General features: G+C 41.5%; 4 protein-coding genes across 17 annotated transcripts; 2 read left to right on the top strand and 2 right to left on the bottom strand.

The window, feature by feature from the left end:
• Window positions 1-16,165: 16,165 nt before the first annotated feature.
• Window positions 16,166-20,362, top strand: LOC122547504 (interleukin-8-like). The gene is made up of 4 exons (XM_043686114.2): window positions 16,166-16,310; window positions 17,969-18,104; window positions 18,233-18,316; window positions 19,571-20,362. Exons 1-4 carry the CDS (start codon window positions 16,172-16,174, stop codon window positions 19,593-19,595), a joined length of 384 nt encoding a protein of 127 aa, XP_043542049.2. The 5' UTR covers window positions 16,166-16,171; the 3' UTR covers window positions 19,596-20,362.
• A 19,519-nt stretch (window positions 20,363-39,881) lies between these two features.
• LOC148139942 (protein regulator of cytokinesis 1-like) lies at window positions 39,882-84,197 on the bottom strand. Of its 3 annotated transcripts, none has more exons than XM_087980155.1 (4): window positions 84,174-84,197; window positions 49,453-49,575; window positions 47,534-47,767; window positions 39,882-40,815 (listed from the first exon to the last, which is right to left on the bottom strand). In XM_087980155.1, the coding sequence occupies exons 1-4, from the start codon at window positions 84,180-84,182 to the stop codon at window positions 40,762-40,764; spliced, it is 420 nt and encodes a 139-aa protein (XP_087836281.1). In that variant the 5' UTR covers window positions 84,183-84,197; the 3' UTR covers window positions 39,882-40,761. The 3 variants fall into 3 exon arrangements, with proteins under 3 accessions (XP_087836281.1, XP_087836279.1, XP_087836282.1); XM_087980153.1 differs by lacking the exon at window positions 39,882-40,815 and adding an exon at window positions 40,915-41,366; XM_087980156.1 differs by lacking the exons at window positions 39,882-40,815; window positions 84,174-84,197 and adding exons at window positions 40,915-41,366; window positions 59,259-59,788.
• LOC122548113 (protein regulator of cytokinesis 1-like) lies at window positions 59,905-97,216 on the top strand. The gene is made up of 14 exons (XM_087980152.1): window positions 59,905-60,001; window positions 60,274-60,406; window positions 71,127-71,249; window positions 72,907-73,140; window positions 78,098-78,268; window positions 78,392-78,532; window positions 78,857-79,004; window positions 79,302-79,438; window positions 82,072-82,167; window positions 82,339-82,485; window positions 85,628-85,717; window positions 86,936-87,046; window positions 94,645-94,779; window positions 96,405-97,216. The coding sequence occupies exons 1-14, from the start codon at window positions 59,988-59,990 to the stop codon at window positions 96,471-96,473; spliced, it is 1,749 nt and encodes a 582-aa protein (XP_087836278.1). The 5' UTR covers window positions 59,905-59,987; the 3' UTR covers window positions 96,474-97,216.
• Window positions 97,217-112,134: 14,918 nt separating this feature from the next.
• rapgef2b (Rap guanine nucleotide exchange factor 2b) lies at window positions 112,135-513,107 on the bottom strand. Of its 12 annotated transcripts, XM_043674010.2 has the most exons (33): window positions 512,524-513,102; window positions 512,038-512,133; window positions 423,787-423,857; window positions 414,103-414,159; window positions 383,486-383,569; window positions 356,610-356,685; window positions 343,955-344,122; window positions 250,708-250,839; window positions 234,273-234,450; window positions 227,240-227,376; window positions 222,771-222,929; window positions 221,283-221,435; window positions 220,977-221,141; window positions 218,556-218,663; window positions 218,241-218,444; window positions 217,300-217,392; window positions 215,478-215,586; window positions 212,317-212,560; window positions 199,201-199,358; window positions 191,574-191,814; window positions 183,595-183,978; window positions 178,741-178,952; window positions 171,641-171,764; window positions 166,620-166,643; window positions 165,336-165,559; window positions 162,606-162,788; window positions 162,188-162,340; window positions 159,082-159,198; window positions 156,240-156,474; window positions 150,672-151,246; window positions 148,675-148,995; window positions 139,433-139,505; window positions 112,135-113,797 (listed from the first exon to the last, which is right to left on the bottom strand). In XM_043674010.2, exons 2-33 carry the CDS (start codon window positions 512,104-512,106, stop codon window positions 113,791-113,793), a joined length of 5,238 nt encoding a protein of 1,745 aa, XP_043529945.1. In that variant the 5' UTR covers window positions 512,107-512,133; window positions 512,524-513,102; the 3' UTR covers window positions 112,135-113,790. The 12 variants fall into 12 exon arrangements, with proteins under 12 accessions (XP_043529945.1, XP_087836270.1, XP_087836271.1 ...); XM_087980144.1 differs by lacking the exon at window positions 166,620-166,643 and having other exon boundaries at window positions 512,038-513,102; XM_087980145.1 differs by lacking the exon at window positions 139,433-139,505 and having other exon boundaries at window positions 512,038-513,101.
• Window positions 513,108-576,716: the final 63,609 nt, after the last annotated feature.

The raw sequence follows: 576,716 nt of genomic DNA, 5'->3' as shown, positions 1-576,716 counted from the left end.
TGAATATTAAACAGTGCTCTAGCCAATGCCACCACATCCTGTGAATGATTTTTTTAGAGCTGTAACAACCTGAAATTCACTGTCTGAAAAGGTTCTGAAAATAGACTCAGTAATATTTTTAAAGAGAAAATTGATTAAAACTTGAATAGGAGCTATGAGTGTGGAAATGTTGAGAGTTAGCAGATGCAGATCTGATTGCCTTTTAGTGTACATTATACTTCTATGATGCTAATTATGCGGCTCACTGCATGATATTTATAACCTACGTGAACTACACAAAATATAGATTTTATTTGAATGCATGAAGTTCCTGTTAATTGTTAATTTCAGCATATTCCTCTTTGTGATATCTGTCTTGGAATATAAGGATAAACCTTTTTTGCTGGATTCATAAAGTTCATTCTGTACTATTCCTTAACAATCTGACAAAGATGGCTGACTGTCGATTCACGGCCCACCAAATTTAGTAGTTTAAGAATTCTCCTTATGAAGAAGGCTGGGCCGAGAGATGGCGTCCGCCTCACTTAAAACTGCAATTACTTTTATGTGCATTTTATTCTCTCCTTCTTCCAGAACTTCTTGCTATCTGCTGTTTTGTTTCAGCTTTGGTTTTAAGAGTTTTAGGTAGAAGACGGTGTGTATTGCTCAGTTTGAGTAATACATGCACCTATGACAACTTTTAAATTGACATGACCTGCTATGATCCATGAATACTTTCAGGCTATGTAATTTGTGGTGAGATTCTTTTTTTTGCATCTTTGCTAGCCATCTGAAACCAGCATTCAGCCTCCTACATATGATGACACATATTGCACGTAATGTCCCCTCTGCCAAGTTAAGCAGCTCTAAGCATGTGCAGTTTTTGTTTGCATTTTCTCATCGTCTGCCTCTCATAGTCATAAGTTACTGCAATGAGACAGGCAACATGAAGTTTAACATAGTTGAAATGGCGAACAAAATTCCCAAGTTAAATGAACTTATTTTTAAAAACTTACCTTCCATGTCACTCAGTCACTGTACGCAATAATGCAGTGTCACTTCCTATGTCCACAAGACAGGATATACTGCAATTAAATGCATGAGGAAATATGGATGTCAACCAAGTGTCACTTTGGTTTGTGTGATAATACTCTCAACTCTGAGTCAGAGGTTTGTATGTTATGAGATAATTATGAGCTTATCAAAGATGCTCCTTCAATTGCTGTAGTGTTCCCCAGATCTTTCACTGTCATGTTGTAGCAAGGCTCCAAAAGCTTGTACTTCCAAATCAACCTGTTGGACTATAACCTAGTGTTGTGTGATTTCTAACATTGCCCACCCCAGTCCAAACCGACAGCTCCACATCATGTTTTGTCAGGAGTTTGATGGAAATGGTGTAAGATTCTGCAAACTGTCTCCTAAGGTACTATGCTTTCAAAAAGTAATTGAAACCACCAGGACTATGATGATCAAGTGAAAAAGTGGGATTGACGGCATTGTGGAGAGCCACCTTTGACTCAGTGGACTCAATGCTTTTCATTTTGTACAGGAAATGGTTCAATGCCTCTATGATAGTTTATTCCAATTTTACAAGTTGCCATATTCACCACCGTGGCTCACCAGATTAAAAAGCCAGGGGGCAGCCCATCAAGTTGGACACAGGCTGCAGACACCAGAGCCCCTCCAACAGGTATTTCGTGGCCAGATGTTATGAAACTTGAAAGGATTTAGAAAAGATTTACAAGCATGTTGCCAAGGTTGGAGGATTTAAGCTATAAGGAGAGGCTGAATAGGGGCTATTTTCCCTGGAATGTCGGAGGCTAAGAGGTGACTTTATAGAGATTTATAAAATCGTGAAGGGCATGGATAGCTTCAATTGTCAACATCTTTTCCCCAGGGTGGAGGAGTCCAGAACTAGAGTGTGTAGGTTTAAGATGAGAGGGGAAAAATTTAAAAAGGACTTAAGGTAATATGTTTTCACAGACAGGGTGGTGTGCGTGTGTGGAATGAGCTGCCAGAGGAAGTGGTGGAGGCTGGTACAGTTACAGCATTTAAAAGGCATCTGGATGGGTATATGAATAGGAAGGGTTTAGAGGAAGATAGGCCAAATATTGGTAAATGGGACTAGATTAATTTGGGATATCTGGTTGGCATGGATGAGATGGACTGAAGGGGGTGGGTGGGGTCTGTTTCCGTGCTGTACATTTCTGTGACTCTATGACTCTACAATTGACTGTATGAAAACCTGCTGAGCTGATTGCTTGTTGTGGGACTTTCCCTCCCATTCTAAGTCAATGGCTTTGGGGTGAGATGGCAGAAATAATTATCCACTTGAGGACCTCAGCTCACTCATGGGCAAGTTGGCAGTCTGACTCTCCCCTGCTCCCCCCTTCCCTCCCACCCTCAACTAGTAAACCTGTGGAGCTGGATTTGTCAATCCCACCTACCGCAGTTTCAAACACGTGGTGGGGAATGGTTTTCGGACAATCTTCCGGACAATCAGGCTCCGGAGAATGGCAGTGGTGGCGCTGCCTCTGATCCTGATTCGTGTTATCATCATGTGAATGGGAGTATCCAGGGAGAGCAAAGACTGGGAATAAAGGAAGGGAATGGGAGGGGGATCTCAGAGGAGAGGGCAGTGGGTTAAAAAGATATGGCAGGGCTCTCAGGGAGGAGTCTGCAGAGGAGGAGCTTGATAGAGGGGGATTTGATGGTTGAGGAAGTTGAGCTGGAGGGGTATTAGGAGTATCTGGGTTATATCTGAAGAGTCTGTAGGTAGTGATCTGGGGGAGTGGGAATATAGCAATATGAAACGTGATAGGGCAATCAGCACCAGGAGCCTGCACCTTTCAGAGTGATCACGGCTGATCTCTGACCTAACTCTCTCTACCTGCATTTGGTCCATATCCTTGAATGCAAATTTATCAATCTCCGATTTAAAATTAACTACTAATCAAGCATTTGTCACTAGTTGTGGAAGAGAGTTCCAAACATCTGCCATGCTTTGTATGTAGATATCCCTCCTAAAATCATTGTGGTCTGCTGCCAGTTTTTAGACTATGACTCCTTGTTGTGGAATCCCAGTGGAAATGGTTTATCTTTACCTAGCTGTCTTTTCATAAAACATAGGACAGTGCAGCACAGTACAGGCCCTTCGGCCCTCAATGTTGTGCTGGCCTTTTATTCTACTCTAAGATGAGACTAACCTACCTACTCTTCATTTTACTGTCATCCAAGAGTCACTAAATGTCGCTAAGGTCTCTGACTCAACTTCCACCGCTGGCAGTGCATTCCACACACCCACCATTCTCTGTGTAAAGAACCGACCTCTGACATCTCCCCTAAATCTTCCACTAATCACCTTAAAATTATGTCCCCTCATGATAGCCATTTCTACCCGAGGAAAAAATCTCTGGCTATCCACTCTAACTATGCCTCTCATCATCTTGTATATCTCTATCAAGTCACCTCTCATCCTTCTTCGCTTCAATGAGAAAAGCCCTAGCTCCCTCAACCTTTCTTCATAAGGCATGCCCTCCAATCCAGGCAGCATCCTGGTAAATCTCCTCTGCACACTCTCTAAAGCTTCCATATCCTTCCTATAATGAGGCAAACAGAACTGAACACAATGTTCCAAGTGTGGTCTAACCAGGGCTCTACAGAGCTGCAGCATAACCTCGTGGCTCTTAAACTCAATCCCCTGCTAATGAAAGCCAACACACCATACACCTTCTTAACAACCCTATCAACTTGGGTGGCAACTTTGAGGGATCTATGGAAGTGGACCCCAAGATCCCTCTGTTCCTCCACACTGCCAAGAATCCTGCTTTTAACTCTATAATCTGCATTCAAATTTGACCTTCCAAAATGAATCACTTCACACTATTCCAGGTTGAACTCCATCTGCCACATCTCAGCCCAGCTCCGCATCCTATCAACATTCCTGAAGAAGGGCCTGTCCCCGAAACGTCGAATCTCCTGTTCCCTGGATGCTGCCTGACCTGCTGTGCTGTTCCAGCAATAAAGTTTCAACTTTGATCTCCAGCATCTGCAGACCTCACTTTCTCCATCCTATCAATATCCCATTGCAACCTACAACTGCCCTCCACATTACCCACTAATCCACCGACCTTCAAGCCATCTGCAAAGGTATTAACCCACCCTTCCAATTCCTCATCCAAGTCATTTATAAAAATCACAAAGATTAGAGTTCCCAGAACCGATCCCTGCGGAACACCACTGGTCACTGAGCTCCGGACCCAATACTGTTAATATCTTGGAGACTGTGATCAGATCATATCTTAACCTTATAAATTCTGGAGAAAACAGCCTAACTTGTATTATCTCTCTTCAAAATTTAAACCCTGAAGTCCAGATATCATTCTTGTAAATCTACGGTGTACTGTCTTCAAGGCCAATATATACTCGCTAAGATGTAGTGCCCAGATCTGCTCACGGTATTCCAAGTGGAGTCCAAACAAGGCTTTGCACGACTGCAGCATAACTCCTGCATCCATGTGCTTCAGTTCTCTAGATTTAAAATTCTATTAGTTTTCTGGATTATTTTCTGCATCTGTTAGCACCATTTTAATGCACTTGAACCTGTAAGTCTCTTTGGACATCTGCTGTATTTAACTGCATACCGTCAAGAAAGTACCCTGATTTATCTTTTCTCAGTCCAAAATAGATAACCTCACACTTACTCACATCGAACTCCATTTGCCACAGTTTTGTCCACTCACCGTTGAAATTTCCATGCTAGCATCTAAAACATCTTTGTGCCATCGGTAAATTTGGATATATGACTTTCTATGCCATTATTCAAGTCTTTAATAAATAAATGGAATAATTGAAGCCTTAACATAGATCTTTGTGGGACACCACAGGACATATCCTGCCAATTTGAGTACTTATCCATTATTGCTACTTTTTGTTGTCTGTCTGTTGACCAATTTCCTAGCCATGTCAGTAGTTTGCCCTTAATTCCATGGGATTTTGCTTTAGTTAACAAACTCTTATGAGGAACTTTAGCAAATGCTTTCTGGAAGTCCATATCAACAACATCCATAGACATTCCCCTATCCACTACCTCAGTTAGCTCTTCAAACAGTTCAAAGGTTTGTCAGGCTGTCATGAATCGGTAACAATAACAAAACTTGCTGGAAAAAATCAGCTGGAAAAACTCTTCAGTTCTGAGGAAGCGTCACTAGACCTGAAACATTTTCTCTGCACAGATGCTGCCAGGCCTGCAGAGCTTTTTCATAATTTCTGCTTTTGTTTCTGATCTCCAGCATCAGCAGTTTCTTTGGTTTTTATTTTGAATCCATGTTGGTTCTCCTGATTAACTGTAATTCCTGGTTTTCCTCTTTCTCCCTTCCTAAAAAGCAAAAATGTAAATTTTTTTCCTTATAACCCTACGGAAGGATAACTCTTGTATCTAGGGAACACTGAAAGATTATAGTTATAGCATCTACAATCTACTTCTCTGCTTCCTTTCATACCCTTGGATGGAAACAGTCAGGCACTAGGGATCTTTCACTTTTTAATTCCATTGAATTCCTCATTATCCATGTTTAAGTAGATTAATTTTATTCATGGCTTTGATGGGGAAAGAATTTGAGAGGGTGGGACTTTAGCTGAAATGTAAACATGTTGAGTTTCATGAAAGGTTTCTCTCCATGACACTTAACAGGTTTTCTTGTGCTAACATTGCAAAATCCACCTCATTAATTATATACGTGCCCTGTGACACCCCAATCATCCGATACTAGCTTGATTCTCCCATTTACCACAAGGAGAGATGTTTGTCACAGCTGGATCTGTGCTGTTTTTAAAAGGTTGCTTCGCCTCTTAGTCAAGTGCAGATTGGATTACAACATTTGCCCCATGTATGGCAGATAAGGGAAAACTGGTTCCCACTTCATGGAAACGAACCCAGGGGACAAGGTGTTGCAGGGAATCAGGAAAAGAGGCCAAACACCAGACCATGCCTGTTTGGTCTGAGATTACCACCAGGTCAGCACAGACTGAACTGTCTAGAGTAATGCCCAGCACTATAGGAGGAAGGTCAATGACCTTTTCTATTCTGCTAAGATAAGTGCCACCATCTTTTCACTGCTATGTTACATTCACTCTATCTCTGCTTATGCGCCTGCCTCTCACCAAGTCTCGTGCTCTTCCACTCTCAGTAATGAATCTTCCTTCACCCACCAAATGTCTTTTGAAGAAGAGACTCTCAATGGCTCTGAGAGAGAAAAAAAATGTTTCTTCACTTCAATTTTCTATGCATCTCCCCTTATTTTAAAACTATGACCCCCTAGTTTTAGATTGTCCCACAAAAGGAAACATCCTTTCAACATCTACCCAGTTAAGTCCCCTCAGAGCTGAAAATGTGTTGCTGGAAAAGCGCAGCAGGTCAGGCAGCATCCAGGGAACAGGAGAATCGACGTTTCAGGCATAAGCCCTTCTTCAGGAATGAGGATAGTTTGTCCAGCAGGCTAAGATAAAAGGTAGGGAAGAGGGACTTGGGGGAGGGGCGTCGGAAATGCGATAGGTGGCTAGAGGTCAAGGTGAGGGTGATAGGTCAGACTGGGGTGGGGGCGGAGAGGTCAGGAAGAAGATTGCAGATTAGGAAGGCGGTGCTGAGTTCGATGGATTTGACTGAGACAAGGTGGGGGGGAGGGGAAATGAGGAAACTGGTGAAATCCGAGTTCATCCCTTGTGGTTGGAGGGTTCCTAGGCGGAAGATGAGGCGCTCTTCCTCCAACTGTCGTGTTGTTGTGGTCTGGCGATGGAGGAGTCCAAAGACCTGCATATCCTTGGTGGAGTGGGAGGGGGAGTTGAAGTGTTGAGCCAGAGGGTGGTTGGGTTGGTTGGTCCGGGTGTCCCAGAGGTGTTCTCTGAAATGCTCCACAAGTAGGCTTCCTCATTCCTGAAGAAGGGCTTATGCCCGAAACGTCGATTCTCCTGTTCCCTGGATGCTGCCTGACCTGCTGCGCTTTTCCAGCAACACATTTTCAGCTCTGATCTCCAGCATCTGCAGAACTCACTTTCTCCTCTAAGTCCCCTCAGGGCCTTATATGTTTCTATTAAGGTAGCTCTGGCTCCTCTAAACTCCAGAGGATACAGGTACTCACTGACCAACCAACAAGAATCAGATGCATAGTTGACATTCATACACTCCAAAGCACCTTCTAGATATAGATTTGCTTCACTCAGCCGTTAAGTCCTTCTTCTGCCTCCTCCAGTGAAAGTCCAAAGATTTCCACTAGCCATGTTGCAGCCACTTGTGAGGAACAGCAAAGGATTGGAATAGGTAATGGAAGACAGGGACTAAGGCAATCACTCTGATGATTGGTTGACTTTGGTATATGATTTGACATGATTTAATTTGTACATTTAGCTAGGAATATTTATTTTATGTTTGCCTTGTGGTCCATCTGTGATGGTCAGTGACCAAAGGATGTTGAAATGCTATTTTTTTATGGTCACCTGCCTCCATTCTGAGCCCATCTGATCCAGTCCAGCTAGTGAAGAACCATTCCTAGAATTTCTTTTTGTTGCTGTATAAGGCAGAATTGACTTGAAAAATAGTAATGACACCCTCCACCATGGGGAAACTAGTTAGCTCACTCTCCTTGGCAAAAGAGAATGGAAAATATTTAGATTTTTTAGAATTAGAATTTAGAATCAGGTTTATTGTCACTCTTGTTGATTTAACTCTCACTGAATAAAGAAACTCAGTAACTTCCAAGAGACAACAGTGATTGGTAAACTTCAAGTTGTCACAAATACCTCCAGCTCCAACCTCAATGGTGTCAGATGCATTCTTGCTCATTCCCACAATCACCTTCGTGGTTACAGGAAATATTCTTTTTGCCTAAGGTTGCAATTAAGGATGCTGTGGTGACAGATTTCAATAATAAGCACATTGTCCCCCATTGGGATTCATGTGGGTGAATTGCTCTCTGAGCATGCTGGGTGATGACTACTAAGAATGTGCTTCCTCCTCCTCTGTCTTGTTGCAACCTGTCCTACTCTGCGTGACCCCTCAGTTCATTCTGGAAGGCTCTATGCATCCCCTACAAGGATTCAGTGAGTCCCTCTCTCACTGCACACCCCAGGTCATCTCCTCTGACAGACTCGCTACCACAGCCAACCTCTACAGTTGTGTCTCCGCCCCCATGCCGATCTCCGTCACCACGCTTAACCCCGCCCCCATGCCGAACTCCGTCACCACGCTTAACCCCGCCCCCATGCCGAACTCCGTCACCAAGCTCAACCCCGCCCCCACGCCGATCTCCGTCACCACGCTTAACTCCACCCCCACGCCGATATCGGTCACCACGCCTAACCCCGTCCCCTTGCCGATCTCGGTCACCATCCCTAACCCCGCCCCCACGCCGATCTCCGTCACCACGCTTAACTCCGCCCCCACGCCGATCTCCGTCCCCGCCCACACGCCCAACCCTGCCCCCACTCCCAGCTCCAGCCCCACGCCAGGTCCTAGCTCCCAGTCCTGCCGTGTTTTCACCATCCCTCCAGACCTACCCCTCTCTGAGGATGAAAGATCAGTCCTCAGCAGAGGTCTCACCTTCATTCCCCTACGCTCTCGGATTAATGAGTTCAACATGCGGCGTGACATCGAACAATTCTTCCGCCGCCTTCGCCTCCGTGCCTACTTCTTTAACCAAGACTCCCACCCACCCTCTGACGACCCCTTCTCCCGCCTCCAACACACCCCATCCACCTGGACACCAGTGCTGGCCTCTTACCCGCCTTCGATCAGTCAAATCCCTCGAACTCAGCACCGCATTCCTAACCTGCATTCTTCTTCCTGACCTCTCCGCCCCCACCCCACTCCGGCCTATCACCCTCACCTTGACCTCCTTCCACCTATCACATTTCCAACGCCCCTCCCCGATGTCCCTCCTCCCTACCTTTTATCTTAGCCTGCTGGACACACTTTCCTCATTCCTGAAGAAGGGCTTATGCCCGAAACGTTGATTCTCCTGCTCCTTGGATGCTGCCTGACCTGCTGTGCTTTTCCAGCAACACATTTTCACCTCAGTTCATTCTGTAAACTATGACGCATTCCAATAGTAATGCTTACCACGTATCCATGCCTAGGGGCAACTGGTTTATTCAGAACTCTTGAAGTCAGCAAAGGTCTCTAGGTATCTGCGATATTTAATTTCATAGAAGATGCAACTTCTTGTAAAACTTGCAAATTTAAACAAACCACCAGAAAGTTGTACAATGAAACTATCAAGCAGAAGAAATCAGCTGGCAACTAACTAGGAATGCAGGATGGGATTGGTCTTACCTGCTTGGAATGTATTCAGCTGTGGGACACTAAAAGAGGACATTAATTGGTGCACTGAAGAGTTCTTATGATGCAGTGGTAATGTCCATTCCTCTGGACCAAGTGTTCAAGTCCCACCTGCTCCACAGGTTTGTGATAACATCACTGAACAGGTTGGTTAGGAAAAATAGATTAATAAAGAAGCTGGAACACTGAGGCACTGTGGTAGTGTCCCTATTCCTGGATAGGAAGGGCTGGGTTCAAATCCCACCTGTTCTAGATGCGTGTAATAACATCGCTGAACAACTTGAGTAGAAAAACAGTTTAAATAAAAAGCTGGAGCACTGCACTCCAAATGCATTGTTCATTCATTAAAGCCATAATCCATCTGCTCTGCATCATTCTTGCGGTCATTGACAGTGAACATATTCATACCCTCACAGATGTGGAAGCACAATTCACTCTAAGTAAGTGCATGTGTATGTGTCTGTGCATGCGTGTGTGTGCATATACATGTAGGTCTGCTTATGTGTTTTTATGCACATGAGTGTGCTTGTATTCTTTAGTGTGTGTGTGTGTATGCATGTATGTGCGTGGGTTTATGGAGATTTGTGTTTGTGGTGCCAATGTTTGTGCATCTGTGTGTGTGCATGCACGTTTCTGTGTGCTTTTACATGTGTGTGTATGTTTGTGTGTCTCACTGACACTATTTTGAAATTCTAAAGTCATTTCCATTACTTCATCAATATCACAATTTATCCCAAATTGCACATCTCAGACTCCTCACACTTGTTGTACAAATAAATTTTTATTAATAACATTAATGAATGGATCAAACAAGTTTTCAACTAATTGAGTAAAACAAAAGAATAAAATGTGATTAAGATTACGAAGTAGAACATTTTGTCCAGGCATTTGAATAATAAACAGACCAGTCAACAAATCTGTAGATGAATCGCATAATGCAATTTCCTCAGATTTGCTTGGTCATAGTGTATTATCCATTTCAACTATTCATTTAAACGTGACATATATTAGATTGCATGACCATTACACATCATGAATGAGTAATTCTTATGGAATTTTCAATGTGTAACTTGTGAAAGGGACACCTAGTGACAATATGAATTAGAAAGGAAATGATATTTTTGCATTGCAGGAAGTGTTAATGTAATTGAAAGGGATAGTGTGCTGCTCGGGAGTTAATTGTCAGAAGAAAAAGGAAGAATAGCAGAAAGCCAGCTTCAACCCACCAACTAGCAAGTTTTAATTAGGTGGGACAACAACTGCATAACCAACTTTCTCATATGTGTTTGCATATTAAATTCATTAATGAGGCTGGAAGCCTCAGAGCTTACCTGCTGCACAGGTTTAATTCTGGTGGCAACAACTTTGGGGAAAACTTATGGACTGACCTCTTTCAGACACTCTCAAGCTCTTCCACCTTTTGGATCCCAACTTTCCATTCAAATCCCTCTCTACCCTAATCATACATTCTTGCCCCATCCCAGATGATGGTTACACCCCTCCCCTTGACAGCGGAGCCCTTCAGTGATTGTCTACTCTTTCTGGAGCTCACTTTCCCCTTCACTCCCTCCCCTCCTCTAAACAGAGTCTCACCAATGGGATTGTATTCTTTCATGTCAGGCCTGAGACATAACTCATCCTGGCATTGAATCCCATCCACAGAAATGGAATCATTGTGGGAATAGCAATGGAACCCCTCCTTTAGAGCAATCTTTCCAAATGGAAGCTTTAGCTATTAATCAGGTTGACTCCTGGGCTGAGAACATGCCACTGACTAAAGACACAGATATGAAGTTCAGCGTTAGGAGGGAAAGATAAATTTCTAAGTTTCAGATTCCTTTTGAAACCTCCTACACCTGACATGTTTCAATGTTGAAATCAAGTTGTTGACAATTCTGAACAATTAGTTAGAAAATATAAAATAAAATCAACAAAATAAAGCTTAAAAATCACTATAAAGCAAAATTGAAGTAGAAAAAAGAAATGAATAATGAATAATAGTATAAATATTTTAAAAATAGATTAATCACTGTGGTAAAATTACTTTGTCACAGGCACTCAGTTCAGTGACAGTTAAAAGACCCATTTTTAGGGTGCAGTCAGGAGTGGTGGTCATTGGAATGTATCTAAAGGAGTACACAACCACTTGGCAAGTCAGGAGATGCCTGTACAATATTGCTGAATGAATTAGACATACATTTGATCAAATAGAATAGAGAATGTTAGAAAGACTTGGCAGATCCAATAGATTCAGGCTGACGTTCATTCTTTTGATCTGAGGACAGACAGGAAAGTAACAGTGTGCCCACAAACATCCTCAGGAGAGGCAGATTGTCAGTGACCATGAGGTAACTGCTCAGTTAAAGTGACGTCTATCTTTCTGCAGCAGAAGTGCGTTTGGCCCATAATCTATCGTCGAAGCTGTGAAACTATCGTGGGTCCTAAGCTGTCCTCCCCCCTCTAGCCTGTTCGGTCTGGATTCAAGTCTCATTCACCCTGGAGCTGCGCTTTTCATTCCTGATCAGGGTGATATTATAGAATGATATGTGTTGCCTGTGCAGCCATCTATATCTTCTCTGTTTGTGGATTCTGTAGGGTCTGTGGTCTTGTACGTGGGAGGGTATCTAGCTTATGGTCTAATGAGAAGTGTCTTGTAAAGTAAATATACTGCATTTTTCTTGCTTCTCTGCAAATGAGTATGAGTATAGTCTACAGTACTACAATGATTGTTGGGAGGATCTGGCTTTAGGTCTGTCTTCCAGAAGATCCTATTTTTCTCTGTCCCGTAGTCCTCATGACATCACTGCAGTGGGTGGTTCTTGTTGCACCCAGTGAAGTGTTAACCTTCTCAGACCTGGGTTTAACAATATTGACGTGGGTTTTTCATTTTATCTCTGGATAACACCCTTTCAGACAGTGGGTTTGTGAGTCCCAATATCCTTTAAGTGCTAATTCTTCTCAACTCTCTGCTTAGCCTTAAATTTATGACTCCTCTACGAATGGAAAAAATACCTTCCTATGCATCATATCCATGCCCCTTCTAATACTGTAAAGCTTCTACCTCTCAACATTGGCTCTTCCAAGGAAAGCAGGCCTCGTCATTTCAATCTTTTTTTCACACTGCAGATCATCCAGCCCATGGAGTATCCTGAGTTGTCCAAAGAAGTTTTATTAAGAAATGGTAGGATTTGGATATGTGTCAAGATTAGAGTGGTGCTGGAAAAGCACAGCTTGTCAGGCAGCATCCGAGAAGCAGGAAAATCGAAGTTTCAAGCATAAGCCCTTCAACAGGACTCTGGCTGTGGATATGTGCCTATCATTCAGATGGCCAGCTGGCAACCCTTCACAGTCCTGGTCACACAAGTATCTCTGTACCACCACTCTCCTATCTCCCCATCACACCCCCCAAACCCCTCACTACGCTGCGATCTTTTCAGTATTCCATCTCTCAACCGGTCTCACAGAAACCCCATCCAGCTGTACACTCACACTCATGGCCAACCAATCTCACAGCGTCTCCTTCCTTCCATGTCGATGTTCCATATTTTATTTTGCTCAGGATTGGTCAGTCTGGTTCATGGGCAGTAAGCATCATGGCATTTGTATCACAAAAAAGACACAAAAGGGTTGGCATGGTGGCTTACTGGTTAGCACTGCTGTCTCACAGTACCAAGGATCTGGATTCAATTCCAGCCTTGCGTAACTTTCTATGTGGAGATTGCACATTCTACCTGTGTGTGTGCATTCCTCCCACAGTCCAAAGATGCGCAGGTTAGATAGATTGGTCATGGTGTTCAGGGATGTGCAGGCTAGTTAGGTTAGCCATGGGCAATGTAGGGGGGTTGGTATGGACTTGATGGGCAGAATGGCTTGCTTCCACATTGTAGCAATTCAATGAAAAGGTCAAGGAAACTTATGCATTACAATGTTTTATCATTGATCTTTTGGAAATAGGCTCTGTGTGAGCTTAGTCACGAAAGCACTTTCCTCACAGTTAAATTATGGAGCATTCGGTGGAAGTTTCAGGTTATTGTGTAACAAACATTGGTGTTGAGATGTTTAGCAATTTAATCATGTTTGTTGAAATTGGTCTTTTGTCAATCAGATCGCTGCATTCAATATGACACATAAATGATTCAAAACCAAAATGATTCAAAGATTCAAAAAAATTTAACTTTTAACCTATTAGGCACTAAAAGTTGGATTAAATAAGTGTCGTTAAATACCTGGTTAAATGTTGATAAAATATGTTTGGAATTATTCGTAACATGATTCTATCATCATTTATGCCATTTGTGTTTACCATTTGAGAGTTAAGCAGTAGCTGCATTGATGTTTCAGAATTTTGCCTTTACTTCATTTCAATAATGTTAGCAATACGTGTAACTTCAGATCTCATTGTTCATTAATGTCTTGCCAATATCCATGACACTCACTTGCAGGTCATTCAACTACTCAAGCAAATTTATTAGCTCCTATTTCACCTGTAACAAGTTGTGAATGAGATCTGTTAGTTTTTGGGGATATAGATTGGGTTGGGATATCTGGTTGGTGTGGACTTGTTGGACTGAAGGGTCTGTTTCCATGCTGTACATCTCTATGACTATGACTCTGTAATGGAATAGGAATTTTCACATCATTTATTAAGTTGTTAAGAAACGGGAGTTTATGTATGATGCATTTATTACTTAGACAGAAAAAGTATGTGACCCAGGACATTTGAAAATGGTTCAATGATACCAGAGAAAGAACAGCAGCCAAGAGAGTGATGCTGGAAAAGCACAGCAGGTCAGGCAACATCCAAGAAGCAGGAGCATTGACGTTTCAGGCAAAAACCCTTCATCAGGAATGATTAGGTACACAGCAAGCCCATCTTAACAATGTTGTGAAGCAGCATCTTGCTTTCTAGCTGAAATGTTAGGGATCTCTTTCCTGGATCTTCACTCAATCTTTGCTGGTCCATCTTCCAACTGAAGAGGACAGCTCCCTGACAAGGACAAATCTCTCACAAGAACTGCCTGATAATTAATGACCTTTGTTGATAATCTTTATTTCTAGAAGCTAGTGGTTTATATTATGCCAATACACAGTGTCATAGCGTATTTGAGGGATTTGAATCCTTCTAGCCAATGAACACAAAACAACTACTTACATGAGGATAATCGTTTCCCCCTTGTCTTCCTTCATCAAAAGGTATGTTTTTATCAGTTTTTAGAAACAGAACCTTTATTTTCCAAAACACTACATTGGAAATAGGATACAAATGAAGTCAGATCATTCTTTGATGTCAATGCAAAGAAACACAGTGACCTCGTGATCCTTGCGATCTTGACTGTAACTTCGTTTTGCGCTTGTTTATTTGGAAGTGTTTATGTCTGGGAAAAGCAGATACCTTCTGTAATTGCAGTTATAGGAGATTCTGTGCTAGGTGGGAAATACAAGAAAGAAAAATCAACTTTAAAAGGACACAATTTCCAACAACGTCCAAAGGAGTGGGAATATTGGACAGAAAGGAGTTGACTGGCTTACTATGTTCACACATTTTTTCCTACTTTTACCTTGTATCTATTTATTATCTAGTTTTACCTACTATCTATTAATTGTCTACTTTTTTCTGAAAGTCTCTTGCACTACACAAGCCTTTGAAGGAGACAACACAAATACTTTACATATTTCACATAAATCTTATTGGGCTGAGATCTTTTGCAGGGAGCAGAGTGCCACTGCCAGGGCTGAAGGTTGAGCTCATTGATCCTGCTTGAAGAGGTGGCAGGAGCCAGGATTGCACTTTGCTGGTGCCAGCCCTCCAGGTGACTCCTGCTGGCATTGCTACCCTTTAACTAGGACACCCAATCAGAGGCAATTGTATCTGTAAAATGAATGTACATCAATGGCAGAGTGCCCTCAAATGGAGGTCTCAGGCCACTAGGGCCTACCTGCCTGGTTTTGTTGGTAGGAGACACTGACAACAGGCAGCGCTGAGGCCATGGAAAATGGCAGCTGCCCTCAGGAGGGATGGCTTCTCATTGGGTCACAGAATTCTCAAAAACAGTTGGCACTCACCTCTGCACTAACCACCAGGATCTTGCTTGGCGATTTCCTCAAGCAGCTATAGGCCCATGCTGCTGGGAAAATGGCAGCATAGGAATGGAGAGGCCCTTAAGTAGCTCAATAGGAATCCTGGCAGGCAGCTTGTCTGCCACTTTTCCCATTATTGATCTCTCCTAAAAATATCCACATCATTTCCCTCACTTTATTGGTTCCCAGCCAACTGGCAATGCCCTCAAAAGTTCTATTATCGAGTCTACTATTTTAGTGGACTTTTGGAGGAATATCATATCAATACATTCAGCTTTCATCCACTGATTTCATTCACAAAAATACTTTGGTGTAAATCTTTGGAATTATCAGTGTTTACATTCTGTGGAAACCAATGGTATTATTTAGATACAAACATATGTCAGGAATACAATAACAAATATACATTTGCTTTAAACATATCCTCACTGGATTACAACATTAATACTTATATCATACTGCCAGTCTTACCATCACAGTTTTTAAGAAGATTTTTCACAACAATTTACAGCTACTTTAGCTAATTATGTGTAAAACAAAAACCAAAGTTTAAAAAACTAAATGCTTTAGGAAATAGATTTCTTCTGTATACATTTTTGAAGCAATCCATTTGAACCATGTTTTTCCCTAAAGTTTACACATAATATAGTTTACATGTGTGGAATGGTTTTGTGCCTATCAAACACGTGGAAAGTTTGTATTTCACAACACTGGGAAATTCCTGGGAAGTTACATCACATCATTGAATGACTGAATTCTGGTTATAAGTAGAGACACCAGGCAATGGGGGAGCTAGATACAACAGCAGCAGAGCGCAGCAACAAGAACAATATTAAGACCATCATACAAGAAAAGACAATGAACAGCAAAGTTACTCTTGCCGTCTTGACTCTCTTCGTACTTTATGTGGTTTCTACAGAAGGTAACAAACACCCTGACTTAAAGCATTTATAAAGTAGTAATATTTTATAGAGCACATTTTGTATAAATAATTGACTTTGATGTCTGAATTAGAAAGTTGCTAAGATACTGAAATATGTTTGTGTGCAATCTGTAGTTTTAAATGATCAAACTTGTAACATATTTAAAATGGGAGATTGCCAATATTAGATTGAATTGACACTTATACGAATTGCATAAGTTCACAGGTGAATGCAAATAATACTAGATAAGACTTACACTTGAAGTATTAGATGTTTTAGGAGCAATAATTTGTTCAATGTAAACTGGATAAGCTATTTCTAGGGAATCGTTCGGCAGTTTGTAACTTGAGAAACATGTTCAAAAGTGTTCATAAACAGCCTCGTGTTTTTGTTGCTGAGATACTAAGTCACAGTAGCACCTTTGATGAAGCACCATCACTATAAAGAAAGCCTTTCAAGTGAATTGATAAGGTGCAATATATTTTGTACTGTCAACATTTATTAAAATTATAATTAAAATTGGAACCTTTTTCTTTATTATATTGAGGTAATACTATTCAGTATGAAACCATTAGGGTGGCACACCTTTAGACATATCAATTGGCAGCTCTTTTGACCTGGACAGTGAATAAAGGACAGTGTAGGAACTGACCCCAACACCAATGTACTCAAGGATCAAAACAGAAGGCAATACATTGAAGAGTATTATTAACAATGGATGTTTCACAAGGCAGGAATGAAAACACACCTCCTTTAAGGAGAACCTTTCTCCCCAGGCTAGACAGCTGCTCACATTTCAGAGACATATATGTCAAAGCAAAGTAATCCCAATTAATAGATAAGAAGAGTCAAGCTTGATGTTATTTTGTTATTTACCCGATGAAGTTTAGTTGAGGACAATGTGATTACTCTGCATGCTTACTAATTTCGAATAGAACAGTTTCCTAGTTGTATCTTGCTTTGATTCACCAAACCGTTAATCGGACTAACTCCTGGACAACTGAAAGGAAACATTTGTGAGGATCACAATAGCCAATTTATACAGATATCTGAATGACAAGTATTGAAACTTAACTTTTTACTGCGAGGATCCCATTAACCTGACAGAATTTCTAATACAGAGCTGAAATTTGCAAAATAAGTGAAGAAATAACATATTAGGCAATCGAATTTTTAGTTTTCCTGCAGGTAAACATTACCAATATTAAAGACTTCCAGGTCATGTGTACTTTATGCCTCTTGGTGCATTTTCATTTCCTCATTCCAGAACACCAGCTCTCCTCCCCTTTTCAAATTCTCATAAAAAGAGTACAAAAAGTTTCAGTTTACTATCTTGGCTGAATTTCTTCATTAGTCTACTGATGTGTTGCCATATATTGCACAGTCAAATCCTGATTTGGGGATCAAAGTTACCACCATCAAACCCAAAGGCAACAACTTTATTCTTTGACTGTCACTTTGAATGATTAATGCTCAATGATCTGAAAAATAAAGGCTAATAATTGGTTCGCATCTATACTACCATGGAGAACTTTGAAATGTCAGTTTCTAGCAGTGAGTTATCACTTTGTCTAAGAATATCGCTATATCTATAAGGAAAATACATTAACAACTAAAATTACGAATATTAATTTTCTGCATTCTGTTTTTCCCACAGCTGCATCTCTTAGACACGCAGCAGTGAGCTTGCGATGCCAATGCATTAAAACAAACTCCAAATTCATCCATCCAAACCACATGGAGAATATTGAAATCATTCCAAGTGGTCCACATTGTCCAACTGTTGAAATCATGTAAGTTTCAATAACATTGATTATAGATAAACCAGTTGTGTATGTACACAAATTTAAATGATTTTTATTCATTTTTGAATTGCAAGTAAATAACAAGAACATTAAATAATTCTCTTCATTTCTTTCAGTGCAACCCTTAAAAGTGGTGCATCAGTGTGTCTGAATCCTAATGCTGTTTGGGTGAAAAAGATCATAGATATCATGATCAATAGGTAAGCTTTGAAATGCAGTTTGTGCGAAAGCAATATATCTACCTTAGCTCTCCAAAACGTAGCAATAAGCACAAAGGGAAGGAGGGGACTTAATATATGAGATAGATTTTTATCTTCACTGTCTGGACAGTAATCCAAAAATTCAAATTGAACTACTATTAGAGAACCCATCTGATCATGGGAAATGAAAATCAGGCAGATTTTGTTGAAGAGCTAATAACTTCCTTCATCAGACACTGTCTAACTGGTAATGGTGAAAGTCTGTATTATTGATTTGACAAGTAATTGATAAAATTATAGTTTACAATTGCAAAAAAGAGATTAGAAAACTTGAAATGAACAAAATGCAGTGGTCAGAGAAAGCATATTGGACAAATGAAACCTTAAGTTCAAACCATTCATTCTGTACAGTGGTGAGGGAGGGAAATTACAATGTAAACAGAACTTTCCAGATTAAACCCCAAAAAGGGCCTCCTCAGGTATTTCATCAACCGTTTGAACAGCAAGCCTTTTTTTAAGCTGGCAATGTGTCTTAAACTGAAATTCAGCAGGTTACCTTCTGTGGTGTGATTGTAATTCTGATCCATTTCTCATACACCCATTCCCATTACAGTACTTTGTGTACAGTAGAAAACTGGCTTAGATCCAATTTATGCTAATATTGTCAAAGTGCTTTGGTGTACCTTTATTTGCTTGATTTGAAAAAGCTTTACATCTCCGCAATTTTCATCAGGTGAAAATACATTTCGTTGTTTCTTCCTCAATCCAACCGACCAATAACATACTGAACAACATTTTGCTCCTTATCTTCTATCAGCTAAACTCCAAGCGTTTGATTAATGGAAGAGACTTCAGAAATTGAGCTTGTATTCTCTTATTGAAAGAAAGTTAAGCGATAGTCTGATTAACATTTTAATTTAGAATTTTGAAGGAAATTTGTGAAGTCAATAGAAAATCTTTTCTCATTGGTGGGATGATCTAGGACAAGGGGCAAAGTTTAATATCTGTGCTGAGTCATTTAAAAGAGAAGTTAGGAAACATTTCTTTGCATAAAAGTATGGTGATGCTAGTTCAATTCATTTTTCAATCTGAAATTGATCACTGATCAGCATTGTACTTATGTTCTAGTGAACTAGTACAGGAAACATTATTTAAAATATTAATTTAAGAAGTGGATTGCTTTTTTGAATATCTTTGGAATATGTTGCAGTATAATTGATTGTAATTTTGCATTTATTTCTGTATTTTGTATAGTTCCAAGAAGAATAAAGCTCACTGAGAGAAGCCCAAAGACTTGACTGCCAAGAATGTGACACATATTTATGCTGAGACACTGTTCAACTGCAGGAATTTGTTTAACCATCATGTTCAAGCCTGTTGTAGATCTCAGCAAGTGACTGTATGACTGATGAAAAACAGTGTATTTATAAATCATTTCAATGTGGAGTTAGTCTACCTAGCCAATCCTTGTTATATTTATTTAATTATTAACTTATTTAACAATTTTATTATTGAAGAATTGGATGTGGTACCTCAAAAGCTTGTGGAGATTCTTCAGTGAAGGGCTGAAATAATTCACAATGAAATGGAGTAGTGGTTGAAATAATAAGCAGCTACATAAACCGTTCATCCAGTGTGTTTTGCTAATGCCCTGTCAGGAATTCAGGACTTAGATCTTCTCTTCACTAAGAGTTCATTAATCTGTATCATAACGCCAAGAGATTAGAAAATCTGCTGTTAAATTGCTGGTCAGTTAAGATGCTACAATTTTTATCCTGTTATCATATTGTCACATGCTACATGTTAATATAAGATTCAGTGGAAATGAAGTTTACAATTTTGACATGATATGTTGTCTGTATTGTAATGTTAAATCTTATTGTACTTTATTTAAATTGTCTTTTATTTATTTATGGTGTCAATTTTCTATGTTTTTATATTTTTCTATGAAATAAAAACATGTGTACGTGAAAAAAAGACATTGTATTTTAATAGCAATTGTTAATTGATGAATATTTAAAATTAAATAAAATAATTTTATATACATATATCTTATACATCAAATTTGTTGTCTCTACCCAAATCGTGGAGCAGGTCTGAAATGAGAATTCAACTGAATGTTAAGAGACACCATAGGCTCAAGCCCCTTCCAGAAACAGGAACATATTCTAGGCTGACACTTCATTGCAACACTGAGGGAGTGTTGTACTGACAGGGGGACCTTCCTTCTAATTTAATATTAAACCAAGTGCATGTCTGCTCTCCCACATGGACATGCAAGGGTCCATGTCATGAATCAAAAATCTGGGGAATTTTCTGGTGCCCTGGCCAAATCCACATAAAACATCTAAAAAGATGACCTGGTCATTTATCGCACTGCTATTTGTCAGTTGTGTCAAATTACCTGCCACAATTTCCTACATTACAATGTGAACAATACTTCAAAAGTAATTCATTGGCTAAAGTATTTTAGGAGGTTCTATCATCATGAAAAGTGCTTTAGAAATTCAGTTTATTAAAAATCAGCTAATTGTCGGTTTTGGGGAGTTTCGTGGAGGGTCTCACTCAATGAGCGTGAGTGAGTTATTCCACATAATTCTCTGCTGCTCATCTCATTAAGTACCCACTGTGACTCAATGACACAGCTCTCTCATGCTGCCATGCACTCACCATTGCATTTATGCTGTAGGTGCTGAATTTAAACCCTCGCTGTACACTACATCAAACACTGCCAGCCTGAGACATTGCCTTTTTAAAGCAATGAGATGTGGGTATCACTGGCTAGGTTAGTGATTGTCCAGCCCCTAATTTCCCTGGAGTTGAGTTACTTGCTTGCCCATTTCCGTGGGCTGTTAGGTGTCTATTACGTTGACATGGACCTTGGGTCACATGTAGGCCACCAGGTTTCCTTTCCTGAAGGACATGACCAAATCAGATTGATTTTGAGATTAGATTAGATTCCCTACAGTGTGGAAACAGGCCGTTTCAACAAGTGCACACTGACCCTCCCACCCAGACCCATTTCCCTCCGATTATGCACCTAACACTACGGGCAATTTAGCATGGCCAATTCACCTGACCTGCACATCTTTGGACTGTGGGAGGAAACCGGAGCACCCGGAGGAAACCCATGCAGACACGGGGAGAATGGGCAAACTCCACACAGTCAGGCAGCAGTGCTAACCACTGAGCCACCATAGTTTTCACAACAATGGATACAGATTGTCATTAGGGTCATGTTTTTTATTCTAGATTTCTGTTGAATTCAGATTTCACATCATGGGATTTGAACACCTACTCAGGGACATTAAAGCCTGGCATTCTGGATTGCTAGTCTAGTTGCACTGCCAATACACTATTGCTTCCCCACAGTCTGGAGCAATGTGCAGCAATGCCACAAAAAGGTTAATAGCCTTCTGCAATCTGCAAGGATAACAGCCACCTCACTCTCACTCTCACTGCCCTTGCATCCATCTCACAACAAAGATCATGGTCTACCATTCTCAATATCACAAATGGCATCTTTCCTTATGGGTTCTTGCCCGTCCTATTCCACCCAAACCATTAATTGTTCTTCCGTCTGCACTTGTGACTCATTTACACAGGACGCCTCATCACCTCTCCCGACTGATGAAAGACCAGCCTTCTGACTGCCTCCCTTGACAGTTCATTCCTGCCAAACATGACAAGCTACCTGGCTACCTGTCTGCTAAAAGGCAAGGTTGAGCCTCAAGGAGAGGCTGAATAGACTAGAGCTATTTTCCCTGGTGTGTCGGAGGCTGAGGGGTGACCCTATAGAGGTATATAAAATCATGAGGGGTATGGATAAGTTGAATAGCCAAGTTCATTTCCCTGGGTGGGAGAGTCCAAAACTAGAGGGCAAAGGTTTAAGGTGAGAAGGGAAAGATTTAGAACGGACCTAAGGAGCAACGTTTTTTAATGCGAAGGGCTAAGCTTGCATGGAATGAGTTACCAGAGGAAGTGGTAGAGGTTGCTTACAATTGCAACATTTAAAAAGTGGGTATATGAATAGGAAGGGTTTGGTGTGGGAAAGAAGGGTTTCACTTCATGGGGCATCGGCATCAATTTCAGAACAGGAGGGATTTGTACCAATGAGACAATCTCCACCTGAACTGATCTGGAATCAGTGATTGAGCGAAAAGGATAACTAGGTTGGTCACTGGGACATTAAACTATTGAGTTGGAGGGAAGGGAAGGGGAAAGCAACAGGAAGTATGATGGCAAATAAAAAGGTAGGCAGCAGGTTAGCATGTGTGCAGGAGGGTTTAACTACAAGGCAGACTGTGAAAGATGTAAAAAAGAAGGATATCTCAGGAGATATTATTAGAGATGCTGGAAATCATGAGGGTATGAAAACTAGCATAAGGCACTTTACCTGAATGCTCGTAGCATTCGTAACAAAGTCGATAACGGTACAAATCATTGTGAATGTTCATGATTGAGTAGCCATTACGGAGACATGGTCACAGGATGGTCACGATGGATAGTTAAATATCTGGGGGATCAGACTATCCAGAAGGATAGACAGGAAGGTAAGGGAGGTTCTATAACTCTGATATTTAAAGAAGATATCGGGGCAGTGTTGAGAGATTATATAGTTTCTATGGAGAATAAGGTTGAATCCATTTGGGTGGAAATTAGAAATTCTAAGAAGAAAATGTCACTGATAGGTGTAGTCTATAGGCCACCAAGTAATAATATCACATTGGGCAAGCAATAAACAAAGAAATGGACGATGGATGAAGACTCGCCATCTGAGGTAGTTTGGGCTGAGGTTAGGAATAGGAAAGGTGAGCTCACCCTGTTAGGAGTTTTTTTACAGGCCTCCTAATAGTCCTAGAAACGTAGAAGAAAGGATTGCGAGGATGATTCAAGAGAAGAGTGAAAGTAATAGGGTGGTTGTTATGGGGGACTTTAACTTTCCTGATATTAATTGGGAAAGCTATAGCTCAAGTTCATTAGATGGGTCAGTGTTTGTCCAATGTGTGCAGGAGGGTTTCCTGACACAATATGTAGATAGGCCAACAAGAGGTGAGGCTATACTGGATTTGATTCTGGGTAATGAACCAGGCCAGGTGGTAGAATTAGAGGTAGGTGAGCACTTTGGGGACAGTGACCACAATTCGGTGACTTTTACTCTAGTGATGGAGAGGGATAAGTGTGCACTACAGGGCAAGAGTTATAGATGGGGGCAGGGAAATTATGATGATGTGAGGCACGACTTAGGATGTGTGGCTTGGAAAAGTAAGCTTCAAGGCAAAGGTGTAATTGATATGTGGAGCTTGTTCAAGGAGCAACTATTGAGTGTCCTTGATAAGTATGTGCCCGTCAGGGAGGGAGCCGTGGTTTAATAAGGAATTGGAATCCCTTGTTAAAGGGAAGAGGGCGGCCTATGTAAAGATGCGGCTTGAAGGTTCAATTGGGGCGATTGAGAGTTATAAGGTAGCCAGGAAGGACCTGAAGAGAGAGCTAAGAGCAGCAAGGAGGGGACATGAAAGGTCCTTAGTTGGTAGGATTAGGGAAAACCCTAAGGCTTTCTATAGGTATGTCAGGAATAAAAGAATGACTAGGGTAGGAATAGGTCCAGTCAAGGATAGTAGTGGGAAGTTGCGTGTGGAGGCTGAAGAGATTGGGGAGACACTGAATGAATACTTTTCGTCAGTATTCAATCAGGAACAGGACATTGTTGTCAATGTGAGTACTGAGTCACAATTAAGTAGAATGGATGGCTTTGAGGTATGTAGAGAAGAGGTGTTGGAAATTCTGGAAAGGGTGAAAATAGATAAGTCCCCTGGGCCTGATGGCATTTATCCTAGGATTCTCTGGGAAGCAAGGGAGGAGATTGCAAAGCCATTGGCCTTGATTTTTATGTCCTCATTGTCTACAGGAGTAGTGCCAGAAGATTGAAGGCTAGCAAATGTGGTTCCCTTGTTCAAGAAGGGGAGTAGGGATAACCCTAGTAACTATAGGCCGGTGAGTCTCACTTCTGTTGTGGGCAAAATCTTAGAGAGAATTGTAAGGGATAGGATTTTTGAACATCTGGATAGGAATAATGTGATCAAGGATAGTCAGCATGGTTTTGTGAAGGGCAGGTCATGCCTCACAAACCTTATTGAATTCTTTGAGAAGGTGACTAAGGAGGTGGATGAGGGGAAAGCAGTAGATGCGGTGTATATGGATTTTAGTAAGGCGTTTGATAAGGTTCCCCATGGTAGACTACTGCAAAAAATACGGAGGTATGGCATTGAGGGTGAGTTGGAGGTTTGGATTAGGAGTTGGCTGGCTGGAAGAAGACAGAGGGTAGTAGTTGATGGCAAAGGTTCATCTTGGAGTGCCGTCACTAGCAGTGTTCCGCAAGGATCTGTTTTGGGACCATTGCTGTTTGTCATTTTTATAAATGACCTGGAGGAGGGGTTAGAAGGTTGGGTGAGCAAGTTTGCGGATGATACGAAAGTCGGAGGAGTTGTAGACAGTGAGGAAGGATGTGGCAGGTTACAGCGGGATATAGATAAGCTGCAGAACTGGGCAGAAAGGTGGCAAATGGAGTTCAATGTAGCTAAGTGTGAGGTGATTCACTTTGGTAAGAGTAACAAAAAGATGGGGTACTGGGCTAACGGTCGGATACTTGGTAGTGTGGATGAGCAGAGGGATCTTGGTGTCCATGTACACAAATCTTTGAAAGTTGCCACCCAGGTAAATAGTGTGGTGAAGAAGGCATATGGCGTACTGGCTTTTATTGGTAGAGGAATTGAGTTCCGGAGTACTGAGGTCATGTTGCAGTTGTATAAGACTCTGGTGCGGCCGCATCTGGAGTATTGTGTGCAGTTTTGGTCGCCATACTATAGGAAGGATGTGGAGGCACTGGAACGGGTGCAGAGGAGGTTTACCAGGATGTTGCCTGGTATGGTAGAAAGATCGTATGAGGAAAGGCTGAGGCACTTGGGGTTGTTTTCATTGGAGAAAAGAAGGTTTAGGGGTGACTTGATAGAGGTGTACAAGATGATTATGGGTTTAGATAGGGTCGACAGTGAGAATCTTTTTCCACGTATGGAGTCAGCTATTACAAGGGGGCATAGCTTTAAATTAAGGGGGGGTAGGTATAGGACAGATGTTAGGGGTAGGTTCTTTACTCAGCGAGTCGTGAGTTCATGGAATGCCCTGCCAGTAGCAGTGGTGGACTCTCCCTCATTATGGGCATTTAAGCGGGCATTGGATAGGCATATGGAGGATAGTGGGCTAGTGTAGGTTAGGTGGGCTTGGATCGGCGCAACATCGAGGGCCGAAGGGCCTGTACTGCGCTGTATTCTTCTATGTTCTATGTAAATAAATAATGCTTGTAAAAATGGTATGGCAGTTATCATGGGGGATTTTCATCTACATGTTAATTGGTCAATCCAGCTTGGTTAGGGTAGCCTTGAAGAGGAGTTTGTTGAATGTATCCACGATAGTTTTCTTGAACAGTATGTAATGGAAGGAAGGAGCAAACTATCCAAATCTGGTCCTGTGTCATGAGAGAGGAACAATTAACGACCTCATCATTAGAGATCCTCTTGGAAGGAGCGATCACACTATGGCTGAAATTAGAATACAGATGGAGAATGTGAAAGCAAAATCCAATATCAGGGTCCTGTGCTTAAACAAGGGACACTACAATAGGATGAGGGAGAACTTGGCTAAAGTAGACTGGAAACAAAGCCTTTATGGTGGGACAGTTGATGAGCAGTGGAGAACTTGCAAAGCAATTTTTCAAAGTCCTCAGTAAAAGTATATTCCAGTGAAAAGGAAGGACTGTAGGAAAAGGGGTAATCTGCCATGAGTGTCTAAGGAAACAAGGGAGGCTATCAAATTGAAACAGAAGGCAAACAATGTGGCCAAGATCAGCAGGAAACTAGAAGATTGGGAAAGCTTTAAAAGCCAACATTCCCAAGGACTCCAGGATATAGTCTTCATGGCCAGTAAATGGCTGCATCCTCCATCTGGGGAAGGTGGCATTGGGAAAGCGCCATCCCTCACCATATCATCAGGACACACTGGGACTTACTTTTAATACAGGTCAGCGCTTCAATCATGCACATTGGGAATCACCAGCACTGCACATTGCAATGCTGCTGCCAGGCCACTTTGCACATGGGGTGCATCAGAACAGGGTGTATTTCCTGGCTCTTCAGCCGATCCAACCTCTCCCTATAGCTCAAAGTTCCAGCAATATCCTTGTAAATCTTTTCTGCACCCTGTCATGTTTAACATCATCGTTCCCATAGAAAGGCGACCAGAATTGCACACAGTATTCCAAAAGTGGCCTCACCAATGTCCTATACAGCTGTAACATGACCTCCCAACTCCTGCACTCACTGCACTGACCAAGGAAGGCAAACATGTCAAGTACCTTTTTCACCACCCTGGCTTCCGCTTTCAAACAATATGCATCTGTAGCCTTAGATCGCTGTTCAGCAACACTCCCCAGTGCTCTGGTTTGCCTTACCCAACACTGCACATTTATCTAAAGTAAACTCTATCTGCCCATTGGCCCATCTGATCAAAGTCCCATTGAGACAATCTTCTTCACTGTCCACTACACCACCCATTTTTGTGTCATCAGCATATTAACCACGCCTCCTATATTCACATCCAAATCATTTATATAAATGATGAAAAGTAGAGGACCGATCCTTGTGGCACACCACTGGTCACAAGCCTCCAGTCTGTAAAGCAACCTTCCACCACTACCCCCTGTCGTCTACCTTCAAGCCAATTTTGTATCCAGTTGACTGGCTGCCCATGGATCACAAGTGATCTAACCTTCCTAATCTTGTTGATAATCATGAGGAACTTTGTTGAATGCTTTGCTGAATCCATATGGACAATACCTACCACTCTTTCTTCTTCAATCTTCTCTGTCACTTCTTCAAAGACTCAATCAAGTTAGTGAGATACGATTTACCCATGCACGAAGCCATACTGACTGTCCCTAATAGGTCCTTGCCTTTCCGATTACATGTAAATCCTGCCTTTGAGAATCTCCTCCAATAACATACCCATCACTGACGTAAGGTTCCCTGGTCTAAAGTTCCCTAGCTTCTCCTTACAGTTTTTCTTAAATGATGCCAGCACATTAGCCAACCTCCAGTCTTCCGGCTCCTCACATGTGGCTATGGATGACACTATTATTTCAGCAAGAGCCCCAGTAACTTGTTCTCTAGCTTCCCACAATGTTCTGGAAAACACTTGATCAAGTCCCAGGGATTTATCAAACGTTATGCATTTTAAGATGCCTGGCACCTCCTCTTCCATAATATGAAGTATTTTCAAGACATCAATATTTATTTCCCAAAGATTCCTAGCCTCCAAGTCCTTCTCCACAGTAAATACTGACACTTATTGTTAGCTATAAAACAGGAAACGTGTGTAACTTTTACAAACTTTTCCAGTTACTTGGCTCCTTCATATGGAAGGGGGTTCTTTGGGCAAATAGTAAGAGCTTTAGGTGTGATGCCTCTCCAAGTCGATCAGCTCATGAGGCATTTCAGTCAAATGCAGTCTGGCTTCTTGTTGTTAGATGTTTACAGTGTTAGGGGTGAAGCTTGATCAGGCCAACAAGTTGTCTAATGGAATTAGCCGCACTGGCTGATACCACAGGCCTAACAAGGACTTTAGGTGAGAGTGGGATATTGTGTTATGTGGCTATCTTTATTAATCCACTCATCAGCTCGCTACATTCATTAATACCAGGTTCCCGTTAATTCATTCATCATCCTTTACTAACCCGTTATTTACTCTAACACAGTTTCATTCATTCATTCACAAAACCACGGTGTTGTCATCTTCAAAGTTAAAACAACCCTTTCAAACCCAAATTTGCATTTCCACACCTTATCAGCATACAGAACAATACCATCCTCATCAAGTCAAAACATTATAATATTAATCAGCCCTTACCAACCATCTCTTGGACCTGAATACCAGTTAAATACCTTTTAACTGGGCCATTATTCCTTTCAGAAACCAACCTGACAAAAAAGCGCTTGCATGAAATTGTATGAATGAGTGAAACTCATACGAACAAATAATAAATAAATCTCACAACCCAGTTACAGTCATTAGTTTAATATACTTTATTCTTTTAGTGAGATTTCTAATTTATTTAGAGCATATAGGCCTAGTATTTTTACTAACATTTACTAATTTAAAAGTAAAGGAACTGACACCTCTCGATTACACAAGCAAACCTGACAGATACCATTAATCTCATCAGAACTAACAGTCAGCAGTTAGCACATGTTTTAACCCATCTGCTGTCTCCCAGGACAGAAGTCCTTCAAACCTTTGAATGGAATTTTAATATTGTATATGCAAGAACTGTGTATTAAGGGGCTCTTGCAAGAACAGTATTTCGGGATTCTATTGCCATGTCGACCTTGTGCTGATATTGCTGAATAAACAGACTATTTTCACCACTCACAAATTCCGATTATTATTGAACACTGTGGGATATAAATGAATTAATGTTATTTCTGCAACTATAAATTCTGATACAGAACAGGAATGAGAAAATATATATTCAGCAAAAAGAAAGGATATGTTAGCATGAGACGTAATTACAGAATAATGGTGGATGTATGGGCAAACAGGAAGACATCTGTTTCCCCACTTGCACGGAGACACAGGAACAAACCCTAATCAAAGAGGTCAAAGTGGCCTTTGGATAGAAATAGATGCTGATAGAAGAAAAGATATGCCTCATCAATAACCTACGGTAGACTGACGTCAAACACCCTTATGGGAGTCAGAGATAAGAGTTTGTCACGGACAAGACAGGATAAACAGAAGTTGTGGGATAAGTCTTAAGGAAATGAGTGACGTAAGTGAAGCAGAGACAAATAGTGGAATGAGACAAAAATATGGGAATTTAAAATGTATAAATTGCAGAGTTGATTGGGGTTTGGTGTGTATTTGTCAATGCCTTTCTAGGCGTCAGACATTACACCCACCTGCAGGTGTACAAATAAAACAACGCTGCTGTTTCAGATATTTGGTCTCGGACTGAAATTATTGATGTGAGTGGGCTTTGTTTCTCACAATTGGGGGCTCGTCCGGGATTTTCTTCCATCACCGGGGGGGAGTGACTGGCCTTGGATACTGGGAAGACGCGTCCCGTTCCCCATTGAGGAGCGGTCTCGTGTCCCGGTTTGGTCTGTTCCCTTTGGTGACTGGTGTGAATCCTATAAGAGAGACATCTGAATCAGACAGTGATAGGAGCTCGATAGAAGATACGGTAACAAAAGGGGCCAGGCAACTCTGTGCACATACCAAGGTAAGAAAATTGACTTTTAAGTATTGCCTTGGTGGCCGGGATTGAGTTTTAGTAGTTAATAAGGGACTAACGAAGGAACTCAATATGGATTGCGCTGTGGGTAAGGAAAAAGCCTCCGGGGAAACAAAGTAAGGAAACGGCAATGGAAATGGAGGCGGGGTCCCTTACAACATTCCTCCGGAAAGTCCTTTGGGCAGGATGTTGTGGAAATTGGCAAAATAATACTTGTACAAGGGAGAAAGATGATTAAATGTTGTTGCTTTGTATGGACTAAGGAATCCATTCTTCGTCCCGCTGTCTTCTGGCCAAAGTACAGATCGGACGAAGACTGGGTTTGTAAATATCTGAGTTTATATGTCAATGTGAGAGAGAGAGAGAGAGAGAGAGAGAGAGAGAGAGAGAGAGAGAGAGAGAGAGAGAGAGAGAGAGAATGGAAAGAGCTGTACAGCTGGTAGGAAGTTTAACCCTTTGTGATTTGGTTTGAGTGAACATTTGTTTGTTGGTGATTGAATGTTTGTGTTTTATTCCCTGGAGCTTGAGTTCCAGAACTGTTTTGAATCTGATTTTTGTTATCGAAACTTAACATGATTTCTTTTAAGGTTAAGGATTCTATCGAGATTATGAAGAAAAAAAAAGAATGATAACTCCTGTTCTTTTTACAGATCATGACTGCCTTACTATCAGTTTCTAACTAATCTCTTTTATCTTTACATAAAAGCGATTTATGGAAGACAGTTGAAGTTTCAGTTCAACATTAGATTGTAGTAAAAGCAAAATTCTATGGTTAATATCTGTGACCTTGGATTCAGCCATTGTTCATGCATTAGAAGTTTTTTTTTAAAAACTTGAGTAGACAAATTCTTTTAAGGCAGCTCTGATTATTTTACGACCTATAGTATTGTAATTGAGCAATCATTGGTCAGGACTATTTAAGAAAACTAATTTTGGATCTAAATTAAAGGACTAAAACTGGGTAATTACAGTGAATTGCAAAATTGGGAACTGTGTGCATTTTGCATTTTAATTATTAAATACTGAAGAAATGAACGTAAATATATATAAATATATTTATAAATTAGGAACAGGCTTTAAAGGTTAGTCAAGCATGAATTGATGAATTGGTGTTTGAAGTTATGGGGAGCTAGAAATATTGCAATATTTCTTTAAAAAAAAGAAAAAGGGGAAGAACGTAACGACTTATCCCCTTTGGGAGGTACCCATAGGGGACAAAGAGATTGGGTTTGTAAGTGCCCCCCCTCACCAGTGGGGAGGTCAGAACATTTAAAAAGGAAATGAAGGTCCTGGTTGAGGATCCGGTGGGATTGTCTGAACAAATTGATCAATTTTTGGGGCCCAGTCTGTATACCTGGGCTGAATTAATGTCTATTTTGAATATACTATTTACTGGGGAGGAAAGGGGACTAATACGAGGAGCTGCCATTAAAATATGGGACAGGGAACACCCGATTGGAGATGGGGATGCTGGACAGGGAGAGTTGAAGTTTCCCCTCAGAGACCCCCAGTGGGAAAACCAAAACCTGGAGCATAGAGAAGAAATGAGGGAATTGAAAGACCTGATTCTAAAAGGAATAAGAGAGGCAGTTCCGAAGTCACAGAATTTGACTAAAGCCTTTGAAGTTAGACAGGAGAAAGATGAGACTCCCTCAGCTTTCTTGCAAAGATTAAGGGACTCAATGCGGAAATACTCTGGAATGAACCCTGAGGACCCAGTGGCACAGGGTCTTTTGAAAGTACATTTTGTGACAAAAGCATGGCCAGATATACAGAGAAAGATACAGAAGATAGAAGGATGGAGCGAAAAACCATTAGATGAATTGTTGAGAGAGGCACAGAAAGTGTTTGTAAAGAGGGAGGATGAGAGACGAAAACAGAAGGCGAAAATGATGGTAGCTACAGTAGATGAGGTAATTAAGGAGAGAATGGAACCAATAGTGAGTAACCGGAGCAGCGGGGGGCAGCATGTAGGACAGAGAGAAAAGGGGAGAGGGAGAGGACAAGGGGGAACATTTGATAGAGGGTTTGAGTGACAAGGGCAGAGATGGAAGTCTCCACAGGCAGGATGCCATTATTGTGGAAAGATAGGGCATTTTAAGCGGGAGTGTCCTGATCTATAAAGGGAAGAAAGGGCAATTCCGTTTATGAATTATGATGAAGAATAGGGGTGTCAGGGGTTCCTGCCCTCGGGGGCCCACCAGGAACCCTTGATAAACTTGAAGGTGGGACCCTGTAGGGAAGAGGTAGTCTTCCTAGTAGATACGGGGGCGGCACGGTCATCGCTGAATTTTAAAACAAAGAAGGTAGAAATGTCGACACGGTCAATTATTGTTTCTTTGTTTCAGGGGTAAAAGGGGAAGGATTTACTGTTCCAGTATTTGAACCTATGATGATAGAAGGTCCTAAGGATAGGGTCACAGGGGAACTACTGTATATCCCTGATATAGTAAGCAACTTACTAGGGAGAGACTTAATTATCCTTTTAGGACTGGAGATTGGAATTCAGGAAAAAGAATTAGTTGTACAACTGGCGATGTTGACAGAGGATGCAGAGAGAAAGATAGAACCTATTGTATGGGCTAGAGAAGGGAATCGTGGAAAACTACAGATCCCTCCCCTTTTAATAAATTTAAAACGGAAAGGAGACGTTATCTGTGAACGATAATACCCTATTTCCATAGAAGGTAAACGAGGACTGCAGCCAGTAATTGAGGGACTGATTAAAGATGGACTGTTGGAGCCATGTATGTCTCCTTATAATACCCCAATTCTACCTGTGTGGAAATCTGATGGAACTTATCGTTTGGTGCAGGATTTGAGAACATTAAATCGAATAGTACAGATCAAGCACCCAGTGGTGCCAAACCCCTACACGTTATTAAGTAAGATCCCTCATGATTACAGATGGTTTAGTGTGATAGATTTAAAGGATGCCTTTTGGGCTTGTCCCTTGGCGGAGGAAAGATTTGGAACTATTCCCCTATGAAATCTTATTTGGATTACCTTATCTGGGAACGCAGGGAGAATTGCCAATTCCCGAAACTAAAGATTTGTTTTTAAAGAAGTATATACTGGGCTTGTCCTCCTCTTTATCTTTCCTCAGAAAACAGGGTCTATTGGCACAGACTCCGCCCCTTGAATTTGCTGTTCATCCCATCCGGCCAGGAGATTGGGTCTTAATAAAATCATGGACAGAGACTAAGCTGCAGCCAGACTGGGAAGGGCCGTATCAGGCTCTTTTGACTACCAAAATGGCAATGAGGATGGCGGAAAAAGGCTGGACTCATTATACTCGGATCAAAGGGCCAGTGGACCCTCCAGTTGAGGAAGAAGTCTGGACAGCCGAATCAACGCAAGACCCGCTGAAACTCAGACTAAAGAGACTTTGAGTAATTGACTATACAGTGGCGACGCGAGCGCAGGTTTATTTCTGTAAGATTGTATAGTAAGCCTTTTTGTGTTTTAGCATAATGATTAGAATACTGGGAATGCTTAGAGTTATGATGCTAGCCCTCTTGGTATTAGGATTTTGTCAAATATCATTTTCATATGTATTATTAATGGTTCCTGAGTCTGATAATCCACAAGTAATAGACACTGATGTATGTAGCTTAGTAAATTGTGGGAATGTAGCTAATCAGAGACAATACCGCAACTCAGAGATACATCTTAAGTTCTATGGGGATGGCCTCGGGGATGGTACCTGGTATAATGGTCTTGTCACAATACACCGGGCCCCCTTCCGACCAGCACGTGATTGTCCCGATAAAAAGTGTAACCCCATATATTTAACGATAAGGAAAATCACATGGCACGAAGCAGTTTCGGGGGGTGGCACTTATGAGATACAATTAAATGAAACATTTGGGATTGAAATGAAAACAAATGGGAAGGAGTTGTTTTCGAATTAGTGTAGGACAGGGAAAATGGGTAGAATTACTGGGTAATGAGATACAACCTTTCACCCCTCCCGATGATCCTAAAGTAGTAAAAATTATAGAGGTAAAGGATTTGAAACAGACCATCGAGATAGAGACTGGGTACGGGGATGCAAATGCCTGGGTTGAATGGGTAAAGTATACTGTAAAAAGGTCTGAACAAAAGCAATTGCTATGCATGTGCCTCCGGTAGGCCAGTGGCCCAGATGGCTCCCTTTCCGCTCGGATGGAAGCAAGACAGGAAGGGCATGAAATGTATGATAGCCCTGTACCAGGATGAGACTGCATGGAATAATAGGAATTGTACCTCCCTATCTCTGATGTTCCCTCCCTTGGAAAAGAAAGATGTAAAAGCTCCCCCCCACATTTTCCGCCGCAGTTGGAAATCACACGTCGTGTGTGCACAGGCAAGGTATGAGTCGGTCGAGAGATTTGGGGGAGCTGAAATTATGTACAGAGATTAAGAATGTTACCGAAACGGAGAAGGGACGGAACGACTCAGCATTAAAGGTTCCCCGAGCGGATCTGTGGTGGTACTGTGGAGGAAAAATATTGAGACCCACCCTACCTCCGGATTGGAAAGGGATATGTGCAATTGTACAATTGGCAATTCCATTTACCTTGGCATTTGAGAAGGAAAAGATAGTAGGGAAAAAGGGAAGGGGTAAGAGATTACTGTTAGATACTTCTTTTGATGACGGGATTTATCTCGACTCGGTAGGAGTCCCTAGGGGAGTACCTGATGAATTCAAGGCTCGTAACCAGATTGTAGCAGGCTTTGAGTCAGCTCTCTTTTGGTGGGCAACAATTAATAAAAATGTAGATTGGATAAATTACATTTTCTATAATCAATAGCGGTTTATAAATTATACAAGAGATGCGGTTAAAGGAATATCAGAACAGCTTGATGCGACAAGTAGGATGGCATGGGAAAACAGAATAGCCCTTGATATGATTTTAGCAGAAAAAGGGGGTGGTGGTTTCTATCCTTACTTCCCTGATAGTAGTAGTCGGGGTATTGGTGGCCATTGGCTGTTGTGTCATACCCTGTATACGAGGGCTCACCCAGAGGCTGATTGAAACAGCTTTGATGAAACGAATGCCCCTCAGGGGAACTTTGACAGAGGAACTTTATCAACTAAATAATAAGGAGATGAGTGAGACCAAGATGGATGAAATCTCTGAAATTATGCTTGCGAATTTTGGGAATGATGTTTAAAAAAAAAGAGACAAAAATGCAGAAGATAACAGATAGTAATGAAAAGAAAAAGGGGAAATTGTGGGATATAAATGAATTAATGTTATTTCTACAACTATAAATTCTGATACAGAACAGGAATGAGAAAATATATATTCAGCAAAAAGAAAGGATATGTTAGCATGAGACGTAATTACAGAATAATGGTGGATGTATGGGCAAACAGGAAGACATCTGTTTCCCCACTTGCACGGAGACACAGGAACAAACCCTAATCAAAGAGGTCAAAGTGGCCTCTGGATAGAAGTAGATGCTGATAGAAGAAAAGATATGCCTAATCAATAACCTACGGTAGACTGACGTCAAACACCCTTATGGGAGTCAGAGATAAGAGTTTGTCACGGACAAGACAGGATAAACAGAAGTTGTGGGATAAGTCTTAAGGAAATGAGTGACGTAAGTGAAGCAGAGACAAATAGTGGAATGAGACAAAAATATGGGAATTTAAAATGTATAAATTGCAGAGTTGATTGGGGTTTGGTGTGTATTTGTCAATGCCTTTCTAGGCGTCAGACATTACACCCACCTGCAGGTGTACAAATAAAACAACGCTGCTGTTTCAGATATTTGGTCTCGGACTGAAATTATTGATGTGAGTGGGCTTTGTTTCTCACAAACACCATCCCACAACCAAGGCTGATCCTAACAGAGGATTTGCCTCCAACGTGTGAGAAATGGGGAAGGGTGTTGTTTTTGCAGGTGTAGCAAAAAGGGTAGTGATCATAAGCTTAAGCATAGCGCTGACAAACAAGTATAGAGGGCAGTTGCAGGCAAAGATCAGATTAGCAAACTTCTGGGAAAAACAAGTTTGCGCAGGCAGCAAAGCAGAACAATAGAAAACATTAGCACAGTAACAGTTAATATAGTTACAAAACGGTTGCAGCTAACGGCCCAAGGAGATAGAAGTAGAATCTAATCAAGATAAGGAGAAGTCACGTCGGGGCAGTCAGGTCACAAGTTAGGCAGAGAGCTAGGGTGATTGGGTAATGTAGGAGTCAGGCGACATGACCTCACGCAGCTCAAAGCTATAACTGTATACTTGTTTCAATGCTCATTGCTCATTAGCTTCTGCATTTGATGCCCTTTCTTGCAAGATCGTAAAATAAATGGTCTTGTTTCTGGTTTTGGTGGTCTTGGCTAGTTTTGTTAAGTTTGTTTCTAACAAACGCCATGTTTTGTAGTTGTGTCCTTGACCTATCCAAGCCTCTGATGAAAGGTTATCAGATCTGCCCAGGCTGCCTTTGTCAGTTGAGATGTCCTCTTGTTGGCTAGCTGAAGTGAAAATAACTTCCCTTCCCTCATGCACAGCTGTTAGGAAAATATTGAGGGATGCATCACGATGACATATGCTGAAAAAAGGTTATTGATCTGAAATATTAAACTGTTCCTCTCTCCATAACTGTGCCTTCCTGGCTGAGAATTTTCAGCATTGTTTTTGTTTTTGTGTCAGCATTCTATATTTGCAGTATTTTGCTTTAGTGCAAAGTTATGACGGAAGGATGTTGTGAATAAGGAAAAGCTATAAAAAGCACAGCAAGTCAGGCAGCATCAGAGGAATGTTGCTGTGTACAGACCAGAGGTGTTCCCTGAACCGTTCTGTGAGTTTGTGCTCCCAGGTGAAAGTGCCAGCTGTGAGAAAGGATTGGTGCTCTGCCATTTTCTACACCTACAGTCAGACCCCACCACCAAAAATATATTTCCCTCCCCAGCCCTATCTATGCACCATAGGGATCGTACCCTACATGACCTGTGCCCACACACCCTCTTCGCCTCTGTTCAAGGCCCCAAAGGATCATTCCAAATCCGGCAGAGATTTACTTGCATATCTTCGAACCACGTTTATGCATCTGGTGCTCTCAATATGGTCTCCTTTGCATCAGAGTGATCAAGCACAAACCCGTGGAACGGTTCAAGGAACATCTCCAGTCTGTACGCACTAACCAACCCCACCTTCCTGGAGCCATCCATTTCAATTCCCCCACCCACTCCCCCAATGACATGTCCATTCTGGGCCTCCTCCACTGCCTACACAACACCACCCGTAAACTGGAGGAGGAACACCTCATCTTTCACCTCGGAAGCCTACGACCACACAGCCTCAACACTGATTTCACCAGTTTCCAAAACTCCCCTCCCCTCCAAGATCCAACCCTCCGACTCAGCTCCGCCCTCTTTTTCTGATCTACCTGTCCGTCCTCCTTCCCACCTACCAGCTCCATTCTGACCTATCACAATCCCCTCCTACCTTCACTCACCTATCGCCATCTCACCTACCTTCCCCAAGCCCCACCCTATTTATCTCTTAGCCCCCTTCCACCTCTCCAGTTCTGAATGAAGGGTCCTGCCTGAAACATTGACTCTTTTGTTCCTCAAGTCGTGCCTGAGCTGCTGTGCATTTTTTCCAGCAGCACACTCTGCCTCTCCAGCATCTGCATTCCTCACCATCTCCTCAGGACAGCCGACACTTGCTCGCTGAGAGGTCAATCACTGGTGAAGTGGTTAGTGAGGAGTTGAGGAGGAATGGTGATAAGGTTCTGGAAAAGGTATTTGAGTCAGAGTTTACAGCAGGATGGCAGAGGAGTATTGTCTCGTTCCTACTCAAAACAAGTTAGACAACTCTGACCAGAACGTTATGAGTGGATCTGACCAGGTGTCCCACACTACTGAAGTGGTCAAATTGCTACGAAAACAAACTGGTGCCATTGCAAAACAGTCTCAACTTTATTAGGAACAAAGTTACAACAACCTTAAATATTAAACACGCTATCTCTAATCCTGGTTGGCCCCTTAGAAACATAGAATCCCTACAGTGTGGAAACAGGCCTAGCAAGTCCACAACGACCTTCCAAAGAGTAACCCACCCAGACCTGTATATTTACCGCTGACTAAGGCACCTAACCTACACATCCCTGAACACTATCAGGCAACTTAACACGGCCAATTCACCTGACCTGCTCATCTTTGGATTGTGGGAGGAAACCGGAGCACCCGGAGGAAACCCAGGCAGACACAGGGAGAATGTGCAAACTCCACACAGACAGTCATCTGAGGCTGGAATTGAACAGCCCCTGGTGCTGTGAGGCAGCAGTGCTAACCATTGAGCTACCATGTCACATGTTCAGGTTATAATACATCCTGAGTGTCTTGCAGATTGACGCAGTCACTCTCTTTCTCTCTGGCTCTGACCCTGGTTCTGCCAAGCTGCTTTCTTGCTCTCTCTCTCTAGATGGTCAGCTGATCTCTGCCTCTTGCAATGCTGCTCTCCTCAGAAGGCCTCAGACAATTCCAAGAGGGTTCAAGAGAGCGGTCTGAAGGTGAACCTTGTTTTTATACCTTTTTGATGGTCTTCTGGCCAATCAGGGCGACTCCCTAATAGTTTGAAACAGTGTCAGTCACTTGAATGGCTTACTACTGTTTGTTTCCTTGTGTAGCAGGACACATGAACTGCTTAAGTGTCTGTTGAGTCACCCCTTGCTACCCAATGTTTCCAGTTCTGTTAGGGCTTCTTGATGACACACCCAGTTGAATGCAGCCTTGATATCAAGGACTATCACTCTCACCTCACCTCTGGAATTCAACTCTTTCGTCCATGTTTGAACCAAGGCTGTAATGAAGTCAGGAGCTGACTGACCCTAGTGAACCCAACTGGGTATCACTGAGCAGGTGCTGCTTGATAGCACTTTTAATGACACCTTCCATCACTTTGCTGAGGATCGAAAGTGGACTAATGGGGCAGTAATTGGCCGAGTTGGATTTGTCCTGCTTTTTTTTAAACATACAGGACATTCTTTGGCAATTTTCCACCTTGTCGGATAAATGCCAGTGTTGTGACTGTACTGGAACAGCTTGGCTAGGGAAGCAGCAAGTTCTGGAGCACAAGTTTCAGTACTATTGTCAGAACGTTGTCAGGACCTATAGCCTTTGCAGTATTGATTTTCACCAACCATGTCATAATGGAATGGAATGGAATTGGCTGAAGACTAGTCTCTGTGGTGTTGGGGACCACTGGAGGAGGCCGAGATGGGTCATCCACTCAGCACTGTTGGCTGAAGATTGCTGTGAAAGCTTCAGCCTCATATTTTGCACTGATATGGTGGGCTCTTCCATAATTCAGAATGGGGATGTTTGTGGAGCTTCCTCCTCCAGTGAGTTGTTTAATTGTCCACCACCATTCACCACTGGGTGTGGCAGGACAGCAGAGCTGAGATCTAATCTCTCAGTTGTAGGATGTTTATCTCTGTCTATCATTTGCTGCTTATGTTATTTAGCATGCAAATAATGTCATTTCATGGCTTCACCAGGGTGACACCTGATCTTCAGGTGTGTGGGTTTATGATCTGAGTTTTACTTGGCCAATGTACCCAGCAATCCCTTGTGTTTGATCGAGTTAGCAATCTCTTTGTGTTTTTAGCAGCCAGGGGGCTGCTACAGGAGCCAATTAAGAGGTGATTGACAGCTCAGTGTTGCAGTGCCCTACATGGGCTGGGAAGGTGAGACCCAGGGGATCAGAGGAGTCACATCTCCAGAGGCAGTGCCAGGGCTGTCACAATGACTGGGGGGGGGGGGGGGGGGGGGGGGCCTCAGTGCATCATAAACCTTTGCGGCCATGGCAATGTATCTAGCAGTCTGCCCTTGCATTGGGAGGGTGTCCAGGCCTGAGAAAGTACTGACGTTTTTGCAAGATGGACATCAGCAGGCCAATCAATTATTTTAATTGACCCCGACCCATCCTCAGTCAACAGGTATTCATGCCATTGTTGGCCCAGCTTTAATTAATATCCGGCTGGGAGCAGGATAATGTTGACCTTCCTTTGCAGTATTCTTGATAGCCATTTTCCCAGCACGCCCCAACACCACTCATCTCCAAAAAGCTGAGAACTCAGTTCCAATTTTACTACCATCCCTATTCATTCTATTTTCTGCTCCTGCATTTCCCTCATAACATAAGAGCCACCCAATAGGTTCGGCTCATCCTCACTATCTGGGCACGTCCAGGTAAAGTCCTGACCAGGTCGATCAAAGGTAAGTAATACTTATGATGATGCTATACTCTGTCAAATCATGCCTTAATATCAAGGGTAGTCTTTCTCTCCTTGAGGCTGCATTTCATCTCTATTCTGATGTGGAGGAGCTGCTATTGGACTGGGATGGACAAAGTTAAAAATCACACACACCAGATTATAGTCATTTGAAAGTACAGGCTTTCGAAGCACTGCCCCTTCATCAGGTAACTAGTGGGGCAGGATCATAGGACAGAATTTATAACAAAATGCCAAAGTGTCATACAACTGGTGCGATGTATTGAACGAACCCAGATTGCTGTTAAGACTTTAATCACTTAGAATGGAGATGCAGGTTTCCATTGATTAAAATGCTAATCCCAGAACTTCACAGTCCCAAGACAACTTAAGGTTTTATCAGTTATATAAAAAAAGGTGACACCTCAGCTCAGAAAATGCATTTAAAGGCGTGAGGTTAGAGCCTGGCTGTATCCCAGCTGGTTCTATTTCCAAAGTCGGAATTTGTAAAATTTCATATGGACTGACTGCCTACAGATTATGTGGTTTTTGAACAAAATAGCGAGTGAGCGAGTAGCACAAATACACACATGCAGACGCACACACACACGTGGCCTCTTCCAAATAAGGGTGTGAGGCACCCCCGCGTCTAGTACACACCTCGATGTTTCTGATTGCCCCGAGGATGATATTCCGTTGACTCGATTCAAACTCAAATTTGGGTGTGTATTGTAGGATTTGCAACTACCAGATACGTTTGCAAACTCTGATGGTAGCTGCAGCCTGTCTGGATTCGGCAGCATGTTTATAAGCACAGTCGCTGGGTCAAGGCTTGCCTCCGTTTCCGAGCATGCCTTAGTTATTGTTCAATCTTTGTAAATCCATCATAAATCCATCATTTTAAGCGGTCTGCGCAGCCCCAGTCCCTCTTCTTGATCCTGAACACGACACATGATGGATCACACAATGAAAGACCAATCTCGGTGCAGTGATTACATGGTCAGTCAGGTTCAAGCAAAGCACAACATACACTTAAACAGCTAAACTCTTATTTATTTTGGTTTACTATGTTTTCTGTAAATGAACCAAATAGGAAAAAAACAATTCATAATAAAAAGCAAACATCACAATGCCGGAGAATATCTTAAACAACATGATGGCAAATCATATCTCAATGGAACATCAAAAAAAAACCTCGTTCTGAATAGCTGATCAAGCAAATGTTGTAAATTAAAATAAAAAAGATATTAGAGAAATAAACAAATGCAAAAAAATTCGTAACAAAAATTGAACAAACATCATAAACCTGGAGAATATTTTATATGAACAATAGGATAACTAGCATTCACTTGGCTAACAAACATCTATCCTGGTCTGGCTAACAAACATCTATCCTGGTCTATTCAGTATTTCGTCTGAATTGTTCCTGATGATGATGACGATCCCGATGAGGTATATCTTGACTGTGCTTTGCGCTGTCCTGATTGTCCTGGGGACAGATCAAGGATGTTTCTGTTGTTATCCTCGTTTAAAATCTGAATAGTTTTGAACTGATGTAATGCGAATTCCCTAACCCTCGCACACCTCCCTCCTTTTGTTTTAACCAAACAACAAATAACAGAAAGTATAGAAATGTGAACCCTATGTGCAATGTTATGTCGAGTTTTCAGTCGTAGGGGTTAGGGCGGTTTAAACAACCGGACCATGACGCGGTCAGGAAAGACTGAAATGAGGTGGTCACAATGACCATTGATTTTAAAATAAGTGAAGATGATGCAATGAACGGAAAAAGACTGAAACGGGTTGGTCATTGTGATCAATGATTTAAATATAAATGAAAATGAGCAGGAAATTGAAGGATTATAAGCTGCTGAATCCCATCAGCAGGTACCGGAATAAGAGTTGGGAGATGTGTGAGATGCTTGAGAGTTGGACCATCAGAAACAGTTGTACCTTACCTTGGGTAGCTGTCAGGAGCTGTCTCATCACCTGGATGAGTGAATGAGTGCATGTTTCAAATAGGCACCAAACAGAGAGTCATCAGTGTGTTCTGAATCCTGTCTCTCAGGGTGTGGCCATATTGAATCCTCCCAGTTCCCATGTTCTTGTCTGGTCATTGCCTCTAGTGGTGACACCTGGAATTACTGTTTGGCGGTCGGAGTTAGTCAGTTCCTCCATAGTCTGTACTAGCTAGTTCCTAATGTCATGTGTCCATGGCATGGGTTTGTCATTAGGGGTCAGAGTTACAGTGAGTCGGGAATGTTCGATTTCCCTGTCTGTCAGGGGTTATTAAGGAGTCGTGTCAGGTCTAGCCTGCTGGGAGTGTGTAACATGTTCGTGTTGTTAGTTGTTCCAATTCGTTAGAGGGTCTTTCATTGAGTGAGTTAAAGTGATTAGGAGTCCCTTGGACATTGAAGCTACAGTCGATGGTAGTGATGAAAAATGATAAATTTCTTCGGGGGCCCGGTCTAACTGAAAGGATGTGTCGAGGGGGTTATCCTTGGTTCTGTAATTTGTTCTAGAACAGTGTCATCCACCATACATACATAAGGTGGTGAGAATGGCTGCGTTGTGCACCAAAGGCTTTAAACTGGTTCACATGACACCAGCTGGTTTTTCCTGTGACTGGTTGAACTGAGGGGCTAGCTTTATTCACAATCGTGTGGACCTGAAAAGTTAGGAGAAAGATCAGAACTAGGGCTATAAATCTGTAACATTACCGGCTGTTCTATGGGATATTTGACAGGGTGAACCTTGCTGTTGAAGTAAACCTTACTTACTTTTCTTGCCAATTAAAAACCTTGAAGTGATTTATACAATTCCTTTGTTACATCAAATCTATTGCCACGGGAGAAAAAGTACGACATCTGGAAATATTTCTGCCTTAGTTGCTAAGGGATAGCTCAAACACCAGAGAAGCCACCCAGCATAAAGATTGCTAGAGCATAATTTTAGATGTATTAAAAGTGGACATTGGAATGCTAGAGAAGTGGTAACAAGGAACAAAAGAAATACAGGAACTGAAAAAGGGACTTTGCAGCTGTCTTCAGTGGAAGATACCAGCAGCATACCAGAATTAAGGGAAAGAGGCAGAGGTGAGTGTAATGGCCAGAGGTGGTGCTGGGGAAGATGAAAAGAGAAAAAAAGTATGGATTAATTACCCAGACTAGATGGACTACACCACAGGACTCTGAAGGAAATGGCAGAGACACTGGTGGGGATTTTTCAGGAGTCACTGGATTCGGGAAGGGTCCCAAAGAACTAGAAAAAAGGCTAATATTACACTCCTGTACAAGAAAGGGAGGGAGGTAGAAGATGGGAAACTATTGTCTGGTTAGTTTGACTTTTGTTGGTAATATTTTAGGGTCTGGGATTGTAGAGTAAGAGTGTATGGTAAATTGGGTCGAGTCAGCATGGTTTTGTCAAGGAGCAGTCATACTCGACAAATGTTCGAACTCTGAGGCAGTAACAAGCAACTTAGGAGGAGCTGGTGGACATATTCTATTTGGATCTCCAGAAGGTCTTTGATAAGGTGCCACACAGGAGGTTGCTAAATAAAACACCCCATGCTGTTGGGGTGAAGAACAGCCATTTATTGAGGACTGGTTGACTGAGAAGGTAGAGACGAGTGTATCGCTGAGAAAGTGTGGCAGGACAGGCAGCATCCAGAGGTCCCCGAAATGGTCCAGGTGAATTGGAGGTCAGGGTGGAATGTTTTAGTGAAGAAGTTGATTAATTGTTCAGCCTTCTCATGGTAGGATGAAGTGGTGCCGATAGTCATCGATGTAGCGGGGGAATCAGCTGGGGGGTGGTGTTGGTGTAATGCCTTGACACCATTCTATCCCCTTTAGTTCAGGAACTCCCCACCTACATTCATGACATCATCTACACCCTTCACCTCCAAGATTTTCATTTAACTGGCCCTCAATGCCTCATCTTCACCATGGACATCCAGTCCTGTACACATCAATCTGCCAAGACGAAGGTCTCAAACCCCCCGGTCCTTCCTCTCATGCATCCCAACCAGCACCCTTCCACCGACACCCTCATCCACTTGGCGGAACTGTTCCTCACTCAACAACCTCTCCTTCCAAATCTCACACTTCCTCCAAACCAAAGGGGTAGCCATGAGCACCCACACGGGATCCAGCTATGCCTGCCTCTTTGTCAAATAGACCTTTTGCAGTTACACTGCACCAGCCCCCACACTGATGACTGTATCGGCACCGCCTCGTGCTCCCACAAAGTGGCTGAACCATTCAACTTCATCAACACATTCCACCCCAACCTCCAACTCACCTGCACATTCTCGGACACCTCCCTCTCTTCCTGGGAATGTTCAACAAACTTTCTGGCAACTGAGTAACCAGACATCTACTACAATCTCACCAACTCCCACAGCTACCTAGACTATACCTCCGCCCACTCACCTCCTGTAAAAACACCATCCCTTATTCCCAATTCCTCAAACGTTGATAGGGTAAATAGACAAAGTCTTTTCCCTGGGTCGTGGAGTCCAGAATTAGAGGGCATAGGTTTAGGGTGAGAGGGGAAAGATATATAATTTTTAAAAAAAAAAGACGTACAGGGCAACCTTTTCATGCAGAGGGTGGTACGTGTATGGAATGAGCTGCCAGAGGAAGTGGTGGAGGCTGGTACAATTGCGACATTTAAGAGGCATATGAATAGGAAGGGTTTGGAGGGATTTGGGCCAGGTACTGGCAGATGGGACTAGATTGGGTTGGGATGTCTGATCGGCATGGACAGGTTGGACCGAAGGGTCTGTTTCCATGCTGTACATCTCTATGACTAAGCCCCAGATGGCCTCATTCATCCATGATCAAAACTTCCCTTCCCATGCGGTTGACATGGTGCCTCCAGAGCATCTCCTCCACCTCATGCACCACTGCCCTTGAATCCCCCCCCCGGGCCTCACCTTCCACTCCACCAACCTCTGCATACTTCACATCATCCTCCACCACCTCCAAACTGACCCCAAAGATAAATTTCCCTCCCCACCCCTATCAGCGTTCTGGAAAGACCATTCCCTGGGAGAATTGGCAAAGAATTGGTAGGTGGAATGAAATTTAGGAAAGTGAGGTTATGTATTTTGGTCGTCAGAGATAGATTTTCTAAAATGGGAAAAGCTTCAGAAATCTGGGAGTCAAGTTCAGAATTCTCTTCAGATTAATATGCAACTTTCAGTTGGCAATTACAAGCATGTTGGAGAGAGCTAGATAGTGCTGAGGCTGTACAAGGCTCTAGTCAGACTGCATTTAGAAGGTGGTGAGCAGTTTTAGGCGTGTACCCAAGAAGGATGTGCTGGCCTTGGAGAGGGTTCAGAAGAACGACAACAAGAATGAAGGGAGGAACAGTTGAGGACTGTCTTTGCTGGTGTTTAGTAGAATTGCTTTGGGGGTTGGGTGCAGAATCCATGCCCACAGAGACGGTGTATATTTAAGACAAAGATGGAGAGATTCTGGATTCTTAAGGGATCAAGAGTTATAGAAAGCAGGAGGGGGTTAAGAAACATTGAATAGCACAGCAGACTTTATTTGCTCAAGGGTCTAGTGCTCCTATATTTTGTGATACTGGAGAGTTAGTTTGCTCTGATGACCTGCAAGAAATTGAGTGTCCTGAAAGCAGGGTGGGATGTCTCTGATCTACAGGTAGAATGTAAGTGTGTTTACATTCCCATCCCCTGCCATACAGAGCCATTTACATGGCCATCTCCCATTATTCAGAGATAAATTAGCATTTGCATCATCCAATTAAAAAAACAAGAACATTACAGTTAGAATCCTGACTACTCCCTGTAGTTTAGAAATTATTCACAACAGATTTGACCATTCAGGGATGATTTAGATTATATTATTTCTGGAAATGATGTGGTCACTGCATTGTGTCTTGAATGGCATGTGACGAGGGCTGTCTTGTGGGCACTGACTGATGTAAAGATTTGTATAAAGGAAAAACTGTTTCCTTTGCTTAGGAAGGCCTCGCAACATGCTTTGCAAGCATGGTGAAGTGTGTTAAGAAGGTTGTACTGTGCTTAATAAAATTGCTTGTTCACAGAAGTTGGCATATTGCAGTTACATCAAGAATTTTTGGAAAAAAAGAACCCAACATTATGATCTTAATTTGACAACCGCATAAGTAACCAGAAGGGCCAAATGTTCAATGTAAATGGAAAACCTTGGAGGAACAAAGATATTAAAAGGACTGGCAGATGAAACAAAGTTCACAAGTGTGAGGTTATGCAGGAAGAGACGACCGATTTTAATTAGAGAAAGACTGCACAAACGTGCCAAAGAGGAGGATTGGGGAACCCTGTCTATGAAACAGGATGCTAGCATCAAAGTAGGCAAGTGAAATTTTGGACTTACCTCAGAACACAAGGGGATAAGGAAGTGTTGCTTAAACCATACAAGGCACTAGTCAGACCACAGCTGGATTACTGAAGACTTGTGGTCCCTTTAGGCAAGAAAAGACATGCTGGCATTGAAGGTGGTCCAGAGATGTGTTACCTGAGCTAATACCAAGTAGGGAGGAACCGGTTAATAGAGAGAAGGTTGAGCATGTACTCGTTTGTATGCAAGAATGAGAACTTGCCAGAAACATGCAAGCTTCTCAATCCTGATAAAAAAACTGCTTGAAGCCCATTTACAAATAGTTTTAAAAAGTTAATTTAATTTTGATAATCAACATTCTGTCAGCACCTTTGGAAGGGAGAAATTCAAAGGATCAATGGTGGTGGCTGTGAAGTGACAAGTGGGGAGGGGGGAAATGAGGTGAGAAGAGAGGGGGAAAAACAGGGAAGGGAAAATAGGTAAATGAAACTGGGTTGGAAATACAAGTTGAATAGGACACAGAAGCCAAAAATGCAGACATCACAAAATGAAGGCAGCAGAAAAATAAAGGGGCAGAGTTAGGAACTTAAATTGTAATACTAATGCCAGAAACTGTTGAAAAACCCAAATTTAAAGTAAGGGTGCTGCACAAAGTTGGAGACATTGCAGAAAGTAGAGAACAGAAATCAAAGATAACTCAGCTTGAAGCCTGGGATGACAGGCTGAACAATGGTCTTTCCACAAAAGTAGTCACCCAATCTAAACCAATCTTTCTGATTTTCACGTTACTTCTCTTGCTCCATGCACTGTTTCTTTACCATCCTTCAGGGTCTCAGTTGGAAGCAGTCAACTCTGACTCACAGGCTGCTTGCTCAATGACAATCCAGGTAGAAATTCAGCAGTGAGGGAGCACCAAAAATATTGCCTCTGCATTAAAGAGCAGAGAATAATTCCCCATCTTGGCAATATTTCTCAATCAACATCATGAACACAGTTTATCTACTTACGATGGAAACGTTGTGCACAAATTGTCTATCATTAATGGTTATAACTCTTCAAAAAGAATTAATTGGTTGCAAAATGCTTTGGGATACCAGAGACTACAGAAATGGAGATCGTACCTACTCCCCAATCATCCATCTAATTGGAGACTTCTCCAACCACAACCTTCACCCCCTCCCCCAAAAATTATTCATACTTGCTTAAAACTTGACACTAACTAAACTCCATTTTAAAAACAAAGTCTGAAAATGACTGCATCAAATGCTTTGTAGACTTCAATGCTTTGGTATTTTGTTCTAAATACCTTTTCTTTGGCTGTACTTATTAGGTGATTTTTCAGCTCTTCTAATTCTTGTGGAGATGGAATTTTGCCAGTAGGAATGTAATATGGTGTCTTGCAAAGGTCAGTACACAAAGCTTGATCTTCTTTCAATAGCATTTCACATTCTGCCATGCGATCATTTTTCTCTTCAAGCAAGGACTCTACTTTTTTTCTGAGTTCCTTTTCCAATTGAAGTGGAGTAGAGCTTTCATCAGCCTATGAACAAACAACATTTAGTTCAAATATACTAATTTTAAACCATGATTGTAAAAATCTTGTTACCCTTGAATTTTGATCAGGAACAGCCTTGCTGTTAAGGACAACTATAATCAAGAATGTTAAGTTCAGACCCACCTACTCCAGTCTTTATTTGAAAGAGAACTTCCAAAAGGAAGAGGCAAGAACAATTTAGCGGATCCCCATTGCATTTTTCTTTCAAATCACAAACAAGCCAACCAAATGTGTTCACTTAACAGACTTGCCAAGATCAGGAAGATTCTGGACTTTTGATGGGAAAGCTGATCAAATAACCACCTTCATAACATCACAAGTTGAACTCAATCCTCTTCCAGAGGTAGAGGGATTTTCCTATTTCTTTCAGATTAATATACTTGAAGCAGCTAACAAATGCACAACAGCCTACAAATGAAGGTATGTCTACGACACTTCAAAATGCAGATACACTACCCAGGAATTTAAACATAAACATGTAGTACATTAGTGAAAAATTAGATGCCTTGAAGGGTGTGCACAAAAAACTGTTCAAAATAAAAAATAAACAAATAAAAACACACAAAGCAAGATTAGCTATTGGAACTCAAGAGGATTAAATAAACGCAACATAAGCAGCATGTTGAACACAGTCAAAAAAAAAGTGTGGTGCTGGAAAAGCACCATCTTGTCAGGCAGCATCTGAGGAGCAGGAGAGTCGATGAAGGAGTTATGCCCAAAACGTGATGTTGAACAGCCAGTTTGTTGTAGTTATTGCAATTCAAAACCAAAATTTGGGACAATAGTTTATCAACAGCTAATGGGCGACACGGTGGCACAGTGGTTAGCACTGCTGCCTCACAGCGCCAGAGACCCGGGTTCAATTCCCGCCTCAGGCAACTCTGTGTGGAGTTTGCACATTCTCCCCGTCTCTGCGTGGGATTCCTCCGGGTGCTCCGGTTTCCTCCCACAGTCCAAAAATGTGCAGATTAGGTGAACTGGCCATGCTAAATTGCCCATAGTGTTAGGTGTAGGGGTAAATGTAGGAGAATGGGTCTGGGTGGGATACGCTTCGGCGGGTCGGTGTGGACTTGTTGGGCCGAAGGGCCCGTTTCCACACTAAGTAATGTAATCTAATCTAATCTAATCTTAGCAACTGATCCACTTCCTCTTTAGGCAGCATGGTGGCTCAATGGTTAGCACTGCTACCTCACAGCACCAGGGACCCAGGTTTGATTTCTGCCTCAGGCAACTGTGCGGAGTCTGCACATTCTCCCAGCGTCTGCGTGAGTTTCCTCCGGGTGCTCCAGTTTCTTCCCACAATCCAAAGACGTGCAGGTCAGTTGAATTGGCCATGCTAAATTGCCCATAGTGTTAGGTGCATTCATCAGGGGTAAATACAGGGTGGGGAATGGTCTGGGTGTGTTACTCTTTGGAGGGTCAGTATGGACTTGTTAGGCTGAAGGGTCTGTTTCCATTCTGTAAGGAATCTAATCTAAAACTCTTGGCATTCCACGATTCCTATGTAGCACAAGACCCCACAGCATCATGCAGATTGGGTATTTGATTTATAGTCAGCCTTCATCTAAATAGTTATGGATGAAACAGCAAGATTGCACCAATTGAGAAGTTTTTACTTGAACTCTGGAGAGGTCACTTAAGCTTTACTTTTTTTAAAAAAAGAACATTACCGTATGAGGATCAAGACCAAGCTCAGAACACAAGATCTGAAGTTGCACCTTCCATTTCTTAATGGATTCCTTCAACTGTTGCTCCATATGTTCTTCTTCATAAATCATCTGATCTAGAAGCTCCTAATAAAAATGTAAAGCATAAACAAATTAAAGTTTTAAAAGACAGGGCAATAAACTCAGTACAAAATTAGAGATACTGGGAAAATTCATTAATACAAAAAGTGAGCAATTTAACCCATTAACACTACCTAACACCCATCTAGGACAAAAACAGCCTTCTTTACTGGCATACCGTCTATAACCTTAAAAAAACACTCATGCTTTTAATCAGCAGTAGGGGGCACCCTATACAAACTTTCACTGCCACAATCTGTCAATGATAGAGCCTTTGAGCTTATGAGATACTAGGTGAAGGAAGAAGTGGGAATACCATCACTTGAAAGCTCTTCCAAACCGCAGAATGATGTTACTTTGTGAAGAAACACCAATTGATAAAGTCCCATAAATCCTTTAAGAGCACTATGGGTATAACCCATGCCACAGACTAGAGTGCGCTTCAGGGCAGCTGCTCAACATCTTCACTCGGGTAAAGAGGGTCAATAAACATTTAGCCATCAACACCCAGATCCTGCAAAACAAATGTACCTGGATACTTTTGTTCCCGGTTTAAAATTGTCTATTTAAGACAATAGAAAAATATACACGCATGATGGAAAAGGAGTTTGGATCAAACTTTTTCCCATACATTTAGCCTATACCCCTTCTGTGAACTCCTTTGACCCCTCTGCAACCTACATTCATAGTTTTCTAGCCATTTTGGATCACTGGCACATTGAGCTACTGAGTATCACATTGATGTGGAGTACACTCTTGTTAATGACCTAGAATCCTTAATTATCATCATCACCTGTAAATTCCGCGCCTGTGCACTTCCCAATTTACTTGAAGCAGCACTGAAAACTTCTGATTTCAGATAAACCTTGTGGACCATAACCTGGTGTCCTGATCATATCACATTAGCAATGTCCCTTCCCCTCTACCAGAAATATCTGGATTCAAGTCCCATCTGCATCTGAGGTGTTCATTATGCCTAAATAGGTTGAATCAAACTATTTGCATGCAGTCCCATTAAAGTCAATTGATATAGATTGTTAATAATTGAGGCTTCAGTATAGATTTTGTTACAACACTATCTACTAACCTGATTGCATGTTTCCTTTAAGCTAACCAATACTCTATCTATGCTCCATATGTTACCCTCACACCATGAAGCTCTTATTTTGGGTGGCAACCTTTAATGATACCCTGTCACATTCTTTCCAGAAATCCAAGTATACCATTCAGGTTTCCCTTTATCCATGCTGCACGTTACTTCCTCAAAAAAAGTAACAGTAAAATCAAAACACTTTTTCTGTCAAAACACGGGCAACACATCTACCCGTTTTACGATTTAAGTGCCCACTACAACCTGAATAGCATCCAGCATCAGACTCTAGGCCATATATTATCTCAACAATCCCCATGTAGTACTCAGGTGTTCCACAAATTACATGCTAATTAGCAGCCTGAAAATACATTCAACACCAATATTTTTCACTGGCGACTAGATAGAGACACTGCTCACACGCCTTCCCTGCCAGAATCATGGCAAATTTGTTGCTTTTCTGGTGTTGTATCTGGAAACCTAAGTCACTTAGAATATTAAAGTGAGTGCGCAAAATCTGCAGAGCTTAAAAAAATAAAAAGTGGCTGAAGTTTATAATTTGAATATAGAAATTCTCATCAGCCTGACATATGATTCACCCACTTGACCTCCCAACCTAGGTGATTAGGGTACAGTTGGTCAACATCAATCACACTTGCACTACTGACCTCCAAGCTCTATTGAATACAGTCCCTAATCCCCTTTAGCACCTTGCATACCTCAATTAGACCTCCTCCCATTCTAAGTGAGTGCAGTATTCCTTTAAACGACAGAATCTTTCTCAAGACAAATGCACATCCCTGGAATCAATCCAGTGAACCTCAACTGCCGCCAATGAAATTAGATTCTTTGTCGAGGAGACAAAAATTGTACACAGTACTCCAGATGTAGTCTCACTCACTCCTGGTGCATTTGCAGAAATACTTTCCTACTCCTTTAGGATAAAGGCCAAATTCCATTTGCCTTGCCTTCTGTGCCTGCACACTGGTTTGTTGCAATTTGTGCATTGGGATCTGTTGTTCTTCTGTACCAATGCATAGATATTTCTCTCCATTTTAGAGAAGTTGACTTTCTATTCCTAAAATAGAAAACTTCACCTATCCACATTAAACTTCATCTGCCTGAGATCCAAGATAGCAGCAATGCAGTAGGTCTGCCCTGTTCAGCTCTGTACCAGAACCCAGACAAAGTGGTGAATTCACCCTCCCTTTCTCACCTATTGTGGAAAAAAAAGTAATAAATTTGGTAGTTTTGAATCCCCAGAATTGCTGTATGAGAGAGAGTTTAATTGATGAAGAAAAATGACTAAGGGAAAAGCACAGCAAAGATTGCACCAAGCAGGGCAATCCCACCGCTGAAGCGTTGGCCTCCACAAACGCCCCAGGAACCTCTGTGGAGTACAGCTTTATTCGGGAAACTCAAGATTGATTCAGCAATGGAGGAAACCCAGGCTAGGCTGGAACTGATCTCAGTCATGCTGCCAAAGCATGACCAGGTGATTCAGAATCTTGGACAGCACATTGTGGAGGTGGAGCAGCAGACCGTGGCTTCCGAAACTATAGCACAATCCTCGGCAGGTCTGGTCAAAGCCCTGGAATGGCAGGTACAGTCCTTAGTAAAGCAGGTTGATGCCACGAAAGTCAAGGCCATTGGAAGAACATCTGCTTGATTGGGCTGTTGGAACAGGAAGGCGGCCAGCTGGTCAGCTTCTTGGAGCAATGGTTCCTGCAGTTTTGAAGTTGAAAGTCAGGGCAGGCCAGGTGTAGGTCAAGCAGGCCCACTGGGTTGAGTACGCAGGCCTGGATCAGAGCAGCACCCCTGTCCAGTCCTAGTGCGACTCCGATACTACAGAGATAAATTATGCTGGAAGTTTCTGGAACACTGGGGGAAGGATCCACAGGCTCTGATATACAAAGGAAGAAGAATTCTGCTTTGCCAAGACTTTTCTGTGGCTGCGATCTGCAAGAGGTTAAAAAGGAGGCTGAGGGACTTGAACATTTAGTATTCCAAGTTATCTGGCAATAGTACATTTCAGCCACAGAGGGTCCGTGTTTAATTATGACTTACCGGAAAAAGGAAAAGACTTCCTGGACACCTTAAAATAGACTGGCTGGCTCAAATAAAATGATCAATAGCGTTCACTTTGTTTTCTCTGCAGTTTGCCTGGTTTTGTTTTACTATGTGTGGGTCCCTTTTATCCCCCCCTCCCATTATCCTTTGTTTTATTATCATTCCTTTTCAGTTTCTCTCAGTACAGGATGGGGGGGGGGGTATTTTAATCAGGATTGCCTGGGATCAAAGTATGGATAGGATAGGTTGAGTGCCCACCTTTTAAATTTTCTTGTTGTAAGACGAGTGTTACTTTTTTAAAAAAAAGTTTGTTTTGCCTGAGTTTAGTGCACGGCTTCAGCTAGAAGGAGCCATGGAGGGGATAGTGGGTAGTATGAGCATCCCCTGTGGGCAAGGGGGAAGTCTCCTCTTATTTGTGTTATATGTTGGTTCATTGTAAAAGTAGTTGTTAGAAGTTTTCATTTAGTAGTTCTATTTTCAAATTTATACAAACTGTTTACTGTTTTCATTCTGTGCGCTACGAGTGGGGTTCTTCAAGCCGAAGAGAAAAGGATCAATGCAGCCTTGCTGTAAGGAACACATCTAACGGATAAGGACCACTAGTTACAGCAGGGAGGGTTTGACCAGGTATTTTTCTCATCCTTTCATTTCAAGCAGTAGAGGAGTTGCTGTACTCATCCAGAAGAATCTCCCATTTCAGCTGTTAGACCAAATTAAGGCCAAATAAGGATCATAAACTGCCCATAAAGCTTTAATACATGGAGAAGAGTATGGGATCTTGAATGTATATTGCACCTGGCACACCCCCCTCAAATTTAACAGATGTGCTTTCCAGGCTGATGGCCTTTGTTGCGCATCACACAATTATAGGGAGAGGCTTTAACTGACTTATGGACCCCAAAGGTGGACAGGATGTCACAGTTTTGTGGGTATATCCCCACAAACAAGACAGCTGGTGGACCTGAATAGGGAGCTGGGGTTGGTGGATGTGTGGCGATGACTTCACCTGGAGGGCAGGGACATCACCTTTTTCTCTAATCCACACAAGTGCTACATGAGGATTGACCTTTTTTTTTGCCCCAATTGGCTTTTTTACATTCAGTGCTGTCTTGCAGAATTGGGAACAGAGCCATTTCTGAACATGGAAGTTAAGGCCAGTGGTGATGGTTCAGGCTCACTGTATTGGCACATGGCTCCTTTCCTGCTGAAGGATAGGAAGTTTATTGAGTTTTTTTGCAGGAATTTAAAATTTTTCACAATGCTCATTTGGGCACGACCAGTAATGTCGGTGCTGTAGGAGACTGCCAAGGCCTATGCAAGGGATTTGATTATTTCTTACTCAGCAACTAGAAAGCGACAGAGGGGAGAACAGCACCGTATGCTCAAGGCCCAGCTGAAGGCAGCTGAGACAGCATACTTTGACAGGCAGACAGAAACCAAGTTGCAGCAGATTACAGCTCTCAAGGCTGCTCTGAATGCTGCACTCACCCAGACAGCAAAGAGGGAGATTTCCTTTGCTAAACAGAGGTTATTCGAGTAGGGTGATAAACCGGGTAGGTATCTGGCATACGTGGCCAGAAAGAAGAGTGGCCCCCAATCTATCACATCCATAAGAGTGTGCTGGTATTCACGTGCGATTCCAAAGGATTAATGCAACATTCAGGAAGTTCTAAGTTGTACCGGTCAGAGGGCTGTGAGGACAGATTGGCGAAGACAAAGTCCTTTAAGACCTTGGACCTCCCAGGTGTAACTTTAGAGGTGTCTCTTGAATGCACTTCTGACAATTCAAGAGATACAGGAAGCAGCGAGGTAGCTCGAGTGGTAAAGCCTCTGACCCAGACTGATTTCAAAGCGAGTTTTATGAGTATATAAACATGCTGGCCAGGCCAATGTTGGATACATACAACTTTTCATACAGTCAGGACTAATATCCATCCTCAGAGAAGCAAATATTTATCTTATTCTCAAGAAAGGGAGACCCCCAGAGGGTTGTACTTTTGGGTTGATCTTTTTGACACTCTCTCTAAAGCCCTATTTCGTGGTCCTTATTTCAGTCACTGATTCTGGTTGTGATTACTATATCTTGAAACATTTTGTGTGTAAAAAAGGTCATTTCGCTCTTTGTGTTAAATCTATCACATTTAATAAAAGTCTTCAAAACCTGTGGACTTTTGACCCACCAAGACTTCACGCACTCTCTCCCTACTCAGGATGAAGGAGGTACCTAGCCAACTTCAGAAATGCAACAATTCTAACCAAACTTCAAGAATGGAGATAGCATAGACTCGTCCATTCTTGTCCACAGCAAAGAAAATCTCAATGTGCATTGTCCTGAAACTCATACATCCTTTGTTTTTGGGAGGATGTCCTCAGCCAATGTCCACAGAAGCCCTCTGACATGATCTTTGTTGACAAACCAATAAAAGAAACAGCAATCTACACTGAATGCACATCGCTGCAATTCACAACGATACAAATCATATTTGAGTGAGAGATTGGAAATAGATACCTTCAAGATCTAGACTGGCATCAAACAATGTTGTGTGGTAACCCCCATTCTGTTTACAATCTAATTAATATAAGCAATTTACCTCAAAACTTCAATTCTTTATGACATCATCAGATGGGATGCTGATTATTGCAATCTATTAACCCTTTAGAATCAACTTATACAATAATGTCCTAGTGAAAGACCATCTAGATAGGAAATTCTTTACCTTTGTTCACCTCCATGCCAAAACTAAACTGTTGGATCTCGATAATCTATGGTTGTTATGTAACTGCAGTTCATTGCACACTCTGAACCAGATTTACCAGCCACTTGCAATCTCTTCAATTCCACATAAGAGATTAGCCCTTGACTGGACCAAAACAAAGTTCATAACGTATCTTAGCCTAATAGCTCTCATATGCTGAAGGTTCTCTCTCCTGAAACACAAGGTTCACATTGCACACGTGGAAAGTTCTGCACATCCCACTTTTTCCAGTAAATAAACACGGCAGTGCCCAAATAAGCAGGTTAAATGTTAGTATTCAGAATGGAATGATGATACTGGCGGGGTCCTATAGATGTGCATTTTGCACATGTGGAAGGGTTTTGGGGCGCCAGATATTCTACTTTGAAAGGTCCTAGGGAGTGTTGCTGAACAAAGAGTCCTTGAAAGTGGAGTTGCAGGTAGATAGGATCGTGAAGGCGGCGTTTGGTATGCTTTCCTTTACTGGTCAGGACCATGACAGAATATTCCCCACTTGCCTGGATGAATGAAGCCCCGACACTCAAGAAGTTTGACACCAGGACAAAGCAGCTTGCTTGATTGGCACCGCATCCACCCCTCCATCACTGAGTAGCAGCAATGTTACTAAACTATCTACAAGATGCACTGCAGAAATTTAAAGTTCCTCAGACAACACCTACCAAATGCACAACCACTTCTATCTAGAGGGACAAGGACAGCAGATTCATGGGAACACCATCCAAATCGCTCACCATCCTGACTTGGAAATATATTGCCATTCCATCACTGTCACTGGGTCAAAATCCTGGCATTCCCTCCCTAATGGCATTGTGGGTCATCCCACAGCAGGTGGACTGCAATGGTTCAAGAAGGCAGCTCACCACCACCTTCTCAAGGGCAACTAGGGACAAGCAATAAATGCTGGCCAAGCAGCGATGCCTACATCCAAAAGAGTAAATAGATGAAATATGAACATAAAAATAAGAAAAATAGGCACTGCTTTAAAACTGGTGAGAAGGTACAAGTAGTTATTTGCAGCTTTGGTACAACAAGCTAAACATGAGGTGTTGCATTTCACAAAGGTAAATCAGGGCTGGACTCATACATTTAATGGTAAAATCCTATAGAATGTTGTCGAGCAAAGAGATCTTGGGGTGCAGAATCATTGTTCCTTGAAGGTGGAGTCACATATAGACAGGGTAGTGCAGAAGGCTTTGGTACCCTTGCCTTTATTGGTCAGTGCATTTGGTATAGGAGTTGGGATTTCATGTTGCGGCTGTATAGGACATTGCCTAGGCTACTTTTAGCGTACTGTATTCAATTCCGGTCTCCCTGCTACAGGAGAGATGTTGTTAAACTTGAAAGAGTTCAGAAAATATTTACAAGGATGTTGCTGGGGTTGGAGGGCTTGAGCTATTGGGAGAGGTTAAATAGGCTAGGGCTATTTTCTCTAGAACAGCGGAGGCTGAGGGGTGACCTGAAAGAGGTTTATAAAATGATATGGGGCATGGATAGGGCAAATAGTCAAGGTCTTTTCCCCAGGTAGGGGAGTCCAATAAGAAAGGGCTTCAAGGTGAGAGGGGAAAGATTTAAAAGGGACCCAAGGAAAGATTTAAAAGGGACTCACAGCATGGCACAATTTACATTGAAACTTTCCTTTTTCAACCCAAGTATTAGTACAACCTTAATTTCAGCGTATCTCATTTTTAATATTTTTGGCATTAGATTAGATTAGATTACAGTGTGGAAACAGGCCCTTCGGCCCAACAAGTCCACACCAACCCGCCGAAGCAAAACCCACCCATACCCCTACATTTACCCCTTACCTAACACTACGGGCAATTTAGTATGGCCAATTCACCTGACCCTGCACATCTTTGGACTGTGGGAGGAAACCGGAGCACCCGGAGGAAACCCACGCAGACACGGGGAGAACGTGCAAACTCCACACAGTCAGTCGACTGAGGCGGGAATTGAACCCGGGTCTCTGGTGCTGTGAGGCAGCAGTGCTAACCACTGTGCCACCGTACCGCCAAAGCAAATCATCTTCACTCAGCTCAAGGAAGGCACTCAAATGAGAGGAGGATAAAGGAAACATTTCATAGACTCTCTGATGGCTTCTCTCAAGAAAGACAACATAGAAGTCAATTCTTGGGAAACCCTTGTTCAAAAGAATCCTTTTGGAGGAAGCTCCTTTATGAAGGTACACAATTCTTTGAGAACACCGTTGAGTAACAGGAAGTACAGAAAAGGAACCGGAGAAAGGAATGTCAGTGATTTCAAGGCCAAGGACCAATTCTATCTCCTGGAAACATTACCAAGTGTGTGATTGGAGATGCACATCTACGATTGGGCTGATCAGCCACGCAAGGACTAAAAAAATCCCTGACCAATCTCAAAGAATTGCCAATGAAGGTGACTCTTAGTCCCCATTATCACCATTCTAGCTACTCTTCTTTCCTGGCTAAACATGAACAATTCCTTTGTCTGCTTACCCCTTTTTTCTCTCTCTCTCTCTTTGGGCTCACTCTCTACCTATCTGCTAACTCCTTTCCCACCATCATCTGCATAAATACCATCTTTTCCTAGTTGCTGTCAGTTCTGAAAAATGATACTGTACTCAAAATACCACATCTGCCTTGTCTTCACAAAGGCTGTCAGATCTGCTTGAGTTTCTCCAAGATTTTCTGTTTTTGCTTGTTTCAGCTCTCCAGCATCTGGCAGGTGTATTTTATTTTACTTAATCAAATTTGACCAAAACAAACCGGTTCTCAAACTAATTAAAGTGACCTTCGTCCTATTTTTCCTTTTTCTTATTTTGGTTTGCACTTGAGAATTGAACTTTGGACAACAGATCGTTTTCAGAACAAAAGGCTTGTGTTGTTGGGACAAGGCCTGGTCAATTACTATTCTAAGAACATTGTAGATGATTTACCACCTAGTTACTGTTATTTTCGTGGACTGGCAAATGGTTGGATATTGAATTTGTCAATCAAGGGAGAACTGATGCTAGTCAGCAAACCACAGAGAATGTTGAAATATAGACAGAAGGATTATTGCACTCAAAAATTAACTCTTGCTTTTATTTCTATAGATGTTGCCAGATGTGCCGAGTTTCTCCAAAACTTTGTTTTTGTTTCAGAAAACTCTCCAAAATGGTCGAACACATCCACCCTCTGTTAAACATATTTTGATGTTCTGGAATGAACATTCAGAATCTCAACCTGAGCTACAAGTCTTCTCAAAACTCACTAACATTTTAACGTTTTCATGTATCCTACTAACATATGCATAATTACATCCCCAATTAGGTTCTAGTATTTTTCATACTACCAACGTCAAGTTAGCTAGCTTGTTGTTCTCATGGGGAAAGACTAAAACTGTGGGATAAAAGATCCAAAATTAAAGTTAAACCAATGGTGAAGATCAGAGTTATTTTCTGTGTTCTGGAGAGCAGTGGAGGGAGGGTCACTGAATCTCTTAAAGACCCATTTTGAAAGATTCCTGACTAACAATAAAGTAGAGATCACTAGTCATGATCAGCCTTCTCCTGCTCCTAATTTGTAAGTTTTATCTTTTCTCTCTCCCTCATTTCTTGAGTAGCACTTTCCATCTACTGAGACTATTCCAGATTCAGAAGAATTCTGTAAAAGCAAATACATTCACCAAATTTGTTAGTTCTAATTTGATCAAATAGACATGCATTATTTCACTACCGCTTAAGGGTCTCATACACCAACTACTGAAGGTGACAATCCTACATGTTTCTATAGCATTTTTTTTTAGAAACCTACCAAAATCCAGTACTCCTCCAGAAATGTCTCAACTGTCTTTGAGCTTTCGATGTATCCACTGTAATTGAAAAAAACTGAGGTCCATGTTGTGGATTTGTCGAGGCATCAATCAGTACAAAGCAACAATCAGACGATTCATAATTAATGTACAAAAGCAATAGTAGTCTTCGCACTACCCACAGATGAAGGAATGCCTCAGATATTGTTTTCAACGCACTCTTGAGCTTTACAGTTCCAGCTCAATCCAAACATTGCAGTTGACAATAATATCGACAGATTTTGCTGTAAAGAAGTCCTTCACTTGTTTATTTAGTTGCTGCCCCTCCTCGATCTCTGCAGTGGAAAGTACCTTCCTCTCACTAACGAACTATGTCAATCCTGTTTTTATACCAAAAAACGACTACAATCTTATAAATGTTTTTAAATATTTAAAGTAGCTTTCACGGTCTTTTATAATCGTGCCTTTCAAAGAAGTTGCATTCTCCACCCGACGGGAAGAATTCACTTTAGGCTGTAAAAGAAACCAACACCCTCACGTGACAGTGGAGCCCGCCTCGAGACCGGAAGTCTAGTTTTAATTGGCTACCACGTTTACGTCCCTCCTCCTATTGGCTGAGGAAGATCCACGTTGATCGCGCTCGCGAGGAGACGGTTGGATTCAAATGTGAAGCTGCTCAAAGCAGCTGCGAGCTGTTTAGTCTGTTCTTTCTGTTGTTCTTCGTTTGGTTCATGGCAAGGAAAAGGTAAAGTAGAGTTGCTTTAATTTCTTTGGTGCGACTTGCTAATTCCTTCCTTCCTTCCTTCCTTCCTTCTAGGTTGCATGTGTTGTTTTATTTATCTCTAATCGATGCGCTGGATTTATCTTGAAAGTGTGATGTTATAAAGCGTGTGGAAGTTCTTAACAGCTTGTGTCCTGGTGTTTTTGAGCTGGACCTGCCATTGCTTTTGAACGCATCTATGGTTTAAGCTGCTTTTTGATCGCTTATTTGCATGTTTGTGCAAACTTCTATTCCAGTGAGGTTCTAGCTTCATCAATGGATTATCTTCTGAATACGAAGTTGGCGAAACTCCAACGTATCTGGGACGTTGTGGGTATTCCGGAAGACAAGCGGGTTGAGCGGATGGCCTCAGTAACGAAGTGTATAGAGGTACTTTTTAAATATCTAATGATTACGTTAAGTAACGTTTGAAGGGTTGTTTATGGAGTTACACGAATAGCTATTTAACTTGCCATTTTTTTTTGATGTGGAGATCAGTTTAAAATATGGAACAATTAGTGTAAATTGAGAATTTTGACCCTTAGTCTGTTGGGGGGGAGGAGTTATTTTGAAATGACTGGGAATAAATGGGCTTCTTTTGAATCAGGGTAGTAATAGCCTAACTATGAAGAATGTCATTGTGCCTTATAATGAAAGGGTTAATGATGGTAGAAATTACTACTTTTTACTCTTTCTCCCACACCGCTGAAAAGTATTTAATGGCAAGTTAGTAATGCTAATAGTCAATTTTGCTGTGGTTTTCTTGTCTGCCCCTGCTGCAGAGCAGGTTAGAGCAGTATGATGGTTTGTCAATGTTATCTAATGTTTCCATACTTTTGGATGAGATGAGAGAGTGGGAGCACACTGGCGATGACCAGGTCTGAGTGTTAAATTGGAAATTTAGTGCATTGGGGATGATATGCTTTACCTTCAGCCTTCTGTAGTTCATGAATACTCACTGTTGTTACTTTCTAATTTGATCTAGTTGTGTAGTTTTTTGGCAAGTGGGCTTTTTAGTGCTGCTTGCATTTTTGCTCCAAACTAGTTGCTTTGGAACTGCTGAGTTGCCTCTAGGTTTGTTATGGGTTGTACCTATACCAAAGTGCTTTTGTGGAGGAAGATTGAGAATTTTGACAGTGAAGGAATGGCAATACAGTTCAAGTTAGGATGGTGGCTGACTCGGAAGGAGAACTTGTGTGAGCACGTCATATCCTGCCACCCTTCCACTATAGATGATAGTGGCTTGGGTTTGGTAGATGCTGTCTTGAGAGCCTTTCAGTGCATCTTATAGCTGAGGCACTGCTGTTACTATGGGCAGTGGTGAGAATGAACTTACATTGTGCATTTGCTTCATCTTTAAGTTTTGAACTCGTCTATTCTGGCTAGTTAACAAGCATCATAGATAATTTTGGATGGTGGACAAGTTTTGGGAGTCAAATGATAAATTGCACATTGCAAGATTGCTACAACAGGTCAGTTGCTGGTGTATGTGTGAGACTAGGCCAGTCTACTTTCTGGTCAATGGTAACACTCCAGGGTGATAGTGATGTTCAGAGTGAGTGATACCAGAAACTATTGTTGGAGATGGTCATTGCCTAGCATTTGTGACAAATGTTACTGTCAACCTAAGCTTGGATACACTTCCTGCAGTAGGAGAATCCACACTAACATCTCACTCATGAAGTTTCTCATCTGGGTCTTATTGCATTAACCATGGACTGCTTCCATTTGTGAATGGATCTGAAAATGTTGTGACATGAACAAATTTCCACACTTGATTCCCATTGGCTGTAATTTTGCTCAGCTCTTCAATGCTGCACTTGGTCAAATGTGATCTTCGTGGCAAGGGGAGTCACTATCCCCTTGCCTCTGGAGTTTCCAATTTGCAGATGACACTAAAGTAGGTGGAAACGTTGCGATGAAATAAGAAATTTCGAAATGGCAGATGAAGTTTTTTTGTAAATATTTTTGAGGAATAGATTCTAATTTTTAGAAAATTACTACAAAACTTATTATAAAAATAACAGTAAACAGCTACTACTGTACTCCACACAATTTAGAAAGAAAGAGGGGGAAAAAGACCAACTCAAACTATCTTGACCTCTGGTTCCCAAGACACCTTCCCAAAACACTTGCTTTTGTGCCCCAATACCCAATGACCACGCTCAAAGTAAGAGTACCAATATCTATTTTATACATGGGGCACATTGGGGACGCTCCAGTCCTTTATATTTCACAAGCTGCTCCGGTGCCAAATAAGCCCAATGGAGTACCTTTTTAGTTGCATAGCCTGCATCCTGTTGCACATCAATCTTCCTTGCGTTTTCCCAAATATCCTCCCATGCCTCTGACGTGATCTCCACACCCAATTCCGGAGTCTAGATTCCACACAGCCACTCAATGTCCTTCGAAACACTCCTAATAAATGAGTGCTGACAGAGTACTGTGGACCAAAGTACTCTCCTCTCCACTTCTAACTTGTAGGGACTAACCATTAATGTAGTCTTTTTCTGTATGAAGTCCCTAACCAGAGTTTACATTTCTGGCTCAACTGCTCAAAAAGACTCCCAGAGCCTAAATCCAGAATTCATCGATCCTGACTGAAATGGGAGTAAAAGAAGAATTTTTTTTGTTTGAAAATTGCCCTCACTTTGTCGCATCATTCTCCATGCTTTAACTGTGTTAAGGGCAATCTGATTTCTGCAATGGTCCATAACAGTCCTAGCCTTGTTAACCCCAAATTAACCATGGGTCCTGGCAAGCCTAATCAGCCACATAGGATAACAGGAAACTTAATTGATATTTCTTAAAGTCTGCAAAATCCATACCCTCCAATCCCTGTGGGAGCTGCAATTTGGCAAGCTTAAGAGGCCGTCTGTGATGCCAAATAAAAACCAAGCCATATATCAAGCTTTCATAGTGCTTGCCCAGGCAACATCAAAGGGAGCATTCACATGGGATATAATAATAAATGAGGAAGAACATTCATTTTGATAGCCATTCAGGATATGCAAGATCCTCCCTAGTGGTGGAGGTCCTGTCTTATCTTCTCTCGCAACTGCACAAAGCTAGCCTTACATTATTGATTGAAGGCCTGGGTGATGAAAAATGCCTAAAAACAGGAAACATCCGTGACTACCTGAAAGGGAATTAGATTCCGCCCCTAAGATCAGATACTCTAATATGACCGTCACCATCACCACACCGTGTCACCCTCCCCCAACACAATAGGCATGACCCCCCCGACTTCATAAAATTGATTTTATATCTGGAAAAATAACCAAATAGATTAATTACTTGTATTAAACAGGGCACAGATACTGTCAAGTTAGTTAGAAAGAAAAGAACATCTACATAAAGGGTAATCTTGTGCTGTCCTGATCCTACCTCCGGGACAATTTTTTATATTGTGGTCCTTCTGGATGGCCTCTGTCAACAGCTGAATCACCAACATAAATAATAGTGAAAGGGGCACCCTTGTCAGCTGACTCTACCAATACTAAAATTGTCAGACGGTATCCCATTACTGAGAACTGCTGCTTTAGGATGGCCATATAACACTGTCACCCACTTGGCAAAGACCCCTCCAAGACAAAACTCTCCACAGGAGTCGTACCAGAGTATTGGAAGGAGGTGAATGTTGTTCCTCTTTTCAAGAAGGGTAATAGGGAAACCCCTGGCAATTACAGACCAGTCAGTCTTGCGTCTGTGGTCAGCAAAGTTTTTCTTTTGGAAAGAATTGAGGGATACGATTTATAACTATTTGGCAAAGCATAGTGTGATTAAAGGCAGTCAGCATGACTTTTTGAGGGGCAGATCATGCCTCAAATCTTACTGAGTTCTTTGAGGAGGTGACAAGACAGATTGACCAAGGTCGAGCAATGGATGTGGTGTATATGGACTTCCGCAAGACATTTGATAAGGTTCCCCATGGCAGGCTCATTCAAAGTCGGGAAGAATGGGATACAGGGAGATTTGGCTATCTGGATTCAGAATTGGCTGGCTGACAGAAGGTAGAGCTGAAAATGTGTTGCTGGAAAAGTGCAGCAGGTCAGGCAGCATCCAAGGAACAGGAGAATCGATGTTTCGGGCAGAAGCCCTTCTTCAGGAATGAGGAAAGTGTGCCCAGCAGGCTAAGATAAAAGGTAGGGAGGAGGGACTTGGGGGAGGGGCGTTGGAAATGCGATAGGTACGGTTCAGAGAACACCTGGGACACCCCGGACCAACCAACCCAACCACTCCGTGGCTCAACACTTCAACTCCCCCTCCCACTCCACCAAGGACATGCAGGTCCTTGGACTCCTCCATCGCCAGACCATAGCAACACGACAGTTGGAGGAAGAGGGCCTCATCTTCCGCCTAGGAACCCTCCAACCACAAGGGATGAACTCTGATTTCTCCAGTTTCCTCATTTCCCCTCCCCCCACCTTGTCTCAGTCAATCCCTCGAACTCCGTACCGCCTTCCTAACCTGCAATCTTCTTCCTGACCTCTCTGCCCCCACCCCACTCCGGCCTATCACCCTCACCTTGGATATTAGTCCTGACTGTATGAAAGGTTGTATGTATCCAACATTGGCCTGGCCAGCATGTTTATATACTCATAAAACTCGCTTTGAAATCAGTCTGGGTCAGAGGCTTTACCACTCGAGCTACCTCGCTGCTTCCTGTATCTCTTGAATTGTCAGAAGTGCATTCAAGAGACACCTCTAAAGTTACACCTGGGAGGTCCAAGGTCTTAAAGGACTTTGTCTTCGCCAATCTGTCCTCACAGCCCTCTGACCGGTACAACTTAGAACTTCCTGAATGTTGCATTAATTCTTTGGAATCGCACGTGAGTACCAGCACACTCTTATGGATGTGATAAATTGGGGGCCACTCTTCTTTCTGGCCACGTATGCCAGATACCTACCCGGTTTATTACCCTACTCGAATAACCTCTGTTTAGCAAAGGAAATCTCCCTCTTTGCTGTCTGGGTGAGTGCAGCATTCAGAGCAGCCTTGAGAGCTGTAATCTGCTGCAACTTGGTTTCTGTCTGCCTGTCAAAGTATGCTGTCTCAGCTGCCTTCAGCTGGGCCTTGAGCATACGGTGCTGTTCTCCCCTCTGTCGCTTTCTAGTTGCTGAGTAAGAAATAGTCAAATCCCTTGCATAGGCCTTGGCAGTCTCCTACAGCACCGACAGATTACTGGTCGTGCCCAAATGAGCATTGTGAAAAATTTTAAATTCCTGCAAAAAAACTCAATAAACTTCCTATCCTTCAGCAGGAAAGGAGCCATGTGCCAATACAGTGAGCCTGAACCATCACCACTGGCCTTAACTTCCATGTTCAGAAATGGCTCTGTTCCCAATTCTGCAAGACAGCACTGAATGTAAAAAAGCCAATTGGGGCAAAAAAAAAGGTCAATCCTCATGTAGCACTTGTGTGGATTAGAGAAAAAGGAATGTCCCTGCCCTCCAGGTGAAGTCATCGCCACACATCCACCAATCCCAGCTCCCTGTTCAGGTCCACCAGCTGTCTTGTTTGTGGGGATATACCCACAAAACTGTGACATCCTGTCCACCTTTGGGGTCCATAAGTCAGTTAAAGCCTCTCCCTATAATTGTGTGATGCGCAACAAGGGCCATCAGCCTGGAAAGCACATCTGTTAAATTTGAGGGGGGTGTGCCAGGGGCAATATATATTCAAGATCCCATACTCTTCTCCATGTATTAAAGCTTTATGGGCAGTTTATGATCCTTATTTGTCCTTAATTTGGTCTAACAGCTGAAATGGGAGATTCTTCTGGATGAGTACAGCAACTCCTCTACTGCTTGAAATTAAAGGATGAGAAAAATACCTGGTCAAACCCTCCCTGCTGTAACTAGTGGTCCTTATCCGTTAGATGTGTTCCTTACAGCAAGGCTGCATTGATCCTTTTCTCTTCGGCTTGAAGAACCCCACTCGTAGCGCACAGAAGGAAAACAGTAAACAGTTTGTATAAATTTGAAAATAGAACTACTAAATGAAAGCTTCTAACAACTACTTCTACAATGAACCAACATATAACACAAATAAGAGGAGACTTCCCCCTTGCCCACAGGGGGTGCTCATACTACCCACTATCCCCTCCATGGCTCCTTCTAGCTGAAGCTGTGCACTAAACTCAGGCAAAACAAACTTTTTTTTTAAAAAAAGTAACACTCGTCTTACAACAAGAAAATTTAAAAGGTGGGTACTCATCCTATCCTATCTATACGTTGATCCCAGGCAATCCTGATGAAATAAACCCCCCCCCCCCCCCCCCCCCCATCCTGTACTGAGAGAAACTGAAAAGGAATGATAGTAAAACAAAGGATAATGGGAGGGGGGGATAAAAGGGACCCACACATAGTAAAACAAAACCAGGCAAACTGCAGAGAAAACAAAGTGAACGCTATTGATCATTTTATTTGAGCCAGCCAGTCTATTTTTAAGGTGTCCAGGAAGTCTTTTCCTTTTTCCGGTAAGTCATAATTCAGCCCTCTGTGGCTGAAATGTACTATTGCCAGATAACTTGGAATACTAAATGTTCAAGTCCCTCAGCCTCCTTTTTAACCTCTTAAGGCCTTCCTCTTGCAGATCGCAGCCACAGAAAAGCCTTGGAAAAGCAGAATTCTTCTTCCTTTGTATATCAGAGCCTGTGGATCCTTCCCCCAGTATTCCAGAAACTTCCAGCATAATTTATCTCTATAGTATCGGAGTCGCACTAGGACTGGGCAGGGGTGCTGCTCTGATCCAGGCCTGCCTACTGCAACCCAGTGGGCCTGCTTGACCTACACCTGGCCTGCCCTGACTTTCAACTTCAAAACTGCAGGAACCGTTGCTCCAAGAAGCTGACCAGCTGGCCGCCTTCCTGTTCCAACAGCCCAATCAAGCAGATGTTCTTCCAATGGCCTTGACTTTCGTGGCATCAACCTGCTTTACTAAGGACTGCAGCTGCCATTCCAGGGCTTTGACCAGACCTGCCGAGGATTGTGCTATAGTTTCGGAAGCCACGGTCTGCTGCTCCACCTCCACGATGTGCTGTCCAAGATTCTGAATCTCCTGGTCATGCTTTGGCAGCATGACTGAGATCAGTTCCAGCCTAGCCTGTGTTTCCTCCATTGCTGAATCAATCTTGAGTTTCCCGAATAAAGCTGTACTCCACAGAGGTCCCCTGGGGCGTTTGTGGAGGCCAACGCTTCAGCCGTGGGATTGCCCTGCTTGGTGCAATCTTTGCTGTGCTTTTCCCTTAGTCATTTTTCTTAATCAATTAAACTCTCTCTCATACAGCAATTCTGGGGATTCAAAACTACCAAATTTATTACTTTTTTTTCCACAATAGGTGAGAAAGGGAGGGTGAATTCACCACTTTGTCTGGGTTCTGGTACAGAGCTGAACAGGGCAGACCTACTGCATTGCTGCTATCTTGGATCTCAGGCAGATGAAGTTTAACGTGGATAGGTGAAGTTTTCTATTTTAGGAATAGAAAGTCAACTTCTCTAAAATGGAGAGAAATATCTATGCATTGGTACAGAAGAACAACAGATCCCAATGCACAACTTGCAACAAACCAGTATGCAGGCACAGAAGGCAAGGCAAATGGAATTTGGCCTTTATCCTAAAGGAGTAGGAAAGTATTTCTGCAAATGCACCAGGAGTGAGTGAGACTACATCTGGAGTATTGTGTACAATTTTTGTCTCCTCGACAAAGAATCTAATTTCATTGGCGGCAGTTGAGGTTCACTGGATTGATTTCCAGAGATGTGCATTTTTCTGGAAAGATTCTGTATTTAAAGGTATACTGCACTCACTTAGAATGGGAGGAGGTCTAATTGAGGTATGCAAGGTGCTAAAGGGGATTGACTGTATTCAGTAGAGCTTGGAGGTCAGTAGCCAGTGCCCCAAGTGCAAGTGTGATTGATGTTGACCAACTGTACCCTAACCACCTAGGTTGGGGGTCAAGTGGGTGAATCATATGCTGGAAATGTGTTGCTGGAAAAGCGCAGCTGGTCAGGCAGCATCCAGGGAACAGGAGAATCGATGTTTCGGGCATAAGCCCTTCTTCAGGAATGGGGAAAGTTTGTCCAGCAGGCTAAGATAAAAGGTAGGGAGGAGGGACTAGGGGGAGGGGCGTTGGAAATGTGATAGCACGCCTGGGTGAATCATATGTCAGGCTGATGATTCTGGACAACTGAGACATTTTAAAGATATTTGGACAAATACATGGATAGGAAAGGATTAGAAGGATATGGGTCAATTTTAAGGAACTGGGGTTAGCAATGATGTACATTTTGGTCGGCTTGGGCTAAAGGGCCCCTCTCCATGCTGTACAACTCTGGTTCTATGAGCCATAGGGAAAGGCTGAGTAATCTGGGGCTGTTTTCCCTGGAATATTGGTGGCTGAAGGGTGACCTCTAGAAGCTTATAAAATCGTGAGGGGCATGGATAGGGTAAATAGACATGGTCTTTTCCTGGGGGGGAGGCATTGTGTGTGTGTGTGCGTGTGTGCGTACGTGTAATCAGCTGCCAGAGGAATTGGTACAGTTACAATATTTAAAAGGCATCTGAATGGATATATGAATAGGAAGTGTTTGGCCAGCACCTGGCACATATCCCTCCAATGAGACTAGATTTATTTGGGATGTCTAGATGGGTTGGACTGAAGGATTTGTTTTCGTGCTATATATCTCTGACTCTATAATTAAGGGTGGATTTTTTTCCTCGTGGGGCAATCTAGACAGGCCATGGTTCTAGGGAAAGGATAGCAACTACTCAGTGGGTTGTGAAGGATTATAGGGAGTGGAGTGTAAAGTGGGTTTGTAGTTGAGCTGAGATCAGCCACATTTATATTAAATAGCAGAACAGGTTTACCTGAATTGTCCACTGCTGGTTCATATGCTAACAGGGCAAACGTGAGGACTACAGATGCTGGAAATCAGTCTCGATTGAGTGGTGCTGGAAAAGCACAGCAGGTCAGGCAGCATCCGAGGAGCAGGAAAATTGACGTTTTGGGCAAAAGCCCCTTTTCCAGCACCACTCTAATCCTATGCTAAAAGCCAATTGCTAAGCAAGTGTGATTTGATTGACTCAGTCTTTGAACTCCTAATACTAATGAAATGTCTCAGTATATAATTTTGAATTGCTTGCATTTTGTAACAAGACCAGTTATTGCAAGGTGGCTGAACTGATTATGGCTCTTGTGGTATAGTGTAAGGGATATAGCTGTTGAATTAGACCACCATGATTTTGGGGAATAGATAAGGTTACCTGCTGCTGAGTGCCAGTCCTATAGGTCAAGTTACTATCTTAGATAAAGAACATCTGAGCAAGAGGAACCAGGAGTGGGAAGGTGATGGACCCTGAGGTGTGTGCAGATACCCACTAAGCATTTAGAGGCTCACCTGAGGGAGTTTGAGCAGCTAAAGGCTAATTTTCAGGGATGAGAATTTCTATATTCAAATTATAAACTTCAGCCGCTTTTTAGTTTTTTAAGCTCTGCAGATTTTGCGCACTCACTTTAATATTCTAAGTGACTTAGGTTTCCAGATACAACACCAGAAAAGCAACAAATTTGCCATGATTCTGGCAGGGAAGGCGTGTGAGCAGTGTCTGTATCTAGTCGCCAGTGAAAAATATTGGTGTTGAATGTATTTTCAGGCTGCTAATTAGCATGTAATTTGTGGAGGTACTACATGGGGATTGTTGAGATAATATATGGCCTAGAGTCTGATGCTGGATGCTATTCAGGTTGTAGTGGGCACTTAAATCGTAAAACGGGTAGATGTGTTGCCCGTGTTTTGACAGGAAAAGTGTTTTGATTTTACTGTTACTTTTTTTGAGGAAGTAACGTGCAGTATGGATAAAGGGAAACCTGAATGGTATACTTGGATTTCTGGAAAGAATGTGACAGGGTATCATTAAAGGTTGCCACCCAAAATAAGAGCTTCATGGTGTGAGGGTAACATATGTAGCATAGATAGAGTATTGGTTAGCTTAAAGGAAAGATGCAATCAGGTTAGTAGATAGTGTTGTAACAAAATCTATACTGAAGCCTCAATTATTAACAATCTATATCAATTGACTTTAATGGGACTGTATGCAAATAGTTTGATTCAACCTATTTAGGCATAATGAACACCTCAGATGCAGATGGGACTTGAATCCAGATATTTCTGGTAGAGGGGAAGGGACATTGCTAATGTGATATGATCAGGACACCAGGTTATGGTCCACAAGGTTTATCTGAATCAAAAGTTTTCAGTGCTGCTTCAAGTAAATTGGAGGGAAGTGCACAGGCGCGGAATTTACAGGTGATGATGATAATTAAGGATTCTAGGTCATTAACAAGAGTGTACTCCACATCAATGTGATACTCAGTAGCTCAATGTGCCAGTGATCCAAAATGGCTAGAAAACTATGAATGTAGGTTGCAGAGGGGGCAAAGGAGTTCACAGAAGGGGTATAGGCTAAATGTATGGGAAAAAGTTTGATCCAAACTCCTTTTCCATCATGCGTGTATATTTTTCTATTGTTTTAAATAGACAATTTTAAACCGGGAACAAAAGTATCTAGGTACATTTGTTTTGCAGGATCTGGGTGTTGATGGCTAAATGTTTATTGACCCTCTTTACCCGAGTGAAGATGTTGAGCAGCTGCCCTGAAGCGCACTCTAGTCTGTGGCATGGGTTATACCCATAGTGCTCTTAAAGGATTTATGGGACTTTATCAATTGGTGTTTCTTCACAAAGTAACATCATTCTGTGGTTTGGAAGAGCTTTCAAGTGATGGTATTCCCACTTCTTCCTTCACCTCGTACCTCCATAAGCTCAAAGGCTCTATCATTGACAGATTGTGGCAGTGAAAATTTGTATAGGGTGCCCCCTACTGCTGATTAATAGCATGGGTGTTTTAAGATTATAGACAGTATGCCAGTAAAGAAGGCTGTTTTTGTCCTAGATGGGTCTTAACAAACCAGTGTTAGGTACTGTTAATTGGTTAAGTTGCTCACTTTTTGTATTAATGAATTTTCCCAGTATCTCTAATTTTGTACTGAGTTTATTACCCTGTCTTTTAAAACTTTAATTTGTTTATGCTTTACATTTTTAATAGGAGCTTCTAGATCAGATGATTTATGAAGAAGAACATATGGAGCAACAGTTGAAGGAATCCATTAAGAAATGGAAGGTGCAACTTCAGATCTTGTGTTCTGAGCTTTATCTTGATCCTTATAAGGTAATGTTCCTTTTTTTTAAAAAAAGTGAAGCTTAAGTGACCTCTCCAGAGTTCAAGTAAAAACTTCTCAATTGGTGCAATCTTGCTGTTTCATCCATAACTGTTTAGATGAAGGCTGACTATAAATCAAATACCCAATCTGCATGATGCTGTGGGGTCTTGAGCTACATAGGGTCGTGGAATGCCAAGAGTTTTAGTTTAGATTCGATTCCTTACAGAATGGAAACAGACCCTTCAGCCTAACAAGTCCATACTGACCCTCCAAAGAGTAATACACCCAGACCATTCCCCACCCTGTATTTACCCCTGATGAATGCACCTAACACTATGGGCAATTTAGCATGGCCAATTCAACTGACCTGCATGTCTTTGGATTGTGGGAAGAAACTGGAGCACCGGAGGAAACTCACGCAGACACTGGGAGAATGTGCAGACTCCGCACAGTTGCCTGAGGCAGAAATCAAACCTGGGTCCCTGGTGCTGTGAGGTAGCAGTGCTAACCATTGAGCCACCATGCTGCCTAAAGAGGAAGTGGATCAGTTGCTAAGATTAGATTAGATTACTTAGTGTGGAAACAGGCCCTTCGGCCCAACAAGTCCACACCGACCCGCCGAAGCGTATCCCACCCAGACCCATTCTCCTATATTTACCCCTACACCTAACACTATGGGCAATTTAGCATGGCCAGTTCACCTAATCTGCACATTTTTGGACTGTGGGAGGAAACCAGAGCACCTGGAGGAATCCCACGCAGAGACGGGGAGAATGTGCAAACTTCACACACAGTTGCCTGAGGCGGGAATTGAACCCGGGTCTCTGGCGCTGTGTGGCAGCAGTGCTAACCACTGTGCCACCGTGTCGCCCATTGGCTGTTGATAAACTATTGTCAAAAATGTTGGTTTTGAATTGCAATAACTACAACAAACTGGCTGTTCAACATCACGTTTTGGGCATAACTCCTTCATCGACTCTCCTGCTCCTCAGATGTTGCCTGACAAGATGGTGCTTTTCCAGCACCACGCTTTTTTGACTGTTCAACATGCTGCTTATGTTGCGTTTGTTTAATCCTCTTGAGTTCCAATAGCTAATCTTGCTTTGTTTTTTTTTTAACAGTTTTTTTTGTGCACACCCTTCAAGGCATCTAATTTTTCACTAATGTACTATATGTTTATGTTTAAATTCCTGGGTAGTGTATCTGCATTTTGAAGTGTCGTAGACATACCTTCATTTGTAGGCTGTTGTGCATTTGTTAGCTGCTTCAAGTATATTAATCTGAAAGAAATAGGAAAATCCCTCTACCTCTGGAAGAGGATTGAGTTCAACTTGTGATGTTATGAAGGTGGTTATTTGATCAGCTTTCCCATCAAAAGTCCAGAATCTTCCTGATCTTGGCAAGTCTGTTAAGTGAACACATTTGGTTGGCTTGTTTGTGATTTGAAAGAAAAATGCAATGGGGATCCGCTAAATTGTTCTTGCCTCTTCCTTTTGGAAGTTCTCTTTCAAATAAAGACTGGAGTAGGTGGGTCTGAACTTAACATTCTTGATTATAGTTGTCCTTAACAGCAAGGCTGTTCCTGATCAAAATTCAAGGGTAACAAGATTTTTACAATCATGGTTTAAAATTAGTATATTTGAACTAAATGTTGTTTGTTCATAGGCTGATGAAAGCTCTACTCCACTTCAATTGGAAAAAGAACTCAGAAAAAAAGTAGAGTCCTTGCTTGAAGAGAAAAATGGTCGCATGGCAGAATGTGAAATGCTATTGAAAGAAGATCAAGCTTTGTGTACTGACCTTTGCAAGACACCATATTACATCCCTACTGGCAAAATTCCATCTCCACAAGAATTAGAAGAGCTGAAAAATCACCTAATAAGTACAGCCAAAGAAAAGGTATTTAGAACAAAATACCAAAGCATTGAAGTCTACAAAGCATTTGATGCAGTCATTTTCAGACTTTGTTTTTAAAATGGAGTTTAGTTGGTGTCAAGTTTTAAGCAAGTATGAATAATTTTTGGGGGAGGGGGTGAAGGTTGTGGTTGGAGAAGTCTCCAATCAGATGGATGATTGGTGAGTAGGTAAGATCTCCATTTCTGTAGTCTCTGATGATGGTATCCCAAAGCATTTTGCAACCAATTAATTCTTTTTGAAGAGTTATAACCATTAATGATAGACAATTTGCGCACAACATTTCCATCGTAAGTAGATAAACTGTGTTCATGATGTTGATTGAGAAATATTGCCAAGATGGGAAATTATTCTCTGCTCTTTAATGCAGAGGCAATATTTTTGGTGCTCCCTCACTGCTGAATTTCTTCCTGGATTGTCATTGAGCAAGCAGCCTGTGAGTCAGTTGACTGCTTACAACTGAGACCCTGAAGGATGGTAAAGAAACAGTGCATGGAGCAAGAGAAGTAACATGTGAAAATCAGAAAGATTGGTTTAGATTGGGTGACTACTTTTGTGGAAAGACCATTGTTCAGCCTGTCATCCCAGGCTTCAAGCTGAGTTATCTTTGATTTCTGTTCTCTACTTTCTGCAATGTCTCCAACTTTGTGCAGCACCCTTACTTTAAATTTGGGTTTTTCAACAGTTTCTGGCTTTAGTATTACTATTTAAGTTCCTAACTCTGCCCCTTTATTTTTCTGCTGCCTTCATTTTGTGATGTCTGCATTTTTTGGCTTCTGTGTCCTATTCAACTTGTATTTCCAACCCAGTTTCATTTACCTATTTTCCCTTCCCTGTTTTTTCCCCCTCTATTCTCACCTCATTTCCCCCCCCCACTTGTCTCTTCACAGCCACCACCATTGATCCTTTGAATTTCTCCCTTCCAAAGGTGCTGACAGAATGTTGATTATCAAAATTAAATTAACTTTTTAAAACCATTTGTAAATGGGCTTCAAGCAGTTTTTTTATCAGGATTGAGAAGCTTGCATGTTTCTGGCAAGTTCTCATTCTTGCATACAAACGAGTACATGCTCAACCTTCTCTCTATTAACCGGTTCCTCCCTACTTGGTATTAGCTCAGGTAACACATCTCTGGACCACCTTCAATGCCAGCATGTCTTTTCTTGCCTAAAGGGACCACAAGTCTTCAGTAATCCAGCTGTGGTCTGACTAGTGCCTTGTATGGTTTAAGCAACACTACCTTATCCCCTTGTGTTCTGAGGTAAGCCCAAAATTTCACTTGCCTACTTTGCTAGCATCCTGTTTCATAGACAGGGTTCCCCAATCCTCCTCTTTGGCACGTTTGTGCAGTCTTTCTCTAATTAAAATCGGTCGTCTCTTCCTGCATAACCTCACACTTGTGAGCGTTGTTTCATCTGCCAGTCCTTTTAATATCTTTGTTCCTCCAAGGTTTTCCATTTACATTGAACATTTGGCCCTTCTGGTTACTTATGCGGTTGTCAAATTAAGATCATAATGTTGGGTTCTTTTTTTCCAAAAATTCTTGATGTAACTGCAATATGCCAACTTCTGTGAACAAGCAATTTTATTAAGCACAGTACAACCTTTGAAGAAACTGTGAACACACTTCACCATGCTTGCAAAGCATGTTGCGAGGCCTTCCTAAGCAAAGGAAACAGTTCTTCCTTTATACAAATCTTTACATCAGTCAGTGCCCACAAGACAGCCCTCGTCACATGCCATTCAAGACACACAATGCAGTGACCACATCATTTCCAGAAATAATATAATCTAAATCATCCCTGAATGGTCAAATCTGTTGTGAATAATTTCTAAACTACAGGGAGTAGTCAGGATTCTAACTATCATGTTCTTGTTTTTTTAATTGGATGATGCAAATGCTAATTTATCTCTGAATAATGGGAGATGGCCATGTAAATGGCTCTGTATGGCAGGGGATGGGAATGTAAACACACTTACATTCTACCTGTAGATCAGAGACATCCCACCCTGCTTTCAGGACACAATTTCTTGCAGGTCATCAGAGCCAACTAACTCTCCAGTATCACAAAATATAGGAGCACTAGACCCTTGAGCAAATAAAGTCTGCTGTGCTATTCAATGTTTCTTAACCCCCCTCCTGCTTTCTGTAACCCTAGATCCCTTAAGAATCCAGAATCTCTCCATCTTTGTCTTAAATATACACCGTCTCTGTGGGCATGGATTCTGCACCCAACCCCCAAAGCAATTCTACTAAACACCAGCAAAGACAGTCCTCAACTGTTCCTCCCTTCATTCTTGTTGTCGTTCTTCTGAACCCTCTCCAAGGCCAGCACATCCTTCTTGGGTACACACCTAAAACTGCTCACCACCTTTTAAATGCAGTCTGACTAGAGCCTTGTACAGCCTCAGCACTATCTAGCTCTCTCCAACATGCTTGTAATTGCCAACTGAAAGTTGCATATTAATCTGAAGAGAATTCTGAACTTGATTCCCAGATTTCTGAAGCTTTTCCCATTTTAGAAAATCTATCTCTGACGACCAAAGTACATAACCTCACTTTCCAAAATTTCATTCCACCTACCAATTCTTTGCCGATTCTCCCAGGGAATGGTCTTTCCAGAACGCTGATAGGGGTGGGGAGGGAAATTTATCTTTGGGGTCAGTTTGGAGGTGGTGGAGGATGATGTGATGTATGCAGAGGTTGGTGGAGTGGAAGGTGAGGACTGCGGGGGTGGGGGGGGGGGTGGTTCAAGGGCAGTGGTGCATGAGGTGGAGGAGATGCTCTGGAGGCACCATGTCAACCGCATGGGAAGGGAAGTTTTGATCATGGATGAATGAGGCCATCTGGGGCTTAGTCATAGAGATGTACAGCATGGAAACAGACCCTTCGGTCCAACCTGTCCATGCCGATCAGACATCCCAACCCAATCTAGTCCCATCTGCCAGTACCTGGCCCAAACCCTTCCTATTCATATACCTCTTAAATGTTGCAATTGTACCAGCCGCCACCACTTCCTCTGGCAGCTCATTCCATACATGTACCACCGTCTGCATGAAAAGGTTGCCCTGTAGGTCTTTTTTTTTAAAATTATATATCTTTCCCCTCTCACCCTAAACCTATGCCCTCTAGTTCTGGACTCCACGACCCAGGGAAAAGACTTTGTCTATTTACCCTATCCACGTTTGAGGAATTGGGGATAAGGGATGGTGTTTTTACAGGAGGTGAGTGGGCGGAGGTAGCTGTGGGAGTTGGTGAGATTGTAGTAGATGTCTGGTTAGTCAGTTGCCAGAAAGATTGTTGAACATGTCCAGGAGGAGAGGGAGGTGTCTGAGAATGTGCAGGTGAGTTGGAGGTTGGGGTGGAAGGTGTTGATAAAGTTGAACGATTCAGCCATCTTGTGGGAGCACGAGGCGGTGCCGATACACTGCACCAGCCCCCACACTGAAGACTGTAACTGCAAAAGGTCTATTTGACAAAGAGGCAGGCATAGCTGGATCCCGTGTGGGTGCTCATGGCTACCCCTTTGGTTTGGAGGAAGTGTGAGATTTGGAAGGAGAGGTTGTTGAGTGAGGAACAGTTCCGCCAAGTGGATGAGGGTGTCGGTGGAAGGGTGCTGGTTGGGATGCATGAGAGGAAGAACCGGGGGGTTTGGAGACCTTCGTCTTGGCAGATTGATGTGTACAGGGCTGGATGTCCATGGTGAAGATGAGGCATTGAGGGCCAGTTAAATGAAAATCTTGGAGGTGAAGGGTGTAGATGGTGTCATGAATGTAGGTGGGGAGTTCCTGAACTAAAGGGGATAGAATGGTGTCAAGGCATTACACCAACACCACCCCCCAGCTGATTCCCCCGCTACATCGATGACTATCGGCACCACTTCATCCTACCATGAGAAGGCTGAACAATTAATCAACTTCTTCACTAAAACATTCCACCCTGACCTCCAATTCACCTGGACCATTTCGGGGACCTCTGGATGCTGCCTGTCCTGCCACACTTTCTCAGCGATACACTCGTCTCTACCTTCTCAGTCAACCAGTCCTCAATAAATGGCTGTTCTTCACCCCAACAGCATGGGATGTTTTATTTAGCAACCTCCTGTGTGGCACCTTATCAAAGACCTTCTGGAGATCCAAATAGAATATGTCCACCAGCTCCTCCTAAGTTGCTTGTTACTGCCTCAGAGTTCGAACATTTGTCGAGTATGACTGCTCCTTGACAAAACCATGCTGACTCGACTCAATTTACCATACACTCTTACTCTACAATCCCAGACCCTAAAATATTACCAACAAAAGTCAAACTAACCAGACAATAGTTTCCCATCTTCTACCTCCCTTTCTTGAACAGGAGTGTAATATTAGCCTTTTTTCTAGTTCTTTGGGACCCTCCCTGAATCCAGTGACTCCTGAAAAATCCCAACCAGTGTCTCTGCCATTTCCTTCAGAGTCTTGTGGTGTAGTCCATCCAGTCTGGCTAATTAATCCACACCTTTTTTTTTCTCTTTTCATCTTCCCCAGCACCACCTCTGGCCATTACACTCACCTCTGCCTCTTTCCCTTAATTCTGGTATGCTGCTGGTATCTTCCACTGAAGACAGCTGCAAAGTCCCTTTTTCAGTTCCTGTATTTCTTTTGTTCCTTGTTACCACTTCTCCAGCATTCCAATGTCCACTTTTAATACATCTAAAATTATGCTCTAGCAATCTTTATGCTGGGTGGCTTCTCTGGTGTTTGAGCTATCCCTTAGCAACTAAGGCAGAAATATTTCCAGATGTCGTACTTTTTCTCCTGTGGCAATAGATTTGATGTAACAAAGGAATTGTATAAGTCACTTCAAGGTTTTTAATTGGCAAGAGATTAATCTTTTGTACATTTTATACTCCTGAATTTGGCTTTGGTTACTGTGCTCCTATCATTCTTTTTTATTTTAAAATAGGAGTGCCGTTTAGCTACTTTCCTTGGACTCCGGCAAGAGATTAAAAAGCTCATGGTGGATATTGATCATTTCCCTGATACTACATTTGAAAAAGATGCAGTCCTTGAGGAGGAGAATCTATTTTTCCTCTCTGATGGAAATATTAAATCACTTGAGGTGCTTCGTCACCAGGTCAGTTCGTTTTGTTTTTCTTTTTTTGTTATATAAATGTCCTCGTGCCCGATTTGTTCACATTGAGACTTGCTGACGTGTGCTATTCACTTGTAATTTCTCATTACTGTTTTAAACTTTCAGTTAGAGGTGCAAAAGGAGGAATTGATGGCTTCACAAGAGTCTCTGAAAAAACAGATTCATTCTCTTTGGAACACTTTACAAATCCCTTTAGAGGAGCGGAACTTGTGTACAACAGGTTCGATACATCAAGTCAATACAGTGGTTAGTATTGAATCTCTGCAGTTGGTTAATGTCAACATGTGCATGAATGTTTCAAGAACAAACCTGATGACTTTTCAGAATGTAAATTATAATTGTAGACTAACTCCAAAGATGACCACTTTTCTTCAGTTCTGCATTAAACTTACGAGATATCCAAACTGAGTAGGGACCATCTTAACTTCTATTTGTCGCACTCACACCTGACAGAGTCAAGGCAGTGTAAATTGTCACTTGTATTCTTTAACACTCTTTTTTTTTTTTTAAATAGAATATTGTTGTCCTGTATCCCTGTTTTTATAATGGCTTACAACTTTTGTTCCATAGTTGCAACAGGAGCTTGAGCAGCTTCAACTAATGCAGGCTAAGAATATTAAACAAATTATCACTGGCATCCGACAAGAATTAAACACCTATTGGGACAAATGTTACTACAGCCAGAAAGAAAGAGAAGAATTTGCTTTCCTTTCCAATGGTAGGTTCATTTAATGTTCTTTGTGCGTTGCTTGTAAACTGAGAATTTTTGGCTGCAATATCTTTCCAACTTGATTGCAAAAGAAGTTAAACTTTTCAGTTGTCAGACAAAACTTTTCTGTAACCTTTTTTAAAGCCTACTTCACATGCAGAATATACTTCAAATGCCTCTTTGTTACTGGGGTGGAGGAGCATAGAAACAATGGTTGTTGCTGGGAATGCCACATTGCAATGATCAAGTACACAGTTCCTTTTCCAAATATTTCCAGTATTAAAGTTCAATGTGATTCATGTGCAGAAAATTTCACGGAAGAGTTGCTAAAAGTGCATGATGAGGAACTGGTAAAGATTACCCTCTATTACCAAAAACACCAAAAATTGTTTGCTGACATTGAAAAGAGGGAATGCTGGTGGAAGACCTTCTTAGAACTTGAGGTACTGTCATACTGATACAACATCATGTTGTGCTAACTCAATTTATTCATGGTTTTTCTTTTTGTACATTTCACACTCCTGGGCCTTGCATGTCTATGGATGGTTTTTACTGCTAACAATCAATAGTCTAACTTGTATAATTTGTGTTCCCCACTCAAGCTTACTCTAGTCGTCTAGTTGGTTTTTGCAAGAGTTGATTTTAAAACAAGACCAGGAAAGTACATAGAACATAGAAAAATACAGCGCAGTACAGGCCCTTTGGCCCTCGATGTTGCGCCAATCCAAGCCCACCTAACCTACACTAGCCCACTATCCTCCATATGCCTATCCAATGCCTGTTTAAATGCCCATAAAGAGGGAGAGTCCACCACTGCTACTGGCAGGGCATTCCATGAACTCACGACTCGCTAAGTAAAGAATCTACCCCTAATGTCTGTCCTATACCTACCACCCCCTAATTTAAAGCTATGCCCCCTCGTAATAGCTGACTCCATACGTGGAAAAAGGTTCTCATGGTCAACCCTATCTAAACTCCTAATCATCTTGGACATCTCTATCAAGTCACCCCTAAACCTTTTCTCCAATGAAAACAGCCCCAAGTGCCTCAGCCTTTCCTCATACGATCTTCCTACCATACCAGGCAACATCCTGGTAAACCTGCTCTGCACCCGTTCCAGTGGCTCCACATCCTTCCTATAGTATGGTGACCAAAACTGCACACAATACTCCAGATGCGGCCGCACCAGAGTCTTTTACAACTGCAACATGACCTCAGGGCTCAGGAACTCAATTCCTCTACCAATAAAAGCCAGTATGCCATATGCTGCCTTCACCGCACTATTTACCTGGGTGGCAACTTTCAGAGATCTGTGTGCATGGACACCAAGATCCCTCTGCTCATCCACACTACCAAGTATCCGACCATTAGCCCAGTACCCCATCTTCTTGTTACTCTTACCAAAGTGAATTACCTCACACTTACCTACATTGAACTGCATTTGCCACCTTTCTGCCCAGTTCTGCAACTTATCTATATCCCGCTGTAACCTGACACATCCTTCCTCACTGACAACAACTCCACTGACTTTCGTATCATTCGCAAACTTGCTCACCCAACCTTCTAGCCCCTCCTCCAGGTCATTTTTATAAATGACAAACAGCAATGGTCCCAAAACAGATCCTTGCAGAACACTGCTGGTAACTGCACTCCAAGATGAACCTTTACCATCAACTACTACCCTCTGTCGTCTTCCAGCCAGCCAATTCCTAATCCAAACCTCCAACTCACCCTCAATGCCATACCTCCGTATTTTTTGCAGTAGCCTACCATGGGGAACCTTATCAAACGCCTTACTAAAATCCATATACACTACATCTACCGCTTTACTCTCGTCCACCTCCTTAGTCACCTTCTCAAAGAATTCAGTAAGGTTTGTGAGGCACGACCTGCCCTTCACAAAACCATGCTGACTATCCTTGATCACATTATTCCTATCCAGATGTTCATAAATCCTATCCCTTACAATTCTCTCTAAGACTTTGCCCACAACAGAAGTGAGACTCACCGGCCTATAGTTACTAGTCCCCTTTTTGAACAAGGGAACCACATTTGCTCTCCTCCAGTCTTCTGGCACTACTCCTGTAGACAGAGGACATAAAAATCAAGGCCAATGGCTCTGCAATCTCCTCCCTTGCTTCCCAGAGAATCCTAGGATAAATGCCATCAGGTCCAGGGGACATCTTTAAGTTATTCTTGATATTCTTATTTTAACAGTGTAAAAAGTGAAGAGTATTGGCCAGTTTGTTTGATCGGAGTTTGTTGAGCTGCTTCAAGTTCTTTGGTTTTGATTCACTTAGTTTGTTTCCAATCCCAAAAACTATTTAGTCAGCCAAATTTGATAGTAGCTGAAAATGTGTTGCTGGAAAAGCGCAGCAGGTCAGGCAGCATCCAAGGAGCAGGAGAATCGACATTTCAGGTATGCTCATGCCGAAAATGTCGATTTTCTCCTGCTCCTTGGATGCTGCCTGACCTGCGCTTTTCCAGCAACACATTTTCAGCTCTGATCTCCAGCATCTGCAGTCCTCCCTTTTTTTTTTTTCTCCCAAATTTGGTACCCATTCAGCAGAAATCGCAAGCTAAAATGTGCTTGCTTTCTAAGTCAGTGAATTGCAATATCTGTATAACTGAACAGAATTTTTTTTGAGGCTAATAAGTTATGGGTTTTTTTAAGAAGCATTATACTAGAAGCAAGTTTTTTGCAAAACTGACTACACCCTTTGGTAAAGTGATTATCAACAGCATTTCTTTAATATATGCAAAATTCCATTTTCTAGAAAAAACTTTAAGGCATTCTCAGTAATTTCAAATTATTTGCAGGTGGTGCAAGGACTAAATTAAGTATTTTTGTGGTAGACTCTCTTTTGTTGCCAAAAGTTGATTTTCTACTCTTGTGTTTAAGGAATACTTTGACCACTGGAAACGCCCCTTGTATGTAATTTGAATAGCAAATTTAGTAACTAATGTTTTGACTCTTAAGAAGTACAGCTACCAAATATAATTTGGTGTAATGCAATTTGTGATGCTGTAACATTATTTTATGCTGAAATGAAATATGTAATAATATCTTGTGTAGAAGAAGGCATCTGATCCAAACAGATATGCTAATAGAGGTGCAACTTTACTTAAAGAAGAGAGAGAACGTTGTTGGCTTCAGAAGAATATACCAAAGGCAAGCATCCTTTCACTTCCAATGGAGAAGTTTTTTTCCATTTTAAAAAAACTTGTCTTTTTTTCACACCACCACCATGTTTAAAAGATCATTTATTTATTTATGGTTTCACTTCTTCTTTTACATTTTTTTTTAAAAGACTTACCATTTTACACTTGTTTCCTCCTCCAGCTGGAAGACGAAATCAAATTATACATAGAGAGAATGGAAACTGAGCAAGCCTGTCCATTTTTGGTTAATGGGCAGACGTTCACAACGTACATTGCTAATCAATGGGAAGAACTTAGGATCAAGAAAGGACAAGAGAAAAGAGAGAGAGTATGTAATCTGATGTTCAGGACTAAGTAGTTTTGTGTGTGTTTTTTTAGCAAATAGTTAAACCTCCCCTCTTCCTTCTCTGCTTTTCAAACACATCTTTGTATTTAAATCTGACAATCACAGTATGAGCAGCAATAGCAATCTCAGACCAGAGAATCTAAACATCATCATGATGTTTTAATAAAATTACCTTTTCTGAATCTTGCACCCATCACCAGACTAGACAGTTAGAGTCAGTCATAAAGATGTACAGCATGGAAACACTCCTCTTCAATCCAACTTGTTCATGCCGACCAGATATCCCAACCCAATCTAATCCCACGTGCCAGCATCCGGCCCATATCCCTCCAAACCCTTCCTATTCATATACCCATCCAAATGCCTTTTTAAATGTTGCAATTGTACCAGCCTCCACCACATCCTCTGGCAGCTCATTCCATACACATAACCTCTGTGAAAAAGTTGCCTCGTAGGTCTCTTTTATATCTTTCCCCTCTCTCACCCTAAACCTATGCCCTCTAGTTCTGGACTCCCCCACCCCAGGGAAAAGGCTGTCTATTTATCCTATCCATGCCCCTCATGATTTTATAAACCTCTATAAGGTCACCCCTCAGCCTCCGACACTCCAGTGAAAACAGCCCTAGCCTGTTCAGCCTCTCCCTGTATCTCCAATCCTCCAACCCTGGTAACCTCCTTAAATCTTTTCTGAACCCTTTCAAGTTTCACAACATCTTTCCGATCGGAAGGAGACCAGAATTGCGCACAACATTCCAACAGTGGCCTAACCAATATCCTGTACAGCTGCAATATGACCTCCCAACTCCTGTACTCAATACTCTGACCAATAAAAGAGCATACCAAACTCTTCCTTCACTATTCTATCTACCTGCGACTCCACTTTCAAGGAGCTATGAACCTGCACTCCAAGGTCTCTTTGTTCAGCAACACTCCCTAGGATCTTACCATTAAGTGGATAAGTCCTGCTAAGATTTGCTTTCCCAAAATGCAGGACCTCGCATTTATCTGAATTAAACTCCATTTGCCACTTCTCAGCCCATTGGCCCATCTGATCAAGATCCCATTGTGCTCTGAGGTAACCTCCATCGCTGTCCACTACACCTCCAATTTTGGTGTCACCTGCAAATTTACTTACTATAACTCTTATGCTCCCATCCAAATCACTTTATATGAATGACGAAAAGTAGTGGACCCAGCACCGTTCCTTGTGGCATTCTACTGGTCTCAAGCCTCCAGTCTGAAAAACAACGCTCCACCACCACCACCCTGTCTTCTACCTTTTTTGAACTACAGTTCTGTATCCAAATGGCTAGTTCTCCCTGTATTCCATGAGATCTAACCTTGCTACCCTATCTCCCATGGCGTACCTTGTCGAATGCCTAGCTGAAGTCTATATAGATCACATCTACTGTTCTGCCCTCATCCAGCCTCTTTGTTACTACTACAAAAAACTCAATCAAGTTTGAGACATGATTTCCCACACAAGCCATGTTGACTATCCCTAATCAGTCCTTGCCGTTCCAAATACATGTACATCCTGCCCCTCAGGATTCCCTCTAGCAACTTGCCCACCACCAACATCAGGCTCACTGGTCTATAGTTCCCTGGCTTGTCCTTACTACCTTTTTTTAAACAGTGGCACCACATTAGCCAACGTCTAGGCACCTTACCTGTGACATTCGATGATACAAATATCTCATCTCAGCAAGAGGCCCAGCAATCACTTTTGTAGCTTCCCACCGAGTTCTAGGGTACACCTGATCAGGTCCTGGCGATTTTTATCCATCTTTTATGCGTTTCAAGACATCCAGCACTTCCTCCTCTGTAATATGGACATTTTGCAAGGTGTTACCATCTATTTCTCTATATTCTATATCTTCCATATTCTTTTCCACAGTAAATACTGATGCAAAATACTTGTTTAGTATCTGCCCCCATTTTCTGTGGCTCCACACACAGGCTGTCTTGCTAATCTTTTTGAGGGGCCCTATTCTCTCCCTAGTTACCCTCTGTCCTTAATATATTTTAAAAACCCTTTGGATTCTCCTTTAATTCTATTTGCCAAAGCTATCTCATTTCCCTTTTTTTTTGCCCACTTGATTTCCCTCTTAAGTATACTCACTCCTTTCTTTATACTCTTCTTCTAAGGATTCACTCGATCTATCCTGTCTATACCTGACATACGCTTCCTTCTTTTTCTTAACACAATCCTCAATTTCTTTCGTCATCCAGCATTCACTATACATACCAGCCTTTCCTTTCATCCTAACAGGAATATACTTTCTCTGGATTCTCGTTATCTCATTTCTGAAGGTTTCCCATTTTCCAGCTGTTCCTTTACCAGTGAACATCTGCCCCCCCAATCAGCTTTTGAAAGTTCTTGTCTAATACCGTCAAAATTGGCCTTTCTCCAATTTAGGATTCAACTTTTAGATCTGGTCTATCCTTTTCCATCACTCCTTTTTTTTTTAAAATCTAATAGAATTATGGTTTTGTATAAACACTGGATGCAACACAGGTCCAAGTCTAGGAACTCTGCACTAAGTATTATCTCCTGAGCCTAATCTCTTTCCTCAATCCAACCATTCAGACAAATTTCCTAAATGTGCTATTTTCAGAGTGGCAGTGGCGTATACCCATCTGCAACTTGCAATGTAGCAACTTAGCAAGACTTTTTTTTTAACAAACCTAAATCACGACCTCCTCACCTAGTGATTAAAAACAGCTATGTGGGAACACTAACGGTGTTTCCTTGCAGTGCCAACCATCCTGACATGTAACTAGATCACCATTCCTTCACTATCATTGTTCGGGAGTTCCAGAATTTTAGACAGCAGAGCATTTGTACCCCTGGGAACTGCAGTGGTTCAAGAAAGCAGCTCACCACAATAGTCTTCAATCTGGGATGGGTTGTAAATGCTTACCTAGTCAGCAATGTAAACATCCTAGGAGTAAATTTGAATAATGTTGTCTGAAACTTTCTCAAGTTAGAATTTCATATGCGGTCTTGGTATTTTCTGATTCTATTTGAATAACCAATGAGATTAACATGCTTTGACACTTTAATTTTTTTAAACTTGTGTATGGTACAAGTGATTGGAAGTCTGTTTGTTTGCATTCCAAGTGTATAAAGAAAGAAGATGGGACTGGCTATAAAACCCCTTTAAAAAGAACATTGACTGCAGCTAGTACACCTCTGAGGAAAATCCGAAAAGTAAGTCAATCAGTCTCTTTAAGGACAATGCTGACTGCTGGTTTATAACTTCTTAATCTATATTCCCTGATATTTAGGACATTGGTTCTCGCCAATTTTAATTTTGATTAAATTCATAGTGGACACTTTATTCTTTCCAATGAGCAGCACATTCTACCCCAGCATTTGCTGAGCTGTTAAACCTGCAATAACACTTAGCCTCTTTTCTCTGCTTTGAACACTTTGGTGGAGAGGGGAAACCCTTTAGCAATTTCAACTAAACTTTACATTAGTGAAGTAAACTAAAGTAATTCATCTTCTGCGAATGAACACTATTGTTGACCATGCTTATTTGAGATTTAAAGAGCTAAATGATGGGTCTGCATCTCCTTGAGGTGTTTTGACCTAACCAATCTTATCTACAAGAATTGGAAGCATGCTTTCATAATTCAAAGCATTAGAAAGTAAATCCAGTCAGGTATCCCAATTGAGATGATTCAATTGAAAGTGATTTTGTTTGACTGAGAATTAGCTTTCTCCTGTGGATCAGTGCTTTTACAGGCTGGACGTGCTCTCCTGCCAGGAGTGATTTGGTTGACTGGGACAAACGGGGTTTCTTGAAGCTACAGTAGCAGAGCCAGTTTGAAGTATATTTTCTGGTCATTGTGATTGAAAAACAGTATTGAAAAATAATCTGTTTCTCATCTTTATTTTTTATTTTTTAAAAAAAAAAGGCTAATCTTGAGTGATGCCTTGCTCCTAAAAAGTAAATTTAAGAATAGGTGGCCTGAATGATTTTAACTTTGTTAACCAAGTTGTTCAATTCCTATTTTAGTACTTAGTGCTGCTCTCTTATTGTAGCTTTTAGTTTTTGAATGGAGTCTTTACATGCAACAATTCCTCCATGACACTTTTTTTTAGCCAAACAGAGGCACTGGCCAGGACACCTGTTTGTGACAACTATTGCTCTTTAAGAGCTTGCTGTGTGAGAATTGGCTGTAGAATTTCCTATGACACCAGTGTCTAAGTATTTTGTTTGCTTTAAATCCTTTTGGAATATCCTGTGATGGTGAAAAGTTTTACATAAAAGCAAATCTCTTCTATTCCTTCACTTGCTTTCTATTCAGATAATAAAAGCAGGGTGGCCTGATCATTCATCCTGGAAATAATTCATCTCCTTTATGAATTTCTTGCAAGATAAAGTTGTGTCCTATGTCACCTCTGCTGTTTCTTTTGTAGTTAAATGGGACCTTAAATTTTGCCCCAGTGAACAGTAGTGGAAGCCTATGTAATCAAGCGAGAAAACCTGTTATTGCATCTCAAAAGATGAGACGTGTTGCAACAAATACGGTAATGCACATCTGTTTTGAAAGCTAGCTTGTGCACAAGCTTCTCCTAACCAAGTAAACATTAATGCAATTTATTGGTATTATCTCATCTTGTGCAGCTATGAATGTGGTTTAGATGCTTAACTTTTTTGTTTTGTTTCTATATGCAGTAGAAACCCAGCTGACCATGTAAAATTATGTAGCATTTTCTTAGCAAAATATTGAATGAGAATCTTTTTTTTAATATACTGTGTAGTTTGTAACCATGTACTAAGTTGTTCTAAGCATTCAGATTTATGTCAGATTATTTCAAATGCCCTATGTTGCAATTAAATGTATCAACAATGAAATTTATGAATCCATTCTGAATATTTCTAAAACGACTGGAGATTCTCAGCAGTTCTGGTGAAAAACCAGAATTAATATTTGATCTGTGAAAACAGATCCAAAAAATGAGGCAATGTCACATTCCCTTAGAATCACAAATATTTGCAACTTTATCTCTTTGAGATTGTACACGATTGATTGATTTTATATTGAAGTGGGCACCAGAGGGAAATTGAGGAAAATGGGAAAGTAGGTAAATATAGTTCAGCCAATAACATCAAATTCTTTTATTTCTACAAATTGAAGGAATAAGGATAGACTTCCAGTTTGATTTCTCGTAATGAAACATTTAATACAGTTGTGCTGGTCAAAGTATGTAATTCCAATTTTTCTTTTGCCTGTATCCATTTTAGACTTGGCTTCCATATCCAAAAAAGGCAATTACATTAAAGGACCATAAACACACTTTCGGACAAGAGATATCTAAAATGTAGCTATGCAATGGTCTTTGCTCAATATTGTCCCTTTTCCAAACATGCCCAGCAACCGTTCTGAAAACAACATTGTGCAAACAGGACTTGGTATGAAAAGATCAATATTTCCTAATTCATCTTTCATTAATAGCTGAACCATTGAGATTTCCATTTTGGGGTGTGCATGAATCTTCCAGGATTTAAGTTTGCATCCACAATCCTATGCTAGAGAATTTCTGAATCTAAATGATTTTTGCAATACTTTGTTTAAAAAGTCCTAGCATTTTCCATTACCTGCACCAATCCAGTTTTGCCTTCAACTAGTCTCTCTTCAACTACAGCTAATCACTGTGTAACCCTTTTGTAACAATATGGAAAATGTACAGCATAAGCCTTTCAACTCATCGTTCCTGCCAGCCAATAGTAAGTGATTATGTGTCCTCCTCCTTCAATACCTGTTGAGTGACCTTCCAGTTACAGCACTTGTCCATAGTATTTCCATCTTGTTTTTATTTCAAATGCCCATTATCCTGATGTGGATTTGAAGAAATATTCTCTTTTTTAAAAATTCTTTTCCCAATTACTTTGGTCATTGCCAGATGCATTGATTTATTCTTAGAAATATGGTAGTCCCTGATCGCACTATGATGACCATGCATAATTTTATGTACCTTCAGTTAAAATCTCCCCTCCAAAAAAATCCTATTAATAGTCTATCTCCAAATGTTATATTAAAACCACTTTTTAAAAAGGATCCCATCTGCCCTGAAATGCACTGACCAATGTTCCATCCCATACCATAGCTGTGACATAACTAATGTTGTGATCCAACTAATATCTTTGCCACCTTCCTCCTGTCTAGCTCTGTAACCTTCAGGGATCTGAACATAATCTAATCTAGAGTGGTTCTTGCATTTTGCAATATGCTATTTTAGTCCATATTCCAAGTGGGAATAGAAGTAACCACTTACAACATGGAGTCTGATCTTAGTGGCAGATCATCAGACCCTGTGGTCCTCAACATTGCTTTCTTGTCTTTCCCTGTAATCGCAATTCTTGTACTTGATTCCTTTCCCTCCTTATTTGACCTTGCCCAACGCTTCTCTGCATTGAGGCCCATTTACCACTTGTCTACCCATTTTACCTAGCATTTAATGACTTCATTCAAGGAAATGAGTTGCCACCGATTTATAGTACCAATGTACAAAAAAACATGTTGCAGACAGTCCTACCTTACCAGACTCCCTTTTTTTTTGTAATTAGAGGAACCTAGATTATCCAAATATCCGATTATCCAAAGGGGATCTTGAGCACCCAATAGAAACATTACATCAAAGACTTGTTTCCAGCACTATCTTTTGTTTACAATGGTTAAACAGGCACTATCTCCAAATGACTGACCACCTGCCCCCTCTCTCTCCACATCTTTCCCTGGAGTTCTACAAAGGGGTGTACCCAAACCCCACTTCTCCAGATAATCTCTCCAGCATTGTCCTGTAGAGGGCAGAGGTGGAACCTGTCAAAATGTTGCAGTCAAAAGTTAGTGTGTGTTGTTTGGAGACTTGCCCCAGTAAGGCGGCAGCAGCAGCAGCAGTCTTGTTGCTGGTGTCCAGTATGGCTGCCCTGGAGAGGGGGTGGGGGTGGATGGGGGGCTGGTCTTGGTGTGTGGTTGGACAGAGTGGGCGGGAATCAGTGTTGGGTGGGGTGGGGGCTCACGCGTGGTGTGCTGTTGCCTTGTTCCCCGAATGGGGAGCAGACTTAAAACTCCGAGCTCCAGAGGAAAGCTATTTAATCAATTAACCGAATAATTGATTATCTAAACAAAATAATGTCCGCCCATATCGTTCGGATAATCAAGCTTCCTCCGTAATGGCAAATACCACTGATTCAAATCTGGAGCAATGAGAATTTCTTAAATGAAACTTGCTTAATCAAGGTTGTTCATTGCACCTTAGATAAAGTTACCTGCTATATAAAATGTCAACTGTTGCCTGTCTGAGACAACATAGACAAAGATACAGCAAAAACTCTTAGAACGCTATGAAACCACAATGTACTTTATTAAATGCTTTAATAACACAACTAGTTGAGATCTCCTCCATAAGTCTTTCACTACCCTAACTTCTGTAATTAAAACCAAATCTTGTGACCCAAGAGTTCACAGCTGGTCTGGCTGAAACTGTTTAATGTCTTCACCACACTTCCTGAGGTGGGGTGCCTCTCTCAATGTTAACCTTCAAAGTGTGAGCAAAAGGATTTCTCCAGGCTCTTTATGTGCAAGTCTATGTGCTTATTGTGTGCCTTACTTAGAATTATGCACTAATTTGGACAAAATGTTTAGGATTGGTCACATGCATATCTTATTCAACTTACATATGCAAGTGAACAATCCTGAATATTTTGTCCAAATGTATTTCTTATCCGGTAGATACTGCAGTTCCTGATTTTCCTGCATCTTATAAAATGATGACAGACTTGACAAATTCTGCAGACATTGGTGTGGAATTTCTTGTGAAAAATCAAATGCCCTTTAATCTATGGATTTCAATCTTGTTTGTTGCAAAGGAAACCATTCCATGCCTGGACAACCTTTTTGTGCACAATTCATTGGAATTTTCCTAATGGCAAAGAGGAAGTGGTAACGAAATGCAAGTTAATTTAGGACTTCTACCCTTTTTTATTCACCCCATGTGTTTTTTTAACTTCCACGTTCAGTGGAATTTTTCTGGGTTTTTTCCTTCTGAACTCTCCATTTCTACAAACTGCTCATCCTCTTGTTTTCAGGTACTTATTGCATACACATCTTGTATCTTGACTGAAACGTGTGAATTTCTTTTGTGTACAATTAATTACCTGGGATTGCCAACATAAGCCTTGTAGACACCCAAGCTTTTAAATTCCATTCTCAGTCTATCCAGAAACACCTCATCTGGGGTTTCAGTATGTCAATAAGCAGTGCACAGTCATTAGATTATTCATAAGTGAAACAAACAGTATTGAATTTAGGTTTGTGTGTAAACTTATGACCCAGGAAAAGAGGTATGGTAAGGTTGACTGCAACTGTAGAGAATAATCAACTGAATACACTAAGTATCCTTGTATCTTTCAACAATTCGAGCTGTAAGTGAAGTGGAGAGATTGCCAGGCAGCTTGGTCATGTCGAATGCATGTCTTGCAGCCTCCTGGTGACCTAACCTACCAAAAGTATTAGAAGTATCACCTATGCAGAAACTTGAGCTTCAGCTGGATTCACTTCACCTCATGAAGATGCTGCATAGCACGTTCAAGCTTAAGATGTGATAATCTCCAGTATGTAAGCAGAGCCAGAATGGGAGACCAATAGGAAGCTAATGTAGGAGTCCCAAAGACCTGCTTGTTTATTCACTTTCCATTTTGGGTCCTGACAAGGCATTAAAGAACGTTTGTTTGTGGCACCACTGGTGAGCGGATTAAAAGGAAAGGGCAGTAATAGGCAATTTATGTTCAGACAGGTGTTTGTGGCCATAAGCGCAACTCCAGGATGGTATGTTGGCTCCTAGTTAGTGCTAAGGTCAAGTGTCTAGGGTGTTAAATGAATACTTTGCTTGTCTTCCCATGAGACATGATGCCTGCCATAATCTTTTTGGAAAAAAAACTGTCACTAGAAGGATTAGATTAGATTAGATTAGATTACAGTGTGGAAACAGGCCCTTCGGCCCAACAAGTCCACACCGACCCGCCGAAGCGAAACCCACCCATACCCCTACATTTACCCCTTACCTAACACTACAGGCAATTTAGCATGGCCAATTAACCTGACCCTGCACATCTTTGGACTGTGGGAGGAAACCGGAGCACCCGGAGGAAACCCACGCAGACACGGGGAGAACGTGCAAACTCCACACAGTCAGTCGCCTGAGGCGGGAATTGAACCCGGGTCTCTGGCGCTGTGAGGCAGCAGTGCTAACCACTGTGCCACCGTGCCGCCCGAAGGGTTTTTAAATTGGGTGGTATTGAATAAAGCTGTTGGTATTTAAAGGTTAAGGCTCAAGGACTGAATGAGATTAATCCAAGGATATTGGAAAAAGATGAGTGGAAATTGCAGAGGCTCTGACAAGTCTGTCTTTCCTGGATTCATTTTGGTACCAGAGCACTGGATTTGCCAATTCTATGATCGATTTTAAACAGTGTGAATATTGAGACAGCCAGCTTAATTTTGGTCACAGGGAAGTTTCTAGAAAGCTATTCAAGATTAGTATTAATGTTCATAAAGGGAAACCTTATTCTCAACAAATCTATGCTGTCATTGACTCAGCTTGCAATGTCCAGTTTGCAGGTTTGTGGTTTTTTTTAAGAGGAAACTGAGGATTAAGGGTACGGTCATTGTGCTGGAGACTGACTTCCAGGAAACATTTTTTTTGGTACAAATGCCACAGACTGTCTTGAGGAAAGTAAAGGCCACGGAATAAATAGAACAGTAGCAATGTGGATTCAAAATTGCCTTCGGAGGCAAACTAATGTTTTTTGGGTTGGAAGGAAGGGTTTTAGAATTCCATGGAGTTAATGATCAGTGTAACTAAAACAAGGACAGCAAACATTGGAAGTATTTCATAGAGCTCCAAACTAATGGCCATAGCCCTAAATTTCCAACTTATAATGGGCAAAGCCATAATTTCTATATTTCCTGATAAATAAAATGTATTATAAATAAGACTTGGATCTTTGTTCAGAGGGCAGTGTCAAACCTCAAGGGCTTTGAGTAAATAGGTGCCAGATAAAACTCAAAGCAGAGATGTGTGAAGTGAAGTTTTTTTTGGTACAAAAAACTAAGACCAACATAAAGGGTGTGTAGAAACTCTGATCTCAGTGCATATGTGCACAAATCAGTGACTGGCCAGATGGAGCTGTTAAAGCATTTGGGCATCCTTTTCTGAGGAGCAGAGAAGGTATGGTGTATAATTCTGGGCTTGATATTTGTAGGAATGTTGTAAATGCAAACGCGACTTGAGTGGTTCCAGGGTTAGTTTGGTTCTGAATAAGGCACAGAAGTTGTGAATGACTTTAGAGAGAAGGCTGAGGAGATTTTATACAATCGTCACTGGGTAGAATATGAGGAGAAAGTATTCTTCAAACTAGAGCACAATCTCAGGATAAGGAGAAGTCATTTAAGACAGATGAGGGATGTTTTTGCAATTGTGGTGAGTCTTCAGAATTCTCCAGCCCAGCTGTGGAAGCTCAATCATGTGCAAAACAAATCCAATTTGATTTCTGGAGACTAATGATAAAGTAATGGGATAGTCCAATGAAATGGCACTGAGGTAGATTAGCCATGATTTAATTACACAAAGGGCAGGCTGAGCAGCCTGCTGCTGTCAAGAGTTCTACAGCACAGACGAGCCCTTTGGTCCAAACTGGTCCATGCCAATGAAAATGTCCAACTTTTTGCTAACATTTCCCTGTGCTTGGCCCATATCCTTTTTAAACGGTTCCTATCCATATATTTCTCCAAATGCCTTTTTAAAATGTTGTTTATGTACCCATCTTAACTACTACTGGTAGCTCATTCTAAATGCATACCAGCATCTGATTTCCTTTTTTTTAAAAAACAAATTGCCCCTCTGGTTCCCTTTCATTCTTTCCTCTAACCTTTTTAAGTTGATCTGTAGTCCACAAGTCCCCAACCCTGGGGAAAAAGACTGCGTGCAGTCACCTAATTGTGCCTCTCATTTTATACACTTTTTTAATAAGATTTCCCTTCCCTCTGTTTTCAACACTAAAAGAAAAAGTGCAAGTCTGTCCAACCTCCTCTTATAACTCAGACCCTTGAGTCCTGGCAACATCCTTGTAAAATTCTTCTGCGCTCTTTTTTTTTTTTTTCTTTTTGTAGTTAAATAATAGCCTCCCTATAGTAAGGTGACCAAGACTGAACACAATACACCAAGTGTGGCCTCACCCACATCCGATACAACTGCAATATAACTTCCCAACTTTAATACTCAATGCCTTGATTGAAGGCCAGTGTGCCAAAAGCTGCCTTTCTTGCCTTGTCTCCCTAAACTCCACTTTCAGTGAACCATGCACCTGAACTCGAAGGCCCCTCTGTTCCACTACGCTCCTTTTTTAAGGCCCTATTGTTCACCATGAAACTCCTACCTTGATTTGACATTACAAAATGCAAGACCTCACACTTGTCCATGTTAAAATCAATTTGCCATTTTCTCTGGTCATTTTCCCCAGCTGATCAAAGCCCTGCTGCGATTTCTGATAACCTTCCTCACTGTCTACAGTGCTGCTTATTTTGGTGTCGTTGGTAAATGTACTAATTATATCTTGTACATTCCCATCCCAATCACTTTATGAACACTTCATTATGCTCTATCTGTGATTGTTCTATACTATGTGCTTAAATCTGCCTCCTTTATCTAGAATTGGAAATTGAGAATTATCACCAAGTTACCTAGTAGGAATTAGTGCTTCTAGAAAATCTGTTGTGGGGATGAACTTTACTTGAATTCGTTTCTTGCTATCACACAATGGAGAAGGTTGGGGTATCTTAGCCTTCGATCTAATTTTTAAATTGCACAAATTTGTCATAGAACTAAAAACAAAAATAATTCTGCTTGGACAAATAATATTTCAGTATCTGTCTGGATTATCTTGAGTGGATGTAGAAGTGGTTACTGCTCACTCATGGTTTCCAAGTGTAATTTAGTCTGTTTACTAGTTTTATTTTTGGTTTTTTCTCTACTATAAATCAAAGCTGCTTATTTCCAGAAAAAGTTTTAAATTCCCCAACTTCCTTCATTTGTCTGATTATTTGTACACTTTGATTTTGTTTTAGAGTACAAATGTGAGCAATTCACCAGATCTACAAAAATCACCTCTGCAAAACAAAGAAAATGCGTCATCACTTTCGATCACATATCAACAGCCCAATGCCTTCCACGGTCTTGTTGGAAACTACTCAGAATTTTCAGTAAGCCATCTACTGCCATGTAGGTGGGGGGGGTTGAGAAGCATTTTGTGTGCAAAAGCTAACCACTCATGTCCGTAACAGCATGTAGGTGTGAAATAAGAATGGGTCAGGAATAGATCCTTGGAAGAAATCGAAGATATGTTATGAAATTGCATGTGATGCTTTTGAGTACCATTTTTAAGGGCAAACTCGGTGAATGCAGTTCTTTCCCTTCCACCCTGCAAATCAGATGACAGGAGTAAAAGATGGTCTGGTTAACTAGGTCATGACTAGTGGGCATTTGACAATGAGCAGGGTAGTTTTTTGATGACCATCATAGGCTTTTTTTTTTTAAAACTGTGTTCAGGGATTCAAACATGGGGATCTGGGGGAAGACTAGTGCAGACTTAAGTGTTGACACTTTAGAGAATGACCAATGCTAGTTAACATGAGAATCTGGGTGGGAATGTGTTAGGGAATAAAGTCTTATGTTGGATCATTCTAACAAAATCATCTGGACTCTACCTTAAGTATTAACAAGTTTTATTCATGGCCGGGGGAGTGCACCTCCCTTCAGAGAAGTCTGTTGTAGTCAGTCAAAATACAGACTGCCATGGGTTGTATAGTTATTATGCAACCTCGGGACAGTCCTAGAGTTACATGAGAGCAATGGTCAGTTTGTGTAGCTGCTGCATACATAGCAAGTCTACATTTCTCAAATCTGTAAATGAATGTTATATTCTACTGCAGTTTCACACAGGCAGAAACTGACTACTAGAACGATAGACAATTCATTACATATGAAAGCAGAACCAGTTTAGGGGCTGGGGGAGCTGAGTGAGCTTGCAACTACAAGGTCACATTTTTTTTTTTGCAAAAAAAAAATTCCTCCGCTTATTCTCCAAGCATTGTCAGCAGTCTGCTGGGTGACGAGGATTGCTTTGTGACAAAATAGCTTCAACATGATTTTGTCAATTCTGGGGCAAGGTGTTTTCTTCCCCAGAATATTTTAGTGCTCAGCAATTTGTGAATGCGATTGCAATAGGAGGTGGCTTTCACGGTTAGGATGAGATTCCTTAAGTGGAAAGAGCCAGCTGAACAAGTGAATTTGTAACTAAAAATGACACTGACTCTCTCATTATGAGACTGGAGAAGATGGAGGGGATTGAAGTAATGTCAAGTCTGTGGGCTATCCACTCTTATTTAGGAAATATTAGCTGTTCTTGGCTATACTGAATTTGGTCAAGAGGTAGTAATGCATCCACTAACAACCGCTGAGTCTGTACATACTAAAGCCAATGCCCAAAGTCTGTAATATGGAGTGTATCCTGTTACTAAACCTGCTATTTTGTAAAATTGGGCCTTAGTGCTCTACAGTTTTTCACCACCGAACATGTCTCTTATTTGCAAAGTTAAATTGAGCATGTCTTCAAATAGATCTAGATTTTACAAATTATTGAAATTTGAAATGCATTAAAGATTAGCCTGTGCTCCTTCCACTTGCCACGTGTTAATTTTGACAATCTTAGATGCCCATGTGATTTTTAAATGCCTTTTATTCTTTTATTTTATTGATGTAACCAGCTAATAATACAATTCTGAGCAAATACTTTTTAACTTAAAGTTTTCCTCCCCTTTTGTTTCAGCGTGACCTATCCAGAAAATCAAATGATGTCAGTGGGCAGCTTAATTCTACAACTCTCTCAAACCTGTAGGATATCTTTACTTGTGGCCAGCAGTCAGAAGACGACTTTATTTTTGCATGGTTCATTTTTGATAATTGTTTGTTCTAGATGTCCATTTTATTCTTGTTCAAAATACATAAAGGCTTTGTTTCAACTTTATTTTTTAATATAATTATGTTGTACGCTGTTTTGTGATGTCTAAGTATCAACTATTTTTTGTTGTTTCTATCTTTTTTTTGTTAGACTATATTTGCTATCATTTTGCACCTACCTCCCGGATGTCTCCTATGCTGTCCTCTAATTTGAGCGGTGTTGAACTTTAACCTTGTGGTTTAATCAGTTTTCTAGAATGTTTGCACTGAACTTGTAACCAGTGTTACTAAAAGACCAAAAGTAGTGTTGCTATTGATAAAAGAATAAAGAATTAGATAACTCTTTTTTTGTTTGCTAGCAGCAATATCATGGCATGCAGTAAGCCTGTCATGAAGAAACAATAACTTTGAACTGTCTGGACTGTTTCAAGTCTAACTTGAGCAATGGAGATCATTAGATTTCTGTGCAGTTTTTTAAAAGGTCAACAAATATGCATAATTTCTAATGTTTGCTTGAAGTATTGAGCTTGTTGTTTGAGCTGAATTTTTCAGCAATACCTATTGTGCAACTTTGGTATTTTCATGACAAGTGACTGTTCTCCTCTAGTAAAGATGTCACAATTTGAAGACTACTCCAATAATTGTAAAACTAGATTTATACAATAAAATATTTTGAATACACAGCATTGTGGTTTGAAGTTCATTATGTGAGGTGGCACAGTGGCTAGCACTGCTGCCTCATAGCGCTAGAGACCCGGGTTCAATTCCCGCCTCAGGTGACTGACTGACTCTGTGGAGTTTGCACATTCTCCCCGTGTCTGCGTGGGTTTCCTCCGGGTGCTCTGGTTTCCTCCCACAGTCCAAAGCTGTGCAGGTCAGGTGAATTGGCCGTAGTGTTCGGTTAGGGGTATGGGTGGGTTGCGTTTCGGCGGGGCGGTGTGGACTTGTTGGGCCGAAGGGCCTGTTTCCACACTAAGTAATCTAATCTAAAAGTCTCAATGTTTGTTGGAGGACTTAATGGGGAGGTTCTACTTTTTTGTATGAAAGAATATTGCAAGGTACACAAATGGCGTGAAGGTGCCCAGTCCAAGGTTGGGTGCATGAGAGGTATCATAAAATCTAGGCTTGTGGTAAAGGTCCTAAATTAAAGTAATGCTCATTGTTCCTGAAATGAATAAAATTCCAAGCCTGTTTATTTTCTGGACTCTGCAACTTTTTTGTTCTCCAGTTCATTAGCATCTAGCTAGAGGGAAAAATATAAGCTTTCTGATTGCTGTGATATTCATTTTGAATTGTGTTTACTTACCAGATGTGGGCGGCACAGTGGTTAGCACTGCTGCCTCACAGCGCCAGAGACCCGGGTTCAATTCCCGCCTCAGGCGACTGACTCTGTGGAGTTTGCACGTTCTCCCCGTGTCTGCGTGGGTTTCCTCCGGGTGCTCCGGTATCCTTCCACAGTCCAAAGATGTGCAGGGTCAGGTGAATTGACCATACTAAATTGCCTGTAGTGTTAGGTAAGGGGTAAATGTAGGGGTATGGGTGGGTTTCGCTTCGGCGGGTCGTTGTGGACTTGTTGGGCCGAAGGGCCTGTTTCCACACTGTAATCTAATCTAATCAAAATGTTTATACTATAATGCTTAAAAGAGCTAAGTTCATGGTATCAGTTCTCTCTAACTAAAATCTTTAATTTATCCTTAACACTAAACTAAACTATTTCAATTACTATATAAATACTTGGAATGTTTGCACCTCTGGGCCTTTTTAGTGAGAATTTTTTTTTGCTTTGTTTCCCCATTCCCCAAAAATTCTTTCCGTGGCTTGTGATGAAGAAAATTTCTTTGAACACTGTAATACTCTTTCACCCACCCATGCACTTCTCCACTTCCCTGCCTTTCATGGTATTAATGTCACATTAACACCCATGCTCAAAGTACAGAAGTATAAAAATTAAGTTTTCCCCTCTTTATGGCGTCAGAGGCAATATAATTTTCGAAAAGGAGCAAAGTCAGCAAAATTCCTCTTGGATCAAGGGTATTTAACACAGTATGCACAACTTTGCCAATTTGACCTGTTGAGAAATCAGATTATGTATAGAGGTTTAGAGTAGATTATAGGATGTCAACATATGATTCTAACAAATCTAGAATAGACTCTAGATTTGATTAGCCACATAGTAAACTCCAGGAATTTCACTAGCTATTTCTAATGTGTGGTTTTTCTCTATTCCAATGAGGAGAGGAATACAAATTGCCTCTACCTTTTTAAGTGACAACAGTACATGTGGATATGTCTGCCACAAGTTTCTATAACAGTCCACTAATTCCAAAGTGTTTAAGAAAAATTCCTGGTGGAGACTAGTTACCAGAATTTGGATGATTTCAATTCCATTCCATTAAATTTTTAGGAAATCTAACAGGTAAATGACAGGAATATGGATTTTCAGTAAGACCTTTTTGTACACTGGTTGGGAGAGGATTTGTTGGATCCTGGGACAGATGTGTGTTGACATCATTGGGAATGGAGGGTAGTCTGGTCAGTATCTTGTCTAGAGATGTAGTTTGAATGTGGGTTATTTTTAAGTTACTCTGGAATTTAAATTTAGGTTTTTAAATTGAGTTTTTTTGGGGGGTAACTTGAGTGGAATCCTCAACTGACTTAAATTGATATTTTTGCAATGTTCCATGCAAAGGGATCCAATTTCCTTGGAGTCTAATGCATATGATTCCATGTGTTCACTTTACAAATCCAATCTGCACTGCAGAAACCATTTTCTGGCCATTGAAAAAAATCTGGCTATTTAATTCCAGTAGAAATAGCATTCTCATCCTGTAAGAGACATGTTTTACCTACTCTTCAGTTAGTAAGGCATGTGCAGTATGACAGCTGGGACATTGAGGAATTATAGGGATTGATTCCTGCTCTTTTGGGTCATATAATCTGCAGATAAAACCACTAAATTGCTGGTCACTTTCAGTAAATGAAGTGTATGGATAAAACACCATTGCATAGTAGTGCATTGTAGAAAGTTTTAAGCATGTTCACTTACCTCTTGTCTCTTCAGTTTGTGGGGCAAAGGATGTAACTCTTAAACATGTTCAGTAAATATTTAACAAAACAGGAGCTCTGTAGGCAAGCTTTGACAAATGTTAGTAGAAAATGTTAGTTAATTTGAAATTTGCCAAAGGCAAGAAATGGAATATAAAGGAACATGGAATTGTAAGGAATTGTTTATGTTCATATGGAGCATCATATGGCAACAGCAAGCGTGATTGTAATATGTGGAACCGCTATCTAAGTAGACTAAATGGTTTCCTATCAATCCATTAAAATTGTACAAACATGTGGAAGTCTGACAACTGAGGGTTGTCGCTGTCAGCCTTCGTTCAATTCTTTCTGGTTGCCACCTCAAGTTACTGAGGCCATTAACCTGGGACATAATTGATTAATGTATAACTGCCAAGGACATACCTGTTACATCTGCAAAGGTATAGTTTGCTGTTTAACCCACTGGTTCTGCACAACCCAGGTAGTATAATCAGGGCTAATATGGAGCAAATCTGCATGTTTTTACTTTTTCCAAGGAAAGAGGTAATGATTCAGTATTAGAGATGCTGACAATCTTAATCCGTGAAAATGTGATTTTTAAATTGGCTTAACAATAAAGTGCCTGGAGAAAATGGCTAAAGCTGGATTTAAAAAAAAAATTGGCTGTAATTTAGATCTACTTGATGTTCAGGCTTAATTAAATTACTGGTTATGTTTAAAGTACCTTTTATGCTTTGTCATTCAATTTCGTCTCTCTTCCATCCAGTCTCCATTTTTCCCCATTTGCCATTTTCCACACCTGTTCTTGTAAAACATACTTTTTTCCCTAGCTCTAATGAAAGGTCATTAATTTTCCACAGAAGTTCTCTGATCTGAGTATTTCAAGAATCTTGTCTTTAAAGAATCTATTTAGATAAATTTGATTTCTTAAACATTTTACACAAAATCTGGAATGTTCACATTTAACTCTAAATCTAATTGACAGTGATTACATTACTGAAATTAGTTTTTGGTGATTTATCTGCCTTGATACTATAACTGTTAAACATCAAAGCATTTCCATATTTTTAATCTGCATTGGGGATTTTAACATTAAATAATAAACAAGGAGCAGAAACGTGACTCTTCATAAAAACTGTTCAACTTAACTGAAATAAAAGTAGAAATGGCTAAAGAAACTCTCGGGTCTGGCTGCATCTGGTGGAGAGAAAGAGTTAATCAGTTTTGAAGGTCACTAGACTCATTTGCATCATAAATAATGTCTCCTTGACATTATGATTTTTTATTATCCTCACTTCAAGGCATTTATTTCACAGTAAAAGCAGTGTTTCTTCTCTGCTGCTAAACTGGAGGGTTTCCCTGCAAATTTCAGACAAAACAAAAGACTCTAATCCATTGTTTTTGGTTTCAAATACTTTGAACATTCTTTTATGGTTTTGCTGAATAATCTTGCCACCTGCTTTAATAGAAGTTACCTACTTTAATCACTGTTTTATTACATGACTCCAGAGATGGCTCCCACTTCAAGGTTTCTTCTAGATGATTCCCACTTCCCATAGCTTAAATGCTTCCTACCTTTTTAGTGAAAGTTTAGTTTTTATTTCTACAGTGGTACTAGATTTACCTTACTGTAGTTGTCTCATGGTTCCCACTCTTCACTCAATCTAAGCCACAAGAATGTTCTTTTTAATGTTCAATTTTGCAGGGTAAATGCTCTTGACCACCAGGAATTTTAACCTTTTTCTCTCCGTGCCTCTGCTGTTCGTTTATTCTCTGGCTGAACTGCAACCCAGGACTGCATCCTGTACTTATTTTGCAGGAACTAATTTCTCTTCTGTGTGTTCATAATTTTCCTGTTACAACTCGAGCCCCCTCACCTAATTCAGATATTTTTATAAATGATCAAGGTTGATTATAATCAACCTGTTGAGATGCCTTTGCCTTTAAACGGCAGGTAGGACTTGAATTGAGGTCTCCTGGCCTATAATCAGTCATATACTACAGACACTTTGCTCAAACTGGTCCATGCCAAGCCTGATCCTAAAATAAACTATCCCTCCAAACCTTTCCTATTCATGTACTAATCTGCAGGTGGTTTTGTTATGTGGGTTTCCTCGGTGCAAATTGGATGTAGCATGGTTGACAAATCGGGGAAGCTATTTCTAAAGCATGAGATTTTCAAACTTGGTGCCTATAGCGATGCACTCTAGTTAATGCAAGTGCTGTTTTATTGTACAATTTTATATATAGCACAAGAATGTTATAGAAGAATCACTTGGAACTACCCCATCAACCACTTCTTTACGTGAACCACCTGTCTTAAAAAATTTGCTGTTTTTTTTAAATCTCCCTCTTATCCTAAGAATATACCCTGATCTTGAAATTTCCCCCATCCCAGGGAAAAGTCACTTACCCTTATTCCCTTCTCTACCCCTTAGTATCCCTCAAGAAGTAGATAAATATCTATCACTATGCCATAAGCAGCTCTTACAAATTTCTAATCAACTGGGAACAAATTGAACCTGGACCTTCTGGTTCAGAGATAGTGTCCTATTGCTGCACCATACAAGCCTTCCCTACTTGAGCTATACTAAACAGTTGGACAGGTTTTACATGAGATATATGGAGAATCATTGAAATCAAATGGTAGGGAAAAGATGCTCAATGCTGAACATCTGCATGTGCAGTACTCATCAAAGTCCAGCAATACTGTGAACAATCTGCTCATAAAATCTTTAGTACTCATCACCTGAAAACTACCTTGAGGTAGTCTGAGGTTCAATGACTTCTTGAAGGCAGACCCTCAGAAAAAATGGCATTTCCAATATGCACTGCAAAAAATAATGCACAAAAAAAAACACATAACTGGTGAATGGTTTCAAGTAGCACTGCTGCTTCTTTCAAACAACAAAGAATACAGGCAGCAAAGGACAAAAGTCTAATTTGACTTATCAGGGTGTCTCAACAAAATCATGCAATGCGTGTTCATGCAGAATCTGCAATCCACCAGCTTGGTTGATCTTCCTGTCTGCTGGTTCAGAATGTTTCCTGCCTGGCCAGACAGTTCCCAGCCCATCTTTTCTCAATAACCAGCAGTATTCAATTTATGTTCTGATTACTTTCAACTTAAGCATTCAGTGCTTTTCATAAAGCATTTTCTTTTCTTTGAAGGATTTATTTCATGATAATATTTGCACCTTTTAACTTGCAATTGGTACTTCATGCAGTATGTGCAAAATAAACGTTTAATTTACAACTGGTTTCAAAGTTAAAGGCTGTGTGAAACGTGTACCACTGCACAAACATTGTGAAATGGCAGTTCTAACTTAATGTGGCTGGTTTAATTCATGTTTACAGAAAGAATACAACAATCTCTCTATTCATGGCCAACAATTCAGTCATGCTGGAATTCTCCTGAGCATATTCTGTTGCTTTATGATACACAACGTGGTTTCAGCTGCCTTTGCACACATATTGAAAGTGTTTACTTCTAAATGTCACCGATTCAATATTTCTCTTCGATTTAAAGGCATGACCTATTTGACGTATGTTATTCGTAGACAATTTCATATGTTTGTAGAGTCATAGAGATGTACAGCATGGAAACAGACCCTTTGGTCCAACCCGTCCATGCTGACCAGATATCCCAACTCCATCTAGTCCCACCTGCCAGCACCTGGCCCATATCCCTCCAAACCCTTCCCATTCACATACCCATTCAAATGCCTCTTAAATGTTGCAATTGTACCAGTCTCCACTACTTCCTCTGGCAGCTCATTCCATACACCTACCACCCTCTGTGTGAAAAAGTTGCCCGGTAGGTCTCTTTTATATCTTTCCCCTCTCGCCCTAAACCTATGCCCTCTAGTTCTGGACTCCCCAACCCCAGGAAAAGACTTTGCCTATTTACCCTATCCGTGTCCCTCATGATTTTGTAAACCTCTAAGGTCACCCCTCAGCCTCCAACGCTCCAGAGAAAACAGCCCCGGTCTGTTCAGCTTCTCCCTATAGCTCAAATCCTCCAACCCTGGCTGTACGGCCCTTTCCAATCATAAATCATTTTTCCTTGTGAGCAGTTCTGCATGTAGATTCAGTGGCTTTTCAGAAGAAGGCAGGATTCATGGATAGGCGATGGCCTGGATATTTCTGATGGACGGACAGTGGATTTCCAGTGTCGATGATGGGAGTTACATAGCAGAAAATGTTGCCTGGGAAGTTTAATTTTCCTGTGGGCAATTTCTCTGTCTGTTTTCATTAGAAAAAAGGAGATTGAGGGGTGGGGTCCTGATTGAGGTCTAGAAAATCATGAAGGGTATAGACAGGGTGGATAGAAATACGCTTTTTCCCAGGGTAAGAGATTCAATAACAAGTGGTCACACGTTCATGGTGAGAGGTGAAGAGTTTAAGAGGGATACACGCAGAGAGTACTTTACACAGAGTGTGGTAGTGTCTGGAACACAATACCAACAGAGGTAGTAGAGGCAGCCATGGTAGATTCATTTAAGGTGCATCTGGACAGATGCATGAGTAGGTGGGGAGCAGAGGGATACAAATGCTTAGGAATTGGGCGACAGGTTTAGACAGTGGATTTGGATCGGCTCAGTCTTGCAAGGCTGAAGGGTTTGTTCCTGGGCTGTAAATTTTCTTTGTTCTATCTGGAAACTACCAAAATGATCCATTTAAATCAGAGACTTCAAATGAGTTAGATTAAATTAAGTAAAATAGTATAACACCAGAGTAAGTATTTCTTCCCGGACCCTATATACTCAAATTCTTATCTGAACCCCCATCCCTTCCTCTGCACTGCTGATCTAGGCCTGGCAACACCAACCCTCTCTCCAGTCAGACATGCCCTCTACCAGACTCCGACCAAGACACACCGGTGCCCTACCCACCTGGCATCCTATTTCTAATAGGACTATCTATATACTCATACAAAAAGGTCTCCTAGATGCACTTTATAAATTCCACATTGTCTCATACTAAGGGAATCCCAGTCAAGGTTGGTAAAGTCAAAATCCCCTGCAATCTGAAAACCTTGTTTTTCTCACATGATTCTGTTATTTGCCTACATATTTGCTCCTCTATCGCCCTCTGGTGGAAACCTGTAGTGTAATGCCAGCAAGGTAACTGCTGGGATCGTGAGGAAAGAGATCAATCTGAGACTGGTACAGTTGAGAACAGGAGCGAGTCAAACAGTCAGGACAGGCAGGGAGAGGGTAGGACTAAATTAAACTGCATTTATTTCAATGCAAGGGCCCTAACAGGGAAGGCAGATTAACTCAGACATGGAACATGGTTAGGAACATGGAGCTGGGATATCATAGCAATTAAAGCAACATGGCTCAGGGATGGGCAGGACTGGCAGCTTAATGTTCCAGGATGCAAATGCTACAGGAAGGATAGAAAGGGAGGCAAGAGAGGAGGGGGACTGGTGTTTTTGATAAGGGATAGCATTACAGCTGTGCTGAGGGAGGATATTCCTGGAAATACATCCAGGGAAGTTATTTGGGTGGAACTGAGAAATAAAACGGGGATGATCACCTTATTGGGATTGTGTTATAGATCCCCTAATAGTCAGAGGGAAATTGAGAAATAAACTTGTAAGGAGATCTCAGCTATCTGTAAGAATAAGGTAGGGGATTTTAACTTTCTGAACATAGACTGGGACTGCCATAGTGTTAAGGGTTTAGATGGAGAGGAATTTGTTAAGTGTGTACAAGAAAATTTTCTGAGTCAGTATGTGGATGCACTTACTAGAGAAGGTGCAAAACTTGACCTACTCTTGGGAAATAAGGCAAGAGAGGTGACTGAGGTGTCAATGGGGGAGCACTTTGGGGCCAGCGACCATAATTCTATTAGATTTAAAATAGTGATGGAAAAGGATAGACCAGATCTAAAAGTTGAAGTTCTAAATTGGAGAAAGGCCAATTTTGACGGTATTAGACAAGAATTTTCAAAAGCTGATTGGGGGCAGATGTTCGCAGGTAAAGGGACAGCTGGAAAATGAGAAGCCTTCAGAAATGAGATAACGAGAATCCAGAGAAAGTATATTCCCTTTAGGGTGAAAGGAAAGGCTGGTAGGTATAGGGAATGCTGGATGACTAAAGAAATTGAGGGTTTGGTTAAGAAAAAGGAAGCATATGTAAGGTATAGACAGGATAGATCGAGGGAATCCTTAGAAGAGTATAAAGGCAGTAGGAGTATACTTAAGAGGGAAATCAGGAAGGCAAAAAGGGGACATGAGATAGCTTTGGCAAATAGAATTAAGGAGAATCCAAAGGATTTTTACAAATACATTAAGGACAAAAGGGTAACTAGGGAGAGAATAGAGCCCCTCAAAGATCAGCAAGGTGACATTTGTGTGGAGCCACAGAAAATGGGGGAGATACTAAATGAATATTTTGCATCAGTATTTACTGTGGAAAAGGATACGGAAGATATAGACTATAGGGAAATAAATGGTGACACCTTGCAAAATGTCCATATTACATAGCAGAAAGTGCTGAATGTCTTGAAACGCATAAAGGTGGATAAATTCCCAGGACCCGATCAGGTGTACCCGAAAACTCTGTAGGAAGCTAGAGACATGACTGCTGGGACTCTTGCTGAGATATTTGTATCATCAATAGTCACAGTTGAGGTGCCGGAAGACTGGACGTTGGCTAACGTGGTGCCACTATTTAAGAAGGGTGGTAAGGACAAACCAGGGAACTATAGACCAGTGAGCCTGACGTCAGTGGTGGGCAAGTTGTTGGAGGGAATCCTGAGGGAAAGGCTAAGCATGAATTTGGAAAGGCAAGGATGGATTAGGGGTAGTCAACATGGCTTTGTGCATGGGAAATCATGTCTCACAAACTTGATTGAGTTTTTTGAAGAAGTAACAAAGAGGATTGATGAGGGCAGAGCGATAGGTGTGATCTACATGGACTTCAGTAAGGCGTTCGACAAGGTTCCTCATGGGAGATGGTTAGCAAGATTAGATCTCATGGAATACAGGGAGAACTAGCCATTTGGATACAGAACTGGCTCAAAGGTAGAAGACAGAGGGTGGTGATGGAGGGTTATTTTTCAGACTGGAGGCCTGTGACCAGTGGAGTGCCACAAGGACTGGTGCTGGGTCCTCTATGTTTTGTCATTTACATAAATGATTTGGATGCGAGCATAAGTTTGCAGATGACACCAAAATTGGAGGTGTAGTGGACAGCAAAGAGGGTTACCTCAGATTACAACATGATGTTGACCAGATGGGCCAATGGGCTGAGAAGTGACAGATGGAGTTTAATTTAGATAAATGCATTTTGGGAAAGCAAATCTTAGCAGGACTTATACACTTAATGGTCAGGTCCTAGGGAGTATTGCTGAACAAAGAGACCTTGGGCGTGCAGGTTCATAGCTCCTTGAAAGTGGAGTCACAGGTAGGTAGGACAGTGAAGGCGTTTGGTATGCTTTCTTTTATTGGTCAGAGTATTGAGTACAGGAGTTGAGGTCATATTGCGGCTGTACAGGACATTGGTTCGGCCACTGTTGGAATATTGGTCTCCTTCCTATCGGAGAGAGGTTGTGAAATTGAACCCTGGAGCATTGGAGGCTGAGGGGTGACCTTATCGAGGTTACAAAATAATGAGGTGCATGGATAGGGTAAATGGACAAAGTCTTTTCCCAGGGATTGGGGAGTCGAGAACTAGAGGGCAGAGGATGTAGTGGAGGCTGGTACAATTACAACATTTAAGAGGCATTTGGATGGATACATGAATAGGAAGGGTTTGGAGGGATATAGGTCAGGTGCTGGCAGGTGGGACTAGATTGGGTTGGGGTATCTGGTCGGCATGGACAGGTTGGACCGAAGAGTCTGTTTTCATGCTGTACATCTCTATGACTATGTCTTAGTGATTGCAATAACATCATATTCCTCTGGGTTTTTGGAACTGTTCCTAAAAAGTGGTGGAAGCAGAGTCCTTGGGTAGTTTTAAGGCAAAAGTAGATAAAACAAAGAACTGCAGATGCTGAAAGAAATTGAAGAAATTCAGCTGATCTGACTGCATCTGCAGAGAAAAAGCAGAATTAATATTGAGTCCAGTGACTTGAGTTACTGGATTTGAACCATTAACTCTGCTTTCTCTGCACAGACTGCAGCCAGACCTGCTGAGTTTCTCCAACAATTTCTGTATAGTTCTTGACAAGAAAGGTGGGGGTGGGTGAAAGATTAACAGGAGTAGGCAGGAATGTAGAGTTAAGATTACAAATAGGTGAGCCATAATTTTATTGAATGATGTGGTCTTCAGTAGCAGAATGGCCTAGCCTACCTTAATTCATACACTGATTTGTAGAATGATGGTGGTTAACACTATTAATTTACACAATTTGATTAGCTCGTGTAAACTAAGACACATTCTCATTTCCCTTGAAAGATCAGAAGCACACCACAGATGCTACATTCTCTCAGGATCCACTCTTTTGTTACCAGATTTTCCAATATTGATGCGATCTATCAAATACGTATATACAGACCATGACAAGAGTTTCACATCTGGGATAAAGATGTCGACAACAGAACCATTTCTGTATCCTGCTCCTTGCTTTTGCTGGTGTGAATAGTTGGAAGAGGTCAGCAGCTAATTGGCTAAAGGTGGATTTGGTTCCAGTTAGCAAATCAGTGAGAGGTGGTGTGACTCTAATAACTGCTAGCATGCTCTTATATTCACAGTGGTAGTTGTCTTGCATATCTAAGGAATGCAGAAGTTAGCAGTATGAAGAACAGATACCTGGGGGCTATGGCAAGACTTCTCACAGTTTATTGGTGCAGCATTGAGGTGATACTGGATGATGGCAGAATGCAGATACCTCACCATATTTAACTGACTTGGCAGAAGGTTGTAGAATGCTTGAAGCCGCAGTGTCATCTTAAGAATATTCATTCCATAGGAGACTTAATGAACATCTTTTGTTCTGTCAAGGTGTACAGCACAACATCCAGATGATGGGCCTCCAAGTCTCCAGACACATTACCTGAGCAACTTCTGGCACATGAGTGCACCAGGTAATTTATTGAGCTGTCAACAAGGTTTAGAGCTGAATACATGCAGCTTCTCATTTCAAAGTGGCTACTAAGATTGATGAGAGAGGCTGGAAGTGCCTTACGTTTATTTTGCTCTTGAAGGATGGACACAATTCCAGGAGAGACCTCGCACAGTAAAAGTGCATTAGGTCAACATCAACAATTTTATAGATAAAATGATAAAATGGAATACAACAAAACTTTACAATTTTTGCAAACATCTTGCAATGTTACATGACTTGCCTTAGATGGTTTAATTGTACATATTCAGGAAAAGTAATAATTTTAAAAGCTATATATATATATATATATATATGCAAATATTTCAGATTTGCAGTGTTTCCCATTTATTTTGCAAGTTAACAATTGGAGTAAGTTACATTAGTGTATGAGGGTGAAAGGAAAAATTTGATTTTGTAATAGGGAAAATCAAAGCAGGGAGCTGAAGCATGCACAGAACAAAGACCATTATAATTAACTGAGCCAGTTTTTTTTGCTATAAAATCTTACGTCAAAAACATTAGATAGCATTCAGTAAATTATCAAATTTATTATTTTCATTTTTTTTAAAACAATTTAACTTAAGAATTCAAGGAAGAAACCTAAATGTAGATGTACCCAAATGCCATAGATTAGCAGACATCTCACTGCTTTCTTTACACCTCTTTAATGTGTCCTTTGCCTATCATTTCTTTTGGACGCCCTTCTGATTTCCTGCCATTTTTCTTGATTAGTCATTATTGAGTCAAATTCTTAAACAATTCAGTCTCTGTTTTGGCATATTTAAATTGTTGCCATCGTTAAAACTCCCAATGTGGCATCCTATTCTAAAAGGGAGACAGAAAATGGATAACAATCAGCTGATTAGCTGAACTTCTACTGTTGGAATCCATTAAGGAAGTAATAGCAGCATAATTTCAAAATGACAATCTAATCAAGCAATGTCAGTATGGCCTCATGAAAAGGAAATCTAATGGTCTGATTTATGAGTCTTTTTTAAAGGAAAGTCTCAAAGGATGGAGGGAACCAGTAGATGTGATGTATTTGGACTTCTGGAAGAGGTTTGTCAAGGTACTTCACCAAAGGTTAAGTCAGAGGATACAGCTCATGTTATTGAAAGTAGCATATTGGCCAATAGGCAGGGAACTGCAAGTTGGGATAAGGAGTTATTGTGCAGGTTGGCAACATGCAGCTAGAGTGGTTTCACAAACATCAGTGCTGGGACTCGGTTTGCAATATATATAAACAGTTTGGAGGAAGAAAGCTAATGTAATATAGCCAAAATATGTGAGAAGAAGTTTCAAGAAGATTACAGTTTACATAGAGATGTTGATAGATTAACAGATCAACAGATGATGACGACCAACAGGTGATGGCTGAACAGACTAATATCCTATTTGTTATGGCCTTAATTAATGTTTCTATTTCTGGACCTTTACTGTTTTTTTTTTCCTCTGTCCCTTGGTATTATATATTTGTCATTAACATTCCAATCAAATGCAACTTATACCAGTTGAATATAAAATGAACCTTTATAACAGTACTTCCTGTATTAGACCAATCAGGCAAGAATAAATGCAGTCTGGAAGACAGGAAACTGATCAACATCATTTCACACTGGTTGCTTCATTGCTATTATGCAGTGTTGTAAATTATTAGCGTTTGAATAATCGTCAGCATCTCAAAGGCTCAGGGTAGAATTTTTTCTGTGGACAGGAATGGAGGCACAGAAACTAACAAAATGGTGACTGAATGAAAAAGCTAGAAAGTTTTATGATTTACACTGGGTTTCAGCAGCTGTCAACTTTGCCCAAGCTGCATGAAGGCAAAAAGAGATTTAAATGGTAAGTAGAATGGTTTTGTCTCCTTTATGATTAATCAGAAAATTATGGTACTGTGGCATGATTTGTATGTGTTCAATATGTTAAATCATGACAGTGTCGAGAATGAAAGATTCAACCAACTATTAAAATTGTACTATTAAAAAGTTTTACTTGACATCATTAGACATGTTGCAATTACTAGTATTGAGTGATGAAGAGAGCAATGAACCATTAGCAATTAACTTGGTTACTTATGTGCACTGGCCTTTACATAGTTGCTTATTCATCCTCTATAGGGAAATATGAATAGCATCAGCCTAACTTACAAATGGGAGATTTTTCATCATACTTAATTAATTATTCTGAATTCTTATTGACTTAATGACTATTTTCTTTGTTATCCTACCTCCATTTCCAATTGAGGACAAGACAATTCCATCTCGGTCTTTGAGATGCTATTCAAACACTAATCGTTCTGAATTCCGTTAATGGCAAACTGTCAAGATCAACACTAAATAATAAGTATCTTTGATTGCTTTCAGTTTAGCCAGCTGTTGGGATGAGCATTTCAGAGACCAAATTGGTTTTATTTTGGCGATTTGAGAGTTTTTGGATACAATCAATGTGGATAATGAGTTGTGGGGCGCAGGGAAGAGATAATTTTGCACATTTACCTAAATACATTTTGAGGCTTTCACATGTAGCTTAGCACTTGTCACTAATCCTGTGTGTTTGGGAATGGAGGCAAGGTTTTTAATGTACACACTCTGGCGTGTGTCTTTTGATTAGGGTGACAGATGAAGATCCATTGCCAGATAAGTCAAGCCCTTGATCAAGAAAATCTTGGTTCCCAGCAGCCTAGAGATGGAAACATGGGCTTGGTACCTTGACCAGGTACCTTCATCCATTGAGAAAATCTAACCTTGTTTCAGCTTCAACCAGTATAGTGAGTCAATTCTTTTATTTTATTCATTCCTAAATATCATGATTTAATATAACTAAGGATGAATTATACTTCTAAATTTAATTTCAAAAAAATCAAGTAAAAAATCCAATAAATATAGTGGGGGCTGTGTCTATAAACTGTCTAAAATTTCTCATGAACTGGGTAAAAAATATATAACTTGGTGTTGCAAACGTCATTCCATGAATTCTCCTTATATAGCTCTGAACCTGATCATTTCTCTTGAATGAATCTTGTTTGGAAATATTTGATGTGCTATTCCTCTGTATTCAAAGTAGATCTTACCTGTTACTTCCTTTTAAACTTCAGGTCAATATGTGGGAGCACAGTAATAATCATCACTACTCACTTTGATAATAGTGCATGATTGACAGTACATGTAGGCTAGAACCAGGTGTTTCACTTCGACAAGATGTGCTTGCCCTCGAGATTGATAGTAACCCTGTTTTCATTTCAAATAAAATGACTTTTCATTGGATGAGTTTTGACATAGTTCTTCCTTCCCATCTCGAATACTTTTGGAACTAAAATTTTCAAAGCAAGTGTAAAGTTAAAACTTTCAAATTCAATTCCCTTGTAGGATTTCTGTCACAACATTGTTCTTCAGATTAATTCTTAATTCCTGAAAACTCCACTTTCATTCTGGAGGGTTGACAACCACATCCTATGTCCCATAAATATGGTTATAGATTTCCATATTGCCATGACAGCATTTCTCAATTATATTTATTCCCAGCTCTGTATAAACTGGATGTAGAGGCATAAACATAGTACATTTCTACCATTTTCAACAAAAATATAACCATTATGTACAATTATTGTATTAAAAATACAAAAGGGATACAGACTCCACCAATTGTCTTTCTAAAAGACATACAGGTACAAGTAGTATCAAAAGTATGAGGAAATCACCAGTTAATCATACATTTTGCACTTAACATCACAGATTTGTTGAAATGAGATTAGCAGTTCTATGTTCTACAATTACAGTTAGGTTTATATTATTTGTGCAACTCTTCAATATAACTATGATTTATTTCATCTGCCTATATGCACACAATGTCCATTGACTGTTTATTGAAACTGGCAAATTATGCATAATACAATTACATTACTAATGCATAACTGACATATGGGATATTTGCAAACATGGAGGGCCTGACTATGATTATTTTATGACAGTTAAATAAAGCACTGATGTTTTAAATACAGTGAAAACACTGCAGTCTTCAATTGAAACTAGATTTACCTACTGATCAATATGATCAGTTGAGTTCAGTGGAAAACAAAAATTAAGAGTAGCTATTTCTCACATTCGAGTACTACTCAGGTTGGCAGCCTTCATTATTGGATGCCTGCAGAAAGACAACAAAAATGCTGTTGTCAGTTCAGTATTCTGAAGGTTTAAGTAGCAGCAGAGGGTGGTTTGCTTTGAAGTGTCAGCCTTCATTATAGACATGCAGCAATATTCCACGTAGCATGAAATAGCTTAACATCCGTGTACATATTGCAGGTGACAAAGGCTGGAACACGCACTGAAGTATTTAAAAAATAAATCGAGCCTTTTCTAAAAAAAAAACAAAGAAGCCTTGGTGGCCCTATCATCAAGTATGAGGGCATTATAATTTCTAACAAAGGGAAGAACTAGCCGGCATAATTATGGTATACAGAACGCCATCCACTGCACTTCAGTTACTTAAAATACTCTCTCATAAACCCTACAACCAAAATATATTAGTTATAAGTGTAAATAATACTGTACTTGCAGAGTTGTAGTATTTGTTCTTTTCTAAAGGAGTATTTAATCAAAAATGTCAACATAAATTAAAAATTATCTGGCGCTCTGTGCCCAAAAGAGAATATAACATCTTCAAAAATTAGCTGAAATACAAAAAACATTGCTATGATTTGTTTCTTGTTAAAAATGTCACTTTTTCTTTAAAAATGACTGTGCGCTAGAATGGCTAAAAAATCCAGCAAAAGAATTTTAAAAGTTCTAGGCTGATGAAAAGAAAGTACCAAGAGTATCTCCATAGTGAACATAAAACTCATACTCTTGTGCACAATTCATTGGGGTAGTAACAGGAACAATCTGTAGAGTGATCTCTGTGCATTTAAAGCGACACAGTTCCAAAGTGCCATGACAGTTTCTTCACAGTATTCCACATGCGGGGATAAAAGCCCCATGCTGCTTTAAGGCAGGAAAGGAGGCAAGTGGCATCAGGAATTTAATTCAAGAGAGTTCCGTGGTTCCTACATCTGGATGGTCTGTTGTGCTGTCCAAAATGTAGCTTGCAGTATCATGAAGCAACAAAAACAAAATAAAAAGCAGGTAGTGAACTCCAGTCAGACTGCAGAAACTTGCTCATCTTCTGTTAAGAAGAAATTAAGCACAAGATCAAATTAGCCTACTGATAAAAAAAAATTAAAAGAACACCGCAATAATAGTAATGTTTTTATATAAAGGCCGCTGCACCAATGTGTTGTATCAGAATATACAAGTTAGCATTATGTATTCCATGTCTTGTGATTTTCCAAAACACAGTTCATTCAGTGTCTTGAGAAGGGAAAGGAGGATTACAAAAAGGTGGCCGTTCATTATGGTCATCATATATAATATTTCATTAACAGAATAATCTAGAATTTAATCTAACACCTCTAATGGCAGCATAATTCCAGAATACAATAGAAACAAACGAGCTGAAGTTAATGTGTTTTAAACACTGAACCTACCATTCCATAATACATTGACTAATATTTAACAGTAATAACAAATGTGTCAGAGATGGAATATTGTTTCTAAAGCGTAACATGAAGTTGTGTTACCCATCTTCCAATGTCTTCTTCCTGTAAATGCAACTATCCTTCTTAATATACAAAAATAAGTGACTAATGAGGGACGTTGTGAGAAAAACAGTCTTCCTTTCTACCTCACTATCACAGTCACAAAAAACAGTGAGAAGTTGCAATTTACAATATCAAGGACTGTAGCAAAAAGTGTAAAAAGATAGAACAGAGCTACAGTGCACACGTGAAGTGCTTAAATAATATTTTGCTGGATTTAATAATACCTCAACAGCAGAAAACAGCAAATTAAGTAAGACCATTGTACAGACAAAGTTTCAGAAAAAAAGATATGTGCTGAAACTTACCAAACCTTGTAATACAGCAACTTGAGGCTCAAGGGAAGTATGTTAAAATGGGGGGATGTGTTATAGCCAGAATGAACTGAAGCTTTTATCTAGGCTTTCTCTAAATTTTCAGTAGGCCTTACTAGCAAAGGAGGGGTCAGGCAGCATCCGAGGAATAGGGAAATCAACATTTCGGGCGAAAGCCCTTCATCAGGAATGAGGCTTGTGAGCTGAAGGGGTGGAGAGACAAATGGGAGGGGGGCGGAGCTAGGGTAAAGGTAGGTGAGTGTGAGAGCAGTAGATGGAGGCAGGAGTAGTGGTAATAGGTCAGAGAGGTGGGTGGAGCGGATAGGTGGGAAGGAAGATGGACAGGTAGGACAGTTCATGAGGGCAGTGCCGAGTTGGAAGGTTGGAACTGAGATAACATGGGGGGAGAGGAAGTGAGGAAACTGGTGAAATCCACATCAATGCCGTGTGGATGGAAGGTCCCGAGGTGGAAGATGAGGCGTTCTTCCTCCAGGCAATGGGTGGTTAGGGTTTGGCGATGGAGGCAGCCCAGGACCTGCATATTCTTGGTGGAGTGGGAGGGGGAATTGACGTGTTCAGCCACGGGGCAGTGGGGTTGGGTTGGTGGGGGTATGTTCTCTGAAACGCTCTGCAAGTAGGTGTCCTGTCTCCCCAGTGTAGAGGAGACCACATCGAGAGCAAAGGATATAGTAAGTGACATGTGGGAGGGCAGGTAAAACTCTGATAAATGTGGAAGGCTCACGCATTGCGACATCAAACACTTCTTTCACTGTCTCTGCACTTACTTTTTCCATCAAGACTCCCCCTTCCTTGGACCCCTGATCCCACCTCCAACACACCCCATCCACTAGGACAACACATGCTGGTCTGTTACCTGCCTTCAATCGCTTTAATTCAAACTGCCCCCGGGACAGTGACTGCCCCCACCTGTCCACCCCCTCCACCCACCTCAACCTCTCATTGTCACAATGTGCAGCCCTCCACTCCAACCCCAACCTCACCATCAAACAAACCAGTAGACGTGGGGGCGGGGGTTGGTGGTGGTGGCAGTGGTGGTTTGGCACACTGACCTCTACACTGCTGAAGCTAGGCACCAACTCAAAATACCTCCTCCTACCACCCCCTAGACCATGACCTCACACCTCCCCCTCTCTCCCCCCAGACCATGACCTCACACCTCCCCACACATGGGCCCCAGCTATGCCTGTCTCTTTTTCGGTTACGTGGAACAGTCCATCTCCCGCAGTTACACTAGCACCATTCCCCACCTCTTCCTCCGCTACACTGATGATTGTATCGGCACCACCTCGTGCTCCCACGAGGAGGTTGAACAGTTCATCAACTTCATTAACACATTCCACCCAGACCTTAAGTTCACCTGGACCATCTCAAACACCTCCCTTCCCTTCCTAGACCTCTCCATCTCCATCAACAGTGACCGACTCAACACGGACATCTTCTCCAAACCTACCGACTCCCACAGCTCCCTGGACTACACATTCTCCCATCCTGCCTCCTGTAAAAACGTTATCCTTTATCCCAATTTCTCCGCCGCATCAGCTCCCAGGAGACCAGTTCCACCACAGAACACACCAGACGGCCTCCAGTGCATCTCATCCACTTCCTGCACCTTCACCCTCGAACCCCACCCGTCCAACCACAAGGACAGAACCCCCCCAGTCCTCACCTTCCACCCCACCAACCTCAGTATTCATCACAACATCCTCTGCCATTTCCCCCACCTACAAATGGACCCCACCACGAGAGATATATTTCCTTTCCCACCTCTATCCTCCTTCTGTAAAGACCATTCCCTGCACAACTCTCTTGTCAGGTCCATGTCCTCCACCAACCTATGCTCCCCTCTCGGCATCTTCCCCTGCCACCACAGGAATTGCAAAACCTGCGCCCACCCCTGCCCCCTCACCTCTGTCCAAGGCCCTAAAGGAGCCTTCCACAGCCATCAGAGTTTTGCCAGCACTTCTACACATCAATTACTGTAGCTGTTGCTCCCAATGCGGTCTCCTGTACGTTGGGGAGATAGGATGCCTACTTGCAGAGCGCTTCAGAGAACATCTCCAGGACACCTGCAGCAATCAACCCCACCGTCCCCATGACCAAACACTTCAACTCTCCCTCCCACTCTGCTGAAGGCATGCAGGTCCTGGGTCTCTTGCATCGCCACATCCTAACCACCCAACACGTGGAGGAAGAACACCTCATCCGCCGCCTTGGGACCCTCAACCACATGGCAATGTGGTTTCACCAGTTTCCTCATTTCCCCTCTGCCCACCTTATCCCAGTTCCAACCTTCCAACTTGGCACTGCTTTCATGACTTGTCCATCTTCCTTCCCACCTATCCCCACTAACCCCACCTCCATCTACCGTTCACCTACCTTTCTCTCTACCCCTTCGGCCCACAAGCCTCATTCCTGATTCTCCTGCTCCTCGTATGCTGCCTGACCTGTTGTGCTTTTCCAGCACCACACTCTCCACTCTGATCTTCAGCATCTGCAGTCCTCACTTACTAGCAAAGGACCAGGATTAAGTATCTTAGAGCTTCTCCCATTTCACCATGGTAACTTAAGCAGAAATCTTACTTTCATTGGTTTCATGCAATACTTCTATGTAATTTATGGTGGCGGAGTGGGAAAAGTTGAAAATTCAAATTGCAAAATTTTACATTCCTGGGGCTTCATACAACATAACCCAACAAAGTTGGTTCAAAACTACTTTAGTAACCATGAAGTCAACTCTAATTGGCTTCCAAGTTGCAGACATATAAAGCAAGAGTTAAAGTTGTTTCTTAGATGAAAACAAGAGAGATTTTAGTAATAGCTTCATTGGAATATTATTTGAAATGCAAAGGGAGCATCCCAATTAATATTGAAAATTATCAGAAGTATGTATTTCATGAATAGAAGTAGTTCAGACTAAAAATGCTTATGTTTCAATAACAAGAAAGCCACATTCCTGGTATGAAAACTCATTCTGTAAAGAAAGGGACGTAATACAAAAATTACTTTGGAGTGGTTTCAAATGCGTTTAATTTTACAATGCTTCTCTTTGGTTGACTGAGCTTACTCTAGTAGTAGACAGAGAAAACTAGATTAAATAAATTAAATATTCAGGTTGAGTAATTTCTCTAAGATTGTATAGCTGTATTATTCTAATACAGCGAACATAGCACTTAATACAAATCCAGAATTCAGCATGTACTACAGAATCACAGACAAAATGTAATATTAACAAATTGGTAGATCATACGTTTATGTAGTAGCAGAAAGAAAATCACTGACAATTTTATGGTTCTCTCATTGGTGGGTATACAGGCAGGGGAGGCTAGTAAGATTCCACATAAAGCCCGCCTACTGCCATCTCACCCACCTTTATCCCAATTAACAACCGCTCAAGCACTAGAGGTGTTCAGGGATAAAAGAAGCCCAGCAATGTAACTTCTCCAACAGGATGGGAGTGGCCATCTCCCTCAATGGCCTCCTTTCCACTTTAGGCACCAGTTTCCCCACTGGTACCTGGGTTTAGGCGAAAGTCCTGTTTCCAACTCATTTATGCTTGTTAGGATGAAAAGTTGCGGTGGAATGATATGTTCCCCACTTCAGTCTTCCAGTGGTGAGGCAGTTTATCATCCTGCCCACTAAGCCAAAATTAATTTTAAACATTTAATTTACATTATAACAATGACAAATTACCTTAACTACCGGATGTCAATACTTAAAATCAAATATATTTTCAAAAATTCATCTTGACATTTTCCCTTCAATTCATTTGATGATTCATTTTATTTAAGGTGAGGTCTGTTGTAACAAGACCATGAAAGATGCTCAACTCCAGTTAAAATAGAAAAATGATGCATTGACTAATAAAGACAAGTATACTATATGCCTCCTTAACCACTCTATCCACCCACTAGTGCCTTCAAAGATCTATGGAAATGTACACCAAGGTCCTGCTGACCCTCAGTACTACCCAGAGTTTCATGCACTTCTTTGCGTCATTAGTTCTCTTTTCAAAATTAAGCTCCACCTGCCGCTTATTAATGCATACTAATGTATTCATATAGTTAATATAATACTTATTAATATACTTGATAACATCTATTATGATTGGCAAACTTGAACATGTGACTTTGTAGCCCATGACATGAAGATAGCCAACACTGAAGTAACAGAGCTGGAATCATCATCTCTGAATACATTTGGAATTTTAAACTGTGATAAATAGATTTCAATTGGAGTGAGTGTGAGGTTACCCACTGTAGTTAACAAAACAATAGATCATTGACAGGTACAAAAATTGATTAGTAAGTTTAATCGAATGCAGGCAATATACTTAGAGATCTATAACTATATAGATGTTATGATTCAGCTATATAAAGGCCTATTTAGACCATACCCGAAGTAAAATGTTCAGTATTGGACATCACACTTAGAAAGAATATCTTAGTCCTGGGTAGAGTCCAACAGATTTACATGAACCTGAACTCCTCAAGTTAAAGTAGAAGAGAGATTAGACAAGTAGAATTGCATTTTCTTCAGTTCAACAGATTAAAGGGTGATTTTTATTGAAGTTTTAAAAATAAAAATTGGAGACTGGCCTCTAGGACCCTAGTTAAGAAGCATTTCCACATGTAAACAGTGGTAGAGTTTGCAACTTTCATGAAAAACAGATGATGTTAGGTTAATTGCTAAGTTTAAATCTAACACTGGTAACCTCCTGTATCTTTAGGAGCTTGCAGGCAAGCTTTCTAACTTGATAACAGGTGTTTTACAGACACCTCCAATGACCCATCCCATTGCTATGCAACAGCTCCATAACTGTTATTTATTTTGACCTTGTGTTTTGGCCAGTGGACTAAAACATGGGAGAAGCTACTGCTCTAAACCAAGGAAACTTGAAAAAAGTATTATAGTTTTAAAGACAAGTTGCTGGAACCCTGTGTACTGTGTCTGCAATGTTGTCTTATGCAGTGATTATGATGAGGTCAGCCAATGGACCTCATGGAAAGTGAGTTCCCTGATTGGGACTGCTAATGTGGTCTAATCAAGGAGTCCAGGCTGACAGATAAAAGCAGGAGAGTTAGACATCCTGACACAGATAGCTGGATCAGTGTCAAGGGCTTTCTATGTATAATTAAAGGACAACTTGGTGATAGGATACTAGCCTCTGTGGAGTTGTTTTGGTGGTGATGAGAACAAAGCACACTCTTGGAGATTTGCTTGCAACAGATGTTCATGCAATTGTGGTTAGATGAGGATTCTGAGAAGTATGCCACAATTAATATCCACAAGAGGTATCATCAGTCTGCACCCTTTTCCAGCGAATGACGAAGAACATTTTACAAGGTCTATGCCAGTTCGCCATTTATCTAGATGACGTGCCAACAACAGGGAAGACCAATAAGGAGTACATAGAGAACTTGGACAACGTCCTTAGACATTTCTCCAAGGTGGGCATACGCCTTAGGAGGGAAGTGTGTTTCAGGAACCCCAAGTGATCTACAGAGTTGACAAGACCCAATGGAAGTTAACGTGAGGACAATCAAAGATTACCCCTGTTAGGTCTATTTAAAAGGGACAAGAGAGTGCCACCAAAGCTTCAGACCAAATTCAACAGTGGGCTCTAAGTGTGTATCATTACAATTTGGAACATGATCTGGGAGGTTAAATAGTGAACACAGATGCATTGAGCCACTTCCTGCTGGCAGATACACCACCAGTGGTACCAGCACTGGAAGAATCTGTACTGGTTTTAAATTTTCAGGACATACTTCCAGTCACAGCTAACAATATCAGACTTTGGTTTCAGAAAAGTCCAGTTGTGGCAAAACTGAAACAGTTGGTGGGGTTGGGAGATACCAAAGGGTTGTCACAACTAAAAGTGAAACCATTCTAAATCTGGAGAGACCAGATCATAGTGCAGGATGGCATGTTATTATGGAGAATAAGAGTCATTGTCCTCAGCAAAGATCGCCACCACACACTGGCTGAACTCCATTAAGGGTCATTTAGTGGTACCAGAATGAAGATGTTGGCAAGAAGTTGTCTGCTGGCCAGAAAAGGATGCAGACATAGCTGCATTCGATGCCGTGCCCAAAGTGCCAACAAGGTCAAAAGTTACTGCCAGCAGCTATCCCACATTGATGGGAATGGCCTAGTAAATCCTGGACTCAGTTACACATAGACTGTGCAGGTTTTTTCATGGACTCAATGTTCTTAGTCATTGTGGATACCCACTCAAAGTGGTTGGACATGCACAGAGTCCATCCGTCAAACACAGAGATACCAACTGAAAAACCATGTGTTTTTGTTTTGCAGCACATAGATACCTAGAAGTGTCAGTCACAGATAATGGGCCATTACCAAGAAAACTGAATGAAAACAACTCAGCAATATTTGTGATGCACAGTGGTGCCTGAACTGTGCTTCTATGGTTTTCTTTTCCCTCCCTCACCCATAATACTTGAATCTTGTCCATGTCTGAGGGTATGTGTACAGAAACTTTAAAAGTGATCATATTTAAGCTAAAAAGTTATGTTAGTAATTCCTATTTTTTCTTGTTGGTTTAAAAACATTTAATTACAATAAATTGTTGTTTTCTTGTTAATGAAAAACCTGATTAGTCTGTTAGGTGAAATTTTGCAATTCTGTGGGGATTGCATTCCAGTACACTATCCTAGTCAGTTGTGACTCTTGATCATATTTTCCTTTTATTTGTTGTATATCAGAGTTCATTCATAGTCCTATCATTCCTAGCCAATATATCAATACTATTGATAGAGTCATCATATCAAAGATCTTCATCTTGCACTAAACACAATAGATGAGAATGCCAAATTTCAAATGATGCAACAACTTTTATTACATGAGCAAAAGGTGCTGATCAGTTAATCAATTCTGATCTGAGTGGCTGCAAGACCACTTCAGATAGTAGTTAAAAGTCAACCACATTAGTATGGGTGGAGTCAAGGAAGCACAACTATTGAGTTGATACAAACTATACAAAGTGAACTGGTGCATTCCACCTTGAAACAATTATGAACCAGAAGCCACAAGATTCTCTCATATTGCTGACTTTATATTGAAGGAAGGATGTAATGGACAAATGAGCATTCATGAAATAACAATGTATTATTAGTCAAGTATGGGTGGCACAAGACTTTGCCTACTAAAAACATATCATCTTCACATCTCAACCTGCTGTCAGGAAATTTGAGATTTTGCATCTTACCTAATTAGGTTATCCTACATGCCTTTTAATGCAGGGTCCATAAAATCACCCCTTAATTTCTATTACTCTTAGATTTTCAAGCTGCCTACCTCTACAGGGAAGGAGACTAGTATATTAATAAGCCACAGTACTTTTGTGCATCACCTAGTGACCATTTTTAAGAGTTGATGGGATCTGAAGCAGGTGGCCAGGCTGCCCTATAGAAAGGCGCAAAAAATATTTTTGAGTCCTGATAAATAAATCATACGTGTGAATTAGTAACTATTAAATACATTAGTTTATGCATTTATTTTACACTCTCTCTATATATTGTGTGTGTGTGTGTGTGAGAGAGTGAGTGAGTGCGAGAGAGAGTGTGTGTGTGTGTGTGTGTGTGAAGGTTTAATTTTTAAATAATAGAAACCTTAATAAACATATGGTCATATTTATACACAGCAATGAATGTGCATGACATTTGACCTCTATGTCATATTGGGTAGCATGGTGGCTTAGTGGTTAGCACTGCTGCCTCACAGCGCCAGGGACCTGGGTTCGCTTGCAGCCTTGGGTGACTGTTTGGAGTTTGCACATTCTCCCCAGGTGCTCTGGTTTCCTCCCACAATCCAAAGATGTGCAGGTTAGGTGAACTGGACATGCAAAATTACCCATAGTGATCAGGGATGTATAGGTTAGATGCATTGGTCAAGGGTAAATGTAGGATAATAGGATAGAGGAACAGGTCTGGGTGCGTTATTCTTTGGAGGATTGGTGTCAACTTTAATTGAACTGAAATTTAACTGAAATTTAATTCGTAAAAATAAAGTCTTACTATTGAGTTGAAATGTATGTTCTTTGCCAGCAGGCAGCAGGACCAGGATGGCTACTTATCCAACAATGACCAATTAAAAGACTGCTGCTGGACATTGTTCTCCATGCATTGTGCTCTGTAATTGCTAAAACGTTGACAAGCTGGTAAAATGGCCAACCGTAGACAGCTCAGCAAGTAGTATATTTGCTGCTGTTCCTCCCAATGAGAATATCTTCTGGGGCAAAAAGTCATCAGGCTTCTCTCTCAAATCTTTCACTGTGATTTCTTGCCCTTCCTCTAGCAGAATCAAGTCTACACACAGATGAACTGTACATTAACAGACTTCGTTGAAAATTATTAAGAGAATGGTAAGAAGGGACAAGTCTAGAATCATACAATATCAGATCTGAGTTTCATGTGACCTGCATCACCATGACAAAACTCCATATGCACAGTAGCCATTAACAGTATGGGCATGGTTAACACTCTCCTTCACATCCTTTCCAAAATCCATAATTCCCATAGTAGTTAACCTAACAATCTAGTTACACACTTCCCATGCCCAAGTCTTGGTGTTTTACAGGTGCTTTAGTGATGTCGTCACTAAACTCCTTTAATGTTCACAACTTTATTTGTTGGTTGTGGAAGGTTGACAGATTCCAAATAACTTCCTTTTTTGATCTTCGGTCCTAGTTTCTTGTCATCCATAGCTGAGATCACACATATTTCTTTTCTGGACTTTGAACTGGAATGTCTTTAGTCGACGCTGCTCTATAAACCAGGAGGGTTTTGCAACTTAGGAAATGTTTTTAGCTGTACAAAGTTATTTTTTATTTCAAGCAGTGAAATTGTTACATTAAATAATCAGACCTGCATCAGGGGTTTGAGATTGAAGGAAAAATTGGCCGATGAGTGCCCTGATTTGTTCAGCTGAAATTTCTTAGATTAGTGTAGAGAACTGTCCGTAGCCAGCAAGAAGAAAGCATGTTTCTCTTTTTTCCTCTCAATGAAAAGACAGAAAAACCAAGAAACTTAAAAGAAAGGATTCAAATACAGGAAAACACCAAAATCCACCTGACCAATATTGAGTCAGAGAACGATCACTGGCACTGGCACTAGCGCATGGGAAAGGCTTCAGCCCATCAAAAGTTAGCATGAGTGAGACCATTCTGCAACAATGTCAGGGTTTAGAACCATGTAGTCACTACAGAAAGATCATTACAGGGCAGACCAGCGTCCCACTTTCAGCCAGTGATAGTGTTCACAACCTGTCCGGATTGCAACGGACTGTCCAGCTGTGGCTCAGTGATCAGCAAATGAGATACTGATGCTTGCGAAGCTCCAGTACCATGATACTTGGTTCAAATAAACATTGAGGTTACTTTTTTTTTTAAAAAAGCCAATAGCTGGATGGCCTGATCCTCAGCTGGAAAATGTCATCACACAGTATTATGACCCAGTTGGGAAGAATGTACAGGTAATCAAGCCCCACTATTCCACCAGCCATCACAAATTTTGTCAGTACTTGATCAAACCACTAAGATGCATGTTGCAGAATGGTCACCGAGTAGGGCTAATCTTCCTTTATTCTTGGGAGGTTTTATAAAGTACATTTCCCATTCTTGGCTTCACTGTTGGATTGAAACAACCTCAATGACCTGCAATGTGGACAAATCTATTTGAGGTCAGCAAAGATCAGAAAGTCTTATTGGCAATTATGGATCTTTATCAGAGACAATGGTATCTAACAGGTCATTATGACCTCTCAAATAGTTTGATTAAACTTCTGAAGCTTGACACATTGCAAATAACAGTCGTCAAGAGAAGAAAAGCATCCCCTTAAAACTCTCAGATCAATGTCAAGGACAATGCCATTGGAAAGACAGGTAGAAGTTCTTTTTGATTCTGTTTTGACTAGCAAAGTAAGAGACTATATCCTTGAGGGAATAGGAGATATCTGGTTATGATACAGATTAATGTTTCACAGAGAGAGTGCCCAAATGTCCCAGGTGGATCTTCTGGATCAGTAACTGCATCAGCCACAATAGAAACTTCTGGATTCTGCGAGGCATCACAAAGAGCTTATCTTGTATTTAACAAGTTACCAATAGCTTGTGGTAAGTTTCAACTCTCAAAAGTCTCAAAGTTTCTTGCTCACCCATATCACTAACTGCTTCATTCTTCCTGATGGCATATAAGTTTGTTCTGTATCAGTATGAGTTTTGGAAGCATAATACAGAGGAACATCAATTGTCCAAATTTCAGATTATCCAAACAGGATCGCAAGGTCCCACTGCTTGGCTAAACTGTTATCCAGCATTTGATTATCCGAACAAATAATCGAGGTTTCTATGTAGACTGGATTACTAGTCCAGTCAGACTGCTTTCACACTTGTGACTGATAAATTAGTCATTACTATAGCTGGAAGGTCAAGTACACAATATGTCAGGGCCCTGAACTAAATAAGCACAACTTTGCTTTGATCAAATGATCATTGTGTTTTTTTTTAAAAGAGTGGACAGGATGCCTGACACTCCTTTTTTTCCGCTCCTGTTTTTTTTTAACGGCACGGTGGCAGTGGGCGGCATGGTGGCACAGTGGTTAGCACTGCTGCCTCACAGCGCCAGAGACCCGGGTTCATTTCCCGCCTCAGGCGACTGACTGTGTGGAGTTTGCACATTCTCCCCGTGTCTGCGTGGGTTTCCTCCGGGTGCTCCGGTTTACTCCCACAGTCCAAAGATGTGCAGGTCAGGTGAATTGGCCATGCTAAACTGCCGTAGTGTTAGGTAAGGGGTAGATGTAGGGGTATGGGTGGGTTGCGCTTCGGTGGGGCGGTGTGGACTTGTTGGGCCGAAGGGCCTGTTTCCACACTGTATGTAATCTAATCTAATCTAATCTAATCTCTCACCCTCCGTTTTTTTTTAATCCCCACACTACCGCCTAACTGCAGTAGCGATTATTTTTACCCCAGCACCCATGTTGTGTGTGTGCAGGTGTGAGACACTGAGAGATGCAAGGTGTACGAATCTTTATTCAAATTTCCACCACCAGGAAGAAAGGAAACACCCGAGGGGCCAGTGACAAGCAGTGCCCTTCACATCTAAGGGCAATGCTGTGTGATCAAACAGTGAAGGGGGGGGCAGAGATTAAATCAAAATAGAGTTGGAGGGGGAAATAATGCACTCCACTCCCTGTGGTGCCCACCTCTCCCTGAACAACTCCAGGGTGTTGGTGGAGACCGCATGCTCCTTCTCCAAGGACACCCGGGCTCTAACGTAACTGCGGAAGAGGGGCAGGCAGTCGGCCCTAACGACCCCCTCCATGGCCCACTGCCTGGACCTGTTTATGGCCAGTTTTAGCCAGGCCCAGGAGCAGACCCACGAGGTGGTCTTCAGACCTGCCCTCCCTCCTCCGTATCGGGTTCCTGAAGATCAGGAGCGTGGGACTGAAGTGCAACCAAAAGCAGAGGAGGAGGTTTTGAAGAAAATCAAAAAGGGAGTGCAAACGCCCACACCCAATATACACGTGGTCCACGGACTCCACAGCACCACAGAACAAGCAGTTGGGCTGGGAGTCCGTGAACCACCGCAATCTGCGGTTGCAGGGGACTGCTGCGTGCAGCACCCTCCACCCCAGATCCCCGAGAGAAAGGGGGAGGACTCCCGCGTAGAGAGCCCTCCACTGGGGATCCCCACCGCCCGGTGGCAAATGGGCACGCCAAGGTGTGTCAGGACGGTGGATGAGGGAGAAGAGGTGGACAGTGTGCAGCAGCAGTCTATACAGGGCCTGCCTTTTTATGTCCTTAAAAGGGACAAAATTAAAATTCCGGAGGCGGCTCAGGTTGTGCGGCACAGGCTCCCGTGGGAAGTACGGGACCTTGGGGCCAATGTGAAATTCCGTCCGGGCTGGGGTGAGCACGGACGGGATCCCACCGCACACCTGAGCATCCTTCAACTGGTGCACTACGTCGGGTCCGAGCATCGCCATTTTAAGGCGTCGGATGGCGGTGGCCGCGTACTGGACGTCTACCGCTGCCCTGCTCGCTATGTCCTGCGGCAGCGTCCAGCACAGGCAAATGATCATTGTTATCTGTTTTCCATCCCTTTTTGAATAACAAGTTAAATTTGCAATCTTCCAATGAAATGTGATCTTGTCCTAAACTAGGGACTTTTTGGAAAATTAAATAATTAGTCAATTATCTCATTAGCCAATTCCTTTAACACACTCAGATGAAATCCATCAAGACTCGGGCACTTCTTAGACAACAACGCCAACAATTTACTTAGTACCACTCCCCGATTACTGTAATTTTTAATCTCTATTCTATTCCTTTATTTTTAATTTTAGCTATTTTCCAGATTCATTTTCTATAGGACATCTATAATTTTTTCCTTTTAAAAATATTTATAAGAACCTCAATTTTTTTTTAAACTTCTGGCTAGCTTTCTCTTGTACTCTAATTTGTCTCTCTTTAATTTTTGTTAGTAAATCTTTGCTATTGATTGTTGGAACTGCCTGTTTCTTAAGAGACACAAAAATGGCTGGACTTAAGAAAAAGCTTGCTTCAGCGTAAGTGAAAAAAACAATGGTGCCTTTGAGGAAGTATCTTTCCTAATGAAAGCATTATCTAAGCAACAAGTTACAAGAAACATTTAAGAATAAATGTGTCAAAGATCTGTAACAAAGCACAAAAGAAATAATGAAATTGTAACTCAAATTTTGAAAAATCACAATAAGTAATTAATTCTAGTTCATTAAGGATGTGATCAGCCATTAAAACAGTGGCTAAAGGTATCTTGCAGAAATTAGCTGTCTCTTTGAAACTACTTACAATATTAAGTCCTGGTTAAAGATTCTTTAAATAATCAGACATAGATTTCAATGTAATTATAAAACATTAAAGAGATGCCTGGCAATATCTTGTCTGATTAGCTACAAATGTTAACAATAGAAGTAGTTATAAAAATTATAATTATTATTAATATCATGATGCTTTTATACAGAATCAACTTTTTATACAAAAAAGGAGTAATGGAATTTGAAAGAGATAGATAATACAATGAACAATTGAATTCAAGCAGTCCTTAGAGATAAATGTGACCGAAAGAGGACAAACAGTAACATTGGAATGCAACACAAAAAGATCCCACGGTTAGAGATTACAATAATTATTAAACATCACTATAAAAAACAATGAACCTTTGGCTGTGCATTGGAATAGAATAGATTCCCTACAGTGTGGAAATACGCCATTTAGCTCAACAAGTCGACATCGACCCTCTAAAGAGTAATCCACCCAGACACATTCGCCTATCCTATTATTCTACATTTACCCCTGACTAATGCACCTAACCTACACATCCCTGAACACGTTGGACAATTTAGCATGGTCAATGTACCTAACCTACACATCTTTGGCTTGTGGGAGGAAACAGGAGCACCCAGAGGATACCCACGCAGACACACGGAGAACGTGCTAACTCCATCACTGATCAGGTGTTTTACAAGATTGGTCTCACAGAAGGGAAGGGGAGGGTACAGTAACCACACTGTGTATGATCATTACAACACAATGTGTAAAATACTGCTTTTTACTGTAAAATCAGAATGTGTCATTGATCTCTCTTCTAATCTGAACTGAAGATTAAGAAAACTGTTGAGTTATCATGACAAAACCAGATTCGGTGAAGTTCCTTTGGCCCTCTCTCTGCATTAACCAATGTTTGGTTGAATAAAAGTTCACTACGTGTTTGTATCCTGGCTGCCTCCGGAGTCTTTGTCCTGGAGTTAAACCTATGGAAGCGTGATTCAACAAGAGGGAGGGTTGATAAATCTCCAGAACCAGATGAGATTCATCCTGGAGTGTCAAAAGAAGTAGCAACAGAGACAGTAGATGCAATAGTAATTATCCTTTTTAATTCTATAAATTCAAGCAAGGTGCCTATTGATTGAAAGGTAGCAAATGTATTTCCACTATTAAGGAGGGAAGAAAGAGGGAGTGGAGAACTAAAAACCTGTTTGTTTGATGTCAGCAGTAGAGAAAATCTTATAATCTATTATAAAGAGTGAGATAACCTAACATTTAGAAGAAAATTATATAATTGCGCAGAGTTAACATGGATTTATGGAAGGAAAAACATGTTTGATCAACTTGGGAGCTTTCTAAGGATATGAGTTGCAGCATTGATAAAATCAATGGATGCAGTATATTTGGATTGACAGGAAGTTATTTCAAGGTCCAACACAGGAGGTTGGTGAACAAAATTGAGTGCATGGAGCTTTTTTTTTGAAAAAGTCAGGAGAAGGGAATATACTAGTATTCACTGAATCTGTTAATAAATAGAAAGCAGAGAGAAGTAATAAATGGATCATTCTCAGAATCTTGATACCAGTGGGTTGCTGCAAGAATCAGTTCTACGTCTACATATATTCCCAATCTATATAAAAGATTTGTTTGTGGGGACCAATTGTAAAATTTCCAAATTTGTAAATTACACCAAATTGGGTGAGCACTCAAGCTGCAAGGAGGATGCAAGGATGTGGACAGGCTAAGTGAATAGGCTGGTGGAAAATGGCAGATGGAATATATCATAAGTGTCAATCATAGAATCGCTATGGTACAGAAGCCATTTGACCATCAGGTCTGCACTGACCCCCTGAACAGCAAGCAATTAGGAAGGCCAACAGAATGTTGGCATTCATTCATCAGGTTTTGTGTATTAAAGTTAAATAATGGAATTACCCCCCTCATGGCATTGTAATGCCAAAATACTGTTTGCTTTCCTAACTGCTTGTTGTAACTACATGCTAGCAATTCGTGATATGCATAATGTTTTAGCTGCACCCTCTCTTAAATTTTACAGTCCAAGTTAATTACAATTATACACTGAGCTTGAGAGAGTAAATCTCAAAGTTTACTGTTGAGATTATGAGATTTTTACTGCTCACAAGGCGATTTCCTTTACATTAGCGAGATCAAGCACCAACTGGGTGCAACAAACCTATGCACTGTCAATAAAAATGACCCTGACCCTCAAGTAGCTTCCTATTTCAATAATTCATTTAGGCATATTTACATCGTGCTAACATTTACATCGTGGGCCTTCAACAGTCTTCCAATAAAGCTCAGTACAACCTGGAGGATAATCTCTTCATTTTTTGCTTAGGTACTTTGGAGCCTCTATAACTTAACACTCGTTCAACAATTTCAGACCATGACCGCTTTGTTGATTAAAGACCCATCCCTGTCCAGTGTTTTTTTGATTTTGTTCTCAGCAGAGAATCTATCATTTGTACTTATTATCAACTTTATTGCTGATTTACCACCATTAGCACTCCATTTGTCTACTGCACTCTCATCATTTATTCGATTAATCCCTGCTTCCTTTTATTAAAAAAAAAGGACTTTTTTAGCCCCTTGCAGTTCTAAAAAAACAGTTGTTTTATTTGTTCACACAAATAAGAATCAACCACATTGTTGTGGGTCTGGAGTCACAGTTAGGCCAGAACCAGACAAGGATGGCAGATTTCCATCCCAAAAGGACACTTGTGATCCAGATGAACATCCTTCCTCACATTTATCCACATTACACTTTATATTCTCACTCACTCAACTTATCAAAATTAGAACATAGAACATAGAAGAATACAGCGCAGTACAGGCCCTTTGGCCCTCGATGTTGCGCCGATCCAAGCCCACCTAACCTATACTAACCCACTATCCTCCATATACCTATCCAATGCCCGCTTAAATGCCCATAAAGAGGGAGAGTCCACCACTGCTGCTGGCAGGGCATTCCATGAACTTACGACTCGCTGAGTGAAGAACCTACCCCTAACTTCAGTCCTATATCTACCCCCCCCTTAATTTAAAGCTATGCCCCCTTGTAATACCCGACTCCATACGCGGGAAAAGGTTCACACTGTCAACCCTATCTAACCCCCTAATCATCTTGTACACCTCAATCAAGTCACCCCTAAACCTTCTTTTCTCTAATGAAAACAGCCCCAAGTGTCTCAGTCTTTCCTCATACGATCTTCCTTCCATACCAGGCAACATCCTGGTAAACCTCCTCTGCACCCGTTCCAGTGCCTCCACATCCTTCCTATAGTATGGCGACCAAAACTGCACACAATATTCCAGATGCGGCCGCACCAGAGTCTTATACAACTGCATCATGACCTCAGGACTCCGGAACTCAATTCCTCTACCAATAAAAGCCAGTACGCCATATGCCTTCCTCACCGCACTATTTACCTGGGTGGCAACTTTCAGAGATCTGTGTACATGGACACCAAGATCCCTCTGCTCATCCACACTACCAAGTATCCGACCATTAGCCCAGTACCCCATCTTTTTGTTATTCTTCCCAAAGTGAATCACCTCACATTACACTGAAGTATCTCTGCATCCTCCTAACAGTTTACCTTCCCACCAGCCTGGAGTCATCTGCAAACTTGGAAATATTACATTTAGTTCCCTCATATAAATCACTAATATGTATTGCGAATGGCTGGGGTCCAAACACTATAGTAACTGGCTGGTTTATTCCTACCTTTTGTTTCCTGCCACCAATAACTTCTCTGTCAATGTTAGTGCAGTACTCAATGCGCTTTAATCCGATATGTTAATCTCTTAGAAGGCTCTGATAGTCTTCTGAAAGTCCATATAAACCAGATCCACTGGTTTCTCCTCACCAACTCTACTAGTTACATCCTCAAAAAGTTCCAGTAGATTTGTCAAGTATGATTTCCTTTTTTTAAAATCTATGTGACTCTGTCCAATCTGTTTTCCAATAGTTACTGTTCTTAATTTTTTAAAAATATTTTTATTGAAAAATGTTTTACAAAATTAGCAAGTTACAGATATATAGCATTATAACAGCAACAACAATAAAGAAACAACTTCTATACTACTCTACAGAAGAAATCAAAACTGAACTTATTACAAATCAATATTTAAATAACACTGCTCAACGCAACAAAACCATATCTCTCAACCTTCGAGAGCATCAATTATTAAACCCTCATTTGTTCGAAATTCTTCCTCTCATGGCCTTAGGTTTATCAGACCAAACCATCATGGCTAGACAAAAGCCATAATCAAAATGGCATACAAATCTGCTTCCAAGTAATTCAAAAAGGGCTGCCATGTCTTGTAAAAGTTGTCAGTTTTCTGGTGCACCATAGTTGTAAGAATTTCTAAAGGAATGTGTTCTATAATTAACTTACGGAACCCTGACAGACCCAGAGGGTTCGCAGACACCCAACACATCAGAATATTCTTCCTCGCACAGAAAGTGACAATGTTAAAAAGCTCTTTCCCATGTACATCCATGTAAATTCAGCAGACCCAGCAGCAAAGAAACCAGGTCCACCTTGACTTCAGTCCCCAAAACCCTCTCTATGACTCCTGCCACAGCGTACCAATACTCCCGGAGCCTGGGGCAGGATCGCAAACAATGAGTGAGGGTACCCGTATTTATTTTACATTTGGGGCACATTGAAGGTGCTCCCTGCTTAAATTTTGCAAGACGATCTGGGGCCAGATGAGCCCTATGAAAAACCTTTAACTGCATAGCATGGGTCCTATTATATATCTAAATCCTCTTTGTGTTCTCACAAACGTCCTTCCATGTTTCTGAAGTGATCTCAACTTCTAACCCTCTCTCCCAGACCCCTAAAGTGCTCGACGTCACCGGAGGAACCAAGGCCCAACAAATGATAGAGATTACTCATTGAAAGAGTGAGTAGCCTGAAGCATCCACTTTTCCATATCAAATCTATAACACTCAGTCAAAAGCATGGTCTCCTTTCGGATAAAATCTGTAACCTGAAGGAAATAGACGAGGTCCCTACTCGACAATCCATATTTCTGAGTTATTTGATCATCAACGTTTCACCCTTAAACAGATCACCCAAGCAAGAGACACTCTCTTATCTGTCCAAAGTTTAAACCCAGGATCCATTGTCCTGGCCGGAAACATAGCATGGCAATTACGGGAGTAAGAAATTATATTTTAGACATATACAATCCATCTGCCTCATTGCCCCCCATACTTTGATAGTGTTAGTAACTATTGGATTGCGGCAATCTTCCGCAACTGTCCTCATTTTGTCTACAAAAAACAGGTTAATAAGAGGACACTTCATCTGGGAGGCTTCAATGTCCAACCATATCGACGCAGAGTCGCCATAGGCCCAGTCACTTACAAAAGATAGGAAGGAGCTCAGTTGATATCGTCTCACGCCCAGGAGGACGACTCCCCCCACCCCCGCCCGCATATAACAATATGCCACAACTCAAAGGCCATTGGCTTAGATAGTGCATCAGTCAAAAATTTAAGGGGTTGTGCTGGAGGACAAGAGACATTCTAAATACCAGATTCCTCGCCATGTATTAGGGCTTTAAGGGTAACAACCCGGTCATATTCATCTTTAACACAATCTATTAAATTAAAAGGAAGATTCTTCTGGATGAGTACGGCCAACCCCCCTGCTCTTACAAGAAAAACACCCAATCAAACCTGCCCTGCTATAACTTTGTGTTCCATGGCATTAAGGAGAGTTTCCTGCAACAGGGCAACATCCATCCTCTCCTTTTTGAGGCTCACAACACTTTTTTCCTTTTAACTGGCAAATGGATCCCTCTAATATTCCAGGTGCAACATTGAACACTGTTAGCCATGATTCTTTACAACCACCTTTGACCTGCTGAGAGGAAGAATTCGATCTACAGTACGCTGAGCTCATACAAACGACGACTCGTGGGGTCTGTTTACGAAAAACCAGAAAACTAAACTAACTACAGAACCCAAAAGGCACTTAATGGGGGACTCTACCCCCTGCCCATAGAGGGCGCTTACACCTCCCACATACATCTCCATTTCCTTCCCCCGTCCAGCTTGAGCCGCACCCCAGACCCAAGCAATAGAAGGGAATAAACAAAATAGTGAGCATTCCACCCACCCCCAACTATATATCAACACCAATCCTAATCAGAGATTGAACACACCAACAGCAGCTGCTTTAAGGGTAACATTACAAGAAATGTCGCAAGAGGAAGAAAAAACAAACATGATCTCTATAAATCCATCCAAATTATCTTAAAGTGTCCAAGAAATGTTTCACTTATTCCGGGGAGTCAAATGACTGCACCATCTCCATGTGAGCAATAGGAAGCACCGCTGGATACCTCATTGAATATTGAATACCAAGGTCCCTTAATTTTCTGTTGACCTCACAAAACTATGTCCTTTTACGGATCATCGTCAGAGTAAAGTCCTGCAAAAACATTATCTTAGTTCCCCGATAAGTCTGGGTCTGTGGATCTTTCCCCATCCTTCTAGAAGATTGCAGGACACATGCTTGTCCCTGTAGCTTTGAAACTGTACCAGGACTGGGTGAGGGCACCGATCCAAGACCAGACCTGCGCACCGCAGCCCAGTGAACTGTCAACCTTCGCAAGGTCCACCTCAGCATCCCAGCCAGGAAACTGTGATAGCCAGTCTTCAAAACAGCTTGCTAGCTGCCCAACTTCCATTCTAAATGGCAGCCCAACGACCTGGATATTTTTCCTCCTATCTTGATTTTCCAGATCATCGATCTGTTCAGTCAAGGCCTGGACCTGTTTATCAAGGGCCTGGATCCACCCTGCTGAGGACTCTACCTCAGTCTCCGATCCTGCAGTCCGCCGCTCAACCTCATCAACTTACTTCACGAGCCCTTCCAACTCCTCACGCTTTTGTAGGATGAACAAAGTCAGCTCCAGCCCCAATACGACTGTCTTCCATCAACTCCTTAATGATCCCTCGGATTGCTATAGGTTCTTCATCAATGTTCTGCTGTGCAGATACCTTATTCGCGGCTCGTGAAGGATCGGCAGCTGCATCTGCAGTCGCAGTAGTGGGCGCGCCCGATGCCTTCGGTGAGGGGCCATTGTGTTGGAGCTTGGCTGTATGCTTTCCTTCTCTCAGCCTCGTTCACTCAAAAAGAATTTACAGTAGAACCTCGACTGGCCGATCAACAACCATCTGAATCCCGGACTATCTGAACAAGATCTCAAGGCCCTGCAAAATCGGCACCAGGCAACCCAGCTTTCGGTTATCAGTTAAACGGCATTACAGCACGGATAACCGAGAGATGTTCGATAACTGGCAACTCTTGGTTAACCGACATTATGGTGTTGAAACTTTATTGCTGGAACAGCACAGCAGGTCAGGCAGCATCCAGGGAACAGGAGATTCGACGTTTCGGGCACAGGCCCTTCTTCCTGAAGAAGGGCCTGTGCCCGAAACATCGAATCTCCTGTTCCCTGGATGCTGCCTGACCTGCTGTGCTGTTCCAGCAATAAAGTTTCAACTTTGATCTCCAGCATCTGCAGACCTCACTTTCTCCTCGACATTATGGTGTGCATTGCCAGATAATTGGGAAATGCTCGAACAACCAGCACTCATTACCGCTTGCTCCCGACCACCTGAATGATCAATCCTTCAAACAAATCACTCCCCACCCAACTCGTTTGGACAATCGAGGCTCCACCGCAAATGAATTTAATTGGTTTCACAACTGTTTAACATCAACTTTCTCCAAAAGAAAAGGTAAGGTGGGGGTGTTATAATATCACTATGACTGGGCTGGGGTGCAGAGCTTAGCAAGGCAGATCTACTCAGATTGCCGCCATCTTGGATCCACCCATTCTTAAAACTTTTAATAATGGATTTTAGCATTTTGGTCATAACTGGTCTACAATTCTGGTTTCTCTCAACTTACATATTTAAAAAAAAAAGTGGGATTACACTAACTACTTTCCAACTAACTACAGGAATTGTTCCAGATCCCATAGAATCTGGACTGATGAGAATTAAATGCATCCATTATTTCTAGCACAGTTCAGGTGTAGACTAACCCAACAGTACAGTCCCTTCTCTCCCCATAACTGGTGCCAACAGCCCACGACCCAGAACCCACTTCTGCCATACCAGTCTTTGAACCATGCAAACATCTGAATTATGGGTCTAAATTCTGAAGATAGTGAAGAGCTATGGCATGCTAACAAACTGAGTTTGTATTACTGACCGAGATCATAAACAATGCATTATTGATGGATAGTTTGAAATTGAACTCTGGAAAAATTATTCTATTAGCACTGCTGTGACTAGTAGGAGAGAGGCTTGTACAAGTGTGATTTATTGATGATAATCGGAGTTGTGAAACTCTGAAGTGGAAGCTGCTGTCAGATTGGATCTGGATTCCTATCTACTTGCATAAAGAACAGCACTGTGTAAAACTGTAGCTATGTAATGCCACCTGTTGCAGGATGTAGTTACATATGGTTGTATAAGACACATCTTTATTGCACTAAGTTAAATTTTCCTTTTTATTTGAAATGATTACTTCTCTGTTAATTCATATTTCTGTTGATTTTGATTCATGCTCAAGTAAAAATTACAAAAAACTGATATGTTAATAGCAATTCCTTCAACTGATGAGGGGGTCATTCGATAAATTTGGTTACTTTGGTTTACCGCTTGCCAATTTAAGTTTGATCATCTCAACATCAAACAGGGGAAATAGTTCTCATCTGCCATTTAGAATTTGGACAGGAACCTGGTGATTTTTCATTCTTAGCCTGGCCTCTCACACTGAGGTCAAACATGTTTTTAGTATACTGATAGCAATGACTAAGTCAAAAACTCAAATAGGTAAACTATCCCACCACAGATATCATACTGGAGTGTTTGAACTTTGAGTATTACAATTCGAATAACTACTTGAAAAAGTGCACCATGTCAATCATATTTGAACTCACAGTCATAAGGTCATACAGCATGGAAACAGACCTTTTTACCTTTAGTCCAACCAGTCTATGCCAACTATCACCCTCAACTAAACTGGTCCCACATTCCATGCAGTAATGCATCCATGTTATTTCCTTCTTCAGCCGTCAAGCAACTTGAGCACAATGATTTTATCAATAGTGCAGTTGTTACCCAAGTTTTTGGGAGTTTCATTCCAACATTTGTGGTCATATCAGAATGACTTTTACACGTTACTGAGATATGCAAATGCAGTAGAAATAATAATTAATTACTAATGCATCCATATTCATGGTAGACAGAACATCATGAACTCAAATAGATTTTTACAGAATACTTCAAATCCAACAACTCGTCTACTATGTGGTCACCTTTCTTCAAAGGCCTCTAATTTTCCCTGGTCACTGTATTCTGTAAAGTTGTTAGATGATTAATTGCATCTTATGATTCTACTAAAGTGCAATTTCTTTTCTCTTCCCATGATGAAAATCCCTTGGATAATAATCCAGTTATTTGTACCCATTCTTTTTTATTGGTAAATTTATGGAACACAGAGATTCAAGAAATGCTGGTTGGCAACATTGAATTCTGTATAGGTAGTCTGACAAAGTGGCTCTTGAGAGGGAGTATCAAGGCCACATTGGCAAAAGTGAATAAATATAACTACTTGTAAGACTTAGTGAGATTTGATTACTCAGTGTGTCATTAGTATCTGAGGGGGAAATGCTGAGAGATCTATGAGATCAATCTTTTTTGTATTTGCTGGTCAATGTGTGGTGTGGGAGGATCGGTCTACTAACCATAATTACCATATTAAATCTCAGTATTAGAAATACGCTACACACCAAATTCTTCTTTTCCATGGGAGATGGGGCATAGATCACCAAAAACATGATTACCATTGTAATATAAATCCCCTATCTACCATGAAGGATTGCATAATGTCACCTTTAAGTGAGTGAGAACAGATCAAGTCAGGAGCCAACCTCAATCCATGAATAATGAATCTGCACAAAATGAGAAGTGATGTACATATGTTCTAGATTGTTTTATTGCTGTTTGTTCAAAACCCTGGAATGTTGTTGCTTCACTCACATAGTTATTTCTCTGGATTTCTTACTTTGTCTACTTTGAAAACCTAAGCTACAGGTTCCTACCCAAGTCATATCACCCAGGGCATCAATGTGGACTTCAACAGCTTTCTCAGTTCCCCTTCCCCCACCTCATCCTAGTTTCAAACTTCCAGCTCTGCACTGTCCCCTTGATTTATCTGGACTTGTCCGACCTGCCTAGCTCCTTTTCCACCTATCCACTCCACCCTCTCCTCCCTGACCTATCACCTTCATCTCCTCCCCCACTCACCTATTGTATTCTATGCTACTTTCTCCCCACCCCCACCCTCCTCTAGCTTATCTCTCCACGCTTCAGGCTCTCTGCCTTTATTCCTGATGAAGGGCTTTTGCCCGAAACGTCGATTTTGCTGCCCGTCGGATGCTGCCTGAATTGCTGTGCTCTTCCAGCACCACTGATCCAGAATCTGGTTTCCAGCATCTGCAGTCATTGTTTTTACCTCATAGAATTTGCAGTCTGTCCAGGAGTGCAACAAATCAAATTGCGGTTCAAGGAATCTCCTCTAAATGACATCTAAATAACTTGGTTTATCACGACAAATCTCGAGGTCATGGTTGATTTTCTTTCTACCAATATATTTTTTCTTCCTTGATAAGACTTTTTCTTTGTATCAATTCTTATGCGCTCTGAACTTTACCATTTTTATGCCCTTTTTCTTTCCCTTTTATTCTTCTGAGAGGAAACCACAATCTTAAAATTTAAACTTTATCACAATTTTCTGTTCAAACTTGACTGTTGCTCCTTATTCTAATAAAGTTTACCATAACATATAATAATTAGGTCCAAACAGTGAACCTCTTGTGAACTTGGGAAAATAAATAAAAATTTGTTCAAATATGTTTATTTACTTTTCAATGTTCATTGTACAGTACTTGGTCAGTTAAACTGAAAAGATTCATGCTCATCAATAGAACTAAATACTGTATGAGTGTTGGGTTCTCAGTCTAGTGCTTCTCAGTTTCCAGCAAAACGGAGCAGTGAAAAAAATGGAGGGATTGACTTATACATCAACTATAAAAACTGGGCTCTTCTGATGCAGTAGCAGGGTTCCCTTCTCTCTGCCAGAAGATCTGGGTTCAAGTTCCACCTGCTCCAGAAGTGTGTCAACTCTGAACAGGGCGATTAGAAAATATCTAAAAGTGAACGACTAGCATGATTGTGGATGGTCATTTTGAAATGCAACACGGACAGAACTCTAGTACTTCATAATAATGAATGTGAATAAATTATCTGTACAAAAACACCAGAACTAAAGTGTTTGAAAATCTGTCCAATTCATTGTTCCCAGAATCTGCTAGAGTTTGGGCATAAACTCTCACAGATCTTTGAAACACAACCCATTGTACTTGATTCTTTGTGCACCATTCTAAGGTCTTGGTATGAGACTGACTGCTCATACAAGTAATAATAAAATGGCTGAACAAAGGAGTTGACTTCTACTCTGATTTTTTGGGAAGGATGTGGTTGCACTATAAACTGGGTCAACCCTTACATCATAATTTACAGTAAGAATTCAAGGTTTGCGTAAAGATTTGTAGCTTGGGTGCTGACACAGTATAGCAGCGCTTCACAGGAGGCTCCACAGCACTGATGGTATCACGAAGAAAGGGGACAAAACCAATTTCTCAGCTTGACAAACATACCCACAACAACTGCCACAGTAAGAATTTTGCATTGCACAAAGTAGGTCCCAAGCATATTGACTAAATCATTCCAGCTAAATCATTCCATGGAGATGTGTTGCTCCCCAGAGACTCATTTACAGCACAGAAGTAGGCCATTCAACCCACTGAGTTTGACCTTGATCACTGTGAAGGTGCTATGCTAACTTAGATTTTGTTTCCTAAATTATATTCCTCTTTACCTTTTTGTTCTTTGCTTTCTGTTTTCCACTTCCTGTTCTTTTTTACTTTTGTCAATTTTCTTTTTTTCTGTACCTGGCACATGTGAGCAAAAAGAGAGAGTGGGAGAGAGAGGGAGGGAAAAAGAGAGAGACACACATTACATACGAGGAGATTAAGGCGAACAAATAACCAAACTCACAACACACAAGTAAATCAGGGGAAGAAAGAGGTAGGGAGAAAGATAGTGAAAATAATGATGGCAAAAGCTGTAACTAACTTCAATTCTGTACATTAGAATCACGTACTGGAGAATATAACAATGTAAATGAGAGAAAAATCACAAGAATATGGCTTTGTGTGGGAATAATGGAAGGCAAAGACAGAATGTACCAAAGTGTTAAAGGTACTTGCGTACTTAAGCCACAAACATTTAAGTATGCCTGGAAGATAGCAATAGAGTGGGGCAAACATACTTGAGGATAAGGATGCCATAGTTCATGCTGGGATGTCAAGGAAACAGAAGATATACGTTGCAAAGCACTTCGCAGCCTCCATTGATGGCGATTCTTATATTTCACAAGTCTACTGAAAGTTCCACATTTTTATTTACGGTTGCCTTGTTCTGGCAGAATTTAAATAAGTCAACTACTCTCAAGAATGTAAATACCGTTTCTATTCATTTCAGAAGAAGCCTTTGAAGAATAGAAAAGTCATTCACTGTTTTGATCTGTCTCATTTATTATAGCACCTACTCGCTTTCAGTGATGACGTGTATATCTGCCTCAGTAAATGTGTGCCCCTTTTGTAATACAAACATGTCTACTTCAATTGGTATATTTTTTTCATTTGCACAAGAGAATGTGCATGTCTATTGACCATTCCTACATAACACTGAAGACACTACAAATAATTTTAGATTTATAGATTCATACAGTGCAGGTAAGGTCTTTTGGCCCATCAAGTCTGCACTGACAGAACTACCACTAAAGGTGTGTTAATCCCAATTTCTTGCACTTGTCCATATCCTTGAATATTATGATACTTGAAGTGCTCATTGACATTTTTTTTAAAAAAGGTTGTAAGATTTCCAGCCTTGACTACCTTCCTGCGCAGTGCATTCCAGATTCTCACCACCCGCTGAGTGAAAATGTTTTTTTCCCAAACTGCCGCTGAATCTCCTGTTCCTTACACGAAAATGATGCCCTCTTGTGATCTTCTATACCTCAATCATGTCCCCCTCTCAGTCTTCTCTGCTTTAAAGAAAACAATCCAAGCCGATCTAGCCTCTCCTTACAGCTAATTTCTCCATCCCAGGCAAATTCCCGGTGAACCTCCTGTGTACCCCTCCAGTGCTATCACTTCCTGTTGTGAAGCAAACAGAACTGCACACAGTACTTCAGCTGTGGCCTAACTAAGGCTCCAACATTACCTCCTTGCTGTTATACTCTATGTCACGACCAATAAAAGCAAGCGTTCCATGTGAATAATTACCCCAAGATCCCATTTTTCCTCTAAGCTACCCAGTGACATGCAATTCATTAAATACTCCTTCATCTCGTTTCTTCTTCCAAAGTGCATCATCTCACACTTATCAGGGTTAAATACCATCTCTGTCCATCTGACCAACCCATCTATACCTTCCAGTAATCTACAACCAACTTCTTCATTACTAACAACTCTACCAATCTTGGTGTCGTCTGCAAATTTGCTTAATATTCTCTTCAAATTTTTATCTATATCATTTATGCATATAACAAAGGTCCCAATACTGATCCTTGAGGTACACTGCTGGATATCGGCCTCCAGTAACTTGAACAACCTTCTACCACTACCCTTTGTAGCCTATTACTAAGCTAGTTTCTGATCCATCTCACCAAGTCTTTCTCAATTCCACGTGGAATCCTGTCAAAAGGTTTGCTAAAATCCATATAGACTACACCAACTGAACTTCCCTCATTCATACACATGCTCACATTTTCAAAATATTCCAACAAATTTACTAGGCATGGCCTTCCTCTGACAAAGCCATGCTGACTACCCCTAATTAACGCATGCTTTTCCAGTATTAACTCACTCCTTCAGAATTTCCTCAAATAGTTTCCCTACCACTGCCATAAGACTCACCAGTCTGTAATTTTCTGGTTCATCTCTATCACCTTCCCTGAAATATGGAACTACTTTAGCTGTCCTCCAATGCTCTGGTACTTCCTCTGTGGCCAGAGAAGAATTAAAAATTGTGTCAGAGCCATGCAATTTCCTTCATCGCCTCCTACAGCAGCCTGGGATGCAATTCATCCAGGCAAGGGATTTGTCTATTTTTTAAGCGTGATATCACCTCCAATATATCGGACTGTGCAAGTTCCTTTTCCTGAATTACACACTTATGTTCTCTTTTTCCAGAGTGAAGACTGAAGTATTCATTCAACAACCTTCCAACATCCTGCAGCTCACACACAGTTGCCCCCTTGGTCCCAACGCTTTCCTTCACTAACCTCTTCCCTTGAATACATCTATAAAACATCTTAGTATCATCTCTAATCCTGTTTGCTCTCTTACATGCTCTCTTTTTGTTCTTCTAAGTGCTTTCTTAAGTCCCCTCCTGTACTCCTTTAGGGCCACAGCTGAATTACTCCCTTATTTTCTTCCTTATCCAGCGCTGAATTGTCCTAGACATCTAGGGTTCTCTGAATTTTTGCACCTATATTTCCCTCTAAAGGGTACACGTTGGACCTGTACTCTACCCAGCTTCCTTCCCTACACTTACCTGCAAAGAGGTGCTCCCAGTCAATTCTGGTGAGATCCTGATCTATTCTAATAAAATGTGCCTTCTCCCAATTCAAAGCCATCTTTTGTAGGCCATCTTTTTCCTTGTCCAGAACAAATTTGAACTCTACCGTGTTGTGGTTACTATCGCCAAAATGTCCGCACACAGCTGCATCAAACAGCTTCTTTCCCCAGATCTAAATCCAGCACTGCACCGTCTCTCATTGGGCCTTCTACGATTTGGTACAAAAAAAACACCCCTGGATACATTTCAAGAAATCTGAACCCTCTAAACCCTTAACATTATGACTTTCCCGGTTTGTGGTGGTGGAGAGTTATTTTTCAGACTGGAGGCCTATGATCAGCGGTGTTCCACAGGGAACGGTACTGGGTTCACTTTTGCTTGTCATTTATTTAATGATTTGGATGAGCATATAGGAGGCATGGTTATTAAGTTTGCAGATCATACAAAATTTGGTGATATGGTGGACAGTGAAGAAGATTATTGAAGATTACAGAGAGATCTTGATCAATTGAGTCAACGGGCTGAGGAGTGGCAGAGTTTAATTTGGATAAATGTAACACATTGCATTTTGGTAAAACAAACAAGGACAGAACAACACTAGGACACCACTATGTTTTGAAATTTGTGTATTAGACAGGATGGTTAAGAAGGTGTTTAGCACATTGCTCAGCCTTCATTATTCAGACCTTTGACTATAGGAGTTAGGATGACATGTTGAGGTTGTACAGGACATTGATGAGGCCTTTTCTGGAGTTCTGGTCACCCTGCTATAGGAAGGATATTATTAATTTGGAGAGGGTTCAGAAAGGATTTTCCAGGATGCTGCTGGGAATGGAGGGTTTGAATTATAAGAGTAGACCGGAGTGGCTGGGACTTTTTCTACAAGCGTAGGAGATCGGGGGATGACCTTATAGAGTTTGATAAAATCATGAGGGGCATAAAGGAGGTGAATAGCAAGGGTCTTTTCCATAAGATGGAGATGATTCAAAACTCGGGAACATATATTCAAGGTGGGATGAGAAAGTTTTAGAAAGGATATGAGGGACAACATTTTTGAAAAGTGAAATGAGAATGAGGTGGATGAAGGTACAGTTTATAATATTTAAAAGACATTTGGATAAATACACGAATAGGAAAGGTTTGGAGGGATACGGGCCAAATGCAGACAAGTGGCACTAGTTTTATTTGGAATCATAGTGGGCTTAGACTAGTTGGACCGAAATATTTGTTTCTATGCTATGTGGCTCTAAAGTTTATGTTGAGAAACATGAAAATCCCTAATATAATTACTCAATTATTACTCCTCCACACCACTGTGACCTGTCTACATATTTGCTCCTCTATTTCCCGCTGATATTTTGGGAGCCTATAGTACACTCCCAGTAAAGTGGCAACCCCTAAACATTCTTAAGTTCTACCCACAAAGCCTCATTTGAGAACCACTCCAAGATATCATCTCTTCTTATTGCAGTAATTGACTCCTTAATTAATTGTTCTACGCTACCAGCCTTTTTACACTTTCCACTATCTCAGAATCACAGATACACTACACTTGATTTCTGAAGACTAAGTATGAATAAAGAACATCAGCTAATTTCCATAATTCTAAACTGAGTGACCAGTTCCAGAATTAGTTGAAATTGTGTGGATTAATAGGCCATAAAGACATAAGAAAAAAACAGTATAAAAATGAAAACTTGCATGCTTAATCTTTTAGGACATATCCTTAGGAGTAAGAATAGGCCATTAAATCTTCACCCCTGCTCCACAATTCAATAAGATTGTTCTGCTTGTGCATTCAATTTCACTTTCTCGTCTGCACCTCCTCCCCTTACCTGAATTTATAATTATTCTTTTTTAAACCATTGCCCTGAGTTCTAGACTCACTCCTCCACTGGAGGAAACATCATTCTGGTATCCCACCCTCCCACTCTGACAAGTTGGGTCAGGATCTTGTTTCAATACGGTCATCCTTTATTCTTCTAAACTCCAATGGCCTAACTTGTTTAACCATTCTTCAGATGACATGCCCTTTAACCCTGAAAGGAGTTTGGTGAACCTTCTCTGCAATGCTTCTATCTTTTTCCAAATTAAAATCAAGCTTTTCAAAGTAGTCCAGATATGGTCTCATGTGGTTTCTGTACAGCCATGGCAGAAGGTTTCTATGTTTGTGGTTCACTAGAACCATAACAGAACACAAGATAGATGGAGGGTAAAGTAGAACAGGGAACACTTTATTGTGCATCCTCTCAGCTTCCTCAGGTGATTGAAGGAGCGTCACTCCGAAAGCTAGTGTGCTTCCAATTAAACCTGTTGGACTATAACCTGGTGTTGTGATTTTTAACTTTGTACACCCCAGTCCAACACCGGCATCTCCGAATCATCACATTATTTAAGGGCAACACACACCTAACTACATAAACAACAACCTTCTATTTTTCATGGCAACATTTGTCCTTCATATGTCAGAACAAACAGATCTATCTGTTTCACCGAGGTCTGAAAACTCTCATTCAACCTAGCCTAATCATTATGTAAAATTATGTACAACTTACGAGCAATTTTCAGTAAACAATAGCCCCACAGAATGAATTACCATAATGAGTTGCCTCCAATTTCTCTTCCATTGTCAGAATGACATAACAACTATAAACAATGAAAGTATTTGTAAATCTGGCACAAAACAAATGGGAATGCTCCACCAAACAATATCCTTGATATTCCCCAATGCACAATCAGAAACTGGAACAGATGGTAATCAGAACATGAATGCTGTTGCGATGCCTTGTGAAGCTCCAACTGGCCAATTAGATTTAATAATGGCACACCTGAAAGTAACTAATTTTTGTGGCTCATGTTAGTATCTACACCTCTACACATGTAAAAATACCAATGATCACTTGCCATTGCAACAACCATTTAACTATGCTCCTGCTATGATTAACCTATAGAATTCATTTGTACCTAAATAGAAAAAGGGATCTTGTGGAGCAGTGGATGTGTCCCAAGCACTAGACCAGAAGGTCTGGATTCAAGTCCCATCAGACCCAGATATATTATAACATGGCACGAGTAGTTATTAGACCTGCGAACTAGACAGCTTTAGTTGCATTAGAAAAAACAAAATTAAATCTCATTTGAACAGATCGGATTAATTGAAAATAAAGTATTTGCAAATACAAACATGGTGTCTTGTGGAAGTATAATTCATTGTACAAATCAGTGATTGAAAGCTAATTTCAGAGATGGCATCATGAATTTTTTCAATTACTGTAGAAACCAATTTGGTTCACTAATGTCTTTTAAGGAAATCTCTCACCCTTATCTCATCTGGCCTACATATGACTCAAACCCACAGCAACATGGTTGACTCTTAACTGACGTCTACATTGACCAAGCAGCACACTGTGAACCAGGGAAAATAGGGACGGGCAACAAATCCTGGTCTTGTCCAGGGACACCTGGTCTGCTTGCACCTACCATCTTTTGTGTAAAACACCTTTTCTCAGATATCTCATTTAAAACTTTCTCCCTCTTGCCTTAAACCTATGCCCCTAGTATCTGACATTTCCATCCTGGAAAAAAAAGACTCCAGCTATCCAACCCTATCCATGCCTCTTATAATTTTATAAGTCTATTGCAAAGAATTGTTGGGTAATTATTCCTGATATCTTGGTTTTTATCCCTTAATTGACATCATAATAACAAATTATCCATTGTCACATAATATTTTAGGAGATACAGACCATGTGCAGACAGATAGGATTAGTTTAGAATGGCATCATGATCAGCACAGACAGAAGAGCCTATTCCAAGCTGTTCTGTTCTATGTTTCATAAAAGAAAAATAAATGAAGAGCAAAGGGTAAAGGTCCAGATTCTCATTTTCAGATTCTTCATGCACAGAGGCAGGAAAAAATTTTAAAATGGCTGTTCACATTGCCAGCAGCAGTTGTGGAAGCAAGGTAATTGGGGACATTTAAGAGACTGCATATGGTCACAGAAACTTGAGGGTGCATACATGAGGATCAATGGTCGGCACAACATCGTGAGCTGAAGGGCCTGTTCTGTGCTGTATTGTTCTATGTTCTATTTCTAATTCTCATTTTGCGTAAATCGGTTAGAACGATATTTTGGTGAGTGACCTTAGAAGGGCTGAGGAGGTTGTCAGTTCCAAAACTGGATTGTCTTGAGGCTCTAGTACTGTAGCCCCAGATTAAACTAAAATAAATGATTCCTCTAGCTCTCACCCCTCCCTCATTCATGCCCCATTTGGGCCACCAAACGCACACTAACTAGCCCCTATATCATCCAACATGCATATCTACCTGTCACCCATGGCCCTGATACCCCATATCTGAACACAGTATCTATGTCCACCCATCATTTTCCCCACTTCACCTACCTTGCCAACTTAAACTAGTGTCCACAAATAACAATGTACACAGAGAAAAAGTACTATCAATAAAGGAAATTCTAAGTGCACTCATTGGTAAGGCCTTGATTTGTTAATAGGTCTAGACAAACTGGACAGTCAATTTACGTACACTTTATACATAATTTTCTCCATAGTTAATAATCTCAAAAGACACCTGATTATATCTATAAAGAATTTATGAAACCCCCATCAAAAAAGGATCCTTGGACTACCCCTGTAAAAGATCTGGGTTCACCCTCAGCTTCAAAAGATCCTTAACTCTCCACCCTCCAAGGGGTCCAGGAAGCATACTCAGAATTGTCTCAAAGGCTGTCCAACACACACAAACTGAGAACAAACCTGCTCTTACCTAGTCTAATATCCATAGTCTAGGTTCCAGACACCAGGAAATCCATAATATCATTTCAGTGGAGGCAGGTGACCATTGTAAGTCCAGTCTCCATGAAATGTGCTGTAGTGCTACATTACAATGAAAATCTGGGCCTAAGTGTTAGCAGAATATCAAAAACTGGTTGAAACTAATGAAGACATTTTCAAAAATCTTAATTTTAGGAATTGAGATATTTAGATATACATTGCTTGAGCATTTCCATCATGGCAAAATGATTGGAATGTATTATTAGCGAACTCTTAATACTGCACTTAGAAAATCATCACGATTAGAATGAATCAACTTTATTTTACAAAAAACACCTATCTGATAAATTTATAAAGGTTCATTTGGGCTGAATTTAGTAGGGTTAGGTAGATAAAGGAAAATCCATATATAGTATATTTGAATTTCCAGAAGACATTTGATAAGCTGTCAGATAAGATTATTGTACAAGATAGAGTTAGGGATGATATTATGGATAGAAAACTGGTTAAAAGAAAGAAAGGAAGGAAACAGTAAGCATAAATGTGGCATTTCTAAGTTAGCAGACTGTGACTAGTGGAGTGCTACAAGGAACAGTGCTCAGCTACTTACAGTCAGTAATAATGACTTAGAAGAAAAGCTTGCTGATGATGTAAAGCCATGTAGGAATGTAAACTATAAGGAGGACACAAAGTGGCTACAAAAATCAGTTTAAGTGTGTGAGTAACAAGGTGAGAAATGTAGTTACTAACCTTGCCACATAATAATAATAATAGAAAAGCACAATTTATTTTAAAGACATGGAACTTGTAAGTGCTGATGGTCAGAGAAACTTGTGTGTACTCAAAAAGGGAACACAAAAATTATTATGCAGGTATAGGAAGTAATTAGGAAAGCAAATGGCATTTTGGCTTTTATTGTATGGGGACTGGAGTACAAGGATAAAGTAATCATGTTGAATTGTAACAGGCTTTGTTGAGACCACACCTGTAATACTATGTGGACTTTTGGTCTTCACTTTCAAGGAAGGAGATACATGCATTGAAGGCAGTACATCAAAGGTTGACTAGAGTGTTCCTCAGGCTGAAAACGATTATGTAAAGATGAGAAGTTGAGTAAACGGAGTCCACACTCTCATTATGAAGGTGGCTAACAGGGTAGATACCAAGATGTTGCTTCCTAGCTGGTAAATATAGAACAATGGAGTATGAATTTAGGAAAAGGGGCTGATCATTCAGATTGATGGGAGGAGAAATTTATTCACTCAAAAGACTGCAAAGCCTTGGATTTCTCTGCCCCAGCAAGTGTATCAGTTAATATTTTAGAATTGATATAGATTTTTGGTCATGCATGGAATCAAGGGATAAAGATAATCTGCGGGAAAATGGAGTTGAAACCCAAGACCATCCATGATCATACTTTGATGATGAAGCCAGCTACCCAGTTGTGTGGATCTCCTATTCTTTTTATATCAAGAAATGTAAATTTCTGACAAGCATTTTTTCAATCAAGTAATGTAAATTTCTAACAAGTGCCAAGTGCCCTGGCACTTAAAAATATTTCTGTATTCATAACTGAATGATAGCACATTTCCCTTAGTCCATAAAGCAGTCCCAACATAAATTGTGTACATATGATTACATAAATTCATATCTGATTGAAAATAATAAGCTGGCACTTACCATCCTCATCATCCTCAGATGGAGAACCCTGGGACTGTAGATGAACTAATCTAGGGTCTGACTCATTTGGTTTGTGCCATTGAGGCCGGCTAAGAGGCCTGACCTGTGAGTGACTGATTGTATGTGCAGTTGGACTTTGAACAGTCGAGAGTCCATGGGGATCACATGGCCTTGCCACAAACTGTGATCTTTGTAGTGCTACATTATAATCTGGAGGTTTCATGCCTGGATGTCGATGAGCTTCTTGAAAGTCCGCAATGGGAATTCCAACATACCCTGGAGGAGTTGGTGGCGGTTCTCGATATCTGCCCTCTTTACGCACTGTAGTAATACAATACACTACCATTAGAGATGTTTAATGATTAAAGAGACATACAATTAAGTCAATAACTGAAATCGGATCTATCGAAAAACACAAAACAAAATGCTGTTCTGAAAGAAATTAGATGATTTTAATTTTAAAAAGGATGTAATCTAGGAGTATAACAAAGAGGTTGGGCCTTTTGAGAAAGGATTATTGATATTGAGGGCAGAAAAATAAAAATGATGGTCGGGTTAGGTGTGTGCAAACATTATCAATATTATTATATTCACTAAATAGCAACCAATGTTTCAAAGTTGGATTATTCCTAAACTTTAACTGAATGAAAAAACTCTCCGATTCTGGTACAACTTTGTTCAAGAATCTTATGAAATGTCCATGACAAACTCACTAGTAAAATAAAGTTACTGTATAATCTAATTTGAGACTGATTTAATTCACCAAGTTGATTATTAATACTTCAAAATAAAAACAAGCAGAAAGTAGTATGTGGATCATTGAATCTAAATTATGTTGAACTAACTCGGCATTAAAAATATCAGAAGATTGTACTTGGATATCGATTACCTAGTATTTGAAGACAATTTTATTAATATGTCTTACAGTATAGAATGCTAATTAGTGATCTAGTATATTGTAGAGTGGAGTGGAAGGCTATTAGGATTTGTTTCTTACCATGTGATTTAGTGTATATCATTTCTGAGTTCAGAAGACAGTGATTGACAACACTGGGGCTGGGAACAGAGGGTATTTTTGGGTGTCGTATATTGCATTGGAAGTGAACAGGCAAAAGCATACTTTATACAAAAGATTTTGAATAAATTCAAGTTCTATTTCCTTTATTTTGTGGCACAGATCTTCCTGGCAACTTTTATCACCATTTCATTTCCATGTGCATAAAAGACCAATCAGTAATGTTAACTATTAATGAGATTAGTAGTGATTTTTAAACTTGGATAATCCACACTAATAAAACATGTACAAAAAAATTTACAAAGACTTCTTTTAGCCAATTGCTGTACCATAAAAAAAATATTTGTAGCAATTGATATTTTGAATGTGTTATGTTTTTCTTTTTACAATGATTTCTCTTCATCACTGAATACAAGCTAAAACTTCCAGGGGCACAGAAAATGAAGTGCTATCCAGGGGTTCTTTCTTCTATAGACTAGCATCAAATGACACCATAGAGAAATGTAAAATGGATGTTGCAAGATTAGAAAAGTGGAAGAGTAAATTTAAAGACATGAATACCGCTTTCACTAAAATTTAAAGCAATATTTTTTCCCCCTTGAATCCATCAGCATGGCTCTCCATTGAAAAGAACCAAGACCCCTTTTCTTGGTAAAGACCGTGAACATGGCAAGTACAAAATGGAGACGATTCATGTACTCTTTTCTTGTGTACCTCCTGGAAGCCAGATCAACAACAACAATAACAACAATGCACTGGGAAATAGTGAGACATGGAGAATGGGAAATCTGAAACCAAATTTTCATTTCAAGTTGAAAAATATCTCATTGTAATTTCTAGAAATTAATAACACCTAATGAAAAATAACAATCTCATTAGATAATGCTTTCGTCCAAATCTGATGGAAGGGGAACATAAACACTAACACAGATCAGCTACGCTGAATGTCTTATTTCTGTTACATATTCTGTGCAACACTTACCAATGAGACCTTTCGCTGTTGATGAAGACACTGCTATGTGAGAAGGTCTAACATTCTGCTTTGGATCATCTGTAGCTAACGCTGGACTGCTTCCTTCAGAGTCAACAGCTACGTCCTTTCCACCTCTCCGTTTTATTGTTCCAGTGTCACCTTCAGAATCATCTGCCCAATAGCCTGTTGTTGATGCCCAACTATTTCTGGACTGAGCATGATCAATGCCATCTCTATGCTGGTTCTGCCTGATCAATTTTGTGCCATGTTCAGAGAATTTGGTTCGATCCGTTTGGCTACCCAAAGCCCACATAGTTGTTAGTCCTGTTCCCTCAGCAGAGCTCTCATAATGAAGATTTCCCAAACTACTGAGCGTCTCCCAACTTTTCTGGTGTTGAATTGTTTGGATGTTATCGTGAGATCCGCTTGAACAAGAAGTCCAGCTTCCTCGACCACTGTCTGCTGCATCAAGAGAAGTTCGGTCTCCCTGGTCCTGGGTTAACTCCTCCATACTCGGTGACGACAGCACTGCCTCTCCTGCATACAGACTTCCTCTGCTCTCAGTGCATGTTGGAGTGTAATTACTAAACAAGAGAAAGCATTGATTTAAATGTTGGCAAAAAAAGGCCCACACTTTTTGGTCAGCAGAACAGTGACATCATTTGCCACTGACTGTGGAAAGTAGTCTAAAAAGGCCTAGCTATGGAAAAAAATGTAATCTTTCTTAACATTAATTTAGTTCTGGTCCAGAAATAACCGACCAGAGTCATTAGCCAATAACACTGGAGAATTGTCACAGGCTGTGAACCAGGAATTTAAAAGTGCCAATTATCCTTTACATTTTAGTCATTTTACAGGAAGCAATATAAAGCTTGCAGCACGTATATGGATTAAGATAGAACTATCATAATATACCTTAAAATGAATCATTCTAATCAGAATTGTATATTTTGAGAGTCGTAGAAAACATTGAAGCTCCACATTTATGAAATTAACTTTTCAGATCTAGAGGAACAGCTCATTGGTAATTATGACTGAACATATTATTAAAGACCCAATTAAGCTTCATTCAACAAGATGTAACTTTCTCAAGGGCTTTTCAGATGGAGTTTAATGTTTTAGCTCAGATTTCCAGCATTCACAATATTTTGCTTTTATCAAATTTTACAGAGTTCAATAATAGAAAGAAATAATCACATAGCTCCTGATTAAACTTCAATTACTATAGTAGCATCGGCATCAAGAATGGCAGGAGATATTTAGATCATAATTCCAAAATTACAGGCTTCCATACCTAACTCAAAGGAATACAGGATTCTGAAACAGGAACAGGCCATTCACTCTTTTGGACTTCTCTGCAACTGAAGATGATCATGGCTGATCTGATTTCAATGTCACTTTTCTGTCTGTCCCCCCATAACTCTCAAATCTGTTGGTCTATTAAATATCTAACTCTGCTTTGAATAACTTCAAAGATGTAGTGTCCATTGTTTTCTGTGGAAGAGAATTCCACAGATTAATGACTATCAGAGGAAAAATATCTTCTTACCTGTGACTTAAAAGGAAGAACTTCTTAATCTTAAATGGTGTCCCTTGGTTTTGGCTTCCCCCACAGCAGAAACCTCCTCAGTATCTTCAATGATATCACCTCTCAAACTTCTAAACCCTAAACAAACTGAGTGAATGTCCTCTGACCTGCTTCAAATGTAATGATATCATTTTCAAGTAAGGAGAGCAAAACTGTACATAATACTCTCGATATGGTCTCACAAATGCCCCGTACAAAAAATATCTTTTTCTATATTCCATTCTCCTTCCAATAAACGCGAACATTACAATTGACTTTCTAATCACTTTCTCTACAGAGTCAGAGATCCCTCTGGCCCAACACATCTGCACCAGTCAAAAATAACTGCCTAACTATTCTAATTGCAGCATTTGTCCCCCCGACTTTGTATGTTTCGGCACTGCAAGTGCACATTAAATACTTCTTAAATGTTATGAAGGCTTCTGCCCCTATCACCCTTACAGGTAGTAAATTCTAGATTCCTACCACCCTTTGGTTGAAAAAGATTTTCCTCACATCTCCTGTAAACCTGGTCACTTATTTTAAATCCAGGTCCCCTGGATATTGATCCTTTCATCAAGAAGAAAAATCTTCTTCCTGTTTACCTTATTCATGCCCTCAATTTTTTCCATCTCAATCATGTCCCCTCTCGATCTCCTCTGCTTGAAGGAAAACAACTCCAGCCTGTCCAATCTTTCTTCATAGCTGAAATTCTTCAGCCTAAGTAGCTTCCTGGTAAACCTCCTCTGTGGTCTCTCCAATACTATTACATCTCTTTTATAATGTGGATCCCAAAAGTGTACTCAATATATTAATTGCACATTTTATGCAGTTCCAGGATAACCTCCCTACTCTTAAACTGTATACCTTGGCTAATAGAGGTAAATATACCATATACTTAACCATTTTATCCACCTATGAGGGATCGGTCATCTAAAGGTCCCTCTAATCCTTGTTATTTTCATAGCATTCACCAGGTAGCCCCTTGCATTGTTTGTCATGCTCAAGTGCATCACCTCACATTTATCCAGACTGAATTCCATTTATCCCTGATTAACCAATCAGTCCGGCCTGTCTATATTCTCTTGTAGTCGAAGGCTATCTTCCTCACCATTTACCACATTGTTACATAAATCTAATCAATTGTGCAGCAATTCTCTATACCAATCACAATTTAAATACTGCTTTCCTATTCTTCCACACAAAGTGGATTAGTGCACATTTTCCCACATTACAGGTATATAATTCAACCAAGTTCTTGACCACTCACTTATCTATATCCTTTTGCAAACACCATCACCTCTAGACAATTTGAACTTAGTGTCCTATTTATCTTGGTATCTTCTGCAAAGTTAGCTACCACACATACACTCAAACCATTGGTGCTGGGAAAGGAAAGAGAGAAAGATGAAGGGACTTGAATGCTGAACAATGCTAACCGGGGTCTAGAGGTCAATAAGAAATCAGGTGGGATCGATTTATAAATATCTTGGAAGCTAGTTTAGGTTGTGTGCCAGTCTATACAAAAAGAAACTGGAAATATTCTACTGCTCAGGCAGCATCTATGGAGAGAAACAGACTTAATACTTCTGTTTGAGATAATCTGTCAGGCCAGCATTTTTCATTTCATCCACAGTATTTTCTTTTGTATATGTGTTTCAGCTGAAGTTAAATACAAGAAGCCCTTGATAATTTCATACTAATTAGATCTTTTATTGCATTTACAAAATGAGAATTAACTGGAGTTCACTAATTCTCCGATACAATTATTTAAAAAAATGCAATTGTGGTTGCTGGATTCAAGGTGCAAAATCATACAGTCACAATTATACAGCACGGAAGCAGACTCTGGTCCAACTTGTCCATGCCGATCAAGTTTCCCAAACTAAACTAGTCCCATACCCCTCTAAACCTTTCTTATTCGAGTACATGTCCAAACTTCTTTTAAATGTTGAAATGTACCTGCATCTACCATTTCCTCTGGCAGTTCATTCCACATATAACCAGTGTGAAAAAGCTGCCCCTCAGGTCCCTTTTCAATCTTTCTCCTCTCACCTTAAAAATATGTCTTTTAGCTTTGAGCAAGAGCAATGCATGCCTCAATATTCAAAGATATAGGTATAAAAAGATCAAATCCACCCAGAGTTTTAAAAAAAGTAAAGAAAACAGTTGGAAATGAACATTCTGGATCTTCTGGAACCCCACTTTGAAACATTCAAGACGAATTGGACCAGTAAGTGCCACTTTCAAGGGTTCATTGGTTTTTCCTTTGAAGCACTTCATTGTCTGATTCATTTCCTGTATGTCTGCCTCATGCTTGACCTTATTCCCAGCGAAACAACAAGGTAGCAAGTTTTGAGAAGATTTGTAGCTCAGGTTAAGGTTCTGGATGTAGGTTTGTTCCCTGAGGTGGAAAGTTCATTTTCAGACATTTTGTCACCATACTAGGTAACATCTTCAGTGAGCCGCGATGAAGCCCATCCAGAGCTTCATCCGGAGGCTCACTGAAGATGTTACCGAGTATGGTGACAAAATGTCTGAAAATGAAATTTCCAGCTCAGCGAGCAAACCTACATCCAAAATGATAAGTTACCCCTGGACGTTTCACTCCACCAACCTTTGCATTTAAAGAATTATCCTCTGTCATTCCTGCTACCTCCAGCAGGATGTCACAATCAAAGACATCTTGCCCTCACCTCCTTTTGTGGCACCCTGGTCCACTCAAACTGTTACTCTTCACACCTCTTTACTTCGACACAACACCTTCCTCCATGTAATTGCAGAAGGTGCAAACTTTGCCATTTTTTCTTTTCCTTCTCGTTGTCCAAGATTCCAAACACATCTTCCGGATGAAGCAGTCTTTCAGTCCAGTCAAATATATTCACTGCTCACAAAACAATATCCTCTACACTGGTGAGACCAAATGCAGACTGATAATCAGTTTGTGTAATACCTTTACTCGGTCCTTAAAAATAAGCCCAATTTTCTAGTCACTTGCCATTTCAAGACACCATCTTACTCTTATGCTAACATTTCCATGCTTGCCTGCAACAGTGTTCCAGTGAAGTCAAACACAAAGTGGAGGCACAGCACCTCATTTTTCCACTTGGCTTCAGGACCCAACTCTGAAATTGACAACTTCAGACCATGAACAGCATGTTCTACTCAAATTCGCAACACTCCAAAAACTTTCTTTGCAAGGATTTGTGTCTTGCTATAACAGATATCAAACGTGTATCCTTATTATATATCTCTCCCTTACTATCATTAACATTCTCTTTGCCTTTTGGTTTGGGCATTCTCACTACCTTTTTCAATTACTCCTCCTTGCACTCGCACCCCTGTCAACATCACAATTTGCTGATATTGCAATTGTGAGTGAACTATGTACATGTGCTCAATCTGAAACGTGCATAAGATGAAGAATGGATGGAGCTGGTGCTGTGGTTAGGGTAAGGATGGAGAATGGATAAGACTGGGGACTTTGATTCCCCTTACTCCCCATCCCCAAACTGCCCTCCATCATCACTGGTTGTTCTGTTATTTCCAGATTCCTCCAAATCCCTCCATTGCTCCTATTTCTCCCCAACCATATGATTATTCTCCATCTCCCCCTGCATCTTTCCCTGCCCATTATTCTCCATTTCTCCTGCTCCCATCTACAGTCTCATTTATTAATGCACATGCTGGTGTGGACTTGTTGGGCCAAAGGGCCTGTTTCCACACTGTAGGGATTCTATCAATGTTTTAAATATAAATACAAGCCTACCAGACTGACATTAAATGAAGTTCCACTATTTACAAAGACAATGTTTCTTGCATGTTGAACCTAAACGTCACAGGGCAGCACAGATTGCATTGCTTTACCTATAGCAAATCACCTACTTAATGACCTAGTTAGAAACTAAGTGATGCAGAATTAGACTCAAATGCAGCAAGCATAAAATCATCAAGCTTTCTGTAAATGCAGCACATCAGTTAACTCTCTGAAAAACAAAATTTGTTCCAACCTTATACAGTATTGATCTAGGTCAACTGCTGATCGTTTTTCCAGTCTTCTTTCAACTCCCAAGCCTAAATTTGAATCTATTACACTGACAGAATGTCGTTGTCGACGGTCATCATGAAGGCTGGCAGATACTGAGTCGAAGGAAGAATTGCTGACAATGCTGGAGCGGGAAGAAATTTCACTGTGACCAGAATCTGAAAAATTATCTGCTGTTGCACTTGGTGCTAAAGCAAAATCTGGAAAATAGAAAAAAAAATTGAATTACCTAGTCATAATTCTAAGCATAAAAGAGCTTGATGGAAAAACGGTCTGAATTTAGTTGGGATTAAAGTATTGGCTTGTATCCATTGTACTAATTAAGGTTGGACTAATATAGATCAAAACTGATTCAACATAGCGAGGGAAACCTTCAGAACAAAGGATCTCCATGGAGTGACAGACAACAAAGGGAAAACAATGCTGTTCAGACTGATAAACATCTACTTTGTTATGAAAGATAAATTCAGCAAAGGCTTCAGTATAGGAACTCATGCTACAGATCAGAACTTTATCAAATACTTGCCAATCTTATGTATTCTGAATATTGAGAAACTGGTTTAAAAAAAACTATTGTGCTAAAACATTGACATTAGTTGCATTACAGAACATTGGGTTTTTCAAATGGATATAAAATTTAAATCAGAAAATGCCAATTATACATTATAACAAATGTGGAAACTACAGAACACCTAACATGTTAATTAACAGGGAGTCTTTCATAAGCTAAAAGGTACAAGGTAAAATAATAATTGAACAGATATAGCACATCAACATTGCTCTTTGTAAAATACCTGTCTGTCCTTAACAGGCTTTACATTTAAACTATCAACCGGAAACATGGACTATTTACTACTGATGGTAAAATAGATGAAAAACCACAGTTGGTTTAGTGATGGGACAGAAGAAAAATTCAGTTGCGTATAAGAGCCCATCATATGTATTTAATTTTTTAAAAAACCTGCCCGAGAGTGTGATGGAACAGATTCTATTAGAATATGCATAAACAAAGGAATATGCATAAACACCCAAAGAGAAAATGTCTGTTCTATCATAGACAGGACAAGCCCATTACTCTTTGTTTTCACTGAAACCATGATAATGATTTCATGAAGCACTGCACTGCCTTGATGGGGGCTGAATTTTGAAAGTCTTTCACACAAATAACACTTCAGAAGTGTGTCACTCAGTAACTGGGATTTTGCTGTGCCAATGGGCTTCTCACCCAATCATTGAAAAACTAGTAGAGAATACTCATTGGTTACTCAGGGACTGAATCAAGTTACTTAATACACTTAGGTGGCAACTGTCAGGCCGAACTCACAATTGAGATCCTTGGCAGTAGAGATCCTGACCTCTGACAGCTACCAGAGATCAGCAAATTGTCATTGCCACCAGTGTGAGGAAGCTTTTGGTGGCACTATGCCCATTAGAAGCCCAGAGTCAAACAAGGGCAGGGTGGAGGCTGCAGTGGCTGGTGGCAAGAGAAGGGATGTACTTTCAGTGGCTGTGTTCCTTGAAAAATGCTGGTTCCCTCAATTGGCCAGAGTGCCTTAGCACAAGGGACACACTCCAGATACGATAGGCAAAGTCAACAGTGTTTGCTATGGAACTCCTCTTTAAACTCTGAACCATCACTACATTGTGTTTGGTTCACAGATAATAGATGCTATTTGCTTGCTAATTAGCCTATTTAACATTCCATTGCCAGCATCTAGATTCTGCCTTATTTTTCAGTTCACTCGTGGGACGTGGGCATTAATTGCCCACCCCTCATTTCCCTTAAAAAAAAGTGGTGGCAATCTGCATTCTTGAATCACTGCAGTTTATAGGTACACACACCTTGGCTCCTTCTGCCCACCTACTTAAATTAGGGGATGGGGGGGGGCTAAGTTTTGCTACTGCTGGTAAGCTTAAGCAGACCTCCTTTGCTTAATTGAGCCAGTTTTCCATGCTTCCAACTGTGCAGACTGCATTAAATCAAGATTAATGTGAGATTTAGTTCTTAATAAGATTACTCACTGCATGTATTCCAAAACATTTCATGTAGCCCTTTTTATTACTTAATAATCTGCTCATATGGACCAGTGATTATGTTATTACTAAAATCAATGATTGCCAATTGGAAATATTACCTGCTCAACCTATTGCAGTATTTAAAAAAAGTTTTTTTAAAATATCTGACACAAAACGTTAAACTATTCAACTTTCTTTTTCAGCACCACAATCATTTGGGCTTTGAAAAAACATATTTTGATTTATTTACAAATTAGTCCTCTTCCTGTTGATTGTTGTAGTTCAGGTCTTTTACAAAGATATGTTTATTTCCCACATAGATCGGTAAAAACAACAAATAAATTACAAAAATAAACATAAAGCAATTGTGTCCTAATTGCAGAAGGATAAAAACCCAGTTTTAAAACAAATGCTGCAAAGTCTCATATCTCTTATGTGACCATTTTCCTTTCTAACTGTCAATGCACACAGCTTCTGAAAATCATCTGTTTTAATTAAATAATCTATCATTGTTTAACATATTACGAATTTTAATTTCCTTTTGTTTCTCTGGCTTACCACTTTGTTCCTCAAATAACATGTCCAAAATGGATACTGCAATTTTAAAGCAAGCACGGTTGCTTGTCAATATTATGTAGCCATTATAAGTATCTTAGCTAATTAGAATACTTGCTTGAAAATGACAGTTGGTCCTCATCTCACGCTTTTACCCTGAGGCTGCTGACCACCCCTCCACAATAAACCCCCTCCCCAGTCAGTCTGTCACAGTTTTCTTTACACAACAACCCCACCTATCCCACAGGTCCGTGGTGCATTGTTATTCTTGTTACTGTTTTCACTTCCAAGAGAGGATGAAGAGCCTGATAGGTCCGACTGTCTGGAGCCATGAGTTCTCAGCTTACTGCCACCTGACAAACAGGATGAAAAAACCAATTTAGAAATCAAATCTGACACTCACTTATCTTCTTTGAACAGAACCAGGTTCTTATTTGTCCAAACAACCTTTTTCAGTGAAGTCAGTCTGACTAAGAGTAAGTTCTTTAGGACTTTAGTCGGAAATAATCAGATGGCAGAAAGCTCATTTTTTTCTCTCTCCCATTCAAAAAATTCCAGAAACTTATTAATAATACTATATATCTGTACAAAGACAATTATTCCAAGCTTTTACAAAATGGCTAGGCTATGTGCTCAAACTGGCAAATTCACAATACAGCAAACAGTCAAATTCTGACGTAGGTGAAAATCTATACTGCAAAATACTGGTCATACTGGTTGTTATCTGTGCACTGCCATTAACACTGATCTTAAACTGAAAGATGTGACAAAGGTTTACTCAATCTATTCAAAAAATTATGAAATAAACATTGCTCTATACACTCAATTTCATAATTATCTAAGCTCCTAATTATTGGGAGTATTTCAACAATAATCCATAATCGAATAACATATAAATCACTGCCTTTATTATAATGGACATTGGTTGGAAGAGGTCAGAATTCTTCAAATCTGGTTAAAAAACAGATTACATCTCATTTTTCCTTCCCCATCATGGAAGCAGTCCAGACAATTTTCTTAGATTAGCCAAAATAGCTTCAGTCTCCACAAGAAAACTAATCTCTGTTAACAATGCATTTTGTGCACCGGTGACAGATCCAATCAAGGACATATCAAATCCTTCCATGCAGAACCCATTGATTGAATAAAAAAAATCACCTGAGAATTGTAAAACATTAGACTCTATTACTATATTAGTTACCTAAGCAGTTATTAATAAATGCAGCAATGGTGACAAAATATTTCAACACACAGACTCACAAAAGTACGTTATTATGCATTAGAAGACCTGAGCTACCAAGTACACCAAATATAACATAGAACAATGCAGCACAGAAAAGGCCCTTCAACCCTTGATGCTGTGCCGACCTGTGAACTATTCACAACTCGTCCCCCTACACTATCTCATCATCATCCACGTGCTTATCCAAGGATTGTTTAAATCTCCCTAATGTGGCTGAGTTAACTACATTGGCAGGTAGGGCATTCCACGCCCTTACCACCCTCTGTGTAAAGAACCTGCCTCTGACATGTCTTAAATCTATCACCCCCTCAATTTGTAGTTATGCCCCTCCCCCCCATACAAGCTGATGTCATCATCCTAGGAAAAAGACTTCCACTGTCTATCCTATCTAATCCTCTGATCATCTTGCATGTCTCTATTAAATCCCTTCTTAGCCTTCTTCTTTCAGCTTTTCCTCATAAGACCTTCCCTCCAGACCAGGCAACATCCTGGTAAATCTCCTCTGCACCTTTTACAATGCTTCCACATCCTTCCCAAAATATGGCGACCAGAACTGTACACAATATTCTAAGTGTGGCCGCACTAGTGTTTTGTATAGTTACAGCATGATATTGCAGCTCTGGAATTCAATCCCTCTACGAATGAAACCTAACACACCGTATGTCTTCTTAACAGCACTCTCAACCTGGGTGGCAACTTACAGGGATCTATGTAGATGAACTCCAAGATCCCTCTGCACATCCACACTACCAAGAACCTTTCCACTGACCCAGTACTCTGCCTTCCTGTTATTCTTCCCAAAGCGCATCACCTCACATTTAGCTGCATTGAACTCCATTTGCCACCTTTCAGCCCAGTTCTGCAGTTTATTCGAGTCCCCCTGCAACCTGTAACATTCTTCCAAACTGTCCACTACTCCACCAACTTTAATGTCATAACATTTCTATTCAAATTGCAATTGTTTGGTCTGTGGCAAGTTGTGATTTATTGGGAGGGTGCAAATTATTGTTGAAAAATTTACATAAGCTGCAGTAATTTAAACCATTTTTATGGAAAATGGGGGAATGGAGAATCATTTTTGCTATCACATCAAATAAAAACACCTGGAGCCGTATTAGATATTAAAAGGAATGTGAAAATGGATCTTCCAGCATTTGTTATACCACAATCAATATTAACAGGTTTAATGCAAGGAAGTTCCTATGAGAAGATCCTTTCTACATTGAGCAAGACAGTATTTGACAACTTAAACTAGCAAGATCCACTGGCTGGATTTTTATAACAGTAAAATATTCAAAGCAGAGGCATGGGGACGCACAATTTGGCACTACCTGCATCAGGCCAGTATGCTACTACAATTCCCACACAGTGATTTTGAGCAAGGAAAATTCATGGTTGGATTGGCTCACTGGGAAACAGTATGCAGTAAATGGAGGGCAATTATTGTTAATTATAATTAACAGTATCTTGGATTTCCCTTCAGCATTGTGGGCAACCCACATTTGGTGTATGTCCTCTTCAAACCTATAACGGCAGCTGGGCCATAGTAGCAGCCACTGAGAGCTGCTGGAGGAGTTACCACTTAAAGATTAGCTGTGGATTTTTAAAACATCAAAATAAACTTATGTTTGTTTGTCTGTTGCAGTCTCTATGTTCAGATTGGCTGTTGCAAACCTTGATGGATGTGATTAATTGAATTCTGGAGGGACTCTTATTGGTTCTCTGGCACTCTCAGCTTGCCTGCCGCCCTACTCGGATGGCAATCCAACTCCTTGGTTTTTAATTGGCTGAAGATTTGAAAATCCCCATGCCTAAAGTATGCTGTGTAGGGTGGAGGTCCAAAACCAACCTCCTCCTCTGGTTCATGATCCCTGATTGAAAATCCAGCCCCAGACACCTTTTAATACATGATAAGTACACAGAATACATGAATAACTACAGAGACGATGTGCCTTGAGCAAATGGGAAAGCAAATAAAAACATGCTTGTAGTAGACTGAAAATCAGATCACATTAGTGCCTGTGCCACATAAATAAAACGCTTGGCACAGGTTGAAAATGGGCCCATTCTGGGATCTGCTTTGTTTTCTCAGATGCTACCTTTCCTTGGTGAAGTCTGAGGAGATGTGGGAGGAGACGACAACTGAGATGAGGTGTTTGATAAAGTATCTTCTGCCTGCTTTTTATTCCGATCCAAATTTGCTTCTTCGGACAAGGACAGAATTTTTTTCAAAGCTTGAGGAGAATGTGTACCTTAATAACAGAAATTAAAGGAGTAATACAGTTGAAGTAACCTTTTAATTTCAACCTTTTAATTTCAATACATAGAAAGAAAAATAATGTTGAACAATTATAGAAGAAAGCTGTTGGAACTTTTCAAATTCCAATAACAAAACACATGTAATTGTATTGAACGGACACTTCAAAAAGGTTATTTTTCATGCACATTTCATAGAAGGGAAATAGTAAACACTCAGATCAAAGCAATGCAGCAAACTATTTTCAGAAATATTATTACCAAATGGAGGGAGGTCTTTAACTTGCACTTTCTTGCGTGATGGATACAACGATACAGCTGGAACCTGGAGAACCTGATTTACTTTTTGTTGTTGTTGCTTCTGGTTTTGCACTCCTGATCTTGGAGCAACAGGAGATGTATCTGAAAGTTTTCCCACTTTCTTTTCACCCGTGTTTTTGGGTACTAGATGTCAAGGAAGAAAAAAAGACACAATGTACATATTGCATTGACACTTCAAAATCTAAAACTGATGGAGCTCTCAAATTCCTTAACTTTGTCCCGATTATTATTACTCAGATATATTAGGTAGCATTTAAGTCAGTCTGTTTCACCTTGTAAACATGCATCCACTGACTGATACTGTCCAACTGAAAGTCTCTGCCACTAACATAATCATGACTCAGGCTGAAACTTTTTGTGACCAATATAATGTCTCCTTCTTTGATCCATATCTCTATACTCGTTCTCCAAATCTTCCTTTGCATGTTTAGTTTTGAATACCTTATTACACCGTTTGGTTCATAGCATAAGACACTTTGAATTGCACGTGAAATATAGATTAACTAGACCCTGAGTATTTCTGGACTCATTCTTCTAGTGTAAATGCTGAATTCTCTTTGCTTCTCCAAATTATCAAGAGCATTTCTGTCCTCATTCCTACTGATCACAATTCTCCTTTTGCATTGTTGCCTGCAACCAGTATCTCGGTAACATCGCCAATTTATTCACATTTTCTTTCATTTTGTTTATTTTCCCCTTTATGCTGTGAGGACTGAGGGAAAGGAACACCATCCTAAGAGTTGTTTTTTTTTTAAAAAATGCTTCTAACACTTGTTCAAACAATATTAATCTGCAAATTTAACCCACATCAAAACTAGAGTTATATCCATACTTGATACTTTAGCAAAGTCCAAAACTTAAAGGCTCGCACGGATTGACAAATTTCCAAATGAAATTTCTGCAGTCTTGCATATAATCTATCGAATTCCAGTACTATTCTCAGCCTTACCAAATTACCAAAAATTTGACCACATCTCAAACATTCAATAAATGATGTTTTTAATCAATTTTATCTATGAAAGCTAATAATCTATCCAAACTTACATCATTGTTCAAATAATTAGGGGCCGATTCTGAAAAAAACATTGCTTTTTAGCTTGCATTTATATGCTAACTTAAGTACGAGGCATACCTTAATTCTTCTTTGTTAAAGAAGCAATCCATGTCCACACTGCAACTTCATCCTTCACTCTCAGTATAAGGATCATTTTCAGAAAACAGGGCGGATGGCATGTTCCAAAACTTTACAATGCCACCATTATTTAAGTGCGGGGTGACCCCTGTATCTGCAGAATCATTTTCCACGGTTTCAGTTACCCGTGGTTTACCATGGCCCAAGCATATTATAGGGAACATTCTAGCACCAGGGACCAGGAGGCTGCCGGGAAGGTATGTTTCCCATTTAAATAAATGGGTTCGCTCTATCTACGGTTTTGGGCTTCTGCAGTAGGTCCTGGAACGTATCCCCTACGTGTACGGGGGTACTACTGAAGTTACATTTTAGTATATACCACAGTCCAAGTCTAAACATTTAGTGAGAGTTTTATTTCCATTAACCACAAAATAGCACACTACTGAATACTAGCTCCCCATTCTTATGCAGCTAATTCTCATCCAATTAACCTTTGATTAATTTATCCATCATCTGTACAGCTGTTCTATTGGGTTTCGGGCAACTTTTAGATTTATTAGGTGATACAAATAATCAAGGGACTCGAGTTGAAATTGTTGAAGCTTGCAAATCAGAGTACTGATGTTGAAGCACTGTTAATCAATAATCAATGCCGAGAGGATGATAAAACGTGAAATGGTCAAATGCTACACCAATTCCTTTCCTAAACCATATAAAATCTGCTTTACTCTGGATACAAGCCAAATCCACAGTCTCCTCAAGAGGAAATGTCTTGGAAATTTCTTGGTCATCTAAGGGATAAAAAGAGTTCAAACTTCCTTACACCTTGAACCCGCAAGCTACTTTAGATATTATAATATTGTTAGTTTTGTAAGTATGATATGCCAAAAGCATTACGGATCAGCGAGCCATCATGTTGGTGATTATCCCTATCTAAGTTTAACTTCACAACTGGCATTTGGATTCCTAGCCATTCACTGTCTGAGAAGGATTGTTACAAATATGCTATAAATCCAGATGTTGCAGCACAAGGAGTTTTTGAATCCTACATTGTGCATAATCTTAATTATGCATGAAACTATTAAAAAAAAATCTTTTGTGATAAAACATAATGCAGTTGATTCTGATATAACGCGATAGTTCCGTTCTCGTGCGATCTCGCATTATAAGAAATTACGCAATAGCTGCACTATCGAAACTAATGGGACTGGAAGTGCAATATAGCCAAAACACGTATGGAAGGTTAACATTCTGCAAATAACGATATAAATTTTTCAATCGCATTAAAGCCAATTCACATTGAAGAAATATGCGTTATAGCAGAACCGATTTACTGAAACTCAAGAATACTGGTACTTTTAGGAAATATTTCGAAATGTTAATTTAACATTTCTCACAGCTGGAAATAAATTATTTATTTTAATACAAAAATATAATTATAAACACTGGTTTCTCTGCTTGTTAATGAAATGCAAATAAATTCATATTTTGTCCAAGAGTATAAAAAACTGTAACTTACAAAAATATCTGTGACTTACATGTATTGGTGCTTGGTTCACACTGTAGTGAAAGTGCCTGGAGATTTTCTTCATCCATATCCAGATCTAGGTTTGCAAGGTATTGTTTTACTTTTCGAGCCATTTGTGCATCTTCATAGAGTTTCTTGGCATTGAGAAATGAGCTGCGCCGTACCCGTTTTTTGTGTCCCCCTGATTGCACCACATCTAGCACAGCAGCATTTGTGCTGCCCTGGCTAAGCGACCTGCCACAACGGAGAGAGAGAAATACCACTTGTTTCAGCATGGAAAGTCAAAGACTGAAACATGCAATGCCTTTGTCAGATTGAGAGTAAGTCTTGTTCAAGCTTAAAATAACACATGCCTCATTCCAGTAAGTCAGACAGAAAAAGAAAAGGAATGAAAAGGGAAAGGAAAATTAAAACCAGGAGCTATCCTGCAGATAATCCTATTCTGCTCCAAGTTGATAACAAACTTTATGCCACTATATGCATGTCTGCCTACTAGTTGAGAAGAAGCTACTACTTCAGTAAAAGAGTCGAAGCAGGAGTCAAAGCTCATGCAGGACTGATGTTAAACAGCAATACTAAAAACAAAAGTAGTCGCAATATTATTCTTTACCATTTGACGATCAATAGGGCGGCACGCGCTGTTTATTAGATTAGATTACTTACAATGTGGAAACAGGCCCTTCGGCCCAACAAGTCCACACCGATCCTCCGAAGCGCAACCCACCCAGAACCATTCACCTACATTTACCCCTTCACCTAACACGACGGGCAATTTAGCATGGCCAATTCACCTAACCTGCACGTTTTGTTTGGACTGTGGGAGGAAACCGGAGCACTCAAAGAACACTTCCGTCTACATAAGATCAAAAAGGCCCATTGGAAGCTTTACCCAAAAGTTAGTAAATGCTGAGATTTCAAAAATTCTTCCTTGACACTCGAGCTATTGTACAATATATAACTGTCAACAGAATTATGACTTCCACCTTAGTCCTTATTTTTATATTTAAAATATTTATCTCAAACAGTTATTCTTTCCCTGTATTAAAAAGATTACACTTAATTTTAAACCATCATTATGTAATTTTAAGGAACTGGGGCTACCCATTTCTAAAGTCTCTTAGTAGCCTAAGCAATGTTAGAACAGACTTATGTGAGTAGATAAAGATCATCCAACAATGATGCCAGAGCACAAAAGGGTTAAACTGAAAAAAATGTCAAAGCATAATAGGGAGCACAGAGATGGAAAATGAAAAATGGCAAAAAATGTCCTTGGTGCCTACTAAACACCACTTACCCCAGACTTCTCCATTTCTTCTTCCTGTAATTGAGAGCCATGAATATTGAAGCGTGGATTTAGGAAGAAAGACAGAGAAAGATCACAAGCTCAGACAGAAAAGACAAGATCTCAGACATGCAGTAACAGAAGCCAAGGGACATAACAGTCATCACAACACAAACTGACTATAAACAAGAGTTTTAAATACAAACATTCTTCAATACAGTACAGTAACTTTCATCACTATAGAAAGTACTTCATAAAGCTTTTAATATGTTAATATTGAAAAACTGAAGGCGAGTATGAAATTATCTTTTGTCATTGTAGTCTATAAAGACAAATGTAGAAGATATTCTAATCATGATATGGATAATTATACATTAATAGGAAAAGAACATCTAATAATTAGAATGGACATAACCATCACAAAACCTGGACTGAATCTTAAAGACATACCAGACATTATCTCAACATATCATTTGATTGATGGCTTATTCCTATGTTACGTATACTATAATTCTTTATAAGTAATGTACTTTTGCAGTAATGCAGACTATAGCTTCAATTGTTTCCACCAAGGGATTAAATTTTTAAGTTGCTATTCCAGACTAAAACGGCCCATTAGAGAAGCTGCCTATATTCATTCAATTTGTACAGTCATATTTGTGCAGCAAATAAAATATTTATTACAATACAGCACAACTAATGATTCTCATTTTGACTTAAGTTTGGACTAAATGCATTTAAAACTTCATCTATTAATGGGAAATTCCACATCAATAGTAACTAAATGTACAAGGCTTACTGACAACCCCAACATTAAACTTTCTGGTTTATATTGCTATGTGATCATGCCACTGCAATGATGAGAACAATTCCTAAGAAACACAAGCAACAGCCTAATTGCTCATCTGAAAGCAGATGTATTTTACTTTTTCTAAAACATTGTACATTAGTTTGCTACATTTGCTTGGAACAGTAAACTTTGCATAGTCGGGAAGGAGAGATTATTTCCAGAGTGAGATACAGCTCAAGCGACTACATAGTTCAGGGGTTTTAGAGGCAACGTGGGAACTTGGTGCAGAGGGGAAGAGGTGCTTTTTGCGAGCGTGTTTTGGCTCGTGGTTTGTAATTTTTTTTAAAACAAGATAAATTGAAGCCTGTGATTAGGGAAGCACACAAGAGTGCCATCACAGGTGAACTGTAAGTTCAACAGTTGGTGGCAGCTACTAATTTTTCTATCTGTAATAGGTTACTTTCAGATTGAAGGTAAGGGAAATACTAAAGGCTACAAACTATAATGTTCAAGACGTTTAAAAATTAAATGAAGAACTAAGTAATTAAAATAGAGATACCAGGCCAGGCGATGAGGGTGCAGGTGGAGACCACTGTGGTTCACAGTGATCACATTTGTACTGTGAGGAAATCCGGCTTTGAACACTGACATATTAGGGAGGGGAAAGAATTACTTGAATGCTGTGTTTGAAGAGGCAGTCACACCCCTTAATCTAACTTCCTTGAATTTGGTCAATGGTTAGGAAGGTGTGACTATGAGTGGGGCAGGTAGAGACATCAAGGAGATATGCTGAAGGAGCCTCAACCCTTGAGATTGTGTAACAAGTTTGAGATTCTTGCTTACAGTGAGGATGAGAGTGGGGCTGTAGCATCATGGTACAGGGAGCAATTCAAGAGGGGACAGAAAAGAGAAATGTTATCATAATTGGGGATAATATAATCAGGGGAACAGACACTGTTGTGGCCAGGATAGAGTCCCTGTTGCCTGCCTGGTGTCTGGGTTCAAGATATCTCAACTGGGCTGTGGAGGAACTTGGAGTGGGAGGGGTTGTCATGGTCCATATAGGTACCAACAATATGGGTGGACAGAAGTTCTGCTGAGAGAACATCAGTGACTAGGGCCTAAATTGAAAAGCAGAACCAGAAAAGTAAAAATTTCCAGATTACTACCTGAGCCATGAACAAATTAGCACAAGGTCAACAAGGGTAAAGCGATAAACAGATGGCTCAAAGATTGACGTGAGTAAAACACGTTTGAAGTCACAGGCACCAGTACTGGGAAGGAAGGAGCTGTCTGATGGGACAAGATCCAGCTGCATCATGCTGGGACCAGAGACCTGGCAAATTGTACAACTGGGGCTGTGGATTGGGCTTGAACTAAAGAGTGTGGGTGGATGGATTCAGTTGCATGGAAAATTACGGACAAAGTTAAAGTGGTAGGGGGTATGCTCAGTGGAGATTCTTAAAGTTTCCAGAACAAGTAACAGGCCAGAAAGTTTGGAAAGGTTCAGGAAAGTAACTTCAGGCATTGTAGATAAGGGGATAACTATGATAAGGGGGCCAGTCAAAGCAAGGCTGTGGGTGTTGTACTTAAATGCAAGCAGTATACAAAACAGAGTACAGAGTAGCACAGATTGAAATTGGCAGGAATGATGTTGTTGGTATCACAGAGGCGTGGCTGCACAAAGACCAGATCTGAGTACTAAATATCCAAGGATACGTGTCCTATTGAAAGGACAGGCAAGCAGAGGGGAAAAGGTTGCCTTATTAGTAAGAAATAAAATTAAATCAATAGAAAGGGATATAGCATCAGAATGTGTAGAATCTGTGTGATTAGAGCCGAGGAATTGCAAAGAAGAAAAGACCCGAATGAGAACTATGTACAGGCCTCCTAACAATAGTTACAATGTGGGAAGAAAATAAATCTGGAGATAGAAAAAGCAACGTAAGAAAGGGACCATTACAATAATCAATGGGGAGAAAATGAAAACTAGCTAGTAATATAAATGAAGATTGCAAGCATTTTTTTTTAGAAAAATACAAGGTAAGAGAGGCAAGAGTAGACACTGGAAAATGAGGCTGGAGAAGTAGTAATGGGGAACAAAGAAATGGCAGAGAAACTGAATATGTACGTTGCATCAATTTTCACAGTGGATGCCAGCACCATACTAGAACTTCAAGAGAGTCAGGGGGCAGAGGTGAATATCATAGTCATCACTACTGAGAAGCTGCAGGGGAAGCTGAAAAGTCTGAGGGCGGATAATCACCTAGACCAGATGGACTACACTCCCGTGTTCTGAAGGAGATGACAGAGGAGATTGTGGAGGCCTTGGTGGCAATCTTTCAGGAATCACTGAATTTAATAGGGTTCCAGAGGATTGGAAAAAGGCTAAATTTCTGTTTAACGGATAGAGGCAGAAGACAGGAAGTTACAGGCCGGTTAGCCTGATCTTGGTTGTTGATAAGATTTTAGAGTCCATTAGTAAGGAGAGATTGCAGAATACTTAAAAGTACGTGATTAATAGGGCTGAGTCAAGGCGATGTCAAGCCTGACAATAAAAGGGGTATTTTTCAGGATGGTAGCTAGTTATTAGTGGAGTCCTGCAGGGTCTGTTTGGGATGACAACTATTCATGTTACACATTAACAATCTGGACGAAGGAACCGAGGGCATTGTTGCTATGTTTGCAGGTGCATGGAGGGACAGGCAGTTTTGAGAAAGCAAGTGGTTGTAGAAAGACTTGAACAGGCGAAGAGAATGGGCAAAGAAGTGGCAGACAGAATACAATGCAGGAAAGTGTGAGGTTATGCACTTTGGTAGGAAGGATAGATGTGTCGACTACTTTCTAAATGGGGAACGGCTTAGGAAATCAGAAGAACAAAGGAACTTGGGAGTCCTAGTTCAGGATTCTCTTAAGATTAACATGCAGGATCAGTTGGCAGTTAGGAAGGCAAATGCAAATGTTAGCATTCATTTCAAGAGGGCTAGAATACAAGAGTAGGGATATGCTGCTGTGGCTGTATAAGGCTCTGGTCAGACCACATTTGGGAAATTGTTTGCAGAGTTAGACCTTTCAGTATCTAATGAACAATGTGCTGGCATTGGAGGGGTCCAAAGGATGTTTACAAGAATGATTCTGGGGACAAGGAGCAGTTAAGGGCCCTGGGTCTGTACTTGATGGAGCTTAGAGGAGGAGAGGAATCTGGTTGAAACTTAAGAGAATATAGAGAGGTCTGAATCGGGTGAAGATAGAGAAGATGTTTCCTAGGAGATACAAGGATCCAAGGGCACAATTTCAGAGTGAAGGGTAAGTTTCTGTAGAACTGAGATGAAGATGAATTTATTCACCAATATGTGGTTAATCTGTGGAACTCATTGCCACAGAGGGCTATGGGGGCCAATTCATTGAGTAGATTTAAGACAGAGATAGATTATTGAATGGTGAGGGGGTCAAGGGTTATGTGGAGAAGGCAGGAGAATGAGATTGAGAAACATATTAAACGCGAGCAAATGATGAAACAGACCCAATTAGCTGAATGCCCTAATTCTGCTCCTATGTCTTATTGTCTTACATAAAATTCTTGATGATTCACTTGTACATATCTTAATCACACTTTATATTGAAAGAAGCATCCATGAGAAACCTCACTGGAAATAGGAGTGCATACATTTTGTGTAGGTTTGCTTGCACAAAATAAAACTGCATTTTTTTTGGTTAGTATACAAATTCAGAGTTTCAGATTTTGTAAAAACCAAGAGTACAAACGTGAAATGCAGGAATGTACATAACTTCACTTATAATAACAAACAGCAACCACTTAATGCATTAATTTAGTTACTGCTCAATACTTTCAAATGCAAGTCTTCTACACCACATTAAAACCATTGCACAACAGAAGGAAAAAGAAACATTTCATAAAATCACTATGATGAAATATTGTATACAACAGATATGCAACACTAAAATAATTAAAGCAATAATGATAAAATAACATGTCTTTGTGTGTTAGATTATGCAATTCTTAGCACTTTAGGTTACTTCAATGAAAAGCATGTTTTCTAAGAGCGCTATTGCTGCGGCTTCGGAATAGAAACCAAACTGTGCTTGTTCTTTTAAGAACAAAAAACATTTTTTGTCCATAACCAATCCTAAGATGACGTTTTGTTCTCCATGATAAATAATTTTAATTGACTCAGATTAAATCACTGTAGATTTGAGTATTCTGTGAACAGATAACACTAACCTTGTCCTGAACATAACAGCAGGATCCATATTAACTGAAGCCATACGGCCAACATGACGAATTTCTTTTGCAATCATTCGTAATTTTTCAAAATTCACAAGACCGTCCACCTTGGAATCGTTCCCTATGGAAGAAAATTAAAATTACTCCTGACAAGGAGTGAGAGAGTCTTCTCTATATTAACACTTCTATTTAGCTTCTAGAAAACTCAGGTGACAATTGAGACTAAATCATTGAGGTTCCTTGTTTTGATGTTCTGAGAAGGAATAGGTTAACATACCAGACATATTTTGATTTCAATACCAGCAATGCTGGTAGGTGGATGTTGGCACTGACCATAAATCAAGACCAAATTATTAGTAGTTCGTAGTAAGGATACCCTAGACTTTGAGAAAGTGAGGACTGTAGATGCTGGAGATCAGAGCTGAAAAACGTGTTGCTGGAAAAGCGCAGGTCAGGCAGCATCCAAGGAGCAGGAGAATCGACGTTCCAGCATAAGCCCTTCTTCAGGAATCCTGAAGAAGGGCTTATGCCCGAAACGTCGATTCTCCTGCTCCTTGGATGCTGCCTGACCTGCTGCGCTTTTCCAGCAACACATTCATACCCTAGACTTTGCAAACTGATTACTGAAATTGCAAGTTTAAAGTTACATTGCTATTATAAATAAATAGTGCATGATAATTACAGGACTGCAGCTAATGGTTGATGAATATTGCAGCTAAAGAGATTTGCCAACTTTGAAGCTCAGAATCTGTAACTTAATATCGTTTTATTAAATTAATAAATGAGCTATGGGTTTCTTAAATGCCATGTCCTCAGTTATTTCTGTTCAGTTTAGGTTATCTAATAGACGGAGGCACATGACATGACATTGCGGTTTCATGACATGTGGGACTCCAGGATGATTCTCCTGTCCTGGACAACTAAATGTTGTTGGAAACTTTATCAGCTAAAGCAACTCAAACTTTGGACTTTGGAGCTTGAGTTACTGGTAACACATTGGCGCCTACGTGAGGCTCAAAGTTTCACAGATGGCACATTTATGAAGGTGGTAACCTCACAGCTAAAGAATATGCAAGCGAAAGGAAATTAGTGACCACAAGGCAGTCAAGGAGAACATGGTAGGAAGGGCCACAACCCTGAGTGCACTCTCACTCTCCAACTGGTATTCAGCTCTGAATCTTGTTCATCTGGGGAATGCAGCCCCAGCAAAGTTCTCATAAATTAAAAGTGAAAAGTTTGTACAAGTTCAAGAAAACATGTTCAGCATTTCCTTTTTCACACTGATGCACACAAGCTACAATACACATTGATGCATTTTTTATTGGGAAACAAGTAAACGAAGTTGTGGTCATAATACCTGTAACTGTATCACTACAATTGTTAATTATTTGAAAAGAGAGGTGGAGAGAAAATGGGAAATTATAGATCAGATAACCTGACATCAGTAGTGAGAAAATGGTGGAGTCCACTTTAAAAGATTCAACAGCTGAGCATGTGGAAAACAAGGACAGAATTGGACAGATTTAGCATTAATATACAAAAGGGAAGTCATGTTTACTGAAATTTACTGAAATTCTTCAAGGGAGAGAGTCATGCAGTTGATAGGAGGGAAACAGTAAATGTGGTTTATTTGGATTTTCAGAAGGCTTGCGATAAAGACCCACACAAGAGCTGAGAAAATTGAATTAAAGCCCATGGAACTAGAGGCAGTGTATTGAGATGGATAGAGAACAGGCTGACACACAGGAAACGAGGGCGAATAAAAGGATCTTTGTCCAAAAGGCAGGGAGTGATTATTGGGATACTTCAGACATCAGTGCTAGCATGCCAGCTATTCACAATATATACACTAATGTTTTGGATGAGGGAGCTAAACATACTATCTCCAAATTTGCAGATGGCATAAAGCAAGTTGGGAGCGTGAGTTGTGAGGATGAAGCAGAAATTCTTCAGTGTGATTTGAGTAAGGTGAGTGAATGAGCAAGATGCAGTATAATGTGGATAAATGTGACATCATCCATGTTGAGAGCAAAGTTAGAAAGACACATTATCTGAATGACTATAAATTGAGAGGCGGAAATGTGCGACAAGTATTCTCATACACAAGTCACTGAAGGTAAGCATTCAGGTGCAGCTGGCAGTGAAGGCGACTAGTATGTTGGCCTTGATTGCAAGATAATTTGATTATTGGTGCAGGGATGAATTACTGCAAATATCTAGGGCTTTGCTGAGACCACACGAGGAAGTTTACACGTAGTTTTGGTCTCCTTATCTGAGGAAGGATGTTCTTGCTGTAGAGGAAGTGCAGTGAAGGTTTACCAGACTAATTCCTGGCATGGCAGGACTGATGCATGAGAAAAGTTGAATGGGTTAGGATTACCGTATATACTTGTATGTATAGGTCGAATTCATGTTTGGCCAAAACATCTTGTCTTTCCCATTTTATCTATTTTATAGATAAATATTCAATAATTCAACAATATTCAATATTCATAACTTTTTCCTTTTGTTGTTTATTATTTTATATAGACATCTGGCTGTTGTTGTCGTAGGTAGCATTGTAAATAGAAGGACAGATGAGGATGGTTCTGAATCAAAAAAGAGCAAGTTAATTAGAAAAGGCAGACAAGAGCAAGCCAGAGAGCAAGGTAACACTGAAGAATTAAACTGCACTTACTTCCATGCAAGGAGTCTTACAGGTAAAGCTGATGAATTCAGGTCATGTTTGGGAACATGATGCTGGGACATCATAGCTAATTTGACTGAGGGAAGGACAGAATGGGCAGCTCAATGTTTTGGGTTTTACATAGAATCCTTACAGTGTGGAAACAGCCATTTGGCCCAACAAGTCCACACCGCTCCTCCAAAGAGTAACTCACCCACACCCAATCCCCTAACCTGCATTTACCCTCGACTAATGCACCTAACCTACACATCCCTGAACACTATGGGCCAATTCACCTAACCTGCGCATCTTTTGGATTGTGGCAGGAAACCGGAGCACAGGGAGGAAACCCATACAGACAGGGGGAAAACGTGCAAACTCCACACAGAGTTCCCCCAAAGCTGGAATTGAATTCGGCTCCCTGGCACTGTGAGGCAGCAGTGCTAACCATTGAGCCACGGAGCCGATGTTATAGGGAGTACAGAAAGAGAGGCAAGATAGGTAGGGTGTGGTACTTTTGATGAAGGAAAACATTACAATTAGACAGGATATTTCTGAGGGATTGTCCAGTGAAACTATATGAGTGATATTAGAAATAAGAAAGGGATGATCATCTTGATGGGACTTTACTTTAGGCCCTCCCAATAGTCAAAGAGAAGTTGAGGAACAAATATGTAGAGACAGCTTGATATATTTAAGAATAATTGGGTTGTAGCAGTAGGAAATTTTAATTTTCCAAACATTGACTGGGACTGCCATTGTGTTAAAGGCTTGGATGATTTAAGAAAAAAATCTTTATTGATATATAAATGCACCTACTAGAGAAGGAGCAAAATTTGACCTTCTCTTAAGAAATAAAGCAGGGCAAATGACGGAAGTGTTAGTAGGGGGACACTTTGGGACTGGTGATCACAACTGTATTAATTTTAAAATGTTATGAAAAAGAAAAACCTTCCATGAAAGTTAAAGCTCTTAATTGGAATAAAGGAAATTTTAATAGTAGGAGTGAAGAACTTTCAAAGGTTGACTTGGGGGTGGGGTGGGGGGTGCAAGAGAGGTGGGGGAGTAGAGTTTTTGATAATGGTTAATATTACGGCTGTACTTAGGGAGGATACGTCCAGGGATGCTATTTAGGTAGAACTGAGAAATAAAAAAGGGATGGTCACCTTATTGGGAATATTTTATAGACCCCCCCCAACAATCAGTGGGAAATTGAGAAACAAATTTGTAAGGAGATCTCAGTTATCTGTTGGGTGGGTTGCGCTTCGGCGGGCCGGTGTGGACTTGTTGGGCCGAAGGGCCTGTTTCCACACTGCAAGTAATCTAAAAAAAAGTGGTAATGGGAGAGGATTTTACCCTTCTCAACAAAGACTGGGACTGCCATAGTGTTAAAAGCTTAGATGCAGAGGCATTTGTTAAGTGTTTACAGGAAAATGTTTTGATTCAGTATGTGGATGTACCTATTACAGAAGTGCAAAATTTTATCTACTCTTGGGAAATAAGGCAGGGCAAGTGACTGAGGTGTCAGTGCGGGAGCACTTTGGGGCCAGCGACCATAATTCCAGTAATTTTAAAATAGTGATGGAAAAGGATAGAAGGATCTAAAAGTTGAACTTCTTAATTTGAGGAAGGCTAATTTTGACAGTATTAAGTAAAACTTTCAGAAGCTGATTGGACACAAATGTTCACAGGTAAAGGGATGGCTGGAAAATGGGAAGCCTTCAAAAACGAAACAATGAGAGTCCAGAGACAGTATATTCCTGTTAGGGGGAAAGACCAGGCTGGTAGATGTAGGAAATGCTAGATGACAAGAGAAATTGAGGCTTTGGTCAAGAAAAAGAAGCAAGTATACATCAAGTATACACAGCGGAGATCGAGTGAATGCTTATAAGAGCATAAAGGCAGCAGGAGTATACTTAAGAGGGAAATCAGGAGGACAAAAACGGACATGAGATAACTTTGGCAAATATGGTTAAGGAGAATCCAAAGGATTTTATAAATACATTAAGGTCAAAAGGGTAATTAGGGAGACAATAGGACTCCTCAAAAATCACAAGGCAGCCTATGCCTGGAATCGCAGGAGATAGAGGAGATATTAACAAGCATTTTGCATCAGTGTTTACTGTGGAGAAGGACATGGAAGGTACAGAATGTGGGGAAATAGATGTGATATCTTGAAAAGTGGTGGTGTTGGATGTCTTGAAACACAAAATTAGATAAATCCTCAGAACCTGATCAGGTGTACCCTAGAACTCTGGGAAGATAGGGAAGTGATTGATGGGCTCCTTGCTGAGATATTTGTGTCAATGATGGTCACAGGTGAGGTGCTGGAAGACTGGAGGTTGGCTAATGTGGTGCCACTATTTAAGAAAGATGGTAAGGACAAGCCAGGGAACTGTAGACCAGTGAGCCTGACATCGATGGTGGGCAAGTTGTTGGAGGGAATCCTGAGGGACAGGATTTACATGTAACTTGGAAAGGCAAGAACTGTTTAGGAATAGCTGGCCGAATGGCCTGTTTCCACACTGTAGGGATTCTACGATTAGGAATAGTCAGCATGGCTTTGTACATGGGAAATCATGTCTCACGAACTTGATTGAGTTTTTTGAAGAAGTAATGAAGAGGATTGAGGAGGGCAGAGCAGTGGATGTGATCAATATGGACTTCAGTAACGGGCTGGAAATGTGTTGCTGGAAAAGCGCAGCAGGTCAGGCAGCATCCAGGGAACAGGAGAATCGACGTTTCGGGCATAAGCCCTTCTTCAGATGCTGCCTGACCTGCTGCGCTTTTCCAGCAACACATTTCCAGCTCTGATCTCCAGCATCTGCAGACCTCACTTTCTCCTCATGGACTTCAGTAAGGCTTGCAAACAAGGTTCCTCAGAGTAGACTGGTTAGCAAGGTTAGATCACATGGAATACAGAGAGAACTAGCCAGTGGGATATAGAACTGGCTCAAGGTAGAAGACAGAGGGTGATGGTGGAGGGTTGCTTTTCAAATTGAAGTTCTGTAACCAGTGTGTGCCACAGGACTGGTGATGGGTTCACTGCTGTTCGTCATTCATATAAATGAAATGGATGTGAACATGGGAGCTGTACTTAGTAAGTTTGCAGACGACAGCAAAATTGGAGGTATAGTAGACACCAAAAAAAAGTTACAGGATTTTAATTAGATGGGCCAATGGGGCAAGGAGTGGCTGATGGAGTTTGATTTAGATAGACATGAGGTGCTGAATTTTGGAACAGCAAATCTAGACAGGACTTATACACTTAATGGTAAAGTCCTGGGGAGCGTTGCTGAACAAAAAGACCTTGAAGTACAGGTTTATAGTTTCTTGAAAGTGGAGTCACAGGTTGATATGATAGTGAAGGTGTCCTTTGGTATTCTTTCCTTCGTTGGTCAGAACATTGATTATAGGAGTTGGGAGGGCATGTTATGACTGCACAGGACATTGGTTAGGCCACTTTTGGAATATTGTGTGCAATTTTAGTTTCCCTATTACCAGAAAGATGTTGTGAAACTTGAATGGGTTCAGAAAAGATTTACAAGGAAGAAGTGGACAGGGTTGGACGGTTTGAGCTATAGGGAGAGGCTGAACAGGCTGGGGCCATCGGAGTGTCGGAGACTGAGGAGGGGTCTTATAGAGGTTTGTAAAATCATGAGGAGCAAGGATAGAGTAAATAGATAAGGTCTTTTCCCTTGGGGGGGTGAGTCCAGAACTAGAGGGTATAGGTTTAGGGTGAGAGGGGAAAGATGTAAAAGGGACCTACGGGGCAACGTTTTCACCAGAGGGTGATGCATGTATGAAATGTGCTGCCAGATGGAGTTGTGGAGGCTGGCACAATTACAACATTTAAAAGGCATCTGGATAGGTGTATGAATAGGAAGGGTTTGGAGGGACATGGGCCAAGTGCTGGAAAATAGGACTAGATTATTTTTTGATATCTGGTTGGCATGGACGAGTTGGACCGAAGGATCGTTTTTCATGTTATATAACTTTATGACTACTCCTGAATGCACAATGGTATGACATCAATTACGTCACTGTGGACAACATTGTGCAGTGTTTAAAATATTTCTAGTCTAACAGAATAATGTTAACACAAGTTCACTGAGAAAAATGCAGTTGAATACAAGGAAAAACGCTCGGTACATACTTAATTTATTCAACATCCTGATAAACCATTACTCTTTAGAATAATAGTCACTATGTAACTAAATTTGATGCAAGAAGATACAACAAATCCCTGTCAAATTTGACATATTTAGTTGTAAAAGTAGACATGGGTGAAACTTGCCTTAGCTGACACAAGTACCAAACTTATGATCGAGAAATCAGAAGCATGGTGTGAACAATAATGCTACTTACAGTACAGGAAACTACAAAAATGCAACTACAGATACTTTTTTTTAAAAGTAGTAAGTAGAGCTACCTTCATGTAAGAATGTCAGATCTTTCTTGATCACTGGGAAGAGAGGAATAATGGGAGGTTGTAGATTCTCATTGTTCAACACATTCCTGTATTTAGCCATATTTCTGGAAGGATCTAAGAGGTCCTGAAGGTCCTGAAATAACTTCTCATATTTACTGGGAAGTTTTTCCCAAGTATTCCGTAGTCTTGCGACTGGTGCAAGATATAAACCACTAGATTTTATGAGAAAATACAGAAAATATAGTATTAGCTAAAAACAAACTCTGAAACAGTCCTTTTAAGTAATAAACTACCAAATAAACTTGAAGTTTTTTGCAGGTTTGTAGCTCAGGTTGAGGTTTAGGGTGTAGCTTTGCTCGCTGAGCTGTAGGTTTGATATCCAGACGTTTCATTACCTGGCTAGGTAACATCATCAATGGTGATGTCATTTCCTGTTCATTCTCTGAGGGATTGATAGATGGCATCTAGATCTACGTGTTTGTTTATGGCGTTGTGGTTGGAGTGTCAGGCCTCTAGGAATTCTCTGGCATGTCTTTGCTTAGCCTGTCCCAGGATAGATGTGTTGTCCCAGTCGAATTGGTGGTTTTTTTCTTCTGTGTGTAGGGCTACGAGGGAGAGAGGGTCGTGTATTTTTGTGGCAAAAAGACACATCCCTCTCTCCCTCGTAGCCATAATCAACAACAATCTACAAACAAACCCATGGGTTCTCCGCTATCAGGATTCATAGCGGAAGCGGTAATGCAAAGACTAGAACAAACAGCCCTACCAACCATCAAACCAAAAATCTGGGTCTGCTACGTAGATGACACCTTTGTCATCACAAAACGAAACAAGATAGAAGAGACATTTAACATCATCAACAACACCCTCACAGGCATAAAGTTCACCAAGAAGGAAGAAACCAACAACAAACTCGCATTCCTGGACGTCACAGTCGAAAGAAAGGACAACGGAGAACTACAAACCTGCGTACACAGAAAACCAACAAACACTGACCAAATACTGAAATACACCAGCAACCATCCCAATACACACAAACGAAGCTGTAACAGAACACTATTCCAACGAGCCACCACATACTGCAGCACAGACGAACTTCAGAAAACAGAGGAGAACCACCTATACAACGTATTCGAGAAGAACGGATACTTAAAAAATACAGTCCGCAGATTCCTCAAGAACAAACCACGACAAGCAGACCAAACACAGCCAGAAATCCTAACCACCTTACCATACACCAACGAAGTTTCAGAAATGACAGCCAGACTACTAAGACCCCTCGGAATCCTAGTAGCACACAAACCCACCAACACTCTCAAACAAAAACTAACAAACTTAAAAGACCCAGTACAACCCATGGACAAAACCAACGTCATCTACAAAATTCCATGCAAGGACTGCCACAAACACTACGTAGGACAAACAGGAAGAAAGTTAGCCACCAGGATACACGAACATCAGCGAGCCACAAAAAGACACGACCCTCTCTCCCTCGTAGCCCTACACACGGATGAAAAAAACCACCTATTCGACTGGGACAACACATCTATCCTGGGACAGGCTAAGCAAAGACATGCCAGAGAATTCCTAGATGCCTGGCACTCCAACCACAACGCCATAAACAAACACATAGATCTAGATAACATCTATCAACCCCTCAGAAAATGAACAGGAAATGACATCACCACAAACCCCAGGAACCCCATCCAGGACAAACATATAAACAGAAAGCAGGAGACAACAGCTTCGCTTCACTTGGAGGTTGCCACTGATGATGTTACTTAGCTAGATAATGAAACTACTGGATATCAAACCTACAGCTCAGCGAGTAAAGCTACACCCTAAACCTCAACCTGAGCTACAAACATTGCAAAAATCAGTCATATATGTTAATTAAGGCCCTTGGATCACTGACATTTCAACAAGTACAGAGGATTGTAAGAAAATCTATTTGCTGGTTTAACTCACTTATCCCTTGCATCCAGAATATCCCAAACCAAGAGTATAATTAAGTGTTCCCTTCTTGTATAGAAACTAGCTACATAATCAAGAAACAAATATTGCAAACAAATATTAAAAATTATCTGTGAAATTAAGTATCGATACGAATCATTAAAAACTCTTAAAGGGTTGCAATTTTGCATAACATTTGACCGGTAACCATAAATCCTGGGTTTTAATGCCTTGCAAGCTTTTGTTTCTAGTCAGCACAATGACGATTTTGAAAATTATAAGGAATATAAAACTTTGCATTTGAATATGCATAATTTAACATATCCTACAATATTAAAACAAGGGACATATTTGGTTCCTCCATGTGAAAGTTTATCATCACAATTATTTAATTCTGACAAAGCAACACCCACAGTATGTATTTTAAACCATTATTTTAACCTGTCTTAACCATGTTTGATTGTGCACATTTCGAGATTTTTTTGAAGGGATTAGTTTAAAGTTGTAGATTACAAGTCTTTTCACTTCACTGCTCTTGTTAAAGTTAATTGCCATCCAAAAAATATTTTTCTATTACTGATGAAACTTGTGCTTTTGTCTTGAGCAGTAGACAGTCAGGCAAATTTGTCATTTTGGTGATTTCATTGGAATTTTATACATTCATACATTTTATGATAGTTCATGGAACAGTGGAGCACGATTCTCAGCACTCTTCTCAGTTAAATGCTCCATGCACCATCAAATGCCTCAAAATTGCCAGGTTAGCAAGTCAACCTCCTAAATAATGGATTTTAAAATTGCAGGCACCAAGAAAAAGATGCTAGGCTTCACAAGAGTAACTTATCACAAATGTGTAATTTTTTTATTTGTTACCTTCCACATTCTCCCTAATTTATTGTTAAACTATCATTTTTATGTTGTATCTTCTACAATAGTATATTTTATATTTCATAAGAAAAAGTAATTTAATTTTCTTCCTTTGTGCATTCTTTTGACAGGATGCTTGTTAGTTTTTCTTCCTTTCATTATTTGTAATTTATTTGAAGTTAAATAATGATCTAAATATCTCAAGCAGAAACTTTAAAATCTACATTATGTTAAATTGTCTTCGAGGACTCAACTCTCTCAAAAATCTTCCATTCTTGAAACTTCATCCAACATACCATACCACCTCCACCCCATCAAGTAGTATACATTCTTCTAAACTAACCTTCCACATCTGCAATCCTTCCCTTCCTTTGTTTTAACATTGGTAGCCACACTTTCAGTAACCTAAACCTAGCTTCTGGACTTCCATCCCAAAACCCCTATGTGTCTCTGTATCTTTACCACCCTTTTAAGATTCTCTTTAAAACTCTTTTCTGAGTTTTGAGGTAAAATTACCTTCTTTGGCTCGCCATTCCCTTTTTTTGAACTCATTATTAGGAAGTGGGCTGTAGGCAAGGCTGGTAATTATTGCCCATGCATAGATGTCCTGAGAAGATCAATGTAGTTGATTTGGTCTGGAGTTGCATACTGAACAGATTGAGCTAGTATGACAGATTTCCTCTCAATTACATTTTGGTGAAGTGGCTTGGGATGGTTCTCATATTAGTATAAACAAAAGGTTTTTTTGCTGTAGAATTTGCCTGTTTGACCGTTATTGGCATAAAACTGATCATTTTTTAAATGACCTCAGTTTCTCTCCTGCATGATGGACACTTCAAACCCCCATGAGTACCAAATTAACAGCTCTAAATAGAGAAGGTAGCTGGATACATTTTCACAAATGAAAAGCTGGATATTTTTCTTTATTCTTTCATGGGACATGAATGCCACTAGCAAAATCAGCATTTGGTGCCCATCCCTAATTGCCCTTGAATGAAGTGGCTTGCTAGATTACTTCAGAGTAAAGTCATTACCATAGACCTAGTGTCACACATAGGCCAGACCAGGTAAGAATGTCAGATTTCCTTTTTCATTAAAAGAAATTGGTGAATGCCAATCAATGATGGTTGTTATGATCACCACTACTGAGACTAGCATTAACGTTTCCTCTAAGCTCCTTTGGGTTTGCTCCTCTGTTTCGTTGTCTGCAGCTATCATAACGTCAGTGTCTAATTTGGAAGTTATTGCCGCACATGGACCTGAGGTCTGTGCAGCTTGTAAAAAAAATTAGTGGCAATGCTGAACAGCATCATATTTTACATCTATTAATTAATTTCAAATTATAATAGCTGCTGTGGTGATATTTAAGTTTGTACCGCCAGGCCATTATCATGGACCTGCACCATCATTTGCCCCAAATAAATGAAAATATATTGTACTTGAGTCCCATTTATAGAAAAAGGTACTAAGAATCTTTCACCAACTAGAGTTTAGTCAATCCCATACTAAAAGTTATGAAAAGATTTACTTTTAGAAGTAAAAGTTCATCTTACTGCCTTATACTTTTAAAGATTTACCAAACTGATTCCTGGCAAAACTGACATATGAGGACAGTTTGAGTCAGTTAGGATTGGGTTCATTGGAGATTAGAAGAATGAGGTGGGATCTCAGAGAAACCTATAAAATTCCAACAGGACTAGACATGTTAGATGCAGGAAGGATGTTTTCGATGGTGGGCAGGTCCAGAACCAGGGTACATAGCTTAAGCATAAGGAATAAACTTTTTAGGAATGAGATGAGGAGAAATTTCTCCAATTCAGACAGTGGTGAGCTTGTGGAATTCACTACCACAGTTGTTGACATCAAAACATTGTGTTTCAAGAATGAAGTAGATATAATTCTTGTCGTGAAAGGAATCAAGGAATATGGGAGGAGAACAACATTAGGGTATTGAACTCAAAGATCAGCAATGATCATACTCAATGGTGGACCAGGCTGGAGGGTCAAACTCCTGTGCCAATCTTCTATGTTTACCTGATAATTGCAAACATGGAGTTGAAGTTCTTGCATTCTCGACAGTGCAGTGCCATCTTGATAAAGTGTTTAATTATCTTCATTCTTTTCAATTGGTTTGACTCCTTAAGGATTTCTGTGGCAACCCAAAATGTTTCCTGATTGATTATGTTCTCAAATTTCTTCAGATTGGCACATTCAGTTTTTGACTTAAGTTTGAATAAGTCATCTATATACTCTGTGGGCTCAATATTACGAAATAGTTCAAAGTTCCTCATGGAGAGCTGGGTGGCAACTTCAATCGTGCTCAATTGTAACAATGTGATATGACTCTCCCGAAGCAATTCCTGAGCATCTTCATCTGAGCACAGTGTCTCTGTTTCCATATTATTCTTCAGATAGTACCTCATGAAAGAAAACAAAACTGCATCAACTAAAAAGTCAACAGCATTAAGCAAGTTTACTGTAGAATTGTGTAAAATTGTTTCTTTTTCATTTTACTTTATATCAGCAAGTAAACAGCTGCAATTTTTGCCACTTTATTTTATGTTGCATTCTGAGCAATAGTTGAGCTGAAACAGAACGTCCTACTGACTGGGAATATTATAGTTCAAATATTTTAAGATGGGTCAGTTTTTTTTCCCGATGTGTGCAGGAGGGTTTCCTGACACAATATGTAGACAAGCCAATATGTAGGCGAGGCCACATTAGATTTGATATTGGGTAATGAACCCGGCCAGGTGTTAGATTTGGAGTTAGGTGAGCACTTTGGCGACAGTGACCACACTTCAGTTATGTATACTTTACTGATGGAAAGGGATTTACAAATGAAAGAGTATTTACAAATGAGAGGGACCGTATTGTTGAAGAGGAGGGTATGAAACGGACTGGTAAGGGTGCAGAGGAGATTTACCAGGATGTTGCCTGGAATGGAGAATAGGTTGTACGAGGATAGGTTGAGTGTGCTAGGCCTTTTCTCATTGGAACGGCGATACTTGTTAGGAAGGAAGATGTGTTGGGCATTTTGAAAAACTTGAGGATAGACAAGTCCCCCGAGCCTGACGGGATATATCCTAGGATTATGTGGGAAGCAAGAGAGGAAATTGCAGAGCCGTTGGCAATGACCTTTTCGTCTTCACTGTCAACGGGAGTGGTACCAGGAGACTGGAGAGTGGCGAATGTTGTGCCCCTGTTCAAAAAAGGGAATAGGGATAACCCCGGGAATTACAAGCCAGTTAGTCTTACTTCGGTTGTAGGCAAAGTAATGGAAAGGGTACTGAGGGATACGATTTATGAGTATCTGGAAAGACACTGCTTGATTAGGTACAGCCAGCACGGATTTGTGAGAGGTAGGTCTTGCCTTACAAGTCTTATTGAATTCTTTGAGGTGGTGACCAAGCACGTGGATGAGGGTAGAGCAGTGGATGTGGTGTACATGGATTTTAGTAAGGCATTTGATAAGGTTGCCCATGGTAGGCTTATGCGGAAAGTCAGGAGGTATGGGATAGTGGGAAGTTTGGCCAGTTGGATAGAGAACTGGCTAACCGGTCGAAGTCAGAGAGTGGTGGTAGATGGTAAATATTCAGCCTGGAGCCCAGTTACAAGTGGAGTTCCGCAGGGATCAGTTCTGGGTCCTCTGCTGTTTGTAATTTTTATTAATGACTTGGAAGAGGGAGTCGAAGGGTGGGTCAGTAAATTTGCAGACGATACGAAGATTGGTGGAGTTGTGGATAGTGAGGAGGTCGGCTGCAAAGAGACTTAGATATGATGCAGAGCTGGGCTGAGGAGTGGCAGATGGAGTTCAACACTGTCAAGTGTGAGGTTTTCCATTTTGGAAGGACAAATAAGAATGCAGAATACAGGGTTAACAGTAGGGTTCTTAGTAAGGTGGAAGAGCAGAAGGATCTTGGCATCTATGTTCATAGCTCTTTGAAAGTTGCCACTCAGGTGGATAGAGCTTGTAAGAATGCCTATGGTGTACTCGCGTTCATTAGCAGAGGGATTGAATTCAAGAGTCGTGAGGTGATGTTGCAGCTGTACAGGACCTTGGTAAGGCCACATTTGGAGTAGTGTGTGCAGTTCTGGTCGCCTCACTTTAGGAAAGATGTGGAAGGTTTGGAGAGGGTGCAGAGGAGATTTACCAGGATGTTGCCTGGAATGGAGAATAGGTCGTACGAGGATAGGTTGAGTGTGCTAGGCCTTTTCTCATTGGAACGGCGAAGGATGAGGGGTGACATGATAGAGGTTTATAAGATGATCAGGGTATTAGATAGAGTAGACAGTCAGAGACTTTTTCCCCGGGTACAACAGAGTGTTACAAGGGGACATAAATTTAAGGTGAATGGTGGAAGGTATGGGGGGGATGTCAGGGGTAGGTTCTTTACCCAGAGAGTGGTGGGGGCATGGAATGCGCTGCTTGTGGGAGTGGCAGAGTCAGAATCATTGGTGACCTTTAAGCGGCAATTGGATAGGTACATGAGCTAGGACAAATGTTCGGCACAACATCGTGGGCCGAAGGGCCTGTTCTGTGCTGTATTGTTCTATGTTCTATGTTCTAAAGGGATAGGTATATACCGCACGGCAAGAGTTATAGCTAGGGGAAAGACAATTACGATGCGAATAGGCAAGATTTAGAATGCATAGGATGAGGATGTAAACTGCTGGGGATGGTCACAATTGAAATGTGGAGCTTTTTAAAGGAACAGCTACTGCGGATCCTTGATAAGTACGTATCTGTCAGGCAGGGAGGGAGCTGTCAAACGGGGGAGCCATGGTTTACTAAGGAAGCTGAATCTCTTGTCAGGAGGAAGGCGGCGGCTTATGTTAAGAGGAGATGTGATGGCTCAGTTAGGGCACTTGAGAGTTACAAGTTAGCCAGGAAAGATAAAGAGATAACGAAGAAGAGCCAGAAGAAGACATGAGAAGTCAGCGAATAGGATCAAGAAAAACCTCAAGGCTTTCTAGAGGTATATCAGAAATGAAAGAATGACTAGAATAAGATTAGAGCCCATCAAGGATAGTCATGGGAAGTTATGCGTGGAGTCTGAGGAGACAGGGGAAGTGCCAAATGAATACTTTTCGTCAGTATTCACACTAGAAAAAGACAAGGTTGTCAAGGAGAATACTGAGACACAGGCTACGAGATTAGATGAGATTGAGGTTCACAAGGAGGGAGGTGTTAGCAATTTTGGCAAGTGTAAAAATCCCATCTGTCCCCTGGGAACAGTGCCAAAAGACTGGAGGATAGCAAATGTTGTCCCCTTGTTCAAGAAGGGTAGTAGAGACAACCATGGTAATTATAGACCAGTGAGCCTTACTTAGATTGTGGGTAAAGTGTTGGAAAGGGTTATAAGAGATAGGATTTATTATCATCTAGAGAGTAATAAGTTGATTAGGGATAGTCAACACTGTTTTGTGAAGGGTAGGTTGTGCCTCACAAACCTTATTGAGTTTGAGAAGGTGACCAAACAGGTGGATGAGGGTAAAGTGATTGATGTACATTTAAGTCATCATTGGACAAGCATATGGACGTACATGGAATAGTGTAGGTTAGATGGGCTGCAGATTGGCATGACAGGTCGGTGCAACATCGAGGGCCGAAGGGCCTGTACTGCGCTGTAATGTTCTATGTGGTGTATTTGGATTTCAGTAAGGCGTTTGATAAGGTTTCCCGCAGGAGGCTATTGCACAAAATATGGAGGATTGATGGTGATTTAGTGGTTTGGATCAGAAATTGGCTAGCTGAAAGAAGACAGAGGGTGGTGGTTGATGGGAAATATTCATCCTGGAGTTCAGTTACTAGTGGTGTACCAGAAGGATCTGTTTTGGGTCCACTGCTATTTGTCATTTTTGTAAATGACCTGGATGAGGGCATAGAAGGATGGGTTCATAAATATGCGAATGACACAAAGGTCAGTGGAGTTGTGGATAGTGCTGAAGAATGTTACAGGTTAGAGGGACATAGATAAGCTGCAGAGCTGGGCTGAGAGGTGGCAAATGGAGTTTAATGCGGAAAAGTGTGAGGTGATTCATTTTGGAAAGAGTAACAGGAATGCAGAGTACTGGGCCAATAGTAAGATTCTTGGTAGAGTAGATGAGCAGAAAGATCTGTGTCCAGGTATATAGATCCTTGAAAGTTGCCACCCAGGTTGATAGGATTGTTAAGAAGGCATACGGTGTGTTAGCTTTTATTGGTCAAGGGATTGAGTTTCAGAATCACGAGGTCATGCTGCAGCTGTATAAAACTCAGGTGTGGCCACACTTGGAGTATTGCGTGCAGTTCTGGTCACTGCATTATAGGAAGGATGTGGAAGCTTTAGAAAGGGTTCAGAGGAGATTTACCAGGATGTTGCCTGGTATGGCGGGAGGGTCTTACAAGGAAAGGCTGAGAGACTTGAGGCTGTTTTCATTAGAGAGAAGAAGGTTGATAGGTGACTTAACTGAGACATAAGATAATCAGAGGGTTAGATAGTTAGACAGTGAGAGCCTTTTTTCCTTGATGGTGATGGCTAGCATGAGGTGACATAGTATTAAATTGAGGGGACAGATGTCAGAGATAGTTTCTTTACTCAGGGAGAGTAGTAGATTGTGGAACACGCTGCCTGAAACAGTAGTAGACTTGCCAACTTTAAGGGCATTTAAATGGTTATTAGATAGGCACATGGACAAGAATGGAATGGTGCAGGTGAGATGAGCTTTGGATTGGTTTCACAGGGCAGCGTGGCTCAGTAATTAGCACTGCTGCCTCACAGCGCCAGGGACCCAAGTTCGATTCCAGCCTCGGGCAACTGTCTGTGTGGGGTTTGCGCATTCTCCCCTCGCCCAGTGTCTGCGTGGGTTTCCTCCGGGTTCTCCGGTTTCCTTCCAACGTCCAAAGATGTGCAGGTTAGGGTGGATTGGCTGTGCTAAATTGTCCTGTAATGCCCAAGGATGTGCAGGTTAGGGTGGATTGGCCGTGCTAAATTGCCCATAGTGTCAGGTGCATTAGTAAGAGAGAAATGGGTCTGGGTGGGTTACTCTTCGGAGGATCGGTGTGGACTTGTTGGCTGAATGGCCTGTTTCCACACTATAGGGAATCTAATCTAATCTAAACATTGACAGCCGAAGGGCCTGTACTGTGCTGTAATGTTCTACAATCAAAAATCAATCTCAGCCTTAAATATACACAAAGACTCAGTCCCCACAATTCTCTTTGGCAAGGAGTTCAAAAGACTCTCAACCCTCAGAAGAAATTTCTCCTTATTTCTGTCTTAAATTGACACTCCTTTATTCTGAGACTATGCCCTCTGGCCCTCAACTTTCCCAAGAGGGTAAACACTCTCGCAACTCTTATCCTGTCAAGCCACTTAAGAATTCTACTTGTTCCAATGAGATCACCCCCTCTCATTCTTCTAACCTTTAGTGATGACAGTCTCAGCATGTTTAGCTTTTGCTCAGATGACAATCCCTCCATATCAGGGATCATCCAAGTGAACCTTTTCTGAATTGCTTCCTTTGAAATTATAGCTTTCCTTAAATAAGGGGACCAAATCCAGATGTGGCCTTATGAGTATTGTGTATAGTTGCAGTTAGACTTCCCAACTTCAAATCCCTTGAAATAGGGGCCGACATTCCATTAACGTTCCTGATTACCTGTTGCATCTGCATGCTGGCTTTCTGTTTCGCACATAAGTACCCCTAAAGTCTATTTGTGCTTCAGATTTCCGCACCTTTTCTCCATTTAAACACAGGGTGACCTCCGTATCCACGGGTCCAGTTTGCACGGTTTCAGTTTCCCGCAGTTTACCATAGCCCAGACACACTACAGAGAACGCTCAGGGGGCTGCCAGGAAGATAAATTTCCTATTGAAATGAATGGGTTTGCTACTATCCACGGTTTCATGCTTCTGTGGTAGATCTTGGAACATATCATCCGCAGGTACGGTGGGACCACTGCATTACATTGTTCTTTTGTTCTCCCTTCAAAAATGGACAACTTCACATTTTCCCACATTATACACTAGTTGTTAACTTTTTGCCCTTACCCACTCAATCGATACCTCTCACAACTTGCTTTTCCAACTATTTTTATATTGTCTGCAAAATTGGTTATAGTACATTTATTTCCTACTTGGTCATTAATATGTATTGTAATCAAATGCGATTTCTACACTGATCCCTGTGGCATCTCACTGATCACAGGTCACCAACCTGCAAATAACCCTTTATTTCACTCCTTTTTCCTGTCCATTAGTCAATTCTCTATCCACACCAATATATTACTTCCAACATGAATTGAAGGTGCTGTTGTTGGTCTGGGTTGGACAAAGTTTGTCTCCCTCCAACATTATGGGCTGTTATACTTGTGACTTAACCTTTTGGAAGGTACCTTATCGAATGCCTGCTGGAAGTCCAAATACAACACATCCACTGGTTTCTGTCTATCCACTCTGGTTGAGACTTCTTCAAAATACTCTAATAAATTAGTCAGAAACTTTATTTCCCTTTCATGAGACTTTATCCACTCTGCTTGATTAGATTATGATTTTGCAAAAGTATTGCTATTACTTCAATAATAATTGTTTCCAATATCTTTCCAACAATAGATGTTAGGCTAATTGGCCTATAGTTACTCGCTTCCTGCCTCCCTCCCTTTTTGAATCCACTAATACTTGTCCAGACGGAAAAAAATTTTGAAAATGACAACCAATGCATCTACTATCTCTGAAGTTACTTATTTTAGGATCCTCAGATGCAAGCCATCAGGGTCAGTGGACTTATCTTTAGGAGAAAGTGAGGTCTGCAGACGCTGGAGATCAAAGCTGAAACTTTATTGCTGGAACAGCACAGCAGGTCAGGCAGCATCTAGGGAACAGAAGATTCGACGTTTCGGGCACATGCCCTTCTTCAGGAATCTTTATCTTTAGCCCCATTCGTTTGTATAATACTACTTCTCTAGTGATGGTATGTAATTTTTCTAATGTATATTTAGTATTAATGAGAAGTTCAAAGTATATTCTATCATAAAGACTTATGCAAGACACCTGTTTAACTCATCTGCCACGATCTTGCTCCCCAGATTCATTTTCAAGGGGACTTATATTCAATTTTACCTCTCTCTTCCTATTTATATATTTAAAGATGATCTTATTGTCAGTTATTGTATTCTGTGCTAATTTTTTCTTGTAGTTTTTTTTCTCTCTTTGTTACCTTTTTTAAGTTCACTTTGCTGAATTCTGAATTTATTCCAGTATTCAGAGCCACCACTGACTTTTACCTCCTTGTTTGCTTTTTCTTCCAACTTTACTACTCTCAACCCAATATCCTTGCAAAAGTTTATTTCGATTGGTTTCACTGAAGGACAGGCCCAATAAGAAATATCAGGGAGTCACAGAATCACAGAATCCCTGTGGAAGCAGACCATTCGGCCCATTGAGTCTCCACTGACCCTCCGAAGAGCATCCCACTCATCCACGATAACCCTACTTTTCCCATGGCTAATCCACTTAGCCTGCATATCCCTGTACACTATGGGCAATTTAGTATGGTCAATCCACCTAACCTGCACATCTTTGGACTGTGGAAGGAAACCATAGCACACAGGCCAAGGGAGAATGTGCAAACTCCATTCAGACAGACAGTCACCCAAGGGGGGAGCTGAACCTCATCCCTGGTGCTTAGGTAGTAGTGCTAACTACCGAGTCACCGTGCCACCCATGAATAAATCAACTCATGTACTTCTATGCATTCCACAACGCCCATCCCCTGAACAAGTGGCTGGAAATAAACTTGTAACTAATTGGAATGGAAAATAAAACTTGACAAAATTAATTCAAAACAATTGAAAAGAAATTCACCCAGAGTACTGAGCCATTTTGCAATGCTCGTATGTATTACACCAATGAACAATGGCTGAAATGCAAATTCAAACTTCATATTTTCCTCATGGAAAATAAAGCAAAACAAGCTTATTTCTATTGTATTCTTTGAAAGAACCTGGATTCTGATAACTTCATCTTTACCTTCCACTGAGCTGGATTCGGTCAGCAAGCTTTGATAATTGATCTGGAAGCCGTCTTTGTTTGATTACACCTTCAGGAGTGACAGAGACTTCACACAGCGAATACGATTCAGGAGCAGCAGTTACGGTAAATTCACGAAGTGCCTGAATGACCACTTCTTTAGCAGTGGTATCTCTGCTGATCATTATGTAGCGACTTTGTTGGTCGGCTTTGAAAACTCTTAAAACTTGATCTGGTAGCTCTGTTCGAAAGAAAAACAAGCTGAATAAATGGATAGCATAAAGGTAGAGTGCTTTATTAAGATTGTGTGAACATTTGAAATCAATGGGCAGGAAAAGAATAGCTGATTCATCAAGCCATACAAAGGAAATAGGAAATTAAGTTAAGAAGAAGACATAAGGAGGTTACAAAAGGTTTTGGGAGCAGGCAAATACGAGACAAATGGAGTATAATATGGGGTAACTGTGAAAATGTGAAAGATCTCCAGTATCTGCAGTCCTCACTTTCGCCCCATAATTGTAAAAGGCCATTTTGGCAGGAAGACAAAAGCATATTGTCTAAATGAACAGAAGATTGCAGAGCTCTGAGGTGCAGAGGGATCTGGGTATCCTAATACATGAATCGCAAGCAATTAGGAAAGCTAATAGAATGTTATCAATTATTGAAAGGGAAATTTAATATAAAAGTAGGAAGATTATGCTTCAGTTATACAGGGAGACTTACTATGTACAGTAATGATCACTTTATACAAGCAAGGATGTAAATGTTGGAAGCAGCTTCAGAAAGGTTTACAAACCTTACAAGGAATGGGGATCTGAGGAAAGGCTTGGACAGGTTAGACTTGTATTCACTGGAGTTTAGAATAATAAGTGACTGAAAACACAGAAGATACCAAGGGGTCTTGGGCAGGGTAAATATGAAGAGAATGTTTCCTCTTATTGGAGGATCTAGAATTAGAGGTCACTGTTTAAAAATTAAGAGTCACCCATTTAAAAGAGAGATGAGATAAAGATTTTTTTCTAGAGAGTTGAGAACCTTTGGAATTATCTTCCTGAAAAGTGGTGGAAGCAGTTTCCTCAAATATTAGGAAGACATTTATTAAGGAATGGAGATTATCGAGGTAGGTGGAAATGTGAATTTGTGGTTACAATCAAATCAGCTATTATATTATTGAATGTTAGGATAGACTGGAGGAGACAAATGGCTCACTCCTTCTAAATTTATATGTATGCTCATATTCACCTGGACGCCCCGTGCTGGCCTATTACCCGCCCTCGACTTCTTCATTTCCAACTGTCGCCGGGACATTAACTGCCTCAACCTGTCTACCCTCCTCCCCCACTCCAACCTCTCACTCTCATAATGCGCAGCCCTCCAATCCTGACCTCACCAGCAAGCCAGCAGATAAAGGGGGCACAGTGGTAGTCTGGCGCACTGACCTCTACACCGCTAAAGCCAAACGCCAACTCGAGGACAGCTTTTCCTACCGCCCACTCGACCAAAACTCACCAAACCATCATCTCCCAGACCATACAGAACCTCATCATCTCAGGAGATCTCCTACCCACAGCTTCCAACCTCATAGTCCAGTTCTACCTCCTTCCCAAGATCCACAAGCCTGACCACCCTGGCCGACCCATTGTCTCAGCATGCTCCTGCCCCACTGAACTCATCTCTACCTACCTCGACACTGTCCTATCCCCTCTAGTCCAGGAACTCCCCACATACGTTGGAGACACCACCCTCCACCTCCTCCAAGACTTCAGTTTCCCCGGTCCCCAACGCCTCATCTTCACCATGGATATCCAATCCCTCTACACCTCCATCCGCCATGACCAGGGCCTCCAAGCCCTCCGTTTCTTCCTCTCCCGACATCCCCAACAGTACCCTTCCACCGACACTCTCATTCATCTGGCCGAACTGGTCCTCGCCCTTAACAATTTCTCCTTCGAATCCTCCCACTTCCTCCAGACCAAAGGGATAGCCATGGGCACCCGTATGGGCCCCAGCTATGCCTGTCTCTTTGTTGGTTATGTAGAACAGTCCATCTTCCGTAATTACACCAGCACCACTCCCCACCTCTTCCTCCGCTACATTGATGACTGCATTGGCACCACCTCGTGCTCCCGTGAGGAGGTTGAGCAATTCATCAACTTCATCAACACATTCCACCCTGACCATAAATTTACCAGGACCATCTATGACACCTCTCTCCCCTTCCTGGACCTCTCCATCTCCATTAATGACGACCGACTTGACACCGACATTTTTTTTACAAACCCACCGACTCCCACAGCTACCTGGATTACACCTCTTCCCACCCCATCTCCTGCAAAAATGCCATCTTCCACCTACGCCGTATCTACTCCCAGGAGGACCAGTTCCACCACAGAACACACCAGATGGCCTCCTTCTTTAGAGACCGCAATTTCCCTTCCCACGTGGTTAAAGATGCCCTCCAACGCATCTCGACCACATCCCGCACCTCTGCCCTCAGACCCCACCCTTCCAACCGTAACAAGGACAGAACGCCCCTGGTGCTCACCTTCCACCCTACCAACCTTCGCATAAACCAAATCATCCGCCGATATTTCCGCCACCTCCAAAAAGACCCCACCACCAGGGATATATTTCCCTCCCCACCCCTTTCCACCTTCCGCAAAGACCATTCCCTCTGTGACTACCTGGTCAGGTCCATGCCCCCCTACAACCCACCCTCCCATCCTGGCACCTTCCCCTGCCACCGCAGCAATTGCAAAACCTGCGCCCACACCTCCTCCCTCACCTCCATCCAAGGCCCTAATGGAGCCTTCCACATCCATCAGAGTTTTACCTGCACGTCCACCAATATCATTTATTGTATCCATTGCTCCCGATGCAGTCTCCTCTAAATTGGGGAGATTGGACGCCTCCTAGCAGAGCGCTTTAGGGAATATCTCTGGGACACCCGCACCAATCAACCACAGCGCCCTGTGGCCCAACGTTTCAACTCCCCCTCCCACTCTGACAAGGACATGGAGGTCCTGGGCTTCCTTCACCGCCGCTCCCTCACCACCTGACGCCTGGAGGAAGAACGCCTCATGTTCCGCCTCGGAACACTTCAACCCCAGGGCATCAATGTGGACTTCAACAGTTTCCTCATTTCCCCTTCCCCCACCTCACCCCAGTTCCAAACTTCCAGCTCAGCACTGTCCCCATGACTTGTCCTACCTGCCTATCTTCTTTTCCACCTATCAACTCCACCCTTCCCCCCCCCTCAACCTATCACCTTCATCCCCTCCCCCACTAACCTATTGTACTCTATGCTACTTTCTCCCCACCCCCACCCTCCTCTCACTTATCTCTCCACCCTTCAGGCTCTCTGCCTGTATTCCTGATGAAGGGCTTTTGCGCGAAACGTCGATTTTACTGGTCTTCGGATGCTGCCTGAACTGCTGTGCTCTTCCAGCACTACTCTAATCTAGTTATTGGAGAAAGTGAGGACTGCAGATGCTGGAGATCAGAGTCGTGAATGTGGTGCTGGAAAAAGCACAGCAGATCAGGCAGCATGTGAGGAACAAGAAAATTGTCATTTCTGGCAAGAGTCTTTCCTGATGAAGAGCTCTTGCACGAAACATAGATTTCTCCTCCTCCTCCTCCTCGGATGCTGCCTGACCTGTGCTTTTCTAGCACCACACTCTCGACTCTGTATGTTCATATGTATCAAGCGTTCCCCACACTTCTTGTTCATTGAAGGTAGTGACTTCTTGCTGAGGCAGTGATTCTTAAAAATGAGATAATGCTTACATCAGCTTGTCAGTTAAAACAGCGAGCTGGTGGGACCATGTAATCATTTTAAAATCTACTCAGAGTCTTACAGCATTCAATACCTAATGCATCATTTATCTGCTATACTTGACTATGCTGGAAATAAAAAATAATTTTTGTTTCAAAGTAAAACAAGCAGGAGTAGGCCATTTGGCCCGTGAAGCTTGCTTTGCCATTAGCATGCTTTGACAAGATTTGTAGCTCAGGTTGAGGTTCTGGATGTAGGTTTGCTTGCTGAGCTGCAAGGTTCGTTTTCAGATGTTTTGTCACCATACAAGGTAACATCTTTAGTAAGCCTCCATATGAAGCACTGGTGGTGTAGCCCACCTTCTAGTTATATGTTTGGATTTTCTTGGGTTGGTGATGTCATTTCCTGTGGTGACATCATTTCCTATGGTGACATTATGTCCTGTTCTTTTTCTCAGGGGGTGGTAAATGGAATCCAAGTCAATCTGCTTGTTGGAATGCCATGCTTCTAGGAATTCTTGTGCATGTCTCTGTTTGGCTTGTCCTAGGATGAATGTGTTGTCCCAGTCAAAGTGGTGTCCTTCCTTATCCTGTAAGGGTACTAGTGAGAGGTGGGCATGTCTTTTTGTGGCTAGTTGACATCCATGTATCCTGGTGGCTAGTTTCTGCCTGTTTGTCCAATCAGTAGAAACAACTTGCCTGCTTCTGTCTTATCTATCCTTTTCATAATTTTATATGTTTCTATGAGATCCCCTCTCATTCTTCTAAATTCTAGCGAGTACAGTCCCAGGCGACTCTACCTCTCCTCGCAGGGTAACTCCCTCATCTCCAGAATCAACCTGGTGAACCTCTTTTGCACCGCCCCCAAAGCCAGTATATCCTTCCTCAAGTAAGGAGACCAGAACTGTGCACAATACTCCAGATGTGGCTTCACCAATACCTTGTACAGTTACAGCAGAACCTCCCTGCTTTAAATTCAATCCCTCTAACAATCAAAGCCAATATTCCCTTTTGCCCTCCTAATACCTGCTGCACCTGCAAGTCAACTTTTACTGGTTCATGTATAAGCACTCCTAAGTGCTTCTGCACAACAGCATGCTGCAATCTCTCACCATTTAAATAATACTTTGACCTACTATTATTACTTCCAAAGTGGATAACTTCACATCTACCATCTACCAGACCCTTACCCACTCTCACAACCCATCTAAATCTCTCTGCAGACCCTTCACATCCTCTGCACAGTTTGCCTTTCAACTCAATTTAGTGTCATCAACAAACCTGGATGCGGTACACTCTGTCTCCTCTTCCAAATCATTTACATATATCATGAACAGTTGCAGGCCCAACACCGACCCCTGTGCACCCTGCTCACCAGTGATCTCCAATGAGAGCAACACCCACTTATCCCAACACTCTGCTTTCATTTGGTTAAACAGTCCATGCTAGTACATTTCCCGCATCTTATGGATGAGTCTTGTATGCAGCACCTTATTGAACGCCTTCTGGAAATCTGAGAGATATTGTGTTACAGGTTATCTTTATTAAATCACTCACTAGCTCACTATATTCTACAGCATTTTCACACCTTATCAGTACACGCTGTAAGCAGTGTTTATCTCTTATTAAGTGTAGCATACAGAACAATACCATCCCCATCCTGTCAGTTTCTTCCCGGGTTCCCTTGCCCACAGATTTTGTACCCGATCACTCGAGGCTTCCAGAAAGTAATTCGGAAAAACAAAGTTATTATCCTTGGGAAACAGAGAGACTCTAGTAGTGAAAGCAATGAGGACTGTATATTCCCAGTACCATTTTTACAACCCCTTAAAGCCAGGAAAGTAAAGATTGAAAAAAATGGTCAGGCAGAGATTAGAGGACAGTATTGAGGGAGATCCGGTACTATGGACTGAAATGCACACTTTGCATGAACCTGCAACCCCTGAAAATATGGACAGGTGGTTTAAAGAAATGCCTCACCCAAAGAAGGGGCCAGTGAAGACATGGGAAAGCCTTGACCAGTTAAGGGGAATATATATGCTCCATCCCTGGGACGGAGTACAAAGTCTGAACGTTATTGTAACTAAAAGAGAAGGACGCTGCCTCCATGAGGCAGTCAAAGGTGCTCTTGGAGAGTACGAGCAGGAGCTGCAAGCTGACTGGACAGCAATAAAACAGTGGTTACAAGGGTATAGTCCACATTAGACCAATTGGACAAAAGTCACAGCTAGCTGTCAAAAACCCACAGAATGCTTCAAACAGCGACAGTGACAAACACAGAAAATGAAAAAACTAGACAAACTTACACAAAATAGCAACACAGACAACACAGAGGCATGGCACAGATTTTAGGTAACCGACCAAAGAATCATGGAGTCATGCAGCATGGAAACAGACCCTTCACCCAACTCATCCATGCCGACCAGGTTTCCGTAATTGAACTAATTGCATTTGTCTGCATTTGGCCAATGTCCCGCTAAAGCTTTCTGTAGTGATTTTAACAGGGTCAGCCAGCTAGACTTCATAGAACATGAGTCCTCTGATTGGTGCTGTTAATAGGCCTATCAGGGAGCCCTGGCTGACAGATAAAAAGGAGTGTATCAAAGATACTGCCACCCTTGATAGCTGACTCTGAAGAGGCAGTACTAGAGGCAATGACTGTTCATATATACAGAAAGGGTGACTCATAATGGAATACTGGTATCTATGGAGTTATTTCAGCACTGACAAGAGTAAAGCATGATCCTGAAGAAACCTTCTCACAACAGTCATCTTTGAGTTTGAAAAAGCATTTTTGAATCATGCCATTGTTTGGGAAGCTTGACATGTTTGACCCTAAAGTCAAGGATTAGGCCTAGAGATAGAAAGATTGAATTTTTTTTTAAGGCAAATGACTTTGTGGCAGATAGAAAGCAACGAGTAATTCTCCTGACAGCCCGTGGAGTCACAGCCTTTTCTGTTATTAGAAGCCCAACCTTCCCTGAGGCACCAGATACTAAAACCTTTCAAGAATTGACCGGCATAGTCATATTACTATCCTAGAGGCATGGCACTCATCCACAGATTCAATCAATAAGCACATCAACCTGGATCCAATATACCGTCCACTGCAGCGGACAGCTGGAACTGACAACCGGAAGCGGCAGATTCAAACCACTACAAATGCCGGAGGAAAGATCACAGAAGCGCTTCACAGGAGGCTCCCAAGCACTGAAGATGTCACCTAGACAGGGGACGAAACGTCTGCAACACAAATTCCCAGCTCGGCGAACAGAACCACAACATTCTATTACCTTTATGCACTTTGGTATGATCTGTTGATACCGCATGCAAAACAAAACTTTTCACTATACCTAGTTACACTTGTCGATATTAAATCAAATCTGGTGTAGATGAACCTAGAGAGGAAGTGTCTGATGAAGAGGTTATACTCGAAACATTGACTCTCTTGCTCCTCGGATGCTGCCTAACTGGGGGTGCTTTTCCATCACCACACGTTTTGACTCTGCTACTTAAAATTAAGTTGGTTTAGAATGTTTTTTTCTCCTGAACTAATCTTCCGTGATTCTACTCACTAACAGTCCTTTATAGTTAACCATGAAGGGTCTCTGTCTCATCACACTCAACAGCCTTATCTAAGCCTAGAATTTAAGATTGTTTCATATTACTCCCTGTCAAGCACTGAACTCTATTATACTGATACTGATAACTGCGTTTCAAAATAACTACTTTTGTGTACCGTGAAGAATAAACTTAGTAAGAACAAGTTTTCTTCCCCATCAAAAACATTAGGGACACATATAAAACACGATCTAAAAAGGGCATAATTACTTTGGAATGAACGAGCACTCACCTGGTGTAGTGTTAAAATCAAGAATGCGATGATGAGACTGCAACAGGTCAGGATTACTGGACGATAAGGTGCCACTTACAGGCAATGCAGGTGCAATATATCTGGATTGCTTCAACCCGACTATACTGTCATCTTGGGACTGACCAATACCAATATCACTGTAAAATGCAACAGAGACATGGGTAAAAATTTGATCAGTATTGCCCATCTAAAATCACAAAAGTGCTGTACAAAGACCTATTGCATCATATCTATAGCACAGAAAGTCATTTGTACAAGAGCAACTTATGATTATACAGCACATTTAACACTGTAAAGTATCTCAGAACTGATTAATAGGAGCACTGTAACGCAAACAATGATCCACATGAAGAGATATTTGGGGTGATGACTAAATGCTCCATCAGAGACAGATTTTAAGGAGTTCTGTAAATGAGTAAAAAGGGTTAGAGAAGTAGACAGCCCTTGGTCAGGAATGCCAGAGGCTCAGACTTAGACAGCTGAAAGGATTAGTGGTGCTAATCCAGAATCTGGTTTCCAGCATCTGCAGTCATTGTTTTTACCTTAGACAGCTGAAAGCCTTATGCTGGAGCAATTAAAGCTTTGAATATTCAAGAGCCCAGAATTAGAGCAGTAGATAAATTACAAAAGGTTACAGAGATGCAGGAGATTACAGAGATGGCTAAGGTGGTGTGGAGTTGGGTAATAATGTGGAGATGTACATATAAGAGTGATGGTGTGGATGTGGACGTGAGATTGAAATCTTACCTGAGGGCCAAACACAGCATCAAAATTGGATACTTATCTTTATGCTCAACATGAGCTTCCTCCACTCTTATCTCATCTAATTTATCGATATGTCCTTCAAATTATTTCCCTTATTATGTTCTTATGTAGCATCTTTTTAAAGTGGATCTGTGTTATTAACTGAAAATACCAAGTTCCAAATTCTAACCACTGTTTCACCTAATTAATAAAGTAAATTATGAAGTTATCTTATTTTTATAGTGTCTATAAACTCTCACAAATAGAAAATCATTAAACACACCTCATCAAATCACTTCATAATTTTGAAGACTTCCACCAAGACCCTTCTTAGCCTTCTCTTTGCTGGAGAAAAGAGGCCTAACTCATTTAATATTTCCTGTTTTCACCTCTAACTCCTTCTTATAAGTGGAGACTCTGGTGATTTAATCAAGCTTCTATAACTGTTTAACATAACTTTTCTGCTTTGACTTCTGTTCCTCAAGAAATGAATCCCACTGTTTTGCTAAGATTTTTTAATAGACATATCTGATTTTACTGCCTTTGCACTTCCAGAAACTTTTATATCATATAATTAGTCATTGCTAATATTACATTTTTCCCAAAATTAATACAACAATATCTGCAATCTAAAGCATGGAGAAACACAAGAAATAAGGACAAAAGCAGATGATACAGTTCTTCAAGTTTGCTTGCCCTGCGTTCAATTTGATAATGTAATATTCAGTTTCTACTCCACTTTCTGGCCTGACCCAAAACCTGCATATCACTTGACCCAAACCTGGGAGATCAAAAATCTGTCTATCTCAACCTTGAATATATTCAGTAACGAAACATCCACAACCTGGAGTCGAGAAAGTTGTGGATCTTCATAATATCTTTGGGCATCAATTCCCCTTTTGTGTCTATGGTTAAGTTGCGCTATTGTTTTTTTTTTAAATTTGCAAATCAATGCTAATAGAATTACATGGTTTCCCGGAAAGGGGCAATTAGCTTCTCTACCGCTAGACTTCTAGAATGGAAAAACAAACAGTTGCACTTTTCACTTCAATAATTATTTTCAGTGATCTTTGCAAAAATGAACACGTGTGGGCATTGGATAAAAACAATATTCCGACATAGAATGTGACAAGTCAATTCTGTCTTTTGCCAGAAGAAAAATCAATATGAGGACAATAGTATTTTTCAAAAGAACTGGAGAAGGAAGAAGGAAAAAAAAACATACTGGGAAGCCTTGATATTCTACTTCATTTAAGCTAAACTATTTTATTCAGCTTGAGAATGGAGGAAAACACCAGATAGAAAAATTTTCAACACCAATAAAAGATTTTAACAATAAAAAAAATTCCAAAATTTAATGCAAATTTCTTTGTTAATTTTTTAAAATTGTAAATATGCTAGAAACCTGGAAAATGTTAGGGACCATAGCATTAACTGGTGGTGAACGGTTTCAATCCAATTAAAAATAAATACAAACCTATAAATTGACGTAAGAAGTTTTATAATGAACTTAACTATTTGGTCCTCAAAATTAAACTAAGACAATCAACAGGAAATTTAACATTTCAATTTTAACTGACTTCTTTCTTTAAAATCAAGAGGTTGGTCACAATTCATCCACTGTAAAGAAATGTTAAAAATGAAGTAAGCGCTAATAATAAGGCTCATTTAAACACATGGTCTCATTAAGTCAATGCAACCACTGTGACCCAAGCAACCAAATAACATATTCTGAGGGTAAGAATGGAGTGGCGCTCACAAAGGACAGAGAGGCAGTCAGTGCTCACTGGAAAGAGCACTTTAAGAATTTCACCTGAATCACACCCTCAATGTAGGTGCACTCAACATCATACAATGTATTACCTACCACAGTTTCAGCAGAACTCCATAAGACTATAAGACATAGGAGTGGAAGTAAAGCCATTCGGCCCATCAAGTCCACTCTGCCATTTAATCATGGCTGATGGGCATTTTAACTATTCTTACCTGCACTCTCCCCGTAGCCCACAATTCCTTGCGAGATCAAGAACTTATCATTCTTTGCCTTGAAGACATTTAATGTCCTGACCTCCAATGCTCTCCGTGGCAATGAATTCCACAGGCCCACCACTCTTTGGCTGAAGAAATGTCTCCTCATTTCCGTTCTAAATTGACCCCCTCTAATTCTAAGGCTGTGCCTACTGGTCCTAGTCTGTCCATTTAATGGAAACAACTTCCCAGCATCCACCCTTTCTAAGCCATGCATTATCTTGTAAGTTTCTATTAGATCTCCCTCAACCTTCTAACTCCAATTAAATCAATCTCAGGATCCTCAGCCGTTCATCGTATGTTAGACCTACCATTCCAGGGATCATCCGTATGAATCTCCGCTGGACATGCTCCAGTGCCAGTATGTCCTTCCTCAGGTGTGGGGCCCAAAATTGGACACAGTATTCTAAATGGGGCCTAACTAGAGCTTTATAACGTCTCAGAAGTACATCGCTGCTTTTATATTCCAACCCTCTGGAGATAAATGTCAACATTACACTTGCTTTCTTAATCATGGACTCAACCTGCAAGTCAACCTTTAGAGAATCCTGGACTAGCACTCCCAGATCCCTTTGTACTTCGGCTTTGTGAATTTTCTCACCAGTTAGAAAATAGTCCATGCCTTTTTCCAAAGTGCAAGACCTCGCATTAGCTCATGTTGAATTTCACCAGCCATTTTCTGGACCACTCTCCTAAACTGTCTTAAATTCACCTCCTCAGAATTACCTGCCTGTCCACCTAACTTCATATCATCGGCAAACTTCGCCAGAGTGCCCTCAGTCCAGTCATCCAGATCATTTATATGTAAAGCGAACAGCTGTGGCCCCAACAGTGAACCTTGTGGGACACCACTTGTCACTGGCTGCCATTCCGAGAAAGAACCTTTTATTCCAACTCTCTGCCTTCTGTCAGTCAGCCAATCCTCAATCCACGCCAATAGCTCACCTCAAACACCATGGCCCCTCACCTTGCTCAGCAGCCTCCTGTGAGGCACCTTATCAAAGGCCTTTTGGAAGTATAGATAGATAACATCCACTGGGCTTCCTTGGTCTAACCTACTTGTTACCTCTTCAAAGAATTCTAACAGGTTTGTCAGGCATGACTTCTTACTAAATCCATGCTGACTTGTTCTAATGCAACCCTGCATTTCCAAGAATTTAGAAATCTCATCCTTAATGATGGATTCTAGAATTTTACCAACAACCGAGGTTACACTAACCAGCCTATAATTTTCCATCTTTTGTCTTGATCCTTTCTTGAACAAGGAGGTTACAACAGCAATTTTCCAATCATCTGGGACTTTCCCTGACTCCAGTGACTTTTGAAAGATCACAACCAATGCCTCCGCCATTTCCTCAGCCACTTCTCTCAGATCTCTAGGATGTAGCCCATCGGAGCTGGGAGATTTATCAATTTTTAGACCTTTGAGCTTTTCTAGCACTTGCTCTTTTGTAATGGCTACCATACTCAACTCTGCCTCCTGACTCTCCTCTGTTGTTGGGATATCACTCATGTCTTCCACTGTGAAGAATGACACAAAGTACTTATTAAGTTCTTCAGCTATTTCCTCATCTCCCTGCATCAATTTGGAGCGGCCAAATTTCTACTTTTGCCTCTCATTTGTTTCTTATGTATTGAAAGAAACTTTTATTATCATTTCTAATATTACTGACCAGCTTACCTTCATATTTGATCCTCTCCTTCCTTATTTCTCTCTTTGCTATCCTCTGTTTATTTTTGTAGTGTTCCCAATCTTCTGATTTCCCAGTGCTCTTGGCCACTTTATAGGCTCTCTCTTTTTCTTTGATACATTTCCTGACTTCCTTTGTCAGCCATGGCTGTCTAATCCTCCTCTCTACACCTTCCGCTCCGCTCCGCTCCACCCCCACCCCCCCAATAATCTTTCTTTTCTTTGGGATAAATCTCTGTACTGTGTCCTCAATTACACCCAGAAATTCCTGTCATTGTTGCTCTACTGTCTTCCCCACTAGGCTCTGCTTCCAGTCGATTTTCGTCAGTTCCTCTCTCATGCCCTTGTAATTACCTTTGTTTAACTGTAACACCATTACATCCGATTTTGCTTTCTCTCTTTCAAACTGCAGACTGAACGCTACCATATTATGGTCACTGCCTCCTAAGTATTCTCTTACTTTGAGATCTTTTATAAAGTCTAGCTCATTACACAGCACTATGTCCAGAATAGCCTGCTCCCTTGTGGGCTCCATCACAAGCTGTTCCAAAAAACCATCCTGTAAGGATTCCATGAATTTTTTTTCTTTGGATCTACCAGCAACATTATTCACCCAGTCCACCTGCATATTGAAGCCCCCCCATGATCACCGTGACATTACTTTTCAGACATGCCCTATCTATTTCATGGTCCATCTTGCGCCCCTGGTCCTGACCACTGTTGGGAGGTCTGTACATAACTCCCATTATGGTTTTTTTGCCTTGTTCCTCAACTCCACCCACACAGACTCCACATCATCTGACCCATGTCATTCAGTGCCATAGATTTAATTTCATTCTTAACTAACAAGGCAACCCCACCCCCTCTGCCCACCTCCGTCTTTTCGATAAGTTGTAAATCCTTGGATGTTAAACTGCCAGTCCTGAACCCCCTGCAACCACGTCTCTGTGATGCCTACCACATCATTCACAATGAGTTGTGCCGTTAGCATTTATAACAAAATAGATAAATTATGAACATTCAGGTAAAGTGCCTTAATGCTAACTTTATCATTATGAGAGATATTGGAAATCATAGATGCCCTAAGTTATCCTTCCTTTTTGCTGCATTCCTATTCTGCCTTGAGCTTAAACCCACCTGCACACATGCTATTCTGCTGCTTATCTTTCCATTCAACTCCATACTCCCTGTCACTTTAGCTTTCCCTTCCCCGACTCAGAAGTTTAAAGTCCTACTGACCACCCTATTTACCCTTTTCGCTAGATCACTGGTTCCAGATTGGTTCGAGGGATACCATCCCAACAGTACAGATCCTCCTGGTCCCAAAACTGATGCCAATACCCCATGAAATGGAATCCTTTTTTCCCACAGCAATCTCTTCGCCACATGTTTACTTCCCTAATTTTCTTATCCCTTTGCCATTTGGCATGTGGCTTGGGCAGTAATCCAGAGATTTTGATCCTTGAGGACCTGTAGTTCAATTTCCTTCCTAGTGCTTGATAATCCCCAATAGGTCCTCCACCCCAGCCTTGCCTATGCTGTTAGTCCCAACGTGGACCACAATAACTGGATCGTCCACCTCCCCTCCAGTCTCCTTTCAAGCCGGTCGCAGATGTCCTGCACCCTGGCACTGGGCAGGCAACATACCATGCAGGGCACCATTTCTGGCTTGCATAGGATACTATCTGCCCCCCAATTATAGAATCCCCTATAACAACTACTTGTCTTTTTGATCCCCACTCTCGGGTTGCCCTCTGCACCATGGTGCTGTGGTCAGCTGGCTCATCCTGTCCACATCCCTTTCCCTCAGCCACACAGGGAGTAAGAATCTCATACCTGTTAGACAAGGTCAAGGGCTGAGGCTCGTGCACTCCTGAACTCAGAATCCCCCTACCTGCCTCACTTATGGTCACATCCTGTTATCCCTGAACACTTACTAATTTTGACTTACTTAATCTACCTGATAGGAGATCGTTTTCGCTAGAACACCAACCTGATATTAGGTTGAAAAGAAGATCCCAACAACTGAGAACCAACAAAATTGATGATGTGAATGGAATACTGAGAAGTACTTTGGCATAAATACATGCTCTAATCTACCTCACCTGCAAGGAGGAAAGCAAGCTGGGATCTCCAAGACACTATAACTATGCCCATCTTAAGGAAAGATCAGGCCAATTGCATTAACAGAGAGGAGTTTCCCTGCTGCCCACTAAAAGGAAAGGGACATTACAAGAATTCTCAATCGTGTCCTCCCTGTGACTGAAGAGCTCCTCCTGGAGTCACGCTGCAGATTACATGCATCAAAAAGATAGATAGATAGATTCCCTACAATGTGGAAAAGGCCCTTTGGCTCAACAAATCCACACCAACCCTCTGAAGAGTAACCTACCCAGACCCAATCTCCTATACTATATTCACCTCTGTCTAATGTACCTAACACTATGGGCAATTTATTAGATCAGATTAGATTCCCTACAGTGCGGAAACAGGCCCTTCGGCCCAACAAATCCACACCAACCCTCTGAAGAGTAACCCACCCTGACCCATTCACCTACTCCCTACTAATGCACCTATCACTATGGGCAATTTAGCATGACCAATTCACCTAACCCGCACATTTTTGGACTTTGGGAGGAAACTGGAACATCCGGAGGGAACCCACGCAGACACAGGGAGAATGTGCAAACTCCATGGAGACAGTCACCCAAGGCTGGAATCGAACCCGGGTCTCTGGCGCTGCGAGGCAACAGTGCTAGCCACTGAGCCGCCCCAAATTTAGCATGGCCAATTCACCTGACCTGCACATCTTTGGATTGTGGAAGGAAACCCACACAGACACAGGGAGAATGTGCAAACTCAATACAGGCAGTCGCCCGAGGTGGGTCCCAGGGCAAACCACTGAGCCACCGTGCTGCCCCAATGCAATGAATTTCCATCCATCAAGAGCAAAGAAAGCAACCTGAGTTTATCCAACCTCTCCTCATATCTAAAACCCTCCAGACCAGGCAACATCATAGTAATTCTTTTCTGCACCCTCACAGAAGCATCCACGTCTGTCTAGGTGACCAGAGCTGCATGCAATATTATAAATACAGCATAATTAAAGTTTTATACAGATGTAACATAACTTGAAATTTCCATATTTGATGCTCTGGCCACTGAAGGCAAGTATCTGTATGCTTGACCACCTTATCTACCTACGCTGCCACTTTCAGGGATCTGTACGCCCAGATCCTGCTGTATGCCAATGTTCCGAAGGGGTCTGCTGTTTTCTGTATAATTCACACTTGAATTCAATCTTCCAAAATCCATCACCTCCTATTTTTCCAGATTAAACTCCATCTGCCATTTCTCTGCCCAAATCTGCAATCTATATCCTGTGTATCCTTTGACAATTCTCTTCACTATCTGCAAATGCACCAATTTTGGTGTTATCTGCAAACTTATTCATCAGATTACTTATTTTCCTCCAAATCATTTGTATATATTACAAACAGCAAAAATCCTAGCACTGATCCCTATAGAACACCACTAGTTACTGATCTCTATTCCTAAAAGCTCCCTTGCACAGCTACTCTCTGTCTTTTATGATCAAGCCAGATCTGTATCTCTCTAGCCAGCATACCCTGAATCCCATGAGACCCTACCTTTTGCACCAGCCTATCATGAGGTACCTTATCAAATGCATTACTAAAGTCCACGTAGACAATATCCACTGCCTTTCCCTCATCAATCATTCTTGTCACATTCCTCAAAAACAGGACTTTCCCTGCACAAACACATGCTGCCTATCACTAATAAGTCCATTTGCTTCCAAGTATGAATAAATCCTATTTCTTGGTATCTTCTCCAACAGCTTCCCCATCACTGATATCAGGCTGACTGGCCTGAATTGCCTGGATTATCTCAGTTTTCCTTCTTAAACACAGAAACAACATTGGTTATTCTCCAATCCTCTGGAACGTCACGAGGCCAAATAAAGTGCAAAGACATCTGTTAGGCCACAACTATTTTCTCCCTTCCCTCCCACATGGCCCTGAGGGCATGTCTATCTTAATGCATTTCAATGCACCCAACACACTTCCTCTTCAGTATGTTGATCTGCCGAGAGTATTCACGTACCTTTCCCCAACGTCAACATCTGTCATGTCCTCTCTTTGGTAAATGCTGATATAAAGTACTCAATCATTTCCTCTGGTTCCAAGCATAACCTGCCTCCTTTATCCTTGCATGGGCCTACTCTTTCCCGAACTACCTTCTTGCTCCAAATATATGTATGAAGTGTCTTGGATTCTCCTGCACCCTACTGGCCATAGAGACTTCAAGGTCTCCTTCAGCCCTCCTAACACTCCATTTAAGCTCCTTTCAACTTTCTCTATATTCTTCGAGTATTTCATCTATTTTTAGTTACCTAGACCTTCCTTTTGTTTCTGACTGAGCTGATAATTTCCCGTCAACCAAGGTTTCCAAATCCTGGAATTCTTGTCCTTCATTTTAAGAGGAACATGCCTGTCCTGTACTCTAATCAACTCATCTTTAAAAGACTCCCACATGTTAGTTGTGGATTTATCCTCAAACAGCCGTTCCTAATCCACGTTCTCAGATTCTGTATAATTCGGTTATAGTTGGACTTCCCCCAATTTAACACTTTCATCCAAGGTCCACTCTTGTCCTTATCCAGAAGTATCCAAAAAGAAATTACAGAATTATGGTCACTATTCCCAAAATGTACCCCCACTGAAACTTCGATCATCTGGTGGGGTTCATTTCCCAATACCGAGGAACCTCAATTATCCGAACTACATAGGCAGGGAGTATTTTGTTCGGATAATCAAACATTCAGGATAACAGAGTTTCACCAAGCATCCAGACCTTGCAATCTTGTTCAGATAATCTATGTTCAGATGCTTGAGGTTTCTCTGTACCAGGTCCAGTATGGCCTCATTGTTAGCTAGTAGCAGTCTCCATTAACAACTGTTCACTCACCCAGCCAGCTTGTTATCGACTCCTTTGTCTGTCCAACTGTTCTTCTCTCTCTGAACGCTCCATCCCTATTTATCATAGTCTCTTTACCCCCTTTCCCCACCCCATCATCTGCACATAAACTAACATTTTCCATCAGTTCTAAGGAACGGTCACTGGACCTGAAACGTTAACCTTGGTTTCTCTTCAAAGATGCTGCCAGGTTTGCAGAGCTTTTCTAGCAACTTCTGTTTTTGTTTACAGTATAACCCCCTCCCTCACTGGACTAGACACATACTGTTTTAAAATACCCTCCCAGACACACTTAAAATATTACTGCCCATCCAAACCCCCAGTACTAAGGAAGCCCCACTCAATATGGGGTGTGAAGTTCAAATCACCCACCACATCATCTTGCTACAATCTGACTACATATCTCTTCCTCCATCTCCCACTGGGAGGTCTGTAATACAATTCCAGCATTGTGATTGCACACTTCTTAGTCCTGAGCTCTACCCATAATGCCTTGCTCCAAGATCCCTCCACATTGTCCTCCCTGAACCCAGCTATGATTTGCTCCCTAACCAGTAAAGTGACACTCCCACCTCTTGTCCTTCCTCCTCTATCTCATCTGAAACATCAATACCTCGGAATGTTAAGCTGCCAATCCTGTCCCTCTTTCAACCGTGTCTCTGTGATAACAACAGCATAGTGGAGGTGATGGGTGGGTTCAGTTGTATGGAAAATTATGGACAAAGTTAAAGGGTTAGGGGTCAGCAGAATTTAGTAAAGTTTCCAGAAAAAGTAATGAGACAGAGAGGACAGAAAGACTCAGGAAATAGGTATAGGATGAGAGGGAAAAGATATAAAGAGGACTTAAGGGAAGGCTTTATAGGGATATGGGCCAAATGCTGGCAAATGGGATTAGTTAGGATATCTGGTCGGCATGGACGAGTTGGACCGAAGGGTCTGTTTCTATGCCGTACATCTCTATGACAAGAGGACATCAAAGAGCAGGAAGCAGTCAATGAAGGCCAAGGGTGTTGCACTTAAATGCACACAGTATATGGAACAATGCCAATGAGCTGTAATGCAGATTGAAACTGGTGGGTACAATGTTGGCAGTATCACAGAGACGTGGCAGCAAGGGAATCAGGGCTAGAAACTAAATATCCAAGGATCGTGTCCTATTGAAAAGACAGGCAGGTTGGCAAAGAGGGCGTAGCTGCCTTGTGAGTAAGAAAGGAAATTAAACAGATAGCAAGAAATGGTATAGAATTGGAAAGTGTAAACTGTGAGGGTAGAGTTGAGGAAACAGAATGGAAAACAAAGACTCTGATGGGAGTTATGTACAAGCCTTCCAGTCAGGGTGTTGGTCAGAAAATAAATCAGGAGATAGATTAGATTAGATTAGATTACATTACAGTGTGGAAACAGGCCCTTCGGCCCAACAAGTCCACACCGACCCGCCGAAGCGAAACCCACCCATACCCCTACATTTACCCCTTACCTAACACTACGGGCAATTTAGCATGGCCAATTCACCTGACCCTGCACATCTTTTGGACTGTGGGAGGAAACCGGAGCACCCGGAGGAAACCCACGCAGACACGGGGAGAACGTGCAAACTCCACACAGTCAGTCGCCTGAGGCGGGTATTGAACCCGGGTCTCAGGCGCTGCGAGGCAGCAGTGCTAACCACTGTGCCACCGTGCCGCCAAAAAAGACGTAATAATTATGGGGTACTTCAATATGCAGTCATAATGAGAATATCAGATTGGGAGGGATTTTTCCTCATATTAGTCCTCGTGGTTTATCCTGGCTCCTTAGATCATGACCCATGGTTCTGGACCCATGGTTCTGGGAACATCCATCTGCATTTATCTTGTATATCCTGTTAGAATTTTATAGGTTTCTATGAAATCTCCTAAACTTCAGTGAATATAGTCCGAACTGATCCAGACTTTCTTTATATGTTCTACTATCTCAGTTGCACTCCCTCCATAGCCAGAACATTCTTCATCAGATACTGAGACCAAAACTGTGTAAAATATTCTCATCAAGGTCCTGTACAATTGTATTTCTTCTGTACTCAAATCTTCTCATTATGAAAGCCAATGTGCTATTTGCTTCTTCAACGCCTGTATGCTTACTTTCAGCAAGTGGTATATAAAGACACTAAGGTCTAATTGCACCTCTCAAAAATGTTTTGTTACAAAATAGAAAAATAAAGAAACAAAGTGCATATTTAAAATGAAAATCAGAACAATAACACACTTTGGAAATTCTAAGATAAGAAGAGGATGTGGGAGCTTGAGCTGTCAAGGTGTGGTGAGAGGGGAATGAAATGGGACTGAGGGTAGGGGATGCAACAGGAGGACGGCTAGAGGACTCCGAGCATGGAATTAGAAATAACATCTTGAAGTCAGACAGTCATCTGAGCAATGCTAAACTGAAATTTACAACATTAAATGAATAAATCGTTACTATATTGTTAACCATGCTAAATGAAAACAACATTAACTGAATCAACTTCAAAGGGAACTTAACTGCAGTGGAATAATCAACCAAGCTCTGTGATGGACACTGAGGTCCCCTAACTGGAGTATATTCCATTCTCTTACTATGCTTGTTGCTTCTTCCATGTGGTGTTCAAGTGGAAGAATCCTGATTCTTCCGCTCTAAGTAATCAGTAACAGATTTCTATTGTCTTTCATTTCTCTTGATTACCTTAATGCCATGGGATTACAAGGAATTTGAGTCAATGTTGAGAACTTCCAGGACAGTGGAAGCTTCAGGCACTCCTGAATGTGTATTCCTGTACCACCTCTGCAACTGGTTGGCCTGTATTGAATCACATTTAACAGCAGACTTTTTTGCTTTGAATATTGCAAGTTTAGATTGGATGAGTACAGTTTGTACTCTGCCTATTATAAAGGAACAAAGAAGCTATGTGAATGGTACCGCTCAGAAATGGATGTCATTATCAGTCCAAAGAGATGTTCTGCCTACCACGCAACTGAGCAACATATTGTATGAATTTTAAAGGTGGTGTTTTGCCAGGAATATAAGTTATACTTTCCACTGAATGGCTGGTCAAACCAAACTGCATGTTGTTCATAATAAGCAGAGTATAGATTGTACCGACCAGTCAGTGCTTGTAAAATCTAAAACATAATGATTGCTGTTTGATATGATTTTGCAATTGGGTAGCACTTGCTGAACAATTACACAACCCACTAACTTATAATAATCAAAGCAGCTCAAAAATGACACATTTATACTTAGATTCATAAGCAGGTGCCCATTCACTGAAAACAAAACAAATATGTTCAAGATCTGTCCTTTTCTGGATTACCCTGGAGCTTAGGGAGCCTATACTTTTTCTTTTTTTCTCCATGGTAATAATGCAGCTAATCAGAATCAACTTGCCAGTCAATCAGCAGTCCTTTCTCCTGCAGAATAATTTGGCATTATTATGTTTATTGTGATGAGTACAAGATGAAAACCTTCAACAACGTGTCTCTTTCCAGCAACTTATGTGATCTATTGTTTACTAACTTGCGGAACAGACTGTTTAGTATTGTCATTATGTAGCCTTACCTTATTGTCAAACATATTTCTGAAAAAATTTTCAATGAAATTTACAACTAAAGGCCTCCACTTACTTGTAAGGTTTTTGTGGAAGAATGCTGATTCTAGTTTTGCCCAATATTTTCTTCAGTTTATTTCGTCCAGTCACTGTGTTTGCCTTTGCTTTCTTACTTGCTTTATCTAATCCAATCACTTGTTCAACATCTACTGCCAGGTCAGGAATGGAGTAACGGCTTCCTTTCTTGTCACCAATTTTTGGTAAGTGTGGAGCACCATTTCTCTTTTCTTCTGCGAGCCTCGACAGAAGTTCTTTAAATACTGTGGGAGAGGTATAAACTTTAGTCAGAGTTTTCTGATCGCTAGTCAATTCTTTGACTTTTTGATAAAGGAGGACTATAACAGTCATTAATTATTCTCCATAATGTTGCACTCGGCATAAAGCACCGATTCCCAAATTGTGGGTTGACAACCTTGATTGAGGTCAGAGGAAAAGTGAATGGGGCCACAAGTTCCCCTTTCACTGAGGCTACACCATGCACTGGCACTGATATCCAGGCATCACAGAGACTTAGACCATAAGACATAGGAGCAGAAATTAGGCCATTCAGCCCATCGAGTCTGCTCTGCCATTCAACCATGGCTGGTAAATTTCTCAACCCCATTTTCCTGCTTTCTCCCTGTAACCCTTAATCCCCATGATACTCAAGAACCTATCTATCTCAGTCTTAAATATACTCAATGACCTGACCTCCGCAGCCTTCTATGACAATGAATTCCATAGATTCACCACTCTCTGGCTGAAGAACTTTCTCCTCATCTCTGTTCTGTAAGGTCTTCCCTTTACTCTAACGCTATGCCCTCAGGTCCTAGTCTCTCCTACCAATGGAAACATCTTCCCAACATCTACTCTGTCCAGGCCATTCTTTATGTTTCAATTAGATGCCCTACCCCATCCTTCTAAACTCCATTAAGTATAAACTCAGAGTCCTCAAACGTTCCTCATATGTTAAATTTTTCATTCCTGGAACCATTCTCAAGAACCTCCTTTGAACATACTCCAGGGCCAGTACATCCTTCCTGAGATATGGGGTCCAAACCTGGGCACAATACTCCAAATGTGGTCTGACAAGAGAGTTATAGAGCCTCAGAAGAACATCCCTGCTTTTATATTCAAGACCTCTCAAAATAAATGCCATCAATGCATTTACCTTCCTGACTATGGACTTAACCTGCAAGTTTACCTTGAGAGAATCCTGGACTAGATCTCCCAAGTCTCTTTGAACCCCAGACTTCTGAATTTTCACCCCATTTGGAAAACAATCTATGCTTCTATTCTTCCTACCAAAGTGCATGACCTCACATTTTCCCACATTGTATTCCATCTGCCACTTCTTTGCTCACTCTCCTTCTGCGGCCTCACCACCTCCTCAATGCTACCTGTCCCTCTACCAAACTTCTCTTTCTCAGCTGGAACTATACAACGTTTTATTAGCACTGTCCATTTCCCTACCTGCAAAACATGCAGAAAACGTCTCAGCTAACCATTGTACCCTGAGACTTATTTCATAGTCCGATACTATATCCTCCATCTGTAGTGATTTCTAAGCATAAACTGCCTATGCCAAGATGGCAGGCAATTTGCAGTCTGATTGAACAGCTGAACTTTTCTGCGGAATTTCATCAATCTGAGTCTATTGGTGAGGTTCATGTTTTCATTCATTTTTAAACTTATTAATAGGAAGTTACCCTCCATTATCAGTCACAAACATCATTCATGTTGCACATTTGGTCCCTAGGAATTTATCCATGATTTTGTCTACATAATCCTTTGTCTTTACTATTTTTGTCCTTATCCATTCTTTCAACTGCTAAAGTCATGCACTAATAGAAGACTTACAACAAGAACCTGACAGCATCCTCTGATACTTTTTGTAGGTTTCATACTTGAGATATCTGAAGCAAAGTTATAACCTCATTTGCTGATTTTAATGTTTATCACACACGACATGGAAGGAATACCTTTTGGTAACATATGGCTTTATATATGTCTCTCCACGAGTAAATAAGGGAACTGAGGCCAATCCATTCCCACTTCTATAAGCACATTATTTATAGAGTTATACTGCACAGAGTTATACAGCATAAACATGCACCTCCAAAACCAAATATCATAGGTTTAAATCTCTAGTAAATCCCAATGCTCATTCCTGCTGCATCCAAATAAACATGATTAACCTACAATTAACAAGATAGCTCACCACCATCTTCCTTCTCAAGTGTAGTTAAACAACACAGATTACTGTTTCCAGCAACACTTACTTCTCTCGAATGTATTAAAAAGTTAACCAAAACATCATCAGTAATGAATAGTTTTGTGGTGTAGACTTAGAGAAAGAGGAGATAGTGAAGACTGCAGATGCTAGAGAGTCAGAGTGGTTAAACAGTGGAGCTGGAAAAAATACAGCAGGTCAAGCAGCATCAGAGAAGGGGAATTGATGTTTCATCAGGACTGCCAAACTCAAAACTGCTCAACAATCTTGAAGTCATTTGTTATTGATGAATCACAACACAGCAACTGAAGTGGAACTGCTCGGAGTGTCTTAGAGTCATGAAGATGTACAGCATGGAAACAGATCCTTCAGTCCAACTCATTCATGCCAATCAGATATCCTAACCTAATTGAGTACCATATGCCAGCACTTGGCCAATATCCCTCTAAACCCTTCCTATTCACACACCTATCCAGATGCCTTTTAAATGTAATTGTACCAGCCTCCACCATTTCCTCTGGCAGCTCATTTCATGCACGCACCACCCTCTGTGTGAAAAAGCTGCCCCTTAGGTCCTTTTTAAATGCAACACATTTTACTAAAAAAGCTTTGGTTTGAGAGCAGAAATGATTCAAGAGGAGTTGATAAATATTAAATATATTCATCAATCTAAATACAAGAAATAAATATTGGACAAAAAAAAACTCAATTTCGACATCTCATAGAACAAAACTAAAGGAAACAAGCCCTCCATCCAGCCTGGGACAGTACATTTCGGATAGACCATGAAAATAATTTTTTATTCACATTATCTGGAATAATGCAGAATGTCACTTGATTAATTACTTCAGTCACCCATCTTTCTTTTATGTTACTGAGAAGTACATCTAGTATGCAAACATATGTTAAAAAAAACAAATTATGTAAATTGGATCTATGAAATTTTCACTGTATAAAAGACCTACCAAACAAATTTGTTTTCACAGTGATAGACAAATGAGTATTGTTCCTAAGAATTTCCAAAGCTTTAGGCAGCTGAATATTCTCAAAGTTTTGTCCATTGACTTCCATTATCTGAAAAACAGGATAGCTTTTTTGTGTCATTCATACTAAATGTGCATTAAATATCAAAGCTGTGCCATATAAGTTCATACTATGTTACCTGCATTCTATTTTTTATTTTGGAGCTATAATTGGTTAAAGAGAAAATCCTAAAAGCCAATTTAATTCTAAAAGTGGGCAAGTCATAGCTAACTATTTACTAGCATAAAGATCTTCATAGGTGAAGCTTACTCTTTCTTACTGAGAACTAAATTTGTCTAGTTGATTACTGAAAATGAAGAATCAATATCACATGGCTGGATACATGACTTATGTTTCAATTCACAATTTTTCATTTTTATCACTGAATTTGATTTATAGTACCATTTATGACTGTGATGCTTGTACTTACAAAAATATAATCTTCAACAATATAGATGCTCTAGAATTGGCAGATAAAATCAACGGTTACCAGATTTATTTCTTAAACATAGAGACAGAGGCCAGCTTTTGTCTAATGGCCCAAATCAGTCTAAATAGTTAAAAACTAATGTTGCCAGATTAGGCTTGAGCAAATGACACTCAATGCATTAACAGCTTTTGCCAATACATACCAATACAAAGGAATTAAGATTGACAGAAAATGATACACCATATGAAACCAGGAGGCAAATGACAGAGCAGCAGCAATCAAACACATTTTAATTGCTGCTAACTGGCGATGGCTCTGCATAAGAAGGGTTTCCTGATGTGTCACTCCACAGCATCCTCCCTAATTGTCCATTTTGCAGTGTACCTTTATGGCAGTCCATATAAGTTAATACCTGCACTTGACAGCCAATGATTGTTGTGGCAATCTTTTACTGCACAATGGAGCAGGTAGCTGCATATTTGGGTTAGCCTGCATTACTTTAATTGTCCTAGGGGAAGGGCAAAAAAAAAGTAGAAATGGCACAGACACATGACAATCTGAGTGCTAAAATGGGCACAAAATAGTGATCTTCCATTGTCAGCAAACAAAAGGAGTCCCAAACTTTCTGGACCTTCAATTGTTAGTATATTCTTGGATATTTTCTGTATCATACATGAACTTTAAAGTTGGCAACATGATGTGCACAGGTCCCTACAGTCAGATATTGAAACATTTAAAAAATATATAATAGCCACCTCGAGAAACTTTTATCCTCTGTTCCTCATGGCATTGTAGACCTGGTTGCAGAAACATATTGGATGGTACAACAGAATGCAACTGTAGCAAACAAGAGATCAAATGCTCCAAATCTCAATGTTTCTTAAGAGGACAGAGCAGTGTTTTAAATAAATTTTGGGTAAAAAAGGGGTGAAACAGATTTCTAGACATTTCAAAAAAGATATTTTGGCAAATATTTTTAATTAACCTCGTCAGACATGTCATTGCACACCTCTGGAGTGGGCAGAACATTATCACTGTTTCATAAGGCACCCTTAGATTTTTTTGTGTACACTGATGTTAAAACCCCCATTGATTTTTAAAATTATTTTTACTTGTTTTCTTATTGAGTTTGGTTTTGAGCTGTGAACTGGGAATTGTTAGCGGAGAATGACTTGTGTGGTAAAAAGGAAAGATCAGATCAAACAAGCTTTGAGGCTTGGCCTGGAGGCTAATTGCAGGCTGAGTCTTGATTAAAAGGGTTCCAACAGAACTGTGATCCCAAGAGCAGCACTGTGTTTAAACACATTGAAATTGGCTATTAATGAGCTCAGTACCTGGGATTTGGTTCCAGCAAATGTGGAAGGGACCTTATGTTCGACCACATGGCAGTTGTTGAATAGTGGCGGAAGCCTCGGAAAACATTCAGTCTATCAGGGTGGAATCAGAATTGAAGTTCTTTTTTGAACAGTATTTTAAGAGATAAATTTAACTGCTGACAAGACAGCATGAAAATTTGAAAGCTCCTAGCCTAATCTACCATACCCTCTTTTGGAAACCCAAAGAGCAAGAAAGCGGAGTTGGAAGGATTGCTGCCTTTGCCCGGCTGAACTAAGGAGGTGACCCTGATTGCCAGTTATAGAAAAGAAACCAAGGAGTACACATCTATGTCCGTGGAACAAAGCATTGTGCATGCTACTTACATGGTCTAGCATGTTTTATTATTTTTTTTTATTTTAGCCTTTAATCATGTTTGTTCATCTGTCTTTTGTGTGAATGGGGACTGAACGCAAATGTTATAAATTTAAAGCACAGACCATTAATTAGAATACCTTGCTGTTTAACGTTCTCTCTGCTAAAGTTATTGTGCTTTTTTTTAAAAAAGATACCAAACTGGTGTCTAGAAATTAATTACTCACCAAGTCTGGGAGTAGTTGTTCAAACATCTGGTTAGAAACCATTGGAGTGACTATTGGGCATCATCGATGGTGATTTTGACTATGTTGCGAATACAGAGGTAGAAAGGCTGAATTGTTTCAGCTGTCAGTGTCATAGCATTGATGCATATTACACTAACTTTGCTTCATCAATTAAATGTTTAATTCTGCATTTGCAAAGAGACAGCTCGAAAGAATAAGATCTAAGAAACCATCTAACGATAGAAGTGTAATGTGAAACGTTGTCACTTACTTTCTTTACAAACATATGCATCTATCTTTGATATTTTTGCAGGCATATTTTTTCCACAAAAATTAGCTTAAGAGAAAGAAACACAAACCTGATCACCACGTTTCAACCCCGTTTCAGTAGCTTTACTACTAGGTTCTACGCTGTCTATGAAAATCCCAAAACCTTTTTCAGTGCCTCCCAAAAGGATAAATGGCAAAGGAGCTTCCCGTGATGGCTTCATTAGAGTTACTAGTCGCCGCTTGGCCTTAGCTGCGCAAGCAATGTTCAACAATCGAAGGTGACCGCCCATTTTCTGCACAATACAAAAAAGTATAATCTACAAACTGGAAACCAACTTCACTTATTTTCAAGATTTTTTGAGACGAGTTTAAGACCAATCAAGTTATTTAATTAGATAACTTACCTCTCGCTCCAAATTGTTTTCAAATTCTTCTAGAAATATGGTCATTGCAGAATTCCCTTCAAAATCATTGAAGTGATTGTTCACCCACAGTAATACTACCCGTGTAACCTGTAAAGTATTCAAAGAAGTTTACTCTCCCGCTATTAAAGGCACGGCATGTTTCATGTATGCAACATATGCTGATTTAACATCAATTTAGAGAACTAAGAATTTGCAGATGTTTGATTGTTTCAAGTAATGTATCATTTATACCTACTCAAAATTTATTCTTTGAAATTTAATGAAGTCTTTTAATTGGAGGTTAGGTTTTTATGAATAAAGTTACAACTCAATTTACAACAGTTGATGGCAGAACGGTTAGGTTATTTGGAAGTGTTTTATTTGTATGCGTGAAATAATGCATTCATTTCAAATTACAGGAATTAAAAATAGTTAGATTTTAAAATTCTCAAAACACTTCAGTTTACTTGTACAATAATCATGTGTTTCACAGTCTGTTGAAGCATATAGACCATTTAAAAATTTTGTAACACTCTGCCAAATGCACGATAGGGATGTCTTCAGAAAGAGTGAAATATGGGGAAGACGGTAACCTAATGTTGATCGCTAGACTATTAATCCAGAAATTCAGCTAATGTTCTGGGAACCCAAGTTTGAATCTCGCCACAGCAGATAGGAGAAACTTGAAATCAGTTTAAAAAAAACTGAAAACATTAGTGAAGACCATGAAACCGTTAATTGTTGGAAAACCCATTTGGCTGACTCATGTTCTTCAGGGAAGAAAATCCGCCATCCTCATTCACAGACCAACAGCAATGTTGACCGCTGAAATGGCTTAGCAAATCACTCAGTTGTATCAACTGCTATGAAATCCACTCTCCTCTTGCCTGGATAAGTGCACCTCCAATAACATTCAAGAAGCTTGACACCATTTGTGACAAAGCAGCCGTTTGATTGATATCACATCCACAAACATCCACTTCCTCTACCACCAACGCTCAGTAGCCGCAGTACTACCTACAAGATGCACTGCAGAAATTCACCAAAGATCCTTAAACGGAACTTTCAAACCCATATCTACCTAGAAAGACAAGTGTAGCAGATACATGGGAATTGCCCAACCTGCAATTACCCCTCCAAACCACTCACTATCCTGACTTGGAAATACTTCACTGTCATTGACTCAAGATCCTGGAATTCCCTCCCTAATAGCATTGTGGGTCAACTCACAGCACATAAACTACAACAGTTCAAGAAGGCAGCTCAACACTACCTTCTCAAGGATAACTATGGATGGGTAATAAATGCTGACTTGCCAGGTCCCACAAGTGAATTAAAAAAACTTGTAACATAATTTTAAAATTAGTTATGCTGGGCCGTTACGTTTCAAGCATATTACTGCAAGTCTGGAGTCACATGTAGTCGCACTTCGTAATGATGTCAGATTTCCTCCCCTGAAGAGCAGTATAGTATCAGAAGGGTTTTACAACAGTGCACAGCTTCATGATGAATGTGATTAGCATCTCATTCTGGATTTATGAGCTAAATATACCTTTGAATACATATCACTGGTGCATAAGTCCAGGCCACCAGATTACCAGCCCATTAACATTACCACTGTGCTACTGTCCAGTACTGCAACTTTTGTAAGGACAAGAAAAATGAAGGCGAGAGAAAGACAGGTTTGTAAAATTCCTGAAAATTGCTGCCAAATGACTGATAAAATTAATTGATCAACACAAATTCAGAATAAAGGTAATAAGTTACACATAGGCAGACTATAAAAGCTGTGTCAAATGAATAACAGTTCAAGTCAAATAAACAGTATGTGGACTTCTTTGCCACCAAACAATATCCAAAGCATATTATCAATGAACATAATTACAAATCAATCTTTCTACTCAAATTTCTTTGCATTTATGTTGAGCATGCAAAGATACCTGAATCACAAGTTCCCAAGTTCAAGTTCCACCTCAGGGCTTGAACACAAAAGTCAAGGCTGACAGTTCAGGGCAGTACCAAGGGAGCACTCTACTGTTGGCAGTATCATTCTTTACACAAAATACTAAACTGAGGCCTCATTTACCCTCTCACGTGGATGTAAAAGGCCTAATAACACTGTTTTAAGGAAGAGCTATCCCTGTGTTTTGGCCAACATTTAAGCATTTATCAACAGATTATCTGGCCATTATCTGTTTGTGGGAGCTTGTTGAATGTAAATTAGTAACCATATTTCCTGCAGTACAATAATGACAGCATTTCAAAAAGTAGTTGACTGACTAGGAGATATGCAGTGGTTGTGAAAAATGCAAGCCCTTCTTGTTATTAATAATTGGCAAAGGAAAGAAATGTATCAGCTAAAGCAAGTTACTTATTATTACAGACCTAAAAGTCATATCATGCATTTTTTTTTTTGACTACCTTGTCCCTGAGACTTGGGTCATTAAACCACTCCAGCAATTTCTTCCCAACTTCCATTGGGCTTGATAAGAAGGTCCTGTATGTTAATAAAAAATCTTCTATGTATGTGGGATCCACCACTGAATGCTCTTCCACTAGATGCATTGTTAACCGTTCAGCCGTTCCCTAACATAATGCAGATAGAACAGATAGTTAGATACATGCTAAATAGAACTGTAAAATTAGCTTATAGATACAACAGACAGAATAGACACTTTTTTCTGATGTTTTTAACCTTCCTTTACTATCTTCTTTGGTTATAATTACCTTTATGACAATATGCCCTTTCCTGGTTCCAGTGCGATCTAACTCTCGATGTTCTTTTACCATAACAATCTCCCCCTCCTCCTCAACTTTCTGCATATTCTTTTCCACCTGGTTGAGGATTCGACAATAGTCTTGCTGGGCTATGCACACAAACTGCCACAGATCACAGAAAATGTTACAATATTAGACAAACTTACACATGCAGTAATGCTATTTATACCTATGTACATAGGTTAAGAGGTAATTTCAGTACTAATTTAAGTTAGTACAGCCATTATTAGTTTCTGCTAAACCTCATTTGCAGCTAGCACATCTGAATTGAATAATCAAAACAAAAAATTTACTATATGTTAGGAATTTGCTTCAATGTTCATACTCTAGTTGACATATTAGACTTGTTTTACAAATACAGCACAGAATTATTCAGGATTCTCATAGGGAAAATAGGGAGAAGCTATGAAAACACAGCATAATGGAATCACTCAAGTGAATTCTTGCACAATCTCCCGATTTTGACAATGGTTAGTGTGCCCCATCCATAATATTTGAAAGTTCTTGTAACAAAATGTCCTTAAAAAAGGTAAAAATTATATTTGTCCTAAGTGCTAATAGAATTGATTTAAAGAAATCATATGTAAAATGCCACATGAAATTACAGAATACTACGAGCAACATCTCGACATGGAGAAACTTGATTTTAAAACAGTTTTGAATGTTTTTTCCAAAAAAGCGAGGGCAGAGTGGCTCAGTGGTTAATACTGCTGCCTTAAAGCGCCAGGGACCTGGGTTCAATTTCAGCCTTAAGAGAATGTCTGTGTGGAATCTACACATTCGGCCTATATCTGTGTAGGTTTCCTCACACTTTCCAAAGATGTTCAGACTAGATGGGATTGGCCGTGCTAAATTGCCGATAGTGTCCAAGGATGTGCAGGCTAGGTAGATTAGCCATGCGAAATGCAGGGTTACAGGAAAGAAGGGTGAGTTCAAGTGCGATGCTCTTTGGAGGAGTGGTGCCAACTCGATGGGTCAAATGGCCTGTTTCCATACTGCAGGGATACTAAGAAAAGATCTTTAATGCTAAAATTATTAATCTAAAAATAAAAGATGCATTCCATAAATCTTTTTTTAGCATATCACTTGATAACATCTACATTTTTCCTACTAAAAATTCAATTTGTCTCAAAAATTATATAACTCATAAAACACAGATGGAATAACTTCCTGTGCAACAAAGGATTACCTATATATTCAGTGGCAAAGTACAGTCTATTGAAACCACACTGGCTGGAAATATAATTACAACTTGCTGGGCTTACAGTTAACAGAAATTACTGCAGGCATCAGTGGGATAATACTTTCATTTTTACTTAGGTGTAGAATCTAATTGGTTCAAAATTTTCTTTTAATACTTAATGCAGAACTTAAAACTCCAACTGAATTTCTCCAAATGAGAAATCAGATAATAATGATTAAAATGAACTCAATTACCTGGCAGTCATCAGCCTTTGTTTTCATCACTCCCTTCATGTATTCCTTCTCCAGAGTAGGAGACACACCAAAGCTATTGCCCATGCATAGGATTTCCAGCCTTCCATCTGAATATGTGACTTCTACAGAACCATTTAAAATGACTGACCAAGAGTCAAGCTAGTACAAGAGAAGTTAAATTATTGAAAATATTTATATTAATAAATTCTGCTAACATAAAAAAATTTCAGATCATTCATTCTTTTAACATTGCAGTTTTGCGATGTCAATTCATTCTCTCTACTGAAAACTGAATTGGTTTTAAAAGCATTTTCATATTTCAGAATGAGTGATTTACTGTTTTAGCTTTAGAATAATGACACAGGCAATGACAAACAACATTTATCAAAATCACAGTGGAAAATACCATTAGTCTTATGATGTAGTTAACAAATTACTCTACACTAACAATTTTTGGTTTAAGATACACATTGTAGATCAAAGCATATATTGCGACCAACAAATAAGGAAACTCCAATTATTTGACCCGAAAAATCACATGACATGCCAAACTTCTAAAAGCTATTCTGGAATTTAGACTTTGTAGTGTTTTATGGTATTTGCCATCTCTACCAGTTTGTGGTTAATTTTAAGGGTATTTGAAGTATTTATTACTAAAATCTTCACTGTTTTGCCTTATTTTGGCCCGAACTAGTGATTAGTGATAGAGGATATACCACTGTATAGTATCTCTAGAGTTCTTAGAAAGCAAGATGGTCATAATTATTTGAACCTTGGGAGCTGGTACACATACATTAGATTAAAATCAGTGGCGACAAGCAAGGGACACACTATACTTACAAGTTAAAGAGAGTGCATTCTGATAAAAGTGTGAAATGTTGAAACCATGTGCATTTGTGAAGTCAAACTTGGGAAAAGGTAATGGTAAATGGGAAGGTATGGTAAACAATTATTGTCCATGGTACACTGGATTGGACACATTCTGTGATTGGATTTTATTTTATTTGTTTCATTTTATTGCATGTTAGCAGCAAACATAATTACATTTGGTCGGGATAACTATTAAGACCTTAGGGAGCTTGAACAGGTAAACTGCTCCCTCTGAAACCACAGTAGAACTCCTTGCTTCCATTGTGGAAGCCAAGTCCCATCTACAATGTGAAGACATCCTCCATTATGTCATGTGGCACTATCACCATGCTAATAGGAGAAATTTCAAATAAATCTAGCGAGTCAGGATTGGACATCCACGGGGTACTGTGGGCCATCTATAACTGTCAGATTATTCTTGTGTCCCCAGTCTGCCATTAGCAGACTGGGGACACGGGACTGGTATAAATAAAAAGAGTGCATGCCAGGAGCAGCACTATTTATTCCTGAAAATGAAACGTTAACCTGTGCAGCTACTACAAAGCAAAGCAGCAAGTGATCAGACAGATCTAATTTCTGCAGCCCTGACGCATCAAGTTACAGATGATTAAATAACACTAAGAAGCTATACAAATATCTCCATCTTCAATGATTGCAGAACACATCACATCAGTGCAAAACATATGGATAAAATATTTGTAACAATCTTCAGCCAGAAATGCCAAATGCATAATCTATCTCGGGCCTCCTCCAGCAGCCCCAACATCCAAGGTACCAGTTTTCAGCCAATTTGATTTACTCCATGTGACATCAAGAAATGGCTGGAGGCATTGGATACTGAAAGGGCTATAGGCCCAGACGACATTCTAGCAATACCACCAGTGGACTAAAATTTGCCGCATCCCTAGCCAAAACTAACACTGGCATCTACCAGACATTGTGGACAATTGCCCAGATATGTCCTGCACACAAAAAAGCAGGACAAATCCAACCCGATCAATTTCTGCCTTATGAGTCTACTCTCGATCATCAGTAACGTTAGCAACAACCAGTCCTCTCACTCTCAGTTTAGGTTCCATCAGAACCAGTCAGCTCTTGACTTTTTATAGTCTTGTTGTAAACATGAACAAAAGAGCTGAATTCAATTTGATTTATTGCTGTCACATGTACTTAGGTATAGTGAAACGTTTTAGATTAGATTAGATTAGATTACATTACAATGTGGAAACAGGCCCTTCGGCCCAACAAGTCCACACCGACCCGCCGAAGCGCAACCCACCCATACCCCTACATTTACCCCTTACCTAACACTACGGGCAATTTAGCATGGCCAATTCACCTGACCCTGCACATTTTTGGACTGTGGGAGGAAACCGGAGCACCCGGAGGAAACCCACGCAGACACGGGGAGAACGTGCAAACTCCACACAGTCAGTCGCCTGAGTCGGGAATTGAACCCGGGTCTCTGGCGTTGTGAGGCAACAGTGCTAACCACTGTGCCACCGTGCCGCCCTGTTTTGCAGGCAGCTCATAGCAAATAAGGACAATTCCAGGGGTGAGGTGACAGTGACTGCCCTGGACATTGAAGCTGCATTTCCCCAATAGTGGCATTAAGGAGCCAATAGAAAAATAGACAGTGGTGGTTATTGGCGATCAATACTCTCAGCTCCAATACAGATATTCTGCAGGAGTTCCTCAGGGTAGTGTCCTAGGCACAACTGTCTTCAGCTGCTTCATGTGTCACGACTCAAAATTGTGCTGAATTCTGCCCTCAAATGTATTTTTTTTTAAAATGGAGGCATTGGTGTCCCTTGCCAAAATTGACAGGGGAAAACTGTCCAGACTGAGGACCTTTTCTCCAGGCAAGACAAGGCTTAGCAATTGAGCTGGCAAAGATCTTTTGATGGGGTTGATAGGTTGGCACATGAGAAAAATACACCCACAAGGAAGATGGATTTAGATAAAGCCATAACTTAAAAAAATTAAGACAATTTTAAACTCCAAAGACTTGTCTCAACCCATGAAGACCATCCTTTGAACTGACTGTCCTATTTCTGTGCTACAAATTTCCCTGTGATTCTATAATATGGGATACACTTGACATTGTTAATGCTACTGCGCTGACCAAGGAGGGACACAATTTAGGAAATAAGCGCTCTGGATTGCCTTTGCATGCACCAGTTATATATACACACACACACACACACACACACACACACACACATACATACACACACACACATACACACACACACACACACACACACACACAGGTTTGACAGTAATTTGACAATTGCTCTGAAAGGCTACTTGTTCCTTCATGATAGGTAATAATTTACACAAACAGCATCGTATTTTGAACAGTCAGGACAGCACATTAAGTCTATCCTGCATGCTCTTATACCATGCATTACCCAAAAACCAGAATCAGGCTCCCAATAGAGGTGTATGAAAAGCTGTAATCTGCTCAATCCAGCTACTATGTACTGATAGTTCCAATGGTCTGTGCAGGTTCCACACTATATTACAAATTCTTAGAAAAATATGCATACGTTGTTAAATGAAAACAAAGTGCTACAAGAACTCAGTACACTTGGTAGCATCTGTGGAGAAAGCAACAGAGCTATTGCTTCAAGTTCAAAATGACCCTCATCATTGCACTTAACACAGATGCTACTAGACCTGAATTTCTTCAGCACATCCTACTTTTATTCCAGATTGCCAGCATCTGCAGTATTTTAATATGTATATGTGATTGATGGTATTAGTAACTTTATCGCTAAAAGTGTCCTTAAACAGGGTCAGCATAAAACATGTTTTATTACTTTAACGTTTACTCTCTGAAGAATTTTGGATATTCAGTCTCATTGTTTGTACAATAATACACAATACCAAAACTAAATGGATAGCATGTAAATTAACCAACAAATAGTTCAAAAGAATTGTTGATCCAGTGCTTTGGATAATGTGAAACAAATGTAGGTATAAGATGAAATCTACTGTTATGATAACTTTATTCTGTACCTGTTTGACCTTTAGCAGAGGCATTGCCACAACAAAATACTTGTAATGGTCAGTAGTTTAATCACCTTCTTATTCAATGATTAGTGATAGGTCTTCAGTTTAAAAACAAATTGCTTGCTTAGAATAGAAAACAACTTTCAACTCATGAGGTCTTGCAGTTAGAAGGCAAGCTTTAGAAATTATTGTTCCCCCACCCCCACTCCCCTGAAATAAACAAATGTTTAGTTCCCATCTAATACATTTGCCAACCAGTCGTGTGAGGTCTGCAGTAGTTTTCTATCAAAATAATTCAACATTTTCCATTTATCCAGAATGTTCTGTAACTCTAAATTTTGCCAACAGTGGCCAAATTTACAAAATACTAGTTGTGCCAAGAAAAAGCGAGTTAAGTTTGAAAGCTACAAAATAAATATATTCAATTGATCTTCAGGTAATTTTCCATAATACTAATCTTCATAAATTAGCTTAGAATCTCAATTTAAAAATTTATTAGTGCATAAAAGTAAAACTACCACCTCACATTTTCTGTTCTTATGTGAGTAATCAAAATTCAACAAACTGATTAAAATACAAACCTCTTCACCATCATTGAGAACTATCGTGCCTGCCCGCTCCACTACAGCAAATACCATCACAGCACATAGTTCTCTTCTGACTGACATGGTCATGTTCGCAAAAGCTGGCAGTTGATGCATGAATTCCAACAATTGTTCTGCATGGGAAAAACAAAAACACAAAGTAGAATTCTAGAAACAGGAAACCTTCAGCAAATATTTGGATAGCTCAACGTATATACTCCTTCCAAGAATCAGCTCACACACTTTGACCTTCTTAAACATCCCAGGACAACAATATAATACAAATTCTCTGCTCCAGAGTACCAAGATATCATGAACTGTTCATAAATAAAAACATTTCTGTCTTTTTAAAACGTTGGCATTGGAAATTTGAAAAAAAGTTGAAAATTCTTAAGTGGGTCAGGCTATAAAGTACCAAACTAAATGAGTTTACATTGAGCTTCATTGAAACATTCTAGTGCACGGAAGACTAAAAAAATGTCAGTGTTAAGAATTAAAAAGTGATAGGCAGCTGGAAGCTGAAAGTCACATACTTTTGATTAGTTAATCCAATGTGAGCTTTGCTGACACAATCACTTATTGTCAATTACTAGATGACCATGAAAAGGTTGAGAGAGTCTTTCTTGATCTGTAGCAATCTGTATGAATGCACATATATGGTCAGATTTGATTTTTTCTGTACCAGCTTCAGACATATTTTAAAAAATTGATTCATGGAATCAAAGTAAAAATTTCTATGTCTATATACAGAGTCAGAGTAGCCAAAGTAAATGTTATCCTTCAATGCAGAAGCATGGAAAATTATCACTCCGCATACTGGAGGCATGATTAGAGTGGAGTGGAGCAGCATAAATGAGGCTCAGATTAGAGCAGAGTAAAGCAAGATAATGGAGTTTGGGATGAGAGTGGTCGCCCAGGATCTTAAGATTGTACAGGCAGAGGAGGAAAGGGTGACTTCCAGGCAGTCAAGGAAGTTGGTAGCATTTGAGTTTGTTCCACCATTTGATAAAGACAAAGACTAATCTTGCTGTGGTCTCAGCTCCGCAGTCCTTGTTTGGGCCCACAACCTTTGAATCCTTTCCCTATCAAAATCTAACTGTGCTTTGAATATACTGCAAAACACTGTCTCCTAGGGCAGCAAAGGGGACTTGTGCCCTTTTTCTATATTCTAAGATGATACTGCAGAGTGACAACACTATATAACACTTTTTGCTGTATTTTGAAATAAAATATATGCACAAATAAATAAATCAAATCAGATCAAATCAAAGCATTCAATCCAGTTAGATCATTTATCAGTGATCATTTGTCACTTTTCAATGATCATCCAGGAAGGCACAAAAAAATCAAGCTTCTCATCACTACTAACCATTCAACTACACACTCCTGCCTTCTTCACCCTAATTACCAAATATTAATGTGAAATTTTTTTTTAACAAAAATTAAGATAATCTATTCAGTTGCTCTGCAAGTTCCTTGTTTCCCTCAGCTCATCAGCCTCACATTCTCTCCGGTACTGCCCATTATCCTAATCCTAACTTCAGATCTCTTCCTTTCTTCTACCTTACCTATCTTCATGTTCTCAAGCTAAGGTTATTAATTAATAAGACCTCTTGTTCTGGACTCTGGTTTCCATTAAACAAGTACGCAAACATTCCCCTGCGCGGCGCTGCTCCACCCCACCCCTTCTCCTGCCGCCCCCCACACACACACACCCATATTAGCTGATAATAGTGGTTCCCTCTTCTCAGATTTGTCCTTTTTACAATTAAATCTACTTGCTTCGCTACTCAAAAGCTAACCTCTTTAAAATCTACCAGCCCATCTTACATCACTTCCTTTCCTCAGTAAAATCCGTGAAATGAATCTACTAGTTATGTAATAAATCTTCTCAAATGAGAAGCAATAATGCATTCAAGGACGTTACAGAAGAAAGGATAATTTAAGATGAGGTGGTAGGTTTCAAAAATGTCAGCTTTTGAGTGGAGATGCCAGCAGATTGATGACATCAAGAAGAACTTGCATTATCAGTAATATTGAAGTTGTACATTGGTTTGCTGAGCCAGCTGATTTTTTGACAAGCATTTAGTCTCCCAACAGGGTGACATCTTCAGTGCTGTGTAGCATTCGGATGAAGCACTGCTGTTGCGATCTACCGAGAACTGTTACTGTCAGGGGACGGAAATGGAATGGCAAGCAGTGCAAGGAACCCCTCTGGCCGTTCCCCTCAAAAACAAGTACACCATTTTAAATACTGTTGGGGGTGGGGTTTGAACTTACCAGGGGTAAGCCATGGGGTACAGGTCTCTGGCACAGAGTCTGTCCCTGTCTCTGTTCCCTCTTGTCAGAAGGGAAGCAGAGAGATGAGCAGAGCATTTGGCACTGGGGATTCCATAGTTTGGGGGAAAGATAAGAGGTTCTGTGGGAACAAGAGAGACTCACAGTTGGTGTGCTGCCTCCCAGGTGCCAGGGATCATGATGTCTCTTATCGTGTTTGCGGGATCCTTGAAGGGGAGGAGGAGCAGCCCCAACTCGTGGTCCACATAGGTACTAACAACTTATGTACGAAAACAGATGGGGGTTTAAGGCAGACATTCGGGGGGGGGGTATGGTGGAAGCTGAGTGCTAGAACACTAACAGAGTTACCATCTCTAGATTTTCGCCTGTGCCACGTGCTAGCATGGTGAGGAAGAGGAAGAGGGAGAGAGAGGAGTTGAACACGTGGCTACAGGGGTGGTGCAGGGAGGGTGGGTTTCAGACACCTGGATAATTGGGGCTCATTCTGGGGTAAATGGGACCTCCACAAACAGGATGGTCTTCACCTGAACCAGAGAGGATCCAACATCCTTTTTGGGTTTTTTTTTTAAATTCAGGAGGGTTTAAACTAATTCAGCAGGGGGATGGGAACCTAAATTGTAGTTCCAATGTCCAGGACGTTGAGAGTAATGATGTCAGAAATATGCTTAAGGACACAAGTGCAAGCAGGAAGGGGGTTTGAAATGTTTTTACTTCAACATCAGGAGCACCCGGAATTAGGTGGGTGAACTTGGGACTGGGACTTCGATGTTGTGCCCATTTTGGAGACATGGATAGAGCAGGGACAGGAATGGTTGTTGCAGGTTCTGGGATTTAAATGTTTCAGTAAGATCAGAGAAGATGATAAAAGGAGGGAGGCATGGCATTGGTAGTAGAAAGGACGTTTGGGCTGAGGTTAGAAACAGGAAAGGAGAGGTCGCCCTGTTGGAAGTTTTCTGCAGGCCTCCAAATAGTTCCAGAGATGTACTGGACAGGATAGCAAAGATGATTCTGGATAGGAGAGAGTGTAACAGGGTATTTGATATGGGAACTTTAACTTTCCAAATATTGACTGGAAACATGATAATTCGAGTACTTTAGCTGGGTCAGTTTTTGTCCAAAGTGTGCAGGAATAGTGCCAGAAGACTGGAGAATAGCAAATGTTGTCCCCTTGTTCCAACAGGGAAGCAGAGACAATCCTGGTAATTAGAAACCAGTGAGCCTTACTTCTATTGTGGGTAAAATGATGGAAAAGTTTACAAGAAATATGATTTATAATCATTTAGATAAAAATAAGCTGATGAGGGCCAGTCAACATGGTTTTGTGAAGAGTAGGTCGTGCTTCACAAACCTTATTAAGTTATTTGAGATGGTGACCAAACAGGTGGATGAGGGTAAAGCAATTGATGTGGTGTATATGGATTTCAGTAAGGCATTTGATAACGTTCCCCATGGTAGGCTGTTGCACAAAATATGAAGGCATGGGATTGAGGATGATTTAACGGTTTGAATCATAAGTTGGCTAGCTGAAAGAAGACAGAGTGGTGGCTGTAGGGAAATGTTCATCCTGGAGTTCAGTTACGAGTGGTGTACCGCAAGGATCGGTTTTGGGGCCACTGCTGTTTGTGATTTTTATAAATGACCTTGATGAGGACTTGGAAAGGTGGATTAATAAATTTGCAGATGACACTAAGGTTGGTGAGTTGTGGATAATGCTGAAGGATGTTGCAGGTTACAGAGGGATATAGATAAGCTGCAGAAATGGGCTGAGAGTTGGCAAATGGAGTTTTATGTGGAAAAGTGTGAGGTGATTCACTTTGGAAGGTGGAACAGGAATAAAGAGTACGGAGCTAATGGTAAGATTCTTGGTAGTGTAGATGAGCGGAGAGAGCTCAATATTCACATACATAGATACCTGAAAGTTGCCACCCAGGTTGATAGGGTTATTAAGGCGGCATACAGTGTGTTAGCTTTCATTGGTAGAAGGATTGAGTTTCAGAGCCACAAGATCACGCTGTAGCTGTACAAAACTCTAGTGTTGCTGCACTTGGAGTACTGCATACAGTTTTGCTCACCACATTGTAGGAATGATGTAGAGGCTTTGGAGAGGTTTCAGGGGAGGTTTACTCAGATGTTGCCTGGTAAGCAGGGAAGGTCTTATGAGGAAACGCTAAGGGAATTGAGGCTTTTTTCATTAGAGAGAAGGTTGAGAGGTGACTTAGTTGAGACATACAAGATAATCAGAGGGTGAGATAGGGTGTACAGTGAGTGCCGTTTTTCTCAAACGGTGATGGCTAGCACAAGAGGACATAGGTTTAAATTGAGGGGTGATAGATATAAGACAGATATCAGACATAGTTTCTTTACTCAGAGTAGTAGGGACTTGAAACTCACCTAATTTAAGGACATTTAAATGGTCATTGATTAGGCATACGGATGAAAATGGAATAGTGTAGGATAGATGGGCTTCTGATTGGTTCCACAGGTCAGCGCAACATTGAGGGCTGAAGGGCTGTAATGTTCTATGTTCTGATTTATATGGTCAAGGCAGGTGATTCTATTTCCGATCTGGTGCTGTAGTGATCTATAGATGGGGTCTATTTCAACATCAAAGAGTGTAATGCTGGGAAAACACAGCCGGTCAGGCAGCATCCGATGAGCAGGAGAGTTGGCGTTTCAAGCATAAGCTCTTCATCAGGCATCATCAGACCTACGCTCGAAACATTGACTCTCCTGCTCATCAGATGCTGCGTGACCGGCTGTGCTTTTACAGCACCACAGTCTTCGACTCTGATCTCCAGCGTCTGTAGTTCTCACTTTCTTCTACTTCAACATGTTTGTTTCTGGAACTAGTGGATGAATACCAGGCCTCCAGGAATTCTGGAGCTTGTCTTTGTTTCGAGTGTCCCAGTATCATAATGTTGTCCCACTTGAACTGGTGTCCTTCATTGTCAGTGCGTATGAGGGAGAACTTGTTTTGTTGCAAGCTGATGCTCATGCATTCTGGTGACGGGTTTCCTGCCCGTTTGTCCTATATAATGTTTCTCGCAATTGCTGTATGATATTCTGTGTATCACGTTCGTTCTGCATGTTGAGAGTATGGTGTCTTTTGTCTTGGATAGAAACTGGCCAAGTGTGACTGTTGGTTCGTGAGCTGTCATTATACCCAGAGGGCGTAGGAGTCTAATAGTTAGTTTGGAGAAATTTCTAATATCAGTTAGGGTGGTCAGAGTGTTGGGGTGTACAGTGTCTTCTTGGTGTTGTTTGTATGCCAGACATCGGCAGATGAAGCTGTCAGCGAAGACTTTGTATAGATGTTCCCCTTCTTTTTTGACAAGCTCTGGGGGGGGGATTGCAGCGTGTTATAGCACATTTAAATAGAGTCTTGACAAGGCTCAGGCAACGCACATTCTCCCCGTATCTGCGTGGGTTTCCTCCGTGTGCTCCGGTTTCCTCCCACAGTCCAAAGATGTGCAGGTTAGGTGAATTGGCCATGCTAAATTGCCCATAGTGTTAGGTAAGGGGTAAATGTAGGGGTATGGGTCTGGGTGGGTTGCTCTTCAGAGGGTCGGTGTGGACTTGTTGGGCTGAAGGGCCTGTTTCCACACTAAGTAATCTAATCTAAAGCTCTGTTTGTGAAGTTCAGATGGTTACTGTTGTAGTTGAGAATCTGATCAGTATACGTAGCTTTATCTACGCTTTGGTAAGGAATTACCGTTGTTCATTCATTCTACCAGTATGTCCAAGAACAGGTGCTGGTCATCTTTCTCCTCTTCTCTAATGAATTTGATCCCAGTGAATATGTTGTTCATAAGGTGGTATGCGCATTCTAACTTGGCCCGTTTAATGATAATAAGGTTATCATCCACGTATCTGATCCATAGTGTGGACTGGATCTGAGGGAAGGCTATGCTTTCTAGTCTTTGCATTACTGCTTTAGCATGCAACAAAACGACCAGACCAGTTCTCCCTCATTTCAATACACACTGACAACAAAGGACACCGATGCAACTGGGACAACGTTACGATATTGGGACACGCAAAACAAAGACAAGCTCCAGAATTCCTAGAGGCCTGATATTCATCCAGTAGTTCCATAAGCAAGAAAGATGTACTCCCATTAAAATAATACAAGCTAGCAAGTATACAGTTAGAACTTGTATCAGGAAGAGGGTCTTCATATGAAGAGTGCATAATACATAGAATAATCTTTCAAGTAGCAAATGAAGATGAAAACCTTGGAACTGTTTAAGAAAGCATCTGGATATCTTTTTGAAGGATGGCTTTGAGGTACTTCTAGATAGAGCAAACAACTTTGTTTATCTGTAATTATCCTGCGAAAGACCACCTGGGATACATACAATATGCCAACTGGCTTCTTAGAAGTCATACACCAGTCGTACCTCTCCAGGAGAAAATTAAAATCAGGCAAGTAAATTTAAATTTACAAAATAAATCAAATTCACTTTCTGTCTTTATTGCTGAAAAGGCTAATTGTTTGGAAAAGAACAGACTTAAAAGGAGTACAGAGAAAGAGAGAGTGAAACTAAGTGGATAGCTCCTTCAGAGATTCAGCACAAATGAAATGAACTGAATGGCTGCCTTCTGCGATTTGAAATGTTGTAATGCTACATTCAGGATTTTACTTTAACAGCAAAAAGAGAGATATAGCATCAAATTACCTTTGAAACTTTAACCAGTATTTTTCAACTTTAGACCTTATGGCTCAACTCACCAATATCATCATCTGTTCTATCTATGGGATCTTTCTCCAGGCAGTCTCTCACAATGTCCCTGCTCATCAGTGGGTCTGATGCTCTCTCAATGTCCTCCTCGTCATCATCATCTTCAGAGTCTACTGCAGTTTCAGGCAGGCCACTTAGGTCCATATCTCCAGCTTCACTCTCAGTAGCCTTTACAAAGAAAAGGAAAACATGATCACCATAAGCAAGAATCAGCAACACAAGCGCAGAAAAGTGCTGGATTTGTTGAGTATGATATTCTTATAAAATCCAATTAGTTGTCCTTTTTCTATACCCATTAATGCTGTTACTCGGCAAGTATTTAATTCTTTCAATCAGCTAGACTGATTTTCCATTGATAGCATTTTGCAGCTGTCTTAAAAATCCTTAAAACCTGGTTTGTGATACTTTGCCTAAATTCAAGTAAATAATTTTTGCTCACGTTTAGATTCTGTGTCTGGATTGTCATACAAAAGAAGTAGCCAGCTGCTGTCAACCTAGGTTTTCTAAATTATTTAGCTATTTTCTAAATCAACCTGTTCAGGCTGAAGCAGTTGAGACTTAAATTCAGGTCTCCTGGCTTTTCTGTCATTATTTAATATAAATGATCTAATCGCCTCCAGGAAATATAAAACAGATCTTCCTGGGCTCTCATTTTACATAAAAATTTTACATTTTATGGGCGGCACGGTGGCACAGTGGTTAGCACTGCTGCCTCACAGCGCCTGAGACCCGGGTTCAATTCCCGCCTCAGGCGACTGACTGTGTGGAGTTTGCACGTTCTCCCCGTGTCTGCGTGGGTTTCCTCCGGGTGCTCCGGTTTCCTCCCACAGTCCAAAGATGTGCAGGTCAGGTGAATTGGCCATGCTAAATTGCCGTAGTGTTAGGTAAGGGGTAAATGTAGGGGCATGGGTGGGTTGCGCTTCGGCGGGTCGGTGTGGACTTGTTGGGCCGAAGGGCCTGTTTCCACGCTGTAATGTAATCTAATCTAATATACTCTTCATCTACGTTTCCTCACAAAAAACTCCAAAATTGTAAAAATGCCAAGTATAACAAGTTAGATGAGAAATAACTTCAAAAAAAATTATACAAAATTCACACCACATATAGCCTGCTGATCTCACATTGAAGCCTGTTGACTTCACTTATTTTCTTTGTTACCACTTATTGGCTTTCTGCTAAACTATCGTGTAATCTCAATGACATGAACACTGGAAATCCCAGTAGTATCATATGAACAGTACAGTAGCTCTTGTGATCAGTTTGTCCAACTGGAATAACATTCTCAAGTTATAAGAAACCAAGCTTAACCAATTCAATACCAACTCTCCAGGCAGCTGGCAAAAGCTGGGAAGATCCATATACTTTTGGCCTGCTCAGCCATTGGTACATTTGCAAGCTTTCCTTATTTCTTTCTGAATGGCAGCGATTTTACAGTATGTGTGAGAGAGACCACTTGTGAATTTGTCTTTAGGCACAGTATCAACATTTCTGTTTTATTCAGAGTTTGTAAATATTTGACAAGTGAACCAGCTGGAATTCTTTGAGGAGGTGAACAAGCATGTGGATTAGGGTAGAGCAGTGGATGTAGTGTACATGGATTTTAGTAAGGCATTTGATAAGGTTCCCCATGATAGGCTTATGCGGAAAGTCAGGAGGCATGGGATAGTGGGAAGTTTGGCCAGTTGGATAGAGAACTGGCTAATTGGTCGAAGTCAGAGAGTGATGGTAGATGGTAAGTATTCAGCCTGGAGCCCAGTTACAAGTGGAGTTCCGCAGGGATCAGTTCTGGGTCCTCTGCTGTTTGTAATTTTTATTAATGACTTGGAAGAGGGAGTCGAAGGGTGGGTCAGTAAATTTGCAGACGATACGAAGATTGGTGGAGTTGTGGATAGTGAGGAGGGCTATTGTCGGCTGCAAAGGGACTTAGATATGATGCAGAGCTGGGCTGAGGAGTGGCAGATAGAGTTCAACCCAGTCAAGTGTGAGGTTGTCCATTTTGGAAGGACAAATAAGAATGCGGAATACAGGGTTAACGGTAGGGTTCTTAGCAAGGTGGAGAAGCAGAGGGATCTTGGGGTCTATGTTCATAGATCTTTGAAAGTTGCTACTCAGGTGGATAGAGCTTGTAAGAAGGCCTATGGTGTATTAGCGTTCATTAGCAGAGGGATTGAATTAAAGAGTCGTGAAGTGATGTTGCAGCTGTACAGGACCTTGGTAAGGCCACATCTGGAGTACTGTGTGCAATTCTGGTCGCCTCATTTTAGGAAAGATGTGGAAGCTTTGGAGAGAGTGCAGAGGAGATTTACCAGGATGTTGCCTGGAATGGAGAATAGGTCGTACAAGGATAGGTTGAGTGTGCTAGGCCTTTTCTCATTGGAACGGAGAAGGATGAGGGGTGACTTGATAGAAGTTTATAAGATGATCAGGGGAATAGATAGAATAGACAGCCAGAGACTTTTTCCCCGGGTACAACAGAGTGTTAAAAAAGGGGACATAAATTTAAGGTGAAGGGTGGAAGGTATGTTGGGGGGGGGGGGGGGGGGGGGGGGGGGTGTCAGGGGTAGGTTCTTTACCAAGAGAGTGGTGGGTGCATGGAATGCGCTGCCTGTGAGAGTGGCAGAGTCAGAATCATTGGTGACCTTTAAGTGACAATTGGATAGGTACATGGATGGGTACTTAAGCTCGGGCAAATGTTTGGCACAACATAGTGGGCCGAAGAGCCTGTTCTATGCTGTATTGTTCTAAGTGCAGGTGAATTACGCTAGCACAGTGATACATAATGGGGTGCTTCTAAGGGGCATGGTTTCAAATCACCCACTGAGGGAGGATACTTCCTTCAACATTTAAAGAACTTGTTTTTACTTAATTTTTAACAGATTGCTTGGGAAATTGTATCAATCTGTCACACATAGGCGTCTTGTATTCACTACTGAAAAAAAGTATTGCATAAATTAATTGTTGCGATTGCAGGAAATTTAACATTCTTGCTTTTGTCCAGATGAGAGAATGATCAAAAGCTTCAGCCACATGCCTCTCTTTTAGCCATTTTCAAGAGTTATACTACTAAACCATTTGAATTTTCAACTGTTCTGACAACCTGGCAGAGTTAGTTAGAGTCTTTAAAAATAAATTTCTGTCCATTTCACATCATGTGCTGCCTGCTCTAGCTAGATATAATGGTGCAAGGTCAATTTGCAGTGAATAAAGCTTTATATTATTAATATTGCAAGAATACTATCCTTAGATCAGTGAAGTAAGCCATCAAGAATTCAGTTTCATGAGTAAAAAATCACAACACCAGGTTATAGTCCAACAGGCTTATTTCGAAGCACCAGCTTTCAGAGCTCCAAAAGTTGGTGCTTCAAAACAAACCTGTTGGACTATAACCTGGTGTTGTGTGATTTTTAACTTTGTACGTCCCAGTCCAACACCGGCACCTCCAAAGAAGTTTCACGATTTGTTCAAGCTTGCCATAAACTGAAAACCCATCAGCCACCAGCAGAAATTTCTTAGTGCTTTATTAAGTCTCAGTAAAGCCAATAAATCAATACATTAATAATTAAATAATATGATATTCACATCTCAGGTGTTTACTTCAATTTATTCTCACTTTCCTCTCAACAAATGCTCAATTTGCAGATACCTCCATACTACATGTGACTCCAGTCTCACAGCAATGCAGCTCACACTTAAGAGTCATAGAGTCAGAGAGATGTACAGCATGTCCAACTTGTCCATGCTGATCAGATATCCCAACCTAATCTAGTCCCATTTACCAGCACCTGGCCCGTATCCTCCAAACCCTTCCTATTCATATACCCAGCCAGATGCCTTTTAAATGTTGAAATTGTACTCTCCTCCATCATTTCATCTGGCAGCTCATTCTATACACGTACCATCCTCTGTGTAAAAATGTTTCTCCTTGTGTCTCTTTTATATCTTTCCCCTCTTACCCTAAACCTACGCCCTCTAATTCTGGATTCCTCCACCCCAGGAGAAAGTGAGGACTGCAGATGCTGGAGACCAGAACTGAAAAATGTGGTGCTGGGAAAACCAGGCAGCATCCGAGGAGCAGGAGAATCGACATTTCGGGCATAGGCCCTTCTTCAGGAATGAGGCTGGTGTGCCAAGCGGGCTGGGAATACGATAGGTGGAAGGAGGTGAGGGTGAGGTGATAGGCCAGAGAGGGGGTGGGGGCGGAGAGGTCGGGAAGAAGATTGCAGGTCAAGAGCTGAATCCGGTGGTTGGGACTGAGATAAGGTGAGGGGGGGGGGGGGGGGAATGAGGAAGCTGGAGAAATCTACATTCATCCCGTGTGGTTGGAGGGTTCCTAGGCGGAGGATGAGGCGCTCTTCCTCCAGGCGTCGTATGGCCAGAGTCTGGCGATGGAGGAGGCCACCTTATCTCAGTCCAAACCCCTGAATTCAGCATCGCCCTCTTGACCTGCAATCTTCTTTCCCACCTCTCCACCCCCACCCCCTCTCTGGCCTATCACCCTCACCTCCTTCCAACTATCGTATTCCCAGCGCCCCTCCCCTAAATTCCCTTCCCTCTACCTTTTATCTCAGCCCGCTTGGCACACCAGCCTCATTCCTGAAGAAGGGCTTATGCCCGAAACGTCGATTCTTCTGCTCCTCGGATGCTGCCTGGCCTACTGTGTTTTTCCAGCACCACATTTTTCAACTCCTCCACTGCAGGGCAAAGATCCTGTCTATTTATCCTATTCATGCCCCTCACCATTTTATAAACCTCTATAAGGTCACCCCTCAGCCTCTGATGCTCCAGGGAAAACAGCCCCCGCCTATTCAACCTCTCCCTATAGCTCAAATCCTCCAACCCTGGCAACATCCTTGTAAATCTTTTCTGAACCTTTCAAGTTTCACATCCTTCCAATGGGAAGGAGACCATAACTGCACGCAATATTCCAATAGTGGCCTAACCAATGTCCTGTACAGCTGCAACATGACCTCCCAACTCCTGTACGCAATACTCTGACCAATAAAGGAAAGCATACCAAATGCCTTCTTCACTATCTTATCTACCTGTGACTCTACTTTCAAGGAGCTGTGAACCTGCATTCCAGTGTCTCTTTGTTCAGCAACACTCCCTAGGAACTTACCATTAAGTGTATAAGCTCTGCGAAGAATTGCTTTCCCAAAATGCAGCGCCTCACATTTATCTAAATTAAACTCCATCTGCCATTTCTCAGCCCAATGGCCCATCTCATCAAGATCCTGTTGTAATCTGAGGTAACCTTCTCCGCTGTCCACTACACCTCCAATTTTGGTATCATCTGCAAACTTACTAACTATACCTCTTATGCTCACATCCAAATTATTTATATAAATGATGAAAAGTAATGGACCCAGCACCGATCCTTGTGACACTCTATTGGTCATAGGCCTCCAGTCCAAAAAACAACCTGTACCACCCTCTGTCTTCTACCTTTGAGCCAGTTCTGTATCCAATAGGCTAGTTGTTCCTGCATTCCATGAGATCTAACCTTGCTAACCAGTTTCCCATGGGGAACCTTGTTGAACATCTTGCTGAAGTCCATATAGATCACGTCCATCGCTCTGCCTTCATCAAACCTCTGTTACTTCTTCAAAAAACTCAATCAAGTTTGTGAGACATGATTTCCCACGCACAAAGCAGTGTTGACTATCCCTAATCAGTCGTTGCCTTTCCAAATACATGTACATCCTACCCCTCAGGATTCCCTCCAACAACTTGCTCACCACTGACGTCAGGTTCACTGGTTCCCTGGCTTGTCCTTACCATCCTTCTAAAACAATGGCACCAAGTTAGCCAGCCTGCAATCTTCTGGTACCTCACCCGTCACTATCGATGATAAAAATATCTTAGTAAGGGGCCCAGCAATCACTTCCCTAGGCCCCCACAGAGTTCTAGGGTACACCTGATCAGGTCCTGGGGATTTATCCACCTTTATGCGTTTCAAGACATCCAGTACTTCCTCCTCTGTAATATGGCCTTTTTTCAAGATGTCACCATCTATTTCTCTACATTCTATATCTTCCATGTCCTCTTCCACAGTAAATACTGATGCAAAATACTCATTTAGTATCTTTCCGATCCGCTGTGGTTCCACACAAAGGCCACCTTACTGATCCTTGAGGGCCCCTATTCTCTCGCTAGTTACCCTTTGTACTTAAAAAATTTGTAAAAACCCTTTGGATTCTCCTTAACTCTATTTGCCAAAGCTTTCTCATGTCCCCTTTTTGCCCTCCTGATTTCCCTCTTGTGTATACTCCTGCTGTCTTTATACTCTCCTAAGGATTCATTTGATCTATCTTGTCTATACCGAACACATGCTTCCTTGTTTTTCTTAACCAAACCCTCAATTTGTTTAGTCATCCAGCATTCCCTACATCTACCAACCTTTCCTTTCCTCGTAACAGGAATATACTGTCTCTGGACAATGAAGGATGGCCAAGAAATTATAACTGAACTGCATGGGAAGAATAAAAAAAACTCTATCATTTTTATAATACAATTCACACGCTTCTATTCAGTCATCAATAGAAAGAGGACATTTCTGGATAGGCCATTTATTGGCCTATCCTAATTATCCTTGAGAAGGTGGTGGTGAATTGCTTTCCTGAATTGTCTTGGGTGTATGAACATCCGTACAGTTGTTAAGAAGGTAATTCCAGTATCTTGACACTGCAATAGAGGAGGAGTGGTGGTGCAATTTCAAGTTAGGCTGAAGCACGTCTTCCAGGAAATCACGCTGGTGGTGGTGTTCCCATACAGCTAATGTCACTGCCATTCCAGATGTTAGAGGTCATAGATTTTGCACTGCTGTAGTACATCTTGCAGATAACTCACACTGAGGCCACTGTGCACCTGTGATGCGGAGAGTAACTGTTGAACCTCATGGATGTTGTTAGGCCAATAGAATTAGAATTGGCTTTACTGTCACGTACTCAAATGTGAAAAGTTCTCAGGTTGCCACTTGTGTCACTATCTTAGATTAGATTACATTACAGTGTGGAAACAGGCCCTTCGGCCCAACAAGTCCACACCGGCCGGCCGAAGCGAAACCCACCCATACCCCTACATTTACCCCTTACCTAACACTACGGGCAATTTAGCATGGCCAATTCATCTGACCTGCACATCTTTGGACTGTGGGAGGAAATCGGAGCACCCGGAGGAAACCCACGCAGACACAGGGAGAACGTGCAAACTCCACACAGTCAGTGGCCTGAGGCGGGAATTGAACCCGGGTCTCTGGTGCTGTGAGGCAGCAGTGCTAACCACTGTGCCACCGTGCCGCCCACTTAGGTACAAAGATTCCTAGATACAGCTTTTTCAGTTACAGTTCTTGGAAAAATAGAAGTAAGAAAACGTCCAGATTGCAGATTTGCAAATAAATAAGATGGAGGAAACAAAGTAGAGAGAAACGGTCTTCAGACCCAGTCCATGTTAACATCTAGACTCCAGTCGACACTGGGCCTTGATCCAGACCGTGCCTAGCTTCACCTTGGAGTTCATAGGCCCGGAGTTTTATTGATAGTGGGTAAAATATTCTGGGAACTACAGTTCAATAGCACCAGTTCACAGGGTTTGCTGAGATGATCCTTTTGCTTTTCAGGACCTTCTACTCTTGAAGCTTTTTTCTCCAGGTGTTTTCCATTTCTTGTACCAATTAGGTGAACTGACTTCCCAAGGGTGTTGTTGGAGCAGCACGAATTCAGGCAACATGAGAGAATTCCATTACACTTCTGACTGGCTCTTATTGGATTTCACCAGTTTCCTCATTTCCTCTCCCCCCACCTTACCCCAATTCCAACCTTCCAGCTCAGCACCATCCTCATGACCTGTCCCATCTGTTCAACTTCCTTCCCATTAATCCACTCCACCGTCCCCTCTGACCTATCACCTTTACCCGACCTCCATCCACAAGCCAGGGAACTACAGACCGTTGAGCCTGATGTCGGTGGTGGGCAAGTTGTTGGAGGGAATCCTGAGGGACAGGATGTACAGGTATTTGGAAAGGCAAGGACTAATTAGATATAGTCAACATGGCTTTGTGCATGGGTAATCATGTCTCACAAACTTGATTGAGTTTTTTGAAGAAGTAACAAAGAGGATTGATGAGGGCAGAGCAGTAGATGTGATCTATGTGGACTTCAGTAAGGTGTTTGACAATGTACCCCATGGGAGACTGATTAGCAAGGTTAGATCTCATGGAATACAGGGAGAACTAACCATTTGGATACAGAACTGGCTAAAAGGTAGAAGACAGAGGGTGGTGGTGGAGGGTAGCTTTTCAGACTGGAGGCCTGTGACCAGTGGAGTGCCACAAGGATCGGTGCGGGGTCCTTTACTTTTTGTTATTTACATAAATGATTTGGATGCGAGCATAAGGCATACAGTTAGTAAGTTTGCAGATGACACCAAAATTGATGGTGTAGTGGACAGCGAAGAGGGTTACCTCAGATTACAACAGGATCTTGACCAGATGGGCCAAAGGGCTGAGAAGTGGCAGATGGAGTTTAATTCAGATAAATGTGAGGTGCTGCATTTTGGGAAAACAAATCTTAGCAGGACTTATAATGGTAAGGTCCTAGGAAGTGTTGCTGAACAAAGAGACCTTGGAGTCGCAGGTAGATAGGATAGTGAAGAAGGCGTTTGGTATGCATTCCTTTATTGGTCAGAGTACTGAGTACAGGAGTTGGGCGGTCATGTTGCGGCTGTACAGGACACATTGGTTAGGCCACTGTTGGAATATTGCGTGCAATTCTGGTCTCCTTCCTATCGAAAAGATGTTGTGAAACTTGAAAGGGTTCAGAAAGATTTACAAGGATATTGCCGAGGTTGGAGGATTTGAGCAACAGGGAGAGGCTGAACAGGCTGGGGCTGGTTTCCCAGGAGCATCAGAGGCTGAGGGGTGACCTTATAGAGGTTTACAAAATTATGAGGGCCATGGTTAGGATAAATACTCAAAGACTTTTTCCTGGGGTCGGGGAGTCCAGAACTAGAGGGCATAGGTTTAGGCTGAGAGGGGAAAGATATAAAAGAGACCTAAGGGGCAACGTTTTCACGCAGAGGGTGGTACGTGCGTGGAATGAGCTGCCAGAGGATGTGGTGGAGGCTGGTACAATTGCAATATTCAAGAGGCATTTGGATGGGTATATGAATAGGAAGGGTTTGGAGGGATATGGGCCGGGTGCTGGCAGGTGGGACTAGATTGGGTTGGGATATCTGGTCGGCATGGACAGGTTGGACCGAAGGGTCTGTTTCATGCTGTACACATCTCTATGACTCTATTGCACTCTCAGTTACCTTCCCCCCAGCCATTTATCTCACCATCCCAGAGGCTCCCAGCCTCATTCCTAAGGAAGGGTTTTTGCTCAAAACGTTGATTTTCCTGCTCCTTGGATGCTGCCTGACCTGCTGTGCTTTTCTAGCGCCACAATCTTGACTCTAATTTCCAGCATCTGTAGTACTCACTTTCGCGTGGGTCTTATTGATGGCAATCAGACTTTGGGAAAGACAAGGCAAGCTTACATGTAATTTCTAGACTCTGGCTTTCTCTTGTAGTCATGGAATTTTTACTGGTCTGGTTCGGTTTCTGGCCAATGCTATGTCTATGTATTATAAGTGTTGTTTCTGTACTGAAACAACTTGATGAGGACATGACTACTTCTGGGTACAAGTCTTTTGCACTACTGCTGGAATACTGTCAATGCCCATGCATTGTCTTTGCAGTATTTCTATTTCTCAACATCATATAGAGTGCTACGTGTAGCATAAGAGTCAGAGTCATACAATATGGAAACAGACCCTTTGATCCAACTCGTCCATGCCAACCACATATCCAATACTAAACTAGTCCCATTTGCCTGCATTTGACCCATATCCCTCTTAACCTTTCCTATTCATGTACCTATAAAATGTCTTTTAAATGTAACTATACCTGTATCTACACTTCCTCTAGTAGTTTATTCTACATACAAACCAAATTGCTAAATCATCAAGACTAATTGGGAATTGCCCAAGGAGTTTGAAGGATGTTACAATGAAAACTGAGGAAGTATTGGTGTATAGTCTTCAAATCCATGCGATAAAGGGGTATTTTGATGGAGCTGCAGAATTACAAATCTTGAATACCACACTTATTCAAGAAAAGCATGCAAGGACAATAACAGGATCTACAGGCCAGTCCATTTAACTTTGGTGATGGGAAATAATTCAAGAAAGATAATCCTGACATAATTAACAATCATGTGAATTAACAAAGGAATGACAAAATGGATTTGTTAAAAGTAAATTGTCTGATTAACTTCATTATGTGTTTGAACACAGGCATCTTCAGTTGCTTCACTAATGACTTTCCTTCATCATAAAATCAGAAGTGCTAATGTTCACTGATGACTGCACAACGTTCAGCAGCATTTAGTACTCCTCAGATATTGAGGTAGCCCATGTCCAAATGCAGCAAGACCTGCACAATATCCAGGCTTGGGCTGGCAATTGGCAAGTAACATGCATGCCACACAATTCTCAAAACAAAAGAGAATGTGACCATCTCATCTTGACATTCAAAGGCATCTACAAACATTCACTCCCTTCATTACCAACACAAAGTGATAGCACTGCGTAGCATCTGTAAGACATATTGCAGAAATTCAAGGCTCCCTAGACAGCACCTTACAAACTTAGGACCACCACCACTTCGAAGAACGAGGGCAACAGATACAAGAGAACATCAACACATAAAAATTTCTTTCCAAGCTGTCACCATCCTGACTTGGAAATATATTACCATTCCTTCACTGTTGCCAGGTCAAAAGCCTGAAATCTCTGCCTCACAGCACGCAGGTGTACCTGCGAGAAATGGAATTCAATGGTTCAAGAAGGCTCGCCACTGGCTTCTCAAGGGGAACAGGGGTGGACATGAAATGCTTGGCCAGCCAATGAAGCCAATGTTCCTTGAATAACGAGAAAATAGAGGTTTGATGAGGGAATGTAGTTGAAGTACTATATGTGGAGTTTCAAGTGCTTGATAAAATGCCTCATGATGAAGCTTGCCAGCAAAGCTGAAGACTTCACACTTTTGAATGTACATCCACTGTACTGTTTGGGAAGGAGGTCCTGGATTTTGATCCAGTCACAATTAATAAATGGCAACGTACACCCAGCTGTGAACGTTAGTCACGCATCAGATGATTCAGGAATGGACCATTTCATTATTTGAATGATTATGAATGAAAGTGAGCATTGTATAATCACAGATATCCCCACTTCTAACTTTATGATGTGGAGTAGATAACTAGAGATGGACAATAAATGATGTCTAACCATCAGCATCTTGAATGCTTGAAATTTTTATCTCAGACAACAAATACTGAATGTAAACTAGGAATGGTATGGTAAATGATAAAAGTGATTATCAAAATTAAGAAATGGACAGAAACAACTGAGAAAGGGGAATACATTTGAAATAGAATATAAATTCATTTAATAAGGAACAAAATGATACACAGACCTCAAATATACACACATAGGTTTTATAAGGAAATCACTACTTTCAATGGTCTGAGCATTTTTTCATTATTCACAGGATGTAGGCATCACTGCCTAGGACAACAGCCTATCCTTATTGCCCTTGAACAGAGTGGCTTGCTTAGTCACACCTGAAAGCAATTAAGAGGCAACATTGCTGTTGGTCTGAAATCATAGGTAAGCCAACCCAGCAGATTTCCCTCCCTAAAGGAAATTAGCAAACCAGATCAGCTTTTTACAACTATCAATTACAGTTCCATGGTCACCACTGCTCAGATTTACTTTCAATTTCAGATTTATTAATTAAACTTAAGTTTCACCACCTATCATGGTAGGATTTAAACTTTTGCCTCCAGTGAATAGCCATGGCATCTGATTTCTATTCCACTGACCACCACCACATAATCTCTGTCATGTTTATGATATAAACCTGCATTCAGTTGAGATATTTATAATTTTTACATACATAATAAAGGATTCCCTGGAGTGGGGAATCAGCAAGATACCACCTCATTAAACATGGGGTAAACTAAAACAAACTTATGTAATAGCAGTTCATAGTGAAATCCATGCAGTCGTATATAAACAACAGAGCTGTCATGTGAGAGTGGAGTATATCCTGGAAAATCTCTGTTAGCTGAGAAAAACACTACTGTTTCATGGTGATCTTCCTCTTCTAAAATTGGCACAAAGCCACACTGCTGCCACATTACAGCAAAGACGCTGTACTGTACTTAACTCACAGTATAGCTGACCTGAGTGCACTTACTATCTGATACCAGAAAACAACGGAATAAAGATATACAGAGGAACCTCGATTATCCAAATATCAATTATCCAAATTTCAGATTATCGGAAGGAGATCCCAAGGTTCCAATAGAAACATTATATTAAAGAGGTGTTTGCGTCTTTTGTTTACAATGATTAAAAACAAACTCGTCTTAGTGAGATGCTGCCAATACCAGTGCTGGACATCAATGGGAGCCCAGGTGCCGTCTCCACATGACTGACCACTCGGCCCCTCTCTCTCTTCACACTTTCCCTGGAGTTCTACAGGGAACCCCTAAACCCCCCTTCCCCAGATAACCTCTCCGACATTGCCCTGTGCAAGACAAAGGTGGAACCTGTCAAAACGTTGCATTGCAGTAAAAAGGTGTGTGTGGGGTGGGGGGAGTTGAAGGCGGAGATGGAGTTTTGGGGGGGGGTGGGGGGGGGGGGAAGAAGAGAGAAGAAGGTTGGTCAGAGCTTAAGCAAGGTGTGCTGCTGCATAGGTCTCCTGAACGGGGAGCGGACTTAGCAAGTGCTCCCTGTGGCAATCCCATTGAACTGTTTTTTTTGGGGGGGGGGGAACTTCAGCAATACTATAGGTCCCTTATACAGAAGTGTGTGTCTGCTCAGGGAAAAACCCTGGAGACAGAGAGAAAAGCAAGGCAGGCAGTGCAAGGAAAACGTAAACTTAATAAAACTCCGACTCCCACAAGAGAGCCATTGATTATTTGGTTAATCGATCCAATTATCCGATCGAAAGTGCCCGCCCATCTTGTTTGGATAATCAAGGTTCCTCTGTAATTGGAAGTCTATATTCCGGCACCATCTCTATGGAAAGATATGGTTAAAATAATAAAAGAGACAATAAGAATATATCAATAAAAATAGAAAATGCTGAAGAAATGCAGTGGACAGTAAGCAGAATATTTCAAGCCTAAATTAATTCTTCAGTTGAAAGATCTGAAGAAGACTCAATGGATTTGAAACGCTCACTTGGTTTTGCCCTCCAGATAGTACCAGACCTATTAAGTTTTTTTCCAGTATTTTTGTTTTTATTTTAGATTTTCAACATCCACTGCATTTTGCTTTTAAGAAAAGCTTCAACATAATACAGGCGAGATAAAAAGTTTTGACATACATAATTCTCTCTTAATGGTCATGCAAAGGATAATGCATTTTAGCACAAATGCTAGATAGTAGGACGATGCCAATAGAATAATTAATGGTGTTCAAATATACACAAACTTCAATTATTTATTATAGGATTATATTGAGCTGTTAAAACATTGTGCTTTTAAATTTAATTTCCAGAACATATGATAATGTCTATTCTATTGCAGCAGCACTTATTAAAATGTAAAAATATCAGTGCATAAAGCAGTACTGAAATGTTTGCAATTACCAATGATGCAACTCTGCCTCCTCTGCAGGACTCATCATTGAATGACATTTCAGTCTGCATTCAATTTAATTGATTCCATGCAAGCAGATGAACACACTGGAACCATGGGTCCAAACAACATCCTAGCTAAAGTGCGGCAGAACCACATGCACTCCTAGCCAAGCTGTTTCCGTACAATTAGAAGATTGGCATCCATCTGACAATGTGGTAATTAGTCCAAGTACATCTAGTCTTAAATAAAAGTAATAAAAAAAAGCAAAGAAAATACAATCTGGCTAATTAACACTCCATTAGTCGACACCCAATAATTGACAAAATAGTCGAAGGTTTCACTGGCAGTAGTATTGTGCAATGTCGACTCACTAGTAACCTGTTCTCTGCAGTTTAGTTTGGGAAGCTCATGCAAGTCTTGTCTCAAACATGGATAAAAGAGCTGAATTCAATAGGCAAGGTGAGATCAAGTTAGCATTTGAACATATATGGCATAATGAACCCCAGTGAAACAGATAAAAGCAAATTACTGCAGATGCTGGAATCTGAAACCAAAAGAGAAGATGCTGGAAAATCTCAGCTGTCTGGCAGCATCTGTAAGGAGAGTAAAGAGCTGACGTTTCGAGTCTAACTGACAAAGGGTCAGTTTGTCAGTTAGACTCGAAACGTCAGCTCTTTTCTCTACTTACGGATGCTGCCAGACTGCTGAGATTTTCCAGCATTTTCTCTTTTGGTTCCAATGAAATGGAATTCAATCGGAATAAGTGGGGAAACCTCCACTGGATAGTCATGTCCATCACAAAAGATGTTGGTGGCTATTAGTAGTCAATTATCTTAGTCCTCAAACTGCTGCGGAGGGTCCTTTTCAGGATAGCATCCGGAGCCCATGTGCAGCTGCTTCTTCAATGACATTCCTTCTATTGTTGTCAGAAGTGAGGATGTTTATTGATTATTGCACAGAGTTTAATCCCACTTGTAAGACCTCTGATAAAGAAGTAGTTTAGCCTTGCACGCAGCACAGCCTCGATAACATTCTGGTTTGAGCCAAAAAAGATTCAGTAACATTTGCAACTTTGTAAGCAAAAGACAATGACCATCTCCAGTAAGAGAAAACTCTAGACACCTCTTGACAATCAGTGACATTACCATCACTAGAACTTGCATCATCAACATCTTTGGAGGTAATCAGTGACAGCAAACATGACTGGAGCAGCCAGATGAAGGTCAGAAAATGGGGATTCTGCAGTAATTATGGAGTAATTCCAGACTCCATAAAGCATCTCCATCATTTCAAAGACACAAATTAAGAGTGTGATGGCATACTCAATTCATTTGGGAAGAGGGTGGATCCAAAACATATGGGAAGGTCAACATCATCCCCAAGACAGGTAACCGAGTCAATATATTAGTCATTCACTTTCACCAGCACAAATTTACTGTGGCTGCAATGCATTTAATCTATATTCATAGTCCAACAACTGGCTAATGCACCTTCCAGACTTGTGACCCCTACCACCGAGGTAGGTGGGAACATCACCACCTGTAAATTCAAACCACACACCATTTTGATCTGGAAACATATCACTATTCCTTCACTAGTGCAGCAACAAAATCCTGGAACTCCATTCCTAGCACTTTGGCTGCACCCATACCTCTCAGAAAGCAGTGTTTCAAGGTGGTGGCATTGCAAGGGAATAATAGGAGCGGACAATAAACACAGGTACATCTAACAATATTCACATCCACGAAGGAGTTACAAATGGGCTAGGTGTAATGATGTGGTGCCCAGCTGAAAATGTGAAGAGAGCTTCTTCAAGGAAGGCATCCTTGCAAGAGGATTCGCAGTAGGTTAAAATCTTCGAGGAGAAAGTGAGGACTGCAGATGCTGGAGATCAGAGCTGAAAATGTGATGTGGTTCCCAGTCAGTTTAATCATTCTTTTCGGCACTAAACAAAATGAATGTCCACAATCTTAACAGTTTTTATAGAAGGACCACAGAAAGCATCCTGTTTGGGTGCATCACAGCACGGTTATGGCAACTGCTTTTCCTGAGACCGCAAGAAACTACAGGGAGTTGCGAACACAGCCCAATCCATGATGCAAACCAGCCTTCAATCTGTTGACTCCACCTCTGCTTCCCATTGCCTCAGGAAAGCAACCAAAAGGTTGAATACACCAATCATCAGATTCAAGAACAGCTTCTTCACCGCTGTTATCATAATGGATTTCTCAATTGGTAATGATGACATCTCTCTCTGCAGCTGCAACACTATATTCTGCATTCTACTTTGCTACCTGATGTACTTTGTTGGGTACAATCTGCCTGTAGAATTAGCAAAGCAATAACGTTCACTGTATCTCAGTTTGGTCTATTCAGATTTACGCGATAGTTCCATTCTCCTGTGGTCCCACTTTATAAGAAAATCATATAATAGCAGCACCATTTAAACTAATGGGACCACAATCATATTATAGCCAATACAGGTAAGAAAGTTTGTGTTTTACAAATAATGGTCTAAATTCTTCAATTGCATTATAGCCAATTCGTGCTGAAGAAACACGCAGAACCAATTGTACATGTGACAATAATAAATCAAATTAAATCATCTCTACACAGACACATGGTCACATTGCTGCCATTTCAAAGGCTAAAACATGATAAGATTTAGGGAAATGATGCTTCCTAAATTAAATGCACTATGCATTCTAATTTTTAAAAAAGCACTTGCCTGGTAAAGGTCAGATAAGCTGCTGCTGCCAGAGTCACTGGTGATGCTACATCCTGAGTGGCTGGAGGAGACGTGTGTCACCTGTGGATGGAGGTTATCGGTGAGATGTAACTTGGTGAAATCTGCGGGAAGCTATACATGAAGAAGGATAAAGAAGTGTGAGACAGATACTGCATTGTTATAAAATATTACGCTAATTGCACACAACACAATTCTAATTTTTGTACACATTTAGAAATGTTAAGAAGTTTAACTAAACATTCAAATGTGATGCAAGCTTCAATATTGAAATCTTACTCCAATATTGAAATTTAGCAATAAGACAGCATGACTTTTTCTTCTCTTACCTTAAATGAACAAAACTAAATTCTCTAAATGAGACCCGGAGTGCAACAATTAAAACCAAAAAAGTTCAATCCACTATCAGTTGTATCACAGTAAAATTTGCACATCTATCAAAACAGTGTCCATGAAGATTCAGCAATGTTCAAGGTCATCTGGAAAAACTGTCAGAGCTACTACGGCACTGACAATACCATCAGCCCATTAAGTCTACACACGTTCCGTTTATTCTTCATGATCCTGCAAATTTAATCACTTCAATGCTTTTTTTATTCATTCAGGAGATGAGGGCATTGCTGACTAGGCCAGTACTTACTGCCAATCATTAAATGCCCAGTTAAGAGGGCAGTTAAAAGTCAACCACATTGCTGTGGGTCTGGAGTCGCATGTAAGGCAGTTTCCTTCCCTAAATGGCATTAGTGAACTAGATATGTTTTTTCTGGCAATCAACAATGGATTCATAGTCCATCATTAGATTCATAATTCCAGATTTTTATTGAATTCCAATTACACCATCTACACAGCAAGATTAGAACCTGGGATTCCCAGAATGGAATAGCAGTCGTGATAATACCACTACGGCATCGCCTTCCCTGAATGTCCAGCCAACATCCTTTGAAATCATTAATTGGGTTCAGCCCACCATTCTGTGGGCACAGGTTCCAGAACATTACAACTTTATGCATAAATAGGTTTTTCCAAACATCCTTCTGCATCTCGCACAAAATCTTAGAACCGTCCCTACTAATTTTATACCATCAACTAATGAAATAGTTTACATTTGTCGATCAGATCCAAACCTGTTTAAATTTTGTATAAATCTATCTAATCTCACTCATTATCTGTGCTTCCAAGATGACCAAAACCAGCTTCACCAAATTGAAATCCTTCATTGAGGGGCCATTTTCACAATTATGCTCGGCAACCTGTGAACAAATTTTCACTTTTTTAAACGTAGTGCATTTAAAAAAGTGAAAATTTGTTCACAGGTTTCATAAAATCAATCTCTAGTTGTGAACTTTATAAAGGTTTAACATAGCTTCCTTGTTTTTGTGTTCTGAATGCCAATAATGATGAAGCCCAAGTTCCCAAATGCTTTTCTAATTACCCTTGCAATAAATCCTATCACTTGCAAGGATGCATGTGCACAAGTCCCAATCTCCCACTGGCACCACATGCTCTTTTGGACCATGCTATTAAGTCAAGACAGTATTACCCTGTCCTATAATATCTGCCTACATGCATCACCATATATTTCTGTGCATTAAATTCTATTTGCCACTTGTCTGTTTATTCTACTGGTCTATGTCCAGTTGCAACCAATTGGTATCATTCATACTATCTGTTGAGTTGCAAATTTGGCATCAATGAATTTTAAAATTGTACTCACTATTCCAATATCCAAGTTATTTAGTCAGGATATCAACAAAACCAATGATCCTTATTTAGTGTACACAACTGTCTATTTCCCTTCACTCTACACAAATCACAGGTCATTCTGCTATAACGTAACAGTTACCTTCCTCTGCAACCTCGTGCTATAGAAAATGGTGCTATGGAAACCAGCTTTGAAACTCATGCTGTAGAAGATCACGAGTAGAAAATTGTTACAACCGTTGTGTAAAACATTCGCATTATCCAAACAATGTCCACAATTCATCAATTACATTATAGCCAATTCACTCTGACGAAATGTGCATCATAGCAAAACGACCTGCATTCCACAGGAGCAAGTCAACTCTGTCTACAGGCAAATTATAAAAAACCCCTACAGTTGTTGTCTCAGACATTAGATAACACTCCAAGTGTGAAATAACACCAGAAAGGCCAGTATCCTGTCACCAAGACATCCTTTGCTTACACATGCATAGTCCTTTACACTGGTCTGGCTTCCTCAGAGGCAGCCTTTAAGGGTAAACAGAACCTCTAATACTCTTGTTTATATCTGTTGGTCAGGGTTTCCTGATTTGGTCCAATCAGGAAACTCATATTCTGAGGTACACCCGGCTGACATTGTGACAATCATTACATCCCTCACCCTCAGAGTCTAGGGATGCAGATCTGTTCTTTTTTTTTTAAGTCACTTCTCCTGGGGGATTTTTGCACCAGGCCTGATTCCTCTGGCTCAGCCTCAGATACGGGTGGTGTGTACTGGACCGTAGCCTGCCTCTTGCCCCCAGAGTGTCTCACAAGTAATTCATCTTTTTCTTCAGACGGTAAAGGGGTCAGGGCTGCAATATCAGCCGTGTCCATGTCAGAATCTGGTTTCTTCAGCACTAGACATGGGGGCAGAACCTGCAGGTTCCAACAGCTGATCCAGCTGTTCTAAGGGGGTCAAGTATGTTTTGCTCCTGCCTCGTTACTGGATTTGCAGCTTTCATGTTGTCTATGTGCTTGTTCAAGACAGCCTCACCTACTTTAACTTTGTACATCAAGGGACCTGAATTTGCATCAACCATGCCTCTTACTCATTTAGAGAAGCAAACATCGCCCCCTGAAGTAAACTCTCTCTCTCACATAGAGGAGCATTGTGTCCTACATTGGTGTTCCTGATACTGTTTCACCCTCCCACCCAGGTCCAGGAAGATCAGATTTAACCCGGTGCAGAGTTTTGTCCCCATTAGCAACTCTTCTGGAGCTATCCCTGTAGTTGCATGAGGGGTGGTCTCACAATCAAATAGGAACGAGGACAATTTGGTATAAAGTGAAGCCGTAGGTGGCTTCTTTAAGTTTGTCTTCAAAGTTTGGACTGCTCTTTTCACCAGATGATGGATAGCATGGAGCTGTCCTTATAAGCCAAATGCCATTTGACATTCTAAAACAGTCGAATTTTATGTGTTACTGAGGATTATAACTGCAATAAATGCCATTGGTTGTAAATCTTAGCAGAACAAATGGATAGGTTGGAGCGACAGTTAGAGGCAATGATGAATTTACAAGAGCAGGGGGTGTGATGGATGGCAGCTATATGAAGGGAGAAAAGCTGCACATACACAGTCTCATAGATGGGTTAACTCCAGGAAAGGTAAGAGAGGTAGGCAGGTAGCGCAGGAATCTTCTGTGGCTATCCTCATTTCAAACAAGTATGCTGTTTTGGCAGAGGCTGATGGGTAAAGACTGAGGGGTATAAACTTTATAGAGGTTTATAAAATCATGAGGAGCATGGTTAGGATAAATAGACAAGGTCTTTTCCCTGGGGTGAGGGAGTCCAGAACTAGAGGGTGAGAGAGGAAGGATATAAAAGAGGCATAAGGGGCAATTTTTTCATGCAGAGGGTGATGTGTCTATGGAATGAGCTGCTAGAGGAAGTGGTGGAGACTAGTATAATTGCAACATTTAAAAAGTATTTGGATAGGTACATGAATAGGAAGGATATGGGCAGGGTGCTGGCAAATGGGACTAGATTAGGTTGGGATATCTGGTTGGCATGGATGAGTTAGAGCGAAGGGTCTGTTTCCGTGCTGTCCATCTCCATGACTCTAAATGATGGCCATTGTCTGAGACAAAAACTTCTGGGAGACCATGTACTGCAAAAGATGGTATTCTGTCAGGTTGTTAGTGGATTGCAGGAAAGGGAATTTGTGAAATGTTTACAAGATGGCTTTTTGAAGCACCTGGTAGTGAGCCCACTAGGGAGCAGACAGTATTGGATTTAGTGTGGAATGAGTCAGGCTTGATAAGGGAGCTTAAGGTGAAGGAACCCTTAGGAGGCAGTGATCATAATATGATTAAATTTACTCTGCAATTTGAGAGGGAGAAGATAGAATCAGAGGTAACGGTAATATAGCTGAATAAAGGCAACTACAGAGGCATAAGGGAGGCGCTGGGTAGAACTGACGGGGAGCTGAGCCTAGCAGGAAAGACAGTGGAACAGCAATGGCAGGAGTTTCTGGAAGTAATTCAGGAGACACAGCAGAGCTTCATCCCAAGGAAAAAGCAGCATGGTACAGGAAGGATGAGGCAGCCATGGCTGACCAGGGAAATAAGGGACAGCATAAAAGCAAAGAGAAAGCATATAATATGGTGAAGGGCAAGGGGAAATCAGAGGATTGGGAAGTTGATAAAGACCAGAGGACAACAAAAAAGAAATCAGGATGGAAAAGATTAAATATGAGGGTAAGCTAGCCAGCAATATAAAGGAAAACTTTAAGACCATTTGCAGATATATAAAGAGCAAAAGAGAGGCAAACTGGACATTAGGCTACTGGAAAAGGACACTGGAGAGATTGTAGTGGGGAACAACAAAATGGCTGAGGAACTTAATAATTACTTTGTGCCAGTCTTTACTATGGAAGACACGAGTAATATCTCAAAAATTCAAGATAAACCTCGTATGGTCGCCATCTCCAAATAGAAGGTGCTAGAAAAACTGAATGGCCTGAAGGTGGATGAAACACCTGGACCAGATGGACTACACCTCCCGAGTTCTATGGTAGAGATATGGTAGAGGCGTTAATGAGAATCTTTCAAGAATTGCTAGAATCAGAGTGAGTCCAGAGAACTGTAAAATTGCTAACATGACATCCCTGTTTAAAAAGGGAGTAAGGCAAAAGATGGAAAATTACAGACCCATTAGCCTAACCCTCGGTCGTGGGTAAGATCCTGGAATCCGTTGTGAAGGATGGGATTTCTGGATACTAGGAAGTATATGGTAAATAGGGCAAAGTCAGCATGGGTTCATCAAGGGGAAGTCATGCCTGACCAATCTACTAGAATTCTTTGAGGAAGTAACAAGCAGGTTAGACCAAGGAAAGCCAACGAATGTTATCAACCTGGACTTCAAGAAGGCCTTTGACAAGGTGCCACACAGGAGACTACTGAGTAAGATAAGGGCCCATAGTGTCAGAGGCAAGGTGCTAACATGGAGAGAAGCTTGACTTCTGGCAGAAAGCACAAAGTGGGGATAAAAGGGTCCTTCTCATGATGGCAGCCACAAGTGGTGTTCCTAAGGGTCAGTGTTGGGACCACAGCTTTTCATTTTATACATTAACGATCTGGATGAAAGAACTGAGAGCATTCTGGCTATGTTTGAAGACGACACAAAAGTAGGTGATGGAACAGGTAGCATTGAGGAGGTTGGGAGGCTGTAGAAGGATTTGGACAGGTTAGGAGAGTGGGCAAACAAGTGGCAGATGGAGTATAATGTGGCAAAGTGTGAGGTCATGCACTTTGGTAGGAATAGAAGCATGGACTATTTTCTAAATGGGGAGAAAAATCAGAAATCTGAAGTGCAAAGAGACTGAGGAGTTCGAGTCCAGGATTCTGTCAATGTAAACTTGCAAATTGAGTGAGTAATTAGGAAGGCAAATGCAATGGTGGTATTTATTTTGAGAGGACTTGAATATAAAAACAGGGATGTACTTCTGAGGCTCTATAACGCTCTGGTCAGACCACATTTAGAGTATTGTGTGCAGTTTCAATCCCCATTTCTCAGGAAGAATGTATTGGACATGGAGCATGTTCAAAGGAGGTTCACAAGAATGGGCCCAAGAATGGAAAGCTTAACATTCAAGGGACGTTTGAGGACTCTGGGTTTATACTCAATGGAGATTTAAAGGAAAAAGGGGGCTCTAATTGAAACATACAGAATACTGAATGACCTGAACAGAATAGATGTTGGAAAGATGTCTCCACTGGTAGGAGACTGGGAGCCAATGGAATAGTCTGAGAGTAAAGGGAAGATCTTTTAGATCGGAGATAAGGCGAAACTTCTTCAGCCAGACAGTGGTAATCTATGGAATTCATTGCCAAAGAAGGCTGTGGAGGCCAGGTCATTGAATATATTTAAGACTAAGATTATTGTGTACTAAGATTATTGTGTATTGTGTATTAAGTGGATCAAGGGTTATGGGGAGAAAGGAGTTAAGAAACGTATCAGCCATGATTGAATGACTGAGTACATTCGGTGGGCTGACTGGCTTAATTTCTGCTCCTATGTCTTTTGGTCTTATGGTCCCCCCTTTTGGCAAATGAACTCTATACATTCCCAGCCATTTTGAGTTGGTGTCCTCAATGACTAAGCCAATGAACCAAACTTAGGGTTTGCATATCTATTCCCACGGATGTGGGGAGCTGCTGGTGGTAATTTTTGTCCATATTGGCACTGTGGGCACTACCCCACCAACGCAGCTATGTCTGCATCCAATGCTGGTCACCAGATATACCTTCTCACCAACAATATCATTTTGGTCACCCCGGAGGACGCTGACAGAGTTCAGCCAGTATCTGGCAGTGACCTTTGCTCGGGGCAATCACTTTTACTCAACCAATTTTACGGGCCCGAGCCTTTTGCTACAATCAGTGGTAAATGAACCTGCTGCTTCTCATATAAGACCGGACCTGAAGTTGTAACATTATTCTGAAAAAGGTTCCCCGCTACAGGGTGCTCAGTCTAGCTGAGATCATTTAACCAGATGTTTATTTTGATTGGTTCTGACTTGGATGTTGCTAAGCAATTTAATTGTTCCAAACCAGATGCAGGCGGGTCTTCCAGGGTGTGCACTCTCCAGGATATCAGCTTATGAGTTCTCTTACTCAATTTAGGTCTAGAGTCATTCAGTTGTACAGCACAGAAACAGACTCTTTGGTCCAACTCGTCTATGTCAACCAGATACCCCAAATTAATCTAGTCTTATTTGCCAGCCCTTGGCCAATATTCTTCTCAACCCTTCCTTCTTATTCACATATCCATCCAGGTGCCTTTTAAATGTTGTAATTGTACCAGCCTCCACCACTTCCTCTGGCAGCTCATTCCATACCACCCCCTGCATGAAAATGGTGCCCCATAGATTTCTCTCACGTTCAACCTATGCCCACATGTTTTGGACTCCCCAACCCTGGCAAAAAGATTCTGACTATTCACCCTATCCATGCCCCTCATGATTTTATAAACATCTCAGGAGTCACCCCTCAGCCTCCAACATTCCAGGGAAAATAGCCCCAGCCTATTCAGCCTCTCCCTATAGCTCAAATCCTCCAACCGCAGTAACATCTTTGTAAAACTCTTCTGAACCCTTTTAAGTTTCACAACATCGTTCCTATAGCAGGGAGGTCAAAATTGAATGCAGTATTCCAAAAGTAGCCTTAACCAATGCATCCGCAACATGAAACCCAACTCCTATATTCAATACACTGACTGATTAAGGCAAGCATACCGACCACTTTCTCCACAACCCTGTCTACCTGTGACTCCACTTTCGAGAAACTATAACCTGCACCCCAAGGTTTCTTTGTGCAGAAACACACGCCAGGATCCTACCATTAAGTGTATAAACTCCTGCACTGATTTGTCTTTCCAAAATGCAACATCACACCTTTATCTAAATTAAGTCCCACCTGCCATTCCTCTGCCCATGTGATCGAGGACGCCATGTACTCCGAGATCACCTCCTTCACTGTCCACTACACCACCAATTTTGGTATCATCTGGAAACTTATTAATCATTCCTCCTATGTTCACATCCAAATAATTTATAGGAATGACAAAAAGCAGTGGTACAAGAACTGATCCTTGCAGCACACTGCTGGTCACAGGCTTCCAGTCCAAAACACCATCTACCTCCATCCTCTCTCTCTCCTATCTTCAGGCTAATTTTATATCCAAATGGATAGCTCTCCTTGAATTCCATATAGTCTCATCTGCTAACCAGTCTACCAAGCAGACCCTTGTTGAATGCCTTGCTGAAATCCATATAAACAAGATCCACTGCTCTGCTTCCAACAATCTTCTTTGTCACTTCTTCAAAAAAACTCAATTTACTGAGACATGATTTCCCATGCACAAATACATGCTGACTATCCATAATCATGATGCGGAGATGTTGGTGCTGGACTGAGGTTGACAAAATTAAAGATCACAGATCACCAGGCTACAGTCTGACTTCTAAATAAACCTGTTGGACTATAACGTAGTGCTGAGAGATTTTTAACTTTATCCCTAATCAGCCTTTGCCCTTCTAAATATATGTGAGATGCTGCATTTTGGTAGGGCAAATCAAGGCAGGACATACACAGTTAACGGCAAGGTCCTGAGGACTGTTGCCAAACAAAGAGATCTAGGTGTGCAGGTTTATGGTTGATTAGATTACTTACAGTGTGGAAACAGGCCCATCGGCCCAACAAGTCCACACCGACCCGCCGAAGCGTAACCCACCCATAACCCTACATTTACCCCCGACCGAACACTATGGGCAATTTAGCATGGCCAATTCACCTGACCTGCACATTTTTGGACTGTGGGAGGAAACCGGAGCACCCGGAGGAAACCCCCGCAAACACGGGGAGAACGTGCAAACTCCACACAGTCAGTCGCCTGAGGCGGGAATTGAACCCGGGTCTCTGGCGCTGTGAGGCAGCAGTGCTAACCACTGTGCCACCGTGCCGCTTGAAAGTTGAGTTGCAAGTACACAAGGTGGTGAAGAAGGCGTTTGATAACACTAGCTTTCATTGGTCAATGCATTGAGAACTGGAGTTGGAAAATCCGGTTGCAGCTGTATAGAATATTTGTTCGACCACTTTTGGAATACTGTGTTTAATTCTGGTCACCCTGCTATAAAAAAAAGTGTTATGAAACTTGAAAGGATGCAGAAAATATTTACAAGGATGTTGGAGGGTTTGAGCTATAAGGAGAGGCTGAATAAGCTGGGGCTACATCCCTGTAGTGTCAGAGGCTGACGAATGACCTTGTAAAAGGTTTATAAAATCATGATGGGCATGGATAGGGCGAATAGCTTAAGGTCTTTTTCTCAGGATAGAGGCATCCAAAGGTAGATGGTATAGGTTTAAGATGAGGGGGCAAAGATTTAAAAGGGAACAAAGGAGCAACTTTTTCACACAGAGATTGATACATGTATGAAATGAGCTGCCAGAGGCGGTGGTGGAGGTTGACTCAAATAAAAGACATCTGGATGGGTATATGAATAAGTAAGGTTAGAGAGAAAAGGGCAAAATGCTGGCAAATGGGACTAGAGTAATTTAGGATATCTGGGCAGCATGGACTAGTTGGACTAATGAGTCTGTTTCCGTGCTGTACAACTCGATGACTTTGTAACAGTTTCTAATTTCCTTTCCCTAATCACTTCTACCAGGGATTTTCAAAGCCTCCATATTCCCAATCCTGAGCTTTTCCCATTTTTCTTGAACAAATTCCACCCTGTCCTCAGCAAGTGCATTGCTTCCACCAAAAGGCATTGCTGAGGGAACCTTTATGAGTCCTAACTGTGCTTGACTTTTCAAATGACTTTTGGTCCATGCTTACTCAGGTCCCCTTCTTCAGTTCTTCTATTTCATTGATGAACATACTAATGTCTTTACCTATGCTCATCCATTACTAGGACATTTATCAAATTTTGTATTTTCATCCTTCTTCCTCTTCACATGGTCCACTACTAACTATCCCCTAACTTTCCTCAACTTCGCCTCCCATTTCAAGAGATAGAATAAGGGGCAACTTTTTCACGCAGAGGGTGGTGTGTGTATGGAATGAGCTGCCAAATGAAGGTTGTTACAATTACAACATTTAAAAGACATCTGGATAGGTATGTGAATAGGAACAGTTTAGAGGGATATGCACCAAGTGCTGACAAATGGGACTAGATTACTTTAGGATATCTGGTCGGCATGGATAAGGTGGACCAAAGAGTCTGTTTCCGTGCTGTACATCTCTATGACTCTTTGTGTCATCTGCAAATGTGGCAAATCTTTATCCAAATCATGTAATGGCAGTCTCCAGGTTGCCAATGGGTTCTGTTCTTGAGTGTGTCTGCAAATCAATTTGTATTCAAGTTGGAATGCAATGCAGGGCAATATGAAATAACAGTTCATAAACACTGCAATCTTTTCTATGAGATTTTTAAAATTACACCCCAGTTGGGGAATCATGAATTTTGGGTTAAGAGCAAGTATATGAGGAATGGTGGATCAGCCAGGATCCTACATAAATGGCAAAGTAGGCTTGGAGGGCTGAACAACTTCCTCCTATTCCTGTTTCTTACACGCCTATTCTACTGATACCATAATTACCCAACAATGCCAGACCTCCAATTTCTTCTAGCTTCCTGTTCTTCCCAGATGTCCAGTATCTTTCAAGTTTCAAGTAATAATTGAGGTCTCCCTGCCTCCAATTCTATGCAACGGCTACCAGATCATACTAAGTTCAGCATATCTCTTTTATTTCTAACCCCACACATATTCAAATGTAGAGTCTTCAGTTTTATCCTTGTATTATTTTTGTACCTTATAGTCTTATCTGTTAGAATAGAATACAAACTTAATTAATTATTATTTCATGTCATGGGTCTGTTTATCAATTGTCGTATTTTCTTTTTGTCTTGACTCTACTCTTGGATTTATCACACGTTGGAGAAAGTGAGGACTGCAGATGCTGGAGATCAGAGCTGAAAAATGTGTTGCTGGAAAAGCGCAGCAGGTCAGGCAGCATCCAAGGAGCAGGAGAATCGACGTTTCAGGCATAAGCCCTTCTTCAGGAATGAGGAAGGTGTGCCACGCAGGCTAAGATAAAAGGTAGGGAGGAGGGACTCGAATGAAACCTCCTTCCACCTATCGCATTCCCAACGCCCCTACCCCAAGTCCCTCCTCCCTACCTTTTTTCTTAGCCTGCTTGGCACACCTTCCTCATTCCTGAAGAAGGGCTTATGCCCGAAACGTTGATTCACCTGCTCCTTGGATGCTGCCTGACCTGCTGCGCTTTTCCAGCAACATTTTTCAGCTCTTTATCACACGTTCACAAATTTGATTCTGTGCTGAAACTATTGAATTTCATTATTACAGTTACTATAAATATGTAATAGTTATAGTTGATTGTTATAGTTAATTATTACTTCTTTACCAAGATTGAGATTTCCAGAAAGGGGAATAATATTTAATTCAGTTGTGGGGTCTCATGTTACCAAGTCACATCCCTTATAGAACATAGAACAATACAGCACAGAACAAGCCCTTCGGCCCACGATGTTGTGCCGAACATTTGTCCTAGCTTAAGCACCCATCCATGTACCTATCCAATTGCCGCTTAAAGGTCACCAAAGATTCTGACTCTACCACTCCCACAGGCAGCGCATTCCATGCACCCACCACTCTCTGGGTAAAGAACCCACCCCTGACATCTCCCCTATACCTTCCACCCTTCACCTTAAATTTATATCCCCTTGTAACACTCTGTTGTACCCGGGGAAAAAGTTTCTGACTGTCTACTCTATCTATTCCTCTGATCATCTTATAAACCTCTATCAAGTCACCCCTCATCCTTCGCCGTTCCAACGAGAAAAGGCCTAGCACTCTCAACCTATCCTCGTACGACCTATTCTCCATTCCAGGCAACATCCTGGTAAATCTTCTCTGCACCCTCTCCAAAGCTTCCACATCTTTCCTAAAGTGAGGCGACCAGAACTGCACACAGTACTCCAAATGTGGCCTAACCAAAGTCCTGTACAGTTGCAACATCACTTCACGACTCTTTTATTCAATCCCTCTGCTGATGAACGCTAATACACCATAGGCCTTCTTACAAGCTCTATCCACCTGAGTGGCAACTTTCAAAGATCTATGAACATAGACCACAAGATCCCTCTGTTCCTCCACCTCACTAAGAACCCTACCGTTAACCCTGTATTCCGCATTCTTATTTGTCTTTCCAAAATGGACAACCTCACACTTGGCAGGGTTGAACTCTATCTGCCACTCCTCAGCCCAGCTCTGCATCATATCTAAGTCCCTTTGCAGCCGACAACAGCCCTCCTCACTATCCACAACTCCACCAATCTTCGTATCATCTGCAAATTTACTGACCCACCCTTCGACTCCCTCATCCAAGTCATTAATAAAAATTACAAACAGCAGAGGACCCAGAACTGATCCCTGCGGAACTCCACTTGTAACTGGGCTCCAGGCTGAATATTTACCATCTACCACCACTCTCTGACTTCGGCCGGTTAGCCAGTTCTCTATCCAACTGGCCAAACTTCCCTCTATCCCATGCCTCCTGACTTTCTGCATAAGCCTACCATGGGGAACCTTATCAAATGCCTTACTAAAATCCATGTATACTACATCCACTCCTCTACCCTCATCCACATGCTTGGTCACCTCCTCAAAAGAATTGAATAAGACTTGTAAGGCAAGACCTATCCTTCACAAATCCGTGCTGGCTGTCCCTAATCAAGCAGTGTTTTTCGAGATACTCATAAATCCTATCCCTCAGTACCCTTTCCATTACTTTGCCTACAACTGAAGTAAGACTAACTGGCCTGTAATTCCCGGGGTTATCCCTATTCCCTTTTTTGAACAGGGGCACAACATTCGCCATTCTCCAGTCCCCTGCTACCATCCCCGTTGACAGTGAAGACGAAAAGATCATTGCCAAAGGTACTGCAATTTCCTCTCTTGCTTCCCACATAATCCTAGGATATATCCCGTCAGGCCCGGGGGACTTGTCTATCCTCAAGTTGTTCAAAATGTCCAACACATCTTCCTTCCTAACAAGTATCTCCTCTATCTTACCAGTCCGTTTCACACTCTCCTCTTCAACAATACGGTCCCTCTCATTCGTAAATACTGAAGAAAAGTACTCATTCTAGACCTCTCCTATCTCTTCCGACTCAATACACAGTCTCTGTCCTTGATCGGACCTACCCTCGTTCTCGTCATTCTCATGTTTCTCACATACGCATAAAATGCCTTTGGGTTATCCTTGATCCTATCCGCCAAAGATTTTTCATGCCCTCTCTTCGCTCTCCTAATCCCTTTCTTCAGCTCCCTTCTGGCTATTCTGTACCCCTCCACTGCTCTGTCTGAACCCTGTTTCCTCAACCTTATGTAAGCCTCCTTCTTCCTCTTTACAAGACATTCAACCTCCCTCGTCAACCAAGGTTCCCTCACACGACCATTTCTTTCCTGCCTGACAGTTACATACATATCAAGGACACGTCGTATCTGTTCCTTGAAAAAGTTCCACATTTCCACGACATCCTTCCCGGACAGCCTATGCTCCCAACTTATGCTCCTCAGATCCTGTCTTACAGTATCGTAATTACCCTTCCCCCAATTGTAAAACCTACCTTGTTGCACGCACCTATCTCTCTCCATAACCAAGGTGAAAGTCACAGAATTGTGGTCACCATCACCAAAATGTTCACCCACTAACAAGCCCATCACTTGTCCCGGTTCATTACCGAGTACCAAATCCAATATGGCCTCCCCTCTGGTCGGACAATCTACATACTGAGTTAGAAAAGCTTCCTGGACACACTGCGCAAACACCGCCCCATCCATTCTTCTTGATCTAAAGAGCTTCCAATCAATATTTGGGAAGTTGAAATCGCCCATGACTACTACCCTGTGGCTTCTGCACCTTTCCAAAATCTGTTTCCCAATCTATTTCTCCACATCCCTGCTGCTATTGGGGGGCCTATAGTAAACACCCAACAAGGTGACTGCACCTTTCCTATTTCTGACTTCAGCCCATACTACCTCCAAAGGCAGATCCCCCTCAAACTGCCTTTCTGCAGCCGTTATACCATTTCTAATTAGCAACGCCACACCCCCTCCTTTTTTACCACCCTCCCTAATCTCGTGATGCAGTCAAAGAACAGTTAACAGAATTGACAAACAGATGTCCAATAGATACTGTACTCTCCAATCTTTCCTAACTGCCCAGTTATTAAAAATCAAAATATAGAAAACTCAGTTCTATACCAGGAAGTCAAGATTTATTTCCCAGTTTTGAAGTAAATCAGAAGGTACAACAGAATTGGTACCAGCATCCAAGATTTAGGGGTGTACAAGAAAATATAGACGTTCTTTTGTTTGACGTCAATGACTCAGGATGAAAGATGCATAAGATCAGGTTGATTTGAGTTGCCCATCTTGGTGAGCAAATGTCAAATACTCATTGTTAAGAGCTCCACATGATGACCTTTTACACTAAGATATGATTCAGTGGGTAGCACTTTGATCTCTGAATCCAGGGACTTCAGCACACACTCTAGGCTGGTACTCTACTCCGCACTGAGGAAGTGCTTCAGTATCAGCTGTCAAAACATACTGTCAATTTCTCAGCTAGATTTAAAAATCCTACGCATCTACTTGGAAAACAATAGGTTAAGTTTTGTAATGGTAGGATCATTATGCATCATTCCACAAACACCATAAAAAACAAATTACCTGGACCTTGTTGTGGGACCTTGTTATGCACAAACTGTCTGATACTATAGTATAGCAGTGACTATACTTCTAAAGTACTTGACTCAAAGTACTTTAAAAAGTGTCTACAGATCATAAAAGGCGCAACATAAATACAAGCCTTTCTTTTAGAAAGTCAAACGTGATAAATGCTCAGAATGAATACAGATCAGTACCTTTTGGAGAAGAGGTGGAATAACTTGACTTGTGTTACATTAACAATGTCTTGATATTTCCAATATAACACTCCATACTCAACAGTGAACCAGACCCAAACATTGATCATCAAAGCACAGCATACCAGTCATATTTGCACTTCCTTTTTTTGGGGGAGGGATATTTGATATTAACTATGGTTCAACGGCAATCGTTTAGTGTCTAACCTGAAGCTAGCATAAGGATTCACGGAGCCATGGCAATTCAAATCAGAGCCCAATCCTGCCTTATTCGAAGAGATTGCTGAACAGAAAACAGCAATTATTTCTGTTGCACAGCAAACAGCAGTGGGGTCAACCAAAGTACCTGCGAAGTCATTACAGTTAGCCAAGCAAAAACAAGTAACCCTTCAAAGCAAATGAAATGTGGGTTATAGCAGAACAACCTGTATATGCAAAGTATTTTTTTAAAAAGGTGATTTTACCAGTTGATTTCAGAACCACCAGTTTAGGGCCAGGGCATAAATTTCATGCCAGCATCTTTTCCGTGTAATAGTACCCAGCAGATGCATGCTGCTCAAATTAACGTGACCTAATCTTTCCAGGGAATTACTTTTGATTTGCTTTGAAATTTCTGTATTTACATTACACAGGAAAGTTTAAGATAACGTGTATCGACATTATAACAGGCCCAACTCGTCTATGTGACATTTATAGCCCAGTCAATCCTCATCGCATATTTTGAATGCACATGGACTGTGCAAGGAGGATAGTGAGTTCTTGCTCCTGGTGTGGATAAAGGTACAAACTGTAAGGACAAATTATTGCACCTGACCACAAAACCATGGAAGAGAATGCCATTCAAGTGGGGAGAAGAGAGATCTTGCAGTCTAACAGGAGAAAGCATAGTTAGAAGAATAGATACTATTCTTTGCAAAGATAGACAGCCCATAAACTGTGTCGCCTACTGGTTGCCAAGTAATGAAATCTCTTCTGGGATGGAGAGGAATCTGAAGTGAGGGGGAAAAATCCACATAGGTACTAATGACAAAGGCAGGGCTAGGAAAGAGGTTCTGCTGAGGAATTACAGGCAGCTCAGGGCTAAATTACAAAGCAGAACCACAGAGATGACAACCTCCACCACAATTCCTGAGCCATAGAAAATTAGTATAAGATTCGAGGGCAAGTGCGGGACTCATAGATTGAAGCTGGAGAAATTGATGTCGGACGGCGTGGTGACTCAGCAGTTAGCACTGATTAGATTCCCTACAGCATGGAAACAGGCCCTTCGGTCCGACAAATCCACACCGACCCTCCGAAGAATAACCGACCAAGACCCATTTCCCTCTGACTAATGCACCTAACACTATGGGCAATTTAGCATGGCCAATTCACCTGACCAGGACATCTTTGGACTATGGGAGGAAACCAGAGCACCCGAAGGAAACCCACGCAGACACGGGGAAAATGTGCAAACTCCACACAGACAGTTGCCCGAGGCTGGAATCGAACCTGGGACCCTGGTGCTGTGAGGCAACAGTGCTAACCACTGAGACACTGTGCCGCCCCATGCCTCACACCGCCAGGGATCCAGACTCTATTCCTGCCTCAGGCAACTGTATGTGCAAACTCCACACATTCTCCCCATGCCTGTGTGGGTTTCCTTCTATAATCGAAAACATATGCAGGTCAGGTGAACTGGCCATGCTAAATTACCCTTAGTGTTAGGTGCATTAGTCAGGCATTACTATAGGGTAGGGGAATGGGTCTGGTACTCTTCGGAGGGTCAGTGTGGATTTGTTGGGCCTGTTTCCATACTGTGGGGAATCTATTCTAACCTAAATGGGTTCGGATTCATGGAGCACTGGTAATAATAGTGGGAAGGAGAGCTTTTCTGATGGAACGGCTTTGTGTGAACTGTGCTGGGGCCAGTGTCCTAGTCAATAATATAACTAGGGTTGTAGACATGGTTTTAAACAAACTAATGTTGCAGGTGTAGGAGGGGTTTTCAGTTGAAGGGGAGCTTTAAAAGAATCATAAATAAACAAGAGAACAGAGGTGCAGAGTAGTGAAGAGGCAATCGATAATTACAATGAGACAGCAAGGGACAAAAAATTTATACCAAAGAATGCTGCGGAGATTAAACCCAGAGTAAGCAAAAATGGTAACAAATCAAAGCTCAAGGCTCTTTATCTGAAAGTACGCAGCATTTGTAACAAGGTAGATGAGTTGATCTGAAATGAAAAAAAAATGATTATGACTTGATATTTATTACAGAGATGGGGCTGCAGGATGATCCAGTCCAGCTTTGTTAATAAAGGAAGCTATACAGCAGTCAATAGTGATATTGATGCAAAAGATCACGACATACCTTTGGCAGATAATGTTACGGATAATCCAAAGAGATCCCACAAGTATATTAAGGGCAAAAGAGTAACTAGGGAGAGTACAGAGCCCCTTCAAGATCAACAAGGCTGCCTAAGTGTGGAACCACGGGAGTTGGGTGAGATCATAAACTAATATTTCTCGTCAGCATCTATTGTGGAGAAAGACATGGAAGTTAGGGAACTTGGGGAAATAATAGTGATATCTTGAAAAGAGTCCACATTACAGAAGAGGTGGTGCTGGAAGTCTTAAACCACAAAGGTAGGTAAATCCCTGGGACATGATTAAATGTATCCCAGGACATCATGTGAGGCTAAGGAAGAAATTGCAAAATCCTTGGCAGAGATATTTGTATCATTGACAGCCACGGGTTTGGTGCCAGAAGGCTGGATATTGGCTAATGTTATACCAATCTTTAGACTGCAAGAAAAACAAGGGAACTACACACCGGTGAACCTGACATCAGTAGTGGGTAAGCTGTTGGAGGGGATTCTGAGAGGCAGGATCTGCATGTATTTGGAAAGGTAAGGACTGATTAGGTATAGTCAATATGGCTGCATGTTTGGAAAATTGTGTCCCATAAACTTGATTGATGTAGGCAGAATGGAAGACGTTGTCTACATGAACTTTAGCAAGGCCTTCAACAAGGTTCCTCATGGTGGGTTGGCGAGGTTAGATCATATAGGATCCAGGGAGAGCGAGCCAATACAAATTTGACTTATCAGTAGGAGAAAGAGGGTGATGGTAGAAGATGTTGTTCAGTCTGGTGACCTGTGACCAGGTCTGCAAGGTTAAGTGCTGCATCCCTATTATTCATTATTTATATAAACAATTTGGATGAGAATTTTGGAGACATAGTGAGTTTGCAGGTATCACCAAAATTGGTGGTATAGTTGTCAATGAAGGTTATCTCAGAGAACAAGATCTTGATCAACTGGGTCAGCATGTCGAGAAATGGCAGATGGAATAGACAGAGGGGTGCAGAAGGCATTCAGTATCTTTGCCTTCATTGGTCAGAGCACTGAATACAGGATTTGGGCCGTCATGTTATGGCTGTATAAGACATTGGTAAGGCCACATTGGAAGTACTGTATGCAATTCTGGTTGCCTGCTAGAGGAAGGATGTTAGCACTGCTGCCTCACTGCGCCTGAGACCCGGGTTCAATTGCCGCCTCAGGCGACTGACTGTGTGGAGTTTGCACGTTCTCCCCGTGTCTGCGTGGGTTTCCTCCGGGTGCTCCGGTTTCCTCCCACATTCCAAAGATGTGCAGGTCAGGTGAATTGGCTATGCTAAATTGCCCGTAGCGTTAGGTAAGGGGTAAATGTAGGGGTATGGGTGGGTTGCGCTTCGCAGGTCGGTGTGGACTTGTTGGGCCGAAGGGCCTGTTTCCACACTGTAATCTAATCTAAATCTAATCTAAAATCTAATCTAATCTAAATTGGAAATGGAGCAAAAAGGATTTACGAGGATGACACCAAGACTGGAAGGTGTGTGATAGTTAGGCTGGGACGGTTTCCCCTAGAGCATTGGAATTGAGGAGTGACCTTACAAAAGTTTATAAAATCATGAGGGGCATAGGTAAGGTGAATAGCCAAGGTTGTTTCTCCAGGGTAAGGGAGTCTAAACCTAGAAGGGCATAAGTTTAAGGTGAGAAGCGAAAGATTTAAAAGGGGTCTGACAGAAAACTTTTTCACACAGGGTGGTGCGTATATGGAATGAGATGCCAGAGGAAGTGGTAGAGTACAATTACAACATTTAAAAGACATTTGGACAGGTCTATGTATCGGAAAGAAATAGAGTGATATGGACCAATCGCAGGGAAATGGGTCTAGTCAGCTTAGGAAACCTGATTGGCATGGACAAGCTAGGCCAAAGGGTCTGTTTCCATGCTGTATGACTCTATGACACGGAATCAGTTAGAATGAAAATGAGGACTGGTAAGGAAAATAACTTATAGCTGAGATTGTCTACAGGCCCTCAGAGGTTTGCGCCTCTGTCAGACAAAGTACATATCAGAAAAAAAAATTAACAGGAGCACTACATCTTTGATAGCCAATTCCAAACACAGAATTACAGAATCCCTGCAGTATGGAAGCAGGCCATTCAGCCCATTGAGTCCACACTGACCCTCCAATGAGCATCTCACCTAGATTCGTCCCCCTTTCCCTGTAACCATGAATCTCCCATGGCTAACTCACCTAGCCTGCACATCCTAGACACTATGGACAATTTAGCAGAGCCAATGCACCTAGCCTGCGTATCTTCAGACTGTGGGGAGGAAACAGGAGCACTCAAAGGAAACCCATGCAAACACAGGGAGAACATGCAAATGCCACACTGACATTCTCCCGGGGCTGGTATCAAACCGGGTCCCTGGCGCTGTGAGGCAAAATTGCTAACCACTGAGCCACCATGCCACCCTGCACTGGACAAATCTCTATCTCTCTCAAGCCAACATTCATTGGTAAGTGTGTGTTGCAAATCCTACAAGCTCAACTTGAAGAAATTCTGCTCTTCCCGCTGACAACATTTCCATTCTAATCTTTATTCTTGTTCGCCACCATTACTTTTGTTGTAACTCCTAGTATTTTTTTGTCAAGGTATCTGCCAAACTCACTTACACAGCCACATCTCATTCTTCAGCAATTGTAGCAGCTCAGACTCACTCCATATGGATTCCAACTGAATGTTCATCGTTCATGTTTGAAATCCACATAGGATCACAGGTATCTTCACGCAAAGTTCCTCAGACAACTGTACTCACCACATCCTGAGATCCACACACAGTAACACATGCAGCCATTTTCACAGTCTTGACCTCTCTCTTCATCAGCACCATCTCACGCTATTTCAGAGCTGCCCTGTCCCCCAGTTTCATTTCATTCTCCGGCTCATTCAAAGTTCTAACAAGCAGCTTTTTTCTTTCCTTTCAGGTATTAAGGAATGCAAGCTGCAATAACTCCGATGTACCCATGCCTATCTGGAACCATCCTTCCCTCGTCTACCCTCTCCCTCAATTCCTTCTCATAACTCAATTTCTTGTTGGGTATCTACTATCCCTTCTAGGTGATAGTAAATAGCTCCCACTCTCTGACGCTGAGCATTTTGTACCCAGCAAGGCCTTAGTTTTATCCCCCTGTGCTCCTACCTGAATGAATTTTAGGCATGACATGACTTTCAACTCTCCTTCTATTGCTTTCCCCTCCATACACAATTCTTTGGGCAAGAATTCTCTTCCCATCTCATAGACCCCTTTGCCGACTTCCAACACTCACCCTCCACTGGACTCCTCCCCCTCTGACTTTTACCTGCACTCGACTTCTTCATTGAGTTAATTTCTCCGGGTGGTGCTGTTGGTGTCTTGCGTTGACATTGCAGAGGTTGACCGCCAGCTCTCGACCACATCCTCCTACCCATTTTAGGCCACAAACCCAACAGTAAATATTATGCTATTGTGTCCACAAATGATCACCAATCTTATGGTCCTCATCAGCATCTTTTCTTTCTACCTGGCTCACCATTGTACAGTGGAATGCTACAAGCAAGCCAAAGAGACTTTCTACCTATTATCCAAACATGTGATGCGGTAGATCAATTTCAGTGCTGGCATGATGCTAGGTAAAGAGGCCATAAATGTCAACAACTGGCAGGCTGTTTCAAACAGCATGATCCTCATTCATGATCAACTAGTTTAAAAACCACACAACACCAGGTTATAGTCCAACAAGTTTGGAAGTACAAACTTTCAGAGCACTACTCTTTCATCAGATAACTATTCAGGCAGGATCGTAGGACACAGAATTTATTTTAAAAGTGACACTTTGATCTTAATATAAATTCTTTGTCCTACAATCCTGTCCGCCTAGTTTTCTGACAAAGCAGCAGCACTCCGAAAGTTTGTACTTCCAAATAAACCTGTTGGACTATAACCTGGTATTGTGTGATTTTTAACTTTGTCCACCCCAGTCGAACACCGGCACCTCCACATCATTAACTAACCTGTGTTTACAAAACTCAGAAGTCAGAATCCAGCACCAGATGTGATTGTGTTATTGGATGACATTTACTAAAAAAATCCAGACTGATCTGCAATACACAGGAAACTTATTTAAGATTAAAAATTGACATGTGACAGAAGCCACATATACTCATACAGGACCCTGTTCAGGAAAGCTGTTCTGAGGAAGGGTCACTCAACTCAAAACATTAACTCTGATTTCTCTCCACAGATGCTGCCAAACCAGCTATTCCAGCAATTTCTGTTTGTGTAGGCAAAAGGAGTTGGCGCATACACACACTCATTGCAACTTCTTCATTGAGGAAGGATTATAGAAGACTGCCAACCCTTGCTGTAAATCCTATGGCAAGACCCTGTTGCATCAGTGTTCATCTGCTTGATTTGAAACTAATAAAATGGGTAAAAATGACAGATTAACAGATCTAGTCTAACCAATCAGAACCCTCTTTTCATTTTTCTAAATCTTCATTATACCCTTTTGATTGCTTTATATCCTTTTTACAAAGTGAAAACTAGAAGTTATGCAGTAGTCTAGCATGTGGGCCAGCTAAATTTAATATGTCTGCCTAACCTGTGCATCACATTTCACGATTTATGTAATTGTACCCTTGTTCCTGTATTGACTGTCATTTGGCAATTATATGCCCTTTCTACAATGTCCTCTTATAATTTATTGCAGAACTTATCTGTGTTGACAACCCTGACACCCCACGCCCTACAATTTGGTGTCAACTCCAAACGTGGTCACTGTAATTTTGATTTGAAAATCATTATCATTGATGAAAACAAAGAACACCACCGATCACTGTGGAATACCACTTCCTACCTTTTGCAACTCTGACGAACTACACTTTACGCCACTCCACTTTGTCTCTTCAAGCCAGTTGGTAATCCATTCTGTCACTTATCTCAACTCAAAACTTTCTGATCTTAATTCACTTATTACAGGACATCCTACTGAAGACCTTGTAAAGATCCAGCTAAATTACATCTAATCCAATACGATGTATATTTTCACTGTTATCACCTGAAAAGGTTCCACATGGTCGGTCAAGCAAGATTTTCCCTTCTATCAATACTATGTTTTTAAATTTCCAGACGTTCTTCTATACTTTCCTTTAGTATTTATATCATTGTATTTTCACCAGCTATGTTAAACTGACAGGTCTATAAATTCTTAGACATGTTAAGCTATCTTCCAGTCATCTGATGCTACACAACTTTTCTTACAAATTATTCAATGGATGCACTGATAACTCTGCTACCTCTTCTTCTAATCTTAAAATTTGTGCATTAAATACATCTAGCTTATAGCTCTCTTAACTAAAGCTATTATCACATTGTTCTTCTCATTATTCAACATTAAGCCTGTATTAGCTTTTGTTAAATACCAAGGCAAAAGAATTGCTTCATTCTTTTCCATTTATTTAGCATCTCTGATCTTATTCTGTTGGTCTTTAGTTGGCGATCAAAATAGTCATTAGATTAGATTAGATTACTTACAGTGTTGAAACAGGCCCTTCGGCCCAACCAGTCCACACCGACCCGCCGAAGTGCAACCCACCCATACCCCTACATTTACCCCTTACCTAACACTACGGGCAATTTAGCATGGCCAATTCACCTGACCTGCACATCTTTGGACTGTGGGAGGAAACCAGAGCACCCGGAGGAAACCCACGCAGACACGGGGAGAATGTGCAAGCTCCACACAGTCAGTCACCTGAGTCAGGAATTGAACCCGGGTCTCTGGTGCTGTGAGGCAGCAGTGCTAACCACTGTGCCGCCCTATATATCCATCAAGGTGTTCATATTTTTAAATTAACATAAAACAAATCAATAAAATATTTTACATGTTTGATGACAATTTTAGTTCCTTTTTACCTTTCTAAATGTTTATTTTACACCTCTGCTACCCTTTTCATATTCCCTCTTACTGTGTACTACTCTGGTCTACGCATGCCTCTTGTTCCCTTGTGTTTTTATTTATCCATATCACAAGTGTTTAGTCTCTTCATTTGTTTTCAAGCAAGATATATTTTGCTGCACTCTGCTGAAAACTATTTTAAATGTTCTACATTGTTGCTTCCCAATAATATTACTGATTTTCATTTCAAGTTTTACTCATAATCCCTTAGAACCAGCTTCATGCCAAAACTACCAACCTGGTCTCTATCATTAGAAGCTGTGTTAGAACATTTCAACAAGCCACCACACACTGCAGCATAGAGGAACTACAAAGAGCAGAGGAAAATCACCTATACAGTCTATTCAATAAGAATGGGTACCCAACGAACACAGGATGCTGATTTCTCAGCAACAAAGCCAAACAAGCAGAAAAACATGTCCAGAAACCCGAGCCACTCTCCCCTACATCAAAGCTATCTCGGAAATGACTGCCAGACTACTCCGACCTCTTGGCATCATAGTAGCCCACAAACCCACCAACACACTTAAACAGCAACTATTGAACTTGAAAGACCCTATACAGAGAAGCAAAACTAATGTCATTTACAAAGTACCTAGCAAGAACTATAACAAACACTACATTGGACAAACAGGCAGAAAACTAGCCACCAGGATACATGAACATCAACTTGCCACAAAAAGACATGACTCGCTCTCACTAGCATCTTTACATTCAGACGAGGAAGGATACCATTTCAACTTGGATAACACATCCACCCTTGGACAAGCCAAACAGAGACACATGGAAGAATTCATAGAAGCATGGCATTCCAACCAGAACTCTATCAACAAACACACTGACTAGGATCCCATTTACCGCCCCCTGAGAAAAAAAACAGGAAATGATATCACCAACCCAAGGAAACCTAACACATAAATATGAAGCAGGTCATACCACCAGTGTTTCAACCGGAGGCTCATTGATGATATTACCTAATACGGTGACGAAACACCTGAAATCAAACCTTGCAGCTCATCAAACAAACCTACATCCAGAACCTCAACCTGAGCTACAAGTGTTCTCAAAACTCGCTGGTCTCTATATCGTGTTCTTTCCTACCATCATAAAATGGTATATCATGCACTTTAATAAACTTACCAATACAGGAAAAATGCTTCTGAAACAATATACTAAAATTATGTGTCATCACAAAACAGCATTTACTCATTGTCAAAAATTAGTTTGAGTGCAGCTCATGACATAATCCTCAAAAACCCAACAACTTTCAATTTCCAGGTCAATAAAGATAGCATAATTTCAGATCAGCCAGTGATTCTATTTTCCACTATGACTCATTAAATACTGAATACTTATCTAAAGGCTGCTCAAAAGAATTACTATTATTGTAAAGGAGCCTATGAAATGGTTGTCTCAGTTTTATGCACAGCTGGGGAATAACCTACATTAAAATATTAGCACATTACAAATGAACATGCAACTTAAATTACAAAGTATAATAAAATCCTCCAAATGCATATGCAAAAACATTAAGAACATTGAAAAAAATTTGTAAATCTTTCAAGCACAGTATCTTTTTGAGATTGTTTCTTTTTATACATTTGTCAAAATTGTAACAAAATCATATTTTAACCACATTTAATTATATTTTAACCATGACTTAAGCTCATTTTTTATGAACTTATGGGATGTGAGCTTCACTGGGGCTGGCTGGCATTTATTGTCCTAAATGTTGACTTCTTCACCTCCTGATGCTGCCTGGCTTGCTGTGTTCTTCCAGTCTCCATTTATTGCTCGTCAGGTGGTGGTAGAGAGCTGCTTTCTTGAACCACTGCAGTGTACATGCTGTAGGTTGACTCTCAATGCCTTTAGGGAGGCAATTCCAGGATTTTGACCCACTGATAGTGAAGTAACAGCAATATATTTTCAAGCCAGGATGGAGAGTAACTTGGACAGGAATTTGCAGGTGATGGTATTCCCACGTAACTGCTACCCTTGTCTTTTTAGATGGAAGTGATAGTGTGTTTCAAAAGGTGTTGTCTAAGGCTCACTGGTGAATTTTTGCAGTGCATCTTGTAGATAGTACATACCACTGCTACTGAGTTTTGGTGGAGGGGAGAGTGGATGTGGTGTCAATCAAGCAGGTTACTTTGTCTTGAAAAGTGTCAAGCCTCTTGACTGTTATTGAAGCTGTACACAACTAGGCAAGTAGGGGCTATTCCTTCACACTTCTACTTTGTGTACTGTAGATGATGGACAGGCTTTGAGGAGTTAGATGTGTTATGTGCCACAAAATTCCTAGCCTCTGACCTGCTCTTGTAGTCACTCTGTATCTATGTGGCAATTCCAGTTGAGTTTCTGGTCAATGATAACCCCAAGGATGTTGATAATGGGGCATCTGAGTGATAGTAATGCCACTGCACGTAAAGAGGCATGGTTAGATTGTCTCTTATTGGAGATGGCCACTGTCTATGTATGTCTATGGCATGAATATTATTTGCCATTTGTCAGTCAGAGAATGCCTACAGTATGGAAACAGGCCCTTTGACCCAACAAGGCCACACCGACCCTCCAAAGAGCTATGTATCCAGACCCCATTCCCCTACCCTGTTATCTTATATTTACCCCTGACTAATGTAGGAGAAAGTGAGGACTGCAGATGCTGGATTCCTCACTTTCTGGACATGAAGAAGGGCTTATGCCCAAAACGTCAATTCTCCTCTCCTTTGATGCTGCCTGACCTGCTGCGCTTTTCCCCTGACTAATGTACCTAACCTACACATCCCTGAACACTATGGGCAATTTAGCATGGCCAATTCACCCAACCTGCACATCTTTGGATTGTGGGAGGAAACAGGAGTACCCAGAGGAAACCCGGAGTACATGGGGAGAACGTGCAAACTCCACACAGTCACCAGAAGCTGGAAGCAAACCTGGGTCCCTGGCACTGTGAGGCAGCAGTGCTAACCACTGAGTTACCGTGCTGCCAGAATATTGTCGAGGTCTTATGGCATTTGAACACAGACTGATTCAGGCAATGTGATACTTGATATGATTTGGAGATGCCAGTGCTGGACTGGGGTGTACAAAGTTAAAAATCACACAACACCAGGTTATAGTCCAACAGGTTTAATTGAACCTGTTGGACTATAACCTGGTGTTGTGTTATTTTTAACTTTATACCACCACTGATGATTGAGAGCAGACTAATAGAGTGGTAACTGGCCCAGTTGGATTTGTCCTGCATTTGTGTACAGGGCAATTTTCCACATTGTCAGGTAGATGCTTGCTGTAACTCAACTTGAATTGGCTAGGGATACTGTCAGTTCTGGAGCACAAGTCTTCAGCACTTGTGTCAGAATGTTGTCAGGAATCATAACTTTACTCAGTTGCAAATTTACCCCTCTCATATACTTTTTGACGGGTTATTTGATTTATGTCAGTGTTTATTATCAATGCCACATAACATATGGAAACATACATCTTACTCTGCTATGTCACTGCCAAGTGTTAGAATGGCAGCTGCCAGAAACAAGCTTAATTCAAAGTCAAGAAAATTCTTAACTGCGTCAGGCTGAATCTTCCATTTTCTACTGTTCATAATTAGGAGAAAGTGAGGACTGCAGATGCTGGGGATCAGAGCTTAAAAATGTGATGCTGGAAAAGCGCAGCAGATCAGGCACCATCAAAGGAGAAGGAGAAGGCATAAGCCCTTCTTCAGGAATGAGGGGGGTGTGCCAAGCAGGCTAAGATAAAAGGTAGGGAGGAGGGACTTGGGGGAGGGGCGTTGGGAAAGCGATAGGTGGAAGGAGGTTAAGGTGAGGGTGATAGGCCGGAGAAGGGGTGGGGGCGGGGAGGTCGGGAAGATGATTGCAGGTCAAGAAGGCGGTGCTGAGTCTGAGGGTTGGGACTGAGAAAAGGTGGGGGGAGGGGAAATGAGGAAGCTGGAGAAATCTGCATTCATCCCTTATTATTAGCCCGAGTTGCTCAACAGTTTTGGGGAGCAGAATTAGTGCCAAACTGCCGCTGTTGACGTTGAGCCTGGAGACAGTTTTTTTGGAATACCTCTCTGCAGTATTGGAACTGCAGGTTTAATTCTATTTACAAACCTTAAGAGCCCTACTTGGAGGGAAAATTCCATTCTATCCTGTCTAGGGTGAGGCTTTTGCAGAGTCAGCAAAGTGTTTAAAAACTTACTCATCATGTTGACTCTTACTCCATTTTAATTTGGTCACATTTGATTTGCTGTTGGTCAGAGAATAAACATGGAATCAACCAGTTCACATAAACAGACTAAGGCAATTAGAATTATTAAAAAGAGTTCAATCAGTGTCAACATAATAATTTTAAATAAAATACAGCAGCATTGTTTATAATTAAAACAATGCAGTTGTATTTTGATGATCAACTAATGACACTTCTAGGAATTTTCATCTTTTTAGCAGGATTAATTTTGAATTCTGGATTTTATCCCAATCACTCCACTGTATTTTAGTGATGTTGGCACTAATGAATTCCCAATTAAAGGGAATATTTGAAGTCAAAAAATTGTGTTAACTTTAATAGTATGTGCCCACCTGCTTATGTAACTCACTTTTCATCCTACCTTAAATTTTCCCTTTAACAAGATGTCATGATAAAAGAGACAAAAAAATATATATTTTGAAAACCAATTTTAAGAAACTGGAAGATCTTCCTCAACCTCATTTAGAGATGGTAAAATTAGAAATTTAAGAACACAGTCAGGAGGCCAGAGTTGTTTCTAGGATCTGCATTATAATCTTGTAGCAGGTAAATACAATATAATTAAGTTGCTTTAGTACTAGTCCAAAGCAAATTACTATAGATATTTGAAATCTGAGATGAGAACAGAAAATACTGGAAACATTCATTCTGGCAGCATCTTTGAAAAGACAGTTAATGACTTAGTATTAATACAGTTAACATTGCCTTTGATCGAACACAACTGAATGAATGGATAGAAACGTTTGTAAAAAAATTGAGGTGGTGAAATATAGAAAATGTACAGACAAGCTGTGAAAGGCAGAAGACAGAAGATATTAAACTGCAGCACAGTTGGTGAGCAGAGCCAAAGAGAATGGTAATGGAACATTACATGGATTTATTTTCTCTGCATGTGCTGGCCTTGTTTTTGCTTTTGGATAGCAGCTGTTCATTAATCTGTCAAAAAGATCTCCTCTGAATGCATATTCTGTTTCTTTACTTGCCCATTACTACTGCTGGATTCCATCCTGTAGTTTGCAAGCAGGAGTGATATCGAGAGAAGGTAGTTAATTAATGATACTTTTCTGGGCACAGGATGCTCACAGTATGCCTTCAGATCGACATTAAGTCAGGAGGAACCAAAGGGCAAAAGTACAGTGACCAAACTGCAGCCGCAGTTGCACAGCATCTGGTAAGTGAATAGTATCACTGTTTACAACCTACCCTCAAGTTTTCATTGGAGCCAAGCTTGTGCAAAGAAGGCTGACATATAGAAGTGCCGATTTGAAAATGTGTATTATTTGAACAGCTATGACACTGACAGAGAAACTGAATGAATGGAAAACAGTCCCCACATAAAAGTGAGATATGAAGAAACGTACTTGAGGAGGCATTTGACAGATCTTTCTTCTTTTCCAACTGAAGGGTTCTTAGTTAAAATAATTACTGTGTAGAAGGAGGCCATTTGACCCATCACACATGCACTGGTTCTATTATGTAGTGCTGATCCCCAGCCTTTTTCCCATAACCCTGCACAAAATTACTATCTAACAGTCATCCAATGTCCTCTTCAATGACTCAATTGAAACTGCTTCCACATCCTGTGGGCGGCACGGTGGCACAGCAGTTAGCACTGCTGCCTCACAGCGCCAGAGACCCGGGTTCAATTCCCGACTCAGGCGACTGATTGTGTGGAGTTTGCACATTCTCCCAGTGTCTGTGTGGGTTTCCTCCGGGTGCTCCGGTTTCCTCCCACAGTCCAAAGATGTGCAGGTCAGGTGAATTGGCCATGCTAAATTGCCCGTAGTGTTAGGTAAAAAGGGGTACATGTAGGGGTATGGGTGGGTTGCGCTTCGGCGGGTCGGTGTGGACTTGTTGGGCTGAAGGGCCTGTTTCCACACTGTAAGTAATCTGTAAGTAATCTAATCATTTCCATTCAATACACTCCACGTCCTATCAACTGGCTGAGTGAAGACTTTTTTACTCACATCACCTGTGCTTTACTTGCACATTATTTTAAATATATGCCGTCTCAAGTGGAAATAGCTTCACCCTATATACTCAATCCAGTCCACTCATGATTTGAAAACCTTAATCAGATCTCTTTTCAACCAACTCCTCTCCATAGGAAACAATCCCAATTTCTCCAATGTAAACAGTCCTCTGCAAGAGTTTTATCAGTTTGTTCAACCAAATCACAAAAAGAGATTTGGTAATGCCTGTTACAATTTGAATGTAGATTTAAGCCTGAATATGCAGTTCCAAGAGAGGAAAGAAGAGTACAGTGTGAAGAAAATGCAGGTTTGTGGTTTAGAAGCATTGGTGTCCTGTTTAACTGCAATAATCCATTAGATTATTATCATTTCTTTCTTGGAGCTTTTTTGAGTATTCAGTTGTATAACTAAGTTGGCTTATGCAACATTGAACAACCCTGTGGGTTACTTTCTATAGGAAAAATATTATTAAATTGGACAGGGTGCAAAAAATGATTTACAAGGATGTTACCGGGAATAAAGGGTTTCAGTTATAGGGATAGGCTAGATAAGCTGGGAGTTTTTTATTAACTTGGGAGGTTGAGGGGTGACCTCATAGATAAAATTATGAGGGATTTACAGAAGGTAAGTGGCAAAGGCCTTTTCCCTAGAATTGCGAAGTTCAAAACTAGGGAGCATTTTTTTTTAAGGTGAGCAGAGAAAGATTTAAAAGGGACCTACAGGGCAACATTTTCACACAAAGGGTGCTTCGTACATGGATTGAAGTGCCAGAGGAAGTGGTACAGAGGTCCATTTACAACATTTAAAAAACATTTAGACAGGTACAGAGGAACCTCGATTATCCAAACATCCAGCAAGATCGCAAGGTCCCAAGGTTTGGCTAAACTACGTTATCTGACATTCAATTAACCAAACGAAATACTTCCTCCGCTCGTGTCCTTTGGATAATCGAGGTTCCTTGTACATGAATTGAAATGGCTCAGAGGGACATGGACCAAATGCAGACAAGCAGGACCAGTTCAGTTTGGGAAACACGGTCGGCATGGATTAGTTGGACTAAAAGGTCTGTTTCCGTACTACATGATTCTATTCCCATAGCTAAAGTCTCTCATGCCGTGTGGGACGTGGCACAGCAGTTAGCACTGCTGCTTCATAGCACTTGGTTGTCTGCACGTTCTCCCCATGTTTGCGTTGGTTTCTGTCAGGTGCTCTGGCTTTTCCCCGGGGTCTAAAGATGTGGAAATGTGGAATTATGGGGATAGGGTAGGAGGTTCGGTCTGGGTGGAATGCTCCTCAGAGGGTCAGTGCAGACTCAAAAGGCCAAATGGCCTCTTTTTGCAGGGATTCTGCGATTCTTTAACTGGAACCATTCTAGTAATTCACTCTGCATTCTCTCCAAAGTATTCGCTCCTTCCTATTATGAAGCACCCACAAGTATACACAACACTCCAGCTGAGGTCTAACAGTGTTTTCTACAAGTTCAATATCACCTCCTTGCTCTTGACCAAGTACAATCAAGTGTTTACCTGTAAACCACTTTTATTGCCCACTTCTCAGAAAGTGATGACAACTCTTCTTGAGTCAATGGGATGAAAGCACTTCCAGAAATCCGCCTTCAACACCATTATCCCCTCCAGACTGACTTTAAAACTCCGTGACCTTGGACTTGGCTCTGCCCTCTGCAACTGGATCCACAACTTTCTGACCCACAGACTGCAATCAGTGAAGATAGGTAACTACATCTCCTCTACAATACCAATCAACACTGGAGCCTCCCAAGGATGACCCTTCAGCCCCTACTCCCTGTACACCCATGACTATGTAGCCAAATTCTGAAGGAACACCATCCAAAAGTTTGCTGACACCACCACCATAGTAGGACTGATAGCTAACAATGATGAGTCAAAACACAGAAGGGGGATAGAGGGTTTTGTGACATGGTGCACTGAGAATAAGCTCTCTCTCAACATCAGCAAAACTAAAGAACTGATCTTGACTTGCATAAGAAAAGAGAATTTGCTCCCATCTACGTCAACAGAACTGAGATCAAGAGGGTGGAGAGTGTAGAGTTCCATGGAGTGACAATAACCGACCACCTGTCCTGGTCTTCCCATGTAGTTGCAATGATCAAGACGACACAACAATGCCTCTTCTTCCTCAGGTGGCTCAGGAAATTTGACATGTCCATAAGGACCCTCACCAACTTCTATAGATGCACCTCTGAAAGCATACTGTCCAGGTGGATAATAGCCTGCTATGGCAACTGCTCTGCCCAGAATCGTGGGAAACCACAGAGGGTAGTGTGCACAGTCCAGGCCATCACGGGAGCCACCCTTACATCCATAGACTCAGTTTTTAGGCTTGCCACCGTGGAAATGCTGCCACAAAGACCCTTTGCACCCTGATAATGATTTTCTACAACCACTTCTATCAGGTAAAAGATACAGAAGCCAGAACACATACCAGTAGGTTCAGTAAGGATGTATAAATTCCCAAATAACATGCCATATACAGGTTTAGAACAACACCCAAATCTCCATCATTAATAGAGATCAAGAAAAAGTGGTCCTTACGCCAACCTTGGGGGACACCACTAAATATTTTCTACTAATCTGAAAATCAACAATTCACCATGCTCTCTATTACTTAACCAACTTTGAATCCAAGTTGCCCCTTTTATTCCCCATGTATTTAACCTTGCTGAAAATTGCTGCTACATGCTAATATATCAAATGCCCTTTGGAAGTCCATGCACATGACATGAACCAAATTATCCTCATCAACCATCTCTTTCAGTTCATTAAAACACTACATTAAAATTTGGTTAACATCACCAATTGCCCTTAGCAAGGTTTTCTCTAATAAATTGACATTTGTGAAGAAATTTAATTTTGGAAACATAAGAAATAGGAACCATGCCTTCTACCTTTAACTACATCTCCTTTTGGTCCTGAATGAGTCCTACTACTGCTTTTACTAGACTTTTACTAATTAAATGACTTTTGGAACTTTTTTTACGTTGATTGCCAATCTCTATGCACACTCACGCTTTGCTTCTCTTACTTTTGTCATTTTCCTGCTGAACATTTTCTATTTAGCTAAATTCACATTTGTGTTATCTACCCTTTTCCTTCTTTATCTTACTCTCCATCTGTGGTGTAAAATTCCAAGCAGTGGAATGTGGTGAAACGGTTAAAAATTATGTCCCAATACATGTGTGAATCTAACCGGAATGGAGGTGTTGCTTAGTCCCGTGTGAATCTTATTACACACCTCCCCGTGTGAATCTTCTTATCTGTATGTAACCAGAATGGAATGTGTTTTTTAGCCTTGCTCTGCTGTTCACATGAATGTTTATATCTGGAAAAGAGTATATCAGCTGGAAAAGTCTCCAGTTCGGTGAGTCTGCTCCGGGGTTACGTTTAACCGCCGAGCGTGGGTTGTTGGCAACCGCTCTACGAGAACTGACGGCTCCCAGTTCCGGTAACATGTAGAGTGAGTATAAGCCAGACCCGTTGTTTGGACCTGGTTGTGGCGACGCTGCGGGGAATAAAATGCCCATATTCTAGCAGACTCGCCTCTTGGTCGTTTGTTCTGTGTCAGACTACTCTCCTACGAACCTGACCTTGAGAATTTTTTAAAACACCATCCCATTTGTCAACTAGAGAAATCTAATTTATCCAAATCATATATTCCTTTAAAGGGAACTCATTGTTCCATTAATTTGTCCTAGCAATCTTGGATTGTAATTTACTTGGTCAAATTTGCTATTATCTCACTGAAATTGGTCCTCCATGATTGAATAAATTTTATGCTGAACACATTCCTTGATCTTTTCCATAGTTAGCTTAAACCCAAATACAGCTGGACAATCAGGCGGTGTTGTTGGGAAGCAATTCTTCACACAAAGGGTATGCTGTTAAATTTTAAGTTCAATTAATGGAGAGACTTAACTGACTGTAACTCTGCATCAACTTTCTAATAGTGACTCTTTGCTTCTTAGGGGTGCCATGGTGGGTCAGCGGTTAGCACGGACACCTCACAGCGCCAGGGATCCACGTTTGATGACAGCCTTGGTTGACTGCCTGTCTGCAGTTTACACATTCTTCCTATGTCTGCATGGGTTTCCTGAGTCTGCTCTGGTTTCCGTAGCATCCAGGGATGTGTACATTACGACAGTTAACCATGCTAAATACAGGGTTACGGGGTATAGGGTAGGGAGATGGGTATGGGTGGGATGCTTTTCACAGAGTCAGTGCAGAATCAATGGGCTGAATGGACTCTTTCTGCGCTGTAGAGATTTTATCATTCTGTAAGCTTTTCTTGTTACCATCCATTTCTCCCTTAACATTCTGCAATCATGAAAACGAAATAAATTTCTACAACTGCTTATCAGCACACTGCTCCAAATACAGTGGAAGACCACAGAATACAAAAATATAGCCTAAAAGTCTGACAATAACAGAACACGTTTTAACATTGAAGAACATGTTCTAACAAAAAGTACAATGCGGATGAGCTTTATACTTTCTCAGGTGAAACCAGATACCCAAACATCTAGAAAGTAACACAGAAAATCCATATTTTGTTTGGCTTCATACATGTGCATGGGCAAACATTTTTCCAGCTGAAATATAATAAATTGCGCTGCAGATCTCTGTTAACTGACTGATATAACAGCTCCTTCTTTCAGATTACCAAGAAAATCATGATAGATGACTTTGATATTGCAAAGTGGTGAACAACTGCAACATTCTTATTTAACTAAATACATGAGTGAGTTCATCTGAAGGGAGATTTGCAAAGTTAATGAGAAGGGCAAGGCAATAGTGTAAGGCAGTGATATGGGAAACAATAATCAGTTTTAAGCAGCATGATGAGTCGGAAAGTACAAAAAGAAGAGTACACCAGCAAACACACTTAGAGTTTGAGAGAAGATTTGTAGCTCGGGTGCTCATCCACAAACTCCATCAACAAACACATAGACCTGGACCCAATATACCGGCCACTACAGCGGACAGCTGAAACTGTCAACCGGAAGCGGCAGGGACAGGCCACTATAAATGCCGGAGGAAACACCAGAGAAGCGCTTCACAGGAGGCTCCCAAGCACTAAGGATGTCACCTAGACAGGGGACGAAACGTTTGCAACAAAAACTTCCAGCTCGGCGAACAGAACCACAGCAATATACTTAGAATTAAAGACTCTTGAAGCACATTGTTAAATACTATGTCATAGAGTCAGAGAGATGTACGGAAACAGACCTTTCGGTGCAACTCGTTCATGTTGAGAAGATATCCTAACTTAATCTAGTCCCCTTTGGCAGCAGCTGGCCTATATCCCACTAAACCTTTCCTATTCATATAACTATCTAGATGCCATTTAAAAGTCGTAATTGTACCGGGCCCCACCACTTCCCTGGCAGCTGATTCCATACACATACCACCCATTGAGTGAAAATGTTGCTCCTCAGGTCCCTTTTAAATTTTGACCCTCTCACCCTAACTCCCTAGTTCTGGACTCCCCCCATCCCAGGGAAAAGACCTTGTCTATTTACCTTATCCATGCTCATGATTTTATAAATCTCTATCAGGTCACCCCTCAGCCTCTGAATTATCTAAATTAAACTCCATTTGCCACTCTTTGACCCATTGGCTTACCTTTTCAAGATCCTGTTGTAATCTGAGGTAACCTTCTTCCCTGTCCACTATATCTCCAATTTTGGTGTCATTTGCAAATTTACTAACTATACCTCCGATATTCACGTCCAAATCATTTACACCAACAACGAGATCATGTCCACTGCTCTGCCCTCATCAATCCTTTTTGTTAGTTCTTCAAAAAACTCAATGAAGTTAATGAGACATGATTTCCCACGCACAAAGCCATGCTGACTATCTCTAATAAGTTCCTGCCATTCCAAATTCATGTTAAATCCTGTCCCTCAGGATTCCCTCCAACAACTTGCCCACCATTCATGCACGCTCACCGATCTATAGTTCCCTGGCTTATCTTTACCGCCCTTCTTAAACAGTGGCACCACATTAGCCAACCTCCAGTCTTCAGGCACCTCATCTGTAATGATCTATGATACAAATATCTCATCAAGGGACCCAGCAATCACTTCCCTAGCTTTCCATGAAGTTCAAGGGTACACCTGTTCAGGTCCTGGGGATTTATCCACCTTGATGCGTTTTAAAACATCCAGCATCACATTTTTCAAGATGTCACGATCTACTTCTCCACATTCTACATTTTCCATGTCCTTCTCCACAGTAAACACTGATGCAAAATACTCATTTAGTACCACCCCCATCTCCTGCAGTTCCACACATAGGCTGCCTTGCTGATTTTTATGGGGATCTATTCTCTCCCTGGTTACCCTTTTAATATTAAATGTATTCATAGAATGCCTTTGGATTCTCTTTAACCCTATTTGCCAAAGCTGTCTCATGTCCCCTTTCTGCCCTCTTGATTTCCTTCTTAAGTATACTTCCATTGCCTTTACACTCTAAGGATGCAATCCATCTCCACTGCCTATATCTGCTCTATGCTTCCTTCTTTTTCTTAACCAAAATTGCAATTTCTCTAGTCATCTAGTATTCCCAACACCTACCAGCCTTGCCTTGCACTCTCAAAGAACACAGAATCCCTACAGTGTGGAAACAGGCCCTTCGGCCCAACAGGTTCACACCGACTCTCCGAAGCGTATTGCACCCAAAACCCAATTCCCTACTTTATTACTCTACATTTACTCCTGACTAATACACCTAACCTACACATCCCTGAACACTATGGGCAATTTAGGATGGCCAATTCACCTAACCTGCACATCTTTGGATTGTCAGAGGAAACCCACGCAGACACGGGAAAAATGTGCAAACTCCACACAGACAGTCACCAGAGGCTGGAATCGAACTTGCAACCATGGCGCTGTGAAACAGCAGTGCTGACCATTGAGCCACCATGCCGCCCCAAACATCGTAACAAGTATATACTGTCTTTGGTCTCTCATTATCTCATTTTAGAAGGCTTCTCACTTTCCAGCCATCCTTTTACCTGTGAACATCTGCTCCCAATCAACTTCTCTTTTGAAAGTTTTGCCTAATACCACCAAAACTGGCCTTTCTCCAATATAGAATTTCATCTTTTAGATCCTGTCTATCCTTTCCATCACTATAAAATTATGGTCGCTGGCCCCGGAGTGCCCTCCCACTAACACCTCAGTTACATGCCCTGCCTTAATTCCCAAAAGTCGGTCAAGTTTTGCAGCTTCTCTAGTAGGTACATCCACATTCTGAATCAGAAAAGTTTCTTGTACACACTTAAATTCCTCTCCACCAAAACCCTTAACACTGTGGCAGTCCCAGTCTATGTTTGGAAAGTTAAAATCCCCTACCATAGCCACTCTATTATTCTCACAGATAACTGAAATTGCCTTACAAATTTGTTTCTCAATTTCCTGCTGACGACTGGGGGGATAATACAATCCCAACAAAGTGATAATCCCTTTCTTATTTCTCAGTTTCACCCAAACAACTCCCCCTCCTCTCTTGCCTCTCTTTCTATCCTTCCTATAGCATTTGTATCCTAGTACATTAAGCTGCCATTGCTGACCATCCAAACCACATCTGTTATTGTTATGATATCCCAGTCCCATGTTCCTAACCAAGTCCTGGGTTCATCTGCCTTCCACGATAGGCCTCTTGCATGGAATTAAATGCAGTTTAATTTATCAGTCCTATGCATTCTCTGCTTTGTTCCGGTCTGCCCTAACTGTTTGACTCGCTCCTTTCCCCAATTGTACTTGTATCTGACTGATCTCGTCCCTCACTATTTCCCTGGCAAGGAGTTGCAAAGACACTGAACTCTTAGAGAAGAGCTTCCTCCATATCTCAGTCTTAAATTGATGCTCCTTCATTCTGAGACTATTCCCTCTTGTCCTTGACTCTCCCATGAGGGGAATATCCTCTCGGCAGTTACTCTGTCAAGTCCTTTAATCCTGTAGTGTTGCAATGAGACCATCTCTCATTCTTTTAAATTCCAATGAGTAGAGCTCCAACCTGTTTAGCTTTTGTCCCCTCCATTTGGGAATCATCCTGAGAAACAACCCCTCCATCCTGGGAATCATCCTGGTGAACCTCTCTGAACTTCCTCCAATGAAATAATGCTTTTCCCTAAAAGGGGGAACCAAAACTGCTCAATACTCCAGATGTATTCTCACAGACCTCGTATGCTGCAGTAAGATGACCCTGTTATAGTGCAGCACCCTTGAAATTAGAGCCAACATTCCATTAGCCTTCCTCATCACCTGCTGCATCTGAATGGTAGTTTTCTGTTTCATTCACAAATTACCACAAGTCACTTTCTGTTGCAGCTTTCTGCAGTTTTTCAAGTTAAATAATACTTCGTGCTTTCAATCTCACTTCCAAAATGAAGAAAATTCACATTTCCCCACACATAATACTCCATTTGCCAACATTTTTCCCACTCACTTAACTTACCAATATATCGCTGTAAACAGGGCAGCACATTGACTCAGTGGTTAGTACTGCTGCCTCACAGCGCCAATGACCCGAGCTCACTTCCAGCCTTAGGCAACTGCCTGTGTGGAGTATGCACATTCTCCAGATGCTCCAGTTTCCTCCCACAGTCCAAAGATTTGCAGGTTAGGTGGACTGGCCATGGGACACGCAGGGTTACAGTGATAGGACAGGGAAGTAGGTCTGAGTAGGATGCTCTTCAGAGAAGTGGTTCATATTTGATGGGCTGAATGGCCTGCTTCTGCACTGTAGGGATTCCATGATTCTACGAAATAGTTTGCGTCCCTCTTGCAACTTGCCTTTCCATCAAGTTTTGTGTTGTCTGCAAATGTGGCACAGTACATTCCTACCCACAATCATGAAGTCAGAGTTGTACAAGAGGGAAACAGACCCTTCAGTCCAACTCATCCAACTGGCCATCCAAAATTAATCTAATCTCATTTGCAATCTCCACTGTTCCCATTCATACACCCATCCAGATGTCTTTTCAATTCTGTAATTGCAACAGCCTCCACCTCTGGCAGTTGATTCCAGCTCTCACATGCACTGCCCTATGTGTGAAAAAGTCCCTTTTAAATCTGTCCCCTCTTACCTTAAACTTATGCCCTCTAGTTTTAGATTCACCTACCCTGGGGAAAAGACTTTGGCTATTCACCCTATCCATGCACCTCATGATTTTATAAACCTCAGCCTCCAACGCAGCAGGGAAAATAGCTCCAGCCTATTCCATGCACCTCTCCTTATAGCTCAAATCTTCCAACCCTGGCAACATCCTTTTCTGAACTCTTTCAAGTGTAACAACACCTTTCTTACAGCAGCGAGACCAAAACAGAATGCAGTATTCCAAAAGTGGCCGAACCAATGTCCTGTACATCTGCAACGTGGCATTCCAACTCCTATACTCAATGCTCTGACCAATAAAGACAAACACACCATCAACTTCTTCACTATCCTGACTACCTAGGACTCCACTTTCAAGGAAGTATGAACTGCACCCCAAGATCTCTGTTCTACAACACTCCCCAGAACCTAACCATGAAATGTGCAAGTCCTGCCCTGATTTGCCTTTCCAAAATGCAACATCACATTTATCTAAATTAAACTCCATCTGCCATTCTTTGGCCCATTGGTCCATCTGATCAGTGTCGCGTTGCGCTCTGAAGTAACCTACTTTGCTGTCCACTATACTGCCAATTTTGGCGTCATCTGCAAACTTCCTACATCCACATTTATAGAAATGACAAAAAGCAGTGGACCCAGCACCATACCTCGTGGCACACCACTGGTCAAAGGCCACCAGTCTGAAAAGCAAACCACCACCAACACCCTTTCTCTACTACTTTCAAACCAATTTTGTATCCAATCTCTCTGGATTCCGTGCAATCTAACCTTGCTGACCAGTCTACCACATGGAACCTTATCGAACGCCTTGCTGAAGTGCATTTAGACAATGTCCACCATTCTGCCTTCATCAGTTTTCTTTGTCACTTCTTTGAAAAGCTCAATCAAGTTAGTGAGACGCAACTTGCCATTCACAAAGCCATGATGATTAGGTGGTGCTGGAGACAACTCAAATGACTGGAATAGCATGACAGGTATGAGAGTCGCATGCCAAGGGGCTAACGTAAACTCATGGATAACTTGATGCTGCTGCACTTCTCTAGCTTCCACCCTAAACATGCGAAAGAAGCCATTCCCTATGGACAAGCCCTACTTATATACAGGATCCGCTCAGAAGAGGAGAAATGTGACAGACACCTAAAGATGCCGAAAGACACCCTCATCATTAGAACAGGATACGGTGCTCTACTCACTGATCACCAATTCTCATGTGCCACAGCAAAAAACTACAACAACTTCCTCAGAAGACAGACGCAGGACACAACCAATAGAGTCAGTAATTCCCCAGAATGGAGAAACTACACCATGCTCTTTGCAGCCTTCAACATGTCATAGATGACGATAAACATCTCACCAAGATCATCCCTACACTTCCATTTCTCACCTTCGAAGAACCTTAAAAAGATTGCATCATTCGCAGCAAACTACCCAGCCTTCAGGACAATAATCAACCACAACACCACACATGGAGGACAACAAATGTGGTACCATCATTCAAGAAGGATGGTAGGATAAACAGGAAACTTAGCTTCAGGAAGCAGAGAGTGATGGTCAAAGGATGACTTTATGACTGGAAGCCTGTGTCCAGTGGCTTGGCGCTGAGTCCCTTGCCGTTTGCATATTAATAATCGAGACATGAATGATGGAGGTATCAGCCAAGTTCGCAAATAACAATTGGCGTTATTGTAAATAGTAAGGAGACTGAAAATACACAAGAATAGAGACAGGTTGGTCAGTTGTGTTGAACAGTGGCGAATTGAACTTAATCCCAAAAAGTGTGACATGATGCATTTTGACAGGACAAACAAGATAATGGAGTACACATTGAATTGTAGGATCCTCGGAAGTACAAAAGATCAGGGGGACATACGTGCATGTCTTATAGATCCTTGAGGACAATAGGACAGAAAGACAAGGTGGTTAAGGCAGCATGATACCATCTATCAACCCCTCAGAAAACAAACAGGAAATGACATCACCACAAACCCCAGGAACCCCATCCAGGAGAAAGATATAAATAGAAAGCAGGAGACAACAGCTTTGCTTCACTTGGAGGTCGCCACTGATGATGTTATCTAGCCAGGTAATGAAATATCTGGATATCAAACCCACAGCTCAGCGAGCACGGTGGCACAGTGGTTAGCACTGCTGCCTCACAGCGCCAGAGACCCGGGTTCAATTCCCGCCTCAGGCGACTGACTGTGTGGAGTTTGCACATTCTCCCAGTGTCTGCGTGGGTTTCCTCCGGGTGCTCCGGTTTTCTCCCACAGTCCAAAGATGTGCAGGTCAGGTGAATTGGCCATGCTAAATTGCCCGTAGTGTTAGGTGAAGGGGTAAGTGTAGGGGAGTGGGTGGGTTGCGCTTCGGCGGGTCGGTGTGGACTTGTTGGGCCGAAGGGCCTGTTTCCACACTGTAAATAATCTAATCTAATCAAACCTACACCCTAAACCTCAACCTGAGCTACAAACCTTGCATTCACCAGGTTGCTGTCTGGGTTGGATACACTGGGATTGTCTTCCTTAGAGCAGAAAAAGCTGCGAGGGAATTTCAAATAAAGTGCACAAAGTTCTAAAGATTTATGGGGGAGAAACTCTTAGTAGAGCAGTCAGTAACCTTAAAGTTCTGTGCATCTGGAACTCACTGCTTAAAAGAGTGGTAGAGGTGGGAACAGTCGAGACAATTAGATGAATACTTGAAACGCTGCAACATTGGCGGCTAAACGGATTCGAGTAGATTTCCTTCAGTCTTATCTTTTGCATTTATGTGCTGGGCTCCCTCATCATTGAGGACGGGATTTTTGTGGAGCTTCCACCTCCTGTTGTTTTACTATCCATCACCATTTATGATTGGGTGTGATATGACTGCATGTGATATGACTGCACAGCATATATACTATATAGATCAGATCTGTTAGCTGTGGGATTGCTTACCCCTGTAGAAGTATAAAACGTATACACTTAACAATAGGGTCCTGGGGAGTGTTGCTGAACAAAGACACAAAGTTCCTTCAAAGTGGAGTCTCAGGTAAACAGGACAGTGAAGGCATTTGGTATTCTTGCCTTTATTGGTCAGTGCATTGAGTACAAGAGTTGGGATGCCATGTTGCCACCGTACAGGGCATTGGTTAGGCCAGTTTTGGAATACTGTTCAATTCTATTCTCCCTGCTATAGGAAGCTTGTTGTGAAACTTGAAAGGGTTCAGAAAAGATTTACATGGATATTACCAGGGTTGGGGGGTTTTGAGCTACAAGGAGAGGCTGAATATGCCAGGACTATTTTCCCTCGAGCGTCCAAGACTGTGGGGCGAACTTTTGGAGGTTTATAAAATCATGAGATGCATGGATAGGGCGAATAGTCAAGGTCTTTTCTCCAGGGTGGAGGAGTCCAAAGCTACAGGGTGGCAGGTGAAAGATACAAAAGATGCCTAAGAGGCAACTTTTTCACACAGCAGGTGGTGCATGCGTGGAATGAACGACCAGAGAAAGTGGTGGAGGCTGGCACAATTATGTCATTTAAAAGGCAACTGGATGGATATATCAATAGGAAGGGTTCAGAGGGATACAGACTAAATGCTGGCAAATGGGACTAGATTAATTTAGGGTATCTGCTCAGCATGGACGAGTTGGACCAAAGGGTCCGTTTCCATGCTGTATAGTTGTATGAGCCTATGCATGTTTAATGACCAGCATAGACATGAAAGGCCTCTTCCATGCTGCTAAAACTCGATGACTTTCTCAGTGACCCTGGGTCAATCATTAAACCCATTCACAAGAGGCATCCAATGTACTTATAACAGAAAGAACATCAAAGTTTACTTCAAAAAAGAAAAACACTATTTTATACGGTGCAAGAATATTTGAAATAAACTCATTACAAAAATATCAGGAATAAAGAGTCAACCCAGTCACCCATTTCCTCTTTCTCAGCTGTAATGTTTACTTTTTGGTGAATTTCTGCTGTGCATTCACTCAATTCTTTTCTCTTCAATTAATGTTTCTCACAGAGACCTTTAAACAAGCTCACAACTTAGCTTACTATTAATAAAGAACATGGGTTATTTAAACCATGTGTTCAATAGCCATGGAGATGCCTTACTTTGTGCAAACTTCATACCATCTGCTTCTGGAGTTTTCTGGACCATCAGTGGGACAATGCTATTTAATCACAATTAAAACCTTATGGCCGAGCATAGTTCCCTCTCTGTTACTACCATCAAGCTGGGAAATCCAACCTATTTCAATCAAGAAAGTCGTGGGCAGTCAAATGGCACACCAGGAATTCTTAAAACAACACAGAACAGAACACAGAACACTACAACACAGAACTATTTACATTCCAAATACTGGGAGCAGCATGTAACAGACAGAGCTAAGCAATCCCACAGCCAATGGATCTGATATGTATACTCTATAGTCCTATCACGTTCAATCAATAAAACAACAGGAAGTGGAAGCTCCATAAAAATCCCACCCTCAGTGATGGGGGAGCCCAACGCATAAATACAAAAGATAAAACTGAAGTACTTGCACCCATCTCCACGCAGATGTGTCCAAGTAGGCAATTCATCCCCACTTCCTACTGACGAAACTCAATTCCTGACTCTCTGAAGTATATTTTGTACACTATTACAAGGGACATGTCAGAAGTAGAAAACCCTACATTTGCCTGGATCGTTGCTACTTTAATATCATTCAGGAAATTCAACACCATTCAGGAAAAAGCATAGGCACACCATCAAACACCTTCAACATTCATTCCTTCCACCACTGATGTACAGTTGCAGCAGTGTGTACAGCTACAGGATGCACTACAACAGAAAGATAAGACATATAGGAACACCATCACCTCCAAGTTTTGGTCCAAGCAGTACAGCATCCTGACTTTGAAATATATAGTTGTTGCTTCACTGGCATGGAGTCAAAATCTTGGAACACCTTCCACAACACACTATAGGCATTTCTACACTAACAACAAAGCAGTTCAGAAGGCAGCTCACCACCTTCTGAAGTACAATTAGGCCTGGGCAATAAATGCCAGCCTAGCCAGCATTGCCTATTTCCCAAGAATAAGTTTAATTAAAATGATAGATAGGAAGGGGAGACAATATTTTGATGTGGATTCAAACTTAACTAAGGCCAGTGAAAGAAAACGATAATTATGAATTGTATGGCATCAAGAAAGTAAGCAACATTCCAGGTAGTGCTCAATGCATGTGAGACTTGGGATATAGGAACAACATAAAAACCCACCAAACCATTCACTGGCCAGTGGAGAATCTGCTTATACTGGAAAGGCAAACCAAACGCAGAGCAATCTGGATAATTAAAGAAGGTAAGGTGCTGAACAGTAAGTGTCGTATAATACAGACTTGTGCAAAATACTGAGACAAACAGAGAGAAATAAGCAGTGAGAATGTTAAATCACACACACACACAACACAGAAGAGCAGTCTGTGGATATTGATAGACAGCTCACTGGAGCAGTGTAACCCATGACAGAAGTAAGGACAGTTAATATAATTCTGAAAGAGCACTGGATTAAAAACAAGTTCGAGAATGTGAGTTTTGTGCATGCACAAAACAACATCTTGAATACGTTATACAATGAAACCTTATCAATTAGAAAACTTTGCAAAAACTGGACATTTGAGTTAGTTCTTGGGCTCAGCAAAATTTACTGTACAGCACTGCAGGCGCTATATGAATATGAACAGAAACCAGAGAGCACATCCTTTTATTCAAATTTTAAAATTGGCTCTGCAATTTTTTTTGCATTTAACCTTGCAGTTCAACCTCAAGAGTGTTCCATTTTTATAAAAAATGATAAATGATATTTGCATCCCTTACATGAATCCTTTTTCTAAAATAAATGTAATAAACTATTTAACACCTTGAATAAAAAGATATCTTCTAAGGATTTGTAAAAATTCAATAACTTGTAAAAATCAATAAGAAAAAAAAACATCATGAATGACACTAACACTAGAATCTACCTCCAAATTTAACTATCATTTCTAGCTAATCAGTATAACTGGACTGATATATTCCATTAATTTTATCAACATGTACTATTTTAAAAAGTATCACTCTTAATTATGCCAGTTTCCACTACTCATTTTCTCCTATACATCATCCATTGCTAATAGAAAAAAAACTATTTAAGATAACTATGTGAAAATGTTATTTTTACACTTGACAAACCTTAGCTAATCATCATGGAAAACCTGTTCTCCAAAACGTAGACACCTCTGACCATTTCCTAGCAAAAATAGCATATAAACACAGATACCCTAACCTTTCTCAAAATAAAATTTACATTCACCATTTTCCATGCATCCATTATAGAAAATGGGAATTCCAGTGGAGGTAAAGTCAGGCTAACTTAAAGGATCAGTTCTAAAATGACCACTAAAATATGGTTTTGCTATCCATCATGTTGAACAAGTTTGTTAATGTTTATGCTTCCAAAGTTTAAATGTTTAATTTCAAGACAGAGCAGAAGCAAATTCTTTTCCCATTTAAATACTTCCTGAAATGCATTATTTGGGAAAAATTATTTACATGTTATCATATAAAAGTTATCTATTCAACACAGTATGCACATAATGGTTTTTCAGCAGTCCTTGAACAGCAAGGGCTAATACCTTGCCAAAATCCAAAACCTAAAAGTGAACTGCCCCCACTTTTGTACTATTTTAAATTAGTACCATTGTGCTTTCAATTGTTAATAGGTATACAATTTGAACCTCTGCTCAACAAATTCTACATCTGGATATTTAAAACAGTGACCACATTAAAACTAAAATTTCAGTTAATACCAACTGAACTGATTCAACATAACACAGACTTTGAGGAACAAGTACATTAAATAATTTAAGTAGAGTTCTGGGAAGTAATTTATAAAGATTGTGATTCATAAATGACAATTAATTCAAAAGCACTTCTGCAATCAGACTAGTCCATCACAACTATACTCTGCCTTTAAATTCCAGCACCAGAGATTTTTTAAATGTCACATTGTAAATATATCATATCCAATTATAGCAGTAGGTCACTGTGAAATACTCACTGCGTTTTTGTCCTGTTGTCCCATGACTGGATGATTAGTTCCAATTGCAAATGGTTTCATAATGAAGAAATGCGTGCTAAGCTGAATTTCAGCATCATGGATTGATTCCTATCAGCTCATCTATTCACACATTACAATCTCAAAAAAAGCAGCAGCTAACGTGACTCTACGAGCAGTGTTTGATTTGGCACGGAAGATCAATCAAACAGATGCTTTTTTTTCCTCATAATGAAAAGAATAAATAAACTACAAGTATTTCAAATATGGGGAAAAAAAACACTAAAAGTAAACATCTATCTTCCATTAAAACAGCAGCAAATCGTATGATTGTGAGAAAGCTAAAATGGCTGACTGCACAGACTGCCTCAAAAGGCTTAATGCAGTATTAGATTATTCGAGGAGGGCGAGAAACCAGCCTACAGCATTGTTAATGCTCCCATTTCATTCGCAACCAAAGATTCAGGGCAGTACGTATGTATAAGAAACTCCTCCCTGGTTGCTAACGAGCTGACAGAGTGGTCACTGCTGGTTCCTGCTTAGCCAAGCTAAGCAACTTTCAGCAATTAATCTTAGCACTATGACAGCAATAGACAATCACTTAACATTTTTATTTCTTGTACACAAGGCAAGCTCTACACTAGAAGTCATTACAACCACAGTAATGTCACAAGCAAAATAATAAAGTACCAGATTTATTTAGGTCAAAGTAAAATAGTACACGGTAATTGTATAATCATGCTTACTCTTGAAGGCCATGGCTGCAAGCAGTTGGCATAGCAACGAACAAGAAAAGCCATTTCCGGGATAGCAAAGAAAGGTTTCTTTCAAAAACACAAAGGACAGAAGAAAATTTTCACACAAAGTGGTCTGCAGTTCCCTTAGAAAACGAACAGTATATCTTCCAAGAAAACGCGATTCAAGTAAAATTGAACCACAACGCTACGATGCATCCCAGACTGATTCTTGTATTGCAATAAACAGACACTTATTTCAGAGACTCTTCTTCGCCCCCTTCCCTGCAGCTGCACACAGTAACACATGCAAAGGTGCAACTAACAGATGGATAAGCCAGGCTAAAGTAATAATTGAAAGCCTGTTTTCTATCAGATAACCTTGCAGGTCCCCACCCAACCACCCGAGGGAGTCCATTCATCGACTGCTTGCTGCGTTTCAAAATGAAATCTATCACGAGGAAGATTGAATTATGAAGCGGGTTTATAAACCTTTATGGATAATAAAATGACATCACCTGGAAAAGGTCCTGAATTAGCTGCAACAAATTCAACAATTGCTTAGAACAGTCTTCAATATACACATCAGTGCACAAAGACACTAGATGCATACTAAGTTAGACCATATGTCCATGCAGTAGCTGCTTCACTGTATCCATTTTGCGTGCGCTCTGGCCTACAGGCAGATGATGTCTGCTTCCTTCAAAAGCTTAACACACACACATAATATGAATCTCAAAGATATTAAATACCAAATTTGCAACAGCCTCCACTGAACAAATTCACCTTATGGTAATTAACTGCACTGGGAATTTTTTTATGCTGATACTGATTAAACATCACTGACGTAGTGCCAGGAAGAAAACCTCATTTGTTTAGCTAGCAAATATGAAAAGACTAATATTAGAGTGTGTGTGTGTATGTGGTGCAAATACAATCACTGACACAGCAACTTCTGGTGTTCAAAAATACAAACTGGATGCTGGTCTAACATTTCTCACAAACTATGCTTTTCCAGTCTCTGAACTCCTAAGAAATAGATCTTGTATCACAACTATAATGGTCACCATAAGGCAACCATCAGCAATTATCCTTTCTACCATTTTCAATCTAATCAGGCAATTAACATTTGCAACATGATTTAGAAGTTTCCACCCACAAATCCACAATTACCATTGCCTCACTGTATTTTCCCTGATAATATCACTGCGTAGCTTCTCTCACCTTTCAGACAGCTTGCATGCATTACTCCTGGGAATCTACTTATAAAACATCAAACCCAACAGCACTTCTGAGAAAGCACAATGGAACGCTGAAGCCCAAACTGTGTAACGTCAGCCAGGCTTACAAAATAAAACTGATCAAAATTACAATTTACAATTGCGGGTTAATTTCCCTGATAAAAGGCAATACAGAATGTTTTCTGTGCAGACCATTACAAGCCAGCATTAACTTCATCAGCATTTGTTAGCAGAGACAACATTCCCATTTCCTGCCATTTGCTTTCAAATGCTGATTGACATAATCCGTTCCCACCCAATTGAACAATGGAGTGCAACTCAGTCTAACATGTTTACATTAGTTTCATTGTATTATTTTAAATATCTGCCAATTTACTATGAAACACTTCCTAAAATTACAATTGAAACTGTATAAATCATTGGCTATAATATTGATAATTATTTATTACTATATGCATATTAAAGTATGCTCCATGTATTACAGATTTTTTTTAGTCTCTTGCAAGTGTTTTGGAATTTTTAGGTTTTTTTTCCAATATGAAGGACTTATACCTTTTTTAAAATTGAAGACTGCTATTCCAATCTCTCAATGATTTGGTGTTTAATGATCCTTAGGAATTGAGTTTAAAAGGAGCTATTGATCCCTCGATTCAAGAAAATGAACCACTGACACTAAAATACATCACAAGGTACTTCACAGTTGCATTACAAAACAAGGAATGACAATAAGCTGTTAGGCCACATGACCAAACCTTTGATCCAAAGCCACACAACTAACCCCAGAACTTTCCTATGAAGACTCTGCTTAGCCTTGCTCGAATCCTTGAACATTAATGACTGCAGCTAAGGTGTTGGCATTTCAATAAATGTGGACAGCACTGCAGCTAAAAGCAATATGCTGGTATTGTGCTCGGGCCTGGTCTGCACACATCTTCTACACTTGCACCCACCTTGTGAATGAGAGTAGTCAGAAACAACTTCATGAAGTTCTGGAGGCAACCTATTCCCTCACCTTTTCAAAAGGTTATAGTCCAAATTTATTTGGAAGCATTAGCTTTCGGAGCACTGCTCCTTCATCAAATGGTTGTGGAGGAGGAGTCAACTTGGACCCCACTCGAGGCTGCTGCCCTGGGATTGACACGTATTCTCAAACCAGGCCAAAGAGAAGACCGTAGATGCTGGAGATTAGAGTTGAGATGTGGTGCTGGAAAAGCATCCGAGGAGCAGGAAAATTGACATTTCAGGCAAAAGCCCTTCATCAGGAATTCATCAAGACCCATGGCAAGGTGTCACTGAAAAACTACAATGATAACAAGTTTCATCCCACCATCAAACTCACCATGGACTACATTTTAGTATCTGTCTCATTCTTGGACACATGCATCCCCATCAAGGATGGGCACCTCAGCACCTCACTCTACCGCAAACCCACGGATAACCTCACAATGCTACACTTCTCCATTCCTCATGAAGGGCTTTTGGCTGAAACATTGATTTTCCGGATCCTCGGATGCTGCCTGACCTGCTGTGCTTTTCCAGCATGTATGCTCAAACCGTTAGGAAATATATAAATGCCAGATTCATCAGCCACACCCACAAGATAGAGCAAAACACCAGTCGATCGCAATGCCATCCATATCTGAAAACCACTATCCTCAAACTTGCAAATAAACCTGAGGAGCCATCGTCATTCAGAATAGAACAGCTTACTGCAAGCAAGCATACCGACAACTGAACAACCAGGAACACTACAGGCAATTACCAGCCAATCTGACCAAAGAGCGTATCTGTGATCAGGACTTTGGATCCAGTTCTTCAGAGTTCCCTACACGCCCTCATCCCAAGTACTTCTCATGTAAACGACTCTACTGCCTTCCAAAGATCCATAAAGCCAACACACCAGGATGTCCCATCGTATCAGGCAATGAAACCCTATGTGAGAATCTCTCTGGCTATGTTAAGGCATCTTGAAACCCATTGTACAAGAGACTCTCAGCTTCTGTCACAACAGTAATCATTTCTTACAGAAATTCAGCAACCACAGACCAGTCAAACCAGGAACATTCCTCATCAAATTGGAGGTTTCAGCACTCTAAACCAGCATCCCGCACAATGACGGCATCGCGGCAACAGCCTCAGTATTCAACATCAACAACTGCCAATCTCTGAGCACCATCCTACAACTCATCTGCTTTATCCTCAACCACAATGTTTTCACATTTGATAACCAGTTCTTCATCTAGACACATGAAACAGTCATAGGGACCAAACTTGTACTCCAATATGCCAACATTTTCATGCACAGGTTCGAACAAGACTTCTTCTCTGCGCAGGACCTCCCACCAACAATATACACCAGGTATATTGTCAACATTTTCTTCCTCTGACACATGGCAAATAGTGACTGAAAAACTACACAGTGATAACAATGAGTTTCATCCCACCATCAAACTTACCATGGACTACTTTTTAGTATCTGTCTCATTCTTGGACATTTGCATCTCCATCAAGGATGGGCACCTCAGCACCTCACTCTACTGCAAACCCATGGATAACCTCATGATGCTACACTTGTCTAGCTTCCATCTGCAATATATTAAAAGAGCCGTCCCCTATGGACAAGCCCTCTGCATACACAGGATCTATTCATATGAGGAGGAACATGACAGACACTTGGAAGTACTCAAGGATGCCCTCATACGAACGGGGTACGATGCTCAACTCATCAACAGCCAGTTCCAACATGCCACAGCAAGAAACTGTAATGACCTCCTCAGGGGACAGACACAAGCTACAACCAACAGGGTACCCTTCATTGTCCAGTACTTCCCAGGAACCTAAGAATTATACCATGCCCTTTGCAGCCTGAAACACATTATCAATGAGGATGAGCACCTCGCCAAGACCTTCCCCACACCTGCACTTCTCGTCTTTAAACAACAACCAAACTTCAAACAGATCACTGTTCGCAGCAAACTTCCAGCTTTCAGCACAACACCCTAGCACAACAAACGCTGCAAGGCTTGTCAGAGTGTCAACACTGATACTACCATTATATGTGGGGACACCTCCCACCATGTACGTGGCAGGTACTCATGTGACTCAGCCAACGTTGTCTATCTCATGCACTGCAGGCAAGGAATACCCTGAGGCACGGTACATTGGCGAGATCAAGCAGAGGCTACTGCAACGAATGAATGGACACTGAACAACAATCAACAGACAGGAGTGTTTCCTCCCAGTTGGAGAACATTTAAGTGGTCCAGGACATTCAACCTCAGACCTTCGGATGGCCGTCCTCCAAGGCGGACTTCAGGACAGGCAAAAATGCAAAGCGGCCGAGCAGAGGCCGATAGCCAAGTTCAGTACGCATGGGGATCACCTCAACCAGGACCTTCAGTTCATGTGTCCCCACTGCACTACACACTCACTCTCTCACACACACTCCTACAGACCCATACACTCACGCAGACCCGCTCTCATATACAAGCTCTCTCTCATATGCTCTCACATACAAACCCACACATGCACCTTCTCACAGACTTATACCCCTTTACACTCTCACAAACTCACAGACACTCATACCACCCACAGCCCCCAACACACACACACAAGTTTGTGTGGGTGAATTTGTACTTGCAGAATTATATTTTATTTTGCTCAAAAAACTGCATGAATCCATGTAAGATTCTGTAAATCCCTTTCTTAGAAATAGAAGCAATCTGAACAATAGGGCACAGACAGCCTCATACCTTCAATGCATTATCTGAGACGACACGGCACCTATTGAAAGAACTGAAATCAAAATGGTCATTCTAAAAGATGAGAGACTTAAACAATTAATCTCTTTTTCAATATATAATTTCACTTGCATAACACTGTAAACTTTTGCTATAAATTCTGTGTCTTACGACCATATACTCCACAATGAAGGAGCAGTGCTCTGAAAGCTAGTGCTTCCAAATAAACCTGTTAGACTATAACCTGGTGTTGTGTGATTTTTAAACTTTGTACACCGCAGTGCAACACCGGCACCTCCAAATATTTTCAAAAGGAGCACTCTGCACAATGAACAGTTCACATAGAAACTAGGAGAAGCAGGCCATTCAGGAGAAAATGAGGACTGCAGATGCTGGAGAACAGAGTCAAAAAGTGTGGTGCTGGAAAAGCACAGCCGGTCAGGCATCATCCGAGGAGAGTCAACTTTTCGAGCACAAGTTCTTCATTAGGAATGACAGATGAAGGAGCAAATCTATTGGGACGATAACCTGGTGTAGTGTGATTTTTATCTATGAAGATTACTACCAATAGGATTACTACCAGTGCCACGTGCTTGCCAGCTTAGAAATGAAAAAATAGGCAGGATGAACACGTGGCTTGAGAGATGGTGTAGGAGGGAGGAGTACAGATTTGTTGGACATTGGGACTGGTTCTGGAAAAGGTGCGACTATTACAAAAGGGACGGTCTACATCTGAACCAGACCAGAACCAATGTCCTTGGGGGAGTTTTTGCTACTGCTGTTGGGGAGGTTTTAAACTATTGTGGCAGGGGACTGGGAACCAGAAGAGAAGACAAGTAGGCAGTGAGGTGGAGACTGCAGACTGTAAGAATTATGAAGATAGCACTAATAAAGGGAAGAATAGGCAGAGAGCATGTAAGCACAAAAGAACTGGTGGCCTGAAATGCATCTACTTTAATGCAAGGAGTATAGTGTGCAAGGCAGATGAACTTAGGGCTTTGATTGGTGCCTGGGAGTATGACATTATTGCCATCACAGAGACTTGGTTGAAGGAAGGGCATGATGATTGGCAACTGAATGTTCCAGGATATAGACGTTTCAGACAGGACAGGGAAGGAAGTAAAAGAGGAGGTGGAGTTGCATTGCTAGTCAGGGATGATATCACGGCTGTGCTAAAGGAGGACACTATGGTGGTCTTGGGTAGTGAGGCATTATGGGTGGAGCTGAGAAATAAGAAGGATGCAGTTACATTGTTGGGGCTGTATTACAGACCTCCCAATGGTGAACGTGAGGCAGAAGAACAAATAGGTAAACAGATTACGAATAGATGTAGAGGCAATAGGGTAGTGGTAATGGGAGATTTTAATTTTCCCAAAATTGACTGGGATACACTTAGCATCAGAGGTCTGGATGGAGTAGAATTTGTACAAAGAGTCCAGGAGAGTTTTCTAGAACAGTATGTCAATAGTCCAACGAGGGAAGGGGCTATATTGGACCTGGTACTGGGGAACGAGCCAGGACAAGTGGTAGAAGTTGAGGGGAGGGATTTCTTTGGGAACAGTGACCACAATTCTGTAAGTTTTACAATACTCGTAGATAAAGAAGAGTGGTCCTAAGGGAAGTGTGCTAAACTGGGCCAAGGCCAATTATATCAAAATTAGGCAGGAGCTGGGAAATGTGGATTGGACACAGCTATTTGAAGGGAAGTCCACATTTGAGATGTGGGAGGCTTTCAAAGATAGGTTCATGGCAGTGGAGGGTAGGCATGTCCCGTTGAAGGCAAAAGATAGGAAGGGCAAGATTCGTGAACCGTGGATGACAGGAGAAATTGTACGACTAGCCAAGAGGAAAGGGAAGTGTACATAAGGTCTAGGCAACTGAGGACAGAACAGGTCCTGAAAGAATATAGGAAGAGTAGGACTAGTCATAAACAAGGAATCAAGCGGGCTAAAAGGGGTCATGAAATAGCTTTAGTTAGCAGAATTAAGGAAAATCCCAAAGCATTTTATTCTTATAAAAGAAGCAAGCAGGTAACTAGAGAAAGGATTGGTCCATTAAAAGATAATGAAGGAAGGCTGTGTGCTGAACCTGAGAGAATGAGTGAGATTCTGAATGATTACTTTGCATCAGTGTTCACTGAGGAGAGGAACATGATGAATCTTGAGATTAGTGAGTTTGATTAGTCTGGATCACGTTGACATAAGTAGGGAAGATATGTTGGGTATGCTAGAGGTTATTAAGGTGGACAAATCCCATGGACCGGATGGGATCTATCCCAGGTTGCTGAGGGAGGCGAGAGAGGAAATAGCTGGAGCCCTAACAGATATCTTTGTGGCATCCTTAAATACAGGTGAGGTGCCGGAGGACTGGAAGGTTGCTCATGTTGTCCCTCTGTACAAGAACGGTAGTAGGGATATTCCAGGTAACTACAGACCAGTGAGCCTGACGTCGGTGGTGGGGGAAGTTCCCGGAGAGGGTACTGAGAAATAGGATCTATTTATATTTGGAAAGGAATGAGCTTATCGGTGATGGGTAACATGGTTTTGTGCGGGGGAGCTCGTGCCTTACCAACTTAATAGAGTTCTTCGAGGAAGTGACCAAGTCGTTAGATGAAGGAAGGGCTGTTGATGTCATATACATGGACTTCAGAAAAGCGTTTGATAAGGTTCCCCATTATGGACTAATGGAGAAAGTGAAATCACAGTGTACAGGGTGTTCTAGCTAGGTGGATAAAGAACTGGTTGAGCAACAGGAGACAGAGAGTAGTAGTTGAAGGGAGTTTCTCGAAATGGAGAAAGGTGACCAGTGGTGTTCCACAGGGGTCAGTATTGGGGCCACTGTTGTTTGTAATATACATAAATGATCTGGAAGAGGGCACTGTTGGTATGATCAGCAGGTTTGCAGATGACACAAAGATTGGTGGAGAAGCAGAAAGCATAAGGGACTGTCAGAGAATACAGGAGGACATACATAGACTGGAGAGTTGGACGGAAAAGTGGCAGATGGTTTTCAATCCAGACAAATGTGAGGTGATGCATTTAGGCAAGTCTAATTCTAGAGCAAATTATACAATGAATGGAAGAGCCTTGGGAAATGTTGATGGGCAGAGAGATCTAGGAGTGCAGGTCCATTGTACCCTGAAGGTTGCTGCACAGGTGGATAGAGTGGTCAAGAAGGCATACAGTATGCTTTCCTTCATCAGACAGGGTATAGAGTATAAGAGCTGGCAAGTCACGTTAAAATTGTATAAGACATTGGTTCGGCCGCATTTAGAATACTGTGTACAGTTCTGGTCGCCACATTACCAAAAGGATGTAGACGCTTTGGAGAGGGTGCAGCGAAGGTTTACAAGGATATTGTCTGGTATGGAAGGTGCAAGCTATGAAGAGAGGTTGAGTAGGTTAGGTGTGTTTTCATTAGAAAAAAGGAGATTGAGGGGGGGACCTGATTGAGGTTTACAAAATCATAATGGGTATAGACAGGGTGGATAGAGATAAGCTTTTTCCCAGGGTGAAGGATTCAATAACGAGATGTCACACTTTCAAAGTGAGAGGTGGACAGTTTAAGGGGGATACACACGGTAAGTACTTCACACAGAGGGTGGTGGGCGTTTGGAACGCGTTGCCAGCAGAGGTGGTAGAGGCAGGCATGGTAGATTCATTTAAGATGCGTCTGGACAGATGCAGGAGTAGGTGGGGAGCAGAGGGATACAGATGCTTAGGAATTGACCGACAGGTTAAGACAGCACATTTGGATCGGCTCAGGCTTGGAGGGCCGAAGGGCCTGTTCCTAGGCTGCAAATTTTCTTTGTTCTTTGAAAAACATCCTCTTTACACCTAGTCTATCCAGCCCCGTTAGAATTTTATACACTTTAATCAGATCACCCTCTCATTCTTCTAAACTCTAGTGAGTATAGGTCCTGAAGAAGTGCTTATGCCCGAAATGTCGATTCTCCTGTTCCTTGGATGCTGCCTGACCTGCTGCGCTTTTCCAGCCACACATTTTCAGCTCTGATCTCCAGCATCTGCAGCCCTCACTTTCTCCCTGAGTATAGGTCCAGTCAACCAACCTCCCCTCACAGGACAGTCTTGCCATTTCAGAGTGAAGACCCGCTGCTCTTCCTCTACAGTATTTACACCCTTTCTTAGTTGGAGCGACCAAGACTACATGGAATACTCCAGGCATGATTTCACCAAGGCCCTATATAACTGCAACTGCAGATACTGGAAAGTCAGGTTTGTTAAATGTGTGGAGGTGGAAAAAGCATAGCAGGTCAAACATCAGAGGAGCAGGGGAATCAATATTTTAGGTCAGAACTTTTCATCAGGATTGGTGAAGGAGGCCGAGAAATAAATAAGGGACTGGGGGGGGGGGGGGGGGAAACAGAGAAGGTGCTGTGGGTAAGGTAGGTGGGATGGCAATAGGTGGATGCAGGTAAAACGTGATTGTGAGTGGTCAATGGGAAGGAAGGATGGAGCAGTTAGGTAGGAAGGAAGATGGACAGGTTGGGTCAGGTCAAAGGGACATGCTGGTGGGGAGGGCTGCACCTGGGATGAGGTGGGGGGAGATTTGAAAGCTGGTGAATTCCATGTTAAGACCACATGGTTGTAACCTCCCACAGTGGAAGTTGAGGTATTCTTCCTCCAGGTTAGCGTGCAGCCTTATTTTGACAGTGCAGGAGACCCAGAATGGACATGTCGACACAGGAGGGGGAAGGTGAGTAGAAATAGCTGGCACCCAGAAGGTGGGGTTGTTTGGAGTGTATAGACCACAGATGTTCCCTGAACAGTTTTACGAGTTTGCAGTCAGTCTCTCCAACGTAAAGGAGACCAAATGGAGAGCAGTGGATTCAATAAATCAGGTCAGAGGATATGCAGTTAAATCTCTGCCGGACTCGAAATGATTCTTTGATCTCCAACTGCCATTGCTGCATCAACCCCCTCAATTTTTCCGCCCCTCTCACCCACACCGAGCTCTCCCTCTCGCAACGCGCAGCCCTCCGCTCCAACTTCACCATCAAACCAGCTGACATGGGACACACTGTGATAGTTTGAGTCAAAAGGTGTGGCACTGGAAAAGTCGTGGTGTTAGTTTGTCGCACGAACCTCTACCTCACTGAGACCACACACCAACCTGCTGACACCCCTCCTACCACCCCTTCGATCACGACCCAACCCCTCATCACCAAACTATCAGCTCCACAACTATGGCCAATTTCACTGCCTCAGGAGATCGCCCATCCACAGCCTCCAACCTTATAGATCCCCAACTTGCACCACTTGTTTCTATCTCCTACCCAAAATTCATAAACCTGACAGAGCCAGTTGACCGATTGTCTCTGCCTGCTTCTGCCCCACCGAACTCATCTCCTCTTACCTTGACTCCATTCTGTCCCCTTTGGTCCAGTAACTCCCCACCTTCATTCCGGACACAATCCACACCTTCCATTTTCTCAATGACGTTTGATTCCCTGGCTCCTAACATCTCATCTTCACCATGGACATCCAGTTTCTCTACACCTATATCCCCACGAGGAGAGCCTAAAAGCCCTCCATTTCCTCCTCTCCAGCAGACCCAACAAGTCCCAGTCCACCGACACTCATCTGTTTAGCAGAACTGGTCCTCACTCTGAACATTTCCTTTCAATCCTCCCACTTCCTACAAACCAGAGAGGTGGCTATGGGTACCTGCATGGGTCTGAGCAACATCTGCCTCTTTGTAGAATATGTGGGACAATCCCTCTTCTGCAGCTACACCAGAACCACCCCCACCTTTTCCTCCACTATGTTGATAAATGTATCAGTGCTGCAAGGAGCTCGAACAGTTATCTTCCACCCTGATCTCATATTCACCTGTACCATCTCTGACACATCCCTGCTGTTCCTGGACCTCTCCGTCTCCATGTCCGCCAACTGACTCAGCATCGACACCTACTTCAAACCCACCTAATCCCAAAGCTACCTTGGCTACACCTCCTCCCAATCTCCCTTCTGCAGAAATGCGACCCCATACTCCCAACTCCTCCACGTATTTGCTACCAGGACGAGAAATTGCATGCCAGGACGAGAAATTGCATGCCAGGACTTCCCAGATGTCCTCCAACTTCAAGGACTGTAAATTTCCCTCCCCCAGATCAACAATGGCTTCAACAGCATTTCCTCCATTTCCCCCCAACAAGGATACAGTCCCCCTAGTCCTCACATTCCATCCGACTAATCTCAAAATCCAATGCATCATCCTCTGCCATTTCCGCCACCTGTTGTCTGACCCCACCACCAAAATAATATTCCCCTCCCCACCTCAACCACTTTCTGCAGGAAGCATTCCCTCTGTGACTCCCTCGTTAGGTCTACACTCCCCACCAACCTCTCCTCCACACTTAACACCTTTCCTCCGACATGAAGACAACTATAGCCAGCCTCAACATCAACGGCAGCAGGGAGTCACGGCGCAAATTCCAGACCCCCTCGGTCCTTCAGGACGTGAGGTATGCGGTGTGCTTCCTGCAAGAAACCCACACTACCCCGGGAGACGAGAAGTGGCGAGGGGGGGTCTACATGAGTCAACTCACCCGCAGATCTGGTGGGGTGGCTATCTTGTTGGCCCCGCATTTTCAGCCGGAGATCTTGGGGGTCAGGGAGCCCGTGCCAGGCCGTTTGCTTCACCTGACGGTTCGGCTGGGGGGCGCGGTGCTTCACTTGGTGAACGTCTACCCTCCCCTGGCCGGGCCGAGGCAAGCAAGCTTCTTCGGAGAAGTGTCCGCTCTTCTCGCCTCCATCGACGAGAGCCAGTGCGTCGTCCTCGGGGGAGATTTTAACTGCGTCCGAGGACAGGGACCACGGCGGTGCCCACACCGGTTGGCCGTCGGGAGGAGGTTGGGGGACTGGGTCAAGTCCTTCGACCTGGCGGCCGTCTGGCAGAATCTCCATCCCGACTCCATCGCCTTCACCTTCGTGAGGCCTGGGGTCGGAGTGTCCAGAATCGACCGCCTGTACGTTTCGCAGGCATACGCCTCCTTTTTTCCGACGGCCTCCACGCAGCAGGTGTCATGCACGGACCATCACCTGGCGTGGGCAGAACTCCTTCCGTTCGGTGCCAAGCTCGGCTCCGGGTACTGGCACTTTAACAACCTGCTGCTGGAGGACGAGCGGTTCCGGGACTCGTTTTGTCGTTTCTGGGCCGGCTGGAGAAGGAAGCGGGGAAGCTTCCCCTCCCTGAGGCTACGATGGGACGTGGCAAGGCTCACGTCCGCGTCTTCTGTCAGGAGTACGCAAGGGGGTCGACAAAGAGGCGGAAATCCAGCATCGGGGAGTTGGAGAGGAGATGCTCGACCTGGAGTCACGCCTCGGTCAGCCCGACGCGGACCTAGCCCTGCGCGGGGTGTACAAAGAGAAGAGGGCCGTGCTCCGGGACCTGCAGCTCGTCGGGGCTCTGGGCGCATACATGAGATCGCGGATCCAGCTCCTCCAGGACCTGGACCGCGGCTCCCCCTTCTTCTACTCACAGGAAAAAAAGCATGGCACCCATCAGCAGCTCTTTCTGCTGCTGGCCGACGACAGGTCCCTCGTCTCGGATCCGGAGAGTATCAGGGCCCACGTCCGGGGCTATTACACGGCTCTGTTCTCTCCGGATCCGTCCAGCGAGGATGTTCACAGAGTTCTGTGGGACCTGCCGCAGCTCGGCCCAGAGGACGCCGGAAGGCTCGATGCTCCCGTCACCTTAGAGGAGTGTTTTAAAAAATTCTCAAGGTCAAGGACCAGGCTCGCAGGAAAGTAGTCTGACACAGAACAAACAGCCAAGAGGCGAGTCTGCTAGAATATAAGTGTTTTATTCCCCACAGTGTCCCCACAACCAGTCTCGTACTTACAACGGGTCTGGCTTATACTCACTCTACATGTTACCAAAACTGGGAGCCGTCAGTTCTCGTAGAGCGGTTGCCAACAACCCACGCTCGGCGGTTAAACGTAACCCCGGAGCAGACTCTACCGAACTGGAGACTTCTCCAGCTGATATACCCTTTTCCAGATATAAACATTCATGTGAACAGCAGAGCAAGGCTAAAAAACACATTCCATTCTGGTTACATACAGATAAGAAGATTCACACGGGAAGGTGTATAACAAGATTCACACGGGACTAAGCGACACCTTCCATTTTCGGTTAGATTCACACATGTATTGGGACACAATTTTAACCCTTTCACCACATTCCACTGCTTGGCCCAATACATGTGTTGCATAATGATTCACACATGTATTGGGACATAATTTTACACCACATTCCACTGCTTGACCCAATACATGTGTTACATTATGCCCATATGTATTCTTTCTAACAAGCGCCTACGTACACGCCAAATATACAAGCAAGTCAGGACATTACAGCATGTTAAAATCACCAGGACCGCTACCAGGATCGACAAGGGTGGGAACAGGAATGTCCCCGCAATGGAGGACATACCACTCAATATGTCCCACCAATGATGAGCTGACTCCACGTCCACTACACGGGCAGCATGTACTACCTCCTGTCCATGTATAAAGGTAGACACCGTAACCTTGGTGACATTGGTTTGATGCTTTCGTAATATCTGCTTAAGCTCCTCGGATCGGTCCAATGCCCGCTTAAACCGATCCAGGGAAATGTTCCAGGGATTCCTCAGCACTTTCCACTGCACCTTGGTAAAGTGGCGAGCACTGCTATAAGTGGTCAACAAATAGGTGTGATTCTGCCAGTGCCACTGATAGACATTTGAGAGGCATCCCGAGAACGGTGCTGAGGGAAGCATAGGATGTGGATTATTGGTAGCCACACAGAGCGTGTGTGGCCCAATCTGCCACATCATGTCCCTTGGAGTCTCAACAGTCCATTCGCACAGGGCCGTTCCCTTAGTCAAGCAAGGGTCCCGATACCTGTCCATCAGTAGGCAAGTTTTCCCCTGATCAGTCTGTTCACAAGCGGACAGATCATAGGTAATATTGGTATCTGGGCTAAACCACTGTCCCCTTGTCTTCAGAAAATAATATCCAGAAGATGTAATCACTGGTAATACATAATATCGACAGACCGTAACAGTGTGGGTTACATTCATGGTAACAAAGTATCCGTTACACATAGTTGCGTTACACCATGTTCGCTCTGGATGGGTTATCATCCACAATTTCTCAGATACATTCCATAGTCCCCTCCACGCCTGTACATTGGGGGATGTTACCACACGCAAAAAGCGTTCTTTCTGTATTTGAGCATGCAACATTTGAATATGACAGGCAGTCCAATTTAACTGAGCCGTAATGTTCTCAAACAGTTCCTGAGTGGCGCCCCAGACATCCAGTTCCCATTGCAGAGATCGTATCATTATTTCAGCTGTCTCTCCTTGAGTCATCATTACGGATGGCATCCACCTTCCAATAGTATGTAGTCCTTGTGAGGTGGCCTGTCCCGTGTTAGATAATTTAGTACGGGTTACCTCAGAGTCAATGGCATTCGAGATACCCATAACAGTTCCTGCGCCTCCCAGCAGGGTGTCGTACCACGCTCGTCGCCGCCTCTTGGTATGACACTCAGGTATGAGGGGCAACTGTACCCGCCAATGAACATCAGTGTGCAGTACCGCCCGGGCCATCTGTTGACAAGTTGACATAATAGGGGCCAACTGTGTTCGATGCGACCGCACGCCCCCCGTGGCACCCCTCTTCGGTGCTGGCCCGCCCCGCGTGGGGTTTAATAACGCCTCAGACGGGGCGTTCGTCGAGGGCAGTACCATTATTAACCACATGAATCGATGACGATTCCGAATATCGGTGGCATTGCGCAGCCACAGATCTTCCCCCCGAGCTGTGACGCTCCAATGAGTCCCCGTTGTCCCGCATGTCTGGGTGCGTCGGTCCCACAAACACGTCTTGACTTGGGCATTTACCACCAGGGTGCAATTAGGCGGTATGAACGATATGTCATATTTTTCCCCATCCCGGCGCATGTAGCACTGTGCACACGTGTACAATTGACAGTCGCTGGTGAGAGTCAGAACAACGCACTGCTGACCGGGTTCACATGTAAAGTCGTCCTGCGTCCGTCGCTGGCTACTGGCCTCCCACCGCACCTCATGGCGGGCGACCGGTACCAGCGTCCAGGCCGTGATACCGATGCCCTGGAGTGGCCATCCGATCGCGAACATCGCCAATAGGAGTCGCAATCCCCATGACCACCCCATGTTCAAGGCGGAGGGTCAGCCTGCGGGTGCATAGCAATTACAACATTATTTAGGTCTCACGTAAGTAGCACTGGTTCGCCGGGACGTTTGCCCAGGTCGGGTCTCCGGGGTACATAATGGTGACCAGACTGTCCTTCCCCTGTGCTATGATTTCGGCCGGCCTGGGGGGGCCGGTCGTCTGGCGCACCCATACCTTGGCCCCCTTAGTGTCAGTAGACCCAAATCCCCCCGTCCCACGCTCAGTAACCGTAACGGGAGCTCCCATCTCTTCCACCGTTGTAAGGTTACATGGCTTAATGACCAATTGCGCTATTCTGTCCCCCTTCTGTATCACGTAAGGTTCAGCGGTGATGTTGACCAGGATCACCCCCAACTCCCCTTGGTAGTCTGCGTCAATTACGCCTGCCATCACATCAATCCCCTTTAGTGACAGTCCCGACCGCGGGAGGATATGCCCATAGGTTCCAGGGGGACAAATCAACCCTAACCCGGTCTTAATCACCATAGGTTTCTGTTGGATCAAAGTCTGGGCAGTTAGTGCTCGTAGGTCCAGTCCAGCCGAAGCCGGCGTGGCCCTTACGGGAATATCAGCTTCCTCAGCGAACTTCCACATTTTAATAGGCTGAGTCTTTGGGGTATCACATACTTGTATCATCCTATTCAAGGGTGTTACCCCATTTCCTAATGGGCGGTTATTAATTTGTTTCACCACCCGAATTAGTTGCTTCCTCCAACCCGTTAAGTCATTGCAACCTCCTGCTTTTCGTAGTGAGGACTTCAGAAGCCCATTCATTCGTTCTATAAGTCCCGCAGCTTGTGGGTGATAGGGTACATGATAAACCCATTCCACGTGGTTATCGTGACACCACTGCTTTACCGCCCTTCCTGTGAAATGGGAGCCATTGTCACTCTGGACCTGTATGGGCAATCCATAAAATTGTTCAATCAAATCTAAACATCGCAAGGTAGCCTGTTGATTGTTGTGACGACAGGGATGGGCTACCAAAACCCCAGACATAGTGTCCACAGCTGTACATATGTGGTTACATCCTTGTGAGGAGGGTAAGGGACCCACAAAGTCCATTTGCCAGCTCTGTCCCGGACCATCCCCCCGATGGATATGTCCCATCATGTGTTGGGGCACTCCCTGCCGCTGATGTTGACACTGCTCACACTGGTTTACTGCAGTCTTAACATCATCTACCATAAGATCTATTCCTCGGTCTCGAGCCCAGTGCAAGGTTCCTTGCACTCCCCAGTGCCCAGCCTTAAGGTGTGCCCATCTAGCTAGGTCCACTGAGGTGCCCCTTTGCACCATCATGGTTCGGACGATACCATCCACATATCGGTTATGTAGAGCTTCCACATCATTTCGAGAGGTATGGGCATCTACGTGGGTGATGTATATGACCAGGTATTGAGCTTTCTCCCATATATCCTCCCATAACTGTTTACTCCACACTTCCCTATTCTGGATCATCCACTGATTGGCCTGCCAAGTTGGCATCCATTGTGTCATGCCGTTAACCACTGACCACGAGTCAGAGAACAAACAAACTCCCATGACCCCTGCTTGCATGACTACCATATGCACTGCCTTTAATTCTGCCCACTGACTACTTTTTCCCTCCCCTAATTCTTCTAGGGTAGTGCCTTGTTTTGGGTTAAAGGCGGCAGCTTTCCATCTACGCTGTCCCGCTTTCCATTGGGCTGACCCATCTACGAACCAAGCCGTGGCTTGTTCATCCGGGGTCAGTTCATCGTACCGTTTTCCCATCTTAACGGGTGATTCCTTGTATTCAATCACCTCAAACCGCTTTTCCCCTTCCTCAGGGGCCTCCGCCACTTGCTCATGTAGGACTGACACTCCTTTCTGTCCAGTCCGCACTCTCTCCGACACATACCATTTCCATTTAATGATGCTGCTCTCTTGGGCAGTTCCTATTCGGTGGGTAGTGGGGTCACTAAGTACCCACGGAAGAATAGGGATAGCTGTTCTCATGATCACTTCATGTCCAATGGTCAGGGCTTCGGTTTCCACCAAGCCCCAGTAGCATGCTAATAACTGTTTCTCAAAGGGGGTATACCGTTCCCCTGCCGGGGGTAATTTTCGGGACCAAAATCCCAGTGGCTTACGGGTCCTTTCCTGTTTTTGCCATAAGCTCCAATTGGCATAATCCCCCTGTGCTGAGACTTGCAGTTCTACAGGTCCTGACTGTATCTTTCCCAAGGATACAGCTTGCTGTATCGCTTGCTTGGCCATTTCAAATGCAGTTTGATGGACCTCCGTCCATTCGAACGCTGCCTTTTTCCTCGTAACTCGATACAAAGGTTTTAAAATTTGTCCTAAATGGGGAATATGCTGTCTCCAGAATCCGAATAACCCAATAAATTGCTGCACGTCCTTCTGGGTGTGAGGGACGGCAAAGACCTGAATCTTATTTTTAGCTTTCGCAGTGATTTCCCTTTCCCCCTTGTTCCACACGATTCCTAAGAATTTTACCGTTTGTGAGGGACCCTGGATTTTGGCTGGGTTGATCTCCCACCCATATCCTCGCATATGTTGAACCAGTTGGTCCAGCAATTCCTGAACCTGCTTCTGACTTGTCCCCTGTATCATCATATCGTCAATATAGTGCGAGATCATCACTTCGTCAGGCACTTTAAAGGCAGCCAAGTGTTCTGCAACTATCCGGTGGCAGATAGTAGGGCTATGCAGATATCCTTGGGGCAGTCGTGTGAACGTGAATTGTCTACCCTCCCAAGTGAATGCGAACTGTTCCTGCCTATCTTCGGGAATAGGAATTGTGAAGAAGGCATTAGCCAAATCAATTACTCCGTACCACACCCCTGGATGATGTTGGATTCGTCCTATAATAGTGACGGCATCCGGGACCGCTGCCGTCAAGGCCGGAGTGTGACGGTTTAGTTGCCGATAATCTACCGTCATCCGCCATGACCCATCGGCTTTATGTACGGGCCATAAGGGGTTATTCCACGCCGTGGTGCATGTCCTAAGCACTCCCGCTTCCAAATAATCCTTAATTGTGGCGGATATTTCTTTATGTCCGCCGGGAATCCTATACTGTCTAAGACTTATTACGCGATCGGCGATCGGGATGGGGAAGGGGTCCATCTTAACCTTTCCCACTAACACCGTCCTACAGCGCAAAGCCATTTTCGTGATTCCAAATTCAAACTTCCCTTGTTGGAGGTGAAGTGTTAAACCGGCCAGAATGTCCATTCCCAGGATCCATTCTCTAACCGGTGTAATGATAATTGAATAAGTTTTAATGGGCATTGTACCTATCTTTAGGGGCAATTGTACTGTTCTTCCTTCAATCAGATTACCTCCCAGCCCAACCAGCGTGACTGGGGTTCCTTTAAACTTATGGGGCGTCCCATAGATTAAGGTGGCCTCCGCCCCTGTGTCCACTAGAGCCATAACGGTTTGGACGGATTTGCGCCAATAGATAGTCAATGATACATGAGGTCGAATGTCGTCTGCTGACCATTGGCTCGTTCGTGGGCAAACCCTTGGGGCTTGGCCCGATTCCTATTGTTCCTCCCATTCATCTTCCCCAGACAGCACTGGGTAAAGACGTTTGCCTCGCCCTTCTTTGTTCTTGCCTTTCTTACTAGGTTTCCGGCCACGCCTATCCACTTTATAACACTCTCGGAGGGGAGGCCGTACCTCCTCCTCCTCCTCGTCCTCCGAGGATTCCCACCGCTGGGAAGTGGAAGTTCTACCCCTTCGAGGCTCATTAACAACCGGACCCCGTGTCTGACATTTTTGTGTTAGTAATTCCACTAGGTCTTCCATAGTGGGTCGGGACTCCGTCTCTACCCGGGACACCTTCAGTCCCTTTCGTCTGCATAAGTCTTTTAATTCCGGTGTAGGTAGGCCATCAATCTCCGATGCTGGGACCTGCGCCCGTATCAAAGCTTGCCACAAAGCACGCCGTGAGGGGCCTTGGTTACTTCCTTGATTAGGGTTTACTTTTCCCCCTGCCCGAGCCTCAGGGCGACGCCCCTCCGTGCCCCCCTGAGAAGCACGGGTTGTGGGTCCCCAATCCCCCAAACCACCCATCTCCCTCATCATACTACGGGCATCTCCTAGGGTTTCTCCCCGTCCACTCAACATTATGGTTAATAACAGTGGTTTATAATGGGGGGGGGCAGTCTTCACTAGATGGTCTCTAGTCTGTCTACTAACATTTGTGTTATCTACCTCGTCCAGCACTCCCAGCAACAGGGCATCCCGCACACACAAACGGGTTAGCCTCTGAACCCCTTCCTTAATCGTTGTCCAAGTTCCTTCCAAGGGGGGCCAATCGGACGGGAAGGGATACTGTTCGGCCACTGCCCTGGCATACATCCCAAATAGGGTCCCCATACTGCGATCTATTACCATATCCTTGGCTTGGTTGCGGTACCCCAGGTCTATGGCAGCATCCTTTGCTAATCCACCAAACTTGGGAGCATCCTGATAGTCTACCTGCACTTGTTGCCCCCCTTCCTCGAGGAGCCGAATTAGCCATAGCTCTAACGGCTCCCCAGGATTACGTCGGGTTTTCTGGGTGATAAACAGCACCTCATCGGTAGTGAAGTCTTCCGTTAATTCAGAGAATTCTGCGGGAGGCTGAGCCCGCGGTAATTCATGCATAATTGCCTCCCCTTGTTCATTCCGTATAGGGTTTCCTTTCTCATCTAACATTACCTCCCGTTGCACTGGGAGACGTCTCTGAACCTGCTTTCTCCTAACCACTGGTTTAGCTTGGAGTACGGGTGGGTCCTCTTCGTACTGATCATCTAAATCTCCCCAAATGTTCCCATCCCAATGATCGATATCCCACCGATCCCCGTTATTTAACTGGGCTACAAACGCCCGTACTTGTACCGGGTCCGGGGTTCGAGGGACCTTCCTTTTCTCTTTCCGTTTCTTAGCAGACAAATACATAATAGTTCGTCCTGCTAGTTCAGTTAATGCTGTCAATTCAGCTTTTAACTTCATAATTTCCTGCCTCAACATAGAGGCATCTCCCGAACTGAGTCCCTGCTCATGTTTCAGGAGGGCTAATTCTGCTTCAGCTTTTTGGCGCTTGTCTGACTGTTGTCTACAAGCCGCCACACAGGCCCACATCCTCCGCCGTACCCCAGGCAATGGGTTCTTCGGCAGGACTGGGATCCTCTCAAGGGTGGACAGCAGCGACCCTGGGGTTCCTACGCCCTCGGCCTCCCAGTCCTCCGGTCGCCCCCCACCATTTCTCAAACAAACTGCCACGCCATGCCACGGCCCATGCCATCCCGGGACGGTCAGGACCTCCACAGTTTGTTCCTCTGGTTTCTTAGCCTTTTTCCAAAACATTGTTCTGTATCAAAATCTTTCCTCAATTGCGATTGATCCTGCCGGCTACGCCAAAATGTTTTAAAAAATTCTCAAGGTCAAGGACCAGGCTCGCAGGAAAGTAGTCTGACACAGAACAAACAGCCAAGAGGCGAGTCTGCTAGAATATAAGTGTTTTATTCCCCGCAGTGTCCCCACAACCAGTCTCGTACTTACAACGGGTCTGGCTTATACTCACTCTACATGTTACCAAAACTGGGAGCCGTCAGTTCTCGTAGAGCGGTTGCCAACAACCCACGCTCGGCGGTTAAACGTAACCCCGGAGCAGACTCTACCGAACTGGAGACTTCTCCAGCTGATATACCCTTTTCCAGATATAAACATTCATGTGAACAGCAGAGCAAGGCTAAAAAACACATTCCATTCTGGTTACATACAGATAAGAAGATTCACACGGGAAGGTGTATAACAAGATTCACACGGGACTAAGCGACACCTTCCATTTTCGGTTAGATTCACACATGTATTGGGACACAATTTTAACCCTTTCACCACATTCCACTGCTTGGCCCAATACATGTGTTGCATAATGATTCACACATGTATTGGGACATAATTTTACACCACAAGGAGCTGACCGGATCCTTCGACCGGCTCTCGAGGGGCAAGTCCCTGGGGCTGGAGGGGCTGTGGAGTTCTTCAGGGCGTTCTGGGACGTCCGGGGGAGCGTCTAAATGCCAGAGAGCTGCCTCTTTCTTGGCGCAGGGCGGTCATCGTCCTGCTGCCAAAGAAAGGGGACCTTTGTTCTTTGAAGAACTGGCGTCCGGTCTCCCTCTTCAGCACGGGCTACAAAATCTTCACCAGGGTGTTGTCTTCTCGCCTGGCTTCCATGCTGGCCCACATGATTCACCCGTACCAGTCCTACACGGTCCCGGGCCGGAGGATACACGACAACGTCCACCTGGTCCGGGAACTGATTCATTTCTGTCGACGGGCTGGTCTGCCGAGCGCCTTCCTGTCTCTCGACCAGGAGAAGGCGTTCGACAGGGTTGATCACGAGTACCTGCTCGGGACTCTGCGGGAATTCGGGTTCAGGACGCAGTTCATCCCCAGATCCGACTTTTGTACACCGCCGCAGAGTGTCTGGTTAAAGTTAACGGGTACCTGACGGCGCCCCTTCGCTTCGGGAGAGGCGAAGGTCAAGGCTGCCCCCTGTCCGGCCAGCTGTATTCCCTGTGCGTGGAGCCTTTCCTGCGCCTCTTGCGGAGGAGGTTGTCGGGGTTGGTTCTGCGCGGCGTGGGCACAGGGGTGGTCCTCTTTGCCTATGCCGATGACGTGCCCCTCACTTTCACCGACCCGGCTGACCTGGGGAGGAGTGCCAGGCCGTGTACTCGGCAGCGTCTTCCACTAGGATCAACTGGGCCAAATGTTCCAGACTACTGGTCGGTCCGTGGCGGGTGGACTCTCTGCCGGAGGAGTTTAGGGGGGTTCAGCTGGAGTACCACCCATCTCCTGTACCTGGGGGTCTACCTCAGCCCGGCTGAGGAATCCTGGCCGGTGAACTGTCAGGAGCTGGAGGCCAAAGTCTCGGCTCGCCTAGGCCGCTGGACAGGACTGCTCCGAGTGCTATCTTACAGGAGTCGAGTGCTGGTCATAAACCAGCTGGTGGCCGCCATGCAGTGGTACCGGCTGGTCACTTTGGTGGCCCCTCCTGGCTTTGTCGCTGACATCCAGAGAACGTTGGTCGACTTCTTCTGGGACAAAAAGATGCACTGGGTTGCGGCGCAGGTTCTGAGTCTCCCTATTGAGGAGGGCGGTCAGTCGCTGGTGTGCGTCCAGGTCGCGACGTTCCGCCTTCAGACCTTGCGGCGATACCTTTACGTCGAGCCTCCTCCTGGGTGGTGCGCCCTGGCGACATATTTTTTTTCCGCCAGGTACATAACCTTAACCAAGACATGCAGCTCCTGTTCGTCGACCGTGACGGTTTGGAGGTCACCCTCAAGACGCTGCCTGTCTTTTACCAGGACCTGATCACTGTTTGGAACATGGTCGAATCGTGCCATGCCTACCCTCCGGCAGGATAAGCGGCTGTCGTCAGGGAGCCGTTGCTCAGGAATCCGCACCTCCGTACTCGCGGGTTCGAGTGGCTGTCGGAGGGGAGGGCCGTGGCGGCGAGGGTGACCAGGGTCGGGGACGTGCTGGGTGCCGGGGGCCTGGGCTGGACACTGCCGCAGGACATAGCGAGCAGGCCAGCGGTAGACGTCCGGTACGTGGCCACCGCCTTAAAACGGCGGTGCTCGGACTCAACGTAGTGCACCAGTTGGAGGATGCTCAGGTGTGCGGTGGGATACCGTCTGCGCTCACCGCAGCCCGGACGGAATTTCACATTGGCCCCAAGGTCCGGTACTTCCCGCAGGAGCCTGTGCCCCACAACCTGAGCCGCCTCCAGAATTTTAATTTTATTCCCTTTCATGGTGTAAAAAGGCGGGCCCTGTATCGACTGCTGCTGCACACCGTCCACCTCTTCTATCTCATCCACTGTCCGGGCACGCCTGGCGTGCCCATTTGCCACCGGGCGGTGGGGATCCCCAGTGGAGGGCTCTCTACACGGGAGTCCTCCCCCTTTCTCTCGGGGATCTGGGGTGGAGGGTGCTGCAAGCAGCAGTCCCCTGCAACCGCAGATTGCGGTGGTTCACGGACTCCCAGCCCAACTGCTTGTTCTTTGGCGCAGTGGAGTCAGTGGACCACGTGTATATTGGGTGTGGGCATTTGCACTCCCTTTTTGATTTTCTTAAAGACCTCCTCCTCTGCTTTTGGTTGCACTTCAGTCCCACGCTCCTGATCTTCGGGCACCTGGTACGGAGGAAGGAGGGCAGGTCTGAAGACCTCCTCGTGGGTCTGCTCCTGGGCCTGGCCAAACTGGCCATAAAAAGGTGCAGGCAGCGGGCCGTGGAGGGGGTCGTTAGGGCCAACTGCCTGCCCCTCTTCTGTGGTTACGTTAGAGCCCGGGTGTCCTTGGTGAAGGAGCACGCGGTCTACACCAACATCCTGAACTTGTTCAGGGAGAGGTGGGCGCTGCAGGGAGTGAAGTGCATTATTTCCCCCTCCAACTCTATTTTGATTTAATCCCAGCCCTCCCCTTCACTGTTTGATCACACAGCATTGCCCTTAGATGTGAAGGGCACCGCTTGTCACTGGCCACTCAGGTGTTTCCTTTCTTCCTGGTGGTGGAAATTAAATAAAGATTCGCATACCTTGTGTCTCTCACTGTGTCTCCCACCTGCACACACACAACATGGGTGCTGGGGAAAAAATAAGCACTACCGCAGTTAGGTGGTAGTGTGGGGGTTAAAAGAAAGAAGAAAAAAAAATAAGCAGGAGTATCAGAGGAAAAAAAGAACACCTTTCCTGGCAGCTGCAGGAGTTGTAAAACCTGACCTTGCATCTCCCCTCTTACCTCTGTCCAAGGCCCCAAAGAATCATTCAGTCCTGCAGAGATTCACCTGCATTTCCTCTAACCTGGTTTATTGCATCCATTGCTCCCGATTTGGTCTCCTCTACATTTAGCGCAAACTCTGGGACCGATTCGGATAACATCTATGATCCGTATGCTCCAATCTGCCCCATCTTCTGTTGCCAGCCATTTCAATTCCCTCTCCCACCCTGGGCTTCCTCCGCTGTCAAAATAAGGCCAAATGCAAACTGGAGGAAGAACATCTCACCTTTCATCTGAGGAGCCTACAACACTGTCATAACATAGAACTCACCAGCTTTCAAATCTCCCCATCCCCCAGTCATTCCAGGTACAGCGATCCCTACCAGCACCACCCCTTGACCTGAGCCAACTTGTCCATCTTCCTTCCCACTTATCCACACCAAGCTTCCTAATGACCAATCACAATTACCTCCTACCTGCATCCACCTCGTGCCATCCTACCTGCCTTTCCCCCAGGCCCACCCCAATCACTCTATTCATTTCTCAGCCCTCTTCCCCCTCCCCAGTCCTAATGAAAGGTACTGACCTGAAATGTCAACTTCTCTGATGCTGCTTGACCTACTATGCTTTTTCCAGCTCCACACTTTATCTGTAGAACTGCAGTAAGACATCCTCACATCTGAACTCAAATCCTCTTGCAATAAAACCAACATTCCCAATTACTTGCTGCAACCTGCCTAGCCATATCCACGAAAATTTTCATATCTATGCTTCTGCATAGCAAAATAGTTTACTAAGAGACGATGCACAAAGAGTTGCATCTCACATTGTCCTACAGGATGCTCAAGCATTTTAGGACAATTTATCATCCATGTAAATTCTGAAACACTGAAGACTAATTGATGATGGAAGGATGGAAAAAAAGGGTGTCAGGATTGCTCTCAACAAACTCATCATAAGAGACTTTACTACAGAACACTTAAATAACATATACTGATTGAAGCCTTAAAAACTGGCTATACCCCCATGCAATGTTAGTGCCCTAACTCACTGGCTGTTGCTCTCTCCCTAATAGTGATTAGGATCTGTAAAAGTTTAGATACTTGAAAGCGGGATTATCTGAAGAAGCGGTCTGGGTATCGAACCTCGTCATAAGGAGGACCATAGCTTGTTCAACCATGGCCCCAGTGGGAGCATGCAGAGCACAGTACCGTTGTTCTGCATCAGTCTAAGGGCTCCATAAAAGATGTTACATGCCATATTTGGAGGGATAAACCCACATCTCCCCAAAAAGCCTTCCCTTTATAGCCTTGGGACTTTGGATGGATGCAGGAACCTGAGAGTTCTCTATTATGAATGTATCATGGGAACTCACAGGATATCTGTCACAGACCCCATAATTCAACATGTATGGTCATGAATAAATTGAATATTAAGGGTAGGAGCCTTTTTTAGTAACCAACCTGCTAGGTTGTTCATGGGGTGCTCTCTCAAAGCAACTGAGATGCAGTCTATGGCACCCTGAACCAAGGGAATTCGAACAATATTGGAGAATCCCACTGTTCAAGCTGCTTAATTCAACACTGGGAGGGCAAGGAATCGTTGCAATCTGGGGAAAATAGAATCAGAGACATCCCAGACTCATTTGTGGATTAAGGATTGGGAGTTGCCTTGCAAGAAAGCTAATGCTATGCTTTGATAAGGAGGGTTGAAGTCTTAGCCAGGGGGTTGAGGTCTTACATAAACCAAAAGAGAAAATGCTGGAAAATCTCAGCAGGTCTGGCAGCATCTGTAAGGAGAGAAAAGAGCTGACGTTTAGAGTCTAACTGACCCTTTGTCAAAGCTAAAAAAAAGGGAGAAATAGGGAGGTATTTATACCAGGCTGAGAGAAGGTGAGTCATGGCTCCAGAAGCAAAGGTAGCAATAAAGAGGTGATAATGACAGTGCATGTGAATGACCAAGGCTGAAGCCAGTGCTATATGACAAAATATGTGGGGGATGGAGGGGGGGGGGATGGGTGAAGCAGAGGCAAAATGGAAAACAGGGGAGAAGGGTAGCAAAGGGGGAAGAGGAGAGGAAAAAGGTGATAAGAGAGTGGGGAGCGAGAGAAAGAGAGAGACAATCAAGAAATATGAGGTACAGTGAAAAAAAAAATTTAAAATTTTTTAAAAAGGTAAATGAAATAAAATTACAGAGCAGAATGAAAACAGAGGAGTCGAGATGGGAAATTAATCTGAAGTTGTTGAACTCAATGTTGAGACCGGCAGGCTGTAATGTGCCTAGTCGGAAGATGAGATGCTGTTCCTTCAGTTTGCATTGAGCTTCACTGGAACATTGCAGCAGGCCAAGGACAGACGTGGGTATGGGAGCAGGATTGTGTGTTGAAGTGGCAAGCCACGGGAAGGTCCGTGTTCATAACCTGTGTTCATGGTACATTAGAATAGTGAAATTTTTGCATGTCCCACTAGTCCCGAATTGAGTAAGAAAACTCATACGTCGGTATCCAGGAGAGTGCACACACTGGAAAGCTCACCTACATTGATTTTGGTGCAGTTAGACTATGGAAAGTTTACACATAATCTAGCACCGATCCTGGCACCCTTGCATCTGCTATCTACAAAGGGTCAGCCTTGGAAATAGTGTCATAAGCAAGATATTGTCTTTAGGGAAGAGAAATAGCAGCTATCATTGTCTAAAGTGCTGGCACACTATGATCCCAAGCAAGATATCGTGCTGACATGCAATGCCTCCCTATGCTATATTAGGGTAGTGTTGGTTCACAGATGGCACAACGAAGAACAACGCCCAATAGCATGCGTTTCCCAGACTTTGGCTGATGCAGAGTGCAAATTCACCTAGATATAGAAGGAAAGTTTGGCGGTATTCTTTAGTATGAGCAAGGTCCACCAATGTCTTTATGGACATAAACTTGTAATACTAACAGACCACAAACCTCTCCCAGAGCTACTCAAAGAGGGCAAGGCTGTGCTGTACACAGTTTCAGGTCAAACTCAGTGGTGGACTGTCATTCTGAATGCGCATAATTCCACGTTGGAACACTGTCTGCGAGACCATGTAGTAAATGCAGATGCCTTGAGCCACTTCCTGCTGGCAGATACACCACCAGTGGTACTGCCACTGCAGAGTACATTCTGGGCACCCTTTAGGTCACTGCTGACAATATCAGTCTGTGGACGCAACAAAATCCGACCCTGACAAAACTAAATAAGGGAAACAAAAGGATCATCGCAATCAGAATTGAAAACTTTCTGGACCAGAAATCACTGCAGAGGATAGTATTTTATTATGGGGAATAAGGGTGATTGTCCTGAGCAAAGGTTACCGTCAGATACTGGCTGAACTCCATCAGGGTCATCAGTGATGTCCAAAATGAAGATGCTGGTGCAAAGTAATGTTTGGAGACTAGGACGGGATACAGACATAGCCGTGCTGATGGGTCAGTGTCCAGAGAGGCAACAAGGATAACAATTACCACCACCAGCTTCCCACATTTCAGGGAATGGCCGTGTAAATTCTGGACTTAGTTATTCATTGACTCTGCCTGCTCTTTCATGGGTTAAATGTTCTTATTCATTGTGGATGCCCACTCAAAATCGGGAAGGGAGAGATCTCATTGAAACTTCTCAGAATATTGAGAAGCCAAGATAGAGTGGACATGGAGATGATTTTTTTCCCATGAATAGGAGAGACTAAGACCCAAGAAGACAGCCTCCGAGTGAAGGGATGACCCTCTGAACTTAAATAAATAGTAATTTCTTCAGCCAGAGGGTGGTGAAGCTGTGGGACACATTGCCACAGTAGGCTGTGGAGGCCAAGTCATTGAGTATATTTAAGGCAGAGATGGACAGGTTCTTGATTAGTAAAGGGATCAAAGGATTATGTGGAGGAGGAGGAGAATGGGAATTAAGAACCATATTAGCAATGATCAAAAGGCAAAGCAATTTGATAGGCAAAAGGCCTAATTCTGCTCCTATGTCTTATGAACTACTGTTTTCGGCCTGCTGCAACATTAATGTTAGCGTGAGAGCCAGGAGGTTTATTGAAATAGCAAGCAACTGGATGCTCAGAGTCAATCCTATGGATAATGTGGAGGTGTTCTGTCTCGTCATTGTAAAAGAAATCCGATTGTGAGCACAGAATGCAGTAGATCAGATTGAAAGTACAAGTGAAACATTCTTTTATTTGGAAGGTGTGTTTGGGAACTAGGACAGTTAGGATGGAGTTGATTACATGGGAAGAAGCTATGGGGAAGTGAGGAAGTGTTAGGAGTGAACTGGAGTGTGCTGGAGTGTGCAGGAGGGAACAGTTCCTGCAGAATGTTGTCAGTGGAGGGAGGGGGAAATCCTGTTTTGTGGTCACATCCTGCTGGGTGTAGCAGAGATGGATCCTTTGAATACAAAGACTGGTGGGGTACAAAGTAAGGTCAAAGAGAACTGTTGCTCTGGGAAGGAGGGGAAAAGGTGAGGGCAGAAATGCAGGAGATCAGTCAGACACGTCTGAAGGCCCTATCAACCCCAATGGAGGTGAATCATCCATTAAGAAAAAAGTAGGTCAGTCCCAGTCTATGTTGAGAAAGTTAAAATCCCCTACCATAACCATATTCTTACAGATAACTGAAATCTCTCAAATTTGTTTCTCAATTTCCCGCTGGCTATTAGGGGATCAATAATACAATCCCAATAAGGTGATCATCCCTTTCTTATTTCTCAGTTCCACACAAATAACTCCCCTGGATGTATTTCCAGGAATATCCTCCGCAAGTACAGCTGTAATGCTATCCCTTATCAAAAATGCCACTCCTCCTCCTCTCTTATCTCACTTTTAATTCTTCCTATAGCATTTGTATCCTGGAACATTAAGCTGCCAGTCCTGTCCATCCCTGAGCTACATTTCTGTAATTGCTATAATATCCCAGTCCCATGTTCCTAACCATGCTCTGAGTTCATCTGCCTTCTCTATTAGGCCTCTTGCATTGAAATAAATGCAGTTTAAGTTATCAATTCTACCTTGTTCTCTGTTTTGACCTTGCTTGCCTTCACTGTTTGACTCGCTTCTTTTCTCAACTGTATCAGGGAGATACTAAACGAGTATTGTGTCTCAGTGTTTACTGTGGAAAAGGACATGGAAGACGTAGAATTAAGGAAGCTTGGGGTCATAATATTCCTTAACTAATTCCATTAACACTTGAAAGATTTTAATATACTGTGTCTCAGGAAATGTTAGGCTCCTAATAACCCAGGTCTACAAAGTGGTCAGGTGAATTACTTATTGTTTTTCATCTGCCCAGTCATTTGCAGAAATAAAACAACACATCCTTTCCACATACCGGTCCCACTCTGATCACCACTGAAGTAACTCCAGAGGGGCCGCATCCAGTCACCAAGTCACTCTTTATTTGCACATGCATTGTACATTACACTGATCTGGCAACCTCAGAGCCAGCTCTGAGTAAGCAGAATCTCTGACACTCCTGTTTATTTCAGTCAGCCAGGGCTCTCTGATTGAACCAGGTTAACAGTCCCGATCAGAGAATTCATACTCTATGATGTCCATCTGGTTGACTTTGTTACAATCACTACAAGCAGTCTCTGGTTTTGTTTCAGGCTTCAAGAGTTGTTTAGCCTACTATTGCTTCCATTATTTGTGGCCCCTCCATTGAGTAAATTAGTGACATATTGTTAGTCTGCCTTCAACATTTAATCCAGTACAGCAGGGTAAATCTGGTATGGAGGCATGAACAAAAGATGCGCAAATATTCAAGATACAGTGAAAAGCGTTGTTTTGTACACTAACCAGACAAATCATACCTTACGTAAACATGTCAGGGTAGGAGAACAGAATGCAGAGTATTGTGATACAACCACAGAAAAGGTGCAAAGATCAGCTCTATTAAATGAGAGGTTCATAAGTTTGATAATAACGGGGAATAAATTGTTCTTAAATCTGTCAGTAAAGGTTTTCAAACTTTTGTACCTTCTGCCCGACAGAAGAGGGTGGAAAAAAAGTATAACCGGGATGGCAGGGACTTTTAATTATAATGACTGCTTTTCCAAGGCAGCAGGAAGCCTAGATGAAGGCAATGAAAGGAAGGCTGGTTTTCACGATGAACTGGGCTACATTCACTACTTTCCGTAACTTCTTGAAGTTTTGGGCACAGCAGTTGCCATACCAAGCTGTGAAGCATCCGGATAGGATACTTTCTATGGTGCAGTTATAAAATTTCTAAGGGTCTTCATGGACATGCCGAATTTCCTTAGCGTTCTGTGGAAGTACAGGAATCAATGTGCTTTCTTGACTGCAGCATCAATGTAGATGGACCAGGACAGATTATCAGTGATATTTACTCCTAGGAACTTGAAGCTGTCAACCATCTCCACCTCAGCACTATTAATACAGGCAGGCACATGTCCTCCACTCCGCTTCCTGAAGTCAATGACCAGCTCATTTGTTTTGCCCTCATTGAGGGAGAGTTTGTTGTCTTTACACCATGCCACTGTATCTCTGCCCCGAATTCTGTCTCACCGTTGTTTGAAATCCAACTCACTACGGTGGGGTCATCAGCAAATTTGAAAATGGAGGTAGACCTGAGTTTGGCCACATGGTTGAGTGTGTAAGGAATACAGTACGGGACTGACTATACAGCCTTGCTAGAGCACCTGTGTTGAGAATTATTATGGAGGTGGTGTGGTCACCTATCTTTATTGATTCCAGTCTGCAGGTCAGGAAGTTGAGATCCAGTTGCAGAGCGAGGAAGCAGAGTCCGAGGTCTTGGAGTTTGGAGATAAGTCTGACTGAAATAATGGTTTTAAAGGTGGAATTAAACTCAGTAAATAGGATTCTGACCTTGTTATTCTAATGTTCCACAAATGAGTGTAGGGTAAGGGAGATGGCACCTGCCGACGACCTATTGTTGAAGGTGAATTGTAGAGGATCAAAGCAGATCTGGGAGGCTCAAGTTGATGTTTGCCATTACTAATGTCTCGAATCACTACATAATGATGGATGTCAGAGCCACCAGGTGGTCTAATTAAGGCAGTTTGCCTGATTTGTCTTTGGCCTGGGATGATAGTGGTCTTGAAACAGGTGGGAACTTCCCAATAGAGTAAGAAGAGGTTAAAGATGTCTATGAATTCTCCTGCCAGCTGATCCAAGCAGGATCTAAGCGTATGGGTGGGGACTACTTCTGGGCCAGTTACTTACCATGGATTCACTCTCAAGAAACCCGATGTGATCAAACTTGGGGCGCACACGCCTTCTGTTTGTTCAGTGGTGGGAGGGAAAACAATTGCTGCTCTTCTGGCCTGGGTATACTGTTGCGAGGAGGCAACATCATCATCTCCAGCGCTGAAGTGGTGATAGGTAGGTGATTCCTTGTAGCACGCCCCTGAGACTAATTAACATGTTTGCCTTGGTCACTATGCAGCAATGGCAACATCCAGGCTGGTCATTCTGACCAGGAACTTCAACTGCACCATCAATGCAGTTGGATAATCCAGAGGGGCTGACAGCAAACTGGACACCACATCCAGATTCCTGATCGAAATGGTTAAAGATGCCAGGCTGCACATCTTCAGCATGCCTGCAGAAGGAGCACAGCATAGATACACTTGTCACACCAGACTGTTCTATCCACTTAAAAGATAGATTGCCTGGGTATCCTGCCATTAAGCTGGTGTTCGTCTCTGACCACTGCCTCCTGCTGGCCAACTGACACCTACAGATGACCAGCAGGCGGGTATGGGAACGTGCAAACTGAATGTCATACTGTTGACCCCAGAGCATATCGAAGAGGCCTAACGGAGGGAGGGAGAGAGAGAGAGACCGAGACCTAGAGAGAGAGAGAGAGAGAGAGAGAGAGAGAGAGAGAGAGAGACCTAGAGAGAGAGAGAGAGAGACCTAGAGAGAGAGAGAGAGAGACCTAGAGAGAGAGAGAGAGAGAGAGAGAGAGAGACCTAGAGAGACCTAGAGAGAGAGAGAGAGAGACCTAGAGAGAGAGAGAGAGAGAGAGAGAGAGAGAGAGAGAGAGAAAACTGCCCAAACTCCAGGAAAGCATGCAGAACTGGCTCCTGCTGCAGATGATGGGGGTTGATTTTACAGAGGATCGCTAGGAGGTGAAGAGTCAGCAAGCCTCATTGTTTTGCCTCAGAGGCTTCCAAGACAAACTTCCTGTCCAAGGTTTGTTCTGCAGAGTTAAATGAGACGTTCTTACATTTCTTCTTCCAGGCGGTACACAGGAAGAGCTCTGTGTTCAGCATCCTGAAGAAAGAAGCTGGCTCAATAACGTCAACTCAGTTTCAACATCCTGAGGATCAGCAAATCCTTTTATGCCAGACTGCATGACATCAAGTCCACAGATAGCATGATCTCCTAGCTGTTCCAGTCCTCTATCATGGAGGTCTTAGATGACAGCGCACAGGAAAGGCTGGACCAGTCTCATTATCACTGGATAAGCTGACCAAGGCCTTCAATTCTTTAAAAAAAATAAAAATCCCAGGAGCACTGGCTTACAGGCCAAGCTGTATGCAAGCTCTGTGGGACCTGTTAGGCCAGGATCTGCTGCAAGTGTATGACAGTATGCTTCTGACTGATAGCACGTGCGAATTCAGGAGGAAAGGTATCACTACCCTAGTGGGAGAGGGAAGAAATTAGAAATTGATGACCAACGTTACTGTTAAATAGAGTCATAGAGATGTACAGCACGGAAACAGACCCTGCGGTCCAACATGTCCATGCCAACCAGATATCCCATACCAATCTAGTCCCACCTGCCAGCACCTGACCATATCCCTCCAAACCCTTCCTATTCATATATCCATCCAGATGCCTTTTAAACGTTGCAATTGTACCAGCCTCCATCAATTCCTCTGGCAGCTCATTTCACACATGCACAACGCTCTGCATGAACAAGTTGCCTTTTATATCTTTCCCCTCTCACCCTAAACCTATGACCTCTAGTTCTGGACTCCCTCACCCCAGTGAAAAGACTTTGTCTATTTATCCTATCCGTGCCCCTCTATAAGGTCACCCCTCAGCCTCCGGTGCTCCAGGGAAAACAGCCCCAGCCTGGTCAGCCTCTCCCTATAGCTCAAATCTTCCAACCCTGGCTACATCCTTGTAAGTTTTTTCTGAACCCTTTCAAGTTTCACAACATCCTTCTGATAGGAAGACGACCAGAACTGCACGTAAAATTCCAAAAGTGGCCTAACCAATGTCCTGTACAGTCGCAACATGACCTCTCAACTCCTACACTCTATGTTCTGCCCAATAAAGGAAAGCATACCAAATGCCTTCTTCACTATACTATCCACCTATGACACTACTTTCAAGGAACTATGAGCCTGCACCCCAAGGTCTTTTTGTTCAGCAACACTCCCCAGGACCTTACCATTAAGTGTACAAGTCCTGCGAAGAGTTGGTTTTCCAAAATGCAATACCTCGCATTTATCTAAATTAAACAGTCTGCCACTCCTCAGCCCATTGGCCAGTTTGATCAAGATCCCGTTGTATTCTGCACACTACACCTCCAATTTTGGTGTCATCTGCAAAAATCTTAAGGTCAATACCAACCTGGTCAGGTCTGCTGTGGGAATGGTGGTTCACTCCTGACCAAAACTGGCAGGAAGCACCCTCTGAGCCTCACACTCCTCAGGATTATGATCGCCCACTTGCAGGACAGCGGGGTGGACACCTGCCTCATCAGCCTGGACTGTGAGAAGACAGGATATCGCACACTTACATGAGAGACATGTTCTCCAAAATGGGCTTTGGGAAGGGTGTCTGCAGTTGAATCAGACTACTCTATACCAACATTAATGGTGCAGTCTCAATGTGTGGGAATCAGAAAGCTTCCTGATTAGATGTGGAGTCAGTCAGAACTGCCCACTCTCTCCTGCCTTGTTTGTATGTTGCATGAAGGTTTTTGCCTATTCCATCAGGAAGGATGCAAGCTTGAGAAGCAGCTGACTATTCCTCGTACATGGATGACATTGCTGTTTCCTGCTTTGATTCGCTGTAAGTGCGCAGACTCATGAGCAACTGTGACCAGTTTAAATCGGTCTCGGGCACCAAGGTAAATCAAGACAAGTGGGCATGGTCTTTGGGAGCTGGGCAGACAATTCCTTTATACTCATCAGCATCAGGACATATTATCTGAGGTTGCAGGGTATATGGCGCAGAGGGGCTGGGGCATGTGCTAAAACCTAAGAGGAATATATTGCCAAGGTGATACAGCAAGTGGGCAGATGGGAGCACCATTCCCACTCCATTGTTGGAAAAAAGCTAGTCGCCAGGCAGAAGGTATTCTCAAAGTTGTAAGAGGCACAGGTCTGGCCTATTCCCCAAGCATGTGCTGTTGCAGTCACTCAAACCATCTTTCATCTGGAGGTCAGAGAGGTATCAGGTCCCAGAGACACCACAGATAAAACTTTAGATCCTGATGGCCACCTTTATATGTCTGGAGGGGTGGCAACAACAACAAGAACAGAACTCCCCTGGTCCCCGCCCCTCCAACCAATTGCACTCTCAGCTACCTTCTCCTCAGCCCCACCACCCTCCCATTTATCTATCACCGCTGAGGCTTCAAGGAATGAGAACGCCTCACTTTTCAAGTTTGACAAATTATACAACCCATTGTTACTTCTTGTGACTTTAAATTTTCTCCAGTTCAAAACATTATTTTATGTAGTATTAAGAAAAGAACAAACTTCTCTTATGGAGGTTAGTTTGTTCGCTGAGCTGGAAGGTTTGTTTTCAGATGTTTTGTCACCAGACTAGGTAACATTGTCATCCCGTTTCCCTATCCCCATATCAGTCAAAGCTTTACCTCTTTCGTCTTTATTCAGGGCCCTGGAGGAAGAGAGAACGATCGTCCATGTGCACAGAGACATGAATTCTCTGTCTCCACTCGAACAGCTGATTCTTAATGAATTTATAGAATCACTTACAGGGAGCAGCTTTCAAATAAAAGGCAATATCTATATTGATTAGGTGACCATTACTATGAGCGAACATCAACAGTAAAGATCTGACATTTCACAATGGATGTTTCTTACCTTGTTAAATCACTACCCTTGCTTATGTGCTTAGATCTCCTTGGGTTGGTGATGTCATTTTATGTTCTTTGTCTGAGAGGATGGCAAAAGGGGTCGAAATTGGTATATTTGTTGATAGAGTTCCAGTTGGAATGCCAGGCTTCTAGGAATTCTTATGCACGTTTCTGTTTGGCATGTCCTAGGATGGATCTGTTGTCCCAGTCAAAGTGGTGTCCTTCCTCATCAGTAAGTAAGGATATTAGTGAAAGAGGGTCATTTTTTTTTGTGGCTAGTTGATGTTCATGAATCCTGGTGGCTAGTTTTCTGCCTGCTTGTCCAATGTAGTGTTTTTACAGTTCTTGCAAGGTATTTTGTAAATTTTTTGAATAAAGCAGTGATTTGGTTCTCTAGTTATAGGGTCGGGTCAATCGCCACCTGTTGCTAAGTGTCGGTATCTGGAAGCAGTGCATTCGCTTTCTCAATGTAGTTTGTTTGGTTTAAAATGACTGTCAAGCGTCCTTTGCTTGCAGGTAGGATAATGATGTTATCTTTTTTGAGTCCTTCTAGTGCTTTCCTCTCCTGTGTATTGAGTATATTCCCTTCCTTTTTCCTGCTTAATGTTTGTATGACTGTCTGTCTGACGGTTTGCTGGGTTTTTTTCTTAGAGTTTGTCATCTTTCAGTGTTGTTTCAAATGCTAAGAACTTTTTCTTGTCCGCATCCCAGAAGTTGCAATTTAATCTTTTTACTAAGGCGGATGTGGGACAACACATTTTTCCTAGGACAAGCCAAACAGAGACACGAATGCGAATTCCTAGAAGCATGGCATTCCAACTGGAACTCTTATCAACAAACACAAACTTGGACCTATTTACCATCCTCTGAGAAAAAGAACAGGAAATGACATCACCAATCCAAGGAAACCTAAACACATAAATAGAAAGCAGGTTATAATACTAGTGCTTCACCGGAGGCTCACTGATGCTGTTAACTAGCATGGTGACGAAACGTCTGAAAACTAATCTTCCAGCTCAGCAAGTAAACTTACTTCCAGAATCTCAACCGAAGCTAAAGATTTTCTGTAAACTCAAACTTCTCTTAGTCCATAGTCAATTTTAATTCTACAACTTAGTAACAAGTCTCCAAATAGTCAGCAATGCTCCAGTAAAGGTTGAATTGATTTACAATTACAGGTCCCAGAGATCCTTTTTTAAATGTAACAATTACTCAAGGGATATCAGCATTGCTGGAAAAAGTAGGATTCTTGAATTGCTATAATCAATATGGTGAGGGTTTCAACGGGCTTTCAATAAACTCAAAACATGTTTATTTTGGGTTCATTCTTCAAAAAAGTGGCAAACTAGTTTTCAACTAAGCTACTATGCAAAGTAAACTTTATCCCCCTTAATCGTAAACACACAAATATACACAGATAGGATAAAGACATACACAAATCTACAGAATTATTATGGGTGGGGAAAAGTTACGCGAAAAGGGAAGAAAACCCCTCTGTAGGTCAACAGACTAATTGAGATGACAAAAAAGGGGTTCACTTTACACAGTTCTGTTGATGAGATCTGATTGATGAGATCTGATTGATGTGCATCTGATAATTGCAGAACAAATAGAAAATCTTCAGATTACATTTCAGATTCAGATAAGAAACAATTGTGCATCTGAGACTTCCAGGTTTTTTCAACTATTTCCCTGTGAAAGATGGAAAATAGATTGAAACATAGAAAATAGAAGCACGAGGTGGTCATTCCAACACGATATGTCTGCTTTGCCATTCAATTTGATTATGGCCGATCATCAAACTCACTATCCAGTTTCTACTTACTCTTCATTCCCTTTGATCACTTTAGCACTTAAGAGCTGTATCTAACACCTTCTTGAAAACATTCAATGTTTTGGCCTTAACCACTTTCTGTGGCAAAGAATTCCACAACTAATCACTCTTGGTGATGACACTTCTTCTCATCTTAGTGACTTACCCTGGAACCTTAGACTATGACTCCTGCTTCTTTACTCATTATTATAGGAAACATCATTCTTGCATTTACCTGTTGAGTCCTGTCAGGATTTTACAGGTTTATATGACAGCAGCCCTCATTCTTCTAAACTACAGAGAATATAGTCCTAACTGAGCCAGTCCCTCTTCACACATCAATATTAAGATCCCATGAATGGGTCTGGTATATCTTTGTGCACTCCTTTCATTGCCAGAACATTCTTAATCAGATAAGGAGACCAAAACTAGCCACAACATACCTAGTATGGTCTCACCAAGATCCCACACAACTGCAGCAAGACATCCATGTTTTTGTGCTCAAATCCTCTCACTCTAAACATGGACATGCCATTTGTTGTCTTCATACACTCTCAGTGATAGAAATGCACAGCACAGAAACAGATCCTTCGGTCCAACCCGTCCATGGCCACCAGATATTCCAACCCAATCGACCAACCCACTTGCCAGCACCCGGCCCATATCCCTCCAAAACCTACCTATTCATATACCCATCCAAATACCTTTTAAATGTTGAAATTGTACCAGCCTTCACCACTTTCTCTGGCAGCTCATTCCATACATGCACCACCCTCTGCGTGAAAAAGTTGCCCCTTAGGTCTCTTTTATATCTTTCCCCACTCACCCTAGACCTATGCCCTCTAGTTCTGGACTCACCCACCCCAGGGAAAAGACTTTGTCTATTTATCCTATCCATGCCCCTTATAATTTTGTAAACCTTTATAAGGTCACCCTTCAGCCTCCGACGCTCCAGGGAAAACAGCCCCAGCCTGTTCAACCTATCCCTATAGCTCAAAACCTCCAACGCTGGCAACATCTTTGCAAAACTTTTCTGAACCCTTTCAAGTTTCACAACATCTTTCTGATAGGAAGGAGACCAGAATTGCACGCAATATTCCAACAGTGGTCTAATCAATGTCCTGTACAGCCGCAACATGATCTCTCAACTCCTGTACTCCATACTCTGACCAATAAAGGAATGCATGCCAAACGCCTTCTGCATTATTCTATGAACCTACATTCCAAGGCCTCATTGTTCAGCAACACTCCCTAGGATATTAAGTGTAGAAGTCCTGCTAAGATTTGCTTTTCCAAAATGCAGCACCTCACATTTATCTAAATTAAACTCCATCTGCCACTTCTCAGCCCATTGGCCCATCTGGTCAAGATCCTGTTGTAATATAAGGTAACCTTCTTCGCTGTCCACTACACCTCCAATTTTGGTGTCATCTGCAAATTTTCAAATTATACTCTTATGCTCACATCCAAATCATTTATTTAATTGATGAAAAGTAGAGGACCCAGCACTGATCCTGGTGGCACTCCACTGGTCACAGGCTTCCAGTCTGATAAACAATCCTCCACCACTACCCTCTAACTTCTACCTTTGAGCCAGTTCTGTATCCAAATGGCTAGTTTTCCCTGTATTCCGTGAGATCTAAACTTGCTAACCAATCTCCCATGAGGAACCTTGTCGAACGTCATACTGAAGTTCATAGAGATTACATCTACCACTCTGCCTTCATCAATCTTCTTTGTTATTTCTTCAAAAAACTCAATCAAGTTTGTGAAACATGATTTCCCACACACAAAGCCATGTTGACTCTCCCTAATCAGTCCCTAATCAGTGGCACCACGTTTGCCAACCTCCAGTCTTCCGGCACCTCACCTGTGACTATCGATGATACAAATATCTCAGCAAGAGGCCCAGCAATCACTTCCCTAGCTTCCCACAGAGTTCTCAGGTACACATGATCAGGTCCTGGGGATTTATCCACCTTTATGAGTTTCAAGACATCCAGCACTTCCTCCTCTGTAATATGGACATTTTCCAAGATGTCATCATTTATTTCCCTACATTCTATATCTTCCATGTCCTTTCCCACAGTAAATACTGATGCAAAATACGTTACATCTGCATACTTACTTTCAGCAACTGGTGTACAAGTACACCAAGGTCTCATTGCACTGCCTCCTTTCTACCAGCATTCAGATAATAATCCGCCTTCCTGTTTTTACTATCAAAGTGAATAATTTCTTATTTAGTCACAATCTTCTTCATCTGCCATGCATTTGCCCACTCAGTCAACTTCTCCAAATCTCACTTAAGCAACTCTGCATCCTCCTCAAAGTTCACCCACCAACCCAACTTTGTGTCACCTGAAAACCTGGCAACATTACATTTAGCTCTCTTATCTAAATCACTAAAAAATATTGTGCATAGCTGAGGTCCAAGCACTGATTCTTATGTACTTTGCTAGTCATGATTGCTACAAGAATAAAGACATGTCCATTCCTACCGTTTCTTGCTTGTCAACAGTTTTCTATCCATGTCAGTACAATACCCCCAATTAATGTGCCCTTTACGTTGTGATGCTGCACGCCAAGATTCATGAACAGTGATCCATGTTGGCACTGAATGCAGCACTGGTTTCTGGTTCTGGAAGTCACTGCTGCGCACAGACATTGGAGGTGCCCTTGGCAGTTGAAGAATTACTGTTCCCAGTAGATTCATCAAGCATGATTTCCCACATAAATCCATGCTGACTCTGTCCTATCCTATTATTGTTGTTGTCCAACTATTCTGCTCTTAAATCTTTTATTATAGACTCCAACATTTTCCCCACAACCAATGTCAGGGTAACCAATCTATAATCCTGTTTTCTCTTTTTTTCTTTGAAATAGTGGGGTCAGATTAGCTACTCTCCAATCCACAGAAACTGCTGCAAAGTCCAATGAATCTTAAAAGGTGACCACGAACGCATCCACTATTTCTAGGTTCATTTTCATAAGTACTCAGGGATGCAAATCCTGGGGATTTATCGGTATTTACTTTCTTCAGTTTCCCTAACACCATTTCCCTACTAATACTGAGTACCTCCAGCTCCTTCCTCACACTCGATCCCATGTTCCCCAACATTTTTGGGAGGATATTTATGTCATTCTTCTTTGTGAAGACAGAACTAAAGTATGGATTGAATTGGTCTGCCATTTCTTTGTTCACTATTGTAACTAATCTTTATATATAGACAAAGTGATATAGAGAGAGTGCTACTTTCTGTTCCAAATTCTGACTTTTATTGATTGCAAGAGATAGTACTGCTTGTCCAGGCAAATCTCTCCAGAAACTTGCCACAGCTTCTGTGTACTGAAGAAACATCCAGTAGAACAGTCCAGATTGCAAACTGCAAATATACCTTTAACCAATTTATTTTCCAGTTCCAAGCAAGAACATGGTAATGAATAGCAATGAATAATATCCAAATCTATACTCCAATTCTTATAATCTAAGAATGTACATTCTCAACAAATTAAAAATATTTTCTACTGTATCAATTTCAAAGTATTACAAAAATAAGTATTTCTGCAAAAGCAAAAATAGAAAGAATATCTGCACACATAATCAACCATAAGGAGTAAATTTTAGATTAAAAATCCCTTTATTAGTCTTTAAGTAGATTTCTGAAAAGAGACAACATATTTATTTTTCATTCTTATAAACTTTTATTTCTTTTCATAATTAAAAGTTAAAAACTGAGAATCTGCCTCGTATCATCTACCTCACTTTTCAATTTTAAGCAATCAAACAGTTTTCCACTGATAAAACTGGGGGAGATAAACAGGGTAAACCAAACAAATTAAATAAAGAACTGCAGATGCTGAAAATCTGAAACAAAAACAGAAATTGCTGGAGAAAGTCAGCAGCTCTAGTAGCATCTATGGAGATAAACTTCCTGAAGAACAGTCACTGGACCAGAAACCTTAACTCTGCATTCTCTCCAAAGATGCTGCCTGACCTGCTGGATTTCTCCAGCAATTTCTGTTTGTGTAAACCAAACAAAACCTTGATTTTGTGTTGCAAAGCAGCGAAGGAAGAAAAAGGTATCTGTTCTATATTTCCTAAGCCACAAGGTGAAGACATAACAGAGTATAGTTTAACTGATGTTGAAACAGCAGCACAATCTGTATTGTTTTGTTTAATTATCAATGTTATGAAGAAACATTAAAAAAAATCCAAGTGACCTCCACCTAAGAGGTGAATTAGATGAATATTAGTTTGTGTGTCTTTCTTAAGCATGTGCTTCAAAAAAATACTAAATTAAAACTATTGATATCGTGCAGATCTATCTCATAACAGGAGTTCATAACATCAGAGATGTACTCTATTGGTTAGAAACCATTAACTGACAATTCACCACAACTAAACTGACTAAGATTTTATGCTGAATAACTATGATACCTTTGATTTATTGTATACTTGGCAGGCAAATGAATAAATGCCATGAAAAGGATGAAAAGAAAATGAGCATTACTAACTATCCAACATTATAGTTTAGCTATATTTACCAAAAGCATGGAAAACTCCCGAAAAAGTCCCTTACTTATTTTAACTCATTCATAAATGCTATGCAAAATCAGAAGTTTAAATGTTAGCTTGCATCACATCTACTGAAAAAATCATAAGTAAACACCTTAAGCTGCTAAATTACCACCTTACTGGGAAAGAGGAGGAAAAAGTATAATATTTGTGTTCCATCATAAAGTGCAAAGCCTTACACACCTGACACTAAAATTATCATTCGCTGCAATGATATGTGAAATTACAGAAGTTTGAAATTGAGAATTTCTTTCAAAAGATTAGAATTTTCACTACCACTACAGAACTCAATATAACCCTAATAAATTACTTTAAACATCAGAGCCCCCAATGTACAGTAGTAATTGCCAATTATATTATGATCCAACAGACATTACCACTAGACTAGTCAGATCCAGGCAGAAATCTAGCTTGATAAGACATTTTTTTTTAAATTTAACGAGGTGATCTTACACACAAACACAAGCACACAGTGCTGCAGTTCTGTTTTAACAATAAAACACAAGTTTATTATACAAAAGAAATAAAGACAAAATAGAATAAACTTACAGACAAAGTGATCTGAAAGTTTTGAAAGATACAGTAAACATACAATATTCCAGCAATCCCCACAGTATCATTTTATGGTAATCAAACGTCAAAGAGAATTCCCTTCTCTATCACATCTATAGGTCTAACTTAACTGTTTTACTCAACTTCCAGTTCTGCGCGTTGGCTAGCCTTTTCCGAAAACCTGCAGCCCACCAAGCCAGAGCTGATTCCTAATCCTTATTTAGACCTGCTACTTATTGGCCATACGTTCGTTTCCATCCCTCTGTTCGCCTCCCATTCATGTGTCCATCAAGATATACCTTCAACGTTGCTAACATGCCTGTTTCACCACCACCATCACCACCTCCACTGGCAGTGTGTTCTGGGCATCCACCATCCTCTGTGTGAAAAAGTTTCCCCACACTTCTCCCCTAAACTTTCCCCCTCTCACCTTGAACCTGTCCCTTCTTGTAGGTGACCTTTCTACCCTGGGAAAAAGCCTCTAACTGTCCACCTTATCTATGCCTCATAACTTTGTAAACCTTGATCAGGTCACCTCTCAGCCTCTGCCTTTCTAGTGAAAACAAACCGAGTTTATCCAAACATTCTTCATAACTAAAACCTTCCAGGTCAGGCAACATCCTTTTAAACCTTTGCATTCTTTCCAAAGTATCCACGTTGATTTGGTAGTGTGGTGACCAGAACTGCACCGATATTCCAAATGTGGCCTAACAAAAGTTGTAACATTACTTCCCAACTTTCATATTGAATGCCCCAGCAAGCATACTGTATGCCTGTTTGACCATTTTATCCACCTGTGTTGCCACTTTCAGCGATCTGTGACCTGTACACCCAGATCCTGCTTTATATCAATGTTCCAAAGGGAACTGCCATTTACTGTATAATTAGCACCTGAACTTGATCTTCCAAAATGCATCACCTCACATTTTTCCAGATTAAATTCCATTCATCATTTCTCTGCCCAAATCTGCAATCTATCTATATCCTGTTATATCTTTTGACAATCCTCACTATCTGCAACGTCGCCAACTTGGTGTCATCCACAAACTTACTAATCAGGCCACCTATGTTTTCCTTCAGATCATTCGTATGTATTACAAACAACAAAGGTCCCTATACTGATCGTTGTGGAACACCACAAGTTACTGGTCTCCATTCCAAAAAGCTCCCCGCCACCACTATTTTCTGTCTTTTAAGACCAAGCCAGTTTTGTATTCATCTAGCCAGCTCATGCTGGATCCCATGAGAATCTACTTTTTGTGCCAGCCTGCAATGAGCTACCTTATGAAATGCCTAACTAAAGTCCATAACAGAGTTGTAAAACTCTGTTATTTCACTTTTTAGATTGGAATCAATCTAAACATCAGGTCATAGACAGAGAACACAGGGGGCTAACACCTTCAACATATTGTCTCGCTATCACCATTGTTAACAGCTAACCCGAGAATGCAACTTTTTAAAAAAGGGTTTTGTGATTTACACATGAAAGAAGTGAAACTATCACTGTATTCTAACAGATGAAAGGCTTAACAGACAATCAATTCTTCAATGTATAATTTCAGTTACATCACACTGCAAATTTTTGCTATAAATTCTGTGTTACGATCGAGCCCTCCACAATCACCTGATGAAGGAGCGTCGCTCCGAAAGCTAGTGTGCTTCCAATTAAACCTGTTGGACTATAACCTGGTGTTATGTGATTTTAAACTTTTTACACCCCTCCAACACCGGCATCTCCGAATCATGACATTCAGTTAGTTAGACTATCTGGATTGTCATAATATATCTTTTCTATGGATCAAAGATCATCATTAACCTGACCTTTCCCCAAGAAGTTTTCATTTATAATTAAACTAAGATGAAGGAAGGAATATGTGTATCGGAATATGGGAAGTTAGCACATGTGCAAAAAGCCATTATGTTATTTCAAAGATGTTCTTTTGCTGCAAAAGATAATAATATTAACATACAAACAAGGAGGCACAAGCCATTGAGCACCTCAAGCCTGCTGCATTATTCAATAGGATAACTGACCTGACCGTAACCTAAGATTCACATTCATGTCACTCTTGACAACCCTTCATCATCTCCTCTAATGTCCACCTCTAATGTCTTAAAGATACTCAAGGCCTCTGTTTTGACCACCAGCTGAGGAAGACAGTTCCAAAGATTCATGACCCCCAGAAAAAACATTCTGCTGAAATCGGGGAGCCCTCAAATCTTAAACAATGACCCGTCCAACCCAACCACAGTTCTTAATTCACTACATCTACCCTATCAAGACCTCTAAAGATCTTATATTTATATAATCAACCTTATAAACGTATGGACATCATGAACATATATATCTGTATCAGATCAAATAATACTGTGTGCCATGCCACATGGGTTAAGTAAGTGATCTAATCAGAAGAGTAGCCAAATATTCAAACTTAAATAGATTAGGCAAGCACATGACAACATTTGTAACTTCACCGTTACACTTTGCTCATTTTTGCTTTAACAAACCAGACTCTTGACCAATCAAACTTTTTACTGGAATAAACAAATGTGATCTGATTAGGGATAACATTTAAATACTTCCACATTTAGTACTTTTGCAGCATAAAGTATACCAACATTAAGATAATTGTTTGTTGCATTTCTAACGTTGTCTCCTTTATCTTTGTGCCAGTTTCAAAGATCCAGATACTAAACCATAGGGTACAGATTTTAGAAACATAATTGTAGGTTTCCAACATACATCATTACTCTTTCCACAATCCACAGAAGCACTGCCACAATTTAAAACTAAAAAGAAATGAGCAGGATTTCAACAAGAGATATTTTAAAAGTACCAATGTTGCTTAGTGGTTAAAGAAACACAATTTTAACTAAATCAGAAAAATTGAATGACTTAAACTCTAATTTCAGTTTGAAACCACCGTTCTTTATTGAGTGAAGTTCATTCAATGCAATTCGTAGTTTCCCTTCAGACAATTTTCTCAATCATAATTGTGTGATGTAGCAAATAGATGATTTGGCATGGTCTTGGTACAATGCAGAAAGATTCCATTTGGTCCACCATGTCTGCGTCACCTCTCAAAAACAGCAGATCACTCCGTGTCAGTAACCCACCTTCTTCTTATAACCTAGTGCAGTCTTTCCTTTCCGATAATAATTTAATTCCCTTTTGAATGCCTCAGGTGAACATACATCCAACACAAACTATGCTCCAGACAATAACCACTCATTATGTAAAAAAGCTTTTCTCATTTCACTTTTGCTTCTTCTACAAATTGATTTAAATCTGTGTCCTGATGACCTTTTCAGCAACTGGTAGCATTTTTTCTCAAACTACCCTGTTCTGACTACTCATCACTTCAAATGTCTCTAGCAGCTCTTCTCTCAGCCTTTCCTTCAAGGAAAACAGACTTAACTTGTCCAATTTATTCTCATAATTAAAATTCTCATTGCTGAAACTATTTTCATCAACCTCTTCGGCACTGTCACCAAGGCTTTCATATCTTTCCCCAAGTGTATCACCCAGAACTGAATGCAACATTCCAACTGAGGCTGAACTATTGGATTATACAAGTTAATCATAACTTTTTTGCTCTTGTACTCTACGTCTCTATTAATAAAGGCTTGGACACTGAATGCTGACTTTAATTATTCTCTCAATTTGTCCTGCCACCTCTAATGACTTAAGCACATATATACACAAGTTCCCTGCTCCTGTAACCTCTTCAGAATTGTACTCTTTATTTTATATTCTTCATCTATGTTCCTCCTCCCAAAATCATCACCTCACAACTCTCTGCACTGAACTTTATCTGCCACAAGTCTACCAAACCACCAATGCCCTACTGAAATTCTAAACTGTACTCTCGATAGTTTACATCACTTATTAAGTTTCACATCAGCCACAAACTTTGAAACTGTGCCCCATAAACTAACCATAACCTTTGATATGTACTATTCAATTGAGGCACTCGAGGGCATTGAATGATTACTTGGACAAACAAGCCAGTGCAAGTAGTGGGCCAAACAGCTTCCTTCTGTATTGTGACACTTCTGTGATATCAGGAAAAGCAAGAATCTCAACACTGACTACTGGGGAATTTTGCTACGAATTCCTCCAGCACCCCCAAAAAAATCCATTAATCATTCCTGTTTCCTATCACTCAGTCAATTTTGTACCTGGATTGTTAATGTCCCTTTTATCTCATGAGCTCTAATATTGCTCACAAATCTGATGTGGGCACTTTCTGGAAGGCCAAGTACACCACATCAACAAAATTACATCGACACTATGTGTTATCTCCTCAGGAAACTCCAACAAGTTACTTCAATATGATACTTCCACTCCACCCTCAACCCCCAAGAAATCCCTGCTGGCTGTTCTTCATTAACCTTTGCCTTACACCTTTTTCAAAGAATGGAACAACATTGGTTATTCCACAGTCCTTTGCCACCTCTCCCAAGTTTAAGAAAGACTGAAAAATTGTCAGGGCCTCTGCAGTTTACATTCTCATTTCCCTCAGTATCTTTGATACATCTCATTGGGTCCTGGTGCCTTGTCTAATTCAAATACAGACTGCTTAACAATATTTCCCTCTTAACAATTTTAAACCCTCATGTGGCTAAATATCCTTACCTTCCATAATCTAGGTGTAACCTTCTTCCTTTATAAAGACAGATGCAAAGTATTCATTCATTATTCCAGCTATGCCCCCGCCACCAAAGTCAGCCAGGCTCCTTCGACTAGCTTTTTATTATTTATATGTCATCTGAATTAGACAAGCACTTTCATACAGGGCATTTCCGGTCAGCAGTTACCCTAACTCCTTTGTCTAACAGTCAAAGTTATGACCTTTGTACTATCAAACTGGCTTGAATTTACACATAGGCAACAAAGATGAAAGGGTAATATACTAAGCAACTGTGTCAGAAATACGACAATTAGCAGAAGTTTGTTTTCAATCAGTTTTTAAACACTCCATTATAACAGTGTATGTTGACAATTCATTGAAGAAAACAAAACTCTAAAGAATAAGGTTTGCCAAAGACTTACTGTGTGATATCCTCTTGGTAATGGTGGCTTTCCCACTGGATAAGGATCCACTGTATCAATGATTGTTTGTCGTTCCCCTTTCTGGTTAATCTTTTTGAATCGCCTGCGAGACTGTCTATGAGAAGCTTGTCGCTGAAAATATTCCTCATTTTCATCCATGTAGTCCACCTTCAAACAATCAAGAAGCTACTTTAATACTGACTCTACACATTCTAGTTTTCTCCTCAGCCATATAATCTTCCACACTACTGCATAATGTAGTATGTGTTCTGGCAATTAAGTGGAAGAACAACATTCCTTCCACAACCCTTTATATTTCATTTTGAGGATGCATGCCAAAAATTCCTCCAGCCTAAAATTGAGAGCACTTAGAGAAAACATTCTATTGCCATCAAGATTTCAACTATTTGTCTGAAGTACAAATCAGAGAATTTATACAATAAACATTTGTTAAATATAGAATACCAACTAAAATTATCCACCTCACACAAGTTCAATAATAGCTAAATGCATGAAGAAACATAATAGAAATTCAATTACAATTAAAACTCCAGGGCATTACTAGATCTGATTAAGGCATTTATATCAAATTTAGAAGTGATTAAAACGATCAAATGAATTAATTACAACAGTAACCAGCACTTGCGATTACGTAAAGTTAACTATTTATTTTATGCTGTTCTAAAACTGCCATTTCAAACGTTTTGCTTGCATAAGTCATCGAAACCAGCAAATGACATATCATTTTGAAATGAACGCATGCACTAACATGGATACACCTTCCACTGGCAATACTAACAGATCTTAATGTTGAAGTTATTCATTAATCATAGGTGCATAAGTAAATTCTTTACAAATCTGAAACCAGCGAAATAAAAAGTACCACAGAATAAAATCCTTAAAAGCACTAAACTTCTATTTGAAGGTCTTGGATACCGAAGTTTCCGTGACTAAATTATAAACAATACTTATTTGCGTTACCTAAAACATGGGTAATGTTCAGGACATGAAACACAATGGCCCAGATTTTCCAGAAAATCTGCTGCCGAACAGGGTTTGTGGAAGGGTATCCTTTCCACTGAACAGCTAGAAACTGCAGCTCTCGACTGATACATGATCAATATGCAGTCATTAAACTTAGTGGCTAGCCCAGCAGAATGAAATATGTCCACTACCACACACACCTGAAACACCCCTCTGTTAATGAAGGCAATCTTCCAGTTATATTCTGGCCATGTGAGGTTTGCTCTCCAACTGTTAGATTTGGCACAAAATAGGAATCCAAGGTCTTTCAATTACATCAGTTGACGACATGCAGCTTGCAGGCTGGTAGTAATTCCAACCAAGCCAGCCTTTCCAAAAAAATTGTTGAGGCATAAAATGGGACCAGCAAACTGGCATATTAGCCAGCAGTTCAAAACTCCATCACCACATTTCCGATCAGCCCTCCAAATTCTGATAACATAGGGTATAAAAGGATACAAATCTCTCAGGCTAATATTTTAACAATATTCACAAAACTACCAACAGGTGCTGTAACTAGACTTCAACTGAACCAAAGGTCCCAGAGTCTGGTCATACAGCCATAGAGATGTACAGCATAGAAACAAACCCTTCAGTCCAACTCATCCATGCCGACCAGATATCCTAAATTAATCTAGTCCCACTTGCCAGCACTTGGCCCATATCTCTCCAAACCCTTCCTATTCTTATTCCCATCCAGATGCCTATTAAGTGCTGTAATTATACCAGCCTCCACCACTTCCTCTGGCAGCTCATTCCATACACCCACCACCCTCTGCTTGAAAACATTGGCCCTTAGGTTCCTTTTAATTTTTTCCCCTCTCATCCTAAACCCTCTAGTTCTTGACTCCCCCACACAGGGAAAAGACCTTGTCTATTTACCCTATCAATGCCCCTCATGATTTTATAAACTTCTATGAGGCCACCCCTCAGCCTCCGACACTCCAAGGAAAACAGCACTAGCCTATTCAGGCACTCCCTTTAGCTGAAATCCTCTCACCCTGGCAATATCCTTGTAAATCTTTTCTGAACCCTTTCAAGTTTCACGATATCCTTACACAATGAAAGATTTTTCTTCCTGGTATTTCTAACATGGAATTATCAATTTCAGGCTTAAATTTCTGAACTTTTCAAAACGACAAATGGCTTTCCAAAGTGTTTGTTTAACAATAAATATAGACTTCAGTGAAGAAAAAAAAGTATTGAAAAACAGCTTGAAGAAATCAGTTTAAAATCTGAATGGTTCATTTTATCTTTGTTGCTGGCTCATGACTCATTTAATCACAAATTTAACGTGAACAATCAGATAGCTAACATTTGAAAGGAATAATGTCCGATTTGTCCACATCTAAACAATGAAATACTTTAGGCTAGATTTACCAAGCAGCGTTTTCTTAAATTCAGTTCCAGAATGTGGGTTTCATTGACACTGTTCACTTCTCACCCATTGCTAATTTCTCTAAAGGTGGTGGTGACAGTTGGCCACTTCTTGAACCGCTGCAGACTGTGTGGTATAGACATAACCACAGTGCTGTTAAGAAAGGAGGTCTTGGATCTTGTCATGCTAATAGAGAAGGAACATCTATATATTTATTTGTCAAACACATCAGCTTTAAAGACTGAGATAGTATTCCAGTAACTTAAAACAACAGTTTCTAAGATGGCTGTAATTCACAAATTGAAAAAAACCATAAAAACTGAAGTAAGCCTGTCTTAAGAAATCTCAGAGACAAAGGCAATCACCTTGAAGCAGTGTAAATGTGTCACCCCCTGACTTATTCGCAAGGTATCCAGACAATCATCTGTGCAGTCGACGTATTGAGGTATGTTTCAGATGTAATCACTCAAGACAGTAGGCTCTGGCTGAGAAAGAAACTCATCTAGCCATAATCCCATTATGTCATGAACCTCGAATCAACTATGTATGACCATGTTCAGGTGCTTGGTCAGGTAATGAAAAATATTCTGTGGTAAGGTGAATAACACTTCTGCATTTAAGAAACATCTGCTCCTGTTCCGTGGCTTAGAGAAAAGATGCCAAAGAAGCAAGATCCTGAGTACGGCACTCTCTCTATCCATATGACAAACCAGAGCCCTGCCTGGCATCTAACTATCCCTATGCTATTGCAGCTCTTCCAAGAATCAACCCAGCAGCTGCTGCAAGGAAAGATTAATCATCCATCAGCATACTTAAATCATCTTGACGCCGAATCCAAAGGAACCATCAAGCATAGCCTGAAGTCTGATCTTCTTTGGATCTACAACACCCTGTATATAATTTGCTTTTATTGAAAGCTGTGCACAAGCAATTGGGAGAGAACACATGTTGAGTGATGTACAGTCCAAGTGAGTGATCTTTCTGGGATTTTGGAGCTCCGTGGCAATTCACTGTAGAGTGGAAGAGGTGTTTTTTTGCTTTGTTTTTTGCTTAATAATTTATCTTGCCCAAAAAGACTTTACCAGCTGAGGCCCAGCACAAAAAAACAAAGAGTGGCATCACTGGAAAATCATAAGTTAATTGGTTGAATATAGCTGCTATCTTGATTATAAATTGTTTTCAAATTAAACAGGAACCAGAAAAAAAATGCTTTATACATTAAAAGCAAATTTTTTAAAAATTAAGAACTAAGTAAATAAAATAGATGCAGGGCCAGGCAGGTGCCTGATGTGGGAACTGGAGGACCTTATAGCGAATATGTCGGAAGTATTAGATACTTGAGGAACTCTGGCTCAGAGTTGATGAGTTCGAGTCTGAGCTCTGAATACTGTGATACATCAGGGAGACACAAAAGAGTTACCTAGATGCTGTGCATCAGGCGGCAGCTGCACCATTATATTAACTATCTCAAATTCAGTTAGTGGTCAGGGATAGAACGGTGTAAATATGACTGAGTATGGTAGAGAGATCCTGAAGGTGGTGCTGTTGGAGCCTCAGCCCTTATCCTTGTCCAACAGGTTTGAGATTCGTTCTCTTTGTGTAGCTGAGAATGGGGTCTGTGGAGAGAATGAACAAACTGATCATAGCGTCATTGTACAGGGAGTCATTCAAGACTGGGGGTAAACAGAAATATTGTTGTAATTGGGGATAATATAGTCAAAGAAATTGATCCTGCTCTTTGCAGCCAGAATCAAGAGTCCCAAATGCTGTATGGCCTGCCTGGTGCCAAGGTTCAGGTTTTCTCATCTGGGCTGCAGTGGATCTTGGAATGGGAGGGAAAGATCCAGTTGTCGAAATCCACATAGGTACCAGTGATACAAGTAAATAGAGGAAAGAGGTTCTGCTGAAGGAATATTAGCAGACAGAGGCTAAATTGAAAACCAAAACATTACATATTACTGCCTAAGCCACAGGCTAATTGGCACATATGATTAGAGAGGTAACTGCATGGCTGAAAGAATGGCATGAGAGAAATGGGTTCAAATTCATGGGCCTTTGTCACCAGTACTGGATAAGGAAAAAGCTGTTCTGATTGCTCGGGCTCCACCTGACTCGTACTGGAACCAGAGTCCTGGAGAATTGCATATCTAGGGCTGTAGGTGTAGATGGGATTTTAAACCAAACAGTTGACTGTTGTGTCTGTGTGATGGGTGGTGGTGGGAATAGAGTCATTCAACATGGAAACAGACCCTTCAGTCCAACTCATCCATGTCAACCAGATATCCCAATCTCATCTTGTCCCATTTTCCAGCATTTGGTCCACATCACTTTCAACCCTCCACATGCCTTTTAAACACTGTAATTTTACTGCCTCCACCAGTTCCACTGGCAACTCATTCCAAACACACACCACATGAAAATCTTACCCCTCAGATCCTTTTCAAATCTTTCCATTCTCACCTCTAGTTTTGGACTCCCCCACCCTAAGAAAAAGACCTTGGCTATTCACGCTATATATGCCTCTCATGATTTTACAAACCTTTATAAGGTCACCCCTCTGACACTCCAGGGAAAAAAGCCCTACCCTATTCCTCCTCTCCCTTTAACGTAAATCCTCCAATCCTGGCAATATCCTTGTAAATCTTTTCTATATCCTTTTAAGTTTAACATCTTTCCTATAGAAGGGTGACCAGAATTGTACACATATTCTAAAAGTGACCTCACCAATGTCCTGTACAGCCACAACATGACATCTCAACTCAATGTTCCGTCCAACAAAGGCAAGCGTGCCAACACCTTCTTCACCACCCTGTCTACCTACTTGCAAGGAAATATGCATCTGCACCCCTAGGTCACTTTGTTCAGCAACATCCCCATCAGGACTTTACAATTAAGTGTATAAGTCTTACCCTGCTTTGCCTGAACAAAATGCAGCACCTCACATTTATCTATATTAAACTCCATCTGCCACTCCTCAGTCCATTGGCCCATCTGATCAAGGTCCTGTTGTACTCTGAGATAATCATCTTCAATGCCCACTAGACCACCTATTTTGGCATCATCTGCAAACTTACTCATCATGCTGCATGGAAAATTATAAAAATCAAAGTTAAAGGAGAGGCAGAAGTGCAGGCTAGTGATGAGTCTGATTGTTACCAGAAAATGAAAGGGAGGGAAAGAACATATGACAATCATCTTGCACCATGAATCATATAAGAGATGAGAAAATTGATAATAGAACAAACTTAAAGGCTTTATATCACAATGACAAATAGGTATGATTTTGCAGTGATTACTAAGACATGGTTACAAGAACACCAAGTTTAGGAATGGAATATCCTAGGACACTCTGTGCCTCACGGGGATAAGCAGGAAGGAAAATGAAGTGACGTAGCTTTGTTAGTAAAGGACTGAATCTGTATTTAGCGAGAAATTATATACAATAAATCTCAGCAGAAATAAGAAATAGCAAGGGAAAGAACCCCCGGGTGTAAGTAATCAACCAGCAGTCATGCAGTATAAACTAGGAAATACTAGGACTCGTAAGAAAGGTAGAGAAATAACCATGAGTGATTTTGATATGCATATAGGCTGGATTAATCAAATTCATTAATCAAGCTTGAGGGAAAGTTGACGGAATATATTAGAGATTGTTTCTTGGAGCAATATGTTTTGGAACCAACCAGAAGCAGGCTATTCTGGATTTATTCTGGATCAGTGGTGCTGGAAGAGCACAGCAATTCAGGCAGCATCCGAGGACAGGCAAAATCGACGTTTCGGGCAAAAGCGATTCCTGATGAAGGGCTTTTGCCCGAAACGTCGATTTTGCCTGTCCTCGGATGCTGCCTGAATTGCTGTGCTCTTCCAGCACCACTGATCCAGAATCTGGTTTCCAGCATCTGCAGTCATTGTTTTTACCTTATTCTGGATTTAGTATAGTGTAATGAAGTGGGATTAATTATTGATCGCATACTAAACAATTCTCTAGGGAAGCGCATGGTAGAATTTCAAATTTGTTGGAGGGCGAGAAACTGGAGTCCCACATTAGTGCTTTGGAGTTAGACAATGGTATTTATATAGGTATAAGGACAGAATTGGTTCAAGTGGACTAGCCAGGAAGACTAAAGGTAGGACAATTATGAGCAGTGGCAGATGTTTAAGAGAGACTCATCGCTCCCAACTAAAATATATTCCAGAAAGGAAGATTGTAAAAGAGGGAGACAACATCCATGGCTAAGAAAGAAATTAAAGATAATATAATGACAAAATTAAGGCATTCCATATTGCAAAGTCAAGTGACAGGCTGAAAGATTATGAAAGATCTGAAAAAAAACTAGCACAGAATATAAAAATGGACAGCAAAAGTTTCCATTAGTATACAAAAGGGAAAACAGTAGCTCAAATGACTGTTGGTCACTTGAGGATCATAGAATCCCTACAGTGCAGATAGAGTCCGTTCGGCCCATCGAATCTGCACCAACTCTCCAAAGATTATCCCACTACCCACTTACCACCCTTTTCCATCCTCCATCCCTGTAACCCCGCATTTACCACAGCTAAACCACCTAGCTTGCACAACCCTGAACAGCATGGGACAATTTAGCATGGCCAATCCACCTAACTTGCACATTTTTGGACGATAGGACGAAACCAGAGCACCCGGCAGAAACCCACGCAGACACGGGGATAATGTGCAAACTCCACACAGACAGTCGTAATTGAACCCAGATCCCTGGTATTGAGAGGCAGCAATGTTAACCACTGAGCTACCACTAGGGAATGTGACTGGGTAGTTAATAATATGGTTCACAGGAATGGAAGAGCCACTAGATCAGTATTTTGCTTCAGTTTTCACAATGGAGGACAGGAGTACCACCTAATAGTAATGGAGAAATGGAGGAGCTTAGAATGATCATCAACACAAGCCAAGCAGACAAGTACGCAGCACCTGCTGGCCTACATCCTATGGTCTTAAAGGAAATGACAACAGAGATAGTGGATCCATTGCTTGTAATATTCCAAAATTCCCTGGATGCAAGAAAGGTTCCAATTGATTGTAAAAATGTTAATATGCATTCTTATTCAAAAAGGAAAGGAGGCAGAAAGCAGGAAACCATAAACCAGTTAGTTTAACATGTTAGAATTCATTATTAAGGAAGTAATAATAGGTAATTGAAAAGGCAAAATGCAATCTGTTAGAGTCAGCACAGTTTTATGAACGTTTGACCAATTTGTTTCAAGTTCTTCGAAGATGTAACAAATAAGGTGGATAATGGGGATCCTGTAGATGTAGCATATCTGGACTTCCAGAAGCCATTTCACAGAATCCCTGCAGTGTGGAAACAGGTCATTTTGGCCCAACAAGTCCATATCGACCCTCAATAGTATCCCACCCAGACCCATTTCCCTACCCTATTACTTGACAGTGGAAGGTGTGACTGAGAGTGAGGAAAGTATGGTGACACAAGAACTGGATGAAATTTAGAGTGGGCGGCACGGTGGCACAGTGGTTAGCACTGCTGCCTCAAAGCGCCAGAGACCCGGGTTCAATTCCCGCCTCAGGCGACTGACTGTGTGGAGTTTGCACGTTCTCCCCGTGTCTGCGTGGGTTTCCTCCGGGTGCTCCGGTTTCCTCCCACGTCACAAAGATGTGCAGGGTCAGGTGAATTGGCCATACTAAATTGCCCGTAGTGCTAGGTAAGGGGTAAATGTAGGGGTATGGGTGGGTTTCGCTTCGGCGGGTCGGTGTGGACTTGTTGGGCCGAAGGGCCTGTTTCCACACTGTAATCTAATCTAATCTAATCTAATCTAATCTAATCTAATCTTGACAGTTCCCCCGACTAATACACCTAACCTACACATCCCTGAACACTATGGGCAATTTAGCATGGCCATTTCACCCAAATGCACAATTTTGAACTGACAGGAGAAACCGAAGCACCCAGAGGAATCCCACGCAGACACGGGGTGAATGTTCAAACTCCACACAGACAGTGGCCAGAGGTTGGAATCGAACCCGGGTCCCTGATGCTGTGAGGCAGCACTGAACCATCAAAGGGACTTTGTTTAGGAACTGCACAAAACATTAATATTTATGACCACATGGGGTTAGGGGTAATTTACTAGCTTAGAGATAGAGGATTGGCTAACCAACTGAAAGCAGAGAGTCGTGATAAATGTGTCCTTGTTTTGTCGGCAAGACATAACTAGTGGAGTGCCACAAGGTCCAGTCATTGGGCCCTAACTATATTAACAACTTGAATCCAAATTTGCAGATGACACTAAAATAGGTGGAAAAGTAAGTTACATAGAAGAAATACAAAATTTTCTAACAGACATGGATAGGTTAGGTGAATGGGCCAAAATTTGGCAGGTGAAGTTTAACACGGGTAAGTGGGAAGTTATCTATTTTGGTCAGAGGAACAGAAAAGCAACTTATCTCAATGGAGAGAACCTTTAGAGTGTTTTGGTGCAATGGGTTATTTATAAACTTGGCATCAAACAGACTAAGAGATAACCTAATAGAGGTATTTAAAGTGATAAATTTTCATAGATTAAACAATAATCCCACTGGTGAGAGGTTCAATAACTAGAGGTTGCAGATTTAAAATAATCTGCAAAATGCCTAGGAAAGAGATGAGGAGGAAGTTCACTTCTTATAATCTGTATCTGAAAATACAATGGAAACTCATGTCTCGACTGTATAATGATCATATATATTTGTAAAGGAGATTAATCTACATTGCTTTAAAAAAAGAAACACAGCCACATTATGAGGTGACTTCCAAACGTTACATGACTAATTAATTTACTGTCAATTATAAAGTAAACTGGTGTGTTATCGCAGCATCAATCACCAAGGGAGATATTTCAAATTTTGAGAGTTAAAGCTTTTGAGAAAAAGTTCGTGAGAAAAACAGGGCAGGAAGGACACCCACAGAAAATGCAGGCAGAATGGATAATGCTTTGTGAAACAACCATTCAAAGTTAACATAGCAGCCTCAAGTTTCATCTGCATAAAACATCAAGTTACCTCTGAAAAGACCTCAGGCAAACCATCAGAAAGAGTGGACTCCCAACAAGACGACAAATAGTTTAGCCAGCCAAGGGTTGTTGCACTGTACCAGGCAACAGAGTTACAAACTGCGTTGTGGGAAAGCTAAATAAAGAAATTTTTACTCCCTCTCAGAACAATTTCTGCTCATTCCACCTTTGGAAGCAACGGTCAAACACTTAACTGAAGAAGCCATCATAGCTACTGAATTCTGATTTCAAATTTTTAACTCCACGTCAGAAACAGGATCTTCAAGCAATGAATAGACCTGCAATAATAACAGACTGATTTTACTTCCATCCTTCTAATTATCTTTTCTTAATTTATCTAAACTTTGTGTCTATATTTTAGGTAATACAGACGAACCTCGATTATCCGCATGATATGGGCAGGTACTATTTCGTTTGGATAACTGATTATTCGGTTAATTGATTTAATGCCTCTCCTCTGGGACTCAGTTTTCTGAAGTTTCCTTTTTTTTTGCTCTGCCTGTTTTGCTCCCTCTCTCTCTGTCTCAGGGTTTGTTTCTGAGCAGACACACACAAGTGTGTGAGGGACCTGTAGCACAGCTGAAGTCTCTCCTCTCTCCCAAATCAGTTCAATGGGATCGTCACAGCAAGCACTAGCTAAGTCTGTTCCCCGTTCAGGAGACTAGGCAGCAGCACACAGCACGCGGGCCCCCGACCCTCCATCCGCTCTCACCACCCACGGTCCGCTCCCTACCTTTCTGACAAGGTACAGGACAAATGTTGGAGAGATTATCTGGGAAAGTGAGGGTTTAGGGTACAGCCCTGTGTAGAACTCCGGGGAAAGTGTTGGGAGAGAGGGGTGGTCAGTCAGTCATTTGGAGACAGTGTCTCAGCTCCCATCGATGTCTAAGACTGTTCTCGACAGCATTTCAGTAAGCAGAGTTCTTTCTTAACCACCGTAAACAAAAGACGCAATCAGTGTCGGAAACACCTCTTTGACGTAATGTTTCTATCGGGACCTTGAAATCTTCTTCAATAATCCGAAATTCGGATAATTGATATTCAGATAATTGATATTCAGATAATTGAGGTTAATCTGTAATTCGATTTGTAACTTTCAATAATAGTTTCACAAAAAACTAACCTCACTTTTGTTAGAAATGATCTTGAGCTGTGAAGATTGGCCTCCAACGCAACAATCACTTTACTTTTTGTGATGTATAGTTCCAGTAACTGGAGCGACTCCCAATCTCATTTCAACCAATCATACGTATTTTGCCCTTTCTTACTTTAAAACTGCAATGCTCTGACCTTGGCACACTTGCTGAGCAAAACTGTTAACATTCATATGTGTTATTAAAAAAATTTAAAATATTTGTAATAGATTTGCATAAATATAGCTGGTTAAGTGTTTTTCAATAAATTCAAACGTGAAGAACTTTTGCCTACTCTTTGCCATTTCCTTCATTTGCATAAATAAACATGCATGAAACATCTTCCAAAGTAAGCAGTTCTTTATCAAGGATATTGAAGGGATGCACTGCACCAGCTATTAGAGTAAGTTTACAAAGGGTCAGTAAATGTTGAATATCATACTTATACAATTTCAGATGCAGTGGTTTTTTTTCCTCAAAAAGTTAAACATTTTAAATTAGAAAAATTGAATTAATTTGTAATTTTCATTACCAAATATCTGAGATACAATGTTTATTACTGAAAAGAACTAAAAACTTTCATTGGCTATTTCCTTGAATAATGATCGTCTTTCCTAACCTTGAATGTTTTGGGTAATTACCATGAAATCCTTCTGAAACTCAATGAAATAAAAGGATACAACTATTTTAATCATTAATCATAGTAATGATAATTAACTTAATCATCATAACCAAATTAAATGCCAATGCTTTGAAGTGCAAAGTTTTACAAAAATATTCTCCTTACTAACGCAATTAATTTTTAAAAATATTGTATCTTGCACTCTTTTTAAGTAAAGTTATGACAAAACATTTGAAGGGCTTCAGATTTACTTGGTTTTAATGCCAAACAACAATTACATTTGGGATACTTCATTGATTATGTTCACAAGTACAGAACTGTACAAAATTGTAACTTAAACAATGGATTTTGGCATGCATTTAAGAGATCACGACTGAACAAAAGTGAACTTGCAAAAATATTTACACCATAAAATCTTTAAATTAGTTTCACCCTCCTCTCCGACCTATCACCTTCATCCCCACCTCCATCCACCCATTGTACTCTTGGCTACCTTCTCCCTAGCCCCACCCCCCTCCCATTTATCTCTCCACCCCAGAGGGTCCCTGCCTCATTCCTGATCAAGGGCTTTTGCCCGAAACGTCGATTTTCCTGCTCCTCGGATGCTGCCTGACCTGCTGTGCTTTTCCAGCACCACTCTAAGCCATCCAAAAGATATGTAACAAAACTGATTAAACAGATGCTTTTTAAAGGAGGAATGCAAAGTAAATGCCCAAACTTCTAATTCTTTAGGGAAAAATTGAAATTTCAACTGATTTAAATACATCCTTGATTATACATTATAACTCCTCAGGTAATAGATACTTTCTATAACTTTAGAATACAGTGAATATCCTCAGCATATTTAGTAGTTTTAGGACAGTGATAATGCCCCCATTTCATGGCCAGAAAGTGCAGGTTCACTGGAGGGGTGACAGGTTGATGAAAAGAAATCCACAGTGCTTTTAAAACATCTTTCTATTCTAAGGTTTTCTCTGCAAGACTTCGTTATACCACTTATCAGGGAATATTCAGGAAGACCAATGAGCAGTGCATTCCATGCAATGGAATTGATAAAAGCATGCAATTGATGTTGATGACAAGGAGATACAAAATATTGGCCAGAGAGGAGTTTTTGTGTAAACACACCAGTCACCATGATAAATAAATTGTGCAGTGAATTTAAAGTACAAATGCACACCCAATCCCTGTATACCATAACATGAAGATCACTTAAAAATACACCCAATTTAAAATTTGATTAAAAATATGATACCAGAGAGTAAAATTGTTTTTTAAAAAATTAAAATTAATGCCAAATAAAGAGTAAAATCCAAACAAAATCACTGGTCGCAATCTTCTCTCAAACAGAATGCATTTAGGGAGTACTGAACGATCAGAAGGAGTTTTTTCAGAACAGTTATTCAAAGTACAGTATTTTATTAGTTGTACTTGCTATTAAAATATGAATCTTACCACAATCATTTCTGAAGGTTCTAGTACAATACATTCACAGCCACGTCTCAAACTTCCTGCTGAGCGCTTGCCAAAACTTTAAGGGAAAAAAAAGTATGTTAGTCCTTAAGCAATGTGAAAAAAAAAGCACTAATACATATGAAAACCTGTGCAATCACATATTTTGATACAGCATTTCTATTCAAACAGAATTATCTGATACAAATCTAATACTAAATCTACATAACAAATTATAGAAGCAGGTCAATTCAAAATCCAACTGTAACTTAAAACTTTTTTTTGTTAAAAGAATTAAGCTGACCACTAGTGCTCGTTTTTATATCCTATCAGTTCACAGGTATTTTGGTACAGAACCTGCCTGGCAGTATATGCTCTTACATCCCTGTAGTTAGGAACAACCTCCAAGATAATGTAGTTGATTCAATTCACCATGGTTATTGTCCAAGCAAAATACAGAGGAACCTCGATTATCCGATCACCAAATATTCAAAACTCGGATTATCCGAACAGGATCTGAAGGTGAAACCGTTGCAACAAAGTGCTGTTACTGACAATGGTACCTTGATAGAGTCTTTTGTTTACAGTACGGGTAAATGAGTGTTATCTGCACTGAAGAAGTTGTGCAAAGAGGTGTTAATGACACTGGTGCAACAATCTCAGTCAGTCAATTGTAGCAGTGTTAAAAATAATTTTAACTGACAATGGTGCAACAATTGAGTTTTTAGTTTAACTGAGAAATACCTGCATTGAAGATGTGCAAACGTTGCAGCAAAGAGGTGTTAACGATACTGGTGCAACAATCTTAGCCAGTAATTGTCGTAGCGTTGAAAGAATTTTAACACAAAAATGACTGACATACTGAAGGATTTAAAATGCATGACAAAATCTGTGGAGTCTTCATTCCCTCTACGACTTTTTTTCAAGTTTGTATCTGATATAACTGATTGAGTCTGTTGTACATACTTACCATGTCTGAAGAGAAAGCAGATCGCAGTGACAATTAAATAGAAAAAAGTGAGATTGTACAGCCTCTGGCTCATGGTGAAAAGGCATCAAAGATTGCACAGGAGTACAACATTAGAATAGCCATAGTGTCTGACATCAGGAAAGCAAGCTTGGCGAGTGGCACTTCAAATGCTTTAAAAATAAAATCCATGACCAGCAAATGACAAGCAACTCTACCAAACTGTACTTTTGTGGTTTTCACAGCAGCGTGAAAAGGGGATTCCCATATCTGGCCCAATGATACTAGAAACTAGCTGCCAGTTTCCATGAACGACTCCACACCGGCAAGTCTGATCGCAGCATATCATTGGGCTGGTTACAGCACTTCAAACATGGTCACGGCATTAGGCAACTCAGCGTTCTTGGAGAGCAGAAGTCCATGGGTGACAGCACCGAGGAAGTCTACAGACAGAAACTCCTTCATGAATGATGAATCGCAAAGTATGAACTTGAGCAATTGTATAATACTGTTGAAAGTGGATTACTTTGGTGTGCACTGCCGGACAAAACACTTGAGTCCAGCACAGAAAAGCAGGTGTCGGGACATAAAGTGCAGAAGGACCGCATCACGATTTTCCCTTGTGTCATTGTCACCGGCACTCAAATTACCGCTTGTCTGCATCGAGCGATATACTAATCCACGTTGCTTCAAGAACTGAGACAAGAACTTGTTTTCCGTGAAGTACAAAGCACAAATTAAGGCATGGATGACATATCCACTTTTCTCATCTTGGTTTCATGAAGATTTTGTACTTGCTGTCAGGTCACAAGCACTGGACTCGAGAAATATGCCCTTCTGCTTGTTGACAATGCATGGGCACACGCTGTGAAAGGCAGCCAGTTAGAATCAGCATACAGAGCTATCAAGTGTTTATTTTTAACCACCCAACACCACTTCAAGGTTACATCCACTCAATCAGGGAATCATCGCCATTATGAAAAATATTATCACTGTAACGTTGTGTGCCATCCTGGGTGAAGACAATTGCAGAGAAAGGAGTACAGGAAATGATGAAGGCATTCACAGCTTTGTTCATGATTGCTGAATCTTGGGACAGCATCAAGCCATCGACAATCACAGAGTATTGGTACAATGGCTTGCATGGTGGTAGCTGTGACAGTGAAGAAGACACCTGTCCAGATCAAAAGCTAACCACTGACATCACCAAAAACCGCTCACAGCTGGGATTAGGAGATTTTGCAGAGGTTGAGATTGATGCTTGGGTGAACTGCGACAACGGACATCGGAACAGAGACACTTGGCGATGATCAGATAGTCACAACGCAGTCACAGAAGGACAGCGGGAAAGTACGGACACCGTGGATGGTAAGGAAAATCTCATACAACACCTTCTCCAGTCCCATTAATGAAGCTATTGACCATTTGCAACTTTTCATGGAGTGGTACAAAGCTCAAGACAATTCAATGCCGTTAAGTTGATGCATCTGTGCCAAATGTTATAGCTCACAAAAAAAAGAGACCACAGCACCCCAAGCAACAGCCGCTGGATGTTTTCTTTGAAAATAATATCCAACCACCACCTCAATGAATTTTACTTATTATACAGGTACACAAAAGTGATTTGGTTTGGAAAATGTCATGAATTTTAAGCTCTATCCAGTTTGTACAAATTTTAGCGATTGAGTGAAATAAAAACTCTGTAAACTTGCTTTTTAATGCAAGTATGTGCAGTACAGCTTCCTTTGTTTAAGGTCAAATCAATTATCCAAATAATCAATTACCCGAATGAAAAACTGCCCGCCCATCGACTTTGGATAATCAAGGTTCCTCTGTACTTGGAAGAAACTCGAAATGGGGACTAGGTTTTCTGCCCTCTCGGTGGCGATGAGAAGGATAGCAGGTGGGTGAAGTTTATTAGAGTCGGAAAAAAGCAGGTTTCAAGGTAAACTTTAACGATCAAGGTCTCTCACGAGGTGGGTTGACCTTCTCAACAGTAGTTATCATGAAGCTTAACTACTTGCATTAGCATCTCATTAAAAGCACAACTTCGCGGAATGAAGTCAGCCTTCCTAATTAACGCAGTTGAGAAAACCACCATTGCTTCAGACACCAGACCAGTTTCCCACAAGTCTGGCAACACCTATTAAGGGAGAGAGTTAACTTAAAGTTCAATAAATCAGAAGTCAGTGGATGTGAAGCCTTAACTTTGGTTCTCTCTTCACATGTCCTGCCAGACCTGTTGAGTTTCTGCAGTAAGTTGCTTCTATTTCAAGTCTCCAACATCCACAGTATTTGGTTTTTATATTAGTTTTCCTGGCAACATTCACTTCTCCCTGGACTTTGGTTAAGTACTTACTTTTTAACATTGTAGCAATATGGCATAAATGGCCTTTGTATTAAGTTTCATTGGTTAAGGGGAGAGAGCAAGGGAGAGCTGACATGACTAAGGGGGAATCAGACTGTGGCTGAAGGCCATTTAATAGACAGGACAGAATGGCCATCAATGGCTGAACATCATGTTAATAAACGAACATACAAATTTGGAGTTAACAAGTTGTCTCCACTAGCCTGCTCTCTTATTCAACAAAGTAATGGTTGATTTGATTGTGGTCCAAAATCCACATTCCCAAAAAGCAGTGAATCTTTTGTTAATTAATCCAGCTGATTGTGCTCAGTTTGCTCAACAGGTTTAATTCCCACACTGGCTGAGGTTACCACCAGACTTTTATCATCGAACCTCAACTAACCTTCCTACTTATCTTTGTATCACCAGCAAATGTAACAACCATATATTTGGACCAGTTATCCAAGCATTGATATAAAATGTACAAATTAAGGCCCTAACACTGTAACATCATTGGGGTGGGAGAGATAGTGAAACAAGACTGGACACTGTCTATGCAGGGTGGAAACACCAGTTTCAATCCTATTCCAGGGAACTTGGGATCATCATTGCAATAACATAATCAAAGTAAAATAGCTGTCCACAGTGCAGTGCCTGCTGCAGGAAACTTGCGTGGAGGTGTATCTGTGGTAATGAGGAACTCAATGTGATAAGTTTAGAATTTAGCGAGTTTTGAGAAGATTTGTAGCTCAGGTTGAGGTTATGGATGTAAGTTTACTTGGTGAGCTGGAAGGTTCATCATCAGACGTTTCGTCACCATACTAGGTAACATCAGTGAGCCTCCGGTGAAGCATTGATATTATGTCTCACTTTCTATTCGTGATTAGGTTTCCTTGGGTTGATGATGTCATTTCCTGTTCTTCTTCTCAGACGGTGGTAAATGGGGTCCAAGTCGATGTGCTTGTTGAAAGAGTTCTGGTTGGAAAGTCATGCTTCTAGGAACTCTCGTGAGTGTCTCTGTTTGGCTTGTCCGAGGATGGATGTGTTGCCCCAATCAAATTGGTGTCCTTCCTCATCTGTATGTAAGGATACTAGTAATAGTGGGTCGTGTCTTTTTGTGGCTAGTTGATGGTTGTGTTCTGGTGGCTAGTTTCTGCCTGCTTGTCCACTGTAATATTTGTATTTTTTATTTCAAAAATATACTTTATTCATAAAATAATTTGATAGTCTGTACAGTTGGTCATGCCATACATATGTAAACATTTGCATACAGAGATCAGAATTTATCATCTGTATATACAGGTCTGTACGTTTATCAATCATATGGCCATATATTTAGCTGAGGCATCAGCAGGGCCCAAAAGACCGCGTGGGCCCCTGTTCTTCTTAGGCAGACAGACGTTACACAGTGGTCTTTCCCCACTGCACCTTGGTGGCAGCTGCCTCAAACTTCAGCGCGTCCCCCAACACGTAGTCCTAGACCTTGGAATGTGCCAGTCTGCAACACTCAGTCGGGGTCAACTCCTTCAGCTGGAAAATCAACAGGTTTCGGACCACCCAGAGAGCGTCCTTCACCGAGTTGATGATCCTCCAGGCACAGTTGATGTTCGTCTCGGTGTGCGTCCCGGGGAACAGACCGTAGAGCAGAGTCCCACGTCACTGCGCTGCTCGGGACGGACCTCGACAAACACCACTGCATTCCTCTCCAGACTTCTTCTGCATAGGCACATTCCAGAAGGAGGTGTGTGACAGTCCCGTCCCCCCCGCAGCCGCTTCGAGGGCAGCGGCAGTGCGGCTCTGTGTCCGGGCGTGCATAAAGGATCTCACAGGCAGAGCCCTTCTCACCACCAGCCAAGCCATGTCTTGGTGCTTCTTGGAAGGTTCTGGCGATGAGGCATTCTGCCAAATGGCTTTGACAGTCTGCTCAGGGAACCGCTTGATAGGATCCACCCTCTCCTTTTCCCCGAAGGGTCTCAAGGACACTACATGCTGACCGCTTCCTGATGGACTTGTGGTCAAAGGTGTTTTTCTTCATAAACTTCTCCACGAAGGATAGGTGATACGGAATGGTCCAACTACTCAAAGCGTTCCGCGGCAGCGAGGCCAGGCCCATCCTTCGCAACACTGGGGACAGGTAGAACCTCAGTATGTAGTGACACTTGTTGATATTTGTTACAGTTCTTGCAAGGTATTTTATTAATGATGCTCATTTTGCTTGTTGTCTGTATAGGGTCTTTCAAGTTCATTAGCTACTATTTTAGTATGTTGGTGTGTTTGTGGGCTACCATGATGCCAAGAGATCAGAGTAGTCTGGCAGTCATTTCCGAACTATCTTTGATGTGGGGAGAGTGGTTAGGGTTTCTGGGTGCATTTTGTCTGCTTGTTTGGGTTTTCAGCAACAAACCTGCCGAGTTCTCAGCAACAAATCCAAACATGGATGCGGATTGCTATTTGTCTGCCTGTTTACTCTATATTGTGTTTCGTGCAGTCTCTGCATGGAATCTCATAACTTACGTTAGTCTTGCATATGATGGGTAAAGGACCTTTTGCCCTGGTGAGTTGTTGTCTGAGCGTAACTGTCAAACAGGCAGACAACTAGCAATCCACATCCACAAACTCTAACTAGCCACTAAACACCATGGCCAGCTAATCCTAGTAGCCATGCACAAAGATGACAAGGACCACAAATTCAACTGGAACAACACAACAATCATAGGGCAAGCTAAACAAAGGACAGCCAGAGAATCTCTAGAAGCATGGCACTCAGCCTTGGACTCCATCAAAAAGCACATTGACCTAGACCCAATATACCAGCTACTACAATGAACAACCAGAACTGGCAACTGGATCCAGCAGAAACGGAACCAAATAAATTCCAGAGGACAAAGTACAGCAGCGCTTCACAGCAGGCTGTCAAAAAGTGTGGCGCTAGAAAAGCACAGCCAGTCAGGCAACATCCGAGAAGCAGGAGAGTCAACGTTTCGAGTATAAGTTATTATTCAGGAATGTGGGGGAGGTCCGAAGGAGCTGAGAAATAAATGGGAGTGAAGTTGGGCTGGCGGGGTGGGGGAAGGTAGCCCGGAATGTAATAGGTCGATGAAGGTGGGAGTGAAGGTGATAGGTCAGAGTGGAGCATGGCGCAGATAGATGGGAAAGATGATGGACAGGTAGGATAGTTCAAGAGGGCAGTGCCAAGTTGGCGGGATGGATCTGGGATAAAGTTGGGGGAGGGGAGAGGAGGAAACTGGTGAAAGCAACATTGATCTCGTGTGGTTGGAGGATCTCAAGGCAGAAGATGTGGCATTCTTCCTCCAAGCATCAGGTGACTAGAACCTTGAGGTGAAGGATGCCCAGGACTTACATGGCCTTGGCAGAGTGGGAGGCTGAGTTGAAGTGTTTGGCCACAGGGCGGTGGGGTTGTTCAGAGCGTGTGCCCCAGAGATGTTCTCAGAAACATTCTGCAAGTTGACATCCTGTCTCCTCAATGCCTGGAGGAAGAATGCCTCATCTTCTACCTTCGGACCCTCCAATCACAAGGGATCAAAGTTGATTTCACCAGTTTCGTCAACTCCCCTCCCCCCACCTTATCCCAAATCTAACCCTCCAGCTTGGCACCGCCCTCTGAAACTCTCCTACCTGTCCATCCACTCTATCCTCCACTCCAACCTATCACCATCACCCCCACCTTCATCTACCTATCACATTCCCAGTTACCTTCCCCCCAGCCCCAAACACCTCCCATTTATCTCTCAGCCCCCCCCCCCCAGGCCTTCCCCACATTCGTGACGAAGAGCTTATGCTCAAAACACCGATTCTCCTGCCCCTTGGATGCTGCCTGACCAGCTGTGCTTTTCCAGTACCACACTTTTTGACTTTGATCTCCAGTATCTGCAGTTCTCACTTTTTCAAAGGAGGCTCCAAAGCACTGAAAATGTCACCTAGACAGGGGACAAAACATCTGCAAATCAACTTCCCAGCTTAGCGAACATACCTACACCATGACAACTGGCACCCGAGCTACAAATCTTGACACAAACCTTGAACATATACAAAATGTATTACCCCTTGATATTATTGGTACTCTGAGATCTTTAAAGACAATAATGACAGTCATGCATTTTAGAGCCTTGCATTAACATAATGATGTTTTTTCCCAGCTTGTCAGAACAATGTGCTATTCTTACACTTTTTCTCCAGAAAATACCAGAAATTGAGTCTTCAAAATAAACACTGTTTTAGTTTGCCCCTGGTTTATGGTTATATGGCACATATTTATACAATATACAAGTATGACACATAACCAGTCCGACTGATTCCTAAGTTATTTAAAGTTCTTTACCCTTAACCTGGGCCCCAACATTCCAATTTCACAGCAGTCCAACCCCCATTGCTAGGCTATTCCTTTCTATGGTATCACAAACATTAACCTCACGCAACTAACATTCTGTGTCACAAACTAAAATCAATTTAGCATGCATCACTATGGCTGTGGCTTCTCTTTGCCAAGATATAAACTTCTGTCATTTTTGAAGATTGTAAAAACAGCATCAGATTATATGCATTTTACAACATATCAAAGTGCATGCTGCTGCATTATGACTTAACAATTTAAGTAATAAAGCAAGAACGATGTGCTTACTAAACCATATCAAAATCCAAAACAAAACAACTTTCCAATAAATCATTTTTTTTTACTACAAAATGTCTATCTTTACTTAGCAATGGAACAATACTAGTGTGAGAAGTCTGGAAATCTTGACTGTACAAGAGAACTGAACTTAACTAAAGCTGATAAGAGATCGTCCACACTTATGATTGATGTTGTAATTGTGGAAAGCAGGCTGCCAAGACAATGTACTCTTCTGTTCAACTCAGTTATTGTGAGCAAAACATGTTTTAGTCCATTTGAAGACTGATATTTACAATGCTTGGGGAAATTGAATCGATTTAATCAGGTTTTCCGCATGCAAGTGAAACAAAGTGCAATACTGCTTCTAAATTTGTCAATAATAACAAAAGAGAAGTCAGCAGAAAGCTAAGATGTTCCAAGTTATTTTTCACTGAGTAATCACTGAAAAGATTTAAATTGTAGTCGAGAAGGCATTCAACTGTTTCTGAACAACGTCATTTGCTCTTAACTGAGAGGGTTACTCCACTGAAATGGTTTATTTTTTCATTAAAATGCCAATTACATTGCATAGGGACTCTTGAAAAATATGGTGCATAACTGTACACAGACTGTAAATTAATAAAATGGAAAGGTATGTAAATAGCTATCAACATTTGACCAGCCAATTTCCCAGAAATGCAATCAAAACAAATCTGAAACTCGTTTCTTATGCACTATACTAAACAAATTATATCAAATACATTTGGAAACCTTCGACACGGACTCTCATTTTGCATGTTTTATCCCTTACAGGCTCTTTAAATATCTACAATAGGCATCTACAACAACGAAAAAAACTAACACAATTCGACTGAATTACACTAGCACTCACCAGTCGAGTGTGCGGCCATTAAGAAACAATTCAGCTCATTATCTGAACTACACCGACACCGCAATGATGTTTGCTGCTTAAAAAAGTAAAAATACAAAACAAATATAACTTCAGCGACAAGCAAAACAATGCTCTAACCCATATATTATAGATAAAGTCGAGTTCTACCATTTTTTTTCGAAAGGCCTTTTACTGTGCTGCACTTTTTTTTAATGGCAAACTTTTGGAATCTATCTTTCTCTTGTATTGCTGTTCGTGGAGAGGCAAGTAAAACGAAAATTCCATCGGACGACTCATTTCCGGCCTTGGTGACCTGACTACCTCGACTGGCTGCAAGATATGTGCAACAAATGCTGCAAGCGCATCGCTTCCGCATTCCATGGTTATGACCTCAGCTAGTGTCTGACAGCTGCTTTTCAGACGTTGCCATTCAAGAAATGGCTGATTACTAATCTGATACTCATTTTAGCATGTGCCCATGTTCCAAGGTCATTCAAAGTACTACCTTGGGTACATTATACAATCAGCTTTAAAAACGTTTATTTAACCTCTATTTACATAACAGTCGTACTACCTTCATAGACGGCCCTACCAATGAACAAAGGCTCAGAGATAACTGGAGAGAAAAAAACCTTTAGTCTCAATGTAGATAACAAGTGATTGGTTGCCTTTCGCATTATATTTTCCCAACTAATGTTTGAGTTCTCAGTTTCTCCTACAAATCAGTGACCTTCACAAATTTCTTTTCCACTCACCACAACCTAGAATCTCATGTACGAATTTTCCAGACCATACATGTACAATTTTTAAATACCTTTTCAAAGTACAACGGCATTGTAGAAAACAAACTTAAGTGGAGCAACTAGCCAAAGCATTCCGTTATTTGGTTGTGCCATTTAGAACAAAGAACAATACAGTACAGGAACAGACCCTTCGGCCTTGCAAGCCTGTGTCACCACATTTTGTCCTTCCATACCAAAACTGTCTTCACTTACAGGATATGTATTCGTCTAGGTGCTTCTTGAAAGCTGCTATTGTGTCTGCTTCAAACACCTCCACTGGCAATATGTTCTAGGTACCCACTACCCTTTGTGTGGAAATACTTGCCTCGCACATCTCTTTAAATTTGCACCCTCGTACCTTGAATCTGTGTCCTTTAGTAACTAAGCCCTTCACCCTGGGAAAAAGCCTCATACTTTCCATTCCATCCGTGCCATTCATAATCTTGCAAGCTTTTTTTCAGGTTGCTCCTCAACCTCCTGCATTCCAGCAAAAACAAACCCAGTGTATCCAACCTCTGTTCATAGCTACAAACTCCACCCCCCCATCTATTCCCCACAAGCCTTTTCAATATCCTCTCCAAAGCATCCACATCCTTCTGGTAATGTGATGACCAGAAATGTACGCAATATTCCAAGTGTGGCCTAACTGAAGTTCTATAAAGGTGCAGCATAACTTGTCTATCCTTACACTCCATACCCCTTCCAACGAAGGCAAGCATGCCACCAGCCTTTTTTATTACCCTATTTACCTGCACTGCCACCTTCAGTGATCTCTGGACCTATACACCCAGATCCCTCTGCTTAACAGTACTCCTTAGGGATTCACTCAAAAATAATTCATAGGCTTCTAAATTGAAGTCTTTTGTTGAATAGCCAATTATCAAGTAAATCTCATCTGTTAAACACAAATAAACAACTGAAAAGAAAAAGATCCACCAAAGCACTTTGATGCATCTCTCCAATAATTTACAGAAAAGCCTAAGTGGAAACCTCAGGTGAAAAAAATATTGATTTGATGAATATTTTGGCTCCCAAAAAAATCATTTACAAAATTTTAAACAGCAAATTAAATATAAATGTTTAAAACTCAGAAGTAAATTTAACATTAGCAATAGCATTTTACAGATTATATCAGAGCTCAGCTTTTACTCCAAAGACTTGAGCACAAAATCCAGACAGGGAAGCACAAAATGCCTTGTAGGAGTATGGCATTATCAGAGATTTTATCTTTTGAAACAGAGAGTAAACTGATTTGTACCTTTTGTGTCGAGAACACAAAAGGCACAAAGGCAATATTTTAAAGGAAGATAAGGGACTAATATTTATCCCACAGACAACATCACTAAAGCAGATTATCACATCCTTACTGTGTTCGAATGGCTGCTGAATTTTCTACAACAGTACAGCAATTCAAAAATATTTTAAAGCATTTTGGGATACCAAGATCTTCAAAAGCACTGCATTAAAATAAGGTCTATCATCTTTCTTTCAGTGTTTATTTTATTCTGAAGAGGAGTCACCGGATGCAAATGCTAATTCTATTTTTCTCCACAGATGCTACCAGACCTGTTGTGTTTTTCTGTTTTTGCAATTTGTTTGGTTCAGACTTCCAGCATCTGCAGTTTCTTGTTATATTTTACTTATGCCTTGCTTTTTATATTAAAAAATGATAGCCCTGAGCATTAATCATCTGAAAAAGTGAATGTAATTTATTTTTAAAATTTTCATTGATTGCATTGAAACATGTTTTCTATAATAATTCATAAAGCAACATGAAGCTTAGTAATTACAAATCGTATTCAGTGAATCAGGATGTTTTATTCTCAGTAATATAGTAATGATTGCATGAATAAGGAACACAATTGAAAGGTTCTTACAACCCCAGTTTTACACGATATCAAGGACAATGAAGTATGATTAAAGTCACAGAAATCATTTTTGAAGTTTTAATAAGATATTTTTCCAAATCTGGATACTTTATCCAAATAGAAAAAGAATGTTCACGTTTCATTGTTGGAGACAACTAGGTCATCCCATATAACAAATATATTGAAATACATTATCATTTAAGTTTTTGTTGCAATTTTAAGATAAAAGACTTTCTGATACTCACCTGCAGAGAATATTTCATGAGGCAAACATATCGAAATGAATTGTTTAGATGAGCACGAATACAACATTCAAGAAGCTTGAAACCATCAAGCAAGCCACTTGCTCTACACTGACCATCACAGTACAGCAGCATCAGTGTGTGCAGGCAACAGATGCACTTCTTTGAGAGCACCTTTTAAATCCACAACCTCTACCATCTAGAAGGACGAGGGCAGCACCCTCAAGTTCCCCTCCGAAGTCAGTATCAGACTTGGAACTAAATCACCATTCCTCATTAGCTGGATCAAAGTTCTAGAACTGGTTCTCTAACAATATTGTGGCTGTGTACATATCACTTTGGCTACAGTCAATCACATTCATATTCCATGAATTAATAAAAAGAAAACTTCCGCAGTATTTTAAGGTTGATGTTAGACTGCACTACAATGTGAGGTGATTTGGTTGCATTGCACTTGTTGCACCCAGCAATCTGCAAATTGTGTCATGGGTTAATGATGATTACAATTCAGGATATTTAAAAACAAGCACAGGTACACAATCCTTTATCCGAAATCCTTGGGGCGAGTTGTTTCTCAGATTTCAGAATAAATTATATTTTCATACTGAAGTTAAAAAAAACTTACTGAACAGCAGACCCACATGTGACTAGTGTGAGCACTGAGACACAATTGACACCTGCGGGTGCTGGGCCACGCCGCTACGTCACATCTGTGACTTTAGTCGAGTGGGTGTGGAGTTGGGTCACCTGTTCGCACACCAAACAACCTTGTTATACATAAAAAGACTTCACGAAAAATCTTCGGTTTTCAAATTTCGGAATTTTAGATAAAGGATTGTGTAACTGTAATTTTAACATAAATTCCCTCGAGGTCTAACAGAATCCCTTGAGTGCTTCATTAAACTTGGTTTGACTGGCATTATTCAATGTGACATCAAGCCCAAGCAATGTGCGATAGCTTCTATTTTGTTTTACACAGAGTGGTAGGTGACTGGAGCTGCTGCCAGGTCAGATGGTCAAAGCAGATAGCAATGTTTAAGACGTAATTAGGCATGAACAGGCTGGGATTAGGAAGATATGGACCATGTGCAGGCAGATGGAATTAGTCTATAATGGCATAATAGTCAGTGCAGAGATGGTGGGCGAAAGGCCTGTTCGTCTATTGTATTGTTCTATGACAGGAAAATGTCATAATCTTGCGGTGAGCAGTCAGTTCACAATTTGACTGGATTTAGTGATGCTGATTTTAGATGTCGTTGCCAGGCAGAAACTAGATAGAGGATAAAGTTGGATGTATTCACTTATTCCTATTGAACCCATTTCCTTCTTACTGTCTGTAAACTAACTTGATCTTTGACCAGATGAACAGGGCACTTGCAAGAAGGAAACAGCAGATAAAATTGATCCAATTATGTTTTTTAGGACCTGATCTGCAATTTCAACCCACAGTGCAAATTGGAGAAACACTATCACCAAGTCAAATTTAAAACTATTTCAGGTTTCTCTGTTGGTTAGGAAGAAAAGGAATACTCCTGTAGGTCTCATTCAGAAAGCTTGGACCTCCATTCTCTTCCCTCTCCACCTATGATCATAGGAAAAAGTGAGAAGAGCTTATGCCCGAAACGTCGACCCTACCACTCCTCGGATACTGCCTGACCTGCTGTGCTTTTCCAACACCACACATTTCAACTCATAATCATAGTCTGATTCTTCATCCATGCACCCAACCTTGAAACTTAATTTCTTAAAACAGGCTGCATGCACCAATCCCTTCTGTCGGCCATTCTGCACACCCTATATTTTCCACAGACAGATGGGACCGTTGTCCTTTTAACTTTGCAATATCACAAAAACGATGAGAACTAGATTAAACACAGACATGAACAATTAGTGTTGTAAATACTTGTAAACAGATACCTCTGCTTTCATAGGGTCATAGTATCTTTTTGGTCCCTTTTCAAATTTCTGATATAATTCATAAACCTCTTGTGCAGATTGATTAAAATAGCATAAAGAGGCCCTGAGGAGTTTTTGCAGTATAGTGGTAGTGTCCCAACCTCTGAGCCAGAAAACTTTAGTTCATAGCATATCTAAACAGATTGTTGAGCAACATTTCATCACCATTCTAGGTAATATCATCAGTTCGCCTCCGGTGAAGCTTTAGTGCTCTGTCCCGCTTGCTGTGTGTCTGGATCTGCTGGGGTTGGTGGTGTCATTTCCAGATTTGTTGCTGTTTCTGTTTCTTAGTGGTTGATATACAGAGTCCACCTTTACATGTTTGTTAATGGAGTTCCAGATCAAGATCCAGGAATTCTCATGCATATCTCTGTTTGGTTTGTTCTAGAGTGGATACGTTGTCCCAGTTGAATTGGTGTCCTTCATTGTCTGTGCATGTAGAAACAAGTGATAGCTGGTCATGTCTCTTGGTGGCTAGTTTGTGTTCATGTACTCTGCTGGTTAATTTTCTCCTTGTTTTCCCTATGTAGTATTTTTGGCAGTCTTTATGTGGTATTTTGTATATAAAGTTGGTCCTGGTTGTGGGTATGGAATTCTTTACAGTGTGGTAGGTGATTTGTGGGTGAGGAGAAAGTGAGGACTGCAGATGCTGGAGATCAGAGCTGAAAAATGTGTTGCTGGAAAAGCGCAGCAGGTCAGGCAGCATCCAAAGAGCAGGAGAATCGTGTTTCGGGCATAAGCCCTTCTTCTTTGTGGGCTACCAGGATACCCAAAGGTCGGAGTAGTCTGGTGGTCACTTCTGATATGCCCTCAATGTATGGCAGTGTGGCCAATATGTACAGACATGTTGTGTCTTCCTATTGTGGTCTTCATGCAGGTATCAGCAGACTGCACTTTCTGGGTACCCAGTGTTTCTGAAGCCATTGTGTAGATGTTGTTCTTCCGCTATGCACAACTCCAGGGTGCTGCATTGTGTTAATGCATCACCTGAACAATGCAGCTCCATTTTTGGCTGTTGGGATAGTTGCTGTTGTAGTTGAGTACTTGGGCTGTGTGGGTGGCCTTGCTGTATAATTTGGTGCAGAGCTCCCCATTGGCCTACGTTTGACCATTACATCCAGGAAGGGGAGTTGGTTGTTGTTCTCTTCTTCCTTGGTGAATTTTATGCCGGTAAGGATGTTGTTTGAGTTGATGGGTTTCCTCTAACTGTTTGGTACAGAGGAAAGGTGTCAGCTAGATTGTGGATCCACCGTTTAGGCTGGATAGTGGAAACTGATGTCCATTCTGGTCTTTGCATAGCAGCTTCTTCTATTAGCTCTAATATCGGTGATCCATTGATTTGTTTGTATACCTGGCCAGTGAAGATGAAGTGGGTCGTGAGGCAGAGATCTAGTATTTTGAGGATGCTGTCTTTTCTAAAATTGGTGTTGTAGGTTGCCTGCATTTCTGGTCCTTCAAATAGCAAGGCTAGTGCTTCTTTGGCTAGGGTAATCTCTACAGAGATGAACAGTGCTGTCACGTCAAAGGAGACCCTAATCTCGTCCTAGTCTATTCTGGTGTCCTTGATGATGTTGAGGAATTCTTGGGTGGAGTGGATGGATTGGGTTGAGTTGTCCACTAGGTGTTTTAGCCTTTGAAGCAGTTCTTTAGCTAGTCAGTATGTTAGCGTTCCTGAGAGTGAAACTATGGGTCTGAGGAGGGATTCCTAGTTTGCATACCTTTGGGAGTCCATAGGAGTGGGGTGCGTTGGATCCCTCTGGCTTCACGTTTTGGAAGTTAGTCTTGTTAGTTTCTCCTGTCTGATGTAGTTTTCTCAAGCTAACTGTGATGTGGTTTTCCTGTTATGGTGTCACATCTGTCGATAAATGTCGGTATCTGCTAGTAGTGTGCTCGCTTTCTCTATGTATTGTACTCTGTGTTCAATATGACAGTCATATGCCCTTTGCCCACTGGTAAGATTATAATGTTTTTGTCCCTCCTGAAAATGTTGAGGAGCTTTTCTTTCTGGTGTGTTGAGGGTGTCTCCTTCTTTATATCTGCTTAACATTGGAGCCACTGTCTGCCTAATAGTCTGTTCGGCTTCCTCTGTGAGTCCACTCTTCTTTAGGCCAATGGGCAGCTCTAGACAAGCTTAACAGGAAGGACTGTAGATGCTGGAGATCAGAGTCGAGTGTGTGGTGCAGGAAAAGCATGGCAGAGCAGGCAGCATCCGAGGAGCAGGGAATCGACGTTTTGGGCAAGAGCCCTTCATAAGGAATCCTTCATCAGATTCTCCTGCTCCTCAATTGCTGCCTGACTTGCTGTGCTTTCCCAGCACCACATTCTCAGCTTCAAGAAGGTCACCCACATAGAACAAGTATTCAATTACAACAACAACCATTCCAACACCCACAAATGGAGCTGCATTTTAACATTGTTCAAGCAAGCCATAACACATTGCAGCATCCCGGAGCTGCACAGAACAGAAGAACACAGACACAACTTCTTCAGAAACAACAGGTACCCAAAAAGCATAGCTCACTGATACCTAACAGCAGACCACAACAGGAAGTTAAAATATATCCAGACACTGGCCACACTGCCATATATTAAGCTCATATCAGAAATTACCACCAGACTACTCAGACCTCTGGTATCATGGTAGCCTGACAAGAATAAAAGGAGCCCATACCCACAACCAGCAGAACCAACATTATATACAAAATATCACGCCTATTTCAGCATTTTCAGTCATCTTGAAGTCTGTTACTCTGTTCACTTTTTATGACATTATCAAGTTTTATACAATCCATAAACTTCTAAATCTTACTGCCTAAACAATTCAGTCAATTATAAAAACAACAATCAATGGCCCTAAAATTAAACCTTCAGGTAAACTCTTTCAGGTTATTCAAAAGTTATTTTCTTTTAACAAATTCATACTTCGCTAGTGTGAAAGCTGTCAGGAAAAGTATCTCAAAAGTCTGAAACAGCAAGAAAACAACAAGATGTTTCCTGTGCTTTATCAATTGAAGAGGCAGTTTCAGTTCAGATTTAAATCTCAAATATTCATGATAAACAAATACTGAATATTTTAAAATATGTTCTCCAAACAAAACTTCCCAAATAAGACAGTCAGAATTACAGTAGCAGCTTCGGTAGAGATCAACATTCTTTGAATTTGCAATATGGAGGGGGCCAATAAAGTCTTAATAATAATTAACAGAATTTAAGCAGTGCAGCCTCAAGTTCTGATATTCTCTAGAAAATTTTAACAAAACATCAAACTAAAAACGCACTCTTCTTTTTGTAAGCACACTGCACAACAGCAGCAAAAATATTTTAATACAATACTCCCATCTGGCTAAAGCATGACCACTGACCCAATCGCTTTTTTTTAAAATGGGCATTGTAGAATTTGAAACTCAGGGGCTCAAGGCCCTCAATCAATTTGTTTTAAGGTTACAAGTTTGATAATTTTGAGGAGATAATGTTGTACAATTTCAATGCAAAAACAAAATCTGCCCCACTACACAGCTCACAAAACACATTGACTGGAGATCAGGATTCAAATAAGGCAAAACCATTAATTAAAAGGATTTTCTGAACCAGAACTTTAACAAACCAACATTTTTGAACATCAAACACTCTCAGCATGGCACAATTTACATTGAAACTCTCCTCCTTCAACTCAAGTACTAGTACAACCTTAATTTCAGCATTTCTCTCCTTCATTTTTTTTCCAGCCTCTCACTGAAATTATAAAATTTCACCACTTGGGGACTTTAACCTCTTTCTCACCACTTCTCATGGGAGCTTGAACCCCACTTAAACACAGAGACAACAATTCTCACTTAAACACAGAAAACTCAAACCCCAATTAAACACAGAAAACCCAAACCTCACATAAACACAGAAAGCTCAAACCTTGCTTGAACAGAGAGCTCAAACCTCACTTGAAAACAGAAAGCTCGAATCTCACTTAAATACTCCAACTCCAACACAGCATGGAAGACTCAAACCTCAAATCAAACCCACCCCAAGGGACTCGAATCCCAGTACCATTCAGAGGATTTGAATCTCAATTACCCAGCCAGGGGAATTGAACCCAAACAAATGAATACTTTTCACTTGTTAAACTGACCTTACATACTGAATGCTTCCAATACTGTTAAATGACTCTTCATAATGAATGCTTTTACACCTTGTTAACCCATTACCCTTGCCTCCAGCACCCCACTGTTAACTGCAAGTTCTTATCTGATCTGAGACATGCTCAGCTGAACCTCTTGTTTCACAAAACTCAAAACTTAACTCTTTCCTACCTGCTTATGTCCTATACACATTCTCAGTACAAGCAGCAGTTTCTTTAAGTTGGGTGTGGTTCCCACCCAAATGATAATTTTAGTAAGTCCACGCAGTGCAACACACACTAGTTCACTCATGGGACATGGTGTTCTGGCTGGCTAGCATTTATACCCATTCCTAGTTGTCCTTAGGAAGGAGGTGATGAACTGCCCTCTTTAACTACTGCAGTCTACATGCCCTCATTACCCTGAGGGAGGAATTCCAGGATTTTGACCCAATGACAATGAAAGAATGGCAACATATGGATGGCACGGTGGCACAGTGGTTAGCACTGTTGCCTCACAGCGCCAGAGACTCGGGTTCAATTCCCGCCTCAGGCGACTGACTGTGTGGAGTTTGCACATTCTCCCTGTGTCTGCGTGGGTTTCCTCCGGGTGCTCCGGTTTCCTCCCACAGTCCAAAAAATGTGCAGGTCAGGTGAATTGGCCATGCTAAATTGCCCGTAGTGTTAGGTGCAGGGTAAATGTAGGGGAATGGGTCTGGGTGGGTTGCGCTTCGGCGGGTCGGTGTGGACTTGTTGGGCCGAAGGGCCTGTTTCCACACTGTAAGTAATCTAATCTAATCTAATCTAATCATATTTCCAAGTCAGGATGGTGAGTGGTTTGAACGGAATTTGCAGGCAGTGGCATCCCATGGATCTGCTGCCCTTGTCCTTCTAGATGGAAGTGGCTATGGATTTGGAAGGTACTAAGGATGTTTAGTGAATTTCAGCTGTTAATCTTGTAGATAATACACACTGCTGCTATTAAGCATTTGCGGTGGAGAGAATAAATATTGTGCAGAAGAAAATGAGAGAAAACATTGTTTGCTACTCAAATTTATGTCTGTGAAGTCCTTTGATGGAAATAAAAGGTTTTGCTCAAAAATACCAGGAATGCACATGTTTTACATTTAGGGTTTGACTTACATTTAGGGTATAACTCTCCCAATTATGTTAACTGTTGCATAAGTTGCACATGCTTACAGAATCAAACACAGCAGAAGGAAATCATTTGGTTCATCAGGCTTCTGTCAACCCTCTGAAAGAATCCTATTAGCCCCATTCCCTGTTCCTACCCCACAGCCAAGAAAATTTATCTTTTTCAAATCTATATCCAATTTAAATTTGAGGTCAGTTTGTTGACATTACAATAGGAAGCTTAATAAAATTGCTTCACTGTGACATGTCATAGAACGTAGAACTGTACAGCACAGGAATGGGCCCTTCAGCCCATGATGTTGTTCCAAAAATGATGCCAAATTAAACTAATTCCTTCTGCCTGCCTTGGTCCATAACCCAACATTGTTTGCATATTCATGTGCTTATCTAAAAGTCTCTTAAATATCCCTATCGTATCTACCTCCACCACCACCCCCAGCAGCGCGTTCCACACTCCAACTACTCGCTGTATAAAAAACTTACCCTTCACACCTGCTCTGAACTTTCCTCCTCTTTCCTTAAATGCATGCCCCCTAGTTTTAGAAATTTCAGCTCTGGAAAAACATTCTGTCCGTCAACCCGATCTATGCCTCTCATAGTTTTATACATCTAAATCAAGTCTCCCCTCAGCCTCGCCACTCCAGAGAACTGAACCAGAGTTTTTCTAGCCTCTCATTACAGTTCACGTCCTCTAATTAAAAGCAGCATCCTGGTAAACCTGTTCTGCAACTGTCCAAAGCCTCCACACCCTTCCTGTAATGTTGCAACCAGAACTGAACATAAATACTCTAAGTGCAGCCTAACCAAAGTCTAATAAAGCTGCAACATGACACCTTGACTCTTGTACTCAATTTCCTTACCAATAAAGGTAAGCATGCCATCTGCCTTCTTCACCACCCTATCTACTTGTGTGGCCACTTTGAACCCTAAGATTCCTCTTTACATCAATGCTGTTCAGTGTGCTGGCATTAGCTATATACTTTTAAAAGGCAAGGACTGATTGGGGATAGTCAACATGACTTTGTGCATGGGAAATCATGTTTCACTAACTTGACTGAGTTTTTTGAAGAAGTAACAAAGAGGATTGGCGAGGGCACAGTACATGTTCTTTATGGACTTCAGTAAGGCATTCAACAAGATTCCTCATGATAGACTGGTTAGCAAAGTTAGATCACACGGTGTGATATTAAAGAGTTAACTTGCTCTGTTGACCTACACGAGATTGGATGTCCCGAGGCTAGGGTGGGATGCTCCTGGTTTACAGAGAGATTGTAAGAAATTACATTAATTTCTCCTTGTTATTCAAAAGTCTGTTTACATTTTCATCCCCTATTTTGAAATCAATGAGAACATTATAGTTGGAATTCTGACTACTGCCTGTAGGTAAAAAAAATACAATTCACATCAGATCTGGCCATTAAGGGATAATTTGCATTATATTGTTTCTGAAGGTAAGGTGGTCACTGCCTTGTGGCTTGAGTGGCATGTGACCATGAGGGAATGACTGGGGGTTGTCTTGTGAGCATTACTGACTGTGATGTAAAGATTTTGTATAAAGGAAGGACAGTTTCCTTTGTTCAGAGACAGTTTCCCTGGACACGCTTCGCAATCATGGCGAAGAGTGTTCAGGGTTGCTCCAAAGCTTGTACTGTACTGTGCTTAATAAAATTTTGCTTGTTCACAAAGGTTGGCATTATGTGTACAAGAACGTCAGGGAAAAAAATGAACCTAACAATGGAATACAAGGAGAACTAGCCATTTGGATACAGAACTGGCTCAAAGGTAGATGAGGGTGGCTGTGGAGCATTGCCTTTCAAACTGGAGGCCTGTGACCAGTGGTCTGCCACAAGGATCAGTGCTGGGTCCACTGCTTTTTGTCATTTATATTAATGATTTGGATGTGAAAACAGGAGGCATAGTTAGGAAGTTTGCAGATGACGATTAGCACTGCTGCCTCTCAGCGCCACGGGTCTGGGTTTGATTTCAGCCTGAGGCGACTGTCTGTATGGAGTTTGCACATTCTCCCAGTGTCTGCATTGCTTTCCTCTGGATGTTCTGGTTTTCCTCCATAATGCAAAGATGTGCAGGTTAGGTGGATTGGCCATGCTATATTGCCCATAGTGTTCATGGATGTTTAGGTTAGGTGGGTTAGTCGGGGTAAAAGTAGAGTAATAGGGTAGGGAAATGGGTCTGGGAGGGTTACTCTTTGGAGAATCGGTGTGACCTTGTTGGGCCAAATGGCCTGTTTCCACACTGTACGGTTTCTATGTTTATTCTAGGTATATGACACCAAAGTTAGGAGGTGTAGTAGACCGCAAAGAAGGTTACCTCAGTATCTTGATCAGAGGAGTGGCTGATGAAGTTTAATTTAGATAAATGTGAGGTGCTGCATTTCAGAAAGGCTAACCAGGGCAGGATTTATGCATTGAATGGGAAGGTCCTGGGGAGTGATTTTGCTGAACAAAGAAACCTTGGAGTGCAGGTTCATGGTTCCTTGAAAATAGAGTCGCAGGTAGAATAGGATAGTGAAGAAGGTGTTTTGCATGCTTGGTCAGAGCATCGACAGATAACAAAGATCTCCTTACAAATCTGTTTCTCAATTTCCCTCTGACTATTAGGGGATCTATAATACAATCCCAATAAGGCAATCATCCCTTTCTTATTTCTGAATTCAACCCAAATAATATCCTTGGATATATGTCAGGGAATATCCTCCCTCAGTACAGCTGTAATGCAGTTTTTTTGCAGTAGATATTTAAACCATAGGAGGCACATAGGTTAGTTGTCATGGGTGACTTTAACTTGCCTGATATTGATTGAAACCTACTTAGTTCAAATAGTTTTGATGGAGCAGTTTTTGTTGGGTGTGTCCAGGAAGGGTTCCTGATGTAATACATAGATAGGCCGACTAGAGGTAGGCCATTTTGGATTTGGTGCTTGACAACTAACCATGCCAGTTGTCAGATCTCTCAGTGGGATAGCATTTCCGTGATAGTGATCACAACTCCCTGACTTTTACTATACTAATGGAGAGGGATACAAGCAGATGGTATGAGAAAGTATTTAATTGGGGAAGGGGGAATTACAATGCTATTAGGCAGGAACTGGGGCGCCTAAATTGGGAACAGATGTTCTCAGAGAAATGTAGAGATTGCTTAGGAAGCACTTGCTGGGCAGATTTGTCCCCACTGAGGCAAGGAAGGGATGGTAATTTCAAAGAACCTTGGGTAACAAGAGAGAGAATGAACCTTACTTAAGGTTGAGGAGGCAAGGATCAGACAGGATTTTAGAGGATTATAAGGTAGCCGGGAAGGAACTGAAGACTGGACTTCAGAGACTTAGAAGGGGGCATGAAAAAGCTTTCGCTGGTAGGATTACGGAAAACCCTAAGGCATTCTACACTTATGTGAAGAACAAGACAATGGCCAGTGTGAGGGTAGGGCCAATCAGGGATAGTGGAGGGAACTTGTGCCGAGAGTCGGAGCAGGTAGGGGAGGTCCTTAATGAATACTTTGCTTCAGTATTCATTACTGAGAAGGACCTTGACATTTCTGAGGACGGTGTGAAACAGACTGGCATGCTGGAACAGGTTGATGTTAGGAAGGAGGATGTGTTGAAAATTTTAAAGAATAGAAGGATAGATAAATCCCCTGGGCCAGGCTGGATATACCCTAGGATACTATAGGAAGCAAGAGAAGAGATTGCTGCGGCTTTGGCAATGATCTTTGCATCCCCATTTTCCACTGAAGTACTGCCAGATGATTGGAGGGTGGCAAATGTTATCCCCTTGTTCAAGAAAGGGAATAGGGATACTCCTGGGAATTACAGACCAGTCAGTCTTATGTCAGTGGTGGGCAAAGTACTGGAGAGGATTCAGAGAGATAGGATTTATGATTATTTGGAAAACCATAGTTTGATTAGAGATAGTCAGCATGGCTTTGAGGGGGCAGGTCATGCCTCAAAAATCTTATTGAATTCTTTGAGAATATGACAAAACGCGTTGTTGAAGGTAGAGCAGTGGATGTGGTGTACGTGGAGTTTAGCAAGGCATTTTATAAGGTTACCCCTGATAGGCTCATTCAGAAAGTAAGGAGGCATGGTATACAGGGAAATCTGGCTGTCTGGATACAGAATTGGCCGGCCCATAGAATACAGAGGGTGGTGGTAGATGGAATGTATTCAGCCTGGAGCTTGGTGACCAGTGGCATTCCACAGGGATCGGTTCTGGGTCCTCTGCTCTTTCTGATTTTTATAAATGACTTGGATGAGGAAGTGGGTGGATTAGTAAGTTTGCCAAAGACACGAAGGGTGCTAGAGATCTGGATAGTGTGGAGAGCTGTTGGAGATTGCAACGGGACATTGACAGGATGCATAACTGGGCTGCTAAATGGCAGATGGAGTTCAACCAAAAATGTGAAGTGATTCATTTTGGAAGGTCAAATTTGAATGCAGAATACAGGGTTATGGGCAGGATTCTTGGCGGTGTGGAGGAACAGAGGGACCTATGGTCTATGCCCATAGGTCCCTCAAAGTTGCCACCCAAGTTGATAGGGTTAAGAAGGCGTATGGTGTGTTGGCTTTCATTAGCAGGGGGATTGAGTCCTGGAGACCACACTTGGAATATTGTGTTCAGTTCTGGTCACCTCATTACAGGAAAGATGTGAAAGCTTTTGAGAAAGTGCAGAGAAGATTTACCAGGATGCTGTCTGCACTGGAGGGCATGTCTTATGAAGAAAGCTTGAGGAAGCTAGGGCTTTTCTCATCGGAATGAAGAAGGATGAGAGGTGACTTGATAGAGGTGTACAAGATGTTGAGAGACATAGGTAGAGTGGATAGCCAGAGACCTTTTCCCATGGTGAAAATATCTATCATGAGGGGACATGATTTTAAGGTAATTGGAAGAAGCTTTAGAGGATATGTCAGAGACATGTTCTTTACACAGAGAGTGGAGGGTATTTGGAACGCAGTGGTAGTACAGTCAGATATATTAGGGACATTTAAATGACTCTTGGATAGGCACATGGAAGACAGTACAATGAAGGATATGCAAGTTAGTCTGATTTTAGAATAGGATACAAGGCCGGCTAAAAGGGCTTCTACTGTGCTGTACTGTACTGTTCTATGTCAATAAGTGTGGTGCTGGAAAAGCACAGCCAGTCAGGTAGCATCCATGGAGCAGGAGAGTTGACATTTCAAGCACAAGCTCATCAGGATTGGGGGTGGGGAGCGCAAGGGAGCTGAAAGATAAATGGGAGGTCGGTGCGGCTGGGCGGGGGAAGGTAGCTGGGAATGCAATAAGTAATGAAGGTGGGGGTGATGGCGATAGGTCAGAGAGGAGGGTGAAGGGGATAGGTGGGAAGGAAGATGGACAGGTAGGACAGTTCAAGAGGGCAGTGCTGAGTTGGAGGGTGAGATCTGGAAAAAGGTAGGGGGAGGGGAAATGAGGAAAGTGGTGAAATCGACATTGATCCCATGTGGTTGGAAGGTCCCAAGACATAAGATGAGGTGTTCTTCCTCCAAGTATCGAGTGGCTAGAATTTGGTCGTGGAGGCAGCCTAGGACTTGCATATTCTTGGCAGAGTGGGAGTTAAAACATTTGGCTACAGGGTTGATTGGTGCGTGTGTCCTGGAGATGTTCGCTGAAACATTCCACAAGTTGGCATCCCACATCGAGAGCAACGGACACAACGGACATAAACACCTTCCACCCTGACCTCAAATTCACCTGGCCCATCTTGGACATCTCCCTCTCCTTCCTGGACCTGTCCATGTCCATTCCTGGCAACTGACTCAACATGGATATCTACTTCAAACCCACCAACTCCCACAGCTACCTGGACTACACCTCCTCCCACTACTCCTCCTGTAAAAGTGTCATCCCTTAGTCCCAATTCCTCCGCCTCCGCCACATCTGCTCCCAGGAGGACTAATTCAACTCCAGAACATCCCAGATGGCTTCCTACTTCAAGGACTGCAATTTCCCTTCCCACGTGGTCGATAATAGCCTTCAGTGCTGGAAGGTGCTGGAGGTGCTGGAAAATCTCTGCTGGATATGAAAGGCTCCTTTGGGGCCTTGGATGGAGGTTAGTGTGGAGGTGCAGGTGCAGATTTTACGCCTCTTATGGTGGCAAGGGAAGGTACTGGGAGTGGAGGATGGGTTGGTAGAGACGTGGACCTAACGAAGGAGTCATGGAGGCAATGCTCTCTGCGGAATGCTGAAAGTGGTGGGGAGGGAAATAGTTGTCTGGTAGTGGGGTCTGATTGTAGGTGTGGAAATGGCGGAGAATGTTACGTTTTAGGTTGGTGGGGTGGTAGGTGAGGACCGGGTTGGGGGTGGGGGGGAGCGGGGGGTTCTGTCCTTGTTGCAACTGGAGGGGTGGAGTTCAAGGGCAGAGGTGCGGGAAGTGGAGGTGTTGCACTGAAGGCTATTATCGACCATGTGGGAAGGGAAATTGCAGTCCTTGAAGTAGGAAGCCACCTGGGATGTTCTAGAGTTGAATTAGTCCTCCTGGGAGCAGATGTGGCGGAGGCGGAAGAATTGGGACTAAGGGATGGCGCTTTTACAGGAGGAGTAGTGGGAGGAGGTGTAGTCCAGGTAGCTGTGGGAGTTGGTGGGTTTGAAGTAGATATCCATATTGAGTCAGTCGCCAGGAATGGACATGGACAGGTCCAGGAAGGAGAGGGAGATGTCCAAGATGGGCCAGGTGAATTTGAGGTCAGGGTGGAAGGTGTTTGTGAAGTTGATGATCTGTTCAATCCCCTCGTGGGAGCACAAAGTGGTGCTGATACAGTCACAGATGTAGCGGAGGAAAAGGTGGGGAATTGTGCCGATATAGCTGCAGAAGATGGACTGTTCCACGCACCTGACAAACAGATAGGCATAGCTGGGGCCCATGCGGATGGCCATGGCAACCCCTTTGGTCTGAAGTAAGTGGGAGGATACGAAGGAGAAATTGTTGAGGGTGAGGACCTCACTTTCTCGCTGTTCTATGTTAATCAGTTGGCAACTTGGAAGTGAAAATGCAAGAGATTTTGGCAATGGTGTTTCAGTTTCAGGACCAGACAAAACAAGATGCAAGGCTGGATGAAATTTGAAAGAGTGTGATCAGAAATTGCCTCCTTTGTGATTGACATGATCAGCACAGAGGGGTCTCATGAGATGGTCAGATTAAGAGGGTGATCTTCAAGAGGGAAGTGTTCAGAGAGTACAAGAGAGCAATGAATTTAAAGACACGCTGAGATGTAAACTGAGAAGTCACTCAATACAGAGGTAGATTGTGAGTAGGGGAACAGGAGAGTGGTCAGCAAAGATTTGACGAGAAGCTTAATGCTTGACATGATATTTGAGTAGGTGGTTAGAAGTAGTGGGGAAGTTTCAGTTGGGTCCGTTAGCATAACTAGTGAGCCAGGTTTCCATAAAAGACCTTGATGTCCACACAATAATCCATACAATACAGTCATGAATGCCAAAAGCCTTTGCTCAAAGAACTAAGCTGACTTCCAGGAGCCGTGGAGAGGACTGATAGCTGATTTATTGGCACAGTCCAAGGGTCAGTGAGCAAAGGGGTGAATGAAACCAGAAAGATCAGCAGGATTATCTTCCAGGGATACAATTACTGGTGAGAGAGTAAATTGGCAGTATTAGTGCTGCTACTCAATGACAGCACTTCAGAGATGTCACAAAGGTTCTGTTTGTACAAAATAAAATTTTCAAATCATTTTAATTTCAATAAGATCATTCAATATCAATTGCAAGTTAATCAGCTTTCAGTTTATTAAAACGCTGACATGTATTCAACTAACACATTAATTCAACATGTTAATAAATATTACAAGATAAATTGATTGTCTTATAATGTGGACAATTAGAACATTCAATAGTCATACACAATATCCTCTATATAAAAAAAAGAGTACAATTTTGTAAAAATTTGTTGACTGCAAGCATACCTGCTTCTAGGAAGAAACATGGACTCTTTGATGAATACAGAACCAGACAAGAGAATGTACCAACATGTGCCAATATCATCAGGGCTAGAATAAAAGAAAATAAAATGAGTAATGCAAATGACAGAACTTAAGGAAGAAAACCACCACAAAACTAACTATATGAAATTGTACATTGAAGTAAACATGTAGAAATTGTATACACCTACAAGGCTCTATGGATATGTTGAAACAAGCTTCCACGTGAGTACAATATATATATAATTACTTCCATACTGTACTTATTTAGTTTTGATTCATCCATTTAACATTAATACAGATTTTTTTGGAAAAATCACAGATTTTCAGGTTTAAACTGCATGGTCACCTTTGCAGACTATCAATACAATAATGACCATATTCTACAACAAACACGCAATCGAGAATACATCAAAAATTTTGCATACAAATGTCCAAAACCTCGTTTCCTGTTGTCATCTTTATTACTTACCTACTGCAAGTTCCCATGGAAATCATTTGCATAACATTTCACTTAATTCGCACAGCTCAGCAGTTTATTTGCACTATAGAGAAATTTAAGCTGTAACCAACTTTATTCATCTTCTGATAGTTGCAGTTTAATTACAATAGAAGTGGAAAACCCATGTAAGATCCAAATTTTGCTCAAAACTGTTAACTTACCTATTTTTCTAATCAATGTGTTCAGAGATGTTATTACACACCTCTGAAGCAGGTGGGACTTGAGCCCAAACCTCCCAGTCCAGGGGTAGGGACACTACTACTTGTGCCACAAGAGGACCTCTATCCCTGGTTCACTTAGCTCCAAATTTTAATTATTATTCACCTGATCTTCATTTTGACCCATCATGATGGAAGATCAATTATACTGTGTAAAACAATCAAATACCTGCTTGTTAGCATCTTATGGCACAGAAGGTCCAGATTGAAATCCCAACTCATAGCCACAAAGTTGCATCACAAAATGTTCAAACTGGTTGTTTATAAAAACATATTTGCCTAAATTTCACAATTTGAATTAAATAAATATTTGCATTTATATGGTCACTAACTGTATAAAAACATCCCCTAGTACTTCAAACAGGCAAATTAAAAAATGGACATTGCATCAAATAACAAGACAATACTGAGCCAGCACAGACCAAAAGCTGAATCAAATAAATAAGTCTTAATGTGGTATTAACAGCGAGAAAGCCATCAAATTTTCAGAAAAGGAACTCTGGAGCATGAAGTCTAAATGGCTCAATTCATACCATAAATGATGAACTGGAAGAATGCACAAGGGAGGAGAGAAATTGAGAGTTCAAGTGATTTTAAGGGCTGGAAAAGGTTACTGTGATGAAGAGAGGCAGAGCCCAAGAGGACACCTTTTCAACAGAGCAATGAATGCTGAGGAGACAGCAAGGGGAGATTGAAGACATCAGGGATAAGGAGCCAAGTCAACACTAAAGCAAAGGAAAGAGTTTGGATATCTTGAGGTCGGGTTGGAAGAACAAATTGAGGCTTGAATTCAGTCAAAAGCAAGAAATTTTAGGAGGTGAGATAGGTGAAACAACATGCCACAATTTGGAGATGCTGGTGTTGGACTGGGGTGTACTCAGTTAAAAATCATACAACACCAGGTTATAGTCTAACAGGTTTATTTGGAAGCACTAGCTTTCGGAGTGCTGCTCCTTCACGGTTGCCCGATAAAGGAGCAGTGCTCCAAAAGCTAGTGCTTCCAAATAAACCTGCTGTACGATAATCTGATGTTGTGTGATTTTTAACTTTGAACATGCCAGAAAGTGAAAGTTAAACTGATAAGCATTTTGCCGGAGGGCCACATTGATAACACTAAAGTTTTGTGAGGCAGGTGACAAGGTATAGCCACACAGTGAAGTTTATTAAGTATAGAATCAGATAATCCCTACAATGTGGAAGCAGGCCATTTGGCCCATCAAATCCATATTGAACCTCCAAAGAGTTGCCCACCCAGACCCAAACCACTACGCTATCCCTATAATCTTGCATTTCCTATAGTCAATACACAAACCTGCACAACCCTGAACACTATTTTTCTTTTATCTTATGGTGTTAGGTGCAGTATGTCAATATGAATAGAGTATTGGATAACTAACAGTTGGAATGAGAGAGTAATTTTCAGGATGGCAGCTAATGCAGTACAACAGGGATCAGTGCTGGGGCCACATAATTTACAATATGTATCAATGACTTGGATGAGGAAAGTGAATGCACAACAGCCAAGTTTGGACATGATACAAAAATTGGTGGGAAGGCAAGTGGTAAAAATGGCACAAAGTCTGCAGAGGATATTAGATAGGTTAAGTGTGTGGGCAAAAACGTGGCACATCAAGGACAAATAGGGGAGCTGAATATTTTTTAAACGGATAAAGATGGAAGAAAACCACAGCAGAGGGATTTGGGAATCTTCATGTATCACAAATCACAATCACAAATAGCTAGCATACAAACTCAGCACACAATGAGGAAGGGAAATGGAATGTTGGCCTTTCAATGGAGTATAAAAACAGGGAGCTCTTCTTAAAACTATCCAAAGCACTAGTTAGGCCAAACTGGAAAAGCATGAGAAGATTTTGGTTATCTTATCAAAGGAAATATTATTGGTATTGGTCACAGCCAGTTCTATAGGTTGATCCTGGGTATGGAAGTCTCATGAAGTGGCTTGAGAGGCTGAACCTATATTCAGTGAAGTTTAGTAGAATAACAGGCAACCTTACAGAAACATATACGATTCTTAGGGAACATGACAGAGTAGATGCTAAGAGGTTGTTCTCCCCTTGTGGCATAATCTCAGACTAGGGACTACCATTTAAGACACAGATGAGGGGGAAGTTCTTCTCTCAAAGGGTAGTGAATCTGTGGTATGGTTACCTGCAGAGGCTGGATCATCAAGGCTGAGATAGATTTTTAATCTGGAAGGGGAGCAAGGGTTATGGGGATAAAGCAAGAAATTGGAGTTGAGGATAAAATCAGGCATGATCTCATTGATTGGTGGAGCACTGAACGGTCTAATTTTAGTCATGTCTTATGGTTTTATTTATGCAGTGCTGCAGGAAAGCTTCATTCAGCATTAGCTTTGGTGTTCATATGTCATACAGGTAGTTCTCCTATAACGTGCATTTACTAAACGCAATTTGGTTGTAATGCAATTTGTGAATTGTGGACCTTTTTATTATCAAGCAAACTCCCGTTCGCAGTGATTCCATCTCCAGCACAAGCTGAACAGCAAATGCCAGGTTCAGGATCCTCTGTCTGCAAAATGCAAATTCAGTGTGTTCAGCCAAAACAGGAATGCAATCAGCTCTGCGAGCCTTGAAACTTAGTTTGAATCTGGGAATTGTAGTCTAACCAGTGGGGGGAGGGAATCTTGAGGAGGACTGGATACCCGCATCAGCATCATGTGGTCACTCAGCTTGCACGCTTTCTGGTGAAGAGCTTTGGGAAACGTACAGTGCTGTAGTCGGTGATTTTAGTGTTAAAGTGTTAAATTTATTGTATTATTTCACTAAAATATATGATTAAAAGATTTACTTAGATTGTGCTATTGTTCGTGTTAGGCTAACTATTATTTTTATTTTGACTTTTACAGATAATTTTGATGGTTTGCCCCAACCCTGTTTTTCCCATTGGCCGCATTATTTATATTGTGTCATTTTCTATAACATGGTGTCACAATTACAGCTTTATAGAATTACCTGCATTTTAAACTTCAGTAGTTTCTGTTAAGTTAACCCAGATAGTGCTTTTCAAATGGAATTGTTATTACCTCCAGTTTTGACACTGAAGTGAATATTCCTAATTACAATCAATTCACCTGGCCTAGTAGAACTTGCGAGATTTTACATTACAGCTTAAGGAAAAACTGATAACTTTTAAGGAACTTTTATTTTGTTTTAGATCTTCCCAGAGGCAAATTGTATGTGAAACTAATACAGAAATTGCTGGAGAAAATTCAGCAGGTCAGACAGCATAGAGTTCTACACACAGAAGCAGACTCATTGGTCCAACTCGTCCATGCAGACTAAACATCCCAATCTGACCGAGTCCCATTTGCCAACGTTCGGCCTGTATCCCTCTTAACCCTTGCCATTCCTACCCATCTAGGTGCCTTTGTAATGTTGTAATTGTATTTATCTCTACCACTTCCTCTGGCAGCTTGTTTCATATACACGTCACCTTCTTCATGAAAAGTTTTTCCCTCAGGTCTCTTTTTGAATCTTTCCACTCTCAGCTCAAACCTGCACGCTCCAGTTTTGGACTTACTGCATCGTTGGCTATTCGCGCTCTCCATGCCCCTCATGATTTACAAACCTCCAAAAAGTCACCCTTCAGCCTCAGGCGCTCCAGGGGAATTATCCCTAGCCTATTCAGCTTCTTCTTTTAACTCAAACTCTCCAGTCTTGGCAACATCCTTGTAAATCTTTTCTGCATCCTCTCAAGCCAAGGCAACCAAAATGGTATGCCTGGTAATAGAAGTTGACAACAAAATCCTGTGATCAATTTGAATAGGTAATATATAAATTAAGATGGTTACAATTAGATCAGATTAGATTACATTCCCTACAGTGTGGTAACAGGCCCTTCGGCCCAACAAGTCTACACCGACCCTCCGAAAAGTAACCCACCCAGACCCATTTCCCTCTGACTAATACACCTTACACTATGGGCAATTTAACATGGCCAATTCACCTGAACTGCACATCTTTGGACTGTGTGAGGAAACCGGAGCACCTGGAGGAAACCCACACAGACACAAGGAGAATGTGCAAACTCCACACAGGCAGTCATCCTAGGCTGGAATCAAGCCTGGGACTCTGATGCTGTGAGACAGCAGTGCGAACCACTGTCATCAGTGATAACAGATTAACGATATAACCCTCTAATCAGAGCATGCTGTCTTTTTATTGTGGCTAAAGTGATTCTTCCAAATCCATTCAGTTAATACATAGAGTTCACATAATTGCACAAGTAGTGAAAAGACTCATGAGCCAAGGAGGAAACATCAGCCTGGTTAAACTCCAGCAGCACCCAGTATGGACTTATTGGGCCAAATGGCCTGTATCCACACTGGAGAGATTCTATGATTCTATGACTCAATCTGCAAGCTTGGATTGAGAGAATCCTAGACTAAAACACCCAAGTCTCTTTGCACTTCAGACTTCTGAATTTTCTACCCATTTAGAAAACAGGTGTTGCTTCTATTCTTCCTACTAAAGTGCATAACCTTACACTTTCCCACGTTGTACTCCATCTACCACTTCTTTGCCCACTCTCCTAACCTGTCTAAATCCATCTGCAGCTTCTCCGCCTCCTCAATTCTACCTGTCACTCCACCTGTCTTTGTAACATCTGCAAACTTAGCCAGAATGCCCTCAGTTCCCTCATCTAGATCATTAATGCATAAAGTGAAAAATTGTGGTCCTAACACCAACCCTTGCGGAACACTGCTTGTCACTGGCTGCCATCCTGATAAGGACCCTGTTATCTCCACTCTCTGCTTACTGCCAGACAGCCAATCATTTATCCATGCTAGCACCTTGTGTCTGACACCAGAGGCCTTTATCTTACTCAGTAGCCTCCTATGTCAAAGGCCTTCTTGAAGTCCAGGTATATAACATCCTCTCCTTGGATCTAATCTGCTCATTACTTCCTCAAAGAACTCGAGCAGATTTGTCAGGCATGGCATCCCCTTGATGAAACCATGCTGATGTTGGCCTATTTTGCCATACACTTCCAAGTATTCAGAAATCTCATCCTTCACAATGGACTCCAAAATCTTACTCACGACCAAGGTTAGGCAAATTGGCCTGTAATTTTCTGCCTTTTGCCTTCCTCCCTTTTTAAACAGGAGTTTAACGTTAGCAATTTTCCAGTCCTCTGGGATCCTCCCTGCTTCTAGAAATGCCTGAAAGATCACCACTAACGCCTCTACTATCTCCTCAGTTATCTCCCTTAGAACTCTAGGTATAGTGATGGACCTTCATGACATTCTATTTTTCTAGTACCTTCTCCTTGGTGATGGACACCACACAGCTCTACTCTCTCTTGAATTTTTGGAATATCACTCATGTTTTCCACCATGAAAACTGATGCAAAGTAATTATTCAGTTCCTTAACCATTTCCTTGTGCCCTACTAATACCTCTCCAGTAACATTTTCCAGCAGTCGAATGTCCATTTTTTTGCCTCTTTTGCCCTTTATATATTTAAAGAAACTCTTAACAGTCTTCCTTTATATTACTGGCTAGCTTACCCGCAGATTTAATCTTCTCCCTCCGTATTTCTTTTTTTTTGTTGCCCTCTGATCATCTTTGTAAGCTTCCCAATCCTCAACCTTGTTCCTCAGACTTCTAGAGGCTGCACTGTCCCCAACAGAAGATGAGATGCTCTTTTTCACGCTTGTGCTGTGGTTTACTGGAGCACTCATCAGGATTGATAGCAGATGTATTCCTGGCTGTCAAACCCGAGTTTTCTACCCACTAACCTAACCTGCAGGATAGATTAGTGAATATAGGTAGTTGAGAAACAAAGGAAAAAAAAGACAACTTCAAACTACTAAAAATAACATTAATCAAATAAGATCCAGTTTATGCAGTGATACTTTGTGTCTTCAGTTGCACAAGATTTATTTCTCAGACTCAAGAAAACTTTAATATTGACAGCATCAGTAAGCATCCAGTGCAATATAAAGTCCCAAGGCACTTGAGGTCTTTTCAAAAATGTATTTGTCCCATATAAGCTGATAATAGGACAAACAAACATCTGACTGGAAAGCTTGGCAGGTCAGGCAGCATCTGAGGAGCAGGAGAGTCGATGTTTCGGATATAAGCCCTTCATCAGGAATGTGCGGGCGGGGCACAAGGGGGCTCAGAGATAAATGGGAGGGGAGTGGAGCTGGCAGGAGAAGGTAGCTGGGAATGCAATAGGTAGATGAAGGTGGGGATTGACAGTGATCAATCGGGGCGGAGGGTGAAGTGGATAGGTGGGAAGAAAGATGGACAGGTAGGACAGTTCAAGAGAGTGGTGCCATGTTTAGGGGTGTGATCTGGAATAAGATGAGGGGAGGGGAAATCAGGAAACTGGTGAAATCCACATTGATGTGGTGTGGTTGAAGTATCCCAAGGCGGAAGATGAGGCATTCCTCCTTCAGGCATCGAGTGTCTTGGATTTGGCAGTGGAGGCAGTCCAGGACTTGCATGTCCTTGGTGGAGCAGGAAAGGGAGTTGCAGCAGGAGCAGCGAGAGCAGAAACCAGAGGGCTATCAGGAAGGTAAACTGTTCATTTAAAAACGTACGAGATAGCAGAAGCTTCAGGGATTTCTCCCCTCACAAGTATATAAGGTGAATATTTCTGGAGCATCCACAATAAAGGTGGGTGAACTTGCAGCATGGATTGGTGCCTGGGTTGTGGTCATTTCGGACACTGGATAGAGCAGGGACAGGAATGGTTGTTGCAGGTTTCAGGGTTTAGATGTTTCACTAAGATCAGGGAAGGTGGTAAAAGAGGGAGGGGGTGTGGCATTGTTTGTCAAAGACAGTACTATGGTGGCAGAAAGGACATTGAATGAGGACTTGTCCACTGAGGTAGTATGGGCTGAGGTTAGAAACAGGAAAGGAGAGGTTACAATGTTGAGAGTTTCTTATAGGCCTCTGTAAAGTTTCAGAGATGTTGAGGAAAGGATTGCTAAGATAATTCTGGATAGCAGCAAAAGTAACAGGGTAGTTGTTTTGGGGGACTTTAACTTTCCAAATATTGACTGGAAATGCTATAGTTTGATTACTTTAGCTGGGTCAGTTTTTGTCCAATGTGTGCAGGAGGGTTTCCTGACACAGTATGTAGCTAGGCTAACAAGAGGCAAAGCCACATTGGATTTGATACTGGGTAATGAACCAGGCCAGGTGTTAGATTTAGAGTTAGGGCAACACTTTGGTGATAGTGACCACAATTCGGTTATGTTTACTTTAGCAATTGAGAGGGACCGCAGGGCAAGAGTAATAGCTAGGGGAAAGGCAATTATGATTCGATTGGGCAAAATTTAGGATGAATAGGATGGGGAAGGAAACTGTGGGTGATGGGCACAATTGAAATGTGGAGCTTGTTCAAGGAATAGCTAGTATGTGTCTTTCTTATGTATGTACATGTCAGGCAGGACAGAAGTGCTCAAGCGAGTGAACCTTGGTTTACTAAAGAAGTTGCATTTCTGGTCAAGAGGAAGAAGGAGGCTTTTATATAAAGGTGAGATGTGAAGGCTCAGTTAGGGCGCTTGAGAGTTACAAGTTAGCCAAGAAGGACCTAAAGTGAGAGCTAAGAAGAGCCAGGAGAGGACATGAGAAGTCTTGGCAGGTAGGATCAATGAAAACCCTAAAGCTTTCTATAAATATGCCAGGAATAAAAGAATGGTTAGAGAAAGATTGGGGCCAGTCAAGGACAGTAGTGCATGGAATCCAAGGAGGTAGGAAAGGTGCTGAATGAATAATTTTCATCAGTATTCACACAGGAAAAAGACAATGATATCAAGGAGAATATTGAGATATACACTATTAGACTAGACTAACAGGGATTCAGGTTCATAAGGAGGAGGTGTTAGCAATTCTGGAAAGTGTGAAAATAGATAAGGCCAGAAGAGATTTATCCTAGGATTCTCTGGGAAGCCAGGGAGGAGATTGCACAGCCTTTGGCTTTGATCTTTATGTCTTCGCTGTCTACAGAAATGGTGTCAGAAGACTGGAGGGGAGTAAAGACAACCCTGATAATTATAGACCAATGAGCCTTACTTCTGTTGTGGGCAAAGTTTTGAAAAGGATTATAAGAGACAGGATTTATAATCATCTAGAAAGGAATAATTTGATGAGGGATAAACAACAGAGTTTTGGGAAGGGTAGGTCATGCCTCACAAACCTTATTGAGGTCTTTGAGAAGGTGACAAACAGGTGGATGAGGGTAAAGCAGTTGATGTGGAGCATATGGATTTCAGTAAAGCATTTGACAAGGTTCTCCACAGTAGACATTTGCAGAAAATATGGAGGCACGGGATTGAGGGCGATTTAGCGATTTGGATCAGAAATTGGCTGGGGTGGTGGTCGATGGGAAATATTCATCCTGGAGTTAGGTTACTAGTGGTATACCGCAAGGATCTGTTTTGGGGCCACTGCTGTTTGTCATTTTTATAAATGACCTGGATGAGGGTGTACAAGGATAGGTTTGTACATTTGTGGACAACGTGGAAAGATATTGCATGTTACAGAGAGACATAGATAAGCTGAAGAACTGGGCTGAGAGATGGCAAATGGAGTTTAATGTGGAAAAATGTGAGGTGGTTCGCTTTGGAAAGAGTAACAGGAATGCAGAGTACTGGGCTAATGGTAAGACTCTTGGTAGGTGTGGATGAGCAGAGAGATCTTGGTGTCCATGTGCATAGATCCCTGAAAAGTTGCCATCCAGGTTGATAGTGCTGTTAAGAAGTCATAAGGCGTGTTAGCTTTGATTGGTAGAGGGATTGAGTTTTGCAGCCATGAGGTCGTGTTGCAGCTGTACAAAACTCTGGTACGGCTGTACTTGGAGTATTGCACACAGTTATGGTCACTGCATTATATGAAGGATGTAGAAGCATTGGAAAGGGTGCAGAGGAGAGTTACCAGGATGTTGCCTGGTATGGAGGGAAGGTCTTATGAGGAAAGGCTATGGGACTTCAGGCTGTTTTCATTCGAAAGAAGAAGGTTGAAAGGTGACTTAATAGAGACATACAAGATGATCACAGGATTGGATAGGGTGGACAGTGACAGCCTTTTTCTTTAGATGGTGACGGCTGGCACGAGGAGACATAGCTTTAAATTGAGGGGTGATAGATATAAGACAGATATCAGAGGTAGGTTCTTTACTCAGAGTAGTAAGGGCGTGGAATGCCTTGCCTGCAATAGTAGTGGACTCGTCAACATTAAAGGCATTTAAATGGTTAGTGTATAAACATATGTATGGTAATGAAGTATTGTAGGTTAGATGGGCTTGGGATTGGTTTCACAGGTCGGCTTAACATTGAGAGCCAAATGGCCTGTCTTGCACTGTAACGCTCTATGTTCTATGTTCTCTGAAGTAGTCGGCCACAGGGCAGTGGGGTTGTTGGGTGCACGTGTCCCAGAGATATTCCCTGAACCATTCCACAAGTTGGCGTCCTGTCTCCCGAGTGTAGAAGAGACCATATCAGAGGCAACAGACAGAGCAGATGAGGTATCTGCAGTCCTCACTTGCTCCTGATAATAGGACAAGAAGAGGTAGGTTTTAAAGAATGTCTTAAAGAAGTAGAGAGAGATGAGAGAGCCTGAGGAGTAAAGAAATGAAATTAGATCTCAAGCAGCTGAAGGCAAGGTCATCAACAATGAAGCATGATTATTAGGGAAGGACGGGTGGCCAAATTAGAGCAGCACAGAGACCCATGATTATGTCGGTCTGAAGAAGGTCACACATACATTGAGATTTCACTTAATGCTGTAGCTGCCTTCCTGAGAGTGCAACTTCAGGTGAAACAAGTCTAAGTGAATCAGAATTTTCCGGTACAGAGTAATAGGTTTAGTAGACTCTTCTGAAACTCTCAATCCAAAAAAACATTAAATATTACATATACGTTGAAATATCTGTTATTGCTAAGTTCTGACATGCATAGCTTTTAAAATGAAACAGCTCTTAAAATAGCTTTTTAAAATGATAAAAATAAATATGCCCACTCCTACTCATATCTGGTTCACCGTCTCTTCAGCTACATAAACCTCCTGTTTGCTGCCCCTCTGCTCCCTGTCTGTCTATCTGACTTACCACCATTTCTGCTTATTTTCTCTTTGGTTGTCATGTCTCCCACTCTCCTGTTTATTTACCTCCAATCATAGTCACTGAAACTTCCACTTATCACAAAGCCTGCCACCTTCCCTCTCACTGCTTCTATCTCCCAAACAGTGAACAAGGACATCCAAAATGAACAGAGTTGCAGAAAGAGCCAGGTTTGGAGCATGAGTGATTTTGAGTTTCAAGATTCCAGAGTTAAGAAATGAGAATGGACAGAAAACAAGACAGACGACTGCAAGGAACCAAAAGAGGAAAGGTCAGCAGCAACCTGGAAAGTTGGGGACAGGGAAGGTCAGAAATGATCGGAGGGTCAGTGAGACTGAAAATTAGCAGCAACCAACATGTTGCCATGTGGTCGGGTTGGCAGCAACCAGGAAGTCATAAAGATGTAAAGTGAGCAGTGATTAAGAGTCATGGAATCATAGAGATGTACAGCATGGAAACAGACCCTTTGGTCCAACTCGTCCACACCGACCAGAAATCCTAAATAATCTAGCCCCATTTGCTTACACTTTGCTCTTGTCCCTCAAAACCCTGCCGCTTCATATACCCATCCAAGTGCCTTTTAAATGTTGTAATTGTATCAGCCTCCACCACTTCCTCTGGTAGCTCATTCCATACACGCACCACCCTCTGCGTGAAAATGTTGCTCCTTAGGTCCTTTTTAAATCTTTCCCATCTCATCTTTTAACATACACCCTCTACTTTTAGACTTCTCTACTTTTAGACTCCCCCATCCAAGAAAAGACCTTGTCGATTTACCCTATCCAGGCCCATCATAATTTTCTAAACTTCGATAAGGTCACCTCTCAGCTTCTGATGTTCCAGAGAAATTGGTTCCAGCCTATTTAACCTCTCTTTATAGCTCAAACCCTCCCACCCTGGCAACATTCTTGTAAATGTTTTCTGAACCCTTCCAAATCCTTCCTATAAGAGGGATACCAGAACTGAAGGCAGTATTCCAAAAGTGGCCTAACCACTGTCCTGTATAGCTGTAAAATGACCTCCCAAATCCAATACTCAATGCACTGACCAATAAATGCAAGCATACCAAATGCCTTCTCCGCTATCCTGTCTACCTGAGACTCACTTCCAAAGAACTATGAACCTGCCCTCTCAGGTCTCTTTGTTCCGCAATACTCCCCAGGACCTAACCATTAAGCATATAAGGCATGCTCTCACTAGCTCTTCCAAAATGCAGCACCTCACATTATCTAAATTAAGCTCCATCTGCAACCCCTTGGCTCACTGGCCCATCTGACTAACAGGGTCAGAGACAGAGAGTCAGCAGAAAACAGGAGGGTGATGAAGAAGGGCTTATGCCCGTTACGTCGATTCTCCTGTTCCCTTGATGCTGCCTGACCTGCTGCGCTTTTCCAGCAACACATTTTCAGCTCGAGAAAGAAAGTTAGCAGAGTCTGGAAGGGATGGAGATTGGGAAACATAGCAAGAGGGAAAGTAGGTCAATGGGTCAGTGAGTTGGAACCGAAAAGGAATGTCAGCAGCAACTAACAGGGTCAGGGAGAGGTATGTTCAGCAGTGTCTAAAAGCAGGAAGGGCTGCTCTAAAATAATGTCAATTGGGTTACACAATCCAATGGCAGACCCCACACAAAACAATATTGAGAAGAAATTCCAGATGCTAAACACAAATATCGAACGGCACATCAGACTTTTATTCCATATGAGGTATTGGAGGAATTTAAAAGAAATGATAAGAATCTTAAAAATCAAAGCATTGCCAGGACAAAAGCACAGGGTTGATATGTGAACTTGATGACTGTCAGGATAGGGCAGCAGACTTTTAGATGTGCTTGAGTTTAGGTATGGTGGTCAGGAGAAATCAGGCTAGATGATTAGTCAGAGGTTTAAAAACAAAAGGCATGGATGAGAATTTTAGCAATAGAGAAGCTGTAGTGAATGTTACAATATGGAGGTAGGCAACATTAGTGATACAGCAAATATGCAGCTTGAAGTTCATATCAGGGTCAAATGCAATATCCAGGTTGCAATCCATCTAACTTAGCCTTAGACAGTTCTCAAAGAGAGTGTTAGAACCTGCAGATGGGGAAAAGAACTTTTGACAGACACTGAACAACTGGCTTTTTTTTTGTTCATCCAGTGCTAGGTGTCAAACAAGTAGGGAAGGAACATCAGAGGCAATGAAAAGATTAAGTGGTGAGGTGAAGCCAGCATACACTTGTGTGAACATGAAATATGGTATGTTTTCTGACAGCAACTTTTCGCTGAATATGCTTCTGCTTCATTATCCAAAGATTAAATTACTTGAATTTCTGTTAGGCTATACAATAGATACAGTAAATTGAAAATCCTAATATGGCAACTGCAGTATATTAACCTTAACATTTATGAATTCTTAAGAACTGCCAACACTTGGCTTAATTTTCTCAGGCACGCTCACTTTATTTACTACCTGTTCCAATTTAGACTCAGAAAAAAAGAACCCCATTTTCCAACGTAATACAAGACATCAGACTTTCACTTTTGTTTCAAAAAACTTTCAAAAGCAATCTGGAACGAATGAAATTTAAATAATGATAATATTAGTACCAAATTTGCAAAAGGTTTATTTTTTAAATTACTGTTGTGAATAAAATAATTTCATTTCAATTCCATAAAATTGCTCATGTAAAGTCACCTTCCTTCCTCTTACTGCAAAACTGGAACATGATCAAAAAGGTCACTGAACTACAAGAATACAATTGAGCATCCATAAGTAAACTCAGGCTGTCAGAACATTTGCCAGCTCTGAGTAGCTGGATTTAGCAGAAGTCATGAAAGATTCCCCATGGAAAAAAAATACTTGCTTCAATAGCCCAAGAAACAGTAAACAAACCCAGTCATCAGGTTAGTTCTAGCCTTTTCACTCTTAACCTTTCTGCAGCCTCAACTTCTGGGGAAGAGAGCTATACAACCAAACAATACTACAAAAACCCTGAATAACTATTTTTGATCCTGATCAGGCTCAAAACTAATGTCTCCCTTTACTTTCTGAGACAGCAGCTCTGGTTAAGAGACAACACTCTTTTTTGCAACTCGAGATACATCATATCCTGAAGCTTCTAAAATGTCTGACAGCACAGCCTGAGAGTTACTATGACAGTTAAAGACACAAGCCCCTGTCTCACTGCCGCAAAATCAGCGTCTCTCCAAGTTATTAGCCATCTATATTCTTCATGAACGACACTTGCATCATTTAGCAAGAATTTTAAACTTTCAAACCATACTTTGGAACAATTAGTATATTTTGTTTCACAGATTCTTATGAACTGATGCAACTAAGATTTGTCTAATATTATGAGAAACATCAGGCATCAATGAAAGGACAATAATTCCAATAATTTCCTGCATCTACAGTATTTGTACATCTGGTCTGGTTCATTTTCTGCTCCACAATTTCCATTTCATGCTCCACATTAAGTTTAATTTGATTTCATAGGATTATTCAATAGCACAGGTATCGCACTATAGACAACATCAATACCTATAACATAGCAGACTCTAGAAAGAGCACAGAGAATACCAAAGAAGCTGAGCAGGTCTGGCAGCACCTGTGGAGTGAGAATTCAAGTTGATATTTCAACTCCGTTTTAACTTCTTCTGAAGAGAAGCCCTCTTGGAATGGACATGTTAGGTTGGTTTCTCTTTCCATAGATGCTACCAGATGCGCCATGTTTCTCCAGCATTCTCACGTGATTCAGATTTCTAGCATCTGTAGCACTTAGTATTAATTTTGGTGGTTTCCTCTGGCATTTTTACATGGAACTACAACTGTTAGTGACCTCAGTTATCACTGCCAATCCCAAAACAGATAGTACTTTTATATTCCTTAAACTTTCATTGATTCTCACTACTTAGCAAAACACAGCAGCATTGTTGCACATTGCAGCTAAAGGAAACTCTAACATCTCTCACAGGACTAAGATTCCTCACCATCAATAAATTTTATTTTGATTTATTGGCATCTGCATTCTCTTCCTCAGAATTCCTTTATTTTCATCCACAGGACATATACATCCGCAGCTAAGACAGAAATTATTGCCTTTTCCCCCCCAAATGCCATGAGAAGGTGGTGGCAAGCAGCTCTCTAGAAATGCTGAAATCCACCAGATGTAGGTACACATAATGCTGTTAACAAGGAAGCTCCAAGATTTTGACCCAGTGACAGTGAATGAACAGTGATATAGTTCCAAGTCAGGATGGCACATATCTGCTGTCCTTGTCCTTCAGGGATGTAAAAGTTGCAGGTTTGGAAACAAAGTAGCCTTAGAAATTTGTTGCACTGTATCCACAAATAGTAGTTAGTGCTGACATTGTTTGTGGTGGAGGGACTAAATGTTGAAGATGTTAGATAGGGTGCCAAACAAGCATGTTATTGTATCCTGGATGGTGTTGATTTTTTTGAGTGTTGATAGCATTGTACTCATTTAAGCAATTCCAGTACACTCCTTACTTGTGTCTTGGAGGTTCTGGGCAGGCTTCAAAGAGTCAGGAGGTCAGAGTTATTGTCAGAGTTCCTAGCTACTTATGTGTCTGATCTGGTTCAGTTTCTAGCTAATAGCAATCCCGGGATATTGAAAGTGGGGGATTCAATGATAGTAATGCGATTGAATATCGGGGTGACACATGGATTCTCACTCATTGGAAATGGCAATTGAAGCCATACAAGTGACAGGCAATATTACTTGCCACTTATCAGGCCAAGCCTGAATGCTGTCCTGGTCTTTCTGCATTTCTGGTATGGACTGCTTCAGTAACAAATGAGAATTGAATCATGCTGAACATTGTCCAACCATCAGCGAATAACCTCATTTCTGACGTTACGGTGGAGGGAAGGTCATAGAGTCAGACAGCACAGGAACAGATCCTTCAGTCCAACTAGTCCATGCCAAACATAATCTCAAACTAAACTAGCCCTACTTGCGTGTTTTTCGCCACTATCCCTTCCTATTTATGTATTTATCCAAATGTCTCTTAAAATGTTGTAATCCCATCCACTCAGGAAGTTCATTCCACACACGAACTACCCCTTCTGTAAAAATCTGCCCCTCATGGCTTTTTTAAAATCTCTCTCCTCTCACCTTAAAAATGCACCCTCTTATCTTGAAATGTCCCATCCTAGAAAAAAGACAACTACTAATACCTCTATCTACACCCCTCACTATTTTAAAAACTGCTATAAGGTCACCTCATGTATAAACTAGTAAGGTGGGGTGGGACCCAGGGAGATAGTGAAGAAAAAGATCAATGTGGGACTGGTACAGTTGGGGAAAGGAGAGCGCCTGTCAGGGCAGGCAGGGACAAAGCAGAGAACAAGGTAGAACTGATAGAACTGTATTTACTTCAATACAAGAGGCCTAAAAGGGAAGGCACATGAACTAGGACTGGGATATCATAGCAATTACAGAAACATGGCTCAGGGATAAACAGGACTGGCAGCTTAATGTTCCAAGATACAATGCTATAGGAAGGATAAAAAGGTTGGTGGTGGTGGGGTGGGTGGGGGGCAGGGGGGGAGGAAGGGGGAGTGGTACTTTTGAAAAGGGATAGCAATACTGCTGTATTCAGGGAGGATATTTCTGGGAATATGTCCAAGGAAGTTATTTGGGTGGAACTGAGAAATAAGAATGGGATGATCACTTTATTGGGATTGTATTTATAGACCCCTAATAGTCAGAGGGAAATTGAGAAACAGATCTGTAAGGAGATCTCAGTTATCCATAAGAATAATAGGGTGGTTTTGGTAGGGGATTTTAACTTTCCAAACATAGACTGGGACTGCCATAGTTTTAAGGGTTTAGATGGAGAAGCATTTGTTAAGTGTGTACAGGAAAATTTTCTGATTCAGTATATGGATGTACCTACTAGAGAAGGTGCAAACCTAACCTACTCTTCAGAAATAAGGCACGGCAGGTAACTAAGGTGTCAGTGGGGGAGCATTTTGAGGCCAATGACCATAATTCTATTAACTTTAAAACAATGATGGAAAAGGATAGACCAGATCTAAAAGATGAACTTCCAAATTGGAGGAAAATTAATTTTGACGATATTAGGCAAGAACTTTCTAAGCTGATTGGGGCCAGTGTTTGCACATAAAAAGGGGTAGCTGGAAAATGGGAAAGCCTTCATAAATTAGATAACAAGAATCCAGAGATAGTATATTCCTGTTAGAGTGAAATACAAGGCTGGTAGGTGTAGGGAATGCTGGATGACGAGAGAAATTCAGCTTTTGGTTAAGAAAAAGGAAGGATATGTCAGGTATAGACGTGAGAGATCGAGAGAATCCTTAGAGAAGAATCCTTAGAAGCAGTGCTTACCAGGAATGCAGAAAGACCAGGACAACATTCAGGCTTCGCCTGATAAGTGACAAGTATAGTAGGAGTATACTCAAGAGGGAAATCAGGAGGGCAAAAAGGGGACATGAGATAGCTTTGGCAAATAGGGTTAATGAGAATCGCAAGGTTTTTTTACAAATACATTAAGGACAAAAGGGTAACTTGGGAGAGAATATGGCTCCCCAAAGATCACCAAGGCAACCTTTGTGTGGAGCCACAGGAGATGGGGCAGATACTAAATGAGTATTTTGCATCAGTGTTTACTGTGGAGAAGCAAATGGAAGATATACAAGTGGGGAAATAGATGGTGACATCTTGCAAAATTTCCATATTACAGAGGTGGTGGTGCTGGAATGTCTTGAAGCGCATTAAAGTGGATAAATCTCCAGGACCTGATCAAGTGTGCCCAGAACTCTGTGGGAAGCTAGGGAAGTGACTACTGGGCCCCTTGCTGAGATATTTGAATCATTGATAATCACAGATGAGGTGCCGGAAGACGAGAGGTTAGCTAGGTGGTACCACTATTTAAGAAAGGTGGTAAGGAAAGGCCAAGGAACTACAGACAAGTGAGTCTGACATCGGTGGTGGGCAAATTGTTGGAGAGAATACTGAGGGACAGGATGTCCATGTATTTGGAAAGGCAAGGACAGTCAGCATTGCTTTCTATGTGGGAAATCATGTCTCATGAACTTGATTGAGTATTTTGAAGTAGTAACAAAGAGGATTGATGACGCAGAGCAATGGACATGATCTATATGGCCTTCTGTAAGGCATTCGACAAGGTTCCCCGTGCGACACTGCTTAGCAAGGTTAGATCTCGTGGAATACAGGGAGAACTAGCCATTTGGATACAGAACTGGCTCAAAGGTAGAAGACAGAGGGTGGTATTGAAGGGTTGCTTTTCAGCCTGGAGACCTGTGACCAGTGGAGTCCCGCAAGGATCGATGTTGGGTCCTCTACTTTTCATCATTTATATAAATGATTTGGATGTGAACATAGGCAGTATAGTTAGTAAGTTTGCAGAAGACAACAAAATTGGAGGTGTAGTGGACAGCGAAGAAGGTTATCTCAGATTACAACAGGATCTTGATCAGATGGGCTAATGGGCTGAGAAGTGGTATATGGAGTTTACTTTAGATAAATGTGAGGTGCTGCATTTTGGGAAAGCAAATCTTAGCAGGACTTATACACTTAATAGTAAGGTCCTAGGGAATGTTGCTGAACAAACAGACCTTGGAATACAGGTTCATAGTTCCTTAAAAGTGAAGTCGCAAGTCAATAGACAATAGACAGGAGTAGGCCATTCTGCCCTTCGAGCCTGCACCACCATTCATTATGATCATGGATGATCATCCTCAATCAGTATCCTGTTCCTGGCTTATCTACAGAACCCTTGATTCCACTATCCTCGAGAGCTCTATCCAACTCTTTCTTAAACGAATCCAGATACTGGGCCTCCACTGCCTTCTGGGGCAGAGCATTCCACACACCCACTACAGTCTGGGTGAAGAAGTTTCTCCTCATCTCTGTCCTAAATGGCCTACCCCAATGAAGGCAAATGTGCTAAATGCCTTTTATTATCATCCTGTCTACATGTGACACAAATTCAAGAGTCATTGGTGAATCAACTAAAGAACTGTGGATCTAGGACACGATCCTGATTAACTTGTGCAGTCATATTAAGACGACTTAACTCCAACAACCTGAACAGTCTTCCCTTGCATTAGGTAAACTTCACTAACTTCAATATTGCTCAGGCTTCTTTCTGCCACACTGAGTGATCCAGAACATGCTGAGGGAGCTATAATTGGCTGCGTTGGATTTATCCTGCTTTTTGTGATCTGGAGATACCTGGGTAATTTTCTACACTGCTGGATAGATGTCAATGTTATAATGTTGTAACTCTACTGGAAAAGTTTGGTGAGGGATACTCAGTTTGATTCACAAATGTTTAGTACTGTTGCTAGAATATTGTCAGCTGTTGATTGAGGAAGGAGCTAGTTTCCAACTCTGAGGAACTGAATGTTAATTATTGAGTTTGGGGGTATGGAGGACATTGCACATAGGAAGTTGGTTGTGGCTGTTGGAGGTCAGTCATCTCAGCTCCAGGATATCCCTGCAGGAGCTCCTCAGGGTAAGTATTTTTAATCAACATCTTCAGAGATGTTCTGATGTACCCCTGCAGCAGATGGAACTTGAACACAAGTCTTCCAGCTTAGAAGTAGAGACGCTACCATTGTACCACAGGAGCTCTAGCTCCCCACAGTAGTGGCCTAGGTCCAACCATCTTTAGCTACTTCATCAATAACCTTCCTTCCACGATAAGATCAGAAGTGGGGATGTTTACTGATTATTACACAATATTCAGCACCATTCACACCTTCTCAGATTCTGAAGCAGTCCACATCAAATGCAACAAGAGTGGACAATATTCAGCCTTGTGCTGAAAAGTGGTAAGTAACAATTGTGCCACACTGTGTGGCTGGGGGATGGATTGGTAGGCATCTTTGATGGTCGTACAGCAGTGTTCCAGAATGTTCGATCCTCTGATGGGCAGGAGATGTATTGGTGGCACTTTGGCAGCACTCTCGAGTTTAGCTTGTTTGAAGTCACCAGCCACAATGAATACGAGGCAGAGATTAATCAAGAACAGTCAACATGGTTTCGTTAAGGGTCATGTCTATCCAAACGTGCTTGTATTTTTCAAGCAGGAGACCAGATGGGTGGATAAGGATGCTTTTGATGTAGTTTACCAAAAGCTAAGTAATGTCTCGCATGGAAAACTAATAACAAAGTTAAGAGTCCACGAGATCCAAGAAAATTTGGAAACTTGGATACAGAATTAGGATAAGGTGATGATTGAGGGATATTCTTCCAACTGGAAGTCCACTGGAGTCAGCTATTACAAGGGGGCATAGCTTTAAATTAAGGGGTGGTAGGTATAGGACAGATGTTAGGGGTAGATTCTTTACTCGGCGAGTCATGAGTTCATGGAATGCCCTGCCAGTAGCAGTGGTGGACTCTCCCTCTTTATGGGCATTTAAACAGGCATTGGATAGACATATGGAAGATAGTGGGCTAGTGTAGGTTAGGTGGGCTTGGATCGGTGCAACATCGAGGGCCAAAGGGCCTGTACTGCGCTATATTTTTCTATGTTCTATATCCTGAGAGATCCCACAGGTGAGCATCAGGCCCTTACTGTTTGTAGCTTATATAAATGATTTAAAATTTGAATGTAGGAGGATTGATCAGTAAGTTCGTAGACAATACAAAAATTGGCGGGGTGGTAAATAGTGAGGAGGTCTTAAGACTACAAGAGGATAAAGACAGGCTGGTCAGATGGCCTGATCAGTGGCAAATGGAAATGAATCTAGATAAATCAGAGGGGAGGACAAACAAGGCATGATGAATGATAGGACCTTGGGAAGAACCAGCGATTTTAGGGACCTTGCTATGCATATATTCCGGTGCCTAAAAGGTATCAGGACTGGTGGATAAAGTCGTTAAAAAGACATATGATACACTTGCCTTTATTAGTCAAGGCATAGAGTTTATGAGCAGGGAGGTTCTGGTGGAACTGTATAAAATATTTTAGGCCACAGCTAGAGTATTGGGTGCAGTTTTGGAATCCACATCATAGGAGGGATTTGATAGCACTGAAAATTTATCAGGATATTGCCTCGGCTGGAGAGTTTCAGATATGAAGGAGGTTTGAACAGACTGGGGTTGTTCTCCTTACGTCAATGGAGATTGAGAGGGGACATGATTGAGATGCATAAAACTACAAGGGGATCAATAGGGTACACGGGTAGAAACATCCCCCGATAGAGGGATCATTGACAAGGGTGAACAGACTTAAGGCAAGGGACAGAAGGTTTCGAGGAGATATGACGCAAGACTTTTCACCCAGAGACTGGTGGGAAGCTGGAACTCTCTGCCTGTAAAGGTGGTGGAGACAAAAACATTCATAATATTTTAGTAGTATTTAGTTTGCGCTTACGTTGCAAACGAGGTTACGGGCCAAGTGCTGGAAAATGTGATTAGATAGGTGGCAGTTTTTGACTGGCATGGACCAGTGTGTTATTCTGAGCTGCAGATCTCAAATGCTCTGACAATTAAGTGCATACATTCTGTGATTGTTGCAACTGAAGTAAATAGATGACGGCCATTTTCTGGAGAATTTCTCTTGGCAATAACTTGAACAGTCAATCTGCTAGGATCAAAATTTAAACAAAGTTTGACACTTCATTGTCTTGCATCATCTAACTAGTGCATTTTCCCAATGTAATGCTTCTACAAGAGTCCACTTTCCAACCATTGCAAATCAGAAGTAGGCCATTCAGCCCAACCATGAACCACTCTCTGCCCATATTCTTCAACACCTCACATCAAGATGAATCTGTTTCTTTCGGAGATAAGTTTTAGGATTTGGCCTCCACAGCACTCTGATAAATCTGTGGAATTGTGAACCACAAACTGCAAGTAAAAAAACCTCTCCTCTCAGTCCAAAATGGCCTACTATATACTCTGTGACTGTGATCCTCAATTTGTATCATCTATCTCACCTTGAAGCCTATTAATATCTTCACCATTCACAAACCCACTATTTTTGTGACATCAGCAAATTTGGAAGTATTACGACTGATTTCCTCATCCAAATCACTGATCTATGTTCTATCGTCTGTAGATCATTAAGGAGTGAAGATAGCCTCTAATAGATTGACATGTTCTTCCTAACGGATGAGGAAGATTAGGGAGAATTTCCATGTTAATGATGATTATGTCTGCAGTAAGTGTTTGGGTTGCAAATCTGATCAGATCACATGGATCAGCTGGAACAGCAGTTAGAGGCAATGAGGAATTTACAACTGCTAGGGGGTGTGATGGATGGCAGCTATAGGAAGGGAGAAAAACCACAGATACTGCCAGGAAAAGTAGGAGAGGGAGGCCAGTAGTACAAGAGTCTCCTGTGGCTATCCCCATCTCAAACAAATATGCTCTTCTGGAAAACGTAGGAGGTGAAGGACTCTCAGAGGAATGTAGTACGAACAGCCAAGTTTCAGGTACCGAGACATGCTCTAATGTAACAAGGTTCCAAGCAATAAACTGTGGTAGGGGACTCCCTACTCAGAGGCACAGACAGACGTTTCTGCAACCAAAAGTGAGAAATTAAAATGATGTCCTGCCTCCAAGTTGCCAGTATCAAGGATATCGTGGACAGAGTGCAGAATATTCTCAAAGGAGATCATTGTACACATAGGAAGGAAAAAGGATGAGATTCTGAAGGGAGAATATAGGAAGTTAGGCAGAAATTTAAAAAGGTCCTCAAGGGTAGCAATATCTGGATTACTGCCACTGCTACGAGCCAGTGAGGGGAGGAAGAGGAGGATAGAGCAGATGAATGCATGGTTGAGGAGCTGGAACAGGGACGAGGACGGGGGACGGGGACGGGGGGGAAGTTTCATATTTTTGGATTATTAAAATCTCTTCAGGGTTAGAAGTGACCTGTACGAGAAGGACAGATTGCAGCTGAATTTGAAGGGGACTAATGTACCAGCAGGGCGATTTGCTGGAGCAGCTTGGGAGAATTTGAACTAGTAAGGTAGAGGGGTGGGACCCAGAAGACTATGAGGAAAGAGATCAGTCTGATACTGGTACAGTGGCGAAAAGGAGCAACTGAAACAAAGTCAGGGCAGGCAGGAACACAGCAGAGAAAAAAGGTAAATTAAACTGCACTTATTTCAATGAAAGAGGCCTAACTGGGAAGGCAGATGAACGCAGGGCATGGTTAGGAACATGGGGCTGGGATATCATAGCAATTACAGAGATGTGGCTCAGGGATGGACAGAACTGGCAGTTTAATGCTATAGGAAGGATAGAAAGAGGGGTAAGAGAGGACAGGGAGTGTCATTTTTGATAAGGGATAACATTACGGCAATGCTTAGGAAGGATACTCCTGAGAATACATACAGGGAAATTATTTGAGTGGAACTGAGAAATAAGAAAGGTATGGCTACCTTATTGGCATTGTACTACAGGCCCCCAAATAGTCTGCAGGAAGTCAAGAAACAATTTGTAGAGAGATGTCAGTTATCTGCAAGAATAAACAGTTAGGGGATTTTAGCTTTCCAAACATAGACTGGGACTACCAAAGGTTAAGGGGTTAAATGAGGAGGAATTTGTTAAGTGTGTACAAGAAAACTTTCTGACTCAGTATGTAGATGTGCATACTACAAAAGGTGCAAAATTGACCCAACCTTAGGAAATAAGTGACTGAGAGGTGTCAGCGGGGAGGAACTTTGTGCGCAGCAACTATAATTCTATTAGTTTTAAAACATTGATGGAAAAACGATAGACTGGATCTAAAAGTAAAAGTTCTAAATTGGAGAATGGCCAATTTTGAGGTATTAGACAAGAAGTTTGAAAATTTGATTGGGTGCGGATGTTCACAGTTTCAAAATTTCAAAAATGAAATAATCAAAGTCCAGAGACAGTGTATGTTCCTGTTAGGGTGAAGGGCAAGGCTGTGTAGCTGGATGACTAAAGAAATTGAGGTTTTGGTCAAGAAAAAGGAAGCAAATGTCAGGTATAGACAGCAGAGATCGAGTGTACCCTTAGAAGAGTAGAAAAGCAGTAGGAGCATACTTAAGAGGGAAATCAGGAGGCAAAAAAGGGGGCATGAGATAGTTTTGGCAAATAGGGTTAAGGAGAACCCAAAGAGATTTCATAAATACATTAAGGACAAAAGGGTAGCTGGAGAGAGAGTAGGACCCCTCAAAGATCAGCAAGACAGCCAATATGTGGAACCTCAGGAGATGGGGGAGGGATACTAAACAAATATTTTGCATCAGTGTTTATTGTGGAGAAGGACATGGAAGATAGAGTGAGAGGAAATAGATGGTGACATCTTGAAAAATGTCCATATTATAGAGGTGGTGGTGCTGGATGTCTTAAAATGCATAAAGGTTGATAAATCCCCAGGACCTGATCAGGCGTACCCCAGAACTCTGTGGGAAGCTAGGGAAGTGATTGCTGGGCCCCTTGCTTAGATATTTGGATCATCGATAACCACAAGTGAGGTGCCGGAAGACTGGAGGTTGGCTAACATAGTGCCATTATTTAGGAAAGGTGGTAAGGAAGCACCAGGGACTAGTGAGCTGGACATCAGTGGTGGGCAAGTTGTTGGAGGGAATCCTGAAGGACAGGATTTACATGTATTTGGATAGGCAAGGACTGATTAGGGATAGCAAACATGGCTTTCTACGTGGGAAATCATGTCTCACTAACTTGATTGAGTTTTTTGAAGAAGTAACAAAAAGGATTGATGAGGGCAGAGCAATGGACGTGATCTATATGGACTTCAGTAAGGCATTCATCAAGATACCTCATGCTGAACTTGTTAGCAAGGTTAGATCAGATGGAATACAGGGAGAACTAGTCATTTGGATACAGAACTGGCTCAAAGGTACAAAACAGAAGGTGGTGGTGGAAGGTTGCTTTTCAGACTGGAGGCCTGTGACCAGTTGTGTGCCACAATGATCGGTTCTGGGTCCACTGCTTTTCATCATTCATATAAATGATTTGGTTGTGAACATAGGAGGTATAGTTAGTAAGTTTGCAGATGACACCAAAATTGATGGTGCAGTGGACAGCAAGGAAGGTTACCTCAGAGTACAACGGGATCTTGATCAGATTGACCAAACGGCTGAGGAGTGGCATATGGAGTTTAATTGAAATAAATGTGAGGTGCTGCATTTTGAAAAGGCAAACCAGGGCAGGACTTACACACATAATTGTTAGGTCCTGGAGGGTGTTGCTGAACAAAGAGACCTTGGAGTGTAGGCTCATAATTCCTTTAAAGCACCAGGGACTAGTGAGCCGGACCATCAGTGGTGGGCAAGTTGTTGGAGGGAATCCTGAAGGACAGGATTTACATGTATTTGGATAGGCAAGGACTGATTAGGGATAGCAAACATGGCTTTCTACGTGGGAAATCATGTCTCACTAACTTGATTGAGTTTTTTGAAGAAGTAACAAAAAGGATTGATGAGGGCATGGATTGAGATTTAGAGAGCAGTTAGGGAACAGTGTAAGAATAAAAGGGTCTTTTTTGGGATGAAAGTGACAAATGGGATATTGTTTGCGTGTCCTGAATTCACAACATAGAGTCATAGAGTTGTACAGACCCTTTGGTTCAGCTCGTCCATGCCAACCAGATATCCAAAATTAATCTAGTCCCATTTGCCAGCACTTGGTCTATATCCCTCTAAACTTTTCCTATTCATGTACACTTCCAGATGCCTTTTAAATGTTGTAATTGTACCAGCATCCACCATTTCCTGTGGCAGCTCATTCCATACATGTGGAAAAGTTGTCCCATAGGTCCCCACTAAATCTTGCCCCTCTCACCCTAAACCTATGCCATCTAGACATGATAGTGAAGAAGCTGTTAGGTATGCTTTCCTTTATTGGTCAAAGCATTTTCTATAGGAGTTGAAGTCATGTTGCAGCTGTACAGGACATTAGTTAGGCCACTTTTGGAATACTGTGCAATTCTGGTCTCCCTCCTATAGTAAGGATATTGTGAAATTTGAAAGGGTTCAGAACAGATTGACAAGAATGTTGCCAGGATTGGAGGATTTGAGCAATAGGGCAAGGTTGAATAGACTGGAGCTGTTTTCCCTGCAGCATTCAAAGCTCAGAGGTGACTTTATAGAGGTTTATAAAATCATGAGGGGGCATGGATAGAGTAAATAGACAAGGTCTTTTCCCTGGAGTGGGCAGTCAAGCACTAGATGGCATAGGTTTAGGGTGAGAGGGGCAAGATTTAGAGGGGACCTATGGGACAACGTTTCCACATGTATGGAATGAGCTGCCACAGGAAATGGTGGATGCTGGTACAATTACAACATTTAAAAGGCATCTGGAAGTGTACATGAATAGGAAAAATTTAGAGGGATATGGACCAAGTGCTGGCAAATGGGACTAGATTAATTTTGGATATCTGGTTGGCATGGACGAGTTGAACCAAAGGGTCTGTTTCCGTGCTGTACAACTCTATGACTCTATGTTGTGAATTCAGGACACGCAAACAATATCCCATTTGTCACTTTCATCCCAAAAACGACCCTTTTATTCTTACACGGTTCCCTAACTGCTCTCTAAATCTCAATCCATGCCAGCAGACTACCACCAATCCCACATTTTTGATTGTGCACTTTAAGTCCTTAAGTGGGAGCTTATCAAAACTTTCTGACAATCGAAATAAACCACATGTCAAGAGTGTGTTGCTGGAAAAGCACAGCAGGTCAGTCAGCATCCGAGGAGCAGGAGAATCGACGGTTTGGGCCGGAGCCCTTCATCAGGAATTAACCACATGTCTAGTTCTCCCTCATTTACTCTACTAGATGCAGCCTCAAAAATCTTCAGAAGGTTTTTCAATATGATTTCCCTTTCATAAATCCATATTGACATTGTACAATGCCACTGATATTTTCTAAGCATCCTGTTATTCCATTCTTTATAAAAGACTCCACCATTTACCCTAAAACTAATGTTAGGTTAATTGCTTTGTTCATTCCCCATTTTTCCCTGCCTCCACTTTGGAAAAAAATGGGTTACATTTACGACTCTCCAGTTCTAGAATCTACAGAATTTTGGAAGATGACAACTATGGCCACCTCCTTCAGTACCCTAGAATGTATATTACCAAGTTCTAAGGATTTATTAGTTTTCAATGCCATTATTTATTCTAGCACTAATATTAATCTAATTGACTCCTTCTTCTCAAGAGAGAATTTCTAGGAAATTATTCCCAATTTTTTCTTTGAAGGCAAACCTAGAGTATAGTTTACTGTTCTTCATTCGCAATTTTCTTGTTCCAGACTGTAAGGGGCCTTCATTTGTCTTCACTCATCTTTTTTACTTTTGCACACAATAGAAGTTAATTCAGTCCACTTTTATGACCCTGGTAAGTTTACTCTCATACTCTACTTTTCCCCTCTTAAATCAATCTCTTGGTTCTCCTTTGCTAAGTTCTACATTGATCCCAGGCTTGCTACTTCTTTGAGCAACTTTATATGACTCTTCTTTGGATTTAAAACTATTCTTAATTTCTGTTATTAACCATATAGTTAGACTACTTTTTTTGTTGTGTTCATTTTTAATGATTGCAATGCTCACATTTGTTGCTTAAATATTAACTGTCCACTATAATGCCTTTTAATGAAGTTACTTAATCTATTGCAGCCAAATTTTGTCCCCGTTTTCAACAATTTGTGCTGTTAATTTGGATACCTTATTACAAAGTCAACCATTGCAGGCATTCAGATAGAGTATATTTAGACTGGTGTTTAAAAAGGTCAAAAAGACGTCTTTGAATATGCTACAGCCATATCAGATGAGGTCCTACTCTGCCTTCCATTACTGCTTTCTACTTTTCATTCCCATTTTTGCTTCCTTTTCTCTGGTCTCCACAATCAGGTTCTCACCCCCACCTCCCCTCAACCCCACCCGCTACTCTCACCTGAACCTTCCCCCACCAATCAGCACTCTCAAGAGATAAATGATTTTTCCGTTTATATTGATATTTAATTACGATTGTCCTGATGAGTGCAAGACAAAAGAACTGCAACAGGAGGCTCATACAATTACAATGTTTAAAAAGCATCTGGATGGGTATATAAATAGGAAGGGTTTAGATGGATATGAGCCAAGTATTGATAAATGGGACTAGATTAATTCCAATAGCTGGTCAGAATGGACGAGTTGGACCAAAGGGTCTGTTTCCATGCTGTACATCTCTATGACTCTATAAAATATGTCTTCTTTCAGCAACACTCAAGTTCTGTACAACTAAATTTTCTTTGCAATATAGGAGTAGGACATTCAGACCTGCAAGCCTGCTCCACAATTCTCTATCATGGCTGATCATCCATCTGAAAGCCATTTTCCCATGCTATCCATATATCCCTGATGTCATTATTAATTAGAAATACATCAATCCATGTTTTAACATGTTTCCACAGCCTCTAGGAGAGAGAATTCCAAAGATTCACCTCCCTCTCAGTGAAGACATTCCTCCTCACTTCAGTTGCTCTTTGAAGAGCATCCCACCCAAATGCAGCTACCCAATATATCCTTGCAACCCCACATTTATCATGGCTGATTCACTGAACTTACATATTTATGGACACTACAGGACAATTTAGCATCACTAATCCATCTAACCTGCACATCTCTAGACGTGGGAGGACTCTGAAGCACCCGGAGGTAACCCATGCAGATGTGGAGAGAATGTGGAAACTCCACACAGTCAACCAAGGCTGAAACCAACCCCAGGTCCCTGTGAGGCAGCAGTGCTAATTGCTAAGCCCCCATGCCACCCCAATACCTTTCTGCATCAACTGAAGAATTTTTAAAATTTCTACAAGATCACCTCTCATTCTTTTCAATCCCAGAGAACATAGGCCCAGTAGCTTCAATCTTTCCTCATAGGATAATTCCACCGCTCAGGAATCCATCCACCAAAACTCAGCTGTGGTCCCTCTCTGGCAATTATATCTTTCCTTAGGTAATGGGATAACAACTGCACACTAAGATACCAGGTGCAGTCTTAACAATGTTGTCTAAAATCAAATCAAGGCTTATTTATTCCTACTCTCAAATCATGCATTCTAACTTTTGTTGTGGTTCTGTTCGCCGAGCTGGGAATTTGTGTTGCAGACGTTTCGTCCCCTGTCTAGGTGACATCCTCAGTGCTTGGGAGCCTCCTGTGAAGCGCTTCTGTGATGTTTCCTCCAGCATCACAGAAGCGCTTCACAGGAGGCTCCCAAGCACTGAAGATGCCACCTAGACACGGGACGAAACGTCTGCAACACAAATTCCCAGCTCGGCAAACAGAACCACAACAACGAGCACCCGAGCTACAAATCTTCTCACAAACTTTTAATTCTAACTTTTAGCAATTTTTGAACAATGATAACAAACTGTGGTCCCTTTGGACATCAACACTTTCCAATCTTTCACTAATGAAATATGCTGCATCTTCTCCTTCCTATAAAAATTGATAGCCTCACATTTACCTACATTATATTCAATTTTTGCCCTCTCAGTCAATCTCTTGAAGCTTTTTTGCATTTTTCTCTTTCATGACTGTCATTTGAACCAGGTTTTGTACCATCTGCAAACTTGGAAATAGTACAAATGGTCCTCACATCCAAATCATTAATACAGATTGTGAACAGCTGTGGTCCCAAACACTGATCATTGTGATATCCCACCAGTCACAGCCTGACATCCTGAGAATTCCCCACATTGACTATTTTCTTAAAGAGGAAAGACACTCTTTTGGCATTCAAATTACCATTTAGAAAACAGTCTATCAAGTGATCTTCTCAGTTAATGCAATATCAATACACCAGTACATTCAACAAATAAAGAATGGGCGAGGATATCTTTTTCAACAAATAAACAAATTTAAAAGGTGGCAGGACACGATGGTAAACCTGCTTAAAAAGTAGCATACAAGATGCTTGGATTTATAATCCAAGGCACAGAGTACAAAAGCAAGAAAGTGATTATTATCACGAATGAGACCTTAACTATGCCATATCTGAGCACAGAAGTTTTGAAATTTTTGAATTTAATGGGCTTGGAGAGGGCTTAGAGGAGACTTACAAACAAGAGACCAGGATTGAGGGAAATCAGTTATGTGGAAACGCACCCAACGTATATTCATACTATTTTGTCATATATCTAATTCAGCAACCCTACCCAACCCACATCTCTTCCATGCCATTTGCTTTGCATTCTTGCTATTCCCAACTCGCCCATCAATTTCATTCTTCATGGAAATATTCCCTCCAGCCACGATAACTTTGCTAGGGTTTGTTTTCCAACCAAACCGCACAGCACTATTGCTGCCATTGCAAAATCCCTAGAAGCTGCATGTTCTTCACACACTCCAATCCTCCACAAACGTCAAGTACCTGTAATCCTCTCAGATGCCCCACACAAAATAAACAGATGCATCTCTTAAAGTGAGCAATTAAAACTGGGCAATCAAAAACAGTTGACTATTACAACAGATTGAAAAAGAAGGTCACATCTGAGATATAAACATCAATGAAAAAAATTATTCAAAGATAAGGTCTGGAGAACTACATATATTTATACTATACTGCTATATTTTGAAGATTCTTTCAGCATAATTGACGTTTATAGCGTTTCTTGCACCCAACCGAACTCTCTTAGATATAAGTTTATACTGATGACAAAGTAGATAGCATAAAGCTTTTTTAATGTTTTCATAAGCAAGATTGTCAAATTAAAATACATCAGTTATAAATCCTGCTCACTTACAAACATGTCTGAAAATAAATGGATAGACTTACTAGTATAGAACTTCATTTGCTTCATGTCGTTCATATCTGACAGTTTCACACATTAATCTGAAATATAAAAATATATTTTCAGTCACACTCAAACATTAGCTTTTAAGAGGATAAAACTTTCAAACAAATTCAATTTCCATTACTTAAAAACCAAAATTATAATTTCCCAACAAGAAAATAATATTTCATTTTGAGTGAAAATGCATGGCAAATTAATCCGCATCTACGAAAAGACCATTTAAATTTTATCTTTGAATGGAAAGAAAGGTCATTTGTTTAAATCAATGAAAAGACAGAAGAGTGAACGTACAGATAAATAAATTGGTGAAATTAATTAGAAAAGCCAAACCAAATAAAAATGATTAATAATATGGACATATTAGAAGAAAAGAATAGAGTGATGCTGGAAATGCACAGCAGATCAGGTAGCATCCAAGGAGCAGGAAAACTGATTCAGTTCTCATTCCTGATGAAGGGTTTCTGCCCGAAATGTCGATTTTCCTGCTCCTCCGATGCTACCTGAACTGCAGTGCTTTTCCAGCACCACTCTATTCTTGACTCTAATCTCCAGCATCTGCAGTCCTCACTTTTGCCATATTAGAAAAGCCTAGAATTAAAGTTATCACTACTGGAAATAAACAAAAAAAAATCCAACAGCATAGACAAGCAACACCTCATCTGAGATGATTGGCTAAGTTATACAGTTGTTGCAGTGACTAGATATGAGAAAATGGAGATGGAAGGTAAGATGGGATATTACAGATATTGAAGGGTTTGAGTTATAAGGAGAGGCTGGATAAGCTGGGGCTTTTTTTCCCTAGAGCATAGGAGGTTGAGAGGTGACCTCAAAGGCTTATAAAATCATTAGGGACATAGATAAGGCAAATAGCCAGATTCTTTTCCCAGGGTAGGGTAGTTCAAAACTAAACGACATAGGTTAAAGGCGAGAGGGGAAAGAATTAAAAGGGCCCTATGGGGTAACTTCTTCACAGAGGACAGCATATATGGAACGAGCTGCCAGAGGAAGTGGTAGAGGCGAGTACAATTATAACATCAGGTAAGTTTGAGAGAGATATGGACTAATCACAGGCAAATGGGACTAGTTCAGTTTAGGATACTTGGTCAGCATGGACGAGCTGGGCCAAAGAGTCTGTTTCCGCGCTGTACAGCTATGACTCTATTAGTGTATGTTTAGGATCTGAAATTCATGACCCAAGAGCATGCAGAAGGCAGATTGCTGTGATCAAGTAAGGTAGTGTAAAACCAGATCCCCTTTGTTTAGCCTTCTCAATTGGTAACAACAAAAGTTAATTGTTTTGCATGCGGTTATCCTCCTTCTCTAATTAAAAATAGAGTTTGCTATTTTTGTTGTGAATAAAAGTGAATCAATCAACAGGTTTTCACAAGTGAAGAAAAAGAGGAAATTATTAACTGTCAAATCCAAGGGAAATAATTTTAAAGAAAGGTAACATCAAGCAACAGCTTCTGTGCATTCACTTGGGCCCACAAACATAGGTACTAATAGTGTCCAAGTCAAAGATGATTTTTGAGGCACAAGACTTGAATCCAAAGTCAACTTGATTAGCTGGTTTCTTGGAGATAGTCAATCGAAGCGAATGAACAGTTGTTGAAAATTCTGTTGGTTTTTTTTACTTTTCCCTATAGTGGTTCTATGAGAACTGGATGTCAAATTGTTCAGTCCAGTGGGAAAAAATGGGAGACACGGCAGCTTATCTTCAATTATCTACCAAAATGCTTTGGAACGTCTTTAGCTCCAGCACGTATTTCCAAGAGGATCTTTGATGGATGTATCTATCTATGATAGCATTGTGTCAATGTTCAGTATTTTGGACTTTTAATGCTTTCCTAACACAGTGGTGGGTTTTAATGAGGGAAAAGCTGGCTGTTGGCTCATAATGGGGACATTCCATTTCTACAAAAAGTGTTTTGCTAGACCTTTAATGTAGGTTGAGGGCAGGGTTAATCATTTGATTTAAGGCAAAAAGTAAAATTGCTGGAGAAACTCAGCATGTCTGGCCACATCTGTGGAGAAAAAGTAGAGTAAGAGTAGGAAAACTAAAAAGATGGGTACAGACAGAGCCCAGAAGGAGAAAAAGACGGTTAGGCAGAGGGATGGATGATGGCAGGCCAGGGAAGCAGAAAAGCTGATAATGGGGACCATAAGTACTCTTATGTGAAGAACAGGTTTCATATTAGGGCAGCACAGTGGCTCAGTGGTTAGCACTGCTGCCTCATAGTGCCAGGGACCCGGGTTGGTTCGATTTCTGCCTCAGGCAACTATCTGTGTGGAGTTTTCACATTCAGCCCATGTCTGCGTGGGTTTCGTCCAGTTGCTCCAGTTTCCTCCCACAATCCAAAGATCTGCAGGTCAGGTGAAGTGGCCATGCTAAATTGCCCATAGTGTTACGAGTATTATTTAGGGGTAAATATAGGATCGGGGAATGGGTCTGGGTGGGCTGCTCTACGGAGGGTCAGTGTGGACTTGTTGGGCCGAAGGGCCTGTTTCCATACTGTAGGGAATCTAATCAATTAAGCTCTTGTTCCAGCAATAAGAAATCTTATTCCCATGTCAATATAGTTGAAGGTCTCATTGTGAGCATTACAATTTAAATGGTGAATTTTAAATTCCAGGAGGTGAATTTTAAATTCGAGGTAATTACCCCTCAGCTAACCTTTACAGATGTGGTAATCAGTCCAAGACATTAGACAGTCCTTTGTATATTCATAAAATTTTTATTATGTTCAGATCAAGTGACTTTGGCAGCCATTTTCAAGGGTCTCAGTTCATTTTCAATTTGTTTTCTCTTAATGCCAAATGCAAAAACTCATCAAGTTGATGACATTTTAAAGATTAGAAGCCCATATTATAATATCATCATCACAAGAATAAACTGAGTTCTTCAAAACTTGGATAATTATTCAAATAGGGATGATTTGTAGGACTACAGGATAAAATAATTCTATGATTCTAGTCTAAATATAGGTTGGACAATGGGGTTCCTGAGATTAGAAGACTATCAATCTGAAACAAACTTATACATTCTCTTTTACAGTGTAAATGCAGAAAGGATGTTTCCCCACTTGTGGAGTCTAGACCATGGGATACACTCTCTGAATAAAAGGAAAGGCATTTAGGACTGACATGAGGAAGAACTTTCTCATTGGCGGGGTGGTGAATCCATAGAATTCTCTATCCCAGATTGCTATGGAAACTCAGACCATTATTAAGTTCAAGGCGTGGATTGATAGATTTCTAGTAACGAATGACATCAAGGTTTATGTGGACAGTGCACACACATGGCATTGACATGGTGATCAGCTATGATCTAGAATGGTGGGATAGGCTCTAGGAGCTGAACAGCCTGCTCCGGTTCCTATTTTTCAGAGACTCCTGTATCACTGCCTCATGCCCAGTGACGGTCTCTGCAGGTTGACCATGTCGCCTTATTACAAAATGTAGAGGTACATCTTCTGGATAGAATTCATCAGTTTTCAGTGTCAAGAGACCTCCACTGCAGCAGGTCTGTACCAGCAATGTGCTCACCAGATTGAGTCCTCAGGTGCATGGGAAATCATGTCTCACAAACTTGATTGAGTTTTTTGAATAGGTAACATAGAAGACTGATGAGGGCAGAGCAGTAGATGTGATCTATATCAACTTCAGTAAGGCGATCCACAAGGTTCCCCATGGGAGACTGATTAGCAAGGTTAGATCTCATGGAATACAGGGAGAACTAGCCATTTGGATACAGAACTGGCTCAAAGGTAGAAGACAGAGGGTGGTGGTGGAGGGTTGCTTTCAGACTGGAGGCCTGTGACCAGTGGACTGCCACAAGGATCTGTGCTGGGCCCTCTACTTTGTCATTTACATAAATGATTTGGATGCGAGCATAAGAGGTACAGTTAGTAAGTTTGCAGATGACACCAAAATTGGAGGTGTAGTGGACAGCGAAGAGGGTTACCTCAGATTACAACAGGATCTGGACCAGATGGGCCAATGGGCTGAGAAGTGGCAGATGGAGTTTAATTCAGATAAATGCGAGGTGCTGCATTTTGGGAAAGCAAATCTTAGCAGTACTTATACACTTAATGGTAGGGTCCTAGGGTGTGCTGGTGAACAAAGAGACCTTGGAGTGCAGGTCTATAGCTTCTTGAAAGTGGAGTCACAGGTAGGTAGGATAGTGAAGAAGGCGTTTGGTATGCTTTCCTTTATTGGTCAGAGTATTGAGTACAGGAGTTGGGAGGTCATGTTGCGGCTGTACAGGACATTGGTTAGGCCGCTTTTGGAATATTGCGTGCAATTCTGGACTCCTTCCTATCGGAAAAATGTTATGAAACTTGAAAGGGTTCAGAAAAGATTTACAAGGATGTTGCCAGGGGTGGAGGATTTGAGCTGCAGGAAGAGGCTGAACAGGCTGGGGCTGTTTTCCCTGGAGCGTCGGAGGCTGAGGAGTGCCCTTATAGAGGTTTACAAAATTATGAGGGGCATGGATAGGATAAATAGACAAAGTCTTTTCCCTGGGGTGGGGGGAGTCCAGAACTAGAGGTCATAGGTTTAGGGTGAGAGGGGAAAGATATAAAAGAGACCTAAGGGACAATGTTTTCATGCAGAGGGTGGTAAGTGTATGGAATGAGCTGCCAGAGGATGTGGTGGAGGCTGGTACAATTGCAACATTTAAGAGGCATTTGGATGGGTATATGAATAGGAAGGGTTTGGAGGGATATGGGCCGGTGCTGGCAGGTGGGACTAGATTGGGTTGGGATACCTGGTTGGCATGGACAGGATGGACCGAAGGGCCTGTTTCCATGCTGTACAACTCTATGACTCAATCTCATTTATGGTGTTGGAGGATGCAGGTGAACATTATGATATTGTATTCACTGAAGCTTCTGAAACATCATCCTAAAAGATGCACTGGTGAGGAAGCCTGCAGCTTCTTGTGCTCACTGTGTGATATGCACCTACTACCTGTAGAAGAAAACAATTCATTGAATATGCATATTTCTACATAAGGGTTTGTGAGAGATTGTATACAGTTCTTCTGAAATCTGTAGACGTTGTTCTTCATATGCTTCTCCTGACATTGCTATCTCTCAATCGGTGCAGGACCAGTCACAATCCTCACCAGACAGATGTCTGTTGCTTGTAGGTGTGAGGATTTGGATATCTGACATGCCTCCACCTGTCTAAAATCCCTCCCTCCAGCTGTGGTGAGCTTGTCCTGCAATGTCAGACAGAATGAATGATTGTGATGGGAACAGTACATGTATACTTTGAGCATTCACAGACATGCATGATGGTGAGCCCTCTCCAGTGAGCAATTATGACATGCAATGCCAGGAAAGTTTTAGAATACTGACAGTACAAGTTGGCTGTCAACTATTTAGTGCACATCAGATGTGTGATGCTGAGGCTTGCAGGCCTTTTTAACAATGTCTATACAGAAGCACAACTGGACTGTGATAATTTTATGAATGTAAGATACAGCACTTATCCTTGCAAAATGCAAGAGATTGCTCATCTTTGACCTGCTGTAGATCTCGTTACTTTTGTAGAAGATACTAGACCTCAACATTTTTCCAGGCCATCTAGATCTGATAGAGGGTTTCCTAATACCATGCTTGGGGAAGGGACCTCTTTTCTTCGCTGGACAGACTGCAGGGTTGTTTAGGATATCTCACTGAACTTGGGGCCAGTTTTGTTTGTTCTGTGACAGCTCCAACTAGGGCAGAGATGAACATATGAAATAACAGAATCAAGCAGGAGTTAATAAGGACATGCAATAAAGGCAATTAATCATAGCTTTACTCATGCATATAGGGATAGTCAGATTGGCAGAGGTAGCCACGAAGAAGAATTTATAGAGTATATGGGACTGTATATGGGATTGTGGTTGTGGATCCAACCAGGGATCAGACTATTTTGGATCTAGTGACGTGCAATGAGGCAGGTTTGATACATGACATCAGAGTAAAGAATACCTAAGGAAACAGTGACCATAACATGGTAGAAGTTAGCATTCAGTTTGAGGTGGAGGAATTCGGGCAAAAAACAATATGCTAGCTTAAATAAAGGGCAATTACAAAAGAATGAGGGTTGAACTTATTGGAGTGGACTGGGAAAGGAGTTTAGCAGTAAAGAGGAACAATGACCCACAGCAAAAATCTATTCCAGTGAGGAAGTAAGATTCTAGGAAGGAGCCAGCCTTGATTAACAGGGAGGTTAATGATAGCATCAAATTGAACAAAAGAAACATACGACGTGGCAAAAATTCGTGGTAAGCCAGGATTGCAAAAGGTTTAAAAACCAACAAAAGATAGTCAAAAAAAGTAAATACATACAGAAATGATAAACTTTTGAGGGTAAACCTGCAAGTAATATCAAGACAGACATCAAGAGCTTACTAAATATATGAAAAAAAAGCCAAAGTAACTGTTGAGAATGAGGCTGGAGAAGTAATAAAGAGGAACCAGGAAATGGCGCAGGAGTTGAATAAATACTTTGCATCAGTCTTCATGTTAGAAGACACAAAAAGCATTCCAAAAGTATTACGCAATCAAGGGGCAAAGGGCGGAAAGGAAATAAATACAATAATATTACTAGAGAAAATGTCCTAGGGAAACTAATGGGGCTGAAGATCAATATTTTCCTTATCTGAAAGCTGCATTCTAGGATATTAAAGGAAGTAGTTAGAAATTGTGGATTTTTAAAAATTCATTTGTCGGATGTAAGCATCGCTGGTTAACGAGCCAACATTTACTGCCCGTCCCTAGTTGCCCATATGATGGTGCTAAGCTGCCTTCTGAACTGCCACAGTCCACCTGCTATGGGTTGATCCACAATGCCATTATGGAGACAATTCCAAGATTTTGATACAGTGACAGTGAAGGAGCAACAATACATTTCCAGGTCTGAAATGCGAGCAGCTTGTAGGGGAATTTGAAAGTCGTGGTGTTCCCATGTGTCTGCTGCCCTTGTTCTTCTAGACTGAAGTAGTCATGGGTGTGGAAAGTGCTGTCTGAGGATCTTTGGTGAATTTCTGCAGTGCATGTTGTAGATGGTACACACTGCTGTTACTGAGTGTCAGTAGTAGAGGGAGTGGATGCAGTGCAAATGAAGCAGGCTGCTTTGTCCTGGATGCTGTCAAGCTTCTTGAGTGTTTTTAGAGCTGCACCCACCAAGGCAAGTGGGGTTATTCATTCACAGTCCTAATTTCTGCCTTGTAGATGGTAGGCAGGCTTTAGGGAGTCAGGAGGTGAATTACTTGTCACAGTATTTCTAGCCTCTGACCTGCTCTTGTAGCCACTATGTTTACATGGCCAGTCCAATGATTGTCTGGTCAATGATAACCCCCAGGATGTTCATAGTGGGGGATTCAATGATGGTAACTCCTTGAATGTCAAGGGGTAGTGGTTAGATTGTCTCTTATTGGTAATGGTCATTTGCATGGTGAGAATGTTACTTGCCACTTGTGTACTGGCAGCAATTTTTCAAGAACCCTTAAAGTTTCAGAGGATTGCATAACTGCCAACATAACACATTTATTTAAAAAGGAAGGACTAAATTAAAAGTAACTATAAACCAGTCAGCTGAGCATCTGTTATTGGGAAAATGTTGGAGTCTGTTATAAAGGATGTAATAGCAAAGCAGTTCGAAATACATAATATGACCAACAAGAGTCAGCATGGCTTCATCAAGGGGAAAATCATACCTGACGAATTTATAAGAATGCTTTAAAGAGGTAACAAGTAGGATACATAAAGGGGAAGTAATGGATGTACTTGGATTTTAAGACGGCAGTTGATAAGTTTCTACATGTTAGGCTACTTAATAAGAGACAACCCTATGGTGCTGGAGGTACTATATTGGCATGGATAGAGAATTGACTAATTAATTTTTAATCCTTTATGTCCCTACTTGAATGTCGCTTTAGGCCATTATTCTGCAGTTATTTAACTCATCTGGCCTTTCAGTCTTTGTCCTCATCCAGATGGTAGCAAGGATGTCATGCCTACTGCACAAAGACATTGGCTCCTCCAAAGCTAAATTCTCCATCCCCATACCTGCCTCAGTTGCAATCATATGCTCCTGTCCCTGACCACGGACCACATCTGATGTAATTTAATTGAAGGACATGACGGTCTCCTGAAGCACTGCGCAGATAAATCTCCCTCCCTGGTGCACCACAGTATCTGGAGCTTGGACTCCAGTTCACAAATTCTGAGCCAAGGTTCGTTAAATTGCCAAATTGTTGCACTTTGCACATCACCTGTCCAGCCATCTCCAATATCTTGAATTAATTAATTAATTTGAACTTTAAAAGTAATTTTTAAAAGTTCCTAACTTCACTCTTAACTGCAATGACATATCTTGATTTAAACCACTTGACCAATCAGAAGATTCGCAAAAGAAATACCCACCAATCGTCTACTCAATTTCTTGCGACTTCTCACATCATCTCTGACAGGCACATGCAAGTTAAAAGGGATTGTTTGTTGCCAAATTTGTAACTCCCACTGTCACTACTCTTCTCAAACAGATCTATCCCTCTTTAATGAAGCTGCTTCATCTCTCTCAGTCTTTTAGGTGCTGATGATTGTTTCCAAGTCTTTATATCTCCCATCTTTTCTCTTTATTTCAGACCAAATGCATCTTCGCCCCGACTTTCTTAATTTCCCTGTGCAGGCTTTTCACCATTTTAGTTACTTATTTGACTGTTGTTTTTAGCTTGAATTATTCATTTCACAAGGGTGATGATTGTGGAGTCAACTTGGTCAGTAGCAGAACTTTGCTTCTCAGTCAGAAAACTGGATTCAAGCTCCACTTCAAGATTTGGTAAATAAATCCAGCCGACTCTTCAGAGCCACATAGGAGGTGTCTTACACTGCAGGGGTGCCACCATATGGACAAGGTGCTCAAATCATTTCAAGTGGCACATTCCTGAAGGTCAGAGATTTTCCACCCTGTTCTGGCCTACGTTCAACACTCAACTAACATCAACAATAAAATAAGCCATTCATCTTATTGATATGCATTGTTTTGTTTTGAATACAACGAATCCAATGAAAACTGAGCTTTAACCATACTTCTCGGGGACCAAACCTCATATCTCTACGAAGCTCCAACACAAATGGACTTTATTAATCAAGAAAGAGATATTTGAACTTGGTATCTGAAGTACAATAAAATAGATGAGATTTCATCCAAAATATTTCGAGGAATAAGTACTTGGAACTTGTTTTTTGAATTGCTATGCTATTAGCAGAACAATACTTATTGGTACATTCATTCCACACGACATGTATCACCTTTTACATATTTCAAGTTAAAACCTGCCTTTGAATAAATTTCAGCTCTCAAAAGCTGACTCAGTTCAAACAATAATCAATAACAAATTTACAAACAAGTAAATGCATTTTGAAAACTGAATTTTCTACTGTGAGACATTACTAAATCAGGAACCACACACAAAATGTTAAAAGCATGTAAAAATGAATTGGTTTGAAAAGAATAACATCTTGTTAATGTTCAAATATTGTATAATTATCTTTAAAAGATCACTGATTTGTATTTATAAAAAAATTAGTAAAAACAGGTAAAAACCACATTAAAATGGTTGAAATAGTTTCATATTCAACATTCTCTAATAGGTTCACTCTTACCTCAACTGGTGTTCCCTCAAGTTGGACAAGGCTTCCATTCCATGAAGATAAGAATAAACAATTTCCAAATCCTGCAAAATCAGTTAAAAATTATCAATCAACCATTATCTTGTCAAAATTCAGTTTCAGTTAATGACATAAATGATCATGTCTTTGTCAAACATTTCATTTAAAGTCTTGCAATTAAAGGCTCATTTCAAAAAATATATGGTAAAGGGGAGATGACATTTGGCAAAGGTGAGAACTGCAGATGCTGGAAATCAGAATCTACATTAGAGTGACACTGGAAAAGCACAGCAGGTCAGGCAGCATTCGAGGAGTAGGAGTTGACATTTGGTCATGTTGGGGTGCCTGCATGCCTAAATTTCAATCATTTCATTCAGTATCCCAATATTACATAGAATCCCTGCAGTGCATTCGGCCCATCAAGTCTACACTGACCCTCCCAACCAGAACATGTCCACCCTCATCCCATAACCCTCCATTTACTATGTCTAAAACATCCTGGACAGAATGGAGCACATCCCTGGACAGAATGGAGCAACTTAGCTTGGCCAACCCACTTAGTGTGTACATGTTCGGTCTATGGGAGGAAATAGAGACCCAACGAAAACCTATGTAAACATTGGAAGAGCATGCAAATGCCACATAAACAGTCACAGAAGGCTGGAATCAAACCCTGTTCCCTGATTAAATGGCTTCACATGATGAATACATTTCACCTTGTTAAACTGACCTTACATGCTGAAAGCAACCTCATTTTGTTAAATGGCCCTACATAATGAATGCTTTTCCACTTTGTTAACCCGTTACACTCACCTCCAGCACCTCATTGTTAACTGCAAGTTCTTATCTGACCAGAGTCATGCTAAGCAGAACCTCATTTCACAAAACTTAGAACTTAACTCTTTCCCTGCCTGCTTATACTCATCCCCTCCTTATATCATTTCATGATAACCATTGACACTATCAGCTTTCATAAGACTGTGACAGCCAGTATTTAAACAGATTATTGACACACAGCATACAATGATTATAATAAAAATTAATAATCCATTACAGTAAATAGAATTTGAAGAATCCTCCCATGTGGAAAAAATTCACCAGTAAAGTTCTTAAATCCACAGTCCTTTGTGACCACCCCATCCCCTCCAAGTCAAGTGGAAAAGAGCCACTTCTCCAAAGTCTCCTTCAGTAAAGTCCAACCTGAGAACAAAATTCAGTCTGTCCTTGCACACCACTCGACGGAGAAATCGGATTTCTTGGATAAGGGCAGTTAAATGCTTCACAAAACTGGCGAGACTTCCATCCTTGCAGAGATGTTTCAGATGGAGGATACCAGCGCATCTGAGCATGCAGTGCAGCAACTGCAGCTGCAGGCCAGGCAAACGCAGCATTCTTTGCTGCTTCTGCTCCCACTCTGCTGTTAAAAGGTAACAAAGCCAACTGGCTGTTGTGATGTTAGCTTGATCAATGAACCATCATATCCCTTAAACGATTGAAAGAGAAGGTGAAGCTCACATGGTTTAATGTCCATAGGAAAGCCACTGACAAAAAGAGTACCAAACTCCTCTTCACTTTGCGAGCTTCTTCATTCTTGGTGCTCATGATGGGGAGCTGATTGAATCTGTTTGATCAGGTTGTGGAGGGGTGGGTGGTGGTCCAAAGGTGTGCTTTACCTGTGAATGGAGAATCTCTGGAGACGATGTTAGCTGCTGAATGTATCTTTGCATTTCCTCTCTCATTCCTTCCTTTCCAAAAGTGGTTATCAGCATGAAGACATCCACACATTTAACTACACTAAATTATGTCTGCCTATTTCAACATTCTTTAAATTCTTTAAGTCTGTTATTCTGTTCACTATTTATGACATTATCAAGTTTTATACAATCCATAAACTTCTAAATTGTATTGTCTAAACAATTCAGCCAATTATACACAACAATCAATGGTCCTAAAATCAAACCCTCGGGTACCCCATTCAGCTAAGTGGGAAGGCACATTTTGATATTATCAGATAGGATCAAAAATTATTTTCCTTTAACAAATTGATATATGGCTAATGTGAAAGCGGTCAGGAAAAGTATCTCAAAAGTCTGGAACAGCAAGAAAACAACAAAATGCTTCCAGTGTTTTAGCAACTGAAGAGACAGTTTCAATTCAGATTTAAATCTCAAAATATTCATGGGAAACAAATGCTGAATATTTTAAAATATGTTTTCCAACTGAAATTTCACAAATAAAACAGTCAAAATTGCGATGGCAATTTTGGTAGAGATCAACTTTTTTTTTGAATTTGCGGTATGAAGGGGGCCATTGAAGTCTTAACAATAAAGAACAGAATTTAAGCAGTGCAGCCTCAAGTCCTGATATTGCCTCGAAAATCTTAATGTAACATCAGATGCACTCTTCTGTATGTGAACACTCTGCATTAAAAACACAGCAACAAAGATATTTTAATACAATACTGCCATCTGGCTAAAGCATGACCACTGACCCAACTGCTTTCTTTTAAAACACGCATTGTAAAATTTGAAACAAAACAGGGGTTCAAAGCACTCAATTTGTTTTAAGTTTACAAGTTCAATAATTTTAAAAAGGACATAATGTTGTATAATTTCAATGTGAAAACAAACTCTGCGCCATTACATAGCTCACAAAATATATTGAATTGAGATCCTGTTTCAAACAAGGGAAAACAGTTACTTAAAAGGATTTTCCAAACCATTATCTTAACAAACCAAAATTTTTAAACATCAAACACTCACAGCATGGCACAATTTATACTGAAACTTTCCCTTTTCAACCCAAGTATTAGTACAGCCTTAATTTCAGCGTTTTCTCTTTTGTTTTGCATCCTCTCACTGTAATTATACTTCTAAAAGAGAAAGCCCTCACAGCAGAGCACATGGCGCCGCAAACCAAGCCACACTGTTCCCCCAGTCAAAAGACTCAAAGAGCCTCAAATTTCGACACTAGGGGGAGTTTAGCCCTTCTCATTTTGCGCCACACCGGGGTTCGAACCTCCCTTAAATGTAGAGAGCCCAAACCCCAATAAAACAGAGAGCTCGAACCTCGCTAAAACATAGAAAGCTCAAACCTCAGCACAGTGCGGAGGACTTGAACCTCAAATCAACCCACCCAGTAGACTTGAACCTCAGTACCACACAGAGGACTCTAACTTCAAGCAAACCCCCCCCAGGGGATTTGAACCACAATATCATGCAGAGGACTCAAATCTCAATCAAACGCACCTCCCCCCTATGCAGTGCAAAGGACTCTAATCTCTGACTGCCAACACACTCGTGAAACTGTGTCTCCCAACTGAACTAATTACCGTTCGGGGAATCCGGAGAACAGAGAACGATTGAATGAGGGCACACAGGAATATCGAAAGGGACCAAAGTTTAACATCTTACCTTGTGAGCCCATCCGTGTCGAGACAACAATTTTTCAGGCGGACGCTGACACTGTCCGATCGTAACTATCTGTTTGGATCCTGCTGACTATGCCAATATTGCATCCCATTTCCCTCCCGTTAGTCGAAGCAAAACGCTCAGAGACAATAGTTTTACCTCCTTCACATTTATACCAAGGGAAAGTGAACAATTGCCCATGTGCACAGAGACATGAGTTCATGGTCTTCTCTGGAAAAGCAGTCATTTTACAGGGAGGAGCATCCAGATAAGGCAACATACATATTAACTGGGTGACTTACCATCAGCGAGCATCAACAGTAAAGCTTAAGCCATATGCTGTTACACAATGAATAACTGGTGTCACATAATGAATACTTTTCACCTTGTTAAACTGACCTTACATACTGAAAGCAACCTCATTTCGTTAAATGGCCCTACATTATGAATGCTTTTCCACGTTGTTCTTGAGTCATGCTCAGCTGAACCTCTTGTTTCACAAAACTCAGAAGTTAACACTTTCCCTGCCTACTTATACCTTGTACACATTTTCAACATGGTGATGGAGGCATGTACTCTTTCAACGTTTTAGTAGTACCTGGACAGGCACTTAAAATGTCAGGCCATAGTAGACTATGGACCAAGGGCAGGTAAATGGGATTAGTATAGTTTGGTTGTGGATTTAAGTTTGCTCGCTGAGCTGGAAGGTTCGTTTTCAGACATTTCATCTCCATACGAGGTAACATCATCAGTAAGCCTCTGGTGAAGCACTGGCGGTATGGCCCATTTTTATTTGGGTGTTTGGGTGTCCTTGGGTTGGTGATGTCATTTGCTGTTCTTTTCCTCTGGAGGTGGTAAATGGGATTCAGATCAATGTGTTTGTTGACAGAGTTCAAGTTGGAATGCCATGCTTCTAGGAATTCTTGCATGTGTTTCTGTTTGGCTTGTCCTAGGATGGATGTATTGTCCCAGTCAAAGTGGTGTCCTTCCTTATCTATATGTAGAGATACTAGTGAGAGTGGGTCATGGATTTTTGTGTCTAGTTGATGTTCATGTATCCTGGTGGATAGTTTTCTGCCTATTTGTCCAATGTAGTGTTTGTTACAGTTCTTGCAAGGTATTTTGTAAATGCCATTAGTTTTGCTTGTTGTCTGTTATAGGGGCTTTCATGTTCATTAGCTGCTGTTTTAGTGTGTTGATAGGTTTGTGGGCTACCATGATACCAAGCGGTCTGAGTAGTCTGGCAGTCATTTCCGTGATGTCTTTGATGTAGGGCAGAGTGGCTAGGTTTTCTGGACGTGTTTTGCCTGCTTGTTTGGGTTTGTTGCTGAGAAATCGGCAGACTGTGTTCACTGGGTACCCGTTCTTTTTGAACATGCTGTATAGGTGATTTTCCTCTGCACTTCGTAGATCCTCTGAGCTGCAGTGTGTGATAGCTCATTGAAATAATGTTCTAATGCAGCTTCGTTTGTGGGTGTTAGGATGATTGCTTCTGTAGTTCAGTATTTGGTCCATATGTGTTATTTTCCTGTAGACGTTGGTTTGAAGTTACCCATTGGCTGTTTGCTGTACTGTGACATTTAGGAACGGCAGTTTGCTGTTGTTTTCTTCCTCTTTTGTGAAGTTTATGCCAGTAAGGGTATTATTAATGGTCTTGAAGGTTTCCTTTAATTTGTTTTGTTTGACGCCAGTGGTGGGCAAGTTGTTGAAAGAAATCCTGAGGGACAGGATATCCATATATTTGGGAAGGCAAGGACTGATCAGGGATAGTCAACATGGCTTTGTGCAAGGGAAATCATGTCTCACAAACTTGATTGAGTTTTTTGAAGAAGTAACAAAGAGGACTGATGAGGGCAGAGCGGTAGATGTGATCTATATGGATTTCAGTAAGGCATTCGACAAGGTTCCCCATGGGAGACTAGTTAGCAAGGTTAGATCTCATTGAATACAGGGAAAACTAGCTATTTGGATACAAAATTGGCTCAAAGGTAGAAGAGAGAGGGTGGTGGTGGAGGGTTGTCTTTGAGACTGGAAGCCTGTGACCAGTGGAGTGCTACAACGATCGGTGCTGGGTCCTCTATTTTTCATCATTCATATAAATGATTTTGAGGTGAGTATAAAAGGTATAGTTAGTAAATTTGCAGATGACACCAAAATTGAAGGTGTAGTGAACAGCGAAGAAGGTTACATCAGATTTCAATAGGATCTTGACCAGATGGGCGAGTGGGCTGAGAAGTGGCAGATGGAGTTTAATTTAGATAAATGTGAAGTGCTGCATTTTGGGAAAGCAAATCTTAGCAGGACTTATACACTTAATGGTAAGGTCCTGGGGAGTGTTGCTGAACAAAGAGACCTTGGAGTGTCAGGTTCATAGCTCCTTAAAAGTAGAGTCACAGGGAGATAGGATAGTGAAGGCGGCATTTGGCATGCATTCCTTTATTGGTCAGAGCATTGAGTACAGGAGTTGGGAGGTCATGTTGCAGCTGTTCAGGTCATTGGTTAGGCCACTGTTGGAATTCTGGTCTCCTTCCTATTGGAAGAATGTTGTGAAACTTGAAAGGGTTCAGAAAAGATTTACAAGGATGCTGTCAGGGTTGGAGGATTTAAGCTATAGGGAGAAGTTGAATAGGCTAGAGCTGTTTTCCCTAAAGCGTTAGAGGCGAAGGGATGACCTTATAGAAGGTTACAAAATCATGAGGAGCAGGGATAGGATAAATAGACAAAGTTTTTTCCCTGGGGTCGGGGAATCCAGAACTAGAGGGCATAGGTTTAGGGTGAGAGGGGAAAGATATAAAAGAGACCTAAGGGGCAACTTTTCCATGCAGAGGGTGGTATGTCTATGGAATGAGCTGCCAGAGGAAGTGGTGGAGGCTAGTACAATTGGAACATTTAAAAGGCATCTGGATGGTTAGATGAATAGGAAGGGTTTGGAGGGATATGGGCCAGGTGCTGGCAAGTGGGACTAGATTGGGTTGGGATATCTGGTCAGCATGGACAAGTTGGACTGAATGGTCTGTTTCCGTGCTGTACACCTCTATGACTCTATCACTCTAGTGATGACAAAGGTGTCATCCACAGAGCAGACCCAAAGGTTTGGTTAGATGGTTGGCAGAGCTGTTTGTTCAAGTCTTTGCATTACTGCCTCTGCTCAGAACCCAGATATCGGAGTTCCCATTAGTTCGTCTGTAGACTTTGTTATTTAAAGTGAAATGCGTGGTAAGGCATAGGTCTACTAGCTTAACAATGTTGTCCTTGCTGATGAAGTTGGTGGTGTTTGGTGCATGTGTCGTTGGTTCTTCTAATAGTGTAGTCAGTGTTTCTCTGGCCAGGTTGATGTTGATGGATGTGAACAGGGCAGTTACATCAAAGGAGACCATTATTTCATCCTCTTCTATCTTGGTATATTTAATGGTGTTCAGGAATTCTTGGGTCAAGTAAATGGAGTGGCATGAGTCTTCTACTAAGTCTTTAAGTCTTTGGTGTAGTTCTTTAGCTAATCTGTACATTGGTGTTCCAGGTAGCGAGACTATGGGTCTGAGGGGGCTCCCTGGTTTGTGAATTTTGGTATCCATGGAAGTGTGTTGGATCCATCTAGTTTCATTTTGTGGAAGCCTGACTTGTTTAATTCTCCAGATTTCTGAAGTGTTTTGAGTGAGGCAGTGATTTGGTTCTCTAGTTGTGGGGTCGGGTCAATCGCCACCTGTTGTTAAGTGTCAGTATCTGCAAGCAGTGCTTTTGTTTTCTCAATGTAGACTGTTCGGTTTAAAAGGACTGTCAAGCTTCCTTTGTCTGCAGGTAGGATAATGATGCTTTTATCTTTTTTGAGACTTTCTAGTGCTTTCCTTTCTTGGGTATGGAGTGTGTTTCCTTCTTTTTCCCTGCTTAATGATGGTGTGACTTCTGTCAGCTGGTTTGCTGGGTTTCTTCTGTGAGCTCATTGTTTTTCAGTATGGTTTCTAATGCTGCTAAGAAATCTTTCTTGCCCACATCCCAGAAGTTGTAATTTAATCCTCTTACTTTAAGATGGCTTTTTCAGTGCTTGTTAAGGGTCGGTCTGATAAGATTTTTATCCATGCTTCCATGTTGTCTCTGTTGCTATTTTGAGACAGTTTGTCTAGTTTTGTTCTGCACGTCTCATTTTTTCATTTTCCGTTTGTCGCTGTCTAATCTCTATGGCCCGTTGCACTGTGTCTGTCCATTCATGGAAGATACAGAGTGTAGGGAAATAGATAGTGAAATCTTGGAAAATGGCCATATTATAGAGGTAGTGGTGCTGGATGTCTTAAAACGTGTAAAGGTGAATAAATCCCCAGGATCTGATCAGATGTATGCTAGATCTCTCTGGGAAGCGCGAAAGGTGATTGCTGAACCCCTTGCTAAGATATTTGGATCATTGACAGTCAACCATGAGGTGCTGGAAGACTGGACATTAGCTTATGTGATGCCACTATTTAAGAAAGGTGGTGAGGAAAAACCAGGGAACTATAGATCAGTGAGCCTGAAATCAGTGGTGGGCAAGTTGTTGGAGGGAATCCTGAGAAACAGGATTTGCATGTATTTGGATAGGCAAGGACTGATTAGGGATAGTGAATATTGCATTGTGCATGGGAAATCATCTCTCACTAACTTGATTGAGTTTATTGAAGAAGTAACAATGAGGACAGATGAGGGCAGAGTGGTGGACATGACCTGTATGGACTTCAGTAAAGCGTTCAACAAGATTCTTCATGGTAGACTAGTTAGTAAAGTTAGATTATATGGAATACAGGGAGAACTAGCTTTTGGACACAGAACTGGCTCGAAGGTAGAAGACAGAGGGTGGCTGTGGAGGTTTGCTTTTCAGACTAGAGGCCTGTGACCAGAAGTGTGCCACAAGGATCAGTGCTGGTTCCACTGCTTTTCGTCATTCATATAAATGATTTGGATGTAAACGTAGGAGGTATGGTTAGTAAATTTGCAGATGACACCAAAATTGGAGGTGCAGTGGACAGCAAAGATGGATACTTGAGAGTACAACGGGATCTTGATCAGATGGGCCAATGGGCCAAGGAATGTTAATGAAGATTAATTTAGATAAATGTGAGGTGCTGCATTTTGAAAAGGAAAATCAAGACAGGACTTATACCAGGATTCTCTGGGAAGCCAGAGGAGAAATTTCAGAGCCTTTGGCTTTGAACTTTAGGTCATCATTGTCTACAGGAATAGTGCCAGAAGACTGGAGGTTAGCAAATGATGTCCCCTTGTTCAAGAAGGGGAGTAGAGACAACGCTGGTAAATATAGACCAGTGAGCCTTACTTTGGTTGTGGGTAAAAGTGTTGAAAAGGATTATAAGAGATAGGATTTATAATCATCCAGAAAGGAATAATTTGATTACGAATAGTCAACACGGTTTTGTGAAAGATAGGTCATGCCTCACAAACATTATGGAGTTTTTTGAGAAGATGACTAAATAGGTCGATGAGGGTAAAGCAATTGATGTGGTGTATTTGGACTTCAGTAAAGCATTTGCTAAAGTTCCCCACAGTAGGCTATTGCACAAAATACGCAGGCATGGGATTAAGGGGGATTTAGCAGTTTGGATCAGAAAGTGGCTTGCTGAAAGACAACAGAGGGTGGTGATTGATGGAAAATGTTCATCCTGGAGTTGGGTTTGTTTTGGGGCCACTGCTGTTTGTCATTTTTATAAATGACGTGGATGAGGGCATAGAAGGATGTGTTAGTAAATTTGTGGGTGACAGAAAAGGTCGGTGAAGTTGTGGACACTGCGGAAGGATATTGCAGGTTACAGACGGACATAGATAAGCTGCAGAGTCCGTCTGCCTTGTTATTTCTATTACACGAGGTTGCACGAGAACGCAACTTCTGCATTATAGCAGAACAGACTATAAAATGAAATGAGGTTGTTTCTCCTAACAGCCATCTAGTCATTGATTGTATTTCAGAAATAAACAAGCAGTAAAAACAAAATCTGTGATAACTCTTAACAGTACACTGAATACAAAATTTGAAAAATGAAAACACAAAAGGCTACGCTAAGAACTGGAAACTGGAAAACAAATGAAAGAAATTAAGTCAGATAATTATTGATCTGCAAATCCTGAATTACGTAAATATTCCTAGGCTTTTCTGTTTTGGTTACAGATTTTCAGAATCACTCTAGTAGCTTCTACTTTGTTTAAAGAAAAAGTAAAGGTTTTAGCATTACTTCACAATGATCATTTATTCTTCACATTTTGAAATGTACAAACCCAGCAACCCCTGGCAACAAAAGGCTCAACTGCTCTCTTATTCTATATGTTTGATCTTAAGGTCTTAAGAAATGGGAAACCAAGGAGTCCAGCCTACCATTCAATGAAACCAGAGCTTATCTGATAATGCTCACATCAACACATGCACCAGTAGGTTCAGGGACAGTTCCTTCCCAGCAGTTATTAGATTATTGAAAGGACTCTCTAGCCTTAAGCAATGCTGATCTTGCTAATGTTGATCTCTCTTCTATGCCCTGTGCAATGTTACCTGTATGCCTCAGTCTAAATCTTTTGTTCTGTATACCCTGCCTGTACTACTCCTAAATAAAGCTTTTCACTATACTTCAGTACATGTGACAATAAATTTAAAAAATCAATAAATACTGGGTCAAACTAATAAACCTTCTCAGGATAGTATAGTTTAAGCAAGACCTCCTCATTTTTATATAACATTCCCTTTGAAATGAAGGTCAATATTCCATTTCCCTTCTCCATTACTCACTGCGCTTGAATGCTAATTTTGTGCAATCTTACTCTGTCTGAATTATGCATTTCTCAGCATATTAATTATGCTTCTGAAGTAAACTTACTTTGAAACACTTCATGATGTGGACATCAAAATGTGTTTTTCATGCTTTTTTAAAATATTTATGTTTAAATTTAATAAGAGTACAATTCATAACAAAAACTTGATTCAATGGTTGAAAACATACATATGTTTATGCATGTAAACATACATAAATACACTGAAAACTGGAACTCAATAAAAATACTTGTTTTAGCCAATAGTTCATTCAAATTAAGCTCCTCTAAACATTTAAAACTAACATCAGCTCAGTCTGTGGACAAGACTACTGCAGTTACAAATCACAGAACCATTGAAATACTACAGCACAGAAGAGGACCATTCTTGTCCATGCTGACCCAAAGACACTGAGGCCCATCTTCCTGCACTTAAGCATGGTCTGCAGTTTACAGCACTTAAGGTGCAGATCCAGATACTTTTTGAAACAGTCAACATCTCTGCCTGCACCACCAACTCAAGCAGCCAGTTCCAGACCACCACTGAGTAACAAGGTTTTTCCTCATATCTCCTCTAATCCTTCTAAGCTTGAATCTGTCAACCTTTGCTTTTGAACAATCTACCAAGGAAAACAAATTTGTCCTGTCTACTTTATCTCTAACCCTACACTTTTGTATACCTCAACCATATCATCTTTCAACCTTCTCTGTTCCAAGGAGAACAACCCCAAACTCTCAACCTTTCCTTGTAGCTACAATTCTCCAGTCCTGGAGAATATTCTAGTAAATCTTCTCTGTACTCTCTCCAGAACAATTATACCCTTCCTGAAATGTGGTGGCCAGAACTGCACATAAAACTCCAGTTGTGGCCTCCCAAGTATCTTATGCAGTTTCACTATTATATCTCTACTTTTCTATTTTATACCTCTCTCAATGAAGAACAGGAACCCATATGCCTTCTTTACAACCTCACCTACCTGTGCTGCTACATTTCAAAACCATGTATTTACATGCCAATCTGCTCTCACTTCATCTACTCGTCTTGGCATATTCTCAGTTATTGTGCATTACCATTTACTGTTTGACCTCCCTAAGTGCATTCCCTCACACAAGTGTTGAACTTCATCTGCCACTCTGCCAATCTATAATGTTGGAGCTTTCAGCTATCCCTTTTACTATCCACTACACAGCCAATTTTTTTTGTCATCTGCAAATTTCTTAATTGTGACCCCACATTCAAGTCCAAATTAATCATACATAAAACAAACAGCAGGGGTCCCAAAACTGAGCGTGACAGAACACCACTTGAAACAGCTATGCATTCGAAGAGGCAGCCATCAACCATCATCCTTTGTTTCCGGTTACGAAGTTAACTTTGGATCCAATTCAACACATTATCCTATATCCATGGATTTTAAATTTTTGACTAGTCCACCATGTGAGACCTTATCAAATGTCTTACTAAAATCCATACGGACAACATCCACTGCACTACCCTCATTGAATTCTTTCAGGAAGTGACACGGAGGATCAATCAAATTGGTAAGGCATGACATTCTCTTAATAAAGCCGTGCTGACTATCCCTGACCAGTCCATGCTTTACTAAGTGACAGCTTATCCAATCTCTCAGGATTGATTCTAACAATTTGCCTAATACCAAGGTAAGATTAACTGGTCTATAATTGTTTAGTCTTACTTTTGTACCCTTTTTGAACAATGGAATCACATTTGCATTCCTCCAGTCCCTCACCTGTGTGTCTAGTGAAGATTGGAAAACTATGCAACTATTAGAAAGCTATTACAGTAGCCATTCATAACCAAGCATGAATCAATTCCTATGGATCTGCAACAACCCCAAGCATTAGAAGTCTATTTTAAACCAACAAAAACAAAACAGACATTTACTCTCTCTTCCTTTTCTCATTTCCCATCAACTCAAGTTAAGGGCAGACATAACATTACTCTGTTATGATTTCATTAAAAATTGTAATTAAAATGTAATAACAAATACCAATCAGATAACTATAATCACCTACAGCATGCAATTTGGCAAATAACAAACTACTGATAAAAGGTATAGTCGAACAGGGACAATTATTAAACAACTAAGGGAGAAGCTGTTCTCCAACAACTGATAACACTCCACTCAGCAGTTTCATAGGTTCAGTTTAACAGAATTAGCATTTGGACAGAAATCACTGCAGAATCAGGAAATCTGAAATAAAACCAAAATATCTGTTCTTTTCCTTTGACCACAAGCTGTTTCAAAGTCCACAAGTCATCTTCAGCTCCAAAACAGATGACCCTATAACTCTAATAAAATTAATTAATAATCTGAGGGGGTTCAAGCAATACATTTAGGTCACAGGGGCACAAAACAAAACCGTGGTGGACACATGAATCCATTCATTTTCCTGGTATTAATAAAGACATTAATCAACTTACCAAGTCATGTGAAAAACATCAATTCCATCAACTTCAACAATCAAAAAAAGACTCTCTTCACACGAGATTTATTCTGACCTATGATGCAAGATTGTGCTTGATATTTTCCATGTACAAGAACGTAATTACATTCTAGCAATTGAATATTTCACAATTTGTACAACTAATCAAAGAAAACACTAATGCAACAACTGTTAACACATTGACTGCCATAATTACTGTTTTCATTGTACCTCACCAAATCGTGTGCGACAACAGTCCACCACACACTAGTGCAGTTTCAAAGACATGTGCAGGAAAAGAGTTGTTTAAAATATTACCTCCTCTCTTCGCTATCCTCAGTCAAAAGATCTTGTATACCATACTATCCACAGGTACCAGTTTACCCTCTCTAGCAGCTCTCATATTTGGAAGAGAGATCTATAGAGTTCTTCCACACACACACACACACACACATTGTTGAAAAGGAAGGAGCAATGATACAACAGCATGATCAACATGTAAATAGAGAACTGAAATTGAAGTTTTAAAAAAAAATCACCACAGTCCCAGGGGACCAAGACTGTTCTCTCATTAGACAGAGGCTACTGGTAATGAGTTTCACCTGAGGGTTATTGTGCTTCAGAAGGGCAAGGTTACACAATCATGCCTTCAAGGTACCTCAGCCAGTGCGGGAATTGAACACACACTATTGGTATGACCCAACATTGCAAATCAGCCACCCAGCCAACTGAATTCACTTACCCTCAAAACATTAACCCAACTTGAACCAAACAAGTTCTGGGATTTTTGCACAAACACTAGTTCATGGAAAGAACGATGTGTAGCCTAAGCAGGGCACAAACATGGTAATGAGCAATGGTCAAATTCTGTGAAGAAATAGGTGACATTTTTGGACTGAATGAGTCATCACCCTTCACACAGAATGTTGAATCATACTGAAGACATCATGCCAGACAACCGCACATATACAATAAACACTGTGATAAAAGGTATTAATTTATAAAAATTAATACATTTCTTTTGAAGAGTTTGAATGCTAAACTGTATCTGAATGTTGATGACTGTAGAGCCTGTTAATGTTTTAAAGGAAGTTTGTTTTATATTGTGGGTGCTTACAACAGGGAAGAGAAACATTAAGCCATTAGATTTAGCAGAATCTAGAATGAGCAAGTTTTTCTTTTAAATTAAGTTCAAATGTTTTTGTTTTGAATTCAGAAAAGATCCAACTGAAGTCAATAGCAATTACAGTCTCTCTTTGAAAAGGAGACTGTTCAGAGCAGTTAAGGGAAAGTTACCTCAGGGAAAGAGTATAACTTGTGCACCCTCCAGACCAGCATGGTTAGAACACTGCAAATTATTGAAAAAGTCTAACCTCTCAGTTGAGCAAGTATTCAAGGAAAAAGAATTCATAGTTCACAGGACAAGAACTGAGAAGCAGTTAAAAGTTAAAAATCACACAACACTAGGCTATAGTCCAACAGGTTTACCTGGAAGCACTAGTTTTCGGAGCAATGCTCCTTCATCAGGTGGTTGTGGAGTTTAAGATTGTCGGACACAATTTATAGCAAAAGTGGACAATGTGATGTAATTGAAATTATATATTGAAAAAGACCTGGATTGTTTGTAAAGTCTCCCATCTTTTAGAGTGACCATGTTGGTTTCAGTTACAGAGTCATAGAGTCATACAGCATGGAAACAAGACGGTTTGGTCCAACCCATCCATGCCAACCAGATATCCCAACCAATCTTGTCCCACCTGCCAGAACCCGGCCCATATCCCTCCAAACCCTTCCTATTCATTTACACCTTCCAAATGCCTTTTAAATGTTGCAATTATACAAGCCTCCACCACTTCCTCTGGCAGCTCATTCCATACATGTACCACCCTCTGCATGAAAAAGTTGCTCCTTGGGTCTCTTGTATATCTTTCCCCTCTCACCCTAAACCTATGCCCTCTAGTTCTGGATTCCCACACCCCAGGGAAAACAGCCCCAGCCTGTTCAGCCTCTCCCTATAGCTCAAAATCTTCCAACCCTAGCAACATCCTTGTAAATCTTTTCTGAACCCTTTCAAGTTTCACAACATATTTCCGATAGGAAGGAGACCAGAATTGCACGCAATATTCCAACAGTGGCCTAACAAATGTCCTGTACAGCCGCAACATGACCTCCCAACTCCTGTACTCAATACTCCAACCAGTAAAGGAAAGCATACCAAATGCCTTCTTCACTATTCTATCTACCTGCAACTCCATTTTCAAGGAGCTATCCAAAGGTCTCTTTGTTCAGCAACACTCCCTAGGACCTTACCATTAAGTGTATAAGTCCTGCTAAGATTTGCTTTCCCAAAATGCAGCACCTCGCATCTATCTGAATTAAACTCCATCTGCCACTTCTCAGCCCATTCGCCCATCTGGTCAAAATCCTGTTGTAATCGGAGGTAACCCTCTTCGCTGTCCACTACACCTCCAATTTTGGTGTCATCTGCAAACTTACTAATGTACCTCCTATGCTCGCATCCAAATCATTTATGCAAATGACAAGTAGAGGACCCAGCACCGTTCCTTGTGGCACTCCACTGGTCATAGGCCTCCAGACTGAAAAACAACCCTCCACCACCACCCTCTGTCTTCTACCTTTGAGCCAGTTCTGTATCCAAATGGCTAGTTCTCCCTGTATTCAATAAGATCTAACCTTGCTAATCAGTCTCCCATGGGGAACCTTGTCGAACGCCTTACTGAAGTTCATATAGAACACATCTATCACTCTACCCTTATCAATCCTCTTTGTTACTTCTTCAAAAAACTCAATCAAGTTTGTGAGACATGACTTCCCATGCACAAAGCCATGTTGACTATCTCTAATCAGTCCTTGCCCTTCCAAATACTGTCCCTCAGGATTCCCTCCAACAACTTGCCCACCACTGACGTCAGACTGACTGGTCTATAGTTCCCTGGCTTGTCATTACTACCCTTCTTAAACAGTGACACCACGTTAGCCAACCTCCAGTCTTCCAGCACCTCACCTGTGACTATTGATGACACAAATGTCTCAACAAGAGGCTCAGCAATCACTTCTCTAGCTTCCCACAGAGTTCTAGGGTACACCTGATCAGGTCCTGGGGATTTATCCACTTTTATGCGTTTCAAGACATCCAGCACTTCCTCCACCGTAATATGGACATTTCACAAGATTTGAACACCTAGTTCCCTATCGTCTATATCTTTCATATCCTTTTCCACAGTAAATACTGATGCAAAATACTCATTTAGTATCTCCCCCATTTTCTGTGGCTCCACATAAAGGCCGCCTTGCTCATCTTTGAGAGGCCCTATTCTCTCCCTCGTTTCTTAAAGTTACATTCTCAAGGGAACTTTAACAATAGGTGTCATGTTGGTCCAGATAATGCATTGAAGGTGTGAGGCGCCCTGTTTGAGGCTGTCTGTGCTCCACTGTGCAAACTGATTCTAATCTTAAAAAAAAGGGATTTACAGAATCTTAAATGGATTGTTGCAGATTCTGGGCAAAATAAATGCAACTACAAATTCACCCCACAAACGTTTGTGTGGGTGTGCTGGAGGGGGGAGGGTGGTATGAGTGTCTGTGAAAGTGTGTGTGTGTGTGTGTGTGTGTGTGTGTGTGTGTGTGTGTGTGTGTGTGTGTGTAAGTAAAGTGGTACAAGTCTGAGAGAGGGTGTGTTTGTGAGTGCGGCAGTATGTATGTGAGCGTTTGAAAGAGAGATGGTGTATGAGAGAGGGTCTGTGCATATCTGCGCTTGTCGGAGTGTCTCTGTGTGTCAGTGTGTAGTGCATTGGGGTCACCTGTAGCGTGACATGAACCCAAGGTCCCGGTTGAGGCCATCCCCATGGGTACCGAACTTGGCTATCAGCCTCTGCTCGGCCACTTTGCATTGTTGCCTGTCCCGAAGTCCACCTTGGAGGACAGTCACCCAAAGGTCCGAGGTCGAATGTCCCGAACCGCCGAAGTGTTCTCCATATGGGAGGAAACACTCCTGTCTGTTGATTGTTGTGCAGTGTCCATTCATCCGTTGCTGTAGCCTCGGCGCAGTCTCGCCAATGTACTTTGTCTCAGGGCATCCCTTGCCTGCAGCATATGAGGTAGACAATGTTGGCCAGGTCACAGGAGTACCTGCCACATACATGATGGGTGGTGTCCCCACATGTAATGGCGGTATCCGTGTCGACACTCTGACACATCCTGCGGCATCTACCGTGACAAGGTTGTATGGTATTATCCTGAAAGACAAATAATGATCTGTTTGAGGTTTAGTGGTTGTTTAAAGGCGAGAAGTGGAGGCATGGGGAAGGTCTTGGCGAGGTGCCATCCTCATTGATAATGTGTTGCATGCTGTGAAGAACATAGCGTAGTTTTTCGGCTCTTGGGAAGTACTGGACAACAAAGGGTACCCTGTCAGTTGCAGCTCATGTCTGTCTTCTGAGAAGGTAGTTATGGTTTCTCACTGTGGCACGTCGGAACTGGCGGTCGATGAGTTGAGCATCATACCACATTCTTAAGTTAAAGCTTTAGATTGGACAGGGAAGGAAAATTTCTGTGTTATGTTTGGTTTAGTCTAGTTTGGTTTATTTAGTTTATTTATTTTATGTAATAAATTTCTATTATTAAAACTAAACCTGGAACCTTTCGTGCTTATGTTTCAGTGAAAATCTACCATGTTAAATAAAATAAATGAAATAATGATTTATCAAACCAGGATTTCATCCTGGGCCTAGCTTGTCCAGTAGTAACTGAGATCAAAACAATACACATTCATCCACAATGACAGATGACCTATCACAGAGTGAAGGTATTCCGCCAAGTCATGGTAACAGTGAAAGCACTACATCTGTCATGCTATATTTCCACCAAGGCAATATCTGAATGCATTAGGCCAATAAGTATCTTTGCACATGTTATTGTAAAAGGGTTCCCATTCTTTAATGGGTAAAAGTATGGTGTTATATAATGGGTCACAATTCAGACCATACAGGCCAGTACCTTCACAACATTATGACTTGACAATCTAATATAAAGGTTACCTGCCTCGTCTTCCATCATTGTGTATTGTGAAGTTGGTGTACAGTCTTCAGTCCATTGTATACTATCACATCAGTAAACATAGAACCCAGACTTTATATTCAAACCTGAGAGATTTTAGGTTTATAAACAGTATTGTTAATAAAATGTCAAGACACCTGACTCAAAGTTACACCTACAGCAACTAGCTGTTGGTCTGGAATCTTCACTACTCTTGGTTTGATTTGGCAGTGCATTTAATCTAATGCATCATCTATGCTCAGACCAGCATTTCACTAACACCGAATTTCCTTGCTGCAGCATTTTTTTGATGAGTTGCCAAGTATTATGACTTGTACCTTAAACAGATTTGTACGTGATTCTTCTTGGGGAGAACGTACCGCTGAGTACCGGGACATCAAGCAAGCTCCAGAAGTTGAACTAGATCAATTGTATCAACACAGTGGCCGTCAAAGTAGAATAGTGTTTGGATAGGCTGTGGTGGGGACTTGCATGTTCTTCAAATGCTGTATTAAGCACATCGCCAAATCTATCATATTTTTACTTTGGAAATGAGTTGTCAGTAGGTCTCGAGAAATATGCACAGGTATTTCTAAATTCTTTTCATTTTTGAAGAGATATATTTGATAGTTAAGAGAGTTCAGTTGTATTCTGTACGAATAATAAGCCCTTTATGATAGAGTCATAGAAACATACAGCGCGGAAATAGACCTTCGGTCCAACCCGTCCATGCCAACCAGATATCCCAACCCAATCTAGCCCCACCTGCCAGCACACGGCCCATATTCCTCCAAACCCTTCCTATTCATATACCTATCCAAATGCCTTTTAAATGTTTCAATTGTACCAGCCTCCACCACTTCCTCTGGCAGCTCTTTCCATACATGTACCACCCTCCGCGTGGCAAAGTTGTCCCTTAGGTCTCTTTTATATCTTTCCCTCTCACCCTAAACCCATGTCCTCTAGATCTGGATTCCCCGACCCCAGGGAAAATACTTTGTCTATTTATCCTATCCATGCCACTCATGATTTTGAAACCCTCTATAAGGTCACTCCTTAGCCTCCGACGCTTCAGGGAAAACAGCCCCAGCCTGTTCAACCTCTCCCTGTAGCTTAAACCCTCCTACCCTGGCAACATCCTTGTAAATCTTTCCTGAACCCTCTCAAGTTTTGCAACATCTTTCCACTAAGGAGGAGACCAGAATTGGAAGCTGTTGAAATTCCAACAGTGACCTAACCAATATCCTGTACAACCGCAACATGACTTCCTAACTCCTATACTCAGTACTCTGACCAATAAAGGAAAGCATACCAAACGCTGCCTTCACTACCCTATCTACCGGTGACTCGACTTTCAAAGAGCTATGAACCTATACTCTAAGGTCTCTTGATAAAACAAGATCAAAATGAAACCCCAGTTACCTGGAATTTTTTGTTGAGTGTGTGTAAAAGTCATACAATATTTGGATAATTAAACCAATTTTAAAAATTGCTTATTACAATATTTTATTGTTATTTTGTTTCAAGTAAATATTTATGGAATATCTTTCGCTACCACACAAAGTGGAAGATGTTAGGGCACTGATGGTATTGTGTAGGCCTCCCACTAAATTCCACTTGTCCCACTGCCATGCTGTAGCACTGTTCACTACCCTCCCTACTCCTACCCCTCAAAGGCTGTGCTTGCCATCCCATTACAGGAGTGGAGTGTGTGGTGCTGGAAAAGCACAACAGGTAAGGCAGCATCTGAGGAGCAGAAGAATTGACGTTTCAGGCAAAATGCTAGGAAAGGCTTCATCAGGATTCTTCTGCTCCTCGGATGCTGCCTGACCTGCTGTGTTTTTCCGGCACCATGCTCTCGACTCTAATCTCCAGCATTTGCAGTCCTCACTTTTGCCTATCCCATTACAAGACTCTGCTCTGTAAAGAATACAGAAACATTTGAAAAAGAAAACATTTTAACTGCTCTGCAATTATTAAAGTAGTTTTGAGTTGCTCAATGTTATGGTAGTCCTAACCTTTGATGCAGGGAACTATCTGAGGCCTCTTTGGCAATAACCTCAAAGACACTGCAACTGCCCATCACCCTTGCAATTTGGAAAAATAACCTGATAATACGTTTTGACTAGAAGTCGAAATTAGTTTAAGTCAGAAAACAAAACAGACTTCCCTTCTGACAGCAAGATCACTCAGACTACAGACAGATCTCAATGTCAAAATTAAGTTTCCAGCAGCTTATCATCATTCAGCGGCAAAACCTTAAGTATTTATTAAGTTGAATGTCCAGATGGCCAGACCCCTAGGACAATAGACAATAGGTACAGGAGTAGGCCATTCTGCCCTTTGAGCCTGAATCACCATTCAATATGATCATGGCTGATCATCTTTAATCAGTATCCTGTTCCTGCCTTATCTCCATAACTCTTGATTCCATTATCCTTGAGAGCTCTATCCAACTCTTTCTTAAATGAATCCAAAGACTGGGCCTCCACTGCCCTCAGGGGCAAAGCATTCCACACAGCCACCACTCTCTAGGTGAAGCAGTTTCTCCTCATCTCTGTCCTAAATGGTCTACCCCGTATTTTTAAGCTGTGTCCTCTGGTTCGGCACTCACCCATTAGCGGAAACATGTTTCCTGCCTCCAGAGTGTCCAAACCTTTAATAATCTTATATGTCTCAATCAGCTCCCCTCTCAGTCTTCTAAACTCAAGGGTATACAAACCCAGTCACTCCAGTCTTTCAGCGTAAGGTAATCCCGCCATTCCAGGAATTGACCTCATGAACCTACGCTGCACTTCCTCAATAGCCAGAATGTCTTTTCTCAAATGTGGAGACCAGAACTGCACACAGTACTCCAGGTGTGGTCTCACCACGGCCCTGTACAGCTGCAGAAGAACCTCTTTGCTTCTATACTCAATCCCTCTTGTTGTGAAGGCCAGCATGCTATTAGCCTTCTTCACTACCTGCTGTACCTGCATGCTTGCCTTCATTGACTGGTGTACAAGAACACCCAGATCTCTCTGCACTGCCCCTTTACCTAAATTGATTCCATTTAGGTAGTAACCTGCCTTCCTGTTCTTGCCACCAAAGTGGATAACCATACATTTATCCACATTAAGCTGCATCTGCCATGCATCTGACCACTCACCTAACTTGTCCAGGTCACCCTGTAATCTCCTAACATCCTCATCACATTTCACCCTGCCACCCAGCTTAGTATCATCAACAAATTTGCTAATGTTATTACTAATACCATCTTCTATATCATTAACATATATTGTAAAAAGCTGCAGTCCCAGTACTGATCCCTGCGGTACCCCACTGGTCACTGCCTGCCATTCCGAAATGGAGCCGTTTATCATTACTCTTTGTTTCCTATCAGCCAATCAACTTTCAATCCAAGTTAGTACTTTGCCCCCAATACCATGCGCCCTAATTTTGCTCACTAACCTCCTATGTGGGACTTTATCAAAAGCTTTCTGAAAGTCCAGGTACATTACATCTACTGGATCTCCCTCGTCCATCTTCAGAGTTACATCCTCAAAAAATTCCAGAAGATTAGTCAAGTATGATTTCCTCTTCATAAATCCATGCTGACTCTGACCTATCCTTGTTACTACTATCCAGATGTGTCGTGATTTTATCCTTTATAATAGACTTCAGCATCGTTCCCACCACTGAGGTCAGACTAACTGGTCTATAATTTCCTGCTTTCTCTCTCCCACCTTTCTTAAAAGGTGGTACAACATTAGCCACCCTCCAATCTGCAGGAACTGATCCCGAATCTATCGAACTCTGGAAAATAATCACCAACGCATCCATGATTTCCCAAGCCACCTCCTTCAGTAACCTGGAGTGTAGACCATCAGGCCCTGGGGACTTATCAACCTTCAGACCTAACACAGTCTCTCCAACATCAATTCCTGGCAAATATAAATTCCCTTAAGTTCAGGTCCTTCAACCACTGATACCTCAGGGAGATTGCTTGTGTCTTCCCCAGTGAACACAGATCTGAAGTACCAATTCAATTCTTCTGCCATTTCTTTGTTCCCCGTAATATATTCCCCTGTTTCTCTCTTCAAGGGCCCAATTTTAGTCTTAACCATTTTTTTGCCTTTCACATACCTAAAAAAGCTTTTACTATCCTCCTTTATATTATTGGCCAGTTTACCTTCGTACCTCATTTTTTCTCTGCGTATTTCCTTCTTAGTAATCCTCTGTTGTTCTTTAAAAGCTTCCCAGTCCTCCGTTTTCCCACTTATCTTTGCTATGTTATACTTTTTCTCTTTTAACTTTATAATGTTTCTTAACTTCCCTCGTCAGCCACGGCCACCCATGCCTCCTCCTAGGATCTTTCTTCCTTTTTGGAATGAACTGATCCTGCAACTTCTGCATTATACACAGAAATATCCGCCATTATTCCTCCACTGTCATCCCTGCTAAGGTATTGCGCCATTGAACTTTGGCCAACTCCTCCCTCATAGCTCCATAGTTCCCTTTATTCAACAGAAATATTGTCACTTCTGATTGTACCCTCTCCCTCTAAAATTGCAGATTGAAGCTTATTGTATTATGGTCACTATTTCCCACTGGCTCCTTCACTTCGAGGTCCCTGACCAATTCTGGTTCGTTGCACAATACCAGATCCAGAATTGCCTTCTCCCTGGTCGGCTCCAGCACCAGCTGTTCTAAGAATCCATCTCTGAGGCACTCCACAAAGTCTCTTTCTTGAGGTCCAATACCATCCTGATTCTCCCAGTCTACCTGCATGTTGAAATTCCCCATAACAACTGTAGTAACATCTTTGCGACAGGCCAATTTCAGCTCCTGATTTAACTTACATCCGACATCCAGACTACTGTTTGGGGGCCTGTAGATAACTCCCAAGAGGGTCTTTTTACCCTTAGTATTTCTCAGCTCTATCCACACTGACTCTATATCCCCGGATTCTAGGTCCCCCCACGCAAGGGACTGAATATCATCCCTTACCAACATGGCCCCCCACCCCCTCTGCCCGTCAGTCTGTCCTTACGATAGCACGTGCAGCCTTGAATATTCATTTCCCAGGCCCTGTCCACTTGAAGCCACATCTCAGTTATCCCCACAATATCAAATCTGCCAATTTCCAAAAGAGCCTCAAGCTCATCCATCTTATTTCTAATGCTTCGTGCATTCATGTATATTATTTTTAATTTGTTACTACCCTCACCCTTCCCATCAACTCCTATTTCACTCAACCTTACAGCATGATCCCTTTCTGAGTTTTCTGCCTCACTGATACAGTTGTCTTTCTTGACTTCCCTTGTTTTAACTTTCCCTCCAATTTCCTTCTTAAACATCCAGTTTGTCCCCTCCTCCCCGCTACTTAGTTTAAATGTAGCTGTGTTGCAGTAGCAAACCTGCCTGCCAGAATGCTGGTCCCTAACCTATTAAGGTGCAAACCATCTCTCTTGTAGAATTTATGCTTACCACAAAACATTCCCCAGCAATGATATAGAGTGGGATCTTGCGGTCCAAGTCCATAGCAACTAAACAAATGGATAAGGTGGTAAAGAAGGCATGTAGCATGCTTGCCTTTATTGGTTGGGGCATTAAGTGTAAAAGTTAGCAAGTCATGTTTCAAATGTATAAGACTTTAGGCAGGTGTTTGAAAATCCAGAGATGGAAGACTTCAGGGCTTCAGAAAGGCCATTACACGTCTTTCAAGGTACCTTCCGTCTCTAACTATCTCAACCAGAAGTTCTGCACCATTATCATCACATCATTGAAAAATACAGAATATTCAAATTTGTAAAGGAACAGTTGTCAATTTGGTGTGGAGGGATTATTCTGAAAGCAAAACACAAATTTGATCCAGAATGGGTTCCTTGCAACAATGTCATTGCCAATGTGACTTCAATGAAATCTTTGCAAATCACTGTGGAAACAGGGGAAGCCATTTAGCCCATAGAGTAAAATGCCTGCTCCTTGGGGAAAATCCACTTGTCCAAGCCCCACTTGATACCCCATATCCCTGAAAAGTTCATTTCCTTTAAATGTCCATCTAATTTCTTTTTGAAATCAGTGTTTTTTTGCCCCATGTGCATCACCTTAGTGGGCAGCAAGTTGCAGGTTGTAACCACTCACTGCATAAAAAAGTTCCTCCTCACAAAATCATAGTGTCCTATAGTCCTGCACCAACAGCTAATGGGAAAAGTGCTTCCTTGTCTACTTTATCCAAGTCTGACATGATCTGTACGGTTCTAGCTAATCTTCTTTTAACTTCCTTTCCTCAAAAAATAACTCCGGGCTACATTTTGCCATTTACAGTAAAACAATCAGGCCACATTTAGCAATCTGTGACACTTCTCCTTTCTTGACATCTGTTCAAGCATGTAGTTAAGATTACTTACAGTGTGGAAACAGGCCCTTCGGCCCAACAAGTCCACACCGACCCGCCGAAGCGCAACCCACCCATACCCCTACATTTACCCCTTACCTAACACTACGGACAATTTAGCACGGCCAATTCACCTGACCCTGCACATCTTTGGATTGTGGGAGGAAACCGGAGCATCCGGAGGAAACCAATGCAGACACAGGGAGAATGTGCAAACTCCACACAGTCAGTTGCCTGAGGCGGGAGGTAGGGGGATCTGAAGACATCTAGCAAGAGTGATATCAGGCGGCATAAGCAGCTCATAACATTTAAGTATTCTCACCAACAACAAATCAGGTGATAAAATTTCTGAAACACTTCATATTTCACTTTTAAATTTTACAACAGCAGATTAAATGAGTGCGACAAATACATGAAATTGAAGGTCAAATATCAAGCAAACTTAAAAAGGAACAATGTGTGGGATTTGTTATCATAATGAAGACATGTGACATTCAACAAACAAAATTATTCTTTCTGGGTAAGTGAAGCTATTTAATGACGCACAAAACTTTTTCAGAGGGTTTGTAGCATGCTAAAGGTCAAAGTCGAAGTTCTCCCAAGTTCAATATTTCCTAACAATTGCATTTCACAGTGCCTGAAGAGACTTCACAGCTTGCTTTTGATTTCTTGCAAAAGAACAATGACAGTGAATGCTGATAGTTTTACAATCACTATTACTGCAAACTCCAGGCCAAGGCTGGCCTGTGAAAGAAGCTCGTAATACCTTACGTACAAGCATAAAAAGTATTATAAGACACAGACTTCCACATTTTCAATTAAGAGCAACACGTATTGTGAAATTACAACAGCAATGAAAGCGGAAATTGGGAATACCACAGGATGCACGATAATGCATCATACCTACATTGTCTACTACACTGCATCTGTTAGCCACCCTTCGGCAGGAACTCCACTGTAAACAAGCTTTTATACTTAATTGGGATATCCTGCATCAATAGCCATTTCCTACAGCTGCGTCTCATTTGAATTTTTTTAACAAAAGGACAGTAAATGTCATCTAACACCTATTATGTGATTAAGGCATTCAATCATCTAAATTTGAACAGAAATAGTGACAACATCTGTATTTTAGAACAGAAAAATAAAACCATTTATTGATTGATCATAGTTTCCTGGGTATCAGCATCATATGCATCCTCAGGTAGTGGCCATCCTTGCACCTTTGCAAGTTGACGGATGCTCAGATCAGAGCCCCATGCTCAATGTTACAAGCTGGGGCTTATGGCAAAATCAGAAAATCTTTGGCAGTGATGCAAAGTTAAAATTTCAGAGAAGAATGGGCACTTCTTGGTGCAGATTCATTCAGGATTCTAGTCTTTACGCATACAAGGGTAGCAACAGGAGACCATCTCATGTAACATTTTCCTTAGACAAACTGTCACACAATCACTGTTTAAACCATTTTGGAGCTATGACTGAATGTACCTTTTCAGATCTCACTACATGGAATATTGCTTTGGTATGTTGACTGTAGTGTAGTGATGTGTATTTCGAGCATGTACGTAAGTATACGTATGATAGGTGTCCTAAATTATTTTTAAACCTTATAATAATTTAGTACATACAATAATTAAGTTTAAAAAGTGTTTTGTCAAACAGAAGCAAAAGTTGTACACTACTTAATAATTAAGCTTTAAAAACAAGGTGATTGGGGGATCCAAGATGGCAGCATCCTGTTAGGATCACGTTTGCTGGGCTCTATGTGCAACACTGACCTGACAAAGCCAGGATCCATCCCAAACACTTTATTGAGCGTGAAGGAGCTAGAAACCGGAAAAAAATCTACTTACCTTTGTCCTTACATCTGGAGAATGCCGAAGGAGGAAGCTCGCCTGGGGCCATGGGCAAATCCTCTGAAGCAGTGGGCTTATTTACTCATCAGACCCTGGTTGAGGAGCTGGCCAAATCCTGCAAGGTCCTGGGGAGGCAGATGCAGGAATAAAATTTGAGGAGAAGCTGGCTCCTGTATCTGCTATGCTGCAGGACTTGGGAAAAAGGACTGATGAGCTTGAGCACCAAGCTGCAGGGGTACAGGCAGAGTCTGACTCCTCCAAGAGCCAGATTGAAGCCCTGAAAACACAGGTCCATGGCCTGTTGGATCTGGTAGATAACCTCAAAACAGGGGCAGAAGAAAGAATCTGCGCATAGTTGGCATACCGAAGGGGACTGAAGGTGCTGAGAGGTGGAGTTTTTCAAAATGTTCCTTGGTTTGGAGGTTGAGAAGGGAAGGATAACACTTGAAAGAGCCCACCAGACCCACGCCCAGTCCTGGTGAGGTTTCATCATTATAAAGACAAGCAGAGGGTCATGGAAGTCTCTAGAGCCCAGGGGAGGGATTCGAGGGCGTTGGTATGTGGCGGCTCCAAGGTCACGTTTTCTTCAAGACTTCTTGGTGGCAGTGATCCGCAAAAGGAAGTTCTACAATAGCGTCAAGAGGAGATTGAGAGCACTTGGGATCCAGTATTCTTCAAAATATCCAGTGGTGCTGGGAACCTGAAAAAAATCTACTTACCTTTGTCCTTGCAGCTGGAGAGTGCCGAAGAAAGGAGGAAGTTTCAATCATAATGGATCCATACATTTGTTTGACTCACCAGAAAAGTGAAGAACTTTGTTGACACATTGACTTAGGTCGAATGACTGAATAGGCATAGAAGACAGAGCTGTTCGGGTTTGCTCTTCTTTAAAAAGGACTTGGTGGAGACTCCTTTCTGGTAATAAGTTGCGTGAAATTATGTCCAGGATGGAGAGAGTATTTATCTTTAATCTCTAAGTTATGTTAAGGGATGGATGACATATTTGTTTTTAGTTTATTTGTTCTTAGTTTATTTGTTCATAGTACTAACCTTGCTCTTGGGTGTTTTTTTTGTCCTTGGCGCGACCCTAGCTGGTAAGCGTCGAGAAGGCAGTTGCGATGGTTAGTAGGGTTGTAGGATCTGTAGGTACTCCCTTTGAACGGGGGTAAATTTCTCGAATCATTGCCTTTGGCAACTTTTTGATATTCTGTTTTTATATAGTTTTTGTAAGTTTTGCAGATTTACTGGCTGTAATTATTTTAGTCTGTGTAGTTTTTGGGTTTTGTGGATTCTTTTGCATTACAGCTCAGCAATATGAGGTTCGGGTTCTTCCTCTCTGGAGTCTAAATGGTGCTGTAGAAGTTTATGGCTAAGGATGTGTTTAAGTGGTGCACCTGGAATATTAAGGGGAGTCATTCACCTGTCAAGAGGAAGAAGGTACTTTCCAGTCTTAGAGAGAGGATGGATGTTGCCTTATTACAAGAAACACACTTGGATGATGCAGAGTATTTGAAGCTGCAACAAAATGGGTATGACCGGGTTTATTTTTCATCTTTCAATACGAGGAATAGAGGGGTGGCCATTTTAGTTAGAAAGAATCGCCCATTTAAGTTATTAGAGTGCATTAAAGGCACACAAGGGAGATTTGTAATCCCTCAAGCTTTGATACACTGGGAAGAATACGAGATCTTAAATGTTTACTGTCCCCCAGCCACCCCCTTAAATTCTTGACAGATGCACTTTCTAGACTGGTAAACCTTGCATATCAGCATATCACCATAGGAGTGGATTTCAGTTGTTGCATAGATCCTGTGGTAGACAGATTGCCCAAAGGCCTGCCGATTTCCTCTTTGCAATCTAAACAATTAAGGGATTTGTGTGCTGAATTGGGGTTGATAGGTGTTTGGAGGCACCTTCACCCTATTGGCAGGGCCTTCCGTTCTTTTTGAACATACATAAACGCCTTACCAGGATTGATCTTTTTCGGACCCCCACAGCACATCTGGGTTGGGTGGTGTTGTGTACAATCAGCAATATCACTATATTCGATCACACCCCAGTGGATTTAATGATTAAGAGTAAGGATAGGATGGTCAGCTCAAGGCACTGGCGATTGAATCCCTTCATCCTCAAGGATAGCAAGTTTATTGAATTATTTTCTACTGAGTTCAGGGCTTTTTAGGTATTAATTCAGGCTCGGCCAGCAGCCCATCCATCTTTTGGGAAACAGCTAAAGCCTATGCTAGGTGTTTGTTTATTTCCTATTCAGCCAGTAAGAAGCGGCAGACGGGTGGGCAGTAACGCTTGCATGAAACATGCCTGAAAGTAGCTGAAAAGGCATATTTTGACAGGTACTCACTTGTTAAACCGCACAGGATCAAAGCGCTTTGGTCGATGCTGAACTCAATGCTCACACGGACAGCCAAGAGGGAGCTTACATTTGCAAGTCAAAGGCTGTTTGAGCATGGGGACAAACCGGGCAAGTATTTAGCATACCTTGCTAGGGAAAAAAAAAGTGCCCTCACAGGCCATTACTTCGATCAGAGAGGACACTGGAAATTTAACCTATGATTCTGAAAGAATTAATGCAGCATTCTGGAAATTTTACTCTGAATTATACCAATCTGAAAGCTGCGAGAGTGGGTGGATTAGGATGGAGCCTTTTATTTAAGAATTTGTACCAAGTGATCCCTGAACAAGTGTTTCTCCTCAATGCCCCATTGCCAGAGCAGGAGGTTGTGAGGCAGCCCCAGAATGGGAAGGCGCAAGGTTCTCATGGGCTGTCCAGTGAGTTCTATCAGGAATTTATAAAAGGTATATTGTCAGGGTCAAAGCTTAATATGTTTAATAACTCACATAGTCGTGGCCTCCTCCCACAATTTCTGAGAGGGGCAAACATCTCTCTCATTCTTAAAAAAGAAAGGCCCTGGAGGATTGTGCTTCCTATAGACCCATTTCACTCCTGAATGTCAACTTCAAAATCCTATCCAAGAATCTGGCATTAAGGCAAGAAACTGTATTGTCCTCCATCATTTAGGAGGACCTTACGGGGTTCATAAAAGGTCGTAGGTCCACAATGTCAGGAGATTACTTAACATGATCCAAGTATGTCAACAGCAATTGGTGGGATTGGTAATCTCCTTAGATGCGGAAAAGGCATTTGACAGGGTCAAGTGGCCACATCTTTATTATACTTTGTAGCGGTTTGGGCTGGGAGAGACCTTCATCAGGTGGGTGGAGGTCCTCACCAATGGTGTACAATCAAGCAATTTTAAGATTTGTAGGGGCAGTTGACAGGGCTGTCCTTTATCACGATTGCATTTCACACTGGTGATCAAACCGCTGGCGGAAGCAATACATAGGGATCACAATATAACCACTCTAGAGTGAGGACGAAGTCACACAAGATCGCACTGTATGTGGATGACGTTCTTGTCTTCTTATCAAACCCAACAGTCTCAGTGCCACACCTGATACAATGCATCAGAGTATTTGGTGGCTTCTCTATTTATAAGATCAATTTTGCGAAGTCAGAGGCCATGCCCATGGGGGTCTCCAGAGTGCCTGATCCTGAGGGCAGATCTTGGTTCCCTTTTAGATGGTCGCAGGACGGCCTTCTCTACGTCGGTAATTTATTACTCCCATTTTTGAACAGCTATTTAAAGCCACTCATCGAGTCTGCACCAACCCTCCGAAGACCCACCCAGATCCAACACCCTCTCCTACACATCATTGTAAAGAATGAGAATTTAGCATGATCTAGCATCTTTGGACTATGGCAAGAGACCAGAGTACATAGAAGAAACCCACACAGACACGGAGAATGTGCAAATTCCACACAGATTCTAAGGATGGAATTGAACTCAAGACCCTGGTGCTGCGAGGCATCAGTATTAGCCACTGTACTGCTAAGCTTTCCCTCTTTAAAGCATGGAGCTCAGCTGAATTTACAATTTGTTTTACTAATGCATATTGAAAACATCTATGAAGTAGAAACATCTATGAAGGAATGGTTGTACTACTTCAGCTCAATGTCTTTTCAAAAGAACAAAGAAAAGTCAGAAATGCAATCAGACTTAAGCAAGTGAAATGGGGGAAGGTGGGAAAAAGAAAGAACAACAGGGAATGATAGGGTGGAAGACAGTTAAGTTTTAAAAGCAATAGTTTGAATTGAAAGGCAGTTTCAATAAGCTGCTCAACCTTCTAAATGCTTTTCTGTTTTTTTCTGCAATCAATAAAATAGAAACTCATTCCATGCCAAACCCAATCACTATCATACCTCCTTTTGCAAATAAGTCATGATGAAAACAAAATAATTACACACTTCACAGCATGTGGAATATTCTTCACTTTCCTGGATGACTACAGCACTAACAGCACATAAGAAGCTTGACATTTGGAGAACTGTGCACTATTCTGGTCTCATTATATTAGAAAAGGGTGTAATTGCATTAGATACAGTTCAAAGAAGGTTCATCTGGGTTATTAAGAAAAATGCATCCACTGGAGTTTAGAAGAATGAGATGATCTTATTGAAACATGTAAAAAGATCTGGAGGAGAATTGATAGGTTGACTACTCGGAGGATAATTTCCTGTTGTGTGGGACAAGAGAGCAGTTAAAGAAAACAAGGTTTCACTTTAAGATCCCAAATGAAGAGAGTTTATTTTTTAATCAAAAACAGCAGCTAGGATCTGGAATTCTCTAGTTCGATTCTAGCCTTGGATGACTATGTGAAGTTTGCACATTCTCCCTTGTCTGCATGGGTTTCTGCCGAATGAACTGGTTTCCTCCCTCAGTCCAAGATGTGCAGTTTAGGTTTACTACTGGCAATTTAGCATGGCCAGTATCTAGGATGTACAGGCTCGATGGATTAGCCATAGTAAACGTGGGATTATGGGATAAGTAGAGGTAATGCATCTGCATGGGATGGTCTTCAGAGAGTTACTGCAGACTCGATGGGCCGAAGGACTTCCTTCCGCACTGTAGGGATGGTATGATTCTATGATTCTTCCTCAAAAAAAGTGATGTCTTGTTTAGAGGTTTTCAATTGATGTGCCATGAAGGTCTTGAGAGCAGTGTTGCTTTGAGTATTGGCTTCCGATGCCACAGATGTGTTCAGTTTGGCCTCGCTCTTCCTTTTTAGAGAGGCAGAGTCATAGAAATGGACAGCATGGAAACAGACCCTTCGGTCCAACTCATCCATGCCGACCACATATACCAACCCAATCTTGTCCCACCTGCCAATACCCGGCCCACATCCCTCCAAACCCTTCCTATTCATATACCCATCCAGATGCCTTTTAAATGTTGCAATTGTACCAACCTCCACCACTTCCTCTGGCAGCTCATTCCATGCAGGCACTACTCTCTGCATGAAAAGGTTGCCCCTTAGGTCTCTAAAATATCCTTCCTTTCTCACCCTAATCTTATGCCCTCTAGTTCTGGACTCCCCCACCTCAGGTTCTGGATTAGTGGTGCTAGAAGAGCACAGCAGTTCAGCCAGCATCCGAGAAGTTCCCCCACCTCAGGGAAGAGACTTTGTCCATTTATCCTATCCATGCCCCTCATGATTTTATAAACCTCTATAAGGTCACCCCTTACCTTCCGGTGCTCCAGGGAAAACATCCCCAGCCTATTCAACCTCTCCCGATAGCTCAAATCCTCCACCTCCGGCAACATCCTTGTAAATCTTTTCTGAACCCTTTCAAGTTTCACAACATCCTTCCAATAGGAAGGAGACCAAAACTTCATGCAATATTCCAAAAGTGGCCTAACCAATGACCTGTACAGACGCAACATGACCTCCCAACTCCTGGACTCAATACTCTGACCAATAAAGGAAAGCTTTCTTCACTATCCTATCTATCTACGACTCCACTTTCAAGAAGCTATGGACCTGCACTCTTTATTCAGCAACACTCCCTAGGATCTTACCATTAAGTGTATAAGTCCTGCTAAGATTTGCTTTCCGAAAATGCTGCACCTCGCATTTATCTGAATTAAACTCCATCTGCCACTTCTCAGCCCATTCACCCATCTGATCAAAATCCTATTGTAATCTGAGCTAACCTTCTTCGCTGTCCACTACACTTCCAATTTTGGTGTCATTTACAAACTTACTAACTACACCCCTTAAGCTCACATCCAAATCATTTATATAAGTGACAAAAAGTAGTGGACCCAGCACTGATTCTTGTGGCACTCCACTGGGCACAGGCCTCCAATCTGAAAAACAACCCTTCAATACCACTCTCTGTCTTCTACCTTTGAGCCAGTTCTGTGTCCAAATGGCTAGTTCTCCCTGTATTCTATGAGATCTAACCTTGCTAATCACTCTCCCATGGGGAACCTTGTTGAACACCTTACGGAAGTTCATATAGATCACATCTATCACTCTGTCCTCAACAATCCTCTTTGTTACTTCTTCAAAAAACTCAATCAAGTTTGTGAGACATGATTTCCCACACACACAGCCATGTTGACTATCCCTAATCAGTCCTGGCCTTTCCAAATACATGTACATCCTGTCCTTCAGGATTGCCTCCAACAACTTGCCCACCACTGAGGTCACGCTCACTGGTCTATAGTTCCCTGGCTTGCCCCTACCACCTTTCTTAAATAGTGGAACCACATTAGCCAACTTCCAGTCTTCTGGCACCTGACTATCGATGACACAAATATCTCAGCAAGGGGCCCAGCAGTCACTTCCCTAGCTTCCCAGAGTTCTAGGGTACACCTGATCAGGTCCTGGAGATTTATCTACTTCTGTGTGTTTCAAGGCATCCGGCACTTCCTCCTCTGTAATATGGACATTTTGCAAGATGTCATCAACTATTTCCCTATAGTCTATATCTTCCATATCCTTTTCCACAGTAAACACTGATGCAAAATGCTCATTTAGTATCTCCACCATCTCCACCAGGCCGCCTTGCTGGTCTTTGAGAGGCCCTATTTTCTCCTTAGTTACCCTTTTGTCCTTTATGTATTTATAAAAACTCTTCAGATTCTCTTTAATTCTATTTGCCAAAGCTATCTCGTGTCCCTTTTTTGCCCTCCTGGTTTATCTCTTACATTTACTCCTACTTTCTTTGTACTCTTCTAAGGATTCACTCGATCTACCCTGTCTATACCTGACATATGCTTCCTTCTTTTTCTTAACCAAAGCCTCAATTTCTTTAGTCATCCAGTATTCCCTACACTTACCAGCCTTTCCTTTCACTCCAACAGGAATATACTTTCTCTGGACTCTTGTTATCTCATTTCTGAAGGCTTCCCATTTTCCAGCCATCCCTCGACCTGTGAACATCTGCCCCCAATCAGTTTTTGAAAGTTCTTGCTTAATACCATAAAAATTAGCCTTCCTCCAATTTAGAACTTCAACTTTTAGATCTGGTCTATCCTTTCCATCACTCCCCCATTGACACCTCAACCATCTGCCCTGCCTTATTTCCCAAGAGTAGGTCAAGTTTTGCATCTTCTCTAATAGGTAAATCCACATATTGAATCAGAAAATTTTCCAGTACACACTTAACAAATGCCTCTCCATCTAAACCCTTAACACTATGGCAGTCCCAGTCTATGTCTGAAAAATTAAAATCCCCTACCATAACCACCCTATTGTTCTTACAGATAACTAAGACCTCCTTACAAATTCATTGCTCAATTTCCCTCTGACTAAAATTTAAATAAGCTCTTGCTATCCTTTTTTATATTACGTGCCAGTTTACCCTTAAAGTTTTCTTCTTCCTTTGCTTTAGTTTTTCTTTACAACTTCCTTCAACCTCAAATTAATCTTAGCCACACTAATTGTTTTTTTCTTTCCATCTGACACTATCCTTAACTTCTCTAGTTAACGATTGCTGGCTACTCCCTTCCTGGAATTCTCTTTCTTCTCATTGAGAGACATCTTTGTAGCAGGCCTTAAATGTCTGGCATTGTTCCTGAACTGTCTTTGTTGCTGAACTCCTTTCCTAGTCCACTCCAGCTAGCTCTGCCCTCATTCCTTTGTAATTCCCCTTTTTAAGGTTGTCATAGTTGTTTGCAAACTTCTACAATATTATAAAGTTTCTTATGGGATTTTTTTTAACTCAAAAATCACTTATTAGAACTGATCTCATTACACATCACTCAATCCAAAATAGCCTGATCCCTGGTTGGATCCACAACAAATCGTTCGATAGAAATTGTCCTGAATACACTATAAATTCTTCCTCATCGTTACCTCTGCCAGTCTGACTTTCCTAACCTACATAAAGATCAAAGTCACACATTCTCACCACATTAAATCCTCTCGGTGACTCGGAATGCCTATCACAGGGTCCTCACCCTAATCACTTCTTGAGGTAATACTAACTGCCTGTCACAGGGTCCTCATCTGACTCAATTGTCTAGATGATACTGACCATTTGTCACAGGGTCCTCAACATAATCCCAGTTACAATTGAAGATAACGCCATATAACAACATGCAGGCCATCACAATTCTAAATAGATTTCAAACAGACCTATCAACTGAATTGCGCATCCATGAAGTATTGTATACCATTGCACAGAAGAGTTGTATTCAACCACAAACTGAAACCTGATGGCGCAGCACATGCCCTCCTCTACCATTACTACTTAGCTGGGGGATTAACCCTGGCTCAATGAAAGAATTAGGATGGCATGCCAGGAGCAGTACCAGGCATATCTAAAAGTGACTTGTCAACCTGGGAAGCTCCAGAACTGCTTTCATGCTAAACAGCAAAAAGGGCAAGCAATACCAGGTACAGAGCAAAGAAATTCCATAATCAATGGATTAAATCCAAGTTCTGCAATTTGTCACCCCTACCAGAAATTACATTACATTACATTACATTACAGTGTAGAAACAGGCCCTTCGGCCCAACAAGTCCACACCGACCCGCCGAAGCGAAACCCACCCATACCCCTACATTTACCCCTTACCTAACACTACGGGCAATTTAGCATGGCCAATTCACCTGACCCTGCACATCTTTTTTGGACTGTGGGAGGAAACCGGAGCACCCGGAGGAAACCCACGCAGACACGGGGAGAACGTGCAAACTCCACACAGTCAGTCGCCTGAGGCGGGAATTGAACCCGGGTCTCAGGCGCTGTGAGGCAGCAGTGCTAACCACTGTGCCACCGTGGCAGTAATGGTTGGCATTACTCAGTATGCAAAGTTTAGAACACACTAATTTTTGATAATGTGTGTTCAATCTGGGTTCCAAGGTATTCAGTCATTGTTTGACCAGCACTGCTAAAAGTAATGCCCATGAAATAAAATCACATAGCGTTCCAAGCACATAAATTGTGATTTTTTAAAAATATAAAGCATCCAGTATTCAACTGAAATCACTGAGTCCCATAGCAAGTGTGATTGTTTATCATAGACAAATTAGGACAATGATCATTAGAGATTTTATTATAATGAGTTATAGCAATTGTTGTAATTCTATATTTGAAGCTCTACACTACATTCTCAAAGTTATATTATGTTAATGTAGTCCTCGTCACTCCACTCCCCATCCTCTCTCCTCATGATCAACTTTTCCCCCAGTCCATCTCCACAACCAGCCCATGTCTCCATCCAAACCCACTCCACTCTCTACCCACCATCCCACCTCCTCCCTGCACAAGCCCCTCCATTCTAATCCAACTGCACCCCACTTTTTTTTTTGCAACCTCCCCCGTCCTGCTCTCTCCTAAGTTCCTAATCATTGCATATGGAAAGCTGTAGCTCAATCTTTAAGGTAACCCTAGGTCACATTGATCCCCAACACAAGGATTTCAGTAATCAGCTAACTGTGGCTGTTAGAAAGGGAGCTCCAGCTTTTTGATGCAACAGCACTGAATGCACAGCAATGTGATTCCAAGTTAGGATGGTGTGTGGCTTGGGGAGCAACTTGCAGGCTAATCCACATCCAAAAATGTGTTTTGAAGATTCTGCTCACATTTGATAGCGGTGACAAATTGAGCCACAGCAGTTAAAACACTCCACAAACAAAATAACATCCTTGAACATTGGGAGATGGGCAAGTTGACTTTTTTTCATGTTCTTTAAAAATTCTAGCATCGAAAGTCACATGCATGTCAAAATCTTCTTCCTCTGCCAAGTTTGGTTGAAATCTGTTCATCAGTTTTTGAGATACTGTACATTTGTTAATCTTTGTAAACAGTCAATGAAAGCATTTACCCAGAACACAGTTACAAAGTGAAATTGAGTTCACGTGCAACAAAAGTGTCTTGCAGGCGCACTGAATTTTGTCACTAACAAAAAAAATGAAGAAAATGAATTAAACCCTAAAACGATTTTTAAGACAGTACAATTGTTGAGCACAGATAAATTTTGCATGTCTTGCAACTGAAATTAACAGTGATTTTTATAACTTGTTCCAACCCCAACACGCACACACTACTGCATGAATAATACATGCTATCAGCAGCACAATCACTGCAGAAGAGGATTAGATATGTATCATTAACTAGTAGTTACTGTTTGGGTATCTAACGTAGGGGAGGCAGACCTTAATTCTGATGACAAATACTTTTAGCAATATTTGAAAATGTACAGTATTCTGCATCTTTTTTTAGTTTATTAAGCACTTCACTTTCCTAAAACATTTGGATATTCTAGACTACTGCCCAAACTAAGGCAAAGCAATTGCTTAATAGTACTACAACTTGCAGCTTTTGGATAAAATAAAACATTTATTGCTACAATGTGGTAAAAATTACTGGCCTTTCACAAACTAGAGTAACATTCTTTTTCTCATACATTTTAAACTAGGAAGGAAAGCACCTTTGTGCCTAATCAACTGGTTCCTGATTTCGATAAATCATCATATTTTTTCTTAATAGGACTTTTTGCTTTCAGTTAAATCAGTGAGACATGCCTTCTTTTACGTAATGGATAGAAAATAAGTTTGAAGCAGTTTGAAATTCTCATTTCCCCTCTGTTAATCCTGACCAACAATTATACTTCTTATTTACAATTCCTAATCTCATCTTGTACCTCGGCTTCAACCCATTTGCTGCTTCCAACAACCATTTTCAAGAGGCTGGTGTCAAAAAAAATCACGCAGATGATGTAAACCATAAGACTTTTAGGCATTATCAGCATCTAATGTTGCTACACTGTAGACAAAAAAAACAATTACATGCATTTGTAGGAAAATATACTTCTGCCACGAGTACTACTCATTCAACATATTTTGCAGCTTTGACTGACGTTGAATTTCAAACAGTAAAACTAGATTTTTTTTTGTTCTATAGCCCTCTTCATGAATTGCCTTGAGGAAAGTTGCATAACCAATTGGAAGCCAGTGCTCCTAAATTTTTCACATACAATGCATTCTTTGTGCATGTGTGCACCATGTAGGAATGTAACTTGACAAGTATTAAGTGTATACTTATTCATGGGTTTGCCATGTCAGATCCAAGACTTTAACAGTCCCCACAGAAATGCCCAAAGATTCAAAGAGAAAAATAGATGAGAGTATAGATTCTGTGGTCCAGGTTTGTAGACAACAGCAAACAAACCGTGCTAGTCACATAAATTAAAAACTAAATTCAATGCCAAATCATGTACAAAAAGCAACAAAGCAGGAAAGGAAAGAATGAGATCATGAGATAGGGATAATAGAGTCAAAGTTAAAATAATTTCTAAGAATGTCCAGTAAACAACATCTTAAGAAATAAAGTATAATGCTTGGAAAAGTTAATTTTCAGTTACCATTTGGTAGTAATTAAGACATCGTATAGTTAATATAGATAACTTTTTCTGGTATATTTAGTGGATATTTAATAAGGGTAATTATTACAACTTCAAACCCTTCCACAAATTTAAGTACATATTCACTCAGCACGATGTTGTCGTAGCTAAGCCTCTGACACAACAGATGATTCAAACTGCAACTTGCTGAATTTCACTTTTAAGTTACACATGGTTACTACAAGTAGCTATGCTAATGACCTCAATGTCACTTTTAATGTAAAATCCTGATATAACTTTTTTTTAAGCCAGGAATCCTGTAAAATGACATACTTCAATATACCTTCATTCCCCCTTCTTAGATGCACCTTTAACTATTTGGATACAGAACTGGCTCGAAGGAAGACGACAGAGGTTGGTGGTTGCTTTTCAGACTGGAGGCCTGTGACCAGTGGAGTACCACAAGGATCAGTGCTGGGTTCACTAATTTTCATCATTTATGTAAATGATTTGGATGTGAACATAGGAGGTATCGTTAGTAAGTTTGCAGATGACACCAAAATTGGAGATGTGGTGGACAGTGAAGAAGGTTAGCTCAGGTTACAATGGGATTTTTATCAGATGGGCCAATGGGTTAAGGAATGGCAGATGGAGTTTAGTTTAGATAAATGTGAGGTGCTGCATTTTGGGAAAGCAAATCTTAGCAGGACTTTTACACTTAACAGTACGGTCCTAGGGAGTGTTGCTGAACAAAGAGACCTTGGAGTGCAGATTCATAGCTCCTTGAAAGTGGGGTCGCAGGTAGCTAGGATAGTGAAGGTGGCGTTTGGTATGCTTTCCTTTATTGGTCAGAGTATTGAGTACAGGAGTTGGGAGGTCATGTTGCAACTTTACAGGAGGTTAGTTAGGCCACTTTTGAAATATTGCATGCAATTCTGGTCTCCTTCCTATCGGAAAGATGTTGTGAAACTTGAAAGGGTTCAGAAAAGATTTACAAGGATGTTACCAGGGTTGGAGAATTTGCGCTATCAGGCGAGGTTGAAAAGGCTGGGGCTGTTTTCCCTGGAGCATCGGAGGCCGAGGGGTGACCTTTTAGAGGTTTACAAAATCGTGAGCAGCATGGATAGAGGGTAAATGGACAGTCTTTTCCCTGGGGTCAGGGAGTCCAGAACTAGAGGGCAAAGGTTTAGGGCGAGAGGGGAAAGATATAAAAGAGACTTCAGGGGCAATTTTTTCACGCAGAGGGTGGTACGTGTATGGAATGAGCTGCCAGAGGAAGTGGTGGAGGCTGGTACAATTGCAACATTTAAAAGGCATCTGGATGGGTATATGAATAGGAAGGGTTTGGAGGGAAATGTGTCGGGTGCTGTCAAATGGGTCTAGATTAGTTAAAAATCACACAACACCAGGTTATAATTGGAAGCACACTAGCTTTCGGAGCGACGCTCCTTCATCAGGTGAGCATCGCTCCGAAAGCTAGTGTGCTTCCAATTAAACCTGTTGGACTATAACCTGGTGTTGTGTGATTTTTAACTTTGTACATCCCAGTCCAACACCGGCATCTCCGAATCGGGACTAGATTAGGTTGGGATATCTGGTCGACATGGACGAGTTGGACCGAAGTGTCTATTTCTGTGCTGAACATCTCTCTGACTCTATGCCAGGTTCCATTGGTAGAACAATAAGTAACCTTCCTTATCTATACCACGAGTGTCACGGACAACAAAAAATACTCAGTCTCAAATGTGAAAGGCATACAGCTCAAATGCTTGCTATTGCTAGCAAGAATACAGCACACTAATGACTGCAATGTGAATGTCAAAACTGCTTTGAGAATAAATTCATATAGAGTGATTAAACTACTGTATAAAGTCAGTGAAACTGTAAGAAACACTTACAACTTTAATAGTTCTCAAATAATAGTAGCTAATATGAAGAAAGTAATGATATGAGTATGTAGCACCAGTTCCTTTTGAGCACACCTGTAATGAAGCAAGACTAATATTCAGTAAAGAGCCCATTTCTTATAAGAGATTAGACTTTAGATTAGTCCAGAGGAAAATCTCACCTTCCGATGCTTGTAAATTTATTGTCAAACCATTTTTCTTTTGGACCTTTATATTGAATCAAACCAATTTGCTAGCATGTAGGAGTCAATATTTATACCACTCTTGGCCAGTTCAAAAAAAATGACTGTCCAATAATCAATGAGTGGTGGTCTGTCAGAGGTGATATCTTTGGAGATGAAATATTAAGGCTTAGAAGTTCCATTTAGCCTCTCAGACGGATGCAACTTCTGACACCAGCCAAAGAACAGCTCACATACATTGCCCAACCTTTATCCGTTACCCAATGGGTAAAAACATTCGTCTTTACCTTATGACTGCACACTGCTTCTTGGTGTGCATAAAATTGGTTGCTCTTTTCCTACAAACAGAAAACGGTAGTCACTGGCTATGAAGCTTTTGGGGCATCCCAAAGTTATGAAAATAGTGTTTTCTACAGTTTCTCAGAAATACCTGCAACACCACTTCTGCAGTATCCTAAAACTCTCCAAAACAAGTCCAATTACTTCTGTAAAATCCCATTGCTGTAAATTTAGGTCAGTCACCAGAAATAGCATAATCCAGTAAAACTAAATGAAAAGGGAAAAAAATTAGCAAATTAACAAGGATGGCATTATTTTTCATATTTATGCATGTCAAACTCATCTATAGGACCAAGTTACTGCAGATGCTGGAATGTGTACTGAAAACAAAAAAAAATGCTGGAAATCACAACGGGTCAGGCAGCATCCATGGAGAGAGACAGCAAGCTAACGTTTCAAGTCTAATAAAGAGTTATCTAGATTCAAAACATTAACTTCTCTCTATGGATGCTGTTTGACCTGTTGCGATTTCAAACTCATCCATGTTATATAAGAAATCAATGTAGTATTAAAATACATTTAGAAAATCAAGTATTTTTCTTCTAGAACTAGATCACTTTTGAAAAATATTTCACTCATCAACAGGTAAATGGAAAACTATCACTGCCTAGTTTTCAGAATTCCAGCATCTGGAGCAGATGATTTTAGAAAAATAGTCTTATATGTCACTGGATTATCTGAATTTTTCTCTCCTTTACCTATTTACTTTGACTCTTAAATGGGAGACTACAGAATCATCTTCAATAATTTCCCTGCCTCTGATTTGTAAGGCCCACTGGCCTATAATTTCTTGGATTATCCCAGCTGTCCTTAAACAGAGTAAGAACTTCAGCTGTTCTATAGACTTCTGGGACCTCGCCTGTGGCTAAGGAGGATACAAAGATCCCAGACAAGGCCCCAGTAATCTCTTCCCTTGTCTTTTTTAGTATTCTTGGATAAATCACATGAATTGATGGTACAGAGAACACCTAACAGAGAATTCCCCACAAAGGTATACAGGAAAGACACACACACAGACCAAGTACTGAACTATGAAAGCAACCACCCCAACACAGGCCCTTTCCTGAAGAAGGGCCTGTGCCCGAAACGTCGAATCTCCTGTTCCCTGGATGCTGCCTGACCTGCTGTGCTGTTCCAGCAATAAAGTTTCAACTTTGATCTCCAGCATCTGCAGACCTCACTTTCTCCACCCCAACACACACAAAAGAAGTTGCATCAAGACACTATTCAAAAGAGCCACAACACACTGCAGTCCACCGGAACTGCAAAAAAAGGAAGAAGAACATCTATACAATGTACTCGCCAAAAACGGATACCACCGCAATTTCATCAACAGATGCCTAAGGGAAAGACAATGGGTTGTGGCATGTCCTCATTCCGAAGGACTAGCCACACTACCATACATCAAGAGCATTTCCGAACTGACAGCCAGACTACTGCGACCACTAGGACTTATAACAGCACACAAACCAACAGCCATTCTCAGACAACAACTCACCAGAACGAAGGACCCAATACCCAGCATGAGCAAAACCAATGTAGTGTACAAAATCCCATGCAAGGACTGTACAAAACACTACATAGGACAAACAGAAAGACAGCTAATGATCCGCATCCATGAACACCAACTAGCCACGAAACGACACGACCAGCTATCCTTAATAGCCACTCACGCAGATGACAAGCAACATGAATTCGACTGGGACAACACTACTATTATAGGACAAGCCAAACAGAGAACAGCCAGGGAATTCCTAGAGGCATGGCATTCATCCACAGATTCAATCAATAAGCACATCGATCTGGACTCAACATACCGACCACTGCAACGGACAGCTGGAACTGACAACCGGAAGCGGCAGATACAAATCACTACAAATGCCGGAGGAAAGATCACAGAAGCGCTTCACAGGAGGCTCCCAAGCACTGAGGATGTCACCTAGACAGGGGACGAAACGTCTGCAACACAAATTCCCAGCTCGGCGAACAGAACCACAACACCGAGCACCCGAGCTACAAATCTTCTCATAAACTTTGAAGATAAGGTAAGAAGGTTAAGTCACATGGGATCCACAGTGAGTTGGTAAGTTAGGTACAAAATGGTGGCTCAGTGGTTAGCATTGCTGCCTCACAGCGTCAGGGACCCAGGTTAGATTCCAGTCTCGGGTGACTGTCTGTGCAGAGTTTGCAAAATTCTCCCCGTGTCTACACGGACGCTCCAGTTTGCTCCCACAATCCAAAGATGCGCAGGTTAGGTGAATAGACCATGCTAAGTTGCCCATGTGTCCAGCAATGTGTAGGTTAGGTGCATCAGTCAGGGGTAAATATATGGTAGGGAAATGGGACTGTTTAACTCTACGGAGGGTCGGTGTGGACTTATTAGGCCATACGGCCGGTTTCCACACTGTAAGGATTCTTATCAAAATTGGCTTGGTCGTAGAAGACAGAGGGTAGTTGTGGAGGGTTGGTTTCCTGACAGGAGGGCCGATTACTCAGTGGTCTGCAAGGATCACTGCTGGGACCTCTGTGGCTTGTAATCTTATATTAGTGATCTGGATGAAAATATAGGTGGTCTGATTAGCAAGTTTGCAGATGACACAAAAATTTGTGGGGTTGTAGATAGTGTGGACAGTTGTCAAAGGATACAGCAGGTCTTAGATCAATTGAAAAGTTGGGTGAAATAGCAGATACAGTTTAATCTGGACGAGCATGAGGTGATGCATTTTGAGTGGTCAAATGCAAGAGGAGAGCATAAAGTAACTAAAAGGACTGAGAAGCATTGATCTACAGAGGGATCTTGGAGTGTAAGTCCATAATCCGTGGGTGGCACGGTGGCACAGTGGTTAGCACTGCTGCCTCACAGCGCTAGAGACCCGGGTTCAATTCCCGCCTCAGGCGACTGACTGTGTGGAGTTTGCACATTCTCCCCGTGTCTGCGTGGGTTTCCTCCGGGTGCTCCAGTTTCCTCCCACAGTCCAAAGATGTGCAGGTTAGGTGAATTGGCCATGCTAAATTGCCCATAGTGTTAGGTAAGGGGTAGATGTAGAGGTATGGGTGGGTTGCGCTTCGGCGGGTCAGTGTGGACTTGTTGGGCCGAAGGGCCTGTTTCCACACTGTAAGTAATCTAATCTAATCTAATAATCCCCCGAATGTTGCAATACAGTGAATAAGGTGGTAAAGACGACATTTGGCATGCGTGCCTTCATCAGTCAGGGCATGGAGGATAAAAGTTGGTGAGTCATGTTGCAGCTGTATATGACTTGAATTAGGCCACAATTTGTGTATTATACGCAGTTCTGGTTGCCACACTATAGGAAGGATATACAAAAGGGATTTATCAGAATGTTGCCCAGATTGGAATGTGTTAGCTATAAGGTGAGGATGGACAAACTTGAATTATTTTTGCTAAAACATCAAAGGCAAGGGGGTGACCTGATAGAAGTACACAAAATTATGAGAGGCATAGATAGTCTAAGTCTTTTTCCCACAGTTGAAACTTCAAATACTTGAGGGCATAAGTTTGAAGTGAGAAAGGAAAGTTTAAAAGGAGATGTGCAAGGAAATGGTTTTATCCCCCCACACAGGATGATAGGTACATGGAACAAGCAGATATGACGGCAACATTTAAAAGGCGTTTAGACAGAGAGGTGTTTAAAATTACTATTTAATATATCTCAAATATAAACCTAGGCTCAGAAGCAATGATGATGAAACTGATCATAATTAGGATCCAGCTGGTTCACACCTGTTCTTCTCTCCTCTGGCCTACATGTAACTCCGGATCTACAGCACTGTGAATAGCCGAGGAAGCAATCAATTGAGTCAAACCACGTCAAAAAATCTGAGTATGGAAAATGTAGTAGACTAATCACTTGGCATTAATAGAAATAAAGGCACATGCTGTCCATTAAATCTTGCAAACTCCTCCTAAGATTTAAGTCTTGCATAGAATTTGGGAAAACTGTTCCTAATGTGACAGCCATTCCTTGATATGTCCACTAGCAGAAATGGTGACACAACTAATATGCAGATGGGAGGGTAATGCAAGAAGTGAGTCCTCAACATCATCTCTGGACCCCAAAATGAGAATCTACAACTCTGTCATCATTATTCTCAGGTTTCACCAACTCTCCTTGTAATACTAAAATTTGCTTTGGACGTTTTCCTATGTTGCACATTTTTAAAAATACATCTACACCTACCAACATAACAAGGTCAATTGGTCATGTATCTGGTCATTGACAGAATCATTCATACCTTGCTCCAAATAGTAAGCTGCATCCTTCATCTGTATTCTCTCTATTGATTATCTGCAATTTAGTTGGTTTACAAGTGATTTCTGTATTTCAGTCCTGACCACATTTCATATCTTAAAGCAATTATTTTTTCATTTTGATCTCAGTTGTCCAATAAAATTTACTTGAGCTGAAAATACAATCCTAGCTAATTTTTGAAACAATTGTGACCAAGCGAATCACAAAATAAAACCAAACATTCACTAATACTATTATTTCACATACCTTGTATGTTCACAGCTTTATCACTGCATCTTGGTATTGTTTACTGTCTACAGTTTGTTTATTGCATCTTAAAACTGCTGACAGCAGCAGCTTAACTGCAGCCCCAAAACACAACTTCCTCATGCGAGAGAAGAAAGGAACAAAGTAAAGAATTTCTGGAATACAAACAAGGCAGCTGTTTGGCTATCAAGCTAGAATTTACAACTTGGTTTGAGAACAACATCCTCTTCCTCAGCTGGTCAATGGTGTGACTGTTAAAAATATTCAAAACAGTTACTGAAATTATCACTTAGTCAACTTGTGAAGAAGATTCGTAATATGTTCTTATTACTTAAGTTACCTAGGTTTAGAACTTGGCTTCTGTAAAATTTTGATTTGCTTTTGTTGAAAAGATCAAAGTCATTTTGAGCAATGTGTTCAAACTAGAATGAGAAGTCATGTGATTTTAATTAAAAGACCAGCAAGCTACCTCTAGAGATACTCATTAAGATGTTTGTTAGGGGGATCCAAGATGGCGGCGATCTGAGCAGATCTGCCTTGCTGAGTTCTGCACCCCAGCCCAGCAGTAGTGCTTTTGTTACTTCCCCACCTTACCTTTTTCTCGGAGAAAACTGATGTTAAATGGTTGTGAAACCATTTAAATCCATTTGCGGTGGAGCCTCAATTATTCAATCAAGTCGAGCAGGAAATATTTTGGTTGGACGATCTATCATTCGAGTGGCCAGAAACAAGCATTAATCTAAGAGTGCCGGTTGTTCAAGCATTTCTTGATTATCCGGCAATCCGTGATATAATGCTGTTAATTGATAGCTGAAAGCTGGGTTGCCTGGTGACATTTTTTCAGGGACCTTGAGATCTTGTTTGGACGGTCCAGGATTCAGATGGTTGATGTTCGGATAGTCAAGGTTCAACTGCAAATTCTTTGAGTGAGCAAGGCTGACAGAAGGAAAGCATACAGCCAACTCCAACACATGACACTCACCGAAGGCATCAGACGTGCCCATGAATGGGCCTACGGATGCAGATGCAGCTCCCTCAGGAGCAGAGGAAAAGATACCTGCGAGGCAGAACGTTGCCTGAAGAACTTGTGGTGATCTGAGGGATGACCAATGAGTTGAATCGTACTCAGCTGGAGCCAATTACGGTCATGCCACAAAAGCATGAGAAGGAGTTGGAGGGGCTCAGGAAACGAGTTGAAGAGGTAGAGGGTTGGAGACAGAGGTCAAGTCCTTAGAGGATCCAGACCCTCTAAAAATAGGTCCGTGCCTTGACTGAACAGGTCGATGATCTGTAAAATTGAGGTAGGAGGAAAAAATATCCAGGTCATTGGGGTGCCGTAAGGAGTGGAAGGTGAGCAGCTAGCAAGCTTTTTTGAAGACTGGCTGCCAGAGTTTCTTGGCTGGGATGTCGAGACCCCCATTAAGTGCCTTTCGGGTTTGCAGTTAGTTCAGTTGTTTGTTTTTTTTTGGTAAAGAGATTCCACAAGTCTACTTTTGTACATGCTCACAGTAGTGTAAGTTGAATTCTTCCTCTCGGCAGGTAAAGAATCACGGTTTCAGTGATGCACCTAGAATACTAGAGGAATCCATTCGCCAGTTAAAAGGAAAAAAGGTGTTTTTGTTGAGCATTAAAGAGAAGAGGGTGGATGTTGCCCTATTGCAAAAGACTTACCTTAATGACAAGGAACACAAAGTTACAGCACGGCGGGTTTGATCGGGTGTTTTTCTTGTCCTTTAACACTAAGAGCAGGGGATTGGCCGTACTCATCCGGAAGAATTTTCTTTTTAATGTAATAGATTGTGGTAAAGATGAATATGGCTAGGTTGTTACCCTTAAAGCCCTAATACATGGCGAGGAATCTGGTATTTAGAATGTCAATTGTCCTCCGGCCCAACCCCTTAAATATTTGACTGATGCACTAACACAATGGCCTTTGCATCGCGGCATATTATTACAGAGAGGGACTTTAATTGCCTTATGGATTCTGTGCTGGGTAGAATGCCTAAAAGCTTCCCAAAGCTTTCTCCATAATTTAAACAGTTGGATGATTTATGTATGGAACTGGGGTCGGTAGATGTATGAAGATGTCTCCACCCTACGGCAGGGACTTTATGTTCTTTTCCAAACCTCATCAGTGCCATATGAGCATTGATTTTTTCCTAATTCCTGCAGCTCGTCTAGATTCAGTGGTATCCTGTTCAATTGGGAATGTTGCCATTTCTGACCACACAGCAGTATATTTAGTGGTCAGGATTAAGGGTAATGCAATGAGCTCACGGTACTGGTGACTGGATTCTTTCATCCTCAAGGACAGCAAGTTTGTTGAGTATATTTCTAGGGAATTTGAAGCATTTTTGGCCACCAACTCAGGCACAGTTAGTAATCCGTCCATTCTTTGGGAGACTGCTAAGGCCTATGGTAGAGGGATAATTATCTCATACTCAACCAGAAGCAACGGAAGGGAGAGCAGCAGCGTCTGCTTGAGGCACAGGTGAAGGCAACTGAGACGGCATATTACATAGAACATAGAAGAATACAGCGCAGTATAGGCCCTTTGGCCCTCGATGTTGTGCCGATCCAAGCCCACCTAACCTACACTAGCCCATTATCCTCCATATGACTATCCAATGCCCGTTTAAATGCCATAAAGAGGGAGAGTCCACCACTGCTACTGGCAGGGCATTCCATGAACTCATGACTCGCTGAGTAAAGAACCTACCCCCAACATCTGTCCTATACCTACCACCCCTTAATTTAAAGCTATGCCCCCTTGTAATAGCTGACTCCATACGTGGAAAAAGGTTCTCATGGTCAACCCGATCTAAACCCCTAATCATCTTGTACACCTCTATCAAGTCACCCCTAAACCTTCTTTTCTCCAATGAAAACAACCCCAAGTGCCTCAGCCTTTCCTCATACGATCTTCCTACCATACCAGGCAACATCCTGGTAAACCTCCTCTGCACCCATTCCAGTGCCTCCACATCCTTCCTATAGTATGGGGACCAAAACTGCACACAATACTCTAGATGCGGCTGCACCAGAGTCTTATACAACTGCAACATGATCTCAGGACTCCGGAACTCAATTCCTCTACCAATAAAAGCCAGTATGCCATATGCCTTCTTCACAGCACTATTTACCTGGGTGGCAACTTTCAAAGATCTGTGTACATGGACACCAAGATCCCTCTGCTCATCCACACTACCAAGTATCCGACCATTAGCCCAGTACCCCATCTTCTTGTTACTCTTACCAAAGTGAATCACCTCACACTTAGCTACATTGAACTCCATTTGCCACCTTTCTGCCCAGTTCTGCAGCTTATCTATATCCCGCTGTAACCTGCCACATCCTTCCTCACTGTCAACAACTCCACCGACTTTCGTATCATCCGCAAACTTGCTCACCAAACCTTCTAGCCCCTCCTCCAGGTCATTTATAAAAATGACAAACAGCAATGGTCCCAAAACAGATCCTTGCGGAACACAGCTAGTAACGGCACTCCAAGATGAACCTTTACCATCAACTACTACCCTCTGTCGTCTTCCAGCCAGCCAATTTCTAATCCAAACCTCCAAATCACCCCTCAATGCCATACCTCCGTATTTTTTTAAGTAGTCTACTATGGGGAACCTTATCAAACTCCTTACTAAAATCTATATACACCACATCTACTGCTTTCCCCTCGTCCACCTCCTTAGTCACCTTCTCAAAGAATTCAATAAGGTTTGTGAGGCACGACCTGCCCTTCACAAAACCATGCTGACTATCCTTGATCACATTATTCCTATCCAGATGTTCATAAATCCTATCCCTTACAATTCTCTCTAAGACTTTGCCCACACAGAAGTGAGACTCACCGGCCTATAGTTACTAGGGTTATCCCTACTCCCCTTCTTGAACAAGGGAACCACATTTGCTAGCCTCCAGTCTTCTGGCACTACTCCTGTAGACAACAAGGACATAAAAATCAAGGCCAATGACTCTGCAATCTCCTCCCTTGCTTCCCAGAGAATCAGTAGACCGTCAGTGACTAAGTTACAGCGGATCACTGCCCTTTGTTCAGCCTTGAAGGAACTTTCCTTTGTGAAGCAAATGATGTTTGAGAATGCTGATAGGCCGGCTAAATATTTGGCATATCTGATTAGGAAGAAGAATGTTCAAAGTTTGTGAGAAGATTTGTAGCTCGGGTGCTCGGTGTTGTGGTTCTGTTCGCCGAGCTGGGAATTTGGTTTGCAGACGTTTCGTCCCCTGTCTAGGTGACATCCTCAGTGCTTGGGAGCCTCCTGTGAAGCGCTTCTGTGATCTTTCCTCCGGCATTTGTAGTGGTTTGAATCTGCCGCTTCCGGTTGTCAGTTCCAGCTCTCCGCTGCAGTGGTCGGTATATTGGGTCCAGGTCGATGTGCTTATTGATTGAATCTGTGGATGAGTGCCATGCCTCTAGGAATTCCCTGGCTGTTCTCTGTTTGGCTTGTCCTATAATAGTAGTGTTGTCCCAGTCGAATTCATGTTGCTTGTCATCTGCGTGTGTGGCTACTAAGGATAGCTGGTCGTGTCGTTTCATGGCTAGTTGGTGCTCATGGATGCGGATTGTTAGCTGTCTTCCTGTTTGTCCTATGTAGTGTTTTGTGCAGTCCTTGCATGGGATTGTGTACACTACATTGGTTTTGCTCATGCTGGGTATTGGGTCCTTCGTTCTGGTGAGTTGTTGTCTGAGAGTGGCTGTTGGTTTGTGTGCTGTTATGAGTCCTAGTGGTCGCAGTAGTCTGGCTGTCAGTTCGGAAATGCTCTTGATGTATGGTAGTGTGGCTAGTCCTTTGGGTTGTGGCATGTCCTCATTCCGTTGTCTTTCCCTTAGGCATCTGTTGATGAAGAACGTCCCCCAATCTATTGCTTCTGTTAGGGAAGGGAATGGGATTCTTACTTGTAATGCTAAAAAGATCAATGTGGCGTTTTGGAGGTTCTATTCTGAACTGAATCAGACTGAATGTTGTGAGGATAGACTGGATAAAATGGAGTCTTTTGTATCGGAACTTGAATGTTCCTGGGGTGTCTGGTGAGCAGGCGTCTCTCCTTAGTGCTTCATTAACAGCACAAGCGGTAGAGGAAGCAGTGAGGCAACTTCAGAGTGGAAAGGCGCCTGGCCCTGATGGTCTTCCCAGTGAGTTTTATATAGATTTTGTAAACATACTGTCAGGGCCAATGCTAGACATGCATAAATATTCAGATAGTAGTGATTGCCTCCTACCATCCTTGAGAGAGGCTAATATCTCTCTTACCCTCAAGAAAGGGAAGATCCCGGAGAACTATGCTTCTTATAGACCTATCTTGCTCTTAACCTCTGATTTCGCATTTAGCGGTTCTTTCAGATTAGAGACTTTACCCAAAAGGAGACCACATTTTTGACTGAGTGTTATAGATCTGATATAGAAAAGAGGGTGCTTCAGGCTAAGAGCACTCTTTCAGTGAGTACTATCATTTGTTGGGAGGAGGTTCCTTGGGTGACATAGATCATCTACCGGAGGTCTGGGAGAGAGAGTTAGAAGTCGAGATCACTTTGGAAACATGGGAGGACATTTGTAAGAATGTGAAGAGGATTCTGATATGTAATAGGACCCATGCTACGCAGTTAAAGATTTTTCATAGGACTCATCTGGCCCGAGATAGTCTTGCAAAATTTAAGCAGGGAGCATCTTCAATGTGCGCAAAAATGTAAAATAAATACAGGTACCCTCACTCGTTGTTTGTGGTCCTGCGTATTGGAGCGCTGTGGCAGGAGTAATAAAGAGGGTCTTAAGGACCGAAATCAAGGTGGACCCACCCGGTCTCTGTGCTCCTGGGTCTGCTGCATTTACCTCGGTTAAATGTACATGGGAAAAAGCTTTTCAACATGCTCACTTTTTTATGCGAGGAAGAACATTCTGATTTGTTGGGTGTCTGAGCAGTGTTATTTATTTATTGATTGATTTGTAATAAGTTTAGTTTTGATTTCTTTTGTAGAGTGGTATCATAGTTGGTTTATTGTTTGTTGTTTTTGATGTTATGATGCTATATTTTCATGTTTCTGTAACTTTCTAATTTTGTAAAGCAATTTTTTTAATAAAATTTTTTTTTTAAAAAAAAAGAGGAGTTTGTTAACTTTATAACCCAAAGAAAGTGAGAGAGTGAGAAGGAGGCAGGTTTATGTCGAGAAAAGCAAACCACAACAGCAGAGGTAGAAGGTAATGAAAAAATGTCAGTCAAAATCAGAAAACTATGGAGGTGTCCTCTCCTCCAATATCTTACTAGGCTGTTAAAGATGAGTTTTGAGATGCCATTTTATATAGTGAGAAATATGCTGAATTAGCAGTTTATTTTGGAGGGTATTAAGGACAGATATTAATCGAAAAAAAATAGTACCTAGTGAAGGCATAGCAGAAATCCTCTTAAAGGATCTAATTACAGCCATGTCAGCTGAGCAACTGGCTTTCAATGTGAAGAAAGGAGTGACACTGAGGTCACTGCTAGGGTAACAAGGATGAATCTTTCTAATATTTGTAATGAGATTATCCCAATAGTTCTTGCATAGTATAATAGCTTTCTTCCCTTTTGTATAAACAAACTTTTACATTCTTTTGTTTAAGGAACATTGGCAGGCCCTTGTGAATAGGTTCAGTGACTGACCTCCTTCTTCAACAAAAATAAAATCAAAAAACTTATGATCCATCAAGTTTCATTCTGGGATCTGACTTGTCCATTATTACCATCAGCTAATAGACTGCTCATTCATTAATCAGAATGTACAGGTCTCAATATTGCACTTGAGAGCAGATTCATATTCCCCCAAGCCTGTTTTCCTTTGCAAAGTCCTCCTGACACACTGAACAAAAACAATCAATTAATCAATTCTTACAATAGAAATCACCTGAGTGAATGGAGGAGGGACAAAGAAAAGACACAAAACTATGAAGGAGAGAATATGACACAGAGACAATCATATATACAACAGCAACTAAAAATTTTGAATTTTAAAAAAAATTACTTGATATACACCTGTCCATCTATTACACTAACCCTTTTTCCTCTCAACTGTAAATGCTACATTGCATTTGTTACAAAGCATTCTCCAGAATTATGGAATAATTTTTGGAAACCAGTGGAAAGTTACTTAACTTCCAAAGAGTCTCTTCTCCCCATATCACCGAGTTATAAAAGTCAGTGTCCACTGGAAGCAGTTTCACCTCGGTTTTGCCGAACAGACTCCAGCAGCAATGCCCACTCTAGTGACCCCTCCTTCCAATCATGCCAGGTCAAGTCTTCCAGTGTTGTTAAATGTCCTGACCCTTCTGACCTGACAAAGCACTCCCACCAGTATCTTGCCTGATGCCAAATAGAAATTTTCTCGGTTGACTTTTCTCCTGTCTTTTTTGCTCTAGGACTCTGTCCAGAGTCTCTCAGTCAGTAAACCTGGCAGTAGCAAGAACAACTGCTTTTTCCTTTGTCCGTGTGTTAAAAATTGGCACATTGTTTTCAAAAGGGTCCTTCGCACCATGGCAACTAGGGCACATGGGCTTATTGCTATACAGAACCAAGAGGTCACATGCCACTCACTGCCACTCCACTTTACCTTGAATTTATGGTGACAGTTTAATACAAAACCATCTAATGAAATCTCACTGAAATAACTCCACAGAGGCTGGTATCCATCAATAGTCACCCTTTATTTACACATGAACAGGTCTTGACTTTAGTATTGCCTCATTCAGAATCAGCTACCAGAACGTCAGCACTTCAGACACTCCCTTTTTAAAAGTCAGCCAGGGCCCCCTCATTTGAACAGGATTAACACCCCCAACTCAGGGAACTCATATTCTATGAAGCCCAGCTGGCTGACTTCATTACAATCACTACAGTCACATTCATAGACAGAAAATAGAAAGGGGGGGGACACGCAGGGAACAAGACACCAAATAAAGTTGAGAGACAGAAACACAAACAGAAAAGCTTATACGTATCAGACCAAACAGTTAGATATGAAAAATGACTGATTCAAGAACAAAGTTAGATCACATATAAATATAATTTCAGTGTACCCATGACGTGCAGTAGAACTTCTGTACCTGCGGATTCGGTTTCCGTGGTTTCAGTTATCCGTGGTTGATTCTGGATTAGTGGTGCTGGAAAAGCACAGCAGTTCAGGCAGTATCCGAGGAGCAGTAAAATGGACATTTCGGGCAAAAGCCCTTCATCAGGAATACAGGCAGAGATAAATTAGAGGAGGGTGGGGGTGGGGAGAAAGTAGCATAGAGTACAATAGGTGAGTGGGGGAGGGGATGAAGGTGATAGGTCAGGGAGGAGGGTGGAGTGGATAGATGGAAAAGAAGATAGGCAGGTAGGTCAAGTCATGGGGACAGTGCTGAGCTGGAAGTTTGGGACTGGGATGAGGTGAGGGAAGGGGAAATGAGGAAACTGTTGAAGTCCACATTGATGCCCTGAGGCTGGAGTGTTCCAAGGCGGAAGGTGAGGCGTTCTTCCTCCAGGCATTGGGTGGTGAGGGAGCGGCGGTGAAAGAGGCCCAGGACCTCCATGTCCTCGGCAGAGTGGGAGGGGGAGTTGAAATGTTGGGCCACAGGGCGGTGTTGTTGATTGGTGTGGGTGTCCCAGAGATGTTCCCTAAAGCGCTCTGCTGGGAGGCGTCCAGTCTCTCCAATGTAGAGAAGACTGCATCGGGAGCAACGAATACAATAAATGATATTGGTGGATGTGCAGGTAAAACTTTGATGGATGTGGAAGGCTCCTTTAGGGCCTTGGATGGAGGAGGTGTGGGCGCAGTTGACCTCGGCCCAAAAATATTACGTGGAACATTCCAGAAATAATTCCAAGAGGCTGCCAGGGAGGTAAGTTTCTCATTTAAATGATAGGGTTTGCTGCTGTCTGCGGTTTCGGGCATGCCTGGTAGATACAGGGGGACACCTGTATTAGTTGTGAATTTCAAGCTAGGTTATAGACGATTATTTGACTGTATCCCTCACAGCACAAAGTAACTGTCTGTTGTTGTATGTACTTACAAGCTAAGATATAGTCTCAACCTCTACTTAAAACATGTTCAGAGGTTATTCCCTCAATAAATAGCTTTGAATCAGAAATCATACATCTATTTGCAACACTACCTTTCATTTTCAAATCCACCTTACCTTCAAATATTTCACTTGTTAAATATTGGAATCGCTGAAACACGCATCCCTTATAGAAGATGGAAAATGTAACACTGTCATTCAAATTAATAAAATGTTGAAGGGTACGAATAATTGGAAAGGGACACTTAATCTCTGTAGTGCAATTGTAATCAAAATTCTTTTTTACAATAGCTGTAATTATACCAGCTTCTTCAGCCATGCTGTATTTTATTGCTCCAATTTTTCACTTACAACTTTTGATTTTAATTTATTCATTGGATTGGATATCACCGCAAAGGCCGTATTTGTTGTTCATTCAACTCAGAAGCTTGCTAAATCATTTCAGAAGACAGTTAAAAGTCAACACGTTTATATAAATGATGAGTTTAATTCAGATAAATGCAAGGTGCTTCATTTTGGGAAAGCAAATTTAAGCAGGACTTATGGTAAGGTCCTAGGGAATGCTGCTGAACAAAGAGACCTTGGAGTGCAGGTTCATAGCTCCTTGAAAGTAGTGCCACAGGTAGATAGGATAGTGAAGGCGGCATTTGGTATGCTTTCCTTTATTGGTCAGAGTATTGAGTACAGGAGTTCAGAGGTCATGTTGCGGCTGTACAGGACATTGGTTAGGCCACTGTTGGAATATTGCGTGCAATTTTGGTCTCCTTCCTATCAGAAAGGGTTCAGAAAAGATTTACAAGGATGTTACCAGGGTTGGAGGATTTGAGCTATAGGGAGAGGCTGAACAGGCTCGGGCTGTTTTCCCTGGAGCGTCAGAGGCTGAGGGGTGACCTTATAGAGGTTTATAAAATCATGAGGGGCATGGAGATAAATAGACAAAGTCTTTTCCCTGGCATGTGGGAGTCCAGAACTAGAGGGTTTAGGGTGAGAGGGGAAAGATATAAAAGAGACCTCAGGGGCAACTTTTTCACACAAAGGGTGGTACGTGTATGGAATGAGCTGCCAGAGGAAGTGGTGGAGGCTGGTACAATTGCAACATTTAAGAGGCATTTGGATTGGTATATGAATAGGAAGGGTTTGGAGGGATATGGGCCAGGAGTTGGCAGGTGGGACTAGATTGTGTTCAGATATCTGGTCAGCATGGACGGGTGGACCGAAGGGTCTGTTTCCATGCTGTACCTCCCTATGACTCTATGAAGTACTTGAATAATAAAGATTTGGAGGGATATGGGCCAAACGCAGGCATGTGGGACTAGTTCAATTGGATTTATCATCGGCAAGAACTGGTTGGATCAAAGGCTCCATGCTGTATGACTCTTGAGTCTGACTTTCTAGTGTGTGGAACTATAAGAACCTCTGCACATATAATGACCAGTGAATATAGATTTGTCGTAGACAGCAAAAGGAAATTCCCTGGCCAATTTCTTAACTAGGACCTTGAAGGAAGGAAGCTCATTTGACTGTTTCCATTTCAAATGTGAATTTGAGCACATGGTGGCACCCATTCAGACAACTGAGGACATTTTTACATGTAGCTGTGGATTCAAATATAGCAAATAAGTGCAAGCTGAAAAACTTTGACAAAATGGGATTTTTTTTTCAGTAATTCCACAATGTATAACACAGCCTGAAAGCAGGAAAGGATGCATGTGCAGTTTTCATGCTCACACATCCACATTTCAATGTGAAAACCATTTCATTTTTACAAATGTTCACAAATGGAATCTGAATAACAGTCAGGTACAATTTATCATATTCTCCATACAAGCTTTGTCAGAAGACACACAAAAGATTTTAATAAAATTTTGATAAAGACAACATTCCAATCTTCATGAAAAACAAGTATAGCTTGGGGTGTACGCAATTACAACAATGCTTTAGTAAGATCCTAACAGCTCATTCTCATTGCACAGGTAAAGATGGACTTTAGAAACTAATATTCACTAATACTTATTTATTCATTACATCGACTCCTAGAGAAAAACAAACCAAAAAAGCAACTTTAGGAGAAAGAATACAATCATAGACTAAGTTAAAAATCACACAACACCAGGTTACAGTCCAACAGGTTTATTTGGAAGCACCAGATTTTGGAGTGCTGCTCCTTCATCAGGTGGTGTACACCCCAGTCCAACACCGGCATCTCCAAATCAGTCATAGACTATTTTCTGAATGGGAAAAGTCTTTGGAAATCAGAAGCACAGAGGCACTTAGAAGGTCGAGTTCAGGATTCTGTGTTAACTTGCAGGTTCAGTTGGCAGTTAGAATGGGCGATGCAATGCTGCATTCATTTCAAGAGGGCGACAATACAAGAGCGGAGCTGTACTGTTGAAGCTGCATAAAGCTCTGGTCAAACCACAATTGGAACATTGTGCAGATTTTTGGGCCTGTTATCTAAGGAAGGAGACGCAGGCCTTGGAGGGAGCGCAAAGTAAGTTCACAAAACTGATGCTGGAAATGAAGGGTTTGTCCTTTAAAGTGCGGTTGAAGACTGTCAGTCTATACTTGACTTATAGAAGGATTGGGGTGGATGATGTTCTTTGAAACTTACAGAATAATGGAGAGGTCTGGATATAGTGAAAGTGGAGAAAATGTTTCCACTAGTAGGGGAGACTACAGTCTGAGGAATGGCCTCAGCAGAGAATAGAAGACCCTTTAGAACTGCACGATTCAGAGAGTCGGTGTAGACTTGTTGGATCGAAGGGCCTGTTTCCCCACTGTGGGATTCTGTGATTCGGTGATAAAAGGAGAAATTTCTTCAGCCAGAGGGTGGTGAATCGGTGATCTTATTCTCACAGAAGCATGTGGAGGCCAAATCATTGAGTGCATTTAAGACAGAGATGGATAGATTTTTTTTAAATAAAGGGATCAAAGGTTATCAGGAGAAAACAGGAGAATGGGATGGAGGAACACATCATCCATTGCAGAATGGCAGAGCAGGTTTGTTGGGCTAAAAGGCCTAATTCTGCTCCTATATATTCTGAACTTAAACTAACATAACTTTGGAAATAAGTTCCTACCAGATATGACCCTCTCTCAATTTGGGCACTTTGGGCCTAGGGAGAGGATCTCCAGACCGGAAATCTCCAAGTACTGGTTTTCTGAACATCTTATTGAAATAACTGTAATAATGAAATAACTGTAATAATGCATTTTCAATTTTTCAGCTAGGTTCATATCTGGCAGCTGCCTGTCAAGCAGGAAAACAGTCAGGTTTGAGACTTTTTTCCCCACCCACACCCAACGTACTTGACTTTGGGGATCAAAGTTATCCCTTTGTGTTTGTTTAATGGACACAGTTTTAGCCAAGATGAGCTTTTAAGATGCAACAATGTAAATATTTACAGTTTTCTTTCACCAAGAAGAAACATTTGTACCTTGAGCATACTACTACTGCTAGATAAGCTCTAACACTGGTAGATTTATTTATGTACGGAACAGCTTCAGCCACATAAAGTTCACTTGATGTCATAGAGTTGAATGCCATACAAACAAAAATATTATAACTAGTTACTAAAATATGTTTGTCACGGTGCAAAATATCAGGTATTAATTATGTTCAGCCAGAAATTTGTTCTGACTCAGTGTCAAGACACGAATGCTCATCCCTAATGCACAAACATAACCAATGCCATCTCACCACAGTCACTTTCCAAACTTATCAGGACTAAACACCAACGTGTACAATATAACAGATCTGCAACATTAACTTAAAATTACAAGTTTAGAATAGCTAAAATAACACAAAGAACTGTCAGTGGTGGAAACTTGAAACAAAACTAGAAATTGCTGGAGAAATTCTGCAAGCAGTTCTGAAGGATCATTAAACTTGAAACATAACTGGTTTCTCTCTACAGATGCTGCCAGACCAAGGTTTCTCCAGCAATTTCTGTTTTATTTAGGAGCAGTTTTGATTGAATAAAAATTGAAACCCAAAACTTTCTAAGCTTTCAAGAATAATACTATTTGAAAAGAGTATACATAAGCATTCAACAGGTCACAAACACTCAGTGACATGAAAGTCATCACAGTCCCAGAAAACGCAGGCTGCTCTCTAATTAGATAGGTACAAATGGTGATGAGTTTAACCTGACAGTCACTACACCTCAGAGGGGGCAAAGTTAAGATGGCAGGCCGACATGTCAATCTCAGCCAGTGTAAAAATTGAACGTGTGTGGTTACATCAGTCTATCACCATCCAGCTGTAGCTTTTATGGCCTAAAAGGAAAGAAGTGCAATTATTTCAAATTGCTAGAAGCCACAAGACAAGACCATAAGACAGTACAGCAGGTTTAGGCCTTTCCACCCAATGCACCTGCTCCACTAATCTTAGGTGATGTTTCTCAACTCAATTCTCCTGCCTTCTCCCCATAACCTTTGATATACTTATGAATCAAGAAACTGTCTTCAGATTTCCAAAATCTTTACTCATTTAGAAAACAGAATACGCCTCTATTCTTCCAACCAAAGTGCGCACTTTCCCACACTGTATTCCATCTGCCACTTCTTTGCCCACTCTCCTGTCTATCCAAGCCCTTCTGCAGCCTCTCCATCTTCTCAACACCACCTATCGCTCCAATTATCTTTGTGTCATCTACAAAACTTAACAACAATTCCCTCAGTTCTTTCGCTCAGATGGTTAATGTATAATATGAATATTTGCGATCCCAACACTGACCCCTGTGGAAGAACGTCACTAGTCACTGGCTGCCACCCTGAAAAAGACCCTTTCATCTCTACTGTCTAGCTTCTGCCAGTCAGCCAATCCTTTATCCATGCAAATATCTTTCCCCCAACACTGTGGACTGTTATCTTATTTACCTGGGGCAGCATCTTATCAAAGGCCTTCTGGATATCCAAATGCTGAATATCACTTCCACTGGAGCTCTTTTCTCTAATTTGCTCACTATCTTCTCAAAAGAATTCTAACAGATTTGTTAGGCATGACTATCCCTTCATGAAGGCGTGCTGACTTTACCATCTATTTCCAAGTACTCCACAATCTCACCTTTACTAATGGACTCTAAAATCTTACCAATGACATAGGCTGGTTAGCCTGACCTATAAATTTTCTGTTTTCTGCATCCCTCGTTTCTACTTAAACAGGGGTGTTGCATTCGCCATTTTCCAATCCTCTGGGACCCTTTCCAACTCCATTGTTTCCTGAAGTATCACCAATGCCTCCACAATCTCCTCAGCTATCTCCTTTAGAACTCTGGGCTGAAGTCATTCCATTCCAGGTGATTGATACACCTTCAGACCTTGCAACTTCCCTCGTACCTTCTCCTTAGTGATGGCCGCTATGTTCACCTCTGCCCTAACTCTCAAAGTTTTGCTATGTGGTTGGTGTCTTCCATTGCGAAAACTGATACAAAGTACCAATTCAGTTCCTCCGCCATTTCTTTGTTTCCCATTTCCACTTCTTTTCCAGCAATCCCATGTCCACTCTTGCCTCTCTCACCTTTCATAAATCTAAAACAAAATTTTAGCAATTTTATTTGATATTATTAGTTATCTTAATCTCATATTTCATATTCTCTCCCCTTGTTGCTTTTTATGCTGTCCTCTGCTCATTTTTAAGGACTTCCCAATCCTTCGGCTTCCCATTGATTTTCACCACATTGTATGCTTTTTATTTTGCTTTTACGCGGTCCTAAATTCCCTTGCCAGCAATAGTTGCCTGATCCTCCCCTCAGTATGGTCCTTCTTCCTTGCTAGACTCCTCTTCAAATGATCTCTGGCCAGCTCCTCCCTCATAACTTTATAATTATCTTCAATTAGTTTTAACACTGTTACATTTGATTCCAGCTTCTCCCTCTCAAACTGCAGGGTGAATTCTATATTATGATCAGTGCCCTCTCGGGATTCTTTTATCTTAAACTCCCAAATTGAAACATAGCACACAAAGAAATGTGAAGCTTCAACTTTGACTCTTTACAATTTTAACTGCCATTTTCTTTCATATCCTTGCATTAATTAATTGCCTTTCACCAATCAACTTCCATATCTCAAGCAGAACAGCAATGTCAATTAATCCTTAATCTGATCAACAAGTAATTTCTTCCTCAAACAATTGATTTACAAATCTTTTGTCAGTATGTTGTTCACGTAAATGTATCTACTTCCACCCACTTTTGAGTTTTCTTTTACAGCATAGAAGGCAGGCATCCAGCCATTCATGATTAGCAGGTTCTCTATGAAGCAACATAATCAGTCCCATTCCTTTACCCTATCCCTGTAGTCCTACAAGTTTATTGCCTTCAAGCGCCCATTCAATTGCCCATTGAAACCACACTGATCGTTTCTGCTTCCATCACTTGTGGACAGCAAGTTCCATGTAATTGCCACTTGCTGCATTAAAAAAAATTACTCCTCACATTCTTTCACTCATCCAAAACTTCAATTTTAACTCCTACATCCAATCCAGCTTTCCTTATTTCGCAACTCCCCAACATCCCCCAACAGGCTTGCTCTCCATTCCCTCTCTCCCCGACTGCATTTGCCCCATAAACTCTTTCTCATACTCTCCACTTCTCTCCCAACCCTCGCTTTCCCTATCCATCATTTCTTACACATTGTCCCCCTCACCCTTTTTCTTTCATCTCATTCACACATTACTCATTTTTGGCAGGAAACTAACCATCGCATTACATTTAATGATAATTTGAATTACATTTTTATGTTAAAATCATCACCATTGTACCACTTCTTAATCTACTAAAGATTTTCAGAAATAATTTAAGAGTGTCTGGATTGGTTGACATTCTTCTCTTTGCTAGTAACTCCACAGGTCATTTTGTGGATTTTGATTGGTAGATTTTGTTCTTAGTTTTAGATTTGCACCTCCTGCATCTGTCCAGTCTGGCTCATTGCTACTATTGGAGTATTAAATTTGGACATAAGGTAAACAAGTGTGACAAATAAAAACATGTTAGGTGTAGGATTTACATGTTGCCAATCTTCGATATACCTGTAAGTTTTCAATCAAATTTCCAATACATGATGTGGTAAACATAAGTAGACATATTAAATTAAAATCTATTGACCCTGCAACAGACAATCCAATGAATCTTAAGGCTGATAAACAGAAGATGTTAGGAACAAATGATTATTGAAACTCGGGAATGGAAAATGCATCTTCAAGACCCAAATACATTCCTTTCTTGTTTCTGCATAGGTCAATCAAATCCCTGCAGACAGTTTGGTGTACAAAGATGGGGCTAAAAATTACTTTGTTTTATGCATGCATAGTATTTGTACTTAGATTATCATGTTTGAATGAGAAGGTAATTTCATTTATACAAATGCTCACATAGAATGGAGATATTGTACATTGTAACCACAAACATTAATTTGCCAAAAGTATCTTCTATTCAAACAAAATTCTTTATTTCCCAGAAGAAAAACAAAAGTATTTCTGGATGTATGCAGTTGCATCATCAGTAGTTTAGCAAGATTATAATAGAACATGCTCAAGGTAGGGCACGGGGTGATTTCTATAAAAGACTGAAAGGCGTTCAATAAAAAAAAGGTTTCTATTGCCTTATAAAATATATCTATACTCTGCACTTAATTTTTTTTTAATTTCCCATTGTTATAATACACTATGACTACAAAAGCTCACATTAATTATAAAGTGAACCTGACTATATAATGAAAGAGAAATTAGTTAACGACAGGTTCCAATTACAAATCAGAACTATAAAGAGTAAATACCCACTTGATGAGGGGTGACTATATTCAAGTCAGATTACGGATCTGGGAACAGCTTTACTTTTAACACTTTCCTACAAACCAATCTCCAATCTTACTTCTGCTTAACAAAACACTTTATAACTTGCCAGCTATGAATGTTGCACTGTAATATAGTTCCAAAATGAGCGCCACCTCATTCATTACAGTCGATATATCAGAGCACATTATTTTGCTGTACAGCACGTGGTGAGATTTGGAAAAAGATACACTGGATGAATTTTTCTAACGTTTAAAATAGTGTAATTATTTCAGTATTCTGTGAATCACAAAGCATGGTGGGAGCAACACACAGTACAACTGAAAACATTATGAAGGAAATAAAGGAGAATCTGACCCAAATTACTGAAATGAATCACGCAAAAGCATGATGACCACCGCTTTAGCAATGAACAAAGTGCTTCAGCCCAAATGTAAGCCACTTAATCTATATTGGCAGTTACAAAGTTTAAACAACAGTACAAACTGATAATAACTTTTTGAAAGTTCATTAATTGGAAGGAAAGAGTTAGCTGCATCCTTTTGTGAACAGGAAACAATGGCTTAAATCTTTTCAATGACAACCATTTTAAATGGGACAGACTTCAATCATATCTAACAACTCAAAAATAGGTATCCATGAAACACTGAGGGCCATTAGCAGAAGCAAAATTGTATTCAATCACAATTTATAACTTAGCATATCCCAACTCTATCACAATCAAGCCAGGAAAACAATCCGGATCAATAAAATATCCAGGAGAGCATGCTAGGAGTAGTACAAGACAAACCTGAAACTGGGGTGTCAAACTAGTGAAGCTGCAACACAGGACTATTTGCACAGTGAAAGGAGCATGAATAAGACATAGCTACGTAATCCCACAACCAACAGAGCAGATCCAAACTTTAAAGTCCTGCCACATCCAGTCGTGAATAATACTTAACGCAGGTGGAGGCTATATAAAATATTCCCAACCTCAAAAATGGGAGAGTCCAGCACATGATGACCTCTTCAATAAAAAGTGTTCAGTGGGTAATCCATCTTAGCTATCTTGAGGTCCCCAGTATAGCAGTCGAGCGTCTTCAACCAATTTAATTCACTCCACATGATATCAAGAAATGACTGAAGGCACTGGATATTGCAAAGCCTACGAGCCCTGACAACATTTTGGCAATAGTAGTGTGCTCCACAACCCGAGCCAAACTGCTGCAGTACAGTTACAATGCTGGCATTTACACAACTATATGGAAAACTGCCTAAGTATGTTCTGTATAAAAAATAGTACAGATACAATAAGCCAATTAGTGGACATCAGTCCACTCTCCACCATCAGCAAAATGATAACGGTCATCAACAGTGCTACTAAGCAGCGCTTGAAAAAGGAATAATTTGCTCACTGACACCTTGTTTTGTTTCTGACTGGGCCACATTAGATTTCGATCTCATTATAGCCTTAGTCCAAGCATGGATGAAAGAGCAGAAATCCACAGGTAAGTTGCAAGCGACTAGTCTTGGCATCAAGACAGCAGTTGACTGACTACAGCATGAAGCCACCCTAGCTATAGTAGAGTCAATGGAAATCAGGGGAAAACTGTCTACTGGTTGAAGTCATACCTCGCATAAAGGAACTGATTGTGGCTGTTGGATCATTTCAGCCGTGGGACATGGTGGGCGGCACGGTGGCACAGTGGTTAGCACTGCTGCCTCACAGCGCTAGAGACCCGGGTTCAATTCCCACCTCAGGTGACTGACTGTGTGGAGTTTGCACGTTCTCCCAGTGTCTGCGTGGGTTTCCTCCGGGTGCTCTGGTTTCCTCCCACAGTCGAAAGATGTGCAGGTCAGGTGAATTGGCCATGCTAAATTGCCCGTAGTGTTAGGTAAGGGGTAAATGTAGGGGTATGGGTGGGTTGCGCTTCGGCGGGGCGGTGTGGACTTGTTGGGCCGAAGGGCCTGTTTCCACACTGTAAGTAATCTAATTACTACAAGAGCTTCTCATAATGGTATCTTTTTCCTGACAAAAATTGACAATGATAGTCATCAGGCTACTAATTCCAGATTAATTTTATTGAATTCATAACCTACCATCTGCCATGGCAGGATTTAAACTAGATCCTTTGAACATTACCGCCCATTTCAATTCCCCTTCCCACTCCCTCTCAGTCATGTTCATCCTCAGCCTCCTCCATTGCCACTGAATCAGACCACAGAATGTACAAACACCACCTTATCCTCCGCCTGAGCAGCCTACGGCCTGGAGAACTCAGCACGGAGTTCTCCAATTTCAAATAACCTCCTGCCCCATCTCCCGAATCCCTTCCAAACCTCCCACCAACCTTTCCTTCCAGCTACCAACCAGATTCATTCCTCCCATCAGCCAAACAGGTCATACCCACCACCTGTGTTCACCTATCACGACCTCACCATTCTGACTCTCTCCCCACCCATAACCCTTGCCCCACCCTTTCTTCGAAGCTCCCCTTCCCTTGATCTTCATTCCTGAAGGAGGGTTCTACCCAAAATGTTGACTTCTCCATCTCCTGATGCTGCCTGGCTTGCTGTGTTCCTCCAGCATCCTGCTTACTAATTCAAGGTGCTGAAAATGTGTTGCTGGAAAAGCGCAGCAGGTCAGGCAGCATCCAGGAAACAGGAGAATCGACATTTTGGGCATAAGCCCTTCTTCAGGAATCATTACTCCTACTAATTTAAGGTAACTGGCAAACAGGAGACAAAGCATTTTCACACACAATGGTTAGGATCTAGAAAATGCACTGCCTGAGAGAAAGTGTGGGGCTTCTTCCACACTGAAACCTTCTCTCCACCAAAAGGTCCGAGACGATGTTTGTTCATACTGTGTGTACACAATGTTCCATACCGTTTGTTACTCCTCAGATACTGAAGCAGTTCACATCCACATGAAGCAACATCTGGAGAACATTCACACCTGGGCTGTGGCAGGGCATGAATGCTATTTGTCACTTAAGTGTCAGGCAATAACTGCCCGCATTCAAGGGAGAATCCAACCATTTCCTCCTGATATTCAATGGCATTATCATTGTTTAATCCCACTACTGACACCCTGACCAATCAACTCGATCAGAAACTGAACCAGACCTGCCATCCAAAAACTGTGGCTACTGAAGCAGGTCAGAGCCTGGGTGTGGTGTGAGGAATAACACAATTCCCAAATCCCATAAGGCTGCCCACCATTTATAAGGAACATTTCACAAATACAATAGAATGCCATCACTGACTCGGATGAGTGAAGCTCAAACACCTCAAGAAGCTTAACACCATCTTGATCAAAGTAGCCCATTTAATTGACACCGTATTCAACATCTTAGAAAATTCATGCCTTGCACTAACACTGTACAGTGGCACAGTAAGTAAGTATCACCTACGATTCACTTAGAGTCAGGGTCACAGATGTACAGCATGGAAACAGACCCTTTGGTCAAACTCGTCCATGCCGACCAGATATCCTAACATAATCTAGTCCCACTTGCCAGTAGATGGCCCATATCCCTCCAAACCCGTCCTATTCATATACCCATCCAGATGTCTTTTAAAATGTTGTAACTGTACCAGCCTCCACCATTTCCTCTGGCAGCTCATTCCACACATGTACCACCCTCTGTGTGAAAAAGTTGCCTCTTCGGTCTCTTTTATATCTTTCCCTTCTCACCCTAAACCTATGTCCTCTAGTTCTGGACTCCCTCACCCCAGGGAAAAGACCTTGTCTATTTATCCTATTCAAGCCCTTCATGATTATATAAACCTCTAAGGCTTCCACAGTCCAGGGAAAACAGCCCCAGCCAATTCAACCTCTCCCTATAGCCCAAATCCTCCAACCCTGGCAACACCCTTGTAAATCTTTTCTGGACTCTTTCAAGTTTCACAACATCTTTCCATTAGGAAGGAGACCAGAATTGCACACAATATTTCAAAAGTGGCCTCACCAATGTCCTGTACAGCCGCAACATGACCGCCCAACTACGAAAACTCAATGCACTGACCAATAAAGAAAAGCATACCAAATATCTTCTTCACTATCCTATCTACCTGGGACTCCACTTTCAAGGAACTATGAACTTGCATTCCAAGGTCTCTTTGTTCAGCAACACTCCCTAGGACTGTACTGTTAAGTGTATAAGTCCTGCTAAGATTTGCTTTCCCAAAATGCAACACCACACATTTATCTAAATTAAACTCCATCTGCCACTCCTCAGCCCATTGGCCCATCTGATCAAGATCCAGTTGTAATCTGAGGTAACCTTCTTCACTATCCACTACGCTTCACTATCCACCAATTTTGGTGTCATCTGCAAACTTACTAATGATACCACCTATGTTCACATCCAAATCATTCTTAGAAGTGAAAAAGGTAGTGTACCCAGCACTGATCCTTGTGGCACTCCACTGGTCACAGGCCTCCAGTCTAAAAAGCAATCCTCCACCACCACCACCAGTCTTCCTCCTTTGAGCGAGTTCTGTATCCAATTGGATAGTTCTACTTGTACCCAGTGAGATCTAACCTTGTTAACCAGCCTCTCATGAGGAACCTTGTCAAAAGCCTTACTAAAATCCATATAGATTACGTCTACCACTCTGGCCTCAGCAATCCTCTTTGTTACTTCTTCAAAATACTCACTCAATCAAGTTTGAAAGACATGATTTCCCATGTACAAAGCCATGCTGACTGTCCCTAAATCAGTCCTTGCTTTTCCAAATACATGTAAATCCTGTCCCTCAGAATTCCCTCCAACAACGTGCCCACCAATGTCAGGCTCATCCGTCTATAGTTCCCTGGCTTTTCCTTACCACCTTTCCTCAAAAGTGGAAATCACATTAGCCAGCCTTCAGTCTTTCAGCACCTCACCTGGATATTTATTGCAGAAATAGTAATGACGACAATCAGGAAAGCTAGATCAAGCTAAATGAAAGTCAAAATATTGTAAAGATGACAGAATATCAGTTAATCAGGTGTTATACACAGCTGATCAAGTGTCCTGAAAGAGTCAAAGTTATAGATTCATACAGCTGTATAGCACGGAAACAGACCCTTCAGTCTAACTTGTCCACACTGACCAGAAAACCTAAAATAATCTAGTCCCATTTGCCAGCACTTGACCCATATCGCTCTAAATCCTTCCTATTAATTTACCCTTCCAGCTGCCTTTTAAATGCTGCAATTGTACCAGCCTTCACCACTTCCCTTGGCAGCTCACTCCATATACACACCACCCTCTGGAGTGAAAAAGTTATCCCTTAGGTCTCTTATATCTTTCCCCTCACACCTTAAACTTAGGCCCTCTAGTTCTGGACTGCCCCAACCCGGGGAAAAGATTTAGCCTATTTACCCTTTCCATGCCCATCGTGATTTTATAATCTTCTATAAAGCTTACCCCACAGCCTCCAAACTCCAAGGAATATAGCCCCAGCCTAATCAGCCACTCCCTATAGCTCAAACCCTCCAACCCTGTCAACATCCTTCTAAATCTTTTCTGAACCCTTCTTCATCAGATGGGCCATGGGCTGAGAAGTGGCAGATGGAGTTTAATTTAGATAAATGTGTGAGGTGCTGCATTTTGGGAAAGCAAAGCTTAACAGGACATACACTTAATAGTAAGGTCCTAGGGAGGTTGCTGAACAAAGAGACCTTTGGAGTGCAGGTTCATAGCTCTTTGAAAAGTGGAGTTGCAGGTAGCTAGGATAGTGAAGGTGCTTGGTATGCTTTCCTTTATTGATCAGAGTATTCAGGACAGGAGTTGGGAGGTCATGTTGCAGCTGTACAGGACATTGGTTAGGCCACTATTGGAATACTGCGTACAATTCTGGTCTCCTTCCTATCGGAAAGATGTTGTGAAACTTGAAAGGTTTCAGAAAAGATGTACAAGGATGTTGCCAGGGATGGAGGATTTGAGCTATAGGGAGAGGCTGAACAGGCTAGAGCTGTTTTCCCTGAAGCGTCAGAGACTGAGGGGTGACCTTATAAAGGCTTATAAAATCACGAGGGGGCATGGATAGGATAAATAGACAAAGTCTTCTCCCTGGGGTGGGAGAGTCCAAACCTACAGGGCATAGGTTTAGGGTGAGAGGGGAAAAGTTATAAAAGAGACCTAAGAGGCAACGTTTTCACTCAGAGGGTGGTACGTGTATCGAATGAGCTGCCAGAGGAAGTCGTGGAGGCTAGTACAATTGCAACATTTCAAAGGCATCTGGATGGGTACATGAACAGGAAAGGTTTGGAGGGATATGGGCCGGGTGCTGGCAGGTGGGACTAGATTGGATTGGGATACTGGTTGGCATGGACGAGTTGGACCGAAGTGTTTGTTTCCGTGATGTAAATCTCTACGACTCTAAGTTTCACAATATAATTGAATACAGTATTCCAAAAATAGCCTAACCCATGTCCTGTACAGCTGCAACATGACCTCCAAATTCCTACACCCAATGCACTGGCCAATAAAAGGCAAGCATACTAAACGTCTTCTTCACTATCCTACCTACCTGAGACTCCACTTTCAAGAAACTATGAAACCGCACTCAAGAGGTCTTTGTTCAGCAACAGCTGGGAACTCGAAAAAGACAAGAACAAGCTGAGAAGTTTCCTTGGCTTGAGCTGGTGCAAGTTATTTCATACCTCAGATATCAAAACAGACAGCAAAACTACAAAAACTGATAAAAGCAGATGCTACGTAATAATGGTCAGACTCACGAGGAATTTCAACAAACTCAATGAAGTGGTATGCAAGAAAAAAAACCTGACGCTCCAACAGAAAAACTCATGTCACCAAAAGTGGATGCTCAAAAAAGGACCAAGAGCAGCCCCAATAGAAAACAAAAAAACTGACCTAATTCACATCTAAAGCTCTAACATCAGCCAAGACCAGATATGCAAATATAGAAAAAGTGCTTTTAGATGTGATATATGGATGCAAAAAAATTACATACATCTCTCTATGTGAAAAAGTTCACAATGGAGAATGATCGTTATTCACTAAAAACAGATGCACAAGAATAACCTTGCCAGAATACCAGCAAAGCTGCAGAGGCTATTCTTGAAGTTTCTAAGTTAGGATTTTACTAAAATGCAAATCATGAAGTTAAACAATGCTAGCAGATTCTTTACCTTTAAACACCTTATGAGAAATAAAAAAGAATGTGCATGCAAAGATTCATCACTTATGAATGTAACACCACTAAAATGGAGTCAAATCAAAACAGGATAGAATAGATTATCTTTAATTGTCACATGTGTTCCAATACAGAAGTACAGTGGAAAGGTTTTGCAATGGCTGCCTTTAAATGGTACCATCTTAGGACAAGTACCCATGCACCAATTTTACAGAGTAACAAATATAGTGTTGATACAGCGCAAAAAACAATATAGATTAGCATGAAATAGTGAAAAAGTCCAGAATGACTTTAAGTGACCACAGGCACTTAAGTTCCAGTCAGTGCCTGCAGGCCCCAGCGCACAAGGCCACACTACATCCGTGTGCCGGCCTCCATCCAGGACTTGCTCCATTCCACCGCAGGGCTCAGCCTATGCTCGCTCCCCACCACGGGACTTAGGCCGTGCCCACTCCATTCCACCACGGGATTCAGCCCATGCTTGCTCCATTCCGTCGCAGGGGATTACAATCAGTAAATACCAAAGTTACTAATGCTTTCGCAGCAAGTGCTGCAGGATGGCCTGATAAAAAGGTATAGAAAACATGGTCAGCAATACAAAAGTACTGGTCTCCTATTACAAGATGGCAGCATTCTGATGGCTTCATCCAAAAATCAGTGCAACCAACATAATGCAATGGAAATGTCTTCAGAAAATATAGGAATAGAGAAATGTAAATTCACAGCCCAAGCAACTGTGTACTGGACAGACAAAGGCAGACATATATAAAAAAATGGAATCCACATGCAGGTGTATGCCAAAAATCAATTGCAGAAAAAAGCAGGTGACAACAATGGAGGTACAAACCAAATCATGATATGTTGTAAGAGCCAACTTGTTCTCAGGCACAAAGAATGGCATTTCATGGTTGCAGATAATTACTCTAAAGTTCAAATTCAGACTGAATGAAGATAGATGTAGGAGCTACAAGAATCACTCCAGCAGTGTGAGCTGTTTGCAAAACAAGTTGGCATTGTTCTGCAGTACATAAGAAATAGACAAAGTACATTTGACGAAAGCTTCTTAAGATCTTTGAAAAATAAGTGTGATTATGCAATGTTTTGTCTGAAATAATTATCAAAACATAGAGAGAGGCATAAAATTTGTGGTCAACAGGACTAGTGCTACCAGAAAATGGCAGGGCCTGATTGTATCATGCCCTAATGTCAGACAATACTACTATTCATGATTATATTTAAGATTCAAGCTGTCGGTAAAGCAAGCAAGTTTAATCAAGCAAAAATTGAAATTCTGGGTGAAGCTCAGCAGATCTGCAGTACTTACAGAGAGAAAGAAAGAAAGACATTTTCTTCCCCACTCTAGGACGCAGGTGTTGCTGGCTGGCCAGCCAGCATTTATTGCCTGTCCTTGTGAAGGCAGTGAGCTGCTTTCTTGAACCATCCCATCATCAGACTTACCATGGACTATTCTTCAGAATCAATCAATCAGTCTCATTCTTGGACACAAGCATCACCATCAAGGATGGACGATAACTCTTCCTGAAGAAGGGCTTATGCCCGAAACGTCGATTCTCCTGTTCCTTGGATGCTGCCTGATCTGCTGCGCTTTTCCAGCAACACATTTTCAGCTGTGATCTCCAGCATCTGCAGTCCTCACTTTCTCCTACAGGTAACTCTACTTTAAACTTCCACCCTAAATATATGAAAAAAGCAGACAGCCCTATGTTTACACAGGATCTGTTCAAATGAGGAGGAACGTGACAGAGATCTGAAGGTGTTGAAGGACACCTTCATAAGAACAGGATATGATATTCAATTCATCGATTGCTAGTTCCAACATGCCATAGCGAAAAATAAACTCCTCAGAAGACAGATACGGGATATGACTGATAGGGTACCCTTTGTTGTCCAGTACTTCCCAGGACTGGAGAGACTATGCCATGTTCTTCACAATCTGCAGCACATCGATGATGCTGAGCACCTTGCTAACATCTTTCTTACACCTCCACTTCTTGCCTTTAAGCAACTGCCAAACCTTAAAAAGATCATTGCTCACAGCAAACCTCAGGACATCAACAACACCATACAACCCTGTCAGGGTGGCCTCTGCAAGACATGTCAGAGCATCGACAATGGATACTACCATTACACATGGGGACACCACTCACCAAGTGCATGGCAGATACTCATGTGACTCAGCCAATGATGTATACCTCATATGCTGCAAGCAAGGATGCCCTGAGGCATGGTATATTGGTGAAACCATGCAGACGCTACGACAACAGATGAATGGACACCATGCAACAATTGCCAGACAGGAATGTTCCCACCCAGCGGAGGAACACTTTTGCGATGAAAGGACGTTCAACCTCAAACCTTTGGGTCAACATCCTCCAAGGCAGACTTTGGGATACACAACAACAGAGTTGCTGAGAAGAGGTTGATAGCCAAGTTCAGTACCCAGGAGGTTGGCCTCGACCAGAATCTTGGGCTCATGTCACACTACAGGTGACCATACCATACACACACACACACACACACACTCCCCCCCCCCGCCCCCTCTCACATGCACATATAAATCAGTGCGGTGAATTTGCATTTGCAGATAAATTCTATTTTGTTCAAAAAGCACACAATTTGTGGACAGTCAATGTGGCATTTTATAAACCCTTAAATTTAGAAATAAAACCAGTCTGACTCCAGGTTAAGACATAGAGACGCCAAACAAGACCTAACACCACAAATACATTGTCTGACTGGAGGCGTCACTTCCTTTATGTTGATAACATCTTAAGGTAGGCAATGACTTGAAAGAAATTCTGGGATTTGCATATTAATCAATTGAAACCTTCACCTCCATTCTAATTGATTAAAGATTTAAGAGCTATCTTAGGTGTGTTCAATTTGTTCACGAGTTGTAGGATCCTTTGACCATTTCCTTACAAATTCTGTGTCTAAGGTCTTCCTCTTTCCTGATGAAAGCAAATGTTTTCAAATAAACCTGTTGGACTATAACCTGGCATCATGTGATTTTTGACCTTGTCCAATCAAGTCCAACATCGCCATATTATCTCCATTTCTTGAACCACTGCAGTTTATGTGCTATAGGTTGACCCACAAACCATCACTGAGGGATTCTTAGATTTGGATGCAACAGTGAAGTAATGACGTTTCCAATTTAGGATGGAGGGGGTCTTGGAAGGAAATTTGCAGGTATTCCCATATGTCTTCTGCCCTTGTCCTTCTTGATGGAAGCAGTCATGGGTTTAGAAGATGCTGAGTAAGGATCTTTTGCGAATTTCTGCAGTGTATCTGAGTGTGTTCATCCAAGCAATACATCACACTCTTGATTTGTGCCTTGTAGATGTTGGACAGGCTTTGTGGAGTCAGGAAGTGAGTTGCTCGCTGCGATATTCTTAGATTTTTAACTACTCTTATAACTACTGCATTTATACGACGAATCCAGTTGAGTTGCTGGTAAACCCCAGGTTGTTGGTAGTGGGGAATTCAGTGATGCTAATACCATGATTAGGGGTTGTCTCTAGTTGAAGACGGTCATTACCTGCCTGTTTCTTGCCACTTGTCAGCCCAAGCCTGGATATTGTTCAGGTCTTGTTGGATTTGAACATGGTCTATTTCAGTAGCTGAGCAGTCACAAATGGTGCTGAACATTGTCCAATTAGCAAACACCTGCATTTCTGACGTTATGACTGAAGGAAGGTAACTGATTTAACAGCTGACGTTAGTTGAATCAAGGACACTACTCTGAGGAACCCTGAAGCTGACAACATTGATCTCCAACAACCACAACTATTTTTCCCATATGCCAGGTATGACTCCAATTCCCACTGATTCCCAGTTTTGTTCGGGCTCCTGAACGCCACTCTCAAGTCAAATCTGACCTTGATGTCAAAGGCTATCACTCTCACCTCACTATTAGAACTCAGCACTTTGGTCTATGCTTGAAACAATTCAGTAATGAGGTTAGGAGCCAAGTGGCCTGGTGAAACCCAAACTGTCCATAAAAATGGCCTCAAGCTTCCAGTTGAGTGCCACTTTAGCTCACCACAGTGTTCCTATGCTGTCATTTCTGTCTCAGACACGCTGCAGTGCTCCAACAAAGCTCATTGCAAGGTGGAGGAACAACATCTTATCTTCTGCTTCAGTAGCTGACATCCTCAGGTCTCAATGTAGAGTTTAACAATTTCAGAGCACAACCACCTCCTTGCTCATCTATTACAAACCCCACAATCCCAGATCCCATCTTGAAACTATTTGCTTCCAGCACAGCCAACCATCTTCAACTACTCATTGTCCCCATTATCATCTCCCTCGCTTCTCTTCTTCTCTGGCTTACAATCTGCAATCCCTTTGTCTGCCTGCCCCTTCTCCTTCTCTCTGGGTTGTGGCTCCACCTATCAACTCACTCTTCACCACCCCCACCCGTCCCTTGTCCCTCAGAAGCAGTGGGCTGAACTCAAAAAGGTTCTCTCCACAGACGCTGCCAGGTCTGCTGAGTTTCTCCAGCAATTTGTTTATTTCAGATCATCAACATTCGCAAATCTTTTAGTCTAGCTTTCAATTTTAATATTCAATCTTTCTATTCATAATACAACACTCCCAAATTACTGGGTGCCTCAAAACAGTTAAAGTATATAAACATGCAAAAATGAACAGAAAACAACTGCTGATCCATCAAGCCCCTCCCAACTAATTTAAAGCCTTTTTGTTATCAGAAGCTGACTGCATAAAACGCAATTCTTTTCTGATGCCACAAGTCTTTTACTTCAATATAAGCAGCAAATTTTAACTGTTGTCCATTTGTTAATTCACACGACACAAGAACAACTAATCTAGGCAATTACAGGCTTCAGAAATCTATTTAAGAACAGTATTAAATTTCCACAGTACAGCCAAAATAATGAGTGGAGTTTTGCATCTTCTAGGTTTAGTATAAAAATATATGCCATCTGTTCTACAGAATACATATAGAAAACATTACTGAGTATATTAAAGAGAGTTAAAGAACATAAACCATGGTTTTCAGAACAGAACTTGCTTTTGTTGAGGAGCCTGGTGATTATTTACAGCCTAAAAGGAAATTTCTACATGAAAATATACATACACTACTGCCTTAGTAAATTTCTGTCTGTGCATGCCACCAACCTTTCAATGTCAATGTGTTGGAAATGTATATAAAAACCCAACTGAACTAGTAAATGTGTCACAGGTTATAGAATTTTATTTTCTAATAAAATCTTCCAGGTTTTTCTGTTCAGTATTAAAATTTAATCTGTAAACTTGATATATAAAATATTTGTTCCAAACTTACTGATTGATGTCCTTTAGTTCAGAATACAAGCCAATACTTAATTGCAATTGTTTTCATACATTTTTACAATTATTACATTTATGTTTCTAAAACATTATTATTGTCATGACAATTTAACAACTCTAACTCAGTGATTTTGGTACCCACATTTCGACTTTCTCTCTCCAATAGTTCAGTATGTTATATGAATACAGTTTAATGGTTTGAAATCACAGTGCCTGATTATGAACTGGTTATATTTCAAAAGAATATCCATCTGTAAGGGAAGTGATTGCTGGACCCCTTGATGAGATATTTGTATCATCAATAGGCACAGCTGAGGTGCCAGATGACTGGAGGTTGGCTAACGTAGTGCCACTATTTAAGAGACGCTGTAATGAAAAGTCAGGGAACTATAGACCGGTGAGCTAAACATCAGTGATGGGCAAGTTGTTGGTGGGTAGCGTGAGAGATAGTGTTTACATGTATTTGGAAAATCAAGTACGGATTAGTGATGGTCAACATGGCTTTGTGACGGGAAAGTGTGTCTCACTAACTTGATTGAGTTTTTTTGAAAAAGTAACAAAAAAGGATTGATGAAAACAGAGTGGTGGATGCGAGTTATGTGGACTTCAGTAAGGCGTTCGACAAGTCTGCATGGTAGACTGGTTAGCAAAGTTCAATCATGTGGAACAGAGGGAATACAAGCCATTTGGATACAGAACTGGCTTGAAGGTAGGAGACAGAGGGTGGTAGTGGAGGGTTGATTTTCAGACTGGAGGCCTGTGACCAGAGGTGTGGCACAAGGATCGGTGCTGAGCCCACTGCTTTTTGTCATTTATTATAAATGATTTGGATGCTGAGGTGCTGCATTTTGAAAAGGTAAATCAGAGCCGGACCTATACACTTAATGGTAGCGTCCTGGGGAGTGTCGCTGAGCAAAGACCTTGGAGTGCAGATTCATAGCTCCTTGAAATTGGAGTCCCAAGTAGACAGGATAGTGAAGAAGGCATTTAGCATGCTTGCCTTTATTGGTCAGTGTATAGGAGTTGGGAAGGTAATGTTGCAGCTGCGTCATGAGGCCATTTTTGGGATACTGCATTCAATTCTGGTCTCCCTGCCATAGGAAGGATGTTGTGAAATTTGAAAATGGTTCAGAAAAGATCTACAAGGATGTCACCAGGGATGGAGGGTTTGAGCTATAGGGAGAGGCTGAATAGGCTGAGGCTAGTTTCCTTCCAGCATTGAAAATAGAGGGGTGACCTTGGAGACGCTTATGTAATCATTTGGGGGATGGATAAGGTGAATAGCCAGCGGTCTTTTCCCCAATGTGAGGGAATCCAGAACTAGAGGGCTTAGGTTTAAGATGAGAGGGGAAACATTGAAAAGACACCGAAAGGGCAACGCTTTCCACGTAGAGAGTGGTGCATGTATGAAATGACCTGCCAGAGGAAGTGGGGGAGGCAGGTACAATTATAACATTTAAAAAAGGTGGCTGGATGGGTATATGAATAGGAAGGGTTTGGAGGGATATGGGCCTAATGCTGGCACATGGCTCTAGATTAATTTAGGATTTTTGGTCGGCATGGACAAGTTGGACTGAAGGGTCTGTTTCCATACTGTACAGCTCTCCAACTCCATGATTTATTTCCATTTCTTGGTTTGTAATTAGAATTCTTATAACATCTGCAGATGTATATCTACTCAGTTATCGCACTGTGAAAGCTGTCATTGCACAGACATCTTTCAACTGTGAGACTGTTAATCTCATGCTGGTGAATATAATTGCTTCACTTAAAAGAGACACAGTAAAAATCTGCAGTGACAAAGTTGTATCCTAGGCATAATAAAAGGATGGCATGACAAGAGAAGACATTTGGAAAATTGATCCTGCACTTTCGAAAGTGCAATTTATTGCACTACCTCAAAGATTTTTAATTATCCAGGGCATTTTACTTTATGCCATTAAGATGGAAGAAAATAAGCAATGGAGAATAAATTAATTTTGCACTTTTTATATCCAGTCAGCATTATCACATATTCCCAAACTAATAATGCTGTTGCTCAGAATTTTAAATACTTCAACATATATCTGCCAAGCTTATTTTCAAAAAAGATTGGATCAACTAGTACTCATCCACTTTCTTTAGGTATATAGAATGCTAGTAAGGATAAGTCAAACAGTCGTAGTTTGAAGCATTTCCTTATTTGTCTGTCAACATTACTTATCCTCTTCAGCATTTTAAAAACCAAAATAATGTCTTTTTTCCCCAAACACAATGAACAGATCTTAACACATCTTTTTAAAAACACTTGAGTTGCGAAATTACCAGAACATACACAGCTTTTTTGATGTAAACATGTTACAATTAAATTCTTGGGGAATGAGGATTTAATTAAACTAGTTGACAATATGGCTATAGATAGAGTTAACACCCAGAATAATTTTCTTCAAATCATATGTACAGGTCCTGCTACATTTAGAAAGATAATCAATGTTGATGCAGCAGGCATCAGGTAGCTGGCAGGAAATAAAATCACTGATGAACATGTTAAAAATATCCAATATTTTCCGACTGAGTTATTCAGACACTTAAGAAGATAGGAAACAGGAGAAATCCATTCAACCCCTCAAACCAACTCTTCTTCAATAAAATCATAGCTTATCTAATTGTAGCCTTAGTTCCACTTTTCTGCCAGTTCTCCAATGACTCCAATTTCCTTGGCAATAAAGTCCAAAATCAGCCTCATTGAAAATAATCAATGACCCAGCATCCACTGCTTATTGGTGAAGAGAATTGCAAAACCTAATTACCCTCAAAGAAAAATTCTGCTGCCTTAACTGGGGATCCCTTATTTTTAAACTATGCTGTCCAGCTCCAAATTTCCCATTAAGATACATCATCTCAGCATTTAGCCGGTCAAGCCCCCTCAGAATCTTCTATATCACAATAAGATCACCTCTCCTTATTCTAAACTCTGAAAAATAATCACCAACCTGTTCAACCTTCTTTCATTCGACAAATCCTTCATCCCAAGAACCAGCCTAGCAAGCATTGTTTGAATTGCAAACAACTATGTCCCTCTATTATAAAAGGTTATTAAAACTGTACACAGTACTTTGGGTATGGTCTCACTAATGCCCTATGCAGCAGCTGTATCAAGACTTTCTTACTTCTAAAATACCATCCCACTTGCAATAAAGGCAAACATTCCATTTGTCTTCCCAGTTATTTGCTGTTGTTGCATAACAACTTTCTGTGATTCATATTCAGGGGTACTCGGATTCCTCTGTATTGCAACAATCTGCAGCCTCTCTGTTTAAATAATATTTTGCTTTGCTATTCTTTCTGTCAAAGTGAACAGCTTCAAGTTTTCCCACATTGAAAAAAAATCATAATTATGTACAAATATATGTACATAATATATGCTACAACCTGTAACAATGATTCTAGCATTTTCCAAGGACAGCTGGCAGGTTAACAATTCCATAGTTTCCAGGTTTCTGCCTCACTCTTTTCCTGAAGGAGGTGTTACATTTGCAGTTTCTAGTCACTGGAAACTTTCCAGAATATAAGGAAGTTTTAAAGAATGCAGTCAATATGTTCACTTCCTCTGGACTGTCTCTTTTCTTTTAAGATGCAAGCCATCAGGTCCAGTGGATTTGACAGCCTTAAGTTTCATTTGTGTTCCAATTACTATTGAGTGATTGTAATTGTTTTAAATTCTTCTCAGTCTTTCATGGCTTGATTTTCACTATTCAAGGTTGCACCATTCAAACCTCAGGAAGTTAATAATCATGTGCCTTGGATGGAATTGCTATCCCTTCATTACCCACTAGTTTACTCCATCAACCCATCATTGCTATGTACTATGCAAAACAGGTATCACTACCAACAAACATATATTAATCTTTAAAATTTGTATTTCTCTTAATATTGCAAGTGATAGCAGAGTATGGTTTTGTTGAACCCCAAAATAGTTCTTTTGAAAATTTTTCCTTCAGCATACCATCCATTAATGAAGGGAGTTTCTCTCTGAAACAGCTCCTGTTCAACATGATGGATAAAACAGTGGGACAGAAGGAGAAATGGATGATAATAATCTGAAGCTAGTATGCCTGAATGTGGTCCAAGTCACACAGAGCCATTTCCCAGGGTAGAAGAGATTATCCTTCTCACCAATGTCGTTTTGCTGTGCAAACACCAACAGTAGTCTTGAGATGCTGAATACTGAATGAACATTTGCACAAGAGGCACAACTTTATGCTAACCTAAATATCACAATAACTGTATCTATGTTGTTTTATAACAATTTAAAGTTTAATAAAACTTTGCACTGAACATTATATGTGATTGATGGGGTATCCATGAAAAACAAGAAAAAGCTACAAGTGAGAAAATTTAGTACAGGACTTTGTCACAAGCAATGTTGAACCATCGATCTAAAATTTAGTGTTGCCAGTTAATTTGGCCTTTCTACATTCCTTAAAATATTTAACCTTAAACTGTTCCAAATTCTATAGATATTGCACATAGCACTGAGCCTGGTTATCATCTGCCATCATCAGGAATGATGCACTATCTTCTGAGAGGATGGCCAGAAGTACCAAACAGCTGAACCCTCTTCAAAGTAAAACTCCAGCAGCTGCATATGCACCTTGTCAGTCATCATGTGGGATCTATTGTTATATATTCCAATACTTGCCCATGGAATATAGTACATTGAAAGAAAACACAATATGGAGGCGCACAATCTAGTTGCAGATCCCCCAATCATATCAGCACTGAAAAAGAAGCTAACAAATATCCAGAGTGAATAAAACATTATAAAAGATCAACAGTATACTTGGCCTTGAAAGCAGACATGAAAATGTGTTGCTGGAAAAGCGCAGGTCAGGCAGCATCCAAAGAGCAGGAGAATCAACGTTTCGGGCAACACCCATCTTAAAATGTGACCATCTTTTTAATTTTGTCAGATCAAATTTTTTCTGTCTCTATTAAATGAATCCTAAACCGTGAGTCATGACCCCATGGACGAGCAATCGGGATTCAGGAATCTGAAATAAAATGAACAGTGGAATGGATGTTCTGGACGCACAGTCCTGAGATTGCATTCATGGTCTTTTGCTATGCTTTTATTCCTATGCATGATTCAAGCAACATGTCCCAAGAGAACAGCCCAGTGAATGGGCTGCATGGTGGTTCAGTGGTTAACACTGTTGCCTCAGAGCACCAGAAACCCAGGTTTTATTCCAACTTCAGGGAACTGTGTGTGTGGAGTTTCCTCCAGTTTCATCCCACAGTCCAAAGATATGCAGGTGGACTAGCCATGCTAAATTGCCAATAGTGTCTGGAGATGTGCAGACGAGATGGTTTAGCCACAGGAAATGCAGTGTTACGAGGATGGAGTACACTTTGTAAGGCTGGTGTGGACTCGGTGGACCAAATGACCTGTTTACAAACTGTTGCGATTCTATGATTTTATGAATGCATGAAAAACAGCTGCCCCTCTCTTACTCTGACAGCTCTCCCAACCAGCCACATTTGCTGGCAGATCCAAATATTCCATGTAGGAACAAATTACTGCGGATGCTGGAATCTATACTGAAAACAAATGCTGGAGATCACAGCAGGTCAGGCAGCATCCTTGGGAGACCGAGCAAGCTAATCTTTTGAGTCTAAATGACTCATCAGCTCTGATGGAGAGTCATCTAGACTTGAAACATTAGCTTGCACTCTCTCCGTGGATTCTGCCTGACCCACTGATCTCCAGCATGTTGTTTTCAGCCCAAAAACTCCATCGTGCTCTGACAGCTTTCTTGCCTGACAATTCTCCAACCCCATTCTAACTGGGTCCAGTAATTTTCAACCATTAACATGGAGTTACAGTTAAGGAAAGTTTGAGAGGCATTGCTCTATTAATCTTAAAAGCCAAAGCTGGCAGGACGTTGTGAAAAATTATTCGAAATCAGCAGACTGGGGCAATTAGCTTGGGGTCAGGTACGTTTTGGCACCGATCATTTGGCCCCACCGTTTTGGCTCTAAACTGTTTTGGCGCTCATTACTTTGGCGCTGAGCTGTTTTGGCGCCAATTCAGAATAAAAAAAGTCTTGTTTGGTTAAAGAAGAGAGGATGACTAACGACCCGATGTAATTTTCTCAACTAGCAAGAGTTGATAGTCAAAGCTGTAATGACCCACTGTAGATTCAAATCTCGTTTTTTAATCATTTTCTCATTTAACAATTGCTAATAGTCATCTACTGCCTTGATGATAGTTAAGCCCTTCTGTCTTCACATTGGAAAGCTGTAATACAATTTTCTTTCTATTTTCTTGTAGAGCCCATTCCAGAAATGGCTGAAAACATTCTAAGCAAGACAGACAAACCAAAATTTTCACACGATGGTTATCAATACGTATTGGCACCAAAACAGCTCAGCGCCAAAGTAATGAGTGCCAAAACAGTTTAGAGCCAAAACGCGGGGCCAAATGATCGGTGTCAAAAGGGCGGCGCCAAATAGTCCCATTCCGATTAGCTTGCAACAGTGCTGGCAAATTTTGATTAGATTAGTTTAAATTATTCTGATTAGATTAGATTCTCTACAGTGTGGAAACAGGCCCTTCGGCCAGATGAGTCCACACCGACCCTTCGAAGAGTAACCCACTCAGACCCATCTCCCTCTGACTAATGCACCTAATACTATGGGCAATTTAGCATGGCAAATTCACCTAACCTACACATCTTTGTATTGTGGGAGGAAACCGGAGCACCTGGAGGAAACCCACGCAGATACAGAGAGAATGTCTGTATTGAGTTTGCACAGTCACCCGAGGCTGGAATCGAACCTGGATCCCTGGTGCCGTGATGTAGCAGTGCTAACCACTGAGCCACTGTGCCATCCCTGCAGCATGCAGCAGAAAAACACCCTTGCGTAACATCTTCGAAAATCAACACAAAGGTAACCCAGTTTAATTTTGAACCTAAATGATCTGCACCTTTTGAGATTACAAAATAGCCCAACACATCCATCTTCAAGGGAAAATTACTGTTGCATCAGGATTGCATGAGGTATTCCCTTTCCGCAAAAGGCAGAATATGATTTAAATCAACTTTATGGTAGGATGCATATATTAATTTTACTAATGTTAAAATTAATTAGGTTTTAAATAACAATTACTTAATTATAGTCAAGTTTAATTTGGGTGACAAGATCATGTTTTTGTGATAGAAATCAAAATACATCTACAAAATATCAACACATTGCAGGTAAATGATATAATGGATGAAAACAATAATAATTTCAATAAATTCAAAACTGAACAATATAGAAGTAACTGTTGATGTTCTGTATAAAAAGAGGTTTAATAAGTCCATGCTTTGACAGAACAACATTGTAAACGTATGCACTATGTGATTTATGTTGCTTATGAAGAGCTATTCATGCCCACAACCACCTAGTAACTGTTTCAACTGTTGCTAATGCTTAAATCCAATTAGCGATCACGGTCCTTGAGAACGAAATGGAGTCACAGAGTCATACAGCATGGAAACAGACCCTTCCATCCAACTCATCTGTCCCGACCAGACACCCCATTCTGACCTAGACCTATTTGCCAGCATTTAGCCCATAGCCCTCTTAACCCTTCCTATTCATATACCCATCCAGATGCCTTCTTAAAATGTTATAATTGTACCCACCTCTACAACTTCTTCTGGCAGCTTGTTTCATACACACGCCACACTGCATGAAAAGGTTATCCCTCAAGTCTGTTTAAATCTTTCCTCTCTCACCTCACATCTATGCTCTTTAGTTTTGGACTTCACCCATCCTTAGCTATTATTTTATTCATGCCCCTCATGACTTTACAAACTTGTATAAAGATCACCTTTAGCCTCCAACACTCTAGGGGAGAAAGGTCCAGCCTATTAAGCCTCTTCCTATAACTCAAACCCTCCAGTCCCAGCAACATCTTTGTAAATCTTTTCTGCACCCTCTCAGGTCAAGGCAACCCAAAATCGTATGCCTGGTAATAGAAGTTGACAGCAGAGACAACCTCCTGTGACAATTCGATAATATCCAAATCAAAAAAGCTGCAGTAGCCTAGTCAACAGTGATAACAGATTAAAAATCCAACTCTCTAATTAGAGCATGCTGTCTTTTTATAACAGCTAAAGAAATTCTTCTAAATCCACAAGTTAATACATACAGTTCACATAATTGCACTAACAGTGAAAAGGCTCACGAGCCAAGAAGGAAACTTCAGCATGGTTAAACTACAACTGCACCCAAAAACAGGCAGAACACTGAGTACTGTCTATCTTCAACTTGTATGTGAGCTGTAAGCTTTGGTAAATAGGATACATCCTGACACAATAGTACCATGCAATCATACTTCCACATTGGTTATGAAGCCTTTAAACATCAAGAATTTCATAAGGTGTTGAATGCCTAGTTGTATAAACACACTAGCGATAGGTTTCCCTTAAAACAACTTAAGGTTATTTTCCATTCAATGAACTAACCAGACAACTGACAGTACTACTTATTCTTTATAACTAGTACTCACAATATTGAACCATTGGACTCTCAACTGGAATTGAGAAAGAAAGAAACAAACAACACCAAATAGAAGCATTTTGCCAAAATAATGTTTTACAGCTCTTACTTCCCAATAAAATTGTGTATAAATAGCTGGAAACGGTTGTGTCAACTCACAAATCAAAACATCAGTGACCAAAATATCAGCACTTTTTGGAATAAAATGTCTCCTGCCTATGTTTTAATTTGACAAACACTTCATGATTGTTTTCTTCCCTCTATTAGCATAATCTAATTGGTTTATTCAAAATTCTAATTCATCCAAGCTATCATTGTTGGAAAATAGTCAACATTCTGTTTCAAAATGTATCTTAGGGAAACATTTGTCCTTCAGATATTATCAGAAGATAAAATGTGTTTAAAAATAAAATAAAACCCAAGAGAATGATAATGGGAAGCAGCACAGGCATACAAATGTTTATTTTTAAACCCATGTCACAAGGCAACATAAATTACATGCATTCTATTTCAATCAAAACAGGAAATGGATTAGCCAAATATTAACAGTATAGTAGAAAAGCATTGATTTAGGTATGCGCTCAGGATATCAGATTGGTATAGTGAATCAGTCATACCTCAAGTAAATTAGACTTTATATCTAACAAATTTCACAATTCATCGAATATGCCAAGCCTAACAATATTTTTGTTAACATAACAACGTTAACAGACGTCTATACAATGGGAATAATAACAAAGCAGCTCACTAAAAAGCTAATTGAAAAGCATTCCTTGCAAAATATCACTATGATATCATAACATGAACAGTCTTGAAGAGGGCATTGTTCTGCAGTTTGCACAACAAGCATATAAAAGGTTGCTCTATACAAGATGCAGAATACTCTTATTTGAAACTATTTCTGCAAGCTTCAAATTAAGAAAATAATGATTGAACATTATTTGCCTAGTCATTGTTTCTTGATTACAAATTATGCACAAATATGATCAAGCAAAATGCCCACTCAAATATCAATATTTTCTAAATGTATTCACTATTATATTTTGCATTTAGATTTGAGAAGGCTGTGATAGCTTTTAGATCACAAATGAAAATCTAAAAAAATTAGACTGTGTCAAATGCATGAGTAAAAAGAGCAGATTATCAAAATACTTGTCTATTATTACATTTAAGTCTAATATTCGATGATCAGTCATCTCCTGTGGCATTTTACTTAGATAATCAAGATTAAGAATCGGCCAGATAAAGAACAAAATAAGACCATAAGACATAGGAGCGGAAGTAAGGCCATTCGGCCGATCGAGTCTGCTCCGCCATTCAATCATGGCTGATGGGCATTTCAACTCCACTTACCCGCATTCTCCCCGTAGCCCTTAATTCCTTGTGACATTCAGAATTTATCAATCTCTGTCTTGAAGACATTTAGCATCCCAGCCTCCACTGCACCCTGCAGCAATGAATTCCACAGGCCCACCACTCTCTGGCTGAAGAAATGTCTCCGCATTTCTGTTCTGAATTTACCCCCTCTAATTCTAAGGCTGTGTCCACGGGTCCTAGTCTCCTCGCCTAACAGAAACTATTTCCTAGCGTCCACCCTCTCCAAGCCATGTATTATCTTGTAAGTTTCTATTAGATCTCCCCTTAATCTTCTAAACTCCAATGAATACAATCCCAGGATCCTCAGCCGTTCCTCATATGTTAGACCTACCATTCCAGGGATCATCCGTGTGAATCTCCGCTGGACACGCTCCAGTGCCAGTATGTCCTTCCTGAGGTGTGGGGACCAAAACTGGACACAGTACTCCAAACTGGGCCTAACCAGAGCTTTATAAAGTCTCAGTAGCACAACGGAGCTTTTATATTCCAACCCTCTTGAGATAAATGACAACATTGCATTCTCTTTCTTAATCACGGATTCAACCTGCATGTTTACCTTTAGAGAATCCTCAACTAGCACTCCCAGATCCCTCTGTACTTTGGCTTTACGAATTTTTTCACCGTTTAGAAAGTAGTCCATGTTTTTATTCTTTTTTCCAAAGTGCAAGACCTCGCATTTGCTCACATTGAATTCCATCAGCCATTTCCTGGACCACTCTTCCAAACTGTCTAGATCCTTCTGCAGCCTCCCCACTTCCTCAGTACTACCTGCCTGTCCACCTAACTTTGTATCATCGGCAAACTTCGCTAGAATGCCCCCAGTCCCTTCATCCAGATCATTAATATATAACGTGAACAGCTGCGGCCCACCGCTTGTCACCGGCTACCATTCCGAAAAAGAACCTTTTATCCCAACTCTCTGCCTTCTGTCAGACAGCCAATCCTCAATCCATACCAGTAGCTCACCTCAAACACCATGGGCCCTCACCTTGCTCAGCAGCCTCCCGTGTGGCACCTTATCAAAGGCCTTTTGGAAGTCTAGGTAGACCACATCCACTGGGTTTCCCCGGTCTAACCTACTTGTCACCTCTTCAAATGATTGAAGGTAAGTGAACCAGGATGAACAGACATAATTCAGTAGCTGACATGAAACCATACTTCCTGGCCTTACTTTTTACGTAATAATTCACTTTTATACGATGTATATTGAAAAGAAAAACACAATAATTTGGGAAACACCAGAAAAGATGCCCATTGAAACAATGAGATTTCCTCTCAGTATAGGCTGAGGAACAAGGAAATATACAACTGAATCAGTTCCATTTGTGGAAGGCAATTTGCTTCGCGTAATCTTCAAATGCTTTTACAGAATCGCACATCCAGAATAATTTAAAAAGGGCAAGTTGTGAGCATTCTGTACAGGAACATTCAGGTTATTGCACAGTGACAACTCAAGAAAAACTAGAAGCTGGCAGGGGAAACTTATTGCAGTATATCAAGATCACATAGGCAGTTTTCACCATAAACATTGGAACTTATCATGAAAGGTTGCAGGAAGTATGGTCAGATATCAAGTATTAAGAAGTGTGCAAGTAGTTTAGAATGCCTCAGTTTAAATAAAAGTAACTTACATGGAGCTTAATTTAAATAAATGCGAGGTGCCGCATTTTGGAAAAGCAATCTTAATAGGACTTATACTCCTAGGGAGTTTGCTGAACAAAGAGACCTTGGAGTGCAGGTTCATAGCTCCTTGAAACTGACGTCGTAGGTAGATAGGATAGTGAAGATGGCGTTTGGTATGCTTTCCTTCATTGGTCACAGTATTGCGTACAGGTGTTGGGAGGTCATGTTGCGGCTGTACAGGACATTGGTTGTACCACTGTTGGAATACTGGGTGCAATTCTGGTGTCTTTCCTATCAGAAAGATGTTGTGAAACTTGAAAGGGTTCAGAGAAGATTTACAAGGATGTTGCCAGGGTTGGAGGATTTCAGCTATAGGGAGAGGGTGAATAGGCTCGGGCTGTTTTCCCTGGAGTGTCGGAGGCTGAGGGGTGACCTTATAGAGGTTTATAAAATCATGAGGATGCATGATAGGATAAATAGACAAACTCTCTTCCCTGGGCTGGAGGGGACAAGAGTCCAGAACTAGAGGGCATAGGTTTAAGGTGAGAAGGGCAAGATATAAAAGAGACCCAAGGGGCAACTTTTTCACGCAAAGGGTGGTAAATGTATGGAATTAGCTGCCAGAGGAAGCGGTGAAGGCTAGTATGATTCCAACATTTAAAAGACATCTGGAAGTGTATATGAATAGGAAGGATTTGGAGGAATATGGGCCGGGTGCTGGCAAGTGGGACTAGATTGGGTCGGGATATCTGGTTGGCATGGACGTGTTGGACCCAAGGGTCTGTTTCCGTGCTGTACATCTCTATGACTCTGTTACTCTACTGGTACTGTAGAGAAAGATTCAGATAATATCTGCTAGAATACAACTACATCATAAATTAATCCTGCATAATTCACAAGAATTTAACATTTTTAGTGAAGACAAAGTAAAAGATTGAGGCCAAATTTACCTAATTTCATGTCATGTGACAATAGATTTTCAGTAATTAACACCACATAGTCACCCTTTTAAAATATTTTTGCATTTGCTGTCCCTCAAATATCCTAACACCATTCAAATCTGGCTGCAAATCACGCTGAGTCTGACCAGAATATTATGATAATGAAGTGAAATTTCTTTGAATGAAATACATTTACACTAAAATGATAGCTCATGCAGTGACAATCATGCAAACATTCACTGACATTATTTATTGAATAAATAATTTTTAGCCAAGCACAATTCATGAAAAAGGGATTTTAAGATACTCCTTATAACAACTGCCAAACATGTGAATTTGTCTAGCATCCCTTCACAAACTGCAATTTTCTTTTATACATACATAATTAACAAAACTTCACAGATAAAGGGCTTTTGCCCGAAACGTCGATTTTCCTGCTCCTCGGATGCTGCCTGACCTGCTGTGCTTTTCCAGCACCACTCTGATCTAAACTTCACGGATAGCCAAGCTGTGCACTCTAACGACATTATAAAATTGGTTCTCAATTTTTTTACGACATTTGTCTCAAAGGTCACAAGCATTGCACATTAAATACAAGTGTGTGTAAAATTGAAGACTTCACTACAAATCATGTCTGACACTAGGTCAGTGAAATCCGAATTATAAATATTTTTCCTGTCAAATGACTGCCCATGCCTAGACCTCAGACTACAAATGCCTACGTGACTTTGATTCATATCAAACTCTCATAGTAAAAGCATCAAAATAGAAAAATATCTGCAGTTTAGTAAAAGTTTATTCCATTAAGCTTCATTATTGTTATCTTGCATTGCATACAATTACAATATCATAAGTAACTAGACATGCCATAATTACTCTGCTTCCAAATTCTCACCCATCATTTTAAAAATGTTTGCAACTTATTCCCTTTGTCATTTGTGGATAAATTCATAATGATGCATACAACTGTGACCACTCCTCTCACCATCGGAACATAAGATTTGAAAGCAATTTCACTCTTAATTAAAGTTACGAATAAGGAAAGGATGATAGGGACAGAAGATGATCTTTCTGCTGGCAAAATTAGAGTTGCCTGAGAAAAACATTCGTTATTAAACACGATTCTACATAACAAATCACGAATAAATGTCACTATATTCTCCGATCATTCTTTTCAAACGAAACACATCCAGCTTTAAAAAGTAGCAACAACGTGTTACATTTTTTAAAACATACTTGAGCTTCTCCTAAGAAAATCTGCGGACAAGATATGTAAACTTAGGTCATCCAAAGTCGCCATTCAAAATAAATCAAATCACACTAAATAAATTAATATAAATTGCAGACAAAAAGAAACACAGGTGCATATTTTTAAATGTGATGCGGGCGCTGACACCCAATCCCAAACTCCCTCAATCTGCCATTAGAAATTTGGGGAAATGATACAACTCAACGTCATAAATCGTAGTTGAACAGGATAACAAAAGAAGTATGAAATAAAAACAACATATTTTTCGAGAAGTGAGAGAACGCTGCAGAATTTCCCTCAACGCCGTGCAAACGGACCACAGCGACTGGGGCAAAGAAAGCCTTTTTTTTTGAGGAAAATCTCTCCTTGGCGTGAATATCAAATCACAAAGAGATGCGCAAGGAAAAACTAGAAAGCAACGAAAATAATCGACTATATTTTGGAAGGGGGGGGGGGGGTGGCCGATATTTTTCATCGCACATACAACCAGTAGGAGAAAGAAATCACAACAACCCAGCAAGAGGCGGGCAAGATGGGCCGCTGGCACCCATCAGTTGTGGGCCACATTCCCACTACGAAAGCACCGACTCTTGCGATTATTTACCCACTGCTCATACCTGTTGCGTCCTTTCGGCCGGGTTCTTCATGACCGCCTGTCTGAAGTTGTTATCCACGTAAGACGCCATGGTCCCGACTCCCACCCGGGTGCGGGCCTGTAAAATAAGAGGGCCTCGGCTCAACTCTGGCCTCCCTCTGCGGCAGCGCTGCTCGAGTTAATAATAATAATAATAAAAAAAGAAAAATCCTCGGAGGGGAGACGCCTGAAAACGTCTGTACTCGCCCGCTCACCACCCGCAGGCCCGAGAGCGGCCTCAAGTAGCTCGAGCAACCGCAGAGACGTCACCGCAATCAGGAGCTTCTCTCCGATTCTGGAATGCGAACGCCAAGCCGGCGCTGCCCTGGCAACCGCCACTGTCCGCGCGGCACCCGCCGCTCCCACTCAGTACAAAGCAGCGACTCTCCTCAGCAAACCTGACTCTACCCAGCTCCTTGGGATCCTTCATAATCCATCGGATTATTTTTTTTATAATTAAACCACAAACCAATAACTTCGCCTCGTTGCTTTGGCCTCGACAGTTTCGGGAATAATCGAGAAAATTTGCAAATATGTATGTTGTCGTAGTGCTCTTCTAATATCGATGTCAAATTCTTTTGGTTGTTTGTTTGATTTCAATCAGATATGAACGACCTGGGCTGGATGCTTTGTTTCATCACAAGCTGAAAATCTCCTGGAAACAGAAAGGAGAAGGGGGGAGGGACAAAAACTCCTGACAACTAAACTCTCGCTAAAAACTCAACCAGAAACGCTCTACCGCCTCCTCATTCAGATCATCCAGAAAAAAAAAATTACGGAGACCTAATTTGTTGTCTCCTCCCAAAGCAGCCAAGGGGCATAGGGAAAAACATACAGCACATGCCACAGAGATGACAGGACGTATCACGAGGTGCTGTGGTGTGACCAAATCTAACCAAGGCATCGTCAAAATTAAACGTGCAAAAGTTGGATGAATAAGAGGATCGACTCGTTCATGCTTCTCGCCAAAGGTTAAGCTGAATGTTATCCTTATGGAAGCTGACCTGCGGATTTCAACAGTTTTAATTTGTTTACGATGTATATATTTTAATGAAAAGTCAACCGCATATTGTTTTTAAAAATACGGACAAATTGTTAGTGAAATTCAGAAATAACGATGAAATAATAGGAATGGGTGTGGCACTATCAACGATAATGTCGCAGTTCTGAAGAAAACTCAAACACCAAACTACTACAAGAGGGCACAGGTTCGAGGCGAGAGGGGGAAAGCTTACGGAAAGGTTTTTCACACAGAGGATGGTGGATGCCTGGAATGCACTGCCCGTGGAGGTGGTGGGAGCAGGGATGTTAGGAACGTTTAGGTAAATCTTGATACACACGCCTTAAGGCAAAAAGAGAGATAGAAACTGTGCGTGGGCAGTAAGCAGCGGGTCTAAAAGAGGATTGGAATTGGTGCAGGTTTGGTGGGCTAAAGGGCCTAGTCCTCTGTTGTATTGTTTTCTATAAGTGGCTTCAGTACCGAATCTCCTTGTCTTTAAACAAGGAACAGAGGATGAACTGTTACATCGTTGGCACTTTTTTAGAACTCCTCCCCAGTGAAAAAGAGACAAGTAATTTAGTTGTCAGGTTTCATTGAAAATGGAAAAAAAAACGTTAAATCAAATGTTTTGCTTTTGTTTGTCATTTTTTCTCAATCCAATTTTCATTCATTTTTCTTTGTGTACCTGATTTAACATTAAGTTCAATATTGTAATTGTCAGTTTCTGATTCAGACTCTGCTTACTGACAATTTTTCAACCTGATATATTGAGGAGGTGCACAATTGCTTGCTCATTTAAACAGCTTTCTAGTGTTCAGTCGTGAATTGGGGGAGTTTTTGGCTCTTTAAGTCTATCATTTGCTCTAATGCAAAATCCCATTGAACGTCTGCGTATAACTGTAAAGAACGGCCATTGCTAATCATTTGCTGCTGATTGCAAAATACTGGCCTTTATCATTGTACTTCAATCAAAGTTCTGTATCAGTTCCTACCTTAATTTCCTTCTTTGACGGAAACTCAAAGCTGTGAAGCATCCGATCTCCCTTGGTTTTTGTACAATCAGTAAGATTTGTGCAATAATGAGTCACCATAAGAAAACCATGATATCCAATTTTTCCTCTGTCATGATGAAAAAGCAAAGCTATTAACTACCTATACTAAGTTAATAATTAATTTTGAACCTTAAATACACACAACACACTTTAAAAACAACAACAAGATCTTGAGTAAGATAAAAGACTGCCATAACATTTTCTGCATCTGGAAGAAGCAAAAATGCCCTTTAGTAGAGTGATATGCTCTTCTTGTAGGATGTAGGAGTTTAGGGAGAGTTTATGTGTTACTGAAGATTATATCTGCAATAAATGACATTGGTTGCAAATCTTATCAGATAGAATGGATCGGTTGGAGCAACAGTTAGAGGCAATGAGGAATTTCCAAGAGCAACTGGGTGTGGTGGTTGGAATTTATAGGAAGGGAGAAAAGCTGCATATACAGTCACATAGATGGGTCAAATCCAGAAAAGGTAAGATCGTTAGGCAGGTATTGCAGGAATCTATTGTGGCTATCCCCATTTCAAATAAGAATGCTGTTTTGGAAAATGTAGGGGGTGATGGATTCTCAGGGGAATATAGCAGGAACAGTCAAGTTTCTGGAATCAAGACAGGCTGTAAGGTAATGAGGGGTGATCAATTGTGTTAGGGGTCTCTCTAGTCAGAGGCACAGACAATCATTTCTGTAGCCAGCAGTGAAATATGACAATGGTGTGTTGCCTCCCTTGTGTCAGGATCAAGGATGTCTCCGAGAGGGTGCAGAATATTCTCAATGGGAGAGGGACCAGAGGAGGTCATTCTACACATTGGAACCAATGACATAGGAAGGGAAAAGGGATATGATTCTGACAGGAATATAGAGATTTAGTCAGGAATTTAAAAAGGAGGTCCTCGAGGGTAGTAATATCTGGATTACTCCCGGTGCTATGAGCTAGTGAGGGTAGTAATAGGAGGATAGAGCAGATTGATGCATGGCTGAGGAGTTGGTGTATGGGAGAAGGATTCACGTTTTTGGATCATTGGAATCTCTTCTGGGGTAGAAGTGACCTATACAAGAAGGACGGATTGCATGTGAATTGGAAGGGGACTAATATCCTGGCAGGAAGATTTGCTAGAGCTGCTCAGGAGGATTTAAATTACTAAGGATGGGGTGGGGTGTGGGACCAAGGCTGATAGTGAGAAAAAGATCAATCTCAGACTGGGTACAGCTGAGAAAAGCAAGTCAAGCAGTCAGGGCAGGCAGGGACAAAGCAGAGAACAAGATACAATTTGTTTCAATGCAAGAGGCCTAACAGAGAAGGCAGATGAACTTAGAGCATGGTTAGGAACATGGGATGGGATATCATAGCAATTACAGAAATGTGGCTCAGGGATGGACAGGATAGGCAACTTAATGTTCCAGGAAACAAATGCTACAGAAAGGATAGAAAGGGAGGCAAGAGAGGAGGGGGAGTGGCCTTTTTCATAAGGGATAGAGTTAAAGCTGTATGTGGGGAGGATATTCCTGGGAATACATCCAGGGAAGTTATTTGGGTGGAACTGAGAAATAAGAAAGGGATGATCACCTGATTGGGATTGTATTATAGACCCCTAATAGTCAGCAGGAAATTGAGAAACAAATGTGAGGAGATTTCAGTTGTCTGTAAGAGTAATAGGGAGATTATGGTAGGGGAATTTAATTTTCCAACCATAGACTGGGACTGCCATAGTGTTAAGTGTTTAGATGGAGAGAAATTTAAGTGTGTACAAGAACATGTTCTGATTCAGTATGTGGATGTACCTACTAGAGAAGGTGTAAAACTTGACCTACTCTTGGGAAATAAGGCAGGGCAGGTGACTGAGGTGTCAGTTGGGGAGCACTTTGGGACCAGCGACCATAATTCTATTAGTTTTAAAATAGTGATGAAAAAGGATAGACCAGATCGAAAAGTTCTAAATTGGAGAAAGGCTAATTTTAACGATATTAGGCAAGAACATTCAAAAGCTGATTGGGGGCAGGTAAAGGGACAGCTGGAAAATGGGATAACGAGAGTCCAGAGACAGCATATTCCTGTCAGTGTGAAAGGAAAGGCTGGTAGGTATAGGGAATGCTGGATGACTAAAGAAATTGAGGGTTTGGTGAAGAAAAAGAAGGAAGCATATGTCAGGTATAGTTAGGATAGATCAAGTGAATCCTTAGAATATAAAGGCAGTAGGAGTATACTTAAGAGAGAAATCAGGAGGGTAAAAAGGGGACATGAGATAACTTTGGCAAGTAGAGTTAAGGATAATCCAAAGGGTTTTTACAAATACATTAAGGACAAAAGGGTAACTAAGGAGAGGATAGGGCCCCTGAAAGATCAGCAAGGTGGCCTTTGTGTGGAGCCGCAGGAGATGGGGGAGAAACTAAACAAGTATTTTGCATCAGTGTTTACTGTGGAGAAGGACACGGAAGATATAGAATGAAGGGAAATCGATGGTGACCTCTTGAAAAATTTTCATATTATAGAGGAGGAAGTGCTGGATGACTTGAAACGCATAAAGGTGGATAAATCCCGAGGACCTGCTCGGGTGTACCCTAGAACTCTGTGGAAAGCTAGGGAAGTGATTATTGGGCTCCTTGCTGAGATATTTGTATTGTCAATAGTCACAGGTGAGGTGCCAGAAGACTGGAGGTTGGCTAATGTGATGCCACTGTTTCTGAAAGGTGGTAAGGAAAAGCCAGGGAATTATAGACCAGTGAGCCTGACGTCGATGGTGGGCATGTTGTTGGAGGGAATCCTAAGGGACAGGATTTACACATATTTGGAAAGGCAAGGACTGATTAGGGATAGTCAACATGTGACTGCAGATCCTGGAGATCAGAATCAAGATTAGAGTGGTGCTGGAAAAGCACAGCAGGTCAGGCAGCATCCGAATGGGAAATCATGTCTCACAAACGTAATTGAGTACTTTGAAGAAGTAACAAAGAGGATTGATGAGGGCAGAGTGGTGGGCATGACCTGTCTGGACTTCAGTAAGATGTTCAACAAGGTTCCCTATGGGAGACTGGTTAGCAAGGTTAGATCTCATGGAATACAGGGAGAACTAGCCATTTGGATACCGAACTGGCTCAAAGGTAGAAGACAGGGTGTTGGTGGAGAGTTGTTTTTCAGACTGGAGGACTATGACCAGTGGAGTGCCACAAGGATCGGTGCTGGATCCACTACTTTTCGTCATTTATATAAATGATTTGGATGCGAGCATAGAGATATAGTTAGTAAGTTTGCAGATGACACCAAAATTGGAGGTGTAGTGGACAGTGAAGAAGGTTACCTCAGATTACAACAGGATCTTGATCAGATGGGCCAATGGGCTGAGGAGTGGCAGATGGAGTTTTAGATAAATGCGCAGTGTTGCATTTTGGGAAAGCAAATCAGAGCAAGACTTATACATTTAATGGTAAGGTCCTAGGGAGTGTTGCTGAACAATGAGACCTTGGAGTGCAGATTCATAGTTCTTTGAAAGTAGATTTGCAGGTAGATAGGATAGTGAAGAAGGTGTTTGGTATGCTTTCCTTTGTTGGTGAGAGGATTGAGTACAGGAGTTGGGAGGTCATGTTGCGACTGTACAGGACATTGGTTAGGCCACTTTTGGAATATTGCGTGCAATTCTGGCTTCCTTCCTTTCGGAAAGAGGTTGTGAACTTGAAAGGGTTCAGAAAAAATTTACAAGGATGTTGCCAGGGTTGGAGGATTTGAGCTATAGGGAGAGGTTGAATAGCTTCTGGCTGTTTTCCCTGGAGCATCGGAGGCTGAGGGGTGACCTTATAGAGATTTACAAAATTATGAGGGGCACGGATAGGGTAAATAGACAAAGTTTTTTTTCCCTGGGGTGTGGGAGTCTAGAACTAGAGACCATAGGTTTAGGGTGAGAGGGGAAATATATAAAAGAGACCTAGGGGGTAACATTATCACGCAGAGGGTGGTGCGTGTATGGAATGAGCTGCCAGAGGAAGTGGTGGAGGCTGGTACACTTGCAACATTTAAAGACATCTTGAGGGGTATATGAATAGGAAGGGTTTGGAGGGATATGGACCGGGTAAGTGAGACTAGGTTAGGTTGGGATATCTGGTCAGCATGGACGAATTGGACCGAAGGGTCTGTTTCAGTGCTGTACATCTCTATAAACATTGAGGGCTGAAGGGTCTGTACTGTGCTGTACTGTTATATGTTTTCTGTTCCATTCTTAAAAATGCATTTATGTAATCCTCATTGGATATAGAAGCAGTATGAGAATATTATTGGATGGAAGTTAATGAAAAATATCTTTAGCGACAAAATGGACTTCAGTTTGGAAGACAGTCTTCTGAAGAAGAGTCGAATGACTTAATGTTAACTATGTTTTCTTTCCACAAATGCTGCCAGACCAGCTGAGTTTTTCCAGCAATTTCTGTTTTTATTTGTTTCAGATTTCCAGCTTCTGCAGTTATTGAGTCATAGATATGAAAAACTTGCATGTGCACAGATAAAAAATAAGTGTGGTGGGACTAATTCTCTCAAAGAGACAATACAATAGGTTGAATGGCCTCCTATTGTTTTCTAAGTAACAAAAGTAGAACTTTAATATGACTGAGGAAAAAAAAATGATTACTTTAACTTCTTGTTAAAGTATATAAATCTCACAAGTCGTTTCAAAAATGTAATACAGAAATCAGCTTATATTAAGATTTTCTTTAAAGTTTCATGTATTACACTTCAACAGGAACATTTCACAAGACTTTCCTCTTTTCATGCTTACAGCTTTTGTAGGTTTTTTTCTTTCACTTTTCCATGGATCAATAAGTCACACCATTGACGTATTCTTGCACCTTATGGCATGTGTTGGATCTTTTCCCCTTTGCCTTCTAACTATTTTTGGAGGAGACAACAAATTAGTTATCTTTCTCACTTGAGGATCTGAATGAAGAGACATTTGCGTATTTTTAGGTTAGTTCTTTGCAAAGACAGTTTTATTATGAATTTATTTCCCTCCTTTAGTCTCTTAGAGATTTTCAACTTGTGATTAAAGAAAGGCCTCTATTCACTTCTCTAAAGATACATTTCTCTTCCTACAAAGAAGGATGTAAATTTGGATCTGGTCATTGAAATGAAAGTAGAGAAATTGAAGTGAGTTACAGTAGGAAATAATCCACCTGTCCGTGACCACAACAAGATTCAGTTTACAGTAATTATGGAATAAGATCAGAAAATATCAAATGTAAGAATGGTCAACTAGGAAAGTGCTACTTTCAGTGATATAAAAGAGTAACACAGTCCTTATGTCATTAGCTATTCTTCAATTTGAGGATGTCTGCTGTTGATCCCAGTATCAGAATGATGGAGCAGATCTAATTTTTTTCCGATATTTTGTAGACTTTGTATAAACATGGAATTGGTATAAAGTCTTAACCTACATTTCTTTTAACATGAACTCAAAGCTCTCGAGATTGCTCTGCCTCATAATTAAGATATGGGTGCTCAGTGTGTGATGGAGCATGATACATTAGTTGTCATCATTCTATGTAATTGATGATAATCAACTCCCATCTATTAAGGTCAATGCACTATGCTTCACAAAGAACTTTAGTGTACCTTTGAGGTGTTTGTTTTGTCGTCCCTGAGTCATTGACCATTTGAGAATTGAGAGAGGAGGACCTGGCAGGAGCCAATTTTGCCATTTGAGCGTATCATCCAAAGTTAATTTTACAGGAAGTTTGCCTGAAACTTTGAGAAAACTGTAAGAACAACAGCAGCATTTGTTGTATAATAGGCTTGTTGAATGCAGGGGAACTAGTAGAGGCACTGGTAATGGAGTTTCTCATGTGCTGTTATGAGTTGTTGATAGATGGTCAGGGTCTCATTGCAGTAAAGGAGTGTGGTGATGACAACCACTCTAGGTACGAGAATTTAAATTGACTTGCAGAGATAATTCTTGGTATGCACTTACTAATGTAATTTGCAGAATGTTGAACTGGCAAACTGACCCTGCATTGCATCTCCTTATCAAAGGTTACTTTTGGAGAGAGGTGGCTATCAAGGTAGGGGAAGCACTCCACATAATTGGTGAGGGCACTTTTAGAATACTATGTACAATTCTGGTCGCCCTTCTGTAATAAGGATGTTAAACTTAAGAGGGTGAAGAAAGGATGTACAAGGATGTTGGAGGGTTCCAGTTATAGAGAGAGGCTGAATAGGCCGATTCTGGATTAGTGGTGCTGGAAAAGCACAGCAGTTCAGGTAGCGTCCGAGGAGCAGTAAAATCGACATTTCGGGCAAAAGCCCCCGAGCCTTTTCTTTTCCCTTGAGTGCCGTAGGCTGAGGTGTCAGCTTATACGGGTTTATAAAATCACAACAGCATGGATAGGGTGAATAGCCAAGGTTTTTGTCTTAGGTGGGGGAATCCAAAACTAGACGGCATAGGTTTGAGGTGAGAGGCGAAAGATTTAAAAAAGACATGAGGTGTATGTTTTCACACAGATGGTGGTGTGTGTGAAATGTGCTGCCAGAGGAAATTAAAAATCACAACACCAGATTATAGTTTATTTGGAAGCACTAGCTTTTGGAGTGCTACTCCTTCACGTATCTGTGGAGTAGGACCATAAGACACAGAATTTATAGCAAATTATTACAGTGTCATGGAATTGGTGTGATATATTGAACAAACCAAGATTGCTGTTAAGTCTTTTATCTTTTAGAATGAGCTGCAGGTTTCAGTTCATTAATATGTAAATCCTAGAACTTCTTTTTAAGTCACATTCTCAAGTTAACTTAAGGTTGTGTAAAAAAAGACATCACAGCTCAGACAATACATTAACGGTCACACCTTTTTTTTAATAAAGCTAAATAAGTTAAGTCACATTCTCCAGATAAAAGAAGTTATGAGATTTACATATTAATGAACCCAAACCTACAACCCATTCAAAAAGATGAAAGACATAACAAACCTAGATTGGTGTTCAATATATTGTTTCAGTTGCATGACATTAATCTTTTGCTATAAATTGTGTCTTAAAGTCCTGCTCCATAGTTACCTGACGAAGGAGCAGCATTCAAAAAGCTAGTGCTTCCAAATAAACCTGTTGGACTATAACCTGGTGTTGTGTGATTTTTAACTTTGTCCACCCCAGTCTAACACCAGCTGTCCCACATCATGGCCAGAGGAAGTGGTTGTGGTGGGGACAATTACAATATTTAAAAGGCATATCTGAATAGGAAGGCTTTACAGGGATATGGGCCAAATGCTGGCAAACAGGACTAAGTCAGATTGGGATGTGTGATTGGCGTGGACGAGTTGGACTGAAGTGACTGTTTTTTTGTGCTGTACAGGTGGTTCTTGTGTAAGGTGTGTTTCAGCAGCACAATTTAGCTTTAATGTCATTGAAGAATTAGGGAACGGTATTTTCGAGAACACTTACTTCTATTTGCAATAGTGCAATTCCAGCTGCGATCATTTCGCACATGCCATTTTGCGCATGGCTGATATTGGCTGCTGTCAGAGTATGAGAGGTACAGTACTATACATTGAGCAGCTTCATCTCAGAAGTTAAACTCATGAATGTTCATTGCTCGTCCTCTGAGACAAGAATATTCTTTGTGTTCTTGTACCTGCATATCACACAATCTAAACCAACGCCCAAGAAACAGTCAGAAGACAATCAACCATCCACTTGTGCAACCACAACTGCACCTGAAGGAGGTGGTGATGATGACAGTCTGGAAAAAAATATTGTTAATGCAGATACAATGTAATGTGTAAATTTACTTTTATTTCTTTAATAAATATGTTTTAAACCTTCATTCAGGCTGTGCTATAGTTTTCTTTTAAGCTTTTGGGTGATTTTTGAGCAATTATGAGTGGGTTTTTTTGGTGGTCTGTCCCAAATCCACTTTTATGTTAAGCGATTTTCTGTTAAGTGAAATTTTGCTGGAATGTAACTACGGTGTTATACCTGTATGACTCTGACTATATCTCTACAAATGTATGGGAGGTAGAATATTTTGTTGACTAGATATGGGATGATAAGTGAGTGTTTTAATTCTTTCATGGATGTTGGAGCTGCCAGCAAGGCCAGCATTTGTTGCTTATCCCTAATTGCCCTTGAGAAGAGGTTGGTGAGCTGTGTACTTGAACTGCTGTAGTTCAATGAAAATGAAAGGGAGTTCCACAATGTTGATGCAGCAACTGCCAATACAGTTTGCAGTCAGGATGATATTGGCTTAGAGGGAAGAGGCTTGCAAGCAGAGGTGCTCTCATGCATCTAACCTATCTGCTGCCCTTGTCCTTCCAGGTAAAGTCATGAGCTTGGAAAGTGTCTTTGAAGAAACAGTAGTAAGTTGTCACAATGCATCTTGTATATAGTACCCTTGTTGCCACAGTCCACTGTTTGTGCCCGGAGTGAATGTTTAAGATACTGGATGGGGGTGTGATCAGGTGACTATGCTTTGAGTTTGTGTTGTTGGAGCTGCATCCATCCAGGCATTTCGATAATATTCCATCACATTCCTGACTTGTCTTGTAAATGGTGATCATGACATTGTCATACTTCATCCATGACAATATCCCTAAGCGTCAAGGGAAAACTGTTTGATTCTTTCTTGTTTGAGATGTTTATTACCTTGCACTTGTTGTGACTTGAATGTCACTGGCTACTTATCAGTCTGATTCTGAATGTTGTCCAGGTGTCACTGTATGAGTGCTTACTGCTTGAGTAACAGAGCTTTGTGTAGTTCAAACATGTGCAATCATCAGCATACTTCCCCACTTCTGACCTTTTTTATAATCAAAGAAAGATCACTGATGAAACAGCTGAAGATGCTGCGTCCAGGATACTATCCAGTGGAACTTCTGCAGCAACATCCCGTGACTGAGGTGATTAGCTTCTAATAACCAAAACTATCTTCCCATGTGCTGTGCATGACTCCAACAATGAGTATTTTTTTCCCTTGATTTCTATTTACTTCAGTTTTGAAGGAAATACTTGAGGCTACACATGGTCAAATGCTGCCTTACTGTAAAAGGCAGTCATTCTCACCTCACCTTTAGAATTCAGTTTTCTTTTGGACCAAGACTTTAATGAAGTCAGTAAGCAAAACCCAAACTAAACATCAGTGAGTTGGCTATTGATGTCAATAGCACTGTACGTTGCATAACATCTCAACATCAGTATGTCAATATACTTTTTAAGAGGCATGCTCATTATATTATTATAGCATGTAACCTGAGGGTACAAAGATCTTAGACACCATCCTAAGTGGGATCACTTGAAGCATGATATGCTAATAGAAGTATGCTTTTGTGTTGTAAATGCATCGTCTAATGCTAACCTAGACATTGATGTGTCTATGAATGCCATTTTAGTATGTATTAGTGACCTGTAATAAATATGTTTTCAATCTTTCCATACTATATTATCTACACCCTGTTTCTATTATGTTAGAAGAAATAATATAACATTATGTTAGAAAAGATAACATAAACATTGCCCCAGCAGGTAAAGGTACACTGCTAGAGGTAAAATTTATGTTAATTGTTAGCAGTGGCAATCATATATAAAAAATGGGTCCAAGATCTCAGTGACAGATATTTGAAAACCCAATTGAAACTCAACTAGGTAGCAGTCCTGGACATCAGAGTTCAGACAGTCAGCAACATCAGTTTCTGAGAGTACAGGCAGCCTTAGAGGTCTACATATAGGGCATTGCCCAACCAACAAAAAGATAGTGATAGTCTCTCATGGATTAAAATCTAAATTCCTTCAAGATCCAAGAAATTTGTAAGTGTCCCTTTAACTCTAAAAGAAAATGCTTCAATTTAACAATATAATCAAAAACAAGGTTACAAATCTGTGCCAAGTTGTCAGCCTCTCTTTAAAAGAAAGAAAACTACAGCTTGCAGTTCTAATTTTGTAATTGCTGCTGAAAGCATTGCTCTCTTAAAGGAAAATAAGACCATAAGAAATAGGACGAGGAGTAGGACATTTATCCTCTCAAGTCTGCCCACATTCCATAAGATCTTGCTCAACTGCCACAGGCTTCAATTCCTCTCGTGCCACCTCTTCACAATCTACAACTCCTGACACTTCAAAAATCAATTCATCTCCTCTTTAAATATTTTTAGTGATCTAGCCTTCCCAACTCTCTGGGGTGGAAAATTCCAGATTTTCACTACAAACAGAGAGAAGAAATTGCTTTGCAACTCTATTTTAAATTAATGTCTTTGAATTGATTTTATTTGATTTATTACATTTCACTGTATCTCGGTACATGTGACAAAGTAATGTTTTGTATGCTGACCAGTCAAATCATACCTTACATCAGTACATCAGAGTAGTAGAAGAGAATGCAGAATGTGGTGTTACAGCTACAGAGAAGGTGCAGAGGAAGATCAATCCTAATAAATGAAAGGTCCATTCACAAATCTGATAACAGCAAGGAAGAGTCTTCTTAAATCCGTTGACACATGTTTTCAAACTTTTGTATTTTCTGCCAGATGGAAAAGGGTGGAAGAGAGTAACTGGGTTGGGATTGGTCTTTGATTATGTTGGCTGCTTTCCCAAGGCAGCGGGAAGTATAGGCTGAGTCAATGGAAGGAAGCCTGGTTTTCGTGATTGACTGGACTGTGTTCACAATTATGTGTAATTTCTTATGGCCTTGAAAACTGCAGTTGCCATGCCAAGCTGTGATTCATCCGGATAGGATACTTTCTATGGTGCATCTATAAAAATTGATCAGAGTCATTGTGGACATGCCAAATTTCCTTAACCTACTGAAGAAGTAGAGGCGTAGGTACGCTTTCTTGGCTAACATCAATATGAATGGACCAGGATAGACCATTGATGATATTTGCTCTTAGGAACTTGAAGCTCTTAACCATATCTGTCTCAGCATCATTGATGCAGGGGCTTATCCTCCACTTCACTTCCTGAAGTCAATGACCAGCTCCATTCATTTTTACTGATGTTGAGGGAGAGTGTGTTGTCTTTATAACATGCCACCAATCTACTTATCTCTTTTCTACAGTCTGTCTCATTTGTTGTTTGAGATCCGACCCACAACAGTGGTGTCATTAGTTAAACTTGTAAATGGAGTTAGAGCAGAATTTGATCATACGGTCATGAGTGTATATGGACAATATATGGGGCTGAGTGTACAGCTGTGCATGGCACTAGTGTTGAGGATTACTGTGGAGGAGGTGTTGTTGCCCATCCTTACTGATTAAAGCCTGCAAGTCAAGAAGTCCAGTTGCTGAGTGGGGAGCAGAGTCCTAGATCTCTCAGTTTAGGAATGAGTTTTGTTGGAATTATGGTGTTGAAGGTGGAACTAAAATCAATAAATAGGAGTCTGACGTAGGTATCCTTGTTATCCAGATGTTCCAGAGATGAGCAGAGGAAAAGGGAGATGGCATCTGCCATAGACCTGTTGATCCGCTACAATTTGCCTAGCATTACAGGGCAATCTGGAAGGCTGGAGTTGATGTGTGCCATTACTAACCCCTCAAAACACTTCATAATGATGGATGTCAGAGCGAGCAGTAAGACACATTGCCTGATTTTTGCCTGGCACCAGGATGATACTGATCTTCTTGAAGTAGGTGGGAACCTGACATGGTCATAAGGAGAGGTTAAAGCTGTCTGCAAATACTCCCACCAGTTGGTCTATATAGAATCTGAATGCATGGCCCCTTAATCTATAACTCTGTCCCCTAGTTCAAGACTCCCTCACTAATTGAAACATCTTCTCAACATCTACCATGTCAAGCCTTTCAGAATCTTTGTATGTTTCAGCAAGATTAACCTTCAGTTTCTAAATTTAAATGACTAAACGCCTTACCTGTTTTGTCGCTCTTAATAAGTCAACCCCTTCATCCCAGTAAGCAGCCTAATGGTTCTCCGTTAAGCTGCTTCCATTGCCAAAATTCTCTTTCTTAAATACAGTGACCAGACTTATACACAGTACTCCAGCTTTGGCCTCACCAACACCCTGGATAGTTGTAACAAGACTTCCCTATTGTTAAACTCGAACCCTCAACAATAGATGCCAAAATTACATTTTCTCTCTTAATTACTTGCTGCACCTGCATGCTAGGGTTTTATGTTTCATACACAAGTTAACACAAGTCTCTCTTCCCTTTTTTAATAATAAGCTACTTTTTGATTCTTCTTACTAAAGTGCATGACCTCAACCATTCATTCAACTTATCTATACAGATTCCACATTATCATTGTAACACACCATCCCATCAGTTTTTGTATTGGATGCAAATTTGGATACATTACTCTGCCCACTCCTCCAAGCTATGAATACAAATGGAAAATAATTGAGACCGTAGAACTGATTCTTGTCACATTCTACTGTTTACATATTTCCAACCTGAAAAAAATTAATCTGGATCTCTTGTATGTGTCAACCATTCCATAATCCATGCTGATACATGACCCCAAGTACAGTGAGCTCCTGTTTGGTGCAGTAACCTTTTCCGCGACACCTTATTGAATACATTCAAAAAGTCCAAATTCATTACATCTACTAGTTCCTCTTTATCAACTCATTGTTTTAACTTTTACCGGGGTTGTTTGAGGATATGAAATATGATTTTACTTCCACAAACCACATTGACTTTATTTGATTGTGTTAAGCTATTCCAAATATGGTATTATTTCTTAATGGACTCTAGCATTTTCCTGATGATAGATGTTTTCCTAACTGGCCTATAGTTTGCTGATTTCTGTTTCCTCCAATCTTCTAGAACCCTCCTAGAATTCAGTGAGTTCTGAATATTTTTCCAGTGCTCATCTATCTCTGCACCCGCTTCTTTTAAAACCCCTGGATGCAGGTCATGAGGTCCAGGTTACTTGTTTGTCTTTAGTCCCATTAGTTTGTTTAATGCTTTGTCCCTAGTGATAGAGACTGTTACAAGACCTCTCTTCTCATTAGCACCTTCCTTACCTTATATCTTTGAGATGTTTACAGTGTTTTCCACCATGAAGAATAATGTAAAATATTAAGTTTAAATTATTTGCCCATTTCTGTTTCCCGTTCCCTAGTTGCATTCCCCAGGTCCCATGCACATTTTGACAATACTTTTTATATACCATAGAAGCCCTTAACGTTTATTTTTATATTTTGTGTTGATTTACTTTCATAATCAATTTTCTCCCCCTTTAATTAGCCTATCAGTCATTCACTGAGCTTTAAAAAAAATTCCCCATCCTCTAGTCAATCATTAGTTTTCACTATTTTATCATAGAGCTGAGCAGCACAGAAGAGGCCCTTTGCTCCATTGAGCTTGCACTGACCTAATTATAGTAATCCCACTTCCCAGCATTTGGCCCAACACCTTGAATTTTATAGCATTACAAATGCTCGTCCACATACATTTTAAAGTTTGTGAGGTTTCCCACCTCTACTACCCTCCCAGGCAGTGTATTCCAATTCCCACTACCCTCTGGGTGAAAAAGGTTCCTCAGATCCCCTCTAAACCTCTTGGCCTTTAGATTACAATTATAACCCCTTATTATTGACCCTTCAAATAAGGGGAACAGCTACTTCCTATTGACTCTGTCCACACTCCTCATCATCTTAGATATTTCAATCAGATCCCCCCCTAAGGCTTCTCTGCTCTTTAGCCCCAACATAACCTCCTTACTCTTATAATCTATGCCTCAACTGATCAAAGCTAATGCCCTGTGTAACATATTAACCACTCTACTTACCTGTCCTGATACCTTCAGGACAAGCACCCCAAGATCCCTCTGTTCCTCTGAACTTCCTGGTGTCCTTAAACTTAGCGAGTCTACTACTGTTGGAGGCAGTGCGTTCCACACCCCACTACTCTCTGAGCAAAGAAACTACTTCTGACATCTGTCCTCTATCTGTCGCCCCTCAATTTAAAGCTATGTTCCCTCATGCTAGCCATCACTGTCCAAGGATAAAGGCTTTCACTGTCCGTCCTATCTAATCCTCTGATTATCTTATATGTCTCAATTAAGTCACCTCTCAACCTTCTCTCTAAGGAAAACAGCCTCAAGTCCCTCAGCCATTCCTCATTAGACTTTAGCAGGCAACATCCTAGTAAATCTCCTCTGAGCCCTTTCCAAAGCTTCCACATTTTTCCTATAATGTGGTGACCAGAACTCTACGCAGTACTCCAAGTGCAACCGTACGTGAGTTTTGTACAGCTGCAGCACGACCTTGTGGCTCTGAAATTCAATCTCTCTACCACTAAAAGCTAACACACCATATGCCTTCTTAACAACCCTATCAACCTGAGTGGCAACTTCAGGGATCTATGGACACGTATCTGGACACAGATCTCTCTGCTCATCTACACTACCAATAATCTTACCATTAGTCTTTATTTTTGTTGCTCCTTCCAAAGTGAATCACCTCACACTTTTCCACATTAGTCTTCATTTGCCACCTCTCAGCCTAGCTCTGCAGCTTATCTATGTCCCTCTGTAACCTGCAAATTCCTTCGGCACTATCCACAATTCCGCCAACCTTAGTAAATTTGTCGATGACACTAACCCATCCTTCTACGCCCTCATTTGGGTCATTTATAAAAATGACAAACTGCAGTGGCACCAAAACAGATCATTGCTGTACACCACGAGTAACTAAACTCCAGGATGAACATTTCCCATCAACCACCATTCTGTCTTCTTTCAGCTAGCCAATTTCTGATCCAAACCGCGAAATCACCCTCAATCCCATGCCTCCGTATTTTGTGCAATGGCCTACCATTGGGAAATCTTATCAAACGTCGTACTGAAATCCAAATGCACCACATCAACCGCTTTACCCTCATCCACCTGTTTGGTTACCACCTCAAAGAACTTAACTGTGAGTCATGACCTATCCTTCACAAAACCATGTTGAGTATCCCTAATCAACTTATTCCTCTCTAAATGATGATAAATCCTATCTCTTAAAATCTTTTCCAACACTTTACCCACAACCAAAGTAAAGCTCACTAGTCTATAATTACCAGGGTTGTCTCTATTCCCCTTCTTGAACAAAGGGACAACATTTGCTATCTTCCAGTCCTCTGGCACTATTCCTGTAGAAAATGACGACATAAAGGTCAAAGCCAAAGGCTCAGCGATGATCTTCCTGGCTTCCAGGAGAACCCTAGGATAAATCCCATTCAGCCCAGGGAACCTATCTATTTTCACACTTTCCAGAACTGCTAACACCACCTTCTTGTGAACCTCAATCCCACCTATTCTAGTAGCCTGTATCTCAGTATTGTCCTTGACAACATTGTCTTTTTCCAGTGTGAATACTGACAAAAAAATATTCATTTAGTGCTTCCCCATCTCCTCGGACTCCATGCACAACTTCCCACTACTATCCTTGATTGGCCCTAATCTTACTGTAGTCACTCTCTTATTCATGATATACCTACAGAAAGCTTTAGGGTTTTCCTTGATCCTATCTGCCAATAATGTCTCATGTCCCCTCCTGCCAATGATTTCTCATGTCCCCTCCTGCCTCTTCTTAGCTATCTCTTTAGGTCTTTCCTGGCTAACCTGTAATACTCAAGCGCCCTAACCAAACCTTAATGTCTCATCCTAACATAAGTCGCCTTCTTCCTCTTGACAAAAGATTCAACTTCTTTAGTAAACCACGGCTCCCCCGCTCAACCACTTCCTCCCTGCCTGACAGGTGCATACCTATCAAGGATACCCAGTAGCTGTTCCTTGAATAAGCTCCACATTTCAATTGTGCCCATTCTTGCAGTTTCCTTCCCCATCCTACGCATTCTAAATCTTGCCTAATGGCATCGTAATTGCCTCTCCCCCAGCAGTATATACCTATTCCTTTCCATCACTAAACATAACTGAATTGTGGAGAAAGTGAGGACTGCAGATGCTGGAGATCAGAGCTGAAAAATGTGTTGCTGGAAAAGCGCAGCAGGTCAGGCAGCATCCAAGGAGCAGGAGAATCGACGTTTCGGGCATAAGACCTTCTTCAGGAATCAGGAGAATCGACGCTTCGGGCATAAGCCCTTCTTCAGGAATGGAGAATCGACGTTTCGGGCATAAGCCCTTCTTCAGGAATCGGAGAATCGACGCTTCGGGCATAAGCCCTTCTTCAGGAATGGAGAATCGACGTTTCGGGCATAAGACCTTCTTCAGGAATCGGAGAATCGACGCTTCGGGCATAAGCCCTTCTTCAGGAATGGAGAATCGACGTTTCGGGCATAAGCCCTTCTTCAGGAATCGGAGAATCGACGTTTCGGGCTTCCGATTCCTGAAGAAGGGCTTATGCCCGAAACGTCGATTCTCCATTCCTGAAGAAGGGCTTATGCCCGAAACGTCGATTCTCCATTCCTGAAGAAGGGCTTATGCCCGAAACGTCGATTCTCCTGCTCCTTGGATGCTGCCTGACCTGCTGTGCTTTTCCAGCAACACATTTTTCATAACTGAATTGTGGTCACTATCACTAAAGTGCTCACCTACCTCCAAATGTAACACCTGGCCTGGTTCATTACCCAGTACCAAATCCAATGTGGCTTTGCCTCTTATTGGCCTGTCTACATACTGTGTCAGTAAACCATCCTGCACATGTTGGACAAAAACTGACCCATCTGATGTACTCGAAATATAGTATTTGGAAAGTTAAAGTCTCCCATAAAACTACCTTGCTATTCTCACTCTTATCCAGGGTGACCTCTCCTTTCCTGTTTCTAACCTCAGCCGTTACTACCTCAGTAGATGAGTCCTCAAACATTCTTTCTGCCACTGTAATACTGTTCTTGACTAACAATGCCAGACCGGGCCCTCCTTTATTATCTTCTCTATTTTTACTGAAACATCTAAATCCCAGAACCTGCAACAACCATTCTTGTCCCTGCTTTATCCATGTCTCTGAAATGGCCACAGCATCGAAGTCCCAGGTACCAACCCATGCTTCAGGTTCACCCACCTTATTCCGGATGCTCCTAGCATTGAAGTAGACACACTTCAAACCACCTTCCTGCTTACTGGTGAACTCTTGCAACCTTGAAACCTCATTTCTGAACTCACTGCTTTCAACCTCCTGGACACTGGAAGTATAATTTAGGTTCCCTGCTGAATTAGTTTAGACCCACCTGAAAAGCATGAGCAAATCTACCCCCCCCCACCCCCCCGGGATATTGGTACCTCTCTGGTGTAAACCATCATGTTGGCAAAGGTCCCACCTACTCCAGAATGAGCCTCAATTATCCAGGTATCTGAAACCCACCCTCCTGCACCATCCCTGTAGCCATGTTCAACTTCTTTCTCTCCCTCTCCCTCTTCCTCTCCTCGCTAGCTCAAACCAGAGCAACAAACCACAGATAACAAGTCTGCTTATTCTTGCATTATGCTTCCATCTTAGCTCCCTAAATTCATGCCTTAAATCCCCATCTCTTTTCCTACCTATGTCATTGGTGCCTATGTGCATCATGGCTTGGGGCTGTTCCCTCTCTCTCCCTCTCTCAATGATCCCGAAAACACAATCTAAGACATCACGAACCTTGACACCTGGGGAAGCAACACACCAACCGTGAGTCTGTCTCATTCCTACAGAACTTACTATCTGTCCGTCTAACTATAGAGTCCCCAATGACTAATGCTCTGCACATTTTCCCCCTTCCCTTCGGAGCAACAGGGACCCACTCTGTGCCAGAGGCCTGTGCCTCATGGCTTACCGCTGGTAAGTCATCCCTCCCCAACAGTATCCACAATGATGTACTTGTTATTGAAGGGAACGGTCACAGGGTTCTCTGCACTGCCTGCCGGTTCCCTTTCTGTCCCCTAACTGTCACCCATCTGCCTCTTTCTTGCACCTGAGACGTGACTACCTCCCTGTCACTCCTCTCAATAACCCCCTCCACCTCCCAAGTGATCCGAAGTTCATCCAGTTCCAGCTCTAGTTCCTAACGTGGTTTCTGAGGAGCTGGAGTTGGGTGCACTTCCTGCAGACGCATTAGTGATGACCCTTACCTCCCATGCAGGAGGAACATTCAACTGCCCTAACTGCCATTCCCGCTATTCTAAATTCCCAAAGAGACTGTAGAAAAATAAAGAATTTTTTAAAAAAACTAGTTACCTTACTAATCCGCCACACATAACCTTTATTTTGGATAGAGGAGGAGGATGGGTTGGAGACACTATCTGGGTAAAGTTTCAGGTAACGCAACCACCGAAAAATATTACTTAACTTACTCAGCAGTCCCGTGTCCACTCCTGCCCAATGTGCACTCTGCCTATTTACGAGGTACATTTTTTAAAATCGGTAATTCACCTTCCCATCACCTCCTCCCCCCCCCCCCCCCCCCCCCCCCCCCACCCCGATCAACACTCTGCCTCTTCCTGCTGCTGAAACAAATGGAGGGCCCCCTGATGGTCAAGGTAAGTTTTTAAATCAGTGATTCACCTTCCCTTAGGTGATGCCGGGGTCAAGATCAAAATAGTGATGGAAAAGCACAGCAGGTCAGGCAGCATCTGAGGAGCAGGAAAATCGATATTTTGGGCAGGAGCCCTTCATCAGCAAAAGCCACTCCTGATGAAGGGCTCCTGCCCAAAACGTCAATTTTCCTGCTCCTCCGATGTTGCCTGACCTGCTGTGCTTTTTCAGCATTACTCTAATCTTGACTCCAATCTCCAGCATCTACAGTCCTCACTTTCACCCTGGTTGATGCCCCTCCCCCACTCTTCCTGCTGCTGAAACAAAAATGTACTTCTTCCAAAATACTTCATGTCACATTTTTCAGTGTTAAAACCCCATCTGTCCAACATATCTATGTCTTCCTGTAACCTAACAGCATAACTTTGTACACCTTAGTTTTTATTTGGAACCTGTCCTGAAACATATTTGTTAATCACAGATGGTTCCTCTTTCTCATTATGACTCAAATGAATTCCTGCTTAGCATTATGAAATATCTTGTTAAATGTCTGCCACTGATCACCTACTCAGTTATCTACTTCCATCTTACTTTAGACAACTCTTTCTTCATATCTGTGTAATTGCCCTTATTTAAGTTGAAAACACTGGTTTGAGAGCAGAGTTGCTCTACCCTAAATTGCATTTGACTAAACAGGTAAACTACTGATCAGATAATTCACCTATAACACAGTAGGTGTGTTCCCATACGACGTTGTGTTATAAAATGTTGTGCAATAGATATAATGAGCCCGATGAGAAAAACAAAGTTAGGGCGAACACCACAAATATCAGTAAAACTCTAAACAAAAATTAACCTATCATAAAATGATAGCACCCTCTAAGTAAATTTTCAAATCATTTTTCAATGAAATAAAATAGTAAATTTAACACAACACTTTAAGGGATTTCTGAATTAAATAACATCCCATCCGAAATTTGCTGGCGCAGGCCTGGCTGCTGAATTCAATGCTATTTAAATACTATCGTGGCTTCTCTTTCATTTCCAGCTAAGAAGTCACTTCATAATCCAGATAAAGACATTCAAACAATGGGATTTCTCCCCAACAAACATATTCCCAAAAACATTTCCAAAGAGGAAAGAAAAAAAGTAGGACGTTTTCTTTTGGTGAGAGTAAAATCGTTCTTTTGAGGAGGTGGTTGAAGGGCTGCGGTGCTCTGAACAGTTAGAGGTTTTGATAGGTGTCAGGTTTCGGAGAAAACGAGAGGCTGGGACTCTCAGATCCTAATCTTCCCCCACCCCCACCTTACAAATGGAGACTGGGTGAAGTTGGATCATGGATGATGGATCGTGTATAACTTGGGACTTGGTGGTCGCTGATGGTCTGTTCTTAGTTTCATACCTCCTCTTTCCGTACACACTTGTAAAGTTGCCATGTGTTAAAGCTTCAGATTAGCCAGCAACTGAGCCTCTGCTTGACAAAAAGGGCCCTGTTTATTCTCCAATACCCGCTGGACGTCACTGTATTCGCATCTTCTTTCGCCCCTCTCACTCGCTAGTTGTTCCTCTCTCCCCGCTCCTCGCCCCCACACAACCCCCAACTCCGTATGTGATCCCTGTAAACACTCCAGCGTGGTATGGTATTACCCTTTTATAACAATTAGATTGCTAGCTGTGGGAGCAGGTTTGAGGTGTTCACTTTGTTATTCTCACTGATGGAAGCAAATGAAACTACCTTTGTTGCAGATAGAAGCAAATAAAGTACACACACAGACGACCACCTGGTGCAATAGATGCGCTAGCAGAATAGGCCTGGGCCGGCTGGTAATACAAAGGACGGAAATGCGCAATAACAAACAGGAGCTTTATTTTTTAAAAGTCCACAATTCACAAATCACGTCACAGCCGAACCATGTTTATGAAAGGCACGTTATGGAAGAACCAGCTGTACTGTGATCTCTATCCCCTTGAAGATCCTCAAGTGTGAGATCTCTTATTAACCCTCCTTCATAACAAATTATTGGGCCAAAAAATAGCCTGTTCCCTAGTTGTGCCAACCTTACCCATTTAGAATCCCTACAGTGTGGAAACAGGCCCTTCGGCCCCACAAGTCCACACCGACCCTCCAAACTGTAATGCACCCAGACCCATTCCTCTACCTGATATTTACCCCTGACTAAAGCACCTAATCTACACATCCCTGAACACTATGGCCAATTCACCTAGCCTGCACAACTTTGGATTGTGGGAGGAAACCAGAGCACTCGGAGAAAACTCACGCAGACACGGGGAGAATGTGCAAACTCCACACAGACAGTCACCCAAGGCTGGAATCGAACCCGGGATTTTCTTTTAGAAAAGGCCTAATCATTCCCAAGGTCTGTCATAGATTTAGAATCCCAACAGTGTGGAAACAGGCTCTTTGGCTGATTTGATTTGTCAATATGCAAATTAAGATCATCCATGACATTTGTGGTGCCTCTCTTACATGCCTCCATTATTTTCTGATTTATACTTTGTCCTATAACTCTTCAGTTGCCCGTAGATGATTCCCCTGTGTGATTTCTGTTCTTTGCTCTTCTTTATTTCCAACCAAACTGATTTCATATCATGATCTACGACACTGATGTCATAACTCAACTCTGCTTCCTTTTTAGCAATGCTACCTCATCACGTTTTTTTGCCAATTCTTCTGGAAGGTTGAGATCCCAGTCCTGGGCACCTGGCAGCCATGTCCCTGCTATGAAATTGTACTCCTTTATTTCCATTTGTGCCATCATCTCATCTGAATTGCTAGAAATACTGTGTGCATTTATATAAAAAGGGTCAAACCTTGACTTATATCATTATTAGTTATTCTGGTACGAATTTTTGCTGCACTCTTCCACTTGCGTTTCTGCTCCTTGTCACACTTTGATTATCTTCACTACCTTGCACCGCCTTTTGTCCTTTTTCTTTTTGATTTTTAAAATTTCCTTCGTATGAACATTCCTCTCATTAATTAGTTTAAAGCCCTATCTACACAGTTATACGGTTCAAATGAAGTCCATCCCAACAGTTCACCCCCCACCCGCCTGCAGATGCTAGTGTCGGATGAATCAGAACACATTTCTCCCACACCAATATTTTAGCCACAAATTTACCTCTCTCTCTGACTTACCATATGCCAATTTGCAAGCAGCTTAGATGATAATCTGTAGATTATTACCTGTGTGGTTCTGCCTTTTAATGTAGTCCAAATCTGCTTGTAATCCTTTTAAAATAATCTTTCTTTTTACCTCTGTCATTGGTACTCACCTTCCCCTTCCCTTCAGTCTAGAAGATATGTCCTAAACTTTGGCACCAGGCAGGCAATATAGCTCTCTGGATTCTCTGTATATTTTGCAGAGAACAGTATCTATTCTCTCATCCATGCTATCACCTATTATTACTATATTTTTCTGTCCAAGTGACATTGGTCATGTCTGTGCAGGAAGTTTATTTCCAAAGGCAAAGCTAGAACTATGAATAAAATGCAGTTGACCATTAAGACAACGCAGCACAGCAACATAAGTAGCAAGGATAGTGCTAAGAAGGTACTCAAATACAATTAAGTTCAGAATCGATGAAATGAAAAGCAAATTTCAGAGTTGTCTATATTGTCATAAACCATATTGCTTCCAACAAGACAGCCGGAAGCTTTACAGCTTTTGGAATCATATGTCTCCAAAAGCAGGTTGATGCACCTCCAAAATTAAAATCAAAACAGGAGCCAATGCCAACATGTTGCCATAATGCATTCTCAAAGACATGTTCTCTAGCAAGTGGTAATCCATGTTACAGCTGGTGAGAGTCCATCTCAGCATGTAATGGATCACTAATTATTTACAATGGCAGAAACATACAGCAGAGCTAATATACATGCTCACTTTGGCTTTCTGAAATCTTCAACTGGTAGATACTAACAGTTTGGCATGATAACACTACTAAAAGAACAGATGACAGTAGTCACTATTTATGAGTATTAAACCACACCTATTGTGGTGAAAAACACTTCGCATGGCAAAATCAAATTATTCAACAATCTGCAAGAATATAACTTTGAAGTATAATGTAAGCCAGGTACCAGAATGATTACAGCTGACATGCTGAGTAGATTATCCAACCCACAAAGATGAAGATATTCTTCTTGATTTACACATGGATGCTTTCCACTGAGGTTGAAAAATTCTCAATGTTAATCTGTTTAACTTTTGTCAGAGCCAATGTGAACAATTGCAGTCTGCAACTGCTGAAGATGAGCTACTGCAAGAGTTGCAAAAGATTATTATTTATTATTGTTATTATTATAATCCTGATTGTGTTAAAAACATTCCTGAGCTGTTATGTTCATTTTGGCCCTACAGAGATGAAGTTAGCATATCACAGCAAGTTATTTTCAAGGGCAAACAAATCTTAATACTAAAAACATTAGACAACGATATTATGTTCATGTTTCACCTGAGATGCATTAATATTGAATGCACAAGATAGTGAGCATGTGAATGTTTGTACTGGCCAGGAATAAATCAGATATTCAACCAATTTGTGATTGCATGCAAAATATATCAATTGATTCAACTCCAGCAGTGGGGGAACCTTCTACATTCACATGAAGGCCCATCCACTCCTCAGATGAAAGTAGAAAGAAATCTATTAACAGACCATGGCAAAGATTACATCCTTGTGATGGATTAATTCTTCAAATATTACATTGTTCAATGACCTTGCAACCTAATGAGCACAACTGTCACTGACATGCTGATTGCTAATTTCAGTTTATTTGGTGTACTGGAGCAGGTAATGTCTGACAATGGACTGCATTTCACTGGCAAATCATTTCAAGGCATGTTCCAAGTGGAGAGACCATATCATGGCGTTACCCTGACTGTATCAGGTCAATGATCATGTGTCGAGCAACAAAACAAGATTTTTGCATTGTGTTCCTATATTCTTGTCCAGTACAACAGGAATTACCATTCTCCAGCAGGATTTATGCTTAAAAGGCATTTGTGAATAACCTTGACCAGCATCCAATTATGTAACTGTTTTAAGACACAGGATTTCCTCCTTCAAAGACAAAGGTGGTTAAAGGCAATACACAATGAGAGAGAGCGTGTAGAGAACTAGCAAGTTTTGAGAAAATTTGCAGCTCAGGTTGAGGTTCTGGATGTAAGTTTGCTCACTCTGCCTGTGAGATCATTTATGCACGCCTGGACTCTCTGCCACACCACACGCTGCCCTTGAAGCGGCTGCGGGGGGACGAGACTGTCATACACCTCCTTCTGGAATGTGCCTATGCAGAGAAATTCTGGAGAGGAATGCAGTGGTGTTTGTCGAGGTTCGTCCTGAGCAGCGCCGTGACGTGGGGCTCCGTGCTCTACTGTCTGTTCCCCAGGACGCACACCGAGCCGAACATCAACTGTGCCTGGAGGAACATCAACTCGGTAAAGGACGCTCTCTGGGCGGTCCAAAACCTGTTGATCTTCCAGCTGAAGGAGTTGACCCCAACTGAGTGTTGCAGATTGGCACATTCCAAGGTCGAGGACTACGTGTTGAGGGACCCGCTGAAGCTTGGGGCAGCTGCCGCCAAGGCACGGTGGGGAAAGACCACCGTGTAACATCTGCCTGCCTAAGCACAGGGGGCCGACGCAGTAAGAGGGCTCCGCTGACCCCCCAGCTAAATATGTGGATAGTAATCATACAGACCTGTATATATGAATGATTGCTCTGTCTCTGTATGCAAAGAAACGGAATGTTTACAGATGTATGGCATGACCAATTGTACAGATCATCAAAATATTTTATGAATAAAGTATATTTTTGAAATAAAAAATATGTAAGTTTGCTCGCTGAGCTGGAAGGTTCGTTTTCAGACCTTTCGTCACCCATACTAGAAAACATAATCAGTGAGCCTCCAGTGAAGCACTGGTGTTATGATCCACTTTCTTGTTATGTGTTTAGATTTCCTTGGGTTAGTGATATCATTTTCTGTTGTTTTTCTCTGAAGGTGATAAATGGGGTCCATGTCGATGTGTTAAGAACAAAGAGAACAAAAAAAATTTACAGCCCAGGAACAGGCCTGAGCCAATCCAAATCCACTGTCTAAATCTATCGCCCAATTCCTAAGCATCTGTATCCCTCTGCTCCCCACCTACTCATGCACCTGTCCACACGCACCTTAAATGAATCTACCATGCCTGCCTCTACTACCTGTGCTGGCAACACGTTCCAGGCACCTACCACCCTCTGCCGCACATATTCACCTTGAACGCGTGAACTCTAGTTATTAAATCTCTCACTCTGGGAGAAAGCTTATCTCTATCTACCTGTCTTTACCCTTCATGACTTTGTAGACATCAATCAGGTCCCACCTCAATCTCGTTTTTTCTAATGAAAACAATCCTAACCTATTCAACCTCTCTTCATAGCTAGCGCCATACCAGGCAACATCCTTGTAAACCTTCTCTGTGCCCTCTCCAAAGCATCCACACCCTTTTGGAAATGTGGCGATGAGAACTGTACACAGTATTCTAAGTATGGCAGAACCAATCTCTTGTACAATTTTAACATGACCTGCCATCTCTTCTACTCAATACCCCATCTGATGAAGGCAACCGTATCATATGCCTTCTTGACCACTCTATGCACCTGTGCAGCCACCTTCAGGGACCTGAACTCCCAGATCTCTCTGCTCATCAACTTTTCCCAAGGCTCTTCTGTTTACAGGTCTAGAATTAGACTTCCCAAAATCCATCGAAACACATCACATTTGCCTGGATTGAATTCCACCTACTACTTCTCTGCCCAACTCTCCAGTCTATCTATATTCTCCTGTATTCTTTGACAGTCCCCCATACTATCTACTACTCCACCAATCTTCATATCATCTGCAAGCTTACTGATCTGACCAATAGTGCCCTCTTCCAGATCATTTATATAAATCACAAACAACAGTGGCCCCAACACTGACCCCTGTGGAACACAACTGATCACCTTTCTGCATTTCGAGAAACTCCCTTCAACTCTGTCTCCTGTTGCTCAACCGGTTCTTTATCCACCTAGCTAGAACACCCTGCACACCATGTGACTTCACTTTCTCCATTAGTTTACCATGGGGAGCCTTATCAAACGCCTTACTAAAGTCCATGTATGTGACATCTACAGCCCTCCTTCATCTATCAACTTGGTCACCTCCTCCAAGAATTCTATTAAATTGGTAAGGCACGATCTCCCCCACATAAAACCATGTTGCCTATCACTGATAAGCCCATTCTTTTCCAAATATAAATAGATTTTATCCCTCAGTATCTTCCCCAGCAACTTTCCCACATTGACATCAGGCTCACTGGTCTGTAGTTACCTGGAATATCCCTACTACCGTTCTTGTACAGGGGGACAGCATGTACAACCCTCCAGTCCTCCGGCACCTCACCTGTGTTTAAGGATGCTACAAAGATATCTGTCAGGGCCCCAGCTATTTCCTCTCTTGCCTCCCTCAGTAACCTGGGATAGATCCCATCTGGTCCTGGGGATTTGTCCACCTTAATATCCTTTAGCCTACCCAACACATCTTCCCTCCTTATGTCAACATGATCCAGAGTAAACAAATTTCTATCTCTAATCTCAACATGTCCCTCTCCTCAGTGAACACAGATGCAAAGTAATCATTGAGAATCTCACCCATTTTCTCAGGTTCAACACACTACCTCCCTTCCTTATTCTTTAGTGGACTAACCCTTTCTCTAGTTACCCTCTTGCTTCTTATATAAGAATAAAAGGCTTTGGGATTCTCCTTAATTCTGCTCACTAAAGATATTTCATGACCCCTTTTAGCCTGCTTGATTCCTCGTTTAAGATTGGTCCTACTCTCTTGATATTCCTCCAAGGCCCATTCTGTTCTTAGCTGCCTGGACCTTATGTACGCTTCCCTTTTCCTCTTGGCTAGTCACAAGATTTCTCCTGTAATCCACGTTTTATGAATCTTGTTTTTCCTATCCCTTGTTTTCAAAGGGACATGCCTATCCTGCAATATCTTCAAACTATCTTTGAAAGTCTCCCACATATCAAATGTAGACTACATATCCAACAGACACTGCCAGAGCCAAATATTTTGGCCTAAGCCGCCTCCCCTCCAATCCCATGTTGGTGTTATCTTATCACAATAACATTGCAGCTGTTGATATCATCAGCACAGACTGTGAGTTGTCATTAGGAAGCTCAGTTCAGTTGTTATTCCTATCATTCATGCAAGGAAGTTGAACAGCTCATTAAACACCAAATCCTTTGCTGCATGTGAGGGGCATGGATAGGATAAATAGACAATCTTTTTCCTGGGGCGGGGAGTCCAGAACTAGAGGGTATAGGTTTAGGGTAAGAGGAAAAGGATATAAAAGGGACCTAAGGGGCAACTTCTTCACGCAGAGGATGGTAAGCGTATGGAATGAGCTGCCAGAGGATGTGGTGGAGGCTAGTACAACTGCAACATTTAAAAAGTATTTGAATGGGCATATGAATAGGAAGGGTTTGGAGGGATATGGGCTGCGTGCTGGCAGGTGGGACTAGATTGAGTTAGGATATCTGGTTGGCATGGACGGGTTGGACAGAAGGGTCTGTTTCTGTGCTGTACATCTCTATGACTCTATCTAACATTACATTTTTGATGGTAGGTGGACATCTAAGTGGAGGAATGACATCAGACACTTTTTGAATTGAGTGCTTCTGTTTTAGTGAGACACTACCTAAGGGTCAACAATCAGAATTTGAATCTGATGTTCTGACAGGACTGGCACTTTAAGATCCAAATTGGTGCCTGTGTGTCCAGTACACCATGGGACCATAAGATATAGGAGCAGAATTAGGCCATTCAGCCAATTGAGTCTGCTCTGCTATTCAATCAGGACTGGTGTGTTTCTCAATTACACTCTCCTGCCTTCTTCCTGTTAGCCCTGATCACTTTACAAACAAAACCCTTTCTACCTCTGTCTTCAATACACTTTACTTGGCTTCCACAACTTTCTGTGGCAATGAGTTCCACAGGTTCACTACCCTCCGGCTCAGGAAATTCCTCCTTAACTCAGTTCTAAAGGGTTGGGCCTTCATGCTATACCTTCAGGTTGTAGTCTTTCCTACTAGTGGAATCATCTTCTCTATGTCCATTCTGTTCAGACCTTACAGTATTCTGTAAATGTTAATGAGATCCCCCCCAACCTTCTAAACTCTGTCATGCACAGACCCAGAGTCCTCAATCGCTCCACATATCACAAGCCCTTCATCTGAAGGATCATTCTTGTAAACTGTCTCTGGACCCCCTTCCTTAGATATTAGTTCTATTACACTTGCTTCTGAAGGCACTGTCTAACTGCCTTATCAACAACTTAATTTGTTATCTTGACCTCAAAAAAAGACAAGATGGCATTTGTCACAGCAAGATGATCTGAGAAAAAAAATAAGAGATTAGCTTTTGCCATTCTTCTTTTGAGATTAAAGGTAAGATACTATGATGCCATCTTTCTCATAAAGATATATTTGTTACATGAACAATTTAACTTTGTACCTCTAAGAACTTTATATTTCCTTACAATTCCTCCTACATGCAGAATCACAGAATTGTAATGGTGCAGTGAGAGGCTATTCAGTTCACCATAACTGCACTGGCTCTCCAAAAGAGCATCATGACATTCTCCTCCTATTTCAACATCGCATGCATGTTATTTGTATTCAAATAAACATTTAGTGTCCTCTTAAAATCCTCAATTGAACTTGCCTCCATTACACTTTCAGGTAGTACATTCCAGACCTAAACTAATCACTGGTGTGAAAATGTTTTTTATATGCTTTGCATTTGCTTCTCTTGTGGAATACCTTAAATCTGTGTCCTCTTGTTCTTGATCCTTTAATGACTGATAACAGTTTCTCCCTATTCACTGTGTCCAGTCTCCTCACAATTTTGAAAACTTCCATCAAATCTCCTCTTAGCCTTCTTCTCGCCAAGGAATACAGTTCCACCTTCTCCAGTCCATTTTAGCATAATCTCTTTGATATTAGTGTAGAGTACAAAAGCAATGAAGTCTAGAGCACTGTATGCTTTGTCCAACGACCTTGTTATCTTTATTGACTTATACACATATACACGTAGGTCTTGATGCTCCTGCAAACCCTTTAGAGTATATAACACATTTTATTTTACACTAACTTTTTTTTTCTATGAAAACATATCACCTCTCATTTTTGTACATTGAGCTCCATCTGTCACTTACCTCCCATTCCATTAATTTATCAATGTCCTTTTATAATTTCCTCCTCGTGTTTTAAAATTCTGACATTTTATAGCATCCCCTAACTTCAAAGTTGTTTCCTGTGCACCAAGTAGACCAATACACTGAAGTTTAAATCATTAATATCTATCAGGAAAAGCAAGGGAAGCAATACCGATTTCTGGGGAACCGCAGTACAAATTTACTGAAATATTATTAATTAACTATTACAATTTTGCAGTTTCCCATCACTCATAGAGTCATAGAGTCATTGAGACATACAGCATGGAAACAGACCCTTCGGTCCAACTCGTCCATGTCGACCAGGTATTCCAATCCAATCTAGTCCTAACTGCCAGCACCTGGCCCATATCCCTCCATACCTCTTGCTGAGATATTTGTACCATCGATAGTCACAGGTGAGGTGCCGGAAGACTGGAGGTTGGCAAACTTACTGCCACTGTTTAAGAATGGTGGTAAAGACAAGCCAGGGAACTATAGACCGGTGAGCCTGACCTCAGTGGTGGGCAAGTTGATGGAGGGAATCCTGAGGGACAGGATATACATGTATTTGGAAAGGCAAGGACTGATTCGGGATAGACAACATGACTTTGTGCATGGGAAATCATGTCTCACAAACTTGATTGAAGAAGTAAAAAAGAAGATTGATGAGTGCAGAGCAGTAGATGTGATCTATATGGACTTCAGTAAGGCTTTCGACAAGGTTCCCCCATGGGAGACTGAACTGCCTCTTCGTCGGATCGTTCAGGACACTACCCACGCCCTCCACCTCCTCCATGATTTTCGCTTCCCCAACACCTCATCTTCACCATGGACATCCAGTCCCTATACGCCTCCATCCCCCATCACGAAGGCCTCAAAACCCTCCGCTTCTTCCTTTCCCGCTGTACCAACCAGTACCCTTCCATTGACACCTTTCTTCGACTGACTGAACTGGTCCTCACTCTGAACAACTTCTCTTTCCAATCCTCCCACTTCCTCCAAACCAAAGGAGTAGCTATGGGCACCCGCATGGGCCCCAGCTATGCCTGCTTCTTCATCGGATAAGTGGAACAGTCCATCTTCTGCAGCTACACTGGCACCACCCCCACCTTTTCCTCCGCTAGATCGATGACTGTATCGGTGCTACCTTGTGCTCCCACGAGGAGATTGAACAGTTCATCCACTTTACCAACACCTTCCACCCCGACCTCAAATTCACCTGGACCGTTTCAGATTCCTCCCTCCCCTTCCTAGACCTTTCCATTTCTATCTCGGGCGACCGACTCAACACGGACGTTTACTATAAACCGACCGACTCCCACATCTACCTAGATTACACCTCCTCCCACCCTGCCCCCTGTAAAAACTCCATCCCATATTCCCAATTCCTTCGCCTCCGCCGCATCTGATCCCAGGTGGACCAATAACAATACCGAACAACCCAGATGGCCTCCTTCTTCAAGGACCGCAATTTCCCCTCTGACGTGGTTGACGATGCACTTCACCGCATCTCCTCCACTTCCCGCTCCTCCGCCCTTGAACCCCGCCCCTCCAATCGCCACCAGGATAGAACCCCACTGGCCCTCACCTACCACCCCACCAACCTCTAGAGACATTGTATCATCCTTCGTCATTTCCGCCACCTCCAAACAGACCCCACCACCAGGGATATATTTCCCTCCCCTCCCCTATCAGCATTCCGGAAAGACCACTCCCTCCACGACTCCCTCGTCAGGTACACACCCCCCACCAACCCGACCTCCACTCCCGGCACCTTCCTCTACAACCGCAAGAAATGCAAAACTTGTGCCCACACCTCCCCCCTCACTTCCCTCCAAGGCCCCAAGGGATCCTTCCATATCCGTCTCAAATTCACCTGCACCTCCACACACATCATTTACTGCATCTGCTGCAGCCTCCTCTACACTGGGGAGACAGGCCGCATATTTGCGGACCGTTTCAGAGAACACCTCTGGGACACCCGCACCACTAACTCAACCGCCCTGTGGCTGAACACTTTTTTTTTTGAGATTACACTCTTAAATAGATATTTTTATTAGAAATTTAACATTTTTACAAGTTTACAAAAATAAACAAAACTCTCAGATATAAACATTGATATACAATTAGCTCAACTATACAATAGCCAAAATTTGACAAAAAAAACAAAACAACAAAAAAAAACGAAAAGAAAAAAAAACAAACAAACAAAACTCAACTATCTACTAATCTAACCTACAACTTACCAGGGTGTATATTTAAGTCTCTTACATGCTCGGGATGTGTTAGCATCAGATATGATAAAACCCGTATTCGTGCGGGATTCCTCCCCCGAGGGGCCGCGGACCAGCCAGGTTTGTAATCTCAATTAAATAAAAGCCCTTGTTAGGATAGCCGAAATATCTGTATTTATGTAATTCAAAAAGGGCTGCCATATTTTATAAAATAATTCGGTCTTTCGGTGCACCACATTTGTAAGGAAGTCAAGGGGAATACATTCCATAATTAGTCTGTGCCAATTTGAAAGTCCAGGGGGGCCCTCCGCCACCCAGTTCATCAAAATATTTTTCCTTGCACAGAAAGAAAGAATAGAAAAAAGTCTCTTCCCGTACGTGTCCAGGGAGGGAAAGTTCGAAAAGCCCAAGAGGAGAGATACGGGGTCCACTTTTATTTCCGTTCCTAAAATTTCTGTCAGGGTACTTGCTACTTTAGTCCAATATCCACGGATCTTATGACAGGTCCATAAGCAATGTACAAGAGTCCCCACCTCTATTTTGCATTTAGGACACATTGGAGATGCTCCTGCCTTAAATTTTGCCAATCGAACCGGTGCTATATGGGCCCTATGAAGTATCTTCAGCTGGATAGCCTGGGTTCTGTTACAAATAGTAATTCTTCTAGCATTTTCCCAGATATCATTCCACGTTTCTGTGGAGATTTCTAGTCCCAGATCCTGATCCCATGTTTTAAGCAGATTATCCATATCTCCCGATACTTCATCATGTAGTAAATGATAAATATTACTGACGGAAGATACCCTCACTGGTCGTAGGACACTACATTCTCTATCGGATTTATAAAGACTATCTAATAACGTAGTCTTCTTCTGTATATAATCTCGAATTTGGAAGTATCGAAAGAGGTCTCCATTGGGTAATCCGAATTTCTGACGCAGCTGTCCGAAAGACATCAGGACCCCATCTTTAAATAAATCCCCGAGACATGAGATACCCCTGGATCTCCAGAGTTTAAAAGTGGCATCTGTTAACCCCGGTTGGAATCCCCATGCTCCCACTATCGGTGCATAGGGGGATGTTTTATGTGAATTACCCTCATTTTGCCGCATTATATTCCAAGCCTTGATTGTATTCAGTATTATAGGGTTTTTACAGTGATCTGTAATGATTTTCCTCTTGTCTGAGAATAAAAGGTTAATAAGTGGGTATTTTACTTGAGAAGCCTCGATGTCCAACCAGATTGATTGTGGATCAGACAAGACCCAATCAGCTATGTAACTTAATAGGGATCTTAATTGATATTTCCTAAAATCTGGGAAGTCCAATCCACCCCTTGCCTGTGGAAGCTGTAGCTACTTCAGCTTAATGAGGGGCCGCCTATGATTCCAGATAAAGGAACTCAGCCAGCCGTATAATTTACATAAAGCTGTCCTCGGCAGCATCACCGGAAGCATTCTCATAGGATATAGGAGACGGGGCAGGACAATCATTTTGATTAATGCTATTCTACCCAACCAGGAAATTGGCAGGTCTCTCCATCGCTGGAGGTCCTGCCTTCTCCTTTCCAATAAATACACAAAATTAGCCTTATACAACTGACCAAATACTGGAGTAATAAAAATGCCTAAACATAAGAAACCCTCCAGGGACCAGCGAAAGGGAAAAAGGGAACCGTCCGCTAAGCGGGGTATCACAGCAAAGCCACCCATTGGCATAGCCTCCGATTTTGAAAAATTAATTTTATAGCCTGAGAATGCACTAAATGTATTAATAACTTGGATTAAGCGAGGTATGGACATCAAAGGGTTACTGAGGAATAGAAGAACATCATCTGCATAAAGGGTAATTTTATGTTTACCTGTACCAATCCTTGGGGCCACTATATTAGGATCAGCTCGTATAGCTTCTGCTAGTGGTTCAATTATTAGCGTGAATAACAATGGTGAGAGGGGACATCCCTGACGGCAGCCCCTACCCACACTGAAGCTATCCGAGCCTAATCCATTGGTAACCACAACTGCTTTGGGATCACTATACAATGTTGAAATCCATTTGGTAAACACCTGTCCAACACCAAACCTCTCCAATGTGTAAAACAAATATGACCATTCGACCCTATCAAATGCCTTTTCCGCGTCTAATGAAACCACTACTCCTGGTATCTTTCCCTGATGACAAGCTTGAATCATATTCAGAGCCCTTCTAACATTATTGGATGATCTACGGCCCTTAATAAACCCCGTCTGATCCTCCTTTATAATATGTGGCAGTATCCTTTCTAATCTCAGTGCTAACGTTTTAGAGAGGATTTTAAAATCTACATTTAGCAAGGATATTGGTCTGTATGATGTATAATCTTCTGGGTCCTTTCCTTTTTTAAGGATAAGAGAGATATTTGCCTCTTTCAGCGAAGGCGGGAGACAGCCCTGACTATATGCATAGTTATACATGTCCATAAGTGGACCAACCAGTATTTCTGTAAATTCTTTATAGAATTCAGCTTGAAAGCCATCTGGGCCCGGTGCCTTACCATTTTGAAGGTGCCTAATTGCATCAACTATTTCTTGGGGTGTAAGAGGAGCATTTAGGACCGATACTTGTTCCGGAGTTAGGTCTGGAAAAGTCAAATTTTTAAAAAATGACTGCATCCTCTTCGTCCTATCTTCACAATCCTGTGATTTATATAACTCAGAATAGAATTCTCTAAAGGTCGCATTAATCTTTTTATGATCATGAGTCAAAATACCCGTACTTTCCTTGATAGACATAATAGTCTGAGGGGCCTTTTTTTTCTTTGCAAGAAATGCTAAGTATCTACCCGGTTTGTCACCATATTCATATAACCTTTGCTTTGCAAATAATATTTCCCTCTTAGCCGTTTGAGTAAGTGTAGTATTTAGAGCTGTCCTAAGAGCTGTAATCCTTTGCAATTTAATAATAGAAGGTCTATCAGTGTATGCTGTTTCAGCCGCTTTTAAGCGGGCTTCAAGCAGACGCTGTTGTTCTCCCTTTAATTTCTTCTGGGTCGCTGAGTAGGAGATGATCAAACCTCGCGTGTAAGCTTTGATGGTCTCCCACATCATTGATGGGTTGCTAGCTGTACCTGAATTAATTTCTAAAAAAGTTTTAAATTCTTGAGAGAAGTACTTTACAAATTTACTATCTTTCATTAAGAAGGGGTCCATACGCCAATGCCGAGGGGATGTCCCACTGTTCCTCGCCTTAGTTTCCATATATACAGCAGCGTGGTCGGAAGTTGCTATATTACCTATTTTACAGGATGATATGGAATTTAAAAAAATCGAGGGGGCAAAAAACATATCAATTCTGGTATGACATTTATGTGGATTAGAGTAGAAAGAAAAATCTCTACCCTGTGGATGAAGACATCTCCATACATCTACTAATCCTAATTCTTTGTTCAGATCCATCAATTGTCTAGATCTGGGAGATACTCCTGCAGTACTCTTGGGAATCCTGTCTATTTCCGGATCCATAATACAATTAAAGTCTCCCCCTATAATTATATGACGGGCATCAAAAGCCATCAATTTTGAAAAGGCTTCCGTTATAAATTTAAAGGGGTGTGCCGGGGGGCAGTACAAATTTAAAATCCCATATTCCTCTCCATTTATGAGGGCTTTAATCAAGATATATCGTCCAGATTCGTCTTTTATCTGATTTAGGATTTTGAAAGGGAAATTCTTCCGAACAAGAATAACAACTCCCCTGCTTTTTGAGCTAAAAGAAGAAAAAAAGGCCTGATCAAATCCGCCCTATCGTAATTTCTTTATCTGACAGGTGTGTCTCCTGTAGGAGAGCTATATCAACTCTTTCCTTCTTAAGATTTGATAATATTTTCTTCCTTTTAAGTGGCGAATTACTCCCCTTGACATTCCAGGTGCACCACTTAACCGACTGATCAACCATAATCCTCTGGGCCAATCCGAGACCCCTCGGGAGGGGGAACCCTATCCAGAACATCCCGAGCGTGGAACATGTAAAATTTACAAAAATAAAGCCTCTTTAATACACCCACAACAATACAGTAAAAAACTATTTCTAAATAAAAAAAATATAAAACGTATCTAAGTGGAGACTTTCCCCCTTGTTCCCAGGGGGCATCACTTCCTCTCCAAAAGTCCATCATATCCTCTCCCAACCAATGCCCCACCCTTGACCCAGGCACTCCTCAATAAAATGAGGAGAATTCAAATATAATACAAAGCTAGAGTTAACAGTGAGCACCCCACCCCCACCCATACCAACACCTGGGTATATTTGGTAATGTTAATACCATATATAAACATATAACTATAAAATTACCACTTCAACAAATAATAATTAAATATGATAATACAAAATAACAAGGGAAAAACAACCCCGCTCCTAAAGACAGAGGTAAAATCGAATAAGGTAACCACCTCCCCCCACCAACATTAACCAAATCCCCCAGCTTATATATATATACATATATATACATACACATACACACATATATATATATATACATATATACACATACACACACATATACATACATCCCTCATATATACATAAAATAATAACAGAAAACAACTCCAAGGGGGGGGGGGGAGAAAATCAAATCCCTCTCCCCACCCCCCATGATAATATTAAGCAGTAAGGTAAGAAAAAAAAGGGAGGGGATATAAACCAAAGCGGGGGAGGGGGGAGGGAAAGGCAGACCAACATCCATTATGTCCTACAGTTTATCTAAGAGAGTCCAAGAATTCCTTAGCCTTTTCTGGTGATCCAAAGTTATATACGGATCCTTCATGGTTAAAGCGTAACATCGCTGGGTAGCGTAAGGAGTACTGAACATTTAAGTCCCTTAAACGCTTCTTCGCCTCGTCGAATGCCTTCCTCTTTCGAACCAGAGCCGGGGAAAAGTCCTGAAATAGCATGATCTTGGATCCTTTGTAGATCATAGCTTGGGGGTCTTTTCCGAGATTTCTAGAGGCTTCTAGGAGTATCTGCCTCTCCCTGTAGCTCTGCAGCCGGAACAGGACCGGGCGTGGGCGCTGGTTCGAGCCGGGCCCGCGTATTGCTACCCGGTAGGCCCATTCCACCCTTACCTGGCCTGATCCAGCTTGCAGATTTAAAAGTTGTGGCAGCCACTGCTCCAGGAATGCTGTAAGCTGGCCTTCCTCTTCCTGTTCGGGAAGGCCCAGCAAACGAATATTTTTTCGGCGACCTCGATTATCGAGGTCGTCAATATGATTTTCCAAGGTCCGGACTCGCTGCTCGAGAGTCCGGACCTGATCCACGGCCGATTGAGCGGTTGTCTCGGAGGTCGCGGCCTTTAGCTCCCCCCCTCCGACTCGGCGTTGAATTTCTTCAATCTCACGGTCGTGCTTCTGCAGCGCGGCCGAGAGCGACTCCCAACGATTCTGGATTCGACGATAAAAGCATCGATCTTCGAGTCAAGCTTGGAAAGCATTTCTGCAAGACTTGCTACTGTTGGTAAGTCCCCCAGGGCGGCTGTGGACGCCTCTGCTGCAGCTGGAGAGTGTGGGGGAGGGGTTCCTGCTTGCTGAGAGCTGCGGGCTCCCTTCCCTTTAGTCATTTTAACTTAGGATTAAGTTGTTTAAATGTAATATTACACAACTAATTGATTTACTAAACTATTATAAATGATTTATAAATGATTTGGTGAGCTTGGTAGGGGGTAGGTGACCCACTGTGCCCAAGTCTTGGGAGGAGCACTATAGACTCAGTCTTACTGGGTCGCAGCCATCTTGGATCCCCCCGGCTGAACACTTTAACTCCTCCTCCCACTCCGCCAAGGACATGCAGGTCCTTGGCCTCTTCCATCGCCAGACCATGGCAACACGACGCCTGGAGGAAAAGCACCTCATCTTCCGCCTAGGAACCCTCCAACCACAAGGGATGAATACAGATTTCTCCAGCTTCCTCATTTCCCCTCCCCCCACCTTTTCTCAGTCCCAACTCTCGGGACTCAGCACCGCCTTCTTGACCTGCAATCTTCTTCCCACCCCCTCTCCGGCCTACCACCCTCACTTTAACCTCCTTCCACCTATCGCAGTCCCAACACCTCTCCTCCAAGTCCCTCCTCCCGACCTTTTATCTTAGCCTGCTTGGCACACCCTCCTCATTCCTGAAGAAGAGCTTATGCCCGAAACGTCGATTCTCCTGCTCCTTGGATGCTGCCTGACCTGCTGCGCTTTTCCAGCAACACATTTTTCAAGTCTGTTAATGGGTAAATAATAGAAGATAAGTTACAAAAAAGAAATAAAATTATATTCTGAAGAGGCAAGAGCTCCATTAGGAATCAGCCATAGATGATTGAGGAGTTAAGACAAAACAAAAATTAAGAGAAAAAGCAAGCCAAAATGTAAGGTAAAGCTGATTGCAGCTTTACAAATCACATCAAAAGAGATATTGAGGGCTACAAAAAGAAAGTATGTAAAGAAACCCAAAGAATTACAAAATCACAAAACAATCTCCAAACTTGGAGACCTAGGACTCTGCTCCCCTAAGCAACTCAATCCTTGACTCTCTGACCCACAGATCACAATCAGTAAGGATTGACAGCACCATGTTCTCCATGATAATCCTCAATCTGATACCCTGCAATTCAGTCCTTACTATATTCCTTATACATGCCTGACTGTGTGGGCAAATTCCGCTCGAACACTATTTACAAGTTTATGATGACACCATTGTAGTGTGTCAGATCTCAAACAACGATGAGACAGAGTACAGAAAAAGGTAGAGAGCTTAGTGGCACGATGTAAAGATAACGATCTCTCCCTCAATGTAAGTAATACAAAGGAGCTGGTCATCGACTTCAGGAAGCAGAGTGCGGGACACATATCAATGGTGGAGATGGTCAAAAGCTTCAAAATCATAGAAGAAAAGATCAGCGCCAACCTGTCTTGGTCCATCCACATTGACACTTCGGTCAAGAAAGCACACCAATGCCCTTAATTCCTCAGAAGACTAAGGAAGTTCAGCATGTCCACAATGACTATGACCAGTTTTTCGAGATACACCATACAAAGTGTATCCAGATACATCACAGCTTGATATGGCAACTGCTGTTCCCAAGATCCAAAAAATTACAGTTGTGAACACTGTCCAGTCCATCATGTAAACCAGCCTTCCATCCACTGATTCCAAATGTACTTCCTGCTGCCTCAGGAAAACAGCCAACATTATCAAAGGCCCTTCCCACATCAGTTATACTCTCTTCCATCACCTGTCAGGTGGAAGATAAAAAAGTTTGAAAACACGTATCTTTAGATTCAAGAACAGCTTCTTCCCCACTGTTATCAGACTATGAATGGATTTCTCATTTATTAGGATTGATCTTTCTCTGTACCTTCTGCAGCTTTGTCACATTATATTCTGCACTCTGTTCTATTACCCTGATTTATTTATGTTTGGTATGATTTGCCCAGATAGCATGCAAAACAATACTTTTCACTGTATCTGAGTACATATGAGAATAAAATCAAATCAAAAATCTTTTACAGTTATATTAGGGAAAAAAGGTAGTCAGAAAAATTGTAGGCTGCTTGAAAACTAACTCGTGGTGATTTGCAATTAAAAATATGGAAATGGTTGACACACTGAATAATTACGTTTTGTCAGTATTCAAAATAGAAAAAGAGGCAGCATCATTAAGGAGAATCCAAAGAGTTTTTACAAACACATTAAGGACAAAAGGGTAACTAGGGAGAGAATAGGGCCCCTCAAAGATCAGCAAGGCAGCCTTTGTGTGGAGCCACAGAAAATGGGGGAGATACTAAATGAGTATTTTGCATCAGTATTTACTGTGGAAAAGGATATGGAAGATATCGACTTTAGAGAAATAGTTGGTGACATTTTGAAAAATGTCAATATTAAAGAGGAGCAAGTGCTGGATGTCTTGAAATGCATAAAAGTGGATAAATCCCCAGGACCTGATCAGGTGTACCCTAGAACTCTGTGGGAAGCAAGAGAAGTGATTGCTGGGCCTCTTGCTGAGATATTTGTATCATCGATAGTTACAGGTGAGGTGCCGGAAGACTGGAGGTTGTCTAACGTGGTGTCACTGTTTAAGAAGGCTGATAAGGACAAGCCAGGGAACTATAGACCGTTGAGCCTAACGTTGGTGGTGGGCAAGTTGTTGGAGGGAATCCTGAGGGACAGGATATACATGTATTTGGAAAGGCAAGGACTGATTAGAGATAGTCAACATGGCTTTGTGCGTGGGAAATCATGTCTCACAAACTTGATTGAGTTTTTTGAGCAAGTAACAAAGAGGATTGATGAAGGCAGAGCAGTAGATGTGATCTCTATGGACTACAGTAAGGCGTTTGACAAGGTTCCCCATGGGAGATTGGTTAGATCTCATGGAATACAGGGAGAACTAGCCATTTGGATACAGAACTGGCTCAAAGGTAGAAGACAGAGGGTGGTGGTGGAGAGTTGTTTTTCAGACTGGGGGCCTGTGAACAGTGGAGTGCCACAAGGATTGTTGCTGGGTCCTCTACTTTTTGTTATTTACATAAATGATTTGGATGTGAGCATAGGAGGTACAGTTAGTAAGTTTGCAGGTGACACCAAAATTGGAGGTGTAGTGGACAGTGAAGAGGGTTACCTCAGATTACAACAGGATCTTGACCAGATGGGCAAATGGGCTGAGAAGTGGCAGATAGAGTTTAATTCAGATAAATGTGAAGTGCTGCATTTTGGGAAAGCAAATCTTAGCAGAACTAATACACTTAATTAGATTAGATTACTTACAGCCCAACAAGTCCACACCGACCCTCCGAAGAGCAAACCACCCAGACCCATTCCCCTACATTTACCTCTTCACCTAACACTACGGGCAATTTAGCATGGCCAGTTCACCTAACCTGCACATTTTTGGACTGTGGGAGGAAAACGGAGCATCCGGAGGAAACCCACGCAGACACTGGGAGAATGTGCAAACTCCACATAGACAGTTGCCTGAGGCGGGAATTGAACCACTGCGCCAATGTGCCACCCCAACTGGTAAGGTCCTAGGAAGTGTTGCTGAATAAAGAAACCTTGGAGTGCAGGTTCATAGCTCCTTGAAAGTGGAGTCGCAGGTAAATAGGATAATGAAGAAGGCGTTTTGCATGCTTTCCTATATTGGTCAAAGTATTGAGTACAGGAGGTCATGTGGCTGTACAGGACATTGGTTAGGCCACTGTTGGAATATTGCATGCAATTCTGGTCTCCTTCCTATCAGAAAGATGTTGTGAAACTTGAAAGGGTTCAGAAAAGATTTACAAGGATGTTGTCAGGGTTGGAGGATTTGAGCTATCGGGAGAAGCTGAACAGGCTAGGGCTGTTTTCCCTGGAGCGTCGGAGGCTGAGGGGTGACCTTATCGAGGTTTACAAAATTATGAGGGGCATGGATAGGGTAAATAGGCAAAGTCTTTTCCCTGGGATTGGGGAGTCCAGAACTAGAACTAGGGTGAGAGGGGAAAGATATAAAAGAGACCTAAGGGGCAACTTTTTCACACAGAGGGTGGTACGTGTATGGAATGAGGTGCCAGAGGATGTGGTGGAGGCTGGTACAATTGCAACATTTAAGAGGCATTTGGATGGGTATTTTAATAGAAAGGGTTTGGAGGGATATGGGCCGAGTGCTGCCAGGTGGGACTAGATTGGGTTGGGATATCTGGTCGGCATGGATGGGTTGGACCAAAGGGTTTGTTTCCATGCTGTACATTTCTATGACTATATGACTCTAAACACTTCCTATTCATATACCCATTCAGATGCTTTTTAAATGTTGCAATTGTACCAGCCTCATCTTCTGGCAGCTCATTCCATACCCGTACCATCCTCTGTGTGAAAAAGTTGTCCCTTAAGTGTCTTTTATATCTTTCCTCTGTACATTTCTATGACTCTATTACTCTATCACACATATCACAATAAAACCAAACATGAGCAGGGGCAGGGAATCAGCAAAAGTAATGTAATCAAAGCTACAGTAATGCAGAAAATAGTGGCATCAAAAACGACAGATCCCTAGAATCAGGTATTTCAATTCAGGATGTTAAAGCAGGCAGATGAGAGCATTGGAGGTGCCCTAACTGTAATGTTCCAAAGTTCTCTCAATTCTGAAATTATTCCTTTGAGTTGAACAAATGGATCCTTGACCACTATTTAAGAGTCACAACAGGAAATCCATCGGGCAGGCTCCCTTCATCCCAACTGCAGACCTGAGGACTGCAATGAGACATAATGAAAGTGAAAGAAAATAACCTCTTGAGGACACATCAGTGACATGGACAACATCTATTTGTAGATCAGCTATCGCTAATGTAAACATGTTCACTTTTCACTATCTCTGTGGAGCTACAGTGGCAAGGTTGGAAGTATAAGTGTCACCTACCCTTATCCTTACAGGGTGTTCCATGGACTGAAGGGTGAGGTGGGCAGCTGCTGCATCGTGTACAGGTAATGGATGACTTGAGGGTAACTGTAACCACAGCAACCAAGCTCCATCTCTCCAGATGCACAGACATTGCTATTATATTACAAGCATTAGTGTGGAATAGCCATTACCTTGCATGAAATGGCCAGGAGTGGATTAGAGGGAACAGAATGTGTGGAAAAACATTTTTACATTAAGGGTGGTGTGTGTCTGGAATTCGCTGCCTGATTGGTCATGGAGGCAGAGACCCTAATCTCTTTTAAAAAGTACACCTAAAATCTCCACCTTAAGTGCTGTAAGCTACAAGGCAATGGAGCAAGTGCAGGAAGAGGGATTGAAAGGGTATCTGGGTGTATTTGAGTTGGACAAGATGGGCTGAATGGTTTCCTTCTGTGTTGTATTATCATGCTGTTTCTACGAGTGCTTGAGTCAGAGAGCTGAACTGCACATAGTAAGCCAATACTCAAGGGTCACAGGGAATGCTGACCTAGCAAGCTAACTTAGTTTGACCTTAACTGAAATGATACGTGTCCAGCGGTATTACCCTTTGAAGGGCCCCACATAATTATAACTTGCAGATCCTTTCCTCACAGACCAGGTTTGGTCACAGCCACTTTCATTTCCATTGTACACCTGTGATTTACAGGGTGATGGAGAGCAACTGTAGCCACTCATCAGACCATAAATTCCAGGCTTCATTTTCCAATGTAAGTGAACCCCATAACATCAACTTAGTCGCCCTTAGTTGCCTCTTCTTAGTCTTCTTAGTTGCCCTCCCAGTCAACCCCATGACATAGCATCTCCTCGGGTATGAACCTAGCCCATCTCTGAGTCTGCTTCTGTCCACCATTCATCCCCAGCTCCAGGCATATGAGGTGAACATGCAAGGTGTCGTAATTCACTATCCCTACTGGAAGCCAGTTTGCAGCTCACTTCAACAAATACCCACCCATATGTCACTTTATCCTTCCATGCTCTTTTGTCTCCACCCTTATACATCGAGTTGCGCGTCATCACTATTGTAATCCTAATCCTAATCCTGATCCTAATCCCAGCAGTTTGCCTCCATGCCCCATTATTAAAACCTCTGCTTCCTTTCTGCAGTATTGCATTTGACTTACTGCGCCCCTGACTGACAGATGCCTCTCTGGAGGACTGTTTTCCTAAGACTTTGAGTTATGGCTATATGCTTGAATCATGTGCAGTCTGGTAGCACATGATGTTGGTGTGAGACTAAGATATCAATGCACCATGCAGCAACATATCCACTCTCTTGAGCACCAAACTCTTAATAATGACAAGCTGCCTGGTTTCATGTTAGCACTGAATTGTAAGGTAATTTGGCAGTGCTATGTCTCTTTAAGCTTTGGGTGAAGGGCTAACGTGTAAAAGGCAGGGATTCTGTGAGTATTCAGTTATTTGCAAAGTAACTGAACACTAAGAGAGCAAACCAGCCGCCGTGTGATGCAACCTGGTCAAATCTGTGAGCTGAGTATCTGCCCCCCAAGTGCACAAAGTGTACTTGCTGCAGCGTATCAATGACAGATACTGAAGTGCTCCAAAGTGCAGCACTACAATGCAGATACATATTATAAGTAGATCAGAGATGTGTCATAATACCACATGTGAGATGCCAAGATCTGTGGATGTGGATTGGGTGTGGCCTCTGGCTTGGAGCATATACTGAAATGTTGGTGTTGGGTTTCCAAGGTAGCAGTCCAGAGAAACAAAGAGTGAGCCAGGTACCTGCTGTAGCTTTCATGTCAGGAATTCATAGCTCTTAAATCCCATGTCTTGACTAATATAGGCAAGTGTCCCACTTTAACAGAATCACAGAAATACTATAGTGCAGAAAAAGGCTATTCAAACCATCTGCTCTGCACTGACCCTCTGAAGAGCATCCCACGCAGACCCAATCCCTGTAACCCTGCATTTACCATGACTAATCCCCCTAGCCTGTACATTCCTGAACTGTGAAAGGAAAACAGAACACCCATCGGAAACGCAAGCAGAAACAGGGAGAACATGTAGATTTCAACCAGATAGTGATCCAAGGCTGGAATTGACTCCATGTCACTGGTGCTGGGGGGCAGGAGCATTAATCACCGTGCCACATGCCGATCGACCATAGAGTCATAGTCATAGAGATGTACAGCACGGAAACAGACCCTTCGGTCCAACCCGTCCATGCCCCAGGGAAAAGACTTTGTCTATTTATCCTATCCATGCCCCTCATAATTTTGTAAACCTCTATAAGGTCACGCCTCAGCCTCCGACGCTCCAGGGAAAACAGCCCCAGCCTGTTCAGCCTCTTCCTGTAGCTCAGATTCTTTGTTTATCTATCCTGCTGCCTTCAATGTCCCTTTGATCCTCTGTACTTCCTAAGGTCCTACCATTCATTGTACAATCCTTTGTTGGTCCTCCCAAAGTGCATTTCTTATTATTTTGAGGATTAACTTTCATTTGCTACGGTTCAACCCACCTGACTAACCTATCTGTATCATCCTGTTGTCTAAATCTTTCCTTCTCCCTATTATCATACCGTCAATTTGTGGGTATTCTTTGAACTTACCGATCATATCCCCTACTTTCATGCCTAGACCACAAATGCACACAATACCCAGCACCCAAACCTTGTGTCACACCACTGCAGTGTTCCTTCTCATTTTCTTTTTGGCTGCGTGGGCTCCAAGATCCAAAAGCAATTTCCAGAGCATACAGTGGAAATGTGAGGAAGACACCTTTTCTATTCAGTGACTGTTAATGACCAGGAACATGCTAATCAAGATGTTGCAGAAAGTCAATGTTTTCTAAAGCAAATTTCCTGGTGACTCGAGGATTGCTGAAGAGTGTGGATAATTGGGACCAAATGGATTCTTCTACAACGACCATGCATGGACTCAACAGAACAAATCATTTCCTTCTATACTATAATACTTTAATATCTCTTTGATGAAATAATTTTTAAAACTGATACACATTAGAATACAAGAGCATGCAAGTTCTTAATCCAGCAATGTGTAGCCATCAGTTAATGATTGGGCCCTGGGGAGTGTTACCAAACTAAGAGGACTAGGGGTGCAGGTGCATAGTTCCTTGAAAGTGAAGTCTCAAGTAGATAGGGTGGTAAAGAAGGTGTATGGCATGCTTGCCTTCATCGGTCAGAACATTGAGTATAGGATTTGTGGCTTCATGTTGCGGCTGTACAGGACATCGGTAAGGCCACTGTTAGAATACTGCATATTCTTCTGGTCACCCTTCTAGGAAGCTTGCTGTTAAACTTGAGAGGGTGTAGAAAAGATTTACAAGAATGTTGCCAGGACTGGAGGGTCTGAGTAATAGGGAAAGGCTGAGTAGAATGCCACTTTTTTCCTGGAGCATCTGAGGCTGAAGGGTGGCCTTTATAGCGGTTTATAAAGTCATGAGGAGCATGGATAGGATGAATAGCCAAGTTCTTTTTCCGAGAGTGGAAGAGTTTAAAACTAGAGGTTGATTGTGAGAGGGAAATGATTTAAAAAGGACCTGAGGGGTTATTTTATCACACAGATGTTTGGATGGAATGAGCCGTGGAGGAAGTGGGCAAGGCAGGTACATTTACAATGTTTAAAGAGCATCTGGATGGGTGTGTGAATAAGAAGGGTTAAGAGGGATATGGGCCAAATGCTGGCAAACGGGACTAGGTCAAATTGGGATGCATAGTCAGCGTGGATGAGTTAGACCGATGGGTCTGTTTCCATGCTGTGTGACTCTATTAAAAATTTACAAGTGAAAGTCTTAGTGTCTCTCTCCCTCTCCCTCTGTCCCTGTCTGTCTGTCTGTCTCTCTCTCTCTCTGTCTCTCTCTCTGATTATGCTGTGATTATGTCATGCTACCTTGTGTTGGTTTCCTATCTATATGGTATGAATACTTACTAATTTGGACCTTTAAAGACTGAGCTTCAAAATAAAGTCAGCAGTGTGCCACATTTGTCACAACCAGTTGACCTATGTCTAAAGGCAACAACCACCAATCAACTTTGCCCAGTTATGTCTGATATTGGTGGTTTTCTTGATAAACTCAGTAACACAAGTGAGGGAAAGAGCAGAATTGTTTCAGGGAGAGATTACTTTGTTAAAACCAAAACAAGTCAAAATAGGATCTATCAAACCAGTTTTCAGCCTGGGAGCTGACTTGTCCATTGTCATATTGCAATAATAAAATTGATTAGGCTTATAACATTGTGCCAGAAAAATTAAGATGTGTAGGGAGATGGGGAAAAAAGATCAAATAACCAGAAAGTTCCAAAAATGTAAGAAAGTAGGTCCTGATTTAGTGAAATATCCAGGTAAATAGTATTGATAATCAACAGAACCCAAAATGGAAACTTAAACAATATACTTTTGAGCTGAAAGTGTATTTCTCTTGTAATAAAAAGGGATTGCACTGGATAAATTCAACAGGTCTGGCAGCATCTTGCAGAGAGAAACAAAGTTCACATTTCAAGGCTAATAATGACTCTTCTACAGAACCTTCTGCTGTCAGGTCTATGTGTTTCCCTTGTGTTTTCTGTTTTTTGTCAGATTTCCAGCACCCACAATATGTTTGCTTTAATTTGAAAGTATTCTGAGTGCTTGTTTTTATCTCTGCATTCACACAATGGCAAATTCACCTGGCTGTTGTGTTCACTATATTTTCCGAGGCTTCTGCACTTCAAACTCTTGTAGTTGTGTCCACTGTTGTACTCTTTAGGTCTCTGTGCTCTGTGCTCACTGCACTCACTGTTGCCATCTGTGGGTGTTTATGAGGACTACCGAAAATATGAAATAAATGCAAAACATTTGGTGGAAATACTCAAATCAAAGAGTCGCAAAGTCATACAATGTGGAAACCTTCAGTCCAACCAGTCCATGCCAAACATAATCTCATACTAAACTAGTGCCACCTGCTTGCGCTTGGCCAATTTCCCTGCAAACCTTTCTTAATTATTTACTTATCCAAGTGTCTTTTAAACATTGTAATTATACCAGCATCCACCAATTCCTCTGGACGTTTGTTCCACACATGAACCACTCTCTGTGTAAAAATGTTCCCCTTTGTGCCTTTTTAAAATCTTTCTTCTCTCACCTTAAAAACATGCCCCCTAGTGCTGAAGACCCCCTCAACCTCCTATGCTCCAGTGAAAAAAGTCCCAGCCTACCCACTCTCTCTATATAACTCAAGCCTTCCATTTCCTGCAATATCCTGGTCAATCTCTTCTGAAGCCTCTCCAGCTTAATAATCTATGAAGAAAAAAATAATTAGAACTTAAAGACAATGATCTTTGATTAGAACTGGGAAACATTAAAAATGTAATAAATTTTAAACAAGAGGCCAGGGTGGGAAGCAATAATAAAAAGGAATATTGACAATTGGGAAATGCAGGAGAGATTAAATAATAAAAGGTATGTTGGCACATAGCAATAGGACATCGCAATGGAATATGTAAAGTAAGAAAAGATGGGCCTAGAAGAGGTGTAAACTATAACAGTAGAATCATTACTAATGGCTGGTTTCAAAACCAAAACAAGAAAACGAAAAGCCCCAAAGAATACAGAAAGGAAAAAAAATGGAGAGAGGTTATAATTGGAAATTGTTGTTATCAAATGATAAGCCTGGCATCCTTTAAGGTAATGAATTGAAAGATAAGGTGCTGGTCCTTAAGCTTACAATGACTTCCATTATAAAAAAATGTAAGAAGCTGAAGACGGACTAAATCAGGATGTGTCTGGGGCAGAGAACTCAAACTGCAGCCAAAAAGAATGTTAGGAATCATGCTTGTGAGCTAAACAGATGCGCTCCATAAAGTGGCAGTCCAAACGTTTTGTGTTGCCAACGTAGAGGAGATCATATCCTGAGCAGTAAAAACTGTACAGTTGAAACACATACAAATGGCACTGTTTCACATGGAAGAAATGCTTGGATACTTAGATAATGGGAAGGGAGGAGCTAAAAGGAAAGGCATTACACAGAGTCATAGAGTTGCAAGCATGGAAATGGATCCAACACATCCATGCTGACCAGATATCCTAAATTAATCTAGTCCCATTTGCCTCCATTTTGTGCATTTATGTCAGTGCTGCCTCCTGTCTGTTTTATCTTGTGCTTTAAGCCCATATTGGTTATTCTACATTGAGATAACAATCTCATCCTAGGATGAGTGAATCTGTACATACACTGTCTTTGAGACTGCTTACTCATCACATCCAAGAAAAGTTCTTCAAAACCTTATAGAATCATAGAGTCATACAGCACAGAAAGAGACCCTTGGTCCAACCAGTCCATGCCAAACATAATCCGAAACTAAACCAATCCTACCTGCCTGTTCCTAGCCCATATTCCTCCAAGCCTTGACTATTTATGCATTTATCCAAATGTCTTTTAAGCGTTGTAATTGTAGCCCCATCCACCATTTTCTCAGAAAATTCAGTCCTTATGCAAACCACCTTCTGTGTACAAAAATTGCCTCATGTCTTTTTTAAATCTCTCTCTTCTCACCTTAAAAATGTGCCCCCTAGTCTTGAAATCCCTCATCCTATGGAAAAGACAACAACTATTGACTCTACCTGTACCTCTCACTAATTTATAAATTTTTATCAGATCACCTGTCAACCTCCTACACTCCAGTGAAAGAAATCCCAGCCTATCCCACCTTCCTTTATAAATCAAACCTTCCATACCTGGCAACATCCTGGTGCATCTCTTCTGAACCCTCTCCAGCTTGATAATATCCTTTCTGTAACTGGACAACCAGAACGGGACACAGTATTCCAGAAGAGGCCTCACCAATGTCCTGTACAACCTCAATATGACTTCCTAACTCCTATAATCAAAGTACTGAGCAATGAAGGCAAGCATGTCAAACGCCTTTTTACCTACCCGATGTATATGGAACATAAACTTCAAAGAATTATGTACCTGTACTCATAGGTCCCTCTGTTCTACAACACCACCCAAGTCTCCACCATTAATTGTATAAACCCTACCCTTGTTTGTTGTACTAAAATGCAATACCTCGCATTTATCCAGATTGAACTCCAATTGCCATGTTTTAGCCCATTGAAAAGGTTGTAAGGAGAAACCAGGGAATTATAGACCTATGAGTCTAACTTTGGTTGTTGGTAATTTGTTGGAGGTGATTATAAAAGATAGGAGTTATGGATATTTAGACAGGCAAAAATTAATTAAGGATAGTCAGCATGATTTTGTTTGATGAAAAGCATGTCTCACAATCTTGATTGAGTTTTTTGAGGAAGTTACCGAAAAACTTGATCAAGATCCCTTTGTAATCTTAAAGACTTTTTCACTGTCTACAATGCCACCAATTTTGGTGTCATTTCCAAACTTACTAATCATGCCTTCTATATTCTCATCCAAATTGTTTATATAACTGACAACAAAGGAAGACCCAGAACTGATCCTTGTGGAACACTGCTGATCACAGGCCCCCAGTCCGAAAAGCAACTCTCCACCATTACTCTCTGTCTCCTCCCATTAAGCCAATTATGTATCCAATTGACAAGCTTACCCTGAATGTCATGTGACCTAACATTACTGATTAGTCTACCAAGCAGAATTTGTCAAAGGCTTTACTAAAATCCAAAAAACAATGTCTACTGCTCTGCCATCATCAATCCTTTTGGTAACTTCATCAAAAATCTCAATCAAGTTTGCGAGACACAGTTTTCCTTACTCAAAACCATGCTGACTATCCTTAATCAATTTTTGCCTCTCTAAACGTCCATAACTCCTCTCTTTTATAATCACCTCCAACAATTTACACAGACCTGAAGTCAGATTCACAGGTTTCCCGGTTTCTCCTTATAACCATTCTTAAATAAAGGGATAATATTAGCCCTCCCCCAATTATCAGGCACCTCACCCATAGTTATAGATAATGTAAATATTTCTGCAAGGAGTCTTATAATTTTCTCTCTTTTTCTCACAATGTTCTTGGATACATTAGATCAGGTCCCAGAGATTTATTCACCTTTACATTCTCTAAGACTTCTGAAACCTCTCTTCTGTAATAAGAACTGACTTTAAAACATCAAAGTTTATTATTTGTAAATTGATTAATTGATGTATTTGTAGACTCTCTTTGGATTATCCTTAACCTTATCTGCTAATGCTACCTCTTTGCCTTCTGGATTTCACTCTTGAGAATGCCTCTGCACTCTTTATATTGATAAAGAGATTCAATTGAACCAAGTTGTCTATATCTAAAATAAGATTCTCTTTTTTCCTGACCAGAACCTCAATATCTTCATTCATCCATTGTTCCTTAATCTTACCAGCCTTACTCTTCACTCTAACAAGAACAAAATACCTCTGATCTCTCATCATCACACTTTTGAACACTTCCTGCTTGTCAGACATCCTTTCACCTGTGAACAGTCTACTCCAATCAACTTTTGAAATTTCTTGTCACATACCTTAAAATTTGCCTTACTCCAATTAAAAAATAATGTTTATGGAAGGCTTGTCCTTTTCTATAACCATTTTGAAACAAATAGAATTATGATCACTAGACCCACTTTTACTTCAGTCACCTGGCTTATCTTACTGCACAAAAGTAGGTCTATATTTGCTCCTTCTGTAATAGGAACATCCACATATTGATAAAGGAAATTTTCTTGAACACATGTGACAAATTCTTCACTATCCAAACCTTTAAGACTATATGATAGCCCCAGTCAATGTTTGGAAAATTAAAATCCCCTATTATTCACCCTTATTCTGCTTACATAATTCTGAGATCTCCCCACATATTTGTTTCTCAATTTCCCTCTTACTATTGCAGGGCCTATAGTACAATCACATCAAAGTGATCTTTCTTATTTTTAATTTCTACCCATATATTTCCACCAGATGATTTTTCAGAAATATCTTCCTTAGTTACAGCAATAATGTAATCCATAGTCAAAAATGCCACACCCCTCTCCTTTCTTGCCTCCTTTTCAATCCTTCCTATAGCATCTAATCTCCAGAACAGTGAGCTGCCATTGTGTACCGTTTCTCAGCCAAGTTCCTGTCATAGCGTAAACGTCCCAATCCTATGTTCTTAAACACATCCTGAGTTCATCAGCCTTACCTGTAAGACCCTTAGCATTGAATAGTTATTCAGAGTTACTACATACTCTGACTCTCTTGTATTTCTTCTCTAATTGACGTGCTCTCCTCACATTCAGAACCTTCCCCATCAATCCTTCTGTTTAGCTGTTCTCTGTATACCCTGTGAAGCTCATTTTTAAAATGGTCTGTTTAAAAAAAAATCACAATTATTTTTCTGGTTTTTTGAATGTTAATGAGAAAAAAGAATAAAAATCTTATTGGTAAACTATAATGAATGTAATAATTTTAAAAAACTGTGATAAATCTTTAACTCAACCTGCAATTCCAACAGATGCAAGATTCACGCTGCTAGATCCACGCTATTTCTCAGAGTCTGTGTCTATGTGTAGTGAAACACTCCTTAACTCACATCTGTACTTAGTAAATTGTTAAAACAGCTGTCTAGTGTCTAAGACCTCTCTCATCTCATTCCAATGCACACTCCAGACTGGTGCTAGATGTCAGTCACATTATATGTTACATCAACATACATGAATATTGTTTTTTCTTTATTCAGAGGAAGTAGTCATCATTGGCTAGGCCAGCATTTATTGCTTACCTACAAGTAGCCTGGAGCAGATGTGGTGATCTGCCTTCTGGAGCTATTGATGTTCGTGTAGCGTAGAAATAGCCCACATTGTTATTAGGGAGGGAATTCCAAGATTTTGACCTAGTGACAGTGAAGGAACAGTGATGTATGAACAAGTCTGGATGATGCGTGGCTTGGAGGGGAACTTGCAGGTGCTGGTATTCCTGAGCATCTGTTGCCCTTGTTCTAGTGATAGAAGTTGTAGGTTCAGAGGAAACCGCCTAAGGAACCTCGCTGAGTTATTGCAGTGCGTCTTGTATGTGGTTACACAGTGCTGCCACTGTGTGTCAGTGTGGTGAGGGTGGTGAAGGGGAAGTGAATATTTATATTGTCAGATGATGTGTCAGTAAAGCAAGCTGCTTTGTTCTGGGTTATGTCAAGCTGAGTGTTGTTAGATTTGTACTCATCCAAGTAACTGGATAATATTCCATTTCAACAAGAACAGAAGGGGTTGGTGAAAGACATGGAAGAGGTGTTGAGACTCCAAAATTATTGATCTTGATATGGAGTTCTGAAGGCTGCTGGGTCCCCAAACAGAAAATGAGATGCTGTTCTGCCAGCTCGTGCTGAGCCTTGCTGTAGCAATGCAGCACTCTCGAGACAGAAAGTTTGGCGAGGGAACACTGGTGTGTTGAAGTGGCAGGCAACTGGAAACTCGGGGTATCCTCAGTCCTATGCCCAACTCCACACCTAAAGCCCTATTCTGTCCTGGGCTGCTTTCAGCGCAGCAAACCCATTTTCACCTAATCATGGTCCGTATTGTCAGCCTCTCTCCTTCCCTAGCTTACTATTGACTCTTTTGTTTGCCTAACTTTCTTTCTCTCCCTCTAGGCTCCATCTTGACCTATCCGCTCACTCCTTTCTCCTCACCTTCTGTCATAGAGATGTACAGCACGGAAACAGACCCTTCAGTCCAACCCGTCCATGCCGACCAGATATCCCAACCTAATCTAGTCCCACCTGCCAGCACCCGGCCCATATCCCTCCAAACCTTTCCTATTCATATACCCATCCAAATGCCTCTTAAATGTTGTAATTGTACCAGCCTCCACCACATCCTCTGGCACCTCATTCCATACATGTACCACTCTCTGCGTGAAAAAGTTGCCCCTTAGGTTTCTTTTATATCTTTCCCCTCTCACCCTAAACCTATGCCCTCTAGTTCTGGACTCCCCCACCCCAGGGAAAAGACTTTGTCTATTTATCCTATCTATGCCCCTCATGATTTTGTAAACCTCTATAAGGTCACCCCTCAGCCTCCGACGCTCCAGGGAAGACAGCCCCAGCCTGTTCAGCCTCTCCCTATAGCTCAAATCCTCCAACCCTAACAACATCCTTGTAAATCGTTTGTGAACCCTTTCAAGTTTCACACCATCTTTCCGAAAGGAAGGATACCAGAATTGCACGCAATATTCCAAAGGTGGCTTAACCAATGTCCTGTACAGCAGCAACATGATCTCCCAACTCCTGTACTCAACACTCTGACCAATAAAAGAAAGCATACCAAACGCCTTCTTCACTATCCTATCTACCTGTCACTCCACTTTCAAGGAGCTATGAACCTGCACTCCAAGGTCTCTTTGTTCAGCAACACTCCCTAGGACCTTACTATTAAGTGTATAAGTCCTGCTTTCCCAAAATGTAGCACCTCGCATTTATCTGAATTAAACCCCACCTTCCACTTCGCAGCCCATTGGCCCATCTAGTCCAGATCCTGTTGTAATCTGAGGTAACCTTTTCGCTGTCCACTACACCTCCAATTTTGGTGTCATCTGCAAACTTACTAACTGTACCTCTTATGCTCGCATCCAAATCATTTATGTAAATGACAAAAAGTAGAGGACCCAGCACCGATCCTTGTGGCACTCCACTGGTCACAGGCCTCCAGTCTGAAAAACAACCCTTCACCACCACCCTCTGTCTTCTACCTTTGAATCAGTTCTGTATCCAAATGGCTAGTTCTCCCTGTATTCCGTGAGATCTAACCTTGCTAATCTGTCTCCCATGGGGAACCTTGTCAAACGACTTACTGAAGTCCATAGAGATCACATCTACCGCTCTGCCCTCATCAATCTTTTGTTACTTCTTCAAAAAACTCAATCAAGTTTGTGAGACATGATTTCCCACACACAAAGCCATGTTGACTATCCCTAATCAGTCCTTGTCTTTCCAAATACATGTACATCCTGTCCCTCAGGATTCCCTCCAACAACTTGCCCACCACTGAGGTCAGGTCCACTGGTCTATAGTTCCCTGCCTTGTCTTTACTGCCCTTCTTAAACAGTGACACCACGTTAGCCAACCTCCAGTCTTGCGGCACCTCACCTGTAACTATCGATGATACAAATATCTCAGCAAGAGGCCCAGCAAATCACTTCTCTAGCTTCCCACAGAGTTCTTGGGTACACCAGATCAGATCCTGGGGATTTATCCACCTTTAACTGTTTCAAGACATCCAGCACTTCCTCCTCTGTAACCTGGACATTTTGCAAGATGTCACCATCTATTTCCCTACAGTCAATATCTTCCATATTCTTTTCCACAGTAAATACTGATGCAAAATATTCATTTAGTATCTCCCCCAGTTTCTGTGGCTCCACACAAAGGCTGCCTTGCTGATCTTTGAGGGGCCCTATTCTCTCCCTAGTTACCCTTTTGTCCTTAATATATTTGTAAAAACCCTTTGGATTCTCCTTAATTCTATTTGCCAAAGCTATCTCATGTTTTGCCCTCCTGATTTCCCTCTTAAGTATACTCCTACTTTCTTTATAGTCTTCTAAGGATTCACTCGATCTATCCTGTCTATACCTGACATATGCTTCCTTCTTTTTCTTAACCAAACCCTCAATTTCTTTAGTCATCCAGCATTCCCTATACCTACCAGCCTTCCCTTTCACCCTGATAGGAATATACTTTCTCTGGATTCTTGTTATCTCATTTCTGAAGGCTTCCCATTTTCCAACCGTCCCATTACCTGCGAACATCTGCCTCCAATCAGCTTTCGAAAGTTCATGCCTAATAAAGTCAAAATTAGCCTTTCTCCAATTTAGAACTTCAACTTTTAGATTTGGTCTATCCTTTTTCATCACTATTTTAAAACGAATAGAATTATGGTCACTGGCCCCAAAGTGCTCCCTCACTGACACCTCAGTCACCTGCCCTGCCTTAGTTCCCAAGAGTAGGTCAAGTTTTGCACCTTCTCTAGTAGGTACATCCACATACTGAATCAGAAAATTGTCTTGTACACACTTAAGAAATTCCTCTCCATCTAAACCTTTAACACTATGGCAGTCCCAGTCTATGTTTGGAAAGTTAAAATCCCCTACCATAACTACCCTATTATTCTTACAGAGAGCTGAGATCTCCTTACAAGTTTGTTTCTCAATTTACCTCTGACTATTGGGGGGGTCTATAATACAATCCTAATAAGGTGATCATCTCTTTCTTATTTCTCAGTTCCACCAAAATAACTTCCCTGGATGTATTTCCGGGAATATCCTCCCTCAGCACAGCTGTAATGCTATCCCTCATCAAAAATCTCACTCCCCCTCCTCTCTTGCCTCCCTTTCTATCCTTCCTGTAGCATTTGTATCCTGGAACATTAAGCTGCCAGTCCTGCCCATCCCTGAGCCATGTTTCTGTAATTGCTATGATATCCCAGTTCCATGTTCCTAACCATGCCCTGAGTTCATCTGCCTTCCCTTTTAGGCCCCTTGCATTGAAATAAATGCAGTTTAATTTATTAGTCCTACCTTGTCCCTGCCTGCCCTGACTGTTTGACTCACTTCTGTTCTCGGCTGTACCCATCTCAGATCGATCTCATTCCTCACTATCACCCTGGGTCCCACCCCCCCACCTTACTAGTTTAAATCCTCCCAAGCAGTTCTAGCAAATTTCCCTGCCAGTATATTAGTCCCCTTCCAATTTAGGTGCAATCCGTCCTTCTTGTACAGGTCACTTCTACCCCAACAGAGATTCCAATGATCCAAAAATGTGAATCCTTCTCCCATGCACCAGCTCCTCAGCCATGTATTCATCTGCTCTATCCTCCTATTCCTGCCCTCACTAGCTCGTAGCGCTGGGAGTAATCCAGATATTACTACCCTCGAGGACCTCCTTTTTAAATTTCTGCCTAACTCTCTGTAATGTCCCTTCAGAATCTCAACCTTTTTGAAATGCGTATATCCACAAAAGACTCATGCACCAGCTGCCTACCTCTCTCACCCTTCCTGGAGTTAACCCATCTATGTGATTGTATTTGAGACTTTCCCCCCTTCCTATAACTGCCATCCATCTCATACTGTTGCTGTTGCAAATTCCTCATTGCTTCTATCTGTCTTTCCAACCAGTCCACTCTATCTGATAAGATTCGCATCCAACATCATTTATGGCAGATATAATCCGCAGTAATACTTAAACTCTCTTTAAACTCCCACATCTGACAAGAAGTACATATCACTGCAAAGGCCATTTTTGCTCCTTCACAATCTACAGACCCAGAAAATAACACCGTCTTATTCCTCTACAAACACTGCACCAGGTTAAATTAATAGCTATGGCTTATATTTTAAGTTTAATCAAGAGACTTATCTCCAAAAACATATAACCAAGAAAAAACCCACTGTACTCACTAATACAGCCTTTCTCTTGGACAGACTTAAAACAACAATTAACTTCTCTGATTCTGTGCTGTGAACTTCGCCCAACAGTTCCTCCAAGGTTAGTTGTGAATTTCACTGTTTGTTAATTTTCCCAGATGCACTCTGATGTCCAGCGATACATGAATTCAAACAGCAAAGGCCGTAGCTGTGCAGGTTTTCTCTCTCTCTCTCTCTCTCTCTCCTGCACTGTCCTCACCGTTGTGGAATCCACAATCCCCCTATATCAAACGATGGTCAAAATAAAAAAGACATTCCCTCATGATAACTGCCAAATTTGACTCTTTGTATCGCAGTACATTAAAAGTCTCATAAATATCTTGCCAGTGTTTGCCAGTAAGCAGACAATCATGCAAGGAGCCTGAGAGAGAGAGAGACAGAGAGGGAGATAGGGAGGCGGGGCGGACCTGTACTTCAGCACATATACCACCTTTTGCTAGCTACTATCAGTTCTGAAGAAAGGTCACTGGATTCAACACATTAACTCTGTTTTCTCTGCACAGATGTTGCCAGACCTGCTGATTGTTCCCCCAATTTCTGCTTTTATTTCAGATATTCAGCAGTTCTTTGTTTTAATCTTCCATCATGTCCTGTCTTGTGGCTTATAGATGGTGAAGTTTTGGAAGCCAGGAGACAAGTGAAGTGTTGCAAAACTCCTACCTTCTGACCAGTTTTGTAGCTACAGTACCTGTATTTATATGGCTGGTCCATTTCAGTGGAAAATTCAATGAAGTAATGCCATTAAACATCAGGGGAGATGGTTGGGTTCTCTTTTGTTGACAGAGGCCATTCAGTGGCACAAATGTTGCTTGCACTAATCAGCCCAAGCCTGCATGTTGTTCAGGTCTTGCTGCAGTTGACATGGACTGCCTCAGTATCTGAGGAGTTGCAAATATGCCTGAACATTTTCCAATTATTAGCAATAATGCCCCCTATAATGTCCCCTTATGATGGTGGGAAGGTCATTGACAAAGAAGCTGAAGATGGTTGGGTCTAGGACACTATCCTTAGGAACTCCTGTAGTTCTTGGAACTGAGATGATTGACCTTCAACAACCACAACCATCTTTTTATGTGCCAGGCATGACTCCAACCAGAGAGGTTTTCCCTTGACACCCTCCTTGAATTCTGCATTTCTATCCATGTTGTAATGAGGTCAGAAGCTAAATGGATCGGTCAGAGCCCAATTTGAGTGTCAGTGAGCAGATTACTGTTAAGAAAGAGCTGCTTGATAGCATTGTTAACTCTACCTTTCATCGCTTTGCTGATTATTGACAGTAGACTGATGGGTGATAATTGGCTAGGTTTGATTTGTTCTGCTTTTTCTGTATAGGACATACTTAGGCAGTTTTCTACATCCCAGATGGATATCAGTGTTGTAATTACACTGGTACAGCTGGACTAGGTGTGTGGCAAGTTCTGGAGCTTGAGTTTTCAGTGTTATTGTTGGAATGTTGTCGGGGCAAATAATTTTTGTAGTATCCAGTACTTTCAGCTGTTTCTATGTCAAATCAAGTGAATCAAATTGACTGAAGACTGACCACTGTGATGTTGGGAACCATGGGACATGTCTAAGAGGGATTATCACTTTGTACTTTTGCTGAAGATTGTTGCAAATGTTCAGCTTATCTTCGTACTGATCTGTTGAGCTGCCATATAATTGAGGATAATTCCACATATTTGTAGATCCAATTCCACCATTGATTTGGTTAATTGTCCAGCATTATTCATGACTGGATGGGGCAAGCTTGCGGAGTCTAGATCTGATTTGTTATTATGCAGGTAATCCTATTTTATAGCTTCACCAGGCTGACAATTCAACTGTAGGTATGTCTGGCACTGCCCCTAGCATGTCCTCCTTGGTGTTAATAATAGAGTGGTGAAGATGGTAGATCATTAGATTCTAGTTGAATACAATTCTACTGCTTTTGATGAACCAAAGCAACTAATGGATGGCTAGTCTTTGGAAGAGGTGTACAAGGCATGATTAGTAAGTTTACTGATGACACTAAAATAGGCAGTATCATTGCCAGTGAGGAAGATTATCAGAAATTGCAGCAGGACTTTAATTAGTTGTGCAAGTTGCTAGATCTGTTCAAGCTCTATCTCATGTTGATGGATAACTTAGTTGGAGGGTCTAAGAAACATGCAGACCAAACTTCATTTCAACAACAACTCTGTGGTGATCACTACTACCAATGCTACAAACAGATGCATCTACTACAGATAGGCAAGTGAGGTTGAGGTCAAATGTGTTTTTCTATTTTGCCCTTTTGTTAGTTCCTTGACCACATGTTGCAGGGCCAGTCTTTAGGACTCAGCTGGGCTTGGTCAGTTATGATGCTAGGAGAAAGTGAGGACTGCAGATGCTGGAGATCAGAGCTGAAAAGTGTGTTGCTGGAAAAACGCAGCAGGTCAGGCAGCATCCAAGGAGCAGGAGAATCGACATTTCAGGCATAAGCCCTTCTTCAGGAATGAGGAAGGTGTGCCAAGCAGGCTAAGATAAAAGGTAGGGAGGAGGGACTTGGGGGGAGGGGCGTTGGGAATGTGATAGGTGGAAGGAGGTTAAGGTAAGGGTGATAGGCCGGAGAGGGGGTGGGCGCAGAGAGGTCGGGAAGAAGATTGCAGGTCAAGAAGGCGGTGCTGAGTCCGAGGGTTGGGACTGAGATAAAGTGGGGGAAGGGGAAATGAGGAAGCTGGAGAAATCTGCATTCATCCCTTGTGGTTGGAGGGTTCCTAGGCGGAAGATGAGGCGCTTTTCCTCCAGGCGTCGTGTTGCCATGGTCTGCATGTCCTTGGCGGAGTGGGAGGGGGAGTTAAAGTGTTCAGCCACGGGACGGTTGGGTTGGTTGGTCTGGGTGTCCCAGAAGTGTTTTATGAAACGTTCCGCAAGTGGACGGCCTGTCTCCCCAATATAGAGGAGGCCACATCGGGTGCAGTGGATGCAGTAAATGATGTGTGTGGAGGTGCAGGTGAATTTGTGGCGGATATGGAAAGATCCCTTGGGGCCTTGGAGGGAACAGAGGAGGGAAGAGAGGGGGGAGGTGTGGGCTCAAGTTTTGCATTTCTTGCGGTTTCAGGGGAAGGTGCTGGGAGTGGAGGTTGGGTAGGTGGGGGATGTGAACCTGACGAGGGAGTAGCGGAGGGAGTGGTCTTTCTGGAATGCTGATAGGGGAGGGGAGGGAAATATATCCCTGATGGTGGGGTCTGTTTGGAGGTGGCGGAAATGACGAAGGATGATACGATGTCTCTAGAGGTTGGTGGGGTGGTAGGTCAGGACCAGTGGGGTTCTGTCCTGGTGGCGATTGGAGGGCTGTGGTTCAAGGGCGGAGGAGCGGAAAGTGGAGGAGATGCGGTGGAGTGCATCATCAACCACGTCTGAGGGGAAATTGCGGTCTTTGAAGAAGGAGGCCATCTGGGTTGTTCAGTATTGGAATTGGTCCTCCTGGGAGCAGATGTGGTGGAGGCGAAGGAATTGGGAATATGGGATGGAGTTTTTACAGGGGGCAGGATAGGAGGAGGTGTAGTCTAGGTAGCTGTGGGAGTCAGTCGGTTTATAGTAAATGTGCGTGTTGAGTCAGTTGCCCGAGATAGAAATGGAGAGGTCTAGGAAGGGAAGGGAGGAGTCTGAGATGGTCCAGGTAAATTTGAGGTCAGAGTGGAAGGTGTCAGTAAAGTGGATGAAATGTTCACCCTCCTCATGGGAGCACGAGGTAGCGCTGATACAGTCATCGATGTAGCGGAGGAAAAGGTGGGTGTGGTGCCAGTATAGCTGCGGACTGTCCTAGGAACCCTCCAACCACAAGGGATGAATGCAGATTTCTCCAGCTTCCTCATTTCCCCTCCCCCCACCTTATCTCAGTCCCAACCCTTGGACTCAGCACCGCCTTCCTGACCTGCAATCTTCTTCCCGACCCCTCCGCCCCCACCCCCTCTCCGGCCTATCACCCTCACCTTAACCTCCTTCCAGCTTTCGCATTCCCAACGCCCCTCCCCCAAGTCTCTCCTCCCTACGTTTTATCTTAGCCTGCTTGGCACACCTTCCTCATTCCTGAAGAAGGGCTTATGCCTGAAACGTTGATTCTCCTGCTCCTTGGATGCTGCCTGACCTGCTGTGCTTTTCCAGCAACACATTTTTCAGTTATGACGCTACCAAGTTGCTGTTGAACATTGAAATTTCCTGCCCAGAGTACACTCAGAGTTCATCACTAGGGTGATGGTGTTATATTATGTCTGGAATTGTTGTACACTATTTGATGGAATTCTAGTTATGGAAGTCCCATATCTGTGATAATCATATTAGCTCTCACTTCTTGGCTGAAGTAAGATAAGTGTTTTGCTGTCACTCCTGAATGTCCCTTCTTGCATTGTGACAACATAATATATTGATCTATTTCTTTGATGATTATGGCTCTCTCTTCCTGTCCCTTAACCAGACCTTCTACCTTGATTAGCAAGTCGACAGACATTTTGCTCTTTGTCTCGAGTTGTACCACCTCTGCTGCATTTTTCCATGGCTCCTCTATGGTTCCTCTATGGTTGTTTTACCTTCTTATTGGTCTTGGGAGATTATGTTTGTCTTGAGACTGTGTTCTAAAACTGGTACATCTGTTTTAAACCCCTTCCCTATTTATAATTCCATAGATGACTATTGATTATTTAATGGTGTTGCTCTAAAAATGAGTAGAGCTAATTTCCAGACTGGATTCTTATGCATCAATGGCTTCATAGTCATAGAGTCCTATAGCATGGAGACAGGCCCTTTTGCTCAAACTAGTCCATGCCGACCAAAATAGCTGTCCATGCTAACCCCATTTCCCTGCACTTGGCCCATACCCTCCTCATCCTTCCCTATCCATGTATTTGTCCAAATGCCTTTTAAATGTTGTTAATGTATCAGCTTCAACCACTTCCGCCGGCAGCTCATTCCATATACATACCATGCTCTGTAAAAACATTGCCCCACAGGCTCCCATTTATTTTTTCACCTCTAACCTTAAACCGGTGCCCTCTAGTCCTCGATTCTCCAACCCCGTGAAAAAGAGTAAGTGCATTTGCCCTATCCACACCTCTCCTGATTTTATACACCTCTATAAGGTCCTCCCTCCTACACTCTATAGAAAATGTCCTAGCTTGCTCAACTTCTCCCTATAACTCAGACCATTGAGTCTAGGCAACGTGATTGTAAATTTTTTCTGCACTCTTTCCAGTTTAATAACATCCGTCCTATAACAAGGTGACCAAAACTGAACACAATACACCAAGTGCGGCCTCACCAATATTCTGCATAACTGCAACATAACTTCCCAACTTCTACACTCAATGCACTGACTAATGAAGGCCAGTATGCCCAAAGCCTTCTTCACTGCCCTGTCTACCTGTGAGTCCACTTTCAGAGAACAGTGAACTTGAACTCCAAGATTAGATTTGTTTCCCTACAGTGCGGAAACAGGCCCTTTGGCCCAACCAGTCCACACCGACCCTCCGAACAGTAACCCACCCAGACCCATTTCCCTCTGACTAATGCACCTAGTATTATAGGCAATTTAGCATGGCCAATTCACCTGACCTGCACATCTTTGGACTGTGGGAGGAAACTGGAGCACCCAGAGGAAACCGACACAGTCACAGGGAGAATGTGCAAACTCCACACAGTCACCCAAGGCTGGAATCGAACCTGGGACTCTGGTGCTGTGAGGCAGCAGTGCTAACCACTGAGCCACCGTGCTACCCCAAGATCCCTCTGTTCCACTACACTCATTAAGGCCCTACCATTCACCGTGAAACTCCTACCTTGAAAATACAAGACCTCACACTTTCTTACATTAAACTGTATTTGCCATTTCTTGATCCACTTCCACAGTTGATCAAGGTCCTGCTGCAATTTCTGATAATCTTTCTCACTGTCCATGTTACTGCCTATTTTAGAGTCTTCAGAAAACTTCCTAATCATGCCTTGCACATGTCATTCAAATCATTGATATAGATAACAAACAGTAATGGGCCCATCACCAACCCCTGAGACACTCCACTAGTCACAGGCCTCCAGTCTGACAAGCATCCGTTCACTATTACCCTCTGCTTCCAATCATCAAAGTAATTTTTGTACCCATTTTGCCAGCTCACCCTGGTTTCCATACGATTTAACCTTCCAGAGCAGCCTACCATGTGGAACCTGATTAAAGGCCTTACTGAAATCCATATAGACTACATCTACCACTCTGCCTTCGTCAACCTTTCTGGTCACTTGCCAGTCTTGCCTGCTCAGTTTGAGTGAGGATGAAATGGAGAACTCATCATCTGGTTAATGGCCTGCCCGTAAGGTAAAGTCCCTGAAATACTTATTCACTAATTGAGATCTGTTGTCAATACTAATTCTTCCAGGAGACTGTGTATCACAAAATTCCTTTTCACTGTACTGATCACCAGGTCTGCTGTTGTTAAATGAAATCTTACTACTTTAAACTGTCTTGAATAATAATTGACAAGGATGAAATAAGTCTTTTTAAAACTGAACAAGTCTGTTGTTAGCCTTTGCCATGGATATTCTGGGAATCTTATGGAATCATTGGTTCTGTTAGCATTTGGCTGTGTATGGCATGTATTAGCATGAGAAAATGGATGTTTTTCAAAATGCCTGACCACCACACTGATTGTTGGGATCTTGTTCGCTTCTTTGTGATACTTCAATTTCCCCCATGGAGTTTCTATAGAATTTTTATTTGCATCTACAATTTATTACAAAATTAAAATATTACAATTTTATAGAGTCAAAAAGTGCGGTGCTGGAAAAGCACAGCCAGTCAGGCAGCATCCAAGGAGCAGGAGATTCCATTTTTTGAGCATTAGCTCTTTATTATGCTCGAAATGTTGATTCTCCTGCTCCTTGGATGCTGCCTGACC

Source organism: Chiloscyllium plagiosum, unplaced genomic scaffold (assembly GCF_037043375.1).
Source record: "Chiloscyllium plagiosum isolate Xiang-an unplaced genomic scaffold, Cpla_swu_hap1 HiC_scaffold_36, whole genome shotgun sequence".
Classification (NCBI taxonomy): Eukaryota; Metazoa; Chordata; class Chondrichthyes; order Orectolobiformes; family Hemiscylliidae; genus Chiloscyllium; species Chiloscyllium plagiosum.
The sequence above is the reverse complement of the archived record's forward strand: the minus strand, read 5'-3'. Positions and strand labels throughout refer to the sequence as shown.

What these genes read in the sequence shown, in the direction of transcription:
- LOC122547504 (XM_043686114.2), top strand. Translation starts at nt 16,172, where the DNA reads ATGGGGGAGCTAGATACAACAGCAGCAGAGCGCAGCAACAAGAACAAT. An exon ending in TTATGTGGTTTCTACAGAAG is followed by an intron (nt 16,311 to 17,968) that starts GTAACAAACACC and finishes TTTTTCCCACAG; the next exon opens with CTGCATCTCTTAGACACGCA. An exon ending in ATAGATATCATGATCAATAG is followed by an intron (nt 18,317 to 19,570) that starts GTAAGCTTTGAA and finishes TATTTTGTATAG; the next exon opens with TTCCAAGAAGAATAAAGCTC.
- LOC122548113 (XM_087980152.1), top strand. An exon ending in CAGTAACGAAGTGTATAGAG is followed by an intron (nt 60,407 to 71,126) that starts GTACTTTTTAAA and finishes CATTTTTAATAG; the next exon opens with GAGCTTCTAGATCAGATGAT. An exon ending in ATTTGCTTTCCTTTCCAATG is followed by an intron (nt 79,005 to 79,301) that starts GTAGGTTCATTT and finishes ATTCATGTGCAG; the next exon opens with AAAATTTCACGGAAGAGTTG.
- LOC148139942 (XM_087980153.1), bottom strand. An exon ending in TTGGTCTTGATCCTCATACG is followed by an intron (nt 47,768 to 49,452) that starts GTAATGTTCTTT and finishes GTTTGTTCATAG; the next exon opens with GCTGATGAAAGCTCTACTCC. An exon ending in TAAGTACAGCCAAAGAAAAG is followed by an intron (nt 41,367 to 47,533) that starts GTATTTAGAACA and finishes ATCTGTCCCCAG; the next exon opens with GACAATCAGGACAGCGCAAA.
- rapgef2b (XM_043674010.2), bottom strand. Translation starts at nt 512,106, where the DNA reads ATGGCGTCTTACGTGGATAACAACTTCAGACAGGCGGTCATGAAGAAC. An exon ending in AAAACAATTTGGAGCGAGAG is followed by an intron (nt 218,445 to 218,555) that starts GTAAGTTATCTA and finishes TGTATTGTGCAG; the next exon opens with AAAATGGGCGGTCACCTTCG. An exon ending in TGAACCAAGCACCAATACAT is followed by an intron (nt 162,789 to 165,335) that starts GTAAGTCACAGA and finishes CTTGACATCTAG; the next exon opens with TACCCAAAAACACGGGTGAA.